This window comes from Ambystoma mexicanum, chromosome 6p (genome assembly GCF_040938575.1).
Source record: "Ambystoma mexicanum isolate Mex_15411 chromosome 6p, UKY_AmexF1_1, whole genome shotgun sequence".
In the NCBI taxonomy this organism is placed as follows: Eukaryota; Metazoa; Chordata; class Amphibia; order Caudata; family Ambystomatidae; genus Ambystoma; species Ambystoma mexicanum.
The window spans coordinates 1,415,070,937-1,415,647,652 of record NC_090935.1 but is presented as its reverse complement, the minus strand read 5'-3'; the positions used below and the strand labels follow the sequence as shown (position 1 = coordinate 1,415,647,652).

Genomic DNA, 576,716 nt, shown 5'->3' with positions numbered 1-576,716 from the left:
CTCCACACCTCCACGAGACAGACAGGGGTCATTCACCACGCAATGTGCCAACAGAGCTTTGCATGCTTGCTGTGATCTTCTGAGTGAGCGAGTACTTTTGCAGCCCAGGAGCGTGCATGGCCATCAAATGACCCTCAATGACTTGCACTGCGACAGCAGGTCAGCCTGTGCGTTTGGCTCCCTGCAATCCACAGGTACATTTGCACACTTGGTTCATCTTGGTTTGGACTACTTGTCTAGCCATGGCCATTGAGACAACCATCTACGTACCACCTGTGTTCGGACACTGTAGAATGTAGGGTATGCCCCCTCAGGGAGTGCCACCTTGCATGGGTGTCTCTCCCCTCCAAGCAGTGCTGCGGCAGAGTAGTACAGCAGTTCCCACTTGGTCATGTGAGAGTACAGGGATGGTGGCATTGACTCAGGGCCTGGACTACACACAGTGGGTTTTTGCCCACATGGTCCATGCCCTTGCACAAATTAGCTGAGCTTATTTGTCAACTACGGTCCTGGGAAATGACTGTTCCACGGGGAGGCAGGCCACCCATCACCAAACCGGTGGTGTGGGCATTTGCATCAGCCACCCCCTTCTCGCAAGTTTAGTAGGCTCTTGCTCCCACCCATCCAGCTGGTTCCATGTGATAATTCTGCCGCAGAAATATGGCGATACAAAAATATCGCCATATTTTTGCGGTGAAATTCACAATACACCCTGCGGGGGACACAAAGGAGGAAGGTGCTTGCTGCGCCTGGTGCATGTGCAGGAGGGCAGAAAGGGGTTGCTCCTCCTACCACGACGGTAGGGGGGGGAAAGAGTGTTATAATGGAACCTTGGACTGCTTAAACACGTCCAAGGTTTCCTCATTCGCTTTCAGTTACTACTTTGGGGTGACAGCGGCTGGGCGCTGGGGTTCATCATTCAATAAACATATTGCAGACCCCTTACCTGTTGAACGGCCCTTTTTCAGATTGCTGTGTCACTCACTCCCACATTATGGACACCCATCCGCACACATGAGTCCCATGATTGATGGATGAGTCTAGCAGCACACATTTTCTGTATCCCAGAATCGCACGCTCTCTGACAGGCTTCACATCACCCATACACACCAACCTGCCTACTTTTGCACAGGCTGAAATGCACACAGCAATTTTTTCTGATTAGGCCCAACCTCTGATTCCTTGTACTTCTGTCCTCCAAGGGCATTCCATTTCAGTGCTTTGGGGCCATTACAATGGCACAGTGCACTACACATGTGCCACATTGCATTATATTACATGTCACGTGTACATGGGGTGGTCAGAGTGTAGGTGGTGCAACAGTGTTCTGTCCAGTTGCTGTGCAGCTGGTGGTGGTCTACCAGGGTGTAATGGAAGATGCTCCAGTCCTGGATTCAACAGCAGTGCTCCCAGTTGATTGTTTTGGAGGAGGATATGTGGCAGCTGTACTTCATGGCAGAGGCAGGACAGAGGAGTTGATGTAAATTGAAGCTCCACATTGGACTGGTAGGGGGGCAGACTAGCAGGGGGCTGCCAGGGGTGATGGGCGGAGGTGAGTGGGGGTGGTGGATGGTGTCAGGACTTGAGGGGGCTGCCTGGTGGTTGCGGCAGGGGTCACAGGGAGGTGTACTAGCAGGGGGCTGCCAGGGGGTTGTGGTAGAGGTCAGGGGGTGAGGGGATGGGGGTGTATTAGCAGGGGGCTGCCTGGGGGTTGTAGCAAAGGTCAAGGGGTGAGGGGAGGTGGGTGTACTAGCAGCAGGTTGGTTGGGGCAGAGGTCAGGGGGTGTCAAGAGTGGTGTCAGGAATTGAGGGGGCTGCTATGACTTACGGGTCTAGGTCAGCAGTTTAGGTGCTTGAAACTAGGGGTGCTGCTTTCTATTATGGGGGATGGTCCGCAGATTCACTGGGGTGCTGGCATGCCTTGTGGGGGATGGTTCACAGTTTAGCCATGGTGCCGCTTGAACTTATGGGTGACAGTCTGCAGTTTATATGCCGTCTGAAGTTAGGGGTGCCTCTTGGAGCTACGGGTGACGGTACACAGTTTAGGTGCTGCTTGGAGTTAGGGGTGACACTCTGGTGGGTTTATGTGCCGCTTGGAGTTAGGGGTTGTGATGCTGGAAATGCATTGGAGGGACAGGGCCTCCCTGTCCTTGTCCTGTAGTCCTTTTTCATTTGTGTTCTGTATTGTTTTCTGCCCAGGAGTCCATGTGGGACTCCTGGCAGTGCAGCTCTTCCTGTTTTTGGTTTGGTGTACAGACCCATGGGACACCCTTATGGCACCCATGGGTGGGGGGTACACCCTGTGCCCCTAGTGTATGTTTTTGGGCACCTGTGGGTGGCCCACAGAGCAGGGTATGGGCTGCTGGCAGCTCCATGCTGAATTTGACAGGTGCTCTGAGTATCCTCCATTTTGGGATACCCAGGCCCTGCCATTGGAATCAGTTGATTCCTGATGGAAAACAAGATGGCCCCTGTGGCCTCTTGCTTTCTATTGCCTGTTACCTTGTTTTCCCAAGTCCTGGGAAGCCCTGGCTCTGTCCCTTCCCCCTGACTGGCTGTTGGGTGCAAGTTCCATATATGGTGTTGTTGTGAAGTCCAGTCCAGACTGGCTGGAGCCTTCCCAGTGACTGTATGTTGTGGGTACACCCTGTGGGTGGGACCTGGGTGAATGGAGTGTGTGACCAATATGCACTTCTTTTTGTGGCTGTCTGGTTTCTGGTATATGAGACAAAGACTGAGACAGCCCTGCCCGAAACTGGCCTGAATGCAGTGTGTAGTGTTGAATGGCTGGGTACTTGTCCCAATCCACATTACTTGTTGAGAGTGTCTGAGAGGGAGGAGGATGGCCTGAATGCACTGTGTGCCTGATTGGCTGACTGACTGCATGAATGCCCTTCTGTATGATTGGCTGCTGAGTGTGACCCAGCAGTGTGGATGAGAGACAGGATAGTATATCTGGGGACCTCTCACCACTGGAAATTGTTCAGAAGCTGTGTCTACACTTGAAGAGTAACTGGAACTGCTGATCCTCGGCGCCCAGCTGGAAGAAGAAGACTTGCTGTTGCATTTGCTTCGACCTGATCTGAAAGCTGCCGAATTCGTCGAAGACTGATCCGAGAGAGGACCTGGTAAAGCGCCCTCTTCCCGTGCTCCTAGGGACCATCGAGCACTGCTGACCTTCGCCGAAGCTCCCTAGAAGTCAGACCCTCGAAAGGCTGCCGACCGGAGACGGGATCGCTGAGGAGATCGAAGTGAAGCACCCGTATTTCGCCGCCGTCGAAGTCCATTGCCATCGACCAGGGTTTGCAGGTCTGTGTAACCGCTGGAGGCCCACCGAAGTTGTGTTTCCCTAGAAGAGGGGACAGCTTGACGTTGTGCCGCTGATGACCGGAGCTGCCCGCTCCTTTGCCTAAGAACATTTGAATCAAAGGATTCCCTTGTCCGCACCGACGACCGCTTTATCCTGCCAGAGAGAGTCAAGGCCGCCGACGCGCCGAGGAGAATCCGCCGGTGGGTTTCCCGCCACCTGAAGGCCACAAAGACTTTCACGACTCAACGCCCTTGCTGGGCCACAGTTCTTCTAAAACTCTTTGCGGTCCAGAACTATCAAACGCCGAGGTGCCCCACACACCTCATCCTCGCAGGACGTCGCCGACGAGCACCACCTGGATCGACGCCATGGTCTCGGCACCCTCGAACTTCTCATCGACACCGTTGACGCCAAGTTCACTTTCTCTGACGCCTCTCGACTATCCGTGACTCCTGCTTGAAAGGCGGTCACTCAAGAAGGATCCATCGACGCTTCTTCGAAGAACTCTGCTCCACCAGGTACATTGGGGGGTCGGGGAGGGGGCCAAAAACATTATAGGAGGAAATAAGACTATTGAGCAATATATGGACTGGGCTTGTGCTATATATCTTTATTTTACTGGTTGCCCAGGTGGGGGGGGGGGTCTCCACACAGAACTGTGTTTAGGTAACTGGCTCAGAATTCTGCCTATTGCTTCAACCATCTTGCTTTCCCTCCTTTCTCTATTGCTGGTTTCCTTTTTATGGATCTGTGTGACATTTTAACAGTATAGTTGATGCACTTTAAAGAGGTCTGATAATATTAGTGGTACCACTTTAGAATTGTATATATTTGCCATTGTTGACTTCAGAGTACAAAGTGAGTTATTAATAGTGTACATACCTTTGAATATTAATTATATAAAGACTGTGTTTTCAGTAATACAGGTGTGGACATTCCTTTGTGGGGGCTTGAGGACTACACTGTACTTAAGAACCAGCCTGCATCACCTCCTGAGAAGCTATGCCTTGATTGCTCGTCCATTGCTACCTTATAGAGAATCTTGGCTGGGGTCCTCTGTGCCTCTCCTCTACCATATAGAGAGCAGAAGTACAGACCCCCCCCTACAGTCTTTACAGGGGCGCCTCATAGAGCTAGGGGTGACGGACTGCAGTTTAGGTGCTGCTTGCAGTTAGGGGTGCCACTTGGAGTTTGGGGTGACAGTCCGCAGTTTATATGTTGCTTGGAGTTAGTGGTGACGGTACGTAGCTTATGTGCCGCATGGAGTTAGGGGTACCGCTTGGAGTTTGGGGTAACGGTTGGCTGATTTGCCGGTGCTGCCTTGATTTATGCCGTGATGGCCCACAGTTTCGCCGGGGTGCTACCTTGAGTTACGTGGACAGTATACTGTTTTGCCGGCATGCTGGGCCAAAGGTAGATGTAAAGGTTGTTAGTTGGCACTGTTTTTTGTTTATGGGGGGAGTGTTGTGGGTGTTCCAGGCGCAACTCTTTTTTCTTTGCGCATCAGGTTACTTTGCACTTTTGAATCCAGAATACGCAGAACATGCCAAAATGTTCAAAGGCGCAAAGTTGTTTATGGCGCTAAGAAGTTTGCGACCACAGCATTTTCTATGAATTAGGCCCTACGTGTCGACTATACTGTTGTGCACTGCACTGCAAATGTGTTTCCTTTATTGTCCGAAATGCATATACTAGTGTCCTGATAGCATTGTCGAACACTGACAAGCAACAAGAACAAGCATTGGCAATGCCAACAGTTTTGGCGTTTGTAGTTTATTGCATTTTACATTTAGCATGGAAAGAATGAGGAGGAAATTACAGCATGGGAGGGGATAAACAGCAGGTTGGGAGGTGAGGAATAAATGGTAACACAAGGGAGAATAAAACAATCTATTAGATGAAATGTACACCAGCAATAGTACACAGGCTTATTGTACAACATTTGAAGGAAGGAGTGATATTGCAAATGGGGGGGGGGTGACAGGGCAAAGGGGTGGCGGAGCAACAGTGCAAGGGGAAGGATTGACAGCACAAATGGGTAAGGAGCAATAGCGCAAGAGGGTGAATGAGCAACAGAGCAAGGGGGGCAACAGAGCAAGGGGGAAGGAGCAACAGTGCAAGTAGGGAAGGAGGGGTGTTGCATGGGGGAAGGAGCAATGGAGCAAGGTGTGAGGGAGTATCAGAGCAAGGGGGAGCAAGGGGCAAAAGCATAAGGGGAATGAGCGAAGGTGCAAGGGGAAGGTGTGACAGCGTAATGGGGAGGAGTGACAGCACAAGGGAGGAAGAGCCACAGTGCAAGGGGGGAAGGAGAGCAGCACAAGGGGGAAGGAATGACAGCGCGTGGGTGAGGTGTGACAGTGCAAGGGGGATGGAGCAACAGTGCAATGGTGGGAAGGAGGAACAGCACAAGTGGGAAGAAGCGACAGAGCAAGGGGGAGGGAGTGACAGAGCAAGGGGGACGGATTGACAGTACAAGGTGGAAGGAGCAACAGTGAAAGGGGGAAGAAGTGACAGCATAAGTGGGGAGTACATCTGTTGGTTGTGTGTATAATTGCAGCCTTTGGACATAGTTGTACTATATTGTAGTTTTGGGCTCATTTTGGGCACAGCGTAACATAAGCAAAACATTTAAAATCCTTACATAAAGGCTTTTACTCATTGGCACGCATGGAGGGCAGCATTTAATTGTAATTGTAAACACTGCCCGCCATGCTTGCATGACAGGGAGCATTTACAATTCCAATTAAACGCTCCCTGCCATGCTCACATATAGCTCAACGGGCCAGGAAAGGTGCCCAATTATAGCCCAACTCCCTCAGTCTCTGAAAATAAAGATCACTCTGCTGCCACAGCTTTGAAAGTGATAGACATGTGGCAAATTACAGTACTTGTGATTGGGAGACAATTGGTTATATAAGCCACTATTAGGTTGCATCAGCGTAATAGAACCAGAAATAACATTTAGTGCATTGGCAGATTATGCCACAGTATTTTCCAGTTGTCATGCCTACCACAAAGTCTGCTTTCTGGCACCACTGTCTTCTCTATAGCAGTGGTGTTGGCGATATTTTGGTGGCTGCACCACTACAATGCGCCAATAGCAATAATGCTACATTGTGCATGTGGCATTTAATGGTGTGCAGACAGCATCCAAGCAACATAAATGTTGTAACCTGGAAGCAGCTAGAAACATCTCTACAGCCTGAAAAGGCAACACAACGGTACTGTTGATTGTGCTAAAATTATTTCTGTAGGAATAACAGCACCAGAGGGAAAGGAGCGATAGCACCAGGGGGGAAGAAGCAACAGCATAAGGTGGGGAAGGAGTGACAGAGCAAGGGGGAAGGGAGCGACAGAGCAAGAGGGAAGGGAGCAACAGAGTAAGGGGGAAGGGAGCAACAAAAAGGAGGGAAGGGAGCAACAGAGTAAGGGGGAAGGGAGCAACAGAAAGGAGGGAAAGGTGACAGTGCTAGGGGAAGGCGGGAAGGAGTGGCAGAGCAATGGGAAAGGGAGCGACAGCAATGGGGAAGGAGCGACAACACAAGGGGGAAGGAGCAACAGCGCAAGGGAGGAAGGAACAACAGTGCACAGGGGAAGGAGTAAAAGTGCAATGGGGAAGGACCGACAGCTTCAAAGGGATGGAGCAACAGCACAAGAGGAGGAGGGACTGCAAATGAGGTGGGAGATACAGAGTGAGTGAGGAAGGAGGCGCAGCACAAGGGGAGGACCACCAGCGCAAGGGGGAGGGACAGCACAAGGGGGAGGAAGGACAGCACAAAGGAGAGGTTGTACAGAGTAAGTGGGGACTACATCTGTTGGTCGTATGTATAATTGTAGCCTTTGGTCGGTGTAGCATAATTAAAATACGTGAAAGCCTTGAGTAAAGGCTTTTACGCATTTTACTTACACCATTCCCAATGTTCAATCATTTGTCTGGCGGAGAGTAGGGGGCAGAATACAACTTGCATTTCCTCTACCTTCCTTCCTTCCTTCCTCTCCGCCAAACAAATGCTTCAACATTTGCGAAAGCGCAAGGGCGTGACAGAACAACGTGGGTAAGGAGTGACAGAGCACGGTGGGAAAGAGGCAGCAACAGAGCTGGAGGAGTGACAAAGCAAGGGGGGGGGGGCGACAGCGCAAGGGGGAAGGAGCAACAGCATAATGGGGTGCAGGAGGGACGGGCAAGGGAGGAACGAGAGACAGCGCAAGAGAGAATTAGTGACAGAGCAAGGGGGAAGGAGTGACAGTGAAAGGTGCAAGCCTTTTGCCTACTTTATGCCCCATTTTTAATCAGTTGTATGGCGAAAAGGAGGGCTGGTACGTAACTTGCATTTTCAACACCTTCCTTCCTCTCTGCCGTACAAATGCTGCAGCATTTGTGCTGGAATGCATTTTCATGCTAATGCAAATGCTGAAGATCCCTATGGGGAGAGCTGGCTTTAAGCACTACCATAAAGCAGCCAGACCCCATAGGGATTCATTGTTAATGCTGCCTGCCATGATCCCATGGGCAGGCAGTGTTTACAATAAAATTAAACTCTCCCATCATACTCGCATGGCAGGCATCTTTTAAATGTAATTGTAAATGCTGCCTGCCATATTTGCAAGACAGGGAGCGTTTACAATTAAACACTGCCAGTCAATCTTGCATGGCAGGCAGCGTTTAATTGTAACTGTAAATGCTGTCTGCCATGACATATGCGTGTCCACTGCTGTTTGACATGCACATGTTCTCTCTGCCGTGAAAATTACTAAACGTAGAGATCCGCCTACATGTATGTCTACACGTAATGACACCCACTGCCAATTTACCGGGAACTTGAAAATGAGCCTGAATGCGATTCCTTACAAGGACACCAGCATGTTGCCAGTGGTACTGCACTTCTCTAATGAACTATATATAACATGCAGACCCTCACAACTTATTTTATAGTAGAGTTGTAGTACCACTGACAACCTACAGATGTCCTCATTGGAAATTACATTAAGATTGGAGCGACACAGTACCAGTGACAACGTACGGATGTTCTCAAAAGGCATCGCATTGAGATTGGAGACCTGCAGTACCACTGACAACATACAGAGGTCCTCACATCAAATCTCAACGTGATGGCCCCCAAGCAATGACAGCGAGACGGTGGAAGTACATCACTTGGCCTTTATTTGTGACAGGACACGCGATCTCTGTTCTCACCCCTTCTCTTACTTTCGGACTCCGCACTACGAAATAGGAACACACAGTCAACCCATTGGAAGACATTCGCATAATAAATAGATCTTACTTTATACTTCGAAAATTCAGTCTCCGTAGAGACTGTCAAAAATTACCAAAACGACTATATTTCAAGTCATCATGGCGGGGTATTGGGTAAAGTTTTCAATAAGCAATAATCGCGCCTCGGTTAAACCTCATTGGCTACGATACTGCCACTGCGCAAAGCTACAAAACAATCAGCGACTCGAGTACAGGATCAGAATGGACTCTTATCTAAGTGATGGTTATACTCAAGAGTTCCAGTTACATCAGCTTCATTTCTTGCAGTCACAGATATGCCTATAAAACACTGTTCGGCTTTTTTATTCATGTTTCTCGCACAATAGTTGTAGAATATGGCGCAGAGAACTCTGGGAAGCAGCATGCTAAATTCGCAAACTGGCTAAATCAGACTTTTGCTCCGCCCAGCCTTTTTATATAACTTCACATTTCGGTATGGCAATTGAAGAAGGACTAGGCAACAGAAAGACCCGATTCTAATCCGAACTGTCCACATTGTATCATCCTGGACACATCACCCTTTTCTCCAGTGCATCAGCTCCCATCCATGACACCATTCATGACTGGTCCCCAGTGGAAAAAAAGTATTTTTCGGTAGCAGTGGGTGGACAATACATCTTCATATGGATGGAAAAGAGAAAATGATACATGGAACTGAAACTGCTCCGCCTAAGCTCCAAAAAAGAACTTGACGCATGGACATTCCCCTCCCCATTTCAGGAAATTTTGAGCAACGAGATTTTTAGCGAGTCAAAAAATGTAGTCCTTTTTCGCCACTGGCCTATTATTAGGCAAGAAAATCGTATTTTCATTTTTCATAATTCAACAAATCTTTGTAGCTAGCAATACAGATTTTCCACACATTCGTTACAGAAAGTCATGATTCTATTAAAGACTCGGAGGCGAAAGATTATGCTCTGACTTCTCTTTACTAACTCGAGCAGCAACCATATAAACAAGATAAACATGGAAAACAAATAAAACTACAAAGTCCAACGAAACCCAGTAATTTTTGTAGTTCGTTTTGCATAGGATAAGCAAAACCATGTGATCCATTCTTCCAATCAGTGTCACTTCTCCCTTATAACATCCCATAACTCTGAAGTCCTTCCTCTTTCTTTGGCTGCACCGACAAACTCGCGCCCCAACCGGTAGGCGACTTGCTCCAGCCAAACTTTTCAAGTTGTCGTTTTCTGTTCCGCTCCTGAAACAAACATAAATCGTTAGAAATCCCTTCATAGACAGGTGGGCAATCGCATAGCAATACCATTATAAATCAAGACAAAATTGCATATTTCCAACAAATTGCATTATTACAGCATGATAAAATTACATATATCGTAGCGATTGAAATTGGGTGGAATAATCTTTCGCCTCCGAGTCTTTAATAGAATCATGACTTTCTGTAACGAATGTATGGAAAATCTGTATTCTATGTCAAGACTCGGAGGCTCAGATTATGCTCGTTTAAAGCTTACCTACCACCAACGATGCTACTCGCTCCACTGGTCTAAAATAGAAACTCTTAAAGGTCTCCTCATTAGACCAGTCTGCCGCCTTTAGGACATCTTCCAGACGAGCCCCTGTCAAAAAGGCAGACGATGCCATTGCACCCCGTGTAGAGTGTGCCCCGAACTGTTGTACGTCAATACCTGCCTCGCCCATGCACCACTTGACCCATCTAGCTAAGGTGGCTGATGCTACTGCTCTAAAAGGTTTCCTAATTGCTATTAGTAGCTGGTTTACACCCGCGGGCCTCACTTCATTTGCTTTCCGCTCGTACACTTTCAAACACCTAACTGGGCACAGCTTAGGCTTGTCGGGGAAGGCCATGTATTCTACAGACTTAATATTCGTCTTAGTTCTCCTTGTTATGAAAAATATTACCCCTGAAGGGGAAAAAGACTTTCTGTTAGTTTCTAACGCTCTCACGTCCGAGACCCTTTTACAAGAAATAAGACACAGAAGGGTAGTCAACTTAGCCCATAGTGCTTTCCGAGACAAGAATTCATTGTCCGGCCAACTCTGAAACATTCTTAAAACTATACTCACATCCCACAAACGAGCGTACTTAGGAGCTGGGGGTCTCATACACCTAATGCCTTTCAGAAGCCTACATACCAAGGGATGCTCCCCTACCGGCTTGTTGTCTATGTACGCATGGCCTGCTGAAATCGCCGACCTATAATTATTAATGGTCCTGTAGGCCTTCGCCTGCGCTGCCTGCGCTGCCAAAAAATGCACTATGTGTATTACATCTGTATATACGGGATCAACCTGTCTCTCCAGACACCAATTACTCCATCTATGCCATGCCACCCTATATGCCTTGCCTGTCGATGGAGCCCAAGACTCCCTGATGAATTCCTGAGCTGTGCCTGAAAGTCCTGGCCTAGACCAGTTCTCCCTGAAATCGCCCAAGCCAGAAGACTTAGGCTCCCTGACCTGACTAATGGATGAATCTCTCCTGCCGGATTCAGCAGGATATCCTCCCTGGCCGGCAGCCGAATAGGGGCTTCGAACGACAGTTCCAGAAGGTCCGGAAACCAAGCTTGGCCTCTCCAGTCTGGTGTTATCAGAATCACTGTTGCTAACTGACGTCTGACCTGCGCAACTGTGCGTGCTATCAAGGAGAATGGGGGGAAACCCGTATTCCCTTGCTGGTCCCCAGACCTGGAGAAAAGCGTCCGTTGCTGTCGCTTCCGGATCCGGTCTCCAACTGTAAAATCTAGGAAGCTTCCTGTTCAACCTGGAAGCAAAGAGATCCGTCTGACAGGGACCTCTGCGGCGCAGTAATTCCTGGAAGACTGAGTCGTCCAGCTGCCAGTCGCTGGAGTCCTTCAGATATCTTGAGTTCCAATCTGCTATCAGATTGAGCTCCCTCGGTAAATGTTCTGCTCTCACGCTTATCCCCTTCTGGAGACAGGTCTGCCAAAACTCTATGGCCATCTCCGTCAGCTTCTGTGACCTTGTTCCACCCAGTCGATTGATATATCTGACTGCCGAAACGTTGTCCATTTTCAAAAGAATGGACGATTTAGCCGCTTTCTGTGTCCAGCACCGAATCGCGAAGGAGCCCGCTAGAAGCTCCAGGCAATTGATGTGGAGACCCAGTTCCTGTCTCAACCATCTCCCCCCTGTCGACTGATCTCCGCATCTGGCTCCCCATCCCCAGCGGCTGGCGTCGGACTCTATCACTAGGTCCGGGTATGAGCCAAATATCGCCCTGCCGTTCCAGGCTTCCATGTGGCAGAACCACCATTCTAGTTCCAGTCTCGCTTCTTGTGATAGTATCACTTTCTGTTCGTAAGAAAACCCTTTCCTGAGATGGCTGATCTTCAACCTCTGTAACGCCCTGTAATGCAGGGGGCCTGGAAATATCGCCTGTATCGATGATGACAGACGTCCTATAAGTCTTGTTATTTCCCTCAGAGAAACTACCTGTTTCGCCAACATGACCTTGATTTCCCTTTTGACTGAATTTACTTTGGCTAGGGGTAATCTGAGAGTGCCCTGCGTTGTCTCTAAGTTGAACCCCAGAAATTCCAGATCTTGAGCTGGCTCTAGCTGTGACTTCTCCCAATTTATCAGGAACCCCAGCTGTTGTAATAACCCCGTGGCTAACAGGACCTGTCGAACTAGAACTTCTCTGTCCTGGCACATTAGGCATATGTCGTCCAGGTAAATAATTAGCCTGATCCCCTGTTCTCTCAGGTGTGTCACTATAGGTTTCAAGAGTTTGATGAAACACCATGGCGCCGACGCTAGCCCGAAGGGGAGACATTTGAATTCCCACTTCTGTCCCTTCCAAAGGAACTGAAGAAGTTTTGTCTGCTCTGGCCAGATAGGAATCGTTAGATACGCATCCCTGAGGTCTATCCTTGCTAGCCAGTCTCCTTGTTGGAGAACATCCCTTAGAAGATGGATGCCTTCCATTTTGAAATGCCTGTACACTAGAAAGAAATTTAAACCCTTCAGGTTTATCACTGGTCTGACCTTGTGTCTTTTCTTGACTAAAAACAGATTGCTTATAAAACCCCCTGGTCCCTCTGAGGCTGGACCGATTGCATTCTTTGCCCTTAGCAATTCCACCTCCCTGTCTAGCAGGACCTCGTCTTCTCTGCTGAAATTTATCTTTCTTGGCCGTACTACCTGATATGGTTCCCACCAGAATTCTAACTGAATCCCTCTTACGGTCTGTCTTATCCAAGCGTCTGAAGACAACTCCTCCCATATTTCTACATACCGTTTCACTCTCCCCCCTACAGGAGGAATACTTGCATCTGACCTTGCTATCACTTTCACATCTCTCACCTGGGGGACTCTGGTGGTGTTGCCTTCCGTTGTTCCTCCAACCCCTGCCCCTGCCTCTTCCCCTAGAAGGGAAGAAGGGGTTGGATCTTCGGTCTTCTTGCCTCCAATTTCTGTCCTTGTAGGAGCCTCTGTACTGGCCACGGCTGGACGAGCGGCCCCTTCCTCCTCCAGCCTTGTTGAAAACTCTTCGACCGAAAATCTTCTTCAGGGAAGATTGGGCCCTGTCCATCGATACATAAGTACTGGCGAATTTCTCCATGTCCTTGATAAACAAGTCCCCGAAGAGCTTGCCCTTCGCGGCTGTGGCCTGCTCGGAGGTCGTCATCTCCCCTAGTCTGGAGTCCAGTTTCATTAGGATCGACCTTCTCCTTTCGGTCGCCAACGCTGTATTTGCGTTACCGAGCAGGCAGATAATTCTCTGAGCCCAGCCAGATATAATCCCTGGGTCCATGGGCTCCTTCTTGGCCTTCGCCTCCTCGGCCAGTTGCCAGATCTTGGTGACCGGCCCTAGCATGTCCAGCACCTTGTCCTGACAGGACCGCCAGGATCTGTCGATGCCCCTCTTCACGTCCCTGCCATACCGGCCCAGGAACGTCAGAATTCTCTCATCAATTTCCGGGGTCTCTGCTACCCCGTCCGGGACTCTCGGCCTTGGGCACTCGGCCTTCAATTTAGATCTGGCCTGCCTACTTAAAGGTGCTCTCAGACGCCGTCGAAGGTATTCCGCGATCTTCTCCGGAGGATCCCATTAATTGGACCTGGGGTGAATGAGCTCATCGGGATCGAACTCCTTCCTGAGAAGATCTTCCTGTTCCTTCCTGCCTTTCTTTTTAGGTTGGCTCTCCTCCTCTTCCGGGGAGGATTGGTCTTCTGAGGAGGTGTAAAATTCAGACCTAGAGCTGCTCTTGCAGTAGTCGTCGCCCGACTCGCTCGAGCTAGTGGCCCGTCTGTTGCGGGATCTCGCCTTCCTTTTCCCCGATCTGTGGGGTGAACCCGGGGGGGTCTGGGCGTTACTGCCCCTGCGGGATTTGTGTCTACTTCCCCCTCTCTTTTTGCGAGCTTTGCCCTGGGACAAAGCCGCCATGCTTCGCAATATGCCCCTCTCTTCCAGGGGCCTTTTGGCACTTTGCAGCATTTGAACTGCTTTGCCCATGCGGCGCCCACTGACATGAGGGCCGTCAGAGTCGTCGGTGTAGTCGCTCATGGTTTCACCGCCTCTGAATACTGTGACAGTGCCTTGCAGTTTGCTTGGGCTGCCCCCGTCAATCTCTGTATTGTGAAGCTAGGCGAGCCCTTCTAGAACCGCAGTCTTACCTGGGACTGAGCCCGTCAAGTGGAGGTCTAAGCCTCTCTCACCTCCTCCTCAGTGGCAGAATAAGGAATGGGATATTAGACTGACTTGCAGTCCTCTGTGCAGGGATCACTTGCCTGCGGTACCCACTTAAGCCACTAGGTGGCGTGCCCTGCTAATAAAGAAGCCGGTGAATCCCCACAATACACACGGCTGAATAGCGGAGTCCCGGGAGCTCCGTAACAATCAGGGAACTGGATTAGATGTGTAAATAAGTGAGGAGCCTTGCGCTCGATCTCCTTTCGCTGACGCGTAAGTTCGCAACGGCGCCGGAACTCCCGAGGTCCTGTCGCGCCGTTGCGAACTTCCGTGCCCACAGTGCCTCCTAACGAGGAAAGCGACGCCGGAACGAAGGTCCCGTCGCGTCCTTCCCGCGGATATGCTCCGCCAACGTTCCACTCGCGTATTAACACAAGCGCACGTATACTGAAAGCATATTTAGACAAGCGTTCGTAATTAACGTCAACACACATACACTTCAAAACATTCTACAGTAAGATGAAAGGGTACTTATCTCAGCTGCTCGAGCAGCAAAGAAAGAGGAAGGACTTCAGAGTTATGGGATGTTATAAGGGAGAAGTGACACTGATTGGAAGAATGGATCACATGGTTTTGCTTATCCTATGGAAAACGAACTACAAAAATTACTGGGTTTCGTTGGACTTTGTAGTTTTATTTGTTTTCCATGTTTATCTTGTTTATATGGTTGCTGCTCGAGTTAGTAAAGAGAAGTCAGAGCATAATCTGAGCCTCCGAGTCTTGACATAGAATTCCCGTTAATTAAAATAAACATTTTTATTATTGTGTCATGCTGTAGGCATAGCTGAGGTTTTAGATGTAGACGGTGCTGCTCAGGCCACTGGTCTAAACACACCAGACCGGTATGCTACCAGTGCAGGTAGCATAAGGATCCATGATGCATGTGTTAGAGAAAAGTTACACGTGGAAGAGTCTGATCTGTACTGGGAGGAGAGTTTATGAACATTTACTTTGTGATAACTGAATTAAATAAAAGTCCAACACATATTGCAAAAGGCCCTTCAAAGTCTGGTCTGGGCTCTTGAGGCTGCTGAAAGAAAATGTTACTTTTTAACCTTCCCTAAAGAAATGTCAAAGCAAAGGTCATACCTATAACAGGTCTTTTTTGTTTTAAAATAACAATCGATAAATGTGCTTAATCCACGATATATAAAGCACCATCTGTTAACCGCATGTGGTACTTAATCTTGGACATCCAATGCTCGTGCCGGCACAAAGGAGACCTCTAGTAACAGTTTGTGGTGCTGCAGTCTGTGATAGGCGGTATTAATGCTTGGCACCAGCAATGCGCCCCCTGTGATGCTCACCGCTACAAAATGTGCATTTACTCTTCTGCAAACAGACCAGCTAAACCACCAAATAATAGTTTCTGGACCGAATCCAATATTTTGGGTGTTTACAGCTGTTCTTCGCATTTTGCATTTATAGGCCCCAGGGTGCAAGGAAGAGAGTCCAAAGTTTTAAAGGAAGGTGTGATAAGAGGTGGTATCAGGTAACATTGTCCCCCATACATAATGTCATCCGGGAAAAGCCATTGGCGACATTAAATATGGTGACATTATGTATGGGGACAAGTTGCAGGGATGTCCCCTGCTCCCATTAAAAAAAAAAAAAAACAGGTTGCAGGGCTGTCCCCTGCATATTCAATGTAATAATGTCTCCGTAAAAAACTGACTTTTTGTCAGGGGACAATTTTGTGGGGACATTATTACATGGAACACAAAGAGGTGTGGTTGTGAAAGGGAATGAGAAGGAAGGAGAAAAGAGCAAGTTAGGAAAGGATTGAGAGCAGGGGGTGGGAGCGGTGCTCCTCTACTTAAAAAAAAAGTTTTACTGTTCTTATACTTTTATTTTAAAAATAAACTGTTCTGGAATGGTTTCGTTTTAAAATAAAAGTGTAGTAAGATGTTGTAGCTTGCACTTCAGTGCACTGCACTGAACGTTCCCTTAAACAGCAGGTGGGTTTGTTTGGGGGTTTGGATTGCGTGTGGGAGGGGCAATGGAGTTTGTGGGTAGCAGTGGCAGGCCAGCAGGGAACATAGTTCCACTACCTCTTCTCATGCACTTCAATCACTGATTGAGACAGAGTGCCATGGATGATGAGCAAGCGAAAATATGAGCAAGAAAGGTTGAGAGTGAGAGTATGAAATAAAGCGAGTGTGTGAGAGGAAGGATACAATGGGGTAGAGTGTGGGGTGGGGTGGGTGGGTTGTAGAGAGAGTTGGGTGGGTAGAGAGTGGGGGTATGATGGGTGGGGTAGAGAAAGTGGGATAGGGAAGGTAGAGAGTGGGTGAGGTTGGCTGGGTAGTGGGGGTAGAGAGTGGGGTAGGGTGGGTGCGGGAAGAGTGGTGGTTGGGTAGGTGGTTGGAGGTAGAGAGGGGGTAGTGTATGTGGGGGCAGTGTGGATAGGGTAGAGAGAGTGGTGGTAGGGTGGTTGGGGGTTGAAAGAGTGGGGATAGAATGGGTGATTGGGGTCGAGTGGGGATAGGGTGACTGCATGTAGAGGGAGTGGGGGTAGCGTGGGTGGATGGTTGGGGAAAGAGGGGGGTAAAATGGGGTAGAAAGTGGGGGTACAGTGGGTGGGTTTGGGTAGAGATAGTGGGGGTAGGGTGGGGATAGAGAGAGTGGGGGTAGCAAGAGTGGCCGTGGGGTGGGTGGGTGTAGGAAGGCAGCTTCAGGAGGAACCAAATTACAGATCTGCCATCACATGTACCCCAAAAATAGCCTAATTGTCTGCGGGGGGATAGCCAAATATGAAATGACTGCCTAGCTGGGAAATGGAAAGCCCAGCACCAAACTTGCTTCTTACAAAGCTGCTGCTTTGAGCAAATATTGTTAGGGATCTTCTCATTGGGTAGTACGGTGGAGGAGTTGAGGGAAAAAGAGATTTTAGTGCTTTGCCGTTTCATGCCATGACATTGACCGTGACTATCCCAATCAGATATTCTCTGTTCAGAACCTCCATTCCCTCTCTCCCTCTTGGTTTTTGCAATTGTGTTGCACAAGCGCCAATAAAATGTGCATAAACCAAAAAAACCTATGAAATTCTGAAGCCACCGAAGGAAAGCAATGTTTAATACCCAGTGCTTGAAGTGGGCTGAGAACTCGAGGGGGAGCTGTAACAAGATGGTATGGCCTAAATGACCGACATTGCTTGTAGTGTGCTGTACATGTCGGTGCAAGGTGTGGAACTCAAACATTTTTAAAAATGTTAATACACACCATCACCAATCTGCACACATTAACAATTAACTGACAAAATAGCATGTGCATTGTCCTATTTTGAAACATCTAAAAAAATAAATAAGTTAGTGCCCAAAGCTATCTTCTTACATGATAAGAAAAATAGATTAATAATGTTTTTCTGCCTCTTTTGTGTTGCTGCTGGCCTGTCACTCGCAGGCTAGCCCCAGTGAAGTTTAAAAAAAAAAAAAAAAAAAAAAAAAAGCCGTGGAACAATGTTCACTCTCTTTTCTGCCCCCACCCAGCAAATTCAAACCCCATACCCTGATGCTTCTTTTCCTACACCCCACAATGCTGACAACAGCTCGAGTAAGACTGAAGAAAACTGTGAAAGATGATGCCTTTAAATGACCACCATTGGTGATTTGATTTAGAATGTATTACGCGCATATCCTTCCGGAACCAAGCAGAGAACCTACATCGAGGCGCAGATATCAGTTTCGTGTGCACAGTTTAGGTATAATCACAGAGCTCCTGATTCATTGAAACAAATAGGTGTTCGGCTTTGAGCGGAAAGCAGCGATAGAAGAGGTGTTCCGTCGCTCACCAAGGAGTGAGTCCCATAGGTGGGGGCCCCTAATGGAGAAACAGTGGTCCCCACAGGTAGTCAAATGGGAGAAATTGACGACCAGCAGATTTTTACCAGATCAACGAAGACCTCGAGATGGCTGATAAGGCAGAATTTTTTTTACCCCACGTGCCGTTCCTTGGATGCACTTATAAAGAAGGCAACATGTTCTAAATTCTATTCTTCTCCTAACGGGTAGCCAGTGCAATCTCCTCCGGTATGTGGAGATGGGCACCCTTTTTGGTAGTTTATAAACCGGTCTGACAGCGGCATTCTGGGCTATTTGGAGACGATGTAATTGGGCCCCTGGGACACCCAGAAGAAGAGTGCGTAGTAATCAAGCCTCGAATTCACCATAGTCCCCACGACCACAGCACAATCTGCTTTGGGAATGAACAGGAGAACAGGTTTCAGAAGCCTGAGTTGGTTAAAGACAGCGTTAACTCTCTCAGCATTATAGTCCAATGATGCTTGCCATAGGCAGCCAAGATGTTTTATATTACTAGAAAAGGAAGTGTCTGCTTAAAAAATGGCAGGGCAGGAGGAAGTAGCATGGTAACCCTTAAGAATAATTTTTGGGTCAAGCACAATCACCTCAGTTTTATTGGGAATAAGTTGAAGGTTGTTTTCAATCATCCAATTTTCAATAACGTTAGCACAGGCTAAAACACGGTCTGTCGCTTCTAGAGTGGGTCGCTTCTGGAGTGGATTTTAATCTGACAGATTTGCGTGTCATCCGCGTAAGAGTGATATTTCGGGATTGACCCTGGAGAAAATGTCCATCAGAGGTCGAAGATAACCATTAAACAGTATAGGGGACAGTGACGTCATTCGCCCCACAGCATGAAGCTTTTTGTAACCTCCCCTTCCAATCACCCACCCCTCTGACCTCGAGCATGCACATAACTGTTGCCACACACACCCCTCCTATCGCCTGCAAACGCTGCTGCACCTACAGCAATTCACACGCAAATCCCTGCCCAGCTGGGCATTTTGGCTGTAGGGAACAGGCTTTATGTGTCAAGCAGTCTATTGAATGAAACAAAACCCATCCATCGCCTACACATTAGTACAGTGCAATGTGACACTGGATTGTTACCCGCAGGGCTCAGGTTCAAATCCCCAGAAGTGTCTTTCCTTGCCATCAGGGTGGTGGGAGCAAAGGGAATTTTGGCTCGGTTCACGTTTTCTGAGACTGCCGGGGCTCCACGCCGGCCCACTTAAAGCCCTGGCTGCAAGTGTGGAAGCAAATCCCACATAGCTAACAGTAAAGATTATCCAGCAAAGGACACCGTGTGTGCCGTTTGCTGGAAAAAGGACACTTTGCAATGGTGTGCAAACCCAAGGACAACAGGTGAGTAGCACTAGTGGGCTGCACTTCCGGCTTGGATGAGCTTGTAGTGGTCCTATATGCTTCGATTATCACCACAAAGGAAAACAGGAAGAACATCTATTGCGAGCTCAAAATGGATGGTGTGCAAATAACACTCATGGCTGATCCAGGTACCGATTACACCATTATTTGTTTAAATGTTTGCAAACAGTTGTTTCAATATGACATTCAAAAATCGTGCTAACTTGAATCTGTACAAGGACAGAGAAGCAGTTTTGTATGATACCACTTCTTTGAATTTGAGTGTAAGAAATTGCATATAGTTGGCAAACTGTATGTGGTGAGGACAGGAGTGTTTATACTCGTTAGGCAAGACCAAGGATCTCTTCACATTGAATCGCACCCATGCAAAGATAATCAAACATAGCAAAATGTATTTACAATTCATGTAAATAATTTAATTAAATAGTACATGCAACAGCACAAACTCGATACAAATAGATGGGATGGTCATTCGACATCACATGCATAGTTATCCAACCATACCATACCATGTGCACATGAACCACTCAAAGACATACTGCACACATGCACCAACTCACATAATCAGGAAGTTGTGTGAGGAATCACAACATACATTTTCGAACTAAAACAAATGACACAATAATATAAATACATGTGCCAACAGGAGAACAAATACATTGAATTGGAACTGTGTTCCGGCTACTGCCAAAGTACTGACCGGTTTCGACGTAATAAAATTAGCTATAAAGGTCTTCAGCAGGGAAACAGAAGAATTCCTGAAAGAACATATTGGACAGAAACAGTACGTTGCGAAACTCTGAAAAATTGTGGTCCAATGCTCTGGAATAATTGAAACCATAAGTACAACTCAATTGAGGACAAACAATTCAAAAAGGCCTAAAAAAAATTAACAGGAGACCAAAATTAATTGGGAACCCTGATCAGAAATGGAGTCATAAAACAAAAGGGCATTCATCAGTGGAGCACCTGCTGCCCCAAGATGAATGGGAAAAAGGCAGAGCGCTACCCAAAGTCAGAATTCAAACACCTCTGGGGAGTTAAAAAGGCTGACAAACAGTTACAGCCACCACAGTGCCACGCCCATAGGATACACACCCAACCAAAGGTGCCAAAAACAAATATAAACCGAGGGAACGAATGGAAGAATAGGGGATGCAGCAAAGAGGGCAGGCTAGTATACCCGTAGGGGCCACCCCGCATTCTCAGGAACTGAGCGATACATTCTCAAAGTGCAGTGGTGAGCGCGCAGCCCAACGGCAAATGCAAAAACAGCTGACAAAGTCCACTCAGGACTGCAGTCCAATTAAGTCCACCACAGAGTTGATGGGAAAACACGTCGCCCAAAGTAGCATGTGCTGCAGAATGGAAGCACTGCGCGGGAAAGCACAGCAAAGGTGTGCAGTAAGTAAAATGAAAATGCTGTGAAGCAACATATGCAAAATCTCAGGCAAACGCGAAATGAGGGGAGCGGAGCCTACCGCAATCACTGGCGTAACTGGGGCCCCCGCAGCGCCCTTGCTGCGGGGTCCCATGAACACATGTCCTGGGAGGGGGCCCCACTTGGAGTAAAAAATGAAAATTTAAAAAAATTGTTTTCAAATTGTTTTTTTAAATGTTTCTTTTTGAATTCACTCTGCATTTATAAAGAAATGATTTCTGTGGGGGTGGGGGGATTGTGCAATAAATCATAATGGTCGTCCATGTCCATGCTAAGCAGGCATGATATGTGGTAATAGTGGCTAGAGAGGCATTTTGGTGCAGCTAGTCTAGACATTCCTCAGTTTGGTATGACTTTTTTTTAACTGGAAATTACTGATAAAGCAGTCCTGCTATGTTAAGTGTAATTACCCGGCTAGACTGGCATTTGGGTTCTGCCAGCCTAGCCGTTTCTTACTGCAGCGCTGTATATTTTTCTGGGCATCTTTCATAAAATGATATGATATGATATATGTCATATAAAAGAAGCCTGTACACAAGTGTTTTTAGAGAAGGAAAACAGAGGGCGGACAAGACAAATGATCTTACTAAGCCTTGTGTCATTCAGATCGTGCAAGTGCGAGAACGAAAAGTGCAAGGGGAAAGGGAGGGGGGAAGTGCAAGGGAGACGGGAGGGGAAAACAGGGCAGCAATGCTCTGAGTAAGTGCAATAAGGGCAGCGTGACTCTGGGTAGTACAAGGAGAACAAGGGACTGTAGGGTTACAGTTACAGCCCCTAACCACGTTGTAGGCCCGGAGGCAGTGCAAGGGTGACTGATCAATAAAGAGCCTGGACTCAGCGAGACCGAGGGTAGCCAAGCAACCAGTTGGTACAGCAGACAGGTAGGTCAGCAGGGGAGGTAGAGAGAGAAAGCAGAAGAGAAGAGGAATATTTTGAGCTGCTTCTGGAACTTCAGGTGGTCCGGCTCAAATTTGGGAGGGGCAGGGAGGCCACTCCAGAGGGAGGCACCTGCAGAGGAGAGAGATCTACCCCCCCCACTCTCTGCCTGGAGAAGCATCTAACACCGAGGGCTCAAGAAGGAAGGTATTTTGGAAGAGAGCATTGGATGTAGTGCGGATCCCAGCCACAGAAAGCCTTGTGCACAATGCAAAGGGTCTTGAACTTGATCCTTAAAGCCACCGGGAGCCAGTCGTGAGATGCCATGGTTGGAAAGAAACGGTCCCTGGGCTTGAGGCCAAGGATAAATCTCGCTGTCCTGAGCTGGATTAGTTGCAGAGAGTAGAGGAAGGCAGATTGAGAAAGTGGCTGTTGCAGTAGTCCAGCCTAGAGAAAACCAGGGCTCTGGAGACAGTGAGCTTCTGGGGGGAAAGTGAGAATGGGAAGAGACCCTTTGAGGAGGTGCAGCTGGTACAGGGACTTCTTGGCGACGTACAAGATGTGAGGAGAGAAAGAGAGAGTGGAGTTGAAGATTACACCAGGAATGAGCTAGAGAGGAGAGTAAGCTGAGGGGAGCCTGAAAGAAAGCTGAGTGTCATCCGCATAACACTGAAAGTTAGAGGAGAAGGTAGAGATCAGGTGGGACAAAGGGGCCAAGTAGAGGTTGAAAAACCAGGGTGAGAGGATAGAGCCATGTGGAACGCAACAGGTAGAGAGAGGCGGCAGAGTAAAAGGGACCAAGGTACCTGGGAGGGACAGGCCAGGAGGAAGGAGGCCAGCTACTCTAGGGCCTGATCCATGATGCCCAGGTTCTCACGGAGTCGATTGATGAGGATGACGTGGTTGACCGTATTGAAAACAGAGGAAAATTCAAGGAGGACGACGACAGAAGGAATGCTGGAATCAAGGTTAGAGATCAGAACTTCACAGGTGTTCAGAAGAGCAGTTTCCATGCCTCTGGCAGCTCTTAAGCCAGACTGATGGTCATGGAGACAACCAACAGATTCAGTTTGGAGAGTAAGCTGGGAGATGGCCAGCATTTCCAAGAGTTTGGGAGATGGGAAAGTTCCAGTGGCAAAAGAATGATTACTGAAATCGGCCAAGGCTGGAGCAAGGGTATCTATATGGACGTTGATGGTTGTGGAGGAGCGGGCTAGGACCCGTTTCAATGACATTTCCATAGATGCGACTTGTCTAGAAACCTCGTCAGGTGTTAGAGAGAAAGAGGAGAAAGGAGGAGAGGGAGAGATGGCCAATGGGGCCTGAGAGAGGAAGAGGGAGAGGAAGAGGAGATAGTGGACAGGATGTCCTGAGTTTTTGTCGAGAAGCGGGAGGCCAAAGCCGTACAGAGGGCCTGTTGAGGGAACAGGAGAGGTACAGGCCACAAAAGGATTGGCCAGTTACTTGCAGATTTTAAAGTGTTTGGCTGTGTTGTTAGAGGCCGCAGAGACGCAGGCTTGAATGTGTGCTCTCTTCTTGATGAGTCTTATTGCTTCGACTGACATTTTGGTGCAACCAGTCTAGATATGTCTAAATGTGGCCTGGAATGCTTTACTGTAATGTTATTATGTGTCTACACTGGTCTACATTGTGCAGCCAGTTGGACATGCTTTCATTGTGGCATGGCATTTTTAATAGCAAAGCATTCATGTTCATGTGCACTGTTGGTGACTTGCATGTATTGGATTGGTGTTACCCTGCAAAACAATAGCAAACACTCTAGCTTTTTAGCCAATTTTTCACAGAAACTGTGCTGTATTTTGCCTTAAAAGACATTTATATCTTTCTCCTAGTGCAGTGTGTGGCATACCCCTTCAGCAGCACGTTTGTGTGTATTGCGCAAGCGTGGTAATCTAGGCCGGCCCAGTGTGTGGCGCAACCTGTGATTTGTTGCCGAGTTGGGGGGGGCCCTCAGCATGGCTCGCAGGGGGGGCCCCCAGATCTTGTGTTATGCCACTGACCGCAATAGGGCTTGCACATGGAGATGTCCAAAAAGGTAAACCCAGCAATGCACGGCGGCCACATCTAGAGGGTACTGAACGTGAAATGAGAAGGCACAACTGCAGAATAAAGGTGCCGGAACTGGCAGGGTGGACAATAACGCACCCTCAACACAACCTCTCTACTCCTGCTCTAATCCTGTTCCTTCTGCTTCCATGGCACCTACTTTTTCCTCCTCCCACAATGTGTGTAACCACTTTTGATTGGGGTCTCACCCATAGCACCTGCTTTGGGCTAAGTGTGCCATTTCGTTACTTCCTGCTATGGATAGCTACGGCCTTACCACCCCTTAGAGCTTTATGCTGGTTCTCAAACACTTCCTGATGTTCCTCACCTGCCACTTCCTGAATTCTGCCCCTACCACCTCCTGATGTCCTCCCTTATCACCTCCTGATGTCCTTCCCTACAGCCTCCTGATGTCTTCAGCCTACAACCTCCTGATGACACCCCACTACCTCCTGCTTTCTTCCTCCTACCACTTCCTGATGTCCCCCTCGCACTAGCCTTCTCCCCCTTCCACAGCCTCCTTTTTAAATTGCGACCTCTCTCCAAACTCTTGCCACAATTTTCTCCAAATGCACAGACCTCAATTTCCTGGGGCACCTCTTTTATACTGTAGTGGCCTCTACCATTGGGCAGTCTGACGGTAAGGATCTGCATGTGTGTGTGTCATTGTTGTAGCTGTGTGATTGGTTAGTGTGGAATTGCTTTCCTTCCTCAGGAGTAATGCATGTCTTAGCGTGGGATACATGTGGCAGCTGGACAACAGACTTAAGAAGCCAGTCTGCCATCTTGGATTTCTTGTCTTTGGGAGTCTGCACATGCATGCTGGTGCCTATGATCTCTCTACTTTTCAAGCACTTCTCTAAACAGAGAGCAGGCAGCCGTTCCGTTTGCTCAGCTGGCTCCCTCCTCTAGAACAGCCACCCCCTTTCTCTCTGTTTTGAGCCGGATCACCCCAAATTCTGCAAACACCTCAAGACTTTCCTCTTCTACTCCTCCTTACCTCTCTCCCTCCCGTGCTAAACCCCACAGTAGTTGTGATTGGTGGCCTGGGCCCTCATGTGTCCTTCTCAGTCAGGTCTTCTGTCCGATCACTGGCAGCATCCGCCGTCCCCCTGCACTTGCCTTCAGGAACCACTTGGCTTGTGCTGCCTCACAGGCTTGCACTTATTATATGGGCTGGTGACCCCTCTTCCATCTATTGGTCATTGCCTGGCACATACCTGTTGCGTTTGCAACCGACTCTCGCATTTACTTGTTGCCTTGCAACGGTCTCCCTGGCACTTAACCCCTTCCCCTGTCCCTTCTCTCTCTCTGTACTTGCACGATCCAAATGTTCACAAGGCCTAGTAGGACCACTTTTGTTTATATTTTGCTTTTCCAGTGTCTTGTTCCCTTCCCTTTGCCCTGTGGGTGCTATGAAACACATTTTTCTTGATGTATAAGCGCCTTACAAATGCCCAATAAAATAAAAATAAATGCATAGAGATCCTATTTCTTATGGGCCGCTGATTTGCTTACCATTTGTAATAATCACCATTCTGAGAGTACATGGCAAGGGTTCAGATTTCAAAAGGGTCCACTGTAGACACTTTGTCTCATGCTTCTAAATATACTAATTTTGAAATTCAAAGATTTATAAGTGATCACAATCAGAAATATATACTTGAAGGCACCTAAAACAAAATGCATAAAAGGTCATTAGGAGATGCGTATTTTCAGATATTATATTGTTTCACAATTATATTCTATATCCTTGCCATGTTGTTTAGATTTACCCTGCGGGTGCTTGGAACCTGAGCCATAGGTGGTGGCATACGCAACCCATCCAAAGATTGCTGAGGCATATGCTCATGTTACGTGGCTTCGGCACGTAATCCTGGAAGATATCCGGCCTTCTCACTACGATCATGGTGCTTCTCAATGTTCCTGCCGAGTGGACACTTTGCACACTTCACTCCCATGATCATGCCTCCTGTTCTGTTACCTTCTCCTGTTTTCTCTGTGTTCCCTCCTCTGTCTGCAGTATCCTGCTCCTTGCTGCCCACCTTGAACTCTCTCCTTTCCTTCATTCCTTGCTGCATGCCCAAGTCCCCTTCCATCTTCATTGACTTCTGAGCTCCTCCTCCATTGGAATCCTCTTTTATCTCATCTTATCTGGCAAGATTCTATAGGACACTTGTAATTCCACAAATCTGTATTCACCAGCTCTTCTAGCAAGTCCTGCACTGAGGACTTTTCCGGCTAGACCTTTTTCCTCCGTTATCGTCTGAAGTCCTGGAGACCACTGTCCAGAGAGTATTGCTGAGGCATTCTGGACAGGGTGGCTTCAAGGATGGACATGCCTTAACTCTACCCATCAGAATGCAGAGAGACAGACACAGTAAGGCTTGGCGTTCATACATGTACATAAATGCATTACAGGACCTATCAACTGTAATGGAAGTCATACTGTATATCTCCCTTTTCAACTACATGTTGTGTCACTCCACGTGCAATTTTTATAAGATAATAAAAGGAGATGTTCCTTAGTGTGACTATTGGAGATGCTGTTGTGAAAGCAGTTGTGTAGATGAGTGCAGATAGTCTGTATCATGTTGCTTATTTCTCCTATTCCTGGTATACTGTACAGAAGGAGCCAAGTACCCCCACCTCAAGCATCTGCCCATATTGCCTATATGTTGGGAACCAGAGTGTGAAACACGTGCAGTACCAGTGAAAATACTGATACCAAGGAGAATCCTGGAAGTACGGTTCCCATTAAGAAAACCATACCTGCATACAGGACAGTATGATGACCATTTGAATGGAATCCCAGAAGAAGCATGAAAAAGGAGCAAAAGAGCAGATTGGTGACGTAATGCGAAGTAAAACTACCGTAACTAGAAGAGATGCAGAGACAAGAAAGTGAATATAGTTTATAAGGCATCAAGAAAGTATCAAGGATAACTGACATCCCGAGCTCGAGATAAAGAGGCTTATGTTAAAGAAACAATGAAGATATCAACTTATTTTACATATGTACAGATGCAAAGAAATGCAAGCAGACAAAGTGTTCTTAAGGATAGCTATGTAGTGAATAGATTGCGGCGAGCGCCAACATATACATATATAGGAGTTAGTAAAGAATGGATATTTCCACTACATGTTATAGCAGAGCTGGACCAGAGAAGGAAGGCCTTTTCCAGTATGTCACAGTTGAAAAAACAATTGAATTACAGAAGTGAAGCTCAGAAAGGCGAGGCTGGATCACCCCCAAGAAGCCAAGGTCTTATCGGACTGGGATGAACAGATATCAGTTACAATTGTGTGAAAGAATGAAACTCCTGTTCAAAAGCAATGGATGAAAACAAGGAAGACGTCAGAGGTTTATTAAACAGTATTTTAAATGCACCAGAGCTCAAATTTGTGGTCTTCAGTCACGTGGTTGGATGCAACTGGACTAACATGACGAACCACACCTACAGAGGGGCAGAGTGTGCCTCTACTCCCCTGAATTCTCCAGAGCAAGAAACATTTCCAAGGCCAGGTTCAAAGCCTTAATTGACGTGCAGACCACTGAGGTGATGATATGCTAACTGGTGGGAAGCTATGTTTACGACCAGCTCACCAGCACCTGGAAGTCCAGCCTGCATGCTGCTAACGTGGGTGGAAAAGTACTGACGATGTAAGAGTGCCAACCAATTGTAGGCGGCCATGTAATTAAGAGCCCTGTAGTTTGTATAACCAATAGGACGTAGAGTAATTAGTGATATTCATAGTGACTTGTTTGAAGGATGGGCTTAGTAGTCCCACTTGATGTTGAAGAACCATCACTTTTTATATTAGTATGGAACGTATACTTAGATGTTCCCCTTAAGCCTATCACATTTGCCACTAGGTTTTTCTAGTTTGCCACGTAGGATGACGTCAGCAAATACATAGGTTAACGTCATCAATTACGTTTTTTTTTGTTAGTTAAAGAATGTTTTTTATGAAATGCATTGAGAGACCATGCTATGAGACGTCTGTTGATGTCCGTTGTACTGCCTGTTTTAGATAATTGATATTAAAACAGTGAACTTTGCCAACTTCCTGAGTCGTTTTGATTATTGATGTTTGAGTATCTTCTGCATCCCCATTCATCTCAAAGTATTGCTATCTCGTCTTAAAGGGCTGGGTCAGCTGCCCCGGTTCACGTGGTAGCAGAGATGATGGTTAAAGAACCGTCAACCTAGTAAGCTTTGGGGTCCTGGCAGTATCGGATGTCCTCTGCCATTCGGCTGAAAGGATGTGAAGCTCCCTGAAGATAGCGCATATTAGTTTAAAATAAGGCTTGCAAGCGTAGGTGAGATGGGTACCTTGTTTTCAGGCAAAATCCCCCTCCTGATTTCTACAGGAAGCTGAGCGGATGGAAAGTTGAAAAGGTTGGTTGAAAGAGGCGTCGATCCCAAGAGTCGGAAGATGAAAAAGCAAATGGTGAGTAAAACTGAGTGAGGTGGCACATTTGTGAATTGGCAACGAGTGGAGAAAGTAATAAGGAGAAATGAGTAACGGAGGGAGGTTGGGCTTAAACAACTCGAGACGATGAGTGTCTAGTTAAGTCATTGACTTGAGGAGAGGAGCCAAGCAATTGAGAAACTGAGACGAGGAACGTCACAGTAGAGTAAGCCCAGTGTCCGGTGTCATAGCTCGTATCAGAAGGAGTCGTATCTAGAGTCCCATTAGCGGATGATGTAGGCCAATCAGGGTATTTTTTAGGGGCAAGGATAAGTTGCGAGGATTGGAGACTGAGACTATATGTGGCCGGTCAAGTATGTTAGTTTGTCCATCTGTTTTATGTGTTGAATAAATATATATGAGGTGAAGAAATAATAGATGAATTAAGAAACGTGAAAAGAAAAAACACGAAACTTGAGTCAATTCTTTTTTTGTTTTTGTTGCATTGATGGTGTTTAGTGAATACATACATTAAAGTAAAAACGTGATAGAAAGGGTTTGGAGCTGCGATGGTTGGTGCATGCTCATATTGTATTATTTTTCTGAAAAGTATTTTTGAAAAGTGCAAAGAGTAAAGGTGAGTATTGACAGTCAAGTGTGATGAGTCAAAATGGAGGATATTATTCTTCTTATACATTTATGCAAGCAGTTACCAAAGCACGCACCAAAGCTTAAACAGTATAGTGCGGAATGGGTTAAGGACACAGCAGACAAGATGTTCATGCCATGGCCACAAGGGGGATCACTATCAAAAGCGATTTTGCAACACATAATGACATACTTGCACGCAGCATACACAGGAAAAAAGTTAGATAAACGACTAGCGAGTTTAGAGCTCTGGAAAATGTACCAGGAGGAAAGAGAAGAGCCACCTCCTGAGGATTTGATACTTAAAATATGCAAGGAGTGGGATGAGGAACCCTCTGCACCCCCCGCCACGCCTGAAATAAAAGACTTTAGTATAAAAGATGACGTAGTCTACCCATTAAGAGAACTTAAGGCAGCAACAGGGTACAGTAATTCAGCATATGTGCCGCCTGCGCATAGCAGCGACGAAGGTGCAGAGAAGATTCCTGAAAGAGAGGTGATCTCTAAAGTCCCAAGGGACAAAGAGAGATGGGACAATGCGAGAAGTGATCGACCGAGTACATCCTTAGATATAGGACAGGAAATGAAGCGATGGAAAGGAGAAAATGATAAGGCTCATGAGTTAGCGCTCATACAGAACAAATGGATGGGTGGTCAGATTTTGCTCAAACTTGATGGAAAGAGCATTGAGGAAGTAAGGCGAAAGGAAGATCGAGACGAACGAGACAAAAAGATAGAGACAGAGAGCAATGATTGAAAGAAGATGGGGCGAGAAGGAAGGATAGACAAAGACAGGAACAGTTGTATCAGGATGAACTTCTGAAAAAGTAGGAAAAGGCAGAAGAACAGAGAAAATAGGACAACAGACAGAGGGCAACTGAAGAATGAGAAAGGCATGAAAGAAAGAAAGGAAGAGGAAGTACAAAAATTAAAGGATAAAAGGATACAAAGACAGACGAAGAAATACAAAAGGCAAATGAAAGAAGAGAAACTAAAAGAAAGGAAGAAGGAAGGGTAAGAGAAGAAGCAAGGAAACAAAGAGCTTGATGAAATAGAATGAAAAAGAAGGTAGAGAGCACGCAACATTGAGCGTGTAGAAAAATAGTTAATGGAACCTAATCCAGTAGTATCATGGGAGGACATAGAATAATTCTTCCCAGCACATGAACCAATGCCAGATCCGTCTAGAGCGAATCTAGAGAATGCGTTTGACTCTAGAAGCATTGGGGAAGCAATCGATAAAGTCTATCATGATATGAGGTCTAAGAAAGAACTGAAAGGAAACGGTAAAAACGATCGACTCAAGAGTACACAGTTATACGACAGAGAGGGAGGCTTGTGTAGTTTCGAGCCAAAAGAGTTGTCCTTAGTCAGACTGACTCCGACTAGAAACGAAGAAGGAGGGAAGCCATACAAGTTGGGGACAGGAAATGTCAGACAAGGACAAAGAAACCTTCTGTGGGGAGGAGGGAGGTAACGCATGTGGTCCAGAGGCATGTTCTCCGATGGACAAAGAAGTGAGATGTTCAGATCTAGATTTACCCAAATCAAGGGCGTCAGAGTCTCTGGTGCGACTGGATCGACCTAGAGGGCAGTCCCATAGTGAGAGGGGGGACTCGCCACCTTATGTAAGCAGGTTAAGATCGCTACTAGGAAGAAGGCAGTGTGGAACCATTGTCCCTGCTATGGACAGACAGACGATGGAGGATGAATGTGAGTTTGGGATATCGCAGTTTTCTTTGTTGGAAAAAGGAGGAGCCAGACCACAATATATACCATGGTTCAGAAGCTGCATTTCAATAGTGCTGCTGTCACTTTGTTTTTTCTCTTATGACTGCGAGTTTGCACAAGTCCAAGGCAGCACTGCAAGCCACCTGCTCTTGCTGCTCTTCTTGCTACGAGGGATGGAAGGCAGAGCTCCTGATTGAAAAGACTTGAGGGGGGTGGTCTGTACCTCTGCTCTCTATATGGTAGAGGAGAGGCACAGAGGACCCCAGCCAAGATTCTCTATTGTGGTAGCAACGGACGAGTAATCAAGACCTAGCTGCTCAAGAGGTGATGCAGGCTGGTTCTTAAGTACAGTGTAGTCCCCAACCCCCCACAAAGGAAGGTCCACACACTGTATTAGTTAAAACACGGTCTTTATATAACTAATATTCAAGGTTATGTACACTATCACAATAACTCACTTTGTGCTCAGAAATCAACAATGGTAAATATATACAGTCCTAAAGTGGTACCACAAATGTTATCAGATCTCATTAAAGTGCATACGGTCAGAGTGACACACAGATCAAAATAAAGAGGAAACCAGCAGTAGAGAGAGGAAGGAAAGCAAGTTGGTTGAACAACTGGCAGAATACTGGTTACTACCGTTAAACACAGTTCTGTGTGGAGATCCCCCCCCTCTCCTGGGCAACCAGTAGAATAAAGATACAAGCCCAGTCGATATATTGTTCTCAACAGCCTTCTCAATAGTTCTTCAACCGCAAAATACCTGGTGTTGTAGCGTTCATCGTCGGGGAATCGAGGGCCCTTCTTGAGTGCCCTCGCTTTAAGGCAGGAGTCAAGGGTCGTCGAATGTCTGACGGAGAACAGGTCGAGCTACGACGGTGAAGTGGCAGCTTCGTTCCTAGTGGTGCTGGTTGACGGGGAAGCGTAAACATCCTGCAAGGAAGAGGCGTGCGGGGCACCTCGGTGTCGATAGTTCTGGACTGCAAGGGCGTCGAGTCGTCGGCGTCTCTGTGGTCTTTGGGTGGCGGGAAACCCACCGGTGGATGCTCCTCGGTGCGTCGACGGTCAGGCCTTCTGCAGCAGGATACAGCGGCAACGATGCGGACAAGAGCGTCCTTGGATTCGAAAGTTCTTAGGCAAAATGGGAGCATGGCGGCTCCGGTCGGTGAGCGGACAGTGGCGGACAACAGTCTGGGCGCTTCTCGTTGGAGTTCCGCAGCAGTCCCCGTCTTGGGTCGGCAGCCTGTTGAAGGTCTGTCTACCAGGGAGGTTTGGCAAAAATCAGCTGGTGCACGATGGCCCCTCGTAGCTCGGAAAGAGTGCGCCTTACCAGGTCCTCTCTGGGTCAGTCCTTGGAGGCACAGCAGCTTTCAGATTGTGAAGGAGAGCAACATCAATTCTTCTTGTCCAGCAGGGCTTCAAGGTCAAGCTTCAGTTACTCCAGTTACTCGGCGTAGTGGACGTCAGCTTCTGAACACGATTCCTAGCAGTGAGAGGTCCCCAGATATACTGTTGATCTCCCATTCATTCCGCTGGGTCAGACTCTAGCATCCAATCACGACTAAGGGCATTCATGCAGGCAGGCAGCCAATCAGGCACACAGTGCATTCAGGCCATTCACTTCTCTCCAGACACTCACAACAAGTTATGTGTATTGGGACAAGTACCCAGCCATTCAACACTACACACTGCATTCATACTGGTTTCGGCAGGGCTGTCTCAGGTATTGTGTCAACCACCAGATACTAGACACCCACAACATAGAATGCGTATTCGTCACACACTCCCATTCACCTAGGTCCCACCCACAACATACGGTTGTTGAGAGGGCTCCAGCCAGTCTGGTCGGCACTTCCCCACACTAGAATATATGGAACTTCCACCCAACAGCCAGTCGGGGGGAAGGAACAGTGGCAGGGCTTCCCGGGAACTCGGGAAGATCAAGGTAACAGGTGATGGAAGGCAAGAGGCCACGGGGGCCATTTTGTCTCCATCAGGAATCTACCGATTCCAATGACGGGGCCTGGGCATCCCAAAATGGAGGACGCCCAGGGCACCAGTCGTTTCAGCACGGAGCTGCCACCAGCCCGTACCCTGCTCTGTGGGTCACCCACAGGTGCCCAAAAACATACACTAGGGGCACAGGGTTGCACCCCTACCCATGGGTGCCATAAGGGTATCCCATGGGTCTTTCACCAAACCAAAAGAGAGAGCTGCACCGCCAGGAGTCCCACATGAACTCCTGTGTGGAAAACACGACAGAACACACGATAAAAAGCAGTAAAGGACAAGGAGACAGAGGCACTGTCCCTCCGATGCATTTCCAGCATCACAGTCGCCCACCCCACCCCCCAGACTGAGGTTAGGGTTCCTAATCTCCCACGAGATAGACACCTTCATCCAGACGGTCAACATACCTTCTGGAAAGGCCATCTGCATTATCGTGACTCTTCCCTGGTCTGTGCTCTATTGTGAAGTCTAGCCCTTGTAGGCTAATGGACCATCTGAGCAGTTTCGGGTTTTCACCCTTCATCTGCATAAGCCATTTCAGAGGCTTATGATCTGTTTGGACCTTGAAGGTAGACCCGGTAAGGTAGGGTCTAAAACACCTAAGGCTCCAAACTATACTAAAACATCACTTTTCAACAGTAGTCCACCTAAGTTTTCTACTCTTGAGTTGTCTACTGATGAATATGATAGGATGTTCCCTCCCTTTGTCATCTAACTGGGACAAGACAGCTCCAATTCCGGTGTTGCAGGCCTCCATCTGGACGATAAAGGGTCGGCTGTACTCGGGCGCACACAACACAGGTGCCCTACACAGGCTTTCTTTCAAGCCATCAAAGGCCCTCTGACAGTCTTCAGTCCAATTAACCTTCCTAGGTTGTTTGGGTGAAGTCAGAGCTGTCAGGGGTGCAGCTATGGTTCCAGTCTGCCATGAAATTGCGATAATACCCAGTGAGGTCCAAAAAGGCTCTCACTTGGGTTTGAGTAGTGGGAGTCTCCCAGTCAGGCACATCCTGTACCTTACTGGGGAGAGGTTGGATTTGACCCCCTCCTACCTCATGACCAAGATATGTGACTTTCCCCTGAGCTATCTGGCACTTGGTGGCCTTGATAGTAAGGTTAACCATTTTCAAGGCCTGCAACACTTTATCCAGATGCGTCAAATGCTCTTTAAAGGTGGAACTGTAGACGGCAATGTCGTATAAGTAAGCCACCCAAAAGGCTTCCAGCCCACTGAGCGCATGGTTGACCAATCTCTGGAAAGTGGCAGGGGTATCCTTCAACCCAAAAGGCATGACCCTAAACTGGTAGAGTCCATCTGGTGTTGAGAACGCCGTCTTTTCCTTGGAATGGTCCGTCAGAGCCATTTGCCAATAGCCTGAGGTAAGGTCAAAGGTGATGACAAATTTGGCAGCCCCTATGGTGTCCACAAGCTCATCAGCCCAGGGCAATGTGTGGGCGTCCGTTTTGGTAATGGCGTTGACTCCTCGGTAGTCCACACACAACCTCCAATCCTTGGTACCTGCCTGGGAACTTGCCTTGGGGACAAGGACCACGGGACTGGACCAGGGACTGGTTGAGGGTTCAATACCACCCACATCCAACATCTTGGTGACCTCAGCCTGGATGTGGTTCTTAACAGTATCCGACATACGGTAGCACCTGCTTTTGACAGGCATACTGTCACCAGTGTCAATCTCGTGCCTACACCACGGTGTAAGGCCTGGTGTCAGGGAAAACAGAGAGGCATACCACCGGAGCAAAGCCCTGCAGGCCCTCTGCTGCTCTGATGTCAGATCGGGAGAGAGATGTATTCCCTCCACAGAGCCATCCTGAGGGTTGCTATGCAGAAAATCAGGAAGGGGCTCACTCTCATCCTCTTCTTGCTCTGAAGCTAGCAAGAGACATGAGACTTTGGCTCGCCTGTGGAAAGTCTTGAGCCTGTTAACATGGAATACCTGAGGGGCTACCCCAGAGGCTCCCATGTCAACCAGATAATTGACTTCGCCCATCTTGGAGATGATCTTGAAGGGTCCAGTCCCTTTATCTGCCAAAGCCCGAGGCTTGGTAGGCTTCATCACGAGGACTTCCTGTCCTGGAGTCCAATCCACTTGCAATGTTTTGAGGTCATGCCAGTACTTATTCAATTCCTGGCTGGCCTTAAGATTCACTGTTGCCTGATCCATCATCTGTGTCATCCTCTATCTGAGGCCTAACACATAGTCCCCCACTTGCTTGGCGGGACCTGAAGGGGTGGCCTCCCAACCTTCTCTGATCAAGGCAAGGGGCCCCCTCACGGGATGTCCAAAGAATAACCCAAAGGGGCTGAAACCATCACCCTCTTGAGGTACCTCTCTGTAAGCAAACAGCAGGCATGGCAGGAGAAGATCCCACTTCTTCCTTAGGGGCTCTTCCAAAGCACCTAGCATGCCCTTGAGAGTTTTATTAAATCTCTCAACCAGACCATTGGTCTGGGGGTGGTAAGAGGTGAAGAACTTGTTACCCCGCACTCTTTCCACATGGTTTTCATGTAACTCGACATGAAGTTAGATCCTCTATTAGAGACAACCTCCTTAGGAAATCCAACACGGGTGAAAATGCCCAGGAGAGCCCTGACAACCACCTTGGCAGTAACCGTCCGAAGGGGTATAGCCTCAGGGTACCTGGTGGCATGATCTACCAAGACCAGGATGAACCGATGTCCACCCGACGTGGGAGGGTCAAGGGGATCGACTATGTCGATGCCCACCCTCTCAAACGGTGTACCCACCACTGGCAATGGTTGCAGTGGGGCAAAGATACTGCCTCCAGTCTTGCCAGACAACTGACAAGTTGGGCAGGTCCTGCAGTGGGACTCCACTTCTACTCCCATCTGTGGCCAGTAGAAATGGGCAGAGAGACTCTGCTTAGTCTTCTTGGTCCCAAGATGACCAGCTAAGGGCACCTCATGCACCAACTGCAGCAGGAAGGGTGTGTAAACCTGGGGTGCCACCAACCTTTTGAGGGCACCAGGTTCAGACTTAGTGGGCTCACTAACAAGGAGCTCACCATCCCAATAAATTCGGAATGTCCTAGGCACTTCCCCTTGTACCTGGGACAGGGCCTGTTTCCTTAGACCCTCGAGAGAGTGACACTCTCTCTGTCCCTTACCAAAGTCCGACTGGGAGGGTCCCCCTTCAGCTAACAAGCATTGAAGGTCGGATGATCCTCTGGGTTGAGAGCCTCTCCCACAGGAAAGTCTTCTGGCTCTTCTCCCACAGGAGTTGAGACGGGATTCACCACTGGACCCAGCCCGTCCGGAGCATGGATCCCAATGGGTGCTGTCGGAACAGCAGGAAGAGCAGGGGCTCCCTCCACAGAGGTGGCTTTCTTACTCTTCCGTTTCCTTCGCGCCTTGGGTTTCTCCGTCGGCGAGGGTACCGGACTCGCCGCCAGACCCTGTGTGACCTGCAATCGGGTGACTGCCACAGTAGCCATGGGTAGACCATCCGTGATCATCCCCAATTCGACCAAATAGTTTCCCAACAAACTATTCACATGCACGTTGTCCTGAACCAGGACCGGAAGCTTTGCTGTCTTGTCTCCAATTGTAATGTTGACTAAAGCTACAGGCGATAACTTGGGAGGCCCACCAGCTAACCTGGTGGTTCTCAGAGGAGCATCTACATAGTCCTCTGGCTTGAGCAGGGTCCTGTCCACCACTGTCATACTTGCCGCAGTGTGTCAAACCAGTAGAAGGCTGGCCATTCATGAGGACACTTCTCAAAAACCTACGAGTGTTCTGTGGGATTGTCGCCAGTACTTCTGCGTACTGGTCCCAGGCCCCAAGGGACACTAAGGAAATCTCTACCGGAGCACTGAAGGTGATCTCAGTAGAGGCGGGGAGCACAGGGGCCTCCACCTCAGATACGGTGTAGGGATAGGTCAGGCTGGCAGCCTGGACTCCAAGTGCCTTACCCTTACACTTGGGGTCACCCCTTCGGTGGTCCAGAGCCCCACAATCCCAACAAGTCCCAGGAGTGCAGGGTACTGTACTGGAACCACTGGGACCCTGCTTTGCAGCAGGCGGACCACTACTCTTACTCCCACCCACAACAGACTTATCCCCACTAGGTTTTTGGGTCTTCGGAGAGTAAGTGTCATGATTCCTGCCCCTCATGTCCCCAGCCCTCCAAGATGTCAGGCTGGAGCCAGGCCACAATCACCTACATGGCACTCAAGGGCCTCTCCATCCCTCTAAAGACCCACTTGGAGTCAGACTTGGCGCTTGTGGCACCAGACTCACTCACTCCCATAGGATAACATTGGGGATTGGACTTGTAGTGCATTGATGGGGACAAGATGGTTGCCAAACAGAACCTGTCATCTGCTGACAGGTGGTCCCTAATGGCACTCCAAAAGGGTAAATGACCCCTACAATATTTAATGTGAGTACATTCAATATAAATCACAACAGTAATTTGTTGTTCGTGTAAAATAATGTTTTTTATCAAGGTTAATGTACCTTCAACATGAACAATATTTCAAAGCAAATATTACACACAGATTTTATTTCAAACACATAGATTTTTCACCAACACCCCTTCATGCTAACTAGCAAGTGTTCGCTTGAAATTGTAATACATTTAGTCAACAATTCCACATTGATTGGTGTAGAGTCAAGTCTACTGTTGGATCACACTGAGCACATACTTTTCATATGGAAAGTTAAGGAGTTGTAACATTCATCATAGGCCTATAGAGTGTCAATATCCCAATGATTCTTCCAGTAATTCTTTGTTACAACCAATTGTATTTCCTATATTGATGTCCCAATGTGTTCCAATTCAGTGGGCAGTGTCCACATTATTATGTACAAAAATGCCAACGCGTTTCGGAAATAATCCTTCTTCAGGGCGATTACTGCTGCACATAAATTTCCATTCTAATTCAGGCTGAGTAACTGTGAATAAATACAAAAATGTAAGGGTGAGTCAAGCTATACTAATACTACTCTCAAAATACAAACATCTGAACATCCCACTACTCAAGGAACATACAGAACAAAGAACTGACCTTCTGTCAATCACCAAATGGGGGCCACAACTGTGGAACCCAGGGCTGTACAGGGATACAGTAGAATACACTCAAGGCTGAGGACAGGACCTCGCGCTGCCGCCACGGCCAAAACCAGCTCAGAGTCACTTGATGGTCAACTAGAGAAAAAGTAAATAGAGAAATCTAAATATCAAGTGTGTCCCACCCCTATAAGGACTAGACAGAGTATCTAAATCCTAAAAAGAGCAATAATGTGGAAACCACCCCATGTAAATACCATGATAAACCATCAAACACTCAATATCAGCATGTCCACATCTAACACTGCCTGATAACAAAATTCACTTTGCCTCGCGTAATACTACCATGGCTAATGCTCGTAAACGGAATACACCTCTCTGGGTGCACACAGGGAGCTGAAAGTAAGATGTGGACATTCTGATATTGAGTGTTTGATGGTTTATCATGGTATTTACATGTGGTGGTTTTCACATTATTGCTCTTTTTAGGATTTAGATACTCTGTCTAGTCCTTATAGGGGTGGGACACACTTGATATTTAGATTTCTCTATTTACTTTTTCTCTAGTTGACCATCAAGTGACTCTGAGCTGGTTTTGGCCGTGGCGGCAGCGCGAGGTCCTGTCCTCAGCCTTGAGTGTATTCTACTGTATCCCTGTACAGCCCTGGGTTCCACAGTTGTGGCCCCCATTTGGTGATTGACAGAAGGTCAGTTCTTTTTTCTGTATGTTCCTTGAGTAGTGGGATGTTCAGATGTTTGTATGTTGAGAGTAGTATTAGTATAGCTTGACTCACCCTTACATTTTTGTATTTATTCACAGTTACTCAGCCTGAATTAGAATGGAAATTTATGTGCAGCAGTAATCGCCCTGAAGAAGGATTATTTCCGAAACGCGTTGGCCTTTTTGTACATAATAATGTGGACACTGCCCACTGAATTGGAACACATTGGGACATCAATATAGGAAATACAATTGGTTGTAACAAAGAATTACTGGAAGAATCATTGGGATATTGACACTCTATAGGCCTATGATGAATGTTACAACTCCTTAACTTTCCATATGAAAAGTATGTGCTCAGTGTGATTTAACAGTACACTTGACTCTACACTAATCTATGTGGAATTGTTGACTAAATGTATTACAATTTCAAGCGAACACTTGCTAGTTAGCATGAAGGGGTGTTGGTGAAAAATCTATTTGTTTGAAATAAAATCTGTGTTTAATATTTGCTTTGAAATATTGTTCATGTTGAAGGTACATTAACCTTGATAAAAAAATGTATTTTACACGAACAACAAATTACTGTTGTGATTTATATTGAATGTACTCACATTAAATATTGTAGGGGTCATTTACCCTTTTGGAGTGCCGTTAGGGATCACCTGTCAGCAGATGACAGGTTCTGTTTGTTTATATTAGTTTGCGTGTCTCTGGTGGTCTTGAGACACTTTTCAGTCCCTGTGCACCTGAAATATATTCACGAGCTAAGAGTGTGAACACTTAATTCTTCCTTTATGTTCTTGGAAGCATAGTATACTTACTATATATATTATTGCTTTGTACTTTGTAGTGCCCCTCCCCCTCCCTTTATTTGTTGTTTAGACAAGATGGATGCCCCCACATATTTCGGTTCCCAGAACTGCATGTGCGGTCTAGTCTGTTGGGTGTGGTTCAGCCCAGAGACACCTGGGATACCCAGAGACTATTTAAGCCACACCCAGGCTGCGAAACATGCTTTGCGTTTTCTGCACCTGCAGCGTGACACTCACCGTGTTCGGATCGGTCTCCAGTAGGCCTGCATCTTTCCTCTGTGCTCAGCTCCTGCAAGAACAAGAACACCGTTAGGAACAGCCTTATCTTGCGGCGCTTCTGTCCATCATTCATCGCTCCTTCTGTTCTGCGGTCATCTTCAGCGGTGTCATTCCCATCCCAGCACGCTGCATCCTAAGAAAAGGGAAAAGAACAGAAAAAAGTCATTAGTAAGCATTCTGCAAATCTTCGCTTATTTTTAAATACTGTACAAGCTTCAAACGCTTACCTGAATCCCAGCCGCTCTGGGGGAACTCTGTCTCCGGAGCTTCTCATCCATCTGCAAGAGGGAAAAGACACTCCAGGTTAGCGTGGAAACATCTAGAGACGCTGCATACCGCGCTTACCCACCGCATTTGTTCTTCATAACCGGCATCCACGCTGAAAACATTGCGGCACCTAAAAGACACAGAAAAATAACTCAGTTCAATACAAATATGAAAGGGGTGCATCGCGCTCTCACTCACCTTCAGCGCTACTCATCTCAGCAGCACACCGCCATCCCCGAACGCCGGCCATCATCTAAGGAAGGAAAGGAACGAAGTTAGAGAACTGTTCAATTGACTCATTATACTTACCTGTCAGACTCTTGCCAGTGAAGTAACTAGGCAGCAACAAGCCCGCATCAATCAACGCGCCCCTGCGCTGAAAGCAGGACGGAGAGCACACTATCCAAGAAAACATGGTGAGCTGTGGATCAAAGGGAAGGGTTGGACCCCGGGGAAGAAGGGGTTCAAGCACACAGAGACAATAGGGAGTTAAACTCTACCAATCCTGTGTTTCAGGCCCAGTCTCTAGTCGAATAGCCTCCAGGGAAGGGTTCGAGGTCGTAAGAGGTCAGAACAGGCTGAGTGACGTCCCCGTGGATACCAGGTGAGCATTACAGAACGCAAAGCCTCACATCAAAATCCACATGGGCGTCATGGAAATGTCAGAAACCGAGCAGTTTGCCCACATGTTGGGGCAGCTACGTTCCGAAGTACATGCAGCCAGGCAGGAGACCAACACCCTGAGGGGAGAGCTGATAGTAGCCAAAGAACGCACTGATGATTTAAGCCTGCAACTTCTCCAGACACAAGCAGGGCATGCACCATTGCCGGGAAGCGTGCCCTCGATGCCAGCGCCATCAGCCAATCCCGTTCAGATAACCCTTCCTGGGGCAGTTCCCTTGGCCCCGCCTGAACGATTTACGGGGGATCCCAAGAGGTTTGCAACGTTCATGAACGAGTGCCGCCTGCACTTCCTTTGTAGGCTAGGGGCCTTTCCGAATGACCAATCAAGGGTTGCTTTTGTGCTATCCTACCTGAGTGGTAGCGCCGCGGACTGGTCTGTACCCTTTGAGGCCCAAGACGATCCTTTGCTGCATGACTTCAGGGGCTTTCAGCAGGAAATGGAAAAGCTGTTCGCCTGTCGTACTCATGGGCAGGCATTAGACAACGAACTTCTGTCCCTACGCCAAGGGAATCAAGACCTAGTAACATACATAGCCACGTTCAATAGACTGGTAGTTGAAACAGAATGGCCAGTGGAGAAGAGAACCACGTTATTTCATCAGGGGTTGCGGGGGGAGCTCAAGGATGTTCTCGCACAAGTAGTGAACCCCCGAAAGACTGCTCAGAATTCATGGACCTTGTTGTTCAACTGGATCATAGGTTGCAGGACCGAAGAGCAGAACGAACCAGACAGAACCCTCGCCCTATGTATGTGCGTTCAAAGGACAATACTGCCCGAATAACGGAAGGTTCAGGAGAACCAATGCAAATCCGGGGGGTTGGGGGTCAGATCCCCCTTGACTAAAGCGGAAAGGGATAAAAGGAGACAGCAGCAGTTATGTCTGTATTGTGGAAGGTCAGGTCATTTCCTTAAAGAGTGCCCTGTGAAGCCACCGAGGAGGACGGTAGGGGCCACGGACAAGGAAGATACCATCAAGGAATCTGAAAACTCCCCAGCCCCTCAAGGGTAAGGGTCCACTTGTCGAGCGAAGAAAGTGAACTACAGACCTCCCATTTTGTGGTCTTGATCAATCACCAACAACCATCTCGGATGCACGCAGTAAGAGCGTACATAGACAGTGGAGCCTTTGGGAATTATATCGACCAGGATCTTGCGGCAAAGATGGGGCTTCCGTTACGCCCTAAATCAACCACCGACACTGTTACCACTGTCGACGGCACGGAAATAGCTTCTGGTCCAGTATCCCAATTCACTGCAGCTTTAACCCTTCTGTGCCAGGATGGACACCAAGAATCTATTGTTTTCAACCTCATTAAGGCACTACAGTTCCGGTTGATTTTGGGAATGCCATGGTTGATAGCTCACAATCCTCAAATCGATTGGCGAGCAAAAGAATTGGCCTTTCCCGAGACTTGCGCCCACACATGTTATCACCAAGAGAAACAAGCAATAGATACCAGAACCTCTACGCTTGCGACTGTGGCAATCGGTACCCTACCAAGTGAATACCAGGACTTTCAAGATGTCTTTCATAAAGAACAGGCTAATACCCTGCCACCGCATAGACCATACGATTGCCAAATCGACCTGATACCTGGCGCACAAATCCCTTGTGGGCGAATTTACGCACTCACGGAACCAGAAAACCAGCACCTGAAGGCTATCTTGACCAATACCTGTCCAAAGGGTTCATCCGTCTCTCGAAGTCTCCAGCAGCCAGTCATCTATTCTTCGTGCCGAAAAAGGAGGGGGACTTGAGAACGTGCATTGACTATCGCGCACTGAACCAGATTACCGTAATAAATCACTACCCCCTGCCACTGATCCCTGAATTGCTTGATCAAGTCAAAGATGCCCAAATCTACACAAAACTAGACCTGAGGGGGGCATATCACCTTGTTCGTATAAAACAGGGGGACGAATGGAAAACCGCTTTTTGCACCAAATACGGCTTGTACGAATATCAAGTAATGCCCTTTGGCCTTTGCAACACGCCTGCTGCATTTCAATACTTCATGAATGATGTCCTACGGGAATTGATTGATGTCTGTGCTCTAGTGTACATCAACAATATCTTAGTATATTCCGCATCAAAGCAGGACCACGTTAAACAGGTCCGATCGGTATTGGAGAAACTCTGTCAACACCAGCTCTACGCCAAGCTCGAACAGTGCTCATTCCACGTCTCCGAGGTGGAATTCCTGGGCTTTATTCTCAGCCCGAATGGAATCCGGATGGATGTACACAAGGTAGTTGCTATCCTGAACTGGCCAGCCCCAAATTCATTCAAGGGGGTTCAAAGTATGCTGGGTTTTGCAAACATCTACCGCCGGTTCATCCCAGGATTTTCACAAATCGTGCATCCCATCACGTCATTACTAAGGAAAACAACAAAAAGTTCCAGTGGACAACAGAAGACAAGGAGGCCTTCCAGGAACTCAAAGCAAGATTCACATCTGCCCCAATCTTACGCCACACGCGCCCTGATCTCCCGTACCTGGTGGAAACGGACGCCTCAAGCATGGCTATGGGAGCTGTCCTCTCACAAAAGGACCCCGAAATGGGCCAGTTACACCCTGTTGCCTTCTGGTCGCGTAAATTCACTCCCCCTGAACTCAATTACGCTATCACAGACAAAGAACTCCTAGCCATTAAGTCAGCCTTTTAGGCATGGCGGCACTACCTCTTGGGCGCCAGACACACAATCACCGTAATAACTGAGCACCGGAACCTCCAGTACCTAAAAACGGCAAAGGCCCAATCCTCACGACAACTACGTTGGGCTCTTTTTTTTGCTGAATACGACTACGTGATTACATTTCGACCAGGGGTGAAAAACGGGAAGGCCGATGCCCTTTCCCACATGGGGGTGGAAGAGCAAGAGAATCAGACCCCTGACCCAATAGCAATCATCCTGAGTGACAAGCTCCTAGGAAGCACAGCAACCATAACTCAAAGAATTACATGAAGAAATCCAAAACCTGATGAGTCCGGAGCAATTACAAGTGTGGAGTGCACAAGGAGAACATTACATGATAAAAGATCAGTTGCCCTACTTCAGGAATCGTTTATTCTTACCAAACCAAGAACTACGAGAACAAGTCATGTCGAGTTTTCATGATTCCTTGATCGAGGGCCACCCCGGAATCGCTAAAACCCTAGCCAAGATAAAACGAAATTATTGGTGGCCCACGTGGCGTAAAGACATCATCCAATTCATCCTATCTTGTGGAGTGTGTGCTCAAAACAAGTAATCCAAGCAGAAAACGGCTGGGCTATTACAACCATTGGAAATCCCACCAGCACCCTGGCACACGTTGTCCCTTGATTTTATTACTGATTTACCACCCAGTCAAGGGTTTGAAACTATTCTTGTGGTCGTGGACCTATTTTCAAAAATGGCACATTTCATTCCTCTTAAGGGGCTCCCAAATGCTTCCACTCTGGCAAAGGTATTTCTTGAAGGTATTGTATGGCTCCATGGGTTTCCTTCAGTTTTGGTCTCAGACCGAGGTACTCAATTTGTATCTAACTTCTGGAGAAAATGCTGCTCAATGGCCCAGATCGACATCCGGCTATCCACCAGTCACCATCCCCAAACGGATGGTCAAACTGAGAGGACAAATCAGACGCTCAAGCAGTGGAGTATGTTTGTTGAAAATGTTGGGGGGACATCATGACAACTGAAAAAAAGGGGTGGGGTGGAGTGGGCAGACGTTGGCACTGCGGGATAAGACTAAAGTACTACACGACAAGAGTCCATTGCCGACGCGGTCGGTTATAACTTTCATAAGACTGATGGGTATCTTTAAAATTAAATTCTAAAGATACGCCAGTCTTCTGAAACTTATAACACCACACTTGGTCTTTAGAATTCACTGCATTGACGACAGTAAAAAAGCCTGCTCCCCCTCTACCTAAAGAGGGCATGCAAGCAGGCTGAAGGGAGCTGGTGTTTGATTATTGCCAACACGACACTGACTCAAACAAGCATATAGACATAATATAAAATGGATGCCTGCAAGAACAGCGCATTAGGTTGCTTATTCTGATTTCATTTCAATAAACAATGCACAGAAAGGCTACACAGAAATGATTGTTTTTTCAAACTATAGCCTGACCAGTAATAAGCTGATGAAGTGTTTTGCACAAAACTGGCTTCTAATGCATAGCAAACGTTCCACAGTTCCGCAGCCGCTACCTCCTCACCATTACACAGGCCTCAGGGGTTATTCGGCAAAAAAAGAGCATGACCATGCTTTATCTAACAGAGCTGGCATTAGCATCTCTTATTAGTGCTGGCCTGCAGCTAGTGAAAGTCCTGGTCCTGCAGTGTAGAAAGGGTGTTTGGCCCAGTGAATTTACAATTTGAGGCAACTTCTTTGCTTTATGTGTTTAAGTGTGGGCACAGTATGGCATGCCCATCAGAATCATATGCACAAAACATTCCAGTGTGCTCTTGTATGGACATTGGGCACATCAGACAAAAACAGGTATATGTGCTGTTACATAAGGGAGCACCACATAGGCGCCACTAACCAATGGGGTGATGACTTGTGCAGCGCACAAATCATTGCTGCACAGATATCACTGCACTGATTTGCCATGGACTACTGTCTGCACAGTGACAGACAATGAGCTCTACTTTCCTAATCAAGGTGCCAAGTGACATTGAGTTGCCATCTGCTGTGCGCGCTAGGCAGTGGCTGGCTTGTTTAGACAATTAAATACCTTTGATGCTGAGCAGATGCATTTAGTCCATGTCCCAAAGCAGCCACTAGAATACTTAAGCAAGAAAATTAGAGTTAACCTTCCCAGGGATGCGCCAGATGTAAATAAAAAGTGATATACAACAAAAAAAAACGTTTCGGTGTGTCAAATAAAGAGACATGAAAATAAAGAAAATAGCTTTAAACTTTTCTGTGTGGCATTTTAATTCTCTTTGAAGAATACATAGGTTTGATCAGCTAACTGATACTTGTGCTGGCCTGGTGAATACAAATGCCCCATGTTCAGTTCTTAACACTAAAATGGTAAGCACAACATACTGTGTAAAAACAATGGCTTGTTAAGTGAGCCAAATCTATAAATTGCCCCACTTGACAGGCTGTCAGCACAAAGAATCAGGGGTAGGGGTGTGAGACTTGTCTGTTGATGTCTCTGTTTTTTTTAATAATGGAACTCCTTTGTTCATATCATCCAGGCTGAACTATACTAGTGGCCAAACTACAATGCAATGTGTTTTTTGTTTTATAAACAGGAACACATTTTGCAATTTTTAATAATAAGACCATGGAGGATTTCTGTGCATAAGATAACCAATTGTGAAATAAAGTATTATTTCATGTTTAATAATATAATTTCAGGGATGCTGAAGTGCACACCATACATAGAATAGCCAAGAGATATGATATGGCATTTATAACGCGCCTATACACAAGTGTTTCAAGGCGCTACGAGGCAAAGGGAGGGGGAACAGAGGGAAGACCGAGACAATGATCTTTCTAGCCCAAGTGACATTGAGATTGCGCAAGTGCATTATTAGTACCCCAACCTTTGCAAATGCGTTCAGCTTTATATGCATGACCGGCAGCAGGGTTGGCCAGGCCAGGCTCTTATTTAACCCTATGGAGATACTGTGGGCAAGACTACTCTGGTGAGCCAGGCGCACTCCCTTCTCCTCGCCCTGCCATGCCTCGCCAGAGCGGGCACGAGGGACAGAGAAAGCGAGCCACACACACCACAAGAGGGCACAATAAGCAGCCTGCACAAAACCAGAATCATGCCAAGATAGGCTCTACATTTGACAAAACTGCACCCCCCTGAAACAAAGAACACGCACAGTCCAATTCCAGCTACCTTTCTTTAAATATACACATGTCTAAGACTAAGTTTACTTTGCCCTGGCGTGTCACATGTTGGCCCCTTATCTTACAGTGCTTAGCGGTTTTAAGTGCTTTATAAAAGATGAATTAAGCCATTAATGATGGCCTCGGAAGTCAATGTTCTTGGTATTGGCCTTCAGAGCATGTTACGGTTTCCAGACTGGTGATGAGACTCAACTTTCAAGAGGCTCGATTCTAAACGTGTTAATGTTGCAGAGAGAGAAGAGGAAGAGTATATATCTGAGCCCTGAGCCTCAGAGGAAGTGTAAAAGTCTCTGCAGGATCGGACTCTTATGATGGGTCTGATCATTGGATTGGATGTGGCAGTCACATGATGGGCCTGTGTAATGTTTTCTTTTTTAAACTAATTTTTTCCAAGGTGTTTCTTTGAGTATCACACTACTTGCTGTCAAAGTATAGAAGGTTGGGAGCAAAATACTCCCTTCAGTGGCCCTGGTAATGAGCCTGTCTGTAACTATAAAACAGGCACTATTTGAAATACAGTCTGTTTTACAGATTTCCCGATTAGAAACTGTATGCTGTATGTCCCATGCAGTGTTTGCCCATGTGGAAATAAAAATCTGCGCACGGTACTCTGATGGCATTGCATACCAAAAATATTGCGACCAGTATTTTTTAAAAATCTGCGGGTGGTATTTTAGTTAGAAAACAGCCTGAAAACCACCAAAAATACCTTATGCTTCAGCCAAAGAGCAAAGTGATATAAAGGCCAAAATTAGGCCATACACTGATGAGACTCACAAATGCAATTTGGAAAACGTGAGCACCCATTACACAATGCCTTAACAACAGCCAGTCACAAACTGGGAACACACTGGTAGTGCCACATATTGCACAGAGGGAAATAGGGCATACATCTTAAAGGTAATGAAGTCATACAAAGCAAGAAGTTACATCTGAAGCAGACTGTGTAACTCTGCACTGTACTCAAGAGTTAGGCATTCAGCTATCTTTACAGAAGGCCTAGAGCTACACAGCTTGACTAAGAAAAGACCCTGCTGAGCTCCGCAGATGGGTTTCTGAATTTTGATGGGGGTCATAGTCAGCAAAAGTAAACTGTGCTCTTCCAGCGGCCTAGTGCCTAGAAACTCGTTTCCCCCCTATGTGTCACGGCTCGCTCCCTTCGTTCACGTCCCCGCCACTTGGGGGCATGTTCTGGGGTTTATTCCTTACTGGACATTTCCTTCGAACCCTATGCTACAGTGCTCTGATGAATTGGGAGCGTTAAAACCTTATTTTCCCAGTTACTTCCCTTCCGGATCCATTCCTGGTTTTTGGCAGCCAGCATGCTATTTAAATCAAATGACTATGTTTCCCAGAATGCCTTGGCTCACTGTTTCACCTCCTGCTTCCCAGAATGCCTGGTTCACTGCTTCATCTCCTCCCTGGCATCCGGCATGCTATTTAAATCAAATGACTATGTTTCCCAGAATGCCTTGGCTCACTGCTTCACCTCCTGCTTCCCAGAATGCCTGGCTCACTGCATCATCTCCTCCCTTGCAGCACAACGTTGGGAGGAGGATAGGCAACACCTGTGGCTGCAGGTGCAGCAGGCGGCACGCCTGAGGGGTGTGCTCGTTAAGCAGCTTTAAAAGCCTCAGTTTGCTTCAGTCCGGCGCTGGTCATTGTAGCAGTGTTCCTGTTGTGACTAGTCCCTGTTTCCTGTACTTAGTTTCTGTGCCTTGTACCTAGTTCCAGTACCTTGTTCATAGATATTGAGCCAAGTATCTATTTCCAGTTCCTTGTTCCTAGTTTCTGTGCCTTGTACCTAGTTCCAGTTCCTTGTTCCTAGTTCCATGCCTTGTACCTAGTTCCTGTTCCTAGCTTTGTGCCCAGTTACTAGTTCCTGTATCTTGTTCCTCTGTCCTGGATTTCGGATTTATGCGCTTATTTGATTTATGCTTTCTGCATTTCCCTTTCTGTCTTCCTCTGTCTGCAGACAGCCTTTCTCTGTACTTTACTATTTGATGCAGCCCAGTTTGCCGGTGTTTTCTGTCCCTTTATGCTGCCCTGGTTACTGAAAAGCATGATGTATTATTATTTACTTTCGTAGAATTAGTTACTGCCTTTTCTCCTTGGATTGGGTGGGAAAGGTTTCCTTTTGTGATATCATTTTCCCTGCTCCTGATCCAACTTATTGAGATTCCACTCCATGTTTTCCATTGCACTTCAGCATTCATTTTCCATTGATTATTAGGTGTGGGTTTGTTGTTACTAGTTCCAGAGTGTTCCCCTTTTAGTTTTCCTTACGATTTATCCATTGCACTTCTGCATTCATTTTCCATTGATTATTAGGTGTGGGTTTGTTGTTACAAGTTCCAGAGTGTTCCCCTTTTAGTTTTCCTCACGATTTATTATCACTATTCAGACTTGCCTTTTACTAGGGCTTATGTATTTTGTTATCTTTAACCCTTTGCTTTTACAGCCTTCTGGGTCCCTGTTTGATCTACAGGGTTCGTGAATTCACTGACATTCAAGTGGTCTTTCCGGTCCTCGTGAGTACTGTTTATAATTGCCTTATTCAGTATTCTACAGATTGTCAGTTCACAGAATCTGTCCTTGCTTGCCCGCTACGTGGGTTTAGCGCTGTCAGTATCTGTAAGAGCATAGTGGGTAAAGAGTTTGCCGACTTTTCCTTTCAGCCATAAGGAGGTCCTAAGTGTTTACCCCACATCCCTTTTCCTAGATTGGTAATACTGTTTTACCTTATTGACGTTCCTGGGTTTTACATATATACACAAGACTTGGGTATTATATACACGTTGTTAGATTCAGAGTTGTTCACAGTGCAACTGTGTGCATTTTCCCTTTTGCCATAGTATGCCTTCTTCCTTTCTTAACACTATGCCAGGCATATACGAATGTTGGCTGTGGGGTCTGCTGGAGCATCAGATTAAATCTAGATGTAGGTGCGGGGGCGGCCAGGAAAACCAAGCAGGCAAGTCACTGTTGCCAGCTACGCAGCAGTGAAGTGCTGCACTTTTCACACTGATGTGGCGTGGTTGTGCAGCATCATCACTCACGTGATGATATTAAGGCCCAACATGTCTTAGAATTGCGCAAACCTGCAGGCCCGTGGGGGTTTCCACCCCCATCCTGCAACCAACAATTCTTGGGAAATGAGTGGCTTGGCCAAGTTCATCACCAGTAACTATTTCATCAGCAAAGTTCAGATTGTAAACTGTCACGTGCCAAATGCATTTTAAAACGAAGTCCTCACCACAGCTCATTGCACCTGATTAGTACATTTGTGAAATAAAAGTTCACCCAAATACTTTTGGCTTGATTTTTGGGCATGCTTGAAAAACGCCGCCTTTTATTCACATAATGCAAAACATAGCGCATGCCTGTTGCAAATAATGACAAAGTAAGTCACTTATATTGATAACACAATGAAGCACGCAGGCTGTGCCGACACCTCAAGTTCTCGCAGTGTCCCATGCGAATAGAACATTCTACCCTGGCTCATTTATTTGCATTCTGTCACTTGCCGCAGTCATTATGGATAAGCAAACCTAAGAGTAGCAGGATGAGAAACGCAGTGCAGATTGGAAGGCTCACACCTGACAGGGGGCATATTTATATAGTGGGTTAGATCTATAGGCGCTATGGAGCCATTGTCACAAATCAGAACAATGTTGTTCTTGTTCAGGCCAACATTTTAACTGCTCTGGGCACTCTGCCATGTAAACACTGCAGACAATGCAAGTTGGCCAATGTCACATGAGAACAGTCTATTCTGTCCACATTTTCCTTTTTGTTTGCCATCTGGTACTCATAGTCCTGGGATTATAGTGGAATTATCACACAGAACAGGTAAAAGAATGCAAAAAAGACAAATAGGACTGGGCACAGTGCAAAGGAACATATATCAGCATCGACCTTAGAAATATGGGACAGGAGGCAGAGAAAAACATGCTGCAATGGGTGAGAAATGAATAAACTCGAGTCTTACCTGCTGTGCTTTGAATCGACAAATCTTCTTCGGTTGCCCGCAACAAGGCCGCAACTTCTTGCAAGCTTGGGCAGAAGTCACCGACCGTCACCGTAGTGGGAAACTGTGCGCAGTGCGCACGTGCCTCGTCAGGGACCAGGGTGCCTTTACAGCTCGCTTAGGGTGGAAAACTCCAGAAGGTGGTTGCCACCCACGTGCATGTATGTGCGCAGCAGCAGTGTGCCCGTCATCACCCACACCCGCTATAACGAATTTCATTGGCTGACAAACAGCCAATGAAATATCGTATAGTCATGTTGCTATCCGGATTGCGGAAAGAAAGCCTACAAACTGACCCGGCCTGCCACGGAGCACACACAGAAGCAGAAAATGAAACTCAGGCTGGTTTCGTTTTCTGCATCTGTGTCAGCGTGTGGTCAACTCAGGCTGGCGGTCACAATGCGCCCCCCCCCCCTGGCCCTGCTGACAAAAGATGGGGGGACAAATTGGCGTGACACAAAAGTTGGGGGGGACAAAACCCCCCATACCCCCTATAATTACGCCCATGCGCTCAAGCAGTATCTGCGTTACATGTTACACCAAGCTGAAGGAAGCTGGTTCGACCTATTATGGATAGCTGAATATCCCTATAATAATTCCCTACACACCAGCACTGGGCAGACACCCTTTTATACCATGTATGGCAGGCACCCAGGTGCTTCTGAGTTGGACGTTCCTACAACCCTGGAAATGCCAGCAGTCAAAACCTTGCACACGACCATTTCTCAAACCTTTAAAAGGGCAGCTGGACACCTACTTCAAGCTAAGAATTGCCAAAAGAAGTATGCTGATCAACATGATCAACACCGAGCAAAGGCCCCCAACTACCAAGTGGGAGACAAAGTCTGGCTGGCGTCTAAACACGTGTCCATTAAAGGAACCCGAACTTTCCGTCCAAGATACCTGGGTCCATTCACCGTCACCTCTGTGATAAATCCTGTGGCGGTCAGACTAGCTTTGCCGTCAAACATGCAGATTCATCCTGTGTTCCACGTGTCTCTCCTTAAACCTGTTCAACCTGGGACCCGGGTAGCAATGCCACCGCAGCCAGTAGTAGTCACCGGGGAGCCAGAATTCGAAGTCAAGGAGATCCTAGATTCAAAGTACGTCAGATCCAAATTATACTACTTAGTAGACTGGAAGGGGTATGGTCCACAAGACAGGACATGGGAGCCTTGCGAGTACATCCATGCACCTCGCTTGCTTAGACGATTTCATCAAAACTATCCAACCAAACCAGGACCCGACAGAAGGGCCACCTTGAGAAGGGTCTTGGGGGGGGGAGGGGGAGTGCTGTCATGATTCCTGCCCCTCATGTCCCCAGCCCTCCAAGATGTCAGGCTGGAGCCAGGCCACGATCACCTACATGGCCCTCAAGGGCATCTCCATCCCTCCAAAGACCCACTTGGAGTCAGACTTGGCGCTTGTGGCACCAGACTCACTCACTCCCATAGGATAACATTGTGGATTGGACTTGTAGTGCATTGATGGCGACAAGATGGATGCCCCCACATATTTCGGTTCCCAGAACTGCATGTGCGGTCTAGTCTTTTGGGTGTGGTTCAGCCCAGAGACACCTGGGATACCCAGAGACTATTTAAGCCACACCCAGGCTGAGAAACATGCTTTGCGTTTTCTGCACCTGCAGCGTGACACTCACCGTGTTCGGATCGGTCTCCAGTAGGCCTGTATCTTTCTTCTGTGCTCAGCACCTGCAAGAACAAGAACACCGTTAGGAACAGCTTTACCTTGCGGCGCTTCTGCCCATCATTCATCGCTCCTTCTGTTCTGCAGGCATCTTCGGCGGTGTCATTCCCATCCCGGCACGCCGCTTCCTAAGGAAAAGGGAAAAGAACAGAAAAAAGGCATTGGTAAGCATTCTGCAAATCTTCGCTTATTTTTAAATACTTTACAAGCTTCAAACGCTTACCTGAATCCCAGCCGCTCTGGGGGAACTCTGTCTCTGGAACTTCTCATCCATCTGCAAGAGGGAAAAGACACTCCAGGTTAGCGGGGAAACATCTAGAGGCGCTGCATACCACGTTTACCCACCGTATTTGTTCTTCATAACCGGCATCCACGCTGAAAACGTTGCGGCACCTAAAAGACACAGAAAAATAACTCAGTTCAATACAAATATGAAAGGGGCGCATCGCGCTCTCACTCACCTTCAGCGCTACTCATCTCAGCAGCACGCCGCCATCCCTGGACGCCGGCCATCATCTAAGGAAGGAAAGGAACGAAGTTAGAGAACTGTTCAAAAGACTCATTATACTTACCTGTCGGACTCTTGCCAGTGAAGTAACTAGGCAGCAACAAGCCTGCATCAATCAACGTGCCCCTGCGCTGAAAGCAGGATCGAAAGCACACTATCCAAGAAAACAAGGTGAGCTGTGGATCAAAGGGAAGGGTTGGACCCCGGGGAAGAAGGGGGTAAAGCACACAGAGACAATAGGGAGTTAAACTCTACCAATCCTGTGTTTCAGGCCCAGTCTCCAGTCGAATAGCCTCCAGGGAAAGGTTCGAGGTCGTAAGAGGTCAGAAAAGGCTGAGTGACGTCCCCGTGGATACCAGGTGAGCGTTACAGTAAGGTTTTGGTTTACCCGACTGTGACTACTTTTGGGACTCCTCAGCTTTCTGAGAGGCCCCCTTTTCTGTGTCCTTGTCCTTCCCACTGGAGTCCTTAGGGGACACCCGGTGGGAGACCCACTTGTCAGCCAACCTAGCCAGCTTAAAGAGGTCCAAAATGTTCTGGTCAGCAACATACTAACACAGCTCTGGCGAACAAGCTTCCGAAAAATGCTCAAAAAACAAGAGGTGTGACAATTCAACAAACGTTTTCACTTTGTAACCATCAATCCACCCATCATGTTCATGTGTGCAGCACTCACCCAGTCAATCCAAGACACATTCTCTCATTTCTTAAAATCCCTGAACCGTTTAAGTTATTGGGTAGGTGTCTTGCCAAACTTGGCAATTAAAGCAGACTTCATGCACTCATACTGACCCCTTTCTTCCACACTCAGTTTCAGAATACAGTCATATCCAGTTTGAGGCACTCTGCTTAACAAACACTTAGCCCAATCTCTCTTGTCAACATCGTGAATTGCACAAGCCATTTCAAACGCTTCAATCCATTGGAGGATATCAGAACCCTCCGCATACACACCAACCAAATCTTTCATAAACTTGGTTGTTGGGGACCTGACACTCTCAACTGGTTTAGCTGAAGTCTCCACTCGAGCTTTCTCTAACTGGATTCGCTGACATTCAGTGTCCTTGTCTTTGAGTTCAAGATCCCTATTCTTGAGTTCCACTTGCTGTGCCAACTCCTCTTTCTTAAGCTCAGCATCTATTTCCAACTTGCGATATTCAAAGGGCAATTTCATCCTTAATAACTCAAGCTCCAAGGAAGTGCTGGGGTTTGGAACAGAGGCAGTAGGAATGGTGGCATTTCCAGAATCAGATTCGGCGACAACCCTCGGGGTAGAGTCCTCACTGGTTGCATCCCCTCCTTCAAGAGCTTCACATATATATATTTATCCTATATCTGGCTGATGTGGGGAAATTCCTTAGGGATGCAAGACTGGTTAGTGCAAAATTGGGAGAGCTAAGGGTCTTGTGGTTGGCATATGCTGACGATTTTCTCCTTTGTGACCAGACCAAAGTCAGCTTACAAAAACTAATATGTACGTTCAAAGAATATGCTGTAATTAACGGGTTAAAAATCAACCCTAGTAAAACTCGTATCATGGTCTTCTCGAAAGGAAAAAAAAAAGGAAGAAACCAGTGTGGAAAATTGGTGGGGAACCGATTGTTAGAGCACAAAAAATTGTTTCTTTGAGATTCTTGATCCTGGCTCAACCCTCAGTTGGTGAACTTAGACGTTCTATCAGATATAAAGCCTTACCCCTTATTTCTCAGACTATTAAATTGGACAATAAGTATAGTAGGTTCTCTTTTAAGCCAGTGGTAGACTTTTTCGAAGGAAAGGTTGTTCCAAAATTAATATATGGTATGGAACTCCACTACTTGGATATCCTCACTTTTTTGGGATTCTCTTGAGGGTATTTTCTGGAGAAAGGTTTTGAAACTTCCAAATAGTATCCCTATAGTGGCTATGAGGTTTGAACTAGGTTTGGTATCTTTGCGAGCCAAAAACCTTTGGTGGGTTTTGGCGCTTTTCCGTTCTCTGCTCTGTCCTAAAGAGGATTCTCTTTATGTGGATTTGGGCAAAATCCTTCTCGCACAAGGATGCTTGGATCACAATGTATATTTTCTAAAATTTAGAGACCTCTGTGATGGGACTCTATTAAATCTGTCTACGGACAGGGATACCTTGATGACTAACCCGGACAAAGTGAAAAAGCTCCTCTACTCCCATGATTGGATAAGTACAACTGAAAAATTCCATTCTTATCCTTCTCTCTGTGATTTGAAGTTCGAACATAAGAAGAGAGGTACTATATCCTTTATTTTGACACAATTTCCTAATCGTTATTATTGCTCCCTCCTTTTGAAATTAAGGTGGAATATTCTTCCTATGAAGGAAGCCTTACACAGAACGAAGGCAATTAAAGATCAAAATATACTCGGTTGTTTGTGTCATGCGACAGGGGTTATTGAAACGGTTCGTCATCTGTTTTTAGACTGTGTTGCATTGAAAGGTTTAAGGGCACTTTATTTGGGAAAATTCAATACTTTGGACATCTGGGGGCAGAAAGGTTTATATGGTCAAAATGTCTCTCAATCTCCAACGTTACGGAGGGCCTTGCGGTTGCAGGCTTCATCAAATCTTTAGATCTCTATGCACCCCTGATTTGAGTCTCTTGTCTAATGCACTTTAATCTGCATTCCCTCTATCTCTGTTTTATGACTCTACTATCTGAGCTTTTATCAGTTAACTATGAGTGCTTGCGATGCCTTGTCTTGTTTGTACTCAGAAGTTTTATTGAATTTTCACATTGAATTAGTATTAATGTTTGATTTTTAGATTTTTCTGCACTATTTTTATCTGCTGTGTAAACATTTTATAAGGAGTTTAGGGTTTGGTTGTATTGCTAATTTACAGATTTGTATTTTTCTTTTTCTATTCATTAAATGTAATTGTAAAGGTTTCTTATGTAAACCGTATACAAAAAAAAATACCATGGCACAGATGGATAAGGACAATTTAAGGTGCAAACTTTTGAGTTTAACTTCCAGTGCTGGGAAATGGATACATGAGTTAGAAAAAATTACAGGAGGAATTATGTTAGCTATTGGAGACATTAAAGGTCTTCTAGCCGCTATCCTTGGGGAGATAGAAGACGATGTTTGGTTGAGAGCAGGATATTCGAGTGTCACTATGCAGAACACGGCTCATGATGGAGCACCATTTAATAACTGTAGAGTGGCAGTTTGGAAAGTGCTTAGAGTGCTATATCCGGATACATCAGATATGGGAGCTATAATGGCAAGGAAGGGGAGGATCCTTTTGCGCACATTCAAAATTTCCAAGCGCAGTGGTCTTTGTAAATGCGTGAACCGTGGGGGAAATCTATACATGTGCTTTATCATATACTTTGCCAAGGGCTGCCAGACCCAGCACGAAAGCAGCTCAAGAAGTTAGTAGGTATGGAAACAAAACCATGGTCGGAGATATAGCTGACCATTGCGCAATATTGTAGATTATTACAGGAGAAGAATCGAAAGAAAAATGACACTAGGAAAGGTGAAGAAACTAAATTAGTGCAGAAAATAATTGTCAAAATACGCCATAGAAGGGGCGATGTTGACGAGTGGGGAAGGGTCAGGTTCACAGCAAGAAGCAGGCATGCCACAGGTGAATAACCAAAGGCAGTTTGATCAAGGTAATGGATTCATACCAAAAGGTAGGGGAGGCTTCCGAGACAGAGGCTTCCAGAATAATCAGGGACATTTCCAGAATAATCAAAGTGGATTTCAAAACATACAGCATGATAATCAAGGCATCCAGGGAGGGCAAATTAGGAGACATCCTGTATGTTGGACATGTTGGACATGTGGAATGACAGGACACATTGCATGCATGTGCGGAAGTCAAGGGTTTTTGCAAAACGGGCAATTCTCAAGAGGGGGGGACCATATACCCGCCTGCATACACTCAACAAAGTGGAGAGGGGTTCACCCAAAATCAGACAGTGCAGCAAACAAGCGCAGAAAATACAGCAAGGTTTACAAACACAGCAGACAACAATGAATACGCCACAAGGGCAGTCACAGCATTCACCCATGCAGATACAACCGGGCACAAGCACAGGACAGTTAATGACACCTAGGATAGTGGGTGTCACTGTCGAAGGAGGAAATCCTTTCACAGGTACAGGAATAAGCATGTACCCACAATAGGACAGCTCACTGGGAGACTTGATGTGTTCAGTATTATCAGTGACTCCTAATCCTCAAGAGGAACCGAGGGTTGACGTCAATGTAGGGGGCAAATATTTTTCTTTTTTAGTACACACAGGGGCAACATGCTCATATATACAAGAGGGGAAATTTACATTATCTGGGAATGCCATGAATGCTCAAGGTTTCACAGGAGCTACAAATAGAGTTCCTTTTACTGAACAATTGCCAGTCTCTAAAGGAGAATGTGATATGTCTGTACCACTATTATATTTTGAGACAGATACCTGTTAATATAGTAGGTCGAGATTTAATGACAAAATTGAACATGACGATTTCATTTACTGAGATAGGCATAGTATGTTCAATGCCAGGAATGCATTATTTAAACGTGAGTGAATTTATTATGGCATTCACAGGACAAATGACCATACGAGGAGTACTGCTTGAACCAGAGGTTTTTCACTATGGGGTACATATTTTGTTAATATGACTATCAGGTTTAGTGGGTAAAATGGTGAGGATACCTGATGAGTTTTTATTTAGGCCAATGATTCCTATGGACGAAAAGGGAGGACGCATCTTTCCCTTAGAATTACAAGCATCCATAGTGCGAGGAGAACTGGCTATGCTTGATGGAGTCGATTATGAAGGCAGACAATGGTGCACAGGGATTGCCATTGGGGAGGGTTATAGGTTGGCTGACGTCACTGATGAGGATATGTTTAGAGACCAAGTAGTATTTGAAATGAGTATTACTTATTGGGTGAGAGCAATAAAATGCGAGGTTCCTCAAAAGATGATGCTAGCATTGAGTCAACCCGAGTGTTTCGATGAAGATATGGCAAAAGTGACAGCTTCATTATAGACTACAGGCCCCTATGAGGTAGGCCTATTGAAAGGGGCTGGAGACGTTAAGATTAAACTGAAACCAGGAGCAATTTTACCTCGAGCACGACAGTATCCCATATCTCTAGAGGCAGACAAAGGTATTTTCAAGACGATATCCGCCATGATGGAACAAGCGATTTTAGTGACATCAGAGTCACCATGTAATACGTCAGTGTACCCTATCAAGAAATCTAAGGAGGTTGTGGGGTGTGGCATTTAATTCAGGATTTATGCCCAATTAATCAGATTGTAGAGGCCGCGTTCCCTCTAGTTCCTAATACGGCGACAATCCTATGTAGTATCCCTGTTGAGGCAAGATATTTCACAGTGATTGACTTCAAAAATGCATTTTTCTCAATCCCATTGCATAAGGATTCTCAAGATCCGACATCATTTATGTGTCACCAGACTAAGTTAAAAAGTACAAGATTACCTCAGGGGTACTGTGAGTCTCCATCTATTTTCAATAGAATCTTGCAGATGGACTTAAGCAATAATTATTGGAAAAGTGTGGTATTGCAAATGTAGATGACATCTTAATCTGTAACACCTCAGAGGAAGAGTGCAGACAGGACTCAGTTCACCTAATGATTATTCTTGCAGAGAAAGGATATAAAAGTAGACAAGGAGAAATTACATTATTGCCAAGAGGAAGTGCTATACATAGGTGAGCTAATTTCGCATAAAGGAAAGAAAGTTACTCCTGAGAGAGCTGAGGCTATTTTAAAAACAGCAAAGCCACATATGATAAAGCACATGCAATGATTTTTGGCACTATGCAACTATGTGAAAGCATGGGTCTTTGATTACAGTTCATATACAAGGCCCTCGTTGTAGGCTCTGAAGAAAGCACAGGCAACTGAGGAAAAAATTATCTGGATTGAGGACATGGAAAAAGGGTTTGATGAGTTGAAAAAGAATTTGCACAGCTCCAGTTTTCAGGGATTCCCAATTATGCTGAGGAATTCTTATTTTCGTATACGATTGGCACAGTCATGACGGCAGTACTCGCACAGAGAACCACGTTGGGGTACAAGCTTCTAGCATATTACAGTGGGATTCTGGACCCAGTAATGATGGGTCACTTTCCCTGTGAACAATCTTTGGCAGCCGCCGGAATTCACCATTGAGAAGGCTTCTAGCATAGTAATGGCAAGTTTCATGACATTATTTGTTGAACATGCTTTGTTTGCCATTTTGGAGAAGCATAAGGGTACGTTGACTTCTCAAAGGGCTTCTGCCTACGTGGTAGTCATATCGAATCCATCGATTAAAATAGTCAGATGCAGAATAGTGAACCCTGCCATGTTTATAGCGGAACCACTGGCAGAAGATGAGCATGTGCATGATTGCTCAAACTTTGAGGAATTCTATGATGAGATGCCGAGGGTAAAGGAAAATGCTTTGGCAGCTGGGGAGGTTCTCTTTATTGACGGTTCTTCTAGAATCAATCAGAATGATGGACGGAGATATACAGCTGTGGTAAAGCACAGAGCGAATGGAGAATTTTAAGTATTGATAAGTGCACGACTACCGTCTCACTTTTCAGCACAAGCTGCAGAGCTAGTGGCGCTGATTGTCGTGCTTGAGAAAAACGCAGACCAGGAAATAACCGTGTATAGTGACTCCGCCTATGTGATGTTGACGGTAAACACACACAGGGCTAGCACGCTGGAAAAGGAGGGCACTCTGAGCAGACGCTACTCCAGTGTAACATGCCGCCTTATTGGACAGACTTATTAGAGCACTACAGCTCCCAGTAGCCATTGCAGTAGTTAAATACGCAGCTCACACTAAAGGAGCAGATTTTATCCCACGTGGAAATCAAGCTGCAGACGAGGAAGCGAAACAAATTGCATATTCGGAAGACATTATGAAATTTGATACAACCGATGTGAAAGTATGGTGGTGATGATGAGTGTGTATGAATGCTTTAATAACTTGTCTAAAACACAGTTGATAGAAATTCAAGGGGAAGCGCAGCAGGATGAGAAAGACCTGTGGACACGGAGGGGGTGTTCTTTAACTCCTCCTAAATCATTGTGGTGAGAGGAAAGCACTGGTAAACCGGGGATGCCTGTATCCTTATTAAGTGTGGCATTGGAACAGCTGCACTACCCTGCGCATGTCACTAGAGAAAATCTTGCAGCGACCATTGCAGAGGAATGGTTTGTTCCAAATTTATTAGAACACGTTGCATTTTATGTAGTAAACTGCATTGTATGTCAAATGTTTACTGGGGGGTCACACTGCGTACAGTTAGAGGAGTTATTCTGAGACCAAATGGTCTTTTCCAGCATTTACACATTGACTATGTCGATATGCTGCAGGTCTGTAATGTATACAGATATATGATGGTGGTAGTATGTCCCTTTTCAAGGTGGATTGAAGCTGGTCCATGTAAACATCCAGATACCACATGCGCAGCGAAATCTTTAGTACGAGAAGTGTTTCCTAGATGGGGAATATGTGAACTATTAAGATCAGATAATGGCCCTCATTTTGTTAATGAAGTCTTTGAACAGATAAGCTTGTTGCTCAGTATAAAGCACAAGTTTTCATCGGCTTATCACCTGCAAGCAAACGGAATCTATGAGAGACTCAACTGCCTGCTTAAAGAAAGGATAGCCAAATTGAACCTTACCCTGAAGAAAGGATGGTTGCATTACCTACCACTGGCATTGTATGCATTGAGAAATCAACCAGGCTCCGACCACCATCTTACGCCTCAATCAACAGTGACAGAAAGGCGAATGAGGATACCCCCTGCACCTCCATCTAGAAGTAGAAGTGATGCCCAGACAACAGCAGAATTGTTAGGAAAGGAGTTACATGCCTACTTAACATGTATGACTAACTACAAGTATCTCTGTCATTTCAGATCAGCTCAAGCAGAAGGGGTGTGGGGCTCAGAACACAGATGGAGTCCATGCAACAAACAGATTTGAAAAACAATGTCTTCCCAAACTTTTCCCCGGTGATGAAATCCTAATCGGGAACTTTACGTATAAATGGCATGAGCCACACTTTAACGGCCAGTTTATCGTGGAGGACGTAACGCTGTGAGCAGTGAAAGTGCAAGGAAGACATGCATGGATATTTCTCAGACAAAGATCTACGCTGGAGAACCCCCTTCACCCCGACCACAATCAGAAGCAAGCATCGGGGAAGAACTTCAGCACGTGCAGACGAGATCCATGATGAGGAAGGACGACGCAGAGAAATTCAAATAAACGAATGCAGAATACTGTGGTTTGTTTCGGGACACTCTAAGCTGCTAAAAAAGGAGTGAAAGAAGGGCTTTTGTTCTTGAGCCACAGGAGCTTGCTAAACATTGGACTGAGACATTTAAGTCTTGATCGAGAAGGAAAGATGCCAGATCTGGAGTTCCTTTTTGATGACTGGAAAAGGGAACAGTTCCCCAATTCCTTTCTCGCTGAGTTTCTTTTCAGAGGCATCCATGGTAGTGCCTGATGGACACGTTCACACGATCGTTCTTACAGTTTTTCTGTTCATTCTTCATGCATATCCTGTGCTTGTGGGGAGAACTACTAACATTCAACTGTTCCTGCAAGATCCTAAGAATGGCCCAATCATGAGGAGATTGCTCGCAACTATAATAGAGCAGATTCTCCAGCATCCTGAGTACAGTGGGGAAAACACAACTGCCCCTATCTGATGAGAATTCTCAGACTGTTAGGGTTGGTTTTCCGTTATTTGATTGAGGAATGCCCACATCTTGTTGTAAGACAAACTGATGTTCGCACTTTGAGAAACCCGAGGAATATAGTGGCACTTAACGAATTGATATAATCCAATCGGTTAATGTCTATTGTGAGAGAACATTAAGAACGTCCTGAATGAGACTTTTGGAGGAAGAGATCCAGAGCCTACTATCTGTAGTCTTCTAGTTCTTGCTGGAAACGCATCTACATTTTGTTTAGCGAAAGGACGACTCTTATGTATATCAGGAATCCTGTTAATTGTCCTGCAATCAGCAAGCTGTGTGAAGAGCTTGTTGAGAAGATCAAGATATTGCCAGAGTATTGCATGATATTACCCAAATACATTTTTATTTTTCTTTCCTTAAAAAAGAATGGGTAATATCAACAGCAACAACAATTTTGCGAAATAATGAGAGCCCATCACGACAAGCAAGAAGCTACTGCTGTATGAAGTGGGCCTATCCATATGTGTCATGATCTCTGCTTCCAAAAGGTCAGGGTTTTCCCAACTCCCTTGGAAGCAGATCCATAACCCAGGTTCCGAGTGCCAACCAGTCCCAATTGGGACCTTTTGGACCCAGTCCTGGCGCCAGTGGCACCAGGCTCATAAATATGCCCAGTCCCAGTGCTGGAAGCGCCGGGCTCATAATGCTTGGGTGGACTTACCTGCAGCAGACCATGCTGCTTACTTGCCTGCCAGTTGAGCCTCTGATCCTCTTCTGTTTGGAACTACTTTTCCTGTTGGGTGGGGCTGGAGCCACTCCCTAGATTCAGAACACTGGAACTCTTCTGGAAGGCAGGAACTCTTTTTTTACCAGGAACTCTTTTCTTACTTAGGCGTGGCTGTGGAAGGAGACATCTAAGCACTACAGGAGGCTATTTAAACCACACCCGGTGGATGAATCTTGCTTTGCGTTATTCTGCACCCTATGCAGCAGAACGCTCATCGTGTCTTCTGCATCCGGTCCTGGGCCTAAGGAAAAAGGCTTTCCATCCTGAATCCAGTCTTCAGCAACACCTATAAAGACAAGAAAGAACAGGTTAGCATTCCGGCATCTGAAAGGCAAAGGCTTACCTACTCTTCGTGCGCTCCGGAGGTCTTCACACTGCATTCCGGCATCTGAAAGACAAAAGCTTACCAACTCTTCGCACGCTCCGGAGGCCGTCGGCGCTGCATCTCGCATCTGAAAGACAAAACAAGGTGCGTTTAAAGACATTGGGGAACTTTAATACTCACGTGCCATTACTCCTTTCCACATCTAACCCAGTGGGTATCCCGGCACCCTGCAGCCGCTCCGAACTGGTACCTGCAAAATAAAAAGACAGTTAGAGCGCTTCGTGAAGCTGGCAACAAGCGCTTACTTACGTGCTTCCAGGCGCTTCTATTCATCACACGGGCTCCATCTTCAACTCACTTCAGCCCGTCATCCGCCATCGCCGGAACCCTGCAAAACAAGAGACATCATTATTAAAGACTTTAAAGACATTTGAGTTACTCGAAACTTACCGTTCGTGCAGAAAACGACGGACAGCAGTCCTCTGAAGTCAAGAGGCCTGCGCTACCTATCCAGTGAAGAAACTGGTTACAGCACCCTGCCCCGAGGCAGATGGAGAGCTCGGCATTCACTTACCTAAGACATCTTACTCTGCACGTCAGGCATACAGGGCACAGAGGTCCAGCCCAAAGAGCCAACCGGGTGCTGCACATCACCTTTGAAGATACGGTAGTCGCCCAGTCAAGACCGGCGCCTCTGCGAGGATCAGGTGAGCGTTACAGAACGCAAAGCCTACCGCAAAACTCTCGCCCAGGCGCTATGGAAACCTCGGATACTGACCACCTAGCCCGGTTACTTGGGGAACTAAGGGCAGAAGTGCATGCAGCTCGTCAGGAAACGAACGCTCTAAGGAGGGAACTAATTATTTCCAAGGAGAGAACAGATGATCTTGCTAGACAATTGCTACAGTCACAAGCCGGACAGACCCCGCTACCCACATCAGGGGCAAATCTTCCTTCAACATCCTCTATGAATCCAGTGCAGATCAACCTACCTGGGAATGTACCTCTGGCTCCGCCCGAACGATTTTCTGGTGACCCAAAGAGGTTTGCGGTATTTATCAATCAGTGCCGGTTGCACTTCTTATGCCGGCCAGCAGCCTTTCCAACTGATCAAGCTAAAGTAGCTTTTGTACTTTCGTACCTTAGTGGCAATGCGGCAGACAAGTCGATCCCTCTAGTTAATCAAGATGATCCGGTTCTCCATGATTTTCAAGCCTTTCAGCTTAGTATGGAAAAACTGTTCGCAAGACATGCACAGGGGCAGGCCTTGGACAATGAGCTTCTTTCGTTGCGACAGGGTAATCAAGACCTTTTGGCTTATATTGCATCTTTCAATAGACTAATAGTGGAAACTCAATGGCCTGAGGACAAAAGGATTACGCTGTTTTATAGAGGTCTACGTGGAGAGCTCAAAGACGTTTTAGCCCAAGTAGTGAATCCCCCACAAGACTGTTCGGATTATATAGACTTGGTCGTTCAAATAGATCACAGACTGCAGAACAGGAAGGCCGATCGTTCCAAGTTTGATGTTCGAGTATTTTCCAAACCGCCAACTCCTTCCAAAGGAGTAGACTCCGGGGAACCCATGCAAATAGGGGGTCTGAAAGGTCCTCTAACACAAAAGGAGCGGGAAAGGAGAAAACAGTTGCAATTATGCCTATATTGCGGAAACTCAGGGCACTTTCTTCGAGACTGTCCGGTGAAACCTGCCAAGAAGGCAGTAGGAGCTGCAGTTACCACAGTTACAAACTCTGAGCAGGGAAATGACCTCGCCCGACAAGAATAGAGGTCCTCTTGCCGAGCGTGAAAACCAGTTCCGTGACCTCGCATTTCGTGATACCTATGGTCCTCATTAGCCCTGATAATCCGGGTCGATTACATGCAATTGAAGCTTACGTCGACAGCGGTGCCATCGGCAATTATGTGGATCATGAAATGGTTTTGAGGATGAATCTAACTCTTTGTCCCAAGGCTGTAAAGGACGTCATTACTACGGTGGATGGTACGGAGATAGCCTCCGGGCCAGTAACGCATACCACTCAAGAGGTGACGCTAGTAAGTCAAGATGGACACCATGAGAAGATCGTGTTCGATGTGATCAAGGCCCCTCAGTTCCAGATTATTCTAGGAATACCTTGGTTAGAGAAACACAATCCTCTGATCGATTGGCGAGCAAGAACGGTCCAGTTTCCAGAATGTGTCTCTACGTGTCACCCTCCACCTGGTGTTGCACTGGCAGCAATTTCTTCAGAGACTCCCCAGTTACCTCCCGAATACCTAGAATACCAAGATGTTTTCCGGAAGGAGCAGGCTAACTCTCTACCTCCTCATAGGTCTTATGACTGCCAGATAGACCTGATACCTGGATCTACTCCTCCTTGTAGTAGAATTTATGCCCTCACCGAGCCTGAGAACCTTCACCTTCGACAATACCTGGATCAATACCTGGCAAATGGGTTAATCGTCCCTCCAAGTCCCCCGCCTCTTCAGCTTTGTTCTTCGTTCCAAAAAAGGAAGGAGACCTTAGAACTTGTATCGATTATCGCTCCCTGAACCTGATCACCGTTAAGAATAGATATCCGTTACCTTTGATCCCTGAACTCCTGGACCAAGTCAGAAAAGCATGCATATATACAAAGCTGGATCTTAGAGGAGCTTATCACTTGGTACGAGTAAAAGAGGGCGATGAATGGAAGACGGCCTTCCGCACCAAGTATGGGATATTTGAATATCAGGTCATGCCCTTCGGACTTTGCAATTCCCCGGCCGCCTTTCAATATTTTATGAACGATGTCCTCAGAGAGCTCATAGATGTGTGTGTTGTTGTTTACATCGACGACATTCTCGTTTATTCTTCATCGGAATCTGAACATCGGAAACACGTGAAAATGGTCCTCGAAAGATTGCGTCAACACAAACTTTTCGCTAAGTTGGAAAAATGTGTTTTCAACGTGACTGAAGTAGAATTCTTGGGATTCATATTATCACCTGGCGGAGTGCGTATGGATTCAAAGAAGGTCGATGCAGTTCTCAAATGGCCATCACCATCCTCCGTAAAAGGTGTGCAAAGCATGTTAGGCTTCGCTAACTTTTACCGCAGGTTTATCCCCGAGTTCTCTCGAATAGTCCAGCCCATCACTGCCTTGTTAAAGAAAAACAAACGTTTTGAATGGTCTACCTAGGCGGAACAAGCTTTCCAGGATTTGAAGACTAAATTTATCTCTGCACCAATCTTAAAACACCCTCGCCCCGAACTCCCCTATATCGTGGAAACTGATGCTTCAAGCCTTGCCATGGGGGCAGTTCTATCACAAAAGGACCCGGTAACCAATCAGTTGCATCCTGTGGCATTTTGGTCCCGCAAATTCTCGCCTCCTGAAGTCAATTACACGATTACTGACAAGGAAGTTCTGGCTATCAAGTCTACCTTTAAGGCTTGGCGGCATTATCTGCTGGGGGCCCGACACACCGTTACTGTGATTACGGATCACCGAAACCTGCAATATTTGAAAACCGCAAAAGCCCAATCCTCTAGACAACTCCGTTGGGCATTATTCTTTGCCGAGTTTGACTTCATAATTACCTATCGACCTGGTACCAAGAACGGTAAAGCCGATGCCCTTTCTCGGATGGGAGTGGAAGAACACTTGATCAACCCTAAACCTGTACCAATCATTCCCGAACAAAGAATTCTGGGTGTAATCACCACAGAATCCATAGAGGAAGTGAAGGATAAAGCCAGGCAACTTGTAACTCCAGCAGACATACAGAATTGGCATCTGCAGGGAAAGGACTTTGCAGTAAAGGACAACTTATTGTATTTCCAAGAACGATTATACCTACCCAGCACAGATTTACAGAAAAAAGTAATCTCTTGTTATCACGACTCTTTAATGGAAGGTCATCCCAGTATAGCCAAGACCTCAGAAAAGATCAAGCGCTACTTCTGGTGGCCGTCTTGGAAAAAAGATATCAGAGACTTTATAATGTCCTGTGGAGTATGCGCCCAAAACAAGAGTCAAAAGGAAAGACCAGCAGGCCTCTTACGCCCTATTGACATCCCACCTCGCCCTTGGCATACGCTTTCTATGGACTTCATCACCGATCTACCTCCATGCTCCGGATACAATACGATTCTAGTAATCGTGGACTTATTCTCCAAGATGGCGCATTTCATTCCGCTCAAAGGCTTGCCAACAGCAGCAACTCTGGCCCGAGAATTTCTCGAAAACATCGTCCGACTGCACGGTTTTCCTTCGGTTCTAATTTCGGATCGAGGTAGTCAATTTATTTCTCATTTTTGGCGAAGTTGCTGTCGGTCGGCGCAAATTGATGTGAGACTATCGACCAGTCACCACCCCCAGACCGACGGACAAACCGAGAGGACCAATCAAACTCTGGAACAGTATTTACGCTGCATGCTGCAACAAACTGAACAAACTTGGAAAGATATCCTTTGGATAGCCGAGTATGCCTACAATAACTCTGTCCATTCGGGAACTGGGAAAACCCAGTTTTTTCTTTTGTACGGCAGTCACCCTCGAACCTCGGAGTTGGATCCCCTCCAAGATCTTGAAACACCAGCAGTAGACTACCTGCATTCTACAATCACCCAAGCCTTTAAGGAAGCTGTTTCTCACCTTCAAAGGGCTAAAGAACAATACAAGAAAGGAGCAGATCAACATCGGAAGGAAGCCCCTCACTATCAAGTAGGGGATCAAGTCTGGTTATCCACCAAATATCTATCTCTAAAAGGGCCACGCACATTCAACCCAAGATACCTTGGTCCCTATTCCATCACTACCATAGTAAACCCAGTAGCGGTCAAGTTGGACTTGCCCCCGCACATGAAGATACATCCGGTCTTCCACGTCTCTCCATTAAAACCCGTGCAACCTCAAACCCGACTAACCAAATCTCCAAAACCTATCCTAGTTGATGGAGAACTCGAGTTTGAAGTCAAAAGCATTCTGGACTCCAAGATCTCCAAATCTAAACTATTCTACCTAATTGACTGGAAAGGCTACGGCCCCCAAGAGAGATCCTGGGAACCTGCTGAATATGTCCACGCTCCTCGCCTAATCAAAAGATTTCACCGAACATTTCCTGACAAGCCAAAACCCCCGGAGAAGCCCGGTTTGGGAGGGGCCTTGAGGGGGGGTACTGTCATGATCTCTGCTTCCAAAAGGTCAGGGCTTTCCCAACTCCCTTGGAAGCAGATCCATAACCCAGGTTCCGAGTGCCAACCAGTCCCAATTGGGACCTTTTGGACCCAGTCCTGGCGCCAGTGGCACCAGGCTCATAAATATGCCCAGTCCCAGCGCTGGAAGCGCCGGGCTCATAATGCTTGGGTGGACTTACCTGCAGCAGACCATGCTGCTTACTTGCCTGCCAGTTTAGCCTCTGATCCTCTTCTGTTTGGAACTACTTTTCCTGTTGGGTGGGGCTGGAGCCACTCCCTAGATTCAGAACACTGGAACTCTTCTGGAAGGCAGGAACTCTTTTTTTACCAGGAACTCTTTTCTTACTTAGGCGTGGCTGTGGAAGGAGACACCTAAGCACTACAGGAGGCTATTTAAACCACACCCGGTGGATGAATCTTGCTTTGCGTTATTCTGCACCCTCTGCAGCAGAACGCTCATCGTGTCTTCTGCATCCGGTCCTGGGCCTAAGGAAAAAGGCTTTCCATCCTGAATCCAGTCTTCAGCAACACCTATAAAGACAAGAAAGAACAGGTTAGCATTCCGGCATCTGAAAGGCAAAGGCTTACCTACTCTTCGTGGACTCCGGAGGTCTTCACACTGCATTCCGGCATCTGAAAGACAAAAGCTTACCAACTCTTCGCACGCTCCGGAGGCCGTCGGCGCTGCATCTCGCATCTGAAAGACAAAACAAGGTGCGTTTAAAGACATTGGGGAACTTTAATACTCACGTGCCATTACTCCTTTCCACATCTAACCCAGTGGGTATCCCGGCACCCTGCAGCCGCTCAGAACTTGTACCTGCAAAATAAAAAGACAGAGCGCTTCGTGAAGCTGGCAACAAGCGCTTACTTACGTGCTTCCAGGCGCTTCTATTCATCACACGGGCTCCATCTTCAACTCACTTCAGCCCGTCATCCGCCATCGCCGGAACCCTGCAAAACAAGAGACATCATTATTAAAGACTTTAAAGACATTTGAGTTACTCGAAACTTACCGTTCGTGCAGAAAACGACGGACAGCAGTCCTCTGAAGTCAAGAGGCCTGCGCTACCTATCCAGTGAAGAAACTGGTTACAGCACCCTGCCCCGAGGCAGATGGAGAGCTCGGCATTCACTTACCTAAGACATCTTACTCTGCACGTCAGGCATACAGGGCACAGAGGTCCAGCCCAAAGAGCCAACCGGGTGCTGCACATCACCTTTGAAGATACGGTAGTCGCCCAGTCAAGACCGGCGCCTCTGCGAGGATCAGGTGAGCGTTACAATATGTTATCTCTACATTCATCTTGTTTATTGTGATTCTTATTTCACTCACAGTACGTACTGCTTACTATTTGGATTCAAATAAAGCAAGGATCCCTGTGTATCTTCCTATGCAGAAGGAAGGTACAGATGTGGCTACTACAAGGCCGCCAAGACCTTATGTGATTGTCCCCACTCCAGTAGACCATCTAAAAGTTCTTGGGTCTATGACAAATGTCACTAGACATCCTTACTCAGGAAAGAGTGCTATAGAGATTTTTGTTGAACCCCAGTAACAGGCTTGTAAGGAAAGGCAAAGGAAAATATCCTCTAGGAGAAAACCTACAGTAGCACATGTAAAAGCACCAAGTGTACTGACAAATGTTCCTATGATTGGTTCAATAAGAAGGAATTATGCTGACATACTTCATGAGATGATTATAGAAGCTCATAAGAAAAGAACGAGACCTAAGAGAAGTACAGCAAGACTTGGTAGCCCCCAACAGTGTTCCAGCAATCTTTGGTGTGAGCAAAATATATAGTTTAACCAGTAGAAGTGTCACAGATATGTATTTGGACAAATCTTTCAGATGTTTTGAAGAACCTCCAAGTAAACGATCCAAATGAGTTATGAATAGTGACAGCTCGATCACACCCATTGGCGAAGCCAGCCTCAAACGTTGGGGCGGGGGGGGCGAGTGAGGGAGGGCTGCTTGACAGTTTTGAAAGCTAGTAGTAAGTGGGCCATTAAAGCCACGCCCTTTCAACCTCCACCGCAGCCCTCCTTTGAGGTCAGCAAGTAGAATAACTTTGCAGCTTCCTTTGGCCCATTAGTTGCATCTTTCACCCCAATGCAAAGGCAATTTAGTTTCACAAAGAGATGCTATGCATAGGCGGTTCGGCCATCTACAGGATTTGACTTCATCATAGGAGGTGTATTGATATCACATGGGTAGGGTTTTCTTCGGCACAGTACCTGCTGCTGCCAAGTTGATGGCAGTTTAAATGTACGTAAATGCACCGCTTTCCCTGAGAAATTAAAGATCCCCTTGCCCTCGCACCCTTTGCTATCAGAGCCCCTGGCTGGACATCACAGCAGAGTCTTGCCACCTGCCTCAAAGCAGAGGGCTTCAGCAACCTCTAGCTAGAGTCTGGCGCCGCCCATGCTTGCACCCACCACCACTCCTACAGACGACCATGACCAACAAGGGGGCAGGGGCAGGCAGAGGAGCACTCACAGCTCTCCTCCCCCCCACTCCTACAGGCCAACACCACCCCTCCAGACACACATGTTCAATAATAGGGAAAGTGGGAGAGATGGCCCTTTCCACCTGGAGGACCTCCTGAGATATACAGTACAACACCCTAGGGAGGCCCAAACGCTCGGTTTAGGAAATAGAGCATTCCACTTTCAGTAAACAAAATTGAATCACTTCACGGTCAGCAACAAGCAAAAAAATACAGTTTTATTTCCTCGGTAACAAGGCCGAGAGAAACATTCCAATTTATAAATCATATTGGGAGTCCCTACATTTAAACCTGGGAGAAAACTAGGGGAAAACGGACTTGCGTTGTACACTAAAAAGGAAAAATAAACAATACGTCACAGAAAGAAGACAATATACCTTTACCAGCAAGGTACACAAGCTTCCTGGAGGGTTTGCTGGCTTGGAATTCACATGTTAGGCAAGCAGAAGGGCCCTGGGTAAAGCAAGCAACGGAGAGAGAGTTTTCCCTGAAAGAGGGAAGAGTACTCACACAAACACAGAGGCCAGGAAAGAGCGCAGCAGTAATGTAATTATTTGCCAAATCTCTATATTGCCAAATGAAGTCACATATTTGGCAAGGCAACCGTAGTGTGAATATTTGCCAAATGTTTATATTGCCAAATTGAATCAAATGTTTGTCAAGTCTGAACAATGCCACCGTCATTAACATGTTTGCCCAATTCTGACAATGCCACAGTAATGTACCGTTAAAATGTTCACAGTAATTAATCTTACCCAGTTTCCACATGCATGTATTTGCCAATCTTCCTGCTACAGTAATGCAAAATGTTCGAGTTGCCACAATACAAACCGTGCCTACTCAATTTACATAATGCAACGAGATGCATAGATTGACATTGTATACATACCAAGTAACATATCTTGGCATGTTTTACATACAACATCAGTTTTCATAGGCTCAATAGAAGCTATGACCAGTTCCCATAGACCAGAAAAGGGTATCCAGTGTTGACAAGCCCAGTATCAGATATGGTAGTACTCACATGCCAGTTATGTACATTTTTTGTATTTTCATGCTCTGTTAAATGCATGCCCAGTTGTCATGTGTGACCAGGCTTCACATACTCTGTGACTGGCATGGATAGCTTTCATTTTCTCAATAACATGCACAGTCAGTTTCATGTGCAGTTGCAGCTACGACTAGTTTCATCATGCCCATCAGTTGATATTACCAATTGCCACCGTGCTAAGTTACATATATTGCCAGTTGCCCGGTAAATATTTCGAGTTCCTAACTGCTGTCTTGCAGGTGTGGGCAGATCCCACATACCTGGCATCCCTGGATTTCCTGACATAAGTTGGACAAGTTGAGAGCCTTCATATTTAAACAGATTGATCATTGCAAACGCCTACATGCAAGCCTGACAAACCGAAAATCATTAATCAATTACATCGAATTTGGAACCAGGCAACACGTATGCTGTTTCGTCCTTGATCAGATCACTACCAATCAATCAAGCAGAGTTATTTTAAACTCCTCTGCATTATTCACCCAGCATTTCGGGAGAAAAGGTCCTAAATAACTATCCAAACTAACAACAGCTTATTTGCTCGCTAATACCCTTGACTGGGACCTACAAGTATTCCAAGACAGCATTATGGTTATACCTGAAATGGTAACGCAAGCTAAACAGGATTTTTGGTTTTCAACAAATAACAGAAATGTCAGGATGAACTAACTTCCAAGCTTAGTAATGTCTCTCTGGCCTTTGCTTACCAAAGTGTGTGCTGGTCTTCTTGGTTCTTAAATTTCTGTGAGGTCCTCATGTGTTGCGGGTTTCAGGGTTCTGGAAATCTCTTCCTGGTTGATGCTAGTTACTTTATTTTATGGTCCTGAACCGAAACAACTAATCCAGTTCATCAGTCCTTAAGTTACCCAAGGGATGGTGGATAGGCTTCTGGAAGAGAGAGACAGGAAGAGGCTGTCTGACCTCTGCTCACAGCCTTTGAGACTGGCACCCCCTTCCTCTCTGTTCCTACCTTAATTATCTTGATCCTCTCTTGTTCCTTCTACCACTGCATGTGCCTGTTTTGGCCTGTCTCCATATTTAGCTGTTCCCTTCCCTAATATTGTTGAGCTCAGGCCTGATCATTTCTCCTCGCCAGCTATGCCTGCTCTAGGTACCACATACTGTTCACAACCTGCTCTCCCACCTATCATTTAATCTTGTACCCTTTCTTATTGACCTTACTTTCTGTCTTTCGTCAGTTGCATCGATTACTACCACACATTCCAGTGCTGTTACCACTTCATTGCAAATTTGAGGTTTTAGTGACCCTTTGACCTTACTCTCAGGGACTGTTGTTACCCTCTCATTGGAGGGCCCTACCTCCACCCACCTCAATATTGCTTCAATCATCTGGTACTCCAACCATCGTAGCCCCCCTTATTGCCCGATTTCCTCATCCTCACTGTCTGCGCCAGTTGCTTCTTTTCAGGAATTCACCCCCCCTCACCTTAGTATCACTTTCCCCACCCAAGTGTACTACCTCCGAATGGACATAGGCTGTGACTCCGATGGTACCTCTTCTCCACTTCCAAACTCGGCACCAGATATTCTCACTTCTGTACTCCACTTCACCTCTGTATCAGTTTCACCACCTTGTTTACCATGTCCTGTTTCTCCACTCAATCTTCTCCTGATGTAACCCTCTCCTTCCCTTTTACATTAGTGTTCTGATTTACCACCCTCTCCTTAGCTTCTACTCTGTCACCTGATGTTCCCACCACCTTTCAAACTGACCATCCTTTCTCCCCTCTAGTCACAAATACTTCAAGCTCTTCAATTTTTCCAAGGTCTCTAGTTTCCAAACGTGCCTTCCCTCCAGCTGCTTCCAAAGTCCAGCCTTCACCTGCAAACACTTTCCAGCGTCGGTCCTTAAACCTCCACCTTTTTTTCCACACATGCCCACCCTGACTGGTTTCATCCTCTGCATTTTATAGGGCTTACTCTCTATCTAGCACCTCTGCTGTAGAAGTAGGACAGGGCTGTGATTGTTGTTGATTTCTAAAGCTCACCAGCGTGAGTTTTGTACTTTGGGGCTGGCCTATATCTAAATATTTGCTGGTTGCCATTTTGAAATCCTTGCTAATGTCAGGATGCCTCTCCAAATCCCCTGCCCCTCTAACTCCCCCCCCCCCCCAGGAGATTTAGGTTGAGGAAAATACATAAAATGCACGCAAAGATGGACATGTGGAAACGTAGGGGGATGTAACATTGAAAATAGGGGTGTGGTGTGGGGCATTTTCATAGCAAGTTGCGGAACTATAGGTAGGTCCTGGTATAGGAAACGTGTGTGTGTTTGTGTCAATAGAATATAATAGCTAAGAGACATCAAAGAATAACATAACGGCCAGTCCAAGTCCCTGCTGTGAGAAATACTGAAGTACCACCAAATTGGAGTGAGGCCTAGTGTGCCACAGGCTACAGTGGAAATAGTAGCACACTGTGTTAATGAGTCCCTTATCACCTTTCCATCCCGTTCCCCAGCGGCTCCAGCCAAGAGGATGTAACAATAATACAATCTGGACAGAATAAGGGCTGTTGCTAAGGTTAGGCAACTGTCGGGTGTGAGGTACGGTCTGCAGGCATTAATAAGCTTGGCTTTGTAGGGGGCTGCAGAGATGGTGGCATTAACTTGTCTTGCTAATGTAAGAGAGGAGTCCAGGTATACCCCCAGTGTTTTTACCTCTTTAGAGACAGTGGTGGTGTTCCCGTCTATTGTAAAGGCTCTGTACTTGGGGTCTAGTTTTTTTAGGCACGTTTGAGTACCAACTAACAAAAGCTCTCTTTTTTCGTAGTTTAAACAGAGTTCATTCTGGGCCATCCATGTTTGGATGATCAGATGTTGCTGAGAGTAACAGAGTCTTTGTCATAGTTTCCTGATAGGTGCAGTAGGATCTGCGTGTAACCTAGTAATTAGTGTACGACACTCCAAGTTCGTCTAGTCGATCAAACAAAATCTTGGTAAAGATGTTGTACAACATGGGTGACGCGCAAGATCCTTGGGGCACTCCACAGGGAACTGCTGCTGGGTTGGCACTTGCTAGGTTAGAGAAGACTCATTGTGCGCTCTGAGAGGAAGGATTCAATCCAGGCAATGGTTTGGGGGAGAAGTTGGTGGCGCGGGCTAGGTGATGGCACAGGATTTTTGTGGTTCACTAAATCAAAGGCCGCAGAGAGGTCTAGAAGTAGTAGCAGTCCTAGGCTGCCGTTGTCAATGAGGGAGTCCTCTAATTTTTCAGATCTAAGAGGGCAGTTTCCGTACCATGTCTAGGTCTAAAACCAGATTGGTGCAGGCCCAAGAGGTTATTTGTTTCTAGATGCTCTTGGATCTGTAGATATGCTGCGCGGTGTAAGATTTTCAAGAGGAACAGAACGGTGGTGATGGGATTGTAGTTTGTAGGGATGTTAGGGTCTATTGTGTTTCTTTTAGGAGAGGGAGCACCCAGGCGTCTTTTAGGTTTTTAGTTCCGTAGCACATTCTTTAATGAGGGGTGTGTGATGCTGGAAATACATCGGAGGGACAGGGCCTCCGCATCCTTGTCCTTTACTGCTTTTTATTGTGTGTTCTGTCGTGTTTTCCGCGCAGGAGTCCACGTGAGACTCCTGGCGGTGCAGCTCTCTCTTTTGGTTTGGTGAACGGACCAGTGGGATACCCTTATGGCACCCATGGGTGGGGGTACAACCCTGTGCCCCTAGTGTATGTTTTTGGGCACCTGTGGGTGGCCCGCAGAGCAGGGTATGGGCTGGTGGCAGCTCCATGCTGAATTTGACAGGTGCGCGAATATCCTCCATTTTGGGATACCCCGGCCCTGCCATTGGGATCAGTTGATTCCGGATTGAAAACAAAATGGCCCCTGCGGCCTCTTGCTTTCTACTACCCATTACCTTGTTTTCCCAAAGTCCTTGGAAGCCCCGACTGTCCCTTCCCCCTGACTGGCTGTTGGATGGAAGTGCCATATATGGTGTTGTTGTGAAGGCCCGCCCAGACTAGCTGGAGCCTTCCCAGTGATGTATGTTGTGGGTACCTCCTGTGGGTGGGACCCGGGTGAATAGAGTGTGTGATGAATATGCATTCTGTGTTGTGGATGTCTAGTATCTGGTGGTTGACACAAAGACTGAGACAGCCCTGCCCGAAACCGGTATGAATGCAGTTTGGAGTGTTGAATGGCTTGGTACTTGTCCCAATACACATAACTTGTTGTGAGTGTCTGGAGAGAAGTGAATGGCCTGAATACCTCGTGTGCCCGATTGGCTGCCTTCCTGCATGAATGCACTTAGTCGTGATTTGATGCTTGAGTGTGACCCAGCGGAATGAATGGGAGATCAAGAGTATATCTGGGGACCTCTCACTGCTAGGAATCGTGTTCAGAAGCTGAAGTCCACCATGACGAGTAACTGAAGCTTGACCTTGAAGCCCGGCTGGACGAGAAGAATTGCTGTTGCTCTCCTTCACAATCTAAAAGCTGCTCTGCCTCCCAGGACTGACCCAGAAAGGACCTGGTAAGGCGCCCTCTTCCCGAGCTACGAAGGACCATCGTGAACAGCTGATCTTTGCCAAAGCTCCCTGGTAGACAGACCTTCGACAGGCTGCCAACCCGAGACGGGGACTGCCACGGAATCTCAAAGAGAAGCACTCGGACTGTTGTCCGCCACTGTCGACGACCGCCGTCGCCGACCGGAGCCGCCGCGCTCCTGTTTGCCTAAGAACTTCATTTGATCATCGGACGCTCTCATCTGCATCGTCGCCCGCTTTATCCCGCTGGAGAAGGCCCGACCGGCGACGCGCCGAGGAGCATCCGCCGGTGGGTTTCCCGCCACCTAAAGACCACAGAGACGCCGACGACTCGACGCCCTTGCTGGGCCACAGTTCTTCATCATCTCTTTGCGATCCAGAATTATCGTTACCGTGGTGCCCCGCATGCCTCTCCCTTGCAGGACGCCAACGCTCTGTTGTCGACGAGCACCGCTAGGAACGAAGCTGCCACTTCACTGCCGTAATTCAACCTGTTCGCCGTCGGACGTTCGACTGTCATGATCTCTGCTTCCAAAAGGCCAGGACTTACCCAACTCCCTTGGAAGCAGACCCATAACTCAGGTTCCGAGTGCCAGCCAGTCCCAATTGGGACCTTTTGGACCCTGTCCTGGCGCTAGTGGCGCCAGGCTCATAAATATGCCCAGTCCCAGCGCTGCAAGCGCCGGGCTCATAATGCTTGGGTGGACTTATCTGCAGCAGACCATGCTGCTTACTTACCTGCCAGTTGAACCCCTGATCCTCTTCTGTTTGGGACTACTTTTCCTGTTGGGTGGGGCAGGAGCCACTCCCTAGGTTCAGAACACTGGAACTCTTCTGGAAAGCAGGAACTCTTTTCTTACCTAGGCGTGGCTGTGGAAGGAGACACCTAAGCACTACAGGAGGCTATTTAAACCACACCCGATGGATGAATCTTGCTTTGCGTTATTCTGCATCCTCTGCAGCAGAACGCTCATCGTGTCTTCTGCATCTGATCCTGGGCCTAAAGGAAAGAGGCTTACCATCCTGAATCCAGTCTTCAGCAACATCTATAAAGACAAGAAAGAACAGGTTAGCACTACGGTCTTCAGTGACAGCTCATCTCTTACCTGGTCCATCGGCTGTCATCAACGCCTCGCGCAGCATTCCTGCATCTGAAAGACAAAGGCTTACCTACTCTTCACGCGCTCCGGAGGTCATCGCACTGCATTCCGGCATCTGAAAGACAAAAGCTTACCAACTCTTCGCACGCTCCGGAGGCCTTCGGCGCTGCATCCCGCATCTGTAAAACAAAAGAAGGTGCGTTTAAAGACAGTGGGTAACGTTAAATACTCACGTGCCATTGCTCCATCCACGCCGAACTCAGTGGGCATTCCGGCATCCTTCAGCAGCTCCGAACTGGTACCTGCAAAATAAAAGGACAGTTAGTGCGCATCGTGAAGCAAGCAACAAGCGCTTACTTACGCGCTTCCAGGCGCTTCTATTGCGCATACGGGTCCATCCTCAACTTACTTCAGCCAGTCAACCGCCATCGCCGGAACCCTGCAAAATAAGAGACAGCATTACAAAAGACTTTTAAAGACATTTGAAATATTCGGAACTCACCGTTCGTGAAGTAAACGACGGACAGCAGTCCTCTGAAGTCAAGAGGCCTGCGCTACCTATCCAGTGAAGAAACTGGTTACAGCACCCTGCCCCGAGGCAGATGGAGAGCTCGGCGTTCACTTACCTGAGGTGAGAGCGTTAACCTTTGGGGTTCTACAAGAGAGGAGAAAAGGAAAGAGATAGGGACACCTCAATAACCCCAGTTCATTAATCCCATATTTTCTATCTGCAGACATCTTACTCTTCTAGTCAGGCATACAGTGCACAGAGGTCCAGCCCAAAGAGCCAACCGGGTGCTACACATCACTTTTGAAGATACGGTAGTCGCCCAGTCAAGACCGGCGCCTCTGCGAGAATCAGGTGAGCGTTACAGAACACAAAGCCTACCGCAAAACTCTCGCCCAGGCGCTATGGAAACCTCGGATACCGACCACCTAGCCCGGTTACTTGGGGAACTAAGGGCAGAAGTGCATGCAGCTCGTCAGGAAACGAATGCTCTAAGAAGGGAACTAATTATTTCCAAGGAGCGAACAGACGATCTTGCTAGACAATTGCTACAGTCACAAGCCGGACAGACCCCGTTACCCGCATCAGGGGCAAATCTTCCTTCAACATCCCCTATGAATCCAGTGCAGATCAACCTACCTGGGAATGTACCTCTGGCTCCGCCCGAACGATTTTCTGGTGACCCAAAGAGGTTTGCAGTATTTATCAATCAGTGCCGGTTGCATTTTTTATGCCGGCCAGCAGCCTTTCCAACTGATCAAGCTAAAGTAGCTTTTGTGCTTTCGTACCTTAGTGGCAATGCGGCAGACTGGTCGATCCCTCTAGTTAATCAAGATGATCCGGTTCTCCATGATTTTCAAGCCTTTCAGCTTAGTATGGAAAAACTGTTCGCAAGACATTCACAGGGGCAGGCCTTGGACAATGAGCTTCTTTCGTTGCGACAGGGTAATCAAGACCTTTTGGCTTATATTGCATCTTTCAACAGACTAATAGTGGAAACTCAATGGCCTGAGGACAAAAGGATTACGCTGTTTTATAGAGGTCTACGTGGAGAGCTCAAAGACGTTTTAGCCCAAGTAGTGAATCCCCCACAAGACTGTTTGGATTATATAGACTTAGTCGTTCAAATAGATCACAGACTGCAGAACAGGAAGGCCGATCGTTCCAAGTTTGATGCTCGAGTATTTTCCAAACCACCAACTCCTTCCAAAGGAGTAGACTCCGGGGAACCTATGCAAATAGGGGGCCTGAAAGGACCACTAACACAAAAGGAGCGGGAAAGGAGAAAACAGTTGCAATTATGCCTCTATTGCGGAAACTCAGGGCACTTTCTTCGAGACTGTCCGGTGAAACCAGCCAAGAAGGCGGTAGGAGCTGCAGTTACCAAGGTCACAAACTCCGAGCAGGGAAACGACCTCGCCCGACAAGAATAGAGGTCCTCTTGCCGAGCGTTAAAACCAGTTCCGTGACCTCGCATTTCGTGATACCTATGGTCCTCATTAGCCCTGATCATCCGGATCGATTACATGCGATTGAAGCTTACGTCGACAGCGGTGCCATCGGCAATTATGTGGATCAGGAAATGGTTTTGAGGATGAATCTAACTCTTTGTCCCAAGGCTGTAAAGGACGTCATTACTACGGTGGATGGTACGGAGATAGCCTCCGGACCAGTAACGCATACCACTCAAGAAGTGATGCTAGTAAGTCAAGATGGACACCATGAGAAGATCGTGTTCGATGTGATCAAGGCCCCTCAGTTCCAGATTATTCTAGGGATACCTTGGTTAGAGAAACACAATCCTCGGATCGATTGGCGAGCAAGAACGGTTCAGTTCCCAGAATGTGTCTCTACTTGTCACCCTCCACCTGGTGTTGCTCTAGCAGCAATTTCTTCGGAGACTCCCCAGTTACCTCCCGAATACATAGAATTCCAAGATGTTTTCCGGAAGGATCAGGCTAACTCTCTACCTCCTCATAGGTCCTATGACTGCCAGATAGACCTGATACCTGGATCTACTCCTCCGTGTAGCAGAATTTATGCCCTCACCGAGCCCGAGAACCTTCACCTCCGACAATACCTGGATCAATACCTAGCGAATGGGTTTATTCGTCCTTCTAAGTCCCCTGCTTCTTCAGCTTTGTTCTTCGTTCCAAAAAAAGAAGGGGACCTTAGAACTTGTATAGATTACCGCGCCCTGAACCAGATCACCGTTAAGAATAGATATCCGTTACCTTTAATCCCTGAACTCCTGGACCAAGTCAGAAGAGCATGCATATATACAAAGCTGGATCTTAGAGGAGCCTACCACTTGGTACGAGTAAAAGAGGGCGATGAATGGAAGACGGCCTTCCGCACCAAGTATGGGCTATTTGAATATCAGGTCATGCCCTTCGGACTTTGCAATGCCCCGGCCGCCTTTCAATATTTTATGAACAATGTCCTCAGAGAACTCATAGATGTATGTGTTGTCGTTTACATTGACGACATCCTCGTTTATTCTTCATCGGAATCTGAACATCGAAAACACGTGAAAATGCTCCTCGAGAGGTTGCGTCAACACAGACTTTTCGCTAAGTTGGAAAAATGTGTTTTCAACGTGACTGAAGTTGAATTCTTGGGATTCATATTATCACCTAGCGGAGTGCCTATGGATTCAAGGAAGGTCGATGCAATTCTCAAATGGCCATCACCATCCTCCGTAAAAGGGGTTCAAAGCATGTTAGGCTTCGCCAACTTTTACCGCAGGTTTATCCCCGAATTCTCTCGAATAGTCCATCCCATCACCGCCTTGTTAAAGAAAAACAAACGTTTTGAATGGTCTACCGAGGCGGAACAAGCTTTCCAGAATTTGAAGACAAAATTTATCTCTGCACCAATTCTAAAACATCCTCGCCCCAAACTCCCCTACATCGTTGAAACTGATGCTTCGAGCCTTGCCATGGGGGCAGTTCTATCACAGAAGGACCCAGTAACCAATCAGTTACATCCCGTGGCACTCTGGTCTCGCAAATTCTCGCCTCCTGAGATCAATTACACTATTACTGATAAGGAACTTCTGGCTATCAAGTCTGCCTTTAAGGCTTGGCGGCATTATCTTCTGGGGGCCCGACACACCGTTACTGTGATTACGGATCACCGAAACCTGCAATATTTGAAAACCGCAAAAGCCCAATCCTCTAGACAACTCCATTGGGCACTATTCTTTGCCGAGTTTGACTTCATAATTACCTATCGACCTGGTACAAAAAACGGTAAAGCTGATGCCCTTTCTCGGATGGGAGTGGAGGAACACTTGACCAACCCTAAACCTGTACCTATCATTCCCGAACAAAGAGTTCTGGGTGTAATAACCACACAATCCATAGAGGAAATTAAGGATAAAACCAGGCAACTTATAACTCCAGCAGAAATACAGAATTGCCATCTGCAGGGAAAGGACTTTGCAGTAAAGGACAACTTATTGTATTTCCAAGAACGATTATACCTGCCCAGCACAGATTTACAGAAAAAAGTGATCTCTTGTTATCACGAGTCTCTAATGGAAGGACATCTCGGTATGGCCAAAACCTCAGAAAAGATCAAGCGCTACTTCTGGTGGCCGTCTTGGAAAAAAGATATCAGAGACTTTATAATGTCCTGTGGAGTATGCGCCCAAAACAAGAGTCAAAAGGAAAGACCAGCCGGCCTCTTACGCCCTATTGATATCCCACCTCGCCCTTGGCATACGCTTTCTATGGACTTCATCACCGACCTACCTCCATGCTCCGGATACAATACGATCCTGGTAATCGTGGACTTATTCTCCAAGATGGCGCATTTCATTCCACTCAAAGGCTTGCCAACAGCAACAACTCTGGCCCGAGAATTTCTCGAAAACATCGTCCGACTGCATGGTTTTCCTTCAGTGCTAATTTCGGATCGAGGTAGTCAATTTATTTCTCATTTTTGGCGAAGTTGTTGTCGGTCGGCTCAAATTGATGTGAGATTATCGACCAGTCACCACCCTCAAACCGACGGACAAACCGAGAGGACCAATCAAACTCTGGAACAGTATTTACGCTGCATGCTGCAACAAACTGAAAAAACTTGGAAAGATATCCTTTGGATAGCCGAATATGCCTACAACAACTCTGTCCACTCAGGAACTGGGAAAACCCCGTTTTTTCTTTTATACGGCTGTCACCCTCAAACCTCAGAGTTGGATCCACCCCAAGATCTTGGAACACCAGCAGTAGACTACCTGCACTCTACTATCACCCAAGCTTTTAAGGAAGCCGTTTCTCACCTTCAAAGGGCTAAGGAACAATACAAGAAAGGAGCAGGTCAACATCGGAAGGAAGCCCCCCAATATCAAGTAGGAGATCAAGTCTGGTTATCCACCAAATATCTACCTCTAAAAGGACCACGCACATTCAACCCAAGATACCTTGGTCCCTATTCCATCACTACCATAGTAAACCCAGTAGTGGTCAAGTTGGACTTGCCCCCTCACATGAAGATACATCCGGTCTTCCACGTCTCTCTTTTAAAACCCGTGCAACCTCAAACCCGACTAACTAAATCCCCAAAACCTATCCTAGTTGATGGAGAACTCGAGTTTGAAGTCAAAAGCATCCTGGACTCCAAGATCTCCAAATCTAAGCTATTTTACCTAATCGACTGGAAAGGCTACGGCCCTCAAGAAAGATCCTGGGAACCTGCAGAATATGTCCCCGCTCCTCGTCTAATCAAAAGATTTCATCAAACATTTCCTGACAAGCCAAAACCCCCGGGGAAGCCCGGTTTGGGAGGGGCCTTGAGGGGGGGTACTGTCATGATCTCTGCTTCCAAAAGGCCAGGACTTACCCAACTCCCTTGGAAGCAGGCCCATAACTCAGGTTCCGAGTGCCAGCCAGTCCCAATTGGGACCTTTTGGACCCTGTCCTGGCGCCAGTGGCGCCAGGCTCATAAATATACCCAGTCCCAGCGCTGCAAGCGCCGGGCTCATAATGCTTGGGTGGACTTACCTGCAGCAGACCATGCTGCTTACTTACCTGCCAGTTGAACCCCTGATCCTCTTCTGTTTGGGACTACTTTTCCTGTTGGGTGGGGCAGGAGCCACTCCCTAGGTTCAGAACACTGGAACTCTTCTGGAAAGCAGGAACTCTTTTCTTACCTAGGCGTGGCTGTGGAAGGAGATACCTAAGCACTACAGGAGGCTATTTAAACCACACCCGATGGATGAATCTTTTTTTTTCGTTATTCTGCATCCTCTGCAGCAGAACGCTCATCGTGTCTTCTGCATCTGATCCTGGGCCTAAAGGAAAGAGGCTTACCATCCTGAATCCAGTCTTCAGCAACATCTATAAAGACAAGAAAGAACAGGTTAGCACTACGGTCTTCAGTGACAGCTCATCTCTTACCTGGTCCATCGGCTGTCATCAACGCCTCGCGCAGCATTCCTGCATCTGAAAGACGAAAGCTTACCAACTCTTCGCACGCTCCGGAGGCCTTCGGCGCTGCATCCCGCATCTGTAAGACAAAAGAAGGTGCGTTTAAAGACAGTGGGTAACGTTAAATACTCACGTGCCATTACTCCATCCACGCCGAACTCAGTGGGCATTCCGGCATCCTTCAGCAGCTCCGAACTGGTACCTGCAAAATAAAAGGACAGTTAGTGCGCATCGTGAAGCAAGCAACAAGCGCTTACTTACGCGCTTCCAGGCGCTTCTATTCCGCATACGGGTCCATCCTCAACTCACTTCAGCCAGTCAACCGCCATCGCCGGAACCCTGCAAAATAAGAGACAGCATTACAAAAGACTTTTAAAGACATTTGAAATATTCGGAACTCACCGTTCATGAAGTAAACGACGGACAGCAGTCCTCTGAAGTCAAGAGGCCTGCGCTACCTATCCAGTGAAGAAACTGGTTACAGCACCCTGCCCCGAGGCAGATGGAGAGCTCAGCGTTCACTTACCTAAGGTGAGAGCGTTAACCTTTGGGGTTCTACAGGAGAGGCGAAAAGGAAAGCGATAGGGACACCCCAATAACCCCAGTTCATTAATCCCATATTTTCTATCTGCAGACATCTTACTCTTCTAGTCAGGCATACAGTGCACAGAGGTCCAGCCCAAAGAGCCAACCGGGTGCTACACATCACTTTTGAAGATACGGTAGTCGCCCAGTCAAGACCGGCGCCTCTGCGAGAATCAGGTGAGCGTTACATCGACGACCTGTGTCTCCTGCCTTAAAGGGAGGGCACTCAAGAAGAGCCGTCGGTTCCCCGACACCGAACGCCCAGTTCCTCGACGCCTCTCGACGATCCGTGGCTCCTTCTTTAAAGGGAGTCACTCAAGAAGGATCGATCGACGCATCTTCGGAGAACTCTACTCCACCAGGTACATTGGGGGGGTAAAACCTTAATAGGAGGAAAGAAGACTATTGAACAATATATGGACTGGGCGTGTACTATATATCTTTATTTACAGGTTGCCCAGGTGGGGGGGATCTCCACACAGAACTGTGCCTAGTAGTAGGGGGTCAGCATTCTGCCTATTGTTTCAACCATCTTACATTCCTGCCCATCTCTATTGCAGGTTTCCTCGTTATTGATCTGTGTGACATTTTAACCGTACAGTTGATGCACTTTAATGAGATTCGGTAACATTGTTGGTACCACTTTAGAATTGTATATATTTATCATTGTTGACTTCCGAGTACAAAGTGCGTTATTGTGATCGTGTACATACCTTTGAATATTAATTATATAAAGACTGTTTTCAGTAATACAGTGTGTGGACATTCCTTTGTGGGGGCTCGGGGACTACACTGTACTTAAGAACCAGCCCGCATCACCTCCTGAGAAGCTAGGCCTCGATTGCTCGTCCATTGCTACCGTAATAGAGAATCTTGGCTGGGGTCTTCTGTGCCTCTCCTCTACTATATAGAGAGCAGAAGTACAGACACCCCCTACCAGTCTTTACAGGGTGCTGGGCAAGTGTCGCCCTGGCACCTATAGGGTTTCAGACTAGATACAATTCTGATGACTTCAGCAATCGAGACAGGTCTGAATTCAAATGGGAGGCCGGGTGGGAGATCAGTGAGGGCATTGATCGGAGAGACTGAGGTGGCTAGCTTGTCTTTTTTGTTGGCTATTTTGGTTTGTAGCATATAGACTTTGTCTAGCAGTGCATTCTGGATGTCAGTGCACCAGGTTTCATCTTTGTGGCATAATTCGGGCAGGTTTGTAGGAGTCTCCAGGTCCCTTAGGATTGTGAAGAGTTCTTTTGATCACGATTTGGCGTTGGCAAATCTCTCATTATAGGTGAGACCCTTTGCCTAGAGAATGGCTTGCTTGCATATTTTGGATGAAGTGAGGAAGAGCTCTCGATTGGTGTTGGTGGGTGTGTCTCTCCAGTGGGATTCTGCAATATGTTTGTTTGTTCTAAGGTTTTTACGGCCAGGAGTAAACCATGAATTAAGGTGCGCTTTGGGTTTCGGTTTGCAGAGTTTAAGTGGGGCAATTTTGTCCAGGGCTCGAAGGATAGTGATGTTATACAGGTCTACTAGGGTGGCTGGGTTGCCAGGCCAGTGATTGTGTTCTGTAATAGGTCCTAATAAAGGGAGCATGTTGGTGCTATTGATGTTGCGGGTCATTCTGGCAAAGGAGGCTGGTGCCAAATGTGGTTCAGCCTTAGGGAGCGATTGTCTGGGTAAGGTAAATATAACATTATGGTCAGACCAGGAGCAGGGGGGAGATGTCCATTAAGGTGGTCAGTCCATTCAGGTCAACCAACCAATCCAAAATGTTGCCTTTGTCATGTGTGGCCTGGTGTATTTGCTGGGTGAAACCTTGGGCAGCAATGGTGTTTTGTATGGTTGTGGCATTCGGATCAGATTTGTCATGGAGGCCTAGGTTAAAGTCGCCTAGAATAATGATTCTGGATGATGGCTTGGTGTCTGTGCTTAAGAGGAGCACCATTTATTTTTATTTATTACATTTGGTAATACGCCCAAATCCAAAGGTATCACAGCGTAGGTTACAAGGTTACTGTAAAGCTTTCTGGTTACATTGAAAGCAAAGACAAATGAAAATAACTATGTTGGCAACCTAACAGTGCAAGTACATAATGACGGAAAGATTGTGAACGGGGCACTTCTGAATGTATTTGATAATTAAACAGATTAGAATTTGTTGAATAGCCTTGTTTTAAGCAATTTCTTGAAGTGAGTGTGAGAAGGCTCATTGCTTATGTTCAGCGGAAGGGAGTTCCAGATTCTGGGAGCTGCTACAGGAAAACTGGAGCCTCCTGCCCTTGAGGTCTTGAAGCAAGGTATGAGTAGGTGAGTGCTGGAATTTGATCCAAGTTATCTGGAAGAGGTTTTTTTGAGTGAGGCAATGATTAAGATAGGTAGGCGCGTTTTGGGAGATGCATTTGTGTGTGATGGTGAGCGTTTTGTGTACTATTCTAGCTTGTATAGGTAGCCAGTGTACCTCTCTTCTAGTCTGAGAGATATGGTCCCTTTTTTGGATCCCAAGCGCTGCTCTTAGAGCTTTATTTTACAGTAATTGCAGTTTGGCTAAGTTCTTGTTGGTGGTACCTAGCAATAGTACATTACAATAATCTAACTTAGTCAGAATAAGGGCTCTTGCTAGGGTAATGCAGTTCTGAGGGGTGAGAAATTGTCGACCCAGGGCAATGAGTTTAGTTGTATAGGCAGAGGAAGAGGCTAGCGAGTTGACATATTTGCTCATGGTGCGGTTTGAGTCCAGGTACACACCTAGGGTTTTGACTTGGCTTAAGATAGGGATAGGACTACCATCTATAGAAGTGCAATCCGGGTGTAATGTTTTCAATTGAGCTGGAGAGCCTACAATGAGAATCTCAGTCTTTTCACCGTGAAGGTATAGGCTGTTCGTTGCCATTCAATTTTGAATGAGAGAGTAGTATTTATTTATGAGGATGGAATCCTGGTCTTGGTTGCCAGTGATTGGGATGAGTATCTGTGTATCATCCGCAAAGTTTGTATAAATTACACCCATATCATCTAATGCTGCAAAGAAAACTTTTGTGTAGGCATTATATAGAGTAGGGGAGAGGTACGATCCTTGGGGTACACCTAGAGGAACTGGAATAGGGTCGGCTGTTACCTCACCGATGGCCACACTAGAAGTGTGCTCTGATAGGAAGGATTTAATCCACGAGGTTGCTTCATTTGAAAACTGAAAATGTTTTCATCGAGCTAAGCAAAGTTTGTCATGGTCCACCAGGTCGAACGCCGTGGACAAATCTAGTAGTAGAAGGATGCAAAGGTTCCCTGAATCTCTGATGGCATCCATCTGATTCTTTAGATCTAGTAGTGCTGACTACGTACTGTGTTTCGGAAGAAAGCCAGATTGTCTATCGCCTAACAGGTGATTGTTTTCAAGGTGTGCTTGTACCAGGCTGTATGCAATTTTATCGATTATTTTGAGAAGGAAGGGAACCGTGGTAATGGGCCTGCAATTGGTGGGTAGTGTTGGGTTGAGTGTGTTTTTTTCAGTAGTGGAGTGACCCATGCTTCATTGATAGCTGAGGGGATGGAATTGGTACTCAATGAGGTGTCGATGAATGTAGTGATGATGGGTGCTATCGTGGGAGCACACATCTTGACTAGCTTGGCAGGGGAATGGTCTCCTTTGCAATTAGAGGGTTTGAGAGAGGCGATGGTCTTGAGTATGTGGTCTTGGGTAACCAGGATTAAGTTGTACTGGGTTGATGTAGCTATATTGTCAGTCAAATAGTGGGGGAGGGGAGGTCTCTGAGGAATTAGCCAATAGTTTTCTTTTAGTTGCGATTTTGTCTTGGAGGGAGTTGATTTTGAATGCGAGCGCGTTCTGGATGGTGGTGCACCATGCTTTACTGGCGATATTGTGGCTAGGTGGTGGGATGGGTGTTTCCAATTCTCTGAGAATCTGGAACAGTTCTTTACTGTTGGAGGCAGCATTCACGACACGTAGATTCAAAGTGTTGGCTTTGTGGGTAATGACTACGAGTTTGTATTTTCTGGTGATTGTCTGTAGTTCGTTTTTTTTCAGCTTCCTGGAAGGGTTTTTTTCTATTTAGATGTTCTAGTGCTCTTGTTTCTTCTAAGGTTGATTAGTTCCTCATTAAACCAAGAGTTACTTCGTTTATCGGGTCCGACTAATATGGCCTTGATTGGTGCTATTTCATCAATGGCTGATTTTAGACCGGTGTGATAGAAAAGGGCAATACTATCGGGGTTAATATTCAAAATAGGCTGTGCCCCAAGTACAGGGACAGGGGCCAGGTTGTCTGAGGTGAGCTTACAAGTATTTCTCACCGTAGTAGAAATAGGTTACCACGTGGGTGAATCGCAGGCTTCTGTAGTTAAGACATTAAAACAAACTAATAAGTGATCGGTCCAGGATATTTTAATGAAGTCTTCAAGGGATATTTTGATATTGAGGGAGAGAATCCAATCTAGGATTCTGCCTTTATCATGAGTGGGAGCATTGACAATTTGGGAGAACTGCATTTCTTGTAGTGCAGTATGGAAGGCGGTGGCTTTGTGGTCACGCTCGTCATTACATCCCAAATTGATGTCTCCTAGTAGGATGACTTTGGTCTTCGGCTTAAGTAGAGCAGTGATGAGTGAGGGAATGTCTATATCAGGATGATTGGTGGAATTGGGCGCTCTATAGAGTATAAGGAAATCAATGGTAGTTTTAGGGTCAGTGGAGAGTTTGAGGGCTAGAAGCTTGTATCCGTCTATTTGGTCTGTTTTACAAGCTCTGAACCGTAATGAGGTTTTAGCAATAATGGCTAACGCTCCTCCTGTAGCATCTAGAGTGGGTTCTCAGCATGGTGTAATCCTGAGGGGTAGCTAGTCTCAGTAGGGGACCTGAGGCAGGGTGGAGCCAGGTTTCGGTTGTGACTAAGAAATCTAGATGGTGTTCCAGGATGAGGTCATGTGTATCGATGGCATGTGCACCTAGAGATCGCACATTGAGAAGTGCACCTTGGGGCGGGGGGGGGGGGTTTGCGGTGTGGGTGGTGACGGCGGATTTATGTGGGCTGTGCCGGCAGGCTGTAATTTGTAGTGGGAGTTCTGTGGTTTGCATTGATACAAGTTAGATATGGAGGTTTGCTTGTAGGTGAGGGGTTTGGTTTGATGGTGTGTTGTTGATAGGGGGAGGTAGGGGAGTGGAAGGTGAGCTGCTCAGCTTCCGTGTATATGAGAAGTACTGGTAAGTACATGCAGAGAGTCTGCGTCTCCTGGAAGCTCCCAGTATGGGTCTGGTGAATGAGGAGGTATGTGTTTGGGTTTGAGAGCTAAGGCGCATCCGACGTGTGGGTCCTAGGCATGGGGTGGCTGATCTGTTAATGGAAGAAGGGATGGTGCAATTTGCTAAGTTGGTGGCAGGAAGAGTGAGTAGATTCTAAAGCTAATATGGATTTGGGAGAAGACTGTGCGTTAATGGGAGTGAGGTTGGCTGAGGAGGGGAAGGCTGCTGTTTGAGGCAGAAAGGGTGTGGGGCAAGGGTGAGGATAGTGTCTAGGACACCCAATGTGGGCCAGGCTTGTGCCTAGATGGATATACAAGCCTTTGGAGCAAATTGTGGCGCAGGCGAAGATGCTATCCTGTGGGGGAGGGAGGGGTCATGGTCGATGGAGGAGTTCATAAGGTCACTGGTATACAGGACTATGTAACAGAATAAGCAGATAAGTGTAATTGTAACATTGCATTAAATGAGTGAGTGTGAATCATTGTTCCAAACGACCTTAAATATCTAAACAGTGCACAGTGAACAGTGATGCAAATTGAGTAAGCATTTGGAGGAGCATGAATGTCTAAGATAATCAGTGAAACATTTTGAATAGGCAATTAGTAGAACAAACATATGCGGCTAAGTAACAGTAGTACTAAAGGGAGCAACTGTTTGCCAAGTCGTAGAAAGCTAATAATACGTTAATACCTATGTGTTGGTTGCACTCTAAGTTTTAAAACAGTAAGCGAGAGTGGCGATGGTCATAGTCCCCTTGGGAGGTCTAGGACCGGCAGGCGGCCATGCGTGACGTAGCTAATGCTCCTGAACAGCTTACAATTGTTAGTTCGAGATAATAGCGGTTGGAAGACTACATATGGGGCGATGGGTGGACGTAGCTGCAACCTAATGGGGGTTTGCTTGTGTTTTCTGGAGTCAGTGAGCAAAGAGTCAGATTTTGTGGGAGGCGTGGACGCTTACCCGAAGCATGAATACATAAAAATACTTGATGGGTCTGGCGGTTGCAGGGCAGGGCAGCGACTGCTCCCGGCTCTGACAGGCTCGGGACAGGAGCCTTAGTTTCGTGGCCTTTGTTGCAGGGGCTGGCTTTGCCTGCCGGCGTTGCTTGATTGGTACTCGCTTTTTACAATAACCAATCAGCAGCAAGGCGTCTGGTAGGAGGAAGGAGTCACAAAATCATGCAGCAGGCATTTTAGAATGGATTAACCCTCGTGGCTAAGAGTGCTGCTGGATCTGAAAAGGGTTGTGCAAAGTAGGAGTCAATTGCTTTGCACCTCTGAGATGCTATGCATGAAATCTATTATAATTATATAAAGGGAACTGCACGTTCCGATCAAGATACTTGTAGTATCAGCTGTTCGTGTTGAACAGTATCAGTGAATAGCCCACAGGCTTACATTCACAGATGGCTGAGAGGGAAACACTGCTCCTGCAGCGCGGGATGAGCTCCTGCTCATGGGAGGTGGAATGATGTCCTCGTCGAAGGAGAGGAGAGGGCCTGGGGGTCTGTAGAGTATATTGAAGGTACTAGTATTAGTGTAAGAGAAGGAGAGTTTGAGGGAAAGTAGCTCCCCGATGGGAAAGGGAATTGGGTATGTTCTCTGATGTACAGGGAAGATTTAGCAATCAGGGCAACTCCACGTCCTTTGGCTGAAGTTCTGTCTTTCCTATAGATTGTAAAACCTTCTGGGATGGCCAACGAGAGTGCTGGGCCAGCTGCTGGGTGAAGCCAAGGTTACTGATAATCAGGTCAGAGATATCGAGGGCGTAGGCGAGTAAGGATCTAGCATTGATGAGTCCACCTTTAATGCTGGCCGACTTAGGTAAAGTTGATGGAGTGGGCTGTGGCTGGTTTAGGTTGACTGTACTAGATCTTAGGATTTTTGTCTTTTGGGTTTGGTCAGTATCGATGGAGAAGCATTTGAGAGGTTTGCGCTTGAGTCTACAGTTTATGTGGGCTTTGGTTCTGCTAAGGTCTAGAGAGGTGGAGGCCTCAGGGTGCTGCTCTTGGTAGGTTAGAAGAAGGGGGAGGCTTTGTTTTGCTAGGTGTGTGGAGAAGAGGTGGAGAGTTGAGTCTTCAACGCATAGGGAGGCATGCTGTGTGTGAGCTTTGCGTTTAGCTTGTAGGGCTCAGTTGAAGTGCTGCAAGGAGGATACAATGCATCCGTGATACTAGGGATGCAGGTTTGTACGGCTCTTGGGGCAGTGCATTCAGCACTAGGAGCATGAGGCATGGTGGGGTGGGAAATGACAAGCGGCATACTTGGGGCAGTACAGAACTCGTTTGGAGCATTTGGCACATTTGAGGCAATTGAAGTGACTAGCATGCTTGGGCAGTGCAATACTCAAAGGAGGAGGCAGGCATGTTTAGGGCAGTACAATGCTCAATGGAGGTGACTGGTATACTAGGGGTAGTATCATGCTCAATGGAAGTAATTGGCGTGCTTAGGCAGTGCAATTCTCAATGGAGGCAACTGGTATAGTCCAATACTCAAAGGAGGCAGCTGGCATAGTACAATTCTCAGTGGAGCAAACAGGCATAAATAGGGCAATGCAGTTCTCAAATGGGGCAACTGGCCTAGTACAATTCTCAGTGGAGGCAACAGGCATAAATAGGGCAATGCAGTTCTCAAATGGGGCAACTGGCCTAGTACAATTCTCAGTGGAGGCAACAGGCATAAATAGGGCAATGCAGTTCTCAAATGGGGGCAACTGGCCTAGTACAATTCTCAATGGCGGCAACTGGTATGGTTAGGGGAATACAATTCTTATTTGGAGCGTTTGTCACGTTTGGAACAGTCAAGGTATGTGGCATAATTAGAGCATAGCAAACAGCAGTAGGCGTATAGAGCACAACTGGAGCAAATAGAGCCGTGAGAAATTTGTAATGGAGCACTGTGCAATTAGAGCGTGCAGGATTCCAGTAACGAGAAGATCAGTGACATGATTTAACATGTAGGGAGTATTTCAATGATTAAGCTGAGGTTAAGAAGAGCACGACGCGACATATACTGGATGGGCATGTAGGTAAGGAAGTCTGATGAGTAAGAAGTAGCAGGCATTGTTCGCGTTGGGTGTGTAGAGATAGACTCTTTGTAGTTGCTGTGATCTGATGCGACCTCGTGGCGGCACTGGGCAGGAAGTTGTTTCATCCCGCAGACTGGGTGGTTGGAGTCCACGGGAGCGGAGATTGTCATGACGTTCCAATGGGCGGGCTGCGCATTGAGGTGAGCTGGGAGTGTGATTTGGGGAGGGCTGCAATGAAATGCAGGGTGCAGATGTCTGACGTGATAGCAGGAGTGAGGTGGTACGGGCATAAGGTACGGGCATTGCAATGGTTTTGCAGGGCTGCTCGAGAGTGCACCCGAGTTCAAATCTGTGGGCGGATTCATGAGGCTCGTTCTAATCAGCGACATGGTAATATGATGCCGGTATCACTCGTGATGCACGGGCGCTTTCAGAGACGTAGCTCGGTCTACCCGTGTTAGTAGATGATGGTTTGAAGGTGAGTTTGTCCCAGGTATAACGGTCAGCAACTGTGAAGACTGCGCTGTGTCAATGTCAGCAGGTGCAGGAGATGTTCGCCTAAGACAGGCAGGTTTACTGCGGCCAGTAATGCGGTTGAGAGGAGCGCGATTAGAATATGTAATTGGAGGGGAGACCCTTACGGTTCTGGAAGCAAGGTGAGCATTCCGACCAGAAGCACGTTGTGACTGTAGCCCAGACAAGGCACAGTCTTTTGACCGATTGGTGTTGGTAGGCAGCACAGGTGTACTTCTGGTTGTTGATAGCCGTTATAGATGGGGTGGGGGGGTGGAGGACGACTCGCAGCCTTCCTTGGCCCGACAGGGCCAGATAGGAAGCAGCCTCGTGAGTGGGCCTTTGGAGGGGGCTGGATTCGCCTGCCGGCTTTCCTCCATTGGTCCACTTGTAGGTTGCAAGGGCCAATTGCAAAGGATGTTAAAGGCAGCTAGCTTAGGAGGCAGAGGTGTGTGTGCCACAGCGGTGGCCATTTTAACACAGCCCCCACCCCACCTTCCTTACTGTTTGAATCTCGCATCTCGGCAATGGTACTTGCTTGGCAGATGGTGCTTCAGGCTGTAGGTAGCTGGGTTCAATGGAGATCATGGCAGTTGCAGCTCTGTTCTCTCTTGTTGCATCCTCATCAGGTGGACTTGCTCCACAAAGGGCCCGTTGTAGTGCTGTTGTGGGTGCTGAATTGTGGAATGGCCGACAGGGCCAGACAGGAAACAGCCTTGTGAGTGGGCCTTTGGAGGGGGCCGGCTTCACCCGCCAGCTTGCCTCCATTGGTCCACTTGTAGGTTGCATGGGCCAATCGCAAAGGATGATAAAGGCAGGTAGCTTAGGAGGCAGAGGTGTGTGTGCCACAGCAGCGGCCATTGTAACACAGCTTTTCCTTCCCCCTTCCTTACTGTTTGCATCTCGCATCTCGTCAATGGTACTTGCTTGGCAGATGGTGCTTGCAGGCTGTTGGTAGCTGGGTTCAATGGGGATCATGGCAGTTGCAGCTCTGTTCTCTCTTGCTGCATTCTCATCAGGCAGACTTGATCCACACAGGGCCCCTGGTAGTGCTGTTGTGGGTGCTGGATTGTGGAATGGCTTGTATGGCTTATATGCTTTTAAAATGCAGAGTGTATAGAAAATGCTGATAAGTGGTGAATTTTCAACATTTCATCCTCAGCGAGGGACTTCTCAGACGGCAGACCAGGAATTGGCAACTATGTATCATAAACAAACAAAAAACTATGTATCATATGCAAAGAAATCTGTGGACAGATCCTTGAGCTTGCAACATTGTATCACTCACATGCCCTCAGAACTCAAGGAGCAGCTTGTTTGAACTTTGAAGTAACTTTGCTGATAAAGCAGGATGGGTTGCAACAGTATCAGAAAAAAATGTTGCTGTAAATCAAATTGTCTCTGGCTAAAGCAAAGCATTTATTTTTCATTTCTAGTATGTTGTATCACCCAAGAGAGAACTTAAGGGTCTCTAAGTTTGGGAGGCGGTCCACAACAGCGTTGTGTGCAGAAAGGCGGTCAAAGGCTCCTCTAACTGTTGAACTCTTTATGTTCAGGGGTGGAGAGGTCAAGGTCACCTGGACTGTCCTGTCCAGAGGTCCGACTGCCCTCTGCCCTCTGATGGGGACCAAGGGAGGGTAACCAGTGGTTCCTTCTCATATCATCCCAGGCACACTATCCACCTGCTCAGGGTGGCACCAATTACCCCCATTCATCCTCCTGGTGGTCTTCTGAACTAGTCGGCAGACTTTATCACATGGAGGAGGCCAAGGGGGTGGCCAAGGAGAAGGCAAGCAAAGAAGTCCAAGCAACTGAGTACCAGAGTTAGGATAAGGATTTTAGAAGAATGGCGTGTCAGGAGAGGGTAGATTTTCTGGATATTCAGCAGGTCAGCCCGGCCAGCATTTACAATAGCAGTGATAAAGTGATGATAACAATCGCTGTTAAGAAGGACCTGAAAGATGCTTGCTTTGACGGGGTACAAGGGAGGTGACTGCTCGTTAATGAGTTAGGTGACGAAAGGAAAGGGGGAGTTTGAGGCCAGGAGTTAGAGGTTTTAGAGGATTAAAGCATGCAACAACGAAGTGTGGTCCAGCAATGGACTGCAGAGATACTATCAGAAGCAGACAGAGAAATCTGAGTGAAAGAAGGGAAGGAAAAAATTATTTGAGTTAAGTCCATTAGAGGGAGCTCACGGAAGCGTAGGCAACATTACCACCGCAGGGACCTCTCTTTGCTGGGATGTCAGCTGGCGATCACTGGTGGAGCAGAGGTGGCAGAAGAAAGGCTCAAGGCTCAGACAATATCTGCCCATCCCAGTTAAGTACCCACCCATGAAGACACACAGGAAACTATTTACAAATCTTTATTAGATATCTCGCTCTTGCCGCCTTCCAGGCTGCTCTCGAGGTCAAACTGTCAATACTCATCCAATGTTTCAGCAGACTTCTGGGGAAGCCGAGGGCGGCATTTGAACAGACTAACGTTCTGGATGTCACAGCTCACACTACTTTATCTCTCCCAGCAGCTTATTCATGTGTTCACACTGACTTCTTTAGATATTGTAACCTCAAGAGCCCCCTCCTCTGACCTGTGAACCTAGGATTCTACACTTCAATTCTATAGAGTTCCTCCTGGGTTCTGTGTCTAATTTCATTACTTTGTTCTTTAATAGCTTGAGCACATTGCACTTGCCATATCCCAGACACCTTTTTTTAAAACCATGGAATACTCGCATTTTATTCACTCCTTTGTAAAGAGTCATACTGTGTCACTGCGACTCATGATTCTATGGGAAAGCACTTGACTGCAGTGTGATTCTTATGGCCCAGACTTCTCATATTTTCCAACTAATAGATTCCGCATTATTCAACATTCTTCGCTTTCACTCAGCCAATTCTTAAGATTTTAACAATTCATTTCAATGGAGCTAAGAATTTGTATGACATTCAAGTATGTCACAACACACACCTTGTCTTGATCTACTTTCTAGGTAATTAGCCCAATAACACGGCTACATTTGCCCTGAAGTAACAGTTGTGAACCCAGGCTCTGGGGGAATAGGTTATACTGCTGGTTTTGGGACAATTAACTATTTGTTCTGCTAAAAGCCATTTAGTAGCTCATATTTAGTTGCTGGCCTCTTCCTAACTCCCATTTTGTAGAGTGGGACTCTGCCAACCCTTTTTCAAGTGCACCAAAGCATCCCATCCAATGAAGGCTAGAGCAGGATTTCTCCTCATCACACTTGGTGCCCTCTATCCTCCTGCCACAAGAACCTCTTTCTAAACTGGTCTATAATGCAACACTCCTCAAAGTCTGATCTGCACACTTTTGCTCAGCAAACTGGACTACTGTTCAAATCTGTTCCTTGGTTGACCCTAAATTAAGTTCTCAACTTTGCTACACGCCTCCTCTGCAACCGGATGTCCATGAATATTTCGAATGGAGAAATCTCTGCATTTTTTTTTTAAATGTTGGAGACCCCCCATCCTCCCACCTCTTCACCCCACCTTAACTTGCCCCACCACATACCTATATTTTTCGAAAATGTCTCAAAATTTTGCAAAAAAGAGGCTGTCATTTCTCAATTCGAAATTTTATTTATGATCATTTCTGCGGATACCTCTACAACCTACCTTGAACATCCCTCCACCACTACATATGGAAGCGACCATGGATGGCTTTTCACGCAAAATGTATCCATTTAAGTTCCTACTCTGTGTCTTCAACTCTCTCCATGCTCTTGAGGTGGACTACCTTGCTCACTGAATGTCTTATCTCTCCCTCTTGATGTCTGCAATCCTCCTTGCACCACACCATTTCCATCCCATGCCACCCTGTGCCTCCTTCACCATCTGCTCCTTCCTTCTACTTGCCCCTGTCACTGGAATCGTCTGCTTTGGCCATCAAATCAACCCATCAGTGAAACTGTTAAAGTCCTGATTCAAGCGCCACTTGCTATCCAGCAAAAGGGCGTCTTCTACCCCCGCTCTACCTTCGGGAGGATAGCTCAGGGGCAATGTGCTTGCCTTGGAAGCAAGATGACACAGAGCAAAACAGATTCGATCCCCTGGTCCGCGCTTAGAAACCTCTGGGTATTAAACACGTTATAAATAACCTATCATATCATATCATCTATCCCCCCATTGACTCCGATCTTCCGATACTGTCTCACAGAAATATAAATTTGTTTGTGTGGAGCTTCTGGCACTAGGTCCTAAATGTACGGCTTCTTTATGTCTGTTCCATAGTCAATGTTCCCGATCTGTTATATTACCTCTCCAACACCTGAATACTTCCATTGAGACATCATACAGGTACCCTACTTGGGGACCATCTGTCATCTGTAAGGGATGACATCCTTTTTACATAATGAATATAAAAATACAATAACCAAGGGGAAATGCAAGCATTCCATGCAAGCAGGGAAATCCTAGCTCATCTCCAAGCAGGGCAAGAAGGCACAAATGAGCTAAGGTATTTGGATAGAAATGATTTAACAAATACGCAGCTCATATAATCCTATTTCCTACCACCCCTAATCTCTGGTTGCCACGCTTGCTATATACCTGCTTCAGAACAATCTTAAAGGGTTTACAGTTTCTGGCTACAAGCCTAACCTTTCATTGGTTTGCCTTCACTTTGAGACCGTGGGTCTGTATTGTTGGGCTTTTCCGAACAGGTGTGGGTGGAACATGTTTGAGCTACTTCAGTGCCTCCTTCTCTACGAGATGTTGGCATCCCGCAGAGGATGCACCACTGCTTTGAAACTTCTTTGGTTTCTTGAGGTTTCTCTGGGACACTTTAATCAGCTGTTTTGCAACCCCTGTGGTTTCAGCCGGTGTATTGAACATTTGACTTCAGCTTCTGCTACTTTAAGTAGCTGCGTATCTTTGTCATTGGTCGCTACTGTTGAACTAGCACAACTGAGTTTTTTTAGTACGTTTTAACAATGACCCATTCACTAGGTTAAAGATCATGGATTGCCCATTTCTCTGATCATTTTACAGGACGGGTCAAATGATGTTCCGAAAGACCCCTACATTTCATTAGCAACTGGTGAGCCAAGCGTGTCAATTTTCACTACTCTATTTAAATGATTTGGCCGCTGGGAGGGAGTTGTCACTAAAGCAAACTAATCTAATAAACAAGGCTCAAGTCGAGGGTACACGTGGGTGGATGGAGTCCCCCTACCCCCACTTTTTCATGAGTTCCCACACTTTCTTCAGAGGGCACCATGATTTCTGGTGACGCCATATTCAATTGGTATGTTAATGAGTCCCCCCACTTTCTTTTTTAGGACTTGACCCCTGCTAATAAAATCAATCTTGATCACATGCACACAACTTTGATCCTACTAATAATGTAGGTGATCTCTTTTAATGGAACTCCCCATTTCCAAGTTCAGCTTGGGGTCTAGGAATGTCTGCCAGTGCACAAGAGGATTGCTTTGAGCTTCCATTGAGAAGGTGGGGACGAAGGGACAGTTCACAAGCTTTTGCAGTTACACGGGTCTAAGAGAATTGGGATTCTTTAGGTCACTCTTTCCAATACTGCACTTCCTCTGGATGACCCCTGCGTACGTGGAGCGGTAAGGCGGACAATGATGAAAAGGAAAAAAACGATAAAGTCAGACAGTCCTTTATTGTAGAAAAATACAAAGTATTACACAAAAGATTAAAAAAAATATATGTATATTAAAGTGTTCATTAAATGCTCATTTTGAATTATGATTCGATCTTTATAAGAAATATTTGAGGAATATTGTTTCACACATCATTATCAAGTTTATTTCACTTAGTAAATGTAATATAAAAAAATGGAGGAACGACAGCAAAATGTAAACATTGGAAAATTGCAAATTCAAATAATCCGAGGCATTTACTTTTACAATAATTTGTTCTTCACAATGAAACGCTCATTAATCATGAAAGAAAATTCTAGCTAGCATACTTAAGAATGTAAAAGCGACACTGACAGACCTCCACGTGACAGCAGCCCAACTAATTCAGAATCAGAATCCAATTCGCTTTAAGTGTGTCTTGCAAAGGTCTTATTTCGGTCCTTGCATTTTATGAATGACATTAAAGCCTATGGGTCCATGAATGGAATTTTACTAAAATATCCAAAGGCTTTAATGTCATACATAAAATACAAGGACAGAAATGATAAGACCTAACCTTGCAAAAAAAACACTTCAAATGAATTAGCAGCTAGTTACAAAAACGGAGGTTTTCTGCTATAAATTTGGTCAAGCCAGAGAATTCTTGGGTGTAGCTGAGCCAAAGCCAAACCAGTGGCTCTGGCTTGGTTCTTAGAGCCAAATGCGAGCCGAGCCAGCCTTGAAATGAAATATTTTGTAAACTACAGAAGTAACATAAAATAAGTTGTGCAAAAGAAATATGGCTGAGCTCTTCAAATGAAAAACAGATTTTTTTGGCAAATTTAATTGGAGTAGATTAGATTGCATTAAATGATTATATTCCGTGAGAACTATTACCATTCCCAGTTACTAAAGATTTACAGCACAAACCCACACATACGTATTAGTCAGCAGTGCTGTAAGCGGAATGAAAAATCAAGGGAGGGCCCCGAGGGCTAATTCATTTATTTGTGGTGAAACCTACAACGCGATTAGAAAATGTACCTATCATGAAGGCGAGAAAAATACATTTTTAAAAACGTCTTAAGTTAAAAAATTTAATTGAACACAAATAAAAAATCAAAATAGATCAATGCAGGCTCCAATACATGCAAGATAGATCAGAGTGTTTAAGTGACTGCTTCAGAGATATGCTTGGACCCTGCAGGTAAGATAGCGGAAGAGGTTAAAATGCCCGCTGCAGCAATCTCTATAAAATGAAGGGAACAGCTCCTTGCAATTAAATGCAACATAAACAAGGTATTACCTGTGCTCCCAACTCTGCCTATTCCAAACAAACGCCTATAAACGGAAAAATCTACACTCCAATTTGATGTGCAAAATAAATAAATATATTTCATATTCACACATTTTAACAAGACAAAGGCTTTCCTTCTGGCAGAGTTCTTCAAGGATCAGGGACAGTCGGTTGTTAGTGTGTCAGGGTGGCTCTTTTTGTTTGTTAGTGCGCCTATGCAATGGGGTTAGACCAGCCGTGCCACGGAAGCACGATGTCAATAACCTTTTAAAAGATTAATGCTCAAAAAGGTGTTGATTTGTGGAACAGGATTTCATCTGGAAGATTAAAGGGGCGGGGAGAGGGATTGGATCCAACTCTGTTCATCACTGTGTCCTGAACTCCTGGTAAAACCTGGTCACCATCCAGTTTGCGCTACTGTTTGAACTTCCCTTCCGAACCGGTTCTTAGAATGCTTGGTTGCACTTGCATTACCAACGATAACGGTGGTTGATGGTGGAGTGGATCAGATGAGTACATGCAAGCCAGGAGGCAGGGCTCTGAATTTTTTCAGCCATCCAATTGCTGGAACTAGCTGGCAGTGGCTCAAAACTAATTTAGCTCCAGCCAGCAAATAACCACAACCACAACCCCGACTGGCTTGTCCACCTCTACTCAACTGTACTAATTTAAAAGGATAAAATTCCGAGTTGGCTATGCCGGGATTCAAACCTGTTCCACTCCCCTGTCACCCCCCTTCCCTGTCTCTCTGCATGGGTGTGTAAGGTTTTTATTTTCTTAAGTTCAAGGATAGGCATCACACCCATTTTCTTTCCAATTTCCTCTACGACTTCTTTGAAAGAGACTGCCTATATTAAAGCATTCACTTATAAAAATCTTTGCATTTATCTTGCCAAATATTCTTCAGAATAACGCCCTATGAACAATGACATTACATCGGGGCATGGCTTCCACAAGCGCCATCAAGAAACAAATTCTTATTCCCACACCACGCCTATCACTCTCTGCCGTCGTTTCCTCTTTGCCGGCCGGATGCCGTGACATGTACTGGGGTCGGGGGCGAACATGTGAGGTAGAACCCTTTCAGCTGGTGGCAAAGCCAAACAGTTACAATGGGGATAATGTCCAGGGAGAGAACGCAGGTGTCGTACTCCTGAAGGAAGCAACTCCATGTTCTACGCTGCATACATTCTCAGGGGGAGAGAATTTCATGGAAATAAGAATGAGAACTATCAAACAGAGCGGTGGTAAGAAAGTCCTACAAAAACATAGCATTGACAATGTGTAGGAGTTTAAGGTGGGTGACATCACAAGGGGAGTTTGGGATGCAGGGGAAAACCAAATAGAAGGGGTGGAAGCACACTAAGTTCTGAGAGGCTGAGACAGCAGTGGAAGAGAGGACTGGTGGCAGTGAGATCGGCTGCATTCGTTTTTAAGAGGATTACAAACATCATTCATTTGTAAAATTAGCAAAGAAACTACATATTGTTGCAGGCGATATTTTTCAAGTCTTCATTTTGAAGGTCCATATTTTCACCCAGAACCAGTTTATTGTGCCTGGACCACCTTTCAGTAGGAGTGCTTCTATTGTTTGACTGCGCCTTGGAATCGTCTCAGACTCATTATTTACAATATATCGTCCTCTCCCACATTATCCACCATACAATCCCTGAGAAGCAACTTGGAGTAGGTTTGTCCAACAGATCCTTCCGCGACCTTCAACTTCTTAGCGCCATTTCATCTTCGACACGTCGATGCAAGCGGGAGCTTTAGCATTTTTTAGCACATAGAAGCCATATGTAAAAGCTGGAAGTTCCAGGAGGCTGCCTGGCGCAAGTGATTTCTCGGCCAATGGGGGCAGGGTTCGGTCATCCACCATCTTCAAAACCTTGCCATTCAGCTGCACAGTTCTGCAGAGAGCAGAAGACAACAAAGGAGTTAACACATGTTTCGAGATTTCATTTGACAATGTGCGTCAGCCAAATGGTTGGACTATAGTGCTTGGGGCCATTTAGGAGAATATATTGGCATTATCATAAAATCCTGTGTTTGTTCAGACATAAAAGTCGAAATCAACTGGAATCCCGGATGGTCTGTTCCTGTTACGTTCACGGAGACACCTCACACAAATGTTGTAGATCCGGGGTCCTCAGATGTTTTTGACTACGACTCCCATGATCTGCCACCTTAAACTATGCCTGCTAGGGCTGATGGGACTAGTAGTCAAAAACATCTGGGGAGCCAAACTGATCTAGACATCGAATTGATGTGGTACTGGTTAATGGGTAAATAGTTACTGATAGAATCTTAGCACTGTAAAGGGATACTTATTTTTCAATATACTTCCTCAAGCCTACCACAGACCTGGGCAGACTGCACCCACAACTCACCTGGAGAGTAAACTGGCGCCTCCGACTGGCTGAATCAGGTACTCATCAATTTGTCTTTTTGCTAGAAAATCTGGCAGCTGTACGCGCCTCGTGCCATTGTGCAGGTTTAAAGCGAACAAGGTGACGTCTCCAACTTGATATTTTGGGCTGAAAAGGAAAGAGTTGTTTCAACAATCACACCCCTGTACAAAAGGCTCATACAAAGGAATCTACTGTCAATGGCACAACAGTTTCTTGTGTTTTCTAAAAATGGAAATGCTCTCTAAGTTGTTACTGGAGAATCATACGGGGGTGATCTTGGCCAAGTGCAGTGCCAAGGTCCCAGGATTATTTCTTGTGTGGCGCCCCGCCCTAAGGACCAATGAAAGATTTGTAAATAACTCAAGAGTTGTGTCCACAGGGATACCATGTGTAACGGGATTTAGAGTGGTCTGGCCTCCCCATCTGCCAATTTGGTGGCTTAGTTGTGAAAGGTGCCCAGACAGCAGGTAAGACCACATTATGTACAGTTTGCACAAGAGAAAAGAACTCCATGCAAATACATGGTTTGTCAGTTTTGCTATTTCCGTAATGCAGAATGAAGCAAACAGGTTTTGTTCCAGTTCCCATCTGAAAGCATTTTATGCTAGAAGGATGGACCCACTGTAAAAAATATTTCAAACGTTCACACTTAGACTCACTCATTTTATGTTTATGTTATTTAGTTGCTGATCTGCCTCTTATGCGTCAACATTTCGTATATCATCCATCCCGCCCGTCCCCCTTTATCGATCCATTGCTCTGGTTACCACGTTTGCTCTGCCTTCACCTGGCATGATCTTAAGGGTTTCCTCAGAGTGGATCTCTGGTCCATGCCATTGATCTTAGAATCCACTTACCATGCCTACTATTTATTCAGGATCAGTGCATCGCTGCTGTTGCTAAGAGAAATCCTGAGATCCTCCTCAGTTCTTCCCATCTTTGAGCCTGGTCGCACATCTAAGATGGAGGATCAGTTCCCACACGTGAGAAGGAGTCAACTGCGTCACTGGTGATGGTGGGGAAGACGCCCTTAGGCAACCATGAGTGACCAGCTGCAGACACTTGGGGGTCATTTTAAATGAAATGGTAATTTCATGCAGAGGACCACCAGCACGTGCACTTCCCAAAGCGACCATGAAAGGAAAGAGTAAATAGAGGTGAAATCTCCTTGGAGCTCATTTAAATGAGTGGCGTAACATGAATGAAAGGGTTCATAACCTTGAGTAAGGCTGTTCTAGCTTTCATTCACGCCACATTTTCAATCATTTATATGGTGGAGAGGAGGAGTGGAACAGAGCTCGAGTTTTAGTTGCCTTCTCTCCTCTACGCCATACAAATTATCCCAGCATTTGAGCCGGCATGGATTTTTATACTGGCACAAATTCTTGAGATCCCCATGGGCTCCGACGGCTTTATGTCCCAGCATAAAGCCAGCGGACCCCATTGGGATCCATTGTACATTCTGCCTGCCATGCTCGCATGTGAGGCAGCGTTTACTTCTAATTTTAACTGCTGCTTACCAAGCGCGCATGGCAAACACGGTTCACACATTAAAATAAATGCTGCCTGACATGCAAGGATGTCAGGCAGTGTTTAATTGTAATTGTACATGCTGTCTGGCATGCGAGCATGGCAGGCAGCGTGTACAATCAAAAGTAAGCGCTGCCTGGCATGCGAGCATGGCAGGCACCAATTAATTACTTAGCATGGCAGAGTGCAAAAGTGCACTTCAAAAAGGTGTACTCCAACCGTTGCCCTGCACATTTGTATTCTGCCATGCAAATGATGAAAATTTGGCAACAGGGACCAGGCTACGTCTGAGTGCAAACATACCAAGTCCCTGCCGCCAAATTACTCAATGGAGCAACATGAGCTCCCTTTAATCTTCATCTTGGGAGACATTTTTTTTATGGAGCATAAAAGGAAAGCCAAACTCTTCTACAATTTCCTGTTACATGCCACTTCTGTAGGAAATTACCACAACTATCTTTTCTTCACTGAAATTGGATTACAGGTTCCAGCTTAGCCCCAATGCAAAGGGCCCACAGAGGATCCCCTTCTAGGGACAACCAATTAGCCTTGAGGGATGTCCAGCCTTCAATGCCTGACTACTGAAAGCATTATCTATTTCACTAAGGTCATCTCCACAACAATGACATTACTGTGCCCTAGAGAACCTTCCCCTTTCTTAGGGCATAATTTCTGCTTCACAACTGCCAAGTGCCTCCAGTTATTCTCAGAGCTCTAAAATACACTTTGCTGCAACCCCAAAATTATCACGATTCAAACATGAATTCTCCGGAGATTAACTCATGTTTAACACTATACTCAAAAAGGCCGCCAAGTTACAGCAGCCCTTCTGCTGCCCCATACGGACACTCAACTATGAAATGTCAGAAGTCCAGTAGCTATATTTGATACAATCAGCCTGAATCCCTTTTATGTGCATTTGCTACAGGCAATGCTTTTTTGGGCTCCTCTGTATTTATGTACAAATAAAATAAAAAAAGGTTTAACTCAGCATAACAGTCCAATGTATTTCTAAGTGGACCCATTCTTTATGTACTGTGCCCTACATCTCACTACAATGATAATATGTAAACCACTACCAAATGGTTTGTAGCCCATGCTTTGAGGGAATGCTGAAGGCCAAACCACGCCTCTTTTTAAGACTGAGGGCATCAAGCACACCCCAGCCCGGATAAGTAGACTACGACAAGCTCAATATCTTCAGGACATTTCTTTACTCTGAGCTGTGAATAACAAACACTGGAGCATCCCAGCACACACATGGTAATCCATTTGTACATGCAAAGTGCAGTAGGCACAATTTGTGTCTGTGACAACTCACAAATTGCACATGCATGGTGAACCCCAAAGAGACCCATATGCAGCATGAGAAGAACAAGTTACTTTCTTGCCTGGTAACGTTCTTTCGATGGGATGTTCCTCCGACGTATTCCACATCTATGACAGTAATCACCACAGCTGTGTTGCTTCGTAAAATTTTTCGGCGTCTGTGTACTGCGATGACGTCGATACGTTGTCCCTCGAGGACCTGCTCCATCGAGCTGATGTCACCGGATGTTATATGTAGGACGCACGATGCCTCTAGCCTCAATTGTAGTTTTTTCCCCAGAACGTGTGGCACCAATCTTCTGCCAATATGACTAGTCTACCGCCACTTTGGTAGACCTTTACAACAACACGATGGAACTAGCCCTCAACCAGATAGCTCCACTCAAACAACGTAAAGCCAAACCCATGGCCCATACCAACAAATGGTTCTCAGCAGAACTAAAGGCTCTCCGCAACATTAAAAGAGCTGCGGAATCTAGCTGGAGAAAAGCTCCCTTTCCTTCCACAAAAGACAATTTCTCTGCAGCTGCCTCCACCTACAAATCTGCTAACTTAAATGCCAAAAAAGAGATTTACAACACAAGAATACTCAACGCTAAATCTGGCACAAAATAATTATTCTCTATACTAAGAGAACTTGAATCTCCATTACCTCCCACAGAGGACTGTACTAAAGACAAGGCCTGGTGTAATAATATCCAGCTACCCCTCTCTAACACAATCGCCCTACTACAAGCAAAGATCGAAGCCAAAAAAGCTAACCTTGCCACTAAAGACAACCTCAATAGTTAAAGACCTCAACTTGCCCAACTGCCCATCTTTTCACTTCTCCCCAGTCACTGAGGAGGAAGTAATTAAGATAATCGCTAGCCTTAGACCATCTAATTGCAAAGGTGACTTGTGCCCGCTTCCGTCATCAAGGACAGAGCTAAAGACTTGCCTCCTCTCATCACCTCACTGATCAATTCTTCCTTCAAGAATTCAGTGGTCCCCAAAAACCTCAAAGCAGCGTGGGTCCTCCCCTTTCTCAAAAAACCCAATCTAGACCCTGACATCCCCACAAATTATAGACCTATCACAACAGTCCCTTTTCTCCTCAAAATATTAGACAGAGTAGCCTACCTCCAAATACAACAACATTTGGAAGAAAATAACCTCCTAGGCCTGCCACAATCCGGCTTTAGACGCAGGCACGGGACAGAAACCGCCCTCCTGGATCTAAAAATCCAAATGGATGAAGCCAAAGACAAGGGCAATCTGGCCATTTTGCTCTTGTTGGATCTCTCCGCTGCCTTCGATCTGCTTGACCACCAGATCCTTACTCAACACCTCTCTTCGGCTGCAGCATTCTCCCAGAATGCCACCAATTGGATTCAGTCATTTCTGTCTGACAGGTCGACTAGTGTCTTCGCCCCTTCAGCGGCTGCTGACACTATCCCAATCCAGTGTGGAGTCCCCAAGGTTCCTGCATCTCTCCTACACTCTACAACATCTTCACTAAGCTTATCTTTGACCGTCTTGACGATTTGGGTGTCAGCTACACCAATTACGCTGATGACACCCAGGTCCTCATCACACTCACTGGTTGCTATGAAGTAGATGTTGCAAAGCTAAACAAAATCTACCTAGAAATTCAAGCCTGGATGGCCACACATAGTCTTTGCCTCAATGACGATAAGACGGAACTGCTTATCGTAGGATCCCAGGCCCGTCTCAATAAATTGGACTCCAGGTACCAATCCTTCACCATTGATGGCAACATTATAAAAGTATCCAAAGAGGTCAAAACATTAGGTGTGTATCACGACTCCACTCTATCTCTGAAAAAACAAATAAAGGCCACCATCACATCTACCACCTACACCAATAAACTTATCAATGCCTGCAGAACTTTTATTATCCTCCTCCAGTTGTCTCACATTAGCTAGAGCGCTGATATTGTCTAAATTAGACTATTGTAACACACTCTTCCTGGGCAGCACGACATAAAATCTGAACAGACTCCAGATTCTACAAAAGAATGCCTTAAGATGCGCTCTTAACCTCCCGCGTAAGGCTCACATCTCTACGGCCAGCAAAGAAGCCCACTGGCTCCACATCCGCGACAGAATAAAATTAAGAACCCTTGTCATTACACACAAGTGCCTGTCACTGACTGCCCCACGCTACCCATCTGACAAATTCTCTAAACACAGCACTTCCAGACCTACCAGAACTCCCTATCTGCACCAACTAAAGATCCCCAAATTCAATCTAAAAACAGCAAGAGGCTCCAGTTTCCCTGTTCTTGCAGCTCAATGATGGAATACACTCCCTCTCGCTATCAGATCGGAAGCTTCCTTCTGGCCATTCAGGGCCATGGTGAAATCCTGGCTCTCTACCTAACACGCTGCCACTCATTTACGCACATTCCTTTCTCCACCAATGTCTACCGTACAACTTAATCATATCCTGAAACGGACCATCATGTAACCCGGTCCTCACTCTCTATTGTATTTGCGACTCTCACTGTACCACTCTTTGTAACATTGAATGCATGTACCCTTTTTTGCTTCGCGCAACGCTATGTAACTATGTTGTCCACATGATTATGCGCCCAGCTACCTGAGGGTTCGGCCGCACTCTATAAATAAACAAACTAAACTACAGAAAGCCTTGTGGAAACGTAAGCTGCAATCGCATAAGGAATTCTGTAGAGGGGCAGGCTGGCAGGGTGCGATGTGGAATCCCATCAAAAGAACGTTACCAGGTGAGAAAGCAACTTGTTTGTCGAAGGGATTGTGTCCTCCGACGTATTCCACATCTATGACAGACTCCCAAAGCAGTACCAACGTATGGAGGTGGGAAAAGAATTTAGAATTTTAGAATGCCCAATCAAATTGCAGAATAGAAGACCGCCTTACCAAAGGCTAAATCTTGCACATGGATAGAATCCAGGGAGTAGTGTCTTACAAAAGTATGGACAGAGGCCCATGTGGCCGCTTCACAGATATTACGAATGGGAACACCCCTCTGCAGAGCAGTAGAGGCAGCCACACCCCTGGTAGAATGGGCCCGTAAGCCTACCAGAGGGTCCTTACCTATCAGACGGTAGCATTCAGAGATTGTCAAGATGATCCAACGGGACAAGGTCTGCTTAGAAACAGCTTGACCTATACGCCTTCCAGCGTATCCAACAAAGAGCTGATCGTCCACTCTGACCCGGGACATCCGTGAGATGTAGAAACTTAAACCCCCCCCTATGATCCAACCTATGGAGCCTCTCCTCTTCCTTACCACGATGCAGAGAAGGATAAAACGCTGGAAGAATTACCTTCTAGCTCAAATGAAATTCCGACACAACCTTCGGAAGAAAAGTAGAACGAACCCCAAGGACAACCCTGTCCTTATGGAACACTGTGAAAGGTGGCTTGGCGGAAAAGTGCCTGCAACTTGCTCACTCTGCGAGCGGACGTAACCGCAACTAAAACACAGTCTCAAAGGACAACAGCTTCAATGGACAAGAATGTCAGGGCTCAAACGGAGCTCCCATTAGGAACTTTAGAACTAAGTTCAAATCCCATCCTGGCACCTGGAAAGGTGACAGTGGAAACACATTAGTTAGCCCTTTTAGAAACTGAGATTTCAAAGGAATCTTAAAATAAGAACGCTCCTCAGACGAGCGCTTAAATATGGACAGCGCCACCAGGTAACCCTTAATGGTACCCACTTGCAGGCCCTTGTGGTCTAACAAAAGCAAAAAAGACAGAACCACAGGAATGGCACATTCTTTACCCTGCACCAGTCGCAGAACTTTCTCCAACAGCAACGGTACAGGGACTTTGTTGCGGGCCTTCTGGCTGAAAGCAACACCTCCATCACGTCTTCAGGGAGGTCCCAATCCTTATATCTCTGCCTTTCATGCTTCATGCCAAGCATGAAGGCGGAGAGACTTTACCTCTGGATGGAGAACCGGACCCCCTTCCCGTGTCGATAGGGAAGACCACGTGGAGGGCAGATGGACTTGTCGAGAAGGTCCGGGTACCACGCTCTCCTGGCCCATGCCCATGCCGGAGCAATGAGGATCATTCAGGAACCGAACCGCCGTAACCTCCGCAACACTTGCGGAATGACGGGGACTGGAGGAAACGCGTACAGCAGTGGGAAGGACCACTCCACTACGAACGCGCCCCCTAAGGCCCCTCTTGGAGGAAATTCCTGCGAGCAGAATCTTTCGCACTTCCGGTTGACACTGGTGGTGAAGAGATCCACTTGTGGGGTCCCCCAAAGGGCGAAGATCTCCAAAAGAACTTCCTGAGCCAGCTCCCACTCGTGACTGACCGTGCTCTGCCTGCTCAGAGCGCCTGCCGCCTTGTTTTCGTCTCCGGCCAGATGAACTGCCGAGATCGAAATTTCCTGCTGGATGGCCCAGCACCAGAGCTGCATCGCCTCTGCACAGTGGGAGAGACCCTGCCCCCTGTCCCCCCTTGCATGGCCACTGCATTGTCTGTCAGAATCAGGACATTCTTCCCCCGCACAGATGGCAGAAAAGCCTTCAGGGCTAGCCTGACGACGGCCCTCAGCTCCAACAAATTGATATGGAGTCTGGACTCCGACGGAGACCAATGACTGCTGACTGAACTCGTTGGCATGAGCTCCCCATCCCGTGAGGGATGCGTCCGTCACAATCGTCACCTCCGGCCAGGGTAGCCAAAATGGAGACCCCTTCATCAGATTGCCTTCGACGTTCCACCACAGAAGATCCTGGGCAACCGAGGGTGGCACCTGAACGGGATCCGACATCCTGCCGGAGGACTGCGACCACTGCATCTTGAGAGCCCACTGCAGAGATCTCATCCGCAGCCTGGCATCTGGCACCAGTAGAATGCAGGATGCCATGAGGCCGAGCAACCTCAAGAACTCAAACGCCAAAAGACTGGGCATGTTGAAACTTGTCCACCATCTGCAGAATGTGACGAGCTCTCACCTGGGGAGGTGAACACTGCCCTAGGGATGTCTCGAGCACTGCTCCGATGTACTGGAGCCGCTGGGTAGTTGTCAAATGAGACTTCTTTAAGTTGAGGGAGAAGCCCAGCTTGTGAAGGGAGTGGAAGGTGACCGACAGATGATCCAGGACTTGCTCAGGAGAGTGCACCCTGATCAACCAATCGTCCAGGTAGGGGTAGACGTGAATCCCCCCCTTTCCTGAGATACGCTGCCACCACCACCATTAGCTTGGTGAAGGCCCTCAGGGTGGAGGTCAATCGAACGGCAGGACCCGAAACTGAAAATGCAAGTCGCCAGCCGCAAACCTCGGGTACTTCCTGTGCTTGGGATGAATCGGCACATGAAAGTAAGCGTCCTTGATGTCGAGAGACACCAACCAGTTCTGAAGTTGAAGGGCCTGGAGGACTTGAGAGAGAGTAACCATCTTGAACTTGTCCTTCCTGAGGAGCTTGTTCAAACCACGCTAGTCCATGATGGGTCCCAATCCCCTGTCTTTTTTCGGGATCAAACAATATGGGGAATACCATCTCTTGTTCCTCTCCGCTAAATTAGCCAGTTCTATGGTGCCCTTCTCGGGCAATGGAGGGAAAGGAACCTCCCCTCCATTGCTGTCCCCTAGGACGAAGAGGCGGAGGTTGACGTACTGCAGCGCTCAACGACTTCACTGCACAGCTTTGGCGGTCTGCAACTCAAGAATCTCGTCAGCCTTGCTGCCAAAATGATGGTCACCATCAAAGGGCATGTTGAGAAGCCCAGACTTCCGCAACCACGCAAACCTGTGCATCACGGTGCTCGCCGCCATGGACCGGCTGACGCAGTCTGCCACGTCCATACCCGACTGAACTGATTCACACATGGCATCCTTGCCATCCTGAACGAGGGCAAAAAAAAAAAACATCCCGTACCGCCCCTTCGGGAATATGTTCCGCTGCCAAAGATACACAATTCCACACAGTGTGAGTGAATCTTGCCAGGGCACAAACGGAGTTGGCTACCTTTAAAGCCATACCCCCAGATGAAAACACTTTCTTCGCCCAACCGTCAAAGCGCTTGTCGACCCTATCCAGAGGGATGGTAGGGTACATAGACTGCTTTGCTGGGGCCATAGCCGCCTGCACCACCAAACTCTCCGGAGTGGGGTGCGTAGACAAGTAGCCGGGGTCGCCACTGGCTGGACAGTATTTTTTCGGTAGCGACTTATTCACTGCCGGGAGACTCTCCAGAGCAGTCCAAGCCGCCGCCGCCCTTCTTTGGAAGGCCATATGAATGGCAGCACTGGATCAGTGGGTGGACCATGGTCCAAACTATCTGTCAGGTCATCCTGCAGAACATCCACTGGTGGAGCAGACCGCCACAAGTACTCCGTCACCCTCGACATGCGATGCCTGTACGACGATTCAGCGTGTATACCAGGCTCAGGCCTGCCAAACTCAACCTCCAGAGAGGTGTTGAGACCACTGGCATCATGTAACGATTGATGCAGGTCTTCCATCTGGCTATGACCCGATAACAGGTCATTGGAAACCTCAGGAGGAACAAACCCCTCCAGATCTGACCCTTCATCCACCTCTGAGATGTAATCCAGAGGCTGGAATAAATCCCTGGATGAGGGCACAGAATAAGGCTCAAACACAGGCCTCACTGATTTACTCAGGGCCTTCCTCAGAGCTTCCACCGTCCTCTGGGGTACCTCTGGCAAAGCCTCCACAAAAGGCGTTGGGGGTGTCGACGGAATCGGCGTAGAGCGAGGCGCAGAAGACTTAGACAACGGCTTCTAGGCCCGAGTCCCAAGCGTGTCCTTAGACGCATCGGCGCTGAAGGCATCGATGACTTCCTCGGAGGCAGAGCCTCGGAAGTCCCTCGATGGACATGGCGCCGATGGGGTCGATGCCTTCTTCGAAGGCCTCACAGACTCCAATGGTCTTGAGGGCGTCGAGGACCAGGACCTGGAGCAGGCATGGCTAGAGCGATCTACCTTGTCCGATCGGGACCTCGACGGCTCCCGATGATCGTGCTGACCGCCCGAGCCCAAAGGCGTGCGAGCGGTGGCCCTAGTGCGTGCCTTGACGGCTTCTCTCGAAGGCGCGGACGGAACAGAGCCCTGCGATTCGAAAATCACCATCATCTCCTTATGAAATGCGTCCCATTCCGCTGGAGATAAATGCTTGTTGCGACAAGCTACCCGCCGTCTGGCGGAGTACTCAGACGAGAAAGGCGACCGGTGACGGCGCTTCTGCAAGTTCCTAGAAGAGGCAGAGGAATGGCGGGAACCACTCTGGGACCGAGACCCCGCTGGACTTTTTCCGACACGGAGAGTCACCCCTCGAATCGTCGGTCGCGAGCTCAGTGGATTTCGATTTAAGGGGTTTGGAAAATCTACATACAGATATCTTCTTCCGCTCCCGCAAGGCCTTTGACGTCAAAGAATGGCATTCATCGCAGTCCTCGGGAGCGTGGCTCTCGCCAAGGCACCACAGGCAGACGTCAAGCAGGTCCGTAAGCGACATCTTGGAACCGCAGTCCTGGCACTTCTTGAAGCCCAACCGTGGGGTAGAAGAGGACGAAGACACATTTTACAAACAACCAAGTTCGAAGAACCGATGCAACAGGAGAAGAACCGAGGCGTGCCGAGATTCCGAAGCAAACACATTCGTGGAAAAAACAGAACTGAGGCTAGAGGCGTCGTGCATCCTAGATATATCATCGGGTGACGCAAGCTCGATGGAGGGGGTCCTCGAGGGACAACGTATCGACGTCATCGATGCAGGACGCAGAAAAACCTTCCGAGGCAGCACGGCTGTGGTGATTACTGTCATAGATGTGACAGCCCTAGCACACAAAAAGAAAGGCCAAGTTAGGCATCGAATTTAAAATACATGGTTCTTATGGCAAGGCATACTGGAAAAATGACAGGCCTAGAACCTTAACACAGCAAAGGGGCCTAGTGAATGCAAAATGCTCCCCTTGCTGTAAATGACAAGGAACAGGATCATAGAATATGTGTCCTACTGAAAGTTGACAAATGAATATGTGAAGATAGAAAAGAAAAGGCACATTGTTGGCTGAGACAAAAAGTGGCATTTATCATTGAAAAAGGCTATTTTGTTTTCAAATGCAACATGGAAATCTCTTACGAGCCCAAGAAAAACATGCATTTTTTATGGGTTGCTTAGAAGATCTCCCATGTATCTTCCTCCATTGCCAGATCTGCTTGGCTTTGTAGTACCCCTGAAAACCCATTTATTTGAAGCCTATCAGAAATATTCAGTTCTTAAGTCACAGGAATATGACCATCTGGGTAGAGTGTTATGTTCTCTGCTGTGTACATGAGCTCAGCTATGACTCCACTACAGTGATCTTTTTATTTCAGGCTAAACCAACATTCAGCGCAGAGACACAGATGCTCTGGACCACATGGTTTCAAGGAAATGGAAGAAATGAAACCGAGAAAACCTATGCATAAAGAAATGGCCATTGAAATAGATTACAAAGGTCCCAATAACATCTAGACCGTGAGACTTATATGCTTGCGACAGGTCTCATTTTAAAGCTGTTGTCAAGGCAATGGAATTGATGTAATTCATATCTGAATTATCATAAGACCATGGCAAGCTCAAAGGTGTTTCTAGCTGCCCCACAAATGTTAGAAATCTCAAAGAAGGAGAGCTAATGGCTTGTGAAATTAGATATTTGATTATGAAGTTTCATATTCCCAGCTATGTTAGTTTTTGCAAAAAAGGGTGAAATCCCATAGTGAGCCCGTGCAACAATGTGCTGAAATGAAAGTAAGCTCCACCTATCCATCATGAGTAGGGGAGCATTAATACGTATACATCATGGCATTTATTGGTAAATTACTAAATTCTGCCATGTAGGAACTTTGAGTGAAAACATCATGAAATAAATTGTAAATGATAGAATGTGTGTACCACTCCACTTCAATCAAATCAGGGGACTCTAAGGGTCTATCAGCAGAGAAGGGTTGGCCTATTGGGAGGAGGAAGAGAAGATAATCATCCAATTGAAAAGTTAACACCAATAAACTGGCACTTCCTAATTGTAATGTTTGGAGATGTGGTTTATACATTAAAAAACACTTTCTCTATGGATAAAAGGCTGACAGACAAGGAGACAAAGAAAAACCTGCATAAAAACCATCTTGGAGGGAGTGCTGCTAAACATCTTCAAGGAGAAGTATCCTTAATCCATCTGGGGTATCCTGAGACAGCTGCCTGACTTACTTGCGTGGCGAGACCTGAACATTGAGAAGCCTTAAACTCTGCATGGGAGAGAGACACCGGGAAAGCCAAAAGCTGATTGAGGCCCTGTTCTTAAGGAGAGCCATATGAGGGATGGATGCTGGGACTATCTTTGACAGCAGCTTGTGACCAAACCCAAGCGGTTGCCACAGTGGCGGCTGGCTGTCTTTCCCGAGTGCCCCAAAACAGGAGGTCCAATGTAAGTAGAATTGATCCATTTGAAACTAAAGTGTATGATCTCCCTGCCTTATTATATTCTCTGGATAGTGGGTGGGGGGCACATTGTGTAGAGGCTTAGCATATTTGACTGAATCTTAATGTAATTAACTGCCAAATAGATTGACACAGGAGGGGAGCTTGGAGGAGTTTGAAACTTCCAGCCTCTTTCCTAGTGGGAATTAAGTTATAGTCACGTGAAGTAATTGGGTGCCTTTATTTTTCCTGTTCAACCCAGATTTCGCTAATGTACAGGGCTGCCTTGTCACAAAACAATATTCTGAACTGACAACATTCCCAAATGTTGTCTTTAGAACAGAAAGTGTTGATTCCAAAACGAAATTCCCAACCGATACCAGCTCCCAAAACCCTGCCTTTCAACATAAGGTGTTTTTGTCCTAAAAATGAAATTCCCAATTGTCAGCATTCCTTAAATATTGAATTTAAACAAAGGGGTGCCCTTGACACAAAACTAAATTCCCAAACTGTCGTCACACCCTAGACCTGGCCTTTAAACAGAGGGGTGCTGCATATAGCTGATGCCTGGGTTTTTGTTCTTTGGGGAGAGAAGTGCGTTGCAAAAGTGAAACCTCGTGTAATTCTCCATTGCAAACTATGCTCCCTTTCCTGAGAATGAGGAAGTGACCCTGATGGCAGAAAGATTTTTGCATTGCTTTTGGGGTGAAGAAAGAAAGATTCTATAACAAAAGAAATATCTTCACAGTCTGTGTAATTGTAAACTGCTCGCATTTTGAAGTGTGCAGGTAAACCCTAACAATGCATGTGTAATGTGTAGCTTGTTTTAAAATCCAAACTGTGCTTTTTTTCAATATAAATTGTATCAAATAATATTTACCAGTTTATTATGAAAAGGAAAGTGCATGTCGTGTTGAAGCTTTGTTTTGTGTCACCATTAAAAGATTTATTGAACATGTACTTTAAATAAATATATATTCTCGCTATAAACCAACCTCGTTCTTGGCTCATTGTTGGCACAGGGGGAGGGATCTATGTGGCTCTAAATGAGACAAATATAGGGCTTATTGAATCCTAAGAAATACATGATATATTGTGGGCTCTCTTAATTAGAGGGGGGCTCCCTATGTTGAGCTTTGTCTCCCAATTTATCGTTACATACCACACTTTGTATGCGCAAGTGGAACTAATTAAATATAGCACATCAACAGGTGCAAGTTCCTGGTGAAAAAATGTTAATATCGGAAACGGAAAACCTTTCGCATTTTTACCTGAATGAATAAACTTTGATGGAAGTGAAGCACGTTTATGGAAAATTGTTAGAACGATTTAAAAAGTTAACTGCATTCCTACTGGCTGTCTTGCATCCCAATTCTCAGAGGGGGGAAATAAAGATTTGATGAGCAGAGGCTAAAATCACATCTGGAGTATCAGACACCAAGTAGTAAGCAGGATCCACCTGTGGAGAGCGAGGAGCTAGTTTATAGTGTGCCGCGTATCTAAATTCCATATGATATGCCAGCGTTAACCTTTTGTTCTTTATATACACAACACATTATGCTTTAAGTGTCTTCTAGATGCGTCCTTTATGCACATTCGCAAACACTTGTTTGTATGAAACCACTTGGCAACAGAAAAGAAAAGTAACTCCTGGAGCCAGATTATTTATATATGCCCATGTGCAAAAAAATAAAGAAAAATAATTTAGAAACAATTTTGCTGCTTGTGTAATAGGGAATGGAGGAAATCGGCGTTGTCTCAGCCCTTATTATCTGGAGCGATTTGCACCAAAACAAAAATGAAAGACTGTGCTAGGTTTACTCCATTTTACCTCAATAGAGAGCTAAGGAAGGAGAAGGGAGACCAAAAGAGAAATAGAGAAAAGGAAAGAGTGGAAAGGAAAGAAAGAACCAGGAACAAAGCAAAGTAAAAAAGACTATGTTAAGGGGAGAAACTTAAAGTTCCCAAAGTCCCAATAATTCAGACAGTCAGTGGTGATGGAAGCTTGGGCCCCAGTTGATCGAGTGGAGGAATAACACTACACTGACGGCACAACAAATGGAGGAAAGCCCAGACAGATAATCCTGGGGTCCAAAGAGTCCGACGTCAGATCCCTGTAAAAGATGACCCATGACACTATGGATTGTGGTGCCAGGTTTCACACTAACACACGAGCAGCAACTTGCTATCAAGAAGGTTGCAAACCAAGAGATTTCACAAGTTGCCAAAGAAGTGCAGCCCCAGAGGCTGAGGGACTGTTTCCCTCCAAAGAGGGCAGAGTTATACTCGGGCTAAAGCGAAGGACCGAGAAACAGTCACAAGGCAGTTAGATACTTATGTACCCATTATAGGTTACCCACCCTGACCACAGTTAAACTTAAAACCTTATTTTCTACTTTAATAATGCTTTTTAATTAATTGTGTTTTATATTCTGCGCTTTTTTTTCTTTTTTGCATATGTGCAATAAATAAAAAGAATATTGTAAAGGTTTTGGTAACCAAATATAATGAATACAAAAAGAAAGAATGCGTGGGAACCATATTTCTTGAGATTCAAATTGTGTGGGATTGCCTCAGCCATGACAGATACTGGCAGCTTTCAAAAGGAAACCATGAATGTGACAGCGGCTATCTGCTACCGAGTCTTAGACTTCGGGGAGAGAATAGCATTTGAAAGATGGATCATACCAGTGTCTCTACAAAGGATTCTATTTACTACTAATGAGCCCCTGTGTCAAACTGTAGTGAAGCATCATTGCTATTTCATATTTGAATTGTATTTGAGATCCTGGCTCCTTCCCGCAGCGATTGTGGCAAGGGTAAAGAAGAGACAATCTTTCAGTTTGTAAAAACAAAAATTGGATCTATAGATTGGCAAGTTTATCTTTGAAGTCCCCTTACCAAAAAAATCTATTCTTACTCCAACCGTCCATTGGAGAAAATAATGAAAGATCTATTTCTTAGTGGGATGCTTAAACACAATTCTAATTCAATGAGCAGATGTTATGAACGGAGAATCAATTTCAGCAATGAAGTAAAGCTGTTGTGCATATGGCAGCTTTGTAAAAACATTTTACTTGGAGTTTAGCATATACTCAATTTACAATCTATTTCTTGATACTATTTAAAGCCTTTAATTATGCATTTTAATTATGCACATATAATATGAGAGCGAATTGATGTAAAGACCCCATTACAAAAACACATCAGCAGTGTAAAAGATGCCACTGCCTGGGTTAGTAGAAATCCTTCCTACCGAATTAGAAACAAAGGTCAATGAAACAGCAAAGGATGGACCTAGGACCCTCCCAATGGTAGTCACATAATGAAATGCTTATTACAGAAACCTTAGGTAACCTGTAAGGTGGCACAAGCAAAACACAGGCATACAGCAATGTGTTTAAGAGAATCCTTCCACAGGCCCAACCAAGAGTAGGTAAATCAATCAAGATTGTATCTCTCCAGGACTGAAATCTCTGCACTGGCTCCCAGTGGTGGCAAGGATTAAGTTCAAAACCCTCTGCATTGTTCACAAGGCCTTCTGGGGCCTGGGACCTCAATACCTTCAACCCTCTCTTCCTAAATATCTTCCCTCTCGAGCTCTTCGCTCATCCACCTCCAACTCCCTCAGGGTCAGTCGCTTCTCCAAACAGGGAGTTGGTGGTAGATCTCTTTCTTCTGCTGCGGCCTTCCTCTGGAACAGCCTCCCTCCCTCCCTCTCTGAAACTTGAGGAGAACCATCTCCGGTTCCGGAAGCACCTCAAGACCTTCCTCTTGGCTTTTGCTTTCTCTCCTTCTCTCCCCTGCTGAACTCCTGGCTGAATCTGAAACTGCACTGGTCTGGCTACCCTCTGATCTCGGGCCCAGGTCCCCTCCCTTCCAGTTGCACACCTGCACTGCCCCCATGGCAACCCTTGCACTCAGTGACTGTTCTGCATCCCTACAGGCCCTACTAGCACTTGCCACCAGCTGGCCGCACTTTTATTTATTTTCTTTATTTATCTTACTGTTATCTGATGTACTGCACTGCCCCCCTCCCTTTTCCCCCCTGCACTTTTCCCATTCCCCTTCCCTGCACCTGCACAATCTCAATGTCACCTGGCCTAGTAGGATTGCTGTCTCGGTCCTCCCTCTGTTTGCCCTCCCTTGCCTTATCGCGCCTTGAAACACTTGTGTATAGGCGCGTTATAAATGCCATATCATATCATGACCTGCCTTCTATGAAATCGATATCAAGATAGTACTGAGGACTGCTGATAAAGGACTTCGGGACATACTATGCCAGCACTGAATCGAGTGGATCACAGGTTTTAATACCCCATTATGAAACCTCCCATTAGACGAGGGATTTAAACTGTGCGCTTGTGTCAAGAACTAATGGTGCCTACACATGAGTTTACAACAACCTGACACGCGTTGATAATCAAATCTAGTTAAGGGTAAAAAGTGTAAATGTAGCCCAGATCAAAATCTCAAATTATTGGCGCCAAAGGGCAAACAGTTTCTTATTTGTGGCCGCCAAAGTACCATTGACGTTTTAGCTGCATAATTAGAAGGTTACCTGGATCCTGTGCAGTCATAGCCCCATCAAACCATGGAGAGAAAAGTGTAACAAGCAGTTTGAAGAATAGAAACGGGGATAGGGCAGAATGTATTGCACACTGAAAAGCATTTCGGGCTTACTTGTTGCTGTTGGTGCAATGGAGATAAACTCGGACCTTCCGATCTAACACGCCTTTCATGTCTGAAACACTTGCGTTCAGAACTTGAGTGCCAACCAGTTTCTTATGAAGCAGAGAAAGCCAATAATCCTGCATAAATAGAAAAACAAAAATTGGATTTTAAACAAGTGACTACAAGCTGTGATGCATGGCGAACAGAAGGGTCTCGGACTTTGCGTCTTTTCAAAGGCAACTCTTTATTAAGCCAGCTTAAGACAAAACAGAGTTTGAGGAATAAAGTGCAGTGTTCAAATGGTTTGGAAGTCTATCCCTCTGTGAATAAGACACACCTAAGGTGCACTTCACCTTGGAGCCAACAAGGTTCACACAACTAATCCTCAACTTAATATAAAGGTTTCCTGAATCAAATGTCAGAATGGCTAAATCAAATGGTCCAATGAAGAACATAAACTTCATGTCCTGAGTATTGAGGGTAGAATATATAACTTAAAGGCATTCCCTAAATATCAAACGTCCAATAATTCAAAAGAGGTTTTCTCTTACGGTTTCCTCAGACAGACAAATAACAGGGCCGCTTACGTGAAGCAATCAAACTGTGACATGTAGTTGCCTTCTAGGCGCAGGGTCTCTTAGGTGAGGGATCAGCTGGGTCCCGCGCTTTGGCTCTCCATCTCCATCCTTCGAGTAGTTAATCCGTCTCTCCTGGCGTGACTCCGCTTTCCTTCAGGAGTCTACCTTCTTTACCTTTGTGCTCTCCTTTTGCCCCTCACGTCCTAAGAGGACTTGGATTGTTTCCCCTCTCCGCTGCCAGGGATGTTTGCTTTTGCCATTCCTAGCCTATCTTCAGGGGTCCTGCTTCTGTCCCGATCTCACTCAACCAGGATCTTAGCAAGTTTTGGCCTTAGCCTTTTGCCAGGATTCTCAGTCGGCTCAGCTCTTTCACCTTTCCGGCTGTAGGGGTACTCTCCTTCTCCCCCCTGGGTTAGTCAGTTTCCTCAGCCTCTTCTTAGGCTCCTCAGGTAGTTCAGCTCTTCGACACCTTTGGATTAGGTAGGCTGCAGGGGTACTTCCCTTCTTGCCCGTGGGTCAGCTAGTCTCATTGGCTCCTTTTTATGTTTCTCAGGTATGTCTGCTCTTCCACCCTTTTGGGCTTAGGTGTGCTGCAGAGGCACTCTCTCCTTCCCCCTGGGTCAGCTAGGCTCCCGAGGCTTCTCAAGCAGGTCCGCTCTGACACCCTTTTGGCTTAGGTGGGCTGCAGGAGCACTCTCCTTCCCCCTGGGTCATCTAGGCTCCTTAGGCTTCTCAAGCAGGTCCGCTTTTCCACCCTTTTGGCTTAGGTGGGCTGCAGGGGTAAGCCCCCCATTTCCCCCTTGGTCAGTTTCCTCCAGGCTCTTCAAGCAGGTTCCAGGCAGACAGCGTCTATGGAGGCAGTGCTCCAGGGTAATCCAGGCTCATTCGCCCAGGCAGCAACTCCTCCTTCAGGATATAGTTCCTCTTCATGCAGCAGCATCTGCAGAGAAGTACAGAGAACCTGTCCCTGACAGACAAGTTCAGAAAGAGCTGGCTCTGCTTTTATAGCCACTCATCCTCATCATGAAGACTGCTGATTGGAGGAAAGCCCTGCTTACAGGATTGGCTAGCAGGGTGTTTCCACTTTGGTCCTTCTGCGTTAGGCTCTCTTTCCATTGGCCAATTGGGCTTCTATTACTTCAATTGTATTTTCACTTTATTTATGTCCTTTTATTTATTCTTCTATTATCCTGGGCCTCTATAAAATATTTATTAATTTAGGTACATGCTTACATTCCCCAGGTTCCTCTATGGGGATTTGAAACTAGGTCCTCCCATAGGCTCTATGGTGTTCCAAACATCCGGATGATCTCCTGGCGCTGTTGAAGGAAAATACTAGGCCCTTTCCTCAGAGGTCCTGCAACTGTTCCTTTGCCGTCTTCTCTTATCGACTTCCATCCCTCAGAGCGGAGCAAACCGGCGTACTGGCTCCCAATATTCCAGCACAGGCACACCAAGGGGTGAATGCTCACCGTACCCCCACGTGTCATGAGCTGCGCCACTACTGCCACTGTCCCAATCCAGTGCGTAGCATCACTACCGCCGCCAGGCAGTCCTGGGTAAGTCTCTTGTGTGGATCGCGGCACTGCAAGTCACCAAAAAGCCTAATTATTTAAGTGACTTGGGATTACTCATTTAATTGGCCCAAATGTTGTTGTTTCAACAGGTGCCTTTCTGTGGAAAGCAGGTTGCTAGCTGAACCCAAGCCTATCTGGAAATCCCTAGCAAACTATATTTGTAAGCCCTGAGAGTCCAGTCCTTCTCGTCTGCTCATAGGGTGGGCCGATAAGCAGAGTGTTGGGTATTTTAAGGCATTTCCTTGGCACACATACATTTGTTGGGTCCTCAGACCATTCTTTAAGATCGCTCACCATGGGGAGAAAGTTGAATTTGGTAAGTGCAAGCAATCTGCATTCTGGGTCATTGGATATTTTAAACAGACAAGGCTGCAGAGCTTTAGCGGTATTTCAGCCCAAGCAAGCTATTCATTTTCTGGAATTACTCACTGGGGCAGGTCTGTCAGAATGAGTAAAACTAGTTATTTAGTCCTAGAAAACATCTTGCATTATTGGCTTCAAGTAATTCATTGTTTAGGTTTCACTTTTTTGTGGTAGACCATTAGTCCTTTGTTGCCTCCATATGCTTAAAGGTGAGGTTACCTACAGAGCTTATAAAAGACATTTGCAAATAATATAAAGAAATGTATTGGAAACATTACAAGAAAAGTATAGTTGCCAATTGGACCTATGTTGCAGCAAACTTGGTACTGAGTACCCTCTTTTTTGTGTGTCAATGCAATGCAAATTATGTCAACTTGAGTTTTTTTGTCGGCGAATTTTTACACAAGGGGCCACATACTCTTGGTAGTATGTTTGGTGATGGCGGCTTTGGTGTAACTTTATACAACCATGATTACAGGCTTTCAGCTAGGGGGCTTGGATAGCCCCCGCTTTTAATGGCCACCTCGCCTCAGGTGTTTGCTTGGTTGCTTGACTGACTTCCTAATTTTTGGAGCATTTTAAAGTCGCAGAGCAAAAGAAGCAGATATGTAAACATAGATGGCAACTTTTCACTGTAGGCTTGAGGGTCACTTGTTCACTGCCCACACTCCCATGGCCCACTCTCTCAAAACTTGCATAGCTCCTCCCCCTCACTAAAGGACAAAATGCGATGTGAACCCACCACATTGAAGATTATTGCATTAGAATAAGAAACAAGCACAGTTGACTTTATTTACCTTTTTGTAATAGAATTTAAAAGTGTAGCTAGGCGTATTTGCCTCAATAGAAGAGTCCAATTGTCTTTGATTAGTTTGACAGACAGGAGCTTAATTTTATTTGCATCACTCAGTGGAGGTATGCATTGTATTGTACTTTTGTACTCTTTAATAGGCTTCCAGAAGTAGTAAGATTGTACTGGAGTGCCTTGTGATCTGGGGAAAAACTGTTGTGGAGATGCGTCTTCACTATCAGTGACTTTCTCGACAAATTGAACCACCAGTAATTAATACACGTAGGGATCGAGCAAACCCAATTTTCTGGACTTACATGTAACCCAATCCAATGAGTGATTTATTGTCAGAAATTAGCATTTTTGTCCGCCCAGCCCCACCAATAACTTGCATGCTGAGGGACTTAAATCGCTTTTTTAAAAAAAAAATGAGACCAGAAAGGTTATAACACTTCTGGGCTGTGAAATCTGCAAACTTTAGGAGGTCACAGGAGGTAAAGGCTCTTTGACTAGTTGGAGAGGAAAGACTTGTTTTGCATATTAAGGGATCATCACTTCATGAATGAGACGAACTTGTTTTTTTAGCATGCCCTGCTTGCGGGTTTCCCCGACATGTTTTTGTGGCCTCGAGGGTTCTGAGTTTTATTGTGTGCCAAACCTGCAAGTCGCGGGTCAGTTGACAGCTATGGTAAAGCTGCAGGGGACGGAACAGAGGGCATGCATTCATCAAGGCGTTCGGTGGGCCATGGCAGAGCCCCAGCAGTCTCGAAAACTGTCCTTGAGCCAGGGAGATGACAGGGCTCTCTCAGTCCCCATAGAACCTGGTGCAATTTTAGTTAAGAGCCTTCAAGTGCAGTAGGGGAGCTGTGAAAGAAATGCATGCAGGGAAGCTATCTGCTTGCTAAAGTAGGACAGCCAGCACCCGATTCCCAGAGTAGAACTCTTTCCCAATGGGTGCATAGGATTTGTAGTATGGCGACACTTCACTGGTAGGGTGTGAACATACATGAAATGAGCAGAAAGTCCACTTGCATTATGTGTTCAGGAGGGTTGCAAGCTTGATCCATGTCAAGGATATGTCACATCTAAACAGGTGTGTTAGTTTTGTTGCCAAATGCTCTTTGATTTCATGCAAAGCTCCAAGTATTTTACATTGGTGCTATATATCCTCCCCGCCTTTCTCAAAGGTGCTCTCGTGGGTAATTTCAGGACCGGCTGAAGATGTCAGGGATAAATGAACACATTGAGGTCTGTCTTAGACTAGCAAAAGCACATTTAAATTGACACAGACTTTAGTTTGAGAAGCCTGGCGCCTGACTAGGGAATATACGCACACTATTAGTCCTTCCTTGCTGGGGGTTAATAGCTAAGATTATCATGGATCGGGAAACAGCAGTGGAGCTGAAATTTTAAATGACCACTTAAAAATGATTAAGCACACTGGGCCTGCTTTCTTTTTAGAATGAAGGCGAGTTGGTGATCTACTCGCTGATTAAATTGCTCATATCGCGAGTCAGAAAGGGATTCATTTACAAACAGCAGTTTATTTGGAATCTTCACGGATATCCTCTTCTCTGTCCCTCTTCAGATCTATGGACTCCTCATCTCCACTCTCCTCCCTTTCACATCCTCTCCCATTAATGGTGGCACAGAGTGGGAAGTCTTCTTGGCTGGCTTATCACGCTTCATCATTAATGTCTACCACACCTCTTCCTCTTTGACTGTAGTCTGCCGTCCCATTAACTTCCTTCCCTCACGTGCCTCTCCCCCTACCACTCTGTCTCTACCCCTCCAACTGGTGTACCACGTCCCTGTACTCCACCTCAGTAAACCTTAAAAGGCAGAGACCTTCACTTGGCTACTCTCAATGCCCGCTCAGCCAAACACACACTCTGACTCATCTGCCCCCTTCTTGAAGACACCGACCTCGACATTCTCGCTCTTACCGAGACATGGTCCAATGCCAGCTCATTCACTGCTTTTGACTCCCTTCTCCCTGACGGCTTCACGATCATCTCCAAGTCACGACCTCACTGTGCTGGCGTTGGGGTTGCCAACTGAGTGGGTTCCTTGTTCTGTCATACCCAGCCAGCTCTACTCTTCCTTTGAGAGCCTGGTCTGCAAGCTGGTCATCTCTCCCTCCTCTCCGACCATTGAAACCATCTAGAGGCCTCCTGGCGCTACCACCGTGTTCCTGTATGAAGGTGCCGATTTCTGTTCCTCCCTACTCTCAACCACCTCTAATCTCCTCTTCATGGGTGATTTCAACATCCAATTGGATCCCCCTGTCACAGCATCCTCTCTCTTCCTTGACCTCTGCACATAATTTTTCCTTTCCATTCCATTCTCCCTTCTGGCCCAACCCAATCGGCTGGACACACTCTGGATGCCCTCAACCATTTTGACCTCGCTCTCTCTCTTACCCTTCTGGTCACTCCACTCTCATGGTCAGACCATTCTCTCCTCTCCTTGCACCGGAGTCCCCTCGGCCATTTAACTACCCCTCCAAAAGCCCTGCCAACCTCATTCACGAACATCCGTCCGGTGAAACGAGTGTCAGCTGCTGCCTTCGCATCCACCTTTACCGCACCCTCCCCCAGACTCTACCACCGACTCTGCTCTCAGCAACCTCAATTAGGCCATTACCAGCACCCTTGACATTCTTGCCCCAATCATGAGGATACGCCTGAAACCCGCCTCCAAATGTAACGCTAGTACCACTCTGAACTTGCAGCCCCAAAACGCAAGTGCAGAGCTGCGGAACAGAAGTGACAAACCTCAGGCTCACCCTCCGACAAACTGCCCAGCTGCCTGCTCCAAAGGCAATACACTCTCCATCCATACAAAGAAAAGGGCCCAAATCCAGTTATGGTAATAATTGTATCCAAAATCATGTCTGAATTCTTTCAAATCTGCAGGGAACTAGCCAACCCTTCCGCAGTCTCCTCCTCCCCTCTTCCATCCCAGGACCTCTGCAACTGGTCACTGACTTCATTACTAAAACTCTGTACATCTTAAGCAGCCTGGCTAGCACCCCGCCCAACCCCACCCTCCCCTTGCCTCCTATGGCCTACCCCCTACTTCCTCCTCTCTCTCCTCCTTCTCAAGTCACCAGAGTTGTCCGCTCCATGACGGTCTCTTCTAAACAGGTTTGACCTTGCTCCTCCAGAACCATCAAGGACAACTTTGGATCTCGTTCCCCTGCACTCGCTGATCTATGCAACCACTATTTTTCCACAAGATCTTGCCCATCCTCCCACAAGCCTTCCCTTGTGTGCCCCCTCCTGAAAAAACTTCAGCAGACCCTACCTCTCCAGCCAACTACTGCCCTATTTCCATCACCCCCTTCTTTGGGAAACTGCTGGAGAAGCTGGCCTTTCTACAACTTAACTCACACTCAAATTGTTGGTGGTCTCCACGACCATCAATCTGGATTTCCGAGCATTGAGAGACATGGAAACTGCTCTTCTGAACACCTGTGAAGAACTGCTTGCTTCTCTGGACTCCAACTCTCCACCTGTCCTCATCCTACTCGATCTCTCCTCTGCCTTCGATACGGTTAACCATTCCATCCCCATAAAACAGCTGCATGATACCATAGGCTTACCTCCTTCCTAACTGACCGTTCGTCCCAAGTCATTCTGGGCACTTTCTCTTCACCTACTTCCTTCTCCACCTGTGGTGTCCCCCATGACTCAAACCTCTCCCCCTGGCTCTTCAACACTTACCTTGCTCAACTAGCACTTCTCATTTCCTCCTTGTCCGCCAACTTCCAGTGCTACACTGATGACACAACTCTTTTTCAAACTTCCTGCTGACCCTCTTGCATCTTCCATCATCCCCGATTGCCTCGCTGCCATCCAGTCCTGGTGTACTTCCAACGATCTCTGCCTCAACGCCAGCAAGACTGAGATCATTACCATTGGGACCCCTGCTCCCTCTTTCCCCCCCGCTCTCTGGCCATCCTCCATGGGCTCTCCCCCTCCTGAAGCCAGAAACCTTGGAGTCATCTTCAACGCCTCGCTCTTCTTTCTCCCTCAGACTCAGGTCATTGCCCCCCTTTTAACTCTTCCTTCTCAAAGGAATTCTCCTTTTTCTCACTTTCTCCCAGAAGCTCAATGTTAACAGAGCCCTGGTTATAACTAGGCTTGACTATTGCAATAGCCTTCTCCTGAATCTACCTTCTTCCACTTTACGACCCCTCCAACTGATCCAGAATAGGGCAGTGAGAAGTATCCTTGGCCTTAAGCTCAGGGACCCCATCTCTCCTGCACTAAAAACTCTTCACTGGCTCGCGTTTGCGGCACAGATTAAATGCAAATCCCTCTGCATCATCATCCACGCGGCTGTCTGGGGCCTGGGACCGCGATACCTGCAACTTTCTTTTACTAAATACTCTCCCTCTAGACCTCTGTGGTCCTCTGTGTGTAAAGCGTTTCGCTAAACAGAAGGACAGCTGGCTCCTTATGGAACAGCCTCCCCCTTCCTCTTGAGCAGGACTTCCTCAAATTCCGGAATCTCCCTGAGACTTTCCTCTTCACCACCTCCTACCCTTCATCCCTCCTCTGCTCATCTCACAGTCGCTGTGATTGGTCGCCAGGGCCCTTGTCTATCCGTTCAGGGACCTGGCCTCCCACACCCAAATGCCTCAGCCTCTGCCTACCTCTCAGCACTTGCCTCGCCACCCACTGGCCTCACTCCTCTAGGCTTGCACTTTCTACCTAATGCGGCTACGGCCGCATAGCACTTACCATACTATGCACTTCACCAGCATGGACATTAATTACAGCACTAACTCCCACACCCCAGTTCCCTTCTTCTCGCTGCACTTGCACGTTCTGAATACTCACAAGGCTTAGTATGTTCATCTTTTATCTTCCACTGTAATTGTTTTCAATTCCATGTTCCCTCCCTGTCGCTCTCAGGGCGATTTTAAACAGAATGGACTTACTGTATAAGCACCTAACAAATGCACAATAAATAAAATAAATCTGACAAAAGTGTGGGGAGCACCTTGACTAAGAACAAACATGGTCCAAATAACTGGTTCTATGGAATGTATACCACTCAGAAGGGTCTACAACCACGTGTTTCAGCTTGTTTGACCGACTTCAGAGAGGTGAAGCTGAGCCTCTTTAAGGCAGTGTGAGTAGGAGGTCCATGTTTGGAGTTCCCCCAGTAACCTAGGGTGTGTTAGGGGAGTTTTCCTAAAGTTCTACTGGTAGTAAGACTTTAGTGAGCTATCCCAGTGGTTTGTAGATACCCAACTCTTAGTATCAGTCTGTACTAACCCAGGACCTTGGTAGAGTGGCAGAGCAGTCAGGTTTATCTTAAGAGGACGATGTGAGCTGTAGGTAAGTACACTGAACATTAAACATGCACACCAAAGAAACTCTTACACTTCTAATTTATATACAAATTATATATGTATTATATATACACACCAGAATCACTTTAAATACTTTAGACGTTTACACTAGAACACCTCAGAATACTTGAGAATACACTTCAAAGGACACTTTCATGTTTGTTCGCGGTTACATTTGTAGCAATGTAATGTTAAAAAGGGAAAAAGACAATGTTATCGTATTATCGGTTATTAGCCACACCTGTGGTTTCTAACAGTTCATATGGTAATACATTTAATCTGCAAACACATATAGTAAAGTCACTTTAAGGGAGGAAAACGGTTAGTTAGCTTAACAATTAGCCTGGTTCAAGGTGCTAGAGAGGGTTTCTTCGAACAGCAAGTCCTTTAAGTCCAAAAACGCAACTCTAACTAAATGCAGTTCAGAGAGGGCTCAAAGTCTTGCCAAGCAGCAGAATATGAAGAGTTCTTCAGGAGTTCTTCCAGTCTCTAGTGTTATAGAAGCAGCAAGTTAACAACTAACAAGGGAGACCTGTAAAAGGACTTGAAGGGGCACAAGCAGCAGATTGAGTCTGAGGAGAGGGGGGGGGACCCTGGACACTACTAGGTGCACTCCAACGCTCTGGGGCGACTTCTTGGAATCGGGTAAGCAATACCCTTTTCCCCACAGTACCTTAGGTTAGAAGAAAATGTTCATGCTGGATGCTCTGCGATGTTGCAGCCCTGCACCCGACCTCTGGATTTCTTGGCCTGATGACTGAAGGCAGGACGATGGACGGGATCTCTCAGCAGCAGTCTCGAGAGAGAGAACTTGTGGCACGACTTTCAGCAACTTCTTGGTTCACTCTGCAGTTTTGTCGCCTTTCTGCAGCATCAACAAAGCACACAAATCGCCCGATCAATCTTCTTTACTTCCTGCAGTCCCGCACTCTGGTGAGGGGTTCGAGGCAGACCCGAGACACTGGCTGAGACAGTAGTGTGGCATAGGGCGCTGCACAGAGGAATCCTCCAGGGGAGTGAGGGAATGGAAGCATGGAACAAATTGATGCAAGGGATATTTAATGGTGCAGACACTGAGAACCCTCAAACGGGAGGCGGCATATAGCAACCATGCAGTGGCACTGGAGTTCATGGGATGGTAGATGATTGTAATAGGAGTACACATATAATTATGATGGGGAAATGTTGAAGTATTGAGTACAAAATGTGAAGATATGTAATGTCTGCAAGAAATACGTTTGAAAATGCATTGTCACAGTGAAGACAGTTTAAGGTTGCATGTTTGTCAATTAAAATAAAACATTTAAAAAAAAAAGAACTCTGAGATTGTCTATGTGACTAAAAGTCACAGGAGTAGAGAGAAGGGGGATATACTAGGTATCCCTTTGGCACTCCACAGAGGGTGGTGTGTGCCACTCTCTCAGACTATAGAGTTTTAGTTTTTTGATTTTTTTAATGTTAATGTGTACATCCTAAACTGTTTCAATAAAATAATGATACATATAAAGTTGCCAGCCGGGGCAGCACCAGCCCAGAGGTAGAATAGGTCAGCATTTCATTGACTCTGCCCCATTACCCTTTATACAGTTTTAAATGCCCTGTACCACATTCCCTATTTAATAATCACCATGAACTTGTTTTAAAGAGGACTCAAAAGCTTGGAGTACTTCATGGATACCACCCAACTATAGTTTTGAAAAGCCACAAATCAGAGCCAACTCTATGGGGCGGGAGGAAGTCACTGGGATTTTAAAGATTGGGTGGCTGAGAGCATTCTCAAATTCAAAAGAATTAAAACTAGAATGAATTGTTCCCCAACGTTTTATTCAGAAGGCATTGTTTACACCTTTACACTACCACATTTATTTTGTTTGACCAGTTTGCCAACTTGTCAGGAATTTAATCAGATATGGCGAGAACCCCTCAAGGTGGTTAGTTTCCAGCGATGTAAGCCCATTTTGTACCTAGTAGAGGGGACAAAAGACATATGCCTTGATAGCTATCAATTACAGTTTCGCTGATTTATTTGTATACATAGTTCGGAAGTTATGATATGAAAATACTTAACCGGTAAAGGATCAAAGTTCGAATCCACAAGATTATAGGATCCAGTTCCAAAAAAAGCTTGTCGCATCACCACATTGATGCCCAGTTTTGCAGACAGTCCAAGCTTGTCCAGCCACCTGAATATAGGATATTGAAAAACTGTTGGTCATCATGGAAGAACAGTGCCATGACGCATGTTTCTGAATCATACATTTGTAGTTTACAGACAGCTTCAGACAATCTAAAAAACAGAGCCACGTACCATTTTTATTCATCTTTTTTTTACTTGGCCAGCAAATGGTTCAGGACCTCAGTGCAAGTTTAGGGGTCTAACCCGGTCCACGAGAGTATATGGTCTAACCAAGGTCAAAATGCAGAAAAATATGGGGATTGGTAGCACAGATGTCAATATAGTACGTTCTTGGCTTAGCCCGTCTTTGCTGCAGGAAATCCTGTATGGAGTGGGTGGAAAAAAATAACTCTATTCTGTGTGGCCAAAAGAAAAACCAAACAGTAGCTTGTGTATTTCACTCCTGCCTCAGTTTGTGCCCAACAATGTACCGGACTGCTGAGCAGAAATTTCTACACCTTTCATGGGAGGCGGCTGTATGGTAACTCTCATACCACTTTCCTGGAACACTGTGGCTCTTTCTACAGAGGTGGGAGAGGTCCCATAGCAACCACGTCACATGTCATCGGTCTCAGCAAGACCCAAGGATATCGCAGAAAAATAGCTTTTGGGCCAGCATATAGCAAGCCTAAAATTACATTGTGATACAAGTATTTGAAGAACTACTGAGTACTAAAGGAAAGGAGGAGTCCTAAGTATAATTTGTTTCCCCCATTATTACAAAAATATAGAAATATTCATTTATAAAAGCCTCATTTTCCAAATTCATATTTGAGGGCTCCCTAGCCTTTTAAGTCATGGTCACAAAAAATGTATTCAATGATGTACATGAGAAAATAACATTACATTTGGAAGTACAAATGAAAGAAAACCTTTCGGCTATACAGTGCCCCCTCTTTCCCATAACCCACAGTTTTGCTACCGATAACGGATTTTAACCAACGTTCTTTTTATTTTGCAGTACATATTCTATAACCGTGGTTAGTGACTACCTTTCTTGGGGAATTTTATCCTGAAGCAAGCATTTAAAGACAGAGCGCCCAGTTCCGATTCCAGCCTATAGAAGTAAACGTCTTACACATTTTCCACAAAGACCCAGCAGGCTGTGAGGATACTGTACATGTTTTAATAAAATGGGTTTCAGCTTGCCCCATTTAGGGATGTCACATGGAGGGCTGACCGGGGGTGGGGGGTGGGAGGGATATGTGGCCCGTTTGCAGCGGTCACTCTGGTATTTGATTGGATCTATTTTGTTAATGAAGAACATGATGTTGCATTTGTCTGAAGATTGATGGATAGTGGTACTGGCAATGGGTGATTCACTGTTTGATGGTTTTGAAGGGAGCTTTGCTCTTGCTGGTTGCTTTTGCTTTGGTTGATGTGTAGCAGTTGGCTCTAGCAGATGTGATGAATGCCCTTTGTTTTGGTTCAGGATGTCTTCACAGTGAGCGGATCTTGTTTTCCTTAAAACTTCACTGGTCAGCGTATGGTTCATTTGCTGTCTGTGCGTGTACCACCGTGAATGGATCTGGGGTCTATGGAGTGCATTTCAGTGGTGCCTGGACTTTGTCGAAATTGGTTAGTGTGGAATAAGTTGTTGATGTCTGTGGAGGGGTTGGAGCTCGATTTCCAAGTGATTGAGATTTTTTAATAGTGTGTTCAGGGGAACGTTCTTCAACCAGTGGTAAGCAGTCATGGCAAGTTTCGATTGGCCATTTAGGTCTATTAGTTGGTTTTAGATGGCACTTGATGGGCACTGCAGTCTTTCTAGACCAGTGTCATTAACACTGCCCCATAAAATGCCATGCTTATATCATTCAAGCCTGTAATGCAAAAACTGCAAACCCCACTACCTCTCTTCTTTGAGCCACCTATAAGACTTTGTAAAAATTGATAGCACATTAAACAAATATTTGTGATAATTGTCAGTGATTCCAGGGATAGAATCCCATCCAGGTACAGTTCTAGTTGCAGGGGATACGTCAGTTCCACAGAGAGCATCAGGAAAGTGTTTTGCTCTTTGCGTAAAATTAGATTCAAGGCTAGAGAAACAGCCTGTAAGTGTTTTCTGATGGAAACGGGTCAGCCTCCCCTCTGCTAATTAAATCTGGTCTGTTCCTTGAGTTCAGCATGCATTTGAAATGGGCAAACCATGACTAGTTAATTCTTTAAGTTCTGTGCTCAATATCTGAAAACATTACTTCGGGTTACTATCCTGCCCTGACATGGTAGGTTTGCTAATAAAGTTACTTATATGGCTGCAACTACACCTATAGAGCAGAGGTTGGGGTTATACGCTCAGTACACTTTGAAGAAGTCCCATGTTTTCGGTATGGTGACTGGGTGCCATCACCTGCTCTGTGGTGTAGGGCTTGAAGGAGCCAAAGATAATCCCCAGGCCATCACCAGCGTTAGGAAAGCCACACCTCCAATGAACCCTAGCAGGCCATGAAATGGGAAAAAGATAGGACCCTGCAGGGTGCGGGACTCCGTAACAAGGTACATCTGAGGTAGGAGCGAAGGGCCTAATGTTTCGGGACTGGAAGACCATCTGGTAGAGAGAGAGCTAGGGAAAGCTGAAATTAGCAGGGGGCATAACCCTCAGTGTAGAAAACTATTCATTTCCCCTCTAGTGAAATGCCCCAATGGCCTCAAAGAATATCAAGCCCTGACCATCAGAACGCTTTTAGCAGAAAGACGATAACATAGATCAACTGGCTCAAACAAACTGTTGCTCAGACATTTACATAGGTTCCAGAGCTGTGATAATCAGGTCTCCAATCTGTATGGTTCTGTAAAGGATTTACATGTGACTGGGATCCCCAGAGGTCACAGTAACTTGTGTGACTCCTACAACAGAGACTTTGTCCAGGAGATTGTCCTTGGAGCACCAGCCAGCACAAGCGACTACGACACACAAGATTGGTTCAATGGGGCTAGTCTGGGAAACAAGTGTAGCGTTATGCAGAGTGTTATCAGGTAGCATTCAACACTGGTCATTAGGAATTGTCAAGTGGCCATGGCCGCTCACACCCAACCCTGCGAACCTAGAGCCCAGGTGTGCACAGAAGCCAGCAGGATCCTGCATGGGCGCAGCCTTGTCAGGAAAGCATGAGGAGCTGACAGGCAACATGACGGGCCACCCTAGTGGGGGCTTGGTCAGTGTACAAAGTCATGGGGACCAAATTGAAACAGCTGAGAAGAAAGATTTGAATTCCGATAACCGATCCACAAGCTCAGCTCAGGGAGAGCAGCAGCTGAGCTCGGTTCTGCAATTACAGGCCCTATGGCAGGGGCTGCATAGGTATAAAAAGTCCCAGCGCTCAATGGCGGTGGGGAAGTTAGCGGATGGAATTGGAACGAGTGAGATAGTAGATCGATTCAGCAACATTTTTTTTTTAGAGGGGAGCGAGCTGGCGTAGAGAAGATCAGAGGTGACAGAGCAAAAAGAAGGGAATGAGAATGAGAGAGACGAGAGGAGTTTGGAAAGACAAGGGGAGAGTGGAAAAGGCCAAGGTGGAGGAGTGTGTAGTGAAAAAAGAGTAAGGGTGCAGGATGGTGCAATGATTTACTGGAGCAGACCAAGGAGGAGGTGGAGAGAAAAGACAGTTAGAGCTACAGATATTGGGGTCATGTGATTGGAGAAGAATAAGTAGGAGGGAGAGGAGGGGGTTAGGGTGATTGAGGGTTTAGAGCAGATGCGGACAGGAGGGGGACCAATGGGCACTGAATTGTCAGGGAGGCTAGCACATCAGTTAAGGTACAACTCAATCAAAACCTTCAACCTGGGCCTGCAATTCAGAGTCCACTGGACTACTAAGTGGTGTAACTCTACCAAGAAGCAAGACATCCAGAGTAATCCAACCAGAGACTGAGTACTCATCCAAGCCAAGAAAGATTTGTCAAGAAAATTAAACCCCCACAGACTGAGCAACTTTACTGGGACCCTTGGAGGTGGAGACCAAGGGAAGTGAGAGACCGACTGAAATACAGACTTACAGTCCTTAAGCAAGATGGAATTCCGCATCATTTTTTTTTTAAGTGTTCCACACTCTTCACTTCAGTTGATCCTAGAAACAGGACATATTTTCTTTGTAGAATAAACGACTGTGGGCTTTGAGTTGGTGGTTGATCTCCCACCCATGACAGCACAAGCAGATGTAGGAACAGAACACCACAAATGCAGAGTGTAAATGTGCTCCGCAGTGGTTATCCAGACTTCTGACCCCATGCTTCACTCTGATCCAACTACAAGCTTTCCTTTCTTTTAAACCGAACAGTCACTTTACAGTAAAATCAGATTGAGAAGAAGTCAGGTGTAATGTTGATGACAAGGCTCGGAAGAAGCAAATATCAACACCCCATATATGTATGTCCCAACCACCTCTTCTGTTTCACAGTTTATGAATCATGAATCCATGGATTTGGGCTCACAAGTTGATCATTTGAGGTGGTTCAGCTAAATATGAATGAAGTACCAAAGCCTGCTCTGCAGACCCCAGGGAACAAATCAGGATGTTCATAAAGCAATGACTTTAATGTACTCCTGTTAACTTTCGGGGATCCCATGTAATATGTCTTATTCCAAGTCGAACACAGTGCAAGAAGAGAATCGCATGCTGAGCATCTCTGGGAAACATCTTTATTGGCAAACATTGCTGCTCTTTTGTTTTGTGCTCAGCTGGATCAGGGACAGTAAGACCCTTACTATGTCCACACTGGTTTATGGGACCATGAAAGCCTGGGTAAGGGCAAGGACCGCTACATAAAATTGAACACCTTTGAATCGTATGTGCATCTAAATCTTTGTTGTGAGGGCACAATGATCGATCACAGACAGTCTAGCCAAGGATCTCTTAAATGCAAGAAATCATTATGAGGGCACAATCATTGATCGGAGAGAGCCCAGGTCAAGGACACCATGAATGGAAATAATTGAAATGCTGTTCTGTGGCCACTCTTTCACCTACAACAGCTGGTATTTTAGAAGGGGTAGCAAGTAAAGCATTTCGGAGTCTGGTGGCACCGTGGGTAGCTCCTATTCCCTGTTTTGTAAACGAGTATGATAAGGCTCCATCTCTATGAGCTGGGTATGCCAGCAGAGATAAAGGAGACCGCCCCACATGTTCAGGTCAGTATCTGCCAACTTCCTGTTCCAAGTGCTATTTTATTTGAAGCCCTAAACTCGATGTTGGTACCACCAGTATATGGGCTTGGAATGCACTTATCAAAAAGTATTGTGAGGAAGTAATGGGGCATTCATTGTTGTTTCTGTCCCAGCCACCACACACGATGAAAGCATACATAAGCATAGCTGTGTTCCTGATTTTTAACAGAAGAACAGGATTTCCATTTCCCTTTTTAACTAGCTTTTTTCTTTTTCTTCTTCAAAGTCTTCCATGTTCCAAACAAAGTACTTCATTACATACCGTGATGATTTCTGTCCCTAATACCACCGACTGTAGTTGCCATTACTGTCAGCAATATTCCTAAAAGGCGGTCAATAATAGCTTTATGACTTTACCAATGCTAACAGCAGTGACATTTTTGGAATACCCCCAGTGGTTTTCCAGAAAAAACACTGGATACATTTTTTGTGAGTTTCTCTATTTTTTTTAAATGTATGAATTTTATTTATTTTCTGGTGTTCTTCACAAGGTCCAGAGGATACCAGCACACACTAGTAAGGTATACCATATCATAAATTCAACCCCGACCCCCAGGAGTACATTCAGGTATCAAAACATGTTCTAACAAGTTATCGAGAAAGCACATACAATAGAAACTGTAAACAGTACATTGTAGGGTAGTTCCACCAGATTAAGGGAGGATAGCTCAGTGGCAACGTGTTCGCCTTGGAAACAAGACGACACGAAGCAACACAGGTTCGATCCCCGGGACTGCGCTTAGAAACCTCTGAGTCTTTAAGCGCGTTATAAATACGCAACTAAGAAAAAAAAAAAGACTATTACGCAAACTGAAAACAGCGTCCGGATGCCCGAAGGCTGTGAGAGCACTTTAAAGATGCAAAAAAATAAAGGGCTCTCAATCGGATTGGCCACGTCAGGGAATTGAAATCCTTTTGCACGTACTTCAGGAACGGCGCCCAAGTAGACGTGAAGTATAGGAGAGAGTCTCACTAGTTAGCGGTACGTTTCTCCACTGCAAGAATTTTCCATACTTTGTTCAGCCATAAATGTATAAGAGGGTGGTTTAGTCCTCCTCTAGAGATGAAGAATTTACATTTTGGCCGCCAATATTAAGGGTGTCAGCAGCTTAAGCTCAGTTATCTTACTGAGCTGTTTCAGAGAGGCATTGAAGCCCCAGATGCAGACCATAGGATCCGCTGGAATATCTACCCCAATCATTTCCTTCAATTTGGATCTGACCTCAATCCAGAAGTCTTGTATTTCTGGACATCCCCAGAGAGTGTGTAGTAATGTTCCCTCCATCTCACATCCTCTACAGCACATCTTAGAATTGTTAGGGTGAGAATGATGGAGGCGGGAGGGGGGTTCTATACCACTGTTTCAATATTTTTGCCTGCGTTTCCGCCAGTCACAGGCAGCGTGTAGAAAAAGCCCCCCTGTATATCCTGTCCCAGTCTTCCTGGAGGCATTGTCTCTTCCAACTCCCTCTCCCAGCCAGCACAGTAGGACCTACGATCAGACACAGAGTGAATAAATGGCTTTGTGTATTCAAGAGATCAGTCCTTTGGACTGAGCCGATCCCTGGAAGACCAACTCCAGGGGAGTAAGCTCCCAACTGACAACCCCACGATGGTGGGGACGGGGATGAAGGACCCAGTGCCTGACCTGTAGATATTGAAAGCGATCAGTCTCCACAAGGCCTATCGCGGTCTTGCAATCCTCAAATGATCTAATCTTCCCATTCATAAAGAGATCGCCCACCTTGCTCAAACCATTATTAAGCCATTGTATGAAGCCCTTGTCAGTTTTGTCCGGGATAAAGTCATTGTTGTGGATTAGTGGAGTGAAGGTGGAGGGGAAGGGGAAGGAGCATGCCCCAGAAAATGTATTCAAGTGATTCCACTTAGGCCTTAGTGACGGTGTTAATGTAGAGCCCCTGCTGCGCCTTCACCTGTTTAGTATGATATAAGATATGGCATTTATAATGCGCTTATACACAAGTGTATCAAGGCGCAATGTGGCAAGGAAGGGAGAAACAGAGGAAGGACAGAGACAACGCTCTTACTAGGCCAAGTGGCATTGCAAGTGCAGGGGAGGCGGGAGGGGAAAGGTTCCAAGAGAAAGGGGAGGGGGCAGTACTCTACATGGAATCAAAACAATAACATGAAGTCCGGCCAACAGGTGGCAGGTGCAAGGGTTAAGTGCAAACAGCAGGTGTCCAAAAGTGCAGGTAGGGGGACTGTAGGGTTACAGATACAGACCCAAGTGCAAGAGTTGCTTTGATGCAGTACAGGTGTGCATCTGGGCGGGTAGGGATCTGAGCCCGAAATCGGAGGGTAGCTAGTTGACCAGTGCAGTATCAGAAAGGACATCAGCAGGGAAGAGGACGACAGCAGAAGCAAAGAGGAAGGTCTTGAGGTGCTTCCGGAACCGGAGATGGTTCTCCTCGAGTTTTAGAGAGGCAGGACGGCTGGTCCAGAGGGAGGCCACAGCCGAAGAAAGATCTACCACCAACTCGTTGCTTGGAGAAGCGACTGACCCTGAGGGAGTTGGAGGTGGAGGAGCGAAGAGCTCGAGTAGGAAGGTATTTACGAAGAGAGAGTTGGAGGTATTGAGGCCCCAGAAGGCCTTGTGGACAATGCAAAGGGTCTTGAACTTAATCCTGGGAGCCAATGCAGAGATTTCAGTGCTGGAGAGATACGAACCTTGGGCTTAAGGCCAAGGACAAGTCTTGCAGTACTGTTCTGGATGAGTTGCAGAGGGCGGAGAGTAGTGTAGTGACAGTAGTGGTAGCCACAGTTGGGTCCACAAGTGGTGTCCCACCACCATCTTCTCCATAGACAACCATATCTTCCTGGAGTGCCTTTGCACACAGTCAATTAATGGTCTGACCTGTGCTGCCGGATAGCAGTTCCAAAGTCTGGGGGGAGACAGGCCGCCCAGGCTCTTGTAAGTGTACATTGTGAGCTTATTGAGGGGGGCGTGGCCAGCGCGCATGGTGTGAGGACGTGCTTTCCTTGCGCTCCTGCCCGAGATCCTACAACGGACCGAATCGTTCAGCTAACTCAAGTTGAATAAGCATACTTGAAGTAGCTACGAGAAGTAGAACCGTTTTCCTACACTCGACAAACTTTCTGCACGAAAATCGGACCAAGATAACTGTTATTCGAGGCGAGCAGAGAGGAGGCCCCCGCCCAACAAGATGGCGGCGCCCACGGTTCCTATCTGAGGCGCACGGTTGGAGAGCGGATAGCCTCCGGAGGGAAGAGAGTGAGGGCTGCCACATCCGGCCCGGCAATCCAGCGACACCCCGGTGAGGACCGACCCCCGCTGCTGGCTGCAACCTGGGTCTCTGCCTCCGGGACCGCGAGCCGTAGTCGCTGCAGCCATGGGGTGGGGATCCCCGCGGCAGCAGAGATGAGGAGACGGAGGAGAGGACCCTCCGTGCGTGGCCGCTGGGTGCACCGTCTGCCGGGACCCCTCGCACGCAGCGAGGAAGAGGGGCCCCGAACGGTGCCGGCTGGCGGGAGACTACGAGAGACACAGACACGGAGAAGGCTCTGAGGAAGTAGACGGCGGGCGGTTCCCTCCGGGAGCCGGGTCTGGAACATCCACAAGCTGACGACTCCCAGTTAGCGGCGGTCACCTTCACAATAGACTCTACATAAACATCCCCCGCAGAATGGGAATAGGTTGTGGAGTAAACCCAAAGGCAAGAGATGTCGCCCCCCAAAGGTAAACTAAAAACCGCAACCATGGACTCCTTCACCACGGTCAGGGCTAAACAGGGAACAGAAGCAGCAGACGACGCGACGGCCAAGGAGGACGATCCCACAAACATGCAAGTGCTACAAGCTATAGCAGTGCTACGAACGTCCATCGAAACCAGGATTGATGAAATCAAGTCAGACGTGCAACTGATGAGACAAGATGCACGTTACCTTACTGAAAGGGTGACTACAGCAGAGGCAACGCTGCAAGACAATGTTAACACCACCACAGAACTTAAATCTAAAGCCCAAGAACTTGAATTGCAAGAAGCGCGGCTAGAAGCGCAATCAGAAGACGCAGAAGGGCGCGCCACCCGCGGCAACATTCGAATCCTGGGGGTACCAGAAGATATGGAGGGCCCAGACCCAACTGAATTTGTAGAAACAATGCTATTGCAAGAAATTGGGGCCGGCAAACTGACCCAGGGCTTCTCGGTAGAGCGGGCCCACAGGTCACTACAGAAAAGACCCCTCCTCCCCCCAGGCTCCCAACCGCGCCCAATAATTGCAAAAGTCTTGAACTTTCGCGACAGAGAGACTATATTGAGATTCTCGAGAGGAGAGAAAATCGAGAAACATGGCGCCAAAATAGTCATTTATCCAGACTAAACCCCCGCGGTACAGCGAGCACGGAACTCTTTCGTACCGGTGAAAGCTAGGCTACGCAAACTAAACCTTAAGTACATGCTAATGTACCCGTCCCGCCTTAAGGTACTATACAAAGGGAAAGCCATCTTCCTTGAGACCCCGGTAGCGGCAAATATGTGACTTGAGGACAACAACCTTGCAGATAAGGAAAGCACTGCGCAAGAAGTCACAGGCCACTGAGTGCTCCAAGCAACAGGAAAGAATAAAGGTTTGCACAACTGCCGAATGAACACCGGACCGCTTGAGATTTACAACTCCACGAATGCTACGACGGGCAGGAGCGCACCGACCCATGCGTACAACGACGAAGCCGACGCACACCCCTGAAGCAGATGAAGGCCGACTGCCGACACCACCCGCACCAGAAGGCCCGGAAAGGCCTGGAAGGATCAGGTGCCCCCCAGCGCTGCAAGTTTGAGGCAACTGCTGGGGGCAGTTCGGAGTTGAAAGGTTTGTTGCCTTCATTCACTAGAATGAGGATTGTTAATAAGTCTCCAAGTGACACTGATGGAGGAAGGGAAGGAGGAAAGGAGGTGGCTCGTGCCCCAACCCAAACGTAGACCGACCCCTGGATAGTAGGTCCAAGCCCAGGGGCGGTAGGGGCGGGGAGAGGGGGAGACAACGGATCCGTTACTGAACCCCTATGGCCGCGACCACCATAAAAATAATGACATGGAATGGAAGGGGTTTGAGGACTTCTCTCCGAAGAAACAGGATTAAAACCTACCTGCACAGAAAAGGGGTAATGATAGTATTACTGCAGGAGACCTACTGCACGACGGACTCTGTGACCAAACTACAAACGCATTGGGGAGGACAGGGATTTGGCACCACCTATTCTAAATACGCAAGAGGGGTCGACACCTGGATCCACCCACAGCTCCCATTCCGGGTGGACAAAACAGAGATAGACCCGGAAGGTAGGTTTGTCGTAATTTGGGGATTCATTGAATAGGAAGCAGTGTGCATCATGAACTCCTATCTCCCTAATAATAACACACCGCCCTACCTGAACACACTATACCCCAGAGTTTCACAGTATAGGAACAATCTTTTTATTTGGGGGGGAGATTTTAATTGTGTGCACGACCCAATGCTGGATAGGTCCACACCACAGCTGGGAGGCCTATTGACTGCTACGGCAGCACTGACCGCCATGTTGGGGAGGCTGGACATGGCCGATGTGTGGCGGGAAAAGCATCCTGAAGCATGCAAATACTCATACTACTCATCTCCGCATAAGCTACACACGAGACTAGATTATATACTCATAGATCGGGAACACTTGCCCCGGGTGGAGGGAGCACAATACCTGGGGAGGACTATCTCGGATCACTCCCCGCTCCTGATGACATGGAATCACAAAGGGCCTAGACCCCCCATTCCCATGTGGAAAATGCCTACCGACGCCCTGGAGGACCCAGCCTTCCGGGAGGAATTATGTGATTCTATTGATGCCTACCTAGATGTTAACACCGGTAGTGTAGCACACAATAGCACAGTGTGGGAGGCTCTAAAGCTGTATGCGCTGTAGCGTGATACCGGGCTCCCGGAGGATTTGTCTCCTGAGTTTTCCGGAAGAACATGCTTGAATGAGCATAGTGCGCATCATGTCGTCCGCATCACCCCATGCACATCCCAGAGAGAGACGGCGTAGGCGACCATAGAAAGTGTCTAGCGTCTCTTCCTCCTTCTGTTTGGCCGAGAGCATGATAAACCTCTCATAGTCCGCGTTGGCGAGGGGGATAAAATGATTCAGGAGTGCCGCTTTGGCCGCATCATATGTGTTGTTGGCAGGCGTCAGGGACTCAAAAATGTCTTGGACTGCCGACCCAGCCGAGTACAGCATAGTGGCAATTCGGCTGTCGTCATCCGTCACGTGTGCCGCCCTGAAATACATGTCCAGACGACTCACCCATCTCCTCCATCGAGGCCCCATGCTTGAGGGCGGACCCGATGCATCAAACTCCGGGATGGGCTGCAGAGCTGCATGTGCGATGGGCACCGGGAGTTGAGCCATGATGGGGGGTGCAGGTTGACCCAGTGGCCGACCTGGTGTTGCAGCAGCAGGCTGTTGGTTGGTCAGCGGGGCAGTCACCTGGCTCTGATCCCGGGGCTGCGACGTTAATGAAGAGTCACTGTCAGCACCATCCGATTCATCCATGGACTTGAGCGCACAGGCACCCCCAGCCACAGCGTTGGGGGCCGCAACTCAGACCCACCTGATGATGAAGGAGACGAAAAAGAATGCACAGCACACTGATGATGAGGGAGATGAAGAAAATTGCATGCAGCCACTGTGTCATGTCCCTTCCACCTCAGAAAGTTCCAAAAATTAAGCCTGGAGCATTGGATTGGTATCAGGCAAGCCCAGTCATGGCAATCCTTCTCCGGGCTTCTACACGACGTGTGAGTCCCAGGAAAACTCAAAAAACCATTTCACAGGTATGGGCGTGCAGATGGAGCTGTCCGCTCCTGATGTGTCCAAAAATTAGGCCCATAAAGTGATTCCGCTCCGAACCGGAGCCTTCGAAATATTTATGGCCTTCAAACAAAATGGCCGCCGGCCGCGTGTGCGTCCTCGCGACCCGGCCTTGATCGGAGCGAATCTTCGATCCGCTCCCACGAGAAAAATTGTGATGAATACATTCACCGCCGGGCCCGGGTCTCCTCTACACCTCGTCGCCACTGTTGGGGGTCGCCATCCGCGCCCCCGATGCGGTCCCGCAAGCCCCACAACAGACAGCACACGGAGACACGGTGTTGTTCGTTCGGGCTTCCCGGTCGCTCTGCTGCGGCCGGGAACGCCCCCTTTATTTAAACACCACGCGGCGGCGTGACGCGTCACGCCGCCGCGTTCGCCCGTCATCGGGCAACGCCACAGTGACCAGGGGAGAAATCATCGCAAAGGCGGGAGGTATCAAGAAGCTGCTCTGGAAAGAACTAGACCTAGTGGAGCGGCAAATTGATCGACTCGAAACAACCCCTGTAGATACCCAACAGAGAGAGGAGGAGCTTGTAAAACTAAGAGAGAGAAACATAACTGCGTGAAAAAGGCTGGAAAAGTTTGACTATACTGCCAGGACGAACAGAGCACATGTTGAGGCAGACAAACCGGGCAGGTTACTGGCCTGGTTCTGCTGAAAATAACACCCCAAACACCCCACCACCTCAATACAGGATGAGGAAGGGAACACACACTACACACAGCAGGGTATAAATGACACTTTCACTCGTTTTTACACACACCTGTAGTCGCATGAGGAGCTGGTCCCCCATGAACGGTTGGTAGAAACAGAGGAGATGGGGCTCCCTAGGCTGTCCCCTGAACAAGCCGACTCCCTTGAAACAGAAATCACGCCCGAAGACATTACTGAAGCAATTAGATCCCTGGCCACAGGCAAGGCACCTGGTACTGACGGGTTACCCACAGAGTTTTTTAAAACATATGAGTCCTCCCTGACCCCCCTACTACACGCAGTATAGCAAGAGGCATACAAAGAAGGGATACGACCTGAAAGTATGAGGGAGACGCTCGTGATCCAGATCCTCAAGCCCAACAAGCCGTCAGACCAATGTGACTCATATCGCCCGATTGCAATGTTAAACTATGATGTTAAAATCCTGACTACGACTTTAGCAAAACGGCTGTCTAGAATAATAGGGGATATAGTTCACCCATATCAGTGCGGCTTCATACCGGGCCGCAACACATCCATGAACCTACGCAGGCTACAACATATTATAGCGCAAACTGATAAGGACAAGGACTCATACGCACTGCTGTCTCTGGATGCAGTTCAAGCATTTGACTCCATCTACTGGGAGTGGCTTGTGGCAGTGCTCAGGGAGTTTGGCTTTGGCCCCGGGTTTATCAGGTGGATTAACATCTTGTATGCTAAGCCTAAAGCAAGGGTAAAATCTGGGAAGCATGTGTCGGAGGCCTGGGATATATGCAGGGGGACTAGACAGGGCTGTCCATTATCCCCAATGCTTTACATCTTGGGACTAGAACCCATAGCTGTCTACTTTAGGAAGCAGTTTTTCGATGCATGCAGCAGGCTGGGAGCCCGGGACCACATCATCTCACTCTATGCGGATGATGTTCTCATATACGTCATGGACCCACATCTCAACGTACCAACCATGCTAGAAGTATTGGACAATTATTCCAAGGTCTCTGGGATATGCTTTAGCAAGTCGAAGTCCTGCATGTTCCCCCTGGCGGCCCTGAAAGATGTGAATTTGGAGGCACTCCCTGAGGTGGGGATCCAGTGGCAAAATACGCCATTCCGCTACCTTGAGTGCACATAATGCATACCCCAGAGTTAATGCACGAACGCAACACAAAGGCAGCACTCCCAGCTCTATGCAAATCAACAACGTTTTGGGCCAAACTCCCCCTTTCGAGACCATAATGCGAGAGTTCTTATGGGGGAAAGGAAGGCACAGGATAGCGTTGCAGTTGCTAACCCTACCATATAGTCAAGGCGGTTTTCAACTTCCGAATCTGGAAAGGTACTACCTAGCAGCACAGCTTAGTTTTGTAACCAAATGGCTAGATGATGAACCCACATCTGAAACACCACTGCTACAGGCCATGTTGCCCTAATTCCATCTGAAAGAGCTGGTCTGGGCGCCGTCCAAACGCTGGGAACTTTACTCTTTTTGGCTGACCAAGGGAGAAAAATTTGGCGCAGGGTGAAAAGGCTCACTAACTCACGGAACCCCTATGCCCCAGAAGGTCCCCTGATCGCAGACTTACGCACAACACTTTCTGACTTGAAACACATCAGACTTTGGGAGAGGGAAGGGGTCTACACCTGGGGACACCTGTATGACGAGAGCACTTTTAGGGAGTTCACCTCGCTGCAGGAGACGGAGGGCATACATACCGGCCAATTTCTATGGTATCAAAGAACCCGTGCTGTGGCACGACGCAAATGGGACTCGTGGCCTGAAGAACCAGCTACAGACCCATTCCTCACTCTGATGTACAACTTAGGAGAGGGCGGTAGACCCATATCGCAAATATACGGCCACCTGATCGACATGCCAAATCCTCGGAGTATGGAAATGAAAAGCAAATGGGAGGTGGACATAGGCCGGGAAATGTCTGAAGGGGAATGGAACAGAGTTCTTACATTCCCCAAAGCGGTATCCAGGAATCATAGATTCAGACAGATTCAGCTAAACATTCTGCATAGAACTTACCTGACCCCGTGCCGCATAGCCACCTTCAATCCCCAGGCACAATCGACCTGCAACTGGTGCATGGGGGAAAAAGCGGATCTGATCCACATGCTATGGGAATGCCCCAAAACAAGGTCTCTGTGGGAGAAAGTTCAATAAACCGGCGAAAAAGCAGGCCTGGGCAAATATAACTGGACACCCAAGGAGTGCCTCTTGGGAACCTACCCCAGACCAACCAAACTCAAGCAAGCGACAAGACTCGTGGACATATCGTGCATGCTGGCCAAAAGAACTATCGCAATGGCTTGGAAAAAACCTACGGGCCCTCAGTTCAAGCTATGGCACAAAGAGACTGAACGATGGGTGCTAGCCGTGACCGTGGCATGGGAGGACTGTGTGGCCAGATCCACGGATGACTCCAGTATGACACTAGAGGCATGGAAGGAACTCACCAGACACATGTTCCACCCTTCGGATGACAAACCCCCTTGAATTGGAACTCAAACTAGGCCCATGATGGACCTACCATAATGCCAGCAGCAGCTGAAGTGCTGCAGACGATAGAGACCTTTCGGAAGCCCTCCCCCTTTGAAGTTACCAGATGGTTCCCCTTCGCTCCCACCCTCCCCCGTAGCAGATGACGCTATGTGATACGAACAGAATATGGAGACAGTTATGGTTGTTTTGTATTTGTCTTTCTTGACGTTTAGTTAAACATATGGCTATTGCTATTGGAGTAAGGCATTACCGCACATAACTGGTTTGATATTATTGAAAATGGCAATAAACAAATTTGAAAATAAATTTAAAAAAAAAAAAAAATTGTGAGCTTATTGACCCCAGGTGAGCCCCCCTCCACAGAAATTATAATAACATTTCGTCCCACCTCCGCAGGTTATTTCTAGGGTCAGGAATTGGGAATGACTGAAAGAGATAAAAATCTTGGGAGAATGTTCATTTTGATCACTGACATTTTCCCAAACCGGGACAGGTGGAGAGAGTTCCACTGATCAAAATCCCTTTTAACATTGCTAACTTGATCAGGATAGTTAGATCTACATAAGTGGGTCAAGTTACCTGGTATATTGATCTCCAAATATCTCAATGTTTTGCTTGCCCCAGACATATAGGAATGTCTGCTCCAGTTCAGCCTTCGGTGGGGGATAAGGGGTATTGAGTACTAGTATTTCAGACTTGGAGCAATTTACTTTGAACCTCAAAATTAGGCCATATCGACGGAGTTAATCCTCAACATGTGGCAAAGCGCGCAAAGGGTCAGTAAGAGACAGGATGTCATTGTCTGCAAACAGATTAATCTTATGTTGAAACTCTCCAAGTTGTATGCCCGCTATGTGAACATTAGCCCCTATACGTACTGCCATGGGTTCCATGACCGTCGCAAAAAGCAGGGGCAATAGGGGGCAAACCTCCTGCCCCTACCAAAACAAATCAGCGAGGTAGGAGCCCCGTTGACCAGCAGACATGTGGTGTCAGCCAACGTAAATGGATAAGATCACGTGGTGCATTTTAGGGCCTACATTGAATTTCACCACCAACTCCCGTAAAAATCCCCACTCTACCCTGTCAAAAGCCTTTCGGCATCAAACACCTGCAGGTAGATTGGTTTCTGCCCGATTTGTCTACTAGATGTAGGAATCTTCTAATGTTGCCTGCCGTGCTCCTTCCCCAGATAAATCTCGACCGATCTGGGTTAATGAGAGAAGGCATTAACTTTTCGAGCCTGCCTGCAAGTATTTTAGTAAATATTTTGGAATTGAAATTTAAAAGGACTGTTCGCTTGTAAGAAGAGCACTCTTTGGGGTCTTTCCGTGGTTTGAGTATAAGAACGTACTACATGGACTCCTCTCTGCCGTATAGCATTGAAGACATCTGCCAATGGCTTAGTCAATAGTTGATTAAGTGACTTACAAAAAGGAGGTGGTAAAGCAGTTTGGGCCAGGGGCCTTGTTTGTCTTGAGAGATTTTATAGCATGGATCACATCTACGGGGTCTATCGAGGCATCTACAGGGTCTCTGTCGAAATGTGAAATTTGTTTCAGGTCGACCTCATTCAGATAAGAGATTTGGTCCTGGTAATTGGGCTCACTTTAAGAGTACATTGTACTATAAAAAGTTGCCTTTTTTTTAGCTTCCTCGCCCCATTCCTTGCCCTGGGTGTCAGCCAGAGTTTGTATAAATGAGCGATTAGTGTCTTGTCTGATGAGGTGAGCCACAAGCCTCCCTGGCACATTGCCTTGCTTGAAATACCTATGTCGCAGGTGGTGTAAGGTGCGCTCTGCCCTTTGTGTCCCAAGAAGTCTCAATTGGCTTTTTGTCATTTTGAGCATTTTGAAATTCCTTCTGGTTGAAGCTTCACTCTACCTCCTATCTGCCTCATTCACCTCCTGTAAAAGCTGTTGTTCCTGTCCCCTTAAGTGCTTCATATCTGCCGCATTGGAGATAATGTTACCCCTTGCTACAGCTTTAAGAGCATCCCAGTGTGTCCCATATGGCATGTCAGCAAGGTCGTTATTTTTTAAATAGTCTCTAACCCCCTCTTTCAGCTCCTGTAAACATACTCGGTCCCTTAAGAACCCTCAGGTAACCTCCATTGGTATTCCCTACGGTGTGCTGCCCAGTCTCTGGACCCTGCAGTCGCTGCGCTATGGTCCGTCAGGGTCATTGGTTCTATCTTTGTGGCGAGATCTGAATATGTAGTCTATTCTTGAGGCTGATGCATGGATATGGGAAGTGTATGTGTACGATCTGTCCATGGGGTGTCTATTGTGCCATATATCAATCAAGTTAAATATCAATCAAGTTAAACTCCTGCAGTTGATCCCTTCGATTCTGAGAGGCTGCCCCCGACATGGAATAGGTCATTTGAGTCGACTTCTCATTCACCCTATCCATGACCAGATTCATGTCACCTAGAATTAGAAGTGAACCTTGGCCATGTTCCCCCACTATGTCCAGACTCTGCAGCATAAATGATTGTGAGGCATTCGGGGCATAGAAAGCAAGAATAGTCAACAGGTTCCCCTCCAGGGTCCCAACCACCATGACATACCTCCCATCAGTTCCTTTTTTAGTTTTGACATGCATGAAACCCAGGTCCCTGTGTAGAAAGATCGTCACCCCAGCCCTTTTGCCAACAAATGATGCCCGCAATTGATGCAGATAAAATCTATTACTGGTGCTGACTTGATTTCTAGCCAGCAAATGCATCTCTTGGAGAGCAACCAGGTGCAGCTGTAGATGCTGAAGTTATCTAAATAGCTGCATGTGCTTATTCGGGTTATTAAGGTGATATTCAGTGTATAGCCAAAAAAAAAGTGGGATTGGGCCTCGCCTTTCCCCAGAACACATGCAGTCTTCCATGGACAAATAGCTCCTGTGACCCCCTCCTTAACTCTCACAACCAGTGGTGTAAATTTGCTGAAAAGTTGGGGGAGGGGGGGGAACATGACATCTGAAGAAAAGGTGCACCAGCCAAATGAATGGGGACAAAATGGTGTGCCATGAAAGTTGGGGGGGGGACAAACACCCCTGTTCCCCCCCTAAAATTACACCCATGCCCACAACCTGGCTATCCTTGTGTGTGCATTCCTCTTACGCTTCGTAAAGAGCAGATACATGACTTCCCCAATATAGTAAACCCCCAATACTCCCCAAAAAATCCCCTGGTCGCTTCCACGTGGCCTAATGCTTGCAGTGGAAGATGTACCCTCCTCCATTCCACCGACCCGGTGTGAATATGCAACACAACATATAACTTAGGTGGCAACAAACAGTGAAAACTTCCGAAGTGTCATAAAGACCCCATCCAGAGCTCAGCCCCACCCTTCCCCCAACCTCGCTTCCAGCGGACCCTTATGAACTCCTAGCAACAGAGAAGTCAATGTCACTGGCCAGCTTGCTTCTTTCCGCGTTGGGCCGTTCTCCATGCATCCTGGGGTCTCGGTCTCTCAGTCTCTGCCTCCCCCTCTCCCTCCCTCCCTTCCTCTCTCCCTCCCTTCCTCTCTCCCTCCCTTCCTCTCTCCCTCCCTTCCTCTCTCCCTTCCCCACCAACACCACCCCCCCACCCCGAAAGGTCCACCTCTGGGATCTGAAAGTTCGATAACTTTACTCCACAATCAAAGGCAGATGAGATCTGGAAATCGGACTATAAGCAATTAAATCAGCTTCGACACGAACAGTCCGGCTATAAAAAAAAAAAAAAAACAATCTGAACTAAGCCGAATTACAGTAAAAAACACTCTCCAAACTTCACAAATAAATGGAAGAGAAGACAATCAAGTACCTCACAGCGAGTGGAATTGGATAGCAGCAACTTTAGCAAATAACAACCAAAGCTAATGTTTATCGAAGTAAAAAAAAAATTGTTTTGCCATTGGCTCGTGGAATACAAAAGGTTTCTCTCACCTGTTTAACTTCAAAGAAAAGTGGGTTAGTGAGATAGACCTGATACGTTTTGCAAGAAACTTGGTTAGACATCTGCTGTGAACTATGAAATAGCATTTAATCCTGCTAATAAAGGTAATAAAGGTCATCCAAGTGCAGGTCTTCTCACTCTTGTAAAAAAAAGCACCTGGTTGCAGAATAAACGAGTATAATAATATATCAACATATATTCAAGTGGTTACCATCACAAGGAATGGCAATGATGACAATAACTATCTGATACTCTTTATCATAAACCTGTACTGGCACAATAGTAAGGCAGGCACATCAGCATCTGTTAAACAAATTATGGACATAATTGATGAACTGATGATCAAAGACAGAAGTGCCCGCCTGATTTTATGTGGAGATTTTAATTTAGACTTCACAGAGAGAAGAATGAACTGCCAAGAAAACATAATTTGAAGCAAAAATGGTCTGAAGAATTAATTTTACAGAGAATTTCCAGGCTAAATGGTAACGTCGAAGGCGACATACCTGCCAAATCGACATGGCAAAGGAACGATCAAAAATCCATGTTGGACTACATTTTGGTTTCTGAAAACTTATCATTAAGGATTATACATTTTGAAGTTCATAACACACAAGTCAGAGACCATAATATGATGATAGCATATCTTGAAATACCGAAGCAACCGCTATTAACAACTTGGAATTGTAACATAACACCTAATTGCAGCGGTAATAGACTAAAACTCAACTCACAGCAAGTGTCTACATTGAAAAATGAATGAGAAACGCATTGGCTTGTTGGGTGTAGATTACACCCGTTCGTTAGAATATAAGACTCTGAAAAACCAGAATGGTACCCTATCTCAAGTATTCATATATTTACAATCCTGAAATTGTCATGAGAAAAAGAGAAATGCGCAGGGCCCTGTGACAATTAAAAAATGATAGTAAAGATGATCAGTTCAAGTTGAAGAAAAAGATTAAACAATACTACAAGAATTGGCTAATAGCACATTGTGCTCAAACAGAACATGATGCTGAAAATATAATGAAGTGCTAAAATGAGAAACATTCCTCAGATTTTTGGTCAATCATCAATAACGAATCAGGAATACAGTTGGCTTCGAAAAAAAATATGGTGACTGAAAGAAAATGGAACATTTCTCAATCCTGTTCTCAAAAAAAGGTAACACTCCTGACCCCCCCCCCCCCCCGATGCCAGCCCTTTCACATTGGGATATCCAGTTTGATCAGGATGAAATTTTGTCAGACATTAAAAAACTTTCAATCTCTCGTGCCCCAGGTCCAGATGGCATAACTAATGCCATGTTAAAATCTAATCCGGAAACCTGGGCTGAGTTTTGTAAGGTTCTGTTCAACAGAATTGCATTGGAAAGTGCTACCCCTGTGTCGTGGAAAAAAGCCATTGTTGTTCCGATTTTTAAAAAGGGCAATCGATCAAACCCTATGGACTATAGGCCTATTGCATTGTTAGACGTAATAGGTAAGATTTATGCAACACAACTTCAGCATAAATTGATGGAATGGTTAGTTTCAACTAAACATATCGATGTCAGACAAAGTGGGTTTGTGAAGGGTGTTGGCTGTTGCCTAAATTTAATGCTCCTTAACTTGATGAAAATGGACAAGATCATGAAAAAATCAAAAGTGTATCTAGCATTTGTTGACCTGTCTCACGCTTTTGATAGCATAGACAGGGAAACCCTTTGGACGAAATTAAAATCCTGGAATTGTCCAGATAGCCTGTTACATGCTATCAAGGATTTGCATACTGACACTAAAATCTACATTCGTTTGGATGCATGTGGCACTCTGTCTGAACCCATTCGCATCAACTGTGGAGTCAAGCAAGGGTGTCCTCTTGCAGCCATAATTTTCAATGCCTTAATCTCCGACATCGGTGAGGCACTTGGGAAAGCAAAAGGATTTGATCCTAAAATAATGAATTCTGCTTTGAACGGAATTCTATACGCAGACGATTTAGTACTAATGGATCTTACACCCATTGGCTTACAACGTAAACTTAATGTGTTGGAACAATATGTTCAAGTCAATGGGCTACATATAAATTCAAGTAAGTCTGTCTTAACACTACAAAATCTTGCCAAAAGCACATCCAAGAAATTCAACTGGTACCTTGACGGTGAACCATTGCACCAGGTAAAACAAGTAAAATATCTGGGTATGTGGTTAAACTCAAACATAAATGATCAAATTTGGGTTGAGAAAACAAAAGCTAAATGTCGTCAACTAAGTGCTCAAGCTATGGCTTTAGATAAAAAATATGGCAAGTTCTCATTGGTTCCCACTCTAAAGTTTTACGAACAAAAAGCAGTGCCAGCTTTAATCTATGGCGCAGAAACTGCCTTTGGTTGCCCCTCCAGTTTGTGGGATAGCCTTGAAAACATCTTTTGGGGCAGAATCTTGAAAGTTGCTAGAGGAATACCGGCAGCAGTATTAAGATATTAATTGGGGTTAATATCTGTAAATGCAAAGGTTACATGGAACACTCTGTCAATCTTTCGCATGTTAATCCTGCCAAATGGTGCACCGCAAATTAAAATCTGGCATGATTTGGCTGATAAACAATCAAACACAGTTTTTTCAGCCTGGATAAACCAATGTCATCAGATCCTAATGGACATAAATAGCGATGTACTCACTTTGAAAGAAAATCCAGATGCCGTAAATAAAAAACTGTGGGAAACCGATTGGATCAGCACTTGCATAAACAGAGCGAAATATTCACTCTTGAAGAATGTCCCCTTTGAAGGAAAAGCCTACAATTTAATTTACAAATATGTTGAAAAATGCCCAGACAAACAAAAAAGAATTTTACTAATGAAATTTAGGCTAAATCAGTTTAAGACCAAAGAAGTAATTATGAGATGGTCCAAATATGAGAAGATGAATTCAAAATGTAGATTTTGTGACCATTTCGAAGAAAACATCAAACATCTGATTCTTACCTGTAAAGCCTTTTCCACGATAAGAATGACACTGTTTGAATCAATTGTGGCAAACAAACCTCATCATACCATGGAAGAATTGTGGGAAGAATGTTTCAGAGATGTCAATAATAAACTAACATATGCTCTAACATTTCGCCTTAAAAACATTGATGAAGAATTAACCAAATCGCAAGAAAAATGGACTTAAATATAGGTCTGCGATTTGTGTTGTACGATGCCGAATTCAGTGTTAATTTGATATTTATTATTTTAATTGTTTACTTTTTTTTACATTTTTGATGTTTTCTATTCGCTAATAGCGATATTTATAGATATGAACAAAATGTAATATCTTTTTTAAAGGTTTGATTAAACCAATAAAAAATAAATAACTTTACTCCTTCAGCCGAAAAAAAACATGTGCACCTGGTCCATCAATTTAAATTGCAGCCCGAAGGGATAGGTCCACTTGTACTTCACTTCCCAGTGTCTCAACTCCACTGTAGCCGGTTTCATATTTCTTCTCTTCAGAAGCATAAGTTGGGATACGTCCTGAAAGACTTGGATTACATAGTCGTGGAATTGGAGCCGGCTGGCTTTTCTCACTTCCCCCAAGATTGCCTCTTTGATCCTGTCTTCATAAATTTTATGACCATGTCCTGGGGGTGATCTGGTGTGTCTCTATTAGGACCATTCCAATGAGCTCTGTCAATCTTAATCAGGACTTTGGTACCTTCTGTCAAAAGTTGCTGAGCACACCCTTGCAGAGACAGCCCTGGCTGCTCTCTGCCATCACCTGCGATCCTGGGTTGGCCTCTCCGCTCCTGATGTCACCGGACCACGGGAGTACCGACGGTTTAAGATGCGTTCAGTGGCAGCCGCCATCTTGGTTATCTAGGCCATACTCGTCGGGCTGCTGCTTCTGCCGCACCTCGATCGCCATTCTCGCTACAACAAGGGATACAGCGATCACTGCAGCCTCACCCGATTATATGGGCAGTGTTGAGTCTCCTGCAGGGCTATATGGATGCCATATATGGATGCCATATTTCAGGCTGGTAGACGGAAAGAGTCGAGGACATATGTCTCACCTCTGCGCCATCTTGGCCACGCCCCAGACAGTCTCATTTCAAGGGTGGAAATGGATACGATATGATAGGGTATGGCATTTATAACGCGCCTATACACAAGTGTTTCAAGGCGTGACAAGGCAAAGTAGGGGGAACAGAGGGAAGACAGACAACAATCTTACTAGGCCAGGTGACATTGAGATTGTGCAAGTGCAGGGGAGGGGGGGGAAAGGTTAAGTGCGGGGGCAGTGCAATACATAGAATCAACAGAAAGGAATAAATAAAATAAATAAAACAATAGGAAAAGTGCGACCAGCTAGTGGCAGGTGCAGGAGTAAGTGCAGATATCAAGTGTCAAGAGCTGGTGGGGACTGTAGGGATACAGAAACAGACCTCAAGTGCAGGAGTTGCCCGGGAGGCAGTGCAGGTGTGCAGCTGGCAGCAGAGGGGACCTGGGTCCGAGATCAGAGGGTGGCCAGGTGACCAAGTTCAGCAGGGGAAGAGGAGGAGGAGAGAAAGCAGAAGCAGAGAGGAAGGTCTTGAGGTGCTTCTTGAACCGGAGATGCTTCTCAAGTTTCAGGGAGGCTGTTCCAGAGGGAGGCCCCAGCCGAAGAAAGATCTACCACCAACTTGTTGCTTGGAGAAGCGACTAACCCTGAGGGAGTTGGAGGCAGATGAGCGAAGAGCTAGAGAAGGAAGATATTTAGGTCGAGCGAGTTGGATGTATTGAGGCCCCCAGGCCCCAGAAGGCCTTGTGGACAATGCAGAGGGTTTGGAACTAAATCCATGCAGTCACTGGGAGCCAGTGCAGAGATTTCAGTCCTGGAGAGATACGATCCCTGAGCTTGAGGCCAAGGACAAGTCTCGCAGTCCTGTTCTGGATGAATTGCAGAGGGCAGAGAGTAGAAGCAGGAAGATATGGAAAGAGGCTGTTGCAGCAGTCCAGCCTAGAGAGAACCAGAGCTCTGGAGACAGTGAGCTTCTAGGGGAAGGAGAGGAAAGGAAGAATACCTCCGAGGAGGTGCAGCTGGTAGTGTGACTTCTTAGAGACGTCAGAGATGTGAGGAGAGGAGGAGAGAGTGGAGTTGAAGATGACCCCCGAGGTTTTTAGCCTCACAGGTGGGAGAAGGAAGAGGGTCAAGAGAGGCCGGCCAGAGAGCGACAGGAAAGGAGGGAGCAGGTGTGCTAATCTTATTGGCATTAAGGCAGAGATCGTTGGCGGAATACCACTCCTGGATAGCAGACAGAGAGCCAGAGATGAGAGAAGGAGAAGAGGTGGTGGAAGGGAGCCTGAAAATGAGCTCAGTGTCATCTGCATAGCAATGAAAGTTGGGGCAGAGAGCAGCGATGCAGTGGGCAAAAGTACCAGGTATTGGTTGAACAGGCAGAGAGGTTAGACCCCTGGGGAAGACAGCAGATCGAGATAGAGCAGAGAAAGGACCCAAGTTGGACCTGGGAGGGTCGATCGGAGAGGAACGGGGTCAGCCAAGCCAAGGCTTGATCAAGGATACTCAAGTTATCACGGAGACAGTTGAGCAGGATGGCATGGTTGACCAGGTCAAACGTGGAAAAGAGATCAAGTACGATGAGGACACAGGGGGTATTGGAGTCAAGGTTGGAAAGCAGGTCTTCACGGATGTTCACAAGAGCAGTTTCCGTGCTTCTGGCAGCTCTGAAGCCAGACTGATGGTCATGGAGACAACCAACATATTCAGTGTGAAGAAGAAGCTTGGAGATGGCCAGCTTTTCAAAGAGTTTGCCTGGGAAAGGAGTGATGGAGATCGGGGCAATAGTTAGCCGGGCAGGAGGGGTCGGCTGAGGGTTTCTTAAGACGAGGGTGCATAAGGGAGTGCTTCAGGGGGGGAGAGGGAGACACCAGTGGCAAAGGAGTGGTTGCAAAAGTCAGCCAAAGCAGGAGCCAAGGTGTCGATGTGGTCCTTGAAGGTTTTAGAGGAACAGGGGAGAACCTGTTTTGACGAGACTCTTATACATCAGACTTGTCTAGAAACCTTGTCTGGGAAGAACAGGGGAAAGGCAGAAAAGAAGGGAGAAGAGGTGGCCAAAGGAGAGCCAGAGGAAGAGAGGGGAGTAGAGGGAGGAGTACAGGAAGAGGGAGAGGACAGGATTTCCAGAGTTTTAGAGATTAAATGAGAAGCCAGGGCCAAGCAATGGACCTGGGAGGGGAAAGGAGAGGCAGAGACTGCAGCAGGATTGCCCAGCTCCTTACAGATTTTAAAGAGTTCGGCCGAATTGTTGGATGCCGCAGAGATGCAGGCTTGGATAAGGGCTCTATTCTTGATGCGGACAGAGAACTGGTATTGCCTTTGGAGCAGGCGGCAGGACAGTTTGTCAGAGGAAGCACGCCATTACATCTCAGCCACCCTACACTTGCGTTTGAGGGTAACTAGGTCTGAGTCGTACCAGGAGTTGCACTTAGCTTTAGGTTTCAAACGGATCCTCATGACAGGGACAAGAACATCAAGAGTATTAGATGTAGCAGAGTGGAGCATAAAAAGGGTTTTGTCAGGATGTGAGTCAGCCAAAGGTGGAAGGGGGGGGGGGGCGTGAGAAAGTGGCAGCAAAAGCCTCAACTGAAATGCTTCATGGGTCGGATAATCGAGAAGGTAGGTGGCAGTGCTGGAGTTGGCTTGGCTTGAGGGGTGGAGAGAGTGAGCTGGGAGGAAAGGAGAAAGTGATCACTCCAGGAGAGAGGAGTGGTGAGAGGGATAGAAAGGGGAAGGTCTGTAGAGATCAGAACATCCAGAGTGTGCCCCGCAGAGTGAGTCGGGCCGAAGGGGAATAGAGAGTCACAGAGGTCACAAAAGAGTCCAGAGGAGGGGTAGGAAGCATCCAGGTGGATGCTAAAGTCTCCAAGAAAGAGGAGTTGAGTGGTCGAGACTTGGAGGGAAGAGCAGAGGTCCGCCCACTCAGATAGGATAGGAAGAGGAGATCTGACCAGGTGGCCGATTGATGGCAGCCACAGTAAGGGAATGGCTAGGAGAGAGAGACAGCCTGCAGACGAGGCATTCAAAAGAGGAGTAGGCCTGCGTCGGAATGACAGAGGCAGGAATCCATTCAGGGAAGATTAGGGCTATACCCCCTCTGGAACTATTGGACCTGGGTGCTAAGAGGCTCTTGTAGCCATCAGGGAGGAGCGTGTCAAAGCTTGTGACAGAGCTGGCTGTGAACCATGTCTCAGTGAGACCAAGGACATTGAGGTCAAGTTCTTCAAGGAGGCGGCAGATGTCGGAGGAATGTTTGACAGCTGAGCAAGAGTTTAGAGTGAAAATATGGAGAAAGTTGCCGTCCTTGAAAAACTTCCGGGGTGGGGTACAAACCAGAGGTACGCCTGCAGAGGTGTAGAAGAAGCCTGAGGGCGGGCAAGAGAGGAAGGAGGGGAGGGCAAGGTAGCCAAGGAAGAGAAAGCAGGGGAGGCAAGGAAGCCGTGGAGGGAAGATGGGGGACAGCAGGAGAAGAAAGGAAATTGATGAGGTGCGGGAAGCATCTATCAAAGAGGAGAAGGTTGCCCGAGGGCCTTGGACCAAGATGGAACCATTCAGGTAAACATTAATGATGACCTTAGAGGAGTGGAAGGAGGCCAGGAGGGCCTTCCACCGGGTGCCGCCATTAATGGGAGAAGAAGAGAAAGGAGAAAGCACAGAGACCATATGGAGCGTCCATAGGTCAGGCGAGGGAATGACAAAGAGGAAGTTGGTGAGGGTTTGCCTGTAGGAGCCACTGGTATAGGTATCAGCGATAGGGAGGCCTGGGTTGGAGACCAGGATGCCATTTTTAAACTTCTTCCCACCAGATTTAGTGAGAAGAGCAGGACAGTCAATAGAGAAGCAGTTAGAAAAGATAGGAGAGACATAGAGCACCATGGAGTAGGTAGGGAGAGCAGAGCAGAGGAAGGGGTGGGGGAGGGGAGAACACTAGGGAAGGACATAGGGAAGGGCGCAAGCAAACAAGACCAAAGAAGATTAGACAGGTATACAATTGGACAGTGGATAGTGGACAATAGTGGTTTATATCACTACTATATATTGAGTTAATGCAGCATTACATTGGAAACATGGTAAGATGGTAAGCATCATGGATGCCTAAAGTTTCACCCCCTTCCAATGTTCATATTAAAAAAAAAATCCTGTATTGAAGGTAAGGTCTTCCCTTGGCTAGAGAAACAAAAATAAACTACTGGGGAATTTTTACATCCACCTCTGAATTGGAGGAAAAAAGAAGTGGCCTTTCAAGGTGAAATACCACCCTGTAGTAAGTATGATGCCATTTATCATCAGTGGTATGCTCTTCGAATACTGCAAAAGGAATATACCTCCAGAAGGAGGGTGCTAAAACAGTATTTTTGCAAATACAGCATGTTTGCCATTGCCTCACACACACTTTGTTTTACTGTAAATAGCTTCCAACTGAGATTCTTGGCTCATACCCACAATCTGAATATCTAATTCAGTGTATTTTCAAAAGACTATAAACAGGCCCAGTGGCTAAAGCATGGTTTGGCTCATCTCCATAACCACTCGTGATTTACCTGAGCAACTATTAGCTTTAGACAACAGGGATCAAGCCTCGACTGCAGCTACTTTCCAGGATGCTGTAGATCTGTTCCCTTACCCAAGGCTGTCAAAGGTGCAGGGTGTCATGCAAAAGAAAAGGACAGCACTTGGAAGGTGTCCAAGCTGGGGGCCATCTCCAGGAAGTCAGTGTACCTTCCCTTGTGGATTTAATAATCCGTTCTGCATTGCTTCCTCCTTTCCATCCCGCTCTCAGAAAGGGCCACCTCAAATCTCCGCTTTCAGCACTGCAGACAAAGTGTCATTGTTATTGTTGGATGAGTGATGAATCCAGGGAGTTAATCATCTCTCCCCCCAAAGGGAGGACACCTCCTTTGGGACTAGCCTGCTACGCTTAACACCCCCTATGGTACAGGGTAAATGGGATCCCTCTGGAGGTGACTCTCCCTCAGGGGAGAGGGAAACCCCAGAAATAGATTTAAGTCAGCATCCCTTTTCTCCAGAGACCAACACCTTTATGGGATATTCAGGAACTAGGATGTGTGAGAACCCTTTAACAATGGCTGGCTCGGCTTCTGAACCAAACCTCCTTTCATCTTCTACAGGGAAAACAGCAGAGGGACTGAATAAAACAGCATCCTGAAGTCACGTTTGCCAAGGAACCATCAGGAAGGAGTATCCACAAAGCCCACAGAGTTTAATTACGCCACAGAACACACTGCGGGAGACACTCAGAAACAGAACGACAGAGCCTGGAAGTCAGTACTAGGCGAGTGCAACGCATCCTGTGAGGTGAGAACCCGGAGCCTTGGTGTGTAGCAGCCCAAGTGAGAATGTAGTATCTAAGCAGGCCTAGGCAGAGCCTGGAGGAGCAACCACCCACAAGCTCCTACATCGAGCCAGCGGGAAGCAGGAAGAGATGCCCACCACGGTCTATTGAGTTGAGGAGTCTCATAACCAGCTCCACCGCGAGATGAGAGGCAGTCGGCCTACGTAGCCCTCCCAGGGAGCACCTGTGTATTGTCATATACAGATACACAGTGGCTTCTGAGGAATACAAAGTGGGCAGCAAGGCCAGAGAAAGATGCCCCAGTTTGGGGAAGAAACACAGAAGCCCCCCGTGTGGGGAGAGAAACCGAGACGAAGTCCTAGTGTGGGGAAAAAGTCAAGAAGCCCTGGAGTTGGGGTGTAAAAACAGAAAGAAGCCCAAGAGTGGGGATACGAGACAGAGAGAAATCCAATGTGGGTGAAAGAACCATAGATCCCAGGGTGGGAAATGAGCAACAGCGAGCCCCGGAGTGAGAGAGGAAGAGACTGAAAGAACCTTGAAGTGCAGGAAGGGGAAATACAAAAAGGGAGAATGACAGACACACAAGTTTCAAAGAGTGACACAGCAGGAACCCCCCAGACGGCACTTGAGATGTACCTGTGAGAAACCAAAGGGTGTCTCACCTACTAGTCCTCAGAGATCTCGCTCTCAGGAGACCAATTCAGACCTTGGGGTGGACCAGTGCGGGGGATCACATGGGTGAGGTGTCTTCAGGGGGTGGGGGTGAGGCAATCGATGGTGTTATGTGGTCTTCCCCCGCTTTCCCGTACCCATGACTGCTCCCATTTCATAGGATTCTCTGATGTCCCAACTCGCCCCCCTCCCTTTTCTACACAAACACTGGGCCAAGGAAGAGGGCGACTGAGAGTAACAAGACTAACCCCTACATATCTCCTTGGACATGTCCCGCTTATCGGGTCAGGCAAAGTCAGACAAACATACATCTGACACCCATTAGCTCTCCCCACATGGATAAAAGGTGGAACAGAGACACTCTGAGCAAGGTGGAACATGAGAAGCAGCAGAACTTCTCAGGAGAAGGCGAACGTACTGGAGCAGAGCGACGGATAGGGGGACGAGAACCAAGGGTAAAGGAACCCAGGAGTTCCCTGCAAGAGGTTGTTGCCTCCAAATATCGTAAGAGATTTGTGGAGAAGGCCAAATCCCAGACAAGAAGACTGCATTGTTTTTCAAAGGAGCCCAGAACCCTCCCTGGTAAATGACAGAATTGGGGAGGTGAGGCCCAGACTGTTGTATTAACCTTAACTTGTGAATTAAAACAAAAAAGATAAGAAAGGAATGCGCACAGCACACGTGGCTCCCTTACATACCCAAACTATATGTTTTAGACTGAACATAGGCATGGGCCTATACGGAAAATGGACACAAAGGGTGGGTGCCAGAAGCCAGCAGAAATTTGTTTCCTTGGGCAAGTCCCCAAAATATGTCTTGGTTGTTTTAGATTTTCATTCGAGCAGTAGGGAGAGAAAGTAGGTTAGAATAGGATTTCTGGACAGAGGACGTCATTTATGTTTGACCATTTTGACAATCTGATGAACACCCCTTGCTATCTTCATTTGTATAGAGTAGGGCTCATTATCACAGAGTTAGGGAAAGATTAGGTCTTTTTGAATCACGAGAGGAAATCAACCCCTGGAAAATCATGCCTGTGTGTCGGTTTCCTGATGCTGATCTACCACATATTTTCTTTTAAAGCGCTCACATGCACCTGGCATGGTAATGTGTAAAATACCAGAACAAAATTGGTGACGATGTTTAAAAGAAAAACATTTTAAAAAACTCAAGATTCCCTTCTAATCAAGTGACAATCTGTACACTGGGTACATAACACATTTTTATATTGAAGTACACCCGACACACTAGGGGGGATGAACATTTGATAAAATAAAAACGTGTAGCTATTCCGTCTACAAAAGCCACAAAATGTACACTCGTCTCTGGCCATCGGCACGGGATAGTTCACTTTTTTGGAGTGAGAAGCAGTCTGCGCTCTTCACATGGACGACTGGCTCGAAACTTTCAACTTGATATTTGGCCATATTTATCACACCAATCAATCTTCGGTCAGACAAAAAAAAAACTTTGCACAACATAGTCAATGGATACAAACGTGTACGTTATGCACTGACTAGTTGAAAAAGAGACCAGAAAAAGGACTGAAATGGGCTTTCTGCAGGCTACCTTGCAACCACTGGTCTTGAAACCCCCAAGGAGTCCTCGAAGTAGGCAAACACCAGCTTCTACTTAAGAAATTAAAGAATAACAGGCTGATTCACTTACATAAATCCGTCCAAGTACGTATTGGACAATCCTGGTGCTCCTCCCCCATAAGCGGAGCTGGTCTCTCCCAACCACACTTTTTTGAGTGGCACAATTTCATCAACGATCTAAGAAACATGAAAACATCACATACACAGTATTTATCATGGCACTTGCAATATGGTGGCCCTGGGAGTCAACAAGAGGCAGCAATTACCATATTCTCCAACTTGGAGCATGCAAGTAAGACAGGGTGTAACATTGCATGAAGTAACTGTGTTAATACCTTTAGCTTTGTAATAATAATAATAATATGTAATAATAATAATAATGACAATGTTTTATATAACAGATCCTGCTTGAATTACTTTCCATGAATCTTAGTTACCCCTAGTCTTGTTGTTCCTCATCATATCATCATAGCACTTAATTATGAACCTCATGCCAGGAGCCCTTTTTCCTTTTTATTCTTTTCTCATGCTCCAGCCCAATTTCCATGCTTATAACACCCAAGAATCCCATCATACTTTGTTGATTAGCAGTCGTATTGGCTCATTTCATCCCTTGACGAACGGACGCTGTGGTTCTTAAGTATTGTGATGAGGAAGAGCAGGACTAGGAATAATGAGGATTACTGGTAAGTAAACCAGAGCATTACCTGCCTGTGTCTACTCATCCGCTAAGTGCTTACTTACGAGGTATACTAACGTCAGCGATGAACTGGCCCAAGAAAACAAGACTCAGGCCAACAATTTGCCATGCAGAAACCAAACTAGCATTTTACCTTTTATCTGACATGACAAGCTGTACCCCAGTGCCATTCCACACTCACTCTTATCCCAAAGGCACCCGCCCCTTGATGGTGCAAACTAAGCCGATAGTGCCAACTTCCCAGTATGCTCAACTGCTTTGAAAACGTTATGCACACAAAACTGCCAGTGCATCTCCAACCTGCATCATCTGCCCTGCAAAGGGGATCCTCATGACCCATGCCTTCGGATGAGCATCAGTGCACTAGTCTGATGGTGACCTGCAAAGGAAAATCCCATTGCCGATACTTTGGAATTCAATCCGAGTCCTCTTGTCTTTCAATACTGGTGTCACATCTGTGCCTTCATGAAGGTCCTTTGACAATCTGAAGACCCCACCAAGTACTGTCCCAGCCATCTCGGAGGTATACGTGGCTGCTCCCAGTGGCAGCCCTCTTGAGCACTACGTTTGCCTATTGTCTGCTGGATCCCAGACTGCCTGCTCTGGGGCCAGAGATGACAGACCTACCAGAGTAGGCAGAATGGTATATTTCTGTATTGACTGTATCAGAGATTTTTCTTCCCCATTAAGGGGATATAATTTTGACAAATACGTGAACCAACACTTTCCCTGATTCATTCCTTTCCTTCAATACCATCCCAGTCTCTAGAAGCAGAGGTAAGCTGGACTTCAGGGTGTGTTTGAACTGTGGGGGGAGAGAGGAGTTCTCTAGGTGCCCTTCCCACTGCTTGCACGGTCTCCTGCTCTGGAAATCCCTATATTTCGAAACTTGTACCAGGACTATGGTAATTGTATCTTTTTTAAGTTTGGCAGGTACAACAAATAACAGCATAATCATAACAGTGCGCACAGAAATGGTCTTCTTTGCAACATCAATGCGGATAATCAAGAAAATAAAGCATCTCTCCCTGAATCTTTGGTGAAATATGCACAAAATTCTCCCCACGTCTTTCGTTCGCGACAAGGCTGGCTGCATTGTGATATATGCGTCTTCACAGTCATTCACAGTGGGTGGTTGCAAGTCTTGCCATTTGTGTAGAATACATAATTTGGGTACTATGCAACCCAAATTCAAAAAGCATCTCATTCACTTCTCTGGGACCTCTCGCCACCTCCCAAGTAACATACTCCTAGGAAATTGCTCGAGGTGCCTACCAAGAATAGCAGATAGTGCATCATATATCCCAGTCCAAAACCGCTCCAGCTCTGGGCATGCTCACAGCAAGTGCACATAGCCTGCATCAGACCCCCTGCATCTCGGGCACCAGCCATCACGTTCAGGGTATAGCTTACGCAGTTTACAAAGTGTGTAATGTAACATGTGTAGGACATTATACTGGATAAGTTTAAGTCTTGTATTCATTGGCACTGCTTTAGCAAGCATACACATTGACCGCCACAGTTCATCTGTTATCTCCAAATCCAGTTACCCCGCCCACCTCTCTCATGCCTGGTCTTCTTCCATTGGGGCCCTGTCCAAAATACCCTTGTACAAAGCAGCCAACAGCCTATGGCACCCACAGGAGTTGGCTATGTAGACCAGCAGCACATTCTCTGGGGGCCTAACCGGGCAGCAGGCCCAAGTTTTTTGCAAAGCTGCTCTCAACCAGTAAAACTGGAGCAGCTCAGTGGGCGAACCCCAATGCTCCTCTCGCCAGGTATGGGGCATCAATAGCTGTCCCTCCGGAAACAGATCCCCCAGTGCCCGATACACCAGATTGGACCAATGCAACCATAGGGTAGCATCCCACGTAGGGGAAAGGTCCGGGCATTGCCACAGAGGCTGCCACCAGTAGTATGGTCTGCCCACTGCTGTCTAGGTAAAGATGGCCCTCCTGGCGAGTAGCGTTGCCTGCACCGGATCAAATGGACAGTGATCCCTGTAGCTAGTATCCAGTACCAAGTTGTTTATGTCACCTTTCCCCATTTCTGTCCTCTCCAGTTAAAAGTGTGGCGGGAGTCCATCAGTGCCATACCAATACCTTTCAAATTGCGCCTGGGCCGCTAACCAGTATATCTCCATGTTTGGATTAGTAAACCCCCCTTTATTATAGGGCCTTGCCTTGCCCACCCATTTTTTCCTCACAGAACCAGAGTGCCACAGGAATCGAGACATAACACCATGCAGGTATTTGAAGCACTGTTTTCCCGGCCACATTGGCACGTTTAACAAATATAGGAACATGGGTACTATAATCATTTTGATCAGTGCCAGCCAGCCAGACAGGTACAGCGGCACCCTTGATCCAGGGATCCATTTTGCCCGCATGCAAGCAGCATGAGCCGCAAAGTTGTCAGCAAGTAGTATTTGAATCTGTCTGGTGCACACTTCAGAAGAAATGTCCCAGTAGGCTGTGTTGTGTTGTCACTAATTGGGAACATCTCCGATTTGCCATATTTCACATTGAGCCCGGACTATTGACCTATTCATGTTATGTCCTCCATGATGGGGTTTAAATTATTTTGTGGATCATGGACGTAAAATAAATAACACATCATCTGCATATAGGGAGATGGCCGTCCCACAATTCGTATACCACGCTGTCCATGTCGATGTCGAAATAAATCAGCCATAGACTCAATCACCAGTGCAAAGATTAAGGGTGATAGCAGGCATCCTGGTTGCATGCCCCTACCTAAGGCAAGCAGTTTATACTGCATTGCTTTGACTCCAACAGTGGCAGTCAGGGATGTGTAGAGTATCTGGATATATTGAATAAGCCGTTCGTTCAGGTTGCCACGGCCACCATATCAAATTTCTGTGCATCTAGGGCAACCTGCGGCCTGAAACCCTTGTGCATGGGCGCAATATAAATAAAATATCATATCATAACCGCCACAGCCTGCACAGTGGGAGAGATATGGGACACCACCTCATCAGTCACCTGATGTTTAAAGCAGTGGACCTACTGGGAATAAACCCTGCCTGGTCACGATGTACCAGGGAGGACATCAAGGGCAGCAGCCTATTCGCAATCACTTTGGCATATATTTTAGTGTCTTGTTTATTAGGGAGAGGGGCCTGTAAGACCCACACTCCTCACTGGGCATACCTGAATTTTAACGAAGCGATATGGTGGCTTCCCAAAGCGTCCCCAGGAGTTGCCCCACCTGCATAGCAGAGCCCTGTACTCCATATAAAACTCTGCGGCCAGCCCGTCAGGGCACAGAGATTTGATCCTTTAGTAACTGCTCCTTGGTCTCTAACAGAGCATGCAGGCCTTCCCCGTCCTGCTCTTCTTGTGCCTGAAATACTATTTCATAGAATTGTACAAAAACCTCAATAACACCCTCATCGGAATGTTGCAACGCATGGGCTGCATCCCACAAGTCACAATTCAAATCAATTTCCAACTGAACCTGATTCGCCAATGTTCTGCCAGGCCTATCCCCCTCCCCATAACTCCTGGCCGGAGTGGGTTTCTCATAATACTTCACCTCTCGGTCAGCATTCAGTTTAAATACCTCTAGCTGAGTTTTAATGTCAGCCAGCGTAGCATGAGTAGGTGTGCTTGTGCATTGGATTTCCAAGGCTTTGACTGTGTCCTTGCTATGGCCTATATTTCTGCAGATGGCCCAAGCACTCCAAATTCCAGAGACGTGGCCAACCCTCTTACATACACCTTGAACGTCTTCCACAGGGTGCCTTGTGTTACTTCATTATTGTCACTGATTTGGAAGAAGGTACGAATGCCCTCCTCTATACTAGTCCTGAACACAAGATTCTGCAATGCTAAGGACTTAAAATCACGACGGTGCGCGATCCCTGTGGTTCAAACCCCAATGAGGGGAGAGCAATATCGGTGAGCGGTCCGAATACGTGCAGGGTAGGATGTACTGCACTGCCTGACCGACCAGGTAGTCGGATATCAAAAAGAGATCTATCCGGGAGGACATATCATGTACGGATGAGTAATAGGAAATACTTTGCACTGTCAGATGTAATGTTTTCCATACGTCACAGATTCTAAGATCTGCCATGCATCGCAGGATGCAGCCTGCCACCCTAGACCGACAATAGTGCCAACTTCCCAGTATGCATAACTGCTTTGAAAACTTTATGCACACAAAACCTCCAGTGCATCTCCAAACTGCATCTGCCCCGCAAAGGGGATCCTCGTGGCTCTTGCCTTCTGATGAGCATCAATGCACTAATGTATAACTGATGGTGACCTGCAAAGGAAGATTCCATTGCCAATACTTTTACGCCATCATATGCTAGTTCAGATGAAGAGTTTGTGGAAGTCAATCCGAGTCATTTTTTCTTTCAATATTGGCATCACATCCGTGCCTTCATGAATGTCCTTTGACAATTTTAAGACCCCAACAAATACTGTCTGAGCCATCTCAGAGGTATATGTGACTGCTCCCAGTGGCAGCTCTCTTGAGCACTTGGTCACACATTTTAAGATCTGTCCTACATCACAGGATGCAGTCTGCCAACCTAGACAAAGGTCTGGGAGCCCTACCTGTGCGGACCAGGTTCAGGTCTAAGATGCCCCCATCGAGATTTTGATTGACCACCTGGTATAGTACCTATAGGCAAATCATGAGTCCTGGCACTTGAAACTATGGGTTTCTCATGGCAGGTGCTCCATGCGGTTGAGCCCAAATGCTCAGGGCGGCCCCAGAGGCATAACGAGATGCAGCCATGTTGCAAGGCGCTGGGCCGTGCCCCACTCCCCCCTCCCCCACCCCCCCCAGCCCCCTCCAAGGTATGGAGGACTCAGATCTGGTACATGTTACTGAGGAGGAAAAAGGGAATGGTGACTTTCTCCCCCTCTTCCGCTTCTAAAGTTTTCTTTTGGAGCTATTGTGAAAATCACCAACATAATCTGTACTGATATTTCACTGGACATTGTCCTCCTCCCCTTTCTGTTCCATTTGGAAAAGTAGAGTTGGTAGACTGTCTATATTGGAAAGAGGAGAAATCTTCTCATTTTGATAACCCCATTACCCGCTGCACACAGTATCTACTCGGCGTGAACTATCAAATAAAAGCGTTCCCGTCACCATTAAGAAACCCTTCAGTGCATATGTGTGCTTCCGCAATGCCCCCCAAACCAATATGGCCAGCACACCTGACATGCCCCTCTATTTTGAGAGAGCGTGCCATCTTGCCACCTTCCTGGATTGGAACTATTCTCTGTCCTGCGACTATAGCTGCAGGCTCCTCCTACCCCTCCACTTTTGACCACGCTGTATCGGCAATGAATGGGCAAACATTGTTCATTACAACTGCTGCACCACCAGTATTCTCTTATTTGGCAATTCTCATCAAACATGGTCCAAGGGAGATCCTTCCCCAGTTTACCCAGTCTCCCAGTCCCAGAAGAGGAAACCCATGCAAGGTGGTCCTGGTTCTTTTGCCTATCAGAGCTCTGCACCATGAGGATTCCAATTGCAGAGAATAGGGGGTGCTATACACTTTATAAGGGGCTGGGCAAACAAAAAGAATACAAATAGAAAAAGGGCTCAAAACGTGGAGGTTGGTACCTCATAAGTATTGGAACAGGTAAGAGGGACGTGGAGGTAATGCCAGATTTCTCCCACTTCTAAGTGCTGTAATAAAAGCTATTACCCAATTCATCGACTTCAGAAAAATTAAAGGCTAAGTCTGTCCGACAGCAATTCGATCTTGCATAAAACAGTTTTGGCACATGTCAGAGGCAAATGCTTAACCCATGAGCTATCCACTTGTACAAAATAACGATGTCTCCAAAACAAGAAAATCTAGGATTTAAAACGCTCATAATCTTCAATATTGAAATACACAGTTGAGTATTCGCACCTGAAGCACTTGCTGGATCTTCTGAATGAGGGAGTCAAGCACGTCTGGGTCTAGGAAATCCCGCTCTGCAGCTGTTCGTCCATCTACATAGTACCTGTAAAATGGAAATATTTCACTCTAAAAAGATGCACATGACTAACGATCACTATAGGCTCATTTTCCATAAAGTATTCTGCACTCAGGTATTTGCATACAAAGATTTAGTATGTGTTGCCAACTAGTGTGTGGGCATGGAAATGATTCAGATCAAGGGTACAGAACTTTTCTTGGTTTTATTGGCAGGCGAACAGGTGGCAAATGAGTCAATAACAATTGCATGAATCAATGTGATGACTTACATTAACAATTAACATTTCGCACCCGTGCTTGCTATTTTCTTTGCTTCACATGTTATGGAATTGTTCGAGGGTTAAGGGTTTTTGGAGTGAGGTTTTGGATAGAGTTGATTTGGTCGGGAACATCTCTTTTCCAAGGACACCATCATCAGTTCTTTTGAAATCACCAGTGGGCACTCGTCACTTTAGCTATGCGACTCTGTGTTGGGCTAATAAGGTGTTTTTGGTAGAACCTGTCAAATTTTACGCCTGTGGAAGACGAGAAAGAAACCAAGTATTGATGAATGGTTATCGCAGGTGCAGTTGCTCTCAAGATTTGAGAGGATTAAGTATTATGCTTTACATAAAGAAGAATTTTATAAGGAACAGTGGGAGGCTTTTAATGAACTCTATGTGTGAATTAAGTGCTGATGGGCGATGGTTTTTGTTTCAGAGTGGTTAATTTACTATTGTGTTCTTTTTATTGTGCTTGTGTTGTGTGGTTGTGTGTTTGTGTTTTTTTTAATTTTTATTTTTTTATTTTTTTTTCTCTCGTTTTCCTCTGATTTTTGGCTAGTTATTTCAAATTAGGTTTGTTGCGATTAGTAGAGATCATTGATAGGTTTTTCTTATTTATTCTGTACTATTTGTATCAACTTGTATAATGCTTTTTTCGTTTTATTTGTCGTTCTCTTGTTATCATAATTGTTGTTTTGGAATGATATGCATTTCTTTTGATAAATCTTTAAATAAAGTTGTCCAAAGTCCAAAAAAAAAATACATTTCGCACCTGGGGTAATACTTGTGGCATTTACTCCCTGATAGAATGCTCGCCACTCAATATTAAGAAAGTGAGAGCGAGAGAGATAGCAAGAGCGAGAGAGAAAGTGAGAGAGAAAGCGAGAGCGAGAAAGAAAGCGAGAGCGCGAGTTAGGACGTTTTGGTTTGGTAGCTATGGCGGAGCAGCCAGGTTTACTCTAGGAGGAAGGAGGGCTGCAGTGAAGCACACAGTACTAAAGAGCATACACTTAGTTCAAGGAAACACTACACACTTGTAACTTTTAAGTAAGGTAAGTACTAGCACACCTTAGCATTAAACACAGTACATATAGGCAATAGCAGAAGGATAAAAGATACTTTAGAAAACCTTTAAAGTAACACAAAAGTGGTAGAAACTTGTCAAACAGGTATGTAAATGGAATACCAACTTGTATACTTTAGTTAACCCCTGCTTAACCAAATCTTAGGAAGTCCAGCCCTATTCTAAGTGAGTCTCAGAGTCAAGGGGGGCACTGGGCAGCCAGTGACCAAGGGCTAAAGAAAAGCAGGTAAGCAGCAAACAAGGCAGAGTCTATGAAGAGTTCATCAGGTTTACAGATAAGTAGCAGAAGATTACTTGGGTAAAGAACACAATGGGTTATCCACCCCAATGTAGCTCAATGCAGACCCAGGATGGGATGCAAGTAACAGCTTAACTCCAACTCTCTGAAGCACAGGAACAACAAAGCAGGCCCGAGGCAAGTAGTAGGGCCTTCACAGTACCTTATAAGTGAAGACGTTTGTGCAGCAGGAGGGTCCCCAAGGAGAGTCCCCAAGGAGAAGTGACAGCAGACCCCGGGTTTGAGCTTCTTGGTCTTGGCGATTGAAGAAAAGAAATTACAATGTATCTGGAAGTTGCTCTCGAGTAGTTGGACACCCAGCAGAAGCTCTTTGTAGCACTTGCTCGTTGGCGCCTTTTTCAAGTCTCGGTTGAAGGATGGGTGCCATGCAGTAGAGACTGCTCTGGTTCTCAGTCCTTGTCTTAGCTGAGAGGACTTTCAGGAGCGAGATCCAGTCTCTGGGGTCCAGGAGGATGCCTGCAAAGTTTCGGACATTGCACCGCAAAATGGCACAGCACACTAGATATTGGTGAATTGCAGTCCAGTCCAAAGGAGGAAGTCGTCCGTTTCAGAACTTCCCTGTCACTCAGAAGTTGATGTCGGGACTGCAGTGGTTACTTAGACACATCTGGAAGTGGCTGCAGACGACATTCTTCGGATCTTCAGTTCCAGTGGTCGACACTGCGTTTCTGCTCCAGGACCCACGTCTTTTATGCCTGTCTGAGCCACCAATTACCAGACATGCATTCATTCAAACTTGGGTGTGGCTGTCCAATAGCGACATCCAGCATCACAGCACAAAATGGTTCCAGGCAGGCACACTGCATGACAAATACCTGGGAGAGGTTTGGTCACCTCCCCCTATTCATGTGCTTTCAGGCACTCAGAGCCTTGGCGGGCTTTGCAAGGGGAACCCGCCAAAGACAACAGACCCATGAAGAACTCCCCCCACCCAGGCAGGTAGAAGAAAGCTCAAGTAAAAACAAGTCATCATGAACAGGGCTTAAAATGTGCAGCCACCAATTTAGGTGCATGGTGACCCTAGTGTCCCTTGCTGCAGCTGAGATGGCAGCCTGCGACAGAAGTCCACAAAACGCCATGCATAAAGGTACACTGCAACCAGCCTGTCAGATGAACTTATAATGGTAACTATAAAGTACTCAAACAGTGAGTGAAGGGAGATAATTGGGCCTCCTTACGAGTCTGCCGATCCGGAAATAAGGGTGCTGGTAGCAATGTACTGGCAGCCTTTCCGGACCGGCAGACTACAACTCTGCTTTCCTGGGCCTGTGTGCCCGGCAGTTCTGACCTGCCTGGCACACAGCCCAAGAGAGCAGAGTTGGCACGGAAGCACTGCCACCATTAGCAACGGTGCCAGTGATTACGTGTCCCCACTCCCATGGAGTCCTGGGGCTCCATGGGAATGGGGCAAACATTTTCCGCCGCCTGTTATCCCAAGCTCAGGGACTTGTAATGTCCCAGTGACACCGGGACATCAGGCGGCGGAAACTGAGTTTCAGTCTGGCTGCAACCTTCTGGTTATCGCCAGACTCGTAATTAGGCCCAATGTTTGCCCTTAGCACTCCACAAAAGGTGGGGTGTGCTGGTCTCACAAAATAAAATACAGGGGAAATAAAAAGATGTCCCCCTGCCATAGTAACATGTGTTAACCGAGGTAAACAGGTTAGCACAGGTAAAATAAAAAGTAAGGCTTAAGGAGCTGCCAACAACACCACACAAAGTGCTTTGTGCTGCAATAACATGTAGATGCCAGAAAACAGAGGAAACATAACTCCATTACAAAGTACCAAAAAGAGGTTAGCGTAAGAGTTAGTGTGGAAAAAAGTTACCACTCACTCAGGGGAATCGGTCCCAATATCCAAGACTCACAAAGTGGGGAGAATTTCTCTCAAAAATGAACATCTACTTAACAGGGAGAGAGAGAAAGAGAGAGAGAGAAAGAAAGAAAGAAAGAGCGAGAGAGAGAAAGAGCGAGAGAGAGAGAAAGAAAGAAAGAGCGAGAGAGAGAGAAAGAGCGAGAGAGAAAAAGAGCGAGAGAGAAAAAGAGCGAGAGAGAAAAAGAGCGAGAGAGAAAAAGAGCGAGAGAGAAAAAGAGCGAGAGAGAAAAAGAGCGAGAGAGAAAAAGAGCAAGAGAGAAAAAGAGCAAGAGAGAAAAAGAGCGAGAGAAAAAGAGAGAGAGAGAAAAAGAGAGAGAGCGAGAGAGCGAGAGAGAGAAATAAACTTTGTTAAAGGGTTGTATGGTTGCAATAGTGCCAAATCAAAAACAGATAATGCTCCAGTTATGGTAAGCTCAGCTCCCTGTTCCATCAGTGAGAGCTTTTGTTCCTGCTACCCTCCAACACTCCAGTTTCTTCTGGCAGCTCGCTCTTTTTGTCCGTTACCAAATCTAGCTCCTCACTTCTGAGGAAATTCCAGCAACTAACTTGCTTCCTGGCAAACCTGCTCTGGTCTCTATGCCAAGCCTTTTACCGTGGGCTCAGTCAGATGCTCATAGTAAGGAAAGGGAACACAGACTGCTCTTTTCCATATTCTGTGTGGTTTTACTTCGTCATGTTGTGAAGTTCTTAAAATGATCTGAACGTAGATATTATGGTATCTCTAGCAGGCCATGAATTTAAAGGTCCTGGATATGTGCAACATTGTCTCTTAATTCTGATTCGTAAAACACCAGAGATCAACAGATAAAGCAACGGTCTAGCTATCGAAGGCCCAGTACTTGATACTGTGTGTCATAAGACTGGGCCTTGTATAGCAGCACTACGGCTGCCATTATGCTCGAATTTGTAAGAAAGGGTAGTGGGAGCAAAGGTATAGGTGCGGATCCTGATCTGTTAATGTGTACAGAATGGAAGTACATGCTGTCTGTGTTCCAGTGGGATTCTAGGCAAGTGGGTTGGACACAGGATGTGTGTTGCCCAATGGACCCTGTGATGAATCGAGTGAATTTGTCCCTTCTCCTCAAGGCGGAGCCCCCGCCCCAAATGTGGATGGGGAGGTTAGCCCACACCGTAACACCGTCCCTAGGGGTCAAGGCAAGTGAGACCTCATCGGAGTGACTCACGCTTTGGGGACAAGGACTCCCATTCCAGTGAGGAACACCCTTCAACCATCAATACAATGGCATACGTCGGAATACCAAATCTTGTTGAAAGGATACTGTCCTTCGACAGAAAAATAAATCTCTTTAAGAAAGAGACCAATCACCTGAGACGAGTAGATGGATAAACAATTGTTATGTAGGGAAGAGAGTGGGTGCGAGAGGGAAAGAACATAGCAAGAGAGGGCTGCACATCAAGCAGGGGAGGTTCCCTGCTGTTATAAGCCTGTGAAGGGGCAGAACCATCACAGGAATTGGAGGCCGAGAAATCCAAACTTGCCGGTAGGTAAGGAAGCAGATGCTGAACAAGCAATCTGCTGAAGTAGAGAGGTGGTGGCTGACCCTGAGAGAGTAGGGTGAGCAGCAGGCTTGTGCAACCATGTTGAGAACATAGGAGGGAGGCCGTTGCAAGTGGTGCAGCTCTCTATTCGAAGACAAACAGGAGCTATGTGAGGACCGCGCACAGGGAACGCAGAAGCCGCCGATTCGCAAGGACAGAGTAGGAGTCCGCTGAAAGCCTAACCCATAAGAGTCCCAGGACTGTTCCCAAACACGAAAGAAGGTACAGGGATGATTAAAGTTATTCACCATATTGACTACAGTACTCGTAGTTCCCTTTCCTCCATAACTGTGGGCGTCCCCCATAATGGGAACGGTACGGGAAGCTTTGGCAGTGAAAAATTGAGCTTCCCATTTAAATTTAGTATAGCGTGCGGGGTGCGGCCTCGGGCATGGGAACACCCACGCAGAGGCCTGCCCTCCGGAACCTCACCTCAGTCCCCTTTGAACACATCAGACTCTTAGATACCTGCCAACTCTTAGTACACTTTAGCCCTTGGAATACTAGCAGGGGGAAGGTAAGTGAGACGTATGGAGGATAGGGGAATATGAGTACTGTAGTCATTATGGTGAGTAACTTTAATTACTCATACGTCCCATCCCCTTGCCTCCATCCGTGTGGGTGATTCCACCGAAACAAGAACATAGGGTGGAGCTGTGATACCCTCCCTCAAATCTAGGATGAAGCAAAAAGGCTATTCAGAACCACCTGACCAAACTCTGCATCGAGCATGGAGCTGGTGTCCAGTGAGTTTTGCTAACAGAAGGCGACAGAGTGGCCCAAGTAGACGCCTTGCTGATGACATCCCAAGAAGCATGTGCAAATAATATGAGTGACCTGTTAGAAGCAGGAATGGTGAGCAAAATGTGATGAATTGCCCTGAAACCCTCATCTCCCCTGATGCGATAGCCAGGGCAACAAGGATCCCAGGGAAACTCTCTGGGGAAGAAACCCCTGTTGGTCCGGAAGTTAGTTAGTAGCCAGCTGTGTCAGATGTGGTGCTGTTCTTCGTTCATCTGTCTGTGGAAAACTGTAACCAGTGCCGATGCCGCCTCAAGGACTGGAAGCGTCGGAGACCTTGTGCTGTAACACTGTAGCAACGAGAAGGGAAAGAGAATGAAATGAGGGAAGACTGATGGCAAGAGGCCCTTGGGGGATCGGGTAGCATCCGCTATGAGCGCAGCGAGGAAAGGAGATAATCCTACCCGCGTCAGGCACAGACGGTAAGTCAGAAGCTCGGGCTCAAGATCAGGAAAGGACAAGTGTTTCCTTCTCTTCAGGGATGCTGGGATTAGGTCTGAAGAAAAGCAGATCAAAGAAAAGGAAGCGCAAATTGAAATTGCATACATAAGATTCAGTAAATGGTAGAAAAAACGACAGCAGAGAGGGGAACAAACTTACAAGCGTCTTGCTATGGAAGTAGCGATGCACGGTTGTCCATGGCAACGGCTCACTTGTAGCCTTTCCTCATTTTGTACCAATGCCATCGGAGGAGCTGCAACGATGAGGCACGTTGGCTCTGCTGCAGCTGAATTGGTGCTTCGAGTAGCAGCTGCCATGTGGGTAAGGAGGTGGAGGCTATGTAATGCATCTGGTGCCACCTATGCCACAAAGAAATCTGGCAAAAGCGGAATGCAACAGCATGTCTCTGAAACGCGATGACCGTGGCCTTGGCTCTGACTGCATGATCATTAATCCCCTCGGGAACAGGTTTGCCCATGGCCGTGTACTCCTCCGAAAAAATGGCCTGAACCATCCAACAGGCGGTGGAAGCTTTGAAATCCCGAGAGCCGGGGGAGCAGCCCCCAAAAAGTCATGTACAATGCCTTTGACTTCCGGAAGGATTCATCCAAGAGATATAACTGAAGGACCTCTTGAGGTCCAAGGAATTTAGGGCCCTCTCAGCCTCTGACTGCGGGCTCGTGAAGAACACTGGGAGGCAGATCTCTGGATTTTGATTAAATGGAGAGACCACATTGGGCAAGAAGTTGGGGGGGGTGCGCAAGATAATCTTGTTGTAGATTGTGGTGAAGTACTCGCACAAAGACAATGCCTGCAGCTCACTAACCCTGCGAGCAGAGTTGAGAGTCACTAGTAAAAGTCTTTAGAGTCACCAAGCAGTTGTCCACAGAGACCATCGGCTCGAAAGATTTGTGCTGCAAAGCTGCAAGAACCACATTGAGGTCCCAGACCACGTGCAGCCTAAGCACTGGAGGAAAAAGCCTAGACAACTCCTTCCGGGTGGCCTTTAACCACTGGGTTGCTCTGGGGAATTCCTGTAAGCCCCAATGACCACTAAACAAATGCAGCAAGTATCCACCTGAACTCCAGAACGAGCCAGTACGTCATCCAGAGGACAGGTGACAGGATCCAGACCCTTGTCACAAGCCCAATGGCAGAACCTAGTCCCATTTATTCTTATATTGAGACCGAGTTGAGGGCCTCCCAGTTATCAGAAAATTGAGCATGTTGAAGCCTCAAGCTGGTCAGGAACTAGGCCACCAGCACCAGCTTGGCTGGGTCCAGATGTTCCACTGCCCCGCCCTGCTCAGTCAGGAATCCCCGACTGGAGATCAGATGGTGGACGGGACCCTGGGAGCACAACTGCAGCAGATCCGAAAACCAGGGTCTCGAGGGCCAGTGGGGGCAATCAAGATGAGATGCCACACTCTCCATGTCACGCCAAGTGAACGCAATAGCATTTTCTGCGGCACCAACTACGAAGATCATTAATGCTGTCAAATCCTACCACTCCCCTAAAAACTGCCTAGCCATAGCAAGGGCCACAGTGGGGGCAAAGTTAGACTATTGCAACATCCTCTTCCTAGGCACATCCTCCAAAAACTGATTACACTACAAACTACACAAAACAATGCACTAAGAGCAGCCCTCAGCATTCCCAAGAGAGAACACATCTCCCAAGCTAGGCGTAATGCCCACTGGCTCCCAGTAAAACAATGCATTCTTTTGAAATCTCTCTCCCCATCACACACGCATGCCTATCTCAAACGGCGCTGCCTTACCTGTCTGAAGTTATCCATAGAGCTACCTCCATCAGACCTAAATGGACCCAACACTGCAACCAGCTCATGGTCCCTACCTACAAAAGACTCAAAGCAGGAGGTTCCAGCTTTGCTGTCCTAGCCCCCAAGAATTGGAATGCACTACCACCCGCCCTCAGGAAAGAACATGCAATCTCCCTATTCCGCAGGGCATTCAAAACAACTCTTTGAGTAACCCACCTCCCCCATAGAGACCCACAGGCAGCGCTACTACTGTATCTAACGCCTTCAGGTAGCCGGACCTTCAAGTTGCTTGTTAGCAGTAAATAAGAATTCTGTATCTCAGTATGTTAACAGTCTTGACTGACCATGTATCACTATGCTGTAATGTATGGATTTATGCAAATATAATGTTCTTCACAAGCCAAGTATCCTGTAACAGCACCACAATGCCCCTGAGCCGCTGGCACTTTATAAATGCAAATAAATAAAAAAAAATAAATGAGGCTGCAAACCAATGAAGCCTGCAACTTGCAGAGGGTTCATTAGAGCAGAGGGGTGGGTGACAATGCATAACACCTGTGGCCATGACAACAGATCTCGAAGGCATCTCCCAGCGATCCCCGACCACGTCCTGCACATGAAGCAAACTAGGGGTACTTGTAATTCAGAGGAGATGCAAACAAATCCAAGCCTGCAAAGCCCCAATGCTGGAACAGGGGCAACAAGGAGTCGGTGTGCAACTCCCACTCGTAGGTGTTGACCCCAAGTGGCTCATCTGCTCCGTTTGTGTATTGCTGTCCCCCAGGAGGTGGACTGTTGAAATCCAAACTCCCTGTGTCAGGGCTCATTTCCAGATCAAGATCGTCTCCATGTAGATGAGTGGAGGGGTGGGGGGGGTGGACGCTTGCCACCCTGCTTGTTCAGGTAAAACATAGTAGAATTGTCTGTCCTGACCAGAACAGACCTGTCCCTGATGAGGGGCAAAAATGCCTTGAGGGCCAGGTCCACTGCCCTGAGCTCCAGCAGATTGATATAAAGGAGGGCTTCCGTCCTTGAACATGTACCAAGAATTGATAGCCCTCAAGAGTAGCCCACCAGCCCTAAAGACAGGAGTCTGGCGTCATCACCAGGGTAGGCTTTGGTCGGGTGATAAGGGCTCCCACTGAAACATTGACATCCACCAGCGAAGATCAGGCAGTAGAAGCGGTGGTACTGGGATCCTCTCTGAGACCCCCCCATCTCCTTATCCCAATTGGCCGCTAGGAGGAGCTGGAGGCAACTCATCTTGAAGCAAGCGTGCACTACAGTGAGCTTGCAGAAGGCCATCAGCCCCAGAATGTGCTGGAACCACTATGCAAAGGTGGCCAGAAAGTGCCCCACCGTCTTGCAGAGGGACAGGAGCCTGAATGGTAGTGCTCCAACACACCTCTAGGAAGACCAGTTCCTGAGATGGGCATAACTGACTTCCTTGGGGTTCAGGGAGAACCCCAACTGATGATGGATATCTGCCAATCTTTGGCAGGAGAACAACACCCCACAGGTGACCCCACCCTCACCAGCCAGTCGTCCAAGTAAGGGTACAGATGATGGCCTTACAAGAAGAGAAGGCCCGCCACTGCGTTCATCAACTTTGTGAAGACAAGAGGGGCCGAGTTCTGGCTGAAGTACTGCACCTTGTACTGAAAGTGGTATGACAATCGTGAACCACAGAAACTTCCAATGTGGTTGGTAGATGGGTACATGAAGGTATGCATCCTTGAGGTCCAGGGAACATATCGAGTCACCTGCACACAGATACTCGACTAAGTGCATGGGAGTAATAATCTTGAAGCATTCAAGCAGTAAAGACAGATTTAGAAATGACAGGTCCAGGACAAAGCCTGGTTTTTCTTGGGAACTGCAAAAACCCTGTAATAGCACACAGAACCCCTGTCTTAAAGAGGAACCGGTTCTATCGCCTGCATCTCCAAGAACAAAAGGACCTTCTGTAGCCAGGAACCCGATCTGAGGAAGAGGAGAAGAGGATGGTAGAGGCAAAGTAAGAGGAAGCCTGAAGCCTGTGGAGACCACGGATAGGATGCACGGGTTGCTGAAAAGACGCTTCCAGGTATCCTGGAAAAGAGCCAAAAGGTCCCTCAAAGGTGAGCTGTGTTCCCCGACCTTGACGTCACTGCTTCTTGGCGTCAGTAGTAGAGGCAGAGGAGGGGGAATGGAAATGCCCATGCAACGTCCTCTGCTGCTTCCTCCTGTTGCTGTTGGGCGACCGGTCAAGCCTCTGTGTACCGTGGTCCTGGAACCACTTGAAGCCAGAGAAAGCGCAGGGTTTGAACTCAGTTCTGCCCTATGCCCGAGGGAAGGATTTCTGTCCTGGATTTGTCAGGTTGGCCAAGGACTTGGCGGTTTGAGTAGAGGTGTTCTTCTTCATCAGCTCCTCATTGGTTGATGAATAAAAGAGGTCCACGCCCTAGAAAGGGAGATCCAGGATCTGCTCCTGCGTATCAGATGAAAACTTAGTGGCTGTGTAGATTTGGGAGACCGAAGACTGCATGAGGTCCTGCGCAATGACCTGGGCATCTTCCAGACCGGCCTTGAAGGAGGCTTGCTTGTCCAAAGGGAGGTCAGGCAGAAATTCCCCAACGTCCCGCCACAGGTTCTAGTTAACCGCAGTCAAGAGGGCGTCTGCCTTTGCTTGCCGCAGATGCAGTCCCGAGATGGAATAACAGAGCTTTCCCAAAGACTCGAGGAATTTGGCCTCCTTGGAGAGGCAACTGGAGGTGGCTCCAATGGAGGTTGACATCGAAGACGATGGTTTAGAATACAAGGAGGCTGCAGCCACCACTGAGGAATGCGGCTGCGCTGGGAGGCAAGGAGGATTGGCTCCCCGTCCGTCAGCCTAAACCTGCTGTCCAACTTCTTGTTCATCTGGGCGTTGGCCCTGGGCTTTGCCCAGACTTTTCGCGCCGCTTGCAGAACATTCTTCTGGAAAGGGATGGCAGACTGGATGGTGGTGCGCTTCCCCAAGACCTCTTCTAGCACACCGACTCCTGGGGGGCTTCCTCGGGCAGAGGGACCCCCAAGAACTCTCCAAGGACCGGAAGGCGGTCATGAAAGGCCTTAACGGATGCTGAGGGTTCATCATTCTGGCCGTCATCATCCCCATCATCACCCCCCCCTTTTTCACAGACTGAGGGGAAACCGACCCCTGGGACACAGGTGCCAGCAGGGTCCCCCCTAGGTCTGGAGCCGCAGAAAGGTGCAACAGCTATTGTGGGAGAGGCACTGGTGGTACAGGAGGAGTTGGAGGGGTTCAGAACAACCGGTAGGGTCTGGACTAGGGGAGGAACCGGTACTGGAACCAGTAGCGCTGGAGGAACGGGAGGAATACCCAGAGTAGGGGGTTGGGTGGTGCCACCTGCGGGATGACCTTCACAATGTCCTTTAGGAGCCCCTTCATCTGAGTGGAACGCATGAGGAAGAGGAAGTGCTTGACAAAGTGGTCCTCGCAAGCCTCTGGGTCCCTAGGGGCCTGGACCTCCAAGGCACTGGGCCTCCACTGCTGGTCAAAGCGCTGATGCATGTAGCCATGAGGCTGTGATGGGTAGATGTATCCCTGAGGAGACCAGAAGCCTGCACCGTAGGACACGCTGCTGCTTACAGATGGAAGGGGGCTGCAATCATCTTGCCAAGCCCATTTCGATGGCCACCGGTCTGGCAGGCTCCACCACATGTCTCCCTGCCATTTTGAAGCCTTGTGCCACACCCTCAGCGTGAGGGCACGAAGGCCCTGAGCCACGAGCGGCCTCAGACACGGGAGGATGCAGCTTGGGTCCTGCACCCGAAGTGTAACCGTCAAAGTCAGAGATCACTCTGGTAGTCGCTGAGCCCTTAGCCGGACAGCTGGTATTCGTAACGCCCTGACTCACGACCTCAGAGCGAGCTCTGGTAGGCTGGATGTAAATCAGCAAAAAAATGCCACTATATAGTGGCCTCGGTTTGCCCATAGGGAGGCGTAACAGTGTGGGGCATGTGTCATCAAACAAGAAGGTGCTGTTACGCATTGCGATTGGTTCACCTAGGTTAAATTACTTAAAGAAAACTTCCTAGTCCAATCCGTCCTCAAAAAGTCATTTATACATTCAGTCACAAGAAAAAACCACCCTATCAGCCACAAGTGTCAAATAAAGTTGTGTATATATTTGTTTAAACAACAAACAGTGCTAAAGTGTTCAACATAACAATAGGGCAACATCAAAGTAAAAAGAAAACAACAAATGGGACCAAACTATTAAAGGCACAATAAATTATAATGACCTCTACATATGCATAATATTAAAATTATAGAAAATTGTTTGAAATCAGCAAAAAAGTAAACAAAAAAATCAGAAAAAAGGGAAAAATAATCATTTGAAAAACATTTGAAAGAAACATTTGTTAAAAAGGACAAGATTACAAAAATACTTGAACATAAACGGCACAAAACCGTTTTTTGCGACCCAAATTGGCAGTTATGTAGAACTATAACCTGTGGTACCTACAAGTTAAGCCTATTCGCCTAACGTCTAATGCGAAGGCTGTCTTGTGGCTAAACACTATTATTAGTTCAGGAAATTGGTTTAAGAAAAGGGAAGGGAGCAAGTCCTTCTGAATATCCCAGAGTGAAAAATTCTTATCCAGGATAGGGTCTGCCAACGCAGAAGGGAGAGCCAAAAAGAAACCAAAGAGAGTTCCTTTAATTGTTGGACCCGTTGTAATCCATGATCCAAACTTCGAGACCTTCAATCCCCTCTTGCAACAATGCGTTTCGGCGGAATAAGAATGTGAACTTGAATTTCCAAAAAGAAAGGGTCGCATTCGTCAGGGCAGTGGGTAAAGGACCCCGTAATTCAAAGAAATGTAGGGGAAAGAAAAAGGAAAGGTGTTAAAGGTGTTCAGATGATCACTTGCATATGGAGGACATTTCTACGTAAAGAAAGTAAAGTACTCACGTTAATTAGATAGATTCAACTGAATTCTTAATTATTTAACAACTCCAGACTATATGTATGTTCCCATACACAGTGATGTTCTTACTGAAGGGGAAACGTGTCACTGGGGGAAAAAAATAATTCTGAATTCCCCTTGTCACCTTCACATGGATCCAAAGCCACCTGACCTCATTCTTCCCCCTTGAGTGGTTACAATAGCCAAACTCATTGTTCAGATGGTGGAGAGAGAGAGAGAGAGAGAGAGAGGGTGTTGTGGGGGGGGGGGTGGTCGAAAGGAAAAAACCAACAAGTAACAACCTTACCTAATCCTAAACGTGGTCAGAAAGACACTGGGAGTATGTGCCTGGCTTCAGTCCAGACCTGTGTGTGCTACAGGGCCCATAGCTAGAAATCCATTAGTGTCTGGTCACCATAAGGAATCTACCAAGTAAAGTGCACCTTGGGGTAAGAGGAAAAGAATGCACAACTTACAACTCAGGGTAGCAAAATTTACGCGCATGTGCTATCATGAACTTTTCATGTTATGTACATAAACAGAAAACGTTGCAGTTATATCTTGTCTGTTCAAAATACCTGCTTTGAAGTAGTCGAAGGTGCTATTGATGTATTGGAGCTTGTGGGCGTGTCACCTTTCAACTGAAGCAAATCTCATCTCGGGTGTACGTGCTGGCTGTGTTATGGAAAACACTGCAAATCTTAGAGACGACCCGGTGTATTGATTGCTAGTGTTTCGGCAATTGTGTATATGCTGATGAGGGTCGGTAATGAAGGAAGTCCGCCCTTGCTGGAGGCGCGGCGAATCTGGGGAAGACGTGTGCAAATTGTAACCCCCTACTTCTCTCAAATGCGCTGCTTCAAAAAAGAGATGTTTAAGGGTTTTATCTGCTCACGAGCGGCTAGGGGGCCAGTGTTGTCCAGCGGGACATACCTGAATCATGGGAAGACCTTTAGTGTGTGTCCCCCGAGCCGGCCGCTTCTGGGAACTGGTGTTCCGAGGAATGCGGAACTAAGATCAACGGTTGCCATGGATGCAAGAACCCGGTGCCAGAAACGAGGCAGCTCCCAGTGCGCTTATTGGTCGGCGTCACCCCTAGGCGGTTCAAAATGGGCGTGAAGAACCGTACGTCACAAAAAAGGAAGGTGTGTTTGTCGGCTTCATAACGCTGAGACAGTACTTTGGTAGATATGCAAGTGCCGATATAGTCTGATCCTCACCTAATGTAATGTGCAAAAATCAGGTGAGATTGTATGTGAGCTGTGACTCTGCTTCAAAGTACCAAACCATAGTCGCCCTAGAAATCACGATATTCATGCATGTTCTCATGCAGATCCCATAGGTTGCCGATTGTTATATTGGGGCAATGGGTTAGTAAAATCATGTTGTGGTTGGAGCCCAAATATTGGGACACCGTTCAAACATGCAAGGCCACAGAGAACATTTTGCTCCTATTGGGTAACAATTAAGATGTATAATTCAGACATCTGCAATGAAAGGCAAACAACGTGCCCCGGGGAGGGGGCATGATGTAGGCATATGTTCCAACGCAGTGCTGTATAGCACGACGCTATACGGACAGAGGACCAAAATAAATGGTATCCGGTCCAGGCGTCCGAAGAGGGAAACATACCCGCTGACTGGACAATATGTGACAGTGAACAGGAGGCAAAACCCAGCAGAATGAACTTTCAGCTAGGGAGTGCATTGCTCATTCAGACCATTCTCATAAGTGTCCATTCTGTGGATCCATCTGTTTTCAATGTTGAGTAATCTGTTCTGTACATTAGGGCCCATCTGGACGCCCTGTGCCGGTAGCCGTGCTGGATCATGCAGAGGAGACTCTTAGAGGTGGCACTCGACGATCCCCTTAACCCCTGGGGCAGACTTGATTGTTCTTCCGAGGACAGCCTAGTAGGGCCCCTGAACTCCTCAGCTTGGGAAGCGGTCGCCAGGATTGCCTCAGGTCTGTCCCCAGAGCACCAGGATGAGCCACTGGGCCCCTTGGCTCGGAAGCCGGTAGCCTTAGAGGTCTTGGGCTTTCTAGAACCTGAATTCGAGGAACCCTGATTCGTGGTAACCCTGGGGAAGGAGTCGCCGCGCTTTGGTGCCATGCTGAACAGAGGGCTACCTTGTCTTGACGAGGGGTCCTGGAGACAAAGGGCCTCATTACACGGACGGCGGTGAACCAAGGTGCTATTAGCACCTTGGTCCATGCCGGTAAAATACCGGCACCGCCTTGGCGGAAAGGGGAATTACCGCCCCATTCCAAGGTTGGCGGGGCGGTAATTCCCCCTTCCCCCATTGCCCTTCCCCATTCCCATTCCCATTTTTGCCCCATAGGGCTCTATGGGAATGGGGAAGGCGGCTAATTACGGTACTGCAAATTGCGGTACCGTAATTAGCTCCCTGGGTCCCTTTGCGGGTTGGTTTTTAACGCCTGCAAAAAGCAGGCGTTAAATTCCCCAACCCGCAAAGGGACCTCGTAGTAAGGCGGTAAGGATTTACCGGTACCGGTAAAATACCGGTACCGGTAAACCCTTACCGCCATCCGTGTAATGAGGCCCAAAGTCCTTAAGGTTGGGAGGACGAAAAGTGTGGAAAATCTCCCTCCACCCTGACAACCGATTCTTCAATGCCCTGTGACCGAGAGTGCTGCAAGACAAAGATGCGTCCCAGCGGTGGTCGGGCCCCAAACACTCAATAGAGCATGCATGGGGGTCCGAGGCTTCGAACGGGCGGTCGCATGAGGCACATCTAGAGTAAGATTGAAAAAACTAAACGGGGAGCAAGCTGAAAGCTAAAAAAAGTCTCTGTGCTGGCTGCCAGGTCTGACACCGTCTGTGCGGAAAAAGGGACTGAGGTGAGGCTCCGGAGGGTGGGCGTTCCTACGCCAGAGGCCACACCCCTGCACGCTATACTAAATTTAAAGGGGAAGCTCAATTTTTTGCTGCCAAATGTTCTGGTGCCATCCCCATGTTGGGGGACGCCCACAAGGATACGGGAAAGGGGATGGGACATACGATTACAAGCAATATAACTTAAGACGGACAACACATCTCAGTACCAATGATAGGGAAGTTATTGTATCGAGTTGATGATGAAATTACAAAATACACAGATGCCAGCGAAAGAGTTGGAAACCAATTAAGTATTGTTATTAAATGTGAACTGTGATAACTTTGGGAAGTGAAACAGAAAGCCCCCCTAGAGGGGATAACAATAAATATACAATATGTTTGCAAAACAACAACTTTGATATATCACAAAGGAAAGAATAACACTCCCCAAGAGGGAGAGGAATGAGTGAGAGAAATCCAGTAAAGGAGAAAACCTTAAATATAGGGAAGAAAAACAGAAAGTCCCAAAGAAGAGAATAATATATGGAAGATAAATATATCCTGAAGAGGATAGAAAGCACATGAAATATCTAAAGTTAAAAAACTGCGATATAAGAGCATTCTGAAGCTTAAAGACCCAAATAGACTGTACAAGTCGAACAAAGTCAAGTACTACTAAAAGGGGAATGTAATTTTCTAAAGTACGAAAAGAAGGTTTGGAACTTATTTATAAAAGTTGACAAAGAAGAGAAAATATACCAAGTAAACAAGTGCCAAAAGCACTAAACAGGAGAAGGGAGTCGTCATACTCCTGCCTTTGTTTTGTTACGATAGTGATAGGGTTAGGTGGCAATAGTTTGGACGGAAGACATTTTTTGGGACATTGAGGAAAAGACTGCCAAGCAACTTAGTTATTCTATAGGTAGGGAACATCCGATAGCTATAGGTATAGCTAGGCCTTTCTGACTATTATTTAATAAAGCATAATTAAAATGCCCACAAAGAGTCTGCGTCCTCCTTCTGACCCGTCACAACCCCAACTGCAAAGCTTGGTGGTGTACTAACAAGATTCACCCTACGGACATGGGTAGGTGTAGGGAAATAATGTAGTTGTAAGGCAGGGCAATTGAAGAGTGGCAAGTGTATGTTAGTGTGCTATATGTTATGTTAGGATATGTAACACCCACCACTGCCCTTTGCATGGTCTTCAGGTGCTCTGGTGAATTTAAGAGAGAATGGGTGGGTTTGGTTAGTTGGGAGAAGAAGGGGAATAGCAAGATTGTGGTCCTTTGTGTTAATGGTGGAGATCAGAAGTACCCTGAGCTCTGTGTACATTACAGCTTTCTAGGTGCGATCTATTGGGAGCATCAATACCTTTCTGTCAACATATGAAATGTGGATGTGCATTGACCGGGGAGTGGCGGGTCATTTGGTTTTACAGGTGTGAGAGCTGGTTAGCTTGAGTTTGCATGTGGCAATTAAGGTGAGGAGATTTAGAGTTACTCTATAGCATAGTCGTTGGCTCAGCAGGATTTCATTTAATGTTCAAGCTCATGGTGCGACTGTTGGCTGTTTTATGCTGAAAGGTGTAGGGCTCCTTTGTAGTTGTAATGGACTGTTGTCCTGTGTCTAATTTTGTTCTTATAGAAAAAGCGTGGAGGGGTTCTCAGTGTTTTTGCTGCACACTAATGTGTTGTCATATCCTGGTCAACATATTCTGGTCAATGGTATCATTCTTCACGTGTCATGATTTGATTTGGGTCCAGAAAGTTGGGAGGTGGTGTGGCATTCTTTTGGCTGCGTCAATCCATTGAGTTCATCTCCTAGTGCTGAGTGTTTTTGGGCTACACAACCAGGTTATGCCGTGTTAGGATGAAGTGAAAAAGGGCATAATGTACCAATCCTGTGCCTTGGCACCCAAATGTGCAGTTTACAAAGAGCTATAGTTTTATGTGGGATTACTAAGAGGCATTTTGAAAAGAGAATTGCATGTTTTCCCTGGGATATTCAGGAGAAGAAATAGCTGGATATTGTGTAAAATGGTTTTATCCAAAGTACTCCTGGGGGGGACCTATATAATGCAGTACAGCATGCTTCACCCACGGCAGTGAGTGACTGGGAAAGCTAACTGTATGTCTTAACTGTTTGGTGTATGGAGTGTCAGGTGGAAGAAGAAGTGCAATGATGAATTGGTTAGTTGGTGGGAAAGGTTGGTTCCTCGGGTCCAGGTCTGTGGTGGTAGGTTCCTTGAGACCTTGCAAGGTTCAGCTGCTTTCAGTTCGTTCCAGCTTTCTTGCAGTTGCTATGGATTGTTGCATGAGCTTTTTACATCTGCAGGTGTGTGTTTGTTCATTCTTGGAGGATCAGTTGAATAGGCAGTACCAAGGGATTTGTGATTATTTCTCCAAATTTGGGAATCTGCAGTCCTTTTTCAACGAGTTTCAGTTGGGGGCATCTGGTTCATGGCACATGCCTTGTTTGTGGGATGTCCAGTAACTGGCATTTTTCAAGGCACACAGTGGTGCGCTTCATTGCTGATCATGTTGAATAAGCAGTACAAATGAGCTCTCACTTTCTTGTACAGATTTTGAGGTTCCTGATTCCAGTGGCTGACTGCCACTGTCATGAACCAGATGCCCATCAAAGTGTTCATGTGCAAGTTGGGGGTGTTACTCTAGCCATGTTGTGGTGTGTACTGTTGGCCAACTTGTTGAATAAGCAGTAACATAAAAGGAGGTCCATACTTGTTAAAATGGATTTTAAATATCAGCCCTGTGCACAGATTGAGAGACCACCCTATTCTGATGAACAAGGACAAACACCAACGTCTAGCCAAACTGTCTGGGTAATGCAATTGAACAGTAAGGCTTAGATATGGGAGGGCGTGGCAGTGGTGAAGAGTTCAGTTAAGCATACACAGAGCACTCTTAATGATACAGGTTAGGGAGAAGGCATACAAATACAGACAAATTATTATGAGTGACAAACCACAGGTAAGTAACACTAAAACATTAATTACTAATATATACGCATTCACCTTGACATGCTCTGCTATGGACACTGCTGTAACAAAAGGGGAGTCCTAACACAAAGTTCATACAGGCAGCAATTTTGCATGGTATAGCATTAGTTAATTCGAGGTGTCGAGTACCTCTTTACCTTCAAAAGACAATTTTATATGCAGTCAGTACTGAGAAAGACATTACTAACAATATTTTCTTTCTCTGGATCAGGCGTTTCTCATTGCCCAGTTTTATTATTCCTAAATTGAAATTTCACAATGGTTATTTCTCAATGTGTTGTACTTCAATACAAATAGACAATTGTATACACATAGAGACAGTGGGTTAACATCGTATAGTTCAATTAATATTCAAAGAACTAAAGTGGTCATTTCCTGATCTACTATGCTGTTCATAGTGATACATTTACTTAATTCTTAAATAAACATACATAGCCAAACATTGCATTTTGTTTTGCTTTCCGTCTACAGATATTTTGAGCTTTTTTACTTAATTCTTCTCTGAAAAAAAGTGATCTAATTGCATCATTTTCTTTTTTAAAACACTATTTTGCTTTGCCCGCAGATATTTTATGCTTTTACCCTATTTCTCTGAACAACCTTAGTATCACTAACACTTCACTTTTAAACACAGTTAGAATAACTTTCCAATATACTTAAGTGCAGCAAAGCAAGTGAATAAATAAATTGAACCCAGTAAGTAATAAATAATTTGTGAAGTAATAGATTGAGAATGTAGGAGTTAAGAAACACCATAGAAAACCAAAAAAGTCTTCAGGAGGCTAGGAATCTCTTTAGGAAGTTTAAACAAGCATTGGCTTGAACCAACAGCTAGTTTAAGTGTGCCAAAGTTCAGTAAAAACAAGAGGAAAGTCTTTAAAAGACCCTCTCCCAATCCAACCACCTTAGAGAGATTCAGGGGAGGATACCAGATGAAAACACCACCGCTCAAGGATGGGCAAGGGAAAAAAAGGACTCGGACTTTAAACCAATACAACCATATGGAGAGAGTGGGGCCAAAACAGGTATGTTTACTTACCCCTTTGTACTCAAAAGTCACTCAGGGATTACAGTCGGAGTTCCTGAAATCACTGGGCCTTTCTGATTCATGCCATGATTCCCTTGGAGGAAGAACAAGGATCATAGGTGCAGAGGTCATTTAAGGAGTCAGGTTTTGAGTCGAGCTAGTTCTTGGTTACTTGATCCAATGGAGGAGTCTGGACAGCTGGACACTCAGGACTCGCCAACTTCAGGACCACCATTCCAGCAACAAACTTAGAGGATTCCTATTGTTAGAAGAGTCCCTAGCACGGGTCCTCGTAGCACTTCCACCTCCCTTTTAAATCGCTGGAGGAAGAACCCAACCTTCTATTGTTTGCAGAAGTACCACCCAGTATAGATGACGCCAACCCCAAAATGACGGACCTCTGCCATACATTCCAGCACGATCACATTTGTGGATGCAGATGCGCCATCACGCAAACATGGCACCCGCGGTCTGAGAGCTGCCGAGATCAGAGACACTACAAGATGAAGGAAACAGGTGAGCAGCACCTCACAACACTCCTTGATCTGTTGCATGCGCTAGTTTCCTTGCCTTTGCCCGTTTCTTCTCGCTATTCCTGCCCCGTTGTCCCTTCTCCCTCCTGATATTACTTTTGCTGGCTTCTTTCTTCTACTCTTCTTCCTGGACTGGATCCTTGCATCATCCCTGCTTGCTGACTTTTGGAAGCCCTGGATACTAGATACCGCTAGTCAGGACGGGGAATTACACCTCAGGAGTTTCCCCCCCCCCCTTTCAACAAAAGGGGCTTCCTCCTTCGGACCTTGCTCCAGGAATAGCATCCCACTTCTGTACCCATGCAAAGGGTGAGATGGCAGCTCGGGGCGATCATCCTTTTCTGTTCACAGAGAAACCTTGTGAAACGCCTCAGCTAAGGCCAGTCGCTGAGACCTACGACGCAATGAAGGTGGCAAACAGCAATGGCCATTTGAAGAAAATGGCATTAGGTGACCTCATGGTGAGAACAACGAAACTGGTCCTGCCAGGTCACTCTTCTGCTTGGAGAATGCAACTTTTCTTGTTCCATAAGCTGAAGATCTGCAGAGTTACAATGCTCAACTCAGGATGGGGGCCAGCAAAGTAGCCCATGATGACGTCTGGCTACACCACAGGATGTCTTTGGACTGAGTGCTTCCAGGGGCTGGATTTTCAAGAAGGGATCCAGACTGGTTGTTCCCATCGGTTCAAGGGTCGAACCACCCATGAAGGTCTTCAGGAGATCTGAAGAGAGACCGGGATTTATTAGGCAAGTGAAGAATTGGCTGCTGGTGATCTTCCAACGACGAGTTCCGGGTCTTCAACTGGCTGCTTTCCTTCGTAAAGGTCTTGGCTCTAATGAGGACTTCAAGAATGCTACAGGAATCCCCCTGTTCGCCAGGATCCAAGCTGGAGGAATACCCAGCACACCAATGGCATGGGTGTGAAGCATTCAAACTAGCAGGGCTTGTCAAATCCTGGAAAGCGTATGGCCATTGCATCTGCCCAGCAATAGACACACACACTCACAAATGTGGAATAGGCACAGACACACACACACCCCCACACCCCCTTTGCCCGCTAAGCTAGAGCTTTCCCCGGGAAAGGGCTTAACATATATGGAAAATCTGGCCACTCTAGAACAGGAAAAGGTCAGAATAAAATATGGCCAAGGGACAGGTGAAAATCTCGTGGCACAGCCATTTTAGATTATATGGTACTCTAAATGGCACTAAGCGGGAAAATGCAAAAGTGCACGAGGCGATAAAACACTGCAAATGTATTCCCTGCACAAGCCAATCCTGGACACATCATGCAAGTAACCACAAAGTTAACAAAAAACACAGTTACAGGAGACAAAGGCTCCTTGCCGAACTTCAATTAAGGTGATGTGTTCAGGAAAAATAAACAGAAGTGTACTATGGGAATGGCATTCTCCTGCACTGATGGCAATAGGGACTAATCAGTGCCCCCAAGACAGTGACCTTAGAAAGGTAAGTTGAACAAAAAGGCTCGACTTGCCAACCAAAGTCAAGAAAGGTTCAATACAAAAGCAAAACGTAGGGTATACCATTGATGTCTATGGAGGGAATGCAGCAAAAATATGTTTTCCCTAACAATGCTTATTTGGTTGACGGGTGGGACATCCATTTGACAACCAACTTGGTGGACGGTCTGTGCTTTAATATATTAAAATCTGGAATGTTACAGGCCAAGGGGGTGGTCTAACTCATCATGCATGAGCTGCTTCAATAAAGCCTTTAATGCAGCATTTTTAATGTGTTCTTAATTTGATGTTCATCATCGGAAACGGCTTTGAAAATGCCCATGCTCTGTTGTACCAGGTGTATTTTGCTCAATGAGCTATGGGGGCAGAAAACACAGAAGGAAACAGCAATTACTTCACCAAGGGAAAATCATTAAATACTCACTGGTGCCATGTAACCGAATCAATGACCTTCCCTCCAACGTTAAGAAAACTAAAAAGAAAAAGTGTTGGTGTTAAATCGCAAATAAAGCACATTCAAGTAGAGAGCACAGAATTACAAATGAAAACATTGATATGCCCACCCCTGTCGCATTCTTGCCCCTATCAGTGAGCCACACTCCTGCCATGTATGCTCATGGCCAATTCCACACTGAAGGAAAGCGGGGACAGAGGGTTCCTTTGCCTGTCCAAGGTAAGCCAACTCTGTCCCTTGGTTGGGACCACTCTGCACATACAGTCATCTGTTCTCCTCCAACTTCCCCTTGAATGACGGCACAAACGGTTTCCTGAAACAGGACACGCTCTTTCTTCCAATGACTAAGAAAATAATTCTCCCTCACTCCTGATAGAACCCATTCACTCGAGAAGGTCAACTAGGCGTTGGAAAATAAGAATACCCTTGCTTTACAAGGTCTACTGACCAATGCCAGATCAGCAATGAAGAACCAGCCCCACATCCATGACCTCCTTCCAGAGCACAATCCGGACTTCCTTTGATTGACTGAGACATGGATTGGAGCGGATCTCTCCATTGTCTGACTTATCCAACCAAACCGCTTTTCAGAAGTGATCACACAAAATGAGAGCCAGTGTTGCCTTTATCATAAACAATACCTTCAGACAGCCAAACTCACCCCCCCGCCCCTCCCACTGATCTTCACATTTCTGACATGCTCGATTGGAAATGCCCTGTATTTCCAAACGCTACCATAAACCAGCTCATGATTTAGGTCTAGTTACATATGAAGGCCCAAACACACAATGCAGGGCCCATAAGAGAAAACATTGGATTAGGGGAAGGGTGGGTTCACTATTTCATGGGTCATTTATCTGCGATTTTTGTCTATGCTCCTCTTCCCTCCAGCCTCTTTAATTTTTCAACCAAAAAATAATTGGAGTTCATTTAAATGAAATCTTACAATACCTGTGAACGAGACCAAACGTTTCGTCCATGGTACACCTCTGGAGTGAGGCCCAGAGTATTTTCTTTTATTTTCTATACCTGGTTTACCCTTCTCCAACCTAATGAGCTCTCATCCGAGGCCTCACCAGGGTTGAGAAAACAGTGTTTGCACCCTAAAGGCCTCATTTAGAGGTTGGTAGGGACGTCATTTGAGGGTTGCCAGAGGTCACAAGAGCGACCTCTGCTGATTGACTGGTGAACTCTGTTAATCTCTTGCAACCTCTGAGGGGGCGTGGCCACAGCTACCAAGCATGGTGCCGTGCAATGATGCCTATATAAGACTCCTCTAGCGACTCTTTCTGAAAAGCGACTAGCCTCAAATCTAGTGACCTTTCCTGATGCTATCGAGTGTGGCGTTTTACCAATAAAAAATTGCACCTGCTCCTGCCCAATCCAATGTGTGCTTAACTCCTATTGGCAAAAGAGATATTGAGAGATTGAAGTTGTACCCAATGGGAGAGCTGGAAGAAGCGCTATTGGCATTTGCCGACCAACGAGTAACCGGTATGGGTAGGGTTTGTACAAACTGACTGTGGCAGTGCGGGACAGCTGCTGTTTGCGGAAGTGTTTACCGGAGAGTTTGGAGAGGTGGCGTAGTGACCGTGTTCAAAGCCAGGAAGAGCCGACTGGCCCAGGATATCCGCCGTAAGTACCAACATCGAAGACGACCAATACCAAGCGTCACAACTTTCTATTTCCCAGTGAACCCAATTAACCAATACGCATGCACAGTAGGCAGGATATTTGGCAGCCTGAGTTGAACACAGTCTGTTGAGCTTGCGTGATCAAGTCAGTCAAAGGATGTGGAGCGGAGTGTATTATTGAAAAAAACATTTAGTGGGAGTTATGAGGGGGGGACATTGCAACCCATGTCAAAATAAAATGAATTGCACGTTTCAAAAACACACAGCCACCGAAAAGGAACGACAAAAAGGGATTTTTTTGTGGTTTGTTGTGCCCCTAAATTGCATCTTATTCCAAAGAACAAATAAGAGTTTTGGGGCCTGATTGTGCCATTGTAAAACCCTTTTGTAAATCAGGACCTTGGTGTTTACTTTCTAATTTTACAAATAATGTAAGCCAAGAATTTCATGGACAAATAATGCTGGTGCTTCCATTTATCTTTACGTATTTACAAAATGTATGACAACCCATGAGGTTGGGGAGTGCTGCCCTGTGCCATGTACCTATCCACTCTTCCTTCAAACGCTCCCTGAAGCCTTCATTGAATGCAGGGGAAGGGAAGCGCTACACCGTCACCGTAGAGACGAGACAGATCTGTGCTGGTTTCACAAAAGGCTGAGCCTGGCTGCCAAGAGTGTATTTTCAGCCCGTTTGTTGGCGTCAATGCGGTAAATGTACACAATTGACTGTGGGGACTCGCCCCCACTTGGGTGGGGCAGGGGGAGTAGGACTGGTGATCAATGCGGGGCTGGGGGTCAGAGCTGGCTCCAAGGTCTTGCTGACTATCTCAAAGTGGGGCACTTGTACAGCCGGTACAAAGCTCTGGCGATTTGCACAGTGGTCGAAGTGTACGAAAAGAAGTAGTGGAGCTATGTTGCATACTAGCCTGCACCATTTCTCTACAGACCTCATCGCTGCAGCCCCTTCCGTGCACAATAAAAACCACAAAGCACATGTGCCTGCTCTTTAAGGCAACGTCCTGTGCAGCGCACTGAAAGTGCAAGTTACAACCTCTTCATACACTTATTTTAAAACGAAACCATTCCGGAGCAGTTTTTTTTTAAAATAAAAGTGTAGGAACGGTAAAAGTTAATTAAAAGAAGTAGAGGAGCACCGCTCCCGACCGCTCCCACCCACTTCGACCACTGGATTTGCATAAAAGCAAAGAGCACTTGGGGAAGATGAGAATGAACACGAAAGGCTGTGGGAAAAACTAGAAAACAATAATTGTCCAGAGGCAATAACTGGGCCAATTTGAGCACCACATCGAGACACCACAATGCGTGTAAGACTGAACAAAGCAGGGGACCTATCGGATGAGATAGTAACGGCCAGGGGCGTAAAGCAGGGTTGGCCCCTGCTTTGAATAACGCCTATATTGCAGATTACGCAGACTCTGAGAAAGAGTTAAGAATCTTCCCCCCAACAGTAGGAGGATCAAAGGTCTCCAGATTTATCTATGCCGATGATATTATCCTCCTTGATCTAACGCCGGTGGGCCTACAAAGGCAGATAAATAATCTGGCAAATTATCTGGAAATAAACAATCTAGAAATGAACAAAACAAAAACTAAAATCTTGACCTTAGGAGGGAAGAAAAAACAAGGCGAGAAATACAGATGGACTGCAAACGGCATGGTTTTAGAAAAAGTTGAGGTGTTCAAATACTTGGTGTGACGTTTAGCAACACAGCCTTGGAACAACCAATGCAAGAGGTACTCTTTGCAAAAGTCCAAATGTTAACATCACAGGCAAAAGCTATCGATAATAAATGTGGCCGATACTCCCTGATCCCAGTGATCGACTTTTACAAGTCGAATGTAACAACAAGTATTATATATGGATCTGATGCCATGCCACAGCTGCCATGTCATATCTGGGCCAAAATAGAGAGTTATCTCTGGAGGAATATCCTTGGTCTGTCGAAAACTACATCAGTAACGCTGATTAGAAGAGAACTGTGTCTACCATGGTTATCGGCAATGCAGAGCCGAAATCAAGGATAATGCACATTATCAACGCAGAAATGGAGAGCGGAAAGAACATTATGTCTAAATGGGCAGCAAAAAATAAGCAAATGCTAATAGATATGAACATCACAGCTGAAGAACTATCAACAAACCCAAACAAAGCCACCAAGAAACTGTTAGAAATGGATTGGATCGCAACCTTGGACCTGGCAGATCAGAACAAAACAAGAAATATTCCAACCATTCCAGCAAAAGTCAATACAGTGAGAACTTATTTGGATTAATTTCCAGACAAAGAATTGGCCAGATTATTCCTGAGGTTTAGGCTAAACCAAATATTGACGAAGCAAGCAGTTACAAACAACTGTCGATTTTGCGAAGGAAATGTAACGAAAGAAACCTCTCGCCATCTGCTTCTGGTCTGCCCAGGGACCAAGCAGTAGAGAGAACATCGGATGAAAATCTTGGCAATCAAGGTTACCTATGACGCAGAGACATGGTGGAAAGCCCTGGCAAGCGGGGCAAATACACGATGGGCATTGAAGGAAGCCCTGTTCTTCAGATCTTTGAAGATGGATAACTCGGATGAACAGTTGTAATGAGAAAGATTAAGACTAACGGTTGATGAAAGATATGGAATTCTTAGAAGGTTTTGTAAAAATTGTAACACAATTAAACAAAATAAAAAAATAAAAAAATAAAAGAATGAACACGCCATTTTATATGCACAACATGCCCGTGAAAGTGTTTCAGGCATTAAAGTAATGAGCACTGAGCTAGTTCTTTTCGTTTGTCAATCTGCTCACTCTAACAGGCCTGTAAACTACGACACATTCATATATACCCATTTGATTTGATGAGTATGTGGCTGTGGATGTGCAAGGTTTGTTTGAATAGCGCTCGGAAGTGACAGTCATGCTGCATTTCCCTCAGTAACTGACCTACATGTACGCTTCTGCTTGCCACGTGCACCAGAAGGTGTATAGTACAGACCCCACTGCGATGCTCAGTGCCAGGAGCTGCAGTGTAAAAGAAGTTGTGCAGTGCTATGCCAAAACAAACTGGCTCCCAGGCAGGTTACGAAATGAGTTAGCCTCCCTCTTATTTATTATTAATATGTTCGCCTCTCTCTCTGTTCGAGAGCTGTCATTCTATAAGCCTCTGTCCTGCTCCATGAGGGACTGCTCCTGCCCTGCTTCGAAGGGATTGACTTTGCAGTCCCTATATGCGCTGCCCCAGTCCTGTACAGGCAGCAACTATTCGTACCTATTTTTTGTTCCGACACATCACAGAAGGTGTGTGAGCTGACCCAGTTTTGAAAACTAAAAGCCGCTCCAAATTGTAACCGTATCTTTTGCCAAAATGCACATTCAAAAGGTGAGTACGAGTGAATGAGGCGCAATGCAAGTTCATAGACAGGGTGGAAGAGTGTGGGAGAGTGTTGAACGTTTGGGAACTGTGGAATGACAACCGCGAGTACAGTACATTGGGAGTAAGCTGTGCGGGCCTGCCATTTAGGTAGCCGTGGGTGTGCACAGATTTAAAGTGATTGTGTGAGAGAGTACTTAGAACAGTGTGGGGTGAGGGTACAGAACACAGAGTACAGATAATTGCTGCGAGAACTCCAGTACAAAAGACGGGGTAAGAGGACCGTGGATCGGGCGATATCTTGTATCTATTCCCCCTTGTGGAATGGTTATCGTTATGAGGGCAGGTAAAGAGAATCCGGTCCGCGTCCGGACCTTTCTGTAGAGGGCGTTTCTCTAATGCCATTTGCCCCCTCAGTGTGTTGGACGCCTACCTGGCGACAATGACTTCTGCCCTCAGCGGATATCTCTTCAGTGCTACTGACTGTCACTACCCAGTGTTCTGTCTACCGGCTCTGGTCTCTGCCCATTTAGTCTCTTGATGGTGTGGAGTTCCTGGCTGACGCTTCTTTCTGTAGTCTTCGGCGAGATCGGGATACTAGTAATGTATAGAAACAAGAGCTTGAAATGTATTGTTCTGCTCGACTTATGCAAGCACTTTGCATAGATACAGGATGATGATCAGGGTGCAGTATTTGCCAGTGCACTAATCAAACCCATTTTAAACTTAGCTCTAGGTTCTGAAGGAGATAAAAATCAGAGACGTCTGGCTGTTTTGTGCAGGACTAATGAAGTCCATGAAACAACTGTAAACAGTACAACACAAAACTGAAGGTAACTTGTCGAATGAGAAGAAAATGGGGTAAGTGCCAAAATCTTTGAAGACTGTGGATGCTATCGACTAGAAGAATAACTGCTCTGGTGAAATATTCTCCCTGTCCCCTTTTATCCTGGCTTTCTGCTATCCCTATACCCGCCTATCTTCCGCTGTCCCCCCAGAATGTGATTTTGCTCAATAGGCCTGTTGAAATAACAGGGCACATCCACATAAAGAGGGTATTTGGGTGCATTCACTTCCCATGGCAACATGGGCCTTGACACATTGCTACATTTGATGATCCATTCTTGTATGAAATGTCACAATACAGTGATATCGTAACCATATTTTTCTTACTGAGGGATAATGTTGTATGATGCCACTTCCTGTGACGTCAAGTGGGGGCGGGGCCAAATGGCATCACTTCCTGTGATGTCACTCGTGAGGCATGGTACTGTGTTGTCACTTCCGCTACCCGTGGCATTTTGGTGATAGGACATTCCTGGAGGTTGGCTGTATTTCCTTTGGAAGTACAGCCAAACTAGAGTATCATTACCACATGCAGTAAGCATGTGTTAACGGGAAATGTCTCCACGATTTAGAGTCATGCAGACTCTTTAGTTACTTCCCATTTTTGAATGACAGTACTCCATGGGATTGGCTATAAGCATTAATTACCACATATAGTAATAGTTTTGTGTGGAGTAAATTTCCGCCACAAAAAAAAAACAGGTTTACACATTTCACTTTGACAAGCTAAATCTGAGGGTGAGGTAAAAGTGACGCTACTCATGTTAAAGCCACCTTTTGACTGCACAGCCTTACTCTAAACGAGGCACTTAATCCATCAGGTTCAGAGTAGCCAAAGGCACCCCGTTTACTTGTGCGAGTTTCCTCGTGAAGTTGGTTGCAATGGCTCCACTTGTTGGTGCCAACCATGCTTGATTGTAATAGACGACAGCCTGCTGCACCCCAGCATCTCTTTACAGAAAGAGCCTCTGTAATTTCAGTATAGAATCAAAATGGCAGAAATTGTTCCTATGAGAGCGTAAGTGGGTACAGATGTTGCCATCTTTGAGAATGGCTAGGGCCTGCCTCTGAGAACAAGGACTGCAGTGGCTAAAGCCAGTTTTTGAATAGTGCCTGGATTCAAGCACAGGTCCTCACCTGACAGAAATGTTGGCAAGAAGCCGGTGAACGTTTAAAGTAGAAGTGACTGAGTGGCTGCCAATCATTCAAAATAATTGATGCTTAAATTCCCATTAGAGACAGACCATGAAGTAATACCATTGTATAGGTCTTCCTTCTATGGCCCGTGTAGGGGTTTTGGCTCCCCAACTTCCTGAATCCCCTAAAAGTTTTTCTGGCTTCTTTTTTTAAACCTTCCTTGTGTGGCCAGGGCGACTTTCTCTTGAAGTCCCCGAGCCACTACAACCTTTTTTCTGTTATGCTACCTTAGTAACCTACATTGGTACCATGGCATAGGTGCTTTTAAAACACTCCATGTTGGTCCCAGGATGATTCTAATACCCTGAAAACGTGCTGTGGATGAGGAAGATTGCAGCCGTGATTTACTCCTGCCCAGCTTGCTTGTTTTGGCCCATTCCTTTCAGGGCCATTAGTCATGGCCAAAATGGCTGCTTTGCTGACGTAGACTCCTGCAGAGCACACAAAGGCACCCTCAATTTCAGCTGAAACTGTTGCAGCCTGGTAGAAGTCATCTAGACTTCCCAATCAACATCCAGTGAGGGTGGGCCAATGTGTTTGTCAGTTTGTATACCTTATAGGCTGGCTGCCAATTGTGTGTGCGCTGCTCTGTGGTGCGATTAGAGTCCCCTGTGAATGCATTATTAGTAAGAGACCCTGTACATTGCTTGGATCCATACTGGATTTCTTGGAAGACTGCTGCTGAAGAAGGGGTGATGCTGCTGGGGACCCGGTGTAGTCATACTGGTTGGACTATGGCTCCTCCGTCCTGGCACAGTTTCTTTTTGACTGGTTGAATTCCAAACTGGCGTTGTTCATTCAATCATCATCTTCCCCCACCGACCAGTCGTCCTTGCTGGCCGATCCGTCTGTTCCTTCGTGGGACAGTTTCCTGGACTTGAATGTACTGCCTGTCTGCTGAATCCTCCCGGGCTAAGTGCTGAGCGGGAGAGTCTTCCTGGCCTAGTAATTGGGTGACTTGCTACTACCCCACCATAGCTTCATCTTGCAATGACATGGGTCACCTCCTGCTATTGCCCCGTCCTTTGACCATATCTTGCAGGCTGGCTGCTCCTTCCCGTGCCTCTTAGTCTGGTTCCTACTTCCTCCTGTTACCTTCTTTTCAGATGCATCTGCCTGGAGGGTCTCTCTCATAGGTGTCCTGCTTATTGCTCGTTTCGGTGCTATGGATCTTTCAGTCATAGTTTTGAGTTAGACTAGGCTGACCCAAATGTGGTGCCTAAACTCACAGTTCTCGCACCATTTCCGGGCTGACTCTTCCTCCCCCAGCAATGTGGGCATTTACCCCTGGGTCCCAGGGTCTAGACATTACGTTCTTCGGATTTTACATCAGAGTACCCTGCGCCTGGGAGTAATAGGGTTTTGAGGGCCTCTCCTATATCGATTGTCTTGATTGGGTGAATCTATGTGATCACTGCGCCGCCCGTAATTCAGCCGACGAAAATGTTGACTACAATTACTGTGCTGCACAGTGATCAGATAATTCACTGTTGCCCAGTGGTCTAAGTGTCCGAAAAGAAGTAGTGTGCCCAATTGGCCTAATCCCACTCACCACAAACCCCATTGCCATACCAGCTCCTAAGCGCAATACAAACCCCCAAACACATGTGCCTGCTGTTTAAGGGAATGCTCAGTGCAGTGCACTGAAAGTGCAAGTTTCAACTTCTTCCTACACTTATTTTAAAAAGAAACCGTTCCGGACTGGTTTCTTTTTAAAATAAAAGTGTAGGAACGGTTTCTTATTAAAATAAAAGTATAGGAACAGTAAAACTTAATTTAAAAAAAGTAGAGTAACACCGCTCCCGCCCACTTCGACCACCGATATTGTCTGCCTGCCCCTGCCCGCAATCCTTAAACCCGCACCCACGACTCCCCACTTACCTTACTGCAGCACACTTCTGTGTGCGCTGCCGACAGCCTTGTGCCCCTGCAGCGTCAGGTTCTCGCACTTACGTGGAGCGGTGCTGATAACGCAGGGTCCTTTTTAAAATCTTATACCTGCTTACCATAATGGTAAGTGGGGGACACCCCTGCAACCCCAATTACTGCGTCCAAGGAGAGCTCCGCTTGGGCACAGTAATGGGGGTCAGGATTCTGGAACTGCACTCAGGTGCAGCGTTAGCAATGTCGCCACGATCATGGCAACATTTCGGTACGATTCCGATTGGGCTTGTGTTCCCTCTGCAGCCAGCTCTTCCGGTCCTGCTGGTTCTCAAAACCCTGAGCTGAAAACTCCTCTTGGGGGTGTACACTCTGGCTGGTTACCCCTTTTGCTGCACCTCTGGGCTCAAAGGAGAACCTACCCTATGCTGCCCCATAAACATGACCAGCCTGTTGAGTTTGTCCCATTGTTCCTACTGGGAAATCTGGAAACTTGCCTAATGTGATTACCAAGAACATATCTAGACAATTACATCTTTCCTAGATCCCCTTTGTGGGCCATCAATTCACAGGACAGTTTGGCATTTTGTGAATGTACCAGTGATTTGATATTACATTTATGAAAAATATATAAATGTGGTTCACTCTTAGCCATTGAATAAACTGGTCTATGTAGCATGTTCACTTTTTTCTACATGGGATTTTTAGTATCCTGTAATCTGTTCTAGCCCAGTGCTGTGTTGCCTTGCTTTAGATGATCTTACTGACTATATGATTTGCCCATTTGTTTGAACAGTTTTTCTCCCTTGTCTACCAGCTATGTGTGGTAATAATGGTATTACCCAATTTGCTCAAATATTTTTGATCGTTTTGCCTTTTTGACCGTTTTTTCCTATGTACTTTTTTACCTTCTACCAATTTGATCGAATTACAAACTTACCTTTCAATGTCCACTTACCGTCTGCATCCATTTTCCATTCATCATCTCCTTTCTCGTTTCTGTTTAGTAATTCGTGAAGAGACACGCATCGACACATGAGGAGTTATGGGTGCGAGTACAATCACTGCCTCGGCTGATGTACATCAGTGACCCAAGTATGAAGAGTGCTTTTAGGGGTGTCAGTGTGGGGCGTTGAGAGGGCCTTGGTTTAGCATACCACCGACCTGATTGGAGACTAGTGTGAGGAGGGCCATACTGCTGAGCACTCAGTTTGGAAGAAAAATAGGGCTTTCCACAATACAAATGCAAAACTACGCGTCTGTTTTTTTGAGTATGCTATTGTTCCGGTTACGATCAAAATGTTCAAAAGGTCAAAATAAGCAGGACTCTTTCACCTGCGAACAATTATGTTGCGAGCAAGAGCAATCAACACAGATCCGTAATAATGCCTTATACGATTGTTCTGATACACTAGGTGTGGGGTAGGAAAATGGCTATGATTTATTTACTACGGGTCAGTGGTTGTTTAAAGGATTTGTATTAGGACAATTCGTTCAAAGGGACTTTGAGGAATTTAATACTGTAGATCAGTTTGAATAATGTGTACTTCTAACTTGTCCCTTAACCTCCTGTGTGCTCCCTCCCCCTAGAACCCAATGTTTGGCATGGATTCTAGAAATTGGTAACTGACCAATCTAGACAAGCTGTCATGGGTGGGCCTAAAAGGCTAAGGCCTTACCTAACTCCCTCCCACTGAGGCCTCCTAAGGGTGCCAACTCTAGTACTACCACCAGGATGGAATCAATGAGGTTAAACATGGTGCCAGTAGTTACTCAAACACTCTCCCTTTATCCCCCCCCTCACCCTCTTTCCCTGGTCTTATGCCTACTTACTCACTACTCCCCTTTCTCCTCCTGCTCCCTCTCTCGTCTCCCCTTCCTTCTCACCTCCTACTCCCTCCAGTCTTCCCACTCCTCTCCACTTCTTATTCCACCAAGCTCACTTTCTCCTTCATCAACGATACCCACACCCTGCACCCCCAATAACTCTTGCATCTTTCACCACTACCACTCACGCTTGCATACACTCTCACAGTCTCTCTCTCGCTCGCTCTCTTATACACATACACTACCTCACCTGCACTCCCATCCAGCTCCTCCACAGACTTTAGAACTCAGCTCCACCTTCCACTAGAAAGGATATTGGGGATAGGAAATTAGGCTGTTTTCAGATGCAGGAAATGACACGGAGGTGGATTTTCAAGATGGGTGGGGGTTAGTATGACGCACTCAGAGGGATTTCCAGGGTGAGACACACCTTGCTTAACTCCGGGGGTGGGAAGTTAATTATATGGCAAGACAACCATATGACCTAAGTTGATTGAATGATTTCGCTCTGTCCAAACCAGGGTAATTATTTTATACACCCTGGTTATATCTAGTCCACAGGTACAATTGATCTCCTGTTGGGCCCCCCTTTTTAATTAATTGGGTTTCTGAAAAATAATCAAATCTGTTTTTCTGATTGATATACTGCTTTTGGCGAACTGATGTACACACGATGAATGTTATGTTTTATGTCTTTTTCTCATCTTTTGTTATGTCTTTTAAACTTGTGTAAAAAGCATTCTGAAATTCCAAAAATGTGTTTTGTATAATACATTTATTGCATGTACTCCTAGGATCCTTTCTTTGTTTTTTTTGCTCTTGTGACTTTCTTTGAAAGCATACACCTTGTATTAACAAGGAGATTTAACTTAAATAATTGACAGAATTTAGGACTGTCACCAGCGTGGGTACCTCTTTTGGTTCCTTGTTTTGAATGTGTCTATTGCCCCTGCCCACGCGTGCACACCGGCGCACACCTATTGTTTGTATATATAACTTCGGGGGTGGGAAGTGCAGCGCACATGGGTGAATCTGGGGGTACAATATGCATTACACTTGGATGGCGCTTTAAGAGGACAGGGTGTGTGTGAAACACTTGGATTGACTGCCAGGGTGGGGGGGGCCCCCGAGGGGAAAGGGGGGGGGCACCAGGATGGACTCCTAGGGGGAGGGGACATGTGAAGAACTGGGGTGGTTTTAAGGGGTGGGAAGTGTGAATCACTTGAATGGACTTGTAGGACCTTCATCAACAGTCGTTAACACACGCACTCCTTTGCATACACCGCACAAACTCTGAACTTGACACAACCAGACCTCTACAGCACAAACACCCGCACCTACTTCACAACACCACAACAACAAAACAAACCGCACCTAACCTTGCAATAAGCAGTACGACGGCCAACTTCCGAAAATCGTACCTAGGCTCAGTGACCAGTGCTTTCGAACTGAAGCTGCCAACAGCACTTCACAGCTCTCTTGCTCTTTTCCCGCTCAATCCTACTAACCACCCGTCCTCCCCCCTTGTATTACATATCTATGCGAGTGCCTAGAGACCAAGCACGTGCCATCGGTGAGCGATATAAAATCCTTTAACATTAACTTGATCTCTCGTTCCACCTCCACACCTCCTGACCTCACCCAAACACCTTTTGCTCGGTCTTTCTCCTGCAGGTTTTTTTATACCCATCCATTCCCGTTTCTGCCCAATCTAAACTTCTAATTTTCTCCAGCGTTGGATCATCACAATGCACAGCTACATAAACCCCTCATAGCCCTGTTCCTTTTTGGTTCATGGTATTTCGACAACAGTTTGCTGGATGTCAGTTTGGCGTTTCAGTCACTCTCGGCTGTGGTGAATAATGTTCTTCTCATCTTTGTTTGACAGGCAACAGAGTGTCTGAAACTGTATTCACGCTGTCGGTTTTCTGAAGCGGTGTACTGGGCTGCATTGAATGGTGGTTCTTAGAGATCTAGAACAGAGAACTTGGGCCGGAATTGAGGATGCAAAGCATGGGGTGGTCAACACTGGTAGCCGAATCAGTCAAGGCACATATAGGGGGTTGAGGGACTGTGGTCCTCCCAACTCACTCACCCCACTACTGGGGCAGGATTAGCTTTGGCATATTCCCTGGTGGGATGCTTAATCCAGGTCAGGCAGGGCCCCCGTCTCCCCCGGCAGAGTCAAGCCCCTGACTCTGTCACACTTACCTGTGTCTTGGAATCCATTTCTCCCCCTTCTTTACCATTATAATGTGAAGGGTATTCTGCCAACAGGTAGTCAGTCATCCCATATGAGTTATACAAAACTCCCCCATTCTCACCAGTGGGAATAGCCAGACACTAGGGACTTAGACAGCCAAGCTGCTAACTGATGTGTGCCCCAGAAGGTGGATGAGGCGGGTTCCTGCTGGCTCATTATTCCCCACAAAACACAGCAGATATTGTCCTTAGCAAGCACCTCAGGCTGCTGGAGAGGAATTGCCCAGCAATACGACCACATGGCCGGGAGCTAGAATAGACGCACAAAGGATCAGTGACCTTTGTCCCCAAGAGAAGTCAAAGGTGTACTCCTATGGAGTTTAATAACTCCAGTATTACAAAAGCTCTAGGTGTGGAACCAATAAAATACAGTGCAGTGAAGCGCTTGCAGAGCTCCACCTCAGAGTTGATAAGAAACGCAGTAGAAATTAGCATTCCTTACCGAATCAAACTGGGTCCCCGGGAGGATCCGAACATATGTGCCTTTAGACAATTCGCAGACAGGAGAGCTGGCGGAAGCCTGCAGGCACCCTCTGTGAGAGATGAGATCTGATTTAGTGCTCAATTGTTACATTGCCTTAAAAACCTTGTGGGCCTGGGGTATTTGACCTCTTACCTAATGCTAAGCAAGGACTAAGATAATAAGGTCCATTAAGAATTCAAAAAGGACTGATCAATCCTCAAGAGGGATACAAACAAGCCAAGGGAACAATCAATCAGTACTAGTAGTGGAGGAAATACCCACCCCAACCCAGGATGTATAAAAGTGATGCAGAACAATGAGATGGGGCGAATCCTGGAACAAGCAGATGTGCGGAACACTGTTCCCTCGATAAAAGGAGACCACAGAGAGAAGACTGGAAGACACCTCATTCGTAAGGTATAAGGCGAGTACAGTGGAGATTTGTCAAGACCTGGAAACCCAAAGAAGGTGGGTCTTGCTTTAGAGATACATCTGCACATTCCCTTGGTTTAAAGGCATTTGGAAGGCCATGCCCTCCGGTTTACGACCAGCAATTTCTAGTAAAGGAAGGAACCGTGACCCATGGTAGGAAGGCGACAGAAAATGGACTGCCTGACAAGGACACTGATAAGGTGAAGAGAAAATGTCCAGGGGAAGACCTGTTGTGAAACCAAGGTTCCGGGGGGACACCTTGTGCTCCCAGAAGGTAAAGTCCAGGAGAGACATGCCACAAAGTCTGAAACCAAGGTCCAAAAGAGACCAGTTGTAAAGCCTGAAGTTAAGATTCAGGCAGCACCCGTCATTAAGGAGACATCCAAGGTCTAGGAAGGGCCTAATTAAAACCTGAAGCACAGGTCAAAGTGGTGGGGTGCTAAGTAAGCACGAGAAATACAGCTGAGAGAGGGCTGATTGCATCTCTTCTGTCTCAACACAGAGATCATCAATTGAGAATTGAACACACCAGAAAGGGGAAGAAGCCTATTCCTACACCTGTCAAACTGGTTATAGCCCACAAGCAGCAAGGGTGAATCAACATTCCAGGAAAGGTCCTATAGCCCAGAGGCAAAGGAAGAGAGGACAATGGAAATATCTGCACTGTGTAGCTCTTGAGGGAGCCTTCTTAGGAACATTTTTGGGTTTGTTTTATTCAGAAAAAATGAGGGATGGACTTTTAAGAACAGGTTTGGAGAACTCTTGTTTTGCCCATCATTGGAACATTTGTATTGTTAGAGCAGGCAAGCCAGGAGGTTAAGGACTTGTAAGATTAGGGGGAAAGGTACTCTTGGTGATTTTGTTTGAACATGCTTTATAGATTAGGGCAGACCAGGAGGGACAAAAATTTTAGGAATAGGATTTTGAACCTTATGATTGAAATAACAGCACGGTACACAACACCAGGCCAAAGCATGCTTTTTTCGATAAGACACCGGTTTCTTCATGACATTCTTTTATCATTTTTAGAGACACCTTGATAGACCTTGCCGGCATTTGACCAAATCTGTTACTTGTACAGAAAACTTACTAATAGAGACCATCTAGTGTATAAATTCAAATATGGTGACAAGCATCTCCTTGGTCTGCCTACCACATCCGATACTGGCTTCAGGCAACCATAGGTAGGGTCTTGTCTAATTCCTCATTACTGTTTTTAATTTTGGCTATAAGGTGGCGTTTTAAGGACTTCCTATAAGCCATAAATGTTGGCATGGGAAGAAAATATAAGTGAGAGAAGGCATATTGTATTGTATTTTGTTATTTATATAGCGCTCTTTCCATACTTGTGTGGCATTAATACGCTTTTTCCTTGGTTGAACGCCCTTGATGACCGTAGTCAATGAGGATGAAAAATTATTGGAGAGTTTAGCTTATGGGATGTGTGTGTGTGCATGTTGCCGTTCTAGGACTTGGGTGGCTGGCAAGGCTCGACTTAGCAGCCCAAGAGAGGTCCGACACATGGGTGGGTGCGGTTGAGGGTTAGAGATAGGTTGCTATTGTTGAGAGAGTCTATGTGAGGTCAGCTATACCGGATTCCTTTCGGGTGCTGGTCAGTGTATGCTAATGGCAGAGGTGTTGAGGTACGTCGGGTGTTTCAGTCTGGACGGCTATGTGTGCACTAGACCGGATGTGCTTATCCGTAGCCGTATTCTATCGTGGATGGATGCTTGGCCATGCCTGCAGCCTGTGTCCACGCTAGTGGTGTTAAATTTACGTACTGTAGGCTGCGAGCTTGCTCGGCTGGGGAAGATATATGTCCAGTTATAGAATAGAGAGGCCTATACCAGAGGGCCTAACTTTCATAATGTAGCAGGTGAACAAGTTACTTTCTTACCTCGTAACGTTCTTTCGATGGGATGGTCCGACGACGTATTCCATATCTATGACGGGTAATGTCCACAGCTGTGCTGCTTCAGAAAATCTTTGGCGTCTGCATCCTGCGTCGATGACGTCGATGCGCCGTCCCCGAGGACCTCCTCCGACGGCCGACTTCACCCGATGTGATAAGTAGGAAGCACGACGCCCATAGCCTCAGTTATGTTTTTCCCAGAATGTGTGCCACCAGTTTTCTGCCAGTCAGACACACAAGGCCTTGCGGAACGCAAGCTGCAATCGCAAAAGAAATTCTGCAGTGGGGAAGGCATGGAGGGAGCGATATGGAATACGTCGTCGGACCATCCCATCGAAAGAAGGTTACCAGGTAAGCAAGTAACTTGTTCTTCGAGGGGATTGGGTCCTCCGACGTATTCCATATCTATGACAGACTCCCAAAGCAGTACCAAGCAAGAAGGTGGGAAAGAATTTAGAATTCAAATTTAACATGCCCAATCAAATTGCGGAATAGAGAACTGCCTTGCCAAAGGCCAGATCTTGCCCTCTGATGGAATCGAGGGAATAGTGACGTACAAAAGTATGTACTGAAGCCCAGGTGGCTGCATCACAGATGTGACGAATAGGAACTCCCCTCTGCAGGGCAGTAGACGCAGCCACTCCCCTGGTAGAATGGGCCCGTAAGCCAGCCGGAGGGTCCTTACCCACCAAGCGGTAACACTCGGAGATAGCTAAAATAATCCGAGACAAAGTCTGTTTCGTCACAGCTTGTCCCAAATGCTTTCCAGCGTAACCAATGAAAAGTTGATCGTCCACTCTGACCCGGGACATGCGCGAAATATAAAAGCTCAACGCTCTCCGAGGATCAAGCCTATGGAGCCTCTCCTCTTCCTTACCAGGATGTGGAGGAGGATAGAACGCCGGAAGAACAACGCCTGGCCGAGAGCAACACCTCCATCACGTCTTCAGGGAGGTCCCAATCCTTATACCTCAACCTTTCAGAAGCCAAGATCTGACCTCTGGATGGAGAACCTGACCCCCCCTCCCATGAGAGCAGATCGTCTCGGTAGGGAAGACGACGTGGAGGGCAGATGGACAAGTCGATGTACCACGTCCTCCGGGCCCACGCCGGAGCAATGAGGATCATCCGGGAACCGAACCTCCGTAACCTCCGCAGCACTTGCGGGATGACGGGGACTGGAGGAAACGCATACAGCAGTGGGAATGACCACTCCACTACGAACGCGTCTCCTAAGGCTCCTTTTGGAGGAAATTCCCGCGAGCAAAACCTTTCGCACTTCCGGTTGACACTGGAGGCGAAGAGATCCACTTGAGGGGTCCCCCAAATGGTGAAGATCTCCAGGAGAATCTCCTGAGCCAGCTCCCACTCGTGAGAGATCGTGCTCTGCCTGCTCAGAGCGTCCGCCGTCTCGTTGTCGTCTCTGGCCAGATGAACAGCCGAGATCGAAATTTCCTGCTGGATGGCCCAGAACTCGAGCTGCATCGCCTCCCTGCACAGCGGAAGTGACCCTGCCCCCCCCTTTTTGTTGAGGTAGTGCATGGCCACCGTGTTGTCCGTTAGAATCAGGACACTCTTTCCACGCACAGTCGGCAGAAAAGCCTTCAGGGCTAGCCTGACGGCACTCAGCTCCAACAGATTGATATGGAGTCTGGACTCCGACGGAGACCAACGACCGCTGACTGTCAACTCATTGGCATGAGCTCCCCATCCCATGAGGGATGCGTCCGTCACGATCGTCACCTCCGGCCAGGGCAGCCAAAATGGGGCCCCCTTCATCAGATTGCCTTCGACGGCCCACCACAGAACGTCCTGGGCTATCGAGGGCGGCACCTGAACAGGGTCCAACAGCCTGTGCGAGGACAGACCACTGGAGCTTGAGTGCCCACTGCAAAGATCTCATCCGCAGACGAGCCTCTGGCACCAGAAGAATGCAGGATGCCATGAGGTCGAGCAGTCTCAAGAACTTGGACGCTGGGCGATCCTGGGCAAATTGAAACTTGTTCACCATCTGCTGAATGTAAAAAGCCCTCACCTGAGGAGGGAAACACTGCCCCAGCGACGTGTCGAGCACTGCTCCGATGTATTGGAGCCACTGCGTCGGTGTCAAATGGGACTTCTTTAAATTGAGGGAGAAGCCCAGCCTGTGAAGGGAGTGGCAGGTGACGGACAGATGATCCAGCACTTGCTCGGGAGAGCTCCCCCTGATCAACTAATCGTCCAGGTAGGGGTAGACGTGAATCCCCCCCCTTTCCTGAGATGCGCTGCCACCACCACCATGAGCTTGGTGAAAACCCTCGGGGCGGAGGTCAAACCGAACGGCAGTACCCGAAACTGAAAGTGCGAGTCGCCAACCGCGAACTTCAGGTACTTCTTGTGCTTGGGATGGATCGGCACATGGAAGTAAGCATCCTTTAGGTCGAGCGACACCAACCAGTCCTGAAGTTGAATGGCCTGGAGGACTTGAGAAAGAGTCACCATCTTGAACGTGTCCTTCCTGAGGAGTTTGTTCAAACCGCGCAAGTCCATGATGGGTCTCAATCCCCCGTCTTTCTTCGAAATCAAATAATAAGGGGAATACCATCCCTTGTTCCTCTCCGCTACAGGCACCAGTTCTATGGCGCCTTTCTCCAGCAGGGCTTGAATTTCCTGCACAAGGAGCAGATCCGGACTCTTCAAAGAGAGGTTTCCTGGTGGATTGTCGTGAGGCCTCTGCCGAAAAAGAAGACAGTAGCCGTGGGTAATGATCTCCAGAACCCACACATCCGAAGTAATGGCTTGCCACTCTACAAGATGCTGCGCCAGCCTTCCCCCAACCGGCGAACCATGGGACCTGGCCTCAAGACTGAGTGGTTGCGGCTGCGGCGTTGCCTGAGGGCAAAGAGGCAACTGCCCGCGCGGCCTTGGCACCTCGAATACCTTTGTTTCCACCTCTGGCACTCTTACGATGGCCTCTTTGACTGCTAGCTCCCCTCGCTTTACTGAAGGACGAGTAATAGCGAAAGGAACCTCCCCTCCATTGCTGTCCCCTAGGACGAAAAGGCAGAGGTTGGCGAACTGCAGCGCCCAACGACTTCGCTGCAGCTTTGGAGGTCTGCAACCTCTCAAGGCTCTCGTCAGCCTTGCTGCCAAAAAGGTGTTCACCGTCAAAGGGCATGTTGAGGAGCCGGGACTGCACATCAGGAGTGAACCCAGACTTCCGCAACCACGCAAACCTGCGCATTACGGTGTTCGCCGCCATGGACCGGCTGAGACAATCTGCCAAGTCCAAACCCGACTGAACGGCCTCACACATGGCATCCTTGCCATCCTGAACCATAGCAAGGAAACCATCCCGTTCGTCCCCTTTGGGAACATGTTCAGCCGCTAATGCAACACAGTTCCACAGAGTGTGTGTGAAACGAGACAAGGCACATATGGAGTTGGCCGCCTGAAGCGCCATTCCCCCCGAAGAAAACACTTTCTTCGCCCAGCCGTCAAAACGTTTGTCGTCCCTATCCGGATGGATGGTAGGATACGACGCCTGCTTTGCTGGGGCCATAGCCGCCTGCACCACCAAACTCTCCGGAGTGGGGTGCCTAGACAAGTAGCAGGGGTCGCTACTGGCTGGACGGTATTTTCGCGACAAAGACTTGCCCACTGCCGGGAGACTCTCCGGAGCAGTCCAAGCCGCCGCCACCCTTCTCTGCAGAGCCATATGAAACGGCAAAACCGGGTCAGTGTGGGGACCAAGATCAAGGATGTCCGTGAGATCATCCTGAACGAATTCCCCTGGGGGAGCAGACCAACCCAAGTACTCAGTGACCCGAGACATAAGGTGCCGATATGAAGAATCGGCATGAGTGCCAGGCTCCGGCCTACAAAACTCCACCTCCGACGAGGTGTCCAGTCCACTGGCATCATGCAGTGACTGCCTCAGGTCATCAAACTGGCTATGGCCCGAGAGTAGCTCATCCGGAACAGAAACCAGAGCCAAGCTGTCATCAGAGCCTTCATCACCCTCTGAAATGTACTCCAGGCGGGGATAGGAAGACCTCTGGGGATCAAAGCAGTGCCTGACCTTAGCCAGAGCCTTTCTAGGGGCAAACCCCGTGCCACGGGGCCCCTCCGACACCACCGCCTCGAAAGGCGTCGAGGGTGCCGAACGAGTCCTAGCCGGCGTCGACAGAAAAGGCGACGACGTCGAGCGAATCAGCGTCATCGTCGACACAGGCCTTGAAGCCGGAGCACTGAGCGTGTCTCTCGACGACCTAGGCGCCGACGGCATCGACGACCCCCTCGGAGGCAGAGCCTCGAGAGAAGGCGTCGACGTCTTCTTCGAAGACGGCACAGGATCACGCGTTCTCGAGCGTGTCGAGGACCGGGACCTGGAACGGGCATGGCGAGAACGGCTACCCTTGTCCGAGCGGGTCCTCTCCCGCGAGCCGCGCCGACCACCCGAGCCCGAAGGCATACAAGCGGTGTCTCTCGACCGGTGCCGACCGACCCCACTCGGAGGCGCAGACGGACCGGTGCCCTGCGATTCAAGAATCGCTAGCATCTGCTTCCCGAAGGAAGCCCATTCCTCCGGTGTCGCTTGCATCGAGGGATAAGCGACCCGCCGACGGGCGGAGTCCTCGGAAGAGGAAGGCGACCGATGCCGGCGCTTCCGGGAATGCCTCGAAGAGGCAGAGGAGTGGCGAGACCGACTCCTGGAAGGAGACCCACTGGACTTCCGACGATGACGCAGAGAGTCGCCCTTCGAGTCATCCGTCGAAAGCCCCGCAGACCTCGACTTCCGGGGCATAGACACCCGGCCTACCGACAGTTTCTTCCTGCGTTCCCGCAAAGCCTTTGCCATGAGCGACTGGCAGTCGACAGTCGTCCGTATCGTGGGCCTCCCCGAGGCACCAGAGGCAGGCGTTGTGCGAGTCCGTGACCGACATCTTGGACCCAGAGTCCCCGCATTTCTTGAAGCCCGGACGCGGGGTTGAAGACGAAGTAGACATTGCCACGAACAGGTCTTCACAAAAAACCGAACAGGTTCAACAAACCAAGAATTGAAAACAGCAAACTCCAACGAGTCGAGGCATACCGAGATTCACAAAGCGAACACGTTCGCAGAAAAAAATGAACTGAGGCTATGGGCGTCGTGCGTCCTACTTATCACATCGGGTGCCGTCGGAGGAGGTCCTCGGGGACGGCGCATCAACGTCATTGACGCAGGCGCCAAAGATTTTCCGAAGCAGCACAGCTCTGGACATTACCTGTCATAGATATGGACTAAGTCGGAGGATCCAATCCCCTCGAGACTACATATACCAGGCAGAGATGGAGGCTACACCCAGATTCGAGAGTCCTGTATCGTGGGAGAGAGGCCTACACCTAGCAGTGCAATTTGAGTATGAGGCTAAGCACAGCTGGAGCCTACAGCCAACAGTGCATTTTGAGTACAGGACTAGACACAGCTAGCTTTGAGAGTCTTGCACACTAGGAGAAAGGCCTACACCTGACCATGCAATCTGAGTACAAAGCTAAATACAGCTAGACCGGCACCTAACAGTGCAATTTGGGTACAAGACTAGACAAATATAGTGGAAAAGATGGAGGATACAGCTAGATATGAGGGTCCTGCCGAGTGGCGCGATGCTTGCAAATGTTCACAATTCTGACCCAGTGCGGCACATATCGATATTCACAGTTTTGAGTGTGGGACTTGCTAACATTCACAAGTCACATCCAGATGTGACGTAGGATAGTGTTCACAATAGTATGACATTAGACATTAAGACTAACACTCACTAACAATTCTTATCTAATTGTAGGACATGCTAGTAATCACAATTCTGAGATAGGGTAATGTAGAGTGGCAGGGTTTTCTGGGGTAGAGTAATTGCTCTACCCCCCACCCATGCCACACTTTCTATGGTGATTGATGCTGGTTGACGGCTGGTCACTGGCTTCCCCTGCTGACACCTGCCAACACATCTTGAAGCTGCCAATGTAGGAGCCTCCCTTTACCTCAGGCCCTTAGCTGCAGGGGTTCCCGGGCAGTGGCTTGCCCAGATCAGGTCACAATAAGGAGGGGTGGACCAATAGTGTCCGGGGGTAGGGCACGGGAGGCGGGACATAGAGAAAGGAAGCTGGGACGCTGCAGATGGAGCTCGTAGCCGCAGGCCTGGCTAAACCAGCGCCATGATGGTGGTGGAGGGGGGCAGGGGCCGAGATGTAAAAAGGCACAGGGAGCAGCATGCAGAGGGTTAGGATGAGGCTTAGCATTAGGAAGGATACACAGCCACTTGGTGATTGGCTTTTTGCCCACTCATTGACTGCCCATTACCACCCACTACGTGCCCCACCATGACCAAAACACATCCTCCTGGGATCTCTTGTGCAGCCAATGTTATTTGTAAGCAATCCTCTGAAAGGTAGTTGCAGCTTCTGGTGTAATATAAAAGTTCATTGAGCCACTTGATTTAGAAGCAATGTGAGTGAACTTGCATCTGTCCATTGCAATTAATTTATGCTTTGGCACAGACAATAGCATTGGCGCTTGTGTGGGCATTAGGCATCTGCCAAACACTACCATAATATGACAGTGACTAGAATAGGTCTATCCCAATCCTACACAAAGCCATAAATGTGTGCTTGCAAATGTTTGTTATAAGTTGCTAACTTCCACTTGCATACTGCCTAGCACTTATTTAAACTTCACATTACACATGTGTAATACTTGAATAAAGAGTGTAAATGTTGTTCAGTTTATCAGAGTAGTGTCTTCACTACTGTACACTGTTGGGCCCAACTTTACCTAGCTGCCAGCCCATTCCCTCCTCAGAGGGACACCCGACTGCTCTGCTAGGTTACTTGGGACAAATAGTGGGATTACGTCACTTCTCCTCATGGAAGAGCCCTTCTCTGTGAGGCCAGGGAGGTAAGGCTGCTACCAGATATTGCCCCTAGGAGTGGTAAAAAACCGGACAACCTCACAGGGAGGGACTTTCCATCATGGTGGCTCCAATTCCATGGTGGATCTCCCTAACCCTCTTACCTTGAGTCCATGAAATCCTAAAGATCTGGAAAAAAAAAGCCTCTGATAGTACCACTGTATGTTATTGTGACACTCGCATCCCTTTATTCCTATAAAACCTAATTCATCACCCCATGGAAATACTGTGAAGAAGAACATTACAGGAGTTATACAAACTACTCGTTCATGTGACGTTAAAATTATTCGGAACAGGCGGCCTGAAGAGTGCATCATTGATACAGACAAGTGACTTTGACATTGCGCTGAAGAGGGCCCAGCTACTGACCATAAAAACAGACAAGGGACTGCCTGATAGTGAACCAGGGAATCCAGAGAGAAGGTAGCATGAAGGCGCATCTGGCAGGGAACTCCAAACCCAGCAACTCAAACACGAGACGGAGTAGCAAGTCCTCGTTTGAAAGGACGTGGCTGAAAGGTCGGAGGAAGCGCCGGGAACTAGAAGGAGGCCCGACCAATGCAGAAGAGAGGATCTGGCTAATGGTGGCGTGACCTCAGCGAGGTGAACCAGCTGTTCCCTTAACAATGCTGATACCGGTGAACCGCAGGCCCGGCAGAACCGAAGCGGGGCAGAGAGAAGCAAATAAAGAGCAGTGAAGATAGATGAACCCAGAAGAGTGGCCCCAACGTCCCAGGAAGAACTGGCGACGTGGTCTCAGGGAGAAAGAGGCAATGGGAACTATGTTAGACCCAGTAGGGGGTTGGGGAAGAATAACAAATGCATCAGGAGTAATCTCTCTAGTCTCGGTAATCTTTGCAAAGCTGATCAAAGTACTGGGAGTGATCTCCCTCATGTCAGCAATTCTTGCAAAACTGATCAAAGCCTCAGGAGTGACCGCCCTCGTCTCAGTAACTGTTGTAAAGTTGGCCAAAGCATCGGGAGTGATCTCCCTCGTTTCAGTAATTGTTGTGAAGTCGATCAAAGCGGAGGGAATTATCGCCCTTGTCACAGTATTTATTATAAAAGGAAGCAAAATGGAATAAGCATCACAAGTGATTACCCTTGCCTCAATAATTTGTGCAAAGCTGACCAATGCATTGGGGGTGATCTCCCTCGTCTGAGTAATTGGTGCAAAGCCTCAGGAGCGATCTCCCTCATCTCAGTGATTCTGGCAGAGACAACCAAGAACTCGGGAGTAGTCTGTTACAGCAATACTTATGGTTACTGGAAACAAATTGAAGTAGGAACACTTAAATCAACTCTGGCGAAAGCCTGGAGAGAAGTACAAAGCCTAATAACTGTTAAGAAATATTGTCATCAACAACCAACTGAACCAGGAGAAGGGAGTCATTCTTCTGGTTTCTCAAAATAGTTTTGCTGATTCAGATCGTAGGGCAAAGGTTGGCAAAGATATTGTCAAAGACACTTAACTATTGAACCAGGAGGAGGGAGTTATCCGCGTGATGTTCTTGTTCCACAAAGATGCAGAACTCTTAGATAAGACTTTTAGCACACAAACCCCAAGGTGGATACAAGTGAACCAGGAGAAGGGAGTCATTCTCCTGGTGTTCTTTATGTTGTTTGACTATATAATGGTAGGGCTAGAGTTGGGCAGTATTGGACAGAGGACGGAACTTTTTCATTTGGACAACCACCCTGATGATGAGCACCCAAGTTTCTTAGTTAAGTACGGAATAACCTAGGGACCTGTGGAGAGAACATCACCCTGAGGGGCGCGAGTTCTCCTACTCAGCCCCACACGCGGTCCACACCAGGATCGACTACATCCACGTATCCGAGGAACAACTGCCCATGTTTAGTGACACACATTACCTCGCCAGAGTGTTGTCAGATCATTCCCCTTTGATGACAACGTGGACAGTGTTTTGCACCCAGACCCCCCGTCCCCACATGCAGGCTCAGGTCGAAAGCCCTGCTAGACGATGCTTTCTCTGACCAGATTAGAAAGAGCACCATTGAGAACTGGCAAACCAACTTGAATAGCGTACAACACATTAGTACAGTGTGGGAGGCATACAAAGTAGTCATGAGGGGCGAGATGATCGCTACCATAGGAGGCGTCCCAGAAGTCCATACTAGCCGCGCTCACACGCAGTGAAGGCAAACTACATACACTCGGAATTCACCAGGTATTATCAAGCCCTGTACACAGAACCCCCATCGCCCACGGACATCGAAATAGAGGATGTCCTAGACAGCATCGACCTACCCAGACTAGACGCTCAGCTAGCAGAAGCCTTGGACGAGCCCATTACCCCAGAGGAGGTCGCAGCCACAATTAGATCCTTACCCTCCGGCAAAGCCCCTGGAACAGACGGGCTTCCTGGGGAATTTTACAAAAATACGAAGAGACCCTGGCCCCGCTCCTCGCCCAAGTATTCATCGAAGCAAATGAATAGGCTCCCTCCCAGACACTATGAGGGAAGCCTTAATTATCCCCCTACTGAAACCACGAAAGGACAGCGAAGAATGCGCCTCCTACAGGCCCCAGTCCATGCTTAACACCGATAACAAGATCCTGACAGCATTATGGGCGAGGAGACTACGTAGGGTGATCCCTCTCCTAATTCACCAAGACCAAGACCAACCTGGGTACGTACCTGGCCGAACCATTTCAGATAACTTGCGTAAATTACACCACGTCATTCACAGCACTAACAATAGGCCAGAAAACTGCGCAGTGGCGTCCTTGGACGCCACTAAAGCTTTCGATTCAGTCCGATGGAAGTGGCTGCATGCCACCATGGCCAAGATGGGTATAGGACCAGCTTTCTTAAAATGGACCAAACTCATATACACCGACGCCACGGCTAGGGTGCGCACTAACAATACCTACTCCGATAAGTGGCCCCTCTACAGGGGCACACAACAAGGTTGCCCCCTCTCCTCCATGCTATACATTATCGCAATAGAGTCAGTAGCAGCATACTTAAGGCAGTAATACGGAGATGGGGGCATCGTAATAGACGAAATGACCCACCTGGTCTCCATGTACGCAGATGACACACTACTCTACCTGAACAACCCGGAACATATATTACCATACATCCTAGAGACTCTAGATGGGTTTCGCAGGTACACAGGGATACAAATTAACCAGTACAAGTCTTGCCTCTTCCCCCTCGCATCCCTAAGTGGAGCCAGCAAAGAAAGACTCCCTCCCATGGCCATCAAGTGGGAGACCACCTCTTTCAAGTACCTCGGTATAACCATTCACCGGGACCCAAAAACTGAGCACTCCCTCAACACAGCTAGAGCTAAAGACAACCTGGAGAAGTCAATGGACTTCTGGGGCAAACTCCCGCTCTCAGTCGCAGGAAGAACTGGACTACTCAAGATGGTTGCGCTGCCCCGCTTCCTACACTTCTTCACCAATGTTCCATACTATATCCCCCAGCCTTTCTTCCAGGAGTTAAACAGCCTATGTAGGCGCTTCCTGTGGCAAGGAGGGAGACACAGAGTGGCCCTAGAGGTAATGCAAAGACCTTATGACAGAGGAGACTTGAAAATCCCTAATTTCGAACTGTACTACTTAGCGGGCCAACTGAAGCATGTCATCCAATGGATGGTCGACGAAACCACAACTGATACCCGCCTGCTACAACCCACCATCCCCCACATGCTACTAAGAGACCTCTTCTGGACCCCCCCCCCCCCAAAGGGAATCAGCACAAACCATACCTAATGATGCTCGGAATCCAGGTCTGGAAGAGAACTTGCAAAATCATGGGGATGACCGACCCATACTCACCCCAAATACCGATAGCGGCAATCATGGCACACAGGCCAGTGAGCTCTAATGAAATAAGGAACACGTGGGAAAACTGCGGCGTCGCCACTCTTGGAGACCTCGTGGACAACCAGGATGTCCTAACGTTCGCAGAACTACACGAGACCACAGGATTACCAGTGGGGCAATTCTTACTCCGCGCAGCGGTAATAAGGAAGCTTGTAGACAGATGGCCCGAGGTAGAGAACCTTGGAACAGGACATGACAGCATCGAAAATATGCTAAACGCGGCCGAGGGCGGACACGAAACCTCGAGACTTTATGAATCAATGCTAGACAACGCAATCAAGAAAGACCTTAAATGTAGGGCGAAATGGGAACAAGAGCTGGGCCTCCAATTTGAAGACAAGGAATGGGGATCCATAACCCAGTGTCCAGAAACGCCCGGCTGTAACTCATACAGTCTTACATAACCAACAGAGCGTACCTCACACCTGCAGCCATCACCAAATTCAAGGGTGCAAGGACAGCCGAGTGCCCAAAATGCAACGAACCCCAGGTGGGGATGACCCACATGTTTTGGGAATGCCAGGCCATCCAACCCTACTGGTCCCAGATTGCAGCGAGGGTCGCCAACATTGTTCTAGACGTGCAGTCTCCGAGATCGTGCATCCTAGGCAGATACAAAAAAAACAAAAAAAAGAACAGACCCTTAAACAGGCTCAAAGACCTCATATACATTTTAGCCAAAAGACGCATAGCCATGGGGTGGAAATCTCCCAAGGCTCCCAGGGTAGCATCATGGTGGGAAGACCTCCGCAAATGGACGGCAGCGGAGACAGGTGCATGGGAGAACGCGCAGAGAGAGCATAGACTGGAAATTAGTGAGGCTCTACAACAATGGGTGGCGCTCACAGTATCGTTATTTCATCCATCTGTATCAGCTACCACATCTGATGGTGCCGGCAGCCCAGATAGCCCAACCGGATAGTGAAGATGCTAGGAAAACTAAAGGGATCTTGGAAGTTGGGGGGTTTGGGGGGAGGAGGGATTGGTTTAATCCTTAACTGTCGCAATAGTGATGATATTGTTGTATTGTTATAAAACCAATAAAACAAATTTAATTTTTAAAAGTACGGAATAACCTTTAGAATAGGGAGAGATAGGCCTTTTTTCGTTTCATTTTTAATAAGGAAGTGTTCATACCATGCCACCCCTTTGTCTGACGCCTTCCTCCAGCACGTTGCATACCCACTGAGAGCATTGCAGTTTAATTTGATGGACACACTTCTTTCCCCCTCAGAATAGAGCAGCTCACACCCCTCACCAGAGGGTTTTAGAAAAATCTCCAGCCATGAACATTTGACTCGGACAATGGTTCCGAGGGTATGAAACGAGAAACCGCAAACAGAAAGCGCAAATAGATTGGAACCGGGCAGTGCCAATTCGAGCAGCTCATGGACAAAATGTGGGACTACAGTAACCCGAGTTGTCAGACAGCTTATGTTATCTGATGTAATGAAGGGACCTAGTCAAAATACTAAATCTGGCAGACATCCGAGATGGAACTCTTCACTGAAAGTGGAACAGACAAGATGCACCCATGCATTGGACATTGAGGAGGTCAAACAGTCAGCAGAAATCAGAGGGGGTGCGACACAAACAAGAGGCTCAGAGGACAAAAAACGACAAGTGGCATCATCAAAGAGAACCTATTATAACTTATTGACTGTCAAACTGGTAGCAAAGGATCTGTTCGCTAAGACTATGGAGGGCTAAAAGGATACTTGCAGAACCAATCTGAGTGAATACTGAAGTGCCCCAGTCGAGAGGGAACTAGAGTGAGGGAAATTAAAGCTCTAAGTGCTTAACCAAGATGCTGTTTTATAAGAGCCCCGCAATATATTCTAGGCTTCAGAGACATTTTGATATAATGATTGTCGAAAAGAAGAAAACAAACTCAAACTTTAACTGAACTGAGTATAATACCAGACAAGCAAGAGGAAGTATGAGAAATTGTCCCAAAGCTGGGAAAAGATTTTCACATGTTGAACCAGTCTTACATTTCATTTAATCCAACTTCAAATCTAATATGCTGCTTGAGAAGTACCCTGTCTGAGAAGGTAATATTGTGATTGTGGGGTTAAGTTAGACCCCCTCAGCCTCCGAAGTGAGGGCTTAACATACAAGTTCACAACTTCCTACCACCGCAGACCAAAAAGCTTGTGGAGCCCTTTACTTAGGCAGGGTATCTTAGAACTGTCTCTGTAGGGAAAGTGGGATGCCCTGTTCCTATGGCCACTCTTTTGTACTACAGAAATGTAGCTCAAAACAGAGTGAAGATGCAACCCCTTTGAGCTCCGTTTTGGTCACATGGTGAAGTGCCCTCAACCCTTAGTCAAGGCGGTATAGGAGCAAGCCTTTCGAAGCCCAAACCATTATCATCATCACTTTATTTTCAGGACAGCGCCATAAAAACATACAAATGCATACAACATAAGAAAATCATTTCACAGTTTAGATATTTTTGGTACAGGTATTATCATTAAAAAATCCATTAAAACATGAATTTTTATGATTTCATACAATTACAATTCTTTCCGTTAAACACTTAAAATACCTCAAATTTAATTGTATAAAAAGGTGTGTCCTTAGAGAATTAATAACCATACTAAAAAATATTCTCAGCACCTACAGAAGTTTAAACAGTTTCTACACGTTTGCCTTAAAGTGCAATGATCTCTTAGGCCCCAGTTTCCAGCATCTGTGTATGTACCGTGCAATTGCATATACCAAATTGGGACGGTTCAACTGTTTAAAAAGGGTTAATGCCTCACTTGTATGGCGAAGTCCCACATTTGTAAAAAAATTGGCATCTTAACCTGAGAGAATTGGGGAAGAACAACTGGAAAAACAGGCATTCTTCACTCTTGTTTTGGTTCCAAAGTTTGGTGAGGAGTGCCAAGGAAAGTATCCCCAGCCTGAACCTGTGGTACAAGGCCCTTTCAAATGGCAGACAAATCTGATCTAGATATTTTTCAAAGCCTGCCACAGTCTTGTGTAGGAGACACTCCAGGTCCACTTTTAATCTGTGAGCGGATTTCACCAGGTGGCTCCTGTACGACACATACATTGTTTCGTTAATTCTTGTGCAGGTCTGGCCTTTAATATCTGGGGACGGGGGGTGTTCTTTATGTGTCCCACCCATTTGAGCTTCTTCCCCCCTCCTCCATTGACATCAGCCCCATTAGCCCTTGCCGATGGAGCTCTAGGTCATCCGTGTGCCACAGCCTTAACCATTACAATGCTGGTTTCAATGCAATACTATCACACACCGGCATAACGTCTAGCTCCAACCGGATGCATGCTGATGGTGCACTCAGAGAGAGTGCCAAAATAAGTTTTAAGAATTTGGATTCCGTGACATCCAGCGCCCCTGTGTTTGCACAACCCCAGATTTTCAGCCCATACTTTGCCACTGGGATAGCCTGTTTTTCGTGCATGATTAGAGCCGGCGAGACTGCACCACTCCCCAGCTTATGATAAGACTTCACTGCAGCACTATGTTTACTCAAATTCAAATAAGGTTTCTCGATCTGTGCCTCCCATTCTCCTGAAACAGCATGCCTAGGTAATCGAAACACCTCACTTGCCCCGGAAGAACACCATCCCTTCCACTTTAAAGACACTAAACTTTGTACATTTAAGTCTGAAGACCATTACCTTGGTCTTCTCCGTATTTACTGTCAGCTCAAACTCTTTACATTTAGTTTAAAAAACATGTAGGGATGTTCTCGGGCCTTGGGGTGAGGTTGCCAGTATAACAGCGTCACCTGCATAAAAAAGGGTTGGATACCTTTCCAAGCCCAATTTAGGGCAATCCAAACTCCTTTCCATCATTGCATTAATCACCTCCTGAATGTACACACAAAACAGGATGGGGGCAATCACACAGCCTTGTCTGACCCCATTCTCTTCAGCAAATGGCTTTGTTAGTTCCCCCTAAGCCATCCCTCACTTCTGCAGTGTTCCCAGTATATAGCTGCTGTGCTAATGAAATCAGAGGTGCTGGGCACTTTATTTTGCAGATGATTCCCCACAGCAACTTTCTTCATCTTGCGTAGAAAAGTGTTTTGTTTTTTTTCCAAAGCTCTTTATTGGCATTTATATAAAACATATGCTTCAGTATGCTTAATGACATATTGCCATAGTATCTCCTTAATCAAACAAAAGAACTTGGCCTCCTCTGAGGCGAACAAGGGCGGGGGAGGGGGGGGGGTCAGGTGGGACACATCAGGGAGGGGGGGTTCTACAGTCTCGAAATGTTATTACAGGGGCTGTGTTCAAGGGGGACAGAGTGCAAATAAACTCTGTTGAGGGGGGCTAGTCCGCCTTCAGCAACCAGCGGAGGGTCGGCGGCTGTCTTGCCACCCCGGGGAATTTCTCCACGTAATCCAGGAATGGGTACCAGATGTTATAGAACTTATCTCTCTTCCCAAAGCGGAGGGCTGTGATTTTCTCCACGGCTGCAATGTCCCAACATTTCACCCACCACATGGGGATTGCCGGGCCCTCCGGGAGTTTCCACAGCCTGGCGATGGAGATTTTGGCTGTAGTAAGTAAGTGCGTGCAGAGGCCTGCCAGAGTGCCTGACATCAGAAGTTGGCCCTCGCCTGTGTCGCCTAATAGGACAATTCCCGGGTCCCACGGTATCGTCAGTCTTGTGATGAGCCGGATCTGTTCCAGGACTTCCCTCTAGAACCTCTTGGCCTTCGGGCAGGGTCCAGAGCAGGTGGAACAGCGTACCGGTTTCTCTGTAGCCTCTCCAACATTGTGACGGGATGGTGGGGTCACACTTGTGCAGGATTTCTGGTGCGATGTACCACCTGTAGCAGACCTTGATGGCCCCCTCTTTATTCGTGCCACATTTCGAGGACTTGTGGGTTCTCGTCCAAATGCGGCTCCAGCTAGCCATGTCTAGTTCCTTGCCAATGTTTCTCTCCCACCTTTCTATATAGGGCTCCTTCAAGTCCAGATTTACCCTGTCTAGTAGCTTGTATAGGGATGAGATCTTTCTTTTTGGCGGGCTGGTCGTTAGCGTTTGTTCCAGTGCCGTGAGTGCTCTGTGTCCCCTTGTTCTAATTGGATATTGCAAAAGCCAGTGATGCAGTTGGGTGTATCGGAATCTCTCTGCTTCTGTGACCTGGAATTTCTTTTTGCAGTCCTCAAAAGTGAGCAGGGCGTCACCGTCAAAAAAGTCTGCGACCCGCCTCAAGCCTCCTACTTTTCATCTGGCAAAGGCACCCAGCCCCACCCCCTGGGGTGAAGTCTGGGTTATCCCAGATCGGGGTGAGAGGGCCTGCTGGGCCCCTACATTTCCACCTCGTGGCCGCCAGCCTCCAGCTGTTAACTGTGTTCCAGGTTGCTCGGAATTCGGCGGGTTTCTAGGCGCTGTGATGTGTAGTAGGGAGTCCAGTGGACCGCAGCACCAGTCCTCTTCCAACTTGAGCCAGCGGGGATTGTTGGTGGTCGCTTGCCACAAGAATGCTGCAGAGAGCTGGGTGGCCAGGCAGTAACTCTCAATCTCCGTGGCCCCCAAGCCGCCAGAACCGGGGCTCCTTAACACGATTTTCCTGGCAACTCGCGGCTTCTTGCCCGCCCAAATAAATTTCATCATGCTGGCTTGGGGTTTCTGCTTGGCTTTTTTGGGGATCGGTACGGGGAGAGCTTGGCAGTGAGAGCAGCATGGGGATCAAGTTCATTTTTAGTGCTGTGATCCTCCCCATCCATGGTATCTTTGGTTTCTGCCAGTAGGACATGTCCGCTTGCAGGTCCTTGAATAGGGACGGGAAGTTCAACATGTATGTGTGTTCAGCTAACTTGGGAAGCTGAACACCCAGGTAGCTCAGATGTGATGTGGCCCAAGGGATTGGGAGGCCAGCTGGTACCGGATCTAGCTTTGATTTGGACATATTGATGCCCAAGGCCACCAACTTCTTGGGGTTAATTGTGAATCCGGAAGCAGCTTTGAAGCCTTCCAATTCCTTCTCTAGTGCCGCGAGTGAAGCGCACGGGTGGGTCAGCGTCAGTAACACATCGTCCGCGTACAGGGACACTTTATACTTCTCCTGCTTGTGTTGTAGGCCTTGGATGGAGGGGCTCTGGCGGATCCTGGCAGCGAACGGCTCCATCGACAACGCAAATATAATGGGTATCCTTGACGAGTTCCTCTTGTGATCACTATTTTGGGGGACTGCGCTCCATTGATTCTGAGGGTTGTGGTGGGCTGTTGATAATTTGCCAATATCCATTTCCGGAACTTTGGTCCCACCCCATAGTGTTGCAGTACTGCTCTCATAAAGCCCCAGTCCAGCCTGTCAAAGGCCTTATGCGCGTCGGGCGACACCACCGCCAGCTCCTCTCCAGTTCAATTGGCTGTTTCAATGACGTTAATGGTCCACCTAATGTTGTCCTGGGTGTTGCGACCCGGAATGAAGCCCGTCTGGTCTGGGTGTATGAGGTCTGGGAGGAGAGCAGAGAGTCTACGTGCCAGGAGCTTTGAGAAAATGTTAGCGTCTACAGTAGGGTGATGGGGCGATACCATGAGCAGAGTTCCGGGTTTGTCCCGGGCTTTGGAATCAGGACCGTGACAGATTTCTCCATGGAGGGGGTGACCGATCCCGTTTCCAAGAAAATGTTGAACACAGAGGCCAGCTGAGGGGCCAAGATGTGGCTGTACTTCTTATAGAATGGTGCGGGGAAACCATCCGGGCCCGGAGCTGTGTTTTTCATAGATTTGATCACCTTAGCCACCTCCTCCGAGGTGATGGGATCCTCTAGGGCATGGGTGCACAACTTACGGGCCGCGGGCCAATGTGGCCCGCCATGCTGTTTTATCCAGCCGGCGAGGCACAAAGACTTTCCTAATGGAGGGCAGCCCGCAAGCAGCATCGGCCGCCCTCCATTAGGAAAGTCTTTGTTGTCTTCCGGGCCGGACAAAACACTGGCCCTCATTGGCTCAGCACACACGCACCACGTCACTCCTATGAGCCACGTAGTGCGTGTATGCTGCACCAATGGAGGGCCAGCACTACGGCTGGCGTGGACATAAGGCTTGATGCCGGAAGGCATTTCAGCCTTGGATCACGCCAGCCGTAGTACGATTCCAGCGACTTCCAGCTTACCTGCCTTCCAGCACGTCTCTGGTAAGTGGTCTGTTTGTGTTTGTGTGTCGGGTCTGTTTTGCTGTATGTTTGTTGTGTATGTTGAGATGCGGGGGTGGAGGGTGTCGAATGTGTATGAATGCTTGGATTTGAATGTTTTTTGTGTGTATGTTGCGATGCGGGGGTGGGGGGTGTCGAATTTGTATGAATGCTTGGATTTGAATGTTTTTTGTGTGTATGTTGCAATGCGGGGGTGGGGTGTGTGGGGGGGGTGTCGGATGTGTGTGAATGTTTGGATTTGAATGTTTTTTGTGTGTATGTTGAGATGCGGGGGTGGGGGGTGCATGAATGTTTGTTTTGGAGTGTAAGTGCGGTGGATGTTGAGATGCAGGGTCTGTATGTGTGCATGCTTGCTAGTTTGCATGCTGATTTGGGGGGTGGGGTTCTGGTCTGTATGGGTGCATGTTTGAGAGTGTGCTGAGTTGGGGTGGGGGTTTGGGTCTGTATGGGTGCTTGTTTGAGAGTGTGCTGATTTGGGGGGTGGGGGTTCGGGTCTGTATGGGTACATGTTTGTGTGTGCTGAGTTGGGGGGTGGGGGTTCGGGTATGTATGGGTGCTGGTTTGTGTGTGCTGATTTGGGGGGTGGGGGTTCGGAGGTGGGGGTTTCGGGTGTGTATGGGTGCTTGGTTGAGAGTGTGCTGATTTGGGGGGGTTGGGGGTTCGCAGTTGGTGGGTGGGGGGTTCGGGTCTGTATGGGTGCATGTTTGTGTGTGTGCTGAGTTGGGGGTGGGGGTTCGGGTCTGTATGGGTGCATGTTTGTGTGTGTGTGCTGAGTTGGGGGGTGGGGGTTCGGGTCTGTATGGGTGCATGTTTGTGTGTGTGCCGAGTTGGGGGGTGGGGGGGTTCGGGTCTGTATGGGTGCTGGTTTGTGTGCTGATTTGGGGTGTGGGGGTTCGGGGTTGGGCGGTGGGGGTTCGGGTGCGTATGCGTGCTTGTTTGAGAGTGCTGATTTAGGGGTTCGGAGTTGGTGGGTGGGGGGTTCGGGTCTGTATGGGTGCTTGTTTGAGAGTGTGCTGATTTGGAGGGTGGGGGTTCGGGTCTGTATGGGTGCATGTTTGAGAGTGTGCTGATTTGGAGAGTGGGGGGTTTGGGTCTGTATGGGTGCATGCTTGAGAGTGTGTGTGCTGAGTTGAGGGTGAGGGGGCCATGGGGCATAGTGTTTGGTTGGGGGTGAGGGTGCCATGGGGCATAGTGTTTGGTTGGGGGTGAGGGCCATGGGGCATAGTGTTTGGTTGGGGGTGAGGGCCATGGGGCATAGTGTTTGGTTGGGTGTTGAGGGTGCCATGGGGCATAGTGTTTGGTTGGGGTTGAGGGTGCCATGGGGCATAGTGTTTGGTTGAGGGGTGGGGGCCATGGGGCATAGTGTTTGGTTGAGGGGTGGGGGTGCCATGGGGCATAGTGTTTGGTTGAGGGGTGGGGGCCATGGGGCATAGTGTTTGGTTGAGGGGTGGGGGGCATGGGGCATAGTGTTTGGTTGAGGGGTGGGGGCCATGAGGCATAGTGTTTGGTTGAGGGGTGGGGGCCATGGGGCATAGTGTTTGGTTGGGGGTTGAGGGAGCCATGGGGCATAGTGTTTGGTTGGGGTGGGAGCCATGGGGCATAGTGTTGCACTCCAAGAGTGAACCCAATAATAAAGCTAAAACAGGCACAGTTAGGAGATGTACATCCTTTGCTTTTTGAGGAAACCTGACTCAACGAAGGCCATACTCCTCCTCTTGGGCAACCCAAACAGCAAACTATAGCAGTCCAAAATAACGGAATGTCCAATCTAGGGTCAATAAATATATATAAGTTAATTAAACACATGAGATACAATAACTAAATAGAAATAAATTATAACAATGGAAAATGTTTAGTACAAAATGTAAGTTTGAAATGCAAATAAAAATTGTTACCCCTCAAAAACATTCTTTTTCCATGTGTTTAATACAAATTGGGGGTTTAAAAAGCCTCCTGCCACGCCCCGCCTACCGCCCCGCCCACATTTACTTTTCGGCCCACTATAGCCCTCATGTAAGGTACTTTCGGCCCTCTGTCAAAATCAGTTGTGCACCCCTGCTCTAGGGTGTCCATCCGTGGGTGGCGGAGCATCTTCGGGGCTGATTGCAGGAACCCCGGGATTAGGTCTACCTCCGTGGGATTCCCAGACATCACCAGAAAAGTGCGTTTTTGTATTAGAAGGAATAAAAAAGCATTGGTCCACTGTTCCCTTTTCCCTCTAAAACCCTGCCTGTAAATTGGTGACTATATGGGTGTCAACCCAATTCTGCAATAAATGTAAGATCATGTTCTTGTATATTTTCCCTGAGCTGTCTAACAGGGAAATTGAGCGATAATTCGCTGGCAGGTTTCTTGTGCCTTTTTTTTTACATATTGGCACAAGCAGAGCCTGTTTCCAAGAGCACAGGATTTTTCCCAACCTGATTATGCCATTACAAATGTTGCACAATACTGGTGCCCAAATCTCAATTTCATCTTTGTACAAGTCTAGGGGAATAAAGTCTGGGCCCGCAGTCAGACCTTGGACTAGGCATGGTAAAATGAGAAGGCCTACCATATTGGTTTTAAGGATGGCCAAGGGCATTTGTGAGGGGGCCTAAAAAGGCTAGCACTTCGGAGAAGAAGGGCCTACACTTTCCCTATACGGGTATTGAAAGGACAGGGGACGTTGCTAATCGGTTGACATCAGTACTGCAAAGGGGTTCCCTGTTGATAGCTCAGGGGCAAAGGACCCACCTTCGCAGCAGGACAACACGGAGCAACACAGGTTCGATCCCCAGGTCTGCGCTTAGAAACCTCTGGGTATTAAGCGCGTTATAAATAACCAATTACATTACAACAGTTTGGAACCTTACCTTAGGCATAACGAAATGGCTGCTCTGCTTTTGGTGGTAGACAAACGGGAAAAAGGAGTGAAAATGCATGCCTCTCCCAGGCATTCCCACAGATGGGCAAGTGGAAGGAGTTAATCTCTCTCTGCAACGGACATCCTGGCAGCAAGTGGACTGTCAAGCCCCGTTTTAACAGTTTGCCACCTGTTTCTGATGGCAGACATTTTATACAGCATGCTTGTCAAGAAAAACCATTTGGATGTCAGATGATGCCCAGTACCACATCAAGGATGAGTTCACCAAGATGTTGGACCTAGGGAGGATTGAACCCTGCCAACGTCCCGGACCAGCCTGGTCATCCTCATTCTGAAATCCAGAACTATGGATCTTAATTTCTGTGTCCACTAAAGGGGGCTAAGTGCTGCCAGCAAGACTGATGCTCATCACATTCCACAAACAGGTGAACATGTGGACAAGTTGTGTGCTGCAAAGTTTCTAAAAATGTTTTTGCGTTGAACCCGGATTACTGGAAGATTATTTTAACCGACCATGCCAGGGAGAAGATGGGATTATTTTTGCCACCTAAAGAGGGTGTTGCAGGACATGCATAATGTTTTGTACTTACTGATGCAAAGCACATTGCAACATGTGGGACACCCAGACCCCAGGCCTGCCACACCAGAGCACAAACCTTGCTCATCAATGCAGAGCAACCAACTCTACTAACTCGAATCCTTTCGCACCTCCAAAACAAAGAAGAGGAATCCACCTATAACCAGTCACGAGGAACATAAGAGGCCATAGGCCATACAGACCAACTTAAATGCAGCACAGAACGCCAAACTCAATATCAAGCCATCGAGGTGTCAAGTTTGTCGGAGCATGGTGATGCAACTTGAACATTAGGGTTGTGGAGGCAAGGTTCAGTCTCTTGTGACAGTCACTTTGGCAGTGAACTCTGGGGGCTATGGGGAGCCACCAGTTCAGTACCATGATGCAACCCCAGAAAACTTTGAATGGGGGATCCCCAAGAGCTCCCACAGTCCATGCAACATTGGCAAAGTTGAACATGAGCACATGCGCTTCATATACAGATCCAGGAGAGACTCCATAGATGGTTTAGAAATGTTCAACAGGCACACAGGCAGCGGATAAATATACAGTGCGGTTTGAACCAGGTTCGCCGCTCTGATCCTGGATAGGGATTGCCAGCTCTATACATGCTAGGGGCCCAGCCTGGACTGCGATCTGGGTTTTAGACATTGGATGTGGCACGTGTGCAAATTACAGCTTTTCGATCACCTTTGCAGGATCAGAGAGGTGAGCCAGTTCCCAGCGAGCCAGGTGGGCGGACTGCTGTTGCAATATCTCACCATAATCCCCCTGTAGTTAGAGGGTCTGCCTTCAAGGGGAGAAGGTGGATGCACGTGCCCCTGTAAAAAATCAGATACAGCAAAACCAGGAATGAACAAGCCAGCCAATCCATACAAAATTATCCTCAATCGCCTTATTGCACAGCATATAAAAGGAGGAGGTACTTCTAATATTTGTGTGAGGGAAAGGACATCCTTCCTGAGAGCGCCCAGGTTAAGGACTAGTATCCATCTCAGGCAATAAGAAGGTTGGGGCCTGATTCATGGAAGTGTTTTATAATGGCGCAATCCCATAGGAAAACGGTCCATGAATCAGGCCCTTGGTGTCTTCTTGGTTTGAAGGCAAACCTAGTGACCAAGAAAATGACAGGATTGCTTCTCCTTCGGTTGAAACAAGTAAACAAAATAGAATATCTGGGTACAACAGTCTCAAAGGTTGGGCCCCCTGTCCCAGAAATCCACAGGGCATGATAGTCACTCAGACTCTGTGTTGTTTCAAGTGCCCTTAAAACGTCTTTCCACAAATCTGGTAGGTGATGTCTTCTTCTTCACTTGTTTTGTAGGGCTCGGGTTCAGGGGTTGCAGAGTGCTGCTGTCCAAAGCTGGGCAACCACTGGCAGGAGAGTAAGGGTCACCAAGTGTAGTCCCCACAATTTCAGCCTAGGCTTTGGCTGGCCTGCAAAAGGTAGGAAGGGAAGGGCTCCTGGTTCTGCCTTAGGGGACTCAGACTAGCACTCTCAATTCAGTCCCCGGGCACTCTTTCCCTTCCTAGTCACCGGACCCCCTCTCTCTTTCCTTCCCTTTCTCCCCAGTCCCCTGGCCCTTTCTACCCCGTCCCTTCCCAATTCCCAGAGCCGCTCTACTCAGTCCCTCTGACCTTCTCTTTCCAGCCCCTCTCTACCTTCTCAGTCCCCTGGCCCTCTCGCAGTAGCACCCTCACACTACATACTCTCCCTCCCAAGTCCCCAGGCCCACTCTCCATCTCTTCCTAGCCCTAGGCCTATACTCTCCTGCTCTTCCCAGTCCCCTATCCCGCTCTCCTTCTCTTCCAAGCCCACTGGCCATGGCATCTCTCCTCTCAGCCCCCTTGCAGCTCTTTTCAGTTCCCTGACATCTCTCACCGTGCAGCCCCCTTAGCATCTCTCCCCCCACAAAAGCCCCTGGTATCTCTCAACCCCACCCCCACCCCCTACTGCCTGACATTTCTCCCCTCCAGCCCCCTGGCATCTCCGGTAAGATAGCTCAGCGGGTTGCGAGCTCGCTGCTGCAATCTGAACGTGATCTGCAGGTCGCAGGTTTGAATCCCGGCAAGGCCAACTCAGCTTTTCATCCTTCCGAGGTCGATAAAGGAGTACCAATTTTGGTTGGGTGAGATTGTATGTAAATATGTGCTCTGTAAAGAGATTTGGATAAAAGGCGCTATATAAACACATCGTTATCTCTCTCCTTCCAGCCCCCTGGCATCTTTCTGCTCTGGCATCTGTCTCCTCCAAGTCCTCTGGCATCTCTTCTCTTCCCGGCAAATTTCCAGCAAGTAAGCCAAAACATGTTCCTCATCTCGGACCTTGGTCGGAAAACAGAATTAAGGAGAGCAATCCCATTTTTATTTGCTTAATTTTCCTTTATAAATGCCATCTTTAGAAGGGGATATATATCCTTGCTTTTCCTGACCCCCTAAAATGCTTTCCCCCAAATATTCTAGGAGGGATGTCATTTACGATGATATACTCCAATCCTAGAATATTTGGGGGGAGTGTTTGATTTTACTGAGTGTGCATATTTGGGGAAATGTCGCCACCTGGTGGCATTTTCCTTGACGAGATGTTCACTGGATACCCCATGAACCCATAAGGAACGCCCTGTAATCTAGCAGACATTGGTTTGGAAGCATAAACAGGAGGCTCCTTTGAGGTGGTACAAATTAACAGCTGCAGACACAACAGCCCGCCATTATTGTAATGGCATTCAAGAAAAGACTATCTCAAATGGTGTACAGTTAGTAAGTTAAACGTGCACACAGAGAAAGCAATTAAAATGAATCCGAGATATAAAATTCATGCTTAATGAAACGTTGCCGTCCCATTTAACAGTGCTCCATACAGATACTCTTACACTGTCAGAACTAGTAAATCATGAGAAAACCTACTCTGCCTTCATGCCTACATACAGGGTTGCCACCGTGGGCACAACGTGTAACCAATATCCAAAAGGATAAAAACAAATCTGTTCATTGTAGACAGCTTTGGCCATGACTTGTTTGGGCAGACATTTAAACATGCTAAACATTTGAGAAACCATTCTTTAGATTTCTCTATTGCCTTCGACTTGTATTTCACAAAATCTTAACATACAGATCTCCAAGTACAGTCCTCAAGTGCTAAACCCACTCCACGTTTTCAAGATTTTGACACAAAATACCTTTGAATACAGCAAATATAAACATGAGGTATTTAAAACGTCACGGGCTATGCTCAAAACCTGGTGTGGTTGGGGTTCCCAAAGATCAGGTGTGGAGATCCCGGGTATAGAAACTTTAGGCAACCTATTAAAATCTGGTGGTTCCTTTACAATCTTAACCCGGTTTGCCACTCACAAACTAGCACCAGGATATGCTTACATTAGCACCCTTTTTAGAACGTTCCGATTGGCTCAGACAATCTGGAAGGAGGATTCCAAGCAAATTAAGTGCACGATCAGCCCGTAGTTGATCAGAACTTTCCTTCCTGCCCAGCCGAGCCTATCAGAACGTCCATCATCACGTCATTTGGCATTTGTATAGCGTGCGAACCCAGCTGTATCTAATGACTGGGAAATCCAGTCTCCCCAGAGACTAAGGCTTAAATCACAGTGGACTCGAAGATTTGACCCATACTGTGGTGGCAATATGCCAATGTGTTCTCTTTTACCTCATTAGTAGCTTCTGAGACTGTGTACGGGGCTGACCCACATCAGGGCCAAACAATCCAGAGTATCGAAAGCTGCTGAACTGGCTCAAGACATCATGTAGGCTGACAAAGTCTTTACCAAGCTGGGAACCATCAATGTAAATTCCAGCCTTCTTCCTGAAACTGTTTGGCTCTAGAAGGCAAGAAAAAAAAGGCTTATTTTACCATGAATGTAAGTTGTGTCCTTACCTCAAGACCTTTTTTTCTCCATGCTTTTTTGTGACGAAAAAGCCCAACATGCCTTCAGTTTGGCAGTTCTTACTTCATCTCCTTGAAGTGGTTTAATAGTCAGTTTCAATGCCAGTCTTCCTTCTTTCACCCCAATTCTCTCAATGCGTCACTTGCTTTTCTTTCCTTCATTTTTTCACACTTAAGATCTCCACGTGTTCAAAAGTCTGTTATGCTCTCTATCTTCCTTCATTCTCCCTTGCTCACGCACGCCTTCCTCTTTCTCGTGTCACTTCGTCTTTCACACTCTTACTATGTCTACATCCAATAGAAGGCCTGCAGGTACGTACACTACTACAAGTGCTCTAAGGGACATAACATCACATGACAAAACAAAGTAAGAGAAACAGTCCTGGTTACCTCGCAATTCCAATGTTTGCAAAACCTTGGCATAAATTGATTCACACGGTAGTTGCAGTGTTTTATAGTGACATTTTTATTTGAATGTAGACACATGGTCTTATGGTGGTCAGTCGACAAGCATTTCGACCTCGAGGAGTCTTTATCAAGGCAAGAAATATGCTGTAGGATGGGGCATATTCGCTGCCCCTGGTTGTGCCCCTTTGGGCAGGATTTCAGTAATTTCATCCAGTTGTGGGTCATGGGGTTAGCCTGGGGCTGGTATTACAGTCCCGGCGGCGCAGTGGTTGCTACGAGGGTTCTCCAGCAACTCATAGCAACCAAATAACCCCCATCCTACAACATATCTCTTGCCTTGATAAAGACCCCTCGAGGTCAAAACGCGTGTCAGCTGACAACCATAAGACCATGCGTCTACATTACAATAAAAATGTCACTATAAAAGACTGCAACTAGCGTGGGAATCCATTTATACAGAGGTCTTGCAAAAACTGGAATTGAGAAGTAACCAGGACTGTTTCTCTTAAACTTTTCCAGGGGTGTGGTTTCACCCCTACCAACCTGTGACCTTGCATAAAAAAAAATCAGGACTACAATAAATTAATAAACAGAACTTAGCACAGGAGAGTTCCGAAACTAGAACCCTACTACTCTCTCACCAAACGAATATTTAGCAAGCCCTCCCGCCCCACCACACCCTGCATCTGAAAGGAAATTTTTTTCTTCTGGCTATTGCAAGCCCGAGTTCTTACATAATTGTGGAACATGGCAAATGTGCGACAAGCTCACTCAAGGGAGGTTAGAAGATGGGTCCCTGAAATCCAGGACAGAGGACTCTTGCCAGCGTCGAGATGCTAGCTTTGGAGGCAGTATATGGGAGATCCCACCATGGCCTCCATCCCGTCTTTAATGTGTGGCACTCCTAGACAGATCAGAAGTCTCACTGTGTGCCCAAAAGTAGGACAAACTTTCCATACAAAGAGAAATTGCGAAATAAGATCAATGTCCGAGTACAGTAATAAAATTATAGGCCAAAAAGTGAACCAAGCGCATATGCATCTACATGAAAGGAACATCCAATAATGATGAATTTGTGAAGAATGTGAGCAAGAGAGACTACATAGCTTGTGTGCCAACGGAAGCTTCTCAATAAGACTATAGAATGAGGGGAGACCAGGACAGCAGAGTTCCAGGACAACAGCTATAGAATTCACCATGTTCGAGTCGGGCAGCAAGCAGTTAAGTGGCCGCCAGACTCCAAGATGGCAGATCACCATTTTCTGGTTTCGGTGCACAAAGCCACAGTGTCCTGCGCAGATTGCAAAAATAAACATGCAGAAATTGTAAATGAATGGGGGGCCCAGCCAATGGAGAATCCAGATCCCTGTCCTGAAAGGTGCTGCTAATACAGCAATCAAGCTCTCAATTATGACCTTGGGTGAGACTAAACGAGGGGTCAGGGAAAAGAGGTAGAGGGAGGTGGTTGGGGATGGCAGAAGAGAGCCAGAGTGTCAGGAATAGAGAGACAGGTAGATGTGGAGGGAAAAGATGTAGTGTGGCATGAGAAAGGAGGAAAGAGAACATCTGATTGAAGAAGGAAGGAGAGAGGAGAAAGAGGGGGCGGGAGGGAGAGGGGAAGGGAGGGTGGCAGGAGGTGGCAACGGGAGGGTCGGAAGGGAGAGGGAGAAGAATAAAGAGGGAGAAAGACTGAGGTAATGCTTGCAAAATCTCTGTGGTCAGGACTCGCCTTGATCCACGCTATTTGGCGAGTCCAGGCAAGTAGTGCTTTCATGGGGACGTCTCTGCCTTCCTTGGCCTTTTTGTCTGTGCCCCAGTCTTATTGGTCTGCTCTGAATCGTCTCGTGCTAAGATCCCCATGTGCTTCTCCTTGAAGGTTTCTCTCGGTGGAACTGTAATTCTCCCATAGCAAATAAGGTCCATGGACTGCATGCGTGGTGCCTCCCACAGTCCTGGATGTGGGCCAGGAGAGCTTGGCAGAATGAAAGGTTGGCCAACAACCCTGCCTAGCGCTTCATACCCTATCATCTCACACCCTAGGCTTGGCAGACCAGTCCCCCAGCCCTCCTTTCTTCTTGTCTCCTTAAACGCCCCTTTCCTCATCTACCAGCTCAGCTTCATCAATTGATTATATTATTAATTTAGTACAATAGAGCTAAAATATATATGCTTGTTATACAATGAATGTGACAATTTCTTAAACAGTACAATAATAAAAGAATAAAATATCAATGTGCAGTAAGTCATTAGTTTAAAATTCTGTAATTTCATACTGTAGTGACAGAATAATTCATTGCACTTAGTGCGAATTCCTAGCCTTCTACTAGGACAAGAGGGCCAACATGTGTTAGATGAATTCCCACATCTTCATCATATGGTAAACAACATAGTCGTGCCCTCCAAACAATCTTATACCCTTATCAGCTGGCACAACCCTACTCCAAGCTAGTTTCATTTTCCTCCAAACCTCTGCTAGTCTGTCACATTCACTTTCAATCGTAACATTTCCACACAATCTACAATCTCTATTCTATTTAGCCAACCCCATTCTCCCACCGTATACCTCTAGAGTGGTGACCAGGTTGGATTTAAGGCGCAAATATTCATGTGTTGTCTTCGTTAATACTACTGAGATTTGCTTTGTGTTTCATTTAAAAGGCCTTTAATAAATGTATATGTATTTATGATATGTACACCTGACAGTCATTTGTGGCGTTTACTGTGTGCGCTCATTGTGGGCTTTCGATCACCCCTCCTGAAACAGTCTTGAGCGCCGACAACGCTACCTTCATTTGTCTGGCTTGTCCCAAAGGTTACCCTGTTCCAAGAAACTAGGCTGGCCTTCTGAACCTCTGCCCACCAGGAGTTTTTTCAGCACCATGGTTCCCGTTTTGGAAACCTAGGGTGCTAATGGCCTTCATCCCCCATTACAGGGGCAGGAATGGGGGGATAATGGTCCAGAAACCTCGTTATCCACCCTCGCTTCGCTTGGGCTGATAACTTGGGCTGGAACGGAGGATGAACGCCACAATATTCCCATTAGCATAACACAAAATGTAAATGTAAATGTTGGAAAATCGTATTGAGTCTATGTACTTTACTGAGAAATATAAATTAGATGGAGTCTATAAGTTTTTTTTTAGTTCTATTTTTTAACTGTGAAAGGTGGCTCCTAAAGGAACATTTCTTTTGTTGCTTTTGGGTGTATTCTTTTTGGCAGGAGAGCGAAGAGTGAAATGTGGGGGGGAAATGAGGGGAGAGGCACCAAACACTAATATGGAGGGGCAGGTGAACAGGGGAAAATGTTGCACGTGCGTTATTTCTAAGATAGGGGGAGTGTTTCTCATGCTCCTCGATTACAGCAGTGGTGGTGGCTCTTGGGGAGGGGGGATGGCATTAGCGGATGCCATTTTAAGATAAATGGCAGTTTTGCTAAAAGTGTGTACTGTGTACTAGATCGTTAATGTATAGTGACTAGGAATAGGTGTTGGAGCCTTGCAAGGGAAATTTTAAAGTTGCAAGTTCCTAGATCAGTAGAAAATGCAGTTCCGAACTGTCCGCACTTCACGATAAAATCCGTGCTTCGCGGACGGGTTCTCGGACACGTCCTCATGCCGCGTGCCAGTGTATGGTCATCTGGCACTGTCCGGAATGTCAGCAATGAAGTCAGGTATTCGTAGACGTCTACGGATGCAAAACTAGTTAAAATCATTGCAAAAAGTGTATAGAAGTGTTAAAAATTATTCCAGAAGGTGGGAAATGGCAGATTTCTAAGGTGACACTTTGTAAATTGGACACAACTATTGCTATATTGGGTAAGTATGATATTAGTAAGTTGTAGGAAAATAGCACGCACTGGTAAAACCCCATGAAATTCAAATGAAACACTATTAAAAGAACATTATGGTTAAGTTGCACTAATAAAAACCTATGAAATTGAATGAAAAACCTGTTAACGGGACGTTATGGTTACAAGTAAAACCAGAAAAAAATGAAATTCGCCAGTTATGGTAAGCTAAGCAACCATAACTAGCGCCACCACCGTGCACTGCTAAGACTAACACCCAGGACATCAAAGAGGACATCACAAATGTGGCCTGGTGACAGTCATTTTGAGAGACCCACATATGCAAGGTGGAAAGGCAGGGGTAAAGGGAAACAGCAGGGGATAGAGTCTTCTTTTCAGGGGCGAGGTAGAGACATCTCCAGGTGACAAGGCACTGGCCAGCATCCAGGAAAGCAGGATACGATCTGTTGAAAAAGCTGGAGTTTCCCAGCAGCTGATTGGTCAGCACTTTATTCTCAGGTGCTAGTAATTAAATAGGTTGGTGAATGGATGAATTTCTATTCGATTTTCAAAATGTGTGATAAAAATGCGTTATAAAAATAGACTTGCATCACTTTAGTTGAAGCTTACTGCATTGCGCAAAGCAGGGGCGGTTAGGCTCTCATAATGTGCCTGCCTGGTTTGGGTCGAGTATTGTAGGTAAAATACATCTTTTCACCTGCCACGTTTGCTGCCCTTTCTATCAGATCATGAAAGCATGGGTAGAGTGAGCGTAGGCAACTGAGAAGTAAGTCAGAGTGGATAATGGGGCTAACATTTAAATGCAGACGATTGGCTACAAAGGGCACCGGCGTACTGCCCATAAATCATTCTGCAGTCCCCCCAAAGGGCGAGAGACAAAAGTATAGATTGGGCATCAACACAGTAAATGCACCTCTTGTGCTCGTGCCTCTACCTGAGGGTGAATGGTTCCTAAGGAGACAGTAATATACAAATAAATGATCTCATATGCTGTGCATACTGATACTTGCCTCTTTAACAGAGGAAAGAATTAACGGCTCAAATAAAATGAAGGTTGAAACATGGCAACTGTATTATGAGAGCAAAATAAAAAAGTCATAACACAGAAAAGAATACATACACTTTAGTGGGAAACAGAATAAATGGCCGTTAGTCTGTTCAAAGTAATCCCAGGTTAAATCCTTATTTACATGTCGTTTGAATGTATTGGGCAGGTTGGATGCTGGGATTATGAAATGGAAACTGGATTTTGACATTCTAGTTCAGTTTTAGAAATGGTGATGAGTAAAAGGGTGCTTCACAGTGCAGGGAACATTTTTTTGACTGGTTTACCAGTTCAGTTCAAGGTTTCCTCTACTGTTTGCTAGACAATAAACCGCCCATTTGACCCACCCTAGGAGGCCCTTCTGCCAGGCCTAAATGCAGAAAATTAACTCAGGGTGCACATCTGGCATTACGGGCAATCATTTTCAGTTTTGGTTATTAGGGGCGCGGAAAGATCTACCTTTAAGCCAAAACTATTGTCATTAAACAAATGACATAAGAGCTTGAAACAGGGGATTTGAATGAGAATCTCTAATGCTTTTCAATGTAGATGACATATGAGGATGGATTTGTGTTTGGCTATGTGTCCCTCCCATTTACCGCCTATCTCTAAATCAAATCTATATGATTTTCCTCGCATTCCCATCTATTGAGCGCTTTGAAACACTTGCCTGTGATAGGCACTATATAAACAAACAATACCATCTTCCCTCAAAGCACACCCCTTTATGCACGCTTTACTATGCTGAATGTGTCTGCCATTTTTTTCAAATAGAGCCATCTTAAAATGTGGCTACAATTTATTTTGGAAACCCGAGACCCCTCTCGTCGACCGTGATGCAAACAGACAGTCGGGCAGGTAGGCCGAAAAACACTATCAAAATGAGCCGATGCAACCTAATGATTTTTTACAACTAAAAAACACCATGTTTGTGTTTTTGATTTTTCTCAAATTCCGAGTCGTTATAATGCATGAACAAATTGAGTGAGACCGTTCGAATACAGAGCGTGTCCCATAGAGAGGAGCCGCATATTTAACACTTCAAGATGGCGCCACGACAAAATTGTAATTACAAAGTTACGGTCGTATTCACCTTAAACTGAAAATGAGATCTAGTATCACACGATTTTAGTTTAATGGCCAACTCCCACACGGGGATCGGGTGCAGCATTTTTTCGTTTGCTAGGGGAACTAATCGCCGGATATTCAGGTAAGGAGGATAGGCGGTGAGGCAACACTTAACATTGTTTGTCCAAGACACTACAAGTTGCCATTAATGATGCTAGCAATTCAAGTTTATAGTCGCAGGTTTATCTAATCTAATACTGCGGTCATGTTGCATACCCAGACTCTGCAGGACCAGCTGCTTCAACAGGAGCCACTCTTGATTATAGCAAACTAAGTGAAGCTTTAATGTTGTAATAACTCATGGTAGAATGGCACTATTAATTAGAACTATGTGGTGCCTGCCCCTTTAAGGGTACACACACAGCAGATTGACGCAACTCTGCTGCGTGTGTTGGTAATAAAAATGGGGCGTTGCTACCGCCACGGCAGTGCGACCGTGGAGCCCAGACAGCAAGCATTACGTGCAGGTCGCTCTGTGGCTGGGGGGGTTTCACGGGGGCCGGATGGGTATTCCGGCGACCTGCAACAGTGGCGACAGAGTTGGGAGATGGATCGGACACGCTGGGCACGGGTGGTGAAAGTCGTGGGGGAATCCTCTCCAGATTTCATGCTACAGAGCCAGCGAAGTCCATACAGTCGGCTGCCATTTTGTCCATGTGGTGGTGAGAGTTGTGGCTCCTGTTGGGAGTGCTCAATGCACCTCCCATGTATAATTTTTTGGAACGCTTTTGCGCAGGGGACAGTAGCGCGCTGCTGTGTGATCATTTTGAAGTGTTTCAAACACTTTCTACTTGTTGAGTGTGAGGTAAGGAGATAGGGGAGGCCTGGAATTTGTTATTCTTTCTTCTTTTCCCCTAATCCCCACCCCACTCAATTTTTGGGACTTCTGGCCTATGGGCTAGGGAGGCTATCCTATTGTTCCTGGCTGTTTGGACATTGGTGGAGGGGCTATCAATACAGCAAGCCCGAGGGTGGAGTGGTGGAAAGTGACTGCACGGCCAATTTTTGAACATTCTGGACTGGGCTCGGGAGAAAGCAATCTTGTCACTGTGTGGACTTGGTGGAGGGGCAATCACCAGAAATAGCCCGAAGGGGAGTTTTTGGCCAACATCCGCACACCCAATATTTTTGTACATTCTGCCTGGAGGAAGGCCATTTGAGAGTTGCGGCCTCAGTGTTCTCGTGGGATGCTTGTGCGCTCACCACCCCTGGGTGACCAGGAGAACAGTGCAGGCGCCCAGGCAGTGTTGCCAGGACCAGCGGGCCCAGTGGGTGCGTGTGCGCCGAGATAGCAAGGGGCGCTAACACCAATGCCAGAGTTTGATATTTTTGAGGCTCCATCAAGCCTTGGACCAAGGTGGAGGCTTTGGATAGATCGGCTCGACGTGTACTTCCGGCCCACGGGTGAGAGATGAAGACAGTAAAGTGGCCACATTTCTATACTCGGCAGTACCAGCAGTGCACAAGGTTTTTCAGGCTCCAACACCAGTGGCTGCATTGTACACGACGGCCAAGAACGCACTGCGTGAGCTCTTCATGTTGCTGGCCAATGCAGACTATGAACGCTTCCTTATGTGCAGTAGCAGACAGAAGGACGATGAGTCTCGAGATACATTCTATGGATGTCTGCGCCGGATGTCGCAGTCATGTGCCTGGGAGAACCCCAAGACCATGGTGAGGAACCAGCTCATACAAGGCAAAAAATGAGAAGGCTAGTGCTGCAGGAACCAGGACTCGCGCTACCCCACATTTTGGAGCTAGGATGACATGAGGTGTTGGAGGTGCAGGCGTTGAAAATGTATGCAACATTACAGCCAGGGAAGACTGAGGTGTGTGCCGTGGGCCGAGGTCACGGAGGAAGAGGGGCCCAACGCCAAGTGCTGGTCAGCGTGATAGAGGTACCAGAACCCTCGAATCCTGTCTCAAGTGTGGGTATGATCTTCCTCACCAGGCTGAGTGCCCTGCACAGGGGAAAGCCTCTGGACGTTGTGGGGCACTCAACCATTATGCCTGTATGTGCAGGGCACTGTTGCCAGTTGTGGTGCAGAGGGGGTGGTAAGGGCAGGTTTCTTCAGGCCACAGCACCCGCCCAATGTCTCCCAAGTAAACCAAGGGGATCATGATGTGACTCACGAAGATGAATAAGAGGACGAGGAGGAAAACATCCTCTTTATCTCCAGTGTCAGTGCACTACGTGCCACCACCAGAAGGCAGCCACGGTGCTTTGTGCAGGTCAACTAGTTGACGGTACCGGTGGACACAGCACGGTCAACATAATTGCCAGGGTGCACTATGATGCCATGGTGGCCCCGCCCATATTACAGAAGTTCTGGGCGCGGGTATTCACTTTTGGTTGTGAGCATCCCATTTCATTGGCCAGAGCATTTGTGTCAAAGGTTGAGCATGGAGGGTCATCCATCAAGGCCTGATTCTATGTAACGAGCGTCAACAGCAACACTCTCCTGAGCTGTGCGGCAGCAGAAGCATTGGGCATCGTGACCTTCGCCTATTCAGTGTATGTGGAAGATGTACAGGCGCTTCTTGTGAAGTACAGTCAGCTATTTGAAGGGGTAGGCTGCAAAGCTGGTGAACCTGGGAGGCTGCACATTGACAAGTCCATCCAGCCAAAGTACCGCAGAGTTCCATTCCATCTGCGGGACCTGGTAGACAAAGAACTGGACAATTTGGTGGTGCTGGACATCAGAAGGTGGATGGACCTACCCCATGGGTATCGCCGATCTTCATCGCAAGGAAGCCAAAGCAACCCAATTTGGTGAGAATCTGTGCGGACATTAGGCTCCGGAACAAGGGCATCAAGCGTGAAAGACCTCTCACGCCCACAATCTATGCTATCATTGTGGAACTGCAAGGGGTGCAATTCTTTTAAAAGCTTGACCTATTGGCCAGGTACCATCAAGTGGTGTTGCACCCAGACTCTAGGTACATCACCACCTTTACCACGCACCAAGGCCTTTACAGATACAAGCGCCTAAGCTTCGGAGTGTCGTTGGCGGCGGTGGTGTTCCAAAATATCATCCGTGGTGCCCTGGTGGACCTGGAGGGTGTCCTCAACATCAGCGACGACATCCTGGTGTTTGCAAAGATGGAGGCTGATGGAGAGGTTGGTGAGGACTCAGGAATGTCTGCAGGCACTGGGACTGACCTTGCATAAGGAAAAATGCATATTCATCAAGAGAAACATTGAGTTTTTTGGGTTTGTGTTCAAGGAGGGAGGTGTGTCACCTGACCCCGAAAGGTCAAAGACATTGTGGAGGCGAGTCCCCCAGAGAATGGAACGGAAGTCCGAAGCTTCCTGGGGATGGTCACCTACTGTGGCCGGTTCAGCTGGAACCTCGCCTCCAGGTCTGAGCCCCTGAAAAGTCTCACCAAGAAAGAGGCAACGTGGCAGTGGGGTCCGCTGGAACAGGCCGCGTTCGAAGGTGTGAAGGGAGCGCTGACAGCAGAAGACAACATGGCGTTCTTCAATCCGTCCTTGACATCAGAGATCGTGGTTGACGCCAGCCCCTTCGGTCGGGGTGCAGTTCTCACCCAAACGGTTGCTAATGGGGAGATCAGGCCGATTGCGTATACGAACAAAGCACTGTCAGAGACATAGCTGCGCTACTCGCAGAATGTGAGGGAAACCCTGGCAGTCTTGTGGGGGGTTTCAGCACTTTGCCCTGTATGTGCTGGGATGGGTGTGACTGATCACAAGCCCCTGCTGCCGATCATGGGTGGTTTATCATCCAAACCTCCAGCCCAGATTGAATGGTGGATGCTGGCACTCCTGGAATGTGGGGTCCTGTTGATGTATCGGCCGGGCAGCAACATCGCTGCAGACTATCTGTCAAGGCATCCCAGAGGCGAGGCTGAAGGACGCAGAGACATCAGTGGGGAGGAGGTTGACGAACATGTGAGGCTGGTCGTTGAGGCGGTCAAACCCAAACTCAGTGCCTCTCCAAGAGCACAAAATGATGGCGGCAGAGTACGAGTGTTTCCTAAAACTAAAGGCGGCCCTTCAGCAAGGGTCGTGCAGATCGGTGGTGGACATACTGGCACAAAAGAACCGGGAGGCACAGTCAGCACTGGAACAGCTTTGGAGAGTAAAGGAAGAGCTGACGTTTACCGAGTCGGTGCAATTGCTCAGTGTTGACCGCATAGTGATTCCAATGGGCAAGGTTTCCCTAGCCCACCGGGGCCATTAAGAAACTGCCAAGACAAAGGCAAGGCTGCGACAAAAGGTATGGTTCTCTGACCTCGAGACGGGTGGAAGAGTTTGGGTCGGCCTGTGTGTGGTGCCAGGCGGCTGCCCCAGCACAAAGAGAGCCCCTCATTGAGACAATGCCCAGAGGAATGAGGTCCCGGGAAAATGTCCATGCTGACTTTGGGTCTATGGGCCGGGTCAATCATTTCCTGGTGGTGGTGGATGAGTGGTCACGGTACCCCGAGGTCGAGTTAATCGAAACAGTCTCTTGTGTCGTTGGTCCTCGAAAAGATCTTTGCCACGCACGGCCTGCCTCAGACCATGTGCTCAGACAACGGACTGTCGTTACAAGGGGACAGCTTTGTCCAGTTGATCGGAGAGTACGGCATACATCAGACAATTACACCAGTCTGGGCTTGTGCCAATGACGAAGCAGAGAGGTTCATGAGGACTCTGAACAAGGTGTTTCACATCGCTCATGGCCAAGGCCATTGCCTGCAACGGGCGCTGTATCAGTTCCCGAGGGAATATAGGGCCACCCCTCATGTGTCAACTGGAGTGGCACCAGCGGAGGCCAAGTTTTGGCGGGGTCTAATCCCTGATGTGAGGGAGCGAGAACCCGCCATTAATGAAGATGCTCAGGTGGAGCGTGAAAGGAGACTCCAGGTGGAGGGAGAAAACATCAGGAGAGGGCTCTGGCCCCAGCATCTGATTCCCAGGGATGTCGTGCTTGTGAAGAACCGGCATCCACAAGGAAAGCTCTTACTGACTTATGGGCTTGGTCCAATGCACGTAGTGGCAGTGCGTGGCTCGATGGTGACTGCATTGGATGGGACTGCCACCGTTGCCTGTAATGCCAGTTTCTTCAAGAAGGTGGGCGAGACCAGGCAGGAGGCGATCCTGGGAAGAGACTGTGGCGAAGTACCAGACAAGGGCGGTAGCCTGGCCCATCTGTCGAGTCCCCTAGGTCGAGGGGAGGAGGGCCCGGTCTGGGAGACGGGGAGGAGGTAACACCAAAGGGTCGGTCGGGGGAACCCTGCCCATCTCAATGACTATGTGTTGGTGCCCTGAACTGGTGGGCTCAGCCCACGGGCTGAATAGTGACTTGGGGGACTCGTAGGGAAGCAAATAAAAGGGGTGTTATTTTGTGTGCAGTGTAATGTTTTGAAATATGTGTATTTACCTCCCTTTTGTTGTTTGTTATGAAAAAGGAGGTGTGTGGTGCCTGCCCCTTTTAAGGGCACACATGCGGCAGAGTGACATAACTCTGCTGCCTGTGTTGATAATAATCAGGGCGTTGCCATTGCCGCGGCAGAGCGACCGTGGAGCAAGCAAGCATTGCGTGCAGAGTGCTCTGTGGCTGGGGGGGGCTCACAGGGACCGGATGGGTATCCCGGCGACCTGCAACAAACTAGACAATGTTATAGTCTGTTGCAGGACTGGAACTTTGCCAATTATGTAAGGAATCCCGAGGATATTCCACAATTGACGTTTTTGGAAATCTTAAAGCGTGAGAATCACAAGCAATTGATACATGACATGGGTCAGTCTCCTTAATATTACACCTTATTCCACATTAATCACTTACTATATCAGGGATGGTGATTATGGTTTGATTATTGATGGACTACAGAACAGACTACAAAAGGTGATTGAAATTCCTCGCCGCAAGCCAGGTAAGGCCCCAAAGCCCCCAGACCCCCCGCCACCCACCCAACAAGGAAAGGAACACCTGCGGCCAGGCCCGCTTCCCCCCCCAGCCCACCACCTCCATCCCAGCTCCCCTTCCGCATCCCAGCCCTCCCGCCTCCCATCCCGCCCCCGAGCCCTGATTGGAGCTTAGCTCCGTGTGTATCCAGGCCCTAGACCCACAGAGCCACTCGGCTCATTCCTCGCCACAAGCCAGGTAAGGCCCCATAGCCCCCAGACCCCCCAGTCACCCACCCAACAAGGAAAGGAAAGGAAAGGAAAACCCGCGGCCAGGCCCGATTCCCTCACCCAACCCGCCACCCCATCCCAGCTCCCTTTCCGCATCCCAGCTCTCCCGCCTCCCATCCACAATCCAGCGGGGACCTAGTCCCACTGCGAGCCGCCTCTGTGCGCCACTTTTGCTCCCGGCTGTGCTCAGGTGAGGGCCCCCCCATCTAGCCCCTCGCTCTTGGTGCATCCCCACATACATCCCAGCTCGCCTCCCTCCTGTGTTTCCCTCTCCTAAGCCTGCCTTTCAGCCCGCCCCGCCCCCTGATTGGTACCCCATCTAGGTCATAACCGACTCTCCCAGGTCAGCCCCCCTGCCCGCGCAGCCCTGCGGTCAAGGGCCCTAAGGCCAAGGGCGGCTCCAACAGAGGCGTCTCCAAGAAGTGTCAACCGGTGTCTGCAGGGGAAGCAGTGGCCGGCCGTCAACCATCATCTACAAGGACCAGTAAGGAGTGGCCTGGGTCAGGAGTAGAGCAACTACTCTGCCCCAGACTCCGAGCCACTTACCGAACCAAAAGTAAAGAAGATGATTGCATTGTATGATGTTTAGATTCCATTGATAGGCCTCTCCTCTCTCCCACTACACAGGTCTCTCAAATTTAGCTGGGGTTCTGTCCCCAAATTGCATTGTATGATGTTCTAGATTGCATTGATAGGCCTCTCTCCCACTATACAGGTCTCTCAAATGTAGATGGGGTTCTGTCCCCAACTTGCATTGTATGATGTTCTAGATTGCATTGATAGACCTCTCTCCCACTATACAGGTCTCTCAAATTTAGCTGGGGTTCTGTCCCCAGACTGCATTCTATGATGGCTAGATTGCATTGATAGGCCTCTCTCCCACTATACAGGTCTCTCAAATTTAGCAGGGCCCTATCTCCAAATTTCTTTGTACGACGTCTAGATTGCACTGATAGGCCTCTCTCCCACTATACAGGTTTCTCAAATCTAGCAGGGGTTCTGCCTCCAAACTGCATTGTGTGACATTTGAATTGCACTAATAGGGCTCCCTCCCACTATACAAGTCTCTCAAATGCGTTTAGCTTAGTACTCTATCAATCCCGGAAACCCACCACAACCTAACTCAGTTAAGTCCCATTGCAGCAGACCGTTAACACCCTAACCACCCTGACAGTGCACCCTTAGGAAACACACCCTACCCACCGACAGAAAAGCAACACTGAGCCAGAAGAACACCCCAGCATATCCAGAGAAGGAAAAACCGAGGGAACTGCAACTGCACAACATAGCATAGAGGACTAACTACCTTACTACGCCTGCATTTAAACTGGAAAATGGCCCGACCCAGAAAAGGACGCCGAGAAAGAGAACAAGATCGTGCAACAAGAGACGCAAATGCACAACACCGACAGAACCCACAAGAAGCAGCCCCACTGGAAAGAAACACACCCAACACAGCCATAACCGGAACAAAATCTACAAGAGAAAAATCCTTATACCTCACACCTTACCTCGCAACAACCCCGGTACACCAACACCCCAACACAGAAACCTCGAAACATGCAAAGAATTTCCCGAAACACGCGGAAAAACGATGGGAGCGCTCAACAAGAGAGTGGGAGGGCTCCGACCCCATCACAACTTACATCACAAGAACAGAGGGACAACATCGATTTCCACTACATCCTGCACAATACGGCGAAGCACCGACAACCAACAATGCTACGTCCCACCCAACAATCGGACTCAAAGAAACCACCGCTGATCTTCATCCGAACAGCATCACAGCAGAAACACCAAGAATAATCAGCCCTGTTACCAACTTACTGGCCCGCTTCAATGAAGAAGCAGCCATCGCCGTTCTTCATCCTACTGACATCAACGCGGCAACACCACAGACAACTACAAACTTGAACAACAAATAACCTCAAAACAAAATCTCACCCAGAGAATCCACTGTAACCTAATAAACGCAAGGTCAATGTCCAAACACTCAAATGAAATATACAACCTCCTTTCAGAAGGAGGCATAGACATCCCATTTATAACCAAAACATGGCTAGATGACAACTACAAGATCACCCTCAACAACTCCCTGAAGACTTCAAATGCATCCAAACAAACAGACAATCCAAAAGAGGGGGGGGGGGACTAGCGATCATCCACAAGGAACAACTGGCCATCAAAATGGAAGATCCTCTAAACATCGAGAAATGCGAATCCTTAATACTGCAACTTTCAGTAAACCCCAAAACTAACCTGAAATTCATACTGATATACAGACCACCAACCTACGATGCGACTTTCATGGACGCTTTCACAGAAGCAATCACCACCCTAGCCATCAAGTACAATCATCTGATCATCCTTGGAGATTTGAACATCTGGTTCGACAAAGAAACCACAACCACACAAAAATCCCTAACCGCCCAACTAGCAGCCATGAACCTACAACTAGTCAAAGGAGCAACCCACTCAGCAGGGCACGCACTTGACGCAATCTTTGCCAACAAGGATCTCATCACCACGGCACCCCCAATTCAAATACTTTGGAGCTACCACCTCATCATTCCATTCATAATCACAACGGCCGCTCCAACAAAAAAGCAACAAGAAAAACGACCCATCATGATGAAAAGAAATTGGAGAACCATAAAAAACTCCAACCTAACCGAACTCCTAGAACTCAGTAAACCACAAGCATTAACCATGGAAGAAGCAGATCTAGACAAAAAAGTTGCCCTACTTCATACCTGGATCGCTACAACCCTAGATGACATCACCAAAGAAAAGCCCTTCACCCCATCACGTAAGAAAACCGCAGAGAAGTGGTTCACCCCACTACACGCCATGAAAAGAAAAAAAGCGAAAACTAGAATCTGAATGGAGGACCAACAACACCTCGGCAAACAAATTGAAATTCCTACAACAGATCCGCTCATATAAAAAGTAAATGCAAAAAGCAAAGAGGAAACATTACGACAACCGAATCTTCAGAGCACCAAACACTCAGAAAGAACTATTCAAAATCATAAACGAAATAAAAAACCCACCGGGCTGCAACAACACGCCAATTCCATTGATGAAACTCTGCGAGTACCTCGGAGACCACCTCAAAAACAAAATAACCTCCATCCAACACACCATTCAAAACAGACCAAGCGATCACAGCGCAAACCCCACCGACACGGACGAGGAACACGCAAACAAGCTACGGAACTTCCCAGAAATATCAGTTGAGGCTTTTGTCAAACTGGTAAACCAAAACAACAAATCGGGCTCTCCTGAAGACCCCTGCCCCCCGGGACATTTACAAAACAATTCTCAAACAAGGAACCCCCATGGAATACCACAGGAACCTCCTCAACGTCTCAATCTCAACAGGTAAAGTACCACAGGCCTTCAAATCAGCCTACATCAAGCCGCTACTCAAAGACACAACAGGAAACGAAGAGGACTTATCTAACTATAGACCCATCTCCAACATACCGTACATAGCCAAACTGCTAGAAACGTACGTCTACCAAATAACCCAAGAATTCATAGAAGAGCATTGCCTACTAGACCAGGCACAAGTTGGTTTCAGACCTGAGAGGAACAGAATCAGCTCTCCTCTCAATATGGGACGACCTAAAATCAAACGCAGACTCGGACAACAGTACAGCCCCGATCCTTGATCTGTCTGCAGCTTTCGACACTGTCAACCACACCATCCTCATAAAGAGATTAGAAGGTCTAGGGATAACAGACACTGCCCTACTATGGATCAAATCCTTCCTAACAAACAGAAACAGTATGGATGAAACCTTTTAAATCCAAACCCAGAGACTCCACATGCGGAGTACCACAAGGTTCATCCTTCTCCCCGCTGCTATTCAACATCTACATGTACCTACTAATCAAAATCATCAAAAAACACGGCCTCACATGCTACAACTACGCCAACGATACTCAAATAATCTTCAACATACAAGATACCCGAGAAGAAAACACCACACTAGAGAATTGCCTTCGTGACATATTCAACTGGATGAACCTCAACCATCTCAAAATCAACCCAGGCAAAACAGAGATAATGATCGTTTCAAAAAAGAGAGGAGACAAACTACATCCCCTGGCCAAGAGAGCTCGGCACCACACCAGAACCATCCTCAACTGTAAAAAACCTAGGGGTCCTGATGGATAACAATCTCACTCTAGAGCCACAAGTAAACTCTAATCAAGAAATGTTTCTTCCTCCTGCAAGCAGCAAAAAGGATCCTACCGTTCCTGTCGTTCGCCAACAAAACACTTACCATCATCGCTCTGATCATGTCCAGAGTAGACTATGCCAACAGCCTATACCTGGGCATGACCGAACGACTTCTAAAAAAACTGCAAAGCATACAAAATGCAGCAGCCAGACTCCTCCTCAAGCTACCCCGAAGAGAACACATCACACCTGCCCTAAAAATACTACACTGGCTACCACTAAAGCAAAGAATAAAGTTCAAGTCCATGTGCATCACGCACAGAGCAATACACAAACAAGGCTCAGAATTCCTAAGCGACAAACTACGCCCACATCAACCGACAAGAACACTAAGATCTAGCACCGACATACGTCTGGAACCAAAACCCTACAATAGAAAAAACTTAGAGGATCCTCTTTCTCCCACCAGGCACCCAAAACCTGGAATGACCTACCTAAGAATATACGGAACACAACAAACCATCTAGCATTCACGAAACTCCTCAAATCATGGCTTTTCACAGGGTAACCACAACGGAGGTGCACCAGAATGCGCAGACATTAAAAAAACGATGAAAATAACTCCAATCCCGGCCACTCTCAATCTGGACAAACACTCAAACCAAAGAACTAACCACTCGACAGAGGATAAGATATCATGGAAAATAGCCACAAAAAGAGACTGAACACATACTTGGACCCAGACGAAAGCTCTCAAGTGACTCACCCACTCGCACGTACCGGACGCACCATATCCAGACCGGCAGACGCATTTAGATAGAATTGAGAATATTAGCATGGCCACACTTGGATGGAATTGTGGACATTGGCCTGCGTCACATCTAGAGAGGACTTTGAATACTAGCATGCCTGCCCTTAGATAGAATTGTGAATATTAGCATGTCCACATTTAGACAGAATTGAGAATATCAGCCTGCATTGCATCTAGATAGGACAATGAATGTTGGCATGCCCGCAGCTAGGTGAAAGCTGAATGCCAACATACCCACACCTAGATAGATTTGTGAAATATTAGCCTGCGTCACATCTAGATAGGACTTCGAACGTTAGCATGCCCGCACCGATGCGAAACCTGAAGACCAGCACAGGCCACACCTAGAATTGTGGACATTGGACTGCATCGCATCTAGATGGGAGTGATTTAAGGATAGCAAGCCCGCGCCTAGATGAAACTTGAATGTTGGCGTGTGCCACATTTGGAATTGTGAACACCAGCCTGCGTAGCATCCAGATAGGGTTGCGAATGATAGCATGCCCACACCTGGACAGATTTCTAGACGCTAGCTGGTGCCGCATCTGGATGGGACTGTGAATGTTGGCTTGCCCACACCCAGATAGAATTCTAAACATTGGCCCGTGCCGCATCCAGATAGAGTTGTGGGGGTCAACTGGTGCCATACTGGGACAGAACTGCAAATGCTAGCATGCCAAAGGTCAGGTAACCCACTAACCAACATAAGGTCAAACTCTGCATACTTATCTCATTCAAAAAAACTCACACAACCATCTCTCGCACAACAAGCCGCACGCACTTCACAACACTGCAAAACCACATAACCCGGACCAACAGCACACGCGGCCTGTCACCGATCCAATACCTGCACCAAAGCTCAGCATCTGGGGTATATTGAGTTGAAGCTGCCAACAGAACACCACTCCTCTCACTATCCTACTCCCTCTTCACCTTACTAACCCACCCCACCCCACCTTATCATTTACAGATCCGCCAGAGCGCCTGGGGACCAATTCCGTTGGTGACGGTGCGCGGTACAAATGCCTTTAACATTTAACATAGGCTTTGCTGATACAGAAGGAGAAATCAGTATTTCAGTACGAAAACAAGGCAATGAAAGGGCGCTTTCATTTGAGGCTGCACACTGTATATAAGGGATTCCATAATATACATTGAATTCTAAAAGAGATTTCTTTTAAACATAACTACTTAAGAACTCTATGGTATTATGGTCCATTTACAGCCAAAAGCAATAAGAAGTCTGCCCATACTTAATTTATCCACCGCTCTCTGAAACCCACCTAACCCCCACTCCCTCAACCCCAACCAACTCTACCCCGATACCTCTACCGATAACCCCACTCTCTCTACCTCAACCCACCCACCCTATCCCCACCCTCTCCTTGCCCACCCACCCTACCACCTGCTCTCTCCACCCCCACCCTAATCCTACCCCATCTATGCCCACCCACCCTAGCCCCTGCTCCCTCTACCCCCACCCTACCTCCACTCTCTACCACACCCTATCTCCACCCGCTCTACCCCCACCCACCCTACCCCCACTGTCTCTACCCCACCCAACCTACCCCCACTCTCTCTACCCCCACCCAACTCTCTCTACAACCCACCCACCACACTCGCTACCCCCTCTTATCCTTCCTCTAACACTCTTGCTTTATTTCTTACCCTCTCTCAACCTTTGTAGCTCATATTTCCTCTTGCTCATCAATGGCACCCTCTCTCAATCCTTTCTGCCTTGCTCTATTCTCCTTCCTTCTCATTCTCTTGCACACCTGCGCCCATTATCACATCCTCCTTTGAAACTTTGCACTCTCCTCCTTGCACCCTGGAGCCTATAAATGCAAAATCTATTGGCATTGCTCTCAGGATACGTGACGTTGCTGGACACAACTGTGAGCGATGGGCTGCTCAGGCATAAGGTAGGGAGGGAGCCACCCAGCTTCGGTCACAGCCCCAGCTGCTTTGGGATAGGCTTTCACTGAGGCTGTTGACAGCAAAGCTGACCTAACGAGGGGGACTAAAGCCCATTGAATACCAGAAAAGCTGTACAAGTAAAAAGCAAAGGCCATGACAATGCCGCTCTTTCACAGATCACCTCAGGCTCTTATCAACCGTCCTCTTCCCTGGAAACCTCGTTCGACCTCCATTCCAGGGACCGCCTGAGTCAGCAGGAGCAAATTCTTACCTGGGGAAAACAGTTCAACCTAATTCCAAACTAATACATGTAAACTTCCAAATACGATTATTGTATACTGCAACACGTCCTCACATCATTACATAATACATTGGCATTGTATCAATTTCAATCCACAGTGTGACTGCTTTTAACCAAGTGAACTATTGAACTTTCTGAGAGAACATGTGCACATCCCTCTAGAATATAGATAACCATCTTGCCATAGTTTAATGTATAGTATGACTGGCTGTGTTAGCATAGTCTCTATCTTGTTTTGAGACGTCTCACTCCAGATTTTTGTCACTTGATATGCTCTTACACATGGTATATGTAATCTGAAAGCTCCCTCAAGGAGATCGAGGTCGCTTACCTGTGGTACAGAACAGGGCAGGCAAAGAGGTCTTGGTGCCCATTAGGGAAGTGTAGAAAAATAAAAACCCACACCATTTGCAATAATGTGCTTCCCCCTGCCACTGATTCTCGAGGCGGACAGGTGACTCGAACATAAAAGTATAATTTGAAAGATGTGTGCTGATTCAGTCATATTAAACTCCTGAAAAAAGACCAAAAGCATTCCTAATCCTCAAGGTTATTTCATGAAGATGGCCATAAATCAGAGATAGATGTGATGGTGGTACAAATGTGGCAGCAGGAGAGATGAATATTGATCGTGACAACCACAACCTGGTTGAATAATTTAACAATCGTCAGCTGGAAATAGAGGGAGCATTTAGGGGTCTCATTTAGTGCTGCCAATGATGTGGACCCTCCTTGTTTGACATAGGAAGGGTCGAAATGGGCTAGACGGATTTAGGGTTTTCTTCTTTTGCCTTAGCCTTCCTCAGAACATGTCACAAAGCAAGGGCACCGTTCCAGAAATGGACAGACAACATTTAAAGTAATAAGGGGTAATAAGGGGGAGGGGTAATGTATCCAACTTCCAAACACCCACAGCAGAGGCAGCACTTAAGGGCGCTGTTGAACTCTGTGCTCCTGGGACCGAATGGCTAAAGAACCACCCGCGAAGGCACCCCCGGAGTATACTAAACAGCGCGCTACTCCCTTCACAGCACAAACCGAACACCGGAGTGCCTTAACAATACTGATTTAAGTACAACAAGTCCCTCTCGCACTCAATACTGAGCACCAAACGGGGCGTACCGGAAGACAAAACTGTCTACTCTTTCACTCAAAGTACTGCCCTCCACCTATTGAACCTCGTAAAAGTTCCATGACACCGACTCAAACGCTTTCCTTCCTTCATTTTAGAAACTTCACGGGCACCCGTCAGCGGTAAGGCCAGTCAAGCCCAGTGACCACGAGTGCTCAAGCCTCACCAATGGCTTTGCTCAGCCTCTTGCTGTGACATTCTGCTCTTGAAGGGCTGTTCTGATTTGCAGTGAGCCATACAAGTTTTAGATTTAAAATGATCATCCTCAGGTGTATGTTAAGGCTTGGGGTGATATAGGGAGGCTTTCATCTGCTTGATGTTGTTTCCCCTCAGGAATGTATCCATTTCCCTGGATACCAAATGAACCCCATTGTCCGTGACAATCTGTCTGGGCAATCCTTCCCTTTGTAACATGGCATCGAGTACCTCAATGACCGTAGCAATGTCTGATGCAAATTCAGCTTACACCCACTTGGATAAGTAGTCGATCACTATTCCGTATCTCTGCTCCAGCCCCATGGCTTCTAACAGGCCTATGAAGTCTACTCTCAGCTTGTGTCCTACTCCCTCTGGTATCTCTGTAGGAATCATTGGTGCCCGTCACAATTTCAGGTGCTTGTTGCTATTTATGCATGCATGGCACTGGTCCATCATCGTGCGGATATCGCCACCAATATGTATCCCCGACATGGCGCTGTGTCATGCTGCTCCCGAGGTGTCCCGAGTGAGTTCTGCACTGGATTATCTTCCTCATTCCTACTGGTGGAATGTCTTGTTTGCCTCTCAAAAGTAAGCCATCCACTTTGTGTATCTCGCCTGCTACCTTCCAGATGGTCTCCACCTCTCCAAAATATTCCTCTCATTGGGCCACCCTTTCCTGACACATTATGTTATCATCCGTAATGCGAGCTCTTTGTACGACTCTATTCCCCAATGGTTCTCACCCATTTCCATGTATGTGTTGCTGCTCAGGTCCCCAATGGATGCTACTATACATTCATCTTTCAAGAAAGTTGGCCTTGATCCCCTTGATTCTGGCAGTCGCGGCATGCGGTCGGCCTGTGTATTCTTCCACACTGTTATGTGTCCAATGTTGTACGTGTATTCCTGCATTTTGGTCGCTATGCGTGCTAATCTGGGAGTGGATGTTTTCGTCCCACTAGGGCTCAGCTTGTGCACCAGCGGCTTGTGATCGGTGAGGACATACATCTGGTGCCCCACACATGCCCGGAAGTATTCAACTGCCCAGTTGCATGCTAACATTTCTTTTTCAACTGTTAAATAGTTCTTTTCCGCATCTGACAACACCTTCGAGGCAAAGGCTACCACATGTTCAGCGTCCCCCTGCTTCTGGGCGAGTGTTGCGCCTAGCCCATAAGTGATGGCGTCTGTTGTGATGAACGTTTTCCAGTGGGGATTGAAAGGCCAAAGACACTGTGCCTCTATTATTCGCTCTTTCACTTCCTTGAGGGTGCCCTTCTGGGTCGGACGCCACACATATTCCACCCATTTCTTTAACAGTTCTCTCAGGTGCGCTGTCACTTCTGAAAATGTGGGCACAAACCTGGCATAGAATTCTGCTAGGCCCAAGAAGGACCTCAAATCTTCCTTGTTGGTTGGTGCTGGAGCCTTCACTGTGGCTTGCAAAATGTTTTCCTTTAGATTGATGCCATCACTGGATATAGTATATCATATATACACTGCAAAGCTGACGTAGCCGAGGACAACCTAAACGGCATTCTGGTGTCTTGAAATGTGCCAAATTGGGAAATAAATGCTCTAAAAGGTCTTGACTATTTATGTCAAACTTAGAAAAGAACTTCGCCTCTCATCATCAATATGAGCTCATTGATGCTGGACAGTGGTTAACTGTCGATGATGACTTCTAGGTTCAGGCTGCGTAAGTCTATGCACACTCGCAGGTCATTCGAGCCTGGTTTCTTGATCAACAAGAATGGGCTCAGCCAATCCGACAACTCTACCATCTCTAAGGTGCCTTCTTTGACCATTTTCTCCAACTGCTCTTGTAGTGCTGTGTCTGGCACAGGCCTAACTTTATGTTCGACTGGGATGGCATTTTGACATAGCCTGATTTTGTGCAAAGTTTTTTATTCTTCCCAGACAATTGGAAAACAACTGTGGAAAGTCATCTCTCGACACGGACGCTCCTCCTACTGTCACTGAGAGAACTTGATCTTCTTTGCTGGGATCGAATCTTATCTTCAATTTTGCTTGGTCATCCCACCCAAGCACTGCAGGACCTTCTTCAGTGAAGTACACCTGCTCCGTCTCACGAGACGGCCTTGCTCGCGGGTTCTCGCAAGAATCTCTCGGCACACTCTAATGTCCTGATTACCCACAGTGTGATAAATTAATCAAAACAAGGAGTTGGGGTGACTGGCTGATTGGCCGTCCTGTTCCCAAGCCATGTACGTTGTGCTTAAGCCGTCGTTCTGGCTGGCTCAGACAAGCTTTGGGAGGTTGCGTTTTTTACAGCAAATTTTCAGACACCACCACTCCTCCTGACTCGCTATGTTCTACAGCAAATTAAGTACTAGGTCAAATCTATGTTGGTATTTGAGTCATTCCTGAATAGATAGAGTGCTTAATGCGTGCTATTGAGACACGCGTTTGGTGGCAGGAGGCATGCTCCTGTGACGAACACACTGGTGCAGTATAAATGACTATTATTACATTACACGTAGACTAATAGCTGCCAGCAAACAAGAAAAGATGTGAATTTCTGAAAAGATAGTTTTCTTCGTGTTGGTGTTTACCGCTTTATCCATCACTTTCGTTTCTCCTGCTCTCCAAATTCTGGTTCCAATCTTGTCTCGTGTCTCGAATAGAAGCTTTGCTTGCCAGGGCGGTTTGCCTGTCTTTCTTGCATGTGGTGTCCTCATTTTAAATACACAGCTTGCCGCCATCCGCCTCCAGACCTAGCATCGGGCATCCAGTGGGTTTGTGGTTTCGTATTTGTGGCGCACAAAAACAACTTATATGATTATACACCAGCCAAACACAGCCATTTCTTCAAAGGTGTCCAATAACGCATTACAACTTTTTCCGAATTAAATGTTCAATTTAACTTAAAAGGACAACAGCTGAGTTACTCACATCCTTGAAGAAATGTGCTGAGCTACTGAGGTTTCAGTTTTTTTCATTGCGAAGTATCTAGTTGCTTTCATTCGTAAAACACGACCATGTGTTCGATCGCAAACTTGGTCTGGACTCGAAAATGATATCTATGTTTTGGAGGTGGGTGTCTTGTTGGTAGCTGGAGGGTAGCTCACTAGTGAAATCATTGCCTGGGCCACAGGACCAGCCAGCAAAAAACAGGAATGGTTCAGCCAATGAGCCTTCAGGGGTCAGTTCACTGGTTACTATTAAAACTGGGCAAAACATAATGAAGGTGACGAACGGAGGCCCGAAGGAAAATGGAGGAGGCACTTCGATAACCGGGGCAGGGGCCTTCCTCCTTCCGCTCTCTCGTCCCTCCCACCCCCCAAGGGGGCGGGGGAGAGGACAGCAAGAGGCAAAAGAGCACCAAAGCGCAGCAAAAGCCCGCGAAGGGCAACAAAAGAAAGGGGAGGAGCTTGGGCTTGATAAGCGGCGGGTGCCCGGCACAGGAGCACTTGCAGCTCTTCGAGCAGCCGGGCGCCCGTCAACCAGGAGAGGACTTAGTTTCCCACGCTCCCACCCTACAGCTGTGGCAGAGCCAGGATGTAGTCGCAGGATGACCGGGCGGTGTTGTGGTGACCAATGATAAGAGAAAAACTCTGAATGAGCCATTGCTAAAACCGGAAGGGGCTTCGCCCATTCTGGACAGCGCCTCCTGGGAGCTTAAACAGCGGGGGTGTCTGGCGGTAGCAATTGGGGCTCAGCTTCCCCCCCAAGATACAGCGCTCCCCCAGTCCGCAAATACTTGCAGGGGCAGGCAGTTCTCAGACTCGAAGGTCTTGGGGGAGTTGGTCCTGCAATGGACATGGATAAAAAGGGGGAAGCAGGACAAGGAGCAGTCGCCACATCTTTGGAACTATTTCCAATATCTGTTTGCTGTGGTTATATATATGTGAAAATAAATCTGCGGCCTTGTTATGCCAAACCAAAGGAAAAATGTCTCATTCAGCACCTTACTGGAGGGGAAAGGAAAGGGGCTGGCAAGAATGAGTAATGGGTGATACATATGGCATAGCTAATGGACAAATGCCCAGGTTATATCAATTGCAATAGCGCCTAGAAGCAAGAGCAATCCAGCTTCCCACGCTATATAAAAACGTTAGGTTATGTTTTAAGGATTTGTACCGCGCACCGCTGCCATTTGCAAGGTCTGCAGGCGCTCCAGTGGTTCTGAAAGCGAGTGGTGGTTGGGTTAGTCGTTAGGAGAGAGGAAATGCAAGATTGTTAAGTGCAGACCGGAAATGCCTAGAGGTATGCGCGCGTGCGAGCTTTATACAGATTTTACGGTTCGAGGCATCAATGGCTTGGGTCTCCAGAGAGAAGACGCATTGCTTGGGGGTAGCGGGGTGTAAGCTATTGTATTGTACAGTTCTGTTGATTGATGTCAGTTCTTTTTGGTTTGAGTCTGATAACTGCAGTGTACAGATTGAAAATGAGTAAATATGGTTGAGTACATTTGGTGTTTGTGGTAGAGTGATTCGACAGGTGAGAGTTCATATTGCTGGGATTTGGTGCACTGTGTGCGCTAGCTGGTACGTTTTTTTTCTTCCAAATAGGCATCAGGAGTCGGTGTGGCGTTCCCTCAGTTTGTCCCATATCTTGAGTTTGAGTGCCTTGTGCGCTGCTTTGCTTCCTTTACATATATACATATGTACACACAGCTTGTCTGGTTAGCATCTCCATCAATTATGCATTGAAAACACAGGTCTTAAGATTGGCACCAAATTCGTGGTGCTGCTGTACAGTACACACTTTCCTAGTCAGCGTGTTCCAGAGTTTGGCCACTAGGGGGCCTAGCCTCCATAGCTTTTAATGGCGTATCGCCAGTTTTCGATTAATCGCTGGTTACTCAATCTTAGTTTTCTGGTTGGTTGGCACGGTTAGATTTTGGATTTGATGATTTCCGCTCGTTGTCCTTCTAGTGCTCTGTGGGCGATGCGGAGAGCTTGAAGTGCTTTTTTTTTTAACTTGACTGGTAGCAAGTGCAGAGCTCTAAACTGTGGTTATCTGCAGCCGGGTCAGAAGAATTCTGGCCGCTCTGTCATGGATGCACTGTAGCTTCTTCAGAAGGTATTCCGTCACTCCCGGGCTGATGCTGTTGGCGTAGTCTAACCTCGCTGGAACTGGGGATATGATTGCCAGAGTTCTATGCTAGAAGATAGGGCAACATCAGTATGAATGAGCTTCAGTGGTAGGCACATTTTTGCCATTGTGCAAACTAGTGGTTCCAATGTAATGTCATTGCCCAATTAGTATTCTAAGGTTCTTGATCACCTTAGCTCTTCCAGGGCAGTTGCCCATATCCCATGGCCATGGAATGGGTGCCTCCTCTGCGGGATTTGGCGGCACTAAAAAAAATTCAGTTTTGTCCGGATTGAGCGTCAGGCTGTTGGCCATCATCCAGGTGTTCACTCGTGTGAGGCAGTTCCTCAGGTTGCCACTGCATTTTTTATAATCCACTCATTTAAAAAACGAGTTCAGTGTCATCCACATAGTTGCTGCAGGTAAGTCCATATGTCTTCATTACCTTCATTAGTGGGCCAATCAAAAGTTGAAGAGGGGGTTGGAAGGCTTCATCCATGAGGCACCATGCAGATGTTTTCTTTCGTGGGTTTGAGCTGAGCGGTGGAAGATTTCCATGAGGCCCATCACGAAGGATCTCATTTCCATCCATTGCTGGTGTTCTGGAGTCCTGTGTCTTCCAGCCTTTTGATTAGTGCACTGTGGCTGATGGTTTCAAAGGCTAATGCGATGTTGTGGTCACCCCAGATGCAAACAAGTGCACTTCCTGTGCCTCTCATCGGTTAGTAGATTCCTCCTGCTCGTTCAGCTCGATATGGAATGTTCTAGTAGTTAGGAAGGTATGGTATATTTGAGATCCAGCGGTAGTTGGTGGGACCTTCTGGGTCTCCAGCCGTTTCTTTTTAGCAGTGGTTTGAAAGCGGCTGTCTTGAAGGGTTTCGGTACTATACCGGCTTCTGGTGAGTAGTTAAACAGTTATGTTAATATCATGCTGTGGGGGTTCTTCCTTTAGGATATTTCCATAGATATCCGAGGATAGGGCAAGGGTCTGCTGGGGAACCCGCTTTGTTTCACAGCTTTTTGAAGTCCGTTTCTGTTATAGGTTTAAGGATGTTCCTTTGGGGTGTTGTGCCTTGGTCGCCATTGACTGGGATTCCATGGTTGGTTTCATTTCTCAGGGCTGTGCATGGTGCCTGATATTCTAGCACTTCAAAAGCCTCCCGTGTGGGGCAGAGGTGAAATGCGCAGGTTTGTTCCTTTTCTTTTACATTGTACAAGCAGACCACGTGCTTGCGTTTTCTCTTGCGTTTCGAGCTGCAGGAAATGTGCTGTTATTTTTGTTGTAATAACGTTGGGTGAATGGCCGGGGATTAAATAGAAAAGCAGAAATCGAGTTGTGGTTTATATGGTGTTGCAATACCTGAAACTTTGTGCTTTCATACACTGATGCAGAATAACATGATGTGGTTTCCCCCCCAGTGCCAAGACCTTTTTTGGTGATTTCGCTATTTTGCCATTCAATGCCTTCTAAGACTCCTTCATTAAGACGAGCCCTACTGTGCCTAGAAACAACTAGCATGTGGTTAGTCATTTTGTTTGTTCCTTGCAGCTGCGAGGAGGGGATAGAAATATTGCTTAAATCTTGCCACAGAGCACATTTTGAAATGGTTCCTAATGTCATTATTTGTTTCTCTAGTTTCCATGGCTTGCAGTTGTTTTTTATTTAGCCAGTACAGTTTTACAAGTTTGCCCGCTTGCCACAACTAGATCTAGTGAAACCTAGTAACTGATATTTCCACGAGGGTTTGAGGGGAAATGGCTGCAGATGGCATGGACGCTGTGGAGGGCTAGTTTCGGCCACACAGGGCATTGTGTGCTGCAGAAAGTGTGGTCTGCCCAGGGTATAAGGGGGAGTTGGTGGTGAGGGTTGACTGATGCTCTTCCAGCGCTATCAGTGGGCCGGCTCTTGCCGGGTCTGAAATCCGGCATCAGACGTCTGTCTACCCGGATCTCAGACCGGGCTGTCTAAGTCCTGACCAGGCTTTAGCGAGCGCCCAGCTTTGCTGAGGGAGGTACTCCCTCGTTAACGCACAGAAGGAGTTCTCTTTGTCCCTCTGTGAAACTGGCGATCGAATCTGCTCTGTGCTTCTCTAGCACCCCGACCAGTTTACATCACAACACGGAACCGCAGCAGCGCCCTGGGCAAATTGGCGCCACTTTTTTTACTACACCTCGCTCCAGCGCCTTGCCCTACTCCAATGCAAACCACCTCGCTCCCGCGTCGGTGTGAGGAGTAAAACATGTGAAGGGGCTGCTGATGCACCCCATTGTTATTAAATGCGCATACAAGGGCGGGCGCATTTAATAACAAAGGGGCGCCTGCCGCGCCTTCTCCTCCCAGTATGCCAGCTTGGGGGAGCCCTTGAAAGATTCCCTGGAGCTGGCCTGGAGGGGTGGGGGCTAATGGCGCCCTGGGAGGCATAGCGTCTTGGGCAGTCGCCCAGGCCCGCCCTGCCCCAAGGCCAGCCTTGCCGGCAAGCTTACACAAGTGTTTAGCTACCGGAATTTCACTTGGGTTGTCACGTTTCCAGTGTTGCCGCTTACCCAAAAGAACACATAAAATGGTCATCAAAGCACAGGTCTCATTTTTGAATTTTGTTTTCCAGGGAATATTGCACTATAGATTGCTGGGTTTAAAAGATGAGCACATTTTATACTTTGCCAGCGTAGTTTTTGGAAAATCTCTCATCTCAGGTTATTTTTCTGGTGATGGGATACCAGAGAGATTTTAAAGGGGAAATAACATTTTGGGTGCACCACTACCATGGAAGTGATTTAAAGTGGAATTGATGTACTGTGTGGATTTTGAAAAAAAGCCGCAAGAAGGAAATTGTGAAGTATGGGCGAACACGGTTAGTAAAGAAAAGAAGTTTATTTACACAAAGCAATTATAGCCCGGCGCCCCACACTGCGGCTCACTCTCACGCCCAGTCCTCGGCTCCATCTACTTCGATCAACCGCCGAGATAGAATCCACACTCACTCTAACCCAAACATTCCATTCACGCTCCGGCAGGCGGGGAGCCAGGACTACATCGGATCGTAAACATTAACCTCACACTTAGATACTACAACATCCCCCTTTCTTTAAATTAAATAAAGGAATAACAGAATAAAACAAACATTGCATAACTCAGCTAGATAACAGTTTGAAAACAGCAATGCAAAGAAAGGTACCTGCACTTAGTTTTTCTTTTCTTTTTTTTTTTCTTTAACTATCCATGATGTAATCTCTAGACCAAATTGGCAGCCTCTTCTCTCGTGTGCTATGAAAAATCCTAGTTTGTGCAGCGTCGTTACCTTCTCTACCTTGATCCATGTTAACTTCCCCGACATTTCTCAACATGTCAGTGTTCACATTCTCATTCCCCTCCGGAATATGATCATCACCAAATAACTCAAAAACACTCCTCTGATTTTCAAAACGTCTATCTTTCACATGCTCACCTTCCCATCTCCACTTGCTGACCCTATCCAAATTCCACACCGATCCACCACTGACTTTGACCGCTCTCGAACACTTGTAACACCTTAACAGGATCGCCTCACACCACGTCCAAGCTTTATTCTCACAAAATCTCCTGGCGAGATTCTCAACCTAGATTCCTCTGGATGCATGTCAAAACCTCTACTTTTAACACCTAGGCTTCCCCTGTGATTGACCCATTCCAGATTGAGTAATGTGTTAGGGGCTCTTCCCCTCATCAATTCAAACGGAGAGACATCCATACCCCTCTTGACCGACATCCTAATGCTCCATATCCTTTCCCTAAGAGTCTCTTCCACCGACAAATTGTTCCTCAAAGCCAATTCCACTGTCTCCACAACCACACGGTTACACCTTTCCACTAACCCATTAGTTTGAGGATGATACAACGCTGAAAATCTCCATTTAATTCCCGATCTCTTGGCAAATTCTCTCATTTCTCTACTTTTTGAATTGCACCCCATTGTCACTAATGATCATTTTTGGAAATCCTTCCCTACTGCAAACCTGCATGATAAATTTAATAACTTCATCGGTATCGACTTTACTCACGGGCTTTACTTCAAGCCATCCTGAATAGTAATCAACCAAAACTATTAAGAACCTTTTCTCACCAACCGGTTTCAAATATGGCCCAACAATATCAATTCCTACCATCTCCCACGGTGCTTCGCCCTTACAAATATTGATTGGCTCCAATTTGACACTCCTGCAGCTCTCGTCACTGTTCTGGCATGGCCAGCAATTTCTAATGAACCTCTCAATCTTAAGATCCATACCTGGCCACCAGTATTTCAACCTCATTACTTTTTGTGCCTGTGATGCCAGGATGACCTTGGTGTGCTTTTTCAATAAGTTCACCACGCAACTTCCGTGGAGGAATCAATTTATCTCCCCTCACTAAAAATCCATCCTCCATAGACAATTCCTCCTTGACTTCTCAAAACTTCAAACACCCTTCACTAACCACTTTCTTTTCAGGCCACCCTGATTCAGTGCATTTCTTGATTTCTTACAACTCCCCATCTCTACCGAACTCTTCAATCCATGTATCCTTGAACGTAACCTCAAAAACAACAGCCACCATTTCTTCATCAAGATCCACCATTGTTTCACAATTCTTCAATGGTAGCCGTGACAAGAAATCGGCAACAACATTCCTTTTCCCCAGCACATACTTCACAGAAAAATCATAATCTTGAAGTTTAAGACTTAATCTTGTCAACCTCTGCGAAGTTTTGCACATACCCTTCACTGAGAACCTCAATCAGCGGCTTGTGATCAGTTTGAATCACAAATGTACCCCCAAGATATTTCCTAAAGTAATTCACCGCCCATGAACAAGCCAACAACTCTTTCAATTACCGAATATTTCCCCTCAGTCTCCGAAATAGCTCTCGATGCATGACTAATAATCCTTTCACTTACACCTTCCTCTACTTGTGATAAAACCGCCCCTAATCCACTCCCACTGGCATCTACTATGATTTTGGTCAACCTCCCATATTCAAATCCTCCCAATTCTAAAGAGTTGCAAATTTCTCTCTTTATGCAGTCAACAGCCTCATTGCATTCATCATTCTATGCAAACTTCGCATCCTTCTTTAACAACCTTCTCAATGGTTCAGTTACACTTGCGAAATTAACAAATCTGTTGTAATACTCGCACAACCCCAAAAATTACCTCAGTTCATCTCCGTTATTGGGACTAGACTAGGTGACTCGTTAATTGCATTCATAGCATCTCTTTTTGGCTTGTACCCTTTGCCATTTATTGTATGCCCTCAATATTCCACCTCTTCCACTCCAAACTTACACTTGCTCTGTTCAATTTTCAACCCAACATTCTCCAATCTCTTCAACACTTCTTTCAACCTCCCATCATGCTCCTCAGAACCCTTTCCAAATACGATATCATCATCATGGTATACCAGCGTTCCACTCAACCCCTTCAGGATATGCATCATAACCCTTTGGAACACTGCCGCGGCAGACGCTAAACCAAACGGCATGTGTCTATATCTATATAAACCATGCAGCGTGATGAATGCCGTAATATCCCTACAATCTTCAGTGAGTGAAATTTGATGATAGGCACTTGAAAGATCCAATGTGGAAAACAAGTCAGCATTCCGAATACGATTTAACATCTCGGATATAATGGGAAGCGGAAAAGTATCCGTAACAATGTTCTTGTTGACGTCTCTGAGGTCTACACAAATTCTGAGTTTGCCATTCTTCTTCAACGCAACCACTATGGGGCTCACCCATTCTGACGATTCAATTTTTTCTATAACCCCTTCAGATTCCAATCTTGACAATTCTTTCTCAACTTTGTCAGCGATAGCGAAAGGAACTGGTCTATACTTCAAGTGTCTAACAGGTATTGCTCCTTTCTTGAGACGAATCCTGTGCGCGAAATTTTTCAATAATCCTAAATTCATTTGGACCTTGCATCTCTTTGTTGTAGCTGCATTCCCTTGAGCCTGACTGCTGTTTACAACCAGGATTTGCTCTTCATGGCATGGATCCAATCTGGAACTCAATCCAGCTTGGTCTCTCCAACCTACGATATTCACACCTTTCTCTGCAACATAAACCTTCACTTGGGCACATCTATCCTTAAATTGAATAATGGACGTGAACCATCCAATTATCTTGATCCTAGATCCTTCGAACCCACCAGGATTTCTTATGTCTGATGTATTCAACTTACTCTTGAGACCACGTGCCAACAAGCTCTGCCAAGTTCTTTTGGTAATTATCGTCCACGGTGAACAACTATCTACCTTCACTTTCAGCTTCCAATTGTCAACAATCACTTCACAGCTCGGGCATTTGAATTCCCCATCAGGTGGCTCATGTATAAGGAACACCCTTTCTTCTTCCGATTCTTCCTCTTCGTCCATAATGGCAGCTACCTTCTTCTTCCTTCTGCATACGACTGCGAAATGCCCCTTTATCCCACAATTACTACATTTCTGTCCAAATGCTGGGCATTGTTTTGCATTTGCATAATGACCAACTCTCCCACAATTATAACACCTCTCCACTTCTTTTGACTGGAGACCTTGAAATCTCTGATCATTTTGACCTCTGTGCTCATTTCATACCCAATTTCTTCCTTTAAAGGAACCACCTGTGTACTCAAAACCTTTCCCTTTATAGCTCCTGCCTGCAGTGACTGCACCTTTGTCTTTAGTCCGCAGTGCATTTACTTGGCCTTGTTCATCTGTTTCTTGCACTCTTTAACGCTGAGTCTCTGCATATTTTGTACAGCCTCCTCTTTCTTGTTCCTCATCTCCCTGGAGCACAACTGACCATGTTCCACGCGCTTAGCAATTGCTATAGCCTCAGATAGGGATGGATTGCCAACCATCCACAATTTGTCTTGCACCAGGCTATCTTTAGAATGAATGATGATCTGATCCCTGATCAACTCATCAAGGGTGATACTATTACCAAACTGAGAAGTTTGTGACAAAAGCCTCAACGCCGATACGTATTCTTCTATACTTTCATGTTCATTTTGTACCCAAGTGTAGAATTTGTACCTATTTATGGCCACATTCGTTTCTGGGGCATAGTATTTGTCCAATTGCCTTATGGCTCTGTCATGCTCATCAGCATCACCAGCTTAATCTCCTGGTAAATCAGGAAGTTCTCTGAATTTCCTTTGACCTTCTAAGCCAAGGGCGTGTAACAATAACTTCTTCTTATGAGATGCGAGTCCTTCTTGCTCTACAGCCTGAATATAATTCAGCCAGAATTCTTTCCACTCCGACCACACAACAGTCGGTTGACCGGAGTCGGCAAAAAACTTGAAGGTTGTATACTGATGCCTTGCATTTCTTTAATCCAATGCGTGAGGATCTTACTTCCAAACAGTCATAAAATCCTGTTCAATACAGTATGTACTTCTGCAAACAGTATTACTATTCCCAGGACGACATACTCTGTGAAAGAGCAGAAAATTATATAAATATATATTTTTTTTCTTTTAAAAAAACTGGGACGAGGATGAAGGTGCTAATCCTTTATCCTCCCCAGGTTTCCTGGTTTGCTTAAGCTCACGTCACGTGATCACGGGTGCTCGGAGGGTTCTTTGCTCTAATGCGCCTAACACACGCGTGCAAAAACAAGTCCTGGACTCTAAATGTAACCTGGCTGTCTCCGCCTCCAATCAGCTGAAAGGTCACTTTCCTTCTTGTTTTCGCCTTAGAGCTGAGCCGATCCTCACGCAGGGCAGCACAAGCAAACGTCTGCTAGCGTTCGCTCGGAGCAATCCGCTCTCTATTGTGGGTTCATCGATGCCGGACTCATCCTGGTCGCCAATTGAAGTATGGGCTAGCACGGTTAGTAAATAAAAAGTTTATTTACACAAAGCAATTAGCCCGGCGCCCCGCACTGCGGCTCACTCACACGCCCAGCCCTCGGCTCCGTCTACTTCGATCAACCACCGAGATAGAATCCACACTCACTCTAACCCAAACATTCCATTCACGCTCCGGCAGGCAGGGAGCCAGGACTACATCGGATCGTAAACATTAACCTCACACTTAGATACTACAAATTGCACAATTTTTAAACATTTCCTTTGAGTGGAGTTGAACTGCCAGCTCCACCCCCTCTGAACTCGGCATCCTCGGAAACACCAAGCCCTCCTCCAAACTCCGCCCCACCCTGACTCTTGTGGGATTCCCCTTTACATTGTTTTTTCCATTTCCACCACTGGATGCTTCTGTTCCCACCTTTCACATCAACGGAATACCGCAGTGCATTCACAGGAGCTGTGACTTCAAAAAGCACACGGTTATTCATACCCTCAAATGAAGGTATGAATAGTCCTTATGGAATAAATCATGTACTTCTCACAGGTTTGTATACCTAATAAGACATTGTTTTCCCTGCACGTCCATTTTGTGCTCTTTTTATTTTACTGAAACTTACATTGAGCAATGTTTTTATGAAATCCAATAATCTTTCTGCCAATCATAACTTTAATCTGGGACAGAGGGGGCGTGGTTTGTAACTGAACAACATGACCAGATGATTGAAGAGCTCACTTTAACGGCATTGAACATCCAGCAATAAATCCTGCAAACCTAGTGGGACCTGTTGCAGAATTGCTTTTCCATCACTGGCCGGTTCCGCTCAAAGTGCTGTTGAAAAAGTTGTGGCGTTTCTGGGGAACTTTCGACCAGGAGCTGGCAAAGGTACCGCCCACCCCACAAGTGAGGCTTCTGTGGTGATGGCTGGTTAATGCGCCTTGGCTGGCTCGAGCGAGCAACGCATCTGGTCTCAGCAGCTGGTTCGACGAGAAGAGGGCCATTTACTGCGGTTGAGGTCCCCCAGGAAATATACATGCGAATTGGCCCAGGTAACACGAAGAGCTGCACCGCAAGATACCAGGGCCCTGGTGCACTTGGTTTATGGGTTGGGTTCCCTCGACTCTGCTGCACTGTACTCAAATATCTGAATGCATAGATCAGCTGGCCAAGTACCAGATAGCTGCTTCTGCATTCTTGGTGAACTGGTCTGACCCCTCCCACCCCCCTTGTGCTTCAAATATTCTGCTGGGAGTGTTACACTCGATTACACATGTGGGGTTTGCTTGGCGTGGATTAACTCATTTACTGGAGACCAGATTGGAGGAGCAGCTCAGCATCAGAGCTACATCTTTAGTCTGATGCTAATTTCAGTCGGATAAACTATGTAGGGAATGGATTCCGTCCAATACTATCAGGGTTAACTGTTCTGATCCTCTGCAACCACTTTTAGAACTAGACACTGGAGACTTGAGGATACAGATTCATTTAACTATAAGTTGATGAAGGGCAATATGGTTTTAAGTGTGATGCTCAAACTGATATGTATTGCATTGTTGCATGTAATATTCCACCTTGTAAGATCAATAAAATGTTTCTATGAAAAAAAAAAAAAAAAGACTTCCTTTTGATAGTCTGCTGTTTGGTCGTACACTTTTGGTTGACCCAAATTCAACCCGTTTTTTGTTGTTTTTATGGGGTGTCCCCACCTTTCAACCCTACACCCCTCATACCCCCACCATTCATCCCTCCACATAAACATACATATACTGGCATATGTATATGTTAAAGTTAAAGGCCCAGATGCCTTCGAGTTGGGTGAGCTATATAAATTGCAAAATAAAATAAAGGTTTTTATACCGCACACAGGTGCTACTTGCATGGTCTCTCGGTGCTATGGCGGTTCTGTGAGAAAAAAAAAGAAGGCGGGTTCGGTTAGTGGAAGGAGAGAGAAAGAGCAAGGGAGCTGTGATGTGCTGTTGGCAGCTTCAGTTGAGATGTTCACTGAGCTTGGGTGTGAGATTCGGGAGGTGAACGTCATGTAGTGTTGTGCAAGGTTATGTGTGCTATGTCCTGTTATGGTGTTGTGAAGTGTGTGCGGTTTGCTGAGCTGAGGTGTATGCACAGGGTTAATTGTTAGTAATAGTTTGGGTTGTCAGTGGCTGATCTTCAGCTTTTCTGGTTTAGTTGTAGCTTCCCTTCTTCCGTGTGCCCTTTGTAGTTGTATCAGTAAAGTCGACTCTCAGTGAAGGGTTCTAACGCTACTTTGCTACTCTGTTGCCCGAATTCTGAGTGCAGTCCCTATTTCTGATTAGATGGTGGTTCCTAGCCCAGAGAGTGATCAGCGGGGCGGGAAGTTCTTTAACTGTATTCCCTTGGGGGTTAAGTTCTAGTAGGGGCGTAGTTAGTGTTTGATCCAGTTCCCTTTTGTTGCCCTTACTGTTGGCATGCCTGGAGGTGACCCTCCCTTTCCCATTTCCATCCCTGGGTTTTCCTTGGCCTACTTACTGGCCCTAGCGTTTCTGGCTTATTAGCCTCTCTTCTTTCCGGTGCTCTGTTTGCTGGTGAGGTGGGTGGGGTGGTGGTATGCTTCTCTTTCCAGTCCTATCCCTCAATCTTGTTTTTACTGGTTACTTCTGGTTTTTCTCTTGCTTGGTTGATCAGGAGGTGTGAGGACATCGTTTTGTCGACTTCGTTGTGTTGGGAGTTGAAGAGCCAAGTCTTCAGCAGTTTCCTGAATTTTGTATGGCCCTGCACCATTCGAATTTCCTTCGGAATGGAGTTCCATAGATCTGCGGCATAGATCTTCCTCAGCATTCTCCTAAGTAGGAGAACGCTGAGGCACCCACTTCTTCTTCTGGTACCATTTGGGTTCAAGACAGATGTCGTTGCAGGATCTTACGGTTCTAGCTGGTTTGTAGATGGAGAATTTCTTTTGGATAAAGTCTGCTGCCTGGCCGTTTATTGCTGTGTCCGTTATGAAGGCAATTCTCTTTTTGACCGGGAGCCAATGTAGCATCCTGAGCGCTGGTGCATTGGCTCAAATGTAGGGCCCATAGGTTTAGTGAGGACTACATTCAAGTCCCATCCGGGAGTTGGATTAGAAACAAGGGGTGTAGTCTTTTTATCCCTTCCATAAAAGCCTTGATTACAGGGATTTTCCACCAGGAAACCTTGCTTTGAGAGATGGTGTAAGCAGAGAGGGCAGCAGGGTGGACCTTTAGTGAGTTAAAAACTAGTCCTGAGTCTAAGAGGCAAGTTAGGTAAAGGAATACATGTGTGAGCGCACAGTCAATTGGACTGATGTTACGAGTACCACAACAAATGACCAAGCATTTCCACTTTTTGAAATAACAATGGCTGGTATTTGGTTTACGTTTCTCTTTAAGAATGTCCATACACCTTTGAGGAAGCTGAAGCGTCCCGAACTATGATCTCAGGAGCCTAGCTGTTAGTTTGAGGGCATGAGTGCAGTGTTTCTCCCTGATCTTGGGACAGCATGTGTAGGGGAAAGGCAGTCTCACTGGGGGCAAAGTGACATTTGTGTGATTCAAAACCTATGGCTGACAAGCCCACATTGGTCTTATTGGGATCATTTGTTCCTGGTGATCTTGTGAATTATTCTGTGGAGGAGAGGTGTTGGAGGGGCTGGGGTGGGGGGTGTGGAGGCGGTGGGTGGGGGATGTAAGCCAATCTCCCTGACCATATGATCCAGACATTTTTTGCGGATACCTGCAGGCTTAGTCTAGGCATTATGCATTCTCTAATGTTGTAAAGAGGTTGATGTCTGGATGCCCCTATTCTGCAAAGATGTGCAAAATGTGAGCGTGTAAACGCCACTCATGTTCTACGGATAGTTGAGCATTTCTGCTGAGCACGTCTGCAGGAAGATTGTGTTCCCCCGGAATGTGTTGAGAAAGGAGGACCATGTGTTTGAGTGCCCACTTGCAAATGCTTTAGGCCAGTTTGGATAGCCCTGGAGAGTGTGTCCCTCCCTGCATGTTTATGTAAAACATGGCCGTGATGCTGTTCGTCAGGACTAGAACGGTTGTCGCCAGCAGATGGTGGACAACATTTTAGGGCTTTGAACACTGCTAGATGTTCTAACAGGTTGATATGTTTGTTTGCCACTTAATGTGACCTTGTGCCGAGCGCAGTGTGGTGCAGAAGGTGTGCCCCCCCCCCCCTGACAGGGATGCATCTATGGTGAGAGTGGCCTCTATTGCGGGGGTGGTGAAAGATTTACCTTTCACAAGGTTCTCCCTGGTCCACCACTGCAGTCATAGTACGAGGGCTTTCGAGATGACGACTAGATATTCCCAATGACCACTTGCTTGACACCATTGGCTCGAGAGCCACTGTTGCATCGGGCGCATGCGGAGATGGGCGTGTGACACCAGAAAAATGCAGGAAGCTATCATTCCTATCAGCCGCATGGTTTTCTGTATGGTTGTCTGACGACCGACTCCATATTGAGGGACTTGGAACAACATGTTTTGGACCATCTTGTTGGAGGGGAAGACAAGCCTGTCTTCTGTCCGAATTAGAGCTCCCAGAAATTGTTTTACTTGGCTGGGGACAAGGCTTGATTTATTTCTCGTTGATGGAGAACCCCAGCTGGAGGAGTAGGTCTATAGTCTTTTGGGTGTTCTCTAGACACGCCTGATGTGTGTCTCCTGTTGACGTCTAGATAAGGGTACACCAGAACAGACTGTCAGTGAGCTGTTGCCACAGCCAGAACCTTAGTAAAAATCCTTGGTGCTGAGGCAATGCCAAAGGGAAGGACCTTAAATTGATAGTGATTGTCTCCTATTTTGAACCTCTGGTATTTCCTGTGCGCTGGCAACAATGAAATATGAAAGTATGCATCTTTCATATGCAAGGTTGCCATGTAATCCCTGTGCTTCAGCAGTGGAATTACCTCCTGAAGAGTTGTCATCCTGAACTTTTGAGGCTTGACATACTTGTTTGCAGGACACCGATCTAATACAGGGCCCATGGTTATATCCTTTTTAGGTACAAGGAAGTATATTGAATAGATACCCTTGCTAAAAGGGTATCCATGCAAAAAATTGGCAAGATGAAAATCAAGTGGTGCTAAACAACATCGCATCAAATGAGGAGGAACTCATAATGAATTCATGTAAAATTCTAAAAAGAATAAAAGACAATGACTGGGCGTCTACAACAGACTATGCTGCAAAGCTAAAACTCACCCGACATGTACCAAGCAACACGGTTAAAAGAAATGAGTTGCAAACTTATATAAAACAATGTCCAAGCAGACGGGTTCGAAATATAATTCTACGAGCACGTTTGAATTTATACAAAACAAATGAGATCCTACACATTCGGGGCCAGGCATTAATGAACAATTGCCGATTCTGTAAACATAATCCTCATCCACCAAAAGAAACATTAAGGCATCTGATTATGCATTGTTCAGCTACTAGTGCCATCAGGCAACGATATCTATCATGCATGGCAGGCATTGACATCTTGGCCGAAGTGGACACACGGTGGTGCCGCTTGATAGGAGGCGAAAAAACTACATGGCAAATTGCATTGGCCAAAATGATTGAATATATCGAGAACAATCTACTAAACGATCAGAGTCAAGCAGTTTTATAATCACCACACTCAGCTGCACTGCAATACAATACAATACTGGACCCTGGCAAAGGCACATAAAAAAAAAAAAAAAAAATGTACTGTGACAGACTTGTAAGATCGAGGCGAAAGTGAAGTGGAAGCCTGTCTTGTTTCGTCTCGATCATCTGATGAAATGCTCTAGAATAATAATGAATTGTAAAATCATATTTTTTTTTTGATCAAACAAATAAAAAAAATAAAAAAAAATAGATACCCTTGTTTACCTGGTGAGCATGGATGAGTTCTAACCCTCGCTATCGCAGCAAGGTCTCCACTTCTGCCTGAAGAATAAGGAGATGTCTTGGGTGATTCTTCTTGTTTTTGGCAGGTGGTAATTAGGTGTCTGGAGCAACTCGATACAGTATTCCTCTGCCACTGTCTTGACCACCCACTTGTCTAAAGTAATCGCCTCCCATGCGTGGGTGGAAGTCATTTGTTGGCAGTGATAGGGGAACCTCTGATGGCTGCATTTCTACCTCTTCCTTTGCCGAGGTGAAAACCTCATTGTTGAGTGGTCTGATAGGTGCTTGGTGACTCTTGAGTGGAGGACCAGCGTGAACCTCCTCTGGTGTAGAAGGCCTGTGTAGGTCTGGAAAAGGACTGCCCTCGAAAGGACCGGCGGGTGTTGAAGACCCTGCACTGCAGGTAGTTTGGTGGATATTTGAGTCATTGACTTCAGAGTCTCATTCTCTTTTTCCACTGTCTCGAGAGCTTCAACTGACTCCCCAAACAAAGTAGACTCCTCTATTGGTTTGTTAATAAAGTAAGCCTGTATTTCTGGTTTGAACCCGGAGTTCCGTAACCATGCATGGCGCTTGAGTAGAGTTCCTTCAGCCAAGACTCGTCCAGCTATCTCAGCAGAGTCTAAAGTGTTCTTTAAATTATTTTGGGTGATTTGGGTGACCCGTCTGCCCTCCTCATCAATAGTGAGCAATTGCGACTTGGCTGGCTCAAGAACACCGTCAAGTGCAACGCTCACCTGGCTCCCACGGAGGCGCTGGTCGGGTCTGGGTTGCTGTGGCCTCTTCAAGCGTGATGCGCAGAATTCGGACCACCGATTGAACAGGACCCCCAAATCTTGCTTGTCTGGCCCGTAGGAATATCCTTCTGCAGATGAGAAAGGGGATTAACTGTCTGCTGAATAATGTGCTTGCACCCCCCTTTCCCCCTTCGTTCTTCTCGGACTTCCTCCAAAACCCCCGGTTTAAGCTCACCTTATGGTTTGGAAGGATGAACTCTCCATCCTGCTTCTGGTGCAGGGGCGCACGTTCGTCCAGTTACTTCACTGGTTTTCAGAATGGCGCTGGCAAATCCACTTGACTTTACTGTGCGATACGCCGTAAGTATGAAGATGCAAAAGTTCAAGTGTGAGCCTCCTTTTATGTTGTTTTTTCTGTTCTTTATTTCAGGTGCAGAACAAAGGCGATGCGTTGAGGGGTTAAATTGCTGGGGTAAAATCAGGTGAGTTAGTGATGAGGGTGACCCCTCTAAATGTCTTTATAATTCCCATTAATGTCTTTTGTCCTTTTCCCATAGGGGCCGGGGTGCGGTACCTGCCAGAGATGCGGCGCCGACCCGAGATGTGGAATGGTTCACCAAGAATAGCCGGTAAGTAATATGGCTGAAAATTCGGCTTTCCTCTTTTGTTCCCTTGCTCACCTTTAGTCTCTTCATCTCTCCCTTAGGTGCAGTGCAGAGATGTGGCGATCCGGCACTGAGAGCTGCGATGGAGCCGGGCGGCGTCTCGGGAACAGGTGAGTGAAGCGCGGCGCTGCAGCGAGCAACGCTGTGCTTTTAAATGGAAGTCTTCCTTCAGGAATGCTGGCGTGAAGATTCCGGATGCAGGTAAGAAGGTTGAATAAGTTCTTGGTTTTCACCTTTCTCTTCTCTTGTTCCCTTACAGGTGTTCCAGGTTCGAGGCGGGCGTGGCTGGAATCCAGGTGCACGAGCAGACACGGTGAGCGTTCAGCTGCTGGGATGCAGAACAACGCGAAGCACTTGTGGCTGTCTGGGCGTGGCTTAAATAGCCTTGGAAGAAGTTCCAGGTGAGTATTCTTCCACAGCCCCACCCAAGTAACAAAATAGTTCCTTCAGAAAAATAGTCCCTCCTAAGCCCCATTTGGCTTGGTTCTTCATGCAGCATGGTCTGCATCAGGTGAGTGTGCAGCATGGTCTGCTTCAGGTAAGTGCACCAAACACTTCCCCTTATGAGCCTGGCGCCTATGGTGCCAGGACTGATGTCCAACATGAGCCTGGCGCCAACGGCGCCAGGACAGAGTCCAAAGAGCCCCTATAAAGGGCCGCTGGGCTTTTACCCGGGGGCGTGATGCCTGCTCCCGGGGGTGCTGGGCCTGGCCTGGCGCTCCGGGGGTAGGCAACATGACATCAAGACCCTCTTGTCAAAGACCCCATTGAACGTCACTAAAACTGGCAAGCAAAGTAGTGTTGTTTGCAATACAGGTAGTATAGGCTGCTGAAGATGTGATTCTTTTCCCTAAGGCATACCATTTTTTACTTTCCTTGTTGGGAGGAGCTTAAGCTGGTTTCTGGTTGTAGTAACAAACAGAATCGGGAACAGAGTGTCCTCGAATGTATAGGGAATCTGAGGAAGCAGGTACAAATATCTTTTTAACCCACTGGTTGACCGCTTGTGTTAGGGAAGGCGTGAACAAAGAAGGGGAAATCTGCTTATTTATAGAGTTAAGTAATGGAATAGATTGACTCACTTTTTTTCACTTTAAGGATATCTTCAATGAAGTCAGGGTTAGGCGCAACCTCCCGAGTGTGTATCTTAAAATATTCTGCTGCTTTTTTCAGAATATAATTAAACAGCAGCTGATCACCAGTGGGGGATGTATCTCGAGGCTGCACACCAATTGCTGCATGTGCAAATATGTTGTCTGGCTCCTCCTCATGAGTGGGGGTTATAGGCCAAGGCCCCTGGTTATCTTTGTCATCAAGCCATGTGTCTGGGTTCTGGCCAGTAGGGTCCTGGCCATTGTCTCCCTGGGCTGGGATATAATATAAATCCTCATCCAGATTATATTGATCATCGAGAAAAATATCACCTGGCGTATCAGTGTGTTTAGGTATGGGTAAGGTAGTTTGAAAAACAGGAAGCTGAAGTCTAAGTGACTTAAAAGGCCTAGGCTCCTCATCTAATGGAAGAGATCTTTTTGAGAATCTGTCTGAAAAAGACATGAATTCAGACCCCTTCTCTATGGTCTGTTCAAACCTTTCCCTTGCCCAGGACCCTGTATTAGGAGTTTCAGAGAGTGGCATAACAACCTCCTCTTAAACAGGACATGTGTGACCCTGTAAATCCTGAGACAAAGTGGAAGAGGCCTGTACACACCCTTGAGATGAAGCAGGAGGGGAAGGCTGGGTCCTGGTAGTTTTAGACAATTCCCCCCTTAATTTCTGGTGAGTTTTAATTGTCGACGTTTGTTTTGATGTAACCGAAATGGCAATCAAAGATTTAGGTGGAGCACCATGAGAAGTTGAAGACTTTAAACCATGTGCTGCCCGCAGAGGCAGAAGCGCAGCGGTTTAAGAACCAGCAGATTCTCCAGGTGACGTAAAGGAATTTGACGTACTTGTAGGTGCAGTCAGCTTTTTCGACGGTTCCATCGAGGATCGCCCATGGGTTGTGTGTTAAGTCTTTGTGTGGAGTGTGTGTGCACCTTTTCACAAGTGGGTGGGATCCCTGTAGAAGTGTGTTCGGCATGCCTAGTGGGGTTGAGGACGGGCATGCGGGAGTCGGAAGACTCCACAATATTGTCTTCGGAATCCAAGCTGGAACTGTGTTTGCTGGAGGGTTCAATGCGACAGCACAGTGGGGGAATGGGATTCGGGCTGCATAGCGTAGGCCGCCCACCGCTTAGCACCGTTCTTTAAGCATTTAGGCTTAAAGAGTTTACAGGCCTTGCAATGCTGTTCGTTGTGTTCATGAGGCAAACGGTTTTTACACTCTTTGTGAGTGTCCCTCCAAGGGACATATATCCCTAGCACGTTACGAGCTCCGCATTATGCAATCAACCAGTATAACGGGCAAAATACATCTGGGGGGAACTTCGACACGTGAGGGATCATGGGTACACTACACGTCACAATAGATTTAGTGTTACAAACACGGTCAGGTCGATATCCCTTTTTTTTTAAACTGCAAAAACAAGATGCAATACCCCGCGATTACCACTGAATGTCAGACTATTTGCACAGCATGCGTTTCTAAGCAGATTCACAAGCATCAGAAATATGGGGATATAATGACCTGTAAAACTTAAAAGCAAACTAAACTGTACATGTTCATGAATAAAACCTTCTCTACTGCTACAACCATGACATACAGTGCTGTTGGGTCCTTGGAAGGTGAGGCCTCAAGCCAAGGTAATTCCTAAAAGACTTGTTTTTGGAGATGTGGAATACAGTCAACCGCATGGACCAGAATATGGGTATGCTAATCCCCAGAGTTGATGAAGATACAACTGAAACTTAACTACTGAAGTGTGGGTTTGAAGGAGGAGCAATGTGAGGACTTGGAATCTCTCTGCAGAAGGTACAACATTTGTATTTTCATAAAATGTAAACTTTCGAGCAGTATGCAAATTATTTTAATATTCAAAGGTTTTTCTGTAGTGCAGTTCACTTATGCATTTCGTGAAGTCAATGAAGTGTATATTAATACATTGTCATTGTAAACAAATCAGGCTAACCGATTAACAATTTATCATGCTTGTTGTCATTCAGCCAAAAACATTGGTAAAATTGGTAACAGACTCCATGGCCATGAAATGGACGTGACAATTGGTTGCTGCCCTACACAGCGCAGAGCTCTTCTCACAATGTTGAGAAGTTGTCTGTGATGCAGAAATCCTTTTATATTTAATAACAAATTCCAAGGAGCAGAACATGGCTTCATACATATGTAATTGGGGAGACCTTTATATGCTGATGATGTGGTCCTTATTGACCAGACCCCGGTGGGTCTTCAGAGACAATTGGATGCTCTGCAATTATATATATATATAGGAGAAAATGGCCTTACCATCAATCTGAAAAAAATGATTAATCCTGCCACTGGGCCTTCAAAGAGTAAGAGCTAAAAGCCTGAATTGGAACCTGATGGGCGTGACGATCCCGGTGGTTCAGCTCCTCACCTACTCAGGGGGCTGTCTGAATGCCAGCACGATTGATGCCCCAAGGTATGAAGCTTTAATAAAGAAAACTTGAAACTTGTCAGGCCTAGGGAATTCTCTGCTCAAGCGCCATTGTGGCTTCTCTAATCCCTTTGATTAAGTTCTATAGATCTAAGGTCATTCCAATCTTAACATATTGGGCAGAAACCTCTCTGAACTTTGATATGAAGAACTGGCCAAAGATAGAAGGGATCTTTTGGAAAAGGACATTGAAATTACTCAAAAGCACCCCTATACAAGCTCTAAGACTAGAACTGGGCCTGACCTCTTTGACGGCAGTGGTGGAGTGAAAAACTATCTTTCTAAAGGAAATGTATTGATGAATCGCCAAAGGTTGGCTTCTTGTGTTTGAAGAAAGCATTGGCGGAACATAAAGAACCTGGGCTGATCCAGTGGGAAGTAAAGTGTCATACTCTTCTTCTGAATCTGGGGGAATCATTGGAAACCCCAAATGGTAACCCAGATGAAATTAACTATTCTCCCAGGACTGGTTCAGAAGAGAGGAGGAGAGACATCGATATAGATCCTCCGGGAAACCAATGGAGGAAAGCCGGAAACCAAATCGATTGCCGAACTATCTGCAATGCTTTCCTCATTGGATTTTCAGAGACCAATTTTTTAGATTTCGTTTGAATCTATTAAAGACGAAAGAGACCATTAAGCGAAGGGTGAATGATTTGGATGCTCAGGGCTGTAGACTTTGTAAAAAGGACAATTTGAGTAAAAATCTTCAACATTTGGTGATGGACTGTGCGTCCTTGTCACATCAAAGAGCTTCTATTCTCCGATTTGATTAACAAGTATGGTCATAGACATAAGGACTTATGGTGGAAGGTTCTGCTTTCAGGTGAAAAGATTCCAATAAATTTGGCTTTGGTGAAATTCTTTATTTTTATTCAGGAAAGGTTGACGAGTAACTGCTGAGTGTTTTTTCTTATCATTCTGCCCACTAGTGCTCTTTCTTTTGTAAAAAGGTTTATCTGTGGTTAAAGGTTGTCGATTGAATAACCATGTAAATCACGTTAAATAAATAAAATAAAAAATATATATGTTGTGAATTGCCTGCACTCTGTGCGAGATAGTACTTGATGTACTAAAAAGAACTCTGGAACTGTAATTGTAATCGTATGAATATCAAGACAAGTGTTCATTTTTTTCAGAATTTGAGTTTATCAGCAAATGTTTCTTTAACGTAGCCTTAAAAAGGCCCTTTGGGGAGAAACTCATGGTCATTGAATTTGACTACCAATTTTACCAATGTTTTAGGATGAATGACAAAAAGTAGGATACCTTGTTAATGTGTTAGCCTGAATGGTTTGGGATAACAATGGATTGACACTTTACTAACTGCGCAAATGAACTGCACTATAGAAAAACCTTTGCTTGTGAACATTATAATCATTTGCATACTGCTCAAAGGTTTACATAATTTATAGAGACAGTGTTTTTGCTCCCATACCAACAATCTTTATTCTTGAAACTTTGCACCAGCATTTGGGTTTGTGTTCGGGTTGCGGGAGCATAGCTGCTGGACTCTGACAAATATTTCACCAACTATAACTTCATCCGAAGGCGCACTCCTTTAGGACCCACAACCACTTGCCTTAGTGTAAATATTTGGGCCTTCCAGAATCTGCAACACGAGGATCTGTGAAAGAGGTTTTTTTTCTCCAAACATTTCCTTGTGGCGTGTGCTCATCCATCCCTAGGCCCTGGTCCAGCACACGTCCAACCACCAAGAAGATTGTCCTCACACATGTTCAATTATAGTGACCATGATCTTATCCGCAGGGTGGTTAGAGAAATGGGGCATCTATACCATGATAGCTCTACAATCCAGATATGCCATGTGGGGTGTAATTAAAGGCCCCAAACTAACGGAACTGAAGGGACATGTAAAAAAGGCCCACCTTTCATTACCAAAGGAAAATCAGCATTTTAATTCACAAAGGCAGAGGAAATTCAAAAGGTCCCTTTCACATGAAAAACTGGATTTTTAAACACCAACACCAAAACGACTTTGCATGTGTGTTTGCAGTTTAAAGCAAGACAAAAGAAAAATGTCCCCCTTCCAAAATAAAGAGGTCAGGGAAAAGACATGGTGCGTGTAAACAAGTTATAAACAAATATATATTATGCTTCACATGCAAAATACCGGCAACAAGGGAAAAGAAAAACCTTGTACCATGCGTCACATGAAGATTTAATTTACGCCCAAGGTGGTGTTGGTGCGCAAACTTCACAAAGAACTCCCCACAATGCAAGCCTTGCTTTTACATCAGCCCAGCTAATTACAACTGCAATAAAGTGTGTCCTGCTAAGGGTGTTGAAAACCAAGTGTCCACCCGACTTGCTGTCTCTGAAGGCCCAGCTCAGAGCAGAACAAATGGTCACATCCAGGTATTTACAAGCTGCAACCAACTTCAAACAACCTACTTCAAAGAGACTAATAAAAACACTGGCCGAGAGAGACACAAATGGCTTTGAGGAAGCAGAACCCCCATTTCAATTAACCTAAAGATTTACAATGAATTTATGAGGATTATAACTTCGGCCTTTTTGTCAGAAACCACAGGTCGCACTGATTACATGCATGTTTCAATTTTTAGGTAATTTCCAGGCGATATTGATGATATAAAATTCCTCCACCTGCGACTTAGAGAATTGTAATGGCATCTAAAATGGGTTTCTAGCTGCTTTTAACATGTCCCAAATGCGAGAGTTGGCGTGCTGGTGGAGGGTAAAATTAGGCGTGTGGGGAGAAAATTGCATGTTCCTAACGATTATTTTTTTTGTAAAATTGGCAGAAAATTGCGATACGGCCCCGCAACATAGTGCAGACCCGGCTGTTTTATTAAATTCCCCCGATTAGCTGAATCGAAAAAGACAGAGAACTAGTTTTTGCTAAAAACTTTATATAAGAACAAATGGGGATTGCAAATGGAAGCTGCCATATGTATGCTCCAGACTCCTAATCCAATCCTTGGATAGGGGATGCATTTGGGAGGAGAGAAGGGTAACTGTCCAATCTCATTTGCAAGCACTCTTGCAGGGTACTCCTCAAGATGGTAAACCTGATGTTTGTCATTGCTGCTTTATAAAGGGGATGCAGTATGCGGAAGGGACAGGGCTGTTGAAATGTACCATCCGACAGCTGCCAGGAAAAACTAAAAGGAGATTTTGCTGCAATTACCTATGGGTGGAGCTGTCTATTGCTGGGGAGGCCTAAAAAAGCTGACTGACTCTATGGTGAAGAGCTGGGAACCATCCTTGACAGTGGGGTGACCAGACCCCTGCCCTGTCCGTCCAGAGTGTCCAGACACGCAGCTGGCTTTCCTGAACATTAAACAGAGGTTTTCTATGTAAGTAAATTGTAACCCTTGGCAACCAAAAGGTGGGGGGGATGCTGGCCTTAAATCCTTTCCCTTTATAGCATGTCGGGGGAAGGGGAGCAAAACTGTTGATCCGTAGCTTATTTAACTAAAAAATATTAATTTAATTCATTCCTCTTGGCAGAACACCACGGGGCGATTTTTGTTAAAATTTAAAATTAACAAAGCTCAATCCCAGAAGGCTGATTCTATGCTTTGGTCAGGGTGCAGGGTCAGTGTGAATTATCAGCTATGGTGGACACTGGATCCCAAGCCACCCTCCTGCCCAAAAAGGCCTTTGACCAATTAAACTCAGGGTGGGGGAGGGCCACCGAATTCCCCTCACACCACTTCCCGGGCAACTGCAACATTACTCTACGATCATTCCACAGTGTTACGTGCAATGGAGAATTAGGGCTCCATGATGCAGAGACCCCCGATAGTACTTCAAAATCAGAGGTCCTTCATAAAACTACTTTTAGACAGTCAATTGCCAAAGAAATTTCAAAATTCTTTGACACAAACAAGAAATCCGTTTGTGACACCGCGAATGTACAGGAAACCTTTCAGGCATCCATTAGGGGCGCATCCGTGGCCAATGGGAATTGAAGGAACTGGAAGCTAACTAGTATCAGAATGGTTGTCGGAGCTCTCGTTTGATTCTTCCAAATAGTCTGTTCCTCTCAGCAGCCACGGTGCCAGTCTGGTGTAATCAGACAGACCCAGGGGATGCCAATTAGAGAGACCAGTGGGGGAAAGCCTGTGAAGGCAGAAAACACCCAGACGAAAAGCTCGTTACTGAAGAGCAGGAGTAATTTCCAAACACAAGAATCTTTGTGTAGAATACACTAGAGACTGAACAAAATGCTCAGTGGTGCAGAAGTGGTCGACTAACCAGCAGCAGTGACACAGTTCAGTAACAGCAGGAAGCAGGGATTCCTTCATAGGTAAAGAAACCTGGTTAGTAATGCTGGAAGGTGAGTAATGAACACAAAAGTCCAGCACCGCACAGCCAAGCCAGGAGCAAAGTAATCAGGCAGCAAACCAAATGAAGTAAGAAGCAGAACTGCTACCAGCCAGAATGAAAAGACAGGGGGGAAGAGAATCGCACAATGAAGGAAAGCGAGAGGAGCATCACAGAGAGCATAAGAAAGGAGTATGAGGCACTAGCGTCTTACCCTACGAACAGCAAGGGTTGCAAAGCTTCAGGCCATGTAGAAAGATAAGGACGCGCTGCACCTTATTGAATGAAGGCTAGACCAGAACATGATGTGCGACGTTCTGGCAACACATATGGATCCTGCTCCACTTACGCCACAAAGACATCTGTTGGTCATGACAACTAGAAAGCTATCTGGAGGCATCCTTTTTAGACCTTAAACAAGGCAATATTAAAGGAATGTCATCGCCTGGCCTGGCCGACGGGGAGGTTAGATTTATTTCCCACACGGTAACAGCAAATTTGTATGGGGGAGGGCTAAGATACCAGGGTAATCTCTTTCATTGTTAATCCAATGTGAGAATAATAGACTCCCTACAGATATTATCAAAGACTGATCTGAAGCTACACACAAATCAATCCACCAATAAATTGACATACTGCTCTGTATTGTACTCTAGTTGTTTTGACATTTCCCAAGATGACATGGGTCATTATCTGAATGATCTAGCAATAACCTTGTTCGAAGATGAACATAGGGTATAAGACTCAATACTGTATGGGAAATTTAGGCGGCTGCTCAAGATCGTGCCTCTCATAAAACCCCTCCTTCGGATGACCTCAAAACGGATTGACATGAACAGTACATTGATTTATTAGCTACTAGACGTCTCTATGGCAAAATGCACTTGGCACCTGTGCTTTACCCAAAAAAAAGACATGGAGGCTCACATAATGTTTCTTTTCAAACCTGGAAAGGATAGTCAAGCATGTTCTTCATACAGAACAATCTGTTTACTAAATATAGATAATACAAGACTTGTTCCACTGATGCTCTAATTGGTCAATATTGATCAGGTAAGTAGGGAAACCTTTCACAATAACTATGGCACCTAGTCCAATCCGATTAAGCTAGCCATGGATACCCAGCAAGAGGGTTAACTTTCACCCATGCTTTTTGCTCTGGCAATCAAACCCTTAGCTAGCAGATTATGGGCCTTTCATTCAATTCCTAAAAGACCCAAGAGATATGTTGATATGGCATGCCCTTTGGACCAACCTATATTGGCTTTGAGATGGAGGAAAGGTCCTGGACCTACTTCGCCAGAAATGTTCAAGAGTGATGTGGTGCAATGAACATTAAATGCTTTGGAGAGTGTAGCGTCTACCTACATCCAAACAAAGGACTATTGGGCCTGTTTTCATAGTTTTTGCTTAGCGCATCTTCAAGATCATGTTGACTCTCCATTGTCCAAAGTTTTGCAATATGTTCAATACACAATCGACTCTACATATAATATGATATCTAACTCCATAACTACTTATTTGTATTCTGCAATATTTTTCTAGTTACCTATACATATCGACTTGACAGACTTTTATTGTAAATGCGAATGCATATTGTGATGCAGATAAAGCGTGTGAAATTAAATTACTCCAGAATTACTCCAGGACAAGTACTGCCCATTTAAGATGTAAGATGTGACTCCGTTCCCCGTCTAGCCCCTGGGACCTCTATCGAATGGGTGACCCACAGGGTCGCATGCCTCCCCCAGCTATTGAATGGGACCAGCAGAGGTAGGGGGAGGATGCCCATGTTGGTTACCTTCGGGTCCAAGGCACATGGCAAGGGACAGTCTCCGAGACACCAAGCATGCACACCTCTACAACTAAGAGAAAATTAAGCTCACTCAAAGTAGGCTGAAAGTGTAAACCTACAACCTCCTCCTGTCCATTTCACTGGAGTAAGTTTCAGTCACCCACCTTCAGTACCAATGGTTTTAACTTAGCTACAACTAAGCCAACCACATCAGGGGAGTCACTTGATGAAAGCAAAGGGACGCACAGTGAACCATGGAGCCCTACAGATAGTAGAATGCAGGAAACAGTCACCAAAGCACAGTCTCCTGGAAGAGAGTTCTGTTGTTGAGGATACAATGTTGCAATTTCATCAGAAACAGAGTTCATTCATGAACAAAGTTTAAACACCTTACCAAGTGTTTGCCCAGCATCTAATCCACACACTTGACGGTCAGAAGACCAGTACTCAGCACAGTGAGCACAAGAGATGGTCAGCGTTGGGGGGTGCAGTATCCAAGTATAAGTTTGGTCTGCCTATCTAAGAACCCAGCAGCCCCAGGTGTGCTCTTTAACAGCAACCAATCACTAATCCCAGATGCAGCCACTCACAAAGAGCCCCTCCCACTAATAATAAAACCTATGAACTTAGCCTTCCTGTGTCCAGTATTTTGTTCATTCATCATGTGTCGTCCTCTCGTCAAAGGGTATGCAGGTTTGGGTATTATTTATTACATTTCTTTATGCATTTTGTAATTATGTTTTAGATGACGTTATTTTGTGTTTACGCCTGCCTGTTGGTTTGTTCTTGAGTTAATGTTTAGAGATCAGAAAATGGTAGCCTATTTCACAAGATGGATGCCATTTGGTTCTTTGGGATGCAGCTTTCAATGTCATGTGGCCCTCTGATGTCGCTCCTGTTCTCTTGCTTGGGCGGTGAGGAGAGAGGAGCCTGAACTCCATCATGGAAGATTGCAGATCAGAAGGATATAATGGGTCATGCTGGTGCCACTGATGCCCCCCCCCGCCTGTCTGTCCACTCTGCTGAGCAGGTTGCATCAGACATGCAATGGAAAATGATTTCCCCACTTTGGGGGGTAGGCGGAGAACTCAGCCATTTTTCTGAAATAGGCAAAACCAAAAAGGTGATGGCTGGAAGTTTTAGAATTAACCTTAACCATGGGCACATCTTTGGGCAACCCTCCAGACCATCGTTTTTCAGCCTGCCAAGCCACTACAGTAGGGGAAAGACCATATGCATATCACACTTGGTCCCATCCCAAAAGGGGCAGTCCAGGCCGAATTGCTAAGTCACATCCCTTCTGCACGAGACCACAAGCATCCCTAGACATGTTTCAGCCTCATGGGGCATCATCAGTGAGGAGTAGCTTGGGAGGCCCAGCAGGCTCGGACCCACGTCTGGGCATACCCTGTGGGACTGGTTGTTTTCTTGGATTCCAGATTTCGGAGGAACTCTGAATTATGCCTTTGCTTGCATTCGTGTAATTGATGTGATTATAACTTTTTGCTGTGGTTGCATTCAGGGCATCCCTAATATAGCTATAATATTTCGTCGGTTTCAAAACCCGACTTTGGTGCCACTGAGTTATGGAAGTCAAATGTCCAAGGGTGGCTTGTAGTGCTTTTGAATTGGATAAAACATGGTGCTTGTGCGCAGTACATTATGGTGCCCCCAAAGCCATAGTGGACATTTGCTTCAGGCCTCAATGGAATCTGCACTTGATATGAATTATTCTGCTGATAAACATGTTTCAACATTGCTCCTATTATTCCACTGGTAAACATGTTTTCAATGTTATTTATTGCTTATGTTAGTTTGCACTGCTCATCCAAGGACACTTCGAGAAAAAGGTGTGCGGATAGGCTAGAATACGCCGGTGCCAGCTGTTACCTGATAACGTTACTTTGGACATTGTCAAAACTGAGTGCGAGTTATGGAGTTATTTTCATGTTCTCTTGAGAGAGTGAAGAGTTCTGCTACTTGAAGGTTACCATGGGTCACTGAGGCCGGCGGCCGATGAGAGCTGCCAGCGGGTAGAAACTTCGAGAGCCAGAACGGTCTAGAACAGCGGTATTCAAACTGTGGGGCGCGACCCCCAGGGGTCCGTGGGTGCATCCTTGGGGGGCCCCGAGAACTCAGCATGAAATATTTAAAAAAATATTTTTTTTTTTAGATTGGAAGAAATGGGCAGGGGTGGCTCACATGGTCGGGCTGAAGCATGAAACTGTCTCAGGCAACAATGGAAAAGTGGCCCGCGGTTGTAAATGGATATTCATTCCTTTAGTCACAGACTGGGCCTCATTACAACTATGGCGGAACGGTAACAATGGTGCCGGTAAGCTACCGCTACCGTTGCCACCGTACCGCCATAGTAAGAGTTGTGCTCGAGGGTGCCTGACAGCCCGCCAGATCTGACCCGGCAGGCCGTGCGGCACCCGCGAGCACAGCTAGTCAGATGCACCGGCACCGTTATTAACGGTGCATCCGAGCTCCCCATTCCCATTGAGCCCTATGGAGCTCAAATGGGAATCTACCGGTACCGGCACCCGCGAAAGGGCAATTATCAGGTCCACCTAACTTGGCATGACCCGGTAATTGCCCATTCGCGGGTGCCGGACCCGGATGCAACTGGGTTGCCAGTTTTACTGGCACAGCTACCGCCAGGGTTGTAATGAAGCCCACTGTTTCAATAGTACCCAAGGGGGTGCTTCGTGTTAAAATGTAAGTAAATTGTGATATATTCAGCAACAATGGTCAAAATTACTAACTGTATAGTTAAGTAACTCATCAAACTGGTCCACATTGGCCAAAATGGTGGCCCATTTTGACTGGCCCACACAAGCATTTTACATTTTTGGTACAGGCATTGCCCTATAGGCCAGTCCGAGACTGGCGGCTCATCCATAATGAAGAGTGGGCGCCCACTCAGTGGCCCCTCACCCATTATGGAGGAGCTAAGGAGCCAGCCCAGTGAAACAGTGAGCACTCCCTCCCTCAGCTGCTTTTCCCAGCTGATGGAGTGCTCCTGGGATGGCCGAAACTGTAAAAGGGAAAGGGAAACACCGTTTCCCTATGACAGTTCAGTTTAGTTCGCCAGCCGCACATGCTCACTGAGCCATGCAAGTGCTGGGGCGTTTTGCTTCGCCAGCATTGCATAGCTCATTGGAAATGCTGGCTGGTGCACTGCATGTCTTTATGTCCGAGGGGGAGCTCCTGCGCCTCCTCGCACATACGGACAGAGCAGCCTGGAGCAGGGCATTTCAGTACCCACACACAGGCCAATGCAGAAGGTACGTTTATGTTCATGGTTGTCATTTAAACATGTGTACGGTTGTGTGTATGCTTATGTTATGAGTGAGTGTATGGTGATGGATGCTCGTGTGAATGATAGTGATTGCTGTATGAATGTGCAGCGGCTTGCATACACACATAATCATGTTGATTGTGTTAGGCCCAGTGGGGCCCAGGGGACAGGGAAGGTATCTTTTTACTGGACATCTGTCATAGAGATCCAGTAAAAAATGACATGCCTGGCCCCTCAGCACCTATTGCAAACTGTTTGGCTATTTACCCATTTTTTTGTTAAAAGTATGCTCTACAATGCAACATTTGAACACATTTTTAAAAAAATTCACAGGGGAAACCCCCCCGAACCTCCCTTTATTGGTTCGGGCTCCCTCACTATGCTCTGTCGCTATAGCATTTTTGGGGGAAATGGTTATGCCTCTCTACTTAAAAAAATCACCAGCCGCCACTGACCCTCAGACTGTGTTGGGAACGGGATGGGGAACCCAAGGACTATGATGGGAGCACAATGGGCGGGAACCATGGGATAGTGGTGGGAGCAGAGTGGGGAGTGCGCAGGGTGTATGATGGGGTGGGGAGAGAGCAGGGACTGGGTAGGAGTGGGATGAGGGAGCCCAGCGACTGATGGGAGCAGGTGACGGCGCGCAATATACACTGTCCATTTGGCATTTCTGGGGGGTCCCGACCTGCCCAAATTTTCCTCACGGGGGCCCTGGCCAAAAAAGTTTAAAGACCACTGGTCTAGAAGGTGCCACCCCACGATTGCAGAGGACTTTAAAACGAGAGGCGCTGAGGCGGTCAGGTAGAAATCTTCACTTGGAGGATGGACGCATCACTCTAAGCCCATTGATGCCGAGATCTCTCTCCTTGACTGTTTTGTGGCTTTTCAGTGACTTCTGGCGAGATGAGGTTTCTTGCTGCTGTGTCAATGCTGATGTATTTTATTTAGACTTCTTCTATTCTTTGCACATATAGCATTCATTTATTCACTCATTATTGCTGCCTTTATTCAGTCATATATGTTTTTTGTCGATGATCTGAATAAAGAGGCCGTAAGGAGCCATTTAGCAGTGCAGTTGGGTGTCTTGAATAATTGCTCTCCAGCGTCCAAGGTTTTCATTCAGTGAACTGGGGAAGAAAACAGCTAAGAGTTCCATGTAAAATATCCAGCACCTTGTGAAGGCGAAACACCGTCCCACTCTGGGCGACTTAGGCAAAACCAAAAGGTGATGGCTGGAAGATTGAGAATGAATCTTAACCATGGGCACAGATCTGGGCAACTTTTAGAACTAGAGCATGGTTTCCAGGTGAATGGGTGGGTGCGGAATAACAAAAGGTCTACAGCTATTGGCACTCTTGCAGGTCCACAAGGAATGAGACCTGGGATAAGTTACGAGTACAGCAGCTCACCTGATCTTTAATGACATTGGGCCTCATTACACGGAAGGCGGTGATCCATGGCGCTATTAGCGCCATGGTTAATGCCGGTAAAATACCGGCACCGCCTTGGTGGAAAGGGGAATTACCGCCCCATTCCAAGGTTGGCGGGGCAGTAATTCCCCCTTCCACCATTGCCCTTCCCCATTCTTGCCCGATAGGGCTCTATGGGAATGGGGAAGGCGCTAATTACGGTACCGCAAATTGCGGTACCGTAATTAGCTCCACTGGTCCCTTTGCGGGTGAGTTTTTAACGCCTGCAAAAAGCAGGTGTTAAATTCTCCAACCCGCAAAGGGACCTCGGAGTAAGGCGGTAAGGATTTAGCGGTACCGGTAAAATACCAGTACCGGTAAACCCTTACCACCTACCGTGTAATGAGGCCCACTGTTAGAACAAAAGACTGTCTTGGGAGTAGCATGGACATTGTGGTGGATTGATTACTCCAGATTAAAGAATATTTTAAGCTCGCTGGTAGCAACACCCAAATAGGCTCCCTTAGGTTTTGCCCAAAAGGACTCTACAATAAGGGCAATTAAAGGATGGGCACTCTAGGTGACCCTCAGTCTACAGACAGAGTTCATGCTATGTTTCGCTGAACTAGTTGCTCTCATTTAGAAGACTGGACATGGTCTTTATCCAGGCAGGTGAGTGGTGATGGAGGGCCCAGATCACACAGGCAGAATCCCCCAGGAGGGATAGGTTGCACAGGTATCCCACTGGCTAATCCTATCAGAGGGTGTGTCCTGTGATAGGAGGAATCTCTTCTATTGGGCCAAACACTCCTCATTGGAACAGCATCCTCAAGAGATTACGGTCATTGTATATTTTGAAGCCTGACGAGCGTATTATGAACAAAATTATGAAGCATAGAGTTTTCAGGCCTGCTTAGTGAAGAGTCCAGTTTGGGTGTAGGTGCCGTCTATGCTTGACGTGTGGGCTTTCATTTTGTGCACTACTCGGTTCAGACACATGATCCTATAGATGTTACTTTGCTAAAGTAATACTAGGCAACTGCCCAACAAGTTCATAACTTCATTTTCCCCGTTGTGCCATTTACGTTTTCTTTGCCTTAGCTCGCTGCACAAATATTTGTTTTTATTGTTACTTTAATATCATCTGTTGCTTTATATCTTAATTATGCCATAGTCTGACACTTATCCTCTTCAACAAATATTAAATCTGGTGAATTCATTTTTGGGGGAATCTTTGTGTTGTAGTATTTTAACACATACCCAAGTTTTGTTTCTAAGTGCTTGTTTTTTCGTAGCCTAAATGCTTGTGACCCTCAGGTGACATTATTGTGCTCATATTTTCAATCACTGGTGGAATCCTGCATTAAAAAAAAATCTATTTCGAAGAAAAAAAAAATAATCTATTTCAAGCACTGAAACCAGCCATTGGTAACTCTTAGGGCTTTTGTGCAGGCCTTCACTGTGATAACTGCACGACCCGGCCAGAAGATTGCAACAGCTGTAAAATGCTGCCAGTGCCTGGGCATATGATCTCAGGGCCTGGTAAACGCTTAACACCAATACACAATATAGAACTGTTGGCTTTGCCAATCTGGTTTGCAACAGGACGTCAGTGCAAGGAACAGATGTTTAGACACATACTGCTTATAAATTGAATGGCGAAGGCACCGGAATCTCATTTACTGCTGCCACTTAGCAATTAACTTTCACAAGACTGCTTGGAAATACCAATACCCATAACAGCACAACGTCTAATATTACTGCATGATACAGCTGGGTCAAAAATGTACCAGGAGGATGTGTTGTAGGTGGGAGGAACAGGTATTGAGTAGGAATGGCTATAGCGACAACATACATCACCTGTGCCCCTCCTCACATCCCATTTCCCTCCTACCTGTTTTGGTTCGTAGGTGGTGCCACAGAGCCACTTGCTAGCTAAAACTACCCCTCCCAGCCCCATAAAATTGACTTGATGTGCTCTCTAAGCAAAATCCCCTTTCCGCGTTCTTACTTCGATACAGGATATCAGAAATAGATAATGGTCATAATTACCGTTGCCCAGCTCCCAAGACAGGTTGTAGTGCTGCGATGCGCAATAGCTCAGGAGCAGTTGTGCATTGGAACTGTCCCACTGCGAGTTCTGTTTCCGGAGCAAAGCGTTGAGCCCAAAGATCAGATCCAGGCCAGAGCAGTTTGCAAAGCTGTAGATCATGTCCACGGTGCTCTCTGTGGGGGAACACAGAATGCGGGTTAGCTCGTGCCTTATGGAGGCAATGGAGCCACCAGGCCAAGGCAAGACACAGCCTTTCATCTCAGAAATGATATATATATATATATATATATATATATATATATAGGACAGAAACATCATGATCTGTAGATAGTTGCGCATTTGATTCACGGTTTCTTTGTGCCAAATGCATCTTGCAAATACAGCGTAGCCAATGACTTTATAAAACACAATTCTATAAATAAAACCGATTATATAAAAACAGTGCAAAGTAAATGTAAAAAGAAAAGTATAAACTCGCAAATTTAACATTAAATAAAACGTATCTATGAAATACTTTCATTGAAGCAGTACAAACGCGCAATCGAAGAAGTGGTACAATTTTGAATGACCATTTAGCACATATGGGCGTGCAGTCACATTCCGGATGTTGGTAAACTCCTAAACCACGTGAACATTTCTTCACTTGCGCAACCGTGGCATTTCCAAAAGCTCGTAAAAACTTTACAATGTAAACTTAGCATCAGTTGGGCGTCGGCATTCTAATAAAGCGGGCAAAAGCGGAGCCATTGTGGCCCGGTGGGGGAGGGCATGACAGGGCCAACGGATGGTAACATCTGTTACATCCCTTTATAATATGGATAGCGATTACAAAAACGGGGGTTGAAAAATGGTTAGAAACAAAAGAAATTCGTCTGAGTATATGCTTAAAATCCTGCAGACTGGGGTGCAACGAAACCTAAATTTGGCGTGGGGGCGGGGGCGGAATTAACCCTTCAAATGTTAGGAGAGGCACCAACTTCAGAGAAGGTGGGGGAGCGGCAAACTTATTTGTGTGGGGGCATCTAATTACTTTATGCATTCCAATGAGACTATTCTAGTGCAGCTTCAATGTTACAAGCAGTTAACGCTCTCCTTTAAGTCTGAAAGCACCCATTTATGGACTGCTGTGAGACTGAGCTGTCTCCTGTCCCCTCTGCACCCTTCCAATCTCTCCCCTGGCATGCAAGTAATAACCCCCCCCCCCCATCACTATTTCAATTGCCTAAAAATGTATGCATACGAATGCAGATGCTAACAGTGAAATGCTTTGGGCTAAGTAGTGTAGGCACCCAAGCTCTTTTTCATACCCTTAACGAGTAACAAAAACTACATACCATTCTGTATGGAATAAAAAATTGGCCATATGCTTTTATTATTCTTTGCAGCAAAAATAATCACAAGATAAAAAACAAGTGTGCTTTTGGGCACCGTGTGTCCGAGGGGAGTGATGCCTTGCACCAGCCGATTGTTCTTCGGAGCTCGTTCCTGCCCTGCGTTAGTGGTCTTTCCATCATTATTTCGAGCTCTGCCGGCAAGTCCTTTTCTTTGCCTTCATGCAAGCCAGACTTTTGCCTCTATTCTTGGCTGGTTCCTTTTTCTCAGCCCAATTGGCATCCTCTCCTTAGACACGTGCCGCCACACCCGAGTGGAAGCCTCGGCCACTCCGGTTCCCCCAAAAGTACCCTCATCTGCATCCTCTATTCTCCACTCCAGTGCTAACACCTTCATCCCTTTTTGCGACGGGTGCACCCCCATCGTGGTGAAACAAATCAGGGTTGTTCTGGGACAGGCCGTGCCTGATGAAGTGCAGCCCTGTGTTCCTGCAGAACTTCCTCGGGACTTCGTTCAGCTTCCTCCTAGAGGTTTCTACTGCATTTCTGCATACTGCCCCATGCCATAATCTACTGGGTACTATTTCTGACATGAGGATTTCGGTCCCATTCCAGCAGTTTGCTATGTTGTGTAAAGATTCGCAAATGTCCCTCCGCAATTGACCACGTCCCATTCGTGTCAGGTCATTGCTCCCCCCCCAGGTGTATTACCAAATATTCCGGGGGGTCTCTGAAACCAATTAGATCTGACAATCTTTCATGTATGTATTCCCAATGCATTCTGGGTATCCCCCACCAGGATGTGATTGTTTTCAGGAACTGCAACCTTTGTTTCGTGTGCTCCATCCATTGCCCTGCCCGGGTCACAAACGAATGGCTCACTAGCCATGCCGATCTGTACGGGCTGTCATCTGCGGAGGCGGGAGGGGGAAAGTGATGCTTAGTATGCAAGTTCTTCTCTTACATACTTTTTAAAAATAGTTGGATTTCCAACCCACAATTCTCTTGACCCCTCTGGCTCCCAAACCTCTGGCCCAGGCTCAAGTTATATGATATGATATGGCATTTAAAACGCGCTTATACACAAGTGTTTCAAGGCGTGACAAGGCACGAGATGGGGAACAGAGGGAAGACAGAGACAACGATCTTACTAGGCCAGGTGACATTGAGATCGCAAAAGTGCAGGGGAGGGGGCAAAAGGAAGTACAGGGGGAGTTGGCACCCCTATTCTGAATGAGTGGGTACCAAACTCTGTTTGGTCCCACCCGGCTTTCGAGATGGCTTCCTTTAAAACCGCCTGGAATTGGTACCTGCTGAGGGCTTTTCCATACTTGTGTATCGGTAGTTGGCCTCCCTGGTCTGGTCGTTTCAAAACCGATTGTGCAATTCATCTGGGGCAGTGGCCCTTCTCTTTGATGCATCTTAGTTGTATCGCCCTTCCTTTACCCATTTGGTCGGTTTTGGACTTCCTTAAGTATATTGTCATGCCTTCCTCCCCCATGCTGATATCTCCCAGGGACAGACCATCTCCCGCTGTTGTGTTCTGTGCCACTAATTCCCCAATCTTAAGAGGCTCGAAGTGTGCAAGCGGAAATGCTGCCCTGAACAGTGCGGTTTCGTATACGTCGGAGCATGTTGCTTCGAGCGCTGCTAACAGGCAAACTAATTTCCAAAGTTCATGGGTTTCCTGGTGTCTGGCTTGGTCCCTTCTACCTTGGCCCACCCCCTCATTGCATATCTCATCAATGGGCTGTCAGTTGGATCCGTCCCTCCAGCTACCTTAACTGCATATGCCACTGCCGCCAGGTGAGCTGTGGCCCAACTTTTCCTTTTCCCATTCGTAAACGCCCATTCCAAAAATCTGCACATATCACTCGCTGTTATGTCAATCTCATTGCGTTTTTCAATCACCCTTTTTACATCCAGCAAGTGCTTCTCATATTGCTTACCCGTTTTCTGGGCCAACGTGTTTTTGACAAGGTTTCTTAAGACCTGCCCCGGGTCTCTCCCAGCCTTTCTGGGCCTTCCTTTGATTTTTTCCTTCCACCATGCCCGATTTTGGGCTATGCTCCCCTTCTCTTGCAGCAATAGCAGCGGTGCCCATGCCTCCATTGGTGTGGGCGTCTTCCGTTCTTCTGCTTCTGGCCTCAGATGCCTGAATGCCCCCCACTGTGAACGAGACAGGGCGTCAGCAACATCATTATCCTTGCTGGCGATGTGCCTGTCTCTCAAACATGTTATTTTTCAACACTTTCAATGTTATTGCCCTCAATATCTCCAGCACCAGAGGGCTGGATGCACTCCCTTTGTTCAACACCTACACCACTGCCATATTGTCGGACCACACAGCCACCTAGTTGTTACTCAACTCGTCCCACCCTGCGCGTACTGCCACTCATATTGGAAATCGTTCCAGTAGCGGGATGTTCTTGATCAATTCTAGGGCCTGCCATTTATTCGGCCATTCCTCCGCACACCATTTAGTTCCTAATATTGCGCTGAAACCACAGGCACCTGCTGCACTCTTTTTCCTCCTGGTTGATAGGCGTTCGACAGATAACTGAGCCATTGAAAGCCTTCAGAAATTCCTCCCATACTGCTAGGACCTTAATGCCTGTTCCCAGGCTGACTCTGATGTCTCTGCCTGGCCCCGTTTGTTCTCATCTCAATGCTCCTCTAAAATATCCACCCCAGCGGTATTATTCTCCCTGCAAAGTTTAATTTTCCCCCAAGGGATTGTAGCTCTTTCATCGTAGCCTTGTCCCTCTCCTTCAACCTTTGATGAGAGATGTTAAGTCCTCCACTTTTTCCCTCGGGATGCGGCACACCCCTTTCCATGTATCAGTCTCTATGCCCAGGAACTGAATTCCCTGTGTCGGCCCCATCTTTTTCTCTTGTGCCAAGTGGATGCCCCATTCCTCTGCTAATTCCTTGAATCTGCCTAGTGCTGTCTTGCACAGTCACGACTTCTGTGGACCTACAAATAGGAAGTCGTCCAGATAATGTACTACACTTGCTTCTGGCATCAACTTAATCAGTGTCCATTGCATGAAGGAGCTCAATTTTTCAGAGTTTGTGCATGAAATTGCTCATCCCCTGGGTAGGCATTTGTCGTAGTAGTAACTACCCCCTCCCCCCATTGTAAACATAGCCACGTTTGTGATGCCCTGTGCACCGGGAGGAGCCAGAATGCAGACTTTATATCAGCTTTTGCTAACCGTGCTCCCCTGCCTGCCCCCTGACTAGTTCTACTGCCTCCTGGAAATCTGTGTAAGACAGTGCAGCTTCTAATGGCAGGATGCAGTCATTGACCGAATTACCCAAGGAGTAATATACATGGTGGATAAGTCTAAACTCCCCCCTCTTTCTTAGGCACTAGGCCCAAGGTTGAGCAGATGAATTTGTGAAATGGTATACTCTCAAATGGCCCTACCATTCTGCCCAGTTTGGTCTCTTTCTGTATTTTTTCCCTTACTACCTCTGGGTTTTCTTTTGCAGATTTTAAAGTTATGTGGTGTAACCTGTGATCCCCTCCCTTTGAATGGGATGGTAAACCCTTCAGAAAACCCTTCCCTTATTAATGCAGCCGTTTCTCTGTCCGGGAAGACCCGCAGCCATTTCTCAAGGTTATCCAATTTCACCGGTGACCTTTCCATCGTGCCCTGACCCCTATGGTTGCTTGCCCTCGATGTGTCTAGCAGTGGGGGTTGCAGCCTTGGTGCATTTCGGGCTGCTGTGGTCTCCACTGCATTTACCACACAGGAGCCTAAATTTGCAATCTCCCTCCCCCAGCTGCAAGATCCCTTCTCAAATTTCCAGCAGAGCGCGGGTGGCCCCTGCGCTTCCCGTGCCCCCTCTACATCACCATGCGATGCGGGTGGCATGCTGCTCTGCCAGCCACGCTGGTTCCCAAACTGTCTTTTCTGAAAATGCTGCTCCCTTGATCGCTGGTACCCGCTTTCGCTGCTTTTCTGATTGTACCCGCTCTCGCTCCGCCTATAGTTACTCTGCCAATATGGCTTCATATGGTAGCTCCCCAAGTTCTGTTGCCACTTCTCTTAATACATTAAAGATGTATATACTGTAATTCTCCTCGTCCCATTCTAGGTCTGGGTAACAATCCATTTGCGTCCTGAATCCATGATCATATTCCCACCATGCATCACAGACAAATGCTTTGTGCAGCTTAAAAACCCTTCTTATGCAACCAAAGCAGTCCTTTCCTCTGGGTATTTTTGTAGTATAATTGTGGATAGGATGTGAAATGCTGACAACCAAATCTCAAATGTCTGTTCTATTGCCCCTTTCCTGCTGACCCCTTTCTTCTCTTTTTTCTTGTCCTCTACGCACACATCATACTCTCTTTTTTGATATTCTAACAGTGAAAAAATGTGAATTCTTTCACCCATATTTTAGTTTTCACTTTTTCATCTTTATGTCATGCGATTGTCTTCTTTGTCCTCCTATGTACGTCCTTCCCATAGATGTTCTGCCAAACTTTGTCATGACTGGTTCCCTGTCTTTGCTGCCTGGGGCTTGACCGACTCTCTGGGCTATCCCGCTCAATGGGGGCGTAGGAGCCTCCCCGACCTGCACCTGAGCTGCCCCCTCCTTTCCTTCTTGCAGTGTGGGTTCTTCCCTCCATACACCCAGTCCTGTGCAGCCCTCTGAGCTGCCCCTCTTTATCCTCTTGCTCAATACACTCTTCTACTTTGGCCATGCCTGTAGGTGTTCTGTCTCCTCATCCCCACTGCTGTCTGTGCCCATGTCGTACCCTGATGACGCCTATCTAATGACTTTACACCTTTACTTCTGCCACCATTTCCCTCTGCTGGTGCTGCTCTTCATGGGCGATTTGCCCAGAAAAGCCACGAAGGAGCGTAACATTTTCAAAATATGTTTTTCCGTTTTGCTTTTCACAGTACCTGTGTGTGTTTTTCTTTCTTGCTTGCTTTTCTTCCTTGGGGCTTCATTTGCTGCTGTGCTGGGCGCTTCTCTTTGTCTCTTATCCTGCCCCTCCAGACTCGCTTCCACTGCTCTCATCGATCAGTAGGTGTGACATTTCCCTGTTCTGATCTACCCCTTGCAGTGCCTCCGACACCCACTGCGCTCCAAACACTTTCACTGCAGCTGTGGCCCACTCCTGGAGCTACCTCGCTTTCTTGTGTTGCTGCACTGCCATTTCCAGTGTGTTGGTGCCAATTTGTGCAAGAGTGTCCGCTCAACGTCCGAAAGTGTCCATTTTCCTCCTCCTGGTGTGTCTGCTACCGTGCCGCTCGCTTTCCTCCTTGCGGCCGGAAACACTCCCCAATAAACTTCTGTATGTGCCCTCTTGCGATCTGCACATACAGGACTCCTTGCTCTGAGCCCTGTGCTTCAGTCTGCCGTTTCTGTTAGGGCTGCGCCCGGCCTTGCAACAATGTTGCTGCTCTTGCCGGGCTTCTTCACCTTCGCGTTCCCTCTGCAGCTGCATGCACAGCAATCAGAGGGCCGGTGAGTGGGCTTGGCTGTGGGCACTCTGCTTCGCCGCTGGGATAATAGCTGCTGCAGGCCGTATCCTTCCTTGATCTAGCCCCCACTTTTGAATCTCCAGCAGCTGTTCTGGTCTGCCAAGCCTCCAGCAGCACTGCTTTCGTTGCTGGCTTCTCCCCACAGTAAGCCTACCGCAAGCCTCCGTTCCTGCAAATAAACAGTTTGATCGCAGATGAAAGCGCAACGGGAATGCTCCCTTCCTCTCCTTCCAGCAAGGTTTACCCAAACTGGGTGTGCCTACTTTCTGTTGTGCCTGCTACCTTACTGGGAGTCCTTTCTCCCTCCCCCTCTTGCCTTAGTTATGTTACTGGGGGCCGGGCCCTCACCCGGCCCCCCGTTATTTTCGCACCTTTCTTTGCTTTTACTTCTAGGCCACCTGTTTGTTGCCATGGCAATTGACTGGCGACAGCGCTGCGCAGCTGCCCACTCCCTGTGAGAGCCTCTCTGCCTACCCCCATGCCTAAAGCCCCGGCCCTCTAGTTTCCCGCCCCATGGGACGGTCAGGGGCCTGAAGCCTATGTTAGTAACTGCAGGGCTTTTGTGAACAGCAAAGCCTCTGCACGGTTTACAATCAGTGTCCTGTTCTGACCGGCCACGGTTCTGTAGGTCAGCCAGGTCGAGTCAACATAGCCCAAAACATCCAGGGGTTTGGGGGGGGGGGGGGCCGAATGCTGAACCGCAGTCAGCTCAATGGTGTTGTGCCACTGCCTACAGGGGGCACTTTCGTTGTGCAGTGTTGGCTAAGGAGACACTGACCACTGAGATGGGAGCGAAACATTAAGCTTTTTAACTGTGCTGAAGACCCTAAACTAACCCATTATTTACAATGGCCGACCAAAAATGCAATATTAAAATGTTTCCTGGCATGGAACACAGAGCTTGATTGCTTAAATGGGAATGTATCAGCTCTCAAGGGAGGCAATGTGGTATAGGGACTACAGATTTCTAATCACAGTATTGTTTTTTAATGACATTTTTTATTTTAATTCTTAAAGCACAGACGTAGCTCGAGAGCAGTGGAGCATTGTACAGAGTGTGGGTAGCTGGCATTTGGACTGGCATCTTTTAACAGTAGCGCAGTACTGCGAGATCTGTGCGTCCATTGGAATTAATCCTTGGTCAGGTGTTAAGAGCCATGTTTTGAAGGATTTGCGAAATTGGAGAATTGTGGGGTCATTCCGAGTTGACACCTGAATCGAGTTCCAGAGGGTGGGCGCATGACAAGAGAATGATTGCTTCTCCTCTGAGCCACATTGTGTGATTCTGAGCACTATCTCCCTATGCTTCAGTTTCCTTATTTGGAAAATTAAGAATGCTTAGAGAGAGGCTCTCTGGATATTATTAGGCAATAGATATTTTAAACAACATTAACATTTTGAATGTATTGACACCCAAATCAATTCATTATATCGCTCATTTTCGGACTGTTTCTGCATTTCATTAGAATGGGTCTTTACCTCTTTTACTCATCTCTCTACTCCCTTTTGATGTTCTAATTTTCTCTGCCTCCTACCTTTTTAGATACATTCACAAATAATCTCTTCTCTCGTCCTATTCAGACCGTGCAACATGCTTGTCATATTCTCTGATCACCCGAACGAAAATATCTGTGTGATTATAGCATGGCCGAATCACATATGGGCTTTACGTGACAAAAAAAAAAAAGAAATAGCACAGCGATTTTTTGTAATGACAAATAAAGGAAACACGCACATTTCCTGGGCAGTGGAACCTGAATAGAGCAGCAGGGCTACAAAAAAACTTCGCTAAAATGCAATGGTAATGCACCTTTTTTTAAACTATCCACAACTGTCACGGCAAATGAAGAAATACTACTTTTAGCATGGGTCAGGGAGGCTAAAAAAGAAAGAAACAACACCCAACAAAGAGCATTCCTGGCACATTGCTCTGCTATGTCCCGGGCAGTGTTATAAACACATGTCGAAGGCCATTTATGAAGTACATTGGTGCCAGCTTTCTAAACGGAAGAGGTTTTGTTTATTCATGCGTGCTGCAGGTTTCAATTACTCTTAAGTACATACATAGACGCACTGGACCATCCACTATTCACTCAGTGCCATCTCAGACTGCCACACTATTGGGAAGGGAGCAAACCGGCCCCATCCCCTAAGCACTTTTGAGTAAGGCGAGTGGCATTCAAAGCACTAGGATGGGCCAGGGGGGGGACAGTGGTAGGACCCCAGCCCAATATAATCAACCCACATAGTGTAGCCCAGGACACGAGCAAGACTGCCATTTTGTGTAGATGTTAGTGCATTTTGAATACATTTTAGTAACTATAGTTAGGAGACAAGGCCTGCACGGCGAATGCAGCATTTCATGCACTAGGCCCTAATCATGAAATGAGGGAAATCTCCAGCCATGTCCGAGCTCCCATGAGGACAATCCATACCCCCAAACACAAAGCTCATTAATTGTTCTAACAGTGTTGCAAAGATGTTTTTCTCCTAGTGAGGAATGTGCCCTACAAGGCCACGATCAGAGACCAGCACCTGGTGTGCATGTTCTCACACTGGCCAAAGCATGACCTGGTCCTTCCCCCCCAGGCGACCTAGAGTTATAGCCCATGTAACTGACTAAGCCCCAAGATCCCTGAATTCCATGGCACCAGGTGACCTTCAACCCTAAAGTAACAAGTCGGGATTGTTCAAAGAGAACAGACATTGCACATCTTTGACCTACAATCATGATTTGTATTGCGAGGTGCTGGGAGGGATACATTATAGTTCAAAATGAGGGTTCAGACCTTGGAGCCGGATGCGCGAAGGGGAGTGAGTGAAATGTGTGTGTGGAGGTCAGAGTGCCCCAGAACCTCCTTTGTGCCAGCCTTGAAGCCTGACAGGTGCATAGTATAATGATGAAGTAGCATTGTGTTAGGAGTGTAGTTAATCTGCTCTTTGACCTTCGCCGGTGAGAGGAAGATGAACTCTGCAGCACCCACGTGATGACAGACAGACGGGGCTGGAACAAATGACTTGGCATCCCTTATGGAGCAGGCAGATCCTGTATGGGCACACACCAACCAGCCACGTAGGTTTTTACTTTATGTATTACATCACAATGACAATATCAACGACCATCCACCCTGAAGAGGAACCCTTGGCGGGGGCAGAGATAGGAAACAAACAGTTCATATTTATGGTGGACAACAAAATCAGGCACCATGGAGAGGAATTTCCCATTATCAAGCAAAAATCTTGACGTGCAGGGATTCTCTGGATCCATTTCCACAGTTCCATACACTGAGGAGCTGGACGTAAAGGTGGGGCGGGCTCCCTTACTATATTCAGAAAGTTTCCCTGTTAATTTGCTGGGCAGGTACCTGCTGAACAAGTTAAGCATGACAATATCATTCACAGATTGCGGTATAGTTTGCTCCACGCCTGGGATGTGTGCAATAAGGGTAATGCTGATAATACACACAATGATAAGGGAGGTGGTGGTTCGTGGGACTCCTATATACCCAGACATGTTTATTTATTGTATTACTGTGTTGGTTGCTGCTTGATTGGAGAAGTGCGCAGCATGCATGAGGTAGTTGGTGAGGGTGTTGTGGTCAACCAGATCAAACAATGGTAGAGGTCTAGGAGCAAGGCAGGCTTAGATCTAGTAAGGCGGTTTCCGTTCAGTGTCCTTTACTGAACCCCGATTGTCTCTTTCCTAGGATGGAGTTGGTTTAGAGGTACAGTTGGATTTGTCCGTGTGCGGCCTTATCTAATATTTTAAGAAGAAACGGGACTCTTCTGGGTCTGTAGTTATTCGGTTGAGAGGGATCTAGCATATTGTTTTTTTTTTAGGCTTGGACGTACCCATGCCTCTTTGAGGCAGTCGGGGACTATGCCTGTTTTGAATGAGGCGTTAATGAAGGCAGTAATGAGAGGAGCGAGTTTCTCAGCGCATTCTTTGATGGTTTTGGGAGGGCATACATCGTGCTTGCATTTCGAGGGTTTAAGATGTTTAAGGATGTCTAGAACATCTACCTCAGAGATTTCAGCGAAAGAGAATTTAGGAGGGCTGATATCTGTGTGTTTGTGCTGGGTTTGCTTCTGCTTAGGTAATGCTTTGTAATGGTCTGAGATTTTGTCCCGTAGGAGGTCTATTTTTTTAGCATACCAGATTGTATGCTGGTTCACCAGGCTTCGTCTTTAACGAATTCGTCAGTGCATAAGGGAGGTACTGTTAATTACTTAAAGATGGTAAAGAGTTCTTTGGTTTGTGAGTTAGCCGAGGAGATTCTATTATTGTAGGCTTCCGATTTGGCTTTGAATTTGGAGTCTTTGTACTTTTTTCAGAAGTTATCTTTAGTGGTGTCACAGGGGTTAGCCTGCCAGGTTTTGAGCACCCGACGTTTGGACTTGCGCAGATTTAGGAGCTCTTTTGTGAAGCAAGAATTGGAGTGGAATGATTTTTTTCTCTTTTTTATTTGCTAATGGAGCAACAGTGTTGATGGCAATGGTCAGAGTGTCTTTGAATAATTCAGCTAGTATGAGGGGGCCTGGTGAGAATGGAGGTGCTAGGCATGGGAGGTTGAGGCAGGCACTGATGTTCTCTGCAGTGAGGTTTTTTTGCGCTTCTAGCTAATGTAGCCGGTGCTGATGTAGTAAATTTGGCGCATGGTGTTATAGGGATGGTGAATTGTAAGCAGTTGTGGTCTGTCCATGGGAGGGCCATATTGGATACAATGGTTGTGTCACAGTTATGGTCTATAACCCAGTCTAGGATGTGGCCTGTGTGGGAGAAGTGACTTTCTGAGAGAAGCCAAGGTCACTAAGGCCCTTCATGAAGGAAGTGGCAGTTTTGTCATTGGAGTCGTTGAAGCCTAGATTAATATCGCCTAGGAGTAGCGTTTTAGTAGATTTTTTGATATTTCCTAGGAGGTGGGCGACTTGACCTATGAATTCAGAAGGGGCCCCCCGGTGGACGGTAAACATGTATATTTATGGTGTTTTTTGGAGATGGAGCTATTTTAGCAGATAGGATGTCTACATTCCCTTCTCCTTGGTGTGGTATAGATCTGATGGATATATTCTCTTTGAATATAAGGGCTACTCCCCCTCCTGTTTTGGCTAGCCTGTCCTGTCTAAGGATAGCGTAACCTTTGAGAAGTTTAAGTGCGATAGCTGGGCTTGAGGCCTCGTGAAGCCATGTTTCCTTAATGGCTATTATGTCTAAATCTTGGCTAGTGATTAGATCATTAACTTCTAGCGCATGGGCATTGAGAGAGCGTACATTGATTAGGGTGCATTTGTAGAGAAGGGGTTGATTGTTCATTTTATTAGGAGCTGTGGTTCCTGTTTTACAGGACGAGGAGGATTGTTTGGTGGTGTTGTGGATGGGTATATGGTGGTGCACCTTAATGCTGCTAGGGTTAATGGCTGTAGGGCAGTGGTGACTGGTGTTTGCTCTAAAGATGGTCCTAGATCCTAGGTGGTTATTTCTGAGAGCAACAGAAGAAGGTATGGTAGCAATGTTTATCGGGTGAGTGCGTGTCCTAAGTCTGTGTTGTCTGGAGTGTAGTGTAGCTGCATACGTGGTAGGTTTGATGGGACTAGGCAGGAAGTCCATGGGGTTAGAGTTAAGGCTCCTGGCGTAAGTGGGGTTGGCTAGATTTGGCCTGCACGTGTTATGTGCACATATTAGGAGTGTGCGCAAGGTGCCAAACATGCATATGATTAGAGGCAGAGTGTACATGCTGGATAGATGTTGCAATCTCTACTAGGTGTGCTGAAAGGGTGCGCGTAGACTTGTGAGTGCCGTCTATTCAATGTAGGGGTGACGGTGGGTGCTAGTGGTTAGCAGTCTGGAAAGTCTGACCCACGCGGATGGTACAGTAGTCCCCAGAAGAAACTGATAAAGCTTTGGGCAATATTTAGGCCATAGAGGCTGAAAAACAGTAGTGGCAGTGCCGAGTATATCTGAGCGACAGTTAGGGCAAGCATTCAATTACTGAGTGTATACGGTATCCATCACATTAACCTGTCTACACTTACAGACGCTGTATTTGTGTATATCATGACAGGATGCGCATAATACAGTAGTAATACATTGTATGGTATTTGTGTACACTATGACAAGATATTCAGATTATGAGTACAATACATTGTATGGGCGAAAGAATACTATGTTCTGTATTTGAGGCTTTACGCGGGGGGTTGGGGGGTGGGGCGGGGAGTGCCGGTGTGTGGATATCCCAGAGGCAAAGATCCGTTGAGAAAGTCCATCTCGTTCTAATGAAGATGCTAATCGTCATGCATTGTTATATGTCAAACCAGTAGAGTTAGTGGTACGGGGACCGGTGTAGCAATGGGAAGCTTACCTGGAGCAAAGTAGTGGGCAGCGTTCGGGGCCCCAGGCTCCTACAGCTCCGGGCAGGCTCAAGACAGGGGAAGCCTTTGTGTGTCTTCCTTCGTGTGGAGGACCGGCTCTCGCCTGCTGGCTTTCATTGGTCGAAATAAGCAGGGCAGCGGCCAATCAGTGGCCGTGTTGGTGCAACTGAGGCACTCAGGATACTGCTGGTCTTTAGGATCGGCGAACGGCCATCTTGGAGTGAGTCTGCCTAATGGTAGGCAATGGAGATCTGCTGGCTGTCGGCATAGAAGAAGCTGTAGGTGAACTGCTGTACAATTCAGAAATCAGGCAGTGCATCGCGGCAGTTCCGACAAAATAAGGAGTAAAATTCCTTCTTTTAAAAATCGGACTGTAAAGGTTCCATCCGGCTTACCTATCGTCAGGTAGATGCATGAGCCCTTTGTAACACTGCTCCTGCCGTGCTAGTGGGGAGAGCTCCTGCTCCTTCACAGGTCGGTGGTGGGATAAAGCTGATCACTGGAGACTAGACGGCACCAAGTGAAATTTGGGAGTTGGAGGCGGTCTAGGGATTGAGTTTGAGTGACAAATCTTTTCTGTAACCTCTGCCATATCCGTGAATAGCCGACATCTCAAAGCAAACTGCATCACAGAAACAGCATGTGTTGTGGGGGGAAAATGAGCGGGTAGGGGAGGCGAGGAGGTTATCTGGGGAGTGAGGGGAGCTGGCATAGATGATGGGGGCACTTGGTGGGGGCAAGAAAGCATTTATTTTCAGCTGTTTTTCCGATATTCACAGATATGGAAAACTATCTGGAGTTCTATACCCACAGCCTTAGTTTTTGGGGTTTTACAAAGATATTTTTACAGCTATACTGACATCGGGGGTGAAAAATCACAAGCCGTGGCTAGCTTCAAAGTGGGGAAGAGGCCATCCCCCACAGGCCATGTTATCTAATAAATTAGACGACATTACAAGATGACTTAGAGAAACATGGCTTGAGGGGGGCCAACCCTATCCTCACTTTGAAGCTAAGCAGGTTCAGTCCTGCTTTGAAGCTAAGCAGGGCCTGTCCCGGTTACTGCATGGATGGGTGACTGAATGGGCATCCAAATTATCTTTATGTAAACCGTGCTTCTGTCAGTCCTTGAACTTTTGCACTCCGACAATTTGTTTGCCTTTTGCTGAATTGCATTCTGGTATTTGTAGTCTCCCAGTCAAGATGGGGGGGGAATACTGCCACCCTTGTACACTTTTTGGCTAGCATAGTTCTATAAGGATTAATATATTTGAGCAAGACTATGCTATGTGTACTTTTCAAGTTATGTTTATAAAGCAGAGTATTGTTGAAAGCCAGAAATGGGAGTGAGGAGGGGAAATGAGGAGAGGGCAAGTCATGAGTATTTCCCACAATGTGGCAAGGGAGTTTGCAATCCTCAACACTGGTACAGTTATTTTCCTCCAAGTATGACTGCTTTTTAGGGCACAAGTAAAGGACACATGTGGGTGGACAGCGTAACCTTTTTCAGAGGACGGATGCAATCCCTTGGGTTTTTTTGAGGTTGGCAAACTTATTTAGCTACCAGGATTTTACTCAAGTTGTCATGTTCCCAGTGCAGCCGCTTAACCACAAGACCACAAGCACTTGTTTCATATTAGGATTTTGTTTTGATGGGAATATTGCAGGACGGATTGCTGGGTTTAAAATGTGAGCACCTTTTATACATTGCCAGCATATTTATTGGATATTTTCCTCTCAAAGGTTATTTTTCTGGTGTTCATTACTTTGGTTAAAAGTCCAATGCTATTTTGCCTTGCACACTTTCTTCTAAGAAGAAAGTCAATTGAACTACATTTGTATATTTCACTTTGAAATATATGTTCACTTACTGTGCATATATTCATGAGTGCCAGCTTTTGATTTTCGCTATGGGTGCAAAGATACCTGGGCATGTTATTCTTGCAGCTGGTCATTTTTTTCCCTTTTCCGTGTTGCTCAAATGCGGTTAGTTGGGGTCGTGCAATGCATCACAACAGTCACCAAGAGACCAGCCATAGAGCAAGGGGCTTGGAGCACGCTGCTTAACCAAAGTGAGAGATCCTCAGCAAATAATTGAATCTCACTGAGCATTGGCTAAAAACATTGTGAGTTCTCAAAGGCTGCAATATATTATACATAACAATACCACTGTCAAAATCAGTTTGTGATTGATGAACATCTTTGAATTATTGTGTTTTAAAATATAGAGTGGCCGTGCCCACCGGCCATGGCTAGTAGTCTCGTAGTGTTCTAGAATGGACAGGGGCATGGCCATGGCTGAAAGGCAGTGGCCACTGGCCATATGCGGAACAAATCTATTGAATAACAAAACCGTTGAAATACAAGGACAAAAATGTAGTTGCAGGGACGTTAATGTGAGAACTTAACATAACAAAACTCCTGAAATTCAGCTAAAGCCACCATAACTTTGTGCCCCCTGTTACACAGCCTAGGACCACAATAATGACATCACTGATGAAAAATGTTAGCTAGCAGGCAGATTAGAGCTAGGTTCAGAGGGTAACAGAGGACAGGAGGTATCTAGGATTCCTATTTTGAGTCTTGTGCAGCTCAAGTAAGGTTAGATTAGTCTGTGAGGTAGTCTAGTTTGGGCCCGAGAACAATACAATCAAATTGTGCCCTAGTCTGTGTAGTTCCATGTACTCCAAATGCGACCAAACTTCTCTTCATGGTTTCTCAGCCTGTACGTGACCCATTGCATGGTTGCCAACTTGCCGGTTTCTTCCAACCAGCTTCATAGGTTAAATAAAGAAAGTATGTTGCTTATCAGAGCTAAGACCCTAATTCTATTAATCAGTAATCAAAGTCCACAGGTCCTTATTCAGTGTGATAATCAAATATGTCTCATATTATAATTTCTATTTATTGGCAGAATCCAAAAAATCCACAGTCGACACGTGTTGTCGACCTGAAGGTCATCCTCAAGAGCATTACCCCAAAGAAATGCAAATTACATAGAGGTAATAGTTCACACAATTAATGTTCTAATAACATCTGACATATTACACACAAGTGATATCACCATCAAATCAAGTAATGGTTATTACATACCATGTTGAGAATTAGTATCAGGTAGGGTGAGCAAGTACAGAAAAATAAGACAGAAATACAATGATTAGTTACATCATATAGTTAGAATAGACATGGTTATGACCATTCGATTAAAAGGTGCTTACCCTGTGATTGATTAATATTAGATACATGTCGTGTTCCAATAAATAAAGGAATGGGTAATTAATTCTAAAATGTGCATGCGTGAACTGCCAGTTTCATCCATAGTGTTGGTTATACTGACCCTTGTTTGTTACTGTACAATCTCCTAAAATCGCTGTGAATGTCCCAAAATTGTCCAGACTTGCTCTATAAGTGCTCTTAAGTAGGAATGTGATCCAATTGCTACTGACATGGACAGCAAGGCACCACCCTAGTGATTGACCAAGTGAAATAGCCCATGTGCCAGAGAAAAACAAATCACCGAATTCTTCAATAATCAAGTTCTAAATCAGAAAGAATATAACATCTCTGAGACACAGTCGTCCCTCTGATGAACTGAAATAATCTAGCTATTGCCGGGAATAAGATTAATTTACCCTTGTATTGTAAGAGCTAAACACTTCACCAGGATATTCTAGGGCACCACATTCAAAACGTTGACCATACTTGACATCAAATCTATAAAAACACCAAACAAGAATGCTAAACATCTATTTGGGCTTTGCCCATCATTTCATACTGTATCTAAATAACCGGAGACGTTTTACATTTAGTGAAGCAATCGTTGACATAATGTTCAGGAAGGTAATCCCCAGATGTTTGAAGAACTGGTCTGCAAGTTTCAAATGCATACCTCCCACATTCAAGACTGGGGTGCCAGGGAGAGTGAACATTAGTACCGACTTCCACAGTTTATTACATACCCCAGATACCTTTCCTCAGTTAAGGAGATGAAATATGCTAGGGATCGCCCATAAAAATAGTAACATATCATCAGTGCACACACTAGTCTTAATCTCCATCGTTCCAATGTGCAAGAACCTTGTATTCCGTTTCTGCTCTAAATTTAGTCGCCATGACATCCAGGGCTAAGCCGTAAAGAATCAGAGGAAGGCGTAAACCTATTATGTTTCCACTATGTTGTATATTTCTTCTGGCAAGTATTCATTGCCTGCACTCTGGCCTTCAATCCAAGATAGAGGCCACCCAGTGTCTTTATTCATTGTTCTCCAAAGTTCATCTTGAGGAAGACCACGAACAAGAATCCCCAGTCAACATTATTGAAACCCTTTGCTGCATCCAGGCGGAGAAAGCCTTAGTCTTAGTTTCTTACGGCTGCAACAATAGAGGACATAGGCAAGGAACTCTGTATGGTGCTGCATTTTCCTTTTCCATGAGTTTGTAATCAAAATATAAAGATAAATCCAAGAGAAAGTCTTTTCCAAGGAGAAACCCTTGGATCCAGAGGGTGGTTCTGGTCCCTTGGAAATTTAGGTAGGATGGCAAAAGTGACTCTTCCAAACAACTGTTTCTTGGCATCACAAAGGTGCCTTTATTCAACAGTTCTTTATCTTAGATTCCGGAAGTTCATGTTCAAACCATACATTCTATGACATCCAAAATTTCCTTGGTTTCTTTATACTGGATTCACAAAGTTACTGGATTCACAAAGTTCTTATTCATGTAATAAATTCCACAATAAGCTTTCTTTGACTTCTCTTGTACTTTAGCAGATTCCCTGCTGTACTCCCTTGGCAAGAACTCTCTTGGGAGCTCTTCAGATCTCCTGGTATACTCCCCTGCCAGGTATCTTGTCACAGTGTTAAAAGTATTTGTACAACTTCAAGTGCCTGGTGTATCTGCCAACCAGGACTTCTTGTATGTGCTTCCGTATTCCCTGGTATACTTTGACAGGGATTTTATAACATGGGTAAACTTTCCTATACAACTTTGGTGGAACTCCTGATGTACTTCTCTGCCATTAATCCTTTTATGGATTCTTCAGATCCCCTGATGTACTCCCCTGCCAGGTATCTTCCCACCTTCTTAGAGACTTTTCTTCACAGCTGTGGTAGGTTGCCTGGTATACTGCCCTGCTCCAAATCCTCTGGTATACTCCTCTGTATCTTCCCACCGTTTTAAAGTTCTTATACAGTTTCAAAATGCTTAGTATATTTGGTTGTCAGGATTTCTCTTATGGACTTCCTAGATCCCCCGGTATACTTCTCACTGAGGTATCTTGCCACAATGTTAGAGGCTTTCTACAACTTTGGTGGATTACCTGGTATACTCCACTGACAGGAATCCTCATCGGGGGTCCTGCAGATCCCCTGGTATACTTTCCGATAGGTATCTTTCCCAAAATGTCAACTGCCTGGTCTATTCCTTTATCCAGCACTTATTGGTTTTACGGTCCTTTTCAATATGCCACATCCGTATCAACTTTGTTGCGTTTCCATAGGTTTACTTAGGGTAACACTTGCTCCAGCTTTCACCCACATTGACATCTCAGGCATAGGCATTTGTTCAGGTTTTGTTGTTGCACTTTATTTTGTCGTTATTCAAATACTCTTCCTTTTGGGAATTGCATTAACATTGGGTTTGGTCTGTATTAAAACCACCTTTGAACATTGTCCATAATAACAGTCTCACTTAACTCATTCACTTGATTGCATGCGTGTCGGTACACCCCAGGGCCCCCAATGGCTCTGGGCAGACTCCCCAGTGGTTTGTATCAGCTCGAACTTATAGCGTGCCTCTGCAGTGAGCCTCTATGGCTTCAAACGGAGAATGCTGCTCCCCGGCACAACCGTACCTCCAGGAGCTCCGCTGCGGCTCCCAGTGCTCAGACCATCCTTCAGGTGTGCCTGCTGCATCTCTCCTTTCTTCATGCCATGCAATATGTGGGACTTGCGTTTGCGAGCCGCCGCATGGATGTGCCTGCACTCACTCTCTCTCGCGCGCGCTCTTGACTTTCTCCAGCACCGTCCGCTCCCGTTCTACTGCGCCGAGTGCAGATGCCATTTTTAAATGTCCTGTGCACTTTAGATTCAGCCAAACATCTAGTCTGCTCATTAGGTTTACGGTTTCTCCTAATCTGCATCAATTCCTTCCTCCTCTTCTTCGTCTCAGTATTTGAGGCTTTATGGGAGCTGAAGTCCATAGATCCTATTGGATTTCTAAAATGATGTTCAAAGGTTTTATATAAAGAAACATTAGAAACAGGAGATGTTCTATGTGTGTCGTGAATGTTTGAGGTATAAATGAAATGTTGTCTAGAGTGACAGAGGATGGGTTTTCGGGTTGTTACAATAAGGATGATTTGTGGCATACAAACAAGCCATCAAGAACTTGGGTATTAGAAGGTCTTCAGTAGGAAAGTAACAATACTGCGTCTCATCTGATGGGAGTCACCACCTCCCCCCCAACAGCTGTCTCCTCCCATGTGATCCTCCCTCATGTATCCACCCCCAGAGTCAGGATCAGATAGCGACTGCCGTCCTCTGGCCACACGGGAGGAGGTCACTGCCGGAGAATTAGTGATGACTCCACCGCACCAGATTCATCACAGTTCTCTACAGAATTCCTCTTTCAGGAAGGTACTGTACATCCAATAATGGTGTATCGTTCCCTCATCACCATCTACTCTCAGGGTTAAATATATGGGGGCGTGGATCCCCATCTTAGTTGAAAGCACTTTGAATAAGGGCTAGGAATAGGAGGAAACATCTATTTGGGTGTACACATCATGTGGTGGGAAATAGAAGGCATATTCCCAGACCATTTTGTGTTGTAGTCTCTGAATATCCTGTAAATGTAAATCTGATTTTATTTTTAGTATAGTGTTTCTATCTTTCTGTTGACAGTGTGCATCAGAGTTTGTGTCAAGAAGAATGTCTTGCACCTGACCAAAGTCTCAACCAAAGATTATGTTTGTTATATTAAGAGTCAAGCGAGGGTGTTCAAGGGCTCATAGGTAAGGTCTGTATGATGGGTATTTGGTATGTAGATGTTAGCAATATCCTTTTCCACTACCTTTATTTTCAGCCAAACCACCTTAAACCTACATTGTGTGTTGTAAATGACAACAGGTAGCTCAAAAGCTAATTTCTTTTCTGTATAAGTGTTGTGGGTCCACTTGAGGCCATAGTATGTGTCTGGGGAAGCACCACCCGACACAGTTTTGTTTACGTTTTTCTATCTCTGATTCAGTGAGATAAAGTTCCATGCAGTAGTGCGATATCACAATTTGGATTTGTTCATAAGCTCAGGATCGATTTCCTTTTGGTTGGGTTGGAGAGGAAATTGCATACCACAAAAAAAGGTTATTGCAGCATTCACCACCCAGTGTTCCTCGCACTGTCTTTTTATTGCATTGTTATTTGTCTATTGTTCTCAGTGGTGGCGTGTGGGTTAGGGTGCAAGGGTGCCAACCCCTTGCATTTGGTGAAGATGTATACATTTAGATTAGTATTCTAAAACATACATCCTTCACCCGATACAGCCACAGCAGTTAGAATGCACTGAATGGAGGCTTGACCACCGGATACAGCCAGTGTTCCGTGAATTCTAATTGGCTGATGGACACAAGCCGGGTAATAATACCAGAGAGAATGACATAGGATCCAACATGTCTTTGTAAGAATTGCTAATAGCCAAGGGGCCATTGGGGGGACGGGAGTGGTAGAGAACCTTATTTATTTTCTGAAAAGAATAATTAAAGCATGTTTATTAATTTCCCCAAAGAAAGCAGTAAAATAATGTCAATGTCCCATAGCAACTGTAGCACTGGTGAAGATGAATCATAGCAAACCAACATTTGTAAAGTGGCTTTCCATGACCCGAGAATTAATTAGGTTTAAAGCACTCATTACCCCTTGTCTAGGCTTTGTAGTTGAACAGGTTCAACCCTTTACCTACTAGTGCCTTCTTCGATTAGGCATTGCTGAAATGTCATCAATCCCTAGCGATACACAAGGCAGAATTCTGAGCCAGGCGTTCATTTTTTCCCATAACGCCATCCAATATCTCCCCCTAAGAGAGAACATTTCGTCATTTCGTAATTAAGCCAAAATGTCAAAGGGGTTTTTGAAAGCTAGGTAGCTAGTGAGGAAGGTGACAAACATGTCTGATCTATTTGTCTTCTCCATTTTTCAGATATAAATATGCACCTTTTGACAATAGCGAACTTTAGGTAGTGTAGCGGGTCAGAAGGATGCAGATGCAAGCCATTTCACTTTTCTCTTTATTACAGAAAATCATAATGCATATCTTTCCCTATGCTATTAGGCATCCATACCCAACAAAACTGGCTATGGTGCTCGTCGTTCATCAGTGAATGTGAATGTCTTAACAGTGTCCACCATCCAACTAACTCTAGTTCACACCACTAGCCTGGACACAGGCCACAGGCACGGGCAAACATCCATGCACGATTGAACAAGTCTATGGCTAAGCACATCCGGCCTAGTTTCACACATAGCCGTCCAGACTGAAACACCTGACGTACCCCAACACCTCTGTCACTAGCAACAGCGACCAACCCCCGAAAGTAACCCGGTAAAGCTGGCCTCACATAGACTCTCTCAACAACAACAATCTCCCTCTAACCCTCAAGAGCACCCACCCACGTGTCTGACCTCTACTGGGCTGCTTAGTCGAGCCTCGCCATCCACCCAAGCCTTAGAATGGCAAACATGCACACACGCATCTAAGCTAATCCCCTAGAATCTCTAACCACATCGACTACGTCACCAAGGGCGTTCCAACCAAGGAAAAAGAGCAATGAGGCCACACAAGTAGGGACAGAGCGCTATATAAATAACAAAATACAATACAATACTAAAATAATAACTAAGGACAGGAGAATCACTCACTACTTCTGGGAATTTGCTTCTCGCAAACGTCTTGTTCATTAGCTGATTTCTAGATAGTCTCTGGTGACTTTTCTGATCATTTCATACAGTTCTCAGATACAGCCTTATCCTCAGGCTTTTCTCATTACTTTGCTCTCTTCTTTAAATGTACTTTCTTTACATTGTCTGATAAGAGTATGAATACCCCAATATCGATTTTCATTAGTTCCTCTATGTTTCAATGATACAGTCTCTTTATGTTTGCTGGGACGAGTAGGAGCGGTCCAATAATGAGTCTCATTCACTATTCTGTGTTTCAATATATTAATCTCCTTACCCTGACTGGGACGAGTATGATTGGCCCCATAATGATTCTCCGTCCCACTCCCAGGTCTCCCGTTGTCCCCCTTACCTGTTTCTCTTAGGGATAATGTCACCAGGGCTTTAATTGGCTCGGGGTCAATTCTCTCTCTCGTTTGGCCACTTTGGAGTTCCCCCTTGGGGAGAAGAGATGAATTCCCGCAATTTGTCAAGTAAGTATAAATTCCTTGGGACCTTGCAGCTCAATAATTAGGCTTAATCTGATGCAGCAAATTGTCATAAGAACAGTTGGCTTGGCACTCCAAGATTATATACCTGTGATTTGCAGCAAGTGCCTAAAAAATGCTACCTGACAATTCTGGCCTCAACACTTCAAGGGCTTTACGAGAACATCTCGGGAACATTGTACACGCTTCTTCCAGTAATTCTTCCATGGTACCAAAAGACGCTATCCCTGGAAAAGACTCATGTTCTCTTACCCCCCTTTTTTAGATTAGTATTCCACTGCCCACCTTCTTAGCTCGGAGAGAAGAGTCATGTGGCATGGGCTCAAACTGTCTTTAAAACAAGAAGGTGTCACTACAATGGCAATTTGGTGCAGTATACAACCTTGTAACAACATAACATTTGCATCATTGTATATGCATAGTTTATTTTTCCAAAATGGAGGCAAGCCACATTGGCCATCTTTTTTTTAAAGATATATATATGTATATATATATATACACACACACACACACACACACAATACTTGCCTCTGCTCCCCCTTTTTTTTTTTAACTATAGCTTTAACTTTTTTTTACATCTATTTTGCATGCTCCCTGAAAAACGAGAAAATCCAATATAGATGGGTTTTTACATTTTTCTTTAAATGGGGGCAACCCCCACGTTGTCTACACCCCATACCCCATTTTAAACCAGTTTTGCGTATTCCATGAAAAACAAAAACAATAATTGCACGAATATGACAACGGTGCAAATGCATGGATGGTTTCCAGATTTTGAGATCCCTGTGTCCCAAGGGTATGGCACGCAGCTGCTTTTTGGAATCATGGTTTCTGCAAGCGTCGGTGGTGTGGCTCTCAATGAGCTCTGCATTCCCACTCTCTCTGACCAACAAGCAGTTGTACTGCCCCACTTAGGGTTTTTGTCAGGCCTAGACACAGTCACCCTCTAGCCGCGGGCTGCCCTCCTGTGCCAGCGCCCTTAGCAAGTAGCACATTTTTAACTGCAAGTATTTCTTCCCGCGTTCATAGGGTTTTTATTAGGCCCATATATTCTCAACCGCTGGCCACAGATCAGCATTTTGGGCCAAAGTCCATGTTTTGATGCAGTTTCAACACTAATTACCTTGATAACCGAAACAGCGAAGGCAGCAAGTGCATACATACCACAGCAGCAGTGACAACATTTGCTCACGTCCACATTTACATTTACTGATCGTTTCCACCCAACCAGGTTCCACTTTTTACTCTACAAAGTAATGTTGTGTTTGTTCAGCTCATGAACTGCCTGAAACCCGAGCCCCCAATTCTCCTTTAAAGAACAAGGTAAGGTATGTTCTTTTAAAAAGCTCAAAAAAGCAAATAAAAAGGTCATACTTGAAATGGTTGTGTTCTTGTATTTCTTCTGGAAGTTTTCCTTAAGCAGCAGCTGCTCCTGGGCTACCCATTGTGCCTGCAGCATCTTCTCCACGGCTGAAGGAAGGGCTCGAGCAGCACACAGATCTGTGATACAAATAGGCAACATGAAGTGGCACTGTCCATTTTTACCCATAATTTTAAAAAAAGACAAAAAAGATTGAACAAAGACTTCAAGTGCTAGCAATATATGACTTGGGACTAAACGTTTGGCAGAAAAGATGATTTTGTGGAACAGAAAACTTGCAGAAAAATGGAAAAGGCAGTGGGAATAATTCCCGAAACAGGTAATTTGCTGCACTGCTTACCCTTTGCCTTCTCTCCCAAACCTTATTAGGAAGGTTACATCAGGGGGTCTAGTATCAGCTCCCCTTACATAAAACCAAGTATTTAAGAGTGCAAGAACAACAATATTACTAGCATAGTGACACAGATGGCTCATACCAAACCCCCCCCCATACCCTCTGAGACGGTTAAAGGGTTATTTTTGGCAAGGGCGCCTGGGGCTCTGAGTCGGTCCCACTCTCCCTCTCAAATGTGTGTATTGTGCCTTATTAATGATAATGATGTCTGGATGTGCATCAATCGGATAAAACTGAATTGGTCTGTGTGACGAATAGACTTGTGCCCTGCAGGGGTAAAAGGACGAGTAGAGCCTAAAATGCCCACCCAGCCCTCACACTTCTACGAACCAAGAGCCAACACAATCATAAAGGTAAAACAGACACAGTTAAGAGATGTCCCTCCTCCGATTTCTAGGATAACGTGGCCCGAGGGAAGGTTATTCTCTCAAGAGGGGTGTGAATGTGGTTCAGTAGAAACCAGACAGTGAAGCATAACAGTGCAAAATAAAGGAATGTCCAATCAATGTTCAATAAAAATATATATACACTTTAATCAAATGAACCATGTATAATGTTAACTAAATAGAAAACCTTACAGAAATCCACCCCAATAGAAAGAACACAGAATATGCAAAGATAGCAGATGCAGCACTCCTAGTAACGAGACAGAGGGTGAAAAAGGCTTACAAAATGCCATAATGGTCAAAGGATAATGTTCCTGAGGTTGCAAAAGGGATTAGAATTACCTATCTAAGTCTTGCGGGCCCAAAGATGGACCAGGGGCAGATACCAGTCAAAAACATATTTGCAAATGTCTTGGTTTCACACAGTGGAACTAGGCTTCTCAGTGTCATTCATGGGGTATTTACGGTTTGAGGCTGCAACACTCGCAGTGGTCCGGCGGCAACCTGGTGTCGAGTCGGGGCCGAACATAAGGTAGCTGCAGTCTCGAAGCATCCGCTCGGGCTGAGCGGATCGGGTCGTCACCAGGTTTGGGTAGCATGATTTGCAGGTGAGTGGGTTCGATGTGGAGGCTCTGAAGTCACTGTTCGGGGGACACCAGGGGTCGGGTCGAACATTTTACAGGAGAAGCGGTGAAGAAGCTGGTGGTGTGAATGGTGCTCTGAGAAATACCAGGCAGCGGTACTTCTTTGGTTCGAGCTGAGGCAACACCACATTTCAGCTGGCGTGGTGTCGAATGGAGTTGAACAGGCAAATGGCTGTTTGAAGAACGATGAATACCAAAAGGCAGTGTCGAAGGGTTCTGGTGGTTCGCTCGTTGTTCTGGTTTTTAAGAGCTTGAATCCCACTCGAAGGGCTCAAGGACCAAGATGAGTCCTTTTCTCAGGCTCCTAAAGATGGGGGAGGCTGGCGCACACCTTCAGGGGTCTTGCAGCATGCTGAGGTCCTGGGCAAAAGTGTGGCTGGCGGAGATGCAGGTCTTAATCTAGCAGCAGAGTTCATCCCCAATGGTCCCTGTGGATTGTTAAGTTCCAGAGCCCACTTCTACCTTCGAACACCTTCCTTCACCTCGAAACTGGAGGATTTTAGAAAGGACTGCTCTCCCAGAAGGGTCCAACTAAATCTTCATGGGTTGCAGTCAAAAGATAATTTAAAGACGTGGTGGGAGTCCCCCTCTTTTAAAGGTAAACGCCAACAGGTAGACTAAAGCTAGCCTGCCTTAGTGGTAAACTCCCTGCTCTTGTAATAGTGAACTTTGCCCTTATGACATCACACCCAAAGTGATCTGCGCTTGAGGAAGTGGAGGGGACAAGAAGGCGAGAGAGAGAGAGGCAGAGAGAACCAAGATGGTGGAATTCTTCGCCAGCTGAACAGAGCTCTCCCAGTCTACACTAATCTCTTCTCAATTGGATCAAAGGGCTTTAGATATGCATCAGAGGTGCACATCTTAAATGTATGGTACATGGGTGCATATCTTAAATGAACCCCCTGAGTTGCAGAGACTTGGCGATCACTGCAGCCATCAAGGTCAAGGTGGTGAAGGATCTGGGCATACATACATACTTCTCTCAGAACCTTATATCTCAAGTGTGATCCCATCATATATCTTTCAGTTGTGAATTCTGTGCAAAACCCTTACTTTTCCTTCTTGTCTGCCCAAAGTCACCAATGGTGTAAGTTTTACATATAGCAGACTACAGGAGCACTCTATTTTTGATATTCCTAAGCATCAATTTAGCAGATGTCAAGGGTGTTCAAAATGCAGCCGCGCGGCAGCAGTTGGGCCTCTGTTGCACGGACCATGCTTGCCCAGTACTCTGCTCTCTGCACTGGCTCCCAATGGAGCAATGTATACAATTTAAGGTGGTGTGTCTGTGTCTTGCATTTAAATCCCTCCAAAGACAACGACCAGGATATTTAGCATCCAAAACTATGCAGCCGAATCCCCCACCTCTCCCTCTCAGTTTCTTGGTTGTTGCACTCTTCCAACATTGCAGACTTTGAGGCCACGCTTTCTAGTTCAAGCTTCTCTGGAATTCATCACCCCTTGACGTTTTACTGTATTTAAGATTTACTATAATTTCAGAGAGCAGTAAAGACCAGACTATTTCTGACTTAATCTAGTTTGGGCTCCTAAACGCCCCTCTTTTCGATCTTCTTACTCTTATATTTGTACAACCTGCTTTTTTCAGTACGAAGACATCAGAAATGTTGCTGTTACGTCTCGGCAGGCCCGCAGGAAGGTTATTGCCCTCCGTAAGGGTATGCGTCATATTGCAAACCCATTCTACGCCCACTGGCAACTGCCCTGGAAAATAGTGGCTTCGGCTCACTCCGCAGCACTCTGCGGCAAGTTTTGGACTACAATTCCCTGCTTTCCGCCTCCCGCTGTCAGCTCAGAGGCGATGATGCGTGAGCCTCGTTTTCGTCCGGTTCCGCCTTCTGCTTCTCGATTTAAACCTCGGAACCGGGCGAAACGCTGCTTCTGATTAAAGTTGCATCCTGGTATTTAGAAGTTCCTTCTTCAATCCTACTTTAATTACCCGTGTACCAGACCCGTTTCCTCTTTCACGGACTGCTTTTGCCTGCCGCTTTTGGAAAACTACTTACCCGTGTACCAGACCTGTCTCCTCTTTCACAGACTGCTTTTGCCTGCCGCTCTTGGAAAACTACTTACCCGTGTACCAGACCTGTCTCCTCTTTCACGGACTGCTTTTGCCTGCCGCTTTTGGAAAACTACTTACCCGTGTACCAGACCTTTTTCCTCATTCACGGGCTGCTGGTGCCTGCCGCTTTTGGAACCTTGTGAACACGGCATCGGTAATACTCTTCTTTTCACCACTTGCTAACAAGCACATCTCCTGTACTCATTGTACCTTGCCGCTGAACTATTTCACCTGCAACACTCCAACTCAATTGTGTCCTTTATTGTTGCTGTTACCATCCTCTTTCCACAATCAGACTTCCATTGGACATTCTTCAGTAGTGCACAGGGACGCTTTGCGGATAGTGCACCTACTCGACTCTAGTGCGGCCCTCGTTCCGCCCGGGTTCAGTTTCCCTAACTAACCTACCCATTTGTTATTTTGCACTTCCGTTTTCATGAACTCTGTGGACATTACAGATTCAACAGCACATCAGTGGTAAGGGTTTTCTTTGGCCTGATAATCCATTCTCCTTAGTTAATTGACAACTATAGTCAGGATAGGTTACATTCTCCTCTCTTACTTGTAGGTGGTTCCGGTTGCCTTGAAACAAGGGGAGGGCATAGTTCAGGTACTACTAGAAAGAAGTATCGAGGGAAAGGGATCCGTCACGCTCACCTGATTCCCACGGAGGCGCAGGTCTGGCTTCGAGTGCTGATGCTTCTTCTATGGTGAAGCGCAGGACTCTGAAGATGGACTCACTGGCTCGCAGGAATATTCCCCTGTGCGTGAAAAGGGAGTATTACCTACTGACGGAATAATGCTCAAGCCTCCCACTCCCTTCCAGCCCTCCACGAAACCCTTCCTCGATTCCCCGTGAAGTCTCACCTTAGGGTCTGGAAGGATGAGTTCTCCATCCTGCTTCTGATGCAGGGGCGCGTTGAAACCCAGTTACTTCACTGGATTGAGGTTTGATGGGAGTTCAAATAAGTTTGACTATTCAGGTAAGGCGCTGTAAGAGTTCTGTAGCAAGTTCAAAACTTCAAGCTTAATAATAATGTTCATTGTCTTATTGCAGCATGCGCTAACGCTTATGTCTTTTTCCCCATAGGGGCTGGGGTCCGGAATGCCAGGAAGCGGCAGGACCCGAAATGAAATGGGAATGACCCAACAGAAGGAAACTGAGCTTTTCCTATTCCCTTCCTTCTCTCACCTTGTGTTCTTGTCTTTTTCTCTCTAGGCTCTGGGAAGTGGCTGCGGATCCGGATGATCGCTGCTGAAGATGGAGGTGCCCAGGAAAGGTGAGTGAAATGCAGTGCTGCAGCGATCGAAGCGAAATGCTTTTAAAATGATGTCTTCCCTTTCAGGATCGTCGGTGTGAAGTCTCTGTGATGCAGCTTTAGCAGGTAAGGTCTTCTTTCTCTCCAATTCTCTCTTAGCAGGTGACCTAGGATGCTGACAGGCGTGGCTGAAGTCCAGATGCAGGAGCTGACACGGTGAGCGTCCAGCTGCGAGGAGCAGAACAACGCGAAGCGCGAGTTGCTGATCGGGCGTGGTTTAAATAGCTTTGGAAGAAGTTCCAGGTATGTATCCTTCCACCGATCAGGTATGTATCCTTCCCCGACCACACCCAGGGGAAAGTAGGTCCACAGGTAAAGTAGTTCCATTCAGGCCTCAAGAGGGCCTGGATGTAGCAGCATGGTCTGCATCAGGTAAGAGCACCTTAAAACACTTGAACACATGTCTAGCTTTATGAGCCTGGCGCCTAAGGCGCCAGGACAGGGGTCCAACATGAGCCTGGCGCCTAAGGTGCCAGGACTGTGTCCAAAGGGCCCCAGCTTGGGCCCGCTGGCACTTCCCTGGGGGAAATGCCTGCCTCTGGGGTTGCTGGGTCGGACCTGGCTCCTTGGAGGTAGGCATCATGACATGATCTTTCTTAAATTTCCAATTGCTCACCTCTTGTTTTTCCTTTACAGCTCCGTTCTTGGCGGCGTGTCCTCCCCGCCCTTTTGAGCGATCAGTCCCTCTGCCTGGTCTTACCCAGCAGAGAGTCATAACGTTAAAAAGGTCTTGTGCCCTCACAGAGAGGAGGCTAGGTTGGAGGCCCCGACCTAGTTCTTCAATCAATAGTTCAGTCCTGTGCCTTCCGGCCACCGATTTGGTATACTTCCCGTCCGGTGAGTAACAGTTGCTTACACTGCAATATAAAATTAATGGATAGAAATAGGCACCTGAGGCCTGTAAATACACTTACGCAGCATCCTTGCTTTACCAAAGTGCAAGGGCAGAAAGAAGGTAAACTTTGGTGGTGGAAAATCTCTGCCAGAGAACTATCAAAACAATGCAGAATGTGCTGATCTAATCACTGTAATTTGCAAGGTGCTTGCAAAACAGGTGTATTTCATCGTTAGCACGCATGTATTCATAGAACCTGTACATATGGCATTTAAGGGAGGGTTCGCAGGCCCATAAATGACTCCAATTACTCGCTCCCTCGCTGTGTAGTCAAAGCTTAGGAAGGGGCCTGCATTAGAATGTGTTCATTAAGTATTATTCATGCAATCTAAAATGGACATTGCTCATCTACCCTGGACTCATGCAGGGTTGTCCCAACTCCAGACTGTGAAAGCCAGAATCCTGATTGGTTTTCAGGATACCCCTCATTAATATTTATGAGAAATAAATGTGCATACTGTGACGAATTCATGGATGTCAACCCTTCTTCCCTAGAGGGAGACCCTTCCCATGTGGTCAGGGTGATGGGGCCACAGTCCAACAGACCCTCCAGGGGGTGGTACACAGGGGGAGGATTGCATGCAAGAGGAAGCCCCTTATGGGATTAGGGACGACCATCCCCTAGGAACAGGATATACCACCAATTTACTACACTCTCCCTCTATCCCAAAACCAAACTCTCCTCCATTCTTTCCAACTAGTGCCAATATCATTTATAGTAAGATCAGCCAACCTAATTTGTTAGACCTTACTATGGCACCAGAGAACACAATTTTCTTTCCATTTAGTTCCAATACAAGTACTGTGACGAAGATGATGACCAGGAGTATGAAGATCACTCCAGAGAATCGGAGTGAATGGTCTAGACTCTCACGGCACTTGGCTAGTCACAAGCAATACAAAATAACTGTGGGAAACCATCATGGAGAGAGCCATCCTCTGAGGAAGAAACGCAGGAGATTCTAACCTGGTGCACAGGGGGACGCACCACGAAACGCCATGCACAGAGGGAAATGGGAACACAATAGTAGTCCAGGATGAAGCGACTACACTGACCGCTGCCCAAGTAAGCCTCCAGATGTACCAAACTCTGGGGAGCTACTGGAGGTCCAAACCACAGTTTGGAGAACGAACCAGTGACCGGCGGAGCAACCGCTGACAGGGTGAAGATACCCAAATGGGGCTGGAGACAGAAAGCACAGCCCAAGGATGGAGGAGCAACCGGCAGAGCAGCCCCGAGCCGAGAGAGCATCTGGACGCTACCGGAGCCTTGCAGCAGAGCACCACCACTCGGAAGATGTAAACCACACAAACAGGTACAAGGGCAGACCGAGAAGTGCTAGAGGTCCGGGAGGAATCGGGGAACAACAACAGAACATGAGAGGAGAGGGTCTGGGACCCTTAGAGTAACAGAGAGAAAGAAACCATTGTATGCTTGGCAGAAGAGTAAACCAAGCAGGCATGACACACCACTGAGTCTGGGACCCGCACCCACAGGAGAGCCAGAGAATAAGAGGGTCTGGGACCCTGAAAGAGTTAAGTTATAAGTGTTAGGGTCAGAAGCAGGGTTTTTGGACACGACAGTGGCTGACTATTAATTTGACATTTTCTTTAGATTTCTTTGAGGCAGAGAAACCCTTCTTAGCTTTAGGGACAGATTTTATTTTCCTAACCCTTTTAATGGTTAAGTTCGGGCGCAGAGTTCAGTCTGCAGCAGTTGGAGCTGGTGAGACGAGCTGCAGCTACTGCCTTGGAGTGATTAGGAAAGAGTTTTGACCTAAAGTGGGTCTTTGTTTCTTTCCTTGCTACTGTGCCCTTAACCAACTAAGCCCAACTCCCTTTAAAAACTCTGGGAAAGCGCGGAGCGTGCTCGCAGTGTTCGGGCACAGAGTTCAGTCTGCAGCAGTCCGCAGCAGGTAAGCAGCCAACAATGGCTGAGGCAGGTCCTTTGACACGTTCAAAGCTAAAACAATCTTTACAGCCACAGGCGAATCTCTCAATCGACAATATTCCACTCCGAGAGGGGGAGGCGCTCTCTCTCATGTGTGACTTGGGAGGGTATGATTGGTCGCGTGAACAGCAAGGAGATGTGCTGTCTGATGCTTCACATACCGAGCAAACATTGAGTGCTAGTTTCCCCGCCTTCCCCTCATTAGCGCAACTGGCAACAAAAAGCTATCAAGCTCAGCCCATTTTACTCCACAAAACAGCTTTAGAGTTAATGTTGAGGCAGTTGCTGCGGTTGCCAAGGATGGTACTGGAGGAGGAGGAGGGTGGGGAAGGGTGTATACAAATGGTGGGACCGGGTTGGGGGGCAATAGCATAGATGCTGTAGAACACGGAGAGGTATGTGCCGACAGCATCTCATGCCCAAAATCAAATGAATTTTTAAATGACAGTGAAAGTGTCAAAGTGATTGAAATCAATGCAGCAGCCTTTGAATCCCCGTTCGATGTAACGGACATTGAGCTTCTTGAATTAGAGGTCCCGCGTTTATTGAGAGAAGAGAATTCAATAAAATTTAACTACCTGCCTGTTGAAGGTGGAGTCAAAGACCCCGATGTAGAAAGGCAATCGAGTAAAAATCCTCCGGTCCCTAAGATCAGATGCAACAGTACGCAAGACGGTGCATATAGCCATGAACACTTAGTGATAAACATCAACACGCCCAACAGTGGATTTGACTCTGCAGGTCGTGAGGCTCAACTAACCGAGCGTTTAAAAGCAGATTTTGAATTAATGAAGAGCAAGCTTGCAGAGAGCTTCTCAGCTACAAACAAGAAAAAACTTAGAAATGCAAGAACCGATATCCTGCAGGCTCATGGAATGTGCAAAGGTCTTGCAGACCTTCTAACAAGTCCAGAAACACAACGCCAACTAGAGGTTTCTGTAATAAACACAGAGCCATCATCAACACGAAAACAAATGCATATCACACCTGTAAACATTCAAAACAAGCAAACTGGGTCATCCATGCAGGCAAGAAAGGGACGCAGACTTACTGCGAAGCAGATGGTAAGCTGTTCCACGCCAGAGCCGGTGAGTTTGCTTGACGCAGCTGGTCCGATGCCGCGAGTTGACGTGGGAGCACCAGCGCGAGAAGGAGGAAAGCTCACTAGCGAGATCAATGACCCCCAACATAATGTGGAAAATGAGCTGTTAGCAAAATCAAACCTGTCAACCGTGGCTGCGATACAAATACATAATAACGTGCTGGATGCGACGTCCTTGGCGCGGATTCCATTTCTAAAACTTTATGAATCTCTGCATGAGGAATTGCAGAATAACAGTGTGCAAATTGGCCACTTGAATGAAAAAATAAGTAAATGGAAAGCGCAAACACATTATTTCAACAACATCTAGAAAATGAAGCCACCAAAGCAACGTCCCAGCAAGTTCAGTTAAACGAACAAGCCAGCAAAGACAATATTGAAAAAAACACTTTAATGGAGGCGATGCTAAGCTGCTTACAGCAAGTTAGAATGAATGCAAATAGTGAGCTGTCACCAAACTTCAGCCCGAGGGTACATAAAAAAAATGTGGAAAAGCAGGTTGATGGTGGCACGGATGGCGGCAGCGTGTTAAATGCACTTGGTGGAGAAGAGGCCTCAGATCAATTGAGACGGTCATCCGAGATGCATAGACCGCAACATCAGGAGAGTGCCGAGCCATCAATAGGCACTAGTCAGACGGGACAAGAGGGGGGGGGTCAGTGAAACTGTAACCCCAAATACAACTGAAGCAGTTGCTAACACTCAAACAGAAAAGAGAAACATTGATACTGGAAGCGGGGAAAACACCGAAAAGTTACCCGAAAAGCCCCACTGCTCCACATGAACCACTCTAATGCGGGCAAGCAGTGTCCGGCAAAAAAAACGGAAAAAAAGAAAAATCTTGGAACAGCAAAAAAAAAAAAACAAGTGGCTCTAGAAAATGTATACGTAATCTGACAACACCAGTTAAACAAAGTTATTTCACAAGAGAGAAACAGAGTGCTTGCAAATAATCAAATAAAGAAAAAAAGTCTTATAAAAATAGCTGGAGTAACTAACCTAACAAACCCAAAAAAAAAAAAACAACGAGACGTGACTCAGACAGTGACTCAATTCAAACAATGAAGACATCAGTGGACCTCTGATTTGTCAACATATTCTGACGATTGTGAAGAGGGCAGTGATTCAGTCATCCAAGAGGCGGACGAAAGGAGTCAGCCAAACTTGGCGGAACATAATGAAAGAGCGGCTAGACAACCTCCAACGCCACCAATTGCAAAAAATACAAAAGATGAGGAGTCCCAAAGGCATTTCGGGCACACAGTGAAACATAGGAAAGTACCTGGTATTCAAGCAATTCATGAGCTAGACACTGTAAGCAAGCCCCAGGTGACATTAAATCCGAAGCAAACACGAGCACAATTACAGAACAAACGACTCCTTGTGGAAAAACAAAAGTCGACTGAAGTAAAATCGATGCCAGGGAAAATCCGGATTGAAAATATATTTGACAAGGCAAGACAAGAACTGGCAAAAATTGGTTGGAAAATGTAAACTTTGGATAACAACCTAGGACTGTACACCTAGAGAAAGGCCTCCCTTTGTATTGACCCAGCCCAACACTGCTTTATTCCAATCTTTATTATTTATTAAAATGACCCTAGTACTTATTGGGGTTTTGTCTTACCCCTTTGTATATCATTGCTCGGCATTGCCACAGCATCCAATATTCACGATCAGAAAGAGGCATGTGAAGAGGCAAGGTTAGAGGGAAAGCCAAAGTGACCAGTCCAACTAGAGGCTACAGTCCTCTGTTGGTGAATCTGTGTAAATTTGCAGGCCTAAGGTTAAAGTGGTATTTAATATGTAAATTCATCCTTGGTACTTTATGTCGGCAAAGACGGCCATAAAGATTACAGTAAAACATAATACACAAATACATTGTTCCAAAAGAAGTTCAAATCAGATTAAGTAAAAATTAGATTTGGGTTACTGATACGGTCATATAAAAATACAAATAACCTCAATGCAACATCAATTAACAAGTCCACATATATAATAAAAGACAGATTAGCACTACTGCATCAGTTTAAAGGAAAAATCGGACTCTGGACAGTGATGCTTTTAACAATATTCTGTTCACGGTCCTTCAGCTTAATTTCTGTTTGTATCGCTTTTTTTTTTTTAATGTCAGGACTAATGGATTTCCCAAGAGTCCAACAGTTCGTACACCCAAGGTAAATTGTAAGCTCTTTCACATGTCTCATCCTTGGTAAAATGGTGCCCCCTTTTTGGTGGATTACATCTCTCTACAGTAAGGGTTTAAATGCTGCTTCCCTCCAGACATCACTAAGTCCCAATTCTTCATGAAGGGGAATTGTGAGGGTACTTCTCTTCAGGCTCAAAATATTCTTTAAAAATGTGTTTTCAGCTGACTCCAGCATTTTTATTTTGCACTGCCCCGACATTTCAGGGCCATATAATGTGGTCATAAAGGCTTGTAGTGTATAATTGTTGCTTCACTGAACCATTGCCAGGTTCTCTGGCCCATCTTGCAATGGTTCCACTATATCTAGATAGGATTAAGTTCGATTTGTATACTTGCTGAGCCAAAATTCCTTTATCAGTGAACCTTAAGCCCAAATAGCCAAAGGTTCAACTTGTTCAATAGATTACCCATCAATTTCCAAATTCAGTTTCAGCTGTTTTGTCACAGGTATATTTTAAATAACATGAATTTTGTCTTGGCTTGATTTATTACAAGACTGATATTCTTGCAAAGTGTGGTGAATAACTTGAGCAGTTCCGTTACCCTGGTCAAGGTCATAGAAGTCATTGCATCAACTGCAAACATCATAATTGGATATGCATCCGACCCTAGCAAGGGTGCATCATTTGCAGGTGAGAGGAGAGACTATATGGTACTGTTTATGTAAACACTGAATAGTTTAGGAGTCAGGACACAGCCTCACGCACACCTTTTTCCACTTTAAAGGAATTAGTTGTTCTACCATCTCATCGGCATCTCAAAGGAGAAATAAAGAGCCAAGTTTCACTCCAAGGCTTTCAACTGTAGGTTTACGACATCCTGTTCAGTGGCGGCTGGTGAACTTTTGCATTGGAGGGATGCAAATATTTCCCCCGTTTCAGCCTGAGCAACCTAGTTTAGCAAGGGAACCTAAATCAGCCATGCAGGGCTCTGGAGTGGAGGGGTACTAATTAAGCAATAATCATCCATTCCAAAGGCTGGAATGGGTGATAACGGCCCAAGGCCAGAGTTCCCTGTGGCCGTTATCACCCGTTCCAGCCCCTGAACGGATGCTTATTCCTATTACCTGCAGTGCCGAGAGTAAACTATTTTGTTTGAATGATCAGGATGCCTCGAGGCATCCCGTTTATTCAAACAAAATGCTCACTAACGATGGCTGCCATGGACCCGGGAGATGGGGCTCCGTATGGAGCCCCTCTTCCATTTCCATGGCAGCCAGCGAGGACACCGGGAGGAGGCAGCAGCGGCGTGGATGCTGTGGTAATCAGGTAATTGGGGGTGGGAGGATTAGAATTAAGAATGGAAAGGGGGGGGAGATGGCGGGCCAGTGGAAGCAGCCATTAGGTTGCTCTGAATGCAGGGTTGGATTGGTAGATTCAGCCTGTGATCCGAGCAACCCGACTGGTTGCTCCACCCCGCCCTAGTTGCTAATACTGTAAAGCACATGTTCATGATGCTTTTGGCCTCATCATATATACCAGCATTTCCACCCTGAAAAATTTCCATGATGTCTGTGCCCAAAACATATACCAGCAATCCTGCTGTTTAGTACAGGTTTATAAACTCTACCAATCCTGTGTTTCAGGCCCAGTCTCCAGTCGAATAGCCTCCAGGGAAGGGTTCGAGGTTGTAAGAGGTCAGAACAGGCTGAGTGACGCCCCAGTGGATACCAGGTGAGCATTACAATCAGGAAGACAGAGTCGAGGGGAGAGGAGGCCAGTCATATAGAAAAGCCTGACTTGTGTGTTGTTGCATTCCTACTTCGGTTAAACCTAATCCCTTACTTTTCCATTTGTCACAATAAAATCCTTAAACTATGGAATGTGGTTTAGAGTTCTCCATTGATCCCACATCTGTGAGAGAGTATTGCTGCTAAACATCAACAGACTGGATTAGCCATGAATGATCTAAACCAGACTGGCAATAATTACACATCAGACAGCGTGTGTCACTGTATTGATCTTTTATCCAAACCCCCCTTTGCCCCACCCTCCCCCACTGATCGATGCCCATCCTCAGAGGTTCGACATGAAAATCTCCTCAATCCATCCACCCCCATAGCCATACCCACACCCACATTGCATCCACCCCACAATATTATTCACCCACAGCCTTCTCATCCCCTGTACAGTCTCATTCCTAACCTCCAGCCACACATACTCATCTCCTCACACTATCCTCCCAACTACCCCAGACAGTACCCCACCAACATGCACCACCACACAGGCCATTCTCTATTCTCAATTCACTATAATCTTCACACAGGCATAGCACCACTGTAGCCACAGACGCATCCACGCCCCTACCACATATATTCATCCCCTCCACTTCTTACAGGCACATACCCTCCAGCCAGTCCCCAATTCGAGCAAACACTCCCACTGGCACATATTGTCTCCACACTGCATACCTGATGCATGTATGTGGAAGGAAGGGTGGGAAGAGGAGCTTGAAATGGAAGGAAAAGGAAAATATGACATCTAGGGGATAATTCTCCAGCTGTGGAATCGTGAGATCCGAGTTGTAATCTCTGCTTCCCCCACTGAACAGAACCGATCTTGGGCTACTCCCTTCAGCTCACCGTCCTTCTGTTTGCTTATCTACTAAATGTGAAAGTGCTTAGTAATTAAATGAACACCAGTATGATGTGTTCTATTAACCTTTTAAGTGCCGATTGTGTATACAGTCATTCTAATGTACATAGGAAATCATTGTAGTTCACACGTTAGAGTGAAACTGAAAGACTAGGCACTGAACCACACCCCCCTCTCTTAGCCAAACTGTAGACTTTGGAATAAAAAGATATGGACTCAGATCCTGGATTGCCTACTTGAACAAAGTGGGTTGATCTTGGCCACATCACTTTAGTTTATGCATTTATGCACTCACGTTTCCTCTAGCAGACTTTAGAAACCAGAAGATCCTAGCGGCGTGATTCATGGAATATTTGCCCGATTGAAAGTGAATTTGCACTGCTGAAAAGTGACTTTGCACTGCCGACACAAACCCCGATTCATGGAACCGTGCAAAGTGTATTTTTGCCGGGCAAAGTCAGCGCATAGTCACTTTTCAGCAGTGCAAATTCACTTTGAACCAGACAAATATTCCATAAATCAGGCCCTTGATATTTAATTAAGGCATCGCCATTTAACCAAACCTTTGAAATTGTCCAAGTTACTGAACGCCATTATAAAGCACGGCCAAGTCCCCTCCCCCAGCACAACATTTTGGTGTGCAATTGCTATCCATGTGCTTCTGCTTTTAACCTCTGTGGAGTGCTTTGCACACCACTCAGTTTACTGTTCTGTTAAAGGTCAACATGCCTAGATGATTTGGTAGTTTGAGTTGCTCTAAGTCCACGTCATCAATCAACATTTACTAGCATGCTTCAGTCTCAGGTGTATAATATATATCGTTAAACAAACCGACATCAGCCAGCCATCAAGGTGGAGGATTATTTGATGCCCTTTTCTGCGAGGTCAAGGCTTATGTGGCACCCATTCCGCAATCCTAATGCTTTTTGTTAAATGTTGCTAACCTTATTACCTATTTGTCCAACATTGTTTAGTACTGTGCAAATACCATTCTCCATCTGCTTCAGCTTTCTTATCTGACGAATGTGGGATTGCATAACAATGAATAAATCCAGGGCCTGTACAAACTGTGATAATCAAATTTTAAAAAGAAAGGTAAGGAAAAGAAAGGAAATGGCAGTGACTTAGTGATGTACCAAATTTGTGATTTAGGAAACAGACGATCTGGATCGTTATTTGGGTTTGCCAGCATTGCCAACACAGCCAACACAGCCAACACAGCCAGTTCTTTTTCAAACCACTTCACCTCCTGGTGCTTTTATGTGTACCAGTAGTATGAAAAATTCAAAAATGACAAAAAAACAAGACTCCATCTAATACCTCACGTAGACTCAGCCCTTTGAACCTTTTGTATCTATTGGAATGACACGTGGAAAGTGATTTTATAAGTAAAGTAATAGAATGTTATATTAGTTGGAATAATCGTATTTATACATAGAAGTATGAATGATTTCCTGCTTCTGGTATAGGACAGATTCAATAATCATGGGGAAAAATGTGAAGTTGCAAGCAATTAACCAGTCATAAAACGTCACTGGCCACCTCAATTCTATACACACACATACCACACCATTTCCTACTCGTTCAGAGTCAAATGTTACTAGCCAACGGCTAGTGCAAGTTTTGTGCCTTGCAATAATTAATCTGGAGCACTTTATGGATGACCGGCACATATAATCTGTGGATTCTCGGGAACACTCGGCAGAAGTAATCAAGCGAGAACCATCATAACATGTTTACAGCACAAAGGGATATACAAGATGATGGTTCAATGAATAGGGAAGACCATATTCCCTGTTTTTTTTTTTTACATGTAATCTGTAATAATTCACATGTATTGTTAAATACCATGAATGGTATGCCTGACCGTGATGGGAGTGGGCAAATTAAAGTAGTACATGCTAGTGATTTTCATGGTTCTATATTTTCTGTCAAGACTAAGGTGTTTTGAATGAGCACACAGTAGGATTACCCAGTCTATCCTTTTGAATTTATGATTAAAATATATATATGTACCTGGTCTATGCTGAGAGACATCAAATGATTGCTGGGATTGCTTCGTCCACTCAATGCAAATCAGGACCTTTTACTGAGCAATATTTGCCAATTTTGTTTATTTTTCTAAAGCAAAAATCTACTGGGCATTAACTGTAACCTTTTCAACTTTTTTAGGTGAGAATGACACGCCTTTCTCATCTGTCCCTTTCTAGGAACAGGGGCAGCCGTGGAGGGTTTAAAAAGACGTATCATTCGAAAAAAACAGTGTCGAGTGTGATTTTACTCCGAAAGATCCTGTGCCCATTGGAACCCTGAAATCAACGCATTGACCAGGATACCTTTCCACACTGTGAAAACATTAAATCAACTTGGTTCTTTGATTGTGGCATATCCTGCACAGCAGCACTCCATACTTGCTACAGTATATATGTAATGAGTTTGATGGCGTGGCCAATTCTTGCTAGTGTATGAGTTGGGTGGAGTGGTCACCACTTGCTAAAATGTGCGGGGGAGATCGGGGGGGGGGGGGTTTCCATTCTTGCTTGTGTGTGTCCAAGTTGAGCTGGGTAGAGTAATCAGACCTCACCAGTGGTTTCAGGTGAGTTGGAGAGGCCATTCTTACCAGAGTCTGCAAGTGGGGTTCGGGATGCCATTCTTGCTAGAGTGCGCAAGTGAAGTTGGGAATACCATTTTTCCTAGAGTGTATGAGTTGACATGTTGGAGATGAGCAGCAGCAAAAAACCTTTCGATAAGCAATGGCTAAAATAATTAGACCATGGAGTGAATGCTACTTTAAAATAACTCGGAAATAGTCAAAGTGGTAACATGACCCTATACAAATGCAGTTGAACCCACATATAAAATCGCTCCAAAGGGCACTATTATGAATAAATAGACATTTAAAATGTGTTGAGATATACAGCCGTAAGCACGATTTGCTAGTAATTAGCTGGTTTCATGAACTGGCTTCGTTTTTTTCATGCTAACCAGCAATTTCTGAGTGATCACGTGGCAAGTTAGGAACTAGAGTTCCTCGTTCCTCGAACACCTTCATAGGTTCCTTCTCCTCCACTCCCTTGATCAGGATCCGGAATGCAGCCTTGAAGGCATAGTAGTGAATCTTCGCTGGCCTCCTCTGTTCCCACCTGCCTTACTTTTCTTCCTCAGACAAAACCGGAAATTAAGCTTTTAAGCTTATCTGCAAGGGTCCACAGACTTTTTTCCAGAGCTTTGAAGCGATATTGAAATAGCAACTCAACTTCTCCATTAAATAAAATAGATATCTAATGGTACAAAGTATGCAGGCCCCACAAAGATATTGGGCGGCAATTATTCACTCCAACAGCATGACAGGAGCAGATGAGTCTTGAACATGCGACTTCCACAGCTTCATAAAGAGGACAGCAGCCACAGTTCGCTAGTAGCCAGAAACACCATCGCACGCAACTGGCACAGCGAGTTTGTTCCTGTTTTCAGTAAAAGCAAGTGTTTCCTGTTTTCACCGCAAGGTCTGCTGACACCAAGATGCAGGGCTGCATGCACGGACCACTTTCATGGTTCCTGAAATGTGGTTTGTTACTGTGCAGGAAAGGATAGCATTTTTTTTTTTTTTTTTAATGACTGTATGCCACAAACCCAAACAACATGGGTGTGTGCAAGCAACATGTTTAGGATTTCACACATGAAAGATAAAACACAGCTAAGGCCAATTACAATGAGTCCGAACGTTCCGATGTGGTCTCCGGATTTGCATTTACGTGGCTTTTCTTTAGGGCAAATTACTGAAGAAAAAGGGCCTGGGTTAAGGTACTGCACACACTGGAATAATGGCGGTAGCAGAGCCATTATTTGTAGCACAGCACTTCCTCCTTTCTCCCACTAACTTCTCCACATTTTCTTTTCACTTGCCGCCTGAGGCCGGATTATCCCAGGTCTGGGCTCAGTATGCATCTCTGAGAAGCCCCAGCGCTGGGAGACCCCTGCGGTGGTAACTGGGGCATTATACAAATTGATTACAGTTACTCTTTACTACTGGCAGAAAGGCATTTTCCTTGACACGCAGTGGGGATACATCACCGATTTCAGGGTTTACCTCCTGTTTAAAAAATATTGTAGCATCAACACATTTTCTGGAATTGGTAATTTTGCCGTTGAGAAGTCGTCAATTCTTCTGGAAAAATACCTCCAGCCAAGCGATGGAGGTATGATATGATAGGTTATTTATAGCACGCTTAATACCCAAGCACGGACCCGTTGATCAAATCTGTGGTGCTCTGTGTCGTCGTGCTTCAAGGCGAGGACGTTGCCCCCGAGCTATCCTCCCAAGGTATTTCATCTAGCTTCTCCCCAAACCTATACTTTGGAAGAGAGGTCAAAGTGGCAGCAATTCCATTACCACCACCATACACCAAACGAGGCCCATGGTCTTCCAATGGAGCGCAAAACGGATAACTGTCTATCGTTCCAATGTCAGGAGAGCAAGAGCCATCTGCAGCAACTGGCAAACACTGCTGCATCATTCCCTGCGTAGGCCCGCCCCAAGCCGAAATAGAGGTGGAACATTTCTTGCAAACAACTCAAGAGGTGCCCAGATCAGGTTAGAACTAAAACTTCAGCCTCAAATGAACAGTCTGCCCGTTTCTACATGATTATCAATGAAAGTTTTGCACATTTGCAGGCTGCACCCCTGCTGCTCGGCAGACCTGTCATTAGCATCCGGTGGCTAGGTTAGGTTCTAGATCGTTTCACATACTGCCCCACCTGTGTCCTTCAGCCGTGTACCACCAGCGGTCTGCCCCTCACAGCCACCCGTGTGAACCTGCCTAAGGTTCCACCATCTCCGGGTCCCCTCCGCGCTTGCAGCGCTGCAGCAGCCTATTATTGGAGGGCGCTGGGACCCATAGGGCATTTGTACCAAGGCTACCAAAAGAACCCCCTTGCACAGACAATCAAACTTAATGCAGCGTTCCGCTTGGGTCCAGTTCATTTTGCCTGCTGTTGTGCCTTTGACTGCCACCCATGCCGTGCCTTTTGTAGTGTCTGCGACTGCCACTCAGGCTGTACCCACTGTTGTGCTTATTAATAACACTCATGATGTGCCCACTGTTATGCCTGTTGTCGACACCCATGCTGTGCCTTTGGTAGTGCCTGTGACTGCCATTCAGGCTTCACCCTCTGTTGTGCCTAGGACTGCCACCCTATGCCATCTATTGTGCCTGTTACTGCCACCCATGCTGTTCCTAATCCAGGGGCCCTCCCCAATTTGCCAAATACTATGCCAACTACCATCCCCTCGCCCAAACATTTCCCCGCACTTTTTCTGTCTTGTGCACTTCTCAATGCACGCTCAATCCCAGCGCATACCCTCAATATTCACTACATCATTACGAGCCATAGCCTGGACCCACTATTCAACAGCGAAACATGGCTGCATGAAGCCTCTTGTCCTGCCTATCTATGGCCCTCCCTCATGGCTACACCATCTTCAGGATCACCCCATCCAGAAAGGAGGAGGGGTCACCTTTATTGCAAAGGAGTGCCTCTCCATCAGAAAAATGCCAGGAGGAGACAGGGGCTTCAACAGTGACTACTTATGCATCAAAGTCAACCCTTCCGCAAACTGTACAATCACCTTGCACTTAGTGTACCGACCCCAGGTCCATCTGCAGAGTTCCAAGATGCCCTTCTGCATGCCATATCGAACAACCTAAAGGAGTCATCAAAAGTACTCCTATTACGGGATTTCAACCTGGGGCTCTACGACCACACTCTCAAGCCGCATCCTTCAACAAAGCAGTAACTTCCTTAGGATTCCAGCAAGCAGTGAAAGCACCGACCCACATCAAAGGACGTACCCTAGAAATGGTCACACACCATAACTGTACCCCGAATGTCACCACCATTTCTCCAATTCCATGGTCCGACCACCATGCCATTTGTTTCACACTAACCATCGACAAAGTGTCACCTCGCTCAGGAAAACCACTTCACCCAGCGCTATTGTCACGCTCACCTGGTCTCCACGGGGGCGTAGCACGTAGCCGCATGAATGATGTCTGCACTGGCGTGGCACTGCTTGAATGATGATGCTTGCTCGCGTCTTCTCCCTCGTTATCACCCCAGGAGGCGTTTGCAAGGTCGAAACAAGATATTAGCTACTGAGTGGGGCTGGATTGGTCCCACCTCCTTTAACCTCCTGATGCCCTGCTCCTCTTGTGTCTCACCTTGGAGTATTGTGAGGTAAGCTCTCCGTCCTGCAATCTCTAGCAGGGGCGCAGTATAGCACAGTCTTTCCCCGGACCTAGTTACTTCACTGTTCCAGTGTGGCCGTTGCTCAGTCTGGAATAGCTGGATTAAGCAGGTAAGTCTATGCCAATGGACGCTTGGTATAGGTGCTTAAAGTCCTTATTGCCCAAGTTTTAAATATGTTTTGTCTTTTCTTTCAGGCGTGGTCTCGTGCGGATTTCAGATGAAGAATTGACTCTTCCAAAGATGCTGAGCATATTTCCTTGAGGGGAGTATTAACGCGAGTGAGTGACGCTGAATGTTTGAATAACTGTTCCTTTTCGTGTGCGACTAACATGCTGTTTCTTTTCCTTCTTTGCAGGCGTGGCGCGGCTCCAGGATGGCGATCGGAAGAACCACTCCAACATATTCCAGAAGAATGCAGACCCTGGGTGAGTATTGGACGCCTGTGCGGATACCTTCTTCTCTGCAAGTGCGGCGGTCCGGAGATCAGCTGAAGGTGTGACCGATTGGATGAAATACTGCAGGCAAGGCCTTCGTTGCTGTACTAACTCCTGTTCTCTTCTCTTCTCGTTCTTCTCTCAGGTACCGATGGATTGGAATCTCAGAACGGGCGTGGCTGTAGAAGTTCGAGGACTGAGCAGACACGGTGAGGGTTACGCTGCAGGAGTGCAGAATAATGCAAAGCGTGTTCTGCCTGCAAGGTGGGGCTTAAATAGCCTTGCAAGCAGTTCCAGGTAAAGTAGTCCCTTTACCACACCTTGCCTTTCAGGTAACGTAGTCCCTCAGCCACACACTGGGTATGCAGAAAGGCTCAGCCTCACTAGGCTGAGTAAGTAGTCCCATGCAGTTCAACACATTATGAGCCCGGCGCCAACGACTGAGTCCAGGAGGTTCTAAGACACTCCTTTGGGGCTTGATAAGCCCTTTTGGGTGCCAGTGACTGGGGTGGGCCCGTCAGTTCCAGGGGTTTTGAAGCACGCACCATGACAGCTATGCAGGAGTTCCAAGCAGCTCACCAAGAAACGGCTCATCCCATATCTTCAATCACCTGCCTTCAAGGCACCGTTCTCCAATGACCCTAATACCCTGGCAGCCGCTTACAACACCATCATAACCCAAGCAGTAGAAGCCATTGCCCCACTTTCCCTCAAGAAAACCAAACGGAACAATCTTACGAACACATGGTTCTCAGCAGATCGCCTCGAGATGCGCACCAAAAAGAAACACTCACACTCCACCTCGGTTGCTAAACCTTGTGAAGCCACCAAAAACAGCCTTTAATCGTATTGCCAACTAATACAAAGCGGCCATCATCAAGGCCAAGAGTAACTCTTTCAACACCAGAAGAGCCAATGCAAAATCTAGTTCCAAAGAAATCTTTGCTATTTTTAGGGAGTTGTAATCACCTGCACCTGAGCCACCGGCCATCCCCATAACTACAGATTGGTGTAATTCTATCCAATCGGCTATGATTGATAAACTCAACCTTCTTCAAAGCAAAATCATCGCCAAGCCTTAAGTCAACAAATGGCCGACCTACAATATGAAACCACCCATGAATCCCCTTCCTTTTCCTTTAAGGAAATCGATGAAAAAGGGGTCATTGCTCTCCTAAAAATCAATAAAACAATTTAACTGTAAAGGGGCCGCTTGCCCGGCACAGATCATCAAAGACTGCGCATCCACTCTAGCCCCGTTCCTGACGGGATTCATCAATGCGTCCTTCACATCTGGCATTCTCCCTGCCTGCCTCAAAGAAGCCTGGTACGCCTGCTATTGAAGAAACCTACTCTGGACCCAAATGTACCAGGGAACTACAGGCCCATCACTACAGTGCCCTTTCTATTAAAACTTTTGGATAAAGCAGCCTACCAACAGGTTCAAAACTTCCTGGAAGCGAATCAACTCCTAGGTCTACGGCAATCAGGATTCCGTCCAGGCCACGGGCCAAAAACCGCCCTCCTGGATCTTAAAAATCAAATTGATGACATAAGGGATGCTGGCAAACCAGCACTCCTCCTAATACTCGACTTATCAGCGCATTTGATCTTGTGGACCACAGCAACCTTCGTCACCTCTTGTCATCCTCTGCCAACTTCTCCACTAATGCCACATCGTGGATTGCTTCCTTCCTCCAGGGCAGAACCAGGAAAGTATTTTCGGAAAAAGCATGCGCCAACCCGGATACTATAAAATGCGCGGTCCCACAGGGCTCCTGCATTTCTCCGACCCTGTACAACCTCTTCATGAAGCCCCTTTTCAAATACCTGGATGAACTAGGCGTAACATACACCAATTATGCGGATGACATGCAGGTGCTCATCCCCCTCACAGGAGACTGACTTTGACAACGAAAATCTAAACTCCATTTATGCCAAAATTCAAACCTGGATGGTAGAAAACTGGCTTTGCCTGAATGGGGAGAAAACAGAACTGCTATTCATTGGCTCCCCGGCTTCCTTAAAAAAAACTTAACGACAAATACAAGGCCTTCACCATTGATAACACACCTATTCCCGTTTCACAGGCAGTTAAAACCTTAGGGATCTTCCTAGACTCCAACCTCACCATGAGCAGACAAGTGAATGCGATTGTATCTGCCGCGGCCTACCATTCAAAACTGATCAACGCAGCCAGGCCCTTTTTTGTCCAAACAGAACAGCCTCACCATTGCCAGGGCAATAATCGGCTCCCAATTAAACTATTGTAATGCCCTCCTTGTTGGCACTGCTGCAAAGAACATCAAAAAGCGTCCAACCATTCAGAACAATGCCCTCCGGGCGGCCACTGGCATCTCAAAGAGGGATCACGTCTCTGCCGCCAGAAGACTAGTCCATTGGCTCCCCATAAAGGAATGCATCACCTTCAAAACCCTCGTCATCACTCACAGATGTCTCAACACAGCTCCTCTGTATCTGTCCCAGAGGTTGGTTAAATCCCATTCTGATAGACCTACAAGAGCCGCCTACTAGAACATGGTAATTGTTCCTAAAACTTTGAGGGCCCGGGCAGGAGGTTCCAGCTTCCTGTTCATCACTGCTTCATAATGGAACTCCCTACCAACCCACCTAAGAAGAATCGACTCACTCGGCCTTCAAGAAAGTCATTGAAGCATGGCTGTTTGTATAACCTGGCGCCTCAGCCGACTGTTCCTCGCCCTCTTTTGTAATCTCACCACCCATGTAATTTGAACTTGCCTCTGTTTTAATTTTATTACTAACCACCCTACATTGCCAGGTACATGGCCTCTGTTTTACTATGCATAGGTCATACTCCCTGTAACCCACAAGCAGGCCCACTTATTCCTGTAATGAAGACATCTTCTTGCAACATCGTCTCGATGCCTGTAGTGCGCTTTACAAATACAAAAAATAAATAGAAAATTAAATAATTCCGGCTCCTCTGCTGTGGACTCCTGCTCAACCCCAACTGGACAACATTGAGCAGAGAATGAGTGACTAATCGAAAGTGAGCAAAAACGAGGGGCCAACTGACTGGACATCAATGTTGGAGGGAATGTATATTTTCCACACACCACCTTGCTGCGCCACAATTATGTATGAACAAAGTTCCACAATCACATGTGTTGGTGATCCAATTAGTTTTGTTTGTTGGCCCTTTCCGATCATACATGTTTCGGCATTGACTATGCCTTTTTCAAATCAGGGCCTATCCTTCAGCGTTATTCATATATGCATGTTTGTAGAGATGTTGAGATAGTACTGGGGTGCATCCCATCTGCTGAAAATGTTTGTTTCTTGCAGCTCACGTTGTGTGTAATGTTGGAGAGCACGCTAACAGAAGACTGATATACTCGCAGCAAATTCCAAACTTAATTTAAACATACTCACTTGATACTGCTACAATAGGCACCATGATCAGGGCTCGCAAAATGTACTAGCTCACTCGCATTGACGAGTACATTTTATGAAGTGCGAACATCATTTGCATGGTACTCTTACTTGCTGGCGAGTATAGGGATGTTTCAAACTTTTATTTGAAATTACTACAATCACATTTGGTTTGCAGTAAATGGCAAATACAGATTTCACTGTACATGGCTGACATTTGGTTAGAATTCTTGTTTCCTGTGGTGGATGGAGAGGCAAAGATGTCCCTCAAGGAGGAAAGTAGCTAGCAATAAAGCTTCTTGCGCTTCCCACATGGTCCCCTCTGCTTCCTCCAGATCATGTCCAGATGTAGATTAAAGGAGGACTCCAAATCCCCTCCATACACACACAACACAATGTGGGGGCTTAATCCTGCCTTCCAATCAATGGACATTCAACAGTCAAAGAAATGCTGGATAGCCAATCTTGGCTAGCCAGCCAATGTCCTCCCATGACGATCCACAGGTGATGTCGTTTGGGGGGTCTGGCCGACCCAAATTCAGCCTAAACCAGTGTCCATTCATACATTTCCACTTTGTGCAGAATACACCTTGAACTTTGATGGCCTACAGAACCCAGTCTCTGCCTCGAGTGAAAACCCTCGTGTCCACCTGGACGTCACCCTCTCACTCACACACCAAGTGAACTCAATTGCTTCCTCTGCCGCATACACGACCAAGCTGATTAACAATTTCAGACACTTCCTATCACCAAGCAGCTGCCTCACCATTGCCCGAGCCATCATTGGTTCAAGGCTTATTTATTGCAACACTCCCTTTGCCGGCACCTCAACACACATCTGAAAGATACAGGTGATCCGGATAATGCACTCCGTTCAGCCCTCAACATCTTGAAACGTGATCACATTTTTGGCAGCAAGAATGGAGGCCCACTGGCTCCCTATTCGAGAAAGGATTATCTTTAAACCCCTTTCCATTACACACAGATGCCTCTTCTACTCAGCACCTCCATACCGGTCACAAAAGATCTCAAAAGCCAAGCCTACGAGACAATCCAGACCAGCCTACGCACACCGACTCGTCCAATCGAAATTCAAACGAGCCAGAAGAGGAGGCTCAAGCTTCCAGACGGTGGCCGCCAACCATTGGAACTCTCTCCAACCTGCCCCAAGAGCTGAGGAGTCATACTGGACCTTCCAAAGAGCCCTCAAAGCCCGTCTGTTTGCCTAACACTGTTGGCTTGCGACCTCTAAGTGCATGAACTGCCTGCTTCCTATCGTGTAACAGGTTATTTAACAGCACCTGGATGCCCTCAGGTTTAGGCACTTTATACATTGAAAAATAAATAAATAAAATCATCATTCCTGCCACCAAATGTGTGGAAGAAGACCATGAAACTAAATGGTTCACAAAGGGGCTTAAACAACATGGCAGCCAATGTGGCCACGAAATTACAAAAATCCTCTGTGTCGCAATAGAAAGCTAAAAGCAGCACAAAGGAAAATCCGTCTTAGCACCTGTAGCAATATTGACATGGCTGCCACCGTGTTAGCCCCTTTGCAATTAGACATCTTGCGCAGTTGTGGGTGGTGAACAGTTGACTTCATAACCAGTATTTTAGTCTGATGGCACAGGAGTACGTAAGAGAAAGGAGGGGAAACTGTGGTAATCACTTAAGCATAGCCCTTCATTACCCTCGAAAACAAGAACACACACCTCCGAGTAGGAATCCTGCATGTGGACAGGGTCATCCCATTCATTCAATCACTTGCAAGTTGCAACTCACATCAGTTGCACGTGTTGTTGGGGTGCTTGCGTTTGTGTGGCTACAGGGATGCCCCTAAAGTAGGCGTGTACTGGACAGACCACCACTCTAATCTACATTAGCCCAATTCTGCAGGAGCACAGGTAACAGAGATAATGCATCATTCAGAGCATTGGCACCGCCCCTCCCTTTATTCAAAATGTGCAAGCGGCCCTTATGAACGCGCATGGGGCACACTTGTTAGGTTATTACAAGTTGCCAATTACATGTGGGAGGGCATCGCCCAAGGCTTCTCCCCAGTTCTTGCACATGTCCCCTGCTTCAGTGGAGTGCACCAAAACATATGGTGGCAGAGGTGCCATCACATGCCCTCTGACCTCAATGTCACTACAGGAAGGGACTTCACGCAACTTTTGTCTGCAAGGACAGGTCTTTAAATGTTTTTTAACCATATGCATTGGCAGCTATGTTACCTAGTGATGGACGATAGACGTACAAACCCAGCCGCTAAAAAACTGGCAACTGCTACAGGTACAGGACACCAGTGCTCACGCAGGGGCTAAATCAGGCCGCAAAGGGTTCTGTGAGCTAAATCAGGCCGCAAAGGGTTCTGTGAGCCTAATCAAGCGACTTGATGCTGTACAAGCAGACCAGTGAGGCGCTACCAAGGGGTGGCCAAGGGGGGCCTTGGCCACCCTTATAAAAACGCTGGTCGGCCCACCGGTCCGCCTGTCGGTTGTGTTTGTTTTGGTGTGCCACCCCAGTGACCTCATCAGGCCACCCCTATGAAAAATGTCTGGGGGCGCCATGCTGCCTGAGGAATACCATCCCATGTGAAGCCAGTGCTTAATTTTAAAAACAACAAGGGCCAGGGCCCAAATATGTTCTTGCACCCGCTGTTCTTGCCCCCTGTGATCCCATCACACTGCCACCTCAGATGGCCACAAGGGAATCCTCGTGTGCTTCCCAACGCAAATGTATGCATTCGTTGTTATCGGATTCAAGTTGCTTGTTATTTTGTCTGTACAAGAAGGAAAAACTGCCCACTCTTCAGCAAACTTCAGAGTAAGGCTGCTATACCAACATTGGAACATGCCCAGCACTTCATGGTTTCCAATGAATGAGTCTTAGGATAAATCCCAATAGTGCATGCAGCAGGGGGGATAACCCACTTTCCCCAAGCTAAAGGGCGACAGTCGCACTGTTGGCAGCTCTAAGCAACAGCATCAAAGCATCTCCCTTTCTTTGGACTTCTACAACACAAAGGAGGTGTGCAGTCTGGCTTTCCCTTCACCCTGTAGCAGTGGTCTGCAACCTTTGGCTTTCCAGAGGTTTATGATAAAAAGTGCCAGTACTGGAAAATAAGTCCCAGGAATCGGCCCTGGCAAACATCTGCACAAATTAGGCACTGCACACACCCCATCGAAAACCCACGAGGAAGCTCAAGAAGAGAAACATGTACGGGCACTGCATATTAAAGAGAGGCAGCCACTGTATTATTTTTGAATATGCCATTAGTGCTTTTTGGCATTACTGAAGATATGACAACTATTATAACTGCATATGAAAAGGCACTCGAATCCATAGCATTACTAGGAGAAATTGGCAAACACACACGCGGTGCCACAGAATTGCAAGGACGCAAACACTTCGATCCTTTCGACCGAGTAATAAAAACAGGCCAAGAAAGACTCGGGCAGAGGTCTAAAACACGTTAAGACGAGGTGAGGATCCTATTAAATTACCTACACTTATTATTAGAGTTACGAAAAAACTCAAACAAAGAAAGATAAAAATACAATGGGAAGAAATGTACAAAAACATTTGCAAAACAGGACTGTAGAGCACTTTGGAGGAAATGATGTCCTCTTGGCCCGGACAGAGTGATTTTGGTAGTGATAACATGGTGATACGTGTTGTGGGGAATCCCTGGCCCCCCACTGCCTTGTTCCCTGAGCCCCGGGCCCCCTCCATTCCAAGCACTCACATGGAGACACGCGTCAGGCTCGGGCTCCCCGGTCGCAATGTCGCGGCCGGGAACATTCCCTTTATTTATAGGGCACGCGACGGAGTGCAACGTCACTCTGCAGCGTGCTAGTCCCTTAAAGGGGCAGCACCACACTCCTCCTTTTTCATGAGGCCAACAATTAATAACTCCACACACTGCATGACTGCAATTAACATCTACAACACTAACACCCTTAACCCAAACAACTAGATCCCCAATGAGCCCCTTTATTCACAACCACCCCCCCCTTCCCCGCTGGGCTGGTCCCTCCAGGTCGGACTCCATTAGGAGTCCAAGAAAAAGTCACTGAAACAAGCAGGTTTCCCTCGCCTGGTCCTCAGGGGGTACCTCCTGCTCGCCTTGGGGGTGGGAATTGCGCCATCAGCTGGTGTTCTCACAGAGGATCGAGGGAGAAGCTCCGCACCCCTGCCCTCGTCAGGTATGTCCGCAATCTCCTGGTCCACAGGAGCCTCGGTCCTGGGCTCACTCAGTTTCTTGAAGAAACTAACGTTCCTTATGACCGAGGCTCAGCCATCTGACGCAGTCCCCATGTACCCATTGACTGCCATCACGTCCAGCGGCTCTGGTTCATAGATTAGCAACAGTTTCCCGCGGGGGTGCATGTTTATTATTAGCACTTCATCCCCGGGCACGAGTTGTTGAGGGCGGAGACCCCTCCTTTCATTCTCTTGCTCAGTCCGTAGTTACCGCTCCATCTCCACTTGTTTAGTATCGATGACCGTCGACTCCTTTTCCCCCCACGTCCGGCAGCAGGCCTCTCAGGCGCCGCTTGAAGAGGGCTTCGGCCGGGGCCACTCCCGTTGTGGTATTCGGGGTTGTTCAATAAACCCGCAAGAATTGGTAGAGGGCCCTCTCCAAACACTGTCCTGGACCTTGCACAATCCGAAATACTTGGTTTAACGTGCGCATCATCCTTTCAGCCTCTCCATTGGCCCTTGGCCACAGGGGCGTGACCTTCCAATGATGTACAGCATAGCTGTCCATCAGGGCAGCAAACCGTTCTCCTTGAAATGGAGCCCCATTGTCAGAGCAGAGTACTGTGGGGAGACCATGAGCCGCAAATACCTTTTCCACCACCACATGCTCAAAGGCCACAGACTGGAGGAACTCCACCTCCGGGTATCTGGAGTATTCATCTACCACCACCAGGAAGTGCATCCCCTGCGACTTGGACCCAAAGACAGCGTGGACAACTTCCCAGGGCCGCGCGCCGCGTGGCATGGCTTTCGATGGCAGGCTCCCTCTGGGCGGGCGATGCTGCCTGACACCACACACACACACACACGAGGCGGCATAGTCATCCACCCGTTTCTCAGGTTTGGGAAACCACACCTTTAGGAGTAACCGGGCTTTGGTTTTAGCAGCCGCATGATGGCCTTGGTGTGCCAGACCGATCACCTCCTGTACTTTGGCCTGCGGGACCACAATCCGATCACCTCTCAACAACAGACCCTTTTCCGAAAATGACAGCTCCTCCTGCACTCTCCACAGCTGCTCGAGCACCACCTTTGCTTCCTGTGTGCGCCCAGCCAGCGTCTCCAGGACACTCTTCCACGACCCTTGCTGCAGTGCCGCTCTGAGGATGCAGAAGCACTTGTCGTTTGCAGCCGCCACTTCCAGTTCTTCGAGTGGTAGGGCATTCGGGGTGGCCGCTTCAACCACCAGTTGTATGTGATCACTGGCCTCTTCCGCACACCCGTCAGCTTCTCGGTCCTGCCGACACCCCGGGTGGTGAGAGAGGCCGTCGGCTGCATTGTTGGCACCAGGCTGGTACACCAACGAGACAGCGTATTCCAGCAGGGCAAACATCCATCTTTCGATCCTCGCTGGTGGTTTTGAGGACGAGCCTGCCAGGATCGGCAGTAGGGGCTTGTGGTCTGTCACCACAGTCACCGTCCTTCCCAGGATGTATAGCCGAAAATGCCTGCACCACCAGAGGACGGCCAGCGCTTCTCGCTCTGAGAATACCGCTGCTACGTGACGGACAGAGCCTTACTGGCATAAGCCATGGTGCGGACGCAGGAGTCTGGCCCCACTTGCGTCAAAATTGCTCCGAGGCCAAATGAGCCCGCCGTCTACAACAATCTCCGACTGCAGGGCAGGGTCAAAGAAGGCCATCATGTCTTCCTCAGTGAGGGCGCTTTTAATGTCTTCGAATGCCACCTGTTCCAACGGTCCCCACTGCCACGCCATCTCCTCCTTTGTGAGGGCCTGTAGCGGCTCCGACCTGGATGCCAGATTTTTGATAAACAGGCCACAGAAGGAAGCTTCTCACTTCAGACACATTTTCTGGGGGTTTCGCTTCCTTTATGTCATGGGTGCACAACATACGGCCCGCGGGCCAGTTGCGGGCCGCCATGCTGTTTTGTCCAGCCCGCGAGACACAAACACTTTCCTAATGGAGGGCGGCCCGCAAGCAGCATCGGCCGGCCTCCATTAGGAAAGTCTTTGTTGTCTTCCGGGCCGGACAAAACACTGGCCCTCATTGGTTCAGTGCACACGAACCACGCAGCTCCTAAGAGCCGCGTAGCGCGTGTGTGCTGCACCAATGGAGTGCCAGCACTACGGCTGGCGTGGCCAGTAAGGCTGGATGCCGGAAGGCATTACAGCCTTGTCACGTCCACGCCAGCCGTAGTGCCAAAAGCCTCGCCAGCGTTCCCGCACGTCTGGGTAAGTACATGGTGGTAGGGGGTGTATGTTTGTGTGTGTGTGTGTGTGTGTGACTGTCATGGGTCCATCCTGACTGTGTTTTTTGTATGTATGTTGAGATGCGGAGGTGGGGAGGGTGCGTCGGGTATGTATGGGTGTGTTTGTATTTGTAGGTCTGCAGTGTATGTTGAGATGCGGGGGTCGGGGGGTGTGTCGGGTCTGCCTGAATGTGTTTGTGTGCAAGTGGATTGTGTGTTGAGATGCGGAGGGGGGGGGGGGGGGTGTCGGGTCTGCCTGAATGTGTTTGTGTGCAAGTGGATTGTGTGTTGAGATGCGGGGGGGGGGGGGGGGTCGGGTCTGCCTGAATGTTTGTTGTTGTTGTGTGCACGTTCAGTGTATGTTGAGATGTGTGGGTGGGGGGGTTCAGCTCTGTATGGGTGCATGGTGTATGCTTGTGTGTTGGTTTGCTGAGTTGTGGGGGCGGGGGTTCCGGGTCTGTATGGGTGCATGGTGTATGCTTGTGAGTTTGTGTGCCGAGTTGGGGGTGGGGGGTTCGGGTCTGTATGGGTACATGGTGCATGCTTGTTAGTTTGTATGCAGGGGTTGGGGTCTGTATGAGTATGTATGCATGGTGCATGCTTGGTGGCATGGGGCATAGTGTTTGCTTGAGGGGTGGGTGTCTTGGGGCATAGTGTTTGCATGAGGGGTGGGTGTCATGGGGCATAGTGTTTGCATGAGGGGTGGGTGTCATGGGGCATAGTGTTTGCTTGAGGGGTGGGTGTCATGGGGCATAGTGTTTGCATGAGGGGTGGGTGTCTTGGGGCATAGTGTTTGCATGAGGGGTGGGTGTCTTGGGGCATAGTGTTTGCATGAGGGTGGGTGTCCTGGGGCATAGTGTTTGCATGAGGGTGGGTGTCTTGGGGCATAGTGTTTGCATGAGGGGTGGGTAGCATGGGGCATAGTGTTTGCATGAGGGGTGGGTGTCTTGGGGCATAGTGTTTGGTTGGGGAGTGGGGGCCATGGGGCATAGTGTTTGCATGAGGCGTGGGTGTCTTGGGGCCTAGTGTTTGCATGCGGGGTGAGGGCCATGGGGCATAGTGTTTGGTTGGGGGGGGGTGTCTTGGGGCATAGTGTTTGGTTGGGGGGGGTGTCTTGGGGCATAGTGTTTGCATGAGGGGTGGGAGCCATGGGGCATAGTGTTTGCTTGAGGGGTGGGGGCCTTGGGGCATAGTGTTTGCTTGAGGGGTGGGGGCTATGGGGCATAGTGTTTAATAAAAATTAGGGGTTGAAAAAGCCTCCTGCCACGCCCCACTGTGCCTACCGCCCCACCCACATTTACTTTTCGGCCCACTATAGCCATCATGTAGGGTACTTTTGGCCCTCTGTCAAAATCAGTTGTGCACCCCTGCTTAATGTCCTTTATTTTCCTGGGGTCTGGAGACACTCCTCCCTCGTTGAACATGAATCCAAAGAACTCTATGTTCGTCCTCAGGAACTCACATTTTTCGCGGTGGAGTGTTAGGCCCAATGACTGAAGCCTCTCGAATGTTTTTGCCAGTCTTTGCAGATGGTCCACTTCTGACCTGGCGAACACCAGGATGTCGTCACTGATGTTCAGAACACCCTTTAGTTCCGCCAGCGTCCCTCTGATAATGTTGAAATGCCTCAGCCGCGGAGGAGACCCCGAAGCTGAGTTGCTTGTACCGGTATAGACCCCAGTGGGTCGTGAAAGTCGTGATATATCTCGACTCTGGATGCACGAGGACTTGGTGGTATTCCGTCCTGAGATCGAGCTTCGAAAAGAAGCGAGCTCCCTGCAGCTCTGCGATGATGTCATCAATAGTAGGTGTAAGATGGCATTCCCTTCTAATAGCCTTGTTGGGAAGCCTCATGTCCACACAGATTCTTACCGAATCGGGTTGCTTGGGTTTCCTGGCAACCACAATTGGGGACACCCAGGGCATTGGACCTTCCACCTCCTCAATGATGTCAAGGTTTACCAGGTTGTTCAGTTCTTTGTCCACCAATTCCCTCAGATGGAATGGCACCCTGCGGTGTTTGAGGGCAATTGGATGCACCGACTCATCAATGTGCAGTCTCACTGGATCCCCAGCCATTCGACCAATGCCTTGGAACAGGCCTGCATACTTCTCCAGCAGCGTTGGTATGTCCTCCACATATACGAAGTACGCAAAGCTCACCAGTCCGAAGACTTCGGCCACCGCACAGCTCAGTATAGTGTTGGTACTGATGGGCGTTACATAAAAACGTGCTTTGATCTTGGAGCTTCCATGCCCATCCCGAGCCACAAAGGCACCATCCAGGGGAATAGGATGGGAGCCCCCAAATGTGAAAATGCAAGCTTTCGGGGTTGATAGTCTGGGGGGGCAGGGCGTGTCATCATAATGCTGACGGGCCAGAACGTTAACTGAGGGCCCCCCGTGTCCACCAGCACCGATACAGGAGAGTCATTGACTGCCACAATGCACCTTGGCTGTCTTCGGCCCTTGGACTGAAGGGTGTCAATGCTTGACACAAAGAAGAGGTTTTTCTTTTCCTCCTCATCGGGTTGGGCACCTTCCTCCCCTTGTTCTACCTGGGCAACATTTGGAGGGCGGGACTGTCTGAAAAACCCGGATCGCACTGGGCCTCTCGGTACCAACACCGGCAGGGACGCTCTGCACAACCTTGTGAAATGGTCCATCAGGCCACACCGTCCGTATGGTCACCCTGCAGCTGGGCACTCACCGGGGTGGGCAGGTCGTACCCGCACTTCTGGCATGCTTCTCCAGGCTTCCCATCCCTGTCGCAGAAGTTGCCAGCCGCTCTCCGGGCACCCCTGCCGCCATGACCCACAGCACAGACCTCTTCTGACTGGACTGCGTGGGACCCCGCCTCCATCCTTGAAGCGCGTACTTCGGAAATCTCCTGGCATTGGCCCAGCTCCAAGAAGCGATGAAGGGCGATTCCTGGTTCTCTCAGCACCCGTCTCCTCAACTTGCCTGAGGAGCACCCTTTGATGAGCTGATTTCGGACCATGTCGTCGGCGTTGTCCCATGCGCATGCCACAGAGAGTCTCCTGAGCCGACCATGAAATGTGTCAAGGGTCTCGTCTTCTTTCTGTTTAGTGGACAGCATGACAAACCCCTCGTAGTCCGCATTAGCCAGTAGGAGGAAGTAGTTGTGCAGGGCTGTCTTTGCTGCGGCATAGGTGGTGTCTGTGGGCTGGAGGGAGTCAAAGATATTGTGTAAAGCTGGTCGAGCGGCATACAGTAGCGTGGCCAGCTTGCTGTCATCACTGGTTTCCCTCGTTGCCCGAAAGTACATGTCAAGGCGGTCAATCCAACGTCTCCACCTAGACCCCAGGCTCGATGGGGGCCCAGACACGTCAAACTCTGGTATGGGTGGGAGAGCCGCCAGGGCCCTCGTCTGGGCCATTGCTGGAGGTCGGGTGGGGGTGCTCCTTACTGTTGTGGGACAGCCTGTGCCCCGTCCTGGTTTTCTGGGTCACTCATGGGTCAGAGCGCACAAGCACCCCTTCAGTATTGCACAGGGCCCCAACTCATCCAGCTCGATTCTTCTTTACACAGCCAGCTTGATCTTCCAGCTTCCACACCAGGATCACAGGCCTCCTTGATCTTCAAAACTCCCCACCAGTCCTTCACCAGTGCACACAAGCACTTACCAGCTTCCAGCAGTAGCAGTGGTCCAGTGGCCAGTCACCAGATTGTCCAGCATTGAGAAGTGTCCAACAATTGAGCCAGTGAGTCCTAGGGTAGGAGTTCCAGAATAGCTAGTCTCCCCCTAGTGCCTCCACTTCACCAGGCGAAATACACCTCAAAATTACAAAAATATGCAAATTTAAGGTATGGCCATGTAGGGACAGCGGTCCGCTATCCATGCATCCAAAAAGTGTGCCTGGATGGCACTCAGGCCCCACCGGAGCTCTGTGAAGCGTCTGTGTATGAGGGACAAAATGGCCGCCACTGCGTGGGCTGCCCCTTCCCAAGCGTAGAACGAGAGATCCATCCCTCGTTCGGTATAATTTGAATTTCCAAGATCACCGCCGGGTCCGGGCATGTCTCTGGCCTCGTCGCCACTGTTGTGAGGGAATCCCTGACCCCCCACTGCATTGTTCCGCGAGCCCTGGGCCCCCTCCGTTCCAAGCACTCACACTGAGACATGCGTCAGGCTCGGGCTCCCCGGTCGCAATGCCGCGGCAGGGAACGCCCCATTTATTTATAGAGCACGCAGCGGAGTGCAACGTCACTCCGCCACGTGCTAGTCCCTTAAAGGAGCAGCACCATAATACGTATTAAAAGCACAGAGAAATGGCCATTTAAACATTCTAGCGATGGCATATGCAACATCATTTGCCATGTTAAATCCCTGTGTGCACCTGGACCAGATGTCATATGTAACGGATTGCTGAAAAACTTCCTGGATAAGTGGGCTATCATACTGCAGGATTAGAAGTATTCCGACCTCATGGACTAGGAGCATATTAGTCCCGGTACATAAGAGTAGTTCTTGCTTGGATTCGAAAAAAGTATCCATTGGCGAAGATTTATGCCCCTTCAAACTGTTTGCTAGGGTACTACTTGAACTCACTGCCTGGGCAACCTTGCACTTTATTTTTACATTTATAAAGCACACTAAGCCCAAGGGCATCAAGGCACTGTTACGGGTAGGGTTATAGATACATTCTTGAGGAGTTGAGAGAAAAATAGTAGTGATCTTCTGTACAAGGTACTTCTCCCTTTCAATCAGAAAGGGGTTCTCGATTACCTTAAATTTACTTGCACTACGAATACTGTTAAGCAAGAAAAGTGTGCTTATAATAGACCTGTATATGCCGCTTTTGTAGGTTATTCTGCAGCTTTTGACACTGTAAACCGAGGATGTTTATCGTGTAAATTGAATAGCTGGGGAATCCCGGATCGACCTTTGAAAATGCTAATCGCCATTCTATCAAAATACCACAATGAGGTTTAACTAGACGGAGCTGGCAGATTAAGTCATAATATCAATACACACATAGGACTTAAGACAGGGATGTGTGCCGGCTCCCATACTATTTATTTTGTACCTAACTGACTTAAACAAAGATCTCACTGGCCAGTATACATCTCCACCCAAGCTAGAAACGCAAAAACATCTATGGCTTGGATACGCGGATGACTTGGTAATACTGGACTCTACTATATTTGGCCTCCAAGCAGTCATTTACTCAAGAATAGCTTAAAGATCAACAAATCATGAATTTTAATGCAAATGGCAAGCTGAAAGGCGCATGGAAACTAGCAAGGAAAGCACTGAAGTTTTAAAAATGATATACATGTTTAAGTCTAACTATTGACCAGAACTTTACCTGGAATTCACATATCCTCAATGCAACTTCCAAATGCTGACAGATCACCTATGCATTAAAGAATTGTTTGCAGAAACATGGGGGGTTTTCCACATCCATATATCCACATACAACAATAAAAAGAATTACAGAAGACCACAATAAATGGATTTAACAATTTTCCAAACCCTGAGTATAATGACTCAGGTATAAACAGCTCCCGACATGTTTCAGTTCTTAGTTGCTCAGATGCATGAACTTTCTTCAGGGGAATATTTCAATTTTAAGTTTTCCACCATGCAATCCAAGGTCACAATTAAGGGTTCTCACACGCTTCCTAAACCAGGAAACAAACAAAGGGGGCAGTCACCAACTATATACAACAGTTAGATAAGCTCAGAAACAAATTCCATGCATCAGTGCAGTTTGTCTAATGAATCACAAAGCACTGATAAAATTAGGACATGATTGCACTCAACCTGTCCCCAATAGCAAACTACATACCTCTTAAATTGGTACCCGTAGCGCCGGTGTATCTACACCAAAATTAGGCCGTTGACTCCAACAGGTCGAGTCTTGATTATTCAATAGCTCTCTAGTAGCTGTAGGTCAACTTCAATGCTGCAAACCAGTCAAGACATGCATTTCATCACAATCAGACCACAAAGCGTCTCTCCCTTCACCAGAGACACACCAAAATGTCACCAAAACAGCCCTTTTAGCTGCACCAAAGTGTACCAACACCGTGATAGTATTCCATGGCCGACCTGTGCCCAATTTTGTGGTTTGTATTGTTTTTTATAACCATGCTGTGGGAGGTTGGGTTTCACTCATACCAAACACTTTATACGTGTTTTTATGCTTGTGAATTAATGATTAAAAACTAAAAAAAACTTTTTTATAACAGAAATAACAAGTACCGGGTCTATTTTCTTTAGGACTGAAGGTACCAGTACTGTGGGGTACATACCAACACATATGCACAAGATCAGAAAAATGTTATATGGTGTAACGATCTCCTTTACATATTAATATATTTGGGTCATCCCCTGACCGTGTGAGAATGTTTGAAAAGGGGCTTCTTGTGCCTTATATAAAGTGGGGTTTTTCCACATCGACATCTGGCAGCGAAATATGGACCTCTAGGCATATGAATTCCATTTGCAAGATGGAGGGTTCATGCTTAAAAAGATTGCTAGAAATTCAAAAATGCACCCCAGAATAATACATTAAAACAGAACTTGGCTTAACCTCACTGGCCACAATAGTAAGACACTGGATGCCAACCACTACCATCAGGCTAGTAAAAAGCAGTCTACAGTACCATTCTATATTAAAGAGACAATTATTACAGGATCCCCACTGATGAACACACAGAGTTAAATTCTGGAATACCAGTGAAACACAGATTACCCTTGTTAAGGAGAATTCTCATAAATGGCCGATTTCCCTTACCTAATGAGTCCCCCAGCAGCTTTGCTGGATTTCTAGGGTTTATTTTTTTCACCTGGTAAGAGGTGTGAGCCTTTTTTCCCACTCTTACATGTGTTTTGCTTTGTGCATTTTTACTGTTTGTGATCTTGGGCACTGGAGCCTCACCTACTCCATGTGCACCCCTTTTTGTGTGTTACACAGCACCTTCAGTGCAGTGACACAGGGTTGTCTTTGAGACTTCCCACTGACTCCATTTTTCTAGGGCTGACTCCTGTCACCCAGAAACATGTAAAGTTTCCATTAACTTTATATAGTCACTTTAAACTGCAGACCCAGTACACCCCATCTTACATGGAGTACTGGAAAGGGTTAATTCTTGTCCCTTTTTGTCTGTGCCTCTTGGAGCCTTGTTTCGCTCCCTTAACACCAAGGCTTGGCTGGTGGCAGTGGTAACTACCCTAATTTTCCTACCGCGATTAGATTATATAAACGTGGTATTGTATTACCCAAATTGTTTGTTTACAATTAAAGGGTCACAATTGACCTTTTCACAATCACAATTGATTGAGAATATATATATATATATATTTTTTTTTTTTTTGGCGTTGGGTGGGGGGTTGTGGGGGGTTTCCCCCACATATATGTTACAATTGACCTTCACATTTCTGTCAATTGTGAAAAGGTCAATTGTAAAACGAACAATTCGTATACAACCTTGTTCCAGGCCATTATAGTAGCCTCGAACATAAACCCGCTTGACCAAATACATTTTATTTTGGCTCCGGCTGGGTTTTTCACCATTTCTTTTTGTCTTTCTCGTGTTATACTCTGCGTGCCAAACCGGGGATGATTCCTTTGTTCGCTTTTTGCGGGCTTCTGCACAGAAGTCCTCCTTAAGACGCCTGATAGTCTAGAGGGGCAGGATGTGAGGGAGGGATCTTCAGACCCCTGCCTCAGCAACCCAAGTCGCACTCTTGTCTGATTGGCTAAGGGGACTGGCCTTGCCAGGCCAGCCACCCTGCTGTGCGATTGACAGCCAGGCTGTATGAATGGGGGAAAACTGCATAAAAAGAAGGTCTCTGGGGCAGGAAGAGCAGAGTCGCCACTAGAACAAAAGAACCAATGAGGAACTGGAAGAAGAGGACCCCTACCATGACTGAACCGCCCGGTGAAGCCTTGCTGCAGGTCCGAATCTCCAAATCCGACGACAGGAAGATCCTCCAGGAAACTTCTTCCCTTGAGCTAGTGGAACCAACCAGTTTGCCCAAACTGCAAGCCAGGACCCCTCCTGTGGTCGAATTCGCTGTACACAAGTGCAGTGGGCCGGATAGCCAGGAAGGTCTGACCCCGCTGGGGTTTTAAGGAGTGCACCTTTTATTCACTGATTTGCTCCGCTGCTGGTTTCTTCCCTGGGTGGTGCAGGACCCTACAGTCTTCCTACTTCGTGTCAGTCCGACAGTCACTTCAGGAACCGAGAGCCTGCAGGAACTACCAGGAACGTCCGCCTCAGCTGCAGCTCCCTCTCCGTTTTAAGGTACTGTGCAAATCCGGTTGCCCGTTTCGGTCAGTCGCAGTGAAAAGTGTTTGAAATATTTCTCCAATCTAAGGGCTTTTCTCTTCTCTTTGAACTATCTTTTCTACCAACCAACCTCGTATGGAATCTGTGCCACGAACTTTACCGCGAACTACATTGAACCTATTATCTTGAGCAAAAGACTTTTGAACCAATTACTTTGGCCCTAACCCTTTTCTATCCGATTTTAACCTTGTAGTCCCTCTTGTTGTACTGCCCTGATTACTTACCTGTTGGTGTTGCCTAATTTCTAATAATGTCGTCTTTCCCTCCCTTTTAAATTGCTGGAGTGCCATTTTGCTCCCACTTCATTTGGGTGCTTAACTTGTCTGGAATTTAAGGGAAGTAGTGTGGTGTATTTATGATTGTGATTTTTGACTTGCTAAAACTAGTGAAATGTTATACAACTGTTGAGTAAATAAATATATATTCTTTTACTTTGAAATACTCACCTAGCTGTCCATAAGCAGAACCCCATCAACATGAGAGCATCATGCCATACCATCGACCACAACACCTCCACATTAGCTAACCCAACTAACTCCCGTAACACTACCCTCATTCCCTCCGATCGGAACTCTAGACTTGGCGCCAGAACCCACCACAGACCCAGCAAAGGCCCAGCAAATCCACCCACTCCTTGGAACCCATGCACATTAAAAGACAGAAACCTGAGACTCGGCTCTCGGTTCATAACCCCTAAAACACTCGCCAAAAAACACTCCTCTCATCCCGCACACAGTCAAGCAAACTCCACTCAATCTTTGAACATCACCCAATCAGCCTCCTTGAGTACATCTGAACAACCACTAATCAAGGGCGCCCTTGTCAATGCCCGCTCCCTGGTCGCCCATGCGCTAGATATCGCAGACTTCATCTCTGTCAACAATCTACACTTCCTGGCTATCACGGAAACTTGGCTGCACCAAGCAGCAGGCCCAGCCTTATCCCTCGCCATCCCAGAAGGTTATTCAATACTAAGGAAAGACCGGGACACAGGCAAAGGAGGAGGAGTAGCCTTCATCGCTAAAACATCCCTTGGACTTAGATTAATCCCGCCGCCTAGCTTCCGATCTGCAGAACTTCTGTCAGCTAAGCTCCAACTCTCTGCCACACAAACCATACTATTACACCTCCTTTACAGACCTCCAGGCCCCATCACCACATTTGAGGAAGAGATATCTGACCTCTTGACCACCAACACCAAAACAGGATCTCAAATTATCCTTCTTGGCGACCTCAACCTCGGTCTCGGCGACCCAAACGATACCAATGCGCTCTCCCTGGAAAGCACCATCTCCCAACTAGGGTTCAAGCTCAGAATCACAGACCCTACCCACAACAAAGGCAGGACCCTGGACTGGCTAGCGGATCTCAACTGCTCTACGACCATTACAAAAAACGAGCAAACTGCTTGGTCTGACCACCACGCCATCTCCTTCTCCATTCAAGGGAAATCACAACCAAACTTTCCAACCCCTACCATCCCCCAAACCCTCACCAGAAACAACCGCAACATTACTTTACAAAACCTCTGCCCACTTATAGACAATATCTGTACCCCTACAAACTACGCCAACCTAGATGCAGAGAAACTCGCTGACCTCTACAACAAAACGTTAGAATCAGCAATAGACACCATCGCCCCACTCAAACTCACCAAAGCCAAACCGGCAGCCCATATGAACAAATGGTTCACACCAGAGCTAAAAATCCTCCGAAACTCCAAACGAGCCGCAGAAGCCACCTGGAGAAAAACGCCCAACCTTTCCAACAAAACTCAACTCTCGATAGCAGCCACCACCTACAAAACTGCTATCCTTAAGGCCAAAAAAGAGACATACGATAACAGAATTGAGAACGCCAAATCTAAAACAAAAGAGCTCTTCAATATCCTTAGGGAACTCGAATCCCCCCCCACTCTGGCTGAAACCTGCGTGAAAGATGCAGACTGGTGTGAGAGGATTCAAAAAGCCCTTGCAGACAAAATCACCATGTTACAATCCAAAATCGAACAGAAAAAGCTCAGCCTATCCAAAAAAACAAACCGCCCTCCGCCCACCACCCCCAAAACACCTACCTGCCCCCCCTTCTCCTTCTCACCAGTTTCCACTAAAGAAGTAGAAAGCATCATTAAGGGCCTCAAGCCCTCTAGATGCCAAGGGGACTCATGCCCAGCCCCCATCATCCAAGAAGGCGCCAACACTCTGGCCCCCTACATAACAGCCCTCATCAATGCATCCTTCAAATCAAGCTCAGTGCCCAGTAGCCTCAAGGAGGCCTGGGTCATGCCACTTCTAAAAAAACCTAATCTAGACCCCAATAACCCAACTAATTACAGGCCAATCACCACCGTTCTCTACATCCTGAAGATCCTAGACAGAGTGGCCTACCTGCAAATACAGAAGCACCTGGAAGACAACAATCTCCTGGGTCTCAGACAATCCGGCTTCAGGCCAAGGCATGGAACAGAGTCAGCCCTACTGGACCTAAAAATCCAGATGGACGAGGCAAAGGACAAGGGTAATCTAGCCATTCTCCTACTGCTAGATCTATCAGCTGCCTTCGACCTCGTCGACCATCAGATCCTCACAGAACATCTGAGGACCTCAGCGGCCTTCTCTAACCAGGCGACTGCCTGGATCCAGTCCTTCCTAACCAACCGAACCACCCGGGTCTTCTCCCCAGGGGCATCAGCACTCCCTGTCCCCATCACCTGCGGCGTTCCTCAAGGCTCGTGCGTCTCGCCGACTCTATACAATATCTTCACAAAGCTATTGTTTGACCGCCTAGATAATCTAGGTGTCACTTACACAAACTATGCTGACGATACCCAGGTTCTCATCACCCTATCAGGGTGCTACGACGAGGACTCCACCAAAATCAACAACCTTTATTTAGAGATCCAAGCCTGGATGGCAGAGCACGGCCTATGCCTCAACGATGAGAAAACTGAGCTCCTCATTGTCGGCTCCCAACCGCGGCTAAACAAACTAGACCCCCGTTACGCGTCCATCAACATTGACGGTAACCCAATCACAGTAGCCAAAGAAATTAAAACCCTTGGGGTTTATCTAGACTCCACTCTCTCACTCAAAAGACAGGTGAACGCAACTGCCTCTTCAACAGCTTACACCAATAAGCTCATCAACGCCTGCAAACCTTTCCTATCACCCTCTAGCTGCATTACACTAGCCAGAGCGTTAGTGCTCTCAAAAATTGACTACTGCAACACCCTCTTTCTTGGCTCATCAGAACACAACCTGAACAAACTACAGGTACTGCAAAATAATGCCATCAGAGCAGCCCGCAGTATCCCACGAAACGCCCACATCTCCAGCTTCAGACAAGATGCTCACTGGCTCCCAGTACGAGACAGAATCTCCCTCAGATCCCTCGTCATCGTCCATAAATGCCGCTCTAACGACGCACCCAAATACCTGGCAGACAAGTTCCACAATCACACCTCAACTAGACCAACTAGAACACCATACGCACACTGCCTCTCCGTTCCCAAATTCTCTCTAAAAAAAGCAGGCGGCGCCAGCTTCCCGGTCCTAGCTGCCAAACTATGGAACGCTTTGCCACCACACCTTAGAGCAGAACCCTCATTTTGGACTTTTAGAGCCAAAACAAAAACATGGCTTTCCAACAAAAACGCCGCTTAATGCACTTCCTCTCAGCTTGCCTCTGTTGACCACCTGTAACCCGGTCTACTACACCGTTGTTGTTTTATCACAATCTGTACTGTATATTTTTGCCATGCTGTAACTGTTTTTAAGTCTCCGGCGCCCAACTATCCCAGGGTTCGGTGCGCGGTACAAATAAATAAACTAAACTAAACTAAACTTGAGTCAGTGTTTGCCTGAACCATAGTAATTGCTGTCCCTTTGTGTAACTCCTTGTACTGCTCAATTACTCTTGAGATAGGTCTGGCTGCTCCGCTACTGCTACCACTATAACTGTGTAGTAAAGGCTTGTACCAAAGGTGAAATTGTACCGTCACTTGTCGTCTTAATTGTATGTAGTGTTCCCAAAGGGTACTGCATATAATTCTGCCTAACAGCCCTATTCAACATTAACTCCAATTAAGGCACTAGGAGATGCATTTAAATTTAGATCGGCCCAGGCCTACGCGCATTGTGCTATGAACAGAATATTACTGATTTAGGAACTAAAGTGCCCTCACGTGACTATGTGTAATATATATATCTGGGATTTTAACATGCTTCCCAGACACGCAAGACAATTTCCTAGTCCTTCAGTGAGGCAAGAGTATTGAACTCTTAAATTCAATTTGCTTCCTACACTGGAAATCCGAGGGGGCAGGGCCGGGATACCAAGAAAGAACAGTGCTTGTAGGTTTTGTGCCAAAGAGGGACAAGATTAAAACCATGAAACACTTAATCTTAGAATGTCAGGCGCTTGAGGTTAATAGAGAACGATATTTGGGTTCAACTAGACAATGAGCTACCATTTGGATTGACCAAAAATGGTGTAAAAAAAATGGGAAGCGATTTATCGAATATTTTGACTGCTGTTAAGATGTGGCATGTGATAGAGAAAGGATCAATGTGTAATGTAATGTTTGCAATGTTATATTCTGCTTAATGTTAACATTGTAACGATATGTACAAAAAAATGGATTTTAGTACATTGAAAAAAAATTACAGATATTATGGGTACCAAGATCGCCCAGGCACCCCAATACAACATTTCCTAATTTATGGCCACTCGCATTTCAAACGTCAAAACCTCATGCTAACACTGACAATCACATGTGATCAATGGCTAAATACACCATGGGCTAACCATGTCTTTCCAGACATGGTTATGCAGTTTTTTCAGTGCTGTGCCAAAGCATTGTGGGCCCATATCTTGTGTTTTCACATCCATGCGGGTCGAATGGCTCAGAATGCTTTTTTCTATAAAACAGTAACAGAACTGGAAAACGTGTCTTGGAGGCAAACACAGAGCTTGGTGGTAACTAGACTCTTATGCCACAAGGAAAAAGGGCAATGTCTACAGTGCAGTCTGAATATCAGAAAGGAAATGGCTTTTGTTCCCTTCTTGGATAAATGTGTACTCCTGGCAAAGGTGGAAGGGTCATTGTGACAGATGCAAGGGGATGTCACCAGAAAAAAAGTGATTATTCATTCCAACACCGTCCTAGGGGACGACCATGTTGCCAGATAATCAAGAGAACGGTACACCAAGGAGTCTAACCTGCAACTCTTCAGAGGTTTTGGACTGAAACTCCTCCGATCCATCACCATTGACTATGCTGGCTAGGGCTGATGGGAGGTACGGATCGAAGCACCTGGAAAACCACGATTGCAGAAATATGGCACACCTTCAAACCATTTAGTTTGGATAGAACAAGGACTGCATATAATGCAAAACCCAGAGAGAATGTGTAGACAGCCGGAGAAGCAGCGAGTGTTACGTTTCGTGTTCCATACACTCTGCCCACTTAAGAGTTCAAGGATAAGGACCAAACTCACAAAGTGTTTAATGGCTGTCATTCTGACTTACTTTTCACCTACACCTGGAAAGACACCATTTAATTCGTAAAGTAGTAACCTGGGGTAACTCAAAGGTCCTCCTTAAAACAGAAAAGTAAGTCAGGAACACTTGAGAGCTGCTCCATACAGCTTTTTTGTGACTGCCACTACAATTTTTGTTGTTACATTAAAGCCAAGCGGAGTGGATTCAGATTGGAATAAAACCTGCATGTTCGACACTAGAGACCTCAAAATGCATCCATTGAACCTTTGGCAACCAGACAACTGGCCAGTAAAGATACCTGTTGACTCCAACTGCAGCTCCTGTGTGGCGAGTCGCAAACTCTGAGCGCGGGACGATGCGGCAGATCTTTGCTTTGCCATAGGGCGCATATATGCAGCCTTCCTTCAGCCGAGCCCCTCCCCTTCCTGCATTTACTCTCTGTGTCTGAGGCAAGAGGCCTTCAAGGTTGAGTGATGTCATGCAGGAGCTTTCCCGTCGGCACCGATCGCACCAAACGTGACCTGCTCTGGTGGTGTGCAGGGTCAAGAAGAGCATGAAGTTGCACCAAAGGGTGTCTTCCTTGGGTGCCAGATAACCGGATGAACAGTTTCACTGCAAGGAAGCAACCAGAGGGACCAAGAGAACGGGACACAATACCTCATAGGCATTAACCATGCTGTTGAGGTGAAATCTGCAGACAATGCTTGCACCTGGAGTCACTGACTTGATAGGACTTGTAGGAGTGGGAGGCTTACTGTTTTCATGGTACTGGGGCAAGGCAGCGGTCTTCCCTCTTATAGGATGTTACTCATATGATGCTGTTTGTATGTGGTGGGAGTGTTTGTGCCTGATGGTACTGGCACTGGGGCTCAGTGTCCTCCGTGCACAGATCCAGAGGATCACTGAAAACGTTGGAACTATCCATGTGCTACGGTGCTTGGTGTGACGTGGTCACACCAATACTCTGTGCCGGAATGAAGTAGCAGACTTTCATCTTGTTTTTGACAAGTGTATTCTGACAAATGGCCAGTACAACTGCACCAATAATCGTCAAAATCTAAGTGAAACCTTAAAATCAGCTATGGGGTGGTCATCCTAATCTATCCAGTTCTCAGGAACCTACTTAGACGAATGTGCAATAAAATAGGACTCTAGCCAATACGTTACAATCATTTCTTTTGAAAACTTTCATGAGACGGTTTACATGATGTGGACCTTCGAGCGCAGTGGCTGCTATCCTGGCACCTACTTCCTAGGAGTGATGGTGTACCCAGTTCAAGTCTCGTGGCATTTCTGCTTCGGTCGCGCAGTCTCGTTTTCCTTCACTCCGGTCCTTCTGTACCACTAAATGGCTGCTTTTTGGGTCTGTGCTTTGCCCTGTGGATTTTGTAGAACCAGATTTTAATGCTAAAGCTCTCCAAGTGCATAGGAAGCGGCAGGGATTAGTGGTGCACTGCGTCTTTTTTCAGGGTCAGCATTCACTATTTCTTCATAGTACGTCAGCGAGGAAGACTACTTTTTTCTACAGCTCACCGAAATAGGGCATGCATGTTGTTCAACTTAAACTATGTGTGCGACCAGAGCTTGCATGTGAACCTTAGAGCAAACTGTGTGGGTTCACAAACATCAAATACATTACAAATGGGGGACACGCGCTAGTACGATAAAATACAAGGGTTATGATGGTGCACTGCGGCATTAAAGCATTATAGTGTAATAGTCGCCTGGCTGGTACACACACCTCAAGGTTGATATGGTCACCACATTCGATGGCCACAACAGATTGTGCCACTGCTCTGGGGCACCGGAGCCGGACTCAGGTTCCCAGGGTCACCTGGATTCACAGCTTGGTGGAGCTGCACCCCTATATTTGTGCTCTCACCTCATCCTCCTCAAAATTTCCCAGGGCACAAGACAGCACAATGCCCCAAAGCCTCCCGTGGAATGCGTCCAGGCTCTCCCCTTCTTGTCTCGTGCTGCGCATTCTGAATCTCTCATAGTCCCAGTTTACCATGGGCATGAAATACGCATTCAGGGCTTCAATGGCTGCTGCATACGATTGGTCCCTGGGCCGCAATGCTTGAAACAGTAAAGGGGCACTACATTACAACCATAACAGCCACTGTGGCGTAGAGCCTCTTCGGAAAATTTCACCGTTAAAGAACAATTTGAAAAACGTGGGATTTGAGCATGCAAGGACTGCCTGCATCCTCAGTGCATGGGCAGCCCACAATTCGGGCCCTCATTTGACTATATGACAAAACCAAACCGCCACAAATCCATTTTAGGTCTAAGGTAAACACTCTGAAAACTCCTGTCAGATCGTGCTGCTGCAGAGACTAGAATAAAGATTACCCCTGCTAACTGCGCAGGGAGTATTAATTCTATTAAAGACTAGGAGGTGAGCATTATGCTTCAACTTCTTTATTTACTACCCTTCAGCAGTTTCAACAAACTATCTCAATCAACAACAAAGAAATGTCCATATGACTTTCACTCTAAAACTACAAATCCCAAAGTCTCTGTAGTCCTTCTCCCTCCAGCTCAGCTATGACCACATCCTGTTCCTGAGCTCCTCCTCTCTTTTACGTGCTCTGAATGTCCTGTAACCAAAACTTTCTCGTCCTGCCAACCGAGCAAGGACTTCTTGAACTCCAACAATAGTAACTTCACAATGGCTGAACTCTCGCCTTCCTTTCTAGTCCATTCCCTCAATTGTTCTTCTGCTCCTCCCCTAGGGAAAACATACATAATATCAGGGTGGAATCTAGTTTGTCATCATATTCTTACACAATTACATATCATATGATTATCAAACAGTCGTGGGTGGGAACTAATGCTTGCCTCCTAGTCTTTAATAGAATTAATACTCCCTGCGCAGTTAGCAGGGGTAATCTTTATTCTATGACAAGACTGAAGGCGAGCATTATGCTTGCTCAAAGCTGTCCCAACACTGCACTCGCAATACTCTGTTGGTTTAAAATAAAATTCCCTGAAGGTACGATCATTCGCCCAGTCTGCTGCTGCCATAATATCTTGCAAAGGAACCACTGTCCTATATGCTTTGGACGCCATAGCCCCTGTCACTGAATATGCACCATACTGCTTCAAATCAATACCTGCCGCTAGCATTACTTCTCTGACCCATCTCGCTATAGTAGCTGTCTTTACCGCCTGAAAAGGCTTCCTGTGTGCCATTAGCAACTGATTTGTACTCATTGCTCTATTCTCTGCTGTCCTGGCCTCGTATTCTTTGATGCAACTAGCTACGCACCATTTGGTATTATTTGGAAATTAGGGATAGTGCACTGTGGATGTGCTTGATTTAGTCCTATGTACTACCACGAAGGTCACTCCTTCTGGTCCAAATGTCCTTCTATTAATCTCTAATGCTTTAACATCTGATACTCTCTTACAGGATATGAGACATAGCAGCATTGCTAGCTTGCCCGATAACTGCTTGAGATATGATATGATACGGCATTTGTAACATGCCTAAACACAAGGGTTTCAAGGCGCGAGAGACAAATATCTATTAACCGGCCAACTTTCTAATAATCTCAATACTCTCGTCACGTCCCATAATACTGTATACCTGGGCACGGGTGGCGCTTTAAACTTAGTTCCTCTAATGAGCCTACACACTGCTCGGTGTTCACCCGCTGGCACTCCTTCCATCGGTAAGTGGCCTGCGGAAATCGCCGATCTGTACACTCCTATAGTGCGGAATGCTTTCCCATCCTGCAGCAGTTGCGCTAGAAAATTTAGTATGGCTACTACAGGTGCAGAAATGGGATGAAAACCTCTACACCAATTCGTCCACCTGGCCCAAGCCGCGTCGTAGCTCCTCCTAGCCGATGGAGCCCAGGATTCGGCAATAAGTTCCGCTGCCTGCATCGAAATGCCCGGCAGTTCCCATCGGCTCCTGATATCCTGCACGCGATGAGCCGGAGTGTCCCTCTCACTCAGAGGATGATACTGCCCAGTTGGGTCCGTGAGCAATCGCTCCCCTTCTGGGAGGACTCTCGGCAGATCTATCAAGCGTTCTATCAGCGTCGGGAACCACACCTGGGCTTCCCACAATGGTGCTATCAGCACCAGCTCTGCTCTCTCCCTCCCTCCGACACTTCGCCAGCACTCTGTTCAGCATCATGAACCGAGGGAATGCGTAATGCATGCCGCCTGCCCAACTCTGCAGGAATGCGTCCGTATCTTTTGCGTCTGGGTCTAGCCTCCAGCTGAAGTAGCTGGGTATCTGAGCATTGAGGCGAGACGCAAACAGATCCATGTGTAGTGGACCCCACTTCTGATCCAACATCTGAAACACTGCTGGGTCCAGCCTCCAATCGCTGAGTCCGTGAGGTATCGGGAGTTCCAATCTGCTATTACGTTCAGTGCCCCAGGTAAGTAAGTCACCGACGTCCCTGTCTTCAGGCAGTAAGGCCAGAAGTCCTTCGCTAGCTTGGCTAGCATCCTGGACTTCGTCCCCCCTAAGTGATTTATGTAACATACTGCCGAAATGTTGTCCATCTTTAGCAGGACGCAAGACTTCACCTAGTCTCTCGTGAATGTCTTTATCGGGAAGGAGCCTGCTAGAAGCTCTAGGCAGTTTATGTGTAGGTTCAGCTCCTCTGCGCTCCATTTCCCTCCGGTTTGCAATTCTCCGCAGAGCTCCCCATCCTAGACGGCTGGGGTCTGATTCTATCACGAGGTCCGGACGGTCCCCGAATATGGCACGCCTATTCCAGGCATCCATATTCTGCAACCACCATTCCAGTTCTGTGATAGACTCTTGATCTAGCGGTATCGATTGATGATATCTCAACCCTTGTTGTAGGTGTCGGATCTTCAATTTTTGCAAGGCTCGATAGTGTAAGGGACCTGGAAAAATGGCTTGTATGGAGGCCCACAATCCTCGCCAGAACTCAGAGAAATCACTTTCTTCCCCAGGCATGCTCTGATCTCTCTCTTGATATCTCGTATCTTTCTTGCTGGTAGCTCCAAGGTGGCTTTCCTTGTATCCAGGACGAAGCCGAGGAAATCCAGCCCCTGCGCCGGCTTAGTATCTGACTTCTCTGTGTTTACTAGAAACCCCAGCGACTGCAACAGGTCTAGTACCCACTCCGTCTGATACTCCAGTGCCCCTCGATCTTCTGCCAGAAGCAACAGATCGTCCAAATATATAATCAGCCGAATCCCTTTCTCTCGGATGGTTGCGGCTACTGGTGTCAATTTCGTGAACGCCCAGGGAGCTGACGCAAGCCCGAATGGCATTGTTCTGAATTGCCAAAACTGTCCTTTCCAGCGAAAAGCCAGGAATCTCCTGAAATGCTTCTGTACCGGTACCGTAAGGTAGGCGTCCTTTAGATCTAACTTGGTCAGCCAGTCTCCCTCTCCCAGGGAGTCTCTGAGCTGATGGATCCCTTCCATCTTGAAATGATGGTAAACTATCTATCCGTTCAATTCCTTTAAATTAATTACAGGGCGTACTTTCTCCTTCCTGTGAACGAGAAACATGTTGCTGAGGAAACTCGGGGCCCCGGGGCATATCTCCATGGCTCTTTTCTTCACTATATGCTCTAATTCTGTGTTGAGGGCCGCCTACTCCGCTTTCGCTATGCGCGGGCGCTGGAGTACTCTTGTCTGCACTGGTTCCTGAATGAACTCTAGCTGCAGACCTCTGACGGTTTGCAAAATCCAAGCATCGCTGAAAAGCGCGCGCCAGCTTCCCCAGAACATACATGTCCTCCCTCCCACTGGAGGGTAGGCTAGGAACAAGTTACTTACCTGTAACTGTTGTTCTCCAGCATGGGTCTGGCATGGATTCACATGCTCATGAATATTCCCCGTCGTCAGGCTGGGAATTCTCGGTAAAGAAAAAATCAGTATCAGTTTCGTTTCTGATCTGTCTTTCGTAGTAGTAACCAATCACTGATCTCTGCGTCATACTGACCACAGCCAATGACTGCCCTCTACCTAAGCCCCGCCTCTGGCAGGCATCTTCAGATTTTTACCGCACATTCAAGTGTTGGGAGTCCTCGTGCTTAGCTCTCGAGCTTTTACTGCGCGTTTCGCGCTTTTTCGGTTAATCGAGCCTCAAGCTCCACCGTTTCTACTCCTGTTAACGGCTACCCGTTGCGGGATTTTCCTACGCGCCTCAAGGGTGAAGATTTCGTCGAATCAACTTCTTGGAGGATTCCAGAAGATTCGCGCCCTACTTCGAGATGGCCCAGGATGCGAGTTAGTCGCCCGGACCCAAGCGGTTTCGCAGCTGCTAGAGGGCGAGGTGGCGTCGGACCATGCCATAACGGTGGCAACCGATATTGCCGATACCGGGTTCCGCCAGCTGGGCAACGGTGTTTGCCTACGACGACGGGGTTGGCTCCGGGCGACCGACTTCCGTCAGGACGTCCAGACCAGGGTGTTGGACATGCCGTTCGACGGCAGCAACTTGTTTGGGAAGGCGGTGGACGAATCCCTCCAAGCCATAAAAACGGACACGGAGACGGCCCGCGCCCTAGGAGCCCTTCAGCAACGACGGCCCTTTCGGAGCTCTGGAGGCAGACAGGGTGCCTTCAAGGGATCCAGCGGTGGCTCGTCGTCCTACCGCCAGGCGGCACGCTCTTCGTCTCAGGAGGCCTACAGGGGTTGCGGCAAGCAGGGAGCGCCTTGCCGCCGTCGGCAATGTGGCCAGGGCGGCAAGGCCACCACCCTCCAAGCAGGACTGAACCGGCCGTGGTCTCGGGCCCCCACCGAAGCACCCCGGTGGGAGGCCGGCTGACGAACTTCGTCGGCGTGTGGAAGTCCATCTCCACCGACCGTTGGGTGCTGGATATCCTGGCAAGAGGACACTATCGAATTCCTGAAGAAGTGCCCTCACGTTCCACCTGTGGCCAGGAAGGAAAATCACGCTGGGGGAAGGGGGGGGCGAGGGAGCTCCGCGGCCAGGAGGCGCACCCCTGATGTACCGGGAATATGGCACGGGGCTCAGGCGGCCGCTGGTGCTCCCGCTACTTGATGAACCTGCTAATTCGCCCGCGAAAACTCGGCTCGCGAATGCGGCGGTTGCAGCTCCTTCCCCGGACCGGAGTCCTGTCTAAGCACCCTTTCCTATGTCTATTACGCCTCACATGCTTGCAAACACTATCAATAAGTACTTAAAAAGTTGTGTAAACTGCTGCCACGGCGTTCTAATCTCCAACATATTTAAATCCTATGCTAATGCTACCTACACACACATTGGGCCTCATTACGACCCAGGCGGTAAGTTACCGCCTGGGTCGTACCCTTACCACCATGGTGTAAACTACGTTTACACCATGGTGGATGGCGGATTTACCGCCCCATTCCAAGGTGAGTGGGGCGGTAAATCCCCATTTCCCATTTTACCCTTCCCCATTCCCATTTTTGCCCCATAGGGCATAATGGGAGTCGGGAAGGCGCTAATTACGCCACCGTAAATTACGGTGGCTAAATTAGCACCATGGTCCCTTAGCGCCATGGATTTTAACGCCTGCAAAAAGCAGGCGTTAAACTCACCATGGTGCTAAGCGACCTTGTAATCAGGCGTTAAGGGTCGGCGCCGTTTACGGCGCCATTAACCCCTTAACGCCTGACTCGTAATGAGGCCCATTATCTGGGAGGTAAAGAGAAAGACACTTATCTGCTTGAAGAGCAGTAAAAGAAGGGAGGAGCTCAGGAACAGGATGTGGTCATAGCTGAGCTGGAGGGAGAAGGACTACAGAGACTTTGAGATTTGTAGTTTTAGAGTGAAAGTCATATGGACATTTCTTTGTTGTTGATTGAGATAGTTTGTTGAAACTGCTGAAGGGTAGTAAATAAAGAAGTTGAAGCATAATGCTCGCCTCCAGTCTTGTCATAGAATCGCAAATGATGTAGTGAGGCAACACACCGTCGCTAACAGGCCCCATGCCATCAGCTCCACCCTCAGCCAGTTCGGACTTCTAACCAGCAATATTGTGTACCCTGCTTGTATGCATTTGCGTATAATTGAAAACATAAATCGGCAAGTGCCAGCCTGCAAAGTGTGGTTTGCCAAAAGGGCAGGACTGGATAAAGGCTCTCCTGATGAGGGGGCAAAATGCTCCTGGTTATGCAAAGCAGGCAGACCCTCCATTGGTTTCATGTTTGCCCCTGCCCTTCTCGGTGCGTTTTTTTCTAATAAACGCACACATACAATGTGCAAAGTATAAGAAATCACTTTTTACTCACTAAGTTGTGTGTGCAAATACACAAGACATGCATTTTTTCTGTGTGTAAAATCTGTTTTTTTATTTTGAAATTGCTCACAGACAAAATATGCCCAGCAGAAAAGTAAAGGTAAAAAAATGGAGCATCATTTTAAAATAGTCAAATGCTTAAATTAAATGCAGAGTTTCCACGGGCAGGCTCTGTTTGAAGCAAGCACCACTTTCCCTTTGCCTGCTCCACGATTGGGAGGTCTGTGGCCATCCCAAAGTACCAAGCCGGAAATAGAATGCGTCTAAACGGAAATGGCGAAGGGAACATCTAAATGCACACGTTCAGCAAGAAGCCTGTCAAAGCCACAGAAGGATGCGAGATAAAAAAAAAAAAAAACAGCCCGCAAAATGTTCACGCATGCTTTCACAGTGTGAAGAAGAAAGGTCTGAAGTGTCCCGTCAAGATATCATTTCAGCCATGTCTGCAGAGGCTGTTCAGTGCAAAGCAGATACATGCGTCTTGACTGCGTTTATCATGCATGACGGCATTCAGCTGCACTGCGCAGTGCGGCCAGGAGAACACATGCAAAGTATGCCACACAATGCATAGCAGTTATGTTTATAAGTAACCTTTACATGAATTACTAATGGCTATTGATTTTATTTACACGGTGGGACTTTTACTGTCAAACAGCTCAATCAACAGCATGCAATCTAGGTGTGCACGTTTCAAAACGGTCTTCTGAATTGTACAGCCCAAACAACTGAGTTAAAAATAGCAAACAACCCAGTGGCAAGCCCTTCGTCTAAAGCACACTGCAAAGGTAATGTGCTGAAAAGTCTGACCCTTTACTCAGTTGCACTGTTGGGGTGCTGGATATTTTGGAAAATGGCGTGAAAAACAATGCTGCAAGTAGTGGCAATTGTTATTAAAACAAAAAAAAGCTGACTGCACTGTATAGCTAGGAGCGATGCTGTTGCTTTCCACCCATGAATATTTTGGGTCTACCTTATCCATGGCACAGCCCATCAGATGGCTGGAACAGTGGGTGAGAACACACATTCCCCGCCTGCTGTCCCAGCCACCCAGGGCAGTTCCCCACGTGGCACTATTTTCTTTGTTTTGCTAATGTGGGGAGGCAACAAGGAGACTCCCCTGTTGCCTCCCCACTCGACCTGCCCCGCCCCCAAAAATCTCTCAATCCCCTTTCCCACCCTCTCTGTCCATCCTCACTTACCTGCGGGACCAGAGCTCTGTGCTCCGGTCTCAGAGCTCCTTCTGTCTCCCGGCCGCCGCCATTGACATGCGAAAGGAGTTGGTACCTTTTCCATATGGTGGCAACCATCTTTTTTTTCCCTTTTCCTCAGGAGATCTACCAAGGAAAAATAATGAGTCACTCGCTCCCGGATGAACCCGGAGTGCGAATGGCTTTCATGCCCGTGCAGGAGGGCGGACATGGCCAGTAACGGCCTACAGTTCGGGCCTGCCTTAGCTTGGGCTTGCGGGCTGTTACCAACCATTTTAACAAAGGTAGCGGGCGCCCCTCTCTCGCAAGAACAGACATGATAACCTGTTCAGTGGTTATTAACCACTTGAGAGTTCGCAGCCACTGCTTTTACTCACTGTGCCTTTCACAGATGGGAAATATCCATTTGCATATCAGTCTTTGTCCTGCCCAGGGGCAGTCCAGCACCGAAATACAATGGCAATTCCAATCTGAACGAGAGTACCACCAGCAACCCCATACACGTGTTTCACCCTTGTTGGGGATCATGTCAGCCTTCCTTAGAGGGCATGGATGCCATATTGTTTCACCATAAAAATGCTCAGTCCAAGGTTCCAAGCACATTCTCAAACGGTTTTTACTCTACTGAAGCATCTGTGCCCAGGCAGAGTTTCCAAAATTGAACTTGTGATTTTCCCATTTTATAATGGCTTTGTAACCCAGGGGATTTGAGGTATATGGGCAGGAACGGGTGTTCTCTTCCCTTATCCTTATTGTGCAGCCTGCTAACACCAGAGCCGTAACGTCTCATTAGAATCATGAAGAGGTTTTCAATCAAAGTTTTATTAACATGAGCCTCTACCACCTGCATACATTTCATACATAAACCTTACCATTTGACGAGATCACATGTAGCAATTGTCAGCTATGTTACATGAAACCTTCCTCTATCAGGCCAGTGTAGGTGCTTTCCACAAGGTGACAGCAGGTGACTCACGAGATGTCGGGTATTAGCGCTGAAACTAAAATTACTCGTTCAACCCTCCTTATTTGTGCCCATTTGGAAAACAGCTCGTGTTCCGATCACTTCTTCTAAAAGACAATTCTGACTTAGCCAAAAGTAGGCAATTGGCCCGAACAAGTAGATCTAGTGCACTTTACAGTAGAATACCCCGATTTTTCTGCTCACCAGATGTTTACACTAATGCGGATGATGCATGGCGGTTAAAATAGACACTCCATTCTACCATTGTCTTTTCATATGCTCCGACACGTTTTGCCACCTTTGGCATAATTACCATGTGAGGGAAAGCATACATGCTTATAACAGGAAGAAAAGGGCACAGTTTAGGGCAACAAAAATCCTTTGTTCGAACGTGTGAAGTTCTTTTGGGAATTGAATAGAAAATTATGTAATTTACACATAACAAATCCTTATAAAATTGTGAGCGACTAGTAGAGAATATGTGGCAAAGTGTAACTAAACAACTAAAATTCCATTCTGGATGATAGTTTGTTGTTTCACACTAAGTGATGTCTTACTTCATGTACAAATAGATATGCTCATTGTGGCTATAGAATGGAGATGGGCAGGATTTAATATGAGCCCACAAAGAAATCAATTTGTCAATATTAGATTTTTTAAGATCTAGTTTATAATGAAGGATATATATTTAGTTTTAATACGAGTGTCCAGTGTAAGTCCAGTGTGATGCATCGAGGGATTCAGTCACTTCTACCCAGGGGGTGGGGGAAACCTTTCCTTGTGAGGATAGGGAGGTGAGACTCTACGCAATACCTTCCCTGGGGTCGGGTCAAGAGGGACCTCACCGGGAGAGATTTCCCCCCCCCCATGGGGATAAGGACTCCCGTTCCAATGAGGATCTCCCTTCCCAACCCATTCAGAAACTCAATGTCAATCATGTTGGGAGAAACCCAAAATAATCCATGTATATCTGTTATTGTCATGTCTTGGGTAAAGATTAGTACCTGCCTGGTACTGAGACGAAGAAAACCCATAAATTCAACTAAAAAACAGAAGGGCTTCCATGAGAGACTGAGGAAGTGCAGGAGCAGCATCATAAAAGTGGGAGGAGAGAAATAATGTCAGAGGGAGACTAAATTTCAAACCAGCTGTGTCAGGGAAGCAGGGAGACTCGAGAGGAGGCCGCCTCCCAAACAGGCGAGAGGCTGAAGAAATCAAGTGTGCAACCAGCACTTTTCGTGGGACAGACCGGAGAGTCTCTGTGACGCTGGAGATTGTCCCAGGAGGGACGTGAGAAGACTGGAAAGGAACTATGAGGAACGAGTGCCCGAGCTCCACCATTCATTGGACAGACCAGAGAGAGTCTGTCCTACTGACAGGAGCCCCAGGAGGGATTCGCAAAGTGGTGTCCGAGATGGGGAGAGTGGAAAGCAATAACGAGGTAACAAGCTGAAGAGCGTCGGAAGAAGACCGTGAAGTGAGTACGAAAGCCGTCCTGACAAGACAGAAAGCCGCAAAGAAGGAGAATGCCAACCCGGTGACGCAGCCCTATTACAAAGTAGGTGAAGGGGAGAATGGGAGACCCGGAGAGAATGCGGTTTATAATATCACGCAGAGACATTAACCTATATGAGAAACACAAATATAACGATTTGGCCACCCGTCACAATCACTATTTGTTTTATTATACTCTTCCCAGTGAGAAGGCTAATAACCAAGAGGGTGAGAAAGCTAATAACCAAGAGAGTGAGAGACCAACCAGAGAAAGAGAAACCTTTATCTACATCTAAGAAAGACCAAGAGAACCAAAGACAACGAAAAGTAATTTTGGTCAAAGGAATTTTTCAACTCAAGGGAAAGGGCAAACCAGAAGACTAGGAAAATCCCCTTCATGGACTGAACAAACTTGTGCAAAAGATAGCTAAGAAGTATCTGAGGATTCGTTGTTAAAAACTGAGCTGAGACAGCTGATCCAGGAGAAGGGAGTCATTCTGCTGGACTTTAGTTGTTTTGTCTTAGTGGTAGGGTCAGCATAGTTTCGTTTTGGACCGAGGACAAACTTTACTTTTGAACTTCACATGCCCCGCCACACATGCTATAGGGAAATTACAAGTGTGTACTATGGGAATTGAGATTGCTGAGCTAACGGTTCCCTGCCGTGGATTTAAAACCTCTTTCTGCCACTTTGAAGTCAGGTGGAAGTGCCCAAGTGGGTGCATGGCCCATGAGGCTGGATGGCAACGCTGAATATGGGCCCTTTGGTAGACTTGTAGCGCAAGGGCAGGATGCTGCTCCATTGACTCCCCTTCTTCGCCTGGCAGTTGGGAAGGGATTACTTTGCAAGCACGAATGTGTGTTTGCATTAGCTGGTGTGCGTCCTGCCCTAGGATCCAGGATAGGGGGGGTGAGGTGTCTGAACTCCACCTCGGCATGCAGTGTTGGTTAAATGAACCCTGGAAGGGTACAGAAGTAAGAGTGACACAGAGGTGGACTGCTTGTTAGCAAATGACATGCATTACTTACCGTAAAAGCATTTCTGATGATTGTATCTGCTTAGATTCACATGCTGTGCATATGGTCCGACATCCAATGGTAACCGCGGAGTATTGCATCTGGTCTTTCGGGGGACCGAAAGGGGACGTGTGTAGTACCCAAAATCCCTCACGCGCCGAGGTCCCTCAGACTGTATTTTTTCTGCCATGAGGGAGCCCAAGGCTATAGTGAGTGAGTACATGAAGAGAGAAAGTAGTAAGAAGTCTATGTTCCTTCCACCCCGAGCGGGGAGGCAGGGAGGGCGCATGTGAATCTAAGCAGATACAATCATCAGAAATGCTTTTACGGTAAGTAATGCATGTCTTGTGATGCTTGTTAATTTGCTTAGAATCACATGCTGTGCATAGACTAGCAAGCAGTACCAGAAGTTGGAGGTGGGCTCTGAGAAGGAACAGTAGAAAAAAGATGTCTTAGTACTGCTTGTCCCACCTGAGAATCAGACCTAGAATGAGTGTCTAGGCAATAGTGTTTTGTAAAGGTATGTACAGAATTCCAGGTTGCCTCTTTGCAAATGGACTCTAGGGGAACATTTGCAATGAATGCTATGGATGCCCCAGTGCCTCGAGTAGAATGTGCTCTAGACTTGAAGGGCAGTTCTCTCTTTGCAAAAGTGTAAAATAGTGTGATGCATTCGACAATCCACCTTGATATTGCCGATTTAGAGACAGGATCCCCTTCTCTACCAGCTGCCACTGAAACAAAGAATTGTTTAGTTTTCCTCAGTGGTTTAGTTATATCCATGTAGAACATGACTGCCATGAGTACATCTAGTGTGTGAAGGCTTCTTTCGGCCATGTTAGGTGGTCTCTGGAAGAACGTGGGTAGTTCGATTGACTGGTTAACATGGAACTTCGAAATAAATTTCGGCGCAAATCTGGGATGAGTGCACAGAACTACCTTATCTTTATGTACTGTAACAAAGGGGTCCAAAACCGAGAGGGCCTGTAGTTCGCTAACTCTTCCGACAGAAGTGATAGCTACTAGAAAGGCTGTCTTGTAAGTCAGGTCTTTCAGACTGGCTTTATGCATAGGCTCAAAAGGGGGTCCCATGAACCTAGTTAAAACCACATTTAGATCCCACCCAGGGGCTGGATGAGTGATGGGGGGGGGGGGGGGGGAATACATTCTTTTAACCCCTTCCATAAAGGCTTTAATCACAGGTATTTTCCACCATGACACCTTCTGCAGTGACGTGGTGTAGGCTGACAACACTGCTAGGTGAACAATTAAGCCACCAGAATCATGGTGACTGGTTCCTGGTGCATCTTGTGTACTATCTTGTTAAGAAGGGGAGTCGGGGAGGGGGGGGAAAGGGGTGGGGGAGGAAGCGTAGACAAATTTCCCCGACCAAGTTATCCAGGGACCGTTCCCCTTGGATCGGTTCTGGGGGTACCTGGAGGCATAATCTTGGCATTGGGCGTTCTAAGTAGCGAACAGGTCGATCTCTGGAAACCCCCATTCTGCGAAGACGTTGGATACAATGTCTTCGTGCAGTCGCCATTCGTACTCTTCTGGCAGAGAAAAATCTCTGCTGAATAAGTCTGCCAGAAGATGGAGTTCCCCTGGAACATGTTGGGATATCAGGAACATCTTGTGTTTGAGAGCTAATATCCAGATGTTTTGTGACAGCTTGGATAGCCCTGGAGAGTGAGTGCCTCCCTGTTTGTTCAGGTAATACATTGCTGTTGTGCTGTCGGTTAGAACCAGCACCGTCTTCCCTTGCAGTTGCTCCTGAAAGGCTTTCAATGCTTTGAACACTGCTAGTAGCTCCAGTAGGTTTATATGGTTGGACACTACCTGAGGGGACCACACTCCGTGCGCTGTCTGTTGAAGCAGGTGAGGCCCCCTACCCTGTGAGAGATGTGTCCGTCGTGAGAGTGGCTTCCACTGCAGGGGTGGTGAAGGTTTTCCCCTTCAAGAGGTTCTCCCTCGACCACCACTGCAGAGAGAGAACGAGGGCTGGCGAGACAGATCTTCCCATTGTCCGCTGGCCTGACACCACTGGCTGTTGAGCCACTCTTGCATGGGACGCATGCGCAACCACACGTGGGGAACCAAGTATTTGCATGATGCCATCATCCCTAGCAAACGCATAGCTTTGCGTACCGTCACCTCTCGAATGGCTACATACAGAGGAACCCGAGAGAGCATGTTCTGAACCCTCTCGCTGGAAGGGAAGACTAGACCGTCTTCCGTACGAATTAGAGCCCCCAGGAACTGTTTTACTTGGCTGGGGACTAAGCTGGATTTCTTTTCGTTGATAGAAAATCCCAGGCTGAACAGTAGGTCTACTGTCTTTTGGGTGTTCGAAAAACAAACGAGTCCCCCGTGATGAGCCAATCGTCGAGGTAAGGATAAACTGGAACTGAAAGTCTGCGCAGGTGTGCCGCTGCCACTGTGAGGACCTTGGTAAACACCCTTGGGGCCGAGGCTATGCCGAAGGGGAGTACCTTGAACTGGTAGCGTTTGTCCTGAATCACGAACCTTAGGAATTTTCTGTGCGCTGGCAGCATTGAAATATGAAAGTATGCATCTTTCATATCCAATGTTGTCATGAAGTCCCCCTGTTTTAGCAATGGGATCACCTCTTGCAGTGTTACCATGCATAACTTCTGGGGCTTTATGAACTTGTTCGCTGGGTGCAGGTCTAGAACAGGAAGCATGGTGAGATCCTTTTTGGGTACAAGAAAGTACACTGAATAGATACCCTTGTTTACCTGATGAATCGGGACTGCTTCTATGGCGTCCTTTCCCAGCAGCGCTTTCACCTCTTGGATCAGGATCTGCAGATGTTCCGGTGAAAGGTGTCAATGTTTCGGCGGTCTGAACTGTGGAGGTCGGGTGAATTCCACGCAGTAACCGTGGGCGACCGTCTTTAAGACCCACTGGTCTGAGGTTATCCCCTCCCATGCCTTGAGGAAAGATGTTAATTGCCCCCCGACCGGGGAGACATGGGAGGGGACCTGAACTTGGTGGTCATTTCTGACCCGAAGTTGACGCTCCTCTGGAATTGGAGCCTCTGCCTCCATTCATTCCGCGCTTCTGACCCCTCTGGGGGTAGTAAGTGGGGCTTGCAGCAGGTTGACTTGAGTTGAAGTTGCCCGTGCCGAAATTATTTGGAGCGGCGCGGGCTTGTCCTCGAAAGGACCACCGAGAATTACTGTCCCTCTGTGAAGAGGGTTTTTGGGAAATCTGGTGCAGCGACTTAATAGTCTCGTGCTCCTTCTTGGCTGTCTCCAACACATCATCTACCGCCTTCCCGAAGAGGTTGGCCTCTTCGATGGGTTTGTTGATAATGGATGCCTGGGTCTCAGGCCTGAACCCCGACGTGTGCAGCCATGCGGGTCTCTTTAGGAGAGTAGCCTGTGCGAGAGACCTGCCTGTTGTCTCTGCGGTGTCCAGGGTATTCTTTACAACATTCTGATTGGCAAATTTGCCCTCCGAGACAATGGCGAGAAGCTTGGCTCTGGTTGGTTCCGGAACCTCCTGAAGGCCTTCCTGGAGTAGGTTCCATTGGGCGTCGACGTAGCTTGCCAGTAACGTCCTGTTATTGGCAATCCGGACGGTATAGGCCGCCGCCGATGTAACCTGTTTGCCTAAGGCATACAACCTTTTGGACTCCTTGTCTGGGGGTGACTCTCCCGTGGCAAGGGGAACCCCTGCTCTCTTGCGAGTATTGGTCACCACCAGCGAGTCTGGGATTGCGTGTCCTTCGATATAAAGCGGGTCAGTGGTGGAGGGCCGGAAAAGTTTTTTGACCCTTGGGTTCACAGCCCTAGTCTGAGCGGGTGTGAGTAAGGAAGGGGCCAGCCGTCCCTTTACAGAGCTCAAGAGAGGGATAGACTGGCTTGCCGGAGGCTTTTCATTAATAATAATAATAATGTCCTCTGCAAAATCTTGTTCGGGCAAGGCTTCAAGTGTGGCAATTTTAAAGAATTCCGCTGCTTTTTTCAACATGTTGTTGAAAGCCATTTGATCATCCACCGGGGAAGCTTGTCGAATCGGGATGGATGGGGGTGGGGTGGGAAAGAGTCGAGGCAAACGATATCAGAATTGTGATCATCCTGCTGGGTGTCCTCCCAGTTGTCCGTTGCCCCTTGATCTTCCCCATAGTTGTCCAGAAAAGAAGCCTCCTCTTCTTTTGTATAGATGTCTCTATACGTATCCCTCTGGACATCTTCTTGATAGTCAACATGGTGTTGGACATCTAGGTGTTGGGCATCTTGTGTCTGAGGGTTCGAGTATACCAGAGCTTTTTTCGGCGGAGGTTGATCAGAAGCCCTGAAAAACTGCTCCAGCCGATCCATACACCCCTCGAGTTTCTCCGTGGTCCACTTGGATGACCCAAATGGACCCAGCTGAGTAGGAACCGGGTTCTCCGCCGTAAGGCGTTGAGGGGATCTCCTCAGGGGGCTTGGGAGGGGTACCTGGCTTTCTTCGTAAGAGTCTTCGGGATCGTCTTCCAAATCCGTGGAAAACCTTTCGGCGGATTGGCCCATAACTGTGGGCGGAACTGGTACTAGGCCCACCGCCATAGCAATCCTATTGATGCTCTTACAGATCGTCACTGAATCTTCGGGAGACAACGCCTCCGATGATGTGTCGGCAGTGAAAATGTCTTCCGCGGCTCCAGAAGAGCCAGCGGATGGCTTCTCGGGTAGAGGCCTACTTGTAGTTTTCGGACCTGTACGGGCCTTGGAACCCGTCGAAGTTTCTTGTTCAGAAACTTCAGCGTGTGTAGTTTGGGGAGTAGCGCCCTTGTTATGTTTGTTAAGCCCAGTCATCATGTGCTGCTGCGGACGTGGGGAAGGATTCGGATCAGATCGATCCGATGGCGCTTTCGCCTTCTTCGACGAAATCGTCGAGGAGGGCGCTTGGGTTGTGTGCTTTGTGCGGTGAGATTCTACGCCCCTGTCACCGGGTGTGGTCCCTGTAGCAAGACCGGAGTCGAGCCTGGAAGGGTCGGGGACAGGCATGGCGACTAGAATAGTCCGCCTCAAGGTCTACAACGTCCGTGTTGGACGTTTGGGCATCCGATGTACCCCTGTCACTTTCGGCTGGTGTCGCGGCAGGGGAGGGAGGCTCCACGCGTGACATTCCGTACGCGGCCCACCGCTTCAACCGGCGCTCCTTAAGGGTTTTAGGTTTAAGGAGTTTACACGCCGAACACCGCTTTTCGTCGTGCTCTAGGGGGAGACGAGCGTTACACGACGTGTGCTCGGCTTTCCACGGATATCTGACCCTACACACAGGGCAGAATCTAAATGGAGTCCTTTCCATAGCAGAAGGGAAGGGTGACCAGCCCACTCTCCCTACTGTGCAAGCCGGCCAGAAGGCCCGACCACGTGGAAGTCCTAACGCCGGATCTTAGGCGCCGGAACCCAAAGCCGTAGGCGATTCCCCCGTAGTCTTCGTCGAAGATGTTCTTGATGGGCGAAGTGACTTAACAGGGATTAAACCGACAATTCGGTAAGATAAACAATGTCTCATGAAGAGCTCCGCTATAGGGCGACCAGTTATCTGGGTGGAAAAAAACAATCTGAGGGACCTCGGCGCGTGAGGAATGTTGGGTACTACACACGTCACGATAGGGATAGTGTTTCAGACACACCTATGCCAACGTCCCCTTTCAGTCCCCTGAAAGACAAGATGCAATACTCCGCGGTTACCACTGGATGTCAGACCATATGCACAGCATGTGATTCTAAGCAGATTAACAAGCATCCGAAATGTCTATTTAAAAGTAAAGTAAAACCTCTCTTGCCCTATTTCTAGGAGGGGTTGCCCTATCTCAACAAAAAGGCTAAGGAATTAGTCAGGATGTCCAATAAAGTCAAAATGTCCACCGTCCTGTGTCCAACCCTATTTCTGTCCATTACACGCTAGACTGACTAAGGAAAAACTGGGTATCTTCTTGATCCAGAAGGCGGCTTCTGGACACCAACTCAAATGTTCAGTTCTTGATTAAAAAACACAAGTTGTGTTTTAACTTAAATGTTCTTGATGTTATATGCTCCTCCAAACAAATACATATACAAAAGCACAACAGGGTTAATGGGGAATTGCTTTCCCTCTTTTCTTTCACAGTGTCATATTTCACAAAAACACAGTTCCCAAGTATCACAGGTGGGGGGGGGGAATCTCTTGTCCCCTGTTCCTTCTCTGATTCACAAATGCAGCATTAAGCCTGGTTCACTATCCTGCCAGGCCTGACTGTAGATCTTAGTGTTCCAGACTAAATTCCCTTATTTTAGCAATGGGTCCACAACCCCTTCACTTCTCACACTTCTCTCTTTTGCGTGTGTCCCAGACCCCTCTATGCTGTCTCGGGACATACATGACTGGTTGTGGACCTCAGCCCCTTGGTTACATGCTTCTTCAGATTGCAATGGGTCCCTGACACTTGTGTGGTGTTGTTGCAGGGCTACCCCGGCTTCATGTGGGTCCCACACCTTGGTGTGGTGTGGTGCTGTTGCGAGGCTTCCGACTTCGCATGGCTTCCAGACCCCTCCCTCAGGTTTATCGCATATTGTACCCAGGCATGGTTCACTAACCTGCCAGGTACCGTTTCTCATATGTCAGTTTTAGTTCCCTCCCCCTCCCCCAAAAGTACTGGTACGAGGAAGATGCAGTTCTTCAGACTCCCCTAGACGTCTCCTCCTTTCTCCTTTCTCTCTGCCACCCACTACAGTAACCCAGGTACCTTGTGTGGCATTAAAGGCTTTCTCAGGTGGCTTTGAGGAACTGCTTCTTCGTGCTGCAGGCTTCTGCATGCCTTCCAGCGGTCTCAGCGGGTCTTCACAGCGTTCCCATGCCTGGTCCCTCTCGATGTGCGCTTCTCAGTCAGAGAACAACTGCCGGTCTCTCGCGGACCTCCTATTCTCCTGCCTGGGGAATGGGGAACACAGCCAGCTCTCGGTTCCCAGAAGATCTGCCAAAATGCACAGTCCTTCTTCCGTTTTTATCTTTGGCTCTGGCTGACCGTACCGCGTATGTTGGTTCCGCAACAGCTTTTGCCTCCTTGCCTTTTCTTCTTTGTGTCAGTGGTGGTATGAACGCTATCTAGGTAGCCCTCACTTTCCCTCGTCCGATTGAGTGAGGTGAGAGGAAAGCGAGGAAAGAGATGGAGGAAGTATATAGAAGCGAGAGAAGCCAAATGAGAAGGTGAGTTTCCTGAAAGATGGTATAAGGTATGAAGAAAAGGGGAATAAAGACAGCCCTTTGAGAAACCCAAAATAGCAAAGGTTGTGAGAGGATGCTGTCTCTATTCTAAGAGATGTAGGAGGAGTGGCCATGAAAGTAGGAAGCGATCCAGTAAAATGCAGTGTCCTGAAAGCAAAAGAGCAAGAGCATGCCAAGAAAACAAGAAATGGTCAAAGTGTCAAAAGCAGCAGACAGCCCACAAGGATAGATGGATAGGCAAGGATGGAAGAGAGTTTAGAGTTGTGAAGAAGTTGGAGATGCTCGGTGCTGTGTCAAACAACTGACTGTTGCAAAATGGGGATTGGGTTGCACAGTCAGTACTCTTTTAGTAAGGTCAGAAGCAGGAGAAAAGGGAACAGGGTGATAATCATCTGGGTTAAAAGGGCCTGATGATGGTTTCTTCAAGATGGGTAAGACAATAGCCACTTAGAAGCAGACTGGGAACGGCCCAGAGGCAAGTGATAGGTGAAGAGGAAAGAGACATGTGCACCAGAGCCTTTAATGTTTTCAGTGTCAAGTGATCAAGAGGAGCATTGGACGAGTTGGCAGACTGATGAATAGGTGATAGGTCTATTAGGGTAGCGGGAGAACGAGTATAGAGATTAGTGCGTAGGGTTGGTGGATGATTTGGAGGAGGAGGGAGGTGGAATAAAGGATAAGAGAACAATAACAATGTTTCAGATTTTGGCAATCTTAGAGGAGTAGTGGGAAAACTAATCAGCATGGCCTCGAGGGTCGAGAATAGCGTGTTAGGACAGGCCAAAAAGGAGATGAGGTTGGTACTGTAATGAGAGTTGGCAGAGTCCAGAGCAGTGGGAAGATCGATATGGGATTTCTGGTATGAGGTAAGGAGAGAGTGATGAAGGATTGCAGTACAGGCCTGTGGAGAGGCTTGGAGGCAGGCAGGGGTTACTGAGAGAGTATGGTAGTGCTGCTCATGAAGAGAGGCTAGTACATTGTTGAAGTCCATGAAGGTCTTCTCAATAGAGTTGGCATAGAGCGGGGCAAGAATTTGGAGGCAGGACAGGATTTCAGCAAAATTTAGAACAAAGGAGTTGGGCTCAGATTTGTGTTTGGTGACGGGAAGAAGAGTGGCAGGAGAACTGAGAGCGACAAGTATATGAGGGAGTGGTCAGAGGAGGAATGGTCAATGGAGTGGCAAAAAAGTGAAGGGAGAACTAGAGGAAAACAGCATCAAGAGATTTGCCAAGATTGTGAGTTGGTAGTGGAGCGCACCCAGGTAGTGGCCAGAGAGGATAGATTCAAATAGGAGAAAGTGAGAATTGGTTATGCTTGGTAGGTTGAAGTCTATCATGAGTACAATTGGGGCTTAAGATGGCAGAGAATGCACCAGCACGCAGGGTCAAGTAAAAAATGTTTTGCAAGTGCCACGGAGGTGATGGAAGAGGATGAGGTCTTTATTCCTTCTTACTGCCCCCTATGGGCTGCTTTGCTTTCTCACTCACTGCTCTGAGGTGCTTTTATTTCTCACTCTGCAGTGTTCCTCTTTCTCACTCGCCACTGTGAGGTCCCCCTGCTCCTCCCCACTCTGGGACGGTTCTCTTTTCTGGTCCCCACTCTGGGGTTTCTTTTGTCTCTTCCCACTCTCGGTCCTTTCTCTTACTCATGCCCCACTCTGGGGTGCTTCTCTTTCTCACTCCCCACTCTGAGTTCTCGCCCCTTCTTACTCTCTGGCTTTTTCTTCTTTCTCTTTTTTTGTAGAGCCACCTGCTTGTCTTGAGCAGTGCTCCTCAGCAGGGGCGTGCGACTGGGCAGAATCTCTTCTCGTCATAGAGCCGATTATGCAGCTTTTCAACTGGGCTCCACATAGGGTGGTCATGGGTTCCGATCCCTTGTTCTCGCAGTGTCTCTGGGCTGCCTTGGTCAGCCACTGACTGCGTCCTACTGCACCCTCTTGGTACACGTCTGGCCTCATCATGCCAACACTGACATTCTTCCCTTCTCTCTGGTGTGAGGGTGCAAATGTAAGGCTCAGATACAAAGGTGGCATGTTTTTTGGCAGAAACCTTTATTATATATAAAAAATAAAAGGGGTGGAAAAATGTCTCTGTCCCTAAAACTAAGAGGGGTTTCCCTGTATCCAAGAAAACTGTCAGAATGTCCAAATTATAAAGCCCGTCCCTGTTGCGTCTCAAAAAAAGACTACTTCTGTTCCTAACACCAATAACATGCAAGGATATGTTCTCAGAAAAAGTTGTTCTTCGTGAGTTCAATAAACGGACAAGCTCCCAGACTGTAGTCCAAAGTTAGGGTTGTAAAACTTTCCCCTAGATTCCTTGTTCAATGTGCTCTTCTCCCTTTGGGGCCTCTCAAGCTTATCGTTGCTCAAACAAATGTCAATAGATAGTTCACCATATCATCTTCTATATCCTTTGCTAATTTGTCCTAGCAACTTGGCACACTCCTTTTGCCAAGTACAGGTCTTTTTCTCCTGGGTGTAAGTCTGTGACTCACAACAGAACAGCTTGGTTCACTTTCCAGCCAAGCAGTAATGTTTTAATGTAACTTCTTATTTGGGTGCAGATCCCAGACTCACAATATTCTATTCTACCTGGTATACTCTCCTGCCAAGTCTTCGTACTCTCGAGGACACTGACTCCAAGACATGCAACATACACTTTTGCTTGGTCTAATCTTCTGCCAAGCAATAATTCCAACATATACTATCTCTTTTTGGATGCAGGCCCCAGACTAGCAACATTTAGTTTGGCTTTGTTTCAGTTTCTCATATGGGTGCAGTTCATAGACTCGCAATGTTCAAATTGGTTTCTGCTTCTGATTGTGAAATAGATGCATGTTCCAGTCTTGGACCCGGTTTGCACAGTCCCAGACCCTCTTATTGTGGCCTCTGCTTTCGCTCTCACTCCCCCAGACCTCATGCACCACTCGGGTCACCCGCATACTTGTTTGCTTCCGTCTGCAAGGTACCAGCATTTCCCCAAGTGGCTGCAGCTTTCCTGAAGTCCCCGGTCACATTCAGGACTTCCTCGCGGTTGGCAGCTTCTTCCTTGGGGTCTGCTATTTTCCGGCAGCACATCCCCTCTGCTAGACATTTCACTGGTGCTCAGGGAGCCCAGAGGCATTGGACGGACAGAACGTGAGTGGTCCTAGCTCCGGGGACCATGCTTGCGTTCTCCTCCTCCTCTGCTTTGGGCTTCCCTCCAGCTCGCTCGACATTCTAACTGCTGCTGCCCGATTAACCGATTTACTCCTTGGATGATCGATCTGCTCCTTCAAGTCAGCTGTTGGAGGGTTAAACTCCCAGGTTGGGAAAGAGTCAAAAAACAAATATAGGAATCAAATCAAGCAAGTACTTACTACACAAAAACAAAATAATGCTGAAAGCATTACTTTCCAAAAAATATGGAAGGGAATAAATGAAACAACCTTAATGGCTCATAAATCCACGCTTCTAATTAATATTGACCAGACGACGTGGACAAACCACTTTGAGAAACTTCTGCTGAAACCTGCTGAAGATCTCACTACTAAGAAAGAAATAACACCTGACTTCAGAGGTCTTGAATTCGATACCCTAGACATAATTTTAATAATAAAAAAAACTGACTAATTCGCATGCTCCAGGTCCCGATATGCTGACCAACGCGACCCTAAAAGAAAATCCTGAGGCCTGGGCAGATGTTTTATATTCTATTTTCCAAAATATCCTAAATCAAAAGAAATTCCCCACATCATGGCAGGAGGCAATTATAATCCCGATCTTTAAATCAGATGATCGATCAGATCCAATGAATTACCGCCCCATCGCCCTTTTAGACGTTCCGGGAAAAATCTTAGCAAGGCTAGTAGTCAGGGATTTTACAAAATGGCTTAATGAACATGATTTAATGGATCCATATCAATCTGGTTTTGTACCAGGAATTGGTACGGCTTTAAAACTACTTATCTCTGCAGTCAAGTCGCAAGCGATCCACAAAAAACAACCAACATATCTTGCTCTAGTGGACTTGAAACAAGCATTTAACTCCATTTTGCGTTCATTACTATGGAAAAAACTCTTAAATGCCAATTGCCCTGACTACATCTTCAACTTGATCTTACTTTTTTACTCCAACACAAGCATTAAAATTAAACTTACAACTGATGGCATTCTGTCGGATCCAATTAAAACCAATGCTGGGCTGAAACAAGGTGGTCCAATTGCTTCAATACTCATTTTTTTATTCGTGACTTTTTTAAAGAACTAATGAAAGTACAGTCTTATTCGCCCCGTCTAGGGTCTCTACATATCCCCTATTCACTATATGCAGATGACGTGGTTCTTTTTGACAGAACTCCAATAGGTTTACAGAGGAAACTAGCTGCACTATCACGATCTGCTGAAGTAAACAAACTCGAAATACCAAAAAACAAAATTTTGATTTTCCACCATTCAGTGAAAAAAATAAACACCAAATTGAATTGGTCCATTTCAAAAATCCCTCTTGACAAAATATAACTACGCAAATATCTTGGAGTTAACATCAACTCAGATTTGGCTGACAAACCATATAAAGAAGAACTCACTAGCAGGATGAAACTCCTAACAACCCAAGCCAAAGCATTACAAAGAAAGTATGGTTTGTTTTCCCAGATCCCGGCTGGAATGTTTTATTTACAGAAAGCCGTTCCTGTAATTACTTATGGGAGCCAGACCCAAATTATGACCAAGCAAGTAAATTGGGAATACCTAGAGGGGTTATACTGGAAAGCAATTCTGCCTGTCCCATTAAGCTGCCCAATAGCCTTAATTCATTACGAACTAGGTCTGTCATCTACATCTATCGTTGTTTCGTGGTCCATCTTGTCATTATACTGGAAGGCGCTCCTCGCTTCGGATCCATCGAAAAACATATTCCCTACTATAAAAGAGATGATTGAATCCGTAAACCATACTGCGCTATCGACTTGATCAGAGCACTGTAAAAAATTACTCCTTGATGCAGATATTTCTCTTAAAGAACTTTTAGAACTCCCGCACAAAGCTAAGCTTAAGCTCTTTAGACACGATTGGATTAATACAAGAGAAAAGTGTCTTCAATACTCAGCCTTTAAAGCAGGTGTTTTTTTTATCAAAGCACTGAACGATATACCTAAATACATCCTTACCTTTCCTGACAGATCTTATGCCGATACCTTCTTACGTTTTAGATTAAACCTACTCCCAACCAAAATCAAACTTGCACAATACTCTAAAGATTTTTCACTAAGCTCCACTTGTAGATTTTGTAGCATACCTAAGAATGAAGAATCTACTTACCACCTAATTACGGAGTGTCACTCCCTAGTCGAACTAAGGAAAAAAACATTTAAGTATTTTAAGAACAGAGTGATGCGGACCAGAGATCAACTATGATCTTGATTTTGTGGTTTTAAGACAAGCTATATCTGATTTACTCTAAAATGTATAATGCTGATTTTTCTTTTATTGAGCTGTGTTTCTTTTAATCTAAAAATGCACGTCTTAACACACTTAATATATTGAAAAAGTAGATGTTTCAACAAAAACAATTTCAATAAAAAACATTTTTTTTTAAAAAGAAAGTCTATTTGGACCAATCAGAGCTGAACAACTAGAGCGCTAGTTCTTCTTCCGGATAGTGATCTTTGGACTCCTAATCAGTTCCTCTTAACAGTCCTTAAGAAGTTTTAATGTTCATTTTATTTCTCTGTAGTAATCCTTAGACTCCTGACCACCTTCTCAGTATATGTGAGAGAGTCATCTGTGAAACATTCTGAATAATCCAAGATTTGGAGCCTGTCAAGTATATTAGATTGGCGAGGTTGACAATAATAGATATCGGCCATATCACAAGGAACAATGGTAGGAGTTAGTATTGAAGAGGGGTATAGGGGTGTTGATGCAGGGGCAAAGCGCATTCTCTGGATATGGTCATCCCTAATCCCATGAGGAGGGTCCCTCCCCCGTGTGATCCTCCCTTGATGCACCACCCCCAGGGGGATTATTGTAATGTGAACGCATTGCCCTTGCCCCATGGAAAAGGTCTCTCCCTAAGGGAGAAGGGAGGACACTCAGATTTGTCACACTGGCTACATCTCCTTTGTACAGTTTAACTCTGTGGCGCTTAGTGAAAACCTCTTCTGAGTAGTTGTCCAAGGGAGGCTCCTGCAGGGGGCTGGTTTACTTGTTTCTCCTTAGTCTTCAGAGTGGATTGGTCACAGGTCGGGTGTCAAGTCAGCCATTACTAAAGGGTAAGATCATGGTAAACAACTGTCCCTCGATAGCCTGTGAAGGAGTTAGTAATAGGAGGGAGTTAACTACAACCCTATTGGGGTTTCTGCCTCCTACGGGCTAGTCACCCCCAGAGGGATCCCGCTCAGCCTGTTCCCTAGCAGGTGTTCAGCATAGCAGGCTCACCTCCCTAGCCCCAAGGGGGAGGTGACAATCTCTGGATTCGTCACAACAGGCATCTTACCAACTGCCCACTTTCAGGGAAAACAAAACATGTGAACCCATGTGATCTATGGTGATCTCCCAGAACCCCAGTTTGGAAGCCACTCTGAAATGAGGCACTGCACAGAGCCCAGAGACATCCACCAGACGTCCTTCCCTTTTTTGTGTCCCCATTGGTTCCCATGTTCCCTCACAGTGCTTTAAGGAACTCTTTTCCCAATAAGAGCATTATAAAAATTACCTCATGACAAGATCTAAACTGACTTTACACATTCCTGACATCATTAAGTTGAAACCGTTATTAAGCTATGGTAAGGAGATTTTTTTAGTGACTAGGTCACGGTCTGATCCTAGAGCCTTGGGATTTGGATTGAAATCGCATATTTGGAATTTAAGAACATAGCTGTGTTCGTCCAGCAAATGATGTTATCCAGCTGTGCTCAAATTGTCACTATGCACAGGTGTACACTGTGCACTTGAGAACTGTTGCAGTTCCATGTTCCTACTGCCGTCCACATCATACCCGGGATTCTATGATCCAGTCGAGTGTGGCCTCCAACAAAACGTGGTTGACCCGACAGGCTTCCCAACATTGTCTGGCCAGGCTTTCACAGCAGGCCTCTCAATCAACTGCTTGTTTCTACCGTTTTACCACTGGGCATACAATTACCAGAGAAACGCAAGACATGTAGGATTAATTTCTAAAAATTAAAACAGCCTTCCAAAAAGTTCAAAGAATCTTCCAGTTAAACCAAGGCCAGTGAATGACTTTGGGGTTGGAAAGTATACCTAGCCACTAAAATTGCATAGGATTGTGACAGATCCACAAGAAAACTGGTCTGAAGCAAAGATGTTTCCTAGTGACAACTAAAGGCACCGACATTCCTGAAAGGCATGAACCTAGTTGGGGTGAAGTCAATGCAAATCCATTCCAAGAATTGGGCATCAGAGTACACGACACGAGGACCAGTGTTGCTGTTAAATGCTTCTTAGGAAAAAGGTCAGTGTGTACACGGAATACATGTCAACCCCGGAAACTAATGAAGAGCTGGCGGTGGGTGTACACTAATCCTGGGAAATGTTGATGCATAATGGACGATGACAGACATGAACACCTACTGCTGCAATTACTTCTCTTCGAAAATATGTTTCACACAATTTGGGATCTATTTTCTAATGGCATAATTTTGTGAAGGTTTCATCATATATTGGGTTAAAAATGTATTTTCAAAAAAGAGGATTTGTAAACAGACAGTGCTGTCTTACTACAGACACTATATAGAAGAAGGAGCAACTACGTGATTGTTTACGTGTACAAGAGCCCAAACAGGGAGCTTTGACAATACTGATACAGTGTCTGTTTCGTGACATTGTTGAGAGACAACTCATTTGAACCAGGTGAGAAAATCTATTGAGGCGCACAACGCAGGATGAATATGGCCATTGACCGAGGAGATAAGATTTTTTTTCCATTTAGGAGCCTGATGAATAATGCAGAGGTTACAGAAGGGGCGATTAATGCTGATATTAGATAACTGAAGCCAGAGGCAGAGTTTTCTCATGGAGGCCCTGAAGAAGACCCTTTAAAAGGTCAAAACACGTGTTGGTTATGCGTATTGAATTTTTATTAAATATTGAATGCTGGACTGATTATGTGTGTCAAATAGTTATGGAGCGCATAGAGCATTGCCAAAACAATCGATTCCATTTTTATTCTTGGCCCTGGATTTAGGCCAAGTGCTCGAGTCCATGCTTGCACCATCCAACTAGAATATCATCATTAAACTATTTAGCGATCGCTATTCAAACCAGGTAGTTAGCTCAACCAGATAGAATCCCAATTTTTTGGTTTTAGAATACACCCATTTAAAATTCTATCAGAACATTGCATTTTTTTGAGACCACTCAATTACACACTAGTCCGCACGTTAAATTACTCTATATTGATTGGTTTGAGGAAACCTAGAGATGTTTCAATCCTGTACTAGATTCCTTCAACAGAGAATGTCTGTTCTCCTCCTTCCAGGGTGTAACAAAGTATGCGACCAGTGTGAAGCCTGCCATTTGCCCAGAGTGAGTGTCCCAAGCATCTTGGCAAAAATAAAAATACACTAAAACGGGAGAACTTTCGCAACTGAATTTTGTAGTCTTCTCTTGCAGAGGGCAGGATTTCAGATTCTATTGAAAATGAATTACCTTTTCTCTTCCGTTCTCTCTGTATTAAGAAACTCCTAACAGACTACATTCAGCGCTGAAATAACTTCTCGATCAGCCACATGTCATTGGGCGAATGGCTCAAGGCTTGGAGTTACAAGTTACACATAGAAAATATGCTCCGGGGGGGAGGGGGGGGGGTCATTACCGGTCGGGTAATGCCCCTGGGGCCATAGTTTGAAGCCCAAGCAAAGTGAGTCTCAGGGGCATAAGCCGACCGGTAATGCCCCCCCCCCGAAGGTCATATTGCCATTAGTCCCCCTGCATGTTGTACCAGGGTACTAATAGCAATTTTTCTCAAGTTGAGAAAAGGCGCTGCAACCGTTTCTCGACTCGAGAAAAAAAAAAATGCCCGCCAGCGATTGGGTAGGAAGGACTACGCGTATTCCCATCTCCCATTCCGTGGCGGCCATTAAAACCAATGAAAAAAAAAGTTTTTCAAAAAAATGTCCGCCATGGAAAGGGAGAAGGGACTAAGTTTGGCAATTTTATGAGTGATGAGACTGAATGATCAATGTTATATGATATGAGACACCTATAGTGAGAAACTATATCCTGAGCTCCCTATCCAGGCTATGCTCAGACTGTCTAAAAAGGAGAATGTGTATGCGTGACAAAAAGGGTAGGTAGGGAGAGAGCGAACGATTTCAACCCTTCAGTATACAGCGACTCCCTGGCACCCTTTCGTAAAGAAATGCAAGTATGTCTTTGCTTCGTGGTGGTCAGGTGTTTAAGCCTTTCAGAATGCCAGGGTGTCATCATGAGCTTGGCAGTACAGAAACCATGCAAAAGGTAACAGGAGAGCAAATGCCCTTCTACTTGCACCATTAGGCCAAGAGCAGCTGCGAAAGGGCAGGTTATATCAACCAGGAAATACCGGGGGAACCACAGGTGCATTAAAATGAGGGTGTGTTTTGAACTGTAACGCATCTGGTAGAGTCCCAGAACAGCTTTCCAGAAACGGTTATAGTAGTGTGAGGGGCTAGATTCCTCTTAGGGTGAGGCTGGTCTCTTCTGGGAGTTAATCCATAATCCAGCCTTGTTTAAACTTTTCAACCCTGGGCTGCAGTTTCCTTGTCCAATTAAAAGCATGGGGCTCTTCAGTCCAACAGGGCTGATGTGTCTTCTTGCTAGCCAACAGCTCCACTCAAGGCGCCCTTCCCATGAACTTAGTGCTGGTAACTTGAATTATTAATTTATTTGGTCTTTTATGGAGTGCTAACTGTTCCCTTTTGGCTGCTTCAAAGCACTTGCCAGCCTTGTACAGGGTGACATGACACTAATGTGAAAGGACATATGAAGGTCCTGCTTAGATTTGAATCTGTGAATATCAGATTGGTACCATGTCTGAGCCGAGTGCTTCACTGATGAGATTTCTTCACAGATTCAACTCAAAGGGGTATAGAACAACAGTGCCTGGAGCCAATATAGGCCGTCACAATGAATATGCAAACTTCTTGATGATTGTTTAGATCAGAAATGTATACAACATCTCCAGGTTTTATAGAATACAAGGAAAGAGGATGACTTCCAGAAGCTTGCAAGTCTCAATCGTAAGACTCTAAAGAAACTCCAATTGAAGCTAAACAGCACAGGGGAAATTACACACGTTGCCAAGACCACCCCAATTCCTAATTAAAGTGCAATCTAACGTCCATGGGCCTAATTTAATGCAAATATTCAACCATTAGGCACATTTTGTATCTAATCAATGAATTTGAATCCAATATTCTGTCACAAATCCCTCCTGATGAGCCAAAAAGATTTGGTGAAACACGTGTAGAGGGCACTACAATTTAAGAATAACTTTCAGAGGATCATTTTGGAATAAAAAAGCCTCATGATACAACAAATATGATTTTTGGAACATCATTGAACTATTAGTTAGCTTTCATTTTAGGTGCGCTAGAAGGGGACTAGTAATTTCTGTTCTTTATAAATTGTGTCACACTCGGGAGTGTCACTAGTCACCACCAAGCAGCACCCAAACTACCCAAATACAAATACTGGCAATCATTCGCTATCAATTGCATTTGAGACTGCAAATGTACAAATATCTCCAGGTTCTATAGAATACCATGGTCGGGGTAGAAGACAAAACTTCTAGCACTGCCGATAATTTCTGCATTCATTTCAGGCTTCAATTGTTGCTTTGAAGGGAAATATATTTATCGTGTCAACCTTCTTTTAAGGACAGATCAGACCCAGTCACGGTATTCCTCCATCGAATCTGTAGCATTTCTCAACAGAAGGGTCTGTGAACCTCCCCAAGCTATAGGATGATGGGCCCTGACAAGGTATATGACCATTTAAAGGCAAATAGGGCATCCCAAGACATTCGCCCCATTGTCCCCCACATGTCCCGACCCCTTAGTTATAAACAAGACCTCCCTTGTAGGAATAAGTAAAGTGGTGGAAAGATCTGAAAAGCCCTCACTATATTCAATGGAAGCTTAAAGATCCAACTAGCAACAACCAAAGTACGTAAGAGAAAACATAGTTCCATACCCTGGTTAACATTCAGCTTTGCATCAAAGAAACCCATTGAACAGCCGTTGCTACTGTTGCCGATTAATCCAGGGTAAAGGAAGCCCAGGGGTGTACTCTCCGAGACTCATTTTAATGCAAGCGATACAATGTTGCAAGTTAATTTCAGTGGCAACATTTCCATATGCCAATGATATGTTCTTACTAATCCATTGCCTACCACTGAGTTTCTACTTACATCTGATGCAAAACAAGGCTGCAATTCAATAGACTTTAAAAAGGATTTACTAGCATCAGTGTCACCCATTGAGGAAGCAGGGGAGGTATGTCCCTCTCAGGCAGTGATCTGCAGTAACAGAAAGGGGGCGTGGCGCGTGGGAGTGGATTCCAAGATGGTGGACAAGCCAAATAAAGATATTGTCCGAACTCAAAACCCGAGAGCAAGCTCAATTGTTCTTATGAGGCAGCCAGTTCTCATGTGTTCCTGACGCAGCCAGTTCAAGGACACGGGTGATGGACTCCACCAATAACTCAGCCCAGGAGGAGGGAGTATATAGCTATAAATGCCCAGAGGCTCAGTCTGGCAGGGTAGGAGTGTGGCCAAGGAGCAGGAGAAAGGAGTTTTAAGCAGAGTGGCAAGAATAGAAAGTACAGAGAAGAGGTTGGTAGAAGATTGGAGGAAAGAAGAAGGTAAAAAGGGGGTGGTTACGGAGGAGGTTGGTGATGGTGACAAGGAGGTTAGGAAATATCAGGAGGTGGTTGGCGATAGTAAGGAGGTTAGCTAAATGCGTCAGGAGGTGGTTGGTGAAGTGCATCAGGTGAGTTGAGAAGGGATTGCATAGAAAGACAGAACAGAAAGGTTTGACAAGGCCAGGTGGGCCCTAAGCAGGTATTTGGGGCAGGAGGAGGTACAATCATGAAACAGTGAGACTAAATGAGGATCAGAGAGCGGACGTTAGAGCGTGGCCGTAAGGCTTCCATAATGTCCGCTCTTTAACAAGCAGCCAGCAGCCAAGATGCATCTGTCAGAGTAAGCTGTGAGCAGGACGAGACCCTAGAAGATGATCGGCCCCCGGGGGATCTTGCTGGCACTGAAATAGTGCCCGTTTGGGGGTGCCCTTTAGTGGATGCAGGGGCTGCGTGGGTGTGCCGGACCCTTGGCACACGTGGCTGCGAGGAACCGTCAGAGCATGGACGGCCACCAAGGGGAGTGATTGGGGTCAAGGATGGAGGCGCGCATCGGGCACAGGAGCCCGGTTTCTGCTGCAGCCACTGGAAGTAGCAGAGCGGCTGTGGAGGGATGGACTCTGCGACGTAAATGGCCGCTGCAACTGCCTGGACTGAAAAGCGGGCTGGAGATCAGGCCATAGCAGAAGAGCAGGGGCTCAGAGTTGTGAGGCACTAAAGCTGCCCTGGGGGAAAGGTACTCCCCGTCCATTTTCTCGCAATTGTTACCGTGTGGGTTCCCATTGTAGAGGCACCCGGGCTGGGGTGCTGTGCGCTTGTGGTGATCTGTGTCTGAGGAGTAGATTTTCCCACCCGCCTATCGTATTGGATCTGTGGGAGGCAGGGACACCATTTATCATTGAGTTCTCAGTGCCTGGGGTGAGGCGTCGGACTGCCGCGAGGTGGCCTGCATGAGAACAGTGCTGAACTACCAATCTGGAGCCATGGAAAGGCTCCGATTCTTGCCTGAGCCAAAGTCAAGCCATACAGGTTGTAGCCAGCGGTGAAGCCCAGGAGGTGAGGTCGCCCATTAGACATTAGCAACGTATTAGTATGTGACTGTACTAGGGTAGTGAGGCTGAGACTGGCAGCCTAGTCTGCAATGCAGCGCCTGGGAGGTCTGCGTAGTGAGAGAGACTGGGAAAGAGCTGTGGCCGCTACTGGCTTGCTTTAGTAGACGCGGAACCATTCCCTGCTATTGACCAGCACTGTGTTGTGGCCTGAGGACAGCTGATGTCCCCTAGAAAGGCTTCAAACAAGACTAAGCCCCTATCATCTCTTTGGTCTCTGCGACAGGACATGGGAGGCATTATGAAAGCTTCAAATGCTGTGGTGACGATGGGTTTGAGCCTACTGACAAAACAGGATCTGTAGGAATGCATCGGGTCCCTGATAGACGGAATTTCAAACGCAGTTAAAAAAAAAAAAAAGATATACAAGATGCGACAGCAGATATTCGCCAGTCCCTCACAGGCCTTGTGAATGATGTGAAGCAGGAAAGCCCCACAATGAAAGACGCAGAGAACTCACTGCAATCACTACATGAGGACGTTATTCACTTTCAGGAAGAACTGGTTGGTGTGAAGCAGAACCTGAGTTCCTTGTCAGCTACTATTGAGGATTTGGAAAACAGGCACAGGAGGGAAAATCTAAGAATCCTTGGCCTTGAGGAGGGAGCAGAAGGATTTGATCTGCAAGGATGAGTCCTGGGTTTCTTCCAGGAAACATTCCCAGACGTGACGAACAAGAATATCAGTTTGGATCGTGTCCACAGAGTCGGCCCGCTGAGGAGGAACCCTGAGGCACAGCCTAGAGATGTTATAATGAAATTCCATGCCTAGTCAGAGAGAAAATCCTTTGAGCCTTCAGGTAATGTGGCACTATCTCCTACCAGGGGCAGAAGCTGCTAATTAATCAAGCTCTGCCTGCACGCATGCTGCAAAAGAGGTAAGCATTTCCCCCCATTACAGTAAAGCCAGTCTTTGAAAGTCCAGTACATGAACTGAACTCTTACTCCCAAGAGCCCTTTAAGACAGGTAGCAATACTCCAAGGAGGATGAGGATGCAGAAGTTACTCAAACATCAGTAATCAAAAACGACTCATAAAGTTAGCAAAGTGCTTTCCGTTTTAAAGGAGAGTTCCGGGACTTTTTTTTTATTGTCCCTACGGGTCGGCCATGTGTTTGTAAGCATAAATCGGTAGATCGTAGGAAACTTTCCTATGGACCTTACCCGACTTTTCGCCCATTATCGCACTCGAAATCAGCCTCCATTTTGTGATAATCCTATCATTCCGCCGCATCGACCTGGCTCACCTGCCTTTGCGGCACTAAATCAAATCCCCCGCCCCTGAGCCTGACATCAGCAGACGCGTACTGCCCATTTCAAGCACGTCTCGTGTCAACAATCGCTGCGCCTCAGCTATTGACGTGTTGCCATGGAAATGGCAGGACGCCTCTTTCCCCAATAAGTATAAACAGACCGTTTCACAACACACAGCAGCAGATTTTCGATTCCATTCCTCTCTCTGTGTTACTTTGAGTATTCTGTGACTCGTTTCTGTGCTCTGGTCAGCTACCTTCGCCGCTTGTAGCCCGTGTGAACACCTGTACCATCTCTGTAAATTATTTTACTATCTTTACCGCACAATGGCCACAATAATGCCGTATATGTACGAGCCCGAGTACACCGAGGAAGAACTACTGGAAAGTCAAGCACGCGAAAACGATGGGGATTCGGACGGCAGTTGGGAGGACCAGTCAACGGATGAAGAGCCTGGACCATGTCGCATGGACGGCGTCTCCACCTGGTGCACGTGCAATCGGTGCGAGCTAATGCCAACTGAGGAGGAGAACTGCTGCTGCCGTGAAAATTCCGGGTGCTTGGCCTACATTTCGGAAAGCGAGCAAAGTCTGCAGGAAGGCGAGCAAAGTCCGCAATGCATCACCGAGCTGCCAGAGTTCAGGGAAGCCTGCCTCTCACGGACCGTGTTGAGGATGATGATGGTGCTTATGCACGAACTTCGCGGCACTGTTCGTCCGCGTAATCCGAGTAACGAGTAAGTATACTCTGTTTGTGATGTCAGTGATGCCACCACTATTTCATGGTCGTCTCCCACATATAAAATTACATTTACATATCATTCGAACGCATGTAAATTTGTTCCATATAGTGCATTTTCTAGATATAATTTTTTTCTAAGAAAAATGACATGTGTTACCTGAATCGACATTGATAAGAAAGTTTGGTCAGTTTAATACAGTTTGCATCTTTTTTTTCACAGGTGGTACAGGCTGGTGGCCTATCGTTGCTTCACTTGGTGGCTTCACGGGAGGCTCGGACACCGCGTTCGGAGAGTAATACCTGCCTGTGCGGTACTTGCCATTAGACAACATTTCCCCAGTGACAGTGGACAATACCGCGGATTTTCCCTCGATGTGCTGCAACCTCAACTTTACAATGTGTAATGTTTATTATTTATGTTTAATTAAAATCTAAAATAAAGCCCAACATATATTTTAACAATGGTTGTTTTGATTTTTTAAATGAATCTAGTGTATATTCTCCTGGGAGGGTGAGGTATTTATAAACTCACCCCCCTGCATTCCATGTAGTAGATCCTGCAGCCATCCTCTTACATTCAGTTAGATGGCCTCTCCTTGGTGAGGCCCTGCGGCAAACTGGTCTTGTCTGCACGACCACCGCCCCGATCCACCCCCCGCCCTATCAAAGGCAGTTCGCACCGGGGTACTTGTGCTGGCAAGTGGAGCTGTCAGGGAGCGATAAAGGCCAAGAGGTGCCAAAGACCATGTACACTTCAAAGTGGTCTATAGAGCATGGGTTGTTGTTCCCATGTCTACCTCCAGACCCCGTGTCTCCTGCCAAGCATCCCCCCTCACGCTGGACGGCCCCCTGCAATCCACATAAGTGTGTCTCCATTCACGAGTCTTCCTGTGTCTTGTCTGCACGACCACCGCCCCAATCCACCCCCCGCCCTATCAAAGGCAGTTCGCACCGGGGTACTTGTGCTGGCAAGTGGAGCTGTCAGGGAGCGATAAAGGCCAAGAGGTGCCAAAGACCATGTACACTTCAAAGTGGTCTATAGAGCATGGGTTGTTGTTCCCATGTCTACCTCCAGACCCCGTGTCTCCTGCCAAGCATCCCCCCTCACGCGGGACGCCCCCCTGCAAACCGCATAATGCCACGACATATACACGTCATTCATTCACAAACACACCCCTGTTTCGAATTCTTTATAACCCACTTCATATTTCTAATGAGAACTTCTTTGCGCTTTGCTAGTCAACCCGTGAAGGTGCTGGTTGTCTGCTCTTCGTCTCTGTGAACTTCCGTGACCACTTTGAGCAAACTCATCAGTTTGCAACCTGTGAACTGCTCCCTGTTCTACGACAAGAAACTACTCTGATCCCTGCATCTAACTGTTTGTTCGTCAAGGTAAGTCCATGTACCATAATCATTTTGCGTCCTATTTTTTGATTTATATCTATTTGCTAGTAGTCATCAAATTGCATCCATGTTTTCTTTTCGTTCACGACAGTACATGCAAGGAACTAGTCACATGTTCTGAGTTTAGTCAAATTACTTTTTCTATTTTTTGAAAGTTATTGAAATACTTATCCGCATGTGAATAACGTGTATAGTTCCAAGAACCAAAACGGACCTTGCATTGAACCTTTTATGTGTCATTTAATGTTTTAACACATTGGTATTCATAGAGAATTGTTGATCTTTACTTTTCAGAACTTTCCATAATGCCTGCCTGTTCCATTGGCGGTTGCCCTTCAAAGACCCATAACAAATCTGAAGGTACTATAATGCATGTTTTCCCTAAGACAATAGATCAGATAAGAGAATGGGTCCGATATTGCGGATATCCAGCCTCTGAGATAGAAAGTAGAGTCCTAGAAGTCTTTGCGGACAAGAGGGGTGATCGATACCGCATCTGCAGCAGGCACTTTAGCCCAGACATGTACTCCACATCATTGCTAATAAGGACGAAAACACCGCGAGCGAGGCGAAAATTGCTCTCAACCGCTATTCCCACTCTATTCGTCCACATCCCTCCACTGGTGAGTCAAGTTTACGTATTTATCTCTCGGCATTGCGGTAGTGTGTAGCATTAGCTAACAATAATTTCCCCATTTATGTATCCACTCAATATGAAGGCTGAAGATTCTCCATCCGTGTCGTTATTGCAGTCATCAGCCACTTCAAGCGCCTATCGGGTAATCTTACTTAGCTATTCTGACACTGACTTGTTTTAGGCATGTAAATCAATAGTTTTAATTGATCGTGTAATTATTTTACCTAATGGTACACCACAGTACTCGTCCTCTAGTCTTTGTTTTCAGTTATAATTATTGTTATCCAAAATAATGCAAGTACTGTCTTTCAGGGAGATGCTGAGGAGTCCAACGCATTGACGACAACCGTAGATGTCACTCAGATGCTCGAGGTACGTTTCCGGACAGTTCCATCGATGGAGATCATCAGATCTTGCATTCTTGTAGCGTGATTGTTACACACAATGTTTCTTTCGTTTTTAGCCATTGGTATGTCCTTCTGTCGTCGCCCTCCTATGTGTCTTCTTTTTTCAATATTGTGTTCATTACTAATGAAAGTCCTATGTTTCAGGGAGTCGATGGAGCATTAGTCCAAGAGGAAGGGGGAGCATGCAGTTACGGGTCGGCGCAACAGCTTGCAGAAGTGTGCACCGCAGTTACAGCGTCCCTTGATGTTCTTATGCATTTCGAGGTATGGATACTGACAGATCAATCATGCGAGATCAAATGACGTGATTACATCCGCTATACTTCCTTCTTTATTAACGCAAGTACTATGTTTCAGGGAGCTGACGGAGCTTCTTCAACAAGAACATCACCCCTAGTAGTTGATGCAGATCTCTGGGTGGTGACACTTCCAACGATGGAGCAAATCGAATCATATTTAGATATCCATTATTTATTTTAGACAACTGATCATTTGTGCAGGTCTATTTAGATGAGCCGTTGACGCCTGCAGAAAGTTTATGTTCTTTTAAACAAAATACAAAACCATACTAATGCAATTACTGTGTTTCAGGGAGTTGCTGAAGCCTCATCTTCAATAATATCATCAATGGAAGTCTATGCGGAGCCCGAGGTATGGATCTTGACAGTTCAATCTAACTAGATCAACAATGCGTGAACTATTGTCGTTTGAATGTTGTACACAATGCGTTCATTCGTGTTTTGCTATTGAGATGTACGTATGGGTATTGGTCCCCAAGTACATTTTGTGTTTTCAATATTATTATACATACTAATGAAAGTTCTATGTTTCAGCGAGTCGATGGAGCCTCAGTGAGTGATGGATGTGCTTATCATGAAAGTATAGTCGTTGCAGCGCGAGAGGAAGTGGAGACATGCACACACGAGTCGGAGCAACAGCGTCCAGATGTTGAAGTTCGAGGAAAGAAAGTTTCAAAGAAAAGAAAGCAAAAGAAGGTTAGTGTCCTGTTCACTATATTATGTTGTCTTTCACTGTCAATAGTTCAATACTGTAAGTTGTGTTTAAACTGAACATCCCTTTTCTAATCTGTCCTCTAGTTGCGAGTGGGTGTAAGAACTAGATCTACACAGACAGTGAAGCGAACGAGAGATGTTGCTTGTCAAACCTTTTGGCAGGGACTTGAGACTGGAGATGCATCGTGCCAATGGGAAGAATATGAAGTGATTGACAACGGAGCTATACCACCACCAGCCATTGATAGTGAATGTCCTCCTGGTAGTTTGGATGCAGTCGTAGATCAATTCACAGAATCCACACCCGCAAAAAATAAGAGCACGCGAAAGTTGAAGACATTGTTTTTTTCTCCCATCTCCGGACAAGGAACAGATGTTGCAATGGAAGAGAATGAAGTGGACGACAATGAAACACCATCAATATCAATCAGCATAGCGGAAGACGATATCAGAGATTGTACCTTTCATGCGAGTGACATGTCCTCAACGTTACAGGCCGAACCAGCTGGGATGCAGAGTGACAGTATAAGGAAAGAGGCCAAATTCATTGTATTCGATAGCTGTTTGATGGATATTATTATGATGATGAAATGTGGGCATTGGGTTGGTGGGGAAGTATGTGGGGAGCCATTGATTAATGTGACTCGTGCAATTCGAGGCACTAACCTTAAAATACATGCCACCTGTACACAATATCATCCGTTCGCATGGTCTGCACAACCCATGCTGGGGCAACTGCCAGCAGGCAATCTACTTTGTGCAGCGGCCGCACTTTTTAGTGGTTCAAGTTTTAAAAAGTTACAGTATTTCTTTCAGTTTGTGGGAATCCATTTCATTGCGAAAAGTCAGTTCTACAAATACCAAACCGATTATCTATTTCCAGCCATCAGCGAAGCTTGGAGAATGGAAAAAATGTCAATGGAAAGTACATTCGCGGGCAAACGCTTCAGGCTAGCCGGTGATGGACAATGCGACAGTCCAGGATTTTCAGCCAAGTACTGCACCTACCACTTTCAGGACATGGAAAGTAAGAAAATTGTGAGTTCGGTGGTCGTGCAGGTGTCACAAAGTACATCCTCAGTGGCCATGGAGAAAGTTGGCTTTGTAGCATCATTGCAAGAACTACAATCGCGGGGAATGGTGATCGACCTGATAGCCACGGACAGACACGTTTCAATTGCCAAGACAATGAGAGAACAGTACAAAAATATAAATCACCAATTTGACGTTTGGCATCTTGCAAAATCAATCAATAAAAAATTGTCGGCTGCAGGAAAAAAAAAAGATATGCAAGGTATTTCACAGTGGTCCAAGTCAATCAGCAACCATCTTTGGTGGAGCTCAAAAACATGTGAAGGGTCGTTGGAAATTCTACTGGAAAAATGGCGGTCAGTAATGTTGCACTGTAGCAACGTACATCGATGGTCGACAAATGAGCATTTCCACAAATGTGAACATGGCCATTTGTCCACAGAGGAGGCACGGAAGAAGAAGTGGTTGATTCCTTCATCACCCACTCACAAGGCCATTGAAAAGATTGTATTTGATAAAACTATAACAAAAGCTTTGAGGGGACTCACGGAATTCTGCCACACAGGAGATTTGGAGGTGTTCCACAATATGTGCCTCAAGTACAGGCCCAAAAGATTGCATTTTGGCATGGAAGGCATGATAAATCGGACTCTTCTAGCGGTCTTGGCACATAACCATAATGTTGGCCGTCAACAAAGTAGGACGACCGGAACTTTAGGGACGCTTCGCTACAATAAGGCCTTCACTAAAAGAAGTAAACAATGGGTGATCAAACCAGTGTTTGAGGATATGCAATATGAGTTTATTGAGAGACTTATCGTAGATGTCCTCGATAGGCACATACATGGAGTGGTGAACGAACCTATGCAGGGGACAACTGCATTGCCACCCAACATTGCCTCTGTTCCATGTCCACCTAAAGCAGAGCTCATTGAGAAATACACATCACGGTTTAAATGATTGTAATTCGATTGTCTGTTCTCTCTTCTCTCGAGTCTCCTCATGTTGCAGGCCCATTGCAATTAAACCAAACAGTAATATAAATCATTTTTACAAAAATTATAGAATGTTTCCGTATTACAAACACATGGCCGACCCATAGGGACAATAAAAAAAAAGGCACGCAGACAAGATGCCCTTACACTAACTGGAGCTAACTAGAAATGTGTGCTCGCTCAAAGTGAAGGTCAGCTGCTTTGATGTTTTGCTCGGGTGGCGGAACGGCCCACGACCCAATATAAGGTTCTATTGTGATTTGACCTTGACAGGCCGGGACCATCCTGAAAGACTAAGAAAAGATAATGAATAAAATTTAAGAAACGAAACGATGAGCCACGTTCATTAGAAGAAGTAACGTCGGCAAAGAAGGAGTGGTGTTTCGGGTCTGCCCTACACAGAGACACAATGGAAAATGCAAATATAATGTAAGTAACTTTTGATGAGTTTATACCGCAATTTCATTACTATACAGTGGCTTTAAAGACGGGTTCAGTTGTACTTGTTCGTTCTATGTGGCATAGTGTTTTCTACCGCGCTCTATCTGGAGGAGAAACATCTGCTTTTAGTGAAGCACCTCAAAACCTTCCTCTTTGCTTCTGCTTTCTCTCTCCCTCTCCCCTGCTACAACTGGTCCACTGTCTGCGACCTCGGTCCTGGGCCCTTCCACTCTCCACCTGCACTGCCTCCCTGTCAACCCCTGCACTGGGGGACTGTCTCAGTATCCTACAGCCCCCCCTTCCCAGCACTTGTTCTGCACTTACCTTGCACTTGCCACCAGCTGGCCCTATTTATTTATTATTTTATGCTACTTACCTTGTACTCCACTCCCCCCCCCCCTCCATGCCTCGCCACGCCTTTAAACACTTGTGTACACCCAGTAGCGCTGTCCTCGCTATGAAATGAATAATTTTAATAAGGATCTGATGGTGAGACTAATTTCATTTTTTATGTTTTTAGGTACATCATTCACTACTGTCTGTGTCACGAGTACCAGACACCGGCGGACGGCTTCTACAGCCGCCAGTTGCTTCTCCGCGTGAACAACGTTACCACCCTGACCATTTTATGGGACGATCGCCAAGTACAAGTATGCCCTTACGCGGTACTAACGGTTAGATGCAACATACCTACCGTTGTGGTGGCCTAGTGCCTCGTTGTTGGAACAGCCATGCGATTATCAGTGCGACAGAAGAGCTTATTTTTATCGTAAACCAACACCCTGTGTACTGCACACGAACATCGCTTCCCTCAAGACGAACTAATTTGGATCGAGAGCAAAGAAAAATGCAAATCGCTGAATATTCTCTAAACATTTGATGTCCAATAAACGTACTTTGACAAATGTACAATCTTGCCGTTTGCTTTTAAACCACGGTTTCACATTCCGAATTGTGGTGCTGTATTGTGAGATGCTCTAAGACCCTGTGTACTGCAAAGGACCATCGCGTTCCTCAATACGAACTTTTTGGAACATGAGCAAATAAAAATGCAAATCGCTGAATATTCTCTAAACATTTGATGTCAAATAAATGTACTTTACCACATTTACAATCTTGCGGTTTGATTTCAAAGTACAGTTTCATATTCCGAATTGTGGTGCGCTGTATTGTGAGCTGATCTGTGTTGATTTCCGGGGTCTGTGTGGAGTCGCGTAGAAGACGCCTGGGCGCGTTTGCCTACGCAGCTCAGTCACGTCACGGATAGAGGCGGGGAATATGAATGTTTTGATAAAGTCTGTTTCAGGGGCGGGGGATTTGATTTAGTGCCGCAAAGGCAGGTGAGCCAGGTCGATGCGGCGGAATGATAGGATTATCACAAAATGGAGGCTGATTTCGAGTGCGATAATGGGCGAAAAGTCGGGTAAGGTCCATAGGAAAGTTTCCTACGATCTACCGATTTATGCTTACAAACACATGGCCGACCCGTAGGGACAATAAAAAAAAAGTCCCGGAACTCTCCTTTAATATCAATTATCTAAAACAGGGAGTACCCACACAGGTCGATCTCGAAACATTTCATAAAAAGTTCTTTTATAACAAAAATGTGTCACTGCTGAAGTCAGACTACATGGCAAACTTCAAAACTTATGAGTATCTGTGGTTGGCTTTCAGTGAACATCTACATATACGTTCTATATAGCCAGTGATTATGATTGGGTACCTAAATCAGGTGGGCATCAAAACCGACCCCCAATAACTGGTCATCATTGTTGTCACTGAATACACGACGATCAATTGGTTCTTCAAAATATAGGGCTCTTCATTACACGGCCCACTATGATTGGTTTGGCACCCTTGCACCCCTCTAAAATATTCCACACATTAGCAGCAGCCAGGCTACCATCCCAGGTGCATGGAAGCTCGGCGTGATCATGCCTTCCCTCCAATTAACCCACTATCCATCAACACTCCTAGGCCGTCAGACAATTAGGCTTCTGAACTTGGCCTTGTAACTGTTGACTTCTCTCCATCCAGTCTCTGGATACGTCAACTCTATTTCATATGACGTCATCGGGCTGCTTTCTTTGTTCAAATGCACATTTCTTCCGGTACTTCGTCCAAAAGAATGCAAGGTCTCTGTGCATTTAGGTAGAGTTTCCTCAATGGATATCTTGTCTTGAAGGTTCTCTGCGGTGACTGGGACTGCACATGTCGCCATCTCTGGTTCCCAACATATAGGCAACATAGGCGTGGAGTTTGGAGTGAGGATGTCCGACTGTACCTCTACAGAACGTTCCCCTTTAGCCTCCACTTCGACTGGGAAGAAAAACAGTTGCGATGCACCACCGGTGTACCCCAAGGAATTGTCTGCAAGCACATCATGAGGTTGAGGTGGGGGTTGGGGGGGGGGGGGAACACCTTTGCTTCATTTCCTACTCAACACGTGGTATTCCTTTAGATGCTCAATTTTACGCATATGTGCCTTGGTTGGCGGGAGGCAGTCCTAGTCTTAAATCAGAGCCCTCAGTGCCCTATGCAGATGGATATGGGTGGGATCGCCTTAGCGTGCCCTAGATTACATATGTATGAATTGTTCCCTGTAATTGTTGGTTCTCCTCTCAATGTTTGGATGCAGATTTTTCTGTGGGCTAAGGGGGATGAAGTGATATTGCCATGGGGAGCTGAGGGGATTATGGGTGTATGAAGTAGGGGACTCCTGTGTTCAGCATACTTATGGGTGTCATTTGAAGCTCCCTCCAATTTGTATAAATGTCGCTCAAGCTTATCGCACATAATGTCAGGGGATTAAATACCCTGAGGACGAGAGCACATGGATTCTGTAGGAATAAGGATCGGAAGGTAGATGGGTCTCCTGCAGACAAGACGCATTTGAGAAGGGGGAGGGAAGAAGGTCAGCTAAAGTCCAGATTATTCCCGTTATCAGTACTTTTCCAGCTGTAGACCTCAAAAAGGTGGAGTTGCCATACTGCTAAATTCGGGGTTCCGTTTCAATCGGAATGCTCCAAAACTGACAATGAAGGGAGATGGGTTCTAATTTCTGGAAAGCTTAACGGTTCCCTGGTAACTACAGCTTCAGTGTATAGCCCGAATACAGGCCAGAACGACATTGGCTGGGCCTTTCTTAGTGAATTAAGAGTGTTGGCATCTGGGCATATAATAATGGCTGAAGACCTTAACCTTCCCCTAGATAAGAAATGGGATGTGTCTAGGGGCTCATACCATAGCACCACCCAGCCCTGAAGAGGTATTCTACATCAGCTGGAGGATTTGGAACTTGTGGACTCCTGGAGGCATGCCCATGCGGGCGAGAGGTATTACACCTTTTCACATGTTCATCGCATATACTCCAGGATTGACTATATGTTTGTTAGCAAGGGCCTGCTGCATGCCACTAAGGAGGTTAGTATAGATGAAATTTGTTTCTCCGATCATGCTCCTGTGTGGGTGTCTCCGGCCTTGAGCCTGCAGGAAAGAAGTACCAAAGTGTGGAAGCTTAACCCCACATTATGGAGTGACCCAGTTATTCGTATGGTTGTAGAAAAGCAGATTGAAATGTTCTTTGAGAACAATCCGCCAGGGCTTGTGTTAGAGACTACCTGATGGTATGCTTTTAAGGCTATTTAGAGGCATTTTGATCTCTAAAGCTGCTATTGCGAATAAGCTCAGAAGGGAGCAGACTCTTCTCTTAATGGAAGACTTGAGGCAAAGGGAGAGAGTATATAGGGGTAAGGGCACACAACGTGCGTTTCGGGAACTTCAGAACATATGCTCTCAAATTTATATGTTCGAGGCCTCCAGAGCCGAGTTTTCACTGCTGAAGGCAAATCAGTTCTACTTTGAAAGCGGTAATAAAGAAGGTGGAATACTCGTCTGAAAGCTTAAGAAGAGTAGAGAAGGTCGGGTTGTTCAGATCAATACAGAAGGTGGATATGATGCACACTTTGAGGGAGAAGCTGCAAGCTTCTGATAAGTACTACAAGGTCCTGTATGCAACAGAATGCCCTAGTCTCATGCAAGTTGATGCATTCCAAATGGTTGTGCACTACCGCAGGCCAATGAAAACAAGCATGAGGTTCTCAATTGTGCAATCGCGAAGGCAGAGATCCATCGCTCCCCATCTTCTCTGAAGTGGGGGAAGGCGCCTGGGTTACATGGACTCTCAACTACCCTTTATAAAACATTTGTGAAAAGTCTTCTGTCCCACCTGCACTCTCTATTCAATTATATCTGGGAGAGTGGGGTCTCTTCTGCTACCATGGATGAAGCTAGGACATCGCTGATTCATAAGGAGGGTAAGGACCCAAGCATGTGCATCTTATACCGCCCTATTGCGTGCTAAATACTGTTATACTAAATGCCAACTGGCAGGGTATTATCAGGTTTCGTAGGGCCAGAGCAGGCAGGATTTGTTAAGGGGCGTCTAGTCAGGTTGATAGATATTGCGCACAGAATACGTACCCCCATTATGGTCCTATCGCTGGATGCAGAGAAGGCCTTTCACCAGGTTGGTGATGGACATGTTTAATCTGGGGGATACATTTTATCAGGGGGCATTTGCGCTCTACTCTAGCCCCACGACTAGGGTCTCTGTCAATGGCTATTTATCATGGGGCTCCCAACATTTTAGGGAGACTAGGCAGGGATGCACCTTATTTCCATTACTGTATACATGAGCAGTGGAGCCTCACGCCGCAAAAATCAGAATGAGCAATTCCATCCACGGAGCCTTTTATGGGCAGGATGCACAAGATTGCCCTCTTCGTTAATCACATTATTTTGACCCCCTGACTAAGACCGACTCTACCGTTACAGATCTTCTCTGTCTTCTCTCGCTGCTGCAAGACATCTCAGGCTTCAGGATAAACCTGGACAAAAGTAAGGCTTTCAATATCAACATGGGTCACGATGCTGTAGCACGCTTACATGAGATTACTCACTTACCTGGGAGTCGCATTAAATATCTGTGTATACATTTGACAACGCACCACTCTGCTCTATATCAGGCCAATTACCCTAGGATTTTTGACACAATAAGAGCAGATCTTAGCTCATGGCGTACTCATACGATCTCTTGGTTCGGGAGGGTGGCCTAGATCAAAATGAGCATCTTGTCCAGATTACTGTATGTCTTTCAGGCCTTATTTGTGGGTGTCCTGCTACCAGCTATTAAGAAGCTGCAACAGGAGACCTTAGCCTTTATATGGCAACACCCTATGCATCGAGGGTCATGCTCAACCTTATTCAGCTCCATGGAAAAAAGTGGGTTTAGCGCTGCCGAACATTGAGGTATTATCAAGCGGCCCAATCGCAAGACTGGGTTAATCCCTACTTGATTAGGGGTTGTAGGAGATTGGAGGAGGGTGTGTCGGGCAGACCCCTTAGATGCATGCTCTGCTTCACGAAGAAAGATAGACCCTCAAGTCTCTACGAGTACCCTGTCACTAATGTTACTATGCAGGTGTGGGATAGTCTGTGTTAGACTGGGCCTCTCGCCCCTTTTGTCCCAGTTAACCCCTGTGTGCTTTAACCTAGCTTTCAGCCTTCATATGATGGGAAAGTAGTTGACCAGTGGAGGTGGGCAGGTTGTAAATGTGTGGCGCATCTCTTTGATCAGGGTAGGTTAGGCTTTTGGAGTCTTGTAAGGACACCAACGGCTTAGACGAGCATGAGAGATATCACTACTAGGTTCAGCAGCCCACCACCAAGGGGGTGGCTGTACGCCCTCTGACTGGCTTTGCGAAAGTGTTGCTCTCCATCGATGATACTGGCAGGATAGTGTTGCAGTTGTACACCTGTTTGAATTCAGGCCTGAATGAAGGCTTACCTGCATTCACACTAGCGTGGCACAGAGAATGGGGTAAGCCCGTACCACCCAAAGAATGGGTCAAGCTTTTGAGAGGATTACATAAGACTACCCCTAGTGTCCAGAACTCAGAGAGGTTATTGTTTTTTAACCAGAGTTTACATTACACCTTACCGTATGAGGCAACTGGGATCCGGGAATAGTGGTTTGTGATGGAAGGGCTGTGGAAGAGCAGGCACGTATATGCACATTGTGTGCCAATGCCCTAACCCGAATCGATACTGGTCTGCCTGATTATTTGGATTACCGGTTCAGCTCTGCCTGTGGACCCCGCTGTCTCTTTGCTGGGCCTCTGGGATAAAAGCCAGGCGGAGACCAACAGGATGATGCCGTTTATGATTTTAGCCATGCTGTTGATAGCGAGGTCTGTTATAACCACATTTTGGAAATCCAATAAAAGCCCTACCGTTGATGACTGGTGACTGGTGGCTGCGCATCTGGGCACTGTTATTTCAGGAGATTACATATAACGTAGAAGACAGACAGTAAGCCTTCTTTACAAAGTAGGGCTGCTTTTTGGAATACGGTAAAGTCAGCAATAAAGATAACATGTGTTCCACGCAATTAAGATCCTTGGTATTGTTAGATTGTGCTTAATTCTCCTAAGGGGTCAAATGAGCTGTGAGAGTCTAATGGTATGCTAATATAAGGCATCTGTACATGAAATGGCTACCAATGGTTACTGTCCTACTAGCCCCCACATGAGATCAGGAAGGATAGCCACCTAGGAGTAAAAGGCACCATGAACCCAGATTTGCTCCAACGTCCCCATGCCCACCCTCTAATGTGCAGAATTTGTGCATTATTACATCCATGTTTATTTTATTCCGCCTGCCTGTTTTCAATATATACTATTTTGTACCAAAGTCCAATGTCAGTCCGATTATCAATAAGCTGAAATACAGATGCATAGGATGTAATGTTCTTCTAAACTGTTAAGAGATCTGAATACAAATAAATGAGAGCTTGAGTCAGAGGCTTAGATCAAGACCCTAGAAAGTAGGGATAACCAGTACTTGAGTCTCGGCTCTAGGGAATCAAATAAATCCTCTCTGCTTATGCAATTTATCTGCTTTGAGAAGCTGGTCCCTGCAACTCAGCTCAAAGAGTCCCTTAAGTGCCAAGGAAGTCGACCCAAATTGGTTCCAGCTTTCTGTAGAGCATGAATTCCAGCTCTACCTCTCACTTGTAGAGGAGACTCAGCAAGGTATGCAAGCATGTGATTGTCAGGCCTGGAGACACTGACGAGGAAGGTGTGGGAAACCCTGAAGCCAGAGCAAATAGGAAAGAAGGTTGAAGGAACCCCTTTAAACCAGAGATGATAGAATACTGATTTGAAGTTTGGATAGGGTCATTGACTGAACCAACCTCACAGTACATGATATATATATTAAACTTAAGGTACACATATTGATCTCATACATAAAGGAGACTAAAGATATAATCAAACAAATGGAGCACAATGACCTGGAATGAGAACTGTAGATTTGTGACAACATACATTATACACAAGCATCTAACATAACAAAGGACTAGACATTTTTTTTTAGAAACAGATGCTTATCTTACCATGAACATAACAAAAAATGGTAATGGAGATGTTTAATTTCACATTAAATAAAGATGTGTCCATTGAAACAGGAAATGTTGAGACATGTGTAGGTAACTGCTATGGGTTCAAAGTAAGCACCACAAATGCCGATTTTTTCCATGGGACATTTTAAGCTAGAATTTTCATGGACACAAGTGGCAATACTATTATGTATTGGGGCTTCATCTGAACCGGAGACCTAACAGCACTGTAGAAATCTTACCTCAACAATCATGGACAACATACAACTAACTATGAACCAGGATGAAGATGAAATGGCATTCTTGGTTCTGGAATTATATGTTAAAGTTAACATGATACACCTTTGTACACAAAGCATCATTGGGCAATGCAACATTCATGCAAAATGTAAATCATCTACATCACACAATTAACATTCCATATAGTGAATTCTAAAGAATTAAGAGACATTGCAATGACAAACAGGAATATGAAAAAAAAAAATCAGGCTTTTCAGAATTTCATACAAGGTATGTCCAACAAATGTAATAGACAAAGCATAGCAAATCAAGTATCTTGAGATGTGATATTAAAACAATAAAGGGTAAGACCAGACAGAAAGAAGAAAAAGTGAGATGCATAACTACGTACAGGACAGAAAACCTTACTTTGAAATTAAATACTAAACTAACATTGGAAAATATTACAATTAGACAAAGCTATTTAACAGGACAAGCAAATATAACATAGAAAAGCTTCAACAATAAGAAGTAAACTTATTAGCAGCTTTTTGAAACCATAGGTTCAGAAAGAAAAAGTAAAATAAACATGGTTGACAGCAAACATAAGAGGACATTTCAAATGTGGATCCTGGAACACGTGTCCGTAAGAAAATTCAGCTACGAAGTGGAAGGCAACATGAAATTAAAACCTTAATTGCAACACAAATTATGTTATCAATGGCATGCAAAGTAAAAGCCTGCAACTGTATGTTGGAAGTACAACTAAAAAAAAACGGAACGAGTGCAAGAACCCACCATAGACATCAAAAAGTAAGATTCACAATATCCATAAACTATTCATTGGGCGAATCAAAAGCAGAAGAAATTAAATGCGCAGGAATTGAAGAAGTTAGTTTACCACCTAGAGGTGGAAATAGAGTTGCTGCTACGCCAACGAGAAGCTATGTGGATAAACAATGGACACATCACATAGGTCTCAATTAAGATAGTGAATTGCATGTATTTGTATAACTGTATAAGAAAGACCATTGATATACTAGCAAAATAAGAATATGTGAATGAGCGAATGCCTTTGCCATAATGATTTCAGATAAAATTGTTCATATAGAATTTGCAACCTTGAATATACCAAATTCTCCACTTCAGAATACCAAAGATTCTTCTAATATTAGTTTCAAATTGTTAGATTATTCTATCCAAAGGGGAAGACATGTGAATAATTATTTTTCTGAGAATATAAAAATAACAACAAGCTAATTCAAGTTGCTCATCATTAGACACTGTTTTAATTAGTCAGATGTATGGACAATGGTATTACACTGAGCAAACATAATTTCACAAACATATACATTCTCTTAAATCACAACATAACAAGCTATATTACATTTTAGCTTTCTATCTTCAATTTACAATAATCAACCAACGATAATCCTCCATTTAGTGGAAAACCAAAGTCTTTATAGTAACAGCAATTGGAATGGAGCTCGGATTCCAAACAATATATCAATATGTGCAAGCACAGAGCTTGAGAGCAAAGATAACATTGTGCAATATGTGTGGAGATGACGTCAACCGCATCATCATAAATGGACCTTATCTTGAATATAAAATTGATGGTGTTCCATTCAGCATCGATACAAAGCGCTTCATTCCCAAAATGAGGGACAGTAAGAAACTCTAACTCAGCTAACATCAGATCATTTCAGGAGTTAATAAGAAGCATATTTGTACTGAGCAACTTAATACTTAGATGGACTTTATGTTTTGCCACTTAACCCATTTAAATCACTACAACATAATGAATATTTATTTATTTATTCTGCACTGAAAGCCTGCCTACATCAGGGTACACAAACACACATGACAAAACAGTAAAGACATGACACAGAAATAGAAGAGATGGTCATCAGCAAGAGGGGAAATTCAGTTATTTAAATAAACAGGTGTTCAGGCATTTCCAAAAGAGGAAAACAATCCCTTTCATGACATAGATCCAAAGGCACGGAATTCCAGGCATAAACTGCCTGTACTGGGAAAGACCAGCCATTTCTATTGTCAACCTCTGACAGGAGAGAGGTTTACCATTACTAGAGCGCAAGACTCTCATTGGCTCATATTTAGCTATGCTTATTTGCTTGAGCTAGGAGGCGAGCCATATCATAAAGGCATTTTAAGGGTCAAAGCAATCATCTTGAACTGCACTCTGGCAGCCACAGGTAGCCAGCGCAGTTGTTTCCAAATTCGTATAAATGGGCTCTGAAGGAGATGTTTTTCACAATACGAACTGCCTCATTCTGCACAATTTGGAGTTTGAGGATGCCATATTTGCTAGCACCAGCCAAGAATGCATTACAGTAGTCAGTCCTAGGTAAAATAGTAGCTTGGCCCAGAGTTTCACAATTTGTGTCTGAGATAAAGGGCTTAAGCTGTCTGAGGAGGCTAACATGGTCATGTGAATTTTTCATGATGCTATTAAGGTCTACCTCAGTAACTAGAGAAGCCTCCAAGTGTCTTTACTTTATCAAGAACAGGAATATTACAGTCCTCAATATTTAAATATTAAATTATATCAAGCAATAGTGCACAAAGACATTGAAATATACACAATATCAACCCATGTACTCCTTATTGGTAAATGGATTACTTTATCAAAACCAATATCAAAGACCAATTATGCTATTGTGCACAGAATAACAACATTCAGATTCCATTTCCAATTTCGATATTTGGAAGATTCACAAAACTCACAAGATAAACAATTGAATATTGGATCAATAAATAACAATATATAACCAGTTGCCAGTATGAAAAAGGTTAGTGAAACATATAATGAAATAACCTGTTTTAATTTCCCCTTTAAGAAATTGTTGTTAGGATTTGTCTTATTAAGAACTTTATCACCTCATCTTAGATAATTAATCCTTCTGATGAGTTACTCAAGTAGCGAAACAAATTCAGAGCATACAAGACGACAAGAGATCTGAGGAGGTAAATTCGAATATAGCTGGATAAAAGATATCAGAATTTCAATCACAACAAAAAAGTACAAGACCGTGTGGGGAATCCGGAATGACCCTAGGACACAAGTTGGCCATGATTTTTGTTAAAGACTTTCATTGAAAATGAAAGGGGTTGGGAAAATGCCTCTCTGACCCTGCTATGAGAGGAATGTTCCCACCTAAAACAAAACTAAGGATCGGAATGGAAATGGCTTCAACATTGGGTGGTTTAGAAAACGTGTTCATAAAAAAAGAATAAATGGCTCCAGCACAAAATGTTCATGGATAAAGGTCCTTGCTCCAGAGGGTGGTTCCCTTCCCCTGCAGTCCTCTATACAGCTCCTTGTGCCTTTCTTGGCCAACAGCAACACTGACACACAAAACCTTCCAGCTTTGTAATCCTGTCTCTTTCGGGACACCTGGTATACTTTCTGACAGGATTTTGCTCCATTTCTCTTGGTTGACACACACAATCCTTTTCCTAGTCCTGGTATTTCTTCTCAGGACTTCTTTAACTCTTGTACATTTATGCTCCCCAGCCAGGGCTTTATAATCACACACTTGTCATTGCCCGGTATACTTTCCTGCTAGGGCTTCTGTTCATATGTGGTCTCTGCCCTCTCTATACTCTGTTTGATAATGCATCTTCTTGATATATTATCCTATTTGGGTTACCCATATACTTGCACTGTATACATTCACATGTCTTTAAAGGTTTTGCTCATAGCTCAGTTGCCCCTTTAACTACAAGCCCTTTCGTTCTTTCTCGCTCTGTGGCTTTATTTACAAGTACTTGTATTTGGCTTGGATGCCGATACACCCCAGTATCCCCACTGTATCTAGGTGAACTCACTGGCACTTGTTGGCGTTCTTGGATTCTCCTGCGGTCAGCCGTTATAGCGTTTCCATCTGCTTCTTTTGCACAACCACTTCCTCTTGGTTTTCCCCATCTCTTGCGGCTTCCACTGGACACGTTTGCTTCGTTCAAGGGTACAGTAAGTGAAGCGCAGCTTTCTGTCACCTGCAAATGCCCAGAAGTCTCGACGGCTCCTGACATTCCCATAGCATGTCCTTCTCATGTAACAGCTTCTTTCTCGCTCGGTGAGCCACCTGGCTCCACCACACTGGTCTCAGGCTTTCTCTCCCTCGAAACTCGCCGAGAGACACAGCTCTCTCCCGCCAGCTGCAGACATCGACTCTCTGCCTCTGCTCTTTACATTTCCTGGGCACAGGTGTATGTGAGGAACAACTAGAGTGTTCACTGGGTTTGTGGCCTTCTTCGCTCTGCATTGCTCGATCCCTCTTCCTCGTCACAGTATTTTGGTAATTCTGGGAAAGGAAGTATATTTTTGACAATTGTATCGAAAGACTTGAATTGACATTCTCAATGGTTTTTCAATGGCAAGTCAGTCCTGGATGATTGATAGGTGGGACTGGAGAAGGTTGTTTCAAAAGGCAGACCAAAGTTGGATGGTTAGCCTATAGGTCTGGGGAAAAGGTCTTCCCCATTCATCATAGTACGATGCGTAGATGTATGACAATAGGCCATGAGGTTATTAGATATGGGAGGGTTATCTTCAAGGGAAAATGGGGGGGTCTTATGTCTCATTCAATGAAGCCATTACATCTCCCCGCAGGCTGTCTCCTCCCCATTTGATCCTCCATCATATAGCCCAGGTAGCGGCTTGTGTCCCCTGGCCACATAGGACGAGGTCACTGCCGGGGAATTAGCGATGACTCCACCCGATTCATCACAAGAGTCAATTCAATTGGGAAACCACTTCAGGCAACTCATGAGAGGTATGAAATGTACAGAAACAATACATTAATACTCCTATTGATTAACCATCAATAAAACACAGCTTTATTTCATTGCACAGGCACAAAAGCACTACAACATACACCAAATATGGCAAAACTGAGTTGTAATGGATCTGCCAGTGGAGATTGGTCAAAACTGCGAGAACATTTAGTTAAGCACGCTTTATGTTCCCTGAGAGAAACTTTCTAGCATCACGTTATTCCAAAGCACTACCTAGACCTTGGAGAGTAACCATCCTAAGAAGTTTAGTTCATGCAGATACATCCAGTTTTTTTTATTTGGATAACCTATGTGTACTTATCCCTAATACAATATGGTGTCAAAGTAGATTCCTTAGTTTATTTCCTTGCACCTACTTTAACTTAATTGATACACATTTAATTAGTACACACAGGGGGAGGGGAGTTGCCTACCCATGTGCTCTGGGATTCCATCCCCCACCACCAGTTAATCTGTTCAATTTACAAATGCTTTGCCAGAGTTCCGGATAAACGATGCAACCAGCCCAAACAGTCTGAGGTGCAAGGCTGGCATCTGCTGCCCAGCATACATCCTATACCACGCTCATTGTGACTCACCCTGGAGCTGGCACTTTGTCCTCCCTAAGGTGATCTAAAACTAAAAAAGGGGTTGTAGCATTGATACATTTGCACGGTAAGAAATCTTAACAGAGAGCAGAGTGACCTATGAGAAAGTGATTTAATGTATTCATCAATTGCATTTGGCGAGCAGTACTGTATGTCATCTGAAATGAAAAAGATGGACTAGAGTAAAACTATAGTAAATGCAAGTATAAACCCTGGAATAAGTGTCATTGGTGACAGAGTCATCTGGTAACCTTACACATGGTAGCTCCTTTTGTAAGGCCATTTAGTCAATACCATACCAGACCACCATTCGCCTGAACTCGGACAAGGTTTCACAGGTAAGACTACTCGTGAACTGGTGCAGACAGTATAAAAAAAACAATAGAAATAAGTCACAAAGCAGGCACTCGCCAGCTTCCGGGTTCGGCTGATAATGGTGTTTTTGTTGTGGCTGAGCTTAGAGGTTTATTGCAAGGTGATTGGGAGAGCAGATCTATGTACTTAAGGTGGAGCCAGAGCAAAAATAATATTGAAGTCGGCACCTCAGTGCAAAGACACTTAAAAAAAGAATTCATAATTAACGTAATATAGAAAAGTGAGATTAGAAGAAAGAAACATCACCTTGACTGATGGTTGACTGCCAGTAGAGTTTCTCCTCCCAAGATGAATGCTTCTTTGGACTAAACAGCAAAAAGTCGGTTTGTGTCCCACCGAACCTCAAGTAGGCCGGGGTCAAATTGTTTGCCAAAGTCCTAAGCCTCTGGGATCTGTGAGGAAAAGAAATGTCATGAGATGGGATGTTACAGTTTAAGGAAAAAGATTCAGTCAAAATGCGAAACAGACAGATCACAACAACCCCCTGAAACTGAACAGGAGGAGCTGGTGGTCCACCTGCGGAATTTCATAAATATTCACCTTTAAGTTTACTGCGCCAAATAAAACTAATTTGCTTTCCAGGATTCTTTTTAGCACACAGAGTAGGGCTCTATTTCGGCGTCTCCTATGCTTTAACATTTTAAATGCGTTACACTGTGCCACCCAAGGTCTGGATTCTGCTGGTGGGGACTGACGCAGTATGAAAAACCCCATAATACACAGGCAGGGCTTTTAGGGGACGGGGACAGTAGCCTCAAAAAACTGCTTGCGATGCGGAGCTTTGCCATGTTATGTTCAGGGTCCATCACCACAACAAGTGGCCATGACGTGAAGTGGGTGTCGGTTTTAGATGAAGGAAGAAGACATTTCAGTTGTTAAAGTGATGGACAGAGCCAGCAGCCTGACATAGGGGCGGAGAGGGAGAGATTACAGACCTGCCTGCGGACTCAGCAGGAACAGGATTGCAGGGGGCGAGCGCCTTTTGTTTACTCTTGCTGCAGCGCACAGGGAGTAATTGCAGCCTGTAGAGGACAATGGGAGGGGGATGGGGTTTAGCTGAAGTGATGTTGTTAGCTGGAGTGAACTACGTAATCACTTTTATTAAGTCCGCTCCAGCTAACAATGGGTGACAGGAGGTGGGTATTACACTTTGATTTGATAATAGCCCCAGAACACCTTGCAATGACCAACAGGTCGCAATTAATCTGCTAATCAAGGTCAAGAACATTATTTTACTTTGTATCTGAATCCATTTATTTTTATTTTTTAGATTAGTTGGAATACGGTGTTATCAAGACAGTGCAAATAATTTGTTTGAGCACACTGGACCTTCAGGAGTTGGTATTAACTCTCAAGATCCTGTTTGATTCTTGCATTATACAAATCTGCACTGTTCATCTTGATAACACGGTATTCCAACTTCTCTGAAATAATGTTATTAAATTACAATTAACTGTTTTTTTACTGTCTTGATCTGAAAATTACGGATTGATTTATTATGCAATTTACTGTACATTTAGTTTTTTTGTTCGAATTCATCAACCTCATCCTATCCCTCCTCCCCATCCTTCCTCCCAAAGTAATATTGTTTGGGGAACGCAGCCCTCGCATCAGCCATGTTCCTCCTCTTTAGGCCACAGCCAGAACATATGTCATGGCTCCTTGTTAGAGCCTCCTTAGATTTCTCATAGCACTTAAACGGCCTCATTACGACTTTGGTGGTAAAGTTGATGGTAACTCAGTTACTGACAACTTCACCAATACACCAAAATGCGAATTTTGGCCTAGAGTAGAGGATTTGCTTCCAGGAAAATCCTGGAGGTAAATCCTCCAACTAACCACTGAAAAATCAGCATAATTACTGCCGCGGTAATTACGCTAAAAAAGCTGCATTGAGTCTAATGGACTAAAATAAAAATGGGGAATTACACCGCCACCATCACCTGTAATCCGGCGGAAATTCCAAGAGACCAAGTGGTGGTAACGGTAATTCAGTTTGGTGGTATCTGGGCAGATTTACCACCCAGATACCACCAAACTCATAATGAGGCACAACGTCCTGTATAGAGTATCTGTTTTATGTATATAGCAAGGACCACTAGAGATTTCATAGGCCTATAAAGACTTGGTTCCACCCGCTTTATGAGCTTTTAGGCAGACGCTTTCTGATCCTGACTTTGGGGATGATGTTCTGCGGGAGGATCACCTTGGAGGAGAAAAGACTCAGGGGAATGGGAGGACTCCGGGGGATGAGATGCTGTATTTTTCTTCCTCTAGAGAGAATGACCACGTAGTGCCAAAGTACATAATAGCTTGTTGTTAAAAAAAATTAAAAAAATAAAAATCTTGCTGTATCACAAAATACACATGCAAACAAGGGTAAAAACACTAATGAAACCCTGTCAGGTTGCCCACATCGTTGTGTGGGCGGACCCCTGTTGGGTCCCACAGGACATGACGTCCCGGACGTGACGTCAGGGGAAGGGGGAGGGGGAGGGACGAGGGCAGGCTCGGCAGTTCCGCCGATGTATTCAATAAAGCAGGTTGTGTGAGACTCCTGGCTCCTGCGTATCATTCCGGCGCGCGCAGGATCATCGGCCCGGGTCCGCTTCAGAGCGAAGCGGAGACCCAACACTGGCGACGAGCGGACGCGGACCCCGCAGGCACCGTGCCGAGGTCTGCGGCCGAGCAGTTCAGCGTGTCGGCGCACCTCGGGCACGGCTGCCGACTCTGCACGGCGCCGCCTCCCGCATGACAGAGGCCTGGTATTCGGCCTGCAGAAACTCATACATCACGGGCGCACCGCATGAGCGCGGCCCCGGCTCCCGTGTGACACAGCCCACAAGCCGAGACACGGGCGCTCCAATACCGCTGGGGCACTCGCCACGAGCGGCCCCGCCTCCCGATCACGAGTGCGCCGTGTGAGAGCGTCCCCGGCTCCCGTGTGACACCGCCCGCAAGCCGCACAAAGGCGCCCACAGGACACGGGCGCTCCGGAACCGCGGAGGCACTCGCTACGAGCAGCCCCGCCTCCCCACACGTGGGTGCGCACGAGAAGACGTGTCGCCGCATCTGGCATATAGCAGGGGACGGGGGAATAGAGAAGGACAAAGGCCACACCACGAGGAAGCCATAACGTGGGAGGAAACCGAACACTTCACGGAGCAGAAAAGTCACCGTCCCAGCACAGCCTAGACGCTACAGCATAGCACCGCACAAATCTCTTACTGCTCCGCTGCCATGTCGGACACAGCGACCACCCAGGAGGAGCAGGACAGGCATCTGGAAGCGCTGACACAGCGCAGGACAACAACCAGCATGCACACCAGGAGGGAGCAGCCCAAGTCATGCACATGCCCAACCCGTTTGAAATCAGAGACACCTCCAACCTGGGGCCCAGATGGAACATATGGTTACGAGACTTCAAGTTTTACACAGGGGCCATAGGATTGACGGACGACACGAGGCTGAAAAATACACTGTTCATGGCAGTGGGACCAGCGGTAAGAGACATTGCAGGGGAGTTGCTGGACGTAGACACCGTCACATATGGGGAGCTACATGCCAAGCTGTCCGAATACTTCGCACCACATACAAACGTGGATTATGAGCGCCACATGTTCCACACAACAAGACAGGATAAAGGGGAATCCATAGACAGTTTTGTGATGCGACTACGCATCAAACTGAAACACTGAATTCCACAGGTACTCCAATGAAGAGGCGCTCAGGTCCCAAGTAATAGCTGGATGCCTCTCACAGCCTTTCCGCAAACAACCGTTACAGAAACAACGGTCACTAGAAGAAATTCTGGCGCTGGCCCGCATGGAAGCAGCGGTGGACTCGCAACTGGACAGCCTCGGCAAAGTGTCCATACACCAACCCAGTGACAACGCTGAAGCAATCAATAAACTATATACTCACCCAAGCCAGACCAACAAACACACCAATGCCACATGCTTCAAATGTGGCTATGAATATCCACACACGGGTACATGCCCGGCCATAGGACAAAAGTGTGCCGAGTGCGGGGGAATGGACCATTACAGGGCCATGTGTAAGAACGCCCCAATCCACTCAACGCCCAAACACCGCTACCAAGAAAGGCGCAGGCCCACACCTCAGAGCCCGCCCAGGCCGGCAGCGGACAGCGAAAGGCGGCGTGCCAGGAAAGAAGAAGGAGACCGCAGAAATCGATACACACGCGAAGACAAACGGTCATCGGAGGACACTAGAAGATCACACAGGCGGCGTTTCGTAAGGTATGTGGAGACCCGATCCCCCACCAGTACAGACACCCTCTCGTCAGAGGAGGACCAGAGAAGGAAAGGGTACGTGTGGGCCCTACAGGACAACACGGCGGCCACCCAACACAGCCCCATCTTGACACTCCAAGTAAATGACACACCACTGAAGTTTCTCGTGGACACCGGAGCGACGGTCAATATCATCAGTGAAAGCGCATATCAGTCCTTGACCACCCCGCCAAAGATCCGAAAAGCCACCGTTGACATATACCCCTATGGATCCAGGACACCCCTGCCTTGCAAAGGCATGATCACAGCCATATGCACACACAAAGGACACTCGGCGAAGATCCCACTGTACATCCTAGACACAGAAGCCAACAGCGGGTGCAAACTGAGCTTTCGGACAGTAGTGGACATGGGACTGTTGCACAACTTATACCAGTTGATGGCCCACAAGTACTTCACCAAACTGGACTCAATTGAACAATCATTCCCTAGACTCTTCACCGGCCTAGGCAAACTACGCAACCGGAAAGTGCACCTCCACATCAACCCTCAGGTCAAACCGGTGGCCCAACACTACCGAGGCATCCCGTTCAATATCCAGAGACAAGTAGAAGAGGAGTTGGACAAGCTCATCAAAATGAATGTTATAGAACCCGTATCAGGCCCGACGCCATGGGTATCACCCATCGTCCCCGTCCCGAAGAAGTCAGCGGAAGGATCCATACGGCTATGCGTCGACATGCGCAGAGCCAACACAGCCATCGAAAGGGAGCGACATCAAGCGCCCAGAATCACGGACATGATTCACCTCCTCCACGGGGCGAGGATCTTCTCCAAATTAGACCTCACAAAAGGCTACCACCAAATTGAAATAGCACCGGAATCCCGTTACATCACCACGTTTGTCACTCATCTCGGCCTGTTTCAATACAAAAGGCTCATTTTTGGCATATCCTCGGCCGCCGAGATCTTTCAGGAGGAGATTCACAAAGTGATCAGGCACGTTCCCAACTGTCTGAATTATTCGGACGACGTCCTAGTATACGGCAAGTCACAGGAAGAACATGACCTGGCACTGCACAGAGTATGTCAAGCGCTAGACGATGCAGGGCTCACCCTAAACAAAGCCAAGTGCGAGTTCTCCAAAGGATCGCTGAGGTTTTTCGGGCACATCTTCTCAGATAAAGGCATGAGACCCGACCCAGAGAAAGTGGAAGCCCTCAACTCCGCCACGCCCCCTGTAAACACTACCGACCTCAGATCGTTTCTGGGACTGGCCAGCTACTGCTCCAGGTACCTGAAAGACTATGCCACAGTCAGCAATCCCCTACGACTACTCACCAGGAAGGACACGCCGTTCACGTGGTCGAAGGAGGGCCAAGCAGTGTTCGAAGCGATACGAAAGGCCATCACACAGGCAGAGGACATGGCGTACTTTGATGCCGGCCGTGACACCGAGCTGATAGTGGACGCCAGCCCGGTGGGACTAGGTGCCATATTGATGCAAAAAGACCCCAAGGAGCCACGGACCAAGCACATGGTAGCATACGCCAGCAGGAGCCTGACGATCACAGAACAGGCATACTCTCAGGCGGAAAAGGAGAGCCTCGCGGTCGTCTGGGCTTGCGAATACTTTCATCTATTCCTATTTGGCAAAGAGTTCACCATCATCACGGACCACCAGGCACTACTCACCATATACGGCAGCCCAAAGGCCAGGATGCCACCAAGAATTGCCAGATGGAGCCTCCGCCTACAGGACTACAGATTCATCATACAACACCGGCCAGGAAAGGAGGAAAACCCAGCGGACTATCTCTCCCGGCATCCCATGCCCACAACGGCGTCTCAACCGTCCATAGCGGACGCGTACATAAATTACATCATCCACCACCTACAACCACTTCCGGTTGGGTGGCTGGAGCTGTCCATCCAATCAGAAGCAGACTCAGCGCTGCGAATTGCCCGGCACTGCCTGCAAGTGGACAAGACGGCCCTCATGAAACAGCAGGCCAGAGGTGAATCGGATACCACGAAGGAAGACATCAAGTGGCTGGATCAAGTCCGCGACGAGTTGACCGTGGTGGAGGATAACGTCATACTAAAAGGATGCAAGGTCATCGTCCCGAGAACGCTCCGGGAGAGGATAATACACCTAGCCCATGAAGGACACAGGGGCGTAGTCGCCACAAAGCGCCTCCTACGCCAGAAAGTCTGGTTCCCTCAATTTGATCGCCTGGTGGAAAATATAGTGGGCAACTGCCACGTCTGCGCGCAAGTGGCACCCCCGCCGCACCCGAACCCTTTACAATCCTCACCGCTGCCAAACAAAGTGTGGGAAGAGCTGGCACTAGACTTATTCGGACCACTGAATAACGGGACACACGTGGTCGTGCTCATGGACGAACATTCAAGATACCCGGACGCCCAAATAGTAGAGAGCAGCGCCACAGCATGTGTCATTCCAGTTATCGACAGGATGCTCTCTACCTATGGCATCCCCAAGATCATAAAGTCCGACAACGGTCCCACATTCATCAGTCAAGACTTTCAGCAATTCGCAAAATACATGGGGTTTCAACATCGACGCATAACCCCCCCCGATGGCCACAGGCCAACGGCATGGTCGAGAGATTCATGGCCAACATAAAGAGGACCCTACAAATAGCCCATGTACAAAACAAGCCATTCAAACAGGCCCTTAACCAACTTCTACGAGAATACAGGCACACCCCCCACAGCACGAAGGGTGTATGCCCGGCAGACCTGATGTTCCGAAGACCAATCACCACGCGACTACCCGAGGACCCGAGACCACAAGATCCAACACCGCTGGAACAAAAAGCGCAAGCAAATGACACCGCGAGCAAAGCGAAAACAAAAGAGATCACAGACAGGAAAAGGAGGGCTCGGGAGAACATAATGCAACCAGGAGACGAAGTATGGCTAAGACAACCCAAGAACAGGAAAGAGGAAGCCACTTTCGCACCCACACCGCTGGTCGTGACACACAAGAAGGGTTCTATGGTCACTGCACAAAGAGATGACCACTCCACGATAACCAGGAACAGCTCGCATTTCAAATGAGTCAGACTGGCTCCAACAGGCCAATGGACCTGGGACAGAGATAGCGATGAGGACAGACCACGCGAAGAAGCGTATCAGGGAGACGGAGAAGAGTCAGAAGGCGAAGCGCCCCGCTCCCCACCCGCCAGGGATAAACCGACCCCGAGCAAGGCAACACGACCGCAGAGGAGTCGTATGAAGCCGATGCGACTCATCGAGGAGATGGGGTAAGAGGGGAGCCCCTCAACTAACGTGTTAAAAAGGGGGGAGATGTCAGGTTGCCCACATCGTTGTGTGGGCGGACCCCTGTTGGGTCCCACAGGACATGACGTCCCGGACGTGACGTCAGGGGAAGGGGGAGGGACGAAGGCAGGCTCGGCAGTTCCGCCGATGTATTCAATAAAGCAGGTTGTGTGAGACTCCTGGCTCCTGCGTATCATTCCGGCGCGCGCAGGATCATCGGCCCGGGTCCGCTTCAGAGCGAAGCGGAGACCCAACAAACCCTAGGCCTTCGAAGAAATAAAAACCCTTTCAAAGCACCAGAGATGTGTAAACCTAAATACCTGTTATACCCAAGGGTACAGTGAAAGGGAATTTATGGATAATAACCTAAAAGAATTGCCTTTCCCTCTTCAATCAGCTTAAGTGACTGGTCCTTATGATGTTCCTTAAAATAATGTTGTAAAGAATAAATCTAAGTGTAGAAGTGAAATTCAGACTGGTAAACCTAACTTTGCCATTAGGGACTTCAAGTCCCATAATCCTCTAAGTACTGGGCCGAGGAAGATGACTGAAGAGGTGTAGTCTTGCAGAGAGGGTCAGTTCATTACTGCAAATGACCTACACCTGAGGGAGACAGACTTAAGCTCCCCCCCCGCACTGCAGGTACAGGCCAGGAGGAAAGGAGTGAAGTGCAGCAGGAAGCAGAAGCAGAGTGGTTGGCAGCCCAAGCAGAAGCTGAAGGAGAGAGGAGATGCTGGGACCATTGCATGGCAGAGTGTAACTGTCGGTCCTGAGAGGGTCTGTTCCTCTTGAGTCCAGCAGTGCAGAGGCTGCGCAGTGGGAAGTGACGGCAGGAGAGGTTTTCCCTTCCCAGAAGCCATCCCAGGTGGATGGCGTGCACCCGAGGGCCTCAAGGTCTCTGGTGGCTGGCATGCACGAAAAAACCTCAGGAGCAACAAGGGCTCCATTAGCAGGTGGTGCAGGTAGCGACAAATTGAAAGAAGAGGTTTGCTGAGTTGCGAGATGCCACAAGAAGAAAAGTCTTGCAAGCGGCAAGAGGAATAGAAGAGCACATCTTATTCAGTGAGTTCATAGCCTTTGTCTGATCCCGGAGTACTCCTTCCCCACTCGCGTATGCAAGGCAGGCGTTCGGCGAGTGAGAGATACTTGTGTAAATGAAAGTGACTTGAAAAGCACTATTACATTTTGAGTTACTGAAACAAAGCAAAAGCAACACACGCAAGCAAGCAAGACTTCCAAAGTAATTTTGACTACCGAAGTAATAAAAAGCAGCGCAACCTCAATACACGAAAACCAAAAGACTAATATTTCAAGTGTGTTAGTGGTAACAACAAGAATATAAATGGGCAACATTGTTAAAAGTAAATACCTACAAGCTTTGTCCAAGACAAGAGAGAGCCATACCAAGGCAGTTTACAAAATAGCAGACACTGCCAACAGCGGCAGGGGGCTATTGGGAGATTTATAAACAGTGACACTTGTGGCTCATCCGTTGCACAACCAGTGGTGAAAGTAGGCATAAACTCCCATTATTCAAGTCAGGGGGAGAGAAGTAAAATACCCTTTTCCTATCAGTCATCGGTTACTGGCGTAGTCGGGAAGCAAGAGTGGCACAAAGGCTGCCCTTCTGGGAAAAGCGACCCAGAAGGAGAGGAGCTTTACTTTCAGAAGAGTATCAAAGAACACTAACATAAATCCTCTTTTCCCTGAAGAGTTGTAGGAAGTTTTGAAGCTATAATTTGTTGAACAATATGAAGTTGTGGTGAAACATTGATCAAGTGATATCAACCCCAAAAGCACTTGTGATGGAGAAATGCTGTCCGGGTAGGGTGTATACCTGGACTGCAAACTGATGGAAGGAGCAGGCCTAGCATGGGCGTAAATTAGTTGGAAGTTGAAGTGCTTAAAAGGGGTATGAATGTGATGCTAAAGATATCTGTGGCAAATCATCCCGACCAAGATGCATTTTATGTTGGTTGTGATCCTGAAAGGTATACCAAATTGAGTTAGAACTTTCTACTGACAAATTGAAGTTGACAAAAGGCATTTGTGGAAAATCATACTGACCAAGACACTTATTTCTGCTGTTGATGAACTAAAGAAGTGTTCAAAGAAGGGAAAAACCCTTCTATTTACTGATTTGGAACTTTTCATTGACAAGTTGAAGTTATACCAAATTGAGTTGGAATTGTTTGCATTTTCACTGTCCCTTTCACCTTGAAATGGAACTGGCTGCATTTTTTTCAGAAAACATACTTTCCCATCCTGCTCTTTCTGCCCCATCAGCGGAGCCTCTACTTTGACCGACAGAGACCTTTATCCGGATAAAATAGCAATTCTGCCCTAGATTTGTGTGTATGTATGAATTTGGCATTGCACAACAGTTTTAATATATTTAACGTATGTATGGTTGATATGGAAAGGAAAACAAAAGTGTAGAAAAAGGGAAAAAAGTAAAGGGGTGTAAATTGAGAAGGAACAGCAAGTAATAGGGACAAAGGAGAATTTGGGCGTGTAAAGTAAACCCCTTAAGAAAAAAAAGAAAAGAATTGGCCAAACAAATGAAAGGCAAATATTTCGCTCATTTTCAGGGAGTCAAGAAACCAGGTGCAATTTACACTTTTGATAAACAACAAGGTTACAGAACGTCTAGTGCTCTTATAGTATACCTTTTAGAAATACCCCTATGAGAAAGGGGATGGGGCAAAAAACACCAGCAAGGGTCCCAACCTGCTTCGCATAAAAGCAAAGAACATTCTGGGAACTGTGGTAGGTCAGAATCAGGACTCGTACAAGGAGGCATGCTTCAAGGGTCTTTATTATTTTCTACTCAAGTCAAAACTAATATTTCCATCAACAGATAGAGCCCTAATCTATAACAAAAATTGAAAGAAAGGGTGCTTGTCAAGATGTCAGAACATAATCAAAACTCCTCTCTCTGGAATCCTACTCTAAACTGTCACTCTCCCCATCTAGTAAAGGACAACAACAAACTAAGAAAAAGAAGAGCTTAGGCAACTACCCATAGACCGGGGTGGCTTCTGGCTTCCGACCCCCAACCCTGTGCCACCATCATAGGCTTTTGCATATGTTTTATAGTTCAAATCATACAGTTGTTTGGCGACTGGACCATTGCACAAGTCCTCCAATGCAGCCCTCTGTGTCTCGTCCTACAGTTCTTGGGGTCTTTCAGTCGCTTTTGCCTCTGGGATATTGTGCTTATTTGTCCCTACTCTGGGATCCTTTTGATCGCTCCCCACTCTGATGTCTGCTCCTTCTCACTCCCCATTCTGGGATTCGCTCACTCTCTCCCCACTCTGAGGCTTTCCACTTTCTTAGCCCGTAGTCTGGGATTCTCTTTCTCAGTTCTCCCCACTCCAGGATCTCTACCATTGCTCCGCTCTCTGGGGTGTTCCTCTCTCTCGCTCTACCATGCAAGAGTTCTTTCAGTCTCTCCTCTGTTGGGGACTTCTCTTTTCCTTACTCCCCCCGCCCCTCTGGAGTTCGTTCAATCTCTGCCCACGCTGGTGCTTTCCTCCTCACTCCCCACATGGGAACTCTTTCAGTTTCTCCTGGGCTAGTCTTGTTCTCATTGCCCACTCTGGGTTTTCTCTTTTTTTCTTTCTTGCCACACTGAGGTTTCTGCTTTCTCCCATTAGCGTTTCTTCTCTCTCTCCTTCTTAGACCCCCCTTCTGGGGTTTCTCTTCTTTAGACTTTCCTTTTTCTTACCCCCGGCCTGAGGTTTGTTCTTCATCCTTGTTCCTCACTCGAGGGTCTTCTCTTTCAGACTACCCACTCCGGGGATCTTATAGCCTGTCCCCAACTCTCAGGTTCTTTCGACCTCTCCCCACTCTGGGTGTGCTTTCTCCTCTGTCTCACTCATCCGACCGTCTCGCTGGTTGCTGCAGGTGGTGATCCTCATGAAGGGCGTTGGGTTGAATGGGCTCTCCTCTCGTCACAGAGCCACTTACGCTACTCCTCAACTGGGCTCTGTGGCGGGCACTGGGTGATCTCTTCTTCGCACGCTCGGAGCGGCGATGGTCAGGCAGCATCCCAGCTGCCATCTCCTTGGTCCTCTGGAGTGCTTTGTTCTTGCTCTCCCAGCCCCCCAGGGCTGCTCTGGATGTTCATATGGAGTGTTTCACTCAGTGGTCGAAGTGCTGGAAAAGAAATCGTGGAAGTGGGTTCCCTGCTGGCCTGCACCGATCCCCACAAATCTCATAGCCACGCCACCTTACACGCACAATACAAACCCCCAAACAAATGCGCCTGCTGCTTAAGGGTACGTTCAGTGCACTGCACTGAAGTGCAGGTTTCAACTGCTTCCTACACTTTTATTTTAGAAAAAAAACATTCCGGAACGGTTTCTTTTTAAAATAAAAGTATAGGAACAGTAAAACTTAATTTAAAAAAAGTAGAGGAGCATCGCCCCCAACGGCCCACGCTCACTTCAACCACTGGTTTCACTGCACTCTACAAGTGCACATCCAGGCCATGCACAGAGAGGCTGGCATTCTATCCCTCTCGCCAGTTCCTCCTACTGAGCTCCTTAACATGGCTACACTCAGCAGGGTCTGCAGACTGTCTCCTGAATTGGTTCTTTCCTGGACGCGCGTCCAGGAGATGGTTTCATTCAGGTCTCCAACGTCAGAAGCCAAGTCATCCATGATTAAAGGGTGGATGGAGTTATCAAACCACCTAGTGCCAGTATATCCCCAAAAGGGATTAGTGTCTGGGGGCGGGAGGGGGGGAGAAATGGTGACATCTCTCTGGGGGGGGGTTCCTGTCCCCTAAGGGGAGTCACTGTGTGGGATCCTGCTTACCCTGTCCCCGAGGAGGTGTTAAGAGTCATGGGCTCCCCTCCTCAGTCCCAAAGGACGATCTTTATAGGTCACAAATAGACCGGTGATAAATATGTTTCATGCTCGAATAAGTACACTGTGCACATCGGGCCTGGTGCTCCATTTCACTTTTCACAACCCTCACCATAAGAGGTTTGTAACATTGAATCATATATACTGATTTGACAGCCACAGGATTTAAATTTGAGGATAAAATGGCTGTGACATCAATTGCTCCACTGGAGGTCCTCAGGCAGCTAGATCTCAGGGTATGGATGGGTGTGCACATGCTCAGTTCCAAATCATCCTAAGAGAATTGAATAGATGTAAGATGAAAAAAAAGAAAACTACTGCAGCTTTCAACAGAGCGCTATAAACTGCTGGTGGCCTTGAGGGCTATCAGGTCCGCAGGACGTTTTTTTGGCAGCTACCTTACCTGGTGCAAGAAGGAAGGGTCAGCCTTGTTGGAAGAAATGTTTTGGGCCATAAATACACTTTGCTCTCTCTCTGCACAAGTGGTGCTTCAACCATTTCTTCAATTTACCGTGTTATAGGTTCATTTCACTGGTATTTGTAAAGAACACGTATCGATATGGCCTTGTAGCGGTATAGGATGTCTGCAAGGTGCATTTTCGCATGGCTGTGGGTTTTCATAGCTAGTAGCCTCTGGGTAGCAGAGGTTTGCATTGGGTCTTGTAAAGCGCTGCACAAGGAACACAACTGAACATTTGATGTGTGGTTTCCTTCCCTCTGCCACTCCCCACCCCCTCAATTGTCCCACCCTACTTTCACCCTGACAGCAACGTTATGCACTACACAAGCAACCGACACAGCTTACCATATCACTGCTTCAGGATCAATGAACACTTATACACAGAGCTTTAGGTGGGCTGGGACAAGCTTGGGTGGCGCCGAGCAGGCACCATAAGCTTCTCCAGAGCGTGTGCATCTCCAGTCAGCTACTAACCTGCAGCAATAATATTATTTACGCCTGGAATGGGCCGCATCGCTGTGCTCTGTGGGTTAAGCACGCAGAGCCGTTTCCCACATGACGCTAACATCTCTGGGGGATGCCATGCTTCCTCACTGCCTCAGTGGCACCCTGAGTGATGGGCGAGCAGATTAATCAATGCCAGCACTTATTGCAGCCACTTCTCTCACTGCACCCCTTCAGCCCCCCCAGCCAGGGGTGCTCCCTGGCGAGGCGGTTCCCTAGGGCATCCATGCATAATGGCACAAGATCAGCGGTTCCCAGCCAGTGCTCAATCAGGTCCCAATCATCCATTTTGTGCACTTGTGATGCTTGCACAAAAGATACGGGGGCATCTCCAGTATCAACAGGAAATGCAAACAGGCAATTAAGGTTGAATCGAACAGAAAAAGGTATTATTGTATGCTTATTTCTAAATTAATGGGCCTCTACCTCAAAGTTGAGGTTACGAAGTTGCAACCCTATGTTTTACCATATTCAATAATAAAGCAAAAACAGTTATAAGGGAATCATAATGTACCTCAAGTGCTCCTGGTATTAAAGACCTACAAAACAGAACGACATGCAGCACTAGTTACTTTCAAACTGCACACATCAACCCACAGCAAAGCTATCTTGCATGCTTCCTCTTTCCCCACTAACCAAACCCTGCCCATAACATAGCCTACAGATATCTATCCATACTAAGTGAACATCACTTGGTTAAAAGGACGCTCTGTATGCGCAACACAAAGCCCACAAATTCCTAAAGCAACCGTAGCTCAGGAACCATCGTAAAAAAAACCTGGGGTTACTACTGCTCTTCATCAACTCTTTTCTATCATCATGTCCAGTATAAACTGTGGGTATATGCGTGGCATTTGTGCTGGCATATGTGGCTTCTTATACAGTGCTTGGTGGCGGCAGAAAATTGGTTTGGTTACAATGGCATAGCCAAAAATATGGTTGCTTTAGAACCATAAATGGCGAATTTGTGGGGGTTTAATTTTGTCCTGCAACCATAACTTGCCTCCAATAAAATGTTTCCACTAACCTCAAAAGGTGTTTTTCAAGGTAAACTTAACCATAACGTCTGTCAGAAATGTGTCCCTCTGCTGCTTTTCATCCTCAGTCTATGAAAATCCTTTCATGATTGCCAACTGTTTTTTGGTCCTAATAAGTGTTCAGGTGAGTGAGGCTCTTTTTTTGTTCTCTCATCACTTCAGGTCATTTCTTTGTAGAAGTACTGACCAGTCCTTGTGGCTGTCAGTGCAAGGAGGGCTCTATAATCAAATCTACTTTGGGGTAGCATTCCTACTCCCTATGGCTAACAGGACAGGGGGAATCTGCCTCCCATTTATTTTTACCCCGAGTTGCAGGAGAGCATTTGAATGTTTGTGGGAGCTTTCGTGAGGAAAAGGTGGGACTGATTTTGTGCCATCAGAAAGTACATATAGCTTAATTATTTTCATATTGTCACTCTATGGTGTGCGGCATGCAGTATTTTTAACGTCATCAAGATGGCCACCACCAAAATTCAAAGAGTCTTCAATATCTATTATTTATGGACAGATTTTAATTTCTTAGGACTCATTTCAAATCTATTTCCAGCCCCAAAAGAGCAGTCCCAACATCATTTACTCTGAAGTCAACATTGTCTCCAAACTTTCTATCTTCATATTACGAAATCTTATTTATATATTTAATTGGACTTTTCACACGAAATAAAACCTATCAATATGAAATTCTAGCAATTTCTACTGGATTTTAACTTGTGAAATAGGAGGACTACACTCTAGCACTGTGTAGCATCGAGCGTAACAGATGATGTGGAATGCGGGATGCCGCATGAGAGCTCGTGAGTGGAATGTGGAAGCGCAGAGCAGGGAGAGAGAGGTGACGGTTGGAGAAGACTTGATACTACACGACAACGCTCATGTCCCTCTGCCCACATTACATAATATAATTATATAGAATTATACAGTTACAACATAATACCTATAGAGCTCTAAATAAACACCTCAACTTACTTACCTGTCATTGCCCTATTCTTCAGTGGCGACGAGGACGTTCACCAACGGCCTTTGAGAAGGATCTCTGGCCGATTGCAGGTAGGGGCGTGACAGCAACAAACTCTGTCCATGAAAGTGAACGAGTATTTCTCAAGGAAAAGTGAAGTGAAAAGAATCTTATACACGCGCATACAGTGTTTTAATGTCATATTCAAAGAAATAGGTAAAAATACAAGATAACGCGACAATCAACACGCCGGCCATTACAACCTCAGGCACAGATAGGAAATTGTTATCTGATCGCATCACCCTCTTCTTTGGACCAGTACTATTGAGAATTCCGAGTGACTGGAACTATTGGCCATCATCAAAGTCAGGTAGTGATCGGAAATCCTCATCTCATCATCTTTTTTCTTGTCACAGTATTTATTTTTTGAGAATTAACCAGGTATTTGGCCACAAAGAATTTAGTGCAGAAAAGAAAGCAAAGCCAACTCCAGTCAACCACAAAAAAAGTGTAATGAGACAAGATAATTAAAGTGGAAAGTAGAAGCCACACACCAACACCAACACGCAATCTAGATATCAAGTCACCTTCAACACGGCTCACAGAGGTGGTGGCGATATGTCTATGCATGGTGTACCAGCCCCCCAAATGTTCATGCCAGACATAGGGGAACCTGTGCTACCATGGAAGAGGTGGCTCAAGGTGTTTGAGAACTATGCTAGCGTGGTGTTTGGAACCAATTACAGTGTGGAGAGAATACAAATCCTTGCTATTACACTGTCTGGGACCAGCTGGTCAGGAGAATATGAGGATTTACCAGATCTTCTAGTGGGTGAAAATGGGGACATGAATGAGTATGAAAAAGCAATTCAAAAATTGAACAAAGACTATGAGAAGAAGATTAATACAATCTTCGAAAGATATACATTTGGGAAGAGAGTCCAAGAAGATGGTGAAACAGTGGAACAGTACGTCACAGCATTGAGGAAGTTGGCAAGGACATGTACATTTGACCAACAATTGGAAGAGAGGATAAGGGATCAGTTTATGCAAGAATGTAGCAGTATCAAGGTCAGGGAGAAACTTTAGGCTGAAGATGATCCTTCATTGGATGAAGTACTGAAAATGGCCAAAGAAGTGGAACATACTGAAAAGTGTGTGAAAACTGGAGAGCAGAGTAAAAGAAGTGTCGATCAAGACATCTGTAAGTGCTGTGCAACCAGAGTCGGAAGAAATGGTTACAGTGTTTGGAAATGAAGCTAGGAGAGCAAACACCAATCGGCAAATGGATGGGAGAATAAAGTTTGAAAGTAGGCCCAAAGCTGAAAGGAGAGATGTTCAAGATGGAAAATGCAGGATCAGAAGGAAAGAACTGGAACACCAGAACCGAGGTGGAAGTGCTCAAAGAGGAAGAGGTAGAGCATTACTGAGAACATGTTACAGATGTGGGAGCCCATCGCATTGGGCAAGCAGCGCAACGTGTCCTGCGTTGAAGATTATATGTAGCAATTGCAATGGTAGAGGTCATTTTGCCAGGTGTTGTAGAGGCAGACAAGAGTCATCAAATATTAATTGGATTGGAGGTGACCATGATGAAGAAGAAGAATGTGTCTTCATGGTGTCAGATGAGGGTGAAGAGATTGATGGTCCAAGAACAACTATTGCAGTAAACGGACATCCCATTGTTATGATGGTGGACTCAAAAGCCAGATATACACTGATTCCAGAGAGAGTATGGAAGAGTTGTGGACCAGAGTTTCTGCATGAGGTAGATGTTAGACCAAGGTCATATGGAGGAGCCAAGATTGAGTTAATTGGTTGGTTTAGTGTCATATTCATGTTCAAGGAAAGGCAAGCAGAAGGTTGCATATAGGTTTAAAAAATAATGAGCATCCTCGTTGTTGAGTTGGACACATTAGAAGCTGTTAAAGATTCGATTGGACCCCAATGCAAGTGATTCAGTGCTGCTAGTAGAAGTAAATGAAGCTAATATGGAGAAAATACAAAAGGAAATTGTCAAAGAGAATACCATTAGTTGTGTAAAAGGAGTTGCCCATCGCATCTTACTCAAATCAGGTACTATAACAGTAGCTCAAAAGTTACACAATGTACCATTGTCACTCAGAGAGGAAGTTAAACTTGAGCCGAAGAAGTTAGAAGATCAAGGGATCATTGAGAGGATTGATGCATCCGAATGGGTTTCGCCAATGGTGGTGGTCAGGAAAAGTTCAGGAAAGATAAGATTCTGCATTGATATGAGAGAATTAAATAAGTCCATTACCAAACATTCGGGAATTAATTTCGATGATGGGTTCGGCAAAAAAAATAAAATAATAATTCTACATTGGATTTGACTGCTGCGTATCATCAGGTAAAACTACACAGAGAATCCACACATTTAACAGTGTTCATTACCCTGGAGGGGTTATACCAGTTTTTGTAGAATGCCATTTGGGCTTATTTCAGCAGCCTCGGTCTTTCAGAAGACCATGTACAAAATTTTAGATGGAAAAAGTGGAGTGGTTTTCTTCCAAGATGATATCTTGGTACATGCACACAATGAGGAAGAGCACAACAAAAGATTGGAGAGAGTGTTTACAAAACTGTATGAAGCAGGAATGGCACAGAGTAAGGAAAAATCAAAAAGAAAGAAATTGAATATCTAGGGCACGTGATTTCTGGAGATGGAATTTCACCCAAGAAGGAATTGGCAGACTCAATAAAATCCATGGTAACGCCTAAAAGCAAGGAACAACTTAGAACCTTTTTAGATATGGCTGATTACTATGCCAAGCTCATTAAGGGAGGTTTAGATCACACAGTCAATCTGAGAAGCATGTTGCAGGCCAACAAGAAATGTGTGTGGGATGAAGAATGTGAGAGCAAATTTAACTTAATAAAAGAAGCATTGGCGGTAGCCCCAATGCTCCAGAATTATGTAAGAGGTAGGACGACAGTGGTCACCACGGATGCCAGCAATGTGGGGCTGGGAGCAACACTGGTGCAATATCATAGAGGAAAAGAGTTGGCGATAGCCTTTGTGCTTCATGTTTACTGAAAGGAGTGGAAAAGGCATATGCTAGTATAGAAAAAGATGCTCTTGCCATCAGGTGGGCTACTGAGAAATTCAGGAGTTTCATATGGGGCAAGTTTGAAATTCACACAGACCACAAACCTCTTGTTGAAGCGTTTGCCACAAAAGGTTTGGACAAAGTTTCAAGCAGATTTTGTAGATGGGTGTCCAGATTGCAAGAATTCAATTTCATCATGGTTTATATTGCCGGTATGATGACATGAATAAGGAATTAGAAGAACAAGAAATTATTTGAGAAGCATCAAATGCAGCGATATCTAGACAGGAATGGGATGAAGAAATTACAAAAGACAATATACTGCTCTTAGTAATAAAGAATGTAGAGGAAACACGTTGGAATAAAACTAAAGTGACAGAAGCTGGTGCTTTTGCATTTTGGAATGTCAGGTATGAACTATATATCCAAAGTGGGTGCCTGATAAGTGACAAGCGGGTGCCGCCGGAGGGGCTCAGAAAAAAGATCATTTAGCTGGGTCATGAAGGCCACCAAGGCATGATGAAAACGAAGCAAAGGATAAGGAATACATATTGGTGGCCTGGATGTGACCTACGAGTGGAAAGAAGAATCATAAACTGTATCCTTTGTTTGAAGAGTGATAAAGTGTGTGTGGGAGCAAAATATCCCATGGCCAGAGAGACATACCAGCGGTGCCCTGGAAGAGGATTGCTATTGATGTATTGGGTCCTATTTGGAGTGAAGAAGGTTCTACTTAATGTATTGTAATGATTTATAGGTTAACGAGATGGGCAGAATTGACACGACTCAGAAGGTGATTGAGTTTATGGAGGAAGTGTGTGAGCGCGAGGGGTATCCTGAGGAGGTCCTGGCTAGCAATGGATCTCAGTTCAAATCTAGAGAGATGAAGAAATATTTAGATGAAATATCGATTCTTCATAAGGTCGGCGCTATTTATCATCCCCAGTCCAATGGTGTAGTTGAGAGGTACAACAGAATAATCATGGATGCCATTAAGTTGGCATGGTCCAATGGACGAGATTGGAGAACAGAAGTGAAAGAGATGGTAATGGCTCATAGGTTCACACTTCACTGCAGCACTGGGGTCTTCCGGTACGAGTTAAGCAGGAGAAGAAAGGTCAATACAAAGTTATTTCCAGGATGGATGAATGCAGGCGCTGGTAGATGTGTTGATTTGAGTAATGTAAATAAGAACATTTGGAGAAGGCAGTTGACCAACAAGGAACAGTATGACAATAAGAGGTACAGGAAAGGAATGTTACCAAGTGTGGGGAGTTTGGTTTGAATCAAAATTCCAGTGCTGCTGAGGGAGAATGGTTGTCAATGGTCCAAACCAGTGGAAGTGTTTAAACATGCGATAAGGACCAGTGATGTAAGAGAATGGAACAATGAGAGAGTAATGGTCTTGGATGGAGAGGAAAGAAGAGGTGTGCCGAGTGGAGTGGATGGTGGTTGTAGGTCTGGTTGTGGTGCTGGAAGGGGCGATTCGGTGAGCGTTTTCCTTGTCAAAGAATACAGATATGCAGAAGGAAACTTCAAGAGAGGCATCACGGAAGTCATCGAGAGTTGGCAGGAGTTACAACAGACCTGGACATTTATTGGACTATGTGGAGTTTTAAATTTATGAGTGTTCTTTATTAAGGAGAGGGGATGTGTAGCATCGAGCGTAGGAGATTATGATGTGGAATGCGGGATGCTGCGTGGGAGCTCGTAAGTGGAATGTGGAGGTAGGGAGCAAGAGGAGACAGTTGAAGACTGGAGAGGCTACACGACGACGCTCATATCCCGTCTGCCCACATTACATAATATAATTATAGAGTTATAGAGTTCCAATATAATCCTTATAGACTTCTAAAGAAACACCTCAATTTACTTACCTGTCATTGCCCTATTCTTCATACTGTATTGTTGAAATTACCAACCTTGAGGGGGCGTTGTTGCACCAAAGCAAGATGGCCACCTAGGTGTTGAGCTCCGGACGGGGAAAGCAAAGAACCTTCGCGTTCAGACCCGCGACCCCACTGCATCCGCTTGAAATCGACAGTGCATCTCTATAATCCTATTCTCTGTGCCCCGGGAAAGTTTCGTGGAGAACCGCGCTGAGCTGTGGCTACCTGGTCTTTGCTGGGACTCCTTCTGTTCGATAAGCCGTCTGATGCCCAGTGGACCATAGCCCGCCCGGCCACTTGAGGGCACAGCGTTGCGGCCTGCTGCGGTGAGGGGCCTGCGTGACCGGGCTCCTTTCTCCCTGGTTCCCCGACGGCTGCCTCGTCCTGTTGGCCCGCCATACCTACTGCCATACCTACTGCGGATGCGACATCCGGGGACGCCAGCGACACCTTTGCTGAGAGATTTCCGACACTGCTGGCCTGCCGTCTGCGGCCCTGCGACCACCTGCACAGCTTCTTCAAGCCTGCCACTCCTCCGCGGGCCAGACGCCAGGTAGGGGGTGAGGAGGGTTGAGTGGCCCTCACCATTGGCTCCCCCCCTGGCCGGACTGTGGCCGAACTGACGCCATCGCTGCACCGGCCATACCCTCCCACACCAGCACGGAATAACTGTTCCACAGAACGGGCCTTCGGTGGCCCTTCCCTCCTCGGAGAGGTTCATCCTTAGCTGCATCCAAAGGGGAACCTGCCAAACCCGACAGCCGACACCTTCGGGGTGCCGGTGAAGTGATCTCCAATTGCCACCATGACCAAGGGAGCGGGAGCCGGGAGGAAGCAAAGCTTGCTGAATATTTTTGCTAAGACGCCCTACAGACCACCGACCGACCCTCCAGAAGAATCGCCCGCCGCCTCGTCATCCTCATCCCCAGATGACTCGCAAAAAATGCTCGAGTACATGCGCGAAGGTTTCACCACGCTTCATACCAAATTAGACGATATGAATGGTACCATCTCGTCGATAAAGGCTCATATCGAGAGAACAGATAGCTGGGTCGCTGAAATCGAAACAAGGGTTGGTACCACTGAGGATGACCTGGGCTCCCTCCGCGTGGCGGTTACCACTCTCACCAGTCGGGTCCTGGCGGTGGAGAAGAACCCAGGCAAAATAACCTCTGCATTGTTGGCATACCCGAGGACGACATTGGTGAGCCCATGGAGGAATATGTGGAACGAACTCTATTAACACTGCTGGATCGCCCCCAACTTTCGGCTCAATTTGCGGTAGAGAGGGCATACCGCTCCCTAACCACGAAACCCAGACCTGGCGCACCACCCCGCCCCATCATTGCCAGGATCCTGAATTTTTGTGATCGGGATGCCCTCTTACGGGCGGCCATAGTTAAGGGGGAGCTGCTCCTCAGGGGGGGGGGCGAGGATACATCTATATCCGGGCATTTCCATAGCGGTGCAGCAAGAGCGGAAAACCTTTCTAGCTGTGAAGAGGAGACTCCGGGACTTCAGGAGTTAAATACTCTATGCTTTTCCCCGCAAAGTTGAGAGTCGAACACTCTAATCAAACTTTTTTCTTCACCATTCCTGAGGAAGCTTCCAAATTTATCGACAAACACTTCCCGGGCTGAGCCGCTTATTCCCAAGCTGGAATGTATATCTAATCTGCATATTGCCGTGCCTAGGACGAGTGGGGATCCCCTGCGGGCTTGTCCCCTTATGATGGCACCCTATCGTTGGAAGTTCATTGGTTGCTGGTTTGTTCACGTTGTTCCTTTTATCCTATGCAATTGTGGCCCTTAGTGCCAACGCTGACTCATTGTTTCCAGAGGCATTACTCCCCGGCAAGACCCCGTCTTGGGTAGTACTCTATATTTACTACTATGTCCCCGAGAGTGGGTCCTCGGACTCCTTTCCCGCCCTTATCACTCGGACTCCATATTTGTCTCCGTAGATGGTGTAGTGGGACTCATGGCTGCTTCCCTCCTGCTCACTTGTTTTATTCCCCACGTGCCATGACTCCCTCTGCTACCTGTTTATGCCTCGTATGCTATGGTTAATAATATCAGATTGCATACTCTCCTCATGCACTCCCCGGTCCGGTGCGCCACTGCCCGGCAGTTAACAGTGCCCCAGGCGTAGATCCCTAGAATTTCTTGGTTGATGTGGGTTTATTTGGGTCTCGTCCTTCCGATTGGGGGAGGGATGTGGGTGGTGGGAGGGGGTGGGTATGTTATAGTTAAAGTCTTGACGACCACTAGAGGCGCCCAATGCGCTGTGGTAATGTTTTTTGAGTACACTAACGGGGCTCCGCACACCGCAGGATCCACTAGCTCCCTGTGGTTGGCGCCCCGTGGCAGGAATTCAAGCAGTACTCGCGTGAGTATGGCTAACACTGATGTGACCTTCATGAGCTGGAATATTCGGGGGTTGGGCAATCACAGAAAGATGAGACAGGTACAGCTACATGCTGAACATCATGGGGTGAAGATTCTATGCTTACAGGATCGGAGCAGTGCGAGCGGTTTGCTAGGCAATGGGGACCCCAGAGGTATTATACTAATTATTCAACGCAAAGCCGTGGCACCCTCACTCTGATACAGAAGAGCCTGAACTTCACATGCCACCACTCGCATATCGATCCTCTGGGCAGATACGTGTTCATTGCTGGCAGATTGCTCCACCAAGAGATAGCCATCCTGAATATATATGGTCCTAATATCGACGACCCTGAATTTTACCTGCACCTAGCTGCCCTCCTCAAAAGTTACCCCCTACTTCCGATATTATGGGAGGGCGATTTCAATACCATACTAGATGTCACCCTAGATAGGTCGGACACCAGACCTCGCCAGCTCTCCAAGGCAGCCTACACTATCCTTACATCCCTCCCTCGGCTGGCACTTGTGGATGTATGGCGTCTAATGAACCCTGATTCCCGCACGTTCTCCTTCTACTCTTCGGTCCACGATTCCCACTCCAGGATAGACAGATGGCTAATAACGGACACATTGGTCAGATCCGTGTCCCACTTGGCTATCCTTCCTAGGACAATCTCGGACCATTCGCCGGTACTCATATCCCTAAACTGGGATCCCGATGCCGAAAAAGCTAGGCTGTGGAGGTTAGGACCATACGCGCTTCTCGACCAGGCCTCCGCAACCGAACTCGAATCCTCCATAGAGGAATTTTCTGAGATTAATACAGGTTCGGTAGCATTGCATGCTGTCCTGTGGGAGTCGTTCAAAGCGTATGTGAGGGGGCCGCCCATATCCAAGTGCTGTGGCATCCTTAAGGGAATCCGCTCAGACATCGCAGCCAATGAAACGGCTATCCTTGAATCCCAATATGCTCACGACCATTCCCCAGCAACTCTGGCTGTGCTGCGTTCCGAGCTGGACAGGTTTTGTGACCTTGCCCAGCGTGAGGTTAAATTCCTAGACTCCCCCAAGGCGGTGAGGAAATATGGTGAGGGCGAACGCCCGGGTCGCTTGCTAGCCAGGCTGTTGCGCCGGGAGTTCGGTGCCCCCCATATCCCTGCGATAGTGAGACCCGATGGCTCGCTCACCACCTCCCCCCAGGACATCAACTCCCAGTTTCAGTTATTCTATACCTCCTTGTACTCTGCCCCCAGTGGTCCCTAAGCCCCAGAAATTGATTCCTACTTGGAAGCCCTCCCCCTCTCAGTGCTGTCCACCGAAACCAGCCTACTCCTGGAGAGCCCGTTTACTTCTGATGAGCTTGATGAGGCCATTGCATCGCTGGCATTGGGGAAGGCCTCTGGCCCCGACGGGCTCCCCGTGGATTTCTATAAATGATATAAATTGATCCTGATCCCGCAGCTATTGGCCCTGTGGGAGGAATCGTGTGAAAAGGGTATTCTTCCTCCATCTCTCCGAGAAGCGCTGATAACAGTGCTCCTTAAGCCGGGTAAGCCCCCCCACTCAGTGTGGCTCATATCGACCACTGTCTCTGATTAACAGCGATGTTAAAATATATGCTAAACTGCTGGCCAACCGCCTAGCCCCACATATGCTGCACATTATTCACCCCGACCAGGCGGGATTTGTCTTGGGTAGATCTACATACCTGAATTTGAGGAGACTCTTCAATGTAATTAGCAGAATCAGTCCCACCATGCAGGCGGTTGCAGCCACCCTAGACATGCAGAAGGCCTTTGACTCAGTCTCGTGGAGGTATCTATGGCGAGTCCTTGAGGTGCGGGTTCGGCCCCAATTTCCATGCGTGGGTCGGGTTACTCTACACTGCCCCGTCGGCAAGGGTTCAAACCGAGGATAGATGCTCTGCCCCCTTTCAGATATCCAGAGGCACACGACAGGGTTGTCCCTTCTCCACCCTCATATTCGCCATTGCAATGGAACACTTTGGGGACATGGTACGCCAATCGCACTCGCATAGGGACCTACGCACGACCCGCCAATCCAATGTGATCTCCCTATATGCGGATGACGCTCTTCTCTATATCTGGTCGCCCAACTCTAATCTCGCCTCCATGTTAGCGGATGTGGCTTGCTTTGGGGACATATCTGGCCTTAAAATAAATTGTTCCAAGTCCACTTTATTCCCACTAACAGATTCTACACACCCTCCAGCAGACTTATATGGCTTCAACTGGTCACCATCCAGCATCACCTACCTGGGGGTGGTGGTTTCCCGCCACGTGGCCAAGCTCAGCGAGGACGATTATCAGACTTATTTAACTAGCCTTGCGGTGAAGGTTTCCAGCTGGTCCAAGCCCCCCATTTCACTAGCAGGCAGGATTGGAATCCTTAAAATGGTGGTATTACACCAACTTCTGTATCGTTTTACCAACCTCCCTGTGTGGCCTGGGGATGTTTTTTCAAAAAGCTGAGTCAGATAACCAACACCTTTCTATGGCATTCGGGAGCTGTTTGCCTTAAACTCTCCACATTGACCACCCCCAAAGAACTGGTTGGGTTCAACGCTCCTGATTTCACCAGATACTGGATAGTAGCCCAATCGCAGTTTGCGTCATACTGGTTTAATACTACTGATTCCCCCCTCCCCACCCCAACATGTTCGGCTGGAAAAACTAGCGGTTTCGGACCGTGTGATAGGCTCCCCGATTCTCAAACCAGCACCCTCTGACCCAGACTCCACGGACCCGGTTGCTGCCACATCCCTGGCGTTGTCCAAACTCTGGGCAATGGTTGGCACGCCCCATCTGTTTCACGGTGACCTGCCATTATGGAACTTTCTCCCCGATGTTCCACATATCCCGCAATCATTCGTATCACACTGGGCGGATGCCGGCTTCCTGGCACTCTGTGATGCCTATGAACGGGAGAACTTTGTTAAGTGGCTGGATCTTCCCCCACCTCTTAGAGGCCGGCCTTCAGTATGGCTACAATACTCCTCACTACGGAAGAATCTAAAATCCAAATTCCCCGATTTCCCTGCCTTACCCCCAGATGAGCCAATAGTGGCGGAACTCTGCTCCTACCTCTCCTTTAGGGGCAAAGTGTCGAGGCTGTACTCATTACTGCAGAATAGGACGCCCCTCCCCTTTACAGGGTTGAAACGTGCGTGGGAGGAGGATCTGGGAGTTGAACTCACTGACGAGAGATGGTCTATATGTGTGGCCGCACCCACAATGTATCCTGTAACACCAAATTTAAATTAATACAATTCAAGGTGCTACACAGATATCATGCACCAGTAAGACTACATTGCATGTTCAGCACCGTTCCTCCCAGCTGCTCCAGGTGTGGCATGGATCGGGCTACCTACATTCATATGCTATGGCACTGCCCTTGTCTCACCCAGTTCTGGTTAGACGTCTGCTCCACACCATCAGATATCCTGGACTATACAATAGCCTCCACCCCATTACACTGCCTATTTCATGACCTCCCAAAGCTTCCCCGCGACTCTAAGAAACTTGCAGGCCTGGGCATGGTGTTGGCGGTCCACTGTATATTATTATGCGGGCTCCATCCTAGGGCTCTTACCTATGCACAGTGGCTCAGGTCAATCACATGGGTTCACGATATTGAGGAATCTTGGAATGCAATGCAGCACTCCCACTCGAAGCCGAGAGACATCTGGTGGACGTTTCAGGACTATATGGCTGTCAGGGCCTCACCCACAAACTCTGTTGTGTCCTCCCCTAGGGGCTCCCCATAAGTGATGCTCTTTTTCTGATATAAACTGTTGATGTCCAGCCTGCTGCCTCATGTTCTGTGTAGCGTAACTGATGCATGATACGTGGCTAATAATGTATATTGTTAACTTCATCGACTCATTGCTGGTGCCATGTGGCGCCTTGTCTGTTCTGGTGTGTTGTCAAGACAAATAAAGAAAGTTTAAAAAAAAAGAAAAAGAAATTACCAACCTTGAGATAATTAGCATCCATAAGTAATATTATGTAATTAATTTCTTTAATAAATGAGTTCTTTAATCAGGAGATGAAATGGGGTTTGTCCGTCCAATGCATTTCAGACTCCAAAAGTCCTTCATCAGGGGCAACAACTGCCTTCTTCTAACACATCAATGATTTCTGAGAAAAACAAGACTTCCAACGCTTGTTAGTGAACATACTCCGCTCTCCAAACAAGCACCAGAAGTCATGTGGTGACTGGAGGCATGTACCGCAGGGTGACGGTGAAGCAAAGAGTGCAACAGTGGTTGCCGTCTGGTCCAAATACAATAATTATCACAATAGTCATAGATTCATCCACGCTCACACATTGCTTAACATTTACATGGTGGACTGCATCTATTCTTCACAAAGGAACATCCAATCAACTGTAGAATGTAGTTTGGAGCACACAACATTTTACAGAGAACGGGAACTGTTTTTCTATCTGTCATGTTCATTGAGAGATTGAATTATTGGCCACAGTTTTATGAGCTGGTTTCCAGATAATGCCCAGTAGCTTCATTGCAGGTACGAAAGTACTTTTGTAGGCGGTAACCAATCCCAGCTTGTGCGCTTAGAAAATACAGTCCAGTCCAACTCTGCAAGTTTACTTGCACTGGTTCTGGGCTAATGACTTAGCAAATGAATGCTTCCGGTATATCCAGTACTTGCTCAGTAATACATTTTTTCTTGTGTTGTTAAGTGCCAAACGGGGGTCTTCAGACACTGCATTGAATGAATGCTTTGTAGTATGAAATGTTACCTTTTCCTGACACAGTACTTGCACGCACAAAACATTCAATGAGTTTTGAACAAAGTAACACTTCGTGGCAGTTTGAGATACATTAATATAGGAAGTATGAAGACATTGGTGTCCTGTGCAATTATAGTTTTGCAGCTCCTCTTTTTGTGGCATTAATAGCATGAAGAATCAATATGAGGCATCCACTTCTGTACAAAATATCACCACAAAATATTTTGCAACATTTGTGCATACTTGTCATGCTTTCAGACTCACCCAATCACGACCGGGTGATATGCAGGCGGCGGAGAGAAACATGGACCCCTCCCACGATCACCTCTGCTCGATCGTTAGTCGGACGCTACACTCTGAGGCATCCCTGGCGTCGATTTCCACGCCTGCAGTGGGGATTGCCTTGGAGATTGCAAGCGCGGAGGAGATCACCACTCCATACTGCGGTCCCCCGCTCGACGCGATTCATCACGAAGAAGGGGTCATGTGACATGGCTTCCAGGAAACAGGCATCAAATTAACCACTGGATCATGTGACCAAGTGAAAGATCACGTGACCAGGAAACCGTCCCCCGATTGGCCAACGAATCAGGAAGACTGCACTAAAAGGGGCTTGGCCTTTGCACACATTGCTTCTCAGCTGATCTCTCGGCGTTTAGCGGTTTCCTGTGTTTTGAACTTCATGCTTATCGAATTTCTTGGATTTTGGACTTTGTTTTTCTTCTGGATTACCCTCAAATTTTGGCGCTTGGATTTCTTCTGACCTGTATTACTGGATTATCTGAACTTTGAACTGTTTTCCTGGATTGTTTGTGGATTGACCTTTGGGTTTGGCGCTTGATAAACCTTCAGTTACCTCTTGGAACTTTGTCAAGAACTGTGCACCTACAATCAAGCCCTCTCCTCTCCCTTTAGATCCTGTGGTCCCGTTACCCCCTCTGCACTACTCATCTGACCCTTGGGGAAAACTGACTTAGATTCAAGTCACTCATCATTTACCTCCAGGGTAGGTCTTTCTTATTATTTGTTTATGCTTGTTGTGAATACCAAGTAGCCATTAGCTAAACTGGTATTTTCTTTGCAGCCACCCAGGACCTGGAGTTTCCTGTTTTCCCCACCCCTGGCTCCAATAACCGGTCAGCAAGTACTTTGCCCCTCTCTGACTGGTGCTTGGGGACAGAGGTATACTAATCCACGTGGCCCTCAGGATTTGACAGACTGAGAAGCCGTATACCACTGGATTATGGATACCTCCGCCGGGGATCCGGTGGCTGCGCTTGTACAAGCAATCACTGTCTTAAGGGCTGACATGACAGCCGCTAACACGGCTATTCATCAGCGGTTAGATGCCATACAAAGTGAAAGACACGCCTTACCACCAGATGAGGAGTTTGGAGATGCACCCGAACAGGCTGCACCACCTGTAGGGGCAGTGGCACCAGCCCCAGTCTACGTCCCTACCCCATTTCCTTTGGCGGCCCCCGAGAAATTCCAGGGTGACCCACGTAAATTTCGCACTTTCCTAAATCAGTGTAAGCTACATTTTTTATGTCGACCACAGGCCTTCCCTGATTCAACTACTAAGGCAGCCTTCACTTTGTCTCATTTAAGCGGCATTGCCGCTACGTGGGAGAATCCCCTGTTGGAGAATAATAGTCCCGTTTTGTATGATTTTGATAGACTAGTGGCAGAAATGACTAAGGTTTTTGACACACGACATAAAGCGCAAACACGGGACCTCGAATTCCTAGATTTGACCCAAGGAAAAACCACATTAATAGAATACATAACACGCTTCAACCAACTGTCTGTCGAAACTGCCTGGCCAGAAGAAAAAAAAGGCAGTTGTGTTCTATAAAGGTCTCAGCGAACGTTTGAAGGACGCCCTGTCCGTCATACCTACCTTACCTACTCAATACCCTGAATTGGTTGACTTGGTCTTACAAGTTGATGCCCGGGTCAAATGAAAGAAAGACTGAAACAAAGAGAACGAATCCGGTATTTTCCCTAAGCTCGAACTCTACAGAACAAACAAGCGAACCCATGCAAATAGGGGGAATACGTAGTCCCATATCACCCTTAGAGAGAGAATGACGCAGACATGCTAATGCTTGTTTTTACTGCGGAGTGTCAGGTCATTTTGTCAAGGAATGTCCCCGAAGACCCAAACAAAAGACAACGGGTTTTCTGAAGGCTCGTCCTTAGATAAGGGGGCGTGGACGAGCCTACCAGTACAATCGTACATACCCCCTTCATTGTCGGATTCAACCCGGCCTTTGTTTCTTCCGGCACTTTTGTTTTCCTCTGACAACGTTAAACACCAGGTACACTTGGTCATCGATTCAGGGGCAACAGGTAACTACGTTGACAGTGCTTTGGCCGCGTCCCTAAATCTCCCTTTACAAAATAAAAAACATCCAGAACCTGTACAAGCGGTTGATGGTTCTCAGTTGATTTCGGGCCCTATCAGGCAACAGACGGCACCCATAACTCATATTGCAGGACACACACCAGGAAACCCTTAGTTTTGATTTGATAACTACCCCTCAATACGGTATTATCCTTGGTATCCCCTGGTTACGCACACATAATCCGCTCATTAACTGGTCCTTGAGCTCCATTTCTTTCGAATCCTTGTATTGTCAGGAACATTGTTTGTTTTCCCCAGAGCAGGCAATGACGCCAGAACAAGCGCTCGGGGCATTAGCTCATTTATCTTTACAAGAATCACAGATGGGGGTTGACCCTCCTAGGCATGTGGTAGATTCGGTTTCGGCCCAGATACCCTCACAATATCATGACTTCTTGGAAGTGTTTGATAAAAAATCATCTGAACACTTACCCCCGCATCGTCCCTTTGATTGTCCGATAGATCTGGAACCAGGGGTCCCTGTGCCCCACGGACGCATATACTCCCTTTCAGCATCTGAAGACCTGATTCTTAAAGAGTACATACAACATTCTTTACGTTTAGGCCACATCAGACCCTCACAGTCTCCTGCAGCTAGTCCTATTTTCTTTGTACCCAAGAGGGAAGGCGATCTTCGCCCCTGCATTGATTATCGCCGTTTGAACAACATCACGATCAAGAATAGATACCCCATACCCCTTATCACTCCACTACTAGATCGTCTCACACATGCCACTATTTTTACCAAGCTCGATCTGCGAGGAGCGTATAATCTCATACGCATCCGAAAAGGGGATGAATGGAAAACAGCTTTTTGTACCAAATACGGCCTCTTCGAATATACCGTCATGCCCTTTGGGCTATGTAACGCACCCGCAACCTTCCAGAGGTTTATGAATGAAATATTCCACGACATCATAGATAACTATGTGGTGGTATATCTGGATGATATTTTGGTATTTTCTCAATCACACCAAGATCACGTCACTCATGTACGAGAAGTCCTGAATCGGCTGCGCACACACTCCCTTTACGCTAAACCAGAAAAATGCCTATTCCACGCCAAGGAAGTAGACTTCCTAGGTTTTCACATCACGTCTGGCGGTTTGGCTATGAATTCAACCAAGATCCGTGCAGTCGCAGATTGGCCCATTCCACAAAATGTCAAAGAAGTGCAGTCATTCCTTGGCTTCGCCAACTTCTACAGGCGATTCATTGCAGGGTTTTCAGCCTTGGCTTCCCCATTAACTCAATTCACTAGCCCCCGTACCCTGTTTGTTTGGTCCTCTTCTCAATAAGATGCTTTTTCAGCTCTCAAAACGGCTTTTACCACAGCCCCTATTTTACAGCATCCCAATCCAGATCTCCCCTTTATTCTTGAAGCCGATACCTCTTCCTATGCTCTGGGAGCTGTCTTGTCTCAATCATGCCCCTCCACAGGTCTCCTACATCCGGTTGCCTTTCATTCTCGAAAATTCACACAGGCTGAAATCCATTACACAGTCACAGAGAAAAAACTTCTCTCCATTAAAGATGCCTTCCAAGTCTGGCGTCAGCATTTACTTGGGGCAAAACATCAGGTCACGGTTTATACTGACCATCGCAATCTTCAGGATTTGGCCACATTCAAGTGCACCAATAGCCGCCAAGTCCGCTGGCATTTATTCTTTGCAGCATATGACTTTGTCATTAAACACCGACCGGGCATAGCCCACGGCAAAGCGGACGCTCTCTCCCGCATTCCTGGGGGCGTCTCTTTGCCCGTCTTTCCGGAGACACTTCTGGACAGCAAACACATCATCTGTCTCTGTACGCCAACTAAAGACTTACTAACCTTAGTTCGACAATGGGTCAAGTTACATCCAGAACAACTACGGGAGTGGGAGATAGAATTGTATGAAGGCCTACCATATATACAGGGCAGATTATACTTACCAACACCAGATACTCGCTCTATTGCATTAGAATGGTCTCATGATGCTCCCATAAATGGTCATCCCGGCCAGAAGCGCACACTGGCCTTGCTCCAACGTTGGTGTTGGTGGCCTTCCATGAACAAAGATACAATGGCTTATGTGTCTTCCTGTTCGATTTGTGCCCAATGCAAAAACAGAAAAAGGTCGTCCTCTAGGCCTATTACAACCATTGCCTCTCCCAGTTAAACCCTGGCATACAATTACGATGGATTTCGTCACTGACTTACCTAAAGTTAGTGGGTTTGATACTATTTGGGTAGTGATTGATTCCTTCACGAAGATGGCCCGATTCATTCCCTGCACCGGTATACCTACAGCACCTGCCCTGGCTGACCTCTTCTTCCGCCATGTCTTTTGTTTTTTTGGGTTACCTGCTATTGTCATTTCTGATAGGGGCTCCCAGTTTACTTCCCGATTTTGGCAGTCCCTTACGAGACAACTAGGTATTGACACACGCTTCTCGTCCTCCTACCATCCCGAAACTGACGGGCAGACCGAACGTGTCAACCAAACCATGGAGCAATATCTCTGTTGTCTCTCCTTACAACATCAACAATCCTGGCACAAACTACTGCATGTAGCTGAATTTGCTTACAATAATGCACCCCACTCATCCACAGGCTATTCACCTTTTTATTCCTTGTATGGGCAGCATCCTCGCACACTTCCTATTCCAGATGTACCTCCCCTACTCTCTCCTTCTGTTTCCTCATGTGTACAGCATCTCAAAGACATCCATGGCCAGGTCATATTACATCTTCAGGAAGCACAGGCTTCTATGTGTCGGGCTGCTGATAAGAAACGGACTACAGCCCCCACTTATGCAGCTGGGGATCGGGTATGGCTTTCTACCAGACACCTACCTGTACCCGGATGTCGTAAACTGCTTCCTCGCTTCGTGGGGCCGTATCGTATTACCAAAGTCATCAATCCAGTAGCCTACAAGGTTTCCCTGCCAACCACTTGGCGAATACATCCTGTGTTCCACACTTCCCTTCTCAAACCATGTCCTCTCTCCACTCGCATCATTCTACCTCCTTCCCCTGTAATGAAAGGTACTTCTGAAGAGTACAAGGTCAATGATATTCTTGGATCCCGTCTCACGAAGGGCCGTCTTTATTATCTAGTGGACTGGTTGGGTTACGGCCCGGAAGAAAGATCGTGGGAACCTGCTGATCAAGTACATGCCCCACTTCTAGTTGCCCGGTTTCATAAGAACAATCCCCATAGCCCACGAGGACGTGTGCCTTTGAGGGGGGGTTCTGTCATGCTTTCAGACTCACCCAATCACGACCAGGTGATATGCAGGCGGCGGAGAGAAACATGGACCCCTCCCGCGATCACCTCTGCTCGATCGTTAGTCGGACGCTACACTCTGAGGCATCCCTGGCGTCGATTTCCACGCCTGCAGTGGGGATTGCCTTGGAGATTGCAAGCGCGGAGGAGATCACCACTCCATACTGCGGTCCCCCGCTCGACGCGATTCATCACGAAGAAGGGGTCATGTGACATGGCTTCCAGGAAACAGGCATCAAATGAACCACTGGATCATGTGACCAAGTGAAAGATCACGTGACCAGGAAAATGGATCATGTGACCAGGAAACCGTCCCCCGATTGGCCAACGAATCAGGAAGACTGCAATAAAAGGGGCTTGGCCTTTGCACACATTGCTTCTCAGCTGATCTCTCGCCGTTTAGCGGTTTCCTGTGTTTTGAACTTCATGCTTATCGAATTTCTTGGATTTTGGACTTCGTTTTTCTTCTGGATTACCCTCAAATTCTGGCGCTTGGATTTCTTCTGACCTGTATTACTGGATTATCTGAACTTTGAACTGTTTTCCTGGATTGTTTGTGGATTGACCTTTGGGTTTGGCGCTTGATAAACCTTCAGTTACCTCTTGGAACTTTGGATTATCTGAACTTTGAACTGTTTTCCTGGATTGTTTGTGGATTGACCTTTGGATTTGGTGCTTGATAAACCTTCAGTTACCTCTTGGAACTTTGTCAAGAACTGTGCACCTACAATCAAGCCCTCTCCTCTCCCTTTAGATCCCGTGGTCCCGTTATCCCCTCTGCACTACTCATCTGACCCTTGGGGAAAACTCACTTAGATTCAAGTCACTCATCATTTACCTCCAGGGTAGGTCTTTCTTATTTGTTTATGCTTGTTGTGAATACCGAGTAGCCATTAGCTAACCTGGTATTTTCTTTGCAGCCACCCGGGACCTGGAGTTTCCTGTTTTCCCCACCTGTGGCTCCAATAACCGGCCAGCGAGTACTTTGCCCCTCTCTGACTGGTGCTTGGGGACGGAGGTATACTAATCCACGTGGCCCTCAGGATTTGACAATACTGGAACCTTTTGCATTTTGTGTGTGCTAGGCATGACGTTAGTTCCTCTTTGGTGTAAATGTGTTAAAGGGGCTTCTTCATAGAAACATTAGCTTTGCTTGTGCTGTTCATGGTTTTGTAGTGGGTTGCTGCAGTTCCCTGGAACCTCTTTTACCGTGTCATATTAAAGTTTTATTTTAATGTGTCAAAAACAATGCATTTCTTTATACTTCCAGTACTTAAATGTACAGTTCGTTAGGTGAATGCTTCAGCCAGGTCTTTGCATGTCGCAGTGTAATATCTAAATCTTGTACCTCTGCCTTATCACCAAAAATTAGAACAGATAAGATCTTTGCAAGTGGAATATTGGTTTTTGGAGTGGTTTGCCGTTTACCCTGCTGCTTTGTGGTGCAGGTCATGGGGCGATTAAGATTTCAATCAGTTTGCTTTTTTTCCTGCCAAAGATGCACAGTCCTTTCAACATTAAACTGTGATTCAGTACATACTTCATAGAGCCCAGGTGTCTCACAAATCTACTGGACGTTGTGATCTGCTAACAACAAGTATTGAGAAAATTGTGATGTGTCTGCTTTTAGCTCTGCAACAGTAAAAGTCACTTATTTTTATTTTCTTCTTGGAGCTTGAATACCATTTAATTTTGTATCCTGGACATTACCCCATACATTCTTTTTTAAAAAATTAAATGTGATCTGGTTGTCAATTACAACCTTACACAAAGAAAAACTGTTCAAAATCTACATTATAAGCCTACATACATTTCAAATTGTATTACCCGCAAGTTAAAATGACATACATAAAAAAAAGAAAAATAAAAGCATTACATTATACATTATTTCATTTCCTTTGATTACTCCCTCGATAACATATTATACTTAAACACACCAAATGGTAAAATTACCAAGTCATCAAATTAATTTTTGTAATATAGCTTTTAAAAAAAAAAAAATCACAATTATTAAAGCAATCTCAGGACCACTGGCTGCCCTTTCCCAGAAATACTCAGTATTTGAAAATGTTGGCTATAAATCTATTAAACCTCTCAATTCTTAGATCTTCTAATTTTATGTCCGGCTCTACAAGATGTTTTAGCATTTGTAATTCCTTCCCACTATTACAGAGATTGCATACTCCAAAAAGCTCCTCTTGTTTGTATCTCTTTGCCTGAATCTCTTGTGTAAGAATAATGTTCAGTCTAAGCATAGGAATACATTTCTCCAGTACATATCGGGGAACTTGCATAAGTAATTTGGTAATTGATCTAATGGTTTATCAAGCTTAGTGAACCTTCGAAACAGCTTATAAGTATGCATTTTATTGATTGTTAGGCTACTGTCCCATTCAACCAAGACCTTTTTGATCCGTATTTGGTTTATCGTCGGGTCTAAACTTGAACAATGGATTTCACTCAATGCGCAAACTATGAAAACCAGCAAGCACTGTAGATTTCTTAGTAACCATTATCTCACTTAGATCTTCATTTAGGGACTGCTTCAAAGGCGTTGACAATTTGCGATTCATTGATCCCATCTTCCACATATATCAGCCGTTTAAGGCCCTTAGAGCTGCTATCAGCATATTTATAGGAAGATTAAGCACCTTTTTCCAAGTTTGCCTTTCTATACTGACCCAATCAAGTTGTCCAACTAAGGGTTCAACTTCCATGCCATATAAAAGAGCTGGAATAACTAACATTTAATGGCAGAACAGTAAATCTACAATATCTCTTGTGAATTGTGAATTTTATTCATCTGATGGGCAAATTGTATTGTTCTAGTCTTCAATCTGGCCAGAATAAATGTCTTATTTGGTTTAGCCCAAAGTAAAAACCCAAGTATTTCACATTCCTTACATGAATTAGTTTAGAGTAGTTAATAAAATAAGTACATTGATAAGATTTTTCTGCATTCTTATTAAAATAGATTGTCAGATTTATTAACATTAATGACAAGAGGTTGTTCAAAGCATATTTTGCAACTGCATTTATAAGTCTCTGAAGCCCTAGCAGCGTGTGATCGATACAATCATATGGTTTGCGTATGCTAGCCACGTTACCGGTAAGTTATGAATCTTTGGTCTTGCAAGAGAAGCATCAACAAAAAATATCATCTAGGTCTGAGAAGTAGAGTTTGAAAAGACATGGCGCAAGTACACATCCCTGTTGTAACCTATGTTAAGTGGGGATCTCTTTAGTAATAGCGCCCTTTCCATTCAATCTCATCTGAAGTAACCTTTCCTTATGTAAGTGTCTAATTATCACCAGGAGTGCCAGAGGAACACCCCAACTTTTTTAGCTTTTCCCCACGGTATCTGCCGATTGACCATGTCGAATGCATGGGTAAAATCTATCATTGCGACAAAGTGCAGGTGCGTCATTCCACAATGCAGCTTCCCGCAAACAGGCCAGGACAAATCCATTTAGGACTGTCCTGTCTAAAACTTTAGCAGGCATCGTTAAGAAAATGTGCTAATTCGAGCCTTGGTCAGTATGAGAAGCTTTTTTCTATCCACTACAACGGGCCTGGTCAAGCATACCATTGAAAGGAAGTGGGGGGCTGCGGACCGCCCTAGCTTTGCACAATGGGTCTCCGATGTAGATAGGTGTGCGTTTATGGAACTCCGTATTTATACGGATCGGCAATGCCCAGAAAAGGCTGCCAATATCTGGCACAAAAGGGAGGAGGGGAACGGATGAACTACAGCATTTTTAATTATGTAATTGAGAGTTAAAAATGACCAGGCATAAACTTTCAGTACTGCTTTCTAGTAACTGTAGGACTGCGTAATCACAGCAAGTGTAACAGAACTAATTAACGATGGCTCATTGATGGATTGTATGTTATACGTTTAAAATTAATAAAATGTTATGTAAAAAAGAAAGTGTCAATTCCATCAGTGCAGTTTTTCAGTATAAATCTATCCGCAATAATGGACTTAAACCAGCATTTTCTTTAAAAGAAATGATTAGCGTTAAAATGCCAGCGGTCTCATTGGACAGGACTTCAATCTTTTCCACTATGGCATTATTTATAGTTGCTAATAATCCAACTGACGGGTGCCCTCCATTTAAATTTGATGTCAATTGTTGGGTAATAGAAAAACCATCTATCGCAATGTGATCCATTAGCCAAGCTTCTTGCAATATGGTCATAGAATAATTTTCAAACAAATGGGTCTTCCTTCCATATTATTCATGAAACTATTATAGCCTCTTGTGTCCATATCAAGAAGTTTAACTTGACCCCAAGGGTTCCTCCTACTAAAGGCTGGTGCTCCTGTCCCCCAATTTCTTAAACTCCCAATATTTCGCGGAAGCCAGAGCCAGTCAACAAGGGCATCAGGTTTCTTAATGTCATTTGAATTCTCAACATTCACTATCCAATTTCGTTCTGTATTATTTGTACAAGTAATTTTTAAGAGATCATTACGCTCACTAAGCGGCCTTAACCAGTTTAAATCGAGACATGGCTCCCTTACAAAGTCTTTTCCAATACTTTGAGGGATATATGTCGTAGCCCATTTGGTAAATGGCTTCGGTGAACAACATTTTTATAACAATTTTTGAATATATGCACAGTTTTAGTGTGTCCGTATGAAAATCATTAAAAAAGTAGACTGATGCAATATCTTTTAAAGAAAGAAGTCACAGACTTGGGAGTTCGTGAAAGAGTCCCAACATTTTCTTTCTATTCGGGATAACTGGGGCATCGGTCTGGACAATAGGTTCCACAGTTTGTCAATTAGAAAAATTTTCTACAAAATGTTGGATTACAAATCCAGGGCCGGATGTGGATTTTCTTTAGGCATCCCAGATGGTAAGGTGTAGGTATCGAAGACATTTTCTTGAATTTCTGTTATTTTTTCGTCCATTCATAGATCTTTCTTGGGCCGATAGGGTGATAGCTCGCAATGAGGTGTGGGAAATGAATGAAGCGAAGAGGAAGTCAGAATCTTTATGACAAGTGGTACTACGGTTACATCAGAAACACCCTAAGGGGATCCTTTTTAGCTATTACCGACTATGGCGACTGGAGGAATTGGTGAGGGGCAAGTAAAGGTGGTAATTGGCAAGGAGTTGGTGACTGAGCAATAAGGGCACGTGAAGGGTGTGTACACAAGGTAAGGGAAGGGGACCGAGTTAAAGGTTAATGGATTCAAGGGGGCGCTGTTGCGCACAACTTTGATGGCCGCCTGAGAGGAGAGCTCCGGCCCGTAATTGATCCTTTTCATAATTAATCCTTGCTGGCGCCACCGGAGCGCAGGAAAAACACTTTGACTGGAGGTGGAGGGTCTGCAGCACTGGCCATTCAAATCTGGGAAAAAAAGAAAAAACGGACACGGATTCCCGAAATACGGCTCAAGAAACGTGGAGGCGGCCCCGTGTCGCGGCTCCACGCCGAAACCAATATAGCCCGTAGGCGTAAGCCGGCGACAGACCGAGTGGGGGAGGGGCCGCGCGGCGTGCCTCTGCATGGAGGGCCCTGCCGTGACACGGCCGAATTGGCCCGCAGTGGGCTCCATAGTCACCCGCCCAAGCTGGGCGAACCTGCTCTTCCTACTGAAAGCTGCGCCCGGACGGCAGTGGACTGCTGCAGCAGTATCCTAAGCTGCGGCTTGCGGCCCACCGTCCCCACGTCAGAGGGACGCGGATCCACCCACGCCCTGCAGCCGAGTCTGCCTGGGGAGTGCGGGCCCGCGAATCGGCGGGGCCCGCTGTGATTAGCGGTGTGGACCGCTACTGCACGGCATCCGTTGCAGCTGGGACCAACACACACCAACCTCAAGCCAGGACCTGCGACGAAGCCCCTGCACAGACAGCCGGCTGCTTGGATGCCTGCAAACCCAGAAGGCATTATCCTTTTAAATTAAACCCAAGGGGCAATGAACCACTGGACCCAATCTACACCCTGATTCCATACTGTGTTCACAGCCTAGGGGACCCGCCTGGAGAGACCACGCACACCCTTTTGCCGGATCTAGGGGGCCCCCGGCTCGGGAGGTGCCTGCGGCACGGCAGACGAGTGAGGTGCACGCCGCACTGGTCACTGGAACTGGGTAATACCCTGCATACATGGTCATCAACCCCTGCCCACTGCAATAACCCACAGTGGGATACCCACAAGAACATTGGTCTCACTGGAATGTAGAGGCCGGCGGAGCCCTCAAACATTTAGACATTGATCTACTTATCAGCTCTATGGTGCGAACTCCAACATAACCCTGGTACTCCCACTTCTCAACGGCTGAACTTCACAAGCCCGAGCTGGGCAGCAGGCGCGATAGCCATACAACAGAGAACTGTGGAACGTGGGAGAACCCAAGCCACTCGACCCACCATATGGGCCGTCACGAAAAGAAAGGGATGGTCTCCAAGAAAACAGGCCCAATGGACTCCTTTGCCAGCTCCCAGCCGCACGGGTCTAGCACACCACCACCCGGGCCAACGGGCAGCCAACTAGAACCCCCGATGGACGAGAGAGTGGACAAATTGATGTCAATGGTCCAGAATGGCTTTCTTGCGGTCAATAGTAAATTCGACGATATTGGGGCAACAATCAGCTCCCTGAAGACAAGGGTCGATAAGGAGAGCGCACGCATCACTGAGGCGGAAAGCAGGATCAGCACCAATGAGGATTCGATTATACAACACAGCTGTGACATAGCCCAGCTGAAAGGTGACCTCCAAAAAAACCTTAAATAAATGCGAGGACCTGGAATCCCAGTCCAGATGAAATAACATCCGTCTGGTCGGGGTAGCCGAAACCTTTGGCAGAGGATCCATGGAACGCCAAGTGGAAACCCTTTTCAAATCCCTTTTGGGCCCCGACTCCTTCTCAGACCATGTGGAACATGCACACCGTACTCTAGCACCTCCTCCTAGACCTGGGGCACCACCCCGTACGATAATTGCCCGTCTCCTCAGCTATAGGGACAGAGACGATATCCTGAGAATATCCAGGGAAAAAGGCACTTTACTCTACGAGAACAACAGGATACATATATACACGGACTTTGACAAATGTGCAAACACTACGAAGGTCCTATGAACCAGTTAAGAAACAACTGAGACTTCGCCAGATTCCCTACGCGCTCATCTTCCCAGCAAAGATGAGAATCCAGCACGGGCGCATTTCTTTGAAAATCCTACAGAGGCCATGTCATATGTTGAAGCCTCCATCCCTCTACCCCCTCCCCCCGTGACCGGGCAATAAACCAGAATTTGACACCCCAGCCTGCAGAGGAACTGGAGGACCCTGCCGGCTGACGGGCCTTTCTTCACATCGCATTGGTATATAGTTAAAATCCGTGGGCGGCGAAGTGGCCCGAATCACTACTTATTTGTAGTAGGGCCGTGGGCCCCCTTGGTAGGTGGCCACGTGAGTACAACCTTCACCCCCAGGAGACTTCCTAAATTATGGCTCAAGGGATACATCATCTGGTTGGGGTTGATGTGGGTGGGGGTTGGTGGGGAAATCAAGAAAAGGTTATTCCTGGCTATATGCCAGGCCTGTTTGGGGATATTATGACATTAAAATCAGAGTGCTGTTTTGTAGCGGGGTACCCGCACCATTTTGGAATGTGGCAATGCAACAGGCATACGGGCAATCTCAGATACGACTATGTCACAGGCTAACAAAGGCTTAAATATTAAACTACTCTCCTGGAATATCCGAGGGCTTAATAACCCGGTTAAAAAGCGAGGAAGATTGCAGCATATATTGTACGCCATAACCCCCATATTCTTTTTATACAAGAAACACATGCATTGGGGAGTGTTAACACCAAATTCCTGCCACGGTGGGGCCCCCATAGATATTACACAGAATACTCAGCTCAATCTAGGGGAGTACTGACACTCATACATCCCAAGCTGTGTTTCAAACATCACTCTAGTAAGATAGACCCACAGGGTAGATATGCATTGGTATGGGGAGAGATAGCGGGGCACCAGATAATACTGATTAACACGTATGGACCCAATATTTTACTGTACAGTACTGGATATGCTGTCCACATCGGGGGAGGCACAAATAATCTGGGGTGGGGATTTTAACACAATACTCGACCAATCCCTGGATCGATCTTCGGCCGCCCCTAGGGCTCCATCCAAAGCCGCACTGGTTGTGAAACAACTGATGGAACAGACTGACATAATAGATGTGTGGCGTACATTACATCCATATGAGAGGAAATGTACTTTCTACTCATCCGTCCACGATTCCCACTCGCGCATAGATTACTGGCTCATCAGTTCGTCCCTATCTGGAATGGTTTCTAGCTGCGAAATACATCCTTGCACCCTTTCACTCACCGATAACACTTGACATTAACCTGGGTGACAATCCACCTCCAGCTAGAAGATGGAGGATGCCCCCCACGATCCTTAGAGACCCCCATACCTGTGAAGCCCTACATACTGAAATTGGGGAATTTCTGGAATTAAATGAGTTTAGTGAGCACTTACGCTCCCTGTGGGAGGCATTCAAGTTCTGGAATCGGGGGGACCATCCTGGGCAAGTCCACGGGTATGCTGAAATCTGTGCGAAGGGAGCTGGGTATAGCCGAAGCCAAAAATAGGACTCACTACAAACTGAGTATAGCACCACACTTGATAAGGAAACACTGTCGAAAATCCACACTACATTAAAGGAATTTAACGAACTGGCCAACAGGGAAGTCCTATACATGGCTGCCCCAGCTAAAGCCCGTAGATGTGGGGAAAGTAATAAGGCGGGCAAATTCCTGGTCAATATGCTTAGAGCTGATAGACACCATAATCCGATCGCTAGCATACAGACACCTGTCGGGGTAACGGTTGATAAAGAACAAGACATTAATTCCACGTTCGCTGACTTCTACTCCTCCTTATATTCCAATCGGGATGTAAAAACCAAAGAAGACTTTCAGGTATCTGGATGGCCTAGACCTCCCAACATTAACCCCCGAGACACGAAATATACTAGATCAACCTATCACAGTCGAGGAACTTACTGCAGCTATTAAACTCTTGTCCGGTGGCTGGGCTCCCGGTTCAGATGGCCTGAGCTCTGAATTATACAAGGAATTCCAGGATGAATTAGCCCCTCTATTATTGAAGGTATGGGAGGAGGCTATGGACCGGGGTGTCCTCCCAGAGTCGGTGCGCAAAGCAATTATCACAGTCCTCCTGAAACCCCGAAGACCAGCACAAGACATGGCCTCCTATAGACCCCTTTCCTTGATAAACACTGATGCGAAGATCTTCGCTAAAATACTAGCCACCAGACTCCCGCGGTACATGCCAATCCTGGCCCTCCCTGACCAGGCTGGCTTTATACCTACGAGATCCACTGCCCTGAATTTAAGGCACCTTTTTGGCGTAATGGCACAGATCGATCCGATGGCGAAAGCGGCGGTTGTGGCCTTGGACGCCGAAAAGGCCTTCGACTCCGTCTCCTGGACATATCTCTTTCTGGTACACGAGCGGTTTGGTCTCGGCCAATATTTTATTAAATGTGTCTGGCTATTGTATACTCGGCCGTCTGCCAAAGTCCTAACCAATAATACCCTATCCTCCACATTCCTGTTACATAGGGGAACCAGACAGGGCTGTCCCTTCTCACCCATCCTTTTCGCACTTACCATAGAACCAATGGCTGAATATATTCGTAAGAACCACTCACATAGAGGACTCAGGATGACTGGTCCCCCACAGATCATATCACTATATGCGGATGACACCCTATTGTATGTTCGAAACCCACATGAAAATGTGCAGCACATAATGTCAGACATACACGAGTTCTCAGAATATTCTGGATATAAAATCAACGTCCCGAAGTCTGAAATATTTCCTCCGACCTCAAATACGGGTGACTTATCCGAGATAAGGGGCTTTAAGCCCGCTCCTACTCAGGTACGCTATTTGGGACTCATGGTAACCAGAGACAAACAAACGCTATATATACACACAATCACGGTGAACTATTGCTAAATCTGACGACCAAGTTCCAGCTGTGGGCTAGTCTTCCACTGTCTTTGTATAGCCGAGTGGCACTACTTAAAATGGTGGTTCTGCCCAAACTCCTATACTATTTCAACAACATCCCGATTTGGCCCGTTAAACCCTTTTTTACGAAACTCAAGTCACTAGCCTCCTCCTTTATTTGGAATGGGAAGACGGCCAGGCTGGGATGGGCTAAGATGGTGGAACCATATTCACAAGGCGGTATTGCTGCTCCCAATTTCGAACTGTATTATTTAACTGCACAGGCACAATTTGCGAAACACTGGTTCGATCACAAGGACACAGTCCCACATATACCCCTTGAAAAACACGCTGCCCATCCCATGACATACGTTCTGTTATTTTCAACTCCACCAACAAGGACACTGGCCCATTTGCCCCGGTATATACCACCATACACGCCTGGTCCAAGATCTATAAAAGGATTGGTCTGGAAACCCATTACGACCCGGAGGTCCCCCTGTGGAACTTCTCTAGTATCTCCCCAACCTTTGACAAGGCCCTTCAGCAATCTTGGGACCCTAATAGGCTTTTCAAAATGCGGGACATGTTCCGGGATGGCACGTTCTGCGACCTTACAGACTTTATTGATGCGGTGGGAAGGGGCCAGCTTAAACGCTTCCAGTTCCATCGGATGAGGGCTGCTTTTGCTGCTAGATGGCCAACATTCCCAATGGAACCCCAGACGCAGGAGTGTATTAGAGCTGTGGTATCCACAGATGGTCATGGCAAGGGGGTCTCGAGGCTATTCTCCTTGGTGCAGACACACTCCACTTCACGTAATACAATTAAAAAGACCTGGGAGTGCGACATGGGCACCCTGATTGACGACATCAGATGGTCCCGTTACTGCCAACTCACCAAATTTCTTTCGATGAACTCTGGGCTCCGATTGATACAATTTAAAATCTTAAATCAGTTGCATTATACCCCAGCTAAACTTGCTAAATTTGTGGAAAATTGTTCAGGGTCTTGTCCAAAATGTAAGGCCCCTAATGCTGGAGCGTACCATATGTATTGGTCATGTGGAATTCTGGCGGGAGGTGGCGAGGCTCCTTGGAGGAAATAACGTCGGTCCCGGAGACTGTCTCCTTTGAAGTATTTGTTTGGGGACATTGGTAAAGTGAAGGAAACCACCAGACGACTATTCAATATCTCCTATATTGTTGCCAAACGATGTATCCTGAAATGTTGGAAATCCACAGCTGGTCCAATTTCCTGAAAGATTTATGTATGGTAAATGATGATGAGGAACTCTGTGCTGTCGGTCCCGACACCCTGTCGTCCCAAAGACATATGGACACTGTTGCGCCTATACTTGTGTAATTTCACATCTGACGTAGATGTAACGCCTACATCCTCGACCCGATTTGCGATATTTGCTTGTCCGCTATATGCACATGTGTAACAGAACTATGCTCAAACCACAATGCAATGTTTATTTAAACGGTCTTGCTATGAAGCTGCTCTCTCAATAAATAAAAGGTGTTTTTTAAAAAAAAGGTTAATGGATTGAGCAAAAAGGGAAAAGAGGTCTGAAAGTTATTGTAAGAACAGGAGGCGTCAAGAGTGTGGAGCAAGGGAAGGGTGATGGGTTTGTAAAATAGGGTAAGACAGAATTTTATTGTTAATTATGAAACAATAATGGAAAAGCTGAACCATTGTCATTTGCCTCCATCTCAAATCAAGACTAAGACTGATCAACCTTCTCCAATAAATCAAAGTCACCTTAAAAACTAACTAGCTGACTCACCAGGTCGTGATAGGCAACCTCACAAATCAAGCTAGCCACTCTAGCACCTGCCTCACCAAATCATGATAGGCAATCTCATAGAGGCATCTGCAACAATCAATATCTTTCTCAATGTGATATCAAATGTACGGTAAACAAGACCATCATACTCACTAGCGTTAGAAGGTAGGAAGTTGGAGAGGGCTGGAAGAAAAGACTGGATGAGTGTAAAAATCCCACCAAAAAATATTTTCAAAAAAGAATGTACAAAAAAAAAAAAAAAAAAAAAGAAAAAAAATAATTGGAGAAAAAGGTTTTCAAAAATGTTTTTTTTTTAAAAAAAAGACACCTATTGCTGCCCTATGGCCTTTTTGTCAAAAATGTATAATAGGATTTAATGCTTCAAAAGGAATTAAATGTCCTTTTGACGTAATGGTGCTCAGCATACAGCCAATCCAGAATAAGGGGTCTGCTCTTAGGCCCTTGGGCTGTGAGCTGAAGTGCCTAGGAGGGGAAAAACAAGATTCCTCAAGCAGCTCAAAATGCAGCTCAAAATGAAAGAAGCTTTGCTCAAAATAATTTCTAAATAGCAAGGGTCCAGCGTAAGGCTTGAAATCTCCAGGGAAATATTTAGAAGTGGGTTGAACCCTTCCACCTGGGAAACCTTTTCTGCTCTTCATCTCAGACCAGCCATTTGCATCTGACCGCATCTTCCTGCCAGATCCATCGCCCAGAACAGCAATGGCAGGGCCTGAACTTACTCTGTTATATACGCTCTGTGCCATCCCTATTCTCTAGCCTTCCACGCCTACTGTCTGTCCTTCATCGGTTTCTAGGGATTTTGCCAACAATTGCATTTTTGCTGACAGCACCGTTCTCTTGCAAAGACTAGCCAAGGACATGGTTGTGATGCTGGATATGCATTGGAGGGACAGGGCCTCCTTATCCTTGTCCTTTAGTGCCTTTTTATCGTGTGTTCTGTCGTGTTTTCCATGCAGCAGTTCATGTGGGACTCCTGGCGGTGCAGCTCTCTCTCTTTTGGTTTGGTGAACAGACCCGTGGGATACCCTTACGGGACCCATGGGTGGGGGTACAACCCTGTGCCCCGAGTGTATGTTTTTGGGCACCTATGGATGGCCCGCAGAGCAGGGTATGGGCTGGTGGCAGTGCCATGCTGACTGACAGGTGCGCTGAGTATCCTCCATTTTAGGATCCCCAGGCCCTGCCATTGGAATCAGTTGATTCCTGATGGAAAACAAGATGGTCCCTGTGGCCTCTTGCTTTCTATTACCTATTACCTTGTTTTCCCAAAGTCCTCGGAAGCCCTGACTCTGTCCCTCCCCACTTCCCCCTGACTGGCTGTTGGGTGGAAGTTCCATATATGGTGTTGTTGTGAAGTCCAGTCCAGACTGACTGGAGCCTTCCCAGTGACTGTATGTTGTGGGTACGCCCTGTGGGTGGGACCTGGGTGAATGGAGTGTGTGACCAATATGCACTTCTTGTTGTGGCTATCTGGTTTCTGGTATGAGAGACAGACTGAGACAGCCCTGCCCGAAACTGGCCTGAATGCAGTGTGTAGTGTTGAATGGCTGGGTACTTGTCCCAATCCACATTCCTTGTTGTGAGTGTCTGAGAGGGAGGAGTATGACCTGAATGCACAGTGTGCCCGATTGGCTGACTGACTGCATGAATGCCCTTCTGTATGATTGGCTGCTGAGAGTGACCCAGCAGTGTGGATGAGAGACAGGATAGTATATCTGGGGACCTCTCACCACTGGAAATTGTTCAGAAGCTGTGTCTACACTTGAAGAGTAACTGGAACTGCTGATCCTCGACGCCCAGCTGGAAGACGAAGACTTGGTGTTGCATTTGCTTCAACCTGATCTGAAAGCTGCCGAACTCATTAAGGACTGATCCGAGAGAGGACCTGGTAAGGCACCCTCTTTCCGTGCTCCGAGGGACCATCAAGCACCGCTAACCTTTGCCGAAGCTCCCTGGAAGTCAGACCCTCGAAAGGCTGCCGACCCAAGACGGGACCGCTGAGAACGAAGCAAAGCACCAGGACTTCGATGCTGTCGAAGTCCATTTCCGTCGACCAGGGTTCGCCGGTTTGTGTAACCGCTGGAGGCCCGTCGAAGTTGTGCTGCCCAGCCGTGGGGACCACTTGATGCAGTTCCGCCGACGACCGGTGCCGCCCGCTCCTTTGCCTAAGACCATTTGAATCCAAGGACTCCCTTGTCCGCAACGTCGACCGCTTTGTCCTGCCGGAGAAAGTTGAGGATGACCAACACGCCGAGGAGAATCCGCCGGTGGGTTTCCCGCCACCTGAAGGCCACAAAGACTTCGACGACTCGATGACCTTGTTGGGCCACAGTTCTTCTGAAACTCTTTGCGGTCCCCGCACACCTCATCCTCGCAGGAGGTCGCTGACGAGCACCGCATGGATCGACATCAGGGTCTCAGCACCCCTTAACTTCTCAACGCCACCAAGTTCACCATCTTCGACGCCTCTCGACGATCTGTGGCTCCTGCTTTAAAGGGAGTCACTCAAGAAGGATCCTTCGACGCGTCTTCGAAGAACTCTACTCCACCAGGTACATTGGGGGAGGATAAAACCTTAATAGGAGGAAATACGGCTATTGCACAATGGGCTTGTGCTATATATCTTTATTTTATAGGTTGCCCAGGGGGGGTCGGGGGGAATCTCCACACAGAACTGTGTCGATCGGTAGTAGAGGCCGGTATTCTGCCTATTGTTTCAACCATCTTACGTTCCTTCCTATCTCTATTGCTAGTTTCCTCGTTATTGATCTGTGTGACATTTTAACCGTACAGTTGATGCACTTTAATGAGATTTGATAACATTGGTGGTACCACTTTAGAATTGTATATATTTATCATTGTTGATTTCTGAGAACAAAGTGCGTTATTGTGATCGTGTACATACCTTTGAATATTAATTATATAAAGACTGTTTTCAGTAATACAGTGTGTGGACATTCCTTTGTGGGGGCTCAGGCACTACACTGTACTTAAGAACCAGCCTGCATTACCTCCTGAGAAACTAGGCCTGTATTGCTCGACTACGTTACCAATAATAGAGAATCTTGGCTGGGGTCCTCTGTGCCTCTCCTCTACCATATAGAGAGCGGAAGTACAGACACCCCCCTCCAGTCTTTACAATGGTCCTGTCCTTAAGAGGCCACTAAGGATTTTGCCAACAATTGGATTTTTAACTGAAAAGCATCGTTCACACAGTATAGACAAGGACATGGTGCTGTACTTCAGCAGCCATTAGGAAATCTGTCAACAATTGTAATTTTAGCTGACATCCTCGTTCACATACACAGCATGGACAAGGACATGGCTATGTCCTTCATAAAAGAACTACAGAAGGCCTGCATTTTGTAGTTCTCAGTATTCACTGCTGTCTTGGTTTTGTGTTTTGCGAGTACATTGGCTTCCTTCCTGCCTACATAGCGGTTAACGGACATTGTTCACACAATCAAAAATTGCTGTACGAGGCTCAAGGTCATTGCCTCAAAGCCCATACTTTTAGAAAAAACGAATGTACTTCATCACAACATGGAAAAGCAAATTTTGCGGCTCATATTTCACTAAATATGAAAGTGTTTACAATGTGCTGTGCATTATAGCAAGGTGGTCAGCTTTTCACTCAATATTAAACAGTTTCCATCAGTGTAGAAGCATGGCTAATATGGCCAGACATAGAAAATATATTTCAGTTCCTTATTTTTCTTAATTACCTGTTAAGAAATTCTTGCTCATATGGGTTTAGAGTAACTCTGCACATTTATTAATATTATGGTATTTATTATTGAGCGTGGACCTAGCTTTGAGAAGCAACTGAGCACTTTACAGAGAGGTATACAACAATACAGATACATAACAGAGCGCTTTACAACAGAACAGATATACAGAGGGGGTAGGATACAGAGGAGGGGTACAGCTGTACTGGGTGGCAGGGAGGAGAGGGGCGGGCGGCGTCTAACTAGTCAGATGGCACGAGGGCAGACGTGATGGCCTAGGTGTTAAGGAGGAGACTCTCCTTGTAGAGGTGGGTCTTCAGCTCTTTTCTGAATTGTAGGAACGTTGGGGCAGGTCTGATGCTGATAATTAGATTTGTAAATCATTTACACAATGTGCATTGTGGGGGAGGGGGAAGAGGGCAGGATGCCAAGTGAGGGTCTTATGATGTGGCGGTTGTATAGTGAGGGTGGCAGGTATGGGTTTTGTGTTGTAGACTGAGGAGGCAGGAAGCCAGGCATGTTTCATTGGCCATGCATGCTCATGTTTGGCCCTGAAAGTGATGCCAGGCCCCCTGGGTCAGCAATGGCTTCCATCTACCAATGAATAACTGCCTTAATGACCACTTTAGATTGGTCAAAATCAAAAGACGGCCTTGGATGGGGTGAGAGGAGATGTAGCCTGCTGTCAAATTGCAAACTGGGAAAAGATGAAATTACAGCTTTCCCATTTCACTAATTATACTGTTCTGTGAAATAATGTTAGTATGCTTGGGTTCTGGAGAGGTTCCTTGGGTCCAGGTCTCTAGGTAACCACAAACATAACAGAAAGACATGTTGCAGTATAAAAGGAAAGTAATGTGAATAATGTCTGCAATATAAACACTTGAGAATGTGTGTGAGGAGGAGAAGTTTGGATTGAGTTCACTAGTTCTGGAAGTTGGGTCCGCTGCACTGTGGGCAGTGGAGCAACACCATTGAGCTGACTAGGCTTCAGTCTCCTCCCCCCCACCCCCCCAACATGTTGGGCTATGTTGACTCGACCTGGCTGACCCACAGCATTCATATGCATACATTTTTAGGCAATTGAAACTGTGATGTATGGTTAGTAGTTGCATGTTAGGAGAGTGATTGGACAGGAGACCGCTTATTCTCACAGCGGTCCTTAAGTGGGAGCTTTCAGACTTCAAGGAGAGAGTGAACTGCTTATTATAATGAAGCTGCACTAGAATAGTTTCATTAGAATTCGTAAAGGAGTTAGATGCTCCCCCACACAAATAAGTTTACCCCTCCCCAACAGTCTCCGAAACGTAGCGCCTCTCACAACATTTGAAGGGTTAGCCTGCTGAAATGTAGGTTTCGTTTTGCCCCGGGTTGTGGGTTTGAACCACTGCACCTGAAAAATACACTTGCCCACCAGGCTAAATGTTGCCAGTCCTCCCCTGACTGCAGAGGCAGGCTGCGTGCAGCACCACCACCACACAATGTGTGGTCTCAATGCCACACACAAGGAGTTACTGAGAATGCCTCCCGCCCAATCAGTTACGATGGATTTAGTGAACTCGCAGTCATGTACTGGGGACTGAAACCAGAAACTACTGTGTAACTTAGTTCCACCAGAAAGCGGGTATTGCATCTTTGTAAAAATCAGGCCGAAACAAGCATTTGGCAAACACATACACTTCATATATCAATTTTCAAACAGCTACAACACCGACTGAACCTTCTGAGTAGTTGGGGGCCTCAGACTCCCAAAAAACCCAAGATGGAGGCTGGGAGTTGAGCCAACTACTTAAGATTCTGAAAGCTATTGAAAACCGAACTGTTTAAGATGGAGACCATTCAACCCTAACTACACACCAACTGAAGAATTCTGGGTTGGGGTAACCACCACACAGCAGGTCGGTTTTAAGTGCCACTACAGAGTAGTTGCAGCTTTGCCCCCAAACAAGACAGTTTCTCCTCATTGATACCACAGTTCCCATCTCAGGGCCTTATTATCAACTTGGCGCAGTGAAGGTGCTAAGCAGCACGATTCACTGCGCCAAAAGAGGACGCCCAGGCTCCACTACTATTCTCAAGTGGGCCTGGGCGTCCTCGTAGAGCACGACAGTGATCTGTGCGGATTGCGCCTGTTTTTAGTTCTAACGGGCGCAATCCAATCTCGGAAGCATTTTTGTAAAATAACAGCATATTCGTTATTTTCCAAAAATGCTGCTGAGAACAACGATGAACACGTTCCTATACACCAAAGTGAGCAGCTTCAACATTGCAGGATGTTGAAGCTGCTTGCTTTGGTGTACATGAAAGTGTCCATATACAACACACGGGTGTATATGAACACTTTCATTTACACCAAACAAGGCTTCTTGTGGCACTCCTCCAGTTTAACGGGTACCGTATATGAGTGCTAGTTTAGCGCACATATTAAACTGGCGGAGTACCACAAGAATAGGCTTCCAAAAAGCCAGTTTACGAATGTGGCGGTTGCTAGGTTGGTTTCCAACCCATCCCAGCAACCGCCACATGTATTCCGAAAGTGGTGCATTTCTTCCGACTTTGGAGGAATGCGCCACCTTCAGAATAGGTCTTAAGTACTGAAAAGGTTGTTAATCCTTTTACATCGTTTTTGGCACTTAACACCTGGATAAGAGAACAGGGCCCTCAGTCACCTTATCAAACCCATCTGTAAATCAATGGGCCAACTCCAAGCCAGTGCGTTACTTTACAAATTTATAACGCGCTCTTCAGAACCCGGAGGCATATGGGCGCGACAAGAACAATCAAACATAGAAACACGGAGCTCAGCTTATGGGAAACTGGGGGGGCGTGATTATCATAGAGGCAGCTAGCAGGTTAGTGCTGGAAATGGAGAAAAAAATACTCTGGGAATGGGCATCAGTGCCAGCCTTAGTGGCAGCAGCGCCCCGGGCAGAAAAGACAATTTGGTGCCCCCATCCCCAATCAAACACAGGTGCAGCAGGAGGAGTGGAGGAGCCAAATGTCTTTTTGTGGTGGGAGAAGTGTCATTTTAAAATTAAATGTGCTTGCACGAGAGGATGCATTTAACAATAGGGTGCTGTGGCACCCTACTTAGATGATTATCGCCCCACTCCTGTGCAGGAGCAGGGTGGTAATCATCTCAATAGGGTGCCACCACCCTATTGTTGTTAAGTGCGCCCGCGAGCGCATTTAATTTCAAAATGACACTTCAACCACTCCAGCTCAGGGTAGCCTGTGAAAGGCTTCCTCGAGCTGGCGCACTGGGAGCCAATGGTGCCACGGGCATTCGCCAAGACCACGTCCATCAAGGCCTGCCCTAAGGCCGGCTCTGATGGGCGTGGCCCTGGCATGTAGCGAAAAAACCCCGTCTCTTCATGGAACCCATGGCTGACTATTTGCATAAAAGCAAAAAACATTTTGGGAACAAAAGAAAGCACACCTTTTTCATTTTAAATAATAGGTCTGTGCTAGTGAGCCAGCAAAACATCCTTCTGGCTTAGTAATAGAAGTTGTGCTATGCGTTTTATAGCGGTCACAACAATACTTAACAAAGAGATATTAGTCTGTAAATTGTAAGAGATATATAGAAACGTGGACAGCATCTAAACGGGGCGTGGGACTTTCTCCAGGCTGTTCCTGCATTCGGTCTAGTGTGCCTGCGGTCTCTTCTAGCTGGACTGCCCCTCTCCTCGGTGAGAGCTCCGCTTGGGAACAGCCCGGCGAGCTTTCTGTGGCAGACTTTGCCGGAAGGAGCTCCTTCCCAGCCCTTTCCTGCGCTGGGCCAGGCAAAACAATTACTTATTTCCTTGAACCGGGCTTTAACCCAATCCTTGCCCATGTATTCCGTACCAACTTTTGATTTTCAATAAGAAACATGAATTTGCTTCCCAAATATGAGCAAGTAACTGAGCGAAGTATAGGAGGCCATCCTGTGGTGGTGTAAAGAAAGAATTAAGCCGGGTTCATTCCACCCAATATTGTTTTTTTTCCGTTAAGTGATTTGTATGGGAATGTTTTCCGGCAGTCTTTACACTTTTTTTCTTTTTTAGGATCCATCCCCCCAGCCCACTCCGTGTAGTTTATACACAGATATGCATGAACGTTATATTTTCATTTGCTTTCATACCTGGTTGACACTATAATAAGAAATATTCATACAAAATAAGGTTTTGAAAAAAAAAAAAAATTAAAAAACAACCCTGTCCCTCCCCCTAAAATTACGCCCATGGGAAGATCGCAGGAGCAGTCTATCAACCTGTTGAGCTACCTTCACAGCTACATTCAACATCAGTCGTGGCGTGCCCCTGGATATTATCCATTCACAGTGCCTTACCGACCGGCAGTGTTTATAGCCCAACATGGGGGCTTATTTCCCGTTTTCCAAAACGCACAACTGAGTGGACCCTGGGTGTGGGGAGAGGGCACTGCCCCCGCCACTTACTTACCCCAAAAAGGCGATGTACTTGGGGTCTGCGGCCAGACTGGCATCGATGGTCACTGACAGGAACCTGGGGTCGACTCGGTGGATCTCCTCCAGCGCTACCTTCAACTCCACAACTTGCCTCGCTGAGGAAGCCCAGGCGGCAGCGCGCAGAGTCAGGACCAGCAGGGGCATCACCCACGGCCATGAGGAGAAGGCGCCCCTCATCTCTGGGGCACCGCACAGCCGCTGCTCATACCCCGCTGAGAAGAGACCCGTTTGCTGAGCAGAGGCGGGTTCCCTCTGAGGAGAGACTCTGGCAGCCGCCTTCCAGTCAGGGCGCCGTGCGGAGGATGCTCACCGGCGGAGACTCCACTCTAAGGCGCCGCTTCCTCTATGGAAGCGAAACCAACACAGGAACCTGGCGGCGCTACGCACACGGCGGAGGGGGTCGGGGGCTCCGCCCAGGTGCAGGGGGGAGAGCTGTGTGGGGAGGAAGTGGTGTACACTCCCCGTGAACCAATGCCACGCACATTGGTGTCAGTGTGAGCAACGGAGACCGGTAGGTGCAAGCCTACACGGTTTCAGGTGTCAACAAAAGAAAAAAAATACAAAAGCGATGTTCCCGTGCGACTTTTTTTTCGTTTGGACCTGGACGAACCCTACCTCGCAACAGCATGCTGGGACTTGGAGTCCAATGCGAACAACGAGAAAACACTACAGGCGCCAGCATGCTGGGACTTGGAGTCCAATGCGAACAACGAGAAAACACTACAGGCGCCGGAATGCAAAGTGAAAAGGCAAACCTGGATCGTGATATCATTCATGACATGGAACTGCTAACTTACCCTCATACTAATGTGACTCAACGGTAAAATAAAAGTATTAGTGGCGCAAAATGTCATCCTTGAGTCTTACATTTGCATCTGGGTGATACAGTGATGTGACATATTTGAAGGAGTCTCGAAGAGCCTTAACGTGAGTAGTCCCACTCTGCCCAAAGTGGTACCCAGGCTCGTACGCGTTTTTTTTAAAAAAAAACATCACCTTTCCTGGCTTCCAGCCTTCTGACATTCATTTTAAACAGCCCTTATTCCCTAGTACACTACCCTTATTTTTGAAAAATGTCTCACCTCGAAGGAGACAACCAGCCAAATCTGTATCCTGTCTTATTGACTTCGCACCACAGAAGTCATTGTTTCACACAAGCATCTTCTGAATGAATGAAATGTGAAAACATGCATGCATTATCCGCACAGATTTCGTGTCAACAGGTTAACGCATCATGGAACAGTGAGCGTTAAAAACATGGGCTTTCTGGTGCTACTTTCCTCTTCACAGTGAGCTGTGACTTGACAGAGTAAGACGCTCTATTGTCATCATCAGAAGTGGCATTACCTAAAATAACATTACAAGGAGTGTTATCAGTCTTCGATACTCTATGGCATCACTGGTGGTGACATTAAAATAAGTTTTCACGTTTAAGCCAAGAGACAACTTTGTTGTGTGCAATATATGAATGGCCACTGTTATTAATATGCGTAACAGGTGAGGGGGCACAGCTCGTTCTTCTGTTATAACTTGCAATTAAATATTCCAGAAGCATTTCTTCTGTTCTAGAAAATGTGTAAGTGGGGTGCAAACCCTTCAATTAGTGCCTTGGTGCTGGGCACAAACGCATAACTGGAGAAAAAGACCAAGGCTATCTGCGCTTCGGTGTCGGCTGCACTCCCTAATGTCCACAGTTTTTTTTTTTTTACTTTGAAAAATGTAATACAGTTTCTTATATTGTTTCAAAGTAGAATCTCTTTAACAATTATGTTCAAGTGCTGTTTAATTCCAAAACATTCTTTTCGGTTTATTATTTAGTTGGTGCGGTTGCAATCATTGCCAAGGCCTTTCGGACTATATCAAGTCCTTCGTCAGGGCATAATTCAATCATCTGCTTGGCTATTTTGGTACTTTGTACACTTCCAGCACAGCCCAGCCGAACTAAACTGGACGCCATCGGATCTTGATGCACATCACTGTTGCCACGGCCTCTGTTCGACACAGGGACAGCCAGCATCTTGAATACCAAATAGCGAAGCAGATGATTGAATTATGCCCTGACGAAGGACTTGATAAAGTCCAAAATGCCTTGGCAATGATTGCATCTGCACCAACTATCTAACTAATAAACCGAAAAGAATTTTATTGGAATTAAACAACATTAGAGAATTATTGTTAAAGAGATTCTACTTTGAAACAATATAAGAAACTGCGTAAACATTTTCAAAGTTTTCAACAATAAAAAACACGTAGTGGATGTTAGGGAGTGCAACCCACATCGAAGGCTTTGATATGGTATGATATGGCATTTATAACGCGCCTATGCACAAGTGTTTCAAGGTGCGATGAGGCACGGGAGGGGGAACAGAAGGACGGCAGAGAGAACGATCTTACTAGGTCAGGTGACATTGAGATCGTGCAAGTGCTGGGGAGTGGGAAGGGGAAAAGTGCGAGTGGAAAGGGGGGGCAGTTCAGTAGATAGGATAAACAGTAGAATAAATAAAAACAATAAATAAGAGGTGCGGACAGCTGGTGGCAAGTGCAAGGGTAAGTCCAGACATCAGGTGTCAAGTGCTGGTAGGGGGCTTTAGGGATACAGAAACAGCCCCCAAGTGAAAGGTTTGCCAGGGGAGCAGTGTAGTTATGCAACTGGCGGGGAGGGGACCTGGGCCCGAGAATAGAGGGTAGCCAGGTGACCAGTGTAGTTTCAGTTTCGGCCAGGAGTTCAGCAGGGGAGAGGAGGAGAGAAAGCAGAAGCAAAGAGGAAGGTCTTGAGGTGCTTCTGGAACCGGAGATGGTTCTCCTCAAGTTTCAGAGAGGCAGGGAGGCTGTTCCATAGCAAGGCCCCAGCGAAGAACGAGATCTACCACCAATTTGTTGCTTGGAGAAGCGACTGACCCTGAGGGAGTTGGAGGCGGATGAGCAAAGAGCTCGAGAAGGAAGATATTTGGAAAGAGATAGATAGCCTTGGTATTTTTCTCCACTATTAGTAATATAACATAAACAGTATCCCAACTAGCGGGATACTCCCGTCCCCCTGCACACTATCCAAGGCTAGAATGGCCAAACAATTAGTTATAGTATTCAAGTGGTTACATGATATTCAAAATCCACTTTAGGTTTGTAAATTTAGTGGAAGGATGTCCAGTATTTGTGTTCTTCGTTCAATGAAGTTATTCATAAAAACAATTGGATCCAGCTCAACGTGTTTCGGGACTTTATTGCCCCTTCTTCAGAAGCAAAGTAAATCACCTCTGTAAAATCAGTCAAGAAAAAGAACCATAACTCGCATACTCCTTATATGGTAAATAATCTCAAAACGAATCCGGGATAAGTGAAGGCGGCTTACCGTATGATTCATGTGCGATTCTTATGAAAGTAACATTCTGTCATGAAAGTCTGTCATTCTGTCGGTCCGATAGCTCAGTGAGTAGAGCACTTGCTTTGACATCCATGCAGAGCCTGCTGACAGAGATTCGAATCTGGCAGGGCCAAACTCAGCCTTTCATCCTTCCGAGGTTGATAAATGAGCACCACACACCGTGGGTAATGATAAGCAGCACTCAGATACCTGAGGGTTTGTAGTGCTATATAAATGCTAAATGATTATTATTATTAAATAGTGTGGTAGAAAACCAATAATCTTCTAAATGTCCACAATGTTCAAATCTAAAGTATATGAAAAACAAAACAATCAAAATACTGCTATCAATAATTCTATTAGAAAGTATGTTTCAATAATCCAGTTCCAAAAAATCACCTGAAAGGATCATACCTTCCAAATTGGGTAGTAGGACTCCATCAAAACAGGCCCATTCAATAAGAACACAAATGTGGCAAGCCCAGACAACAGGTCTCCCAAGCTATTTGTTTCATTTGTAAAAGAAAATGTCCACTTTATATTTAAGGAAACCTACAAAGTGACCTGCTTGGTTGAAAGCAAAACAACCGTTTTATTTTCTTCCAGAACTGCACATTTTATTTACAGATCTGCAAGACAATATGCTGGATGCCTGTTTTCAATAATGCGAAAAGCAAGCACTGTGTGCTAATCTACATCTCTGCTTTACAGCCACCATATAGAGTAAGGAGGCAGTGGAGGGAAAGAAGCTGACAAAAGGTGAGGATTTGCTTTTAAGCCAATGCACATTTGCATTTGATTTGTGGTAGAAACATTTAAGAAAAACTGAACTACAAGTCCCAGAATGCAAAACGCCATTGAATGAGCAGCCAGTGCTTGATGAGAGATGTCAGCCACGTTATGGAACTACTTTGCAATGCTTTAGGCTTTTTTGGAATGTAGTCCTCTCTCTGCAGATCTATAAAGCTAATCAACTTCAAGTGAGAGTTGCACCTTTTTATTATTCACAGTTTATTAGTTGCAAGCTAGGGAATTTGTTATTTATATAGTGTTTCCATCAAAGTGCTTTACATAGAACCTATTTGCATACAATATCACCCAACTGAAGTTGGTACTCATTTATCGACCTCAGAAGCATGAAAGGCTGAGTTTGCATTGCAGGGTTCGCACCTGCAACCTGCAGATCATACACAGATCCCAGCAGCAAGCGCTCAACCCGCTGAGCTATCTTACCAGCATACATGGCCTCAATATCTGCATCAAACATTAAGCCTGCTACTTGTGGATCTGCATTTCATTGGGAAACTTAAACTTTACAGTTGTGTAAGAGAGTGAGATTTGTATACTATTGCCCTACGATATGCCTAACGAGTACACCAACAAAAAAAAAAATGGGGATATTTAATAACAGGAGTTTCTGCAAAACGCTAGGAGGAACAGGAAAAAAATCAGTCCAGAGTCAGTGTATCCGGCTATGCCTTCAGAAATTGCAACAGACCGTTCTGTTATTGGTGTGCGCTTTATAAAATGGTGATATAATCACTCTCACCTTTTAGCCATATGACCTTATTTTGAATTGCTTGCTTAAAGGGTTAATGTGCCTGCTGCAGTGATCTATGTGAAACCTGCAGCTAGATCTGTGCTGCGGGTTCTTAACGCACTGAGCTATTCTAAGGATTCACTAGCTTCAAAGCTCAAAATAAAGCTTCTAGGTAGGTTTATACAGCTGTTTTTAAAACTAATAACATTTTCTGACTGGCAAGATGTGCCAAATTGGTTAATTCACATGTTACAATATGAGCAGATGGACAGTCACTGGATCCAATTTTGTCAGAACTAGGTCAGTTTATGGGTCAAAAAATGTATGTCATTTAATTTAGTGAAATGTCATTTTCAGCCTTACTTTATTTTTATTTGAATATTGCAGATTGCTTTAAAAAAAAAACGAACATAGTATGTGTAAAAAACAAACGACAAGCATGATCTTGTTTCTCCCCTTGCTATTGTACTGCAGATTTCAAATCTATAAACCCCGCTCAGTGGGTTTAATTAATCCTACTGGAACCTGTTAGGGTTAACCATTGAGGCGTGCTTAAAGGCAGACAAGAGAGGTAACAGTGACCCGGGCAAAAGGCCAAAGGACGTAAAAAAGCTGTTGATTCTGTGGAAATGAGATCCAAACATTAAGACATTTGATAACAAGATGCACAAAACTGAAAGCCTTAAGGAAATCAAACCTGGCAAAGTATTTAAAGAACTCTAGAGACTTAGCAGAGGACAATGTTTGGGCAATGATTTTTAGTGGAGAATATGTCCCTTTGGTGTTAGCCACGGTTAGATTTGTAGAAGCATTGGACCTAGGTAATATTTAAAAGTTTATTCATTTTTTAATACAGTAATTATACAAGTGGGTATTTAATTAACTTTTTTTGAATTAAAAATAAATTGGACTTTAAATGTTGTTATTTTAATGATGGAATGTTAATGTTAAAACAAATGTGGAATAACGGTTTTAGATGTTTTTAACACTGTTGAAAGGCTGAAGATTGAGCCAAAACAATACAAAAATAAAAATAAAAAAAATCGTTAAAAGGGGCGTGCCAAGGGAGCTTCTAACTTTAAAGGCAGGGTTTCAAGTCCAGCCTTGTGCTTCAATCAAATGTGTCAATCCTATCATAGTTTCATTTTTCCCACCCTGAATGGAAGATAACCGTCGTAGGCTGCATTTGGGATGTGTAATGAAAGAAAATGCAATGTGCGATCATCTGCACAAGTCTGTATTTCACACAGCATGCAGTGTTATGCTCCGCTCCCATTTATCATGACTAGCCATTCGCACCTATAAAGGCCATTGGCCTTTCCCCTGCGGCACTCCTGTATCTGCGCCATTAATATCTAATCTCTGGAACATATTACAACGCAGACATCAGGGGGAGCTGCACAGGGATGTCATTTGGGGGTCACCAGGAGTCGCACTTTTGACCCCTGAGGTCTCCCTTGTTACCCCTAAAAAAAAAAAGATATTCTTATTTATTTCTTTTTTTCAATGGAAGCTCCTGGGCTGTGGCCAGCACAATGTGGCTCTTTGGATGGCATTCTTGTTCAGACCTCTTTAAAAAAAAACAGGGTGTTCCACAAGTGTAACACTGTGAGCAGTGACCCTAAATGAGAAAGATTAGGAATAACACATCATTTGTCTATCTGGAATTCTGTACAATAATTGCTGGACTCCTTTAAAGGTTTATTTCTGGCACAATTCAGGGGTGAGCCACTGATCTACAGGGTAATTCATAGATTTCAGCGCAGAGGCAGCGCACGCAAGCAGCGCAGAGAGATAGCGTGCGTCAGCGTGCGCCAGCCGTGTGCGCCAAACAGCATTCTGGCGCACCGCGTATTCATGGAACATCAAAGCCATTTTGAGCGCTGGCGCAGAGAACATCCAGCAGCACCAGTTACGCCCCCAAGAACTCCCCTTGTGTATTCTCTTGCAAAGACTAGCCAAGGACATGGTTGTGATGCTGGATATGCATTGGAGGGACAGGGCCTCCTTATCCTTGTCCTTTAGTGCCTTTTTATCGTGTGTTCTGTCGTGTTTTCCATGCAGCAGTTCATGTGGGACTCCTGGCGGTGCAGCTCTCTTTTGGTTTGGTGAACAGACCCGTGGGATACCCTTACGGCACCCATGGGTGGGGGTACAACCCTGTGCCCCGAGTGTATGTTTTTGGGCACCTATGGATGGCCCGCAGAGCAGGGTATGGGCTGGTGGCAGTGCCATGCTGACTTTGACAGGTGCGCTGAGTATCCTCCATTTTAGGATTCCCAGGCCCTGCCATTGGAATCAGTTGATTCCTGATGGAAAACAAGATGGTCCCTGTGGCCTCTTGCTTTCTATTACCTATTACCTTGTTTTCCCAAAGTCCTGGGAAGCCCTGACTCTGTCCCTCCCCACTTCTTCTGAAACTCTTTGCGGTCCTGAACAATCCGTCTCCGAGGTGCCCCGCACACCTCATCCTCGCAGGAGGTCGCTGACGAGCACCGCCTAGATTGACATCAGGGTCTCGGCACCCCTTAACTTCTCATCGCCACCAAGTTCACCATCTTCGACGCCTCTCGACGATCTGTGGCTCCTGCTTTAAAGGGAGTCACTCAAGAAGGATCCTTCGACGCGTCTTCGAAGAACTCTACTCCACCAGGTACATTGGGGGAGGGTAAAACCTTAATAGGAGGAAATAAGGCTATTGCACAATGGGCTTGTGCTATATATCTTTATTTTATAGGTTGTCCGGGGGGATCTCCACACAGAACTGTGTCGATCGGTAGAGGCCGGTATTCTGCCTATTGTTTCAACCATCTTACGTTCCTTCCTATCTCTATTGCTAGTTTCCTCGTTATTGATCTGTGTGACATTTTAACCGTACAGTTGATGCACTTTAATGAGATTTGATAACATTGGTGGTACCACTTTAGAATTGTATATATTTATCATTGTTGATTTCTGAGAACAAAGTGCGTTATTGTGATTGTGTACATACCTTTGAATATTAAATTATATAAAGACTGTTTTCAGTAATACAGTGTGTGGACATTCCTTTGTGGGGGCTCGGGGACTACACTGTACTTAAGAACCAGCCTGCATTACCTCCTGTGAAACTAGGCCTCGATTGCTCTACTACGTTACCAATAATAGAGAATCTTGGCTGGGGTCCTCTGTGCCTCTCCTCTACCATATAGAGAGCAGGAGTACCGACACCCCCTCCAGTCTTGGTCCTGTCCTTAAGAGGCCACTAAGGATTTTGCCAACAATTGGATTTTTAACTGAAAAGCATCGTTCACACAGTATGGACAAGGACATGGTGCTGTACTTCAGCGGCCATTAGGAAATCTGTCAACAATTGTAATTTTAGCTGACATCCTCGTTCACATACACAGCATGGACAAGGACATGGCTATGTCCTTCATAAAAGAACTACAGAAGGCCTGCATTTTGTAGTTCTCAGTATTCACTGCTGTCTTTGTTTTGTGTTTTGCGAGTACATTGGCTTCCTTCCTGCCTACACAGCGGTTAACGGACATTGTTCACACAATTAAAAATTGCTGTACGAGGCTCAAGGTCATTGCCTCGAAGCCCATACTTTTAGAAAAAACTAATGTACTTCATCACAACATGGAAAAGCAAATTTTGCGGCTCGTATTTCACTAAATATGAAAGTGTTTACAATGTGCTGTGCATTATAGCAAGGTGGTCAGCTTTTCACTCAATATTAAACAGTTTCCATCAGTGTAGAAGCATGGCTAATATGGCCAGACATAGAAAATATATTTCAGTTCCTTATTTTTCTTAATTACCTGTTAAGAAATTCTTGCTCATATGGGTTTAGAGTAACTCTGCACATTTATTAATATTATGGTATTTATTATTGAGCGTGGACCTAGCTTTGAGAAGCAACTGAGCACTTTACAGAGGTATACAACAATACAGATACATAACAGAGCGCTTTACAACAGAACAGATATACAGAGGGGGTAGGATACAGAGGAGGGGTACAGCTGTACTGGGTGGCAGGGAGGAGAGGGGCGGGCGGCGTCTAACTAGTCAGATGGCACGAGGGCAGACGTGATGGCCTAGGTGTTAAGGAGGAGACTCTCCTTGTAGAGGTGGGTCTTCAGCTCTTTTCTGAATTGTATGAACGTTGGGGCAGGTCTGATGCTGATAATTATATTTGTAAATCATTTACACAATGTGCATTGTGGGGGAGGGGGAAGAGGGCAGGATGCCAAGTGAGGGTCTTATGATGTGGCGGTTGTATAGTGAGGGTGGCAGGTATGGGTTTTGTGTTGTAGACTGAGGAGGCAGGAAGCCAGGCATGTTTCTTTGGCCATGCATGCTCATGTTTGGCCCTGAAAGTGATGCCAGGCCCCCGGGGTCAGCAATGGCTTCCATCTACCAATGAATTAACTGCCTTAATGACCACTTTAGATTGGTCAAAATCAAAAGACGGCCTTGGATGGGGTGAGAGGAGATGTAGCCTGCTGTCAAATTGCAAACTGGGAAAAGATGAAATTACAGCTTTCCCATTTCACTAATTATACTGTTCTGTGAAATAATGTTAGTATGCTTGGGTTCTGGAGAGTTTCCTTGGGTCCAGGTCTCTAGGTAACCACAAACATAACAGAAAGACATGTTGCAGTATAAAAGGAAAGTAATGTGAATAATGTCTGCAATATAAACACTTGAGAATGTGTGTGAGGAGGAGAAGTTTGGATTGAGTTCACTAGTTCTGGAAGTTGGGTCCGCTGCACTGTGGGCAGTGGAGCAACACCATTGAGCCGACTAGGCTTCAGTCTCCTCCACCCCACCCCCCCCCCCCCAACATGTTGGGCTATGTTGACTCGACCTGGCTGACCCACAGCATTCATATGCATACATTTTTAGGCAATTGAAACTGTGATGTGTGGTTAGTAGTTGCATGTTAGGAGAGTGATTGGACAGGAGACCGCTTATTCTCACAGCGGTCCTTAAGTGGGAGCTTTCAGACTTCAAGGAGAGAGTTAACTGCTTATTATAATGAAGCTGCACTAGAATAGTTTCATTAGAATTCGTAGAGGAGTTAGATGCTCCCCCACACAAATAAGTTTACCCCTCCCCAACAGTCTCCAAAACGTAGCGCCTCTCACAACATTTGAAGGGTTAGCCTGCTGAAATGTAGGTTTCGTTTTGCCCCGGGTTGTGGGTTTGAACCACTGCACACTGGACCTGAAAAATACACTTGCCCACCAGGCTAAATGTTGCCAGTCCTCCCCTGACTGCAGAGGCAGGCAGCGTGCAGCACCACCACCACACAATGTGTGGTCTCAATGTCACACACAAGGAGTTACTGAGAATGCCTCCCGCCCAATCAGTTACGATGGATTTAGTGAACTCGCAGTCATGTACTGGGGACTGAAACCAGAAACTACTGTGTAACTTAGTTCCACCAGAAAGCGGGTATTGCATCTTTGTAAAAATCAGGCCGAAACAAGCATTTGGCAAACACATACACTTCATATATCAATTTTCAAACAGCTACTGAACCTTCTGAGTAGTTGGGGGCCTCAGACTCCCAAAAAACCCAAGATGGAGGCTGGGAGTTGAGCCAACTACTTAAGATTCTGAAAGCTATTGAAAACCGAACTGTTTAAGATGGAGACCATTCAACCCTAACTACACACCAACTGAAGAATTCTGGGTTGGGGTAACCACCACACAGCAGGTCGGTTTTAAGTGCCACTACCGAGTAATTGCAGCTTTGCCCCCAAACAAGACAGTTTCTCCTCATTGATACCACAGTTCCCATCTCAGGGCCTTATTATCAACTTGGCGCAGTGAAGGTGCTAAGCAGCACGATTCACTGCGCCAAAAGAGGACGCCCAGGCTCCACTACTATTCTCAAGTGGGCTTGGGCGTCCTCGTAGAGCACGACAGTGATCTGTGCGGATTGCGCCTGTTTTTAGTTCTAACGGGCGCAATCCAATCTCGGAAGCATTTTTGTAAAATAACAGCATATTCGTTATTTTACAAAAATGCTGCTGAGAACAACGATGAACACGTTCCTATACACCAAAGTGAGCAGCTTCAACATTGCAGGATGTTGAAGCTGCTTACTTTGGTGTACAGGAAAGTGTTCATATACACCTTTATGGTGTATATGAACACTCATTTAAAGCGAGCAGCGCAGGATGCAACGTTGATATACACTCGTGCAGTGACACGGGTGTATATGAACACTCATTTACACCAAACAAGGCTTCTTGTGGCACTCCTCCAGTTTAACGGCACCAAAAGGGTACCGTATATGAGTGCTAGTTTAGCGCACATATTAAACTGACGGAGTACCACAAGAATAGGCTTCCAAAAAGCCAGTTTACGAATGTGGCGGTTGCTAGGTTGGTTTCCAACCCATCCCAGCAACCGCCATATGTATTCCGAAAGTGGTGCATTTCTTCGACTTTGGAGGAATGCGCCACCTTCAGAATAGGTCTTAAGTACTGAAAAGGTTGTTAATCCTTTTACATCGTTTTTGGCACTTAACACCTGGATAAGAGAATAGGGCCCTCAGTCACCTTATCAAACCCATCTGTAAATCAATGGGCCCACTCCAAGCCAGTGCTTTACTTTACAAATTTATAACGCGCTCTTCAGAACCCGGAGGCATATGGGCGCAACAAGAACAATCAAACATAGAAACACGGAGCTCAGCTTATGGGAAACTGGGGGGGCGTGATTATCATAGAGGCAGCTAGCAGGTTAGTGCTGGAAATGGAGAAAAAAATACTGGGAATGGGCATCAGTGGCAGCAGCGCCCCGGGCAGAAAAGACAATTTGGTGCCCCCATCCCCAATCGAACACAGGTGCAGCAGGAGGAGTGGAGGAGCCAAATGTCTTTTTGTGGTGGGATAAGTGTCATTTTAAAATTAAATGTGCTTGCACGAGAGGATGCATTTAACAATAGGGTGCTGTGGCACCCTACTTAGATGATTATCGCCCCACTCCTATGCAGGAGCAGGGTGGTAATCATCTCAATAGGGTGCCATCACCCTATTGTTGTTAAGTGCGCCCGCGAGCGCATTTAATTTCAAAATGACACTTCAACCACTCCAGCTCAGGGTAGCCTGTAAAAGGCTTCCTCGAGCTGGCGCACTGGGAGCCAATGGTGCCACGGGCATTCGCCAAGACCACGTCCATCAAGGCCTGCCCTAAGGCCGGCTCTGATGGGCGTGGCCCTGGCATGTAGAGAAAAAACCCCGTCTCTTCATGGAACCCATGGCTGACTATTTGCATAAAAGCAAAAAACATTTTGGGAACAAAAGAAAGCACACCTTTTTCATTTTAAATAATAGGTCTGTGCTAGTGAGCCAGCAAAACATCCTTCTGGCTTGGTAATAGAAGTTGTGCTATGCGTTTTATAGCGGTCACAACACTACTTAACAAAGAGATATTCGTCTGTAAATTGTAAGAGATATATAGAAACGTGGACAGCATCTAAACGGGGCGTGAGACTTTCTCCAGGCTGTTCCTGCATTCGGTCTAGTGTGCCTGCGGTCTCTTCTAGCTGGACTGCCCCTCTCCTCGGTGAGAGCTCCGCTTGGGAACAGCCCGGCGAGCTTTCTGTGGCAGACTTTGCCGGAAGGAGCTCCTTCCCAGCCCTTTCCTGCGCTGGGCCAGGCAAAACAATTACTTATTTCCTTGAACCGGGCTTTAACCCAATCCTTGCCCATGTATTCCGTACCAACTTTTGATTTTCAATAAGAAACATGAATTTGCTTCCCAAATATGAGCAAGTAACTGAGCGAAGTATAGGAGGCCATCCTGTGGTGGTGTAAAGAAAGAATTAAGCCGGGTTCATTCCACCCAATATTGTTTTTTTTCCGTTAAGTGATTTGTATGGGAATGTTTTCCGGCAGTCTTTACACTTTTTTTCTTTTTTAGGATCCATCCCCCCAGCCCACTCCGTGTAGTTTATACACAGATATGCATGAACGTTATATTTTCATTTGCTTTCATACCTGGTTGACACTATAATAAGAAATATTCATACAAAATAAGGTTTTGAAGAAAAAAAAAAAAAAATTAAAAAACAACCCTGTCCCTCCCCCTAAAATTACGCCCATGGGAAGATCGCAGCAGCCGTCTATCAACCTGTTGAGCTACCTTCCCAGCTACATTCAACATCAGTCGTGGCGTGCCCCTGGATATTATCCATTCACAGTGCCTTACCGACCGGCAGTGTTTATAGCCCAACATGGGGGCTTATTTCCCGTTTTCCAAAACGCACAACTGAGTGGACCCTGGGTGTGGGGAGAGGGCACTGCCCCCGCCACTTACTTACCCCAAAAAGGCGATGTACTTGGGGTCTGCGGCCAGACTGGCATCGATGGTCACTGACAGGAACCTGGGGTCGACTCGGTGGATCTCCTCCAGCGCTACCTTCAACTCCACAACGTGCCTCGCTGAGGAAGCCCAGGCGGCAGCGCGCAGAGTCAGGACCAGCAGGGGCATCACCCACGGCCATGAGGAGAAGGCGCCCCTCATCTCTGGGGCACCGCACAGCCGCTGCTCATACCCCGCCGAGAAGAGACCCGAAGAGACCCGTTTGCTGAGCAGAGGCGGGTTCCCTCTGAGGAGAGACTCTGTCAGCCGCCTTCCAGTCAGGGCGCCGTGTGGAGGATGCTCACCGGCGGAGACTCCACTCTAAGGCGCAGCTTCCTCAATCAAAGCGATACCAACACAGGAACCTGGCGGCGCTACGCACACGGCGGAGGGGGTCGGGGGCTCCGCCCAGGTGCAGGGGGAGAGCTGTGTGGGGAGGAAGTGGTGTACACTCCCCGTGAACCAATGCCACGCACATTGGTGTCAGTGTGAGCAACGGAGACCGGTAGGTGCAAGCCTACACGGTTTCAGGTGTCAACAAAAGAAAAAAAATACAAAAGCGATGTTCCCGTGCGACTTTTTTTCGTTTGGACCTGGACGAACCCTACCTCGCAACAGCATGCTGGGACTTGGAGTCCAATGCGAACAACGAGAAAACACTACAGGCGCCGGAATGCAATGTGAAAAGGCAAACCTGGATCGTGATATCATTCATGACATGGGACTGCTAACTTACCCTCATACTAATGTGACTCAACGGTAAAATAAAAGTATTAGTGGCGCAAAATGTCATCCTTGAGTCTTACATTTGTATCTGGGTGATACAGTGATGTGACATATTTGAAGGAGTCTCGAAGAGCCTTAACGTGAGTAGTCCCACTCTGCCCAAAGTGGTACCCAGGCTCGTACGCGTTTTTTTTTTTTAAAACATCACTTTCCTGGCTTCCAGCCTTCTGACATTCATTTTAAACAGCCCTTATTCCCTAAATCAAACAGCCAGTAAAACGAGTGCACCACCCTTATTTTTGAAAAATGTCTCAGCTCGAAGGAGACAACCAGCCAAATCTGTATCCTGTCTTATTGACTTCGCACCACAGAAGTCATTGTTTCACACAAGCATCTTCTGAATGAATGAAATGTGAAAACATGCATGCATTATCCGCACAGATTTCGTGTCAACAGGTTAACGCATCATGGAACAGTGAGCGTTAAAAACATGGGCTTTCTGGTGCTACTTTCCTCTTCACAGTGAGCTGTGACTTGACAGAGTAAGGCGCTCTATTGTCATCACCGGAAGTGGCATTACCTAAAATAACATTACAAGGAGTGTTATCAGTCTTCGATACTCTATGGCATCACTGGTAGTGACATTAAAATAAGTTTTCACGTTTAAGCCAAGAGACAACTTTGTTGTGTACAATATATGAATGGTCACTGTTATTAATATGCGTAACAGGTGAGGGGGCACAGCTCGTTCTTCTGTTATAACTTGCAATTAAATATACCAGAAGCATTTCTTCTGTTCTAGAAAATGTGTAAGTGGGGTGCAAACCCTTCAATTAGTGCCTCGGTGCTGGGCACAAACGCATAACTGGAGAAAAAGACCAAGGCTATCTGCGCTTCGGTGTCGGCTGCACTCCCTAATGTCCACAGTTTTTTTTTTACTTTGAAAAATGTAATACAGTTTCTAATATTGTTTCAAAGTAGAATCTCTTTAACAATTATGTTCAAGTGCTGTTTAATTCCAAAACATTCTTTTCGGTTTATTAGTTAGTTGGTGCAGTTGCAATCATTGCCAAGGCCTTTCGGACTATATCAAGTCCTTCGTCAGGGCATAGTTCAATCATCTGCTTGGCTATTTTGGTACTTTGTACACTTGCAGCACAGCCCAGCCGAACTAAACTGGACGCCATCGGATCTTGATGCACATCACTGTTGCCACTGCCTCTGTTCCGAAACAGGGACAGCCAGCATCTTGAATACCAAATAGCGAAGCAGATGATTGAATTATGCCCTGACGAAGGACTTGATAAAGTCCAAAATGCCTTGGCAATGATTGCATCTGCACCAACTATCTAACTAATAAACCGGAAAGAATTTTATTGGAATTAAACAACATTAGAGAATTATTGTTAAAGAGATTCTACTTTGAAACATTATAAGAAACTGCGTAAACATTTTCAAAGTTTTCAACAATAAAAAACACGTAGTGGATGTTAGGGAGTGCAACCCACATCGAAGGCTATGATATGGTATGATATGGCATTTATAACGCGCCTATGCACAAGTGTTTCAAGGCGCGATGAGGCACGGGAGGGGGAACAGAAGGACGGCAGAGAGAACGATCTTACTAGGTCAGGTGACATTGAGATCGCGCAAGTGCAGGGGAGTGGGAAGGGGAAAAGTGCGAGTGGAAAGGGGGGGGGCAGTTCAGTAGATAGGATAAACAGTAGAATAAATAAAAACAATAAATAAGAGGTGCGGCCAGCTGGTTGCAAGGGTAAGTCCAGACATCAGGTGTCAAGTGCTGGTAGGGGCCTGTAGGGATACAGAAACAGCCCCCAAGTGAAAGGGTTGCCAGGGGGGCAGTGTAGTTATGCAACTGGCGGGGAGGGGACCTGGGCCCGAGAATAGAGGGTAGCCAGGTAACCAGTGTAGTTTCAGTTTCGGCCAGGAGTTCAGCAGGGGAGAGGAGGCGAGAAATCAGAAGCAAAGAGGAAGGTCTTGAGGTGCTTCTGGAACCAGAGATGGTTCTCCTCAAGTTTCAGAGAGGCAGGGAGGCTGTTCCAGAGCGAGGCCCCAGCGAAGAACGAGATCTACCACCAATTTGTTGCTTGGAGAAGCGACTGACCCTGAGGGAGTTGGAGGCGGATGAGCAAAGAGCTCGAGAAGGAAGATATTTGGAAAGAGATAGATAGCCTTGGTCTTTTTCTCCACTATTAGTAATATAACATAAACAGTATCCCAACTAGCGGGATACTCCCGTCCCCCTGCACACTATCCAAGGCTAGAATGGCCAAACAATTAGTTATAGTATTCAAGTGGTTACATGATATTCAAAATCCACTTTAGGTTTGTAAATTTAGTGGAAGGATGTCCAGTATTTGTGTTCTTCGTTCAATGAAGTTATTCATAAAAACAATTGGATCCAGCTCAACGTGTTTCGGGACTTTATTGCCCCTTCTTCAGAAGCAAAGTAAATCACCTCTGTAAAAGCAGTCAAGAAAAAGAACCATAACTCGCATACTCCTTATATGGTAAATAATCTCAAAACGAATCCGGGATAAGTGAAGGCGGTTTACCGTATGATTCATGTGCGATTCTTATGAAAGTAACATTCTGTCATGAAAGTCTGTCATTCTGTCGGTCCGATAGCTCAGTGAGTAGAAGCTTGCTTTGACATCTGTGCAGAGCTGGCTTTGACATCCATGCAGAGCCTGCTGACAGAGATTCGAATCCGGCAGGGCCAAACTCAGCCTTTCATCCTTCCGAGGTTGATAAATGAGCACCACACACCGTGGGTAATGATAAGCAGCACTCAGATACCTGAGGGTTTGTAGTGCTATATAAATGCTAAATGATTATTATTATTAAATAGTGTGGTAGAAAACCAATAATCTTCTAAATGTCCACAATGTTCAAATCTAAAGTATATGAAAAACAAAGCAATCAAAATACTGCTATCAATAATTCTATCAGAAAGTATGTTTCAATAATCCAGTTCCAAAAAATCACCTGAAAGGATCATACCTTCCAAATTGGGTAGTAGGACTCCATCAAAACAGGCCCATTCAATAAGAACATAAATGTGGCAAGCCCAGACAACAGGTCTCCCAAGCTATTTGTTTCATTTGTAAAAGAAAATGTCCACTTTATATTTAAGGAAACCTACAAAGTGACCTGCTTGGTTGAAAGCAAAACAACCGTTTTCTTTTCTTCCAGAACTGCACATTTTATTTACAGATATGCAAGACAATATGCTGGATGCCTGTTTTCAATAATGCGAAAAGCAAGCACTGTGTGCTAATCTACATCTCTGCTTTACAGCCACCATATAGAGTAAGGAGGCAGTGGAGGGAAAGAAGCTGACAAAAGGTGAGCATTTGCTTTTAAGCCAATGAACGTTTGCATTTGATTTGTGGTAGACACATTTAAGAAAAACTGAACTACAAGTCCCAGAATGCAAAACGCCATTGAATGAGCAGCCAGTGCTTGATGAGAGATGTCAGCCACGTTATGGAACTACTTTGCAATGCTTTAGGCTTTTTTGGAATGTAGTCCTCTCTCTGCAGATCTATAAAGCTAATCAACTTCAAGTGAGAGTTGCACCTTTTTAATATTCACAGTTTATTAGTTGCAAGCTAGGGAATTGGTTATTTATATAGTGTTTCCATCAAAGTGCTTTACATAGAACCTATTTGCATACAATGTCACCCAACTGAAGTTGGTACTCATTTATCGACCTCAGAAGCATGAAAGGCTGAGTTTGCATTGCGGGATTCGCACCTGCAACCTGCAGATCATACACAGATCCCAGCAGCAAGCGCTCAACCCGCTGAGCTATCTTACCAGCATACATGGCCTCAATATCTGCATCAAACATTAAGCCTGCTACTTGTGGATCTGCATTTCATTGGGAAACTTAAACTTTACAGTTGTGTAAGAGAGTGAGATTTGTATACTATTGCCCTACGATATGCCTAACGAGTACACCAACAAAAAAATGGGGATATTTAATAACAGGAGTTTCTGCAAAACGCTAGGAGGAACAGGAAAAAAATCAGTCCAGAGTCAGTGTATCCGGCTATGCCTTCAGAAATTGCAACAGACCGTTCTGTTATTGGTGTGCGCTTTATAAAATGGTGATATAATCACTCTCACCTTTTAGCCATATGACCTTATTTTGAATTGCTTGCTTAATGGGTTAATGTGCCTGCTGCAGTGATCTATGTGAAACCTGCAGCTAGATCTGTGCTGCGGGTTCTTAACGCACTGAGCTATTCTAAGGATTCACTAGCTTCAAAGCTCAAAATAAAGCATCTAGGTAGGTTTTTAAAGCTGTTTTTAAAACTAATAACATTTTCTGACTGGCAAGATGTGCCAAATTGGTTAATTCACATGTTACAATATGAGCAGATGGACAGTCACTGGATCCAATTTTGTCAGAACTAGGTCAGTTTATGGGTCAAAAAATGTATGTCATTTAATTTAGTGAAATGTCATTTTCAGCCTTACTTTATTTTTATTTGAATATTGCAGATTGCTTTAAAAAAAAAACGAACATAGTATGTGTAAAAAACAAACGACAAGCATGATCTTGTTTCTCCCCTTGCTATTGTACTGCAGATTTCAAATCTATAAACCCCGCTCAGTGGGTTTAATTAATCCTACTGGAACCTGTTAGGGTTAACCATTGAGGCGTGCTTAAAGGCAGACAAGAGAGGTAACAGTGACCCGGGCAAAAGGCCAAAGGACGTAAAAAAGCTGTTGATTCTGTGGAAATGAGATCCAAACATTAAGACATTTGATAACAAGATGCACAAAACTGAAAGCCTTAAGGAAATCAAACCTGGCAAAGTATTTAAAGAACTCTAGAGACTTAGCAGAGGACAATGTTTGGGCAATGATTTTTAGTGGAGAATATGTCCCTTTGGTGTTAGCCACGGTTAGATTTGTAGAAGCATTGGACCTAGGTAATATTTAAAAGTTTATTCATTTTTTAATACAGTAATTATACAAGTGGGTATTTAATTAACTTTTTTTGAATTAAAAATAAATTGGACTTTAAATGTTGTTATTTTAATGATGGAATGTTAATGTTAAAACAAATGTGGAATAACGGTTTTAGATGTTTTTAACACTGTTGAAAGGCTGAAGATTGAGCCAAAACAATACAAAAATAAAAATAAAAAAAATCGTTAACAGGGGCGTGCCAAGGGAGCTTCTAACTTTAAAGGCAGGGTTTCAAGTCCAGCCTTGTGCTTCAATCAAATGTGTCAATCCTATCATAGTTTCATTTTTCCCACCCTGAATGGAAGATAACCGTCGTAGGCTGCATTTGGGATGTGTAATGAAAGAAAATGCAATGTGTGATCATCTGCACAAGTCTGTATTTCACACAGCATGCAGTGTTATGCTCCGCTCCCATTTATCACGACTAGCCATTCGCACCTATAAAGGCCATTGGCCTTTCCCCTGCGGCACGCCTGTATCTGCGCCATTAATATCTAATCTCTGGAACATATTACAACGCAGACATCAGGGGGAGCTGCACAGGGATGTCATTTGGGGGTCACCAGGAGTCGCACTTTTGACCCCTGAGGTCTCCCTTGTTACCCCTAAAAAAAAAAAAAAAAAAAAGATATTCTTATTTATTTCTTTTTTTCAATGGAAGCTCCTGGGCTGTGGCCAGCACAATGTGGCTCTTTGGATGGCTTTCTTGTTCAGACCTCTTTAAAAAAAAACAGGGTGTTCCACAAGTGTAACACTGTGAGCAGTGACCCTAAATGAGAAAGATTAGGAATAACACATCATTTGTCTATCTGGAATTCTGTACAATAATTGCTGGACTCCTTTAAAGGTTTATTTCTGGCACAATTCAGGGGTGAGCCACTGATCTACAGGGTAATTCATAGATTTCAGCGCAGAGGCAGCGCACGCAAGCAGCGCAGAGAGATAGCGTGCGTCAGCGTGCGCCAGCCGTGTGCGCCAAACAGCATTCTGGCGCACCGCGTATTCATGGAACATCAAAGCCATTTTGAGCGCTGGCGCAGAGAACATCCAGCAGCACCAGTTACGCCCCCAAGAACTCCCCTTGCGCAAGGATAAGGCATTGAAATCCCCAATTCAGCGCAAAGGGCCGCGCTAACCCTGCACCAGTTCACAGGGCCGGGACAGTGCATTTGGGGGGTGCTTGGGAAGTTTCACACGATAGGGCTTGCGCGAGCGGGGAACGTGTATTCTGAGGGGTGCGCGGGGAGTATCACACGCGATAGGCCTTGTGCGAGTGGGGTATGTGTATTCTGAGGTGTGCGCGGGGAGTATCACACGCGATAGGGCTTGTGCGAGTGGGGTACGTGTATTCTGAGGTGTGCGCGGGGAGTATCACACGCGATAGGGCTTGTGCGAGCGGGGTATGTGTATTCTGAGGGGTGCGCGGGGAGTATCACACGTGATAGGCCTTGTGCGAGCGGGGTACGTGTATTCTGAGGGGTGCGCGGGGAGTATCACACGTGATAGGCCTTGTGCGAGCGGGGTACGTGTATTCTGAGAGGTGCACGGGGAGTATCACACGCGATAGGCCTTGGGCGAGCGGGGTACGTGTATTCTGAGGGGTGCGCGGGGAGAATCACATGCGATAGGCCTTGAGCAAACGGGGTACGTGTATTCTGAGCAGTGCGCAGGGAGTATCACACGTGATAAGCCTTGTGCGAGCGGGGTACGTGTATTCTCAGGGGTGCGCGTGCAGTTTCACACGCGATTTAGCTGGGTGAGCGGGGCACGTGTATTCTGAGGGGTGCGCGTGCATTTTCACATGTGATTTAGCTGGACGAGCGGGGTATGTGTATTCTGAGGGGTGCGCGTGCAGTTTCACAGGTGATTTAGCTGGGCGAGCGGGGTACGTGTATTCGGAGGGGTGCGTGAGGAGAATCACACGCGATAGGCCTTGGGCGAGCGGGGTATGTGTATCTCGGGGGTGCACAGGAATTGGCAGTGTGGGACCTCCCAGGTGTGCCCTCACCCCCCTCCCCAGGCCCTGCAGGCAGCCCACACCACAGGGGACTACCCTGCACCCCAGGCCATGCCCCGCAGGCAGCCCATCCACCTTGGGAATGCCCCGCAGGTAGCCCATCCACCCGGGGCATGCCCCCCAGCCAGCTCACATGTCACCATGCACCAGTGAGCACCAACTCATGTCCCCCTGCACCCCCACCCACCTGGCAGTGACAGGCACCTGCCAGCAGGCCCCGACTCATGTCCCCCTGCACCCACACCCACCCAGAAGTGACAGGCACCTGCCAGCAGGCACCAACTCATGTCCCCCTGCACCCACACCCACCCGGCAGTGACAGGCACCTGCCACCAGGCCCCGACTCATGTCCCACTGCACCCCCACCCACCTGGCAGTGAGGGACACCTGCCAGCAGGCCCTATCTCATGTCCCCCTGCACCCCCCCACCCGGCAGTGACAGGCACCTGCCAGCAGGCCCGACTCATGTCCCCCTGCACCCACACCCACCCGGCAGTGACAGGCACCTGCCAGCAGGCCCTAACTCATGTCCCCCTGCACCCTCACCCACCTGGCAGTGAGGGGCACCTGCCAGCAGGCCCCGACTCATGTCCCCCTGCACCCACACCCACCCGGCAGTGACAGGCACCTGCCAGCAGGCCCTAACTCATGTCCCCCTGCACCCTCACCCACCTGGCAGTGAGGGGCACCTGCCAGCAGGCCCTGACTCATGTCCCCCTGCACCCCCACCCACCCGGCAGTGACAGGCACTTGCCAGCAGGCCCCAACTCAGGTCCCCCTGCAACCCAACGCACCTGGCAGTGACGGGCACCTGCCAGCAGGCCCCGACTCATGTCCCCCTCCAACACGTCATCATGATCCACAATTATGGCCCTCATGGCCACCAAAATCCCAACACACACCACCCAGTCCAAAGAACCAACCAAGAATTACATCCACCCCACATTGAAATGCCCATTACATGAAACAACCCAAATGGCATGTATGTACATCAACACATGTCCGTCACACACACACAATGTGTGCCAGTGAATGTGAAAAGCCACATTGTGACATGCATGAAACCAATGAGAGAATACCACACATTGAAGTATGAAACAAAAATGTATTCAACACAAAACGAAGTGAATGAAATGAAATCACACAATAATGGAAATAATAAATAAAATGCAGCATGTTCCAAAATGAAAAAAAATATGAAATCAGAATCCAAATAAATCCAAATGAAAATGTGTCCAAAGTCACCATCCAACAAAGCAAATCCTAACGGAAAGAAATAAGTAAAATCTATTGCTCGATGGTGAAAAATAAAATAAAAATGATGAAAAATCCACTGTTCAACTATATACAAATAGCAAATCCAGCGTCCATGAGCCCAACCATTGAAAGGAAACCTACAAAAAATACTACCTAATGAAGAACTATCTACAAAAAGGTGGGGCATAGACCAAGCGCCCCAAATGAAAAAAAAACATAAATGAAACCTAACACTAACTATATACAATGGCGGCGGGCAAGTCCTACGGCTCACTTGCCGATTTCACGGGCCAGGGCATCATCGAACTCCTGTTCTATGTCCTGGAGGCGGGCCTGTACCATGGCCCGATGTTTCGCAGGGATGACGCCATGTCCAACTCCAACGCCCTGCGAATTGCCTCGAGGCACTCGGCCCGCCTCAGCGCCCTGCGCATGGAGTTCTCCACCCTGACCATAGTGAGCCGTGCCTCTTCCACCCGCCGCCGCTCCGCATATATGTGCTGGCCCAACCGCTGCCACATGGAAGACACTCCCAATCCAGGGTCCTCCTACCCTCCGGCCGATGCCTGCCCCTCTGATGTTGATGGCCCCGAGCCATCATCGCCCCCACCTTGAGCCTGCTGCTGCTGTGCCTGTGCCCTGGCTCTTGATGTCTGCACGTCCTCCTCCTGCTGGGGTGCAGTTGTTGGTGTGGCCACCCCTGCTGGACCTCCGGCTCCCAACTGTGGCAGGGATGTGTCCTCCACCAGCCTGGCCGCAGGGTCAGAGGCAGCTCCACAGGGTACCCAGGTGATACATGGGCCGGAAGATGGCACGGAGTACGACTGGCGCATAGGGGGTTCAGGTGAGGAGGGGGTCGGAAGAAGGTCCAGCAGACGGAGGAATCCAGTCCTGGTGACCCGTCCCAGTAGGTCGACGCGGTCAAAGCGGCATCCGAGATGACGTGCAGTGTCTTCACAAAAACATTGCAGGTCACCGCGCCTGCCCCGTTGACGCAACGCCATCCCAGCCAGGACAGGCTCAACACGGTCCCGGATTGCCACGTCCGCAGGGAGAGGAAGGCCAGTTGTTGTGCGCTCATCCCCTCCCTGAAAATTGGTCTGGACGTAGGCATCCCTGCTGGTGCGGGATGATGCAGTCACAGGATCGGGGACATGATTACACAGAGGCACCTCCATGGCGTCCTGCGCTGCCTCCTGTCCCTGCCCCTGGACTGCACCACTAGCACCAGTGGAATCCCCCCCTCCAGACCCCATGTGTGACCCTTCCATGGCCTCCTCCTCAACCAAACCCCCCACCAACTTGGATGACTCCATGCCATCTTCCTCCATCGGACCCTGGGGGGTCTCAGCTGCCCCTTCTGCTGCCGAGGAGTCCACCTCCAACCTCTGCCTCTTGGACCTACCCTCGGCAGCTGCGGCCACGGACGCGGCACCAGACTCCTCACTCCCTGACGAGATGACAACCTGGGAGGGGAGCTGGGCCTTGCGTCTCCAGCTGGCGGTGCGATCCCTGCCGCTTTGCTCCACAGCACCGTCTCCGCCCTCTTCATCAGTTGACGCTGCAGACAGGGAGAGATAGAACACAGGCATCAGGGCACTGTACAATGGTCTGATACACACATGATAGTTGTACTTGAGTGCCAGTGTCAAACTTCAAACATGGCATCACACTCCCCAACACACATGTCATTTCAACTCACACACATGAGCACATCAGCAGGAATGTGGCACCAGGCAGCACCATCCATACACAAACAACAGCATGAGCTGGTCAAGGTGAGCCTGATGTCACGTGCAACACGGGGAGTGCAGAACACATGCACACACGCCACCACACAAACATGCATCTGTACATCTCCACCATCTGTCGCTGTGATAACATCCCCATCCATGTCACATCTGGCAGTCAGCCTCCTACATGTCAGTGTCACATGCATCCATGGTGTATCACAGTTGCACACTTGTCAAATACACACACATGCAAATGTACATAGTGCAAATACATGCAGGTACAAGCAGCATCCATGTGTGACACCGCAACCATGCCACAGTACATACACAGGATTAAAAAAATGTGTGCACCCACACCTGCATTTGCAAGCATGCTTACCAAGACATACACCATACATGTGTCTCACACATGAGAGGACTCACATGCAGCAGGCTCATTTCCCTTTACATACAGATGCATACATGGCCCTACACAGACATATGTACAACCTGCACACTCCTGCCACACCTCAACATGCACAGCGTCCAATCAGTACACATGTACACTTACCGCTCGACTCCAGACGGGTCTGCCTCTCAAGGACCTTGAGGTGGAGCGCTGGGCGTATACATTCCAGGACCCTCATTTGGTTGTTGGTTAGGTGGACCCGGCACCCCTTGGCATCCGCTGCCTTCAAGAGGCGCCGGGCCTTGTTGAGGGTCCTGGACCTGAAGTCCTCCCAGGGCTTCCGGGCGTGTTGAATGTCGCGGACTGCCACTGTGATGCTGGAAATGCATTGGAGGGACAGGGCCGCCCTGTCCTTGCCCTATAGTCCTTTTTCATTGTTATTTTCAGCCCAGGAGTCCATGTGGGACTCCTGGCAGTGCAGCTCTTCCTGTTTTTGGTTTGGTGTACAGACCCATGGGATACCCTTATGGCACCCATGGGTGGGGGTACAACCCTGTGCCCCTAGTGTATGTTTTTGGGCACCTGTGGGTGGCCCGCAGAGCAGGGTATGGGCTGGTGACAGCTCCATGCTGAATTGACAGGTGCTCTGGGTATCCTCCATTTTGGGATACCCAGGCCCTGCCCTTGGAATCAGTTGATTCCTGATAGGAAACAAGATGGCCCCTGTGGCCTCTTGCATTCTATTGCCTGTTACCTTTTTTTCCCCAAAGTCCTGGGAAGCCCTGACTCTGTCCCTTCCCCCCGACTGGCTGTTGGGTGGAACTTTCATATTTGGTGTTGTTGTGAAGTCCAGTCCAGACTGGCTGGAGCCTTCCCAGTGACTGTATGTTGTGGGTTCACCCTTTGGGTGGGACCTGGGTGAATGGAGTGTGTGACCAATATGTACTTCTTGTTGTGGCTCTCTGGTTTCTGGTATGAGAGACAAAGACAGAGACAGCCCTGCCCGAAACTGGCCTGAATGCAGTGTGTAGTGTTGAATGGCCGGGTACTTGTCCCAATCCACATTCCTTGTTGTGAGTGTCTGAAAGGGAGGAGGATAGCCTGAATGCACTGTGTGCCTGATTGGCTGAATGACTGCATGAATGCCCTTCTGTATGATTGGCTGCTGAGTGTGAGCCAGCAGTGTGGATGAGAGACAGGATAGTATATCTGGGGACCTCTCACCACTGGAAATTGTTCAGAAGCGGTGTCTACACTTGAAGAGTAACTGGAGCTGCTGATCCTCGACGCCCAGCTGGAAGAAGAAGACTTGCTGTTGCATTTGCTTCGACCTGATCTGAAAGCTGCCAAATTCGTCGAAGACTGATCCGAAAGAGGACCTGGTAAGGCGCCCTCTTCCCGTGCTCCGAGGGACCATCGAGCACCGCTAACCTTCGCCGAAGCTCCCTGGAAGTCAGACTCTCTAAAGGCTGCCGACCCGAAACGGGACCGCTGAGGAGAACGAAGTGAAGCACCCGGACTCCGCCACTGTTAAAGTCCATTGCCGTTGACCAGGGTTCGCAGGTTTGTATAACCGCTGGGGACCCGTCGAAGTTGTGTTGCCCAGACGCGGGGACCGCTTGACGCCGTGCCGCCGACAACCGGAGCCACCTGCTCCTTTGCCTAAGAACATTTGAATCGAAGGACTCCCTTGTCCGCACCGACGACTGCTTTATCCTGCTGGAGAAAGTCAAAGCTGCCGACGCGCCGAGGAGAATCCGCCAGTGGGTTTCCCGCCACCCAGAGACCCCAAAGACTTCGAGGACTCGACGCTCTTGCTGGGCCACAGTTCTTCAGAAACTCTTTGCGGTCCTGAACAATCAATCGCCGAGGTGCCTCGCACACCTCATCCACGCAGGACGTCGCCGATGAGCACCACCTGGATCGACGCCGTGGTCTCAGCACCCTCGAACTTCTCATTCACGCCGTCCACGCCAAGTTCACCTTCTTTGACTCCTCTCGATGATCCGTGGCTCCTGCTTGAAAGGAAGTCACTCAAGAAGGATCCGTTGACGCTTCTTCGAAGAACTCTGCTCCACCAGGTACATTGGGGGGGTAAAAACATTATAGGAGAGAACCAGACTATTGAGCAATATATGGACTGGGCTAGTGCTATATATCTTTATTTTACAGGTTGCCCAGGTGGGGGGATCTCCACACAGAACTGTGCTTAAGGGTAGAGGCCAGTACTCTGCCTATTGTTTCAACCATCTTGCTTTCCTTCCTATCTCTATTGCTGGTTTCCTTGTTATTGATCTGTGTGACATTCTAACAGTATAGTTGATGCACTTTAATGAGAACTGATAATATTGGTGGTACCACTTTAGAATTGTACATATTTACCATTGTTAATTTCTGAGTACAAAGTGCGTTATTGTGATAGTGTACATACCTTCGAATATTAATTATATAAAGACTGTGTTTTCAGTAATACAGTGTCTAGACATTCCTTTGTGTGGGTTTGGGGACTACACTGTACTTAACAACCAGCCTGCATCACCTCCTGAGAAGCTAGGCCTTGATTGCTCGTCCATTGCTACCGCATAGAGAATCTTGGCTGGGGTCCTCTGTGCCTCTCCTCTGCCATATAGAGAGCAGAAGTACATACACCCCCCTCCGGTCGTTTACACAGGTGGCAGCGGTGGGATGTTTATGGTTTTAAGAATCAGTGTATAACCGTGCCACTTACAAAATATCTGCACTTTATTAAATTAAGGTTTGGTTGTGTACAAAATAACTGCATTGCAAGCAATGGAGTCTATTGCAAATGGTAAATTGACTAGGATGAGCTTAGAGGCTCTCCAGAGTGCTTGTGAAGCCAGGGGGTTAGACTTTGTAGATAAGTCTAGGGCTGAGCTGATAGCTGCCCTGGTGGACTACCAGACTGATGATGAAACTCTTGATGAGGGGGGAATGCAACTAATGAGGACTCTGCCCCTGGGGTTTCTGCTGAATCTGTTTCTGGGAATGCCACCATTCCTGCTGCCTCTGTTCCGAACCCCAGCAATTCCATAGAACTTGAGTTATTAAGGAGGAAATTGGCCTTTGAATACCGCAAGTTGGAGATAGAAGCTGAGCTTAAGAAAGAGGAGCTGGCACAGCAAGTGGAACTCAAGAATAGGGATCTTGAACTCAAAGACAAGGACACTGAATGACAGAGAATCCAGCTAGAGAAAGCTTGAGTGGAGACTTCAGCGAAACGAGTTGAGAGTGTCAGGTCCCCAGCAACTAAATTTATGAAAGATTTGGTTGGTGGGTTTGTGGAGGGTTCTGATATCCTCCAATGGATTGAAGCATTTGAAATGGCTTGTGCAATTCATGATGTTGACAAAAGAGATTGGGCTAAGTGTTTGTTAATCAGACTGCCTCAGACTGGGTATGACTGTATTCTGAAGCTGAGTGTGGAAGAAAGGGGTCAGTATGAGTGTATGAAACTGCTTTGATTGCCAAGTTTGGCAAGACCCCTACCCAATACCTTAAAAGGTTCAGGGAATTTAAGAAAAGAGAGAATGTGTCTTGGGTTGACTGGGTGAGTGCTGCGCACATGAACCTGATGGGGTGGATTGATGGTTACAAGGTGAACACGTTTGTTGAATTGTCCCACCTGTTGTTTTTTGAGCATTTTTCTGAAGCCTGTTCACCAGAGCTGCGTAAGTATGTTGCTGACCAGAACATTTTGGACCCCTTTAAGCTGGCTAGGTTGGCTGACAAGTGGGTCTCCCACTGGGTGTCCCCTAACGACTCCAGTGGGAAGGACTAGGACAAAGAAAAGGGGGCCTCTCAGAAAGCTGAGGAGTCCCACAAGCAGTCACAGTCGGGTAAACCTAAACTCTCCTCTCCTAAGACCCAAAAATCTAGTGGGGATAAGTCATCTGGAGTAGGAATAAGAGTAGTGGTCCACCTGCTGCAAAGCAGGCTCCCAGTGGTTCCAGTACCGTACCTCGCACTCCCGGCACGTGTTGGGATTGTGGGGCTCTGGATCACAAGAGGGGCGACTCCAAGTGTAAAGATAAGGCACTTGGAGTACAGGCTGTCAGCCTGACCTACCCTTACCCCATGTCTGAGGTGGAGGCCACTGTCCTCCCCTCCTCTACAGGGATCAATTTGGTGCTCCTGTAGAGATTTCCTTAGTGTCCCTTGGGGCCTGGGACCAGTATGCGGAAGTACTGGCGACTATCCCACAGAACACCCGTAGATTTTTGAGAAGTATCCTCTTGAATGGCCAGCCTTCTACTGGTTTGAGAGACACTGGGGCAAGCATGACAGTGGTGGACAGGACCCTGCTCAAGCCAGAGGACTATGTAGGTGCTCCCCTGAGAACCACCAGGTTAGCTGGTGGGTCTCCCAAATTATCACCTGTAGCCTTAGTCACACTCATAATTGGAGACAAGACAGCAAAGCTTCCTGTCCTGGTTCAGGACAATGTCCCTGCTAACATTCTGTTAGGTAATGATCTAATAGAGTTGGGGTTGATCTCGGATGGTCTTTCCATGACTGCTGCTGCAGTCACTAGGTCACAGGTGACACAGGTTCTGGCTGTGAGTCAGGTACCCGAGCCAAAGGCGAGGCCTAAGGCAAGAAGAAGGAAGACCAAGAAGGCCACCTCTGTGGAGGGAGCTCCTTCTCTTCCTGCTGTTCCCACAGCACCCATTGGGATCCATGCTCCAGACGGGCTGGGTCCAGTGGTAAACCCTGTCTCAACTCCTGTGGGAGAAGAGCCAGAAGACTCTCCTGTGGTAGAGGTTCTCAACCCGGAGGATCTTCCCAATCTTCAATGCTTGTTAGCTGAAGGGGGACCCTCCCGGGCAGACTTCTGTAAGGAACAGAGAGAGTGCCGCTCTCTCGAGGGTCTGAGGAAACAGACCCTGTCCCAGGCACAAGGAGAAGTGCCTAGGACATTCTGGATTTATTGGGAGGGTGAGCTCCTTGTTAGTGAGTCCACTAAGCCTGAACCTGGTGCCCTCAAGAGGTTGGTGGTTCCCCAGGTTTACAGGCCCTTCCTACTGCAGTTGGCACATGAGGTGCCCTTAGCTGGTCATCTTGGTACCAAAAAGACTAAGCAGAGGCTCTCTGCCCATTTCCACTGGCCTCGGATGGGAGTAGAAGTGGAGTCCCACTGCAGGACCTGCCCAACTTGTCAGTTGTCTGGCAAGACTGGAGGCAGTGTCATTGCCCCACTGCAGCCATTGCCAGTGGTTGGCACACCATTTGAGAGGGTGGGCATCGACCAGGTACCCTGAGGCTAGACTCCTTCGGACTGTAACTGCCAAGGTGGTTGCCAGGGCTCTCCTGGGCATTTTCACCCGTGTTGGATTCCCTAAGGAGGTTGTCTCTGACAGAGGATCCAACTTCATGTCTAATTACATGAAAACCATGTGGAAAGAGTGCGGAGTAACCTACAAGTTCTCCATCTCTTACCATCCCCAGACCAATGGTCTCGTTGAGAGATTTCATAAAACTCTCAAGGGCATGATAGGTGCATTGGAAGAGCCTCTAAGGAGGAAATGGGATCTCCTCCTGCCATGCCTGCTGTTTGCTTACAGAGAGGTACCTCAAGAGGGTGTTGGTTTCAGCCCCTTTGAGTTACTCTTTGGACATCCCGTGAGGGGGCCCCTTGCCTTGTTCAGAGAAGGTTTGGAAACCACCCCTCCAGGTCCCGCCAAGCACGTGGGGGACTATGTGTTAGGCCTCAGACAGAGGATGACACAGATGATGGGTCAGGCAACAGCGAATCTCAAGGCCAGCCAGGAATTGAATAAGTACTGGCACAACCTTAAAGCATTGCAAGTGGATTGGACTCCGGGACAGGAGGTCCTCGTGATGGAGCCCACCAAGCCTCGGGCTTGGCAGATAAATGGACTCGACCCTTTAGGATCATCTCCAAGATGGGCAAAGTCAATTATCTGGTTGACATGGGAATGCCAGGGGTAGCCCCCCAGGTATTCCATGTTAACAGGCTCAAGCCTTTCCACAGGCGAGCAGAAGTCTCATGTCTCCTGCTAGCTTCAGAGCAAGAAGAGGATGAGAGTGAGCCACTTCCTGATTTGCTGCATAGCAACCCTCAGGATGGTTCAGTGGAGGGAGTGCAGCTCTCTCCAGGTTTGACAACAGAGCAGCAGAGGGCCTGCAGGACTTTGCTCAAGCAGTATGCCTCTCTGTTTTCACTGACGCCAGGCCTTACACCATGGTGTAAGCACAAGATTGACACTGGTGACAGCGTGCCTGTCAAGAGCAGGAACTACCGAATGTCAGATACGGTTAAGAACTACATCCAGGCTGAGGTCGCCAAGATGTTGGATCTGGGTGTTATTGAACCCTCAACCAGTCCCTGGTCCAGTCCCGTGGTCCTTGTCCCCAAGGCAAGTTCCCAGGCAGGTACCAAGGATTGGAGGTTCTGTGTGGACTACGGAGGAGTCAATGCCGACACCAAGACTGACGCGCAGCCATTGCCCAGGGCTGATGAGTTTGTGGACGCCATAGGTGCTGCCAAATTTGTGAGCACCTTTGACTTCACCTCAGGCTATTGGCAAATAGCTCTGACGGACCATGCCAAGGAAAAGACGGCATTCTCAACACCAGAGGGACTCTGCCAGTTTAGGGTCATGCTGTTAATAATACCAACTTGTTCTGAATGACAAAAGTTATTATGATCTCACCTTGACAGACCGGAGAATCCAACATGGAAGAGCCAAATGCTGAAGATGAAAGCCCCCCTAGACTGCCCTGTCCTTCCCGGCCCAGAATGAAATAAACCAGGGGAAAGGACACGACTACCAGGGAAACCCTCTGGGGAAGAAAACCCTGGCTGAATCTGAGAACCGGTGGATCTGGGTGGCTGCAAAGCTGAGGTGTCTCCGATCACTGGCGATGGATGGTAGACGGGAAGGCTTCTTCTGAATGCACAAAGAAATACAGGAGATGAGCGAGGAACTTCTAAAAATGGAGGAAGTCAGAATAATGTATAGAGAGGAGGAAGAGAGCTTCTCTCACCAGCAACGGCCGGAGTAAGGAATTTGAGGACCTTACTTGTGGCACGGAAGTGAGGCTGATGGAAGACTGGATCTCTACAAAGGACAGAAGGGTAAGTACAGCGAGCAGGAAGGAAGGAATGATTCTCGATCTATAGAATGCACTTACTCTTAGAAGTTGCCAAGGGGAAGGCAAAGCCTGGAACGGCGATCTTGATTTGGGAAAGGAAAAAAGTATTTGGACAGCGGGTCTAAAAGCTCGAGGAACTAGAACAGAAGGGAGAGCCCGCTGAGGTGATCTGGGAGGGGTGGAAAAAACAAGGTTAGTAATCAAGGGAAAGTTTGGTCTTGAAGGGATAACAAGGTAAGAGAAAACCTAGAGGCGAACTCACGGAGCGTCTGTTACAACAGAAGCGACGCGAAGAGCTTTCGGCTTCAGTTCTGGATAAAGGATCACATGAGCGATCTTCAGCGTCTCTGCAGGACGTGCAGAGACTGGACCGCTGCACTCCGCCCGGATATTGTACTGAGCATCCATCTTGGAAGTACCATTCCAAAGCATACCGCACAAGCGGTTACGAGACCAAAGAGACCAACGGCCGAAATGTGTAACAGTATGCCCCCTCCTCCTGGGGGGAGACCCCGGTTTACCCGTGTGAAGCCAAAAAAATCTCTGGACCAGTCGGGGTGCATGAACCCCAGAAGCAGGTTCCCAGGTTCTTTCTGCAGGGGAATAGCCCTACCAATCAACCAAAAATTGTAACCGACCCCTTCTATAGCGAGAATCACAAATGCTGGCCACTTCAAATTCAGGACCAGTATCAGTGGAGATAGGAGGTGGCGGAGTCAAGCTCATCCGATGAAAATGGTCATTCACGGCCACTTTAATCTGTGACAAATGAAACACCGGATGTATCTGAGACCAAGATGCCGGTAAAGCTAGTTTGACTGCAGCTGAACCCACCAAAATACCACCTTAAAGGGTCCGAAGAATCTGGGAGACAGTTTCGATGGGACAAGATGACGGGGAAGGAATCGGAATGCCAGCCAGACAGAATCTCCTATGGTAAGTATCGGGGCTTCTCGGCGATGCCGATCTGCATTCTTCTTAGCTCGGTCTTGAGCCATTTGTAGAGACAGTTTGGCGAACCTAGGACCTTTGTGAATGTCTGAGATAAGACTATTCACCCCAGGACAGCTGGAAGAAGGAGTAGTAACTGAAGGCACAAATGAAGGGTGATAACCATATGAACAATGAAAGGGACTGGTGTGAAGGGCGGAGTGTCTGACATTATTGTAGGCAAATTCTGCAAATGGGAGCAATTCTACCCAATTATCCTGGGCAGCCAATACAAAGCATTGCAAGTAACCTTCCAAAGTTTGATTTAAGCGTTCAGTTTGTCCGTTGGTTTGGGGATGATATCCCGAGCTAAGAGCTCGCTTAATTCCCAAAATATGGCAAATCTTTTGCCAGAAGAGCGAAGTATATTGGGGACCTCTATCTGATACCACAGTATCCGGGAGACCATGTCGAGAAAATATTTCGGAGAGAAAGATTTTAGCCATCAGTTCTGCTCCAGGCAGTTTGCATAAAGGGGTAAAATGTGCTAGTTTAGTGAAATAGTCAATGGTGACCATAATGGTGGTTTTGTTTTCTGAAGGAGGTAGATCCGTTATAAAATCTGTAGATATAATTTGCCATGGTCTGTCCGGAAAAGGCATTCTTGATAGCAATCCTAAAGGTGGCAATCGTGGAGTCTTGGCTTGAGAGCAGATGTTACATGCAGCAACATAATCTCGGACATCAGATCTCATTTCTGGCCACCAGAAATGGCGTTGAATTAATCCTAATGTGGATTGGAAGCCCCGATGACCCGAAGCTCGCGAGTCAGGACACATCTGCAAAACTTCCTGTTGTAATGATGGAGTTGGAATCAAGACTTGAACTCCGTGGAAGAAATAGTCGTCTTCTTCAGTGAGATGATGGGTAGAGGTGATATTATCACATAATGGTTTGTTTTGAGTGGTAGCTGATCTTAATTCTTGGAGGAAATCAGTAAGGACTGCGATAAATCTTGCATTGTGGAACATCTTTTCTGAACAGAATTTAGATAGAGGGGAGTCCTTACGGGAAAGAGCATCCGCCCTTAAGTTGTGTTTGCCAGGAAGAAAAGTGAAAGCAGGTGTTACACTTTGGCAGAGAAAAACTTCCTGGCGGAGTACGTCCCATTCACAGACTCCTTTGTGGAGCAGATACAGGTTGCCATGGCGCCTGTACAAGCTACGGCGGAACCCGTGTCAGCTGACACATCTCGTACGTGAAGGACGTACAACAAGGCACGCCCCCCTTACGGGTTTAAAACTGCCGTCTTCCAGAGGGCTTGTTGCTGCTAATTAGTGTTTCTTACTATTTGCGCTTACGTCCGTTTTCCTTCGTGAAATCTTGTCACGAAATCCCGACTTGATCTCCTGGTTCTGACCCACGCTCGAACCTTTGGATTGTTACGTCTTCTATTTTATTGGCATTTCTTATAGACCGCTACGGTATCGATCCGGACTGCCCCTGGACTTCCTTCTCTCCGTCCTTATAATTGTCGTGATCTTCTGGTATTTGACGTGGATTGTTATTTGGATTGTCCTTCCCTGCTCCTGCTGTCTTTGCAACTCATTCGTCAGCGGTTATTCGGAAACACTTCAGTTGCTCCAACCCTCGTCTGGGAAGCGTGTGTTTCAGGTAACCAACTGTGTTTGCTTTCTGCTATTTCTGCCAGCGCCATATTTGACTATTGTACCTCATTTACCTACTGCTCTGTTGGTATTCGTCTCTACTGGATTTTGGGACATTCATTGAACTACAACACTCAACAAACTTATTTTCAAAGTGCATATTGACGCTCTCCTGATCCTGCACCAACCCGGCTCTAGCGCGACCCTCGTGCCGCCCGGGTTTACTTCCCTGTACTAACTTATCTGTTTATTATTTTTTCCTGTCGTTTTCTCCAATCCTGGAAATCGTTAACCCTTGAGAGTCCCACAATTCAGGTCAGTAGTTCTGGCTAAAAACTCTCTATAGGAAGAATCCATTAGATTCATTCACTCATTTGGGTTTAATTCTTTAATTTTAGGTCCATCCCGGGGAAAGTTCCACTCCAATCCCTGCCTAGGTATTTCCTGTCCAATACTGTGCTTGATTGCTTACTTGTTTTCTCAGCACTGTCTAATATCTTTGTATTCCTTTTGCAGCATTGGTATTGGCGGTGTGTGTTCTCCCCGCTCTTTTATTCAACTGACACCTCTGCCTGTTCCAATAGAAACAGCAGAGAGGTACGTTGTAAAGAAGAGCCCCTCTTTGAGGAAGCCTGAGTCTTGTACTCAGGGGAGCTGGAATTGGAGGCTGAATATCGATTCCTGTGTACATATCGTCTCCAAGGTCATCTATCTATCTTCCTTTTTTATCACCTACCATCCTGCCAAGGCCCAAGTGTCAGCCAACACTCTCTCCCGCCTCCATGCGGGGAACCAGTTCTGGCAAAATGAAGCACTACCTCTCCTACCAAACAGAGTTGTTTGTGGATGTTCTGTTCAACCGTCTTTACGTTCAATCATCGTTGATTGGGTCTAAACCCATTCAACGCAAATTGCTGATTTCAACCTGGAACTAGTTCAAGGTTTGCCATCCATTCAAGGACACGTCTTTGTTCCAGCGGGCCAGGCCCCGACCTTGGCTCTCCAGTGGTCCCATGATTCTATGGTTGCAGCACATCCGGGAAGTCAGAAAACCCTCGAGGCATTACGTCGTTGGGCTTGGTGGCCTTCCATGGCACACGACGTAAAGGATTACATACTAACCTGTGCCATTTGCACCCAATGGGTTTGTTACAGCCTCTGCCAATCCCATACAAACCTTGGCAAATGGTGTCGATGGATTTCATTGTTGACTTGCCTGACATCCAGGGACACAACACCATTTGGGCGATTGTGGACTACTTCACAAAATATGCTTTGTTCATTCCTTGTTCCGGTTTGCCGTCAGCTTCCGGCCTGGCTAGATTGTTCATGACGAACGTATTTCGTTTCTTTGGCTTTCCATCTGTCATTATTTCCGATCGTGGGACACAATTTACCTCACGTTTCTGGAAGACTCTTACGGCTTCCCTAGGTATTGAGGATAGGTATTCCTCGGCATACCATCCCCAGACTGATGGGCAGACTGAAAGAACCAATGCTACTATCGAACAGTTCCTACGCTGCTTATGTCTTCAGTTTCAACAGTCATGGTTCACTTCATTGCCTTATGCTGAGTTTGCATACAATAATTCTATGCATATGTCCACGGGGGTGTCTCCCTTCTTTGCCCTTTATGGTTGCCACCCTAGGGCACTCCCGCTTGATCCGAACTTGCCGGATACCAACCCGACTGCAAGAGATTGCGTAAGAGATCTGGACCAAGTTCATCTGGATGTTCGCTGTCACTTGCTTCGGGCTCAAGATCGTGCAAAGAAGTACGCGGATGTTCATCGTTCGCCGGCACCAGTCTATCGGATTGGCATGAAGGTGTGGTTGTCATCCCGTAACTTACAGATTGCTGGTAAACGCTCTCTTCTGCCTAGATTTGTGGGGCCCTTTACCATTTCTGATGTTATTAACCCTGCAGCGGTCAAGTTGTCATTGCCATGTTCTTGGTGCATTCACCCAGTCTTTCACGTCTCCCTGCCCAAACCTTTTGTCCGGTCTACTCATCTACCGACGTGTCCTTCACCGATTTTGGTGGACGGCGAAGAGGAGTACGAGGTCTCATGCATTTTGGACTGCAAAGTCTCTAAGGGTACGGTGTTCTATCTGGTGGATTGGAAGGGTTTCCGGCCTGAGGATCGTACCTGGGAACCTATGTTGAACTTGATTTGCCCTGATCTTTTGAAAGATTTTAATTTAGCCCAGGGGTTGTCAGTGTCTTTGGGGGAGGATGCTGTTACACTTCGGCAGAGAAAAACTTCCCAGCGGAGTACGTCCCATTCACAGACTCCTTTGTGGAGCAGACACAGGTTGCCATGGCGCCTGTACAAGCTACGGTGGAACCCGTGTCAGCCGACACGTCTCGTCCGTGAAGGACGTACAACAAGGCACACCCCCCTTACGGGTTTAAAACTGCTGTCTTCCAGAGGGCTTGTTGCTGCTAATTAGTGTTTCTTACTATTTGTGGTTACTGTAACACCTTTCAGACGTTGGTCATTGTTCTACAGAAGAAGGCTTTGTGGAGCAATACAATGTTCTGCCGCACTGAGGACAGCTGATCCCAGCTATACGAGCATCAGCAGTCTAGTCTATTCATGTCCGCAACGGATGCCGATCGCAAGTCACGTGATACCATTAAAGCACCAGCGACGCTCACCTCATAGCGTCGCTACTGTTTGCAGAGGCGCTCTGTAAGTTCACATCCAGGGCAATTCTGATTCCTCTGAACTTGCTGCTCTCCCTTTCCTATGCTAATCTCTTTATTTGTTTTCTCCCGCTACCTCAGATTACCTTTACAGCGTCAGCTCTTCCCGATCCTCTTGAGTCCGCTCGTACTTCCGGGTCCTTCTGATTCAGCCGATCCTCTTCGCCTCTTTAAGCGATTGGGTGAAAGCTGGGTCTCAGTCCATTCTAAAACAGTGAGTTACCTCTTTCTTTGACCTGCACTTTCTCTCCCCATTGCCTTTACTTACTCACCTCCACCTTTTAGGAAACTCCGGAGTATTCGGGGTCAAGATCTCAGACGGATTTTGTATCCATGGTGTTTCATCATCCCATTTAACGCCTTTTTCCTATATTGGAAAACCTGTAAGATCTTACTCCTTCCGTTCTACCTCTGTTACATTACTTCTGTCAGCTCACATACTCACCTATCATTTTCCTTACTCTGTAGAACCCAGGCCTCCGTACCGCAGAGATTCAACGTCTGAAGGATTCCATCCACCCGAGGGACTTCCACCCATTCCGTCCAGGGTTTTATTCCCCAGAGGGTTTCCCTGGGGTTCGTGCTCCTTCCCCCGCTGCCTGTCCAGTTACGGTGGGGGAGCAGGATCCTCAGAGAGACTCTTGTATTCTGCAGTTGCTGCACCCGGACCAACAGACCGACCAGGTTAGTTCAATTTGTTTGATATTCCGATTTGAGCCTGCCTTTACCGCTCACAATATAACAGAAATATAACAGTAACAGTTAGGAACGCCCGTGTGCACTTGGTCGGTAGACTTTGACATGGAGCAGCAAATGCAGCAGCTCATGGCAGCCATGCAATCTATGTCCTTAAAGATCTAGACCCTCAAACAAGACAATGCTCAGCTAAGGCAACAGGTTGCCAGGGCGTTCTCTGAATCCCCTCCTATAGCCCTACCCACGAGCAAATACGACAGAGACCCACACAAGCTAAAGGAGTTTTTGGACAGCTGCACAGTCCAGTTCACCTTTAAATCTCGATTTTTTCCTACCGATAAGGATGAGGTAGGCTTTATGATCTCTCATCTGACGGGTTCGATCCTTGCATGGGCTACCCCGTTAGTCACTTCAGGCAATGCCATTTTGGAGTCTTACCAAGCATTCTCAAATAGTCTTATATCTATGTTTAGCCGACAAGAGATCTCAGTCACCACACAGGAAAGACTCCTGGATTTCCGACAAGGCAATAAGGACCTAATGACATACATTACTCAATTCAAACAATTGTCTTTGGAAACTGGGTGGCCTGATGACGGATTACTGACCATCTTCCGATGGGGACTTGCCGAGGATCTGAAGGATGAGGTCTCAAGGGTTCCGTGACCAGGTAACTTGGCCGAGATGATAACTCTAACTATGCAAATAGACTATCGCCTCCAAGAGCGCTTTCAAGAAAGGAAAAGAGGGAAAGGGCTTCGTTTGAACCCCGATCCAATTCCACTTTCCAGCAAACCGATCTCCACAGAAGAACCTATGCAGATCGGGTCTGCAAGGGGACCCATCTCTGCTACAGAAAGGGAAAGCCGAAAGTCTTTAGGACTCTGCATGTACTGTGGATCGGCTTCTCATATTTTACGGGATTGTCCGATAGTTCCTCCCCGCAGAGCCAGACCTAAGCAATCGGGAAATGCCAAATCCCTACCGTAAGGGGAACCATGGTAGGAGTTCAGCATCAGGGTTCCCCTGTTAGGATTGAATCATCATTAGATCCATTTACAAACCAGCATTCCATGGTAGTCCTTTCTCTAACAATCATTCTGCCAGACCAGACGTTGCCAGGGATTCCTGCTTTACTTGATTGTGGAGCTGCAGGGAATTTCGTGGATGATCAATGGCCAGCAAAGAATGGTTTGGCTAGAATTTCCAAGTCTTTTACCACCCCCATTCAAGGGGTGGATGGGAACCCATTGAGCTCAGGACCCATTCGGGAACAAACCACTCCGTTGACCTGCCTGATTGCCTCACACAAGGAAATTTTGGTCTTTGATTTGATCCGAACCGCCCATTTTCCTGTCATTTTAGGCCTGCCATGGTTGCGCCTTTACAACCCTTATATGAATTGGAAGGCCGGAACTCTATTCTTGGGCTCTGAATATTGTGTCTCCCATTGTCTGTCTCAACACTCAGTAGGCCTGCATCTTCCTTCTGAGGTTTCAGGCACACCCGAGGTTCCCTACATAGGTCAGTTAGGATTGATTCCCGCATGTCACCAACAATACCTTAGTGTCTTTGCTACACCTCAATTCCCCTCTCTTCCTCCACATCGACGGGACGATTGTCATATTGACCTACTCCCAGATCAACCTATACCGTTTGGACGCATGTATGTTCTTTCTCAAAGGGAGAAGAATGCCCTTAAAGAATATCTACAGGCTAATCCTCTGAATGACTTAATAACTGAGTCTAAGTCTCCTGCTGGTGCATCGCTGTTCTTCATTCCGAAGAAAGACACAGAAGAACTTAGACCATGCATTGATTACAGAGCTCTTAACAAAATCAACATACCGGACAAGTACCGTCTGCCTTTGATAAAAGACATCCTTGAAGCAGTCCCTGGTGCTAGCCTTTACACGAAATTGGATCTGAGAGGGGCGTATCACCTTATTCGAATTGCACCTAATGACGAATGGAAGACTGCCTTCCGTACTCCCTTTGGGCAATTCCAGTACCAAGCAATGCCGTTTGGTCTGGTGAACGCGCCTGCTGTGTTCCAGCGGTTTATGGATCACCTATTTTCAGACATCCTCCTTCATTTTGTTATAATTGTAACGCTCACCTGGTTCCCTCGGAGGCGCTGGTCTTGGGCTGGGCGCTGCAAACGTCTTCAAAGTTAGGCGTAGGGTTCGTTTGGCTCCCGGATTTGGCCCCTTGCTCACCGAAAGCTTGACCTGCAGAGTGAGGTGTCTGCAAGTGGAAAATCAAGGTATTAGTGGCTGGAAGGATGGGAGAAGTTCTAGCCCCTCTCTCCCTTTCTCCCCGTGGTACTCAGATGATTGTTGTGCTCACCTTAAGTAAGTGAATGTTGAGCTCTCCATCCTGCGTCTTGTGCAGGGGCGCGGGGTCCAGTTACTTCACTGGATGTGAGTTCCGCCTCTTGATTGCAGAGGGAAGGTGAGAGCGATGCCGCCGTTTTGCTGCACGAACGTGACTTGTGAGTATTAAAGTTCTCCTTGGATTGCTCTCTTTAAATGTCTTTTTCCTTATGTCTATGTCTTTTGCTTTTAGGATGCTGTCGATGCCCAAGAAGATGCTCTCCCAGATTCGTGGCAGAGAGCGTAACAAGAAGATGGTGAATTCGAAGGCACGTAAGTAGGAAGACTGCTTTAGGGCCGTAGAATGCACCTTAATGTCCCCTTTTGTTTTTACAGGTGCCGGAATGCAGCGCGAACAAAGTTGGAGCAAGCGCAACACAGGTAAGCAGTATTGTAACTGAACGTTACTAACCAATGTTCTTTGTCTTTGCAGGCCCGATGCCGGACGCGGAATGCAGAAAAGAAAACGACTTGGATGCTGCCGATGGCTCGGGTGAGTTGAAGCGCTAACTTTGCCTTTGTCTAACCTGTGCCTTTTGTTTTTCAGGAGCTGCTGAAGATTGAAGATTGGTTCCCAGCAGGTAATTTTCGTAACTACAGGATCCGGAGCTGAAGATTCGCTGGAGCTGACGCGGTGAGCGTCCTGCTGCAGATGCAGAATAACGCGAAGCATGTGGTACCAATCGGGTGTGGTTTAAATAGCCCATAGGAGTACTTAGGTGTCTTCTTCCACCGCAGCCGCGCCCAGGTAACAGAGTTCCTGCTTCCAGAAGAGTTCCAGCATCAGTAATCCAGGGAGTGGTGCCTGCCCCACCCAGAAAGAAAAGTAGTCCCTGTTAGAAGAGAGTAAAGCATCATCTGGCTGGTAAGTAAGCAGCATGGTCTGCTTCAGGTAGGTTCACCCAAGCACTTTTACACTTGATATGAGCCCGGCGCTTCCTGTGCCGGGACGGGTCCTTACTATGAGCCTGGCACCACCGGTGCCAGGACAAGGTCCAAAAGGTCCCTATTGGGACTTGCTGGTGCCGATAAGGCATGTTATGAGCCTGTTTCCAAGGGTGTTGGGTAGGTCCTGACTCCTTGAAAGCAGTGATCATGACAGCACCCCCCCTCAAGGCCCCTCCCAAATTTGTTCCCTCCGGGGGTCTTGGTTTATCAGGAAAAGTTCGATGAAATTTCTTAACCAGACGGGGTGCATGAACATGTTCCGACGGTTCCCAAGATCGTTCCTGGGGGCCATAACCTTTCCAGTCAATCAAATAGTATAATTTAGATTTGGAAATCTTGGAGTCTAATATGTCTTGTATTTCGAATTCTAGTTCTCCGTCCACGAGAATAGGGTCTGGAGATTTGGTCAAACGGGTTCCAGGTTGCATGGGTTTCAGTAGTGAAACGTGGAAAACTGGATGTATTTTCATATGAGCAGGTAGGCCCAATTTTACCGCCACTGGATTGATTATGGCAGTGATTGGGTAAGGCCCCAGGTATCGTGGATTGAAAGTACGCGGTCCTTTTAGGGATAAATGTTTGGTGGACAGCCAGACCTGATCTCCCACAAGATATTGAGGAGCTTCCTTTCGATGTAGATCCGCACTCTTTTTATATTGTTCCTTGGCCTGCTTAAGGTGAGATGTGGCCTCCTTAAAGGCTTGAGTGATTGTCGAATGCAGATGATCTACAGCGGGTGTTTCAAGAGTCTGAGGTGGGTCAAGATTTGAGGTGCGAGGGTGGATTCCATATGAAAGAAAAAACTGAGTTTTTCCTGTTCCGGCGTGGACTGAGTTATTATAAGCGTACTCCGCAATCCAGAGAATGTCTTTCCAAGTGCCCTCTGATTGTTGTAACATGCAGCGTAGATACTGTTCCAAGGTTTGATTGGTCCTCTCGGTCTGCCCGTCGGTCTGGGGATGGTGGCTGGTCGACAGCCTTATGTCAATTTGGGCTAGACGACAACAACTCCGCCAGAAGTGAGAAATAAATTGACTCCCTCTATCTGAGATTAAAATTGAAGGAAAGCCGTGCAACCGAACGATGTTTTCGAGAAATTCTCGGGCCAAAATTGGAGCTGTAGGTAACCCTTTCAATGGGATGAAATGAGCCATTTTCGAGAATAGGTCCACAATCTCTAAGATTGTATTAAATCCGGAGCATAGTGGTAAATCCGTGATGAAGTCCATGGAGAGAGTATGCCATGGATGTGGAGGAATGTCTATTGGATGTAGGAGACCTGCTGGTTTCTCCTTCTGGCCTTTGCTTTGAGCGCACACGCCACAAGACTTAATGAAGTCCTTAATGTCCTTTCTCCAAGATGGCCACCAAAAATGTCTCTTTATCTTTTCCAACGTTTTGGTAATGCCGGGATGTCCTTCCATTAAGGAGTCATGGTAACAAGAGATCACCTGTCTTTGTAAATCGGTACATGGTAGATATAATCTTCCTCGAAAGTATAATAGGTTCTTATCCATTGTGAAATCATTTCCCTTGAGCTGCCAGTCTTGCACTTCTGCTGGAGTCAGAAGATCTTTAACTTTAGTTTCAATGTCTTCAATGGATTGTGCATCTATTAAACCCAGGATTCTCTGTTCCGGAATTATAGGTACGGGTTCAAGATTGGTCGTGAGTTCATCTACTCCAATTCGGGAGAGAGCGTCTTCTTTACCATTCTTGTTGCCTGGTCGGTAAGTTATCACAAAGTCGAATTCGGCGAAAAACAATGCCCAGCGAAGTTGTCTAGAGGATTGAGCTTTGGCTGATTTAAGGTACTGTAAATTACGATGATCCGTGATGACGGTGACTGTGTGTCGGGCTCCCAAGAGATAATGCCGCCAAGCTTTAAAGGCGGACTTAATCGCCAAAAGTTCCTTATCTGTAATGGTATAGTTGATTTCAGGAGCTGAAAATTTGCGGGACCAAAATGCCACTGGGTGTAACTGATTTGTTTCCGGGTCTCTTTGCGAAAGCACTGCTCCCATTGCGAGACTGGAAGCATCAGTCTCTACGATATAGGGAAGTTCCGGGCGAGGATGTTTTAGAACTGGAGCCGAGGTGAATTTTGTTTTTAGTTCCAGAAAGGCTTGTTCAGCCTCTGTAGACCACTCGAAACGTTTATTCTTTCTGAGGAGGGCTGTAATGGGTTGGACAACTCGAGAAAAATCTGGGATAAATCTTCGATAAAAGTTAGCAAAGCCCAACATGCTTTGAACTCCTTTCACTGCCGTTGGTGAGGGCCACTTAATGATAGCGTCCACTTTTCTTGAGTCCATGTGGACTCCATTTGGTGACAAAATGAATCCCAAAAATTCGACCTCCGTGACGTGAAAAACGCATTTTTCCAATTTTGCAAAGAGTCTGTGTTTTCGGAGCCGCTCCAGTACTGCGGTGACATGTTTTCGATGTTCCGCCTCAGAGGATGAGTAGACCAGAATGTCATCAATATAGACAACTACACATACATCAATGAGCTCTCTGAGGACGTCATTCATAAAATACTGAAAGGCTGCCGGAGCGTTGCAAAGCCCAAAGGGCATTACTTGATACTCGAACAGTCCATATTTAGTACGAAAGGCCGTCTTCCATTCATCGCCCTCCTTTATTCGTACTAAATGGTAAGCTCCTCTGAGGTCCAGCTTTGTGTAGATACAGGCACTTTTAACTTGGTCAAGAAGTTCAGGGATCAATGGTAACGGATATCTGTTCTTAATCGTAATCTGGTTCAAGGCACGGTAATCTATGCATGTTCTTAGGTCTCCCTCTTTTTTTGGCACGAAGAACAAAGCTGAAGAGGCTGGGGACTTCGAGGGACGGATAAATCCATTAGCCAGGTACTGATCCAAATACTGCCTTAGGTGAAGATTTTCAGGTTCTGTGAGGGCATAAATTCGACTGCATGGAGGAGTGGATCCTGGAACCAAGTCTATTTGGCAGTCGTATGATCTGTGAGGAGGCAGTGAATTAGCTTGATCTTTTCGAAAGACATCCTGAAATTCCCGGTATTCAGGAGGCAGGTGAGGACTCTCAGAAGCAGTTGCAGCTAGTTTCGTGGGGGGCTGCGGATAGCAGGTAGGTGCGCATTCTGGAAACCGGATTGTCTTTGCTCGCCAATCAATTTGAGGATTGTGTTTTTCCAGCCAAGGGATTCCCAGGATAACTTGAAACTGTGGAGCCTTGATCACGTCAAACACGATTTTCTCTTGATGTCCATCTTGGCTTACCAACGTCACTTCCATGGTGGTGTGAGTAACTGGTCCGGAAGCTATTTCCGTACCATCCACGGTGGTGATGACGTCTTTCACCGACTTAGGACAAAGAGACAGATTCATCCTGGCGGCCAATTCACAGTCCACGTAATTGCCGATTGCGCCACTATCAATGTATGCTTTAATGGCATGCATACGATTGGGTTGTTCCGGACTCACGAGGACCATGGGCATGGTAAAATGGGAGGTCAAAGAACTGGTTTTTACGCTCGGCAAGCGGACCTCTACACTTGTCGGGCGAGGTCGTTTTCCGACTCTGAACCTTTGGCACCCTTATCGGAAGCTCCTACTGTCTTCTTCTTTGGTTTCACTGGACAATCTTGGAGGAAGTGCCCTGAGTTCCCGCAATAGAGGCACAATTGTAGTTGTCTTCTCCTTTCTCTTTCCTTTTGGGTTAGAGGTCCTTTCACCACCCCAATCTGCATGGGTTCCACGGTATCATTTCCTTTAACGGAGCTCTGTGGTCTTGAAAAAAGTCGATTTTCAAACCTGGAACGATCGGCTTTTCGATTTTGTATCCTATGATCTAATTGCACCACCAGATCAATGTATTCGGAACAGTCTTGTGGTGGATTCACCACCTGGGCCAGAACGTCTTTAAGTTCTCCACGAAGGCCTCTATAGAAAAGGGTGATTCTCTTATCCTCAGGCCATCCGGTTTCAACCACTAGTCTGTTAAATGATGCAATGTAGGCCAGAAGATCTTGATTGCCCTGTCGTAGTGAAAGAAGTTCATTGTCCAGAGCCTGTCCCTGAGAATGCCTTGCGAACAATCTTTCCATACTAGCTTGGAAGTCCTGGAAATTATAAAGGATAGGGTTATCCTGAGTCACTAAAGGAATAGACCAATCTGCGGCGCTGCCACTAAGATATGAGAGCACAAAGGCTACCTTAGCCTGGTCTGTTGGAAAAGCGGCAGGTCTACATAGAAAGTGCAAACGACACTGATTGATGAACACAGCAAACCTTTTCGGATCACCTGAAAAGCGTTCGGGCGGAGCCAAAGGTACATTTCCTGGTAGATTAATTTGCACCGGATTAGAGGAAGCCGTTGGGGCATGGCTTCCACCAGGGGTAGGCAGAGGAGTCTGTCCCGCTTGGGCTTGTAACAATTGTCTAGCCAAGTCGTCTGTTCGCTCCTTAGAAATCACTAGCTCTCTCCTTAGGGCATTTGTTTCCTGGCGTGCTGCGTGTACTTCTGCTCTCAACTCCCCGAGCAACTGGGCCAATTGGTCTGTGTCTGAAGTCTCCATTGCGCCTGGGCGGGAAATGTTTGGGAGGCTTCGCGTTCTGTAACGCTCACCTGGTTCCCTCGGAGGCGCTGGTCTTGGGCTGGGCGCTGCAAACGTCTTCAAAGTTAGGCGTAGGGTTCGTTTGGCTCCCGGATTTGGCCCCTTGCTCACCGAAAGCTTGACCTGCAGAGTGAGGTGTCTGCAAGTGGAAAATCAAGGTATTAGTGGCTGGAAGGATGGGAGAAGTTCTAGCCCCTCTCTCCCTTTCTCCCCGTGGTACTCAGATGATTGTTGTGCTCACCTTAAGTAAGTGAATGTTGAGCTCTCCATCCTGCGTCTTGTGCAGGGGCGCGGGGTCCAGTTACTTCACTGGATGTGAGTTCCGCCTCTTGATTGCAGAGGGAAGGTGAGAGCGATGCCGCCGTTTTGCTGCACGAACGTGACTTGTGAGTATTAAAGTTCTCCTTGGATTGCTCTCTTTAAATGTCTTTTTCCTTATGTCTATGTCTTTTGCTTTTAGGATGCTGTCGATGCCCAAGAAGATGCTCTCCCAGATTCGTGGCAGAGAGCGTAACAAGAAGATGGTGAATTCGAAGGCACGTAAGTAGGAAGACTGCTTTAGGGCCGTAGAATGCACCTTAATGTCCCCTTTTGTTTTTACAGGTGCCGGAATGCAGCGCGAACAAAGTTGGAGCAAGCGCAACACAGGTAAGCAGTATTGTAACTGAACGTTACTAACCAATGTTCTTTGTCTTTGCAGGCCCGATGCCGGACGCGGAATGCAGAAAAGAAAACGACTTGGATGCTGCCGATGGCTCGGGTGAGTTGAAGCGCTAACTTTGCCTTTGTCTAACCTGTGCCTTTTGTTTTGCAGGAGCTGCTGAAGATTGAAGATTGGTTCCCAGCAGGTAATTTTCGTAACTACAGGATCCGGAGCTGAAGATTCGCTGGAGCTGACGCGGTGAGCGTCCTGCTGCAGATGCAGAATAACGCGAAGCATGTGGTACCAATCGGGTGTGGTTTAAATAGCCCATAGGAGTACTTAGGTGTCTTCTTCCACCGCAGCTGCGCCCAGGTAAAAGAGTTCCTGCTTCCAGAAGAGTTCCAGCATCAGTAATCCAGGGAGTGGTACCTGCCCCACCCAGAAAGAAAAGTAGTCCCTGTTAGAAGAGAGTAAAGCATCATCTGGCTGGTAAGTAAGCAGCATGGTCTGCTTCAGGTAGGTTCACCCAAGCACTTTTACACTTGATATGAGCCCGGCGCTTCCTGTGCCGGGACGGGTCCTTACTATGAGCCTGGCACCACCGGTGCCAGGACAAGGTCCAAAAGGTCCCTATTGGGACTTGCTGGTGCCGATAAGGCATGTTATGAGCCTGTTTCCAAGGGTGTTGGGTAGGTCCTGACTCCTTGAAAGCAGTGATCATGACAATAATCTATTTAGATGACATTCTGATCTTTTCTACTAATACATAGGATCACATCCAGCATGTCAACACCGTCCTAAACCGCTTACAAGCCAACCAGTTATACTGCAAAGCGGAGAAGTGTGAATTTCTTAAGACTCAAATCACTTACCTCGGATTTGTATTATCCGCTAAGGGAATTTCCATGAATCCCAAAAAAGTTTCTGCTGTCTTAGATTGGCCTTCCTCGTCAACCATTAAAGAGGTCCAAAGGTTTCTGGGTTTTGCAAATTTTTTCTGTAAATGTATTCCCGGTTACTCAGAAACAATCCTACCCATCACCCAATTACTCAAGAAAGGAACATTGCTCTCTTGGGACCCGTTAGCCCAACAAGCCTTTGAGACCCTAAAGAAAATGTTTACCTCTGCCTCCGTTCTGCTCAATCCAGATCAGTCCCGACAATTTATTGTTGAAACCGACGCATCCCATCATGCTTTAGGAGCCGTTCTTCTACAAAAGGCAGACCAGGGGGAAGAAAGACCCGTTGCCTATTTGTAAAAAATGTTACCCCCTTAGAAGAACATTACTCAGTGCTAGAAAAGGAACTATTAGCGATTAAGAGGGCCTTTGAAGAATGGAGGCATGTATTGTTAGGGCCACCCTTTGCAGTAGTGGTCCGTACAGATCATCAAAATCTCAAAGTCTTGCAACAAGCTTATACCACTAACAGCAGACAGGCGCGATGGGCTCATTTCTTTTTACCTTATCGGATTGAGTTTACTTTTTTGCCGGGGAGTCAAAGTCTGAGAGCAGATGCTCTGTCCCGGAAAAAAACTGTCACCACCCGTTTCTGCTCTGAAAGAATGTTTCCCAAAGCAAGATTTATTGCTGTTATTTCTGATTTTCTACATCTTCTTAAGCAAGAAACTATCAAACATCAGTCTTTGTGCGAGAAGCTAGCTTCTACTCATCACCTCATTAAGAAGCAGGAGCTGTACTTCCATGATGACCAGGCCTTAATTCCTTCTCATTCCCTCCAAACGGAAGTACTCAGGATGTGTCATGACTCCAAGGCTGCTGGGCATCGGGGTATTCAGACTACCCTTGATCTGATTAAACAACATTTTTGGTGGCCTACTCTGCAATCAGATCTACGGGACTATGTCAGAGCATGTACCATATGTCTTCAGTCCAAATCCACTCGAGCCCGCCCATTCGGTCTACTCGCTTGCATGCCTATACCAGAAAGCCCTTGGCAGATAATATCCACGGACTTCATTGTGGACCTTCCACCCTCATCCCATTTTACCACTATTATGGTCACCATAGACTATTTCACAAAACTAGCACAGTTCACTCCTTTAACCAAAGTCCCAGGAGCAGCTCAGATGACCAAAATATTCATTGCGGAAGTGTTTTCTCGTCATGGTTTACCCGAGGCCATTGTGTCTGACAGAGGGCCCCAATACACTTCGCAATTTTAGAAAGGTCTTTGTAACATTTTGGGAATTAAGAGGGCTCTGAGTTCAGGATACCATCCCCAGACCACGGGAAAACTGAACGCCATAATCAGACACTGGAAGGCTATTTACGCTGTTTAGTATCTGCAGCTCAGGATGATTGGGCGGATCTATTACCACTGGCGGAATTTGCTTACAACAATGCCAAACACACCGCTCTCAAATCCAGTCCGTTCTATTGCTCATATGGGTTTCATCCTTCTATGGACTGACTCATAGCTGACATTCAGTCAGCCCATCAATTGGCCCGCGTGGCCCTCCAAGCAGCCCAGGACCGAGCCAAACTGTATGCTGACAAACATCGCCGTGAGATGACCGTCTTAAATGTGGGGAACAGGGTTTGGTTGGCCTCCCGATTTCTCCCCAAACATCTGGTTCCTTCCAAATTGTCCCCTAGGTTTTTGGGCCTTTCAAGATACTATCCCGAGTGGGTACTACAGCTGTACGATTAGCATTACCACCTTCTTGGTCTCGAATTCACCCGGTTTTTCACATGTCATAGTTGAGGCTCACGGTTAAGGACCGATTTCAATGATCCACAAAACCCAGATCTTCCCCAATAGTCACCAACACAGGGACTGAATACGAGGTGGCCAATATTTGCGATTCTCGCTATCATAGGGGTCGCCTCCAATTCCTCATAGAGTGGAAAGGCTTCTATCCGGCGGAAAGAACTTGGGAACCTGCCTCTGGTGTCCACTCTCCTCTCCTGGTGCGACGATTTTTTCGTCTACACCCGCGGAAGCCAGGGTCGCCACCCAGGAGGAGGGGGCATACTGTTACACCATTCAGACGTTGGTCATTGTTCTACAGAAGAAGACTTTGTGGAGCAATACAACGTTCTGTCGCACCGAGGACAGCCGATCCCGGCTATAGGCGCATCAGCAGTCTAGTCTATTCACGTCCGCAACTAACGTCGATCGCAAGTCACGTGATCCCATTAAAGCACCAGCAACGCTCTCCTCGTAGCGTTGCTACTGTTTGCAGAGGCGGTCCGTAAGTTCGCATCCAGGGCAATTCTGATTCCTCTGAACTTGCTGCTCTCCCTTTCCTATGCTAATCTCATTATTTGTTTTCTCCCGCTACCTCAGATTACCTTTACAGCGTCAGCTCTTCCCGATCCTCTTGAGTCTGCTCGTACTTCCGGGTCCTTCTGATTCAGTCGATCCTCTTCGCCTCTTTAAGCAATTGGGTGAAAGCTCGGTCTCAGTCCATTCTAAACAGTGAGTTACCTATTTTTTTGACCTGCACTTTCTCTCCCCATTGCCTTTACTTACTCACCTCCACCTTTTAGGAAACTCCGGAGTATTCGGAGTCCAGATCTCAGACGGATTCTCTATCCATGGTATTTCATCATCCCATTTTTTATTTTTTATTTCTTTTATTGATTTTATGCAAACAAAACAACACAAACCAAACAAGCAGCATAATCATAATGGTTCCATTACACATTAACTTATCTTAATCACTGCTCCCACAACCCCTCCCTCCCCCCATGAGCCTATTTGTCAATCTCATTCAATGTCTGGCACATGCGGCCGGGTTTCGTTCTCTTCGGAGTCTGTTGGATCTGATATTACTCCAAACAATTCTGCTATTAGCAATTTCCAAGCCAACAAGGTGCCCGCCTCCTCTTCTCCAGCCAGGCTCCTCACTTCTTGCCATGCCACCGTTTCAGCCTCCGCCCATTTCTGCAAGTCTTCCACCATACATCCACCTTAGGCTTGTGGCATTTCTTCCACCCCATGGCAATCCTACGTTTTGCAAGCACATACACTAGATTTCTCAGTTTCTCAATATGCTTCAGTTTCCGTGTCCTAGGGAACCCACCCAGCAAGCAGGCCCAGGCCGTGTCTATAACAAGAGTAACCCCCTTATCAGCCAGTTTCTGCGCCACTTCTCCCCAAAAACACCCAATGATCGGGCACGACCAAAACATATGTACCATGTCAGCGTTTTCTAGGTTACATTTAGGACACGCTTGTCTTCCAGTGTTTCGGAACTTAGATATCCTCAAGGGGGTCATGTATGCCCTATGCGTTACATACAGCTGTATTTGTTTTAATCTGGCATTTCTAGACACTTTTTTGTGATAGCCCAGGGCATGCTCCCACACCCCATCCTCCATTGGGGCCCCCACTTCCGCCTCCCAGTCCAGTCTCAGATGTGTCAATTCTTTCCCCACCTTAGCCATCACCATCTCATACAGTCTCGAGATCTCATGCCCTCCTTCGGATATATCATATATTGCTCCCAAAACTGCATCTGGTTCTTCTATCAAAACTGTCTCTGGCCAGGTGTTCCTAATCATCCACACCAACCTAATGTACGTGACATATTGGCCCGTATGTAGCCCCGCCTCTTCGTTGAGTTCTATAAACTCCTTAATGGACCCCTCTTGCCAAACATCGCCTAGCGTTACCAGCCCCACTGATTCCCAGTAGGTCCTAATAATCACGCTCAACTGATTATCCCCTCCTGTCAAAGCAACCAGCGGTATCTGCGGGAGGCACGGGCATGGGACTTCCATCAAACGACAAGCCCTACGCCAAATTTTCCACCCAAACCTCAACATCGCAGGACGCCCCCTCATTTCGGATTCAGGCAGCCATATCATTTCTTTCAAATAAAATGGGGCGCAGTCCTGTCCAAGCACCCTGTGCTCAGGGGTCACTTCATCGGAGAGCCACTTAGCCACATACTGTAGCTGTCCCGCCAAATAGTAAACCTTAAAATGAGGCAGTCTGATGCCTCTGTTTTCATAAAAGTTCTGCAATTTCCAAAACGCCACTCTATTTCGGGTACCATGCCACAGGAAGTCCCTACACATGCTGTTCAATTTACTGAAAAACCTCTTGGGTATCATGTATGGGATATTACTAAAGTAATGCAGGAGCCTGGGCAGAACTACCATCTTGAGCATTGCCCCTCGCCCCATCATCGCCAATGGCAGCTTTGCCCAGAACTGCATGCTGTTCCTAATTTTCTCAATGGCTACTTCTGTATTATGTCTATGTTCTTCTTCCACCGTGTGGTATACATCTACGCACAGGTAACGAAAAGAGCTAGTTGCCCATGGTACTTGTAGCACCGGTAGTCTATCTACAGGGGGTCCCCTTATAGTTACCTAGCGGGAATATGACAGACTTTTGGGGGTTCACCGATATGCCCGACAACTCTGCATACCTTTCCATCACTTCAAGTATGTATAGGAGATTTTCTTCTGGGTATTACAAGTACTGTAACAAATCATCTGCGTACAAGGATATCAAGTGTCGTTCCCCTCCTACCTCAATGCCTATCGCATCATACTGTGCCCTAAGGCATATTGCCAGAGGCTCCAGGGCTAAAATGTAAAGCATCGGGGACCAGGGGCACCCTTGTCTGGTGCCTCTACCAAATTGCCATCTCTCGGATATCACCGCTCCAGTTCGGACCCTGGCAAGCGGCTAACTATACAACATCTTAGCCCACCTGATATAGCCCGGCCCCATTCCATACCCTTCCAAGGCAGCCAATAGCCATGACCACTTGACCGAATCAAAAGCTTTAACTGCATCTAGAGACACTATCGCCATCTCACCTTCATTCCTGCTACCCCATTCGACCACCCTGTGAAGACGCCTATGGTTGTGTGTTATATTCCTATTCGGGACATAACCCGTTTGATCAGGATGTATCAGTCTACCAATCACTTTCTGCAATCGATTTGCCAGGACAGCCGTTAGAATCTTGCTGTCCTGATTTAGCATCAAGAAAGGTCTGCAGGAACCACATATATGCTCCGGTTTGTTGGGCTTGGGCAGCGGTATTATGATCGCCTCTCTGAGCGACTCAGGCAACCGTCCTATCTCAAATGCTTCATTAAGCATGTCCAGCATTGGGGGGAGAATTTCCTCTCTGTATACTTTATAGAATTTGCTGGGGAACCCATCTGCTCCCGGGGTTTTACAGGTAGGCAACTGCTTAACAACCGCCTCTAACTCCTCTAACGTGATTGGCTCATCTAGCTCCTCCCTCTCCTCTTCACTGATCTTGGGCAGCCCTATGTCTTCTAATGTTTCAATTATCTTGTGTTGGTCACCCGTCTCATCATCCCCGTACAGCACTCTGTAATAATCCGCAAATTCTTTGTTAACCCCCTCTTGCGTGGCCACTTCATCCCCGTCCTCCCTAATAATGGTCCTAATCGGAGGCCTAGGGGTCTCGCTTTTGTATAATCAGGCCAAAAGGCGGCCTGTCTTATCTCCCCCCGCGTGCTGCCTCTCAACATATTTCCTATAATTGAGATTGCAGAGTCTTTCTCAATGCCCTGCACATTGTTGCTGTAGTTGGAGTACCAGCTCCGTGTCTACGTCACCGTTCTTCAATGCTGTTTCTAGCTCAGTTTCCGTCCTCTGTAGGTCAGCCAAGACCCCACCCTGTAACCCTCTTGACTTAGCAATGGCCGCCCCCTGCATCACCACCTTAAAAGCTTCCCATAATGGGCCCGCGGAATCAACACTCCCAGTATTCTCCTCAAAGAAGTTAGTAATCTCTTCCCTTATATCTTCCCTAAAGACTGGATCTTTAGCTGCCTCTGCTCGGAGGTGCCGTGTAGGGATCCTCGCCCTCGGGGGGCAATATTGCCATCCGAGGATCAGGGGCGAGTGATCTGAGAGGACCCTAGCCTTATATTTGATTTGAGTAATCTCAGACATCACATCTGCTGTAGCAAAGACATAATCAAGCCTAGTGTGCAGTTGATGCGGGGCTGAATAGTGCGAGTATTGCCTCTCAGTGGGATGTTTCATCCTCCACGCATCTGTAAAGCCAAAATCAATTAGCAGTGTCTGCAACGCTCTCGCCGCCGGGCTAGGTTTACCCACCCCGCCATCAGATCTGTCCACCACAGAATTCAACACACAATTAAAGTCCCTATACACATACTAAGGTTGGTACACAGGGCTCTGAAATATGCTGCTGTGTTTTGGTTGGGGGCATACGTGTTTACTATGCATACCTCCCTGCTCTCCACCAGCCCTCGCAATATAGCCATCCTTCCATTAGTTTCAACTACCTCTTGTATCGATTGGAACGGGACATGCGGTGCACCCAGATTAACACACCCCGGGCGTATGCAGAGTATGGCGAGCCCACCACAGTCCCTCTCCACTTTCTCTTAACCAGGTCCAACTTCTCTCGCATCAAGTACGTCTCCTGTAGTAGTGCAATATCTATTTTCTGTCTTTTCAGATACATCATGATTTTATTTCTTTTCAAATAACTGTTAAGGCCCCTGACGTTCCACGTTATTATCCTGAGGTCTCCCATAAGTCGTTGGTAAGCCCCGCCGATCTTCCGCCGATTCCGCCCCGTCATGCACCGCAAGTGCAACATGCTGATTCCTCCAAATAGGCTCGAAACAAAACTTAAACTTCCCATAACCACACACACACTCAACTTCCCATCCCCCCACCTTCTTCCCACCCATCCCCTCCCCAACAACACCCTCCCCAACTGTTGCCCAGCTCCATTCCTGGATCTAAGGCACCCCCACATCTAGCCCTGCCTAGCACAAGCTTCTTCTCAGGGCTCAGTAGGGTAAAGCCGCCCTAATGGCCGCTAAAACTAATAATCTATCGGGGTAGGTCGTCCACGTTCTGTTGCTCCTTTTAAGAAATATTACGCATACAGATGCTAGACAGTTACCAATTGCAGTTACACTCACTATATTCCAGTCCATGTCGAGCACCACGTTCGGATTGTGCTCTAAGTTCAGCCAGTTACAATTTCTCTGTACAATCAGGATCCTCCTCCCACTCACCCTCACAATGTCCATATTACAAAATCTTCATTCGGTATGCTCCTGCCGATCACGATCCGCTTCTTGTTCCGGGCAACCGTGCAGGTCCAGCCATGTGACAACATCCTCCGGGGTATCAAAAAATAGTGCTTTGTTCTTATGTAGCATCTTCAATCATGCCGGATACAGCAGCATATATTTGACTCCCGCCGCCCTCAGCCTTCTTTTGACGGCGACGTAACTATACCTCTGCCTTTGCACCAGTATCGTATAGTCCGGGTATGCTGTGATGTTGGTGAATGCTCTCTCTATCGTACCGCCCTTACGAAAATATTCGAGGACCTTTTCTCTATCCCTGTAATTCAGGATCCTCGCGATGATCGGCCTTGGCGGGGCCCCCGGCCGGGGTTTCCTCATTAGGGCGCGATGCGCCCGCTCCACCGTGAATCCTTGCGAAAGATTCCCTGCTCCGATCCCTTGTATGATCATGTTTTCCACATAGTTTGTGGGGTCTTGGCCTTCTTCCCCCTCCGGCAGACCAACCACACGGATGTTGTTCCTCCTCGCCCTTCCTTCCGCCTCTTCCACACGATTTTCCAGGTTGGCAACCTGTTGTTTTAAGACATGAATCTCCTTCGCATTGTTCGTGCTAACGTCGGTATTAATCTTCACCCCACTTTCCAGACCACTGGTTCTTTCTGCAAGTGCCCTGACATCTTGACGTAACAGGGCGAGTTCCGTGCCCACAGCATCAATCTTGTTCTCTAGAGCTGTGCGTAAGTCCGCCATTGCCAAGTCCCATTTAGCACTCAGTCCCGTTATAGCCTCCAGGATCTGGTGCTTATCCCCTTCGGGGGCGTCTTCCGCGGGAGTCACGACCATGCTCTGCACCGATGTTGAGGGGGTCCGCTGCGTTTTCGTAAAAACCTCCATCGTGGGTTGCTTGGACTTGACTCTCAACCCTTTCGCCGACATGGCGCTGCCCTCCACTCCTGTACGGCTCCGTCTTGGTGCAGCTGCTGCACTGTCCTTGGTCCGACAATAGTCTGGCTCCCAGGTCTCCTAACTCACATTCAAGATGGCACTCCGAATTGTCTCACGGGTGGGCTATGGCCTCGCACTCCTCATCCAACTTCCGTAGGCCTTGTCGCCCAAGTATCCAATGCTATCTCCTCCTGCAGTCAGATAGCCAAGGCTCCATTAGGGTAGGCCAGGCCGGGCACTCTCACGGTGCTATCTCGAACACTTTTCCATATTTCCCTGTTGTACTCGTTCTCCAGGCAATCGTCCGCAGCCATGTCCCGCAGTTCCGGGGAATCAGTTTTGTTTCTCCTCGGAGGCCTCACCTTTGTTAGCCGCCATCTTGGCACCGAAGTGGCCACACAGCCATACCAATAAAAACATATATATCTCACGATTCCCTGGGACCATGAACTTCTCCCACAAACTCCACTTAGCGTGCAGCTTCCGACACCTGATCCCCAAAGTTCTAGGCGCTCGTTACAGTTTCAGCGGGTAACTTTAGCAAAAGTAAAGTCGAATCATGAGGAGCTCCTCACGAAGCACGTACTATTCCATGGCCAGATAGCCACGCCCCGCCATCATCCCATTTAACCCCTTTTTCCTGTATTGGAAAATCTGTAAGATCTTACTCCTTCCGTTCTACCTCTGTTACATTATTTCTGTCAGCTCACATACTCACCTATCATTTTCCTTACTTTGTAGAACCCAGGCCTCCGTACCGCAGAGATTCAACGTCTGAAGGATTCCATCCACCCGACGGACTTGAACCCATTCCGTCCAGGGTTTTATTCCCCAGAGGGTTTCCCTGGGGTTCGTGCTCCTTTCCCCCGCTGGCTGTCCCGTTACGGTGGGGGAGCAGGATCCTCAGGGAGACTCTTGCATTTTGCAGTTGCTGCTCCCTGACCGACAGGCTGACCAGGTTAGTTCAATTTGTTTGATATTCCGATTTGAGCCTGCCTTTACCGCTCATAATATAGCAGAAATATTAAAGTAACAGTTATGTCTGTTTTCCTTCGTGAAATCTTGTCACGAAACCCCGACTTCATCTCCTGGTTCCGACCCATGCTCGAACTTTTGGATTGTTACGTCTTCTATTCCATTGGCACTTCTTATAGACCGCTACAGTATCGACCAGGACTGCCCCTGGACTGCCTTCTCTCCGTCCTTATCATTGTCGTGATCTTCTGGTATTTGACGCGGAACGTTATTTGGATTGCCCTTCCCTGCTCCTGCTGTCTTTGCAACTCATTCGTCAGCGGTTACTCGGAAACACTTCAGTTGCTCCAACCCTCGTCTGGGAAGCATCCGTTTCAGGTAACCAACTGTGTTTGTTTTCTGCTATTTCTGCCAGCGCCATCTTTGACTATTGTACCCCATTTACGTACTGCTCTGTTGGTATTCCTCTATACTGGATTTTGGGGCATTCATTGAACTACAACACTCAACGAACTTATTTTCAAAGTGCATATTGACGCTCTCCTGATCCTGCACCAGTGCGACCCTCGTGCCGCCCGGGTTTACTTCCCTGTACTAATTTACATGTTTATTATTTTTTCCTGTCGTTTTCTCCAATCCTGGAAATCGTCAACTCTTGAGAGTCCCACAATTCAGGTCTGTAGTTTTGGCTAAAAACTCTCTATAGGAAGAACCCATTAGAATAATTCACTCATTTGGGTTTAATTCTTTACTCGTAGGTCCATCCCGGGGAAAGTTCCACTCCAATCCCTGCCAAGGTATTTCCTGTCCACTACTGTGCTTGATTGCTTACTTGTTTTCTCAGCACTGTCTAATATCTTTGTATTCCTTTGCAGCATTGGTATTGGCGGTGTGTGTTCTCCCCGCTCTTTTATTCAACTGACACCTCTGCCTGTTCCAATAGAAACAGCAGAGAGGTACGTTGTAAAGAAGAGCCCCTCTTTGAGGAAGCCTGAGTCTTGTACTCTGGGGAGCTGGAATTGGAGGCTGAATATCGATTCCTGTGTACATATCATCTCTAAGGTCATCTATCTATCTTCCTGACCTGTTTACGTAGCGGTGAGTAACAGCAGGCCTGTCTACTGTTAGTAGTATGAGCATTCTGTAGTACTCTGAGGTTTTGATGATCGGTGCAGACCTTAACTGGGAAGGAAGATCCTAGTAGTAAATGCCTCCATTCTTCGAAGGCCCTTTTGATCGCTAATAGTTCCTTCTCAAGAACCGAATAGTTCTGTTCTGAAGTTTTTTAAAGATACGCCACTGGTCTCTCTACGCCTTGATCCGAGAGTTGAAGAAGCACTGCTCCTAATGCGTACTGGGACGCATCTGTCTCCACGATGAATTGTTTGGTCTGATTGGAGGTGGTCAAGATATAGGCAGAGGTAAACATCTTCTTCAAGGTTTGGAAGGCGGTTTGTGCAAATTCATCCCAAGAGAACGAGATCCCTTTTTTTTAGAAGTCGTGTAATGGGCAGAATGATCTCAGAAAAACAGAGAATAAATTTCCTATAAAAGTTCGCGAACCCTAGAAATCGCTGGATGTCTTTGATACTGGAAGGTGTAGGCCAATCTAAGACTGCCAACACTTTTTTTTGGATCTATAGATATGCCCTAAGCCAACAGAACAAATCCTAGGTAAGTTACTTGCTCCTGATGAAATTCACATTTCGCAGCTTTGCAGTACAGATGATTGGACTGAAGGCGTTCAAAACAGTGTTAACATGCTTAATATGGTCTTCTTTGTTGGTGCCATATACAAGAATGTCGTCCAAATATATGATAACAAAATGGAATAAGATGTCAGCAGACAGATGATCCATAAACCGTTGGAAAACCGCGGGTGCATTGACTAGTCCGAATGGCATAACATGGTATTCGTAGTGTCCGAAAGGTGTTTGGAAGGCGGTTTTCCACTCGTTCCCTGGAGCTATCCGAATGAGATGGTATGCCCCTCTGAGATCAAGTTTCGTGTAAAGAGAGGCCCCCCGGACAGCTTCGATGATGTCAGGAATTAAAGGCATGGGGTACTTGTCGGCTATGGTAATTTTATTAAGACTCCGATAATCAATGAATGGTCGGAGTTCTTCCGAATCCATTGTGGGAATAAAAAAAAGAGAAGCACCTCCTGGTGAAAGCGATTCAGTAATCAGCCCATTTCGTAAATTGGATTGGAGGTATTCCTTTAGCACAGTCTTTTCACGTTGGGAGAGAACATACATTCGTCCAAAGGGAATAGGTTGCTCAGGAAGTAAATCCATGTGACAATCGTCTCTCCTATGCAGAGGTAGGGTAGGAAATTCAGGATTATCAAATACCGATTGGAACTTCTGATGACATTCAGGGATTATCTCTAGCTGGTTAATGGTGGACACAGTTGGGAGGTGGGATACTTCCGTAGGAATATGAATACCAACTGACTCATGTGAAAGACAATGATGAACACAATATTCAGACCCAAGGAAGAGTGTCCCAGCTGACCAGCTGATAAAAGGGTTATGGAGCCTTAACCAAGGGAGCCCTAAAATAATAGGGAAATGTGCCGCTTTGATAAGGTAAAAAACCAAGGTCTCTTTATGAGTTGCAATCATGCAGGTGATTGGATTTGTCTGCTCTCGAATTGGGCCTGAACTTAAGGGACTTCCGTCCACTCCTTGGATGGGCGTTATGACGATCTTTGGTATATGGGCTATACATGTTCTGTAGCCCATTTATCGTCCAAAAAGTTTCCTGCAGCTCTGCAATCAATTAATGCGGGAATACCTTGTATGACTTGTTCAGAAAGTATCATGGATAAAGACACTACCGCCATGGTCTAGTTAGTTGAAGATGTTTCTAGGGTCAGACGCATTCTATATGGGGAAATTGGATTTTGAACCCCTACCGTCTTTCCCCTTGCGGTAGGGTTTTGGAGTTTCCCGAATTCGAAATTGGAGTACGACGTGGGGGAACAATATGACAATCTCTCAAAACGTGTGAGGAAGACCCACAATACATGCACAGTCCAAGTGTCTTTCTTATCTTTTTCTCATTAGCAGACAGAGGTCCTCTTACGGATCCTATCTGCATAGGCTCTTCGGTTGAGGCTTGAGATTTACTGCTTACAGAAGGATATTCAATATGTGGTCGAATCCATTTATTCTTCCTCTTTTCATAGGAACGTTCTTGCAAACGGTATTCTATTTGCATGGTAAGGGTTATCATGTCGGCTAGATTAGACGGGCGAGGAACTTTAGATACCTCATCCTTGAGTTCATCTGATAAACCTCTGCAAAAAAGGGTGAGGAGACCATCATCTGGCCAACCTGTCTCGGAAGACAATTGTTTGAATTGTGTGATATATCCCAAAAGATCCTTACTGCCCTGTTTCAGGTCGAGAAGCCTTTCTTGTGTAGCTACGGATATTTAATTTCTGCTAAACATAGTCTTCAAACTATTAGTGAAGGTTGGGTAAGAATCTAGAATGACATTGTTCGATGTTTAGTTTAGTTTAGTTTATTATTTGTATAGCGCCGCCTGGCCCTAGGGCATCCAGGCGCTTGCGATGAATACAACAAGAATAATGAATACAACAAGAATAATGCAGCAGAAATGTACAAATCGATTACATATTTACAACTTTACAGTCTTGGTGCATGCTAGTGAGGTAGGGCTAGGCAGTTTCTTTGGATAGAAGCCAAGTTTTGGTGTTGTGTCTAAATCTGTGAAAGGACGGTTCTGATCTCAGCTCGAGTGGAAGTGAATTCCAAAGTTTGGAGGCAAGCACGGGGAAGCTGGAGCCACCTGCTTTTTGGAGCTTAAATCTTGGGATATTTAAGCAGTGTGTTTGAGCTGATCTGGTAGGGCGCGCTGGGGTGTGGTGCTTGAGGTTGTCGGATAGGTATCTGGGTGCTTGGTTAGCTAGGCATTTGTGTGTGAGTGAGATGGTTTTATATTCAATTCTTTGTGGTATGGATAGCCAATGGTAGGTGCGTCTGGCGTCCGAGATGTGTTCATGTTTGGGTATGTTCAGGGCTGCTCGCAAGGCGTTGTTTTGTATGACTTGTAGTTTGTTGATGTTTTTCTGACTGGTTCCCAAGTATAGCGCATTGCAGTAGTCAACTTTGGAAAGGACTAGCGCTCTGGCTAAGGTGATGCAGTTGGATGGTGAGAGGTAAGGTCTGCTGGCATTGATGAGTTTACAAGTGTAAGCAGTGGCTGATGAGATGGAATTGATCTGTCTTGTCAGTGTGAGGGAGGAGTCGAGGTAGATTCCTAGGGTTTTGACGCTGTTAGAGACGATGATGTTATTGCCGTCTATAGTGAATGCTTGATAGAGTTTGTCGAGTTTATTAAGTCTGGGTTGGGAACCTAGGAGAAGAAGCTCGGTCTTGTCGTCATTAAGGCATAGGCCATGCTTGGCCATCCATTCTTGGATAATGGAATAAATGTTGAGAGCAGTGAGGTCGGTGGAGTAGTCGCCTGTTAAAGGGATCAGTATTTGGGTGTCATCTGCGTAGTTGGTGTAGATGACACCCAAGCGGTCCAGTATGTCAAAGAGGGGTTTCGTGAATACATTGTATAGAGTGGGGGAGACGCAGGAGCCCTGGGGGACACCGCACGTGACTGGGGCTGGGATGGCAGAGGCTGTGGGTGCGAAGACTCTCATGGATCTGTTGTTAAGGAAGGAATGGATCCATGCGTTGGCGTTATCTGAAAATTTGGCTGCTGAGGATAGATGTTTGCAGAGGATGTCGTGGTTGACCAAGTCGAAGGCGGCCGATAAGTCAAGGAGGAGAAGGAGGGCTAGTTTACCATTGTCTTTAATGTTGTCCATCTGTGTCTTAAGGTCAATCAGGGCGGTCTCAGTGCCGTGTTTGGGGCGGAATCCTGATTGTCTGAGTCCTAGTAAGTTATTTTTCTCAAGGTGGTTCTGTATCTGGAGATAGGCAGCTCTGTCGAGGATTTTTAGTAGGAAGGGTACAGTTGTTATGGGTCTGTAGTTGGTGGGGACATTAGGGTCAAGGGTGGGCTTCTTAAGTAAAGGAAGAACCCAGGAGTCCTTGAGGTTGTTGGGCACTATGTTGGAGGTGAAAGATGCGTTGATGAGGGAGGTGATGAAGGGAGCAAGTTGTTTGGCTGCATCTTTAATGATAGGGGCTGGGCAAGTGTCGCCTTGGCATTTGGACGGTTTAAGAGAGTAGATTATTTCTTCAACCTCTTTAATGGTTATGGTGGAAAACTCAAAGAGGTTATTGTCATCATTTTGGGGGGTGGTGTGGGTGTGTGTAGAGGGGGTGATGTTATCGGAGAGGGTGAGCCTTTCTTTCTTTGTCAGGATTTTGGCTTGTAGCGTGGCAATTTTGCCTAGGAGTGCTTCCTGGATGTTCGTGCACCAGTGGATGTCTTTGTTGCAAGTGTCTGGAATGGGGGAGGGTGATTCGAGTTCTCTCAGGATATTGAAGAGCTCTTTGGTATTAGATTTGGCGTTGCTGATTCTTTCATTGTTGTTAGGAAAGATTTCGTAATTGTAGGGAACTTTCCTTCCATGTGGCAACCCCTAAACTTTTTGCTATTGTTTTCAACCTGTTTTCTTGACTTTGCCAGAGAAGTGCAGCCTTCTGCCGTACTCCTCTGGGCTTTCGCTCCTTTCTTACGGGGAAACTGACATGCCCTTAAGACAGTCAGTACCGGGGAACGCTGTTTCCCGTAGTTTCTTTTATCGTGTCGCCATTTTAGTGCAACACGACACAAGAGGGCACTGTAAGCTAAGTTACAGCTCTCTTGGGTCTCTAGCCTTCTACAGACCCTAGACACTCTTGTAGGATGGTTTTTGGATCGGTGCAAGTCATTCAGGGACTGGGCTGGTGGCAGCGATCATTTGGTTTATTTTGAGCTCCTTTTGCCGTTCTGAGCACCTTTTTGCCGCGAACACAAAAGGGTGGCCCGGCTACCCAAAATGGCCGGACCACGAGGCTCCTTTGTCTCGTCCACTGTCCGTCTTGCTCCCTTTACCTTCCCCCGGGTCAGGCGACCCGGGGCCTTCCTTATTTGGGCATGTAGTTTCCCGCGAAACACGGTTGCTTTCGCGGGCTTCTACATGTCGTTTGAGTGCCCCCAGGATGTGGGCTGGGCTGTCTGGTCCCAATACACATCCTGGGTGCCAGAGAGTCTAGGGTGGTGTGAATGCCTGGGACCACCGTGGTCCGTGATTGGTCCACGTATGGTATGTGTGTTGATGAGCGGATCTCCCATTGGCTCCCCTCCGTTTTGGCGCGAAGGGAACCGTGGATAAGAGGGAGCTGGAAACACCACTACCATGTCGATCTCCTGAGTTCTTACGAACCCAGGGATACAGGAGCCAAGTATCCTGCGAACACGAGGCTGGACCGAGGAATCGCTGGTGACCCCCTGAAGAACTTCTGCTCCTCATTGCTGTCGTCCGGTGAAGCCCTTTCCACCTAAGATCGAACAAGAAGGCCTGTACTGGCGCTTCGACCTATTGGAATAGCAGGACCAGCTATTCCCGGCACCTTCATCAACTCCTGCCGTAAGCCTTCGGAAGTGTCTCTGGGCCATCCAGTTGACTGACCAGCTTACTAAGGAGTCCTGCTCTGTAATCGCCGACAGGTTGGGTGGTATTCTGAGTCCGGGGCACGCTCACACGCTTCGTTTGCTTAGCAACCCTAAGCTAGAGGTGAACGGTGCTCGTTTGGCTTGAATACACCCGGCCGTTCCGTTGCCCTGCCGTGGCGACAAAACTGTGCAGGATTCTTCGATCGGGACGTCTTTTTACTCTGCACGACGACGAGACGTTCCCTGCTCTTCAGAACCTGCCAGAAGCTGCATCTATCGAGGAGAAGCTCGGGCCTGCTTGCTTCGGGGACCGGTGAGTAGATTAGCTAGGATCTGGTCGCCCTCCTGCAGTGCCCCTTGCTTTTCCCCGCTGTAAATACAGCTCCCCTTGTCCGTACTCGCGCCCTACTTCTGCCTCACAGTGGAGGCTGCGCTAGAGTCGCGGACCGTGTTCTCCTTCATTAGGGCACCCTACAGAGCTATCCAACGTCCTCCGAAGAGCTTCACCTTCTGCCCATTGGCACCGGCGTGTGCAGGTACTTTTGAGCGCTAGGCTCCACTCTTCGTAGGGATTGGACTACCATCTAGTTAGGGGCCTCAGAAGGCGGACATATCACACGCATTGGTTCGCACTGCCTGTTTTTCTTCCCCTGCAGGTGGATAACATATTTCGTGCTGCTAATGCTGTGAAACTGTGTATTCTGTATATATATTGGGTGGATAGTGTATGTGTTGGTTTAATATCGTTGTATATTGCTGCTTTTACTGTGGTTATTAGTTTCAAGGCCTTATAATAAATGGGTATCTATTTTTGATATAAACAACTGTTTGGAGTAGTTTGTAAGCGCTCTTGCTTTGTGTGCTCATTGCGGGCTCTCAGTCACCCTCACCCCTCTTGAGACCTAGTCTTGACCGCCGCGATCGCTACCTTGATTGGTCTGGCTTGTCCAGAGGTTACCCTGTTCCAAGTAATTAGGTTGGCCTTCTGAACTTCTGCGCCACCAGGACAGAGTTCAGAAATCCGTCTTAACAAATTGGTGTACAGCGGTGGGATACGACTGAGGGTATCCAGTGTTGCGCACGAGCTGAGGCGTTTTCAGGTTATTCCAACCAGGACACGCAGTAAAGTATTGAATATAACGTTAAAAAGGCCATAGTCCTATCAACAGTATGGAAACGAATACTTTATTAACCTTAAATGCTTCGAAATCTGAAACATTGAAGAAGATGTGTGCGGAGAGAGGGGTTTCCTCTCAAGGCACTAAATTGGAAATGATCCAGAGAATCGTGGCGTGGCAAGAAGCGCAGCTTGACGCTATAACTTCCGAGGACAGTGCAGAAGGTGGTGGGGCTGCTCTCACTGGCAGAACCGACGGTTCTGCCGCTGCACTGATCCATCACGACCACGAGGACAGGGAGGATGTAATGTCTAACGTTTCCTCTGCCAGTGTTGATGGGGAGGCTATGCTTGAATTCAAGAAGCAAGAGCTGCGGTTTAGGCAGCAGGAGCTTGAATTTAGCATAGCCAAACTGAAAATCGACCAGGCAGAAAAACAAAAAGACAGGGATCACCAGTTGGAACTGGCCAAGCTTCAGTTCGCAAATGGGTCCAAGGGTCCTGGACATGGTTCTGGGGCTACCTCTCATCCACGGTTTCCAAAAGATCTGCTCAGTGTGTATGAGGAACGAAATGACATTATGGACTGGTTAAATGCGTTTGAGTATGCATGCGAGGTTCAAGAGGTTGATAATGCGGATAAGATTGCATGGTTACTCAGCAGACTGCCCCATTCTGGTTGCAGTGCCATTATGGAAATGTCGAAGGCTGAGCGCGCTGATTTTGCAATGTTGAAGCAGACTCTCATTTTAAAGTTTGGGAAGACTCCGACCCAATACTTGAAAAGGTTTAGAGAGTATAAGAAAAAGGAAGGTGGTACTTGGGTGTCGTATGTAGCTGAGTCCCTGAAAAACTTAACTGGCTGGGTTGAAGGTTATAAGGTTTCTACCTTCGAAGGCATGATCAATCTGGTCATGCTGGAACACATTTTTGCTTCTTCTTCCCCGGAGCTTAAGCAGCATTTGGCCGATTCGAAGGAGATAGATCCTAAGAAGCTGGCCATTGCAGCAGACTTATGGGTGTCACATCGAGTGTCCCATAAGGACAAAACTCATCCTGGTAAGCAGGAGGAAGGGAAAAAGTCCAAAGATGTGGAGGGTGGGGAATCTGCTAAATCTTCTTCCCATAAGGGCCACAAAAAGAAAAATAAGGGTAAGCCATACGAGAACTCACAGGGTAGTGGAGGTTCGCCTCCGAAACAGAACTCTGGTTATAATAAGCCTCCCTACGTAAACAGACCCAATGGGGCTTGTTTTTCTTGTGGAGCAACTGACCATGTGAAGGGGGATCCCCGTTGTAAGGTTAGACCTCTGGGGGTCCACTCCGCTAATCTGGCCTTCTCCTCCTACGAGGAAGAAGAGATTACCGGAGCATCCTTCTCCTCAGACTCATTTCCCAGCGGAATAGAGGCTGAGGTAGTTTTAGTGTCCCTGGGTTCCTGGGAGCCTAAAGTCGCAGAGGCGTATGCTAGGATTCCGGATAATACCAAGCACTACTTTAAAGACAGTGTGCTGATCAATGGAGTGGATACTCCAGCTCTTAGGGATAGTGGGTGCAGTCGAACTGTAGTGGATTCTACCTTGGTAGACTCAGAGGAAGTTGCCAGAGCTCCTCTGATGCCCACTAAGTTGGCTGATGGCCCCCTCCGTATGTTTCCCGTGATCCCTGTTAATCTAACTTTAAATGGTACAGCAGTTAGGATTCCAGTGAGCATTCAGAGAAACGTCCCGGGAAAGGTCTTGTTGGGCAATGATCTCAGAGCTCTAGGGCTCGTAGGAGACACTGCCGAAAGACCCTACACACGGTCTCAAGCACGGGCAGCATTGGCCAAGTCCAATACGCCGCCCCAGCCGAAGGGGAAACCCAAGGCGAAAGGAGTCAACAAGTCCCGACGGGGGAAAGAGAATATTCCCCCGAGCTCGCCTACCACTGCGGTGGAGGGAGTTGGTCAATCGCCCGAGCCTGACGAGGAGGTGGCGATGCCTGAAGTGTTCGACCCCAACGACCATCCTGAACTAAAAGACTTGTTAGTTGAAGGAGGTCCTGATAGGGACGACTTCAGTAAGGGCCAACGTGAGTGCCCATCTCTGGAAGGCCTAAGGAGACAGGCCTGCTCCCAGCTTGAGGGTGAACCTCCTGGGAAGCATCGGATTTATTGGGAAGGTGGACTCCTGTACAGTGAGCCCACAGAGTCTACAGAAGGAGACCATAGGAGGTTGGTGGTTCCCCTTGCTGTTAGACCCTTCCTCCTGCAGTTGGCGCATGAAGTTCCCCTTGCTGGTCACCTTGGAATGAAGAGGACCAAGCAAAGGTTATCTATGCACTTCTACTGGCCCAAGATGGGGGTGCAAGTAGAAAGTCACTGCAGGAGTTGTGCCTCCTGCCAGTTGTCTGGTAAGGTTGGCGCGACAATCCAAGCTCCGTTGGTACCGCTCCCAGTTGTGGGGGTACCATTTGAAAGGGTAGGGATCGACATCGTTGGTCCCCTTGACCCGCAAACATCCTCAGGCAATAGGTTTATCCTGGTGCTGGTCGACCATGCAACCAGGTATCCTGAGGCCATCCCATTAAAGACTGTAACTGCCAAGTCAGTTGCAAAAGCGTTACTCGGCATATTTACTAGGGTTGGCTTCCCTAAAGAAGTTGTGTCAGATCGTGGCAGCAACTTTATGTCGAAGTATATGCAGGCTATGTGGAAAGAATGTGGGGTCACCTACAAGTTCTCTTCTGCATATCACCCCCAGACCAATGGTCTGGTGGAACGTTTCAACAGAACGTTAAAGAGCATGATTGGGGCTCTGGAGGAGCCCCAGAGAAGAAAATGGGATCTTCTTTTACCATGCTTGCTGTTTGCCTACAGAGAGGTACCACAGGAGGGTGTTGGCTTCAGCCCCTTCGAACTTCTGTTCGGTCATCCCGTACGGGGACCCTTAGCCATTGTCAAGGAGGGATGGGAGATGCCCACTCCCCCTGTTACTACCAATGTAGTTGACTATGTGCTAGGGCTCAGAAAACGGATGGTACTTCTGATGGGCTTGGCTAGTGATAAATTGAAGGCAGGGCAAGCGCTGGTGAAACATTGGTACGACCAGAAAGCTTCCCTCATCAACTTTACACCTGGTCAGCAAGTCCTGATCATGAATCCAATAAGGCCTCGCGCTTTACAGGACAAATGGTCAGGCCCTTACACAGTGGTGGAGCCCCTGGGTGAGGTGAACTATTTAGTGGACCTTGGAAGGCCTGGACAGGCTCCAAAAGTGTTCCACGTAAATAGGCTGAAGGCTTTCGTCCCAAGAGTCGAAATCGCAGCACTGCTACTGGCATCAGACGTTGAGGAAGAGGAGTCTGAACCTCTCCCCGACCTGTTCCAAAGCGGTCCTTCAGATAGCTCCGTTGAGGGTGTCCGAGTGGCCCCTCACCTGACTTCTGATCAGCAGGCTGAGGTGAAAAATTTGCTTAGGCAGTTTTCCCCCCTGTTTTCACAGTCGCCTGGTTTGACACCTTGGTGCAAACATAACATTGACACAGGAGACAGTGTACCTACCAAAAGTAGGGGATACAGGATGTCGGATAAAGTGCGGTCTTATATTAAGACCGAGGTCAACAAGATGTTAGACCTTGGGGTGATTGAACCCTCTAGTAGTCCTTGGTCCAGTCCTGTGGTATTGGTTCCAAAGGCAGGCACTTCTGAATTGAGGTTCTGCGTGGATTACAGGGCTCTGAATGCTGTCACCAAGACAGACGCTCACCCCTTGCCTCGAACTGACGAGCTGGTGGATACCTTGGGTGCCTCCAAGTACCTCAGCACGTTTGACCTGACTGCGGGCTATTGGCAAATAGCTTTAGCAGAACATGCCAAGGAGAAGACAGCATTTTCAACTCCCGACGGGCTTTACCAATTCCGGGTAATGCCGTTCGGATTGAAGAATGCACCTGCCACTTTCCAGAGGCTTGTGAATCATGTGTTGAATGGGTTGGACGAATTCTGTCTTGCATATCTGGACGATATAGCAGTTTTCAGTGCCACCTGGGAAGACCATGTGAAACACCTCGGGATTGTGCTCCAGGCTCTTCAGAAAGCCCACTTGACCATCAAGGCGAGTAAATGCCAGATTGGACAAGGCTCAGTGGTTTACCTTGGGCATGAAGTAGGTGGAGGAAGGATACAGCCTCTCCCCAGTAAAGTACAAGCAGTACAAGACTGGCCTACCCCCACTACCCAAACCCAAGTGAGAGCCTTCTTAGGACTCACGGGTTATTACCGCAATTTTATGGCAGACTATGGCACCATAGCTGCTCCTCTGACTGCCCTCACAACTCCGAAGAAACCCAAGAAGGTAACTTGGACTGACGAGTGTGAGAAGGCCTTCAATGGCTTGAAAGACTCCTTGTGCCAGGCCCCTGTGCTCAGGGCCCCTGATTATCAAAGACCTTTTATCGTGCAGACGGATGCCTCTGACACTGGGATAGGAGCTGTACTATCACAAGTAGATGAGAAGGGTAAGGAACACCCTATCGGTTTTATTAGTCGCCAGCTTAAGGACAGAGAGCTCAGATGGTCCACGGTAGAGAAAGAATGTTTCTCTGTTGTGTGGGCCCTAAGGAAGCTGCGGCCCTACCTCTATGGGACCCACTTCACTGTGCAGACTGACCATAAGCCGTTAAAGTGGCTAATGAACATGAAGGGGGAGAATCCAAAGTTGCTTAGGTGGTCCATAAGTCTACAAGGCTTCGACTTCACTATTGAGCATAGGCCAGGTGTCCAACATAGCAATGCTGATGGGTTGTCCAGAATGTTTTACCGACCTGAACAAGAGACTCATCCAGGGGTGGATTAGTTCCCCCTGTCCATAGTCTGGGAGGGGCGAGTGTTAGGAAAGATTTCGTAATTGTAGGGAACTTTCCTTCCATGTGGCAACCCCTAAACTTTTTGCTATTGTTTTCAACCTGTTTTCTTGACTTTGCCAGAGAAGTGCAGCCTTCTGCCGTACTCCTCTGGGCTTTCGCTCCTTTCTTACGGGGAAACTGACATGCCCTTAAGACAGTCAGTACCGGGGAACGCTGTTTCCCGTAGTTTCTTTTATCGTGTCGCCATTTTAGTGCAACACGACACAAGAGGGCACTGTAAGCTAAGTTACAGCTCTCTTGGGTCTCTAGCCTTCTACAGACCCTAGACACTCTTGTAGGATGGTTTTTGGATCGGTGCAAGTCATTCAGGGACTGGGCTGGTGGCAGCGATCATTTGGTTTATTTTGAGCTCCTTTTGCCGTTCTGAGCACCTTTTTGCCGCGAACACAAAAGGGTGGCCCGGCTACCCAAAATGGCCGGACCACGAGGCTCCTTTGTCTCGTCCACTGTCCGTCTTGCTCCCTTTACCTTCCCCCGGGTCAGGCGACCCGGGGCCTTCCTTATTTGGGCATGTAGTTTCCCGCGAAACACGGTTGCTTTCGCGGGCTTCTACATGTCGTTTGAGTGCCCCCAGGATGTGGGCTGGGCTGTCTGGTCCCAATACACATCCTGGGTGCCAGAGAGTCTAGGGTGGTGTGAATGCCTGGGACCAGCGTGGTCCGTGATTGGTCCACGTATGGTATGTGTGTTGATGAGCGGATCTCCCATTGGCTCCCCTCCGTTTTGGCGCGAAGGGAACCGTGGATAAGAGGGAGCTGGAAACACCACTACCATGTCGATCTCCTGAGTTCTTACGAACCCAGGGATACAGGAGCCAAGTATCCTGCGAACACGAGGCTGGACCGAGGAATCGCTGGTGACCCCCTGAAGAACTTCTGCTCCTCATTGCTGTCGTCCGGTGAAGCCCTTTCCACCTAAGATCGAACAAGAAGGCCTGTACTGGCGCTTCGACCTATTGGAATAGCAGGACCAGCTATTCCCGGCACCTTCATCAACTCCTGCCGTAAGCCTTCGGAAGTGTCTCTGGGCCATCCAGTTGACTGACCAGCTTACTAAGGAGTCCTGCTCTGTAATCGCCGACAGGTTGGGTGGTATTCTGAGTCCGGGGCACGCTCACACGCTTCGTTTGCTTAGCAACCCTAAGCTAGAGGTGAACGGTGCTCGTTTGGCTTGAATACACCCGGCCGTTCCGTTGCCCTGCCGTGGCGACAAAACTGTGCAGGATTCTTCGATCGGGACGTCTTTTTACTCTGCACGACGACGAGACGTTCCCTGCTCTTCAGAACCTGCCAGAAGCTGCATCTATCGAGGAGAAGCTCGGGCCTGCTTGCTTCGGGGACCGGTGAGTAGATTAGCTAGGATCTGGTCGCCCTCCTGCAGTGCCCCTTGCTTTTCCCCGCTGTAAATACAGCTCCCCTTGTCCGTACTCGCGCCCTACTTCTGCCTCACAGTGGAGGCTGCGCTAGAGTCGCGGACCGTGTTCTCCTTCATTAGGGCACCCTACAGAGCTATCCAACGTCCTCCGAAGAGCTTCACCTTCTGCCCATTGGCACCGGCGTGTGCAGGTACTTTTGAGCGCTCGGCTCCACTCTTCGTAGGGATTGGACTACCATCTAGTTAGGGGCCTCAGAAGGCGGACATATCACACGCATTGGTTCGCACTGCCTGTTTTTCTTCCCCTGCAGGTGGATAACATATTTCGTGCTGCTAATGCTGTGAAACTGTGTATTCTGTATATATATTGGGTGGATAGTGTATGTGTTGGTTTAATATCGTTGTATATTGCTGCTTTTACTGTGGTTATTAGTTTCAAGGCCTTATAATAAATGGGTATCTATTTTTGATATAAACAACTGTTTGGAGTAGTTTGTAAGCGCTCTTGCTTTGTGTGCTCATTGCGGGCTCTCAGTCACCCTCACCCCTCTTGAGACCTAGTCTTGACCGCCGCGATCGCTACCTTGATTGGTCTGGCTTGTCCAGAGGTTACCCTGTTCCAAGTAATTAGGTTGGCCTTCTGAACTTCTGCGCCACCAGGACAGAGTTCAGAAATCCGTCTTAACAATTGTACATGTTTTTTTTAGACTGGATGATGGCTGATTTATAGATGTTCGATGCCAGTGCGTAGGATGTCTTATTAATAGTGGATGGTGACTGTTTCCATGCTAATTCAGCTTGTCTTTTGGATTTGCGGAGTGTTTTTAGTTTGGGGGTGAACCAGGAATTGAGGTGTGCTCGTGGTTTGGCTTTCCGAAGCTTGAGTGGTGCTATGGTGTTTATGGCCTTAAGGATAGTTGTGTTGTATAAATCTACTAATTCAGTAGGGTTGGTCATGGTGGGTGAGAAGTCGATGATGGGTTGGAGTAGCGGGAGGAGTTTCTCTAGTGTGATATTTTTGTTGTTTCTTGTGAGTGTGGGTGGGGCATTGGAGGAGGGCACTGGTGTTTGAGTGCCTTTGTTGATGGTGAAGGTAATAAGGTGGTGATCGGTCCAGGCGCATGGAGTGTTGGAGAGGATGGTAGTGTTGCAATTGAGGTCAGCTATCCAGTCAAGGATGCGGCCTTTGTTGTGTGTGGGTTGTGCGATATGGTGGGTGAGTCCTAATTCTGAAATAGTGTTGGCGATAGTGTGAGCTTTGTCATCTTTCTCATCATTGAGACCTAGATTAAAGTCTCCTAGGATGAGTAGTCGAGAGTTAGGTTTGATATTGTTAGAGAGTAGAAGGGCTATGTCGTCATTAAAGGATAGTATGGGGCCTGGCGGTCTGTAAATGAGGTGGATGGTGATAGTGCTTGTGTGCGTTGTGGATAGTTTGAGGGTGAGTAATTCCGCTGATGTCAGTGATTGGTTTTGTATGTGTCTAATGTTGATGGAACTTTTTGCAATAACGGCTACTCCACCACCTTTAGCTGTTTGTCTGTCTGCACGGTAGATGGTATAGTCATTGGGTATAGCAAGTGATAGAGAGGGGCCAGATGCTGGGTGGAGCCAGGTCTCTGTAATAGCTATGAAGTCGAGATCATTGACGGTAATAATGTCGGCAATGTCTAAGGCATGGGCGACTACAGATCTCGCATTGATGAGTGCACCTTTAATGGTTTCGGTGGTGATGCATGATTTTTTGGTGTGGGTGCGAGGGGAGGGTGCGATCAGGCCGTGTGATATCTGGTCTGTCGGAAGTGTAGGGCGTGTGCAGTGAGGGGCAGATTTGGTTAAGGTTATGTTTTGTTTGTTGCCTAGATTGGGGAAGGATGCGGGTGTGTGTGTTCTGGATCTGAGTCGGGTGAATCTCGATAATCCTGAGCAGGGATAGGATCTGCTGGTAGTGAGGTTCGTGATAGTGGGTTGGCCGATGGGAGTAGTTTGTGATGCTTCTTGGGGGCTGGGGGTGTCTGCTATGCGATGAGAGTCAATGGAGGAGGTAGGCTGGAAGGGGTTGATGTTGGGTAGGAAGGGGGTGGGGCAGGGTATGGGATAATGTCTGGGGCAGGCTAGTCTGCTGAGGCCGTTGGGGTGTAAGCGAAAGTGTGGCCCTGTACAAGGGGTGTCATGGGGGACCAGGCAGAATGGGAACATAATGAGGAAGGTCCAGGTTATCATGTCCGGGTTTAGAGTGAACTGACGCACAAAATCATCAGAGAGAAGCTAGTGCGCAATTTTAGTACACAATGGTGCTGCAGTGAGGGTACTAACGCAGAGAATCGGAGAAATGCTAGTGCACAGTGCTGATACCCATTGCTAATACACAGTGTACTCTAAGCGACCATAAGGCACTACACAATGTCACAGTAGTCTCTAAGCGATCATAAGGCACTACACAATGTCACAGTAGTCTCTAAGCGACCATAAGGCACAACACAAGTGGTCACAGTGGTCTCTACGCGACCATAAGGCACTACACAATGTTACAGTGGTCTCTAAGCGACCATAAGGCACTACACAATGTCACAGTAGTCTCTAGGCGACCATAAGGCACAACACAAGTGGTCACAGTGGTCTCTAAGCGACCATAAGGCACTACACAATGTGAGCAGTAGTCTGTGTTATACCGTACTGCGAGAACAGGGTTCAGTGAAGGCTTGAAACAGTTCAGGTTGCTGGCTGGAACAGTTGAAAAAAGGTTGCTGTAAGGGGCGGTATGTTTACCCCAGAGGAGATGGGCAGGGGATCTAGCCCTATGCTCGGTGGCGTATACAGGCTAGAGATAGGCACAGTGCACAGTGCCTTCGAGGTGGGCCGGTTCGGAACCTGCTGGCTTGTGGTTGGCTCCCAATAGAGGAGAGGGGCCAATCACGATGTTTGCAGGGTTGCGGGGCTGGATGGAGGGCTAAAGATGCGGCGGACAGCCATCTTTAAATGGTGTGGACCTCGGGGCTTCGATTGGTGGCTGGATGCACTTTGAGTGCATTAATGGGGCAGATCCTGGCAGGAAAGGCCGCACTGGGCAACGCTGGAGCAGTGCGGATATTACTAAATAATTTGCCGCGTGTTGCCTTCAAGACGCACGCTCGTGCTGTAGCTAGGGACTCGTGACATACCTGGTGTCAGCAGCTCCAGCAGTAGATGGAAGGAGCTCCTGCTCATGGTGGCTCTGGATTGGTAAGGGCAGAGATGTCACTAAAGGAGTAGCCCAGGCTAAAGCTGGACCCGATAAATGGGATATCACAAACCCTACTTTATCCTTATCAGTAGGGAAAAAGCGAGATTTGAAAGTAAAATGAACAGTACAGCTGTCAAGAAATTCCTTAAGTTTGTACGGGTCACCATCATGCTTGTCCGTGTGTAAAGTAGATGGGGGGTGTCTGAAAATGCCCTGGCAACTTGCTGTCGCAGTTGTGCATTGTCCTGTTTTAGCGACTGCATCTCTAATGACATTGACTGCATTGCCGCCATTAGTTGTTGCATTTGCTGTTCCATGATGTATCTGTCTGTCAATATTGGCGTCGCTTACTGTTAATAATACCAACTTGTTCTGAATGACAAAAGTTATTATGATCTCATCTTGACAGACCGGAGAATCCAACATGGAAGAGCCAAATGCTGAAGATAAAAGCCCCCCTAGACTGCCCTGTCCTTCCCGGCCCAGAATGAAATAAACCGGGGGAAAGGACACGACCGCCAGGGAAACACTCTGGGGAAGAAAATCCTGGCCGAATCTGGGAACCGGTGGATCTGGGTGGCTGCGAAGCTGAGGTGTCTCCGATCACTGGCGATGGATGGTAGACGGGAAGGCTTCTTCTGAATGCACAAAGAAATACAGGAGATGAGAGAGGAACTTCTAAAAATGGAGGAAGTCAGAATAGTGTATAGAGAGGAGGAAGAGAGCTTCTCTCACCAGCAACGGCCGGAGTAAGGAATTTGAGGACCTGACTTGTGGCACGGAAGTGAGGCTGACGGAAGACTGGATCTCTACAAAGGACAGAAGGGTAAGTACAGCGAGCAGGAAGGAAGGAATGATTCTCTATCTATAGAATGCACTTATTCTTAGCGGTTGCCAAGGAGAAGGCAAAGCCTGGAACGGTGATCTTGAATTGGGAAAGGAAGAAAGGATTTGAACGGCGGGACTAAAAGCTTGAGGAACTAGAACAGAAGGGAGAGCCAGCTGAGGTGATCTGGGAGGGGTGGAAAAAACAAGGTAAATAATCAAGGGAAAGTTTGGTCTTGAAGGGATAACAAGGTAAGAGAAAACCTAGAGGCGAACTCATGGAGCGTCTGTAACAACAGAAGCGACGCGAAGAGCTTTCGGCTTCAGTTCCGGATAAAGGATCACGTGAGCGATCTTTGGCGTCTCTGGAGGATGTGCAGAGACTGGACCGCTGCACTCCGCCCAGATATTGTATTGAGCATCCATCTTGGAAGTACCATTCCAAAGCATACCTCACAAGCAGTTACGAGACCAAAGAGACCAACGGCCGAAATGTGTAACACATGCCTTTTGGGTTGAAGAATGCCCCTGCCACCTTCCAGAGATTGGTCAACCATGCGCTCAGTGGGCTGGAAGCCTTTTGTGAGGCTTACTTAGACGACATTGCTGTCTACAGTTCCACCTGGGAAGAGCATTTGACACATCTGGATAAGGTGTTGCAGGCCTTGAAAAGGGCTAACCTCACTATCCAGGCCACGAAGTGCCAGATAGCTCAGGGGAAAGTCACATATCTTGGTCATGAGGTAGGAGGGGGTCAAATCCAACCTCTCCCCAGTAAGGTACAGGATGTACAGGACTGGGAGACTCCCACTACTCAAACCCAGGTGAGAGCCTTTTTGGGCGTCACTAGGTATTATCGCAATTTCATGGCAGACTATGGAACCATAGCTGCTCCCCTGACAGCTCTGACTTCACCCAAACAACCTAGGAAGGTTAATTGGACCGAAGACTGTCAGAGGGCCTTTGATGGCTTGAAAGAAAGTCTGTGTAGGGCACCTGTGTTGTGTGCGCCTGACCACAGCCGACCCTTTATCGTCCAGACGGATGCTTGCGACACCGGAATTGGAGCTGTCTTGTCCCAGTTAGATGACAAAGGGAGGGAACATCCTATCATCTTCATCAATAGACAACTCAAGGATAGAGAATTTAGGTGGGCTACTGTTGAGAAGGAATGTTTCAGTATAGTTTGGAGCCTTAGGCGTTTTAGGCCCTACCTTACGGGGTCTACCTTCAAGGTCCAAACAGATCATAAGCCCCTGAAGTGGCTTATGCAGATGAAGGGTGAAAACCCGAAACTGCTCAGGTGGTCCATTAGCCTGCAAGGGCTAGACTTCACCATAGAGCACAGACCAGGTAAGAGTCACGATAATCCAGATGGCCTTTCCAGAAGGTATGTTGACCGTCTGGATGAGGGTGTCTATCTTGTGGGAGATTAGGCACCCTAACCTCAGTCTGGGGGGGGTGACTGTGATTCTGGAAATGCATTGGAGAGACAGGGCCTCCCTGTCCTTGTCCTGTAGTCCTTTTTCATTGTGTTCTGTATTGTTTTCTGCCAAGGAGACCATGTGGGACTCCTGGCAGTGCAGCTCTTCCTGTTTTTGATTTGGTGTACAGACCCATGGGATACCCTTATGGCACCCATGGGTGGGGGTACAACCCTGTGCCCCTAGTGTATGTTTTTGGGCACCTGTGGGTGGCCCGCAGAGCAGGGAATGGGCTGGTGGCAGCTCCATGCTGAATTGACAGGTGCTCTGGGTATCCTCCATTTTGGGATACCCAGGCCCTGCCATTGGAATCAGTTGATTCCTCATAGGAAACAAGATGGCCCCTGTGGCCTCTTGCTTTCTATTGCCTGTTATCTTGTTTTCCCAAAGTCCCGGGAAGCCCTGACTCTGTCCCTTCCCCCTGACTGGCTGTTGGGTGGAAGTTCCATATATGGTGTTGTTGTGAAGTCCAGTCCAGACTGGCTGGAGCCTTCCCAGTGACTGTATGTTGTGGGTACACCCTGTGGGTGGGACCTGGGTGAATGGAGTGTGTGACCAATATGCACTTCTTGTTGTGGCTGTCTGGTTTCTGGTATGAGAGACAAAGACTGAGACAGCCCTGCCCGAAACTGGCCTGAATGCAGTGTGTAGTGTTGAATGGCCGGGTGCTTCTCCCAATCCACATTCCTTGTTGTGAGTGTCTGAGAGGGAGGAGGATAGCCTGAATGCACTGTGTGCCTGATTGGCTGACTGACTGCATGAATGCCCTTCTGTATGATTGGCTGCTGAGTGTGAGCCAGCAGTGTGGATGAGAGACAGGATAGTATATCTGGGGACCTCTCACCACTGGAAATTGTTCAGAAGCGGTGTCTACACTTGAAGAGTAACTGGAACTGCTGATCCTCGACGCCCAGCTGGAAGAAGAAGACTTGCTGTTGCATTTACTTCGACCTGATCTGAAAGCTGCCGAATTCGTCGAAGACTGATCCGAGAGAGGACCTGGTAAGGTGCCCTCTTCCCGTGCTCCGAGGGACCATCGACCACCGCTAAATTTCACCGAAGCTCCCTGGAAGTCAGACCCTCGAAAGGCTGCCAACCCGAGACGGGACCGCTGAGGAGAATGAAATGAAGCACCCGGACTCCACCGCTGTCGAAGTCCATTGCCGTCGACCAGGGTTCGCAGATTTGTGTGACCGCTGGAGGCCCGTCGAAGTTGTGTTGCCCAGACGCAGGGACTGCTTGACGCCGTGCCGCCGACGACCGTAGCCGCCCGCTCCTTTGCCTAAGAACATTTGAATCGAAGGACTCCCTTGTCCGCACTGACGACCGCTTTATCCTGCCGGATAAAGTCAAGGCCGCTGACGTGCCGAGGAGAATCCGCCGGTGGGTTTCCCGCCACCCAGAGACAGCAAAGACTTCGATGACTCGACGCCCTTGCTGGGCCACAGTTCTTTAGAAACTCTTTGCGGTCCTGAACAATCAATCGCGAGGTGCCCCGCACACCTCATCCTCGCAGGACGTCGCCGACGAGCATCGCCTGGATTGACGCCGTGGTCTCAGCACCCTCGAACTTCTCATCGACGTCGTCCACGCCAAGTTCACCTTCTTTGACACCTCTCGACGATCCGTGGCTCCTGCTTGAAAGGGAGTCACTCAAGAAGGATCCGTCGACGCTTCTTCGAAGAACTCTGCTCCACCAGGTACATTGGGGGGGTAAAAACATTATAGGAGAGAACAAGACTATTGAGCAATATATGGACTGGGCTTGTGCTATATATCTTTATGTTACAGGTTGCCCAGGTGGGGGGATCTCCACACAGAACTCTGCTTAAGGGTAGAGGCCAGTACTCTGCGTATTGTTTCAACCATCTTGCTTTCCTTCCTATCTCTATTGCTGGTTTTCTTGTTATTGATCTGTGTGATATTCTAACAATATAGTTGATGCACTTTAATGAGATCTGATAATATTGGTGGTACCACTTTATAATTGTATATATTTACCATTGTTGATTTCTGAGTACAAAGTGTGTTATTGTGATAGTGTACATACCTTTGAATATTAATCATATAAAGACTGTGTTTTCAGTAATACAGTGTGTAGACATTCCTTTGTGGGGGTTCGGGGACTACACAGTACTTAAGAACCAGCCTGCATCACCTCCTGAGAAGCTACGCCTTGATTGCTCGTCCATTGCTACCGCATAGAGAATCTTGGCTGGGGTCCTCTGTGCCTCTCCTCTGCCATATAGAGAGCAGAAGTACAGCTACCCCCTCCTCATTGATGGCAGTCACGATGTCCATCCAGATCCTCTTCCGTCCTTCATTGTTGGCGCGCGAACTTCCAAAGAGGGCATCATACTGCCCCAGGACTTGCTCCACCAGGATACCAACCTCACTGGCACTGAAGCTGGTAGCCCTCTGCCTCTCTGGCTGGGGGTTGCCAGTGGTGCCAGATGGTGTTGTGTCCGACATGGCAACCCCAGAGGCAGGTGTGGCTGGGCAACTGGGTCCTGGGGCTGGGCTGTGGAGCGATGGTATCCCAGTCGGGAGTCTTCAGTTCCAGCAGGGGTGGTCACAGCAACTGCGCCCCTGCAGATGGCTGACGTCCAGGCACCAAATGGCAGGGCACATGGGTAGCAGGCAGGGAGGCAGGCAGCAGCAGCAGGTGGCAGGTGGGAGCGTGCTCGTGGCTCTGGGGGGCAGGAAAATGGCCTTCTGGGCAGGAGCGTGGTCTTCCCTGTGTTGTTGTGTGGCCAGCTTGATACGGAGTGATTTGGCACGTGAAAAAACTGCACGTCAGCGTGTAATTCGAGGAAAGGCCCTTAGCGCGTAAGCACGTCTGTGACATGATGCGCAAGGGCGTTTCCCTCAACACAGGTGCCTGTTGATTGTGCACGTGCAAAAACTGCACGTCTGGGTGTGACTGCGTGCAATTGGAGGAAAGGGCCTTAGCACGTACATGCGTAAGTGACGTTGCACGTGTGGGCTGGCTTAAAAAGTACGCGTAGGACGTCATTTTCTTGTACGTGCTTTTTGTGGAGAGCGAGCGGGTGATTCTTTTACTTCTTGTCAGTTCACACGTGATAACTTCACAACGGTTCCAGTTCGTACTCCCTGTTTACTTAGACAGCGTTCAATTCTTCTTTTGGGGGGGTGTTGCCAACGTGCACACGAGTGTCTTTTTCACGTTCTTTTTCCAGGCAGACGGTGAGCCGCGCATGTATTTTCCAACTGTGGTTGCCCTCGTGTGTCGCGTACCCGTTCAGAGGTCATTGTAGGCTGCGTGTACCACGCGTACGCTTATTTTTGTGTTTCTGTGTGCCACAGCGTAGTGCGGGTTCATTTTTCCATGCACGTGCTCTACCAGTGGTTGCATGCATGTTAAATATTGTATTCAGTGTGCCTGTCCATTGCGTGACCCGTCATCTTCCCCCAGGGGTTGCTAGAGCACTAGGGTACGAATTCCATCTAGTACCCTACCCCTTTCACCCCAATTGCCCAGGACAATTGTTTACTGCAACTCCCATACGCACAACAACATCAGTGCCATGGTTGGGAGGCGACCAAGCAGTAAGGGAGGAAAAGGTGGCCGAGCTCAAAGAGGTGGCCGCGGAAGGTGAGGCTGTGTAGTCATGACTGGTATGGGTCACCCATGTGGTCCCTCCAAACCATTCCCCAGCCTTGGGCTTGGGTATGACAGTATCCCTTCTGACCACAGTTGCCAATTTGCACCTGATTACTGCAGTTGCCCTTCAACTGTCATCTTGCAACAACATTGTTCAAAATGTTTTCCTGTTCATTCAGCCTGATTGTTTTAATCCTTGCCATTTTTACCACACATTTGTTTACGTACTGCCACACATGTAACATACTTCAGTCATAGATTACACCCCACAATGGCACACATGTATTAACTTGTTATGGGAATGATTTCACCATTAAGGCTGATTGAGTAATGTGCACCAACACATGGCCTGCACACAATCATTTTTGGGCCCTGTTTGAATGTTGAACATGACTGTTGTCTTCTGTCATGTTAAAGTGACCAACCATTGATGTATCCATGTGCCTGCCATCACTGCATCAGTGAACACTGGATTTGTTGCAGCGTGTGGCACATGCGTTTTTTGTCACACTATTTTGCATGTTTTATCTCATGATGTCCATCTCACATGGATGGGTGACAGTACTTATTTCCTACCATATGGCTGTACTTGTCAAATGTACCATGGCTATGCTACATGCCATCTGTGTGCTGGTATGTGTCATGTATGTGTATTGCACATGCCACTCACAGGCTAATGTGTGATGCCAGTGCTATCCAGCATGCAGCACATGTGTTGCTTTTCCATCTTGGAGTCCTCAGTGTCTGCTTTTTGCCTCCCCTTCCAACTCATTGGCAGTGCATGCATGCCAGGGTTATTGTCATGTGGGACATGTGTCATTTATGTACTGGATCTCTGCCTCGTCAGGCCTATGTGTGTGTGCTATGGTGCTCATGCCTGTTTCCATTTGTTATCTTTCATGTTTTTGCAGGTGATGAGGCACTTGATGCTGTTGAAGAGGAGGAGATGGTGCAGACCCAGGAGGAATCACAGCCACAACCGGGCACCAGTGGAGGATGTGGGGTGGTGGTGGTTGAAAACCCGTTTCTCCTACAGACCATGCTGTCCACGGGTGTCTCTGGGTACACCTCCGGAGACCTCTATGAATCAGGTGCTGAATCGGACATTGAGACATGTGTGCCGTCGCAGGTGAGTGTTTCTGGCAGGGATGCTGTTCTGTCCAACCCACCTGCACTGAGGGTAGACCCCTCTATGGGGATTTAGTGTTGGAAAGTCCACCTGTGGTGGTTACGGATGCAGGGTCACACTCCACAATATTTTCTCCTGTTCCTGGGCCAGCAGATTAAAGGAGGAATGCAGTCCTGCAGCCTCAGGCAGTGCCAGCACAGCAAGGTGCACATCGCCTTGCCCCAAACAGGTGTGGTGCCCGCCAACGCGGCGGCCGTGCACCACCAGGCAATACTGTGTGGGAGAACTCCATGTACAGTATAGCAGCACAACAGGGGGCATCGTGTGAAATGACGGCTCAGGCAATGGATAGGGTGGCCACTTCTATTCTCCCCCCTGAAAGGCAGATGGAGCTCCAGCAGCAGGCAACAGACTCCATTTGCCACTCACACAGGGAGGACATGTTGGTGTCTGACAGGGACCGACGGGCTGGACTGGAGACTATGCGCACAGCCATATCTGAAGAGTCACAGGCCCACAGGGAAGCCCTCAGGTTAAAACACAGGTCCCTCAGAGATACTCTGGGTGAACTTGAGGTGTCCCGGAGTACAAGGGCAGAACAGCAGCTGTAGCAGCTGACATGTACACTGTCAGCTGAGCTCCAGGCAACCCGTCAGGAGATCCGGGCATCACGCGAGGCCATGCAGGCAGAAATGCTTGCTACCCGTGAGGTGCTGCATGGGGATCTCCGTACCATTATCCTCCAGAACCAAACCTTCCAGACCTGCATGCTTGCTGCCATGGTGGACCATACCAGGGCTTTGCATGGTCTGCCTGCCATATCACAGCCACCTCCTGATGTAGCAGCAGAGGGTGATGACAGCGACGACAGTTCTCCCACTGTAGCGTAGCCATGCAGGCCATGAGCCCATGGAGGTTTTTTTTTTTTCTCTCAACATCCACGCATGTGGGTGTTGGGGTGCACCCTGTACCTCGTCCCTCCTGGGTGGCCTCCCCCCAGTCCACACATGGCCATTTTTGTTTTTTTTTGTAAAATGTTCTTTTTACAGTGTGTTGCTTTGTGTGGCTCCCGTAGGCATCCACTGTGTATTCCATCTGGGTACATGCAGGCTTGTCCTGTCTTTGGGTTAGATGCTTGGATTCCTGACACACACACCCCTCCTGCTTCCCCTTTCCATGGGCTTGCAAAGGGTGTGACAAAGTGACAGTAACTTACACAGTGACTTTGGGCTCCCATGAGTTGTGTGGCCAGTCTGTAGTCAAAACTGTGTGTACATCCCTAGTGGGGATTGTTTGATTCTCCACTGCATGGTGGATTGATATTTGCTTGTGCATCCATGTCTTTATCCTTATATACATGTAGCTTCTTCATCTCTTAACAAGCCCATCTCCTTTGCAGATGCAGTTCATGTTGTATGCAGTACACTGACACATTTGCCTGACAGCAACACTCTGCAGTTGGAAGGGGTCGATGTGCTGCCTTAGTCAGGTTGTGACACTTGCACTACTTTAATTTTTTTGTGTCATATATTGCCACTGTTTCATCCTGTACTGATGTTTTGTTTTGCTGGTAAGTATTTGTTTGTGTGTGCTGTTTCTTATTGATTACTGAGAGCATATTGTCTGTGGCCTGTTTCCATTAGGGACAGTGCACTTTGTGACACTTGTGCGATGTGTTGTGCATTCATTTGGTTGCTTTCACATTGCATGCCATGCCATGGTGTGTTGGGTAGCTGAGATGGGGAGGGGTTAGGTGACATGGCACTATTTTGATGTGGTATTTTGCAAGGGGGTAGTCGGTTCATGCTGCATGAATGTGTGTCTTTTTGTGACACAGCATTGGGTGTCTTTAAGTAGCTAGGGATGCACACAATGTAACACTTCCAGGTGAACAATCTCAGGCTGGTATGGTTGTGACAGTTGACTGTCCCTTTTGTCATCCTCATTGATTGTCAGCTGGTATGTGCCAGGGCTGTGTGCACTCCGCAGGGGTGGGATTTTAGGTGAAGTAATTTGCCACAAGCTGGGTAAGGGCTGCCTCACCACATGCCCTTTCAACTCCCATGCGCAGCGGGCGTGCATGTGGTTGGGGATGTGGTGGCAACACCATGTCCACCGGCACGCCCAGCCGGGTTGCAACGTTGTGCAGGACACATGCTGCCACTATGATCCTGCACACTACTGGAAGCGCATATAGCAGCTGCCCACCAGTGTGGTTAAAGCAGTGAAAGCGTGACTTGAGCACTCCGAATGTGCGCTGCACTATGCCCCGGGTTGCAATATGGGCTGTGTTGTATCTTACCTCGGGTGGTGTGGTGGGGTTCCGAATTGGCATCATCATGTAGGTGCTCAGAGGGAAGGTACTGTCACCTGGGGAGGTGATAATGGCTATCATTAGTGGGGTTTTCACATTACTCAGTGTCTGACATGCATGCATGTGCAGAGGCATTTATACTCACCAATTAGCCATGTGTCGCCATGCTGCCCAGCTTCCAGGTCCCGGTTTAGGGGTGACATTCTGAATATGAAACTATCTTGGCTTGACCCTGGATAGTTGGCATATACTGAAGTGATGATTCCCTTGGCATCACATACTACCTGCAAGTTGATTGAATGCCAGTGCTTGGGGTTTCGATAGTTGTGCTCAGTGGCCCTGGGAGGACGTAGAGCCACATGGGTGCAATCAATGGCACCTAGCACTTTGGGGACGTGTGCCACCCTGTAAAAGTCCTGGACCATGGCCTGCCTTTCTGCAGGTGTTCTGGGCATGTATATGTGCCTGCGGACTGAGGGGCGTGCAGTCATGATGGCCAACACCTGGTGTAGGCAGCGTGACTGCATGGCCTGTGACACATCCCCCACTATGGCACTTGTCCGCTGAAATGAACTAGTAGCCAAGAAGTGCAGTACATTGAGCACCTTTTCCAAGGGGCTCAGGGCTTGCGAGCACAGGGTGGGTGATGTGAGGTCATCCTCCCACTTCCTCACCAGGTCTAGGATTATGTGTGGTGGAAACCTGTACCTCCCACACACCTGGTCATCAGGCATCCCAAAAAGGCTGGTCCTGGGTAAAGAAATGCAGGGCCTGGTTATCCTCCTCCTCCTGCGGTGTCCCACGACCACTGCTGCGAGGAACAGTATATTCATCGTAGCGTCTGAGCTTGTTTGTTGTTTGCGCGCACTTTTATGCTGCACGGGGCCGCTTACGCCTGCTTCCTGCTGGCGTATGTGTTTCTGGATTAGCACGCCTTTTTTGGCGCACGCCTTTCCCCTGTTCGATTCCATGAATAAGCGTTGTTAGCGCGCGTGTGGGCATTGCGAGCATTTACCTCCTGTATTTCCCCCGCAACGCCCACATTTTCACGCGTTGTTCCCCATTCCGCGTGTTACGCCCCGTGTTCCGCCCACTTTTCTTGTGTGCGCTGCGCTATGTGAGCTTTCCCTATGCACGTAGCGCACGCCGATTAGCGACGTGTGCGCCCGCGTGCGCCACCCACGAATTTAGCGCACATCCCAGGATTTACACGCGCACTGAATTCCATGAATCGATGTGCGCGGCTTTGGCACGCGTGCACTGCGATTTTCAAGCTTGCGCTCCCCTTTTCGGCACACATTTATTCCATGAATCGCCCCCTTAGTCTGTTCTTAAACACCTCAAATTCACAATGCAGCCAAAAACATCCAAAAAGCATTTAGAGTGGAATACGGATCCATTTTGGACTTTTCGCAAGTTGCAGTTATAGCATGTTTTTTCTGGTGTTGTCTGTTACGATCATCACAAGACATTGGTCACTTGACAATATCCTTATTCCTAAAAGCTTGTGTACAATGTAGAAATGTTTGACCATAGCACATAAAGTGGCCCTTGATTTCATGGTGCCACAATAACTGCTTTGTTGTAATGTGTCTATCTTTCCTTTCTCCATGTCACGCTGTTCAGGATGTTTGTTTGCATGTATGAGGTAATGAGTGCCCAGAGAACGAGATTCCATGTGAGTTCGCTGCTTTCCCTGCGCTACTCTGAATTCTTTAATGCAAATTTATGAACCACCCCAATGGTATGTATTTTGCCATTCTCAGAAGCCTGAAAAGTAGATCCACGCAGGCTTGACATGTGGCCAACTTTTCACCTGACCTGCGGATGAACTGGCCTGCTGTTAAATCTCATTTACCAGTTTATTGGTATCCACTACATAGTGTAATTTGCTTTCTGACTTTGAGAATATTCAGACATGTAATTGCTTATTTTACTGTATTCGGTAAGATAGCTATATGCGCTAAGATTGCTCAATGGGTTGAGCGCTCGATGTGTGTCTGTTATCTGCAGGTTGCAGGTTTGAATCCTGGCAAGACCAACTCAGCCTTTCATCCTTCTGTGGTTGGTAAATGAGTACCAACACAGGTTGGGTGATATTGCATGCATATTTGTTCTATATAAAGCGCTTATGTGTAAGTGCTATGTTAACACATCATTATCCTTTGACCATGGACGTTTGCTTGCATTCACAGTAATTTGGTGATATGGGCCTAAACACACTGCTATTAATCATGCATATGGTGGTCCATTCTTGTATGACATTTATATCACATTACAGTGATATGGTAACCATATTTTTTGTAGCGTGCTTAAGAACAATGCTATGTAATGCAAGGGGTGAAAAGTCGTATTCCATCGCTTCCCATGATGTCACTTTGGGCTGGAGTCAAATGACATCACTTCCTGTGATGTCATCAGAGGTCAAGGGTCGTGTGATATCACTTCCGCTACCCCTGGCATTTTGGTGAAATGACGTCCCTGCCACTGCACCAGGCTTTGAACTATCACACATAAGAGTGGGAACTTCGAGCTGGAGAAACAGCGAATTCTGCTTCAGAGGAACAATGTCGGATCCTTTGTCCATCCTGGGCAGGCTTTGTCCCGCAGCCCATTAAATCAAAACAGTCTCTCAAAATACGCGTTGGTTGGTTTGTCAGCCTAGCCAGTATAGTATGGCAATACAAAACCCAGGTGTCCAACGTACCTAGAATCTCATTGGCACAACATCGGGTACCTAAGAATCTATCCTAATCTGCACTTAATAATTCCTGCACCACCTCTCCCTCCGCCCACAATGACCCTTCTCTGCTCCCAGTAATTATTATCCTCCCTACTGCTCTTTTAAGGCTCTAGCATAAAAAGGCCATCATAATTGGCAGAAAATATGCTATACAACAACCAGTTACAACATTACACATATAACATTACACATCATATACTACAACATACCCTCTCTTCCTGTCCCAATGTGGGTCACTGAGTAGGCAGTGCGTCTTGCAAGCTGTCTGAAAATGTAATCTGTCTAGTACTTGCAAGATATTGATTTTAACTTGCCCATTCATTTCTTGGATATACGTAAGTACCCCAAAGTGATTTTACAGCTGTTAGCGCGTGTCTGCGGCTTGGGTTTCTAGCTCAGCACTGAGTGACAGAAAACACCCCGTGCGAAGTTAAATGGCAGAGGCGCAGACTTCCGGCCATTTTGTTTGCTTTTCTTAACTCTTTCTGCCCGAGTATTTTGTTTGTCCTTAAGGGCACATTTCCCACGCCCTGTGCAGTCACGGGACTGCTTTTGTATAAACACAGCTTTGTGGGGCAGTTCCAAGTCTGGCTGAGGGAGGAACGTCCCACCCAGATGTTTTTTTCTACCAGAATCCCTTGGGAAGGACGCTTGCTTTTAAATGTGCAATATCTGAGGAAATAAGAATAGTCATTTGAGGAAGGTTAGTGCTCTGGACCCGCGCTGTCCATCTTACTTAATGTTATGTTTCAAGGCTTTTATACTTCGCGGAATCACCACATGTGAGGTCTCGAATGCCTGGAGGGTGTGTTTTGTTGTTGGTGGGTGGGTTGTTTCGGGAGGAATGGGGGGGCGGGCAAGGTATCACTTAAGAGTAAAATAATCTTTTCTTCCACTAAAAAAAGGAGCCTGGCAGGGCACCCACCTTGTGTCTTCTTGGGGGACAGACCCACTAGTTTGTTCGATAAACAAACATGTTATTGCTATATTGAAAACTATTGTGGATATTAAGCAATATGCAGTGTGCTTTTATTTACTGAAAATGCGTGCCCCACTCTTTTAAATTCAAATTTGGCACATATTAAACAAACCGGTTTGGTTTTTGACATATACGTGCATATGACAAACAATGTTAACTTTTGCTACTAGGTGGCACCTTTGCGCCACCTAAAAAGCCAAAACTATTAGCACAGCAGTACAGATAAAGAGAGGGTCAGAGATGTGAGGAAGGACATAGGCTGTAGCTTTTGTTTGGTTTGTACCCATTTGGGCCCCATTACGAGTTTGCTTTGCCGGTCTGGATACAATGGTACTGGTAAGCTTGGTACTGTTGTATCCGGACCGGCAAACTCAGAGATGTGCTCGCGGGTGCCTTTCATTCCGACAGGTCTGACCTGGTGGAATGAAAGGCACCGTGAGCACAGCATTTCGGTTGCACAGGCACAGTTCCTGTGCATCCGGCTTCCCCATTCCCATTGATCCCTATGGGCTCAAATGGGAATGGGGAAGAATTTTTTTCCGGGGCCCAGGAATGGACAAATAACGGGTCCGGCAAGGCCATAATGACTCAGTAATTGCCCATTTACAGGCACGGCTACCGCCAGGGTTGAAATGAGGAAAATGACAACTCCTCTGTAGGAGTACACGGACGGGCAGTGACTAAAACTCCTACTCAACTCTGCACTACTACTAAACCAGTAGTGATCCCAATCATAAATGGGAAAGAGGCGCAGGCTGACCTGCATACTTCGCCTCTTTAATGCACCACAGGCCGACGGTGTCATGAACCATCGGACGCGTCCTTTATGGACTTCATGGTCCCTGACCCATAGGGGACTGAACTCAGCAGTACTCCCAACATGTCCGCCGTACGCGGAATGCTGTTTGCCAGTCACCGCGTTGTACGCTCTACGCTTTACAAAGCAGACATGCCCCCGCGGCCCTGCGCGTCTCAACGCCACTGCTTGCAGTAGCCAGACGTGTGCTGCCGTAGTTCGTACAACGAATTCCTCTGATTCCTGGTTCCCAGTCCCCTAATTTTCCTCCTCCTTCATCCTTCCCTTTCTTGTCCTCAGTTTGCTTTCCTGGATCTCCTTTGCACTCGCCTTCCGAGTGCACTTCTCGCCATTTTCCTGGACTTTTTCCCGGACATCTGAACACTCCCTGGAGACGGGACGCTGAATGCACGCTGGAACCCGAGGACCCACGCACAGGGTTATACAAGACTCGAACTATGCAAAAGAAGACCTCATCGAAGAACTCCAACAAACAACACAGACAGGTGAGAAGGGGGGAAACCTGTGACAGATTGAGACGACAACAAACTGATACAGATACGGACATGGAGGCTGCAGTTCAAGACCTCATGCGCGGCATGCAGGAGTTAACAACAGAAGTTCAGAATTTTAAAACCGAGAATGCCGCATTAAAACAGCTAGACCTGTCACATGATTCTGCGACCAAGGAAAGTGTATTGCTGGGCGGAGTGGTGGATAAATATGATGGCTCATCAAAGAACCTTTGTGGCTTCCTCGATTCGTGTTTAGTACACTTTCCCTTTAAACCCTACTACTTCTCCACCCCCAGGGCAAAGGTGGGCTTTATGATTTCGCATCTTTCAGGGAATGCATTAACTTGGGCTACGCCCTTAGTTAATTCAGGTGATGCCCTCCTGGAAACTATGATGGTTTCGTACGGGCTCTAAAGACCATGTTTGACCGCCCTGACCAGGTTTACAGTGCCCAAGAACGTTTATTGGATTTCCAACAAGGATCCCAGGATATGCTTACCTATGTAACTCGCTTTAAGCAACTGGCCAAGGAAGCAGATTGGTGCTCGGAGGCCTGTTTTACCCTTTTTGGAAGAGGGTTGAATGAAAAGATAAAAGACGAGCTAGCCAGGGTAGCTCGCCCAGGTTCCTTCCAGGCTCTCATGGACATCTCTTTACAAATAGACTTTTGTATCCAGGAAAGGAAGGCGGAAAAAAAGAAGGCTAAAATACCCTACCAAAAGACCTCTACAGAACCTTCCTCTAGACCTGAGCCCGCTCCTACCCCGACCACAGACCCAGAACCCATGCAACTAGGGGCCTTCCACGGACCCATCTCTCTGCAAGAAAGGATGCGACGGATTCACACCGGGCTGTGCATGTACTATGCCTCTGATAAACACCTTGTGAGAGAATGTCCTTTAGCCCCTCCACTGCGTTCGGGAAACGCCAGCTCCCGATCCTAGATGGAGCACAGCTTCGGGAGAGAGATGTTTGCTCCACATCTATTACATCCTTGAACTCTCCTGGACAAAACAACCTTGTGATCCTGCAGGCCTTTCTATCGCCGTCCAAGAAAAAAGCTTATCCCATCCTGGCATTAGTGGATTGTGGGGCCATGGGGATATTTATAGATCATGATTGGGTCACTACCCACCACATTCCATATGAAACACGAGACATCATGCAACCTGTAGAGGCCATCGATGGAAGACCTCTTTCTTCAGGACCCACAGCCCTACAAACCAAAAAGATCCTGCTCTCGATAAACCACCATCAAGAGAGGATCAAATTTGACATCATAAAATCTGCCCATTATCCAATGGTACTGGGTATGCCCTGGTTACAAAAGCACAACCCTTACATCAACTGGGCGGCAGGATCCTTGTTTCTTTGTTCAGAACACTGTATGTCTCACTGTCTATCCCTGGATTCCTCGTCAAAACCCTCTGAAGGTACGCTAACAGACCAGCAAGTCCCATTCACGGTCTCAAATATTATCCAGGTTGCCAGGGCCTATCAGGATTACACTGATCTGTTTTCAACTGCCATAGTTCAGGCCCTACCCCCTCACAGACCTGAAGACTGCGCTATTGATACTCAACCTTCAGCAGTGATTCCCTTTGGAAAGATGTTCATTCTATCAAAACCAGAGAAAAGAGCCCTCCGAGAATATTTGGATACCAACCTGGAAAATGGCACTATACGACCATCCAAATCCCCGGCGGGAGCTTCGTTGTTTTTTGTTCCCACAAAAGATATCACGGAGTTTAGGCGTTGCCTTGATCATAGTGGTCTTAATCAATGCACCCTCAAGGACCGCTACCCATTGCCCTTAATCTCGGATATCCTGGAAGCGGTGAGAGGAGCGGTAGTCTTCACGAAATTGGATCTCAGAGGTGCCTACCATCTGATCCGTATAAAGGAGGGTGACGAATGTAAAACAGCCTTTAGAACACCCTTTGGTCACTTTGAATACCTGGTTATGCCCTTCGGACTCGCCAATGCCCCAGCGGTCTTCCAATGTTTTATGGACCGGGGGTTCTCTGATATGCTGTTCCTCTTCGTCATAGTTTACCTGGACGATATACTGATATACTCCAAGGACCATCTGAAGCATGAAGAACATGTTAAGGCAGTCTTACAGCGTCTATGTGAACATAAGCTCCTGGCTAAACCCGAGAAATGCCTTTTCCATGTGTCTACTGTTCACTATCTCGGGTTTGTCCTTAGCCCAGAAGGAATTGGAATGGACCGCTCTAAAGTAGACTCCATTCTATCCTGGCCTCTTCCAACTACTGTGAAACAGATTCAATCCTTCCTGGGGCTTGCCAACTTCTACCGAAAATTCATACCTTCCTTTTCGGAGATAGTACAACCGATCATTACATTGTTGAAGAAGGATACTCCCTTTCTCTGGACAGCAGTCCAAGATGAAGCGTTTCAACGATTGAAGTCGGAGTTTACACAAGCCCCCATCTTGGCTCAACCTGACATTGATCGACCCTTCCTTGTGGAAATGGATGCCTCCAACTACGCCATCGGAGCAGTCCTAAAACAAGAATTTGATGACAAATTAGAACATCCCATCGCTTTTCTTTCACGAACCCTGACTCCTAGCGAAACCCACTATTCTGTTCTGGAAAAGGAACTTTTAGCCATCCGTCAAGCCTTCACAGAGTGGCGTCATCTACTCCTGGGAGCGAAACATCCCGTTCAGGTCCGCACGGACCATCGGAATCTCCAAGTTCTACAATCCCTGGAATGTAGGAATAGTCGTCAAGCCCATTGGGCCTTCTTCTTTGCCCAGTACCAGTTCCAAATCCATCATGTCCCTGGAACACACAATATAATTGCTGACGCCTTATCTCGACATCCCGACTATGAAACTCTTGAAGACCGATCCTTCCCAAAGATGTTTCCCCACACAATATTTGTTGCCCAAGCAATCAGTCTCCTGGAAGACATTCGGATTCAAACCCAGTCCTCTGGGATCTGGAAGGAGTTTACTGGGAAGAATCGATGGAATCTCAAAACGAAGGACGGATATTTGTTCAAGGATAATGACCTGGTCATCCCCACGCAGAGATTGCGACAAAGGATTACAAGCCTCTGTCATGACACCCTTCATTCAGGACACTGTGGCATCACCAGCACTCTCCGTTTAATACAAAGACAGTTTTGGTGGCCGAAAATGAAAGTTGACGTCCAGCAGTACATCCAAGCTGGTGCAGTCTGCACTCAAATCAAGCATGATAACAAGGAACCGGTGGGTCTCCTACTCCAACCAGCGCTGCCAACAAGACCTTGGTAATTCATCGCTACAGACTTTATTGCGGAATTACCTCCTTCCAGGGGATACACAACTATCATGGTTACCATTGATTTATTCACTCACATGGCTCATTTTACACCCTTATATAAACTACCATCTTCCTCTGAACTCGCTAGAATCTTCCTGGAACACATATTCCGACTTCATGGACTACCTTCCAAGATCATATCAGACAGGGGACCTCAATACATATCTCAGTTCTGGAAACACTTATGTCGTATAATAGGAATCTAACGTGCCCTTTCCTCAGGTTATCATCCACAGACCAACGGAGCTACTGAACGTGTGAACCAAACCCTGGAGCAGTTCTTCGCTGTTTCACCACCAAGGTCCAGGACGATTGGTCACTCTTAATACCTGTGGCTGAATTCGGCTACAACAATTCGGATCACTCAGCTGTCAAAACCAACCCCTTCTTCTGCAGCCAAGGATTCCACCCTTTGGTTCTGCCATCCATTCTCCCACATTCTACACCAGTTCCTACAGTCGACTCCTGGATTGAAACCCTCATCAACGTGCACAAGGAAGCCAAAGAACACCTCGAAAGGGCCCGAACAAACACCAAGCACTATGCGGATTCCACAAGAAGACCAGGGCCTTCATACGCAGTGGGTGATAAAGTCTGGCTATCCTCGAAACTACTGCCTCGACACTTACGACCAAATAAGTTGGCTCCCCGGTACTATGGTCCTTTTTCCATAAAGGAAATCATTAACCCAGTGGCCTTCCGACTCAAACTACCAGAATCATGGAAGAGGATCCACCCAGTTTTTCACACTTCTAAGTTGAAACCATACGTCCAGTCCTCCCGGACTGCTCCAAGATCTACCCCTGTGATTGTCAATGATCAGTTTGAATACGAAGTGTCCAGAATATGTGACTCCAGGTGGTCAGCTACAGTATCTGGTCGAGTGGAAAGGGTACCCTTCCAGTGAACGCACCTGGGAACCAGTCTCGAACATAAATGCCCCCAGACTACTCCGAAAGTACCACCTTATACACCCGGGCAAACCCAGAGGAACTGGCTTTCGGAGGAGGCATGCTGTCATGAACCATCAGACGCGTCCTTTCTGGACTTCATGGTCCCTGACCCATAGGGGACTGAACTCAGCAGTACTCCCAACATGGCTGCCAAATGCGGAACGTGTTTGCCAGTATCCGCGTTGTATGCTCTACGTTCGACAAAGCAGACATGCCTCGGCGCCGCGGCCCTGCGCTTTTCAACGCTACCGCTTGCAGTAGCCAGACGTGTGTTGCCGTAGTTCGTACAACGAATTCCTCTGATTCCTGGTTCCCGGGCCCCTAATTTTCCTCCTCCTTCATCCTACCCTTTCTTGTCCTCAGTTTGCTTTCCTGGATCTCCTTTGCACTCGCCTTTCGTGTGCGCTCCTCGCCATTTTCCTGGACTTTTTCCCGGACATCTGAACGCTCCCTGGAGACGGGACGCTGAACGCACACTGGAACCCGAGGACCCAGGCACAGGGTTATACAAGACTCAAACTGTGCGAAAGAAGACCTCATCGAAGAACTCCAACAAACAACACAGACAGGTGAGAAGGGGGGAAACCTGTGACAGACTGCAGTTTATACTTTTCAGGGAGATGTGTGCTAGCACAGAAGCAGACCAAACAACAATAGTACTGTGGATCCAAAATAAAAGAATGACCAACCAATGTTCTATACAAGGATAATTGAATCCAACTAAAAATGCACAAAGTTAATAAAAACACTAGTGACCCACCGCTGTAGAGGAAAACAGAGAGTGTAGACTTTGAAATAAAGGGGCACTCTTGCTGTGAAGAGTGGGATAGTCAGGCAAACAAACGGCATGCATCCCCAAAGAGGCCCCAACCCGTACCAGAGAAACAGTACAGTGCTATCCACACCACCTGCCCTACTTCCTATAAATAAGAGTCCAGGTGGAGAAGATCGGCTGTCTCAAGTCAGTGCTCCGGCAAGAGAATTCTGCCATTCGCGGCTTGCGCCTGTACCCAAAACGGTGTTCTGGCGGATGGACGCCAGGCAGATACCACAGGAAGGTAATCGGAAGTAGATGAATATTACTTCTGCGAATCAGACATTTAATGAAGCAAGATGCTGGACATTGCTTTTTACAACCGCTATACCATGCAGATTTTGAGAGACTAAAGTACACCTTCAGGTATTTATGGATGTAAGGACATTTAGGGAGTCTGACGTCTTCATACTTAGGCTTGGGAACCTGTCTAGTTATGATAACTGCCTTTTACCAGTTGCAATCCACCTACAGTGCATGATCCCATCCAAAAGCCAGGAAGATTCACACAGGGTGGATCATCTATAACCAAGTCTCTGGAGGATAGCGCAGGGGCAAAGTGCTCACCTTGGAATCAAGACAACACCGAGCACCACAGGTTTGATCCCCGGGTCTGCGCTTAGAAAGCTCTGGGTATTAAGCACGTTTTAAATAACATATATCATATCATACTTTGTAAGCAGTCTTTGAGTCTTACTTCCCCTTCGTCCCTCAGGTAAAGAACCCCTGACTTGCGCTAAAACAACTGCATGGGTTTACCATTATTCTTTTTGTTTCTTTACTAGAATTACCTCTTATCGTTCCTGGGCATCACATCATCGGAAATCTCCTGATTTCCCCCCACTCCATTTCAAGATTTTGTCTCCCGATAAAGACAGACAGATAGACGGCGGGAGGCCCAGACTTTGCCCAACCATTTTTACTAAGGCAAGGATGGGGTTTTCTCTAAGTGGTTTGGCTGGTCTCATCCTACAGTGATCTGAAAATCCTTGCTGTCTGGCTCATTGCAACTGGCAGTGGACTGGCAGTCTTACACAGGTAAGGGTGGGGCCTTAAATACCAGTGAGGCCCTTTAAATCAAGCCTGTTAGACAGAACCACTATCAGTATCTTTATTCTTGCTTTTGAGGCTTTTCATTTTCTAACCGGGAGTCTGGGTACTTTCGGTGCCGAGCCAGGGTGGAGTAGTGAGGCGGCATTGATGAGATCCAACAACATGTTGCGGTTCGGCAGCGACAATGGCTTGCGGGTTGAAGTTGCTGGGAAACAGCAGGCAGTGTGAGGTCGAAGGCATTGGAAGACTCAGGAGCTTCTGATGCAAGGATGCAAAGACTCGTCTTTGGTGGCAAGCGGGCTTAAATGACTTAAGACAGTGTTGTGGTACTGCAGCAGCGACAGCTTGTGGCCTGAACAAGCTGGTAACCAGGCAGGCGGTTTTGAGCTGGCGAGGCTAGAAGTTGTAAAGACTGGAGGTGGGTGTCTGTACTCCTGCTCTCTATATGACAGAGGAGAGGCACAGAGGACCCCAGCCAAGATTCTCTGTAGGATAGCGCAGGTCGAGCAATCAAGGCCTAGCTTCTCAGAAGGTGATGCAGGCTTGTTCTTAAGTACAGTGTAGTCCCCAAGCACCCAAAAAGAAATGCCCACACACTGCATTAGTTAAAACACAGCCTTTATATTATTAAAGTTCAAGCTCATATACACAATCACAATAACTCACTTTGTGCTCAGTAAATCTACAATGGCAAATATATACAGTTCTAAGTAGTACCACAATTATTATCAGATTTCATTAAAGTGCATCAACTGTACTCTGGTTAAATGTCACACAAATCACTTAATACAGTTAACCAAAAATAGAAATAGGAGGAAAGCAGTTGGTTAAAACAATTGGCAGAATACTGGCCCCTACCACTAGACACCGTTCTGTGTGGAGATCACCCCCACCTGTACAACCTGTAAAATAAAGATATATCACAAGGCCAGTCCATATATTGTTCAATAGGTCTTATTTCCTTCTATAATGTTTCTACCACCCCAATGTACCTGGAATAGCAGAGTTCAATGACGAGTCATCGACGGATCCTTCTTGAGTGGCTCCCTTTAAAACAGGAGCCACGGATCGTCGAAATCCCTCGAAGAAAGTGAACTCGGTGTCGAGGCGGCAGCTTCGGTCCCAGCAGCACTCGTTGACGACAGAGAAAAGACATCCTGCAAGGAAGATGCGTGCGGGGGAACCTCAATGTCGATAGTTCAGGACCGCAAAGAGTTTGTGAAGAACTGTGCCCCAGCAAGGGCGTCAAGTCGTCCGGTGTCTTTACAGTCTTTGGGTGGCGGGAAACCCACCGGCGGATGCTCCATGGAGCTGCCACCAGCCCATACCCTGCTCTGTGGTCCACACACAGGTGCCCAAAAACATACACTAGGGACACAGGGTTGTACCCCCACCCATGGGTGCCATAAGGGTATCCTATGGGTCTGTACACCAAACCAAAAGCAGGAAGAGCTGCACTGCCAGGAGTCCCTCATCGACTCCTGGGCAGAAAACAATACAGAACACAAATGAAAAAAAACTACAGGACAAGGACACGAAGGCCCTGTCCCTCCAATGCATTTCCAGCATCACAGTCGCCCCCCCCCCCAGACTGAGGTTAGGGTGCCTAATCTCCCACGAGATAGACACCCTCATCCAGACGGTCAAAATACCTTCTGGAAAGGCCATCTGCATTATCGTGATTCTTCCCTGGTCTATGCTCTATGGTGAAGTCTAGCCCTTGCAGACTAATGGACCACCTGAGCAGTTTCGGGTTCTCACCCTTCATCTGCATAAGCCACTTCAGGGGCTTATGATCTGTTTGGACCTTGAAGGTTGAGCCCGTAAGGTAGGGCCTTTTAAATGCCTAAGGCTCCAAACTATGCTAAAACATTCCTTTTCAACAGTAGCCCACCTACGTTCTCTACCCTTAAGTTGTCTACTGATGAATATGATCGAATGTTCCCTCCCTTTGTCATCTAACTGGGACAAGACAGCTCCAATTCCGGTGTCGCAGGCATCCTTCTGGACGATAAAGGGTTTGCTGTAGTCAGGCGCACACAACAATGGTGCCGTACACAGACTTTCTTTCAAGCCATTAAAGGCCCTCTGACACTCTTCAGTCCAGTTAACCTTCCTAGGTTGTTTGGGTGAAGTCAGAGCTGTCAGAGGTGCAGCTATGGTTCCATAGTCCACCATGAAATTGTGATAATACCCAGTGAGGCCCATCAAGGCTCTCACCTGGGTTTGAGTAGTGGGAGTCTCCCAGTCATGTACATCCTGTACTTTACTCGGGAGAGGTTGGATTTGACCTCCTCCTACCTCATGACCAAGATACGTGACTTTCCCCTGAGCTATCTGGCACTTGTTGGCCTTGATAGTAAGGTTAGCCCTTTTCAAGGCTTGCAACACCTTATCCAGATGTGTCAAATGCTCTTCCCAGGTGGAACTGAGCGCATGATTGGCCAATCTCTGGAAGGTGGCAGGGGCATTCTTCAACCTAAAAGGTATGACCATAAACTGGTAGAGTCCCTCAGGTGTTGAGAACGCCATATTTTCCTTGGCATGGTCCGTCAGAGCTATTTGCCAATAGCCTGAGGTAAGGTCAAAGGTGCTCACAAAGTTGGCAGCACCTACGGTGTCCACAAGCTCATCATCCCTGGGCAATGGGTGCGTGTCAGTTTTGGTGATGGCATTGACTCCTCGGTAGTCCACGCAGAACCTCCAATCCTTGGTACCTGCCTGGGAACTTGCCTTGGGGACAAGGACCACAGGACTGGACCAGGGACTGGTTGAGGGCTCAATAACACCCAGTTCCAACATCTTGGCGACCTCAGCCTGGAGGTTGTTCTTAACGGTATCTGACATACGGTAGCATCTGCTTTTGACAGGCAAACTGTCACCAGTGTCAATTTCGTGCCTACACCACGGTGTAAGGCCTGGTGTCAGTGAAAACAGAGAGGCATACTGCCAGAGAAAAGCCCTGCAGGCCGTCTGCTGCTCTGTCATCGAATCTGGAGAGGGATGCACTTCCTCCACTGAGCCATCCCGAGGCTTGCTATGCAGCAAATCAGGAAAGGGCTCACTCTCATCCTCTTCTTGCTCTGAAGCTAGCAAGAGACATGAGACGTCTGTTCGCCTGTGGAAAGGCTTGTGCCTGTTAACATGGAATACCTGAGGGACTACCCCGGGACACCCATGTCAACCAGATAATTGATTTTGCCCATCTTGGAGATGATCCTGAAGGGTCCAGTCCACTTGTCTGCCAAAGCTCTAGGCTTGGTAGGCTCCATCACAAGGATTTCCTGTCCCAGAGTCCAATCCAATTGCGAGGGTTTAAGGTTATGCCAGTTCTTATTCAATTCCTGGCTGGCCTTGAGATTTGCTGTCGCTTGTTCCATCCTCTGTGTCATCCTCCGTCTGAGGCCTAACACATAGTCCCCCACTTGCTTGGCGGGACCTGTAGGAGTGGCTACAAAACCTTCTCTGATCAAGGCAAGGGGCCCCCTCACGGGATGTCCAAAGAGTAACTGAAAGGGTCTGAAACCAACGCCTTCTTAAGGTACCTCTCTGTAAGCGAACAGCAGGCCTGGCAAGAGGAGATCCCATTTCCTCCTTAGGGGTTCTTCCAAAGCGCCTAGCATGCCTTTGAGAGTTTTATTAAATCTCTCAACCAGACCAATAGTCTGGGGATGGTAAGAGGTGGATAACTTGTAGGTTACCCCGCATTCTTTCCACATGGCTTTCATGTAACTAGACATTAAGTTGGATCCTCTATCAGAGACAACCTCCTTAGGGAATCCAACGCAGGTAAAAATGCCCAGGAGAGCCCTGGCAACCACCTTGGCAGTAACAGTCTGAAGGAGTATAGCCTCAGGGTACCTGGTGGCATGATTAACCAAGACCAGGATGAACCAATGTCCACCTGAAGTGGGAGGGTCAAGGGGACCGACAATGTTGATGCCCACCGTCTCAAATGGTGTGTCAACCACTGGCAATGGCTGCAGTGGGGCAATGACACTGCCTCCAGTCTTGCCAGACAACTGACAAGTTGGGCAGGTCCTGCAGTGGGACTCCACTTCTACTCCCATCCGTGGCCAATAGAAATGGGCAGAGAGCCTTTGCTTAGTCTTCTTGGTACCAAGATGACCAGCTAAGGGCACCTCATGCGGCATTCTCTGTCCCTTACAGAAGTCTGCCCTGGAGGGTCCCCCTTCAGCCAACAGGCATTGAAGGTCGGGGTGGTCCTCCGGGTTGAGAACCTCTCCTTCAGGAGGGTCTCCTGCCTCTTCTCCCTCAGGAGTTGAGTTTGGGTTTTCCACTGGACTCCGGGGCATGGATCCCAATGGTGCTGTAGGAACAGCAGGAAGAGAAGGAGCCCCCTTCACAGAGGTGGCCTTCTTGTTCTTCTGTCTTTTTGCCTTAGGCATTACGGTTGGCTCGGGTACCTGACTCACAGCCAGACCCTGTGTCACCTGTGACCTAGTGACTGCAGCAGCAGTAATGGGTAGACCATCCGAGATCAACCCCAACTCTACTAGATCATTTCCTAACAGAATGTTAGCAGGGACATTGTCCTGAACCAGGACAGGGAGCTTTGCTGTCTTGTCTCCAATCATGAGTGTAACTAAGGCTACAGGCGATAACTTGGGAGGCCCACCAGCTAACCTGGGGGTTCTCAGAGGAGTACCTACATAGTCCTCTGACTTGAGCAGGGTCCTGTCCACCACTGTCATGCTTTCCCCAGTGTCTCTCAAACCAGTAGAAGGCTGGCCATTCAAGGGGACACTTCTCAAAAACCTATGGGTGTTCTGTGGGATTGTCGCCAGTACTTCTGCGTACTAGTCCCAGGACCCAAGGGACACTAAGGAAATCTCTACAGGAGCACTGAATGTGATCTCTGTAGTGGAAGGGAGGACAGTGTCCTCTACCTCAGACATAGGGTAAGGTTAGGTCAGGCTGACAGCCTGGGCTCCTAGTACCTTATCTTTACACTTGGGGTCACCCTTCTTGTGATCCAGAGCCCCACAGTCCCAACAAGTGCTAGGAATGCGTGGTACGGTACTGGAACCACCAGGAGCCTGCTTTGCAGCAGGTGGACCACTACTCTTATTCCCACCCATAGATGACTTATCCCCACTAGATTTTTGGGTTTTAGGAGAGGAAGGTTTTGGTTTACCCAAATGTGATTGCTTCTGGTTCCACTTTTCTTTGTCCTTGTGCTTCCCACTGGAGTCCTTAAGGGACACCCGGTGTGAGACCCACTTGTCAGCTAGCCTGGCCAGCTTAAAGGCATCCAAAATGTTCTGGTCAGCAACAAACTGACGCAGCTCTGGTGAACAGGCTTCGGAAAAATGCTCAAAAAACAAAAGGTGTAACAATTCAACAAAGGTTTTCACTTTGTATCCGTCAATCCACCCCATCATGTTCATATGTGCAGCACTCACCCAGTCAACCCAAGACACATTCTCTCTCTTCTTAAAATCCCTGAACCTTTTAAGGTGTTGGGTAGGTGTCTTGGCAAACTTGGCAATCAAAGCAGACTTCATGCTGTCACGCAATTCCCCCTTTCTCACCTGGGAGCGATCCTTGAAGGCTTTCTTGGGCAGTGTCTTCTTACGCACGGACCTGGTCTTGCATAAACCCGCGCAAGCCTCTTCTGGCTCCAGCATGTGTTCAGAGCTCCAGGATTCAGACAATCCGGGATCCAGGAACGAAGTAAGTGAGCATAGAGCACACGAGTCCGGGAAACAAGGAAGAAGGAAGAGGGTAATGGGAATGGAATTAGGAGGCCCAGGAACAAGGATAAGAGTGTAGCGAACTACGGAGCACACGCCTAGTCGCTGCTTGCAGTAGCATTGAGATGCGCGTGCCCGCGGGGGCACGGCCTCTTTGTAAATACGCTACGTCTGACGTAAAGACAAGGAAGATGTTGCACGTTAGACGCCCATGTTGGGAGTATTAAGGAGTGCAAACCCTGTTGTGACAAGGACCATGAGGTCCAAAAGGGGTGTGTTTTGTGGATCATGACAGCATGCCTCCTCCGAAGACTCGTTCCACCGGGTTTGCCCGGGTGTATGAGATGGTATCTTCTGAGCAATCGAGGTGTATTCAGGTTAGAAGCTGGTTCCCAGGTTCTTTCACTTGGAGGATATCCTTTCCATTCAACCAGGTATTGAAGCTGACCCCGTTTATACCTGGAATTGCATTTTCGGGACACTTCATATTCCACTTGGACGTCTACCACCACCGGAGGCGGTCTGCAAGATTTCCGGGAAGATCGGATGTAGGGTTTTAATAAAGAAGTGTGAAAAACTGGGTGAATCTTCTTCCAGGAGTCGGGTAGCTTGAGTCGGTATGAGATAGGATTTATGATTTCCTTGACAGGAAATGGACCATAGTACCGGGGGGCCAGTTTGTTTGGCCGTAAGTGTCGGGGTAGTAGCTTCGAGGACAACCAGACTTGATCACCAACTGCATATGAAGGCCCTGGTCTTCTTTTAGAATCAGCATTTTGTTTAGTTCGTATTCTGGCCTTCTCTAAATGTTCCTTGGCTTCCGTGTGTACATTGATGAGTGTTTCCATCCAGGAGTCAACGGTAGGAACAGGTGTGGGATGTGGAAAAACAGAGGGTAAGACTGATGGATGGAATCCTTGACTGCAATAAAAGGGGCTGGTCTTGATTGCCGAATGATCGGCATTGTTATACGCAAACTCAGCCATGGGTATTAGGAGGGACCAGTCGTCCTGAACCTTTGTGGCGAAACAACAAAGGTATTGTTCCAGGGTTTGGTTTACACGTTCCGTAGCTCCATTGGTTTGCGGAAGATAACCTGATGAGAGAGCGCGTTGGATTCCCAGAATGCGATAGAGATGTTTCCAGAATTGTGAGATGTATTGAGGTCCTCGGTCTGATATGATCTTGGAAGGAAGTCCATGTAGGCAGAAAATGTGTTCCAGGAAGATTCCAGCTAGCTCTGATGAGGACGGTAGTTTATATAGTGGTGTAAATTGAGCCATGTGAGTGAACAAGTCAATGGTAACCATGACAGTCGTGTATCCCCTGGAAGGTGGCAATTCTACAATGAAGTCTGTAGCGATGGATTCCCATGGTCTTGTTGGTAGAGTAGGTTGTAGTAGGAGACCTGCTGGTCTCTTGTTATCATGTTTGTTCTGACTACAAATAGAACAGGCCTGGATGTACAGTTGTACGTCTGTCTTCATTCTGGGCCACCAAAATTGTCTTTGTATAAGACAGAAGGTGTTGGTGATGCCACGATGTCCGGAATGAAGGGTTTGTGGCAAAGGTTGATTATCCTTTGTTGTAATTTCTGTGTGGGGATGACTAGAGCATTATCCTTGAACAAGTATCCATCCTTGATTCTTAGATCCCATTGATTCTTCCTTGAAATGTCCTTCCAGAGCTCAGAGCATTGGGTTTGTATCCGAATTTCTTCGAGGAGACTGACCGCTTGAGCTACAAAAATCGTGTGGGGAAACATCTTGGCACAGGTCCGATCTTCAATTGTTTCGTAGTCAGGACGTCAGGATAAGGCATCAGTAATTATGTTCTGTGATCCGGGGACATGATGGATGTGGAACTGCTAATGGGCAAAGAAGAAGGCCCAATGGGCCTGATGACTGTTCCTACACTCCAAGGATTGTAGAACTTGAAGATTCTGATGGTCCGTGCGGACCTGGACTGGATGTCTCGCGCCCAGGAGTAGGTGTCGCCATTCGGTGAAGGCTTGATGGATGGCTAACAGTTCCTTTTCCAGGACAGAGTAATGTGTCTCACTGGGAGTCAGAGTTCTTGAAAGATAAGCAATGGGATGTTCCATCTTGTCCTCGAACTCTTGCTTCAGCACTGCTCCTACGGCGTAGTTAGAAGCATCCGTCTCCACTATCAATGGTCAATTTATGTCGAGTTGGGCTAGGATGGGGGCTTGAGTAAACTCTGTCTTTAAACATTGGAATGCCTTGTCTTGAGGTATAGACCAGAGAAAGGGAGTGTCTTTCTTCAAGAGTGCAATGATCGGCTGAACGATCTCAGAAAAGGTGGGTATGATCTTCCGGTAGAAATTGGCTAGCCCCAGGAAGGATTGAACTTGTTTCACGGAAGTGGGAGCTGGCCAGGATAATATGGCTTTTACCTTTGACTGATCCATACCAATTCCTTCTGGACTAAGGACAGATCCTAGGTAATGAACAGAGGTCACATTAAACAGGCATTTCTCGGGTTTGGCTAGGAGTCTATGTTCACGTAGTCGTTGTAAAACAGCCTTAACATGTTCTTCATGCCTTAGAAGGTCCTTGGAATAGATCAGGATTTTGTCCAGGTAGACGATGGTGAAGATGAACAGCATATCGGAGAACACCCTATCCATGAAACGTTGAAAGACGGCAGGGGCATTAGCAAGTCCAAAGGGCATTACCAGATATTCGAAGTGTCCAAAGGGTGTTCGAAAGGCTGTTTTCCATTTGTCTCCTTCCCTGATACGAATCAGATGATAGGCACCCCTGAGATCCAGTTTCGTGAAGATTACAGCTCCTCTCACCGCTTCCAGGATATCCAAGATCAAGGGTAAAGAGTAGCGGTCCTTGAGGGTGCATTGATTTAATCCACAATAATCGAGGCAAGGTCTAAGTTCCTTGGTGTCCTTCTTGGGAACAAAAAACAGTGAGGCTCCAGCTGGGGATTTCGATGGTCTTATGGTGCCATTTTCAAGGTTGGTATCTAAGTATTCTTGTAGGGCTCTCTTTTCAGGTTCGGATAGGATGAACATCCTCCCAAGGGGAATCACTGCTGAGGGTTCTGTGTCTATGGCGCAGTCTTCAGGTCTGTGAGGGGGTAGAGCCTGCACTATGGCAGTTGAAAAGACATCAGCATAACTCTGGTAGGCCCTTGGAACCGATACGATATTGGAAACCATGAGTGGAACTTGCTGATCTATTGATGGTTCTTTGGAAGGTGTCACAGATATTTAAAGGAATAGACAGAGAGACATACAAAACTCAGATCCAAGAAATGAGGATCCTGTTGCCCAGTTGATATAAGGATTATGCTTCTGTAACCAGGGCATACCCAGGGCCATGGGATAATGAGCAGACTTAATGATGTCAAATCTGATCAGCTCTTGGCGATGGTTTATTGAAAGTAGGATCTCTTTAGTCTGCAGGCTCATAGGCCCTGAAATGAGGGGTCTTCCATCGATCGCTTCCACCGGGTGCATGGTACTTCGTGTCTCGTACAGAATGTGGTGACACGTAACCCAATCTTGATCAATGAATACTCCCATAGCTCCGCAGTCAACCAAGGCCAAAATGGAGTAGGTCTTATTCTTGGATGGCGATAGAAGGGCCTGTACAATCACTAGGCTGTTTTGTCCAGGAGAGTTCAAGGATGGAATAGACGTGGAGCAAACATCTCTCTCCCAAAGCCTTGTTCCATCTAGGATCGGGAGCTGGCATTTCCCGAACGCCGAGGAGGGGCTAGAGGGCATTCTCTAACCAGGTGCTTTTCCGAGGCACAGTACATGCATATCCCCGTATGAATCCTTCTCATCCTTTCGTGCGGGGATATGGGTCCACGGAAGGCTCCTATCTGCATAGGTTCTGGTTCAGCAGCTGACCCTGGATTTGTGTCAGTCTTGGAGGTAATCTCGAAGGATGCCTTCGAGGCGGTTACTTTGGATTTCCTTTTTTCTGCCTTTCTTTCCTGGATACGAAAATCTATTTGCATTGCAAAGTCCAAAAGAGCCTGGAATGAGCCACTCTGGCCAACACATCTTTGATCTCCTCATTCAGTCCCCTTCTGAAAAGTGTAAAACTTGCTTCAGGAGACCAGTCAGCTTCTGCGAACCCAAGAAAGAAGACGTCAAGACACAAACAGGTGAGCCAAGAGTCTGAGGACTCAGAGTGTGACATTAACAAACACTTAGCCCAATCTCTCTTATCAACATCATGAATTGCACAAGCCATTTCAAACACTTCAATCCATTGGAGAATATCAGAACCCTCCACAAAAACACCAACTAAATCTTTCATGAACTTGGAGGCTAGGGACCTGCCACTCTCAACTGGTTTCGCTGAAGTCTCCACTCTAGCTCTCTCCAGATGAATTTTCTGGTGCTCGGTGTGCCTATCTTTGTGTATCACATGCTGTGCCAACTCCTCTTTCTTGAACTCAGCTTCTCTTTCCAACTTTTTGTATTGAAAGGCTAACTGTTCCCATTGTAGCTCCAGTTTTGGTGGTATTCGCAGAATCAGATTCAGCAACAACCCCAGGGGCAGAGTCCTCATTGGTTGCATCCACCCCTTCAAGAGTTTCACCATCAGTCTGGTAGGCCACCACGGCAGGTATCAGCCCAGCTCTAGACTTATCCTCAAAGTCTAACTCCGTGGCTTCACAAGCACTCTGGAGAGCCTCTAGGCTCATCCTAGTCAATTTACCATTTGCAATAGACTCCATTGCTTGTAATGCTGTTATCTTGTACAAAATGAAACCTCAATTTAACAAAGTGCAGATATTTTGTAAGTGGCACGGTTATACACTGATTCTTAAAACCATAAGCATCCCACCGCTGCCACCAGTGTAAAGACTGGAGGGGGTGTCTGTACTCCTGCTCTCTACATGGCAGAGGAGAGGCACAGAGGACCCCGGCCAAGATTCTCTATAGGGTAGCGCAGTTCGAGCAATCAAGGCCTAGCTACTCAGGAGGTGATGCAGGCTGGTTCTTAAGTACAGTGTAGTCCCCAAGCACCCACAAAGGAATGTCCATACACTGTATTAGTTAAAACACATCCTTTATATAATTAAAGTTCAAGGTCATATACACAATCACAATAACTCACTTTGTGCTCAGTAAATCTACAATGGCAAATATATACAGTTCTAAGTAGTACCACAATTATTATCAGATTTCATTAAAGAGCATCAACTGTGCTCTGGTTAAATGTCACACAAATCACTTAATAAAGGTAACCAACAATAGATATAGGATGAAAGCAGTTGGTTAGAACAATTGGCAGAATACTGGCCCCTACCACTGATCCCCACCTGTGCAACCTGTAAAATAAAGATATATCACAAGCCCAGTCCATATATTGTTAAATAAGTCTTATTTCCTTCTATAATGTTTCTACCACCCCAATGTACCTGTAATAGCAGAGTTCGACGACGAGTCGTCGATGGATCCTTCTTGAGTGGCTCCCTTTAAGGCAGGAGCCACGGATCGCCGAGATCCCTCGAAGAAAGTGAACTCGGTGTCGAGGTGGCAGCTTCGGTCCCAGCGGTGCTCGTCACGATGGAGCGAAGACGTCCTGCAAGGAAGAGGCATGCGGGGCACCTCCATATCGATAGTTCAGGACCACAAAGAGTTTGTGAAGAACTGTGGCCCAGCAAGGGCGTCGAGTCGTCCGGCGTCTCTACGGTCTTTGGTTGAAGGGAAACCCACCAGCAGATGCTCCTCACCGCGTCGACGGCCTGGCCTTCTCCAACGGGATAAGGCAGGTGGTGGTGCAGACGAGCGCGTCCGTGAATCAAAAGTCTTAGGCAAAGGAGCGCTGCGGCTCTGGTCGTCGATGGCGCTGCGTCAAGCGGTCCCTCTTTTGGGCAACATAGCTTTGACGGGCCTCCAGCGGTTATAGCAATCCTCAAACCCTGGTGGGCAACGGTGGACGGAATGTCCGGTGCTTATCTTCGTTCTTCTCAGTGGGCCCCATCTCCGGTCGGCAGCCTGTCGAGGGTCTGACTTCCAGGGAGCTTCGGCGAAGGTTAGCGGTGCTCGATGGTTCCTCGGAGCACAGGAAGAGGGTGCCTAACCAGGTCCTCTATTGGATCAGTCTCGACGGCTCGGCGGCTTTCGGATTTCGGCGAAGGGAGACAGCAATAAACCTTCTTCAGGCTCGGCTTCGAGATTCAGCTTCAGTTTCCATGTCAGTTTCTACTTCAGCTTCTGAACGAATTCTAGCAGTGAGAGGCCCCCATATATACTAGTTGATCTCTCATTCATTCTTCTGGGTCACACCCAGGCAACCAATCACTCAGAAGGGCATTCAGCAGTCAGTCAGCCAATCAGGCATACAGTGTATTCAGGCCATTCTCCTCCCTCTCAGACACTCACAACAAGGAATGTGTATTGGGACAAGTACCCAGCCATTCAACACTACACACTGCATTTATACCAGTTTCGGGCAGGGCTGTCTCAGTCATTGTGTCAAACATCCACAACAAGAAGTGCATATTGGTCACACACTCCATTCACCCAGGTCCCACCCACAGGGTGTACCCACAACATACAGTCACTGGGAAGGCTCCAGCCAGTCTGGCCTGGACTTCACAACAACACCATATATGGAACGTCCACCCAACAGCCAGTCAGGTGGAAGGGACAGAGTCAGGGCTTCTCAGGACTTTGGGAAAACAAAGTAACAGGCAATAGAAAGCAAGAGGCCACAGGGGCCATCTTGTATCCTACCAGGAATCAACTGAGTCCAATGGCAAGGCCTGGGTATCCCCAAAATGGAGGATACTCGGAGCACTTGTCAAATTCAGCATGGAGCTGCCACCAGCCCATACTCTGCTCTGTGGGCCACACACAGGGGCCCACAAACATACACTAGGGGCACAGGGTTGTACCCCCACCCATGGGTGCCATAAGGGTATCCCATGGGTCTGTACACCAAACCAAATACAGGAAGAGCTGCACTGCCAGGAGACCCACATGGACTCCTGGGCAGAAAACAATACAGAACATACATGAAAAGGGACTACAGGAAAAGGACAGGGAGGCCCTGTCCCTCCAATGCATTTCCAGCATCACAGAAGTCTCGGTAGGTATCTGATGTGGAGAAAGCAGAGCTTCTGCATTGGCGACAAGCAAAACTTAGAGATGCATGAGGCGGTCAAACATCAAGGTAAAAAATGACTGAATTTCTCTGGCAGTAGCCTGGACAGCATAGAAGGTGCCCAAAATGGCATTGAAGTGGTTTAGAGGGATAGCCAGGGGTCACCCCCTTGGTCCTTTGGGTGCTGGAAGACCGTGTCCAGGGTAGCCAGCTGCAAGATAAGCCCTTTCGTCTGCACTTCCCAGACAAGAAGGTCTTAGAGAACACTGCAGGGTTCTGTCACACCCAGCAAGGAGGATCCCAGTGGTCTCAGCTGCAGTAGGAATTGCAGTTCACCCCAAATGTTCCTCAGGGATGTTTAATGGGAAAGGCTTGCCGTTTACTTGAAGGTCTCTGTTTTCACCTCTGTGGCAGAGGGCTTTGGAGCACACTGTAGTCCTAGCAGAGTTCCAGATGAAACCCTTCTTCAGATGCCCAAAGGTGATTCAACAGGAGGAGAGTTAAGACGCTACTTCATTTTAAATGGGGAAAAAGACCTCTACGGAAGCCATGATTTATATAATTAACTGTGATGACCAGATGATCATATATATCCTGTCTGAATATGTTAAAGCTGCTCTTCTTTTGGGGACTAGTTTTGTATGAATTGAATTGAAAAATGACAATCAGGGATTTTCGAGGTGACTAAATGTTTAAATAAGTGGTGTTCATTTATGAGACCTACTACATTTTAGCGGTTCCATGTCTTAAAATCGCGGCAAAAATGGCTGTGTATACAAAATATCGTGGCAAAAATGCTGCGGTTTTGATGCCACAGTCATGTAAAGGATGCAGGGAACACCCCCGCAACTCCCAGACCCATTATACTATTTAAGAGGAGCGGGGGACACCCCTGCAACCCTCGCTCCCCTTAAATGGTATAATGGGGTACACCTTTACCGGGTCAAACCATGCCATTTTTTTTTTTACCAGTGACATTTTTGCCGTGATTTTATTACTTGATACCATTTTAGCTCACTAAACAAGATATGTTGTTTTAACAAAGTGATTGGTTGTAAGTGTCCTCTCAGAAATCATTTGCTATAGGGTAGCTTTAGATGCTCTAGGTTTTATATTACTAAATGTATTTTATTGTGATTTGTATGCGATTATGCTATTTTGTTAATGAAGAAATCTGATTAAATAAATAAAAGAAGAAGCAGATCTGTTCCCTTCTAGTCTTCTATAAGGGGTCCAATCCTGGCTGCTGTTTCAGAATCGTCTCACAGGTAATGCCATACCCAGAGTGCTTTTTTACATGAATTGGGGAAGGGGTTACAGAAGCTTTGGCGCTTTGGAATACTCCAAGATGGTGAGATTCTTCTGTGGACTGATGCTACCCTCCGGGCTACTATAGCTCCACCCCCTTCTCCTATCTCCCTTCATCAAAGAGTCTGGGCCTCATAACGACCCAGGCGGTAAGTTACCGCCCGGGTCGTACCTTTACCACCATGGTGTAAACTACGTTTACGCCATGGTGGTTGGCGGACTTACCGCCCCATTCCGAGGTGAGTGGGGCGGTAAGTCCCCATTAACCCATTTACCCTTCCCCATTCCCATTTTTGCCCCATACGGCATAATGGGATTGGGGAAGGCGTTAATTACGCCACCGTAAATTACGGTGGCGTAATTAACAACAAGGTCCCTTAGCGCCATGGATTTTAACACATGCTAAAAGCAGGTGTTAAAACCTCCATGGCGCTAAGGGACCTCGTAATCAGGCGGTAAGGATTGGCGCTGTTTACGCCGCCGTAAACCCCTTACCGCCTGGGTCCTAATGAGGCCCAGAATGTTAATTACCACCATAGTGTGATTTCCTTTGGCCTGTGTGACACGGTCAGGGGCTTTTCTCTGCCAGGGTGTAACCCGCGTTCAAGAAGCTGCATGCCGTGCCGAGTCATCAATACTTGATGTGATCTATGAAGACAATAGAGCCAAGAAAACAATACAGATCCTAAAATCAGACTCGAATCACGTGAGAGAAAGGAGAGAAAGAGGGCAGGGCGTAAAGGACCCTATAAAGCAAAGACTTGCTGCACGAAAACCCATGCCAGGAGGAAACAGCAGATATAGATTGTCCCCTAGGGTCAGGCGTGATGGCGGACCAATGGGGACGAGGGAGGACAGAAAAAGGAAGGGAGGAGCATACAATACTGGTAAAGGAAAGCCGGAGTGAAGGGTGCTTCAGTGAGGTCCCTGGGACAGGAGGTGGATTAAACGACCAGGTATAGGATGGGCGGTGGAGTGGAGCATTGCGTTTGTGGTGGAGACTGTTACAGGTGGGGTGTTGATAGTAGGAAAGAGTGGTACCAGTTGGTGAGAGGGAGGCTACGAGTGAGTGTTTGCTGAGTTGTGTGTGTGAGAAGGTAGATGTTAGAGTGAAAGGAGAAGAGGAGTAAGAGAGAGGAGAGTGTAGAGAGAAGACAGAGGAATGGAAAGAAGAGGTAGGGCAGAGGAGGGGGGGAGAGAGGAGAAACTGGAGAGGGGAGGAAAGAGTGTGTGACCCTCAGAGGGACAGACGCGGGAATCGGGTGGAGAAAAAAAGAGGAGTAGAGAGAGAGGAAGAAAAGTAAGAATGGAGCAGAGTGGAGAGTAAGCTTAAGAAACATCATGGCAATGAACAGGAGAGAGATACATGAGCCAGGTACCTACTAATGGACAATACTGAGAAAACATTCCTTCATCTAACTTGGGGATTGGTAGGATAGGAAACCTCTAAAAGAACCCTGGTGAGAAGGCTATGGACTTTAGGCTCCTGCATTAGCTAGGTTTTAGACGGTAGGGGTCGCTGACCGCAAGTTGACAATTTTGGTTTAGGGGCACCTGCAGTACAAAAGTGGGAGCCCACGGGGTTTTTACTGAACACTTTTGTGTTCAGTAAAAACCCTTGAACCATACTGTCAGCCTGGGAGACCATCTATGACACCTGGCAGAGCCGGCCATTGGAAGCACCGGACCTCTCCGTGCCCCATGGGGACAGACAGTTCATTTTTTCCTGGAAGGTGACGGTCTTTTCCCAGGAAAGACAAAGGTGTTTGCTGAAAAAGAGCTCAAATAGTCTGTTTGGGGTGACATTCAGTCCCAGATAGTGGCTGTACAGGAGGCCCTGATAGAAAGGTTATTGTAAAATAAGATGGCAATAAAATGACAACAAAAGTTTTTGGTCAGTATAATTGTGGCTTCCCAGAGACCACCAGGTAATTACCAGACACATGGCACAAAGTTCTGGGAGCACAATATTATATGATTTTATTTGGGGTCAGGCATGCCGCTGTCAAAGGCAGATCCTGCTGTTGGAGCCTGTTGCTCCGTCATTTTGTGGGCTGCAATGAACATGGCAATTTGAACTGCCATGTTACCAACCACAAGGCAGCCGCTGAGCATTGTCTGTAAACAGGCCCAGCAGAGTTACATACCAGCACTATGCTTTTTTAGGGTGGAGCATTATGAATAGCAGACCTCCATTTTAGAAACAGATCCACCTGCATAAGTGTATTGCTAACAATCAAAATAGCTCAGGCTATTCTGCCCTTATAGATGGCATTCCAGCACACCCACCAATTTACCACCCTTGACCGTGCTAATCACTATGGCCATTTTCACCCACTATCTGCCCCTCCTTGCCATAAAGACACCCTCCTGGGATTTGTTGAGTTAACCCTTTCATACCGTAACATCAAACTACGGGCTTTTTTGGGGCAGTCTTCTGAAAAGTAATGGCTTAACTGCAGCTGTAAATAAGCTCCCAGTGTAATAATAATAATAATAATAATAATTTGTATGTCTATAGCGCTACGAACCCTCAGGCATCTGAGCACTGATTATTACCCACAGTGTGTGGTGCTCATAAAATGTCTTAGGAAATGGTGCCTTCAGCCTCTTGATTTTTAAGCAACATATGTGTTCATGCATCTGTTCCTTGCACTGAATTCCTGTTAAAACAAGAAGCATTGGTAAATCTAACAGTTTTGACTCTTTTATGGGCACTAGACGTGTATTTTCCATGCCCATCCAGCACATACCCATGCGCTCACACCATTTGCCAGCTATTTCTATCTTCTGGCCAGGAAGTATCATTATAGTAGAGCTTGGCAAAAACGGCAAATGCCCACCATATGCTTACCCAAAAGCCCAAATTGTTGGCTTTGCCACTACTTTTTAGGGTTTGCTAGCAGAAAAATGTAGGTTACACTAAGGAAAAGTTATTGTATCATCAGATCTGTATTGTTCCACTCCCGAAAGCATGTTGTAGATTTTGTTAATATGTAAACTCTTGCACTATTTATATGGGCTGGTTTAATGCAACAAAACCTCTGAAATTCAACTGTGTTGGAAGCTACCTCAACTTAATCCCGAAACTCCATCGGGCAGTCCATGAGCACAGACATGACATCATCAATATCATGCAATGAAAGAGGACCTAGGCTGATTAGCTTTCGGTGTGGGCCGCACACCCTATATCCCGCTTGGGGTTCATTTGTTTTATCTTTAAGATAATTCCATTTTTGGATACCTTTAATTGCCTAATAATTCGATGCTTCCAATATGCAAGTATATAGATCTTATTTTATAAAAATAAAATTAGTTGCAAATGCGAGTTTGGCCTATGCATTTCGGACTCAACAGTCCTTCGTCAGGGCCTTTGTCGCCTGATCAAAAAATAAGCATGAGTTACACAGCAATTCAAAAGCAAGATGATAAAGTCCATGTGTGTGTAAATGCAATATAGTGTTGAACTGGGTGACCTTCAGCCCTTTAAGATGAGTAGCAATACCCTTGAGATGGATGGGGATGCAGACTTTATTCATACATCAATAATCGAAACGACTTAGGTAGTTGGCAAAAAGGATAACTGTTTTAATATCAATTATTTAAAACAGGCAGTACAACTGACATCAACAGACATCTCAGCGCAAATTCTCTCAATGTATCTTAGAAAAAAGCATTCTTTTATAGCAAAATAACGTCATAGGTGACGTCAACCTACGTATTTACTAACGTCATCCTACGTGGCAAACTACAAAACCTATTGAACGTGATAGGGTGTGAGGGAATATCTAAATTTAACTTTCTATAATAGTATGGGACAGTGAAAGAAAGTAATTGGTTTCTTAACATCAGGTGGGGCAACCAAGCCCTTCCCTTAAACAGGTCACTATGAACGTCACTAAATACACAACGTCCTATTGGCTACACAAACTATAGGACCCTTTATTACGTGGTCCCCTACAATTGGTTGGCACTCTAACCTTCTTCAGTGCTTTTCCTCCTTTGATAGCAGCACGCAGGCTGGGCTCCCAGGTGCTTGTCTTGACCATAGCGTCCCACCAATTAGCATATGCATCTATCATCACCTCAGTGGTCTGCTGCCAATTAGGACTTTGAACTTGTCCTTGGGAGTGTTCTTAGCTTTGAAGAATTCAGGGAGTGAAAGCTCACTATGCCCTCATGCATAGGCGTGACCATCTTGTTTGTCCAACTTCATCCTTCCACATGACTGAAGACCACAAAATCGAGCCTCTCGTGTATTAAAAGTACCATTTTATAATAGACTTCTGACGTCTTCGTTGTTTGGTTCATGCCTTCTGAACAGAAGTTTTGTTCTTTCACACGATGTGTATCCAATGTCTGCTCACTCCAGCCTGATAAAACCTTAGCTTCTTGGCTTGGCTTCAGGGCTCATCCAGCCTCGCCTTTCTGAGATTCACTTGGTAATTCATTTGTTTTCTTACTGCGACACACTGGAAAAGAGGCCTTTCTTTTCTAGCCCAGCTCTGCTATAGTTCGTAGTGGAAACATCCAATCTTTACTCACTTATGCATATATGTATAAATTGGCGCATGCCGCAATCTATTCACTATAAAGCTAGCCTCAACAATCCTTCATCTGCTTGCGTTTCGCTGCATCTGTACATGTGTAACCTGGCTTGATATCTTCATCAGTACTGTGGCATACACTTCTTCACCTTAGTCCCAAGATGTCACTTATCCTTGATACTTTCTTGATGCCTTATAGAATATCTGCACTCTCTTGCCTCTGCATCTCTTATATGTACGTCAGCTTGACTCTGTATGACCTCACCATTCATCTCGGCCATTCACTTGCTCTGATTCTTCCGGGATTTCATTCAAATGGCCATCATACTTTCTCGTATGCAAGCATGGTTTTATCAATGGGAACCTTGCTTCCAGGATTCTCTTTGGTATCGGTATTCTTAGTGGTACCGCACATGTCTCACACTCTGGTTCCCAACATATAGGCAGTATGGGTGAAGTGG

General features: G+C 46.9%; 1 protein-coding gene and 1 non-coding gene across 2 annotated transcripts; both read right to left on the bottom strand.

The window, feature by feature from the left end:
• Positions 1-8,612: 8,612 nt before the first annotated feature.
• Positions 8,613-8,752, bottom strand: LOC138512815 (U4 spliceosomal RNA). The gene has a single exon (XR_011281530.1). It is a non-coding gene; the product is annotated as a U4 spliceosomal RNA (small nuclear RNA).
• Positions 8,753-97,733: 88,981 nt separating this feature from the next.
• HPSE (heparanase) lies at positions 97,734-464,064 on the bottom strand. The gene is made up of 12 exons (XM_069626116.1): positions 463,695-464,064; positions 410,731-410,876; positions 312,013-312,138; positions 287,989-288,162; positions 230,044-230,215; positions 189,130-189,177; positions 166,661-166,754; positions 160,120-160,226; positions 129,134-129,248; positions 118,399-118,526; positions 101,399-101,545; positions 97,734-100,918 (listed from the first exon to the last, which is right to left on the bottom strand). The coding sequence occupies exons 1-12, from the start codon at positions 463,895-463,897 to the stop codon at positions 100,735-100,737; spliced, it is 1,644 nt and encodes a 547-aa protein (XP_069482217.1). The 5' UTR covers positions 463,898-464,064; the 3' UTR covers positions 97,734-100,734.
• Between the last annotated feature and the right edge of the window lie 112,652 nt (positions 464,065-576,716).

Coding starts and splice junctions, on each gene's coding strand:
- HPSE (XM_069626116.1), bottom strand. CDS start 463,897: ATGAGGGGCGCCTTCTCCTCATGGCCGTGGGTGATGCCCCTGCTGGTC. Junction 288,163..312,012: donor CAAGAACACAACCATTTCAA/GTATGACCTTTT, acceptor GTTCCCCCACAG/AGAGCACCGTGGACATGATC. Junction 160,227..166,660: donor AGATCCAGCAAGTGCTTCAG/GTGCGAATACTC, acceptor CATGTTTCTTAG/ATCGTTGATGAAATTGTGCC.